This window comes from Salmo trutta, chromosome 20 (genome assembly GCF_901001165.1).
Source record: "Salmo trutta chromosome 20, fSalTru1.1, whole genome shotgun sequence".
NCBI classification, from domain to species: domain Eukaryota; kingdom Metazoa; phylum Chordata; class Actinopteri; order Salmoniformes; family Salmonidae; genus Salmo; species Salmo trutta.
This window is the reverse complement of record NC_042976.1, coordinates 32,391,666-32,968,381: the sequence shown is the minus strand read 5'-3', so window position 1 is coordinate 32,968,381 and position 576,716 is coordinate 32,391,666. Positions and strand designations below refer to the sequence as shown.

At 42.8% G+C, this 576,716-nt stretch overlaps 19 protein-coding genes, 4 long non-coding RNA genes, 1 other non-coding gene and 2 pseudogenes across 75 annotated transcripts in view; 11 read left to right on the top strand and 15 right to left on the bottom strand.

Annotated features, from left to right (window-relative positions):
• LOC115155910 (probable ubiquitin carboxyl-terminal hydrolase FAF-X) overlaps positions 1–69,812 on the bottom strand; it is an 83,781-nt gene extending 13,969 nt beyond the window's left edge. For 3 of the 8 annotated variants that reach the window (XM_029702961.1, XM_029702962.1, XM_029702964.1), the window contains exons 1-44: positions 69,314–69,812; positions 53,279–53,570; positions 51,469–51,614; positions 51,221–51,300; positions 46,758–46,870; positions 44,263–44,499; positions 42,848–42,963; positions 39,161–39,412; positions 38,823–38,961; positions 38,514–38,666; positions 37,469–37,573; positions 37,262–37,360; positions 34,537–34,644; positions 34,251–34,387; positions 33,549–33,587; positions 32,613–32,746; positions 30,357–30,447; positions 29,934–30,083; positions 29,580–29,808; positions 25,224–25,319; positions 24,730–24,941; positions 24,348–24,588; positions 24,069–24,218; positions 23,684–23,804; positions 23,312–23,442; positions 22,901–23,179; positions 22,631–22,756; positions 22,299–22,436; positions 21,732–21,898; positions 21,289–21,397; positions 18,696–18,842; positions 17,142–17,288; positions 16,675–16,882; positions 16,141–16,361; positions 8,367–8,557; positions 5,678–5,851; positions 4,846–4,987; positions 4,435–4,638; positions 3,573–4,143; positions 2,436–2,559; positions 1,928–2,162; positions 1,531–1,660; positions 1,203–1,388; positions 867–1,087 (exon numbers count right to left, since the gene is read on the bottom strand). In XM_029702961.1, coding sequence (XP_029558821.1) covers positions 867–1,087; positions 1,203–1,388; positions 1,531–1,660; positions 1,928–2,162; positions 2,436–2,559; positions 3,573–4,143; positions 4,435–4,638; positions 4,846–4,987; positions 5,678–5,851; positions 8,367–8,557; positions 16,141–16,361; positions 16,675–16,882; positions 17,142–17,288; positions 18,696–18,842; positions 21,289–21,397; positions 21,732–21,898; positions 22,299–22,436; positions 22,631–22,756; positions 22,901–23,179; positions 23,312–23,442; positions 23,684–23,804; positions 24,069–24,218; positions 24,348–24,588; positions 24,730–24,941; positions 25,224–25,319; positions 29,580–29,808; positions 29,934–30,083; positions 30,357–30,447; positions 32,613–32,746; positions 33,549–33,587; positions 34,251–34,387; positions 34,537–34,644; positions 37,262–37,360; positions 37,469–37,573; positions 38,514–38,666; positions 38,823–38,961; positions 39,161–39,412; positions 42,848–42,963; positions 44,263–44,499; positions 46,758–46,870; positions 51,221–51,300; positions 51,469–51,614; positions 53,279–53,383 — 7,104 coding nt within the window. In that variant the 5' untranslated portion in view covers positions 53,384–53,570; positions 69,314–69,812. The remainder of the gene's footprint in view (positions 1–866; positions 1,088–1,202; positions 1,389–1,530; positions 1,661–1,927; positions 2,163–2,435; positions 2,560–3,572; positions 4,144–4,434; positions 4,639–4,845; positions 4,988–5,677; positions 5,852–8,366; positions 8,558–16,140; positions 16,362–16,674; positions 16,883–17,141; positions 17,289–18,695; positions 18,843–21,288; positions 21,398–21,731; positions 21,899–22,298; positions 22,437–22,630; positions 22,757–22,900; positions 23,180–23,311; positions 23,443–23,683; positions 23,805–24,068; positions 24,219–24,347; positions 24,589–24,729; positions 24,942–25,223; positions 25,320–29,579; positions 29,809–29,933; positions 30,084–30,356; positions 30,448–32,612; positions 32,747–33,548; positions 33,588–34,250; positions 34,388–34,536; positions 34,645–37,261; positions 37,361–37,468; positions 37,574–38,513; positions 38,667–38,822; positions 38,962–39,160; positions 39,413–42,847; positions 42,964–44,262; positions 44,500–46,757; positions 46,871–51,220; positions 51,301–51,468; positions 51,615–53,278; positions 53,571–69,313) is intronic. The other 5 variants (XM_029702965.1, XM_029702966.1, XM_029702967.1 and 2 more) reach the window with 5 other exon arrangements.
• A 5,500-nt stretch (positions 69,813–75,312) lies between these two features.
• Positions 75,313–119,571, top strand: med14 (mediator complex subunit 14). Of its 2 annotated transcripts, XM_029702954.1 has the most exons (29): positions 75,313–75,734; positions 75,855–75,881; positions 75,983–76,088; positions 76,346–76,519; positions 76,919–77,048; positions 77,135–77,263; positions 80,428–80,535; positions 81,112–81,244; positions 81,407–81,557; positions 81,655–81,766; positions 81,905–82,030; positions 82,156–82,234; positions 83,784–83,943; positions 84,128–84,322; positions 91,158–91,292; positions 91,994–92,070; positions 92,420–92,580; positions 92,721–92,959; positions 94,654–94,806; positions 94,955–95,224; positions 95,328–95,580; positions 100,930–101,052; positions 101,641–101,820; positions 102,007–102,245; positions 104,740–104,919; positions 114,721–114,828; positions 116,565–116,690; positions 118,266–118,455; positions 118,614–119,571. In XM_029702954.1, the coding sequence occupies exons 1-29, from the start codon at positions 75,562–75,564 to the stop codon at positions 118,685–118,687; spliced, it is 4,311 nt and encodes a 1,436-aa protein (XP_029558814.1). In that variant the 5' UTR covers positions 75,313–75,561; the 3' UTR covers positions 118,688–119,571. The 2 variants fall into 2 exon arrangements, with proteins under 2 accessions (XP_029558814.1, XP_029558815.1); XM_029702955.1 differs by lacking the exon at positions 100,930–101,052.
• A 115-nt stretch (positions 119,572–119,686) lies between these two features.
• On the top strand, positions 119,687–129,170 carry si:ch211-218d20.15 (uncharacterized). 5 transcript variants are annotated; one of them, XM_029702957.1, is made up of 9 exons: positions 119,687–119,702; positions 120,078–120,182; positions 120,425–120,543; positions 120,746–120,806; positions 120,943–121,010; positions 124,640–124,742; positions 127,843–127,961; positions 128,140–128,285; positions 128,500–129,170. In XM_029702957.1, the coding sequence occupies exons 2-9, from the start codon at positions 120,119–120,121 to the stop codon at positions 128,600–128,602; spliced, it is 783 nt and encodes a 260-aa protein (XP_029558817.1). In that variant the 5' UTR covers positions 119,687–119,702; positions 120,078–120,118; the 3' UTR covers positions 128,603–129,170. The 5 variants fall into 5 exon arrangements, with proteins under 5 accessions (XP_029558817.1, XP_029558818.1, XP_029558816.1 ...); XM_029702958.1 differs by lacking the exon at positions 119,687–119,702 and having other exon boundaries at positions 119,736–120,182; positions 120,949–121,010; XM_029702956.1 differs by lacking the exon at positions 119,687–119,702 and having other exon boundaries at positions 119,738–120,182.
• A 20,343-nt stretch (positions 129,171–149,513) lies between these two features.
• Positions 149,514–161,057, bottom strand: prmt2 (protein arginine methyltransferase 2). 2 transcript variants are annotated; one of them, XM_029702952.1, is made up of 9 exons: positions 160,692–161,057; positions 156,830–157,051; positions 156,423–156,584; positions 156,004–156,168; positions 155,549–155,724; positions 154,665–154,794; positions 153,853–153,986; positions 153,591–153,762; positions 149,514–151,593 (listed from the first exon to the last, which is right to left on the bottom strand). In XM_029702952.1, exons 1-9 carry the CDS (start codon positions 160,773–160,775, stop codon positions 151,561–151,563), a joined length of 1,278 nt encoding a protein of 425 aa, XP_029558812.1. In that variant the 5' UTR covers positions 160,776–161,057; the 3' UTR covers positions 149,514–151,560. The 2 variants fall into 2 exon arrangements, with proteins under 2 accessions (XP_029558812.1, XP_029558811.1); XM_029702951.1 differs by having other exon boundaries at positions 153,853–153,989; positions 160,692–161,053.
• A 3,537-nt stretch (positions 161,058–164,594) lies between these two features.
• Positions 164,595–176,203, top strand: LOC115155906 (uncharacterized). Its single transcript, XR_003868167.1, has 2 exons — positions 164,595–165,141; positions 176,050–176,203. It is a non-coding gene; the product is annotated as an uncharacterized LOC115155906 (long non-coding RNA).
• LOC115155905 (UDP-glucuronosyltransferase-like) lies at positions 166,045–173,705 on the bottom strand (annotated as a pseudogene).
• LOC115155904 (UDP-glucuronosyltransferase-like) lies at positions 176,201–184,647 on the bottom strand. Its single transcript, XM_029702950.1, has 5 exons — positions 183,594–184,647; positions 182,055–182,186; positions 179,739–179,826; positions 179,359–179,578; positions 176,201–178,087 (listed from the first exon to the last, which is right to left on the bottom strand). Exons 1-5 carry the CDS (start codon positions 184,512–184,514, stop codon positions 177,802–177,804), a joined length of 1,647 nt encoding a protein of 548 aa, XP_029558810.1. The 5' UTR covers positions 184,515–184,647; the 3' UTR covers positions 176,201–177,801.
• A 32,656-nt stretch (positions 184,648–217,303) lies between these two features.
• gpr161b (G protein-coupled receptor 161b) lies at positions 217,304–232,851 on the top strand. 3 transcript variants are annotated; one of them, XM_029702948.1, is made up of 6 exons: positions 217,304–217,703; positions 221,622–222,030; positions 223,969–224,699; positions 225,479–225,586; positions 226,428–226,547; positions 231,754–232,851. In XM_029702948.1, the coding sequence occupies exons 2-6, from the start codon at positions 221,666–221,668 to the stop codon at positions 232,029–232,031; spliced, it is 1,602 nt and encodes a 533-aa protein (XP_029558808.1). In that variant the 5' UTR covers positions 217,304–217,703; positions 221,622–221,665; the 3' UTR covers positions 232,032–232,851. The 3 variants fall into 3 exon arrangements, with proteins under 3 accessions (XP_029558808.1, XP_029558809.1, XP_029558807.1); XM_029702949.1 differs by lacking the exon at positions 217,304–217,703 and adding an exon at positions 217,727–217,837; XM_029702947.1 differs by lacking the exon at positions 217,304–217,703 and adding an exon at positions 218,161–218,695.
• A 4,670-nt stretch (positions 232,852–237,521) lies between these two features.
• LOC115155902 (DDB1- and CUL4-associated factor 6) lies at positions 237,522–306,753 on the bottom strand. 5 transcript variants are annotated; one of them, XM_029702941.1, is made up of 20 exons: positions 305,966–306,753; positions 290,763–290,824; positions 283,578–283,670; positions 277,021–277,206; positions 276,718–276,831; positions 276,325–276,460; positions 274,623–274,834; positions 271,409–271,502; positions 270,578–270,700; positions 269,945–270,268; positions 266,959–267,018; positions 261,035–261,260; positions 251,606–251,718; positions 250,975–251,374; positions 250,797–250,838; positions 248,339–248,477; positions 244,337–244,493; positions 238,988–239,076; positions 238,475–238,580; positions 237,522–238,033 (listed from the first exon to the last, which is right to left on the bottom strand). In XM_029702941.1, exons 1-20 carry the CDS (start codon positions 306,054–306,056, stop codon positions 237,975–237,977), a joined length of 2,826 nt encoding a protein of 941 aa, XP_029558801.1. In that variant the 5' UTR covers positions 306,057–306,753; the 3' UTR covers positions 237,522–237,974. The 5 variants fall into 5 exon arrangements, with proteins under 5 accessions (XP_029558801.1, XP_029558803.1, XP_029558802.1 ...); XM_029702943.1 differs by having other exon boundaries at positions 250,797–250,826; XM_029702942.1 differs by having other exon boundaries at positions 250,975–251,371; positions 305,966–306,632.
• Positions 306,754–313,262: 6,509 nt separating this feature from the next.
• LOC115155898 (centrosomal protein of 97 kDa) lies at positions 313,263–332,197 on the top strand. 4 transcript variants are annotated; one of them, XM_029702934.1, is made up of 12 exons: positions 323,668–323,763; positions 324,102–324,166; positions 324,444–324,586; positions 325,261–325,419; positions 325,512–325,613; positions 325,744–325,857; positions 325,979–326,145; positions 326,566–326,730; positions 327,054–327,214; positions 327,338–328,070; positions 330,755–330,830; positions 330,914–332,197. In XM_029702934.1, the coding sequence occupies exons 2-12, from the start codon at positions 324,118–324,120 to the stop codon at positions 331,370–331,372; spliced, it is 2,328 nt and encodes a 775-aa protein (XP_029558794.1). In that variant the 5' UTR covers positions 323,668–323,763; positions 324,102–324,117; the 3' UTR covers positions 331,373–332,197. The 4 variants fall into 4 exon arrangements, with proteins under 4 accessions (XP_029558793.1, XP_029558795.1, XP_029558794.1 ...); XM_029702933.1 differs by lacking the exons at positions 323,668–323,763; positions 324,102–324,166 and adding an exon at positions 313,263–314,531; XM_029702935.1 differs by lacking the exon at positions 324,102–324,166 and having other exon boundaries at positions 323,651–323,763.
• Positions 316,046–322,684, bottom strand: LOC115155900 (60S ribosomal protein L24). The gene is made up of 6 exons (XM_029702940.1): positions 322,634–322,684; positions 322,435–322,510; positions 321,855–321,965; positions 321,165–321,301; positions 320,735–320,798; positions 316,046–316,174 (listed from the first exon to the last, which is right to left on the bottom strand). Exons 1-6 carry the CDS (start codon positions 322,636–322,638, stop codon positions 316,094–316,096), a joined length of 474 nt encoding a protein of 157 aa, XP_029558800.1. The 5' UTR covers positions 322,639–322,684; the 3' UTR covers positions 316,046–316,093.
• LOC115156388 (small nucleolar RNA SNORA23) lies at positions 321,538–321,718 on the bottom strand. Its single transcript, XR_003868229.1, has one exon. It is a non-coding gene; the product is annotated as a small nucleolar RNA SNORA23 (small nucleolar RNA).
• A 9,677-nt stretch (positions 332,198–341,874) lies between the features above and the next one.
• LOC115155901 (uncharacterized) lies at positions 341,875–342,714 on the top strand. Its single transcript, XR_003868166.1, has 2 exons — positions 341,875–342,245; positions 342,531–342,714. It is a non-coding gene; the product is annotated as an uncharacterized LOC115155901 (long non-coding RNA).
• me3 (malic enzyme 3, NADP(+)-dependent, mitochondrial) lies at positions 342,707–366,019 on the bottom strand. Of its 2 annotated transcripts, none has more exons than XM_029702938.1 (15): positions 365,650–366,019; positions 364,427–364,647; positions 357,560–357,690; positions 357,025–357,174; positions 356,854–356,929; positions 356,557–356,718; positions 354,713–354,816; positions 354,508–354,617; positions 354,172–354,269; positions 353,363–353,476; positions 352,959–353,064; positions 352,631–352,773; positions 352,247–352,420; positions 345,449–345,547; positions 342,707–345,294 (listed from the first exon to the last, which is right to left on the bottom strand). In XM_029702938.1, the coding sequence occupies exons 2-15, from the start codon at positions 364,640–364,642 to the stop codon at positions 345,133–345,135; spliced, it is 1,845 nt and encodes a 614-aa protein (XP_029558798.1). In that variant the 5' UTR covers positions 364,643–364,647; positions 365,650–366,019; the 3' UTR covers positions 342,707–345,132. The 2 variants fall into 2 exon arrangements, with proteins under 2 accessions (XP_029558798.1, XP_029558797.1); XM_029702937.1 differs by having other exon boundaries at positions 365,636–366,018.
• A 3,371-nt stretch (positions 366,020–369,390) lies between these two features.
• Positions 369,391–375,547, bottom strand: LOC115155897 (uncharacterized). Its single transcript, XR_003868164.1, has 6 exons — positions 375,291–375,547; positions 374,754–374,900; positions 373,687–373,789; positions 373,525–373,547; positions 372,679–372,813; positions 369,391–370,399 (listed from the first exon to the last, which is right to left on the bottom strand). It is a non-coding gene; the product is annotated as an uncharacterized LOC115155897 (long non-coding RNA).
• Positions 375,548–381,065: 5,518 nt separating this feature from the next.
• On the bottom strand, positions 381,066–413,310 carry LOC115155895 (immunoglobulin-like domain-containing receptor 2). Of its 4 annotated transcripts, XM_029702928.1 has the most exons (10): positions 413,076–413,308; positions 399,961–400,290; positions 398,286–398,405; positions 392,197–392,253; positions 386,445–386,591; positions 386,164–386,328; positions 385,662–385,775; positions 383,479–383,680; positions 381,903–382,629; positions 381,066–381,355 (listed from the first exon to the last, which is right to left on the bottom strand). In XM_029702928.1, the coding sequence occupies exons 1-10, from the start codon at positions 413,116–413,118 to the stop codon at positions 381,320–381,322; spliced, it is 1,941 nt and encodes a 646-aa protein (XP_029558788.1). In that variant the 5' UTR covers positions 413,119–413,308; the 3' UTR covers positions 381,066–381,319. The 4 variants fall into 4 exon arrangements, with proteins under 4 accessions (XP_029558788.1, XP_029558789.1, XP_029558792.1 ...); XM_029702929.1 differs by lacking the exon at positions 392,197–392,253 and having other exon boundaries at positions 413,076–413,310; XM_029702932.1 differs by lacking the exon at positions 399,961–400,290.
• A 212-nt stretch (positions 413,311–413,522) lies between these two features.
• On the bottom strand, positions 413,523–434,789 carry LOC115155896 (uncharacterized). The gene is made up of 3 exons (XR_003868163.1): positions 434,135–434,789; positions 430,820–430,937; positions 413,523–413,908 (listed from the first exon to the last, which is right to left on the bottom strand). It is a non-coding gene; the product is annotated as an uncharacterized LOC115155896 (long non-coding RNA).
• On the top strand, positions 432,592–453,400 carry pou2f1b (POU class 2 homeobox 1b). Of its 17 annotated transcripts, none has more exons than XM_029702917.1 (16): positions 432,608–432,680; positions 442,910–442,981; positions 443,413–443,504; positions 445,436–445,531; positions 446,662–446,838; positions 447,124–447,210; positions 447,715–447,844; positions 448,011–448,102; positions 448,181–448,354; positions 448,548–448,689; positions 448,813–448,958; positions 449,163–449,354; positions 449,476–449,581; positions 449,715–450,042; positions 450,318–450,418; positions 452,532–453,400. In XM_029702917.1, exons 1-16 carry the CDS (start codon positions 432,635–432,637, stop codon positions 452,804–452,806), a joined length of 2,256 nt encoding a protein of 751 aa, XP_029558777.1. In that variant the 5' UTR covers positions 432,608–432,634; the 3' UTR covers positions 452,807–453,400. The 17 variants fall into 17 exon arrangements, with proteins under 17 accessions (XP_029558778.1, XP_029558783.1, XP_029558777.1 ...); XM_029702916.1 differs by having other exon boundaries at positions 449,160–449,354; XM_029702915.1 differs by having other exon boundaries at positions 448,804–448,958; positions 449,160–449,354.
• Positions 453,401–460,697: 7,297 nt separating this feature from the next.
• On the bottom strand, positions 460,698–468,375 carry LOC115155892 (T-cell surface glycoprotein CD3 zeta chain). The gene is made up of 7 exons (XM_029702909.1): positions 468,208–468,375; positions 464,086–464,180; positions 463,839–463,883; positions 461,892–461,963; positions 461,755–461,790; positions 461,524–461,583; positions 460,698–461,237 (listed from the first exon to the last, which is right to left on the bottom strand). Exons 1-7 carry the CDS (start codon positions 468,257–468,259, stop codon positions 461,139–461,141), a joined length of 459 nt encoding a protein of 152 aa, XP_029558769.1. The 5' UTR covers positions 468,260–468,375; the 3' UTR covers positions 460,698–461,138.
• A 4,877-nt stretch (positions 468,376–473,252) lies between these two features.
• Positions 473,253–483,470, top strand: lamp1b (lysosomal associated membrane protein 1b). The gene is made up of 6 exons (XM_029702908.1): positions 473,253–473,658; positions 479,438–479,640; positions 479,726–479,851; positions 480,417–480,483; positions 480,835–481,002; positions 481,207–483,470. The coding sequence occupies exons 1-6, from the start codon at positions 473,604–473,606 to the stop codon at positions 481,344–481,346; spliced, it is 759 nt and encodes a 252-aa protein (XP_029558768.1). The 5' UTR covers positions 473,253–473,603; the 3' UTR covers positions 481,347–483,470.
• A 545-nt stretch (positions 483,471–484,015) lies between these two features.
• LOC115155888 (growth hormone-regulated TBC protein 1-A) lies at positions 484,016–489,542 on the bottom strand. Its single transcript, XM_029702898.1, has 8 exons — positions 489,001–489,542; positions 488,168–488,313; positions 487,882–488,046; positions 486,651–486,775; positions 486,293–486,389; positions 485,802–485,974; positions 485,524–485,709; positions 484,016–484,357 (listed from the first exon to the last, which is right to left on the bottom strand). The coding sequence occupies exons 1-8, from the start codon at positions 489,075–489,077 to the stop codon at positions 484,244–484,246; spliced, it is 1,083 nt and encodes a 360-aa protein (XP_029558758.1). The 5' UTR covers positions 489,078–489,542; the 3' UTR covers positions 484,016–484,243.
• A 724-nt stretch (positions 489,543–490,266) lies between these two features.
• Positions 490,267–496,020, bottom strand: dcun1d2a (DCN1, defective in cullin neddylation 1, domain containing 2a). Of its 8 annotated transcripts, none has more exons than XM_029702904.1 (7): positions 495,771–496,020; positions 493,711–493,927; positions 493,327–493,495; positions 492,718–492,848; positions 492,454–492,536; positions 492,229–492,325; positions 490,267–491,725 (listed from the first exon to the last, which is right to left on the bottom strand). In XM_029702904.1, the coding sequence occupies exons 2-7, from the start codon at positions 493,883–493,885 to the stop codon at positions 491,643–491,645; spliced, it is 738 nt and encodes a 245-aa protein (XP_029558764.1). In that variant the 5' UTR covers positions 493,886–493,927; positions 495,771–496,020; the 3' UTR covers positions 490,267–491,642. The 8 variants fall into 8 exon arrangements, with proteins under 8 accessions (XP_029558764.1, XP_029558763.1, XP_029558765.1 ...); XM_029702903.1 differs by lacking the exon at positions 495,771–496,020 and adding an exon at positions 495,193–495,298; XM_029702905.1 differs by lacking the exon at positions 495,771–496,020 and adding an exon at positions 495,189–495,242.
• Positions 496,021–497,738: 1,718 nt separating this feature from the next.
• tfdp1a (transcription factor Dp-1, a) lies at positions 497,739–514,785 on the top strand. Of its 3 annotated transcripts, none has more exons than XM_029702895.1 (13): positions 497,739–497,757; positions 498,625–498,701; positions 499,691–499,769; positions 499,908–499,974; positions 500,356–500,459; positions 507,312–507,433; positions 507,526–507,691; positions 509,725–509,871; positions 511,741–511,809; positions 512,532–512,683; positions 513,098–513,264; positions 513,456–513,537; positions 513,656–514,785. In XM_029702895.1, the coding sequence occupies exons 2-13, from the start codon at positions 498,655–498,657 to the stop codon at positions 513,792–513,794; spliced, it is 1,341 nt and encodes a 446-aa protein (XP_029558755.1). In that variant the 5' UTR covers positions 497,739–497,757; positions 498,625–498,654; the 3' UTR covers positions 513,795–514,785. The 3 variants fall into 3 exon arrangements, with proteins under 3 accessions (XP_029558755.1, XP_029558757.1, XP_029558756.1); XM_029702896.1 differs by lacking the exon at positions 497,739–497,757 and adding an exon at positions 497,766–497,918; XM_029702897.1 differs by lacking the exon at positions 498,625–498,701.
• A 3,334-nt stretch (positions 514,786–518,119) lies between these two features.
• Positions 518,120–519,944, top strand: LOC115156364 (rhodopsin kinase-like; annotated as a pseudogene).
• Positions 519,945–522,931: 2,987 nt separating this feature from the next.
• mettl21cb (methyltransferase 21C, AARS1 lysine b) lies at positions 522,932–524,374 on the bottom strand. Its single transcript, XM_029701923.1, has 4 exons — positions 524,293–524,374; positions 523,794–523,957; positions 523,496–523,613; positions 522,932–523,338 (listed from the first exon to the last, which is right to left on the bottom strand). The coding sequence occupies exons 1-4, from the start codon at positions 524,342–524,344 to the stop codon at positions 522,941–522,943; spliced, it is 732 nt and encodes a 243-aa protein (XP_029557783.1). The 5' UTR covers positions 524,345–524,374; the 3' UTR covers positions 522,932–522,940.
• A 25,498-nt stretch (positions 524,375–549,872) lies between these two features.
• Positions 549,873–554,643, top strand: jam2b (junctional adhesion molecule 2b). The gene is made up of 10 exons (XM_029701922.1): positions 549,873–550,039; positions 551,915–551,980; positions 552,096–552,206; positions 552,437–552,586; positions 552,700–552,887; positions 553,015–553,123; positions 553,497–553,607; positions 553,699–553,717; positions 553,856–553,895; positions 554,078–554,643. Exons 1-10 carry the CDS (start codon positions 549,991–549,993, stop codon positions 554,114–554,116), a joined length of 882 nt encoding a protein of 293 aa, XP_029557782.1. The 5' UTR covers positions 549,873–549,990; the 3' UTR covers positions 554,117–554,643.
• Positions 554,644–576,716: the final 22,073 nt, after the last annotated feature.

Here is a 576,716-nt window from a genome sequence, read left to right as displayed (position 1 = left end):
AGAAAGTTCTTTGTTTCTAGCCATTTTGAGCCTGTAATCGAACCCACAAATGCCGATGCTCCAGATACTCAACTAGTCTAAAAGGCGGCCAGTTTTATTGCTTCTTTAATCACAACAACAGTTTTCAGCTGTGCTAACATAATTGCAAAAGGGTTTCCTTACGCTCAATTAGCCTTTTAAAATAAAAAACTTGGATTAGTTAACACAACGTGCCATTGGAACACAGGAGTGATTGTTGCTGATAAATGGGCCTCTGTTCGCCTATGTAGATATTCCCTAATTTGTATTATTATTTTTTTAAATCTGGCGTTTCTAGCTACAATAGTAATTTACAACATTAACAATGTCTACACTGTATTTCTGATCAATTTGATGTTATTTTAAAATGGACAAAAAAAGTGTTTTTCTTTCAAAAACAAGGACATTTCTAAGTGACCTCAAACTTTAGAACGATAGAGTATATATTTACAAAAAAAGATATGGGGGATTGGAAATGATGCAGACAATTACAGTGATAGAAGCCACAATCTATCTGTAATATTAAAGCTGACCTACCCCCTAAAAAATATATATTTATATCTGTATAACCTGTCTAGTGTGTGTGGGTGTGTGTGTGGTCTTGCTCTTCTATCCTCGTGGGGACTTGAAATCCCCAAAAGTCCCCACAAGGATAGGAAAACAAGGAAAATTATCCCTTGTGGGGACTTCACACATCCCCACGAGGACAAAGGCTATTGTAAGCTAAGGGGTTAGGTGTTAAGTATAGGGAAAATAGGATTAGGAATGGAAATAAATTGTAGGTCCCCATGAGGATAGAAAAACAAGTGTGTGTGTCCATCTGTATTTTCACCAGTTTTAACACTTACCTGCCAGAGCAGCTCTGATAGTACAGTGGAGGAGAACTGGGGGTTTTCCCAGCAGCTGAAGCGCAGCAGCTTGACCGTCTCCTCTGAGTTGCTGCAGTCCTCAATGATCTTTTTCACGTAGCTGGTCCTTACGAACAGGATCTCTCCCACCAGCTGCTGCACGGGCATCACCGGGGTGGTCTGGTTGGCATCACCGTACGGGTTAGGGAGAGGGGGGTTACCTGGATGTAGAGAGAAAGAGGGAGAGAGAGAAGGGCAATGAATATGACCCAGGTGTAACTGGTTCGTCTTTGTCCGTTGACCATAGGTCACGACCCCTCACCCGAGTGAACTCACCATTAATGGAGGATTGCATGCGCGCGGCCACGTCACAGCAGCGCACCAGTTGGGAGACTACGGTGTACAGTTTGCCTAGTTCAGCATACTGGTACTTTATGGGAGGGCCAGGCCCCTCGTCTAGAGCCACCAGCATGAAGGTAGCTGGGACACTCAGCTTCAACAACTGGGTCTTCTCTGCAAGCCCTGGAGAAGGGTGGGAGGGAGGGTATAAGGAAGAGAAGGAGAGCGAGGCAAGAAGAGAAGTGAATAGTGAGCCATACTCTTCCTCAAGGGGTTGAGAGAGCAGGTGTGTATGGCAGGCTGTGTGTGTGTGTGTGTTCCTTACCCAGGTTGGCGTACATAACAAAGAGGTTGAAGTACTGCTGCAGGTGTCGGCCGTGCTCTGACACCTCTCTCCTCAGCAAGTTCAACACAGTCCTCAACAGGTGGTCACTGAGACTCAGGTTATCACATGCCTGACACAGAGAAAGAGAGAGGAGGGAGAGAGAGAAAGAGAGTGAGAGGGGAAGTCAAAACATATTCCACAAGAAAAGAGAAGAGGTGCTTTGTATGGGGTAATGCTCAGTATGCATGAAACGGGGGGTAACATTCGAAAACAAGAGTTCTTATTGGACAACTCCAGGTAGTACCTGCTCTGTTTCAAAACGTTTCTCCCGTTTCATGCGTACTATACACCATCCTGATAGTTTGTGTTCTAAGAAAAGGAGAACCAGCCCATTCACCTGTGGTTGGGTGGAGGCTCCGACAGGAGAGGCAGTGGGGGAGGGGCAGGGTCCGTCTTGCAGGGAGAAGTGTGCAATGAAGACGATGAGTTTGGCGAACGCGCCCCGGACCTCGGCGCTGGGGCACTCCAGCAGGTACTCGGAAAAGCGGTTGGCGTAGGCAAACAGGAAGTTGTGTGCAAACCAGTAGCGTACATTCTTACTGTGTCTCAGCAGGACGCAAAGCGCATCATACCTGGGGATGGAGAGAGAGATACACACACGTGGTTAGAGAAAGGGGAGAGGAGAGGGGGATGCGTCAATGGATGGAGGAAGCAGGGATAGTTTCAGAAGGGGAGAGAATGATGCAAGGGAGAGTGGAGATAAAGAGCGAGGAGGAGAAAGGGGAGACTGATGAGACAGGGATAGAAAGGAATAAGAAAACAAAGAATAACAAAACAAAGATCCTCCACTCTGGTCAACATCTGAACACAGGTCAAAGTTGAAAGGTGAGACAGACAGTACTCACCAGTCACTGGCGGGCCCCCTCACTACTTTCTTGGTGTGGAACCCAGTGCTGAAGAGGAACTTAGCAGCCAGCTGAACACTAATCATAGCCATCTCCTCCGCCTCAGGAAGTAGATGGTCTTGTCCTGATTCAACCAAACAACATAAACATCGCTTCAGACTTCAGTCACAAATTAACATTCAATGAAAAAAGGAAAGAAAATGAATGTTTCTTCTCTAAATGCAAATTAGTGAAGGATTAAGTTGGTATTGAGTAATATTCCACAAGAGACTATTTCTGAGCTTCTCAGAGCGAGATATTTAAATATCAAAGTTAATGTGTGAGTCAGTCACTGGAGCCGAATCCGAGAATCTCATCACTGTTCAAATAGATCCGTATGACCTAATTTGCTGCTTACTCCTAAATGAGAGGCTGAAATTGGGGACATTGACGACAACAGTTGTCCATTTGCACACAAGACACTAAAAAGAAACAAACACATCCTAACAAACCTCCCCCTCCTCCACCCACATACATACTTGATGAGCTGAAGCATTTCACCCCAACCAAGTGCTTTTACACTGATGGCTAACCCTGCAGTAGTCAGTTCATTTCCCTGTGCCTGTCGTGCAACAGACAGACAGACAGCAGTACACTGTGGCCTGGCTGGCTGCATTAATAATGCAGAAGGCAGAGGAAACTGCTGCAGTTTACAGTCAGCCAATGTTACGTTCAGCTCTGCCATCCTACACTCTCCCTCTCCATACAACTCTCTAAGGGGGTGGTGAAGTTGTATACATCTCCAATACAGTGTTACCAGTCGTAAGATTAAAACGAGGGGGTCTTTTTCATATTTTTAAATATTTAAAGGAATGAAAGTATATGCTATTAAAGCAAAAGTCATGTCGCTATTACAGTGATAAAAAGCCTTGTTATGGTACTAAGGTGAGAGGTTGGGCCATTCACAGTGCACAAATGAAAAAGGCAAATCACAGTAATAGCAATCTCACTTCTTGGGTTGTACACATTAGCAGGGGAAATAACAGGGGAGAACAAACGAGACAAACAAAACCTCAGAGTAGCATCAACACCCACCCCGAGAAGAGCTCTAAAACTCAAAAGGAGGTATTCTGAAGCCTGTGTGTGTGTTCCACTTACCTGGCGGAGGGTTTAAATAGACACTGTTACAGGTCAGAAGTTTCTTAACAAACTGGAAATACTCCAGGCTGTACTGCATACGATTGTGCATGAACTGCACGTTCTGCTTGCGCACACTGCACTCGATAACACCGGGCATCTTGACCTGGTGCGGCGGCTTGTTGTTGGACGAGGACGAGATGGTCAGCTCCTGAATGTATTTGACCAGCTCGCTGTCCTTGTCCAGTGAGTCCATTCGCTCGTAGAAGAGGATGTAGGCGTTCCACCAGCGCTTCTGACGCCGGTACGACATCCTCTTCATCATGTGGTCAAACACCTCGCCCATGTACTCCCCTCCGAAGCACTGGTTCTTCATCTCCTCCTCGTCGTCCATCTTGCACTCCGTCACGTCGCCGTCGTCAAACTTGTACCAGCGGTTCCGCTCGCCGTCTGCCCCACCCACATTCCTCTGTGTGATGTAGGAGTAGTAGTGTCCGCCGCTGGCCTGGCCTGAGTGGACCAGCACCCCAACCAGGCGGTACTTGGAGCTGCCTGGGGGCTCTGGTTCAGATGGCTCGTTCTGTTGGATCACCTGAGGGCAGGACACAATAATTGATGTTGAAGTGAACCACGTAATTGGTTCGTTTAAAGGAACAGTTCACTCCAAAGTGAGGTATGAAGACATCTGATACTGATTTTTTGGAGTGAATTGTCCCTTTAAATGTGATCCCATCTGAATTAATTTACATAAAATATTTCTAACATTTCAGATAGTTGAAATGAGAACAACAACTACAACATTATGAAATCATTAAAATAGACATTTACTCCATATTTCTACACACAACGTAATAATCTGGGTCATCTTCATGCCATCCCTAACCTGGTTCTCTGGGTTGACATCGTCCCCCTCCAGCTTGGCCACCCCGGCTACTGTGTAGGGCTCCATGTCCAGCTCCCTGGGGAACTCAAAGTAGTCGTTGAACTTGATGGCACACTCCCTCTCCCAGTCGTAGTCAAACCTCTTCAGCTGGATGGCTAGCACTGGGGGAAGCTTCTTGATCAGCAGCCGCTTCACTGTGTCCACCTGGAGGGTGGGGGTGGAGACGACCAACACGTTACTGCTACTAGCCTTCTGGTCAGGGGGCCTAAGCTAACCCTCCTTCCGGAAATCTACTGGGCAAGCAGGCTTTCGCTACAACCCTGGAAAGCCTATAGGAATGTAGCTAGTTAGGAAAAAGGGCTATTGGTCCATTTCAATTGTAAGATCTGATAAGAAAACCGTTATTCTCACCTTCTTGTTGCACTTCTCACAGTGGTATGCGTTAGCACCCTCCAGCAGGTCTCCTTTGACGTACTGCTCCATAGAGTCCAACAGGTTCTGGTGGTTCCTGATGTCTACATTCAGAGTGGTGAACGACTCCTCACACTCATACCTGTAGCACACACAATATCCACATTCATTTCAACCAACACTGTATAAAGCCGACTCTAGGCAACAGCAGTGACTAGGGTCTGGCTCCACTAGCTGGGTTTCCATCCAATTGGTGACGGATTTTCATGCAAATATTCACTTGGTGAAGGCCATAGGACTGAAAATGAAAGACTTCAACAATGTCTCTGTCACTAACAAATATAGTCATGGGGGGTAACTCCATAATGCAATTGAAAAAGGCAAGGCACACTGGGAAATTACTGAAGGCGTGGTTTGTGGGGGCGTTAAATGTAAGTATACCTTAATCATAACCTCTGATCTCCATCTTGCTAGCTACCACTTTGTATTTTATTGAAGCAGATAAGGTTGTGACGTAGGTAGAGACAAAGACATGCTATGCTAGAACATGTCAAGACAGAACATTTGAAAATGGTGGGAGGGAACCTGGATGTCTAGAGAGACTAAACACTAAAGCAGCCTCATATAACCACTACAAACAAATATCTCTCTCTGCAGAAATGGACATGTTCAAATCAATTACCCTGAGATCCGTGAACAATAATCATTGGTCCATTTTGCCCCTAGATCAGATCTCAAGTCAGTTTCACATTCTCCCCCATAATGGTTGAGGTTGTGAATTGCCAAGATATTACTGATCTTAGATCTGTTCCTATGGTGGTGTGTGAGTTACCTATGTGGGCACCCCTGGCAGATCTTCTGGTCAGCAAAGGATCCCCCCAGCACTTTACTGAGCATGGCTGGGTGACCCAGGGCTTTCAGAGCCTCGTCCAGACTGTCCACTAGAGAGTTGAAGAACTCCAGGGCATCATGCTGCTCTCGCAGGTTCACCGGCTCACCCCATAACCTATAGGAGGGGATGATGAGGTTAGAAGGGATGAAAGGTGAAGTAGCACTTCTGGGACTATAGCACTGGTTCCATTGTACATTGCAATCTAAATTGAGAGTAGTTCAAGTATTTGAAGGGAATCAACAACAAAAAAATATTCTACTTCATATTCACAATCTACACAGCACCACCCCAACATCAAAATGTGTAAATGGTGTGTTTCTATTTTCTGTAGTAAAAAAAGAGAGGAAGGTAAGTGTTTTTAATGAAACACCTCTTCATAATTGGTTAAAAATCACACAATGCACACCGATGTCATTCAATTATTATTTTTTTTACATTAACCCATCAACCACCCCCTCTTTGGAGGACACATAGTTTGACAACTTTTTTGCTACATATACATAAATTCTACATACAGTATCACAATTTACATATATATTTTACATACATTGTACTTTTATATACAGCAATCACATAACAATAACACATGACTGAACATGAGCTCTTCAATCCCACCCCTCAGCCCATCCCAAATATCACCGTAGACCACACCCATTTGGTTTCCATGTGTTATATATTTTTCAATTGTGTTGTGATATTTTACATAAATGTTTAACCTTTCTAATGGTATACCACAGATTTTGAGCTAAAGATGAAAACCTTTCCTACAAGTATTATATTATTGACTGACTATAGCTTTCCAAATCGCCCAACTCTGCTATTTTTAAAGGTACATTTTAAGTGAATTTTGTGATTTTTTTTGAACCATTCCTGAAACTGTGAACAAACTACATAGGGGCCATACCAGAACAAATGATCTCGTGATTCTCTCTTCGCAGCAAAATCGACAGAGCTTAGATTGCTGTACGCCCCACACAGTGCATTCGGAAAGTCATCAGAGCCCTTGACTTTTTCCACATTTTGTTAGGTACAGCCTTACTTAAAATTGACTAAATTAAGTGTTTCCTCACCAATCTACACACAATACCCCATAATGGCAAAGCAAAAACAGGCTTTTAGACATTATTGCTCATTTTTTTGAAACAAAAACAGAAGTATTCAGACCCTTTGCTGTGAGACTCAAAATTGAGCTCAGCTGCATCCTGTTTCCACTGATCATCCTTGAAATGTTTCTACAACTTGAATGGCGTTCAACCTGTGGTAAATTCAATTGATCGAACATGATTTGGAAAGGCACACACCTATCTATATAAGGTCCCACCGTTGACAGTACATGTCAGAGCAAAAACCAAGTCATGAGGTCGAAGGAATTGTCCGTAAAGTTCTAGAGTTCCGAGACTGGATCTTGTCGAGGCACAGATCTGGGGAAGGGTACCAAAACATTTCTGCAGCATTGAAGGTCCCCATGAACACAGTGGCCTCCATCATTCTTAAATGGAAGAAGTTTGGAACCACCAAGACTCTTCCTAGAGCTGGCCGCCAGACCAAACTGAGCAATCGAGGGAGAAGGGCCTTGGTCACAAAGGTGACCAAGATCCCGATGGTCACTCTGACAAAGCTCCAGAGTTCCTCTGTGGTGATGGGAGAACCTTCCAGAAGGACAACCATCTCTGCAGCACTCCACCAATCAGGCCTTTATGGTAGAGTGGCCTGACGGAAGCCAATCCTCAGTAAAAGGCACGACAGCCTGCTTGGAGTTCGCCAAAAGGCAAAACAAGATTGTCTGGTCTGATGAAACCAAAATTGATCTCTTTGGCCTGAATGCCAAGTGTAACGTCTGGACGAAACCTGGCACCATCCCTACGGTGAAGCATGGTGGTGGCAGCATCATGCTGTGGGGATGTTTTTCAGTGGCAGGGACTGGGAGACTAGTCAGGATCGAGGGAAAGACAAACGGAACAAAGTACAGAGAGATCCTTGATGAAAACCTGCTCCAGAGCACTCAGGACCTCAGTCTGGGGCGACGGTTCACCTTCCAACAGGACAGTAACCCTAAACACACAGCAAAGACAACGCAGGAGTGGCTTTGAGACAAGTCTCCGAATGTCCTTGAGCGGCCTAGCCAGAGCCCGGACTTGAACCCGATCTAACATCTCTGGAGACCTAAAAATAGCTGTGTAGCGACGCTCCCCATCCAACCTAACAGAGCTTGAGAGGATCTGCAGAGAATGGGAGAAACTCCCCAAATACAGGTGTGCCAAGCTACAGTAAAGGATCTGAAAACTTATGTAAAAGTGAAAATCCTAAAAACCTGTTTTGCTTAATCATTATGGGGTATTGTGTGTAGATTGATGAGGGAAAAAACGACTTAATCCATTTTAGAATAAGGCTGTAACGTAACAAAATGCGGAAAAAGTTAAGGGGTCTGAATAATTTCCGAATGCACTGTATAGTGTACGTTTGTTTATTTTTGACCATTTTGATTGAAAAAAAAATCTCAGTAAGGCACTTAATTGTTACCCAGAATTATTTGATATTGAAATAAACACAGCTGCATTGGGCCTTTAAAATACTGGTATGTTTGACCCATCTGGTTTTTCCAGGTAATCATTCTCTTCCCTCCACTGACCTGAACTGTTTCCAGAAGCCTCTCGGTATGTAGTACTGCAGTCTGGAGGAGGCCAGGTGGCCAAAGATGACCTGCAGGTGGCGCAGCACCCCGATGTTGTACTCCTTCCTGTCCTCTGACTTACTGAGCGATGGCTTGTCATCAAACTGGTGGTGGTAGTTGAACACCTCATCTCGCGGGTCCACATTACTCTGTAGGGGCAGATGGATACACAGGGTTAAACTGGGTCCTGGACATTAGGACACACAACACGTTTTAAACCACACACTCTGTTACCCCAACACCCCACATCTTCAGTGCCATAAAAGTGTCTCAGCTAAGGAGCTAATATCAACTGCAGCTATCAATGGAACTACAGCTCAGCCTTCAACACCATAATACCCTCCAAGCTCATCATTAAGCTCTGGGCCTGAACCCCGCCCTGTGCAACTGGGTCCTGGACTTCCTGATGGGCCGTCCCCAGGTGGTGAAGTTAGGAAACAACACCTCCACTTCGTTGATCCTCAACACTGGGGCCCCACAAGGGTGCGTGCTTAGCCCCCTCCTCTACTCCCTGTTCACCCATGACTGCGTGGCCACGCACACCTCAAACTCAATCATCAAGTTTGCAGACAACACAACAGTAGTAGTGTTGAGGTGTCTGCAATGATTACAAACAACAATGAGTCAGCCTACAGGGAGGAGGTGAGGGCCCTGGCGGAGTGGTGCCTGGAAAATAATCTCTCCCTCAACGTCAACAAAAAGGAGCTGATCGTGGACTTCAGGAAACAGCAGAGGGAGCACCCCCCTATCCACATCGACGAGACAGCAGTGGAGAAGGTGGAAAGTTTTAAGTTCCTTGGCGTACACGTCACTGACAATCTGAAATGGTCCACCCACACTGACAGTGTGGTGAAGAAGGCGCGACAGCGCCTCTTCAACCTCAGGAGGCTGAAGAAATTTGTTTTGGCCGCTATGACCCTCACAAACTTTTACAGATGCATTATTGAGAGCATCCTGTCGGCCTGTATCACCTGTATCACAAAATATCAACCACCACCACCACGACCTGTTCACCCCACTATCATCCAGAAGGCGCAGTCAGTACAGGTGCATCAAAGCCGGGACAAAGAGACTGAAAAACAGCTTCTATCTCAAGGCCATCAGACTTAAATAGTTATCAATAGCCAGTCTCCACCCAGTACCCTGCTCTGAAGTCACTGTCACTAGCTGGCTACCACCCGGTTACTCAACCCTGCACCTTAGAGGCCGCTGCCCTATGTACATAGAATAACTGGTCACATTAATAATGTTTACATACTGTTTTACTCATTTCAAATGTATATACTGTATTCTAGTCTATGCCACTCCGACATTGCTTGTCCTAATATATATATATACATACATACACAGTTGAAGTCAAAAGTTTACATACACCTTAGCCAAATACATTTAAAGTCAGTTTTTTCACAATTCCTGACATTTAAATCTTAGTAAATGTCTTAGGTCATTTATGATCACCACTTTATTTTAAGAATGTGAAATGTCAGAATAATAGTAGAGAGAATGATTTATTTCAGCTTTTATTTCTTTCATCACATTCCCAGTGGGTCAGAAGTTTACATACACTCAATTAGTATTTGGTAGGATTGCCTGTAAATTGTTTAACTTGGGTAAAACGTTTTGGGTAGCCTTCCACAAGATTCCCACAATAAGTTGGGTGAATCTTGGCCCATTTCTCCTGACAGAGCTGGTGTAACTGAGTCAGGTTTGTAGGCCTCCTTGCTCGCACACGTTTTTTCAGTTCTGCCCACAAATGTTCTATAGGATTGAGGTCAGGGCTTTGTGATGGCCACTCCAATACCTTGACTTTGTTGTCCTTAAGCCATTTTGGCACAACTTTGGAAGTATGCTTGGGGTCATTGTCCATTTGGAAGACCCATTTGCGACCAAGTTTTGACTTCCTGACTGATGTCTTGAGATTGTTGCTTCAATATATCCACATAATTTTCTATCCTCATGAAGCCATCTATTTTGTGAAGTGCACCAGTCCCTCCTGCAGCAAAGCACCCCCACAACATGCTGCTGCCACCCACGTGCTTCACGGTTGGGATGGTGTTCTTCGGCTTGCAAGCCTCCCCCTTTTTCCTCCAAACATAACGATGGTCATTATGGCCAAACAGTTCTATTTTTGTTTCATCAGACCAGAGGACATTTCTCCAAAAAGTAAGATCTTTGTCCCCATGTGCAGTTGCAAACCATATTCTGGCTTTGTTATGGCGGCTTTGGAGCAGTGGCTTCTTCCTTGCTGAGCGGCCTTTCAGGTTATGTCGATATAGGACTCGTTTTACTGTGGATATAGATACTTTTGAACCTGTTTCCTCAAGCATCTTCACAAGGTCCTTTGCTGTTGTTCTGGGCTTGATTTGCACTTTTCGCACCAAAGTACATTCACCTCTAGGAGACAGAACGCATCTCCTTCCTGAGCGGTATGATGGCTGCATGGTCCCATGGTGTTTATACTTGCGTACTATAGTTTGTATAGATGAACGTGGTCCCTTCAGGTGTTTGGAAATTGCTCCCAAGGATGAACCAGGCTTGTGGAGGTCTACCATTGTTTTTCTGAGGTCTTGGCTGATTTCTTTTGATTTTACCATGATGTCAAGCAAAGAAGCACTGAGTTTGAAGGTAGGCCTTGAAATACATCAAATTATGTCAATTAGCCTATCAGAAGCTTCTAAAGCCATGACATCATTTTCTGGAATTTTCCAAGCTGTTTAAAGGCACAGTCAACTCAGTGTACGTAAACTTCTGACCCACTGGAATTGTGATACAGTGAATTATAAGTGAAATAATCTGTCTCTAAACAATTGTTGGAAACATTACTTGTGTCATGCACAAAGTAGATGTCCTAACCGACTTGCCAAAACTATAGTTTGTTAACAAGAAATTTGTGGAGTGGTTAAAAAATTAGTTTTAATGACTCCAACCTAAGTGTATGCAAACTTCCGACTTCAACTGTGTGCGTGTGTGTGTGTGTGTGTGTGTGTGGACCACCAGAGGGCAGGCTGCTCATACGGACAGTAGCCCAGTCCGGCATGTGAGTCAAGGTGATCAGAGGTAATTAAGCACAGCTGACGGTACTAATGAGATATTATCTTTCCCCTACAAGAGAAGAGGGAACCGGCAGAGAGGGGAGAAAGAAAAGAGTGTTTGCTTCTACAGAGGAGAGGACGTACATTTTGGGAAAGGAGAAGGGGACACACCATCTCTTGGGAATGGTCACCACGGATCCGGACGACCACCCGAAGGGAGATCTCCAAGGAAGGATTGTGAAGGCGGTGACACACCCGTGATTCATGTTATAGTTTAAAGATACTCACCTTGTGTTCCTTGTTCCGGTGAAGGCGATGATTTATGTTTTCCTTGGGATACCATCCTTGATTGTGTTGGAGTGTTTTAGAAGGAAAAATTACCTGCTCCTGACTCGTTTATTCCACCTTTCCGCTTTAGAGCAAAGTAGCCGTGTCCTGTGTCCATGGAGACACCCACTATTACCCCACTGTGAGTCTGTCCATTATCACCCCGAAAGGAAGGTGTACAGTCAGGGTGGGGAAAGTACCCCAGCTGAAGGTGCCATTATTGATCGGGAGAGTCTGTCCCCTATATAAGAAGCTTCGGCAGATGACGTTACACATCGGACAAAGGGCATTAGGTCTCTCTATCACACGCCAAGAGCCGGGCCACCGGAGGGGGGCAGGAAAGCAGGGGAATAAAAAGACCAAGTCCAAGCCCGAGGTAGTAGCCCTACAAGGAAACATAGCCTCGGCCTCTGGTGCAGAGGAAGAAATACAGACCCAACACCTCAGACAGCTATTCTAGGAATTGGGTCGTGCAATGAAGGGGTGATAAACAGGAATTACTAATGCTGCCTAGACCATACAGGGATAGTGCCCTACAGCTAGCCCATTCCCACGTCCTAGAAGGACACCTGGCACGGGACAAAACAATCGACAGATGCAGAGGTTCTATTGGGCCCGTGTTACCCGAGATGTGGCCAGGTATTGTAAGACGTGTGATCAATGTCAGCATACGGCCACTACTGCGTAATCCTTTGATTCCTCTCCCCATTATAGAGACTCCCTTCGAATGCATAGCTATGGATCTCATGGGACCCCTCCTGAAATCCGCCAGAGGACACGAGTACATCCTGGTTGTCGTAGATTACGCTACCAAGTTCCCAGAAGCCATACCCCTTCGCAACATGTCATCAAAGGGAATCGCCAAGGAATTGTTCATGCTGTTCTCCAAGGTGGGCCTTCCCAAGATGATCCAAACCGACCAGGGGACCCGTTTATGTCCCGGTCGATGAAGGACTTGTTGGTTATACCAAGTTCAACAGATACGCACCAGCATATTCCACCCGCAGACAGACGGTTTGTACGAATGCCTGAACAAAATGATTAACAGCATGTTGAGAAGAGTGGTGTCCAGAGACAGGAAAAACTGGGACATGCTTCTGCCCAACTTAATGTTTGCCCTGCGAGAAGTACCCCAGGCGTCCACTAGGTTCTCCCCCTTCGAATTGCTCTATGGCAGGCCATGTCGAGGGATCCTCGACTTAGCCAAGGAGACCTGAGAGGCCCAACCATGCCCGTTCCGGTCGACGATAGAACATGTTACCCTGATGAGGGACTGCCTATCGGCAGTCTGACCCATAATAAAGTAGCATTTGAAGAAGGTGCAACAGACTCAAATCGTAGGCCGGGCCTACGATAAGTCAGCGACACCCAGGGAGTTCACCATGGGAGAGAAAGTGATGGTACTGGTGCCCACGGCCAAACACAGCTTGCTGGCGCAGTGGAGTGGCCCTACGAGGTAATGGAAAGGGTATCACCGGTCAATTACCTCATCAAGCAACCGGACAGGAGGAAGAAGGTCCAACTCTATCATATCAACCTGCTTAAGAAGTACCATGGGAGAGAGGAGGGTGTGGCTTTGATGGCCGTGGAGGACAAGGAAAAAAGAGGAGGCCCTGCTACAGGTGCGCCGTGGCCGAACTCTACTGCCAGAGCAGTCGAGACAGCTAGCCATGCTGATTATGCAATTCGGCAGGGTATTCTCGCCCTTAACAGGACAAACAGATGTTCTGTGTCATCATATCCACACTGAACCCGGCAAGAAGGTGCATATCTGGCCTTACGGGATTCCTGAGGCCCGCAGAGTCATAGCAAAGAACGAGGTAAGGGAGATGCTAAGGATTACATTTACATTTACGTCATTTAGCAGACGCTCTTATCCAGAGCGACTTACAGTAGTGAATGCATACATTTCATACATTATTATTTTTTTTCTCTGTACTGGCCCCCCATGGGAAGGATGAGGGTGATCGAGCCATCTACGTGTGAGTGGTCCAGTCCCATAGTCATGGTCCCCAAACCGGACGGCAGTATGAGGCTCTGCAACAACTTTAGGGGTGTAAACGCCATCTCCACATTCGACGCGTATCCCATGCCCCGCGTGGATGAACTCTTGGAGCGTTTAGGAAAGGCCAAGTTCATCACCACCCTGGATTTGACAAAGGGATATTGGCAAGTGCCAGTGGCTCAGGAGGACCGCCCAAAGACTGCCTTCGCCACACCGGAGGGGCTTTTTCATTATGTGAGGACGCCCTTCTTAAGGAATGGGGCTGCGGCAACTTTTCAACTCCTCATGGATGCCATTCTACGGCCACATCAAGAGTACACGGCGGCGTACAGAGACGATGTGGTCATCCACAGCGAGGACTGGGATAGCCACCTCCTGCGACTACGGTCAATGCTCGTGAGTCTGGAGGCTACAGGGCTGACGGCCAATTCAAAAAAATGCTGCCTGGGTCTGTCCGTGGCGGAATACACCGTGGGGAACGGAAAAATACGTCCACAGGCACATAAGACCAGGGACAATCGGGACTGGCTGCGGCCCCAGACGAAGCGGGACGTTCGAGCCTTCTTGGGGATAACGGGATATTATCGCCGTTTCATCCCTGGGTATTGCCAACCTCATCAAGAAAAACCTGGAAAACCGTGTAGCGTGGAAGTACGAGACGGAAGACACCTTCCAGTTGCTAAAAGAGAGCCTGTCCTCTGATCCCGTCCTGCTTGCTCCTGACTTCTCCCAAGAGTTAATTGCGCAGGTAGAAGCCTCAGATAAGGGGCTCGGAGCTGTCCTAGCTCAGGGTGAAGGCAAAGCAGAGAGGCCTATTCTCTTTATAAGTAGGAAGCTCAGTGATCGGGAACAGAGATATGGCTAGGGCCTCTTTCTCTATGGTAGCATTAAGTGGGCCCTCGATTATCTCCGGTACTAACTACTCGGGCGTAGATTTGCCCTCGTTACTGACCATGCTCCCCTCACGTTGATGGCCGGTAAGAGAAACAATAACAGAATAGCCAGATGGTTTCTTGCTTTACAACGGTTCCCTTTCCATGTCATCCACAGAGTGGATCGAGGAACGGGAATGCAGATGTGCTGTCCCGACGCGCTCAGTCCGGTGCTGAGGGGGGAGGTATGTGGAAGGACCACCAGAGGGCAGGCTGCTCCCACAGACAGTAGCCCAGGGTGGCATGGCAGTCGAGGTGATCAGAGGCAATTAAGCACAGCTGAAGGTACTAATGAGATATTCTCTTTCCGCTACAAGAGAGAGGAGGGAACCGGCAGAGGGGAGAAAGAAAAGAGTGTTCGCTTCTACAGAGGAGAGGTCGTACCTTTCGGAAGGGAGAAGAAAGGGACACACCATCTCATGGGAATGGTCACCACGGATCCAGACGACCACCCGAAGGGAGCTCTCCAAGAAAGGATTGTGAAGGCGGTGACGCACCCGTGATTGTTATAGTTTAAAGATACTCACCTTGTGTTCCTTGTTCTTGTGAAGAAGAAGATTTATGTTTTCCTTGGGATATCATCCTTGATTGTGTTGGAGTGTTTGAGAAGGAAAAATGACCTCAATAGAGAACTTTGTTCAATTAAGAAAACCTGCTCCTGAATCGTTTATTCCACCTTTCCGCTTTAGAGCAACCTCCAAGTACTTGGTCCGCTCACATATATTTCTTAATTTCATTCTTTTACTTTGAGATGTGTATATTGTTGTGAATTGTTAGATACTCCTGCACTGTTGGCGCTAGGAACATATTTCACTACACCCACAATAACATCTGACAAATATGTGTGTGACCAATTAAATCTGATTTTTACGAAACATGGATTAACCAGCAAACGCAACATCACCATATGACTAAACCCTAGTATTTGCTTTCAGAAAATTCTAAATTCCAGGGCCTCCAGAGTGGTGCAGCAGTCTAAGGCACTGCATCGCAGTGCTAGAGGCATCACTAAAAACCCGGTTCGATCCCGGGCTGTGTCGCAGCCGGCCACGACCGAGACACCCATGAGGTGGTTCACAATTGCCCCAGCGCCGTTCGGGTTAGGGGAGGGTTTGGCCGGCTGGGATGTCCTTGTCCCATCGTGCTCTAGCGACTCCTTGTGGCGGGCCGGGCGCATGCACGCTGACTTCGGTCGCCAGCTGTACGGTGTTTCCTCCGACACATTGGTGCGGCTGGCTTCCAGGTTAAGCGAGCAGTGTGTCATAAAGCAGTGCAGCTTGTCGGGGTTGTTTCAGAGGACGCATGGCTCTCGACCTTCGCCTCTCCCGTGTCCGTAACGGGAGCTGCAGCAACGGGACAAGACTAACTACCAACTGGATATCATGAAATAATATCATTCTAAATTAGTTTCTCGATACTGCTCTCTACTTCATTACCTCGTTCTCCTGCTTCTCATCACCGGACATGTCATCGTCCACATCGGTGCCGGTGCCCTCGATGGCCAGAATGCCATTGCGTATGGGCGGGATCATGTACAGCTGCTGGATGACTGAGTTCATGTAGCAGGTGGCCCCGGCGTTCTTCAGTCCCACAAAGCCTTTAGTGGGCCTCGGTCCCACCGGGGGGAGATACTCCCACTCTGTCAGAGCCTCACAACCTGGGATATGGGGGGGATATCAATTGGCCATACACAATAACACAGGTGCGTAGGTTCTGTGCCTCAAAACCTAAAGGGAAGTAAACCAGGGAGTGAGTTCTTATCATTTTAGACTGTATCACTAAATGTAAGCATAGAGTTGAAGGGATGTGATTGCCCCAACATAAATTGAGAAGAAAGACTAATGTAATGATGAGATACAGATCAAGAGTAAGTAATAGTATTTCTGGCTTTCTGAGGTACAAACATTGATCAGTGAAAGTTAATGGAGAACACAAATAAATCTGTGTAGTTTTCCTCTTAGAGCTCCTACCTAGGTAGTACATGTCAGTGAGCGTGTCGACCATCTGCTTTAGATTCCGGACACAGCCCACCGCCAGCGCCACCAGCAGCTCGAAGCCTGCGTTGATAGAGGCGGGGCTGCTACAGACAGGGATGGCTTGCTCCGTGGGGAACTCCCCACTCTTCATGTACTGCAGGTACACGTTCGATGCCGGGAAAATGAAGTCATCTATCAACTCCTGAACAGAGGGGGAGGGAGAGCGAGAGTTAATACAGGGCAAGAAAGCAACATTTACTGCTTGCGGCTCATTTATTACAGCCACATACAGATATGAAGGTCACTGCTAAAGTGTAAAATATTTATTACCACATAAGATCATTCTAGAAGCTTCTGGTGGGCCAAATCAAATGTTGTCGAGGGCCAAGTTTGGCCTGCGGGCCCCACTAAGGTCGGTAAGTAAAAATATTAAATTCAATACAAAATGGACGCCATCCTACCTTGATGAGGTTGGCCCCTCCCTTCTCACAGCCGATGTAGTACTTCTTCTCTGATGTCTGGAAGGCCAGCAGCTCCTTGGTGATCCCGATGTGACCCTCCAGGATGGTTTCCTCTACGCCCGTCTCCCCTGTCCTCTTTACCTCATCCTGGGACACACACACACACACACACAGTAGTAAAAACCAGGGCCCTATTCATTAAGCACCGAACAGTACACAACAGAAAAGGACTACATGGACTTGTCCAATAACAAGTGCTTGCTTGATTACACAGTGAGGCTGACGCAATAGATCAGAACGTTTAGCTTAAAATGTTGATAAACTATTAGGCAATTTTTCACATTATAAGCACTGCAACGCGCACACTGCAGTAGGCTATAAGTGTGAATGTTCCATTAGCGGGAAAACACCATTATCAAAAGTGACCACAAATGCAATTATCCCCAAACTTGAAACTCACACGCTGCTTATGTATGCCCCTTGTAAAGCAGATTAATGTGCTTAAATTTTAAGAAGTTATTTGGCCACTTAAAACATATACATTTTAGGGTGGCAGGTAGCCTAGTGGTGAGAGCGTTGGACTTGTAACCGAAAGGTTGCAAGATCGAATCCTTCGATCTGACAAGGTAAAAATCTGCCGTTCTGCCCCTGAACAAGGCAGTTAACCCACTGTTCCTAGGCCGTCATTGAAAATAAGAATTTTTTGAAAATAAGAAAAAAAAAAAAATCCTAAACTGACTTGCCTAGTTAAATAAAAGGTAAAATTCAAAATTAAAATATAGGCCAATGGGCTAGGCCACAGAAGTTGACTATTATTCCAAGATGTGCAAAGCTATCATCAAGGCAAAGGGTGGCTTCTTTGAAGAATCTCAAATCTATTTTGATTACTGCATGATTCCATGTGTTATTTCATAGTTTTGATGTTTTCACTATTATTCTACAATGTAGAAAATAGTAAAAAAGGTGTGTACAGACTTGACCTGTATGTGTGAAATTTGTTTTGATTTAGAATGGACCATTATCATGCAAACACGTCATCTATGCATTTAAATAGCGAATGGAGGATGCTTTACCCGTGATTCATTTTCATGCCAGCCATGTAGGCTATACTCCTGTTGTAAAGAGAAGCAATGTGCTTAATATTAGGAAAGTTTAGAAATAAATATAGTAGGCCTAGCCTATAGAAATGTTGCGCAACATGAGCTCATGTGCTCTCATGAAGAGTTTGATTTGATTTTCAATGACATTTGCATTGATGTCAGTGATTAGAGGGACAATAGAGTGCTGAGTACCAGGCAGTCAGCAAGTTTGGTAGGCTACTAATGACCATCAGCAGCATCAGATCTTGGAGAAGCCCAGTTACCTTGACTAAATGGTCACCTGGAATTTGACTGCCTTCATGACTCATGACTGCCGGTGTGGAGGTAATACGGTCACCGCAACAGCCCTAGCTCTGACCAAGGACTAGAACCTCAGCCATGAGCTGCAATTAACTCAACACAAAGCTCAGGGGCATTATTCATGACACAATATCTGGATGAAACATGGTCATACCCTAATCCTCTTGAGCCAGTCGATTTCATTGTTGAGCAGCACCTCTGCGTTGGGCAGGTTGATGTTGCTGTTGTAGGCGTAGTTCAGGAGGTGCCTGAGCAGGGTGAAGTAGTCCCCAGCATGCTTGGCCCGCTCCTTAGCGGTGCTCTGGAACACACACAGAGAGTATGTACATTCACATTAGTACTATATTACCTGGAGCAGCAAGAGATCAATGTTGGAATACTTTATAGGGAATGTTTAAAAAAAGCTGTTGAAAAGCCATGAAAACCAGTTGACAGCTTACTTAACACTGCCTACTTTATACAGTATATGCGTACCATCTCCTTCCTTGAAGTGATCACTGCTCTCTCCTGGCTGGATAGCTGAAAGCTATGATATAATACAACCGTAGCTTATTCTGATTTGGGAGATCAGTGAGAACTTAAACGAAGGCAGGCAGTAAGAGTGCAAGTTCAATGTATTTGAATAGGGCTATGATTGCAGTGAATGTAATGTAAAATCCCAAAGCACTCATGGATGAGAGAGGTCCTGATACGTACCTCCAGCACAGTGAAGAGAGAGGTGCTGATACGTACCTCCAGCACAGTGAAGAGAGAGGTGCTGATACGTACCCCCAGCACAGTGAAGAGGAGGTGCTGATACTTACCTCCAGCACAGTGAAGAGAGAGGTGCTGATACTTACCTCCAGCAGAGCGAAGAGGAGGTGCTGATACGTACCTCCAGCACAGTGAAGAGAGAGGTGCTGATACTTACCTCCAGCACAGTGAAGAGGAGGTGCTGATACGTACCTCCAGCACAGTGAAGAGAGAGGTGCTGATACTTACCTCCAGCACAGTGAAGAGGAGGTGCTGATACTTACCTCCAGCACAGTGAAGAGAGAGGTGCTGATACTTACCTCCAGCACAGTGAAGAGGAGGTGCTGATACGTACCTCCAGCACAGTGAAGAGGAGGTGCTGAAACGTACCCCCAGCACAGCGAAGAGGAGGTGCTGATACGTACCTCCAGCACAGTGAAGAGGAGGTGCTGATACGTACCCCCAGCACAGTGAAGAGAGAGGTGCTGAAACGTACCCCCAGCACAGCGAAGAGGAGGTGCTGATATGTACCCCCAGCACAGCAAAGAGGAGGTGCTGATACGTACCCCCAGCACAGTGAAGAGGAGGTGCTGAAACGTACCTCCAGCACAGCGAAGAGGTGCTGATACGTACCCCCAGCACAGCAAAGAGGAGGTGCTGATACGTACCCCCAGCACAGCAAAGAGGAGGTGCTGATACGTACCCCCAGCACAGTGAAGGGGAGGTGCTGATACGTACCTCCAGCACAGTGAAGAGGAGGTGCTGATACGTACCTCCAGCACAGTGAAGAGAGAGGTGCTGATACGTACCCCCAGCACAGTGTAGAGAGAGGTGCTGATACGTACCCCCAGCACAGTGTAGAGGAGGTGCTGATACGTACCCCCAGCACAGTGAAGAGGAGGTGCTGATATGTACCCCCAGCACAGCAAAGAGGTGCTGATACGTACCCCCAGCACAGTGAAGAGGAGGTGCTGAAACGTACCTCCAGCACAGCGAAGAGGTGCTGATACGTACCCCCAGCACAGCAAAGAGGAGGTGCTGATACGTACCCCCAGCACAGTGAAGAGGTGCTGATACGTACCCCCAGCACAGTGAAGAGGAGGTGCTGATACGTACCTCCAGCACAGTGAAGAGGAGGTGCTGATACGTACCTCCAGCACAGTGAAGAGAGAGGTGCTGATACTTACCTCCAGCACAGCGAAGAGGAGGTGCTGATACGTACCCCCAGCACAGTGTAGAGAGAGGTGCTGATACGTACCCCCAGCACAGTGTAGAGAGAGGTGCTGATACTTACCTCCAGCACAGCGAAGAGGAGGTGCTGATACGTACCCCCAGCACAGCGAAGAGGAGGTGCTGATACGTACCCCCAGCACAGTGAAGAGGAGGTGCTGATACGTACCTCCAGCACAGTGAAGAGGAGGTGCTGATACGTACCTCCAGCACAGCGAAGAGGTGCTGATACGTACCCCCAGCACAGTGAAGAGGAGGTGCTGATACGTACCTCCAGCACAGCGAAGAGGTGCTGATACGTACCCCCAGCACAGTGAAGAGGAGGTGCTGATACGTACCTCCAGCACAGCGAAGAGGTGCTGATACGTACCCCCAGCACAGTGAAGAGAGGTGCTGATACGTACCTCCAGCACAGTGAAGAGAGGTGCTGATACGTACCCCCAGCACAGTGTAGAGAGAGGTGCTGATACGTACCTCCAGCAGTGTAGAGAGGTGCTGATACGTACCCCCAGCACAGTGAAGAGAGGTGCTGATACGTACCCCCAGCACAGCGAAGAGAGAGGTGCTGATACGTACCCCCAGCACAGTGAAGAGGAGGTGCTGATACGTACCCCCAGCACAGTGAAGAGAGGTGCTGATACGTACCCCCAGCACAGTGAAGAGAGGTGCTGATACGTACCCCCAGCACAGTGAAGAGAGGTGCTGATACGTACCCCCAGCACAGTGTAGAGAGAGGTGCTGAAACGTACCCCCAGCACAGTGTAGAGAGAGGTGCTAATACGTACCCCCAGCACAGTGAAGAGGAGGGTGATGAAGAAGAGAAGGGGTCGATGGCCCATGCAACACCTGGTGGCCATGAGGAAGAACTGCTCCTGGGCCATCTGACGAACTGACCTGGAAACAGATCAGAAGACAATTATACTACAGACAAACTAATCCACCAATCTACCAACTGACCTGGGGACAGATATTACCATTACCATAGACACAGACCATCCCACATGCTCATCCACTACAAGAAGCAGTTACAACACAGAGACCACTGTGGTACACCATCAGCAACCAGCCTTGAGGTGTGGCAGGCTGCTCTTCCAGCCGAACACATCTACATTTTGGTTATTTAGCAGACGCCATTTAGAAGACTCTTCTCCAGAGCGACTTACAGTCAAGGGCACATCTGATGCTGATAGACAGGCAGACACACACACACACGGCGGGGTGTACATACTTGCTGTGGCAGTGCATTAGCAGGTCTATGATGAAGGTCTGCCAGGCCTTCTCCTTGCTGAGTGTGTCCAGAGCGGTGGGCAGCAGGGAGAAACACAGAGTCATGATCTCCAGGGCCTCACAACACACCTGCTCATCCTCCCCGTCCGGCTCCTTAGCCGCATTCGTCTGCAGCAGGGGAGAACACACACACACACCGCTGTGACTTTATAAACACACACTTCTCTGTATTTCAGGAAGCAGGTGCACGCAATTAACCAATAAGTCCCTTCGGCAAGCACCACAGAGAGACACAGAACGACAGACATTAAACAGACGCTCAACACACACAAAAACAGATCTGTGACTGTATAGGATAAACAATACTCACTAGCCTAATCAAGGTACAAAATATACTAACAACAAACAATTGTGAACTATTAATACAAGGAAAATCAATGAGTGCAGTGGCCTACACAACACCCCACTATAGAGCAACGGATCTGCACAGTCTCCTAAGACTGAGACCAAAATAAAGCAGATAATCAATCCCTGGACTGATCATCAAAGGATAAGCAGCCATGCGTACCTTCTCGTAGATCTTGCTGATCTCTTCGTTGGAGCTAAAGACTAGCTGTACGGTGCCACAGCCCGACGCCCACACTATCTTCTGCACCGCCCGGATCACACAGATGTCTGGGATGTATTTGGATGCCTGGAAGAAGTTCTGGAGGAGACGAGAGGGAAAAGGAGGGAGGGGGAGGGAACAGTTCAATTAAAGCAGATGATGTCACAGGCATCAACATAGTTGCATACGTACAGTCTGTCCTTCTACCCCATCTCTCCTCACTTCTTTAATTCCCAAGTTCTCTTTCCTCTCTCGCTAGCTCCCCCCTCCCCGTTTCTCTCCCTCCCTCTCACCTCGTCAGAGATCTGCTGAGCCAGGCGTATAGCTACGTTGCGGAGCATACACTCTGAGGCAGGGTTGGGGATGTTCTGCAGGGCACTCTGGAGGACCAGGGCTTGGTCATGAGTGGCCTGGTTGATCTGAAGAAAGGGAGAGAGGATGTTAGCATTAACATGGCCATCACAATCCTAGTTCGACTTCGCATACACGCGTTTCTGTGTGTGAGTGTGTGTGAGTGTGCATGTCTCAGTGTACACGCGCTTGTGTGCGTCTAACCAACTAACCGGTGAGACTGGTATGGTCCCCTCAGCATTGGGCTGGCATGCCTCGGCCACAGCTTTAACGTGTCCGAATCCCACGGCGGTGAGCAGAAGCTTGGCAATCTTCAGAGCGTTGAGGTATGCCCCTCGCCGTGTCTCCATGTCGGCCGAAGGCAGGAAGTTGTTCCGTGTGAGCATGCTCAGTACAAGAGGCAGCCCGCCACTCTTCAGGAAGTTGTACTGGAAGTCGCTGGCATCCTCCCCCAATGTGGCGCTGGCTGGCATGAGTAGGGCATACACCACCTGAGGAAGGGAGGGGGAAGAGAGGTATACGAACTCACAGAGTGGAAGTGGTCAACAGAGAGCAAAGCATACACCACCCAGTACGGTAATGATGACGCAGTCAGCAGTGATCACACACAAGATGAGACCCACCTCTATGAGGTAGAGGACTTGTGATGGCGAGGGGCCAAAGAAGCGCGAGTCCAGTGTGGGGCTGAGGCTGTTCTCTCCCAGCTTGGCATGGTCCAGACACACGGCACGCAGGATCTCCACGGTACTGTTATCTACACAAACCCAATCAACAGGCCATTAATACATCCCACATGTATGTTTCGATGCTATAAACCATTTTATTTTACTTTACAATTACAACCTTATATTTTGTGTTCTGAACTATACCCACGAGGCATTTATAGTTATATTCAAAAAATTGAATGGTATACCACTAATTTTAAAGTCTAAAAATGGATGTAGCAATTCCAGATTACCCCTATAAAGTGAGTGAGTGACAGAGAGAGTGAGTACCTGGAGGCATTAGCTTCATGAGTACCCTGGCTCCATCTCGTAACAGAGGCATGTTAATGCTACAGCCCAGGTCCGCTACCTGCCACAGGAAAGATATGTAGCGCAGGTGGAGAGACATGATCTGGAGACAGAGAGAGGAGCGAACAGACAAGGGGTTAACATTGTTCCATTTACTCATCTGCATTCATGCATGAGATAAGAGTTTTTCCTACTAGCTTGATGCTTTCCTAGGCAAAGGCAACATTTTGAATTATTTTCTATGCAAGGACCGAGAGAGCTAGGCACCCTTCCTGATGAGGTGAGAGGTGATGCGCCACTCCGGGGAAGTTTGTGTGTGTGTGTGTGTGTGTGTGTGTGTGTGTGTGTGTGTGTGTGTGTCGCTCACCACTCCAGGGAGACAGCTCTCCACCTCTGGGTTGGGCCCGTCGCTGAAGTGGTTGCCGTGGTTACCAGGTGAGCCGGTGGAAGAGTCCGAGGAGCTGTCTGGGCTGGACGGCATGTTGGCACTCACCTGGGTCAGCTTGGCTGTGATCAACTACAGACAACACAACGAGAGAATAGAAGACATCATACAAACCATTTCCTATAAATGACCTATACAAACAAGCTGTAAAGAACCCACCGGTGACATGAGGCTCGTCAAAACACGGCTCATCACGCTTACCGTTTTGTCTTTGAGGTTGAGCTGGCCAATCAGCTTTCTGTCATCGGCCGGGTCGACGACATCCCCGCCAATGAAGAGCTCTATCTTGGTGTGCGTGGCGTTGGCCTTGATGCGTGTGAGGATGCCGCGGCGCACCGAGCCGATGGTGTCGTTGGTGTGAGACCAGATGTCCAGGTCATCTACCTGACGGCCCTGGTTAGGGAAACGCACGGTCAACGTGATGTGCTTCCCCCGGAACGCCCTGAGAGGTAGAGAGAGGAGGGAGAGAAGAGAAAAGAGAAAAGGGGAGCGAGGGAGAGAGGACAGGTTAGGGTGAAGTGGTTTGGGGGAAGAAAAAGGTCAGGACAACAAGCTTAAGCTCAGTGCTTGTGGGCTCCCCTACCTGGACATGGGCAGTATGGTCCTCTCCTCGTGGTAGTCACTGTCACACTCGTTGATGTACTCCTTGAGCACAGTGAGCACACGGACCATGCGGATGGCTTCCTGCCGGGCCGAGTTGATGCTGTCCTTGTCCCCGTCCAGGACACGCAGCGTATCGTACGACGCCTTCAGACGGTCGAAACACGACTGGATGAAATCCTCGTGGATCTCTACCTGCATGGGGGACAGGAGGGAGAGTGAGTTCAGGAGAAGGGCATTCATGTCTACTGGTTGATATCCTTCTTGTCTGGAACTGCAGTGTTCCAATCCATCCCTCAGATAATAGAACCGACATGCACAACAGTGATCCCAGAGGAACGGATTGGAAAACATTGTTACCGTACCGAGATATCACATATATTTAGGTGGCCGTCTCAAAATGGCTAGATGATTTAGGTTGATCTAATAGCAGATTGAGCTGTTATTGTTACCGGGACAAAGGGCACCGATGGTTACCTGATTGACTTGTAGTTTTGGTCCGAGGTTGGTGTAGATCTCTTTCAGCAGGTCTATGGCTCGACTGGCGATGTCATCGCTCCCTTGAATTACGACCTGGCAGGAGGAAATAACAGACTGAGTCAATGGACGCCTACGGCCCTCTCCATCAAACAGCCCTGGAGACAACACTGAAGAGACTGAGTGGTATGACTCATCATCCAGACTAGAGGGTCATTAATAAGCACTCAGCAGCAGCACACAGAAACATCTCCAGTCACAACCACTGGCCCTGAGCTGCCCTCACACACTAACATCAGTACATTAACCCAGCCTCAAATACAGTCTGTGTGTGTGTGTGTGTGTGTGTGTGTGTGTGTATATACCACACAATGCTTACCAACCAAATCAATAACATCAGTGAATGAGCTTTACTTAGGAATCAATAAAATGCATTATTCACAACCAAACATTGCATACAAGGAAATCATATGACCACAAATGTAGCCTCGACCCCTACTGTGTAAACGGAACTAATACCCAAATATACAATAACAACTCCTGAATCAGCTATTCATAGCAAGTGAAAACAAGGATTACAAGTCCCATATCTAAAACAAATCATCTAATATGCCCAGAGTGTGAAAAACAATGTCAGAATAACACTTGAAGCCAACGCAGGAAATGCAACAGATTCTCCCACTGAGGGATTATAGGACATGTAGGTAACTAAAACAAACAGATAGGCCACTGATGCTAACTAACTGGGTCATCCACCGCCCTCGCTCGCCCCCCCATCCATAGTCTAAATATATCAGTTCAAGCAGCCCCTGAAACAATCCCACAGAACCCAGAGGTTTATATACACTTGGAAATAACTAATGAGCGTCACCTCAAATAGCAGCATTCAAGGATATGGTCTTTGAAGTTGTGCATTTTTAAACGGTGAGCCAATATTTTTTCAACACTTATTTCCATGACTGATGAAAACGAGTTCTCTCTTGTCCTTCTGCAACAGACATATGGTTGAGCTATATGTTTGAAACATCGAATGGCAGTATCGAATCGCTATACATACAGAGCATTCGGAAAGTATTCAGACCCCTTCACTTCATCCACATTATGTTACTTTACAGCCTTATTCTAAAATGGATTAAATCGTTTTCCCCCTCATCAAGCTACACTCAATACCCCATAATGACAAAGCAAAAACATATTTACAATTTTAGCAAAAAACTAAAATACTAAACTGAAATATGACATTTACATAAGTATTCAGACCCTTTACTCAGTACTTTGTTGAAGCACCTTTGGCAGCGATTACAGCCTCAAGTCTTCTTGGGTATGACGCTACAAGCTTTGCACACCTGTATTCGGGGAGTTTCTCCCATTTATATCTGCAGATTCTCTCAAGTTTTGTCAGGTTGGATATGGAGCGTCGCTGCACAGCTATTTTTCAGGTCTCTCCAGAGATGTTCGACCGGGTTCAAGTCCAGGCTCTGGCTGGACAACTCAAGGACATTCAGAGACTTGCCCCGAAGCCACTCCTGCATTGTTTTGGCTGTGTGCTTAGGGTCGTTGTCCTGTCGGAAGGTGAAACTTCACCCCAGTCTGATGTCCTGAGCGTTCTAGAACAGGTTTTCATCAAGGATCTCTGTACTTTGCTCTGTTTGCCTTTCCCTCGACTAACCTCCCAGTCCCTGCCACTGAAAAATATGCCCACAGCATGAAGCTGCCACCGCCATGCTTCACCGTAGGGATGGTACCAATTTTCCTCCAGACCCGACACCTGGAATTCAGGCCCAAGAGTTTCATCTTGGTTTAATCAGACAAGAGAATCTTGTTTCTTATGGTCAGAGTCCTTTCGGTGCCTTTTGGCAAACACCAAGCGGCTGTCATGTGCCTTTTACTGACGAGTGGCTTCCGTCTGGCCACTCTACAATAAAGGCCCGATTGGTGGAGTGCTGCAGAGATGGTTGTCCTTCTGGAAGGTACTCCCTTCTCCACAGAGGAACTCTGGAGCTCTGTCAGAGTGACCATGTTCTTGGTCAACTTCCTGACCAAGGCCCTTCTTCCGCGATTGCGCAGTTTGGAAGGAGTCTTGGTGGTTCCAAACTTCTTCCATTTAAGAATGATAGAGGCCACTGTGTTCTTGGGGACCTTCAATGCTGCAGACATTTTTTGGTACACTTTCCCAGATCTGTGCCTCAACACAATCCTGTCTCGGAGCTCGACGGACAATTCCTTCGACCACATGGCTTGGTTTTTGCTCTGACATGCATTGTCAACTGTGGGACCTTATATAGACAGGTGTGTGCCTTTCCAAATCATGTCCAATCAATTTATTTTAAATTTCGAGTCTCATAGCAAAGGGTCTGAATACTTACGTAAATATGTTTATTTTTCTTCTTTATAAACCTGTTTTCACTTTGTCATTATGGGGTATTGTGTGTAGAATGATGAGGAAAAATACAAATGTAATACATTTTAGAAAAAGGCTGTAACGTAGCACAATGTTGAAAAAGGGAAAGAGCGAATACTATCTGAATGCACTGTATATACAGTACCAGTCAAAAATGTGGACACATCTACTCATTCAATGGTTTTTCTTTATTTTTACTACATTGTAGAATAATAGTGAAGACATCAAAACTATGAAATAAAACATATGGAATCATGTAGTAACCAAAAAGTGTTAAAAAAATCAAAATATATTTTATATTTGAGATTCTTCAAAGTAGCCACCCTTTGCCTTGATGACAAGTAGTCACCTGGAATGACTTTCAATTAACAGGTGTGCCTTGTTAAAAGTTAATTTGTGGAATTTCTTTCCTTAATGCGTTTCAGCCAATCAGTTGTGTTCTGACAAGGTAGGGGTGGTATACAGAAGATAGCCCTATTTGGTAAAAGACCAAGTCCATTTTATGGTAAGAACAGCTCAAATAACTAAAGAGAAACGACAGTCCATCATTACTTTAAGACATGAAGGTCAGTCAATACAAAAACATTTCAAGAACTTTGAAAGTTTCTTCAAGAGCAGTCGCAAAAACCATCAAGCGCTATGATATAACTTGATCTCATGAGGACCGCCACAGAAAAGGAAGACCCAGAGTTACCTCTGCTGCTGAGGATACGTTCAATAGAGTTAACTGCACCTCAGAAATTGCAGCCCAAATAAATGCTTCACAGAGTTCAAGTAACAGACACATCTCAACATCAACTGTTCAGAGGAGACTGCGTGAATCAGGCCTTCATGGTCGAATTGCTGCAAAGAAACCAATACTAAAAGGACACTAATAATAATAAGAGACTTGCTTGGGCAAAGAAAAATGAGGAATGGACATTAGACCGGTGGAAATCTGTCCTTTGGTTTGATGAGTCCAAATGTGAGATTTCTGGTTCCAACCACCGTGTCTTTGTGAGATGCAAAGTAGGTGAACGGATGATCTCTGCATGTGTGGTTCCTACCATGAAGCATGGAGGAGGTGGTGTGATGGTGTAGGGGTGCTTTGCTGGTGACACGGTCTGTGATTTATTTAGAATTCAAGGCACACTTAACCAGCGTGCCTATCACAGCACTCTGCAGCGATACGCCATCCCATCTGGTTAGAGCTTAGTGGGACTATCATTTGTTTTTCAAAAGGACAATGACCCAACAGACCTCCAGGCTGTGTAAGGGCTATTTAACCAAGAAGGAGAGTGATGGCATGCTACATCAAATGACCTGGCCTCCACAACCACCTGACCTCTACCCAAATGAGATGGTTTGCAATGAGTTGGACCGCAGAGTGAAGGAAAAGCAGCCAACAAGTGCTCAGCATATGTGGGAACTCCTTCAAGACTGTTGGAAAAGCATTCCAGGTGAAGCTGGTTGAGAGAATGCCAAGAGTGTGCAAAGCTGTCATCAAGGCAAAGGGTGGCTACTTTGAAGAATCTAAAATCTTAAATATATTTTGAATTGTTGAACACTTTTTTGGTTACAACATGATTCCACATGTGTTACTTCATAGTTTTGATGTCTTCACTATTATTCTACAATGTAGAAAATAGTAAAAATAAATAAAAACCCTTGAATGAGTAGGTGTCCAAACTTTTGACTTCTAGTGTGTGTGTGTGTGAGAGATATATATATATATATATATATATATATATATATATATATATATATATACACACACACACACACACACACACACACACACACACACACACACACACACACACACACACACACACACACAATTATGTGAATCGCAATACATATCGTATCAACACCTAAGTTTCGTGATAATATCGACATTGAGGTCCCTGCCAATTCCCAGCCCTACTTACGAGTAACAACAGCTGTCTGTTATGGTGAAAAGGCCAATAACTCACCCTCCAGAGGTAGTCCAGTCCTATGAGTTCCAGATCGTCCATCATGTAGGCCCTGCGTTTGGCCACCAGCTTGCCCTCCCGGCAGTTGACAGCCTTGAAGAACCTCTCGAAGCACTTCATGCCGTTCTCTGTGAGCAGAGACGGGTCCAGCTGGAGGACGTTGTTCTCAAAGAAGTCCTTGTTAATGTCTGGGTCCAGGTCTGGCTCATCTCCCATCAGCTTGGAGTACCTGGGGATGAACAACAGAGTTGAGTGAGAACATTCAAGTTGAGAAAATGTTGAATATTTGACTTGTTCTCCATGACAGAGAGAAAGGAAATAACATCAATTGAAACATGTTGGAGCCATATTCACCCTTTCGAGGTGATAATATTGATGATGGCAGCGTACCATTTGAAGCAGGCCTCTCTATCACATAGGAAGACAGCGTTTTCGGCCAGGCACTTCCAGATCTGTTTGGCCTGAGGAGCACAGAGCCACAACTGGCCATCCTTCAGCAGGAACCTGGGGACAACACAGACACATACATTAACCATGAAAATCAGACTACAGTGGTTCAGTTCATGGTTTAATTCCATTCATTTGTATTCATGAAGATGGAGCTGGGTCGTATTCATTAGGTCACGCAAAGGAAAACGTTTTAAAAGCATTTTGCAAAGTAAAACAACAATTAGTGCTTCTTATTGGACAAGTACAGACAGTGACTCATGCCTGTTTCAGTGTGTTTTCTTCAGTTTGGTGCCTAATTAATACAACCCCGCAGATGTGATGTCATACCTCAAGAAGTTGAGTCTCTCCTGGACTTCCTGTACGTGGCTGTAGCGGCTCCCTGCCCTCACCGTCTGGGGGTCAAACTCTGCCTGCTCGGCTACATAACACACAGGACCATCTACATCAGGGCTCAACGTACATCTTTAAATATCACGCAAATACTGATGTTTTTCAAATGGAAAACTAACATGCTAACTGCCCAGGGTTTGATACAGAGGGTAGAGAACAGAGAAACACACCGAGTGTACAAAACATTAAGAACACCTGATCTTTACTTTCCATGACAGACTGACCAGGTAAAAGCCATGGCCACTTGCTAAATCCACTTCATATCAGTGGTCACCAACCGGTCGATCGCAATCAACTGGTCGATCTTCAAGCATTCCTAGTCGATCACCAAACATTTCTGTAGAAAAGCCAATGATAAAGGCTTGCACACCTTTTTATTATTATTTGCGTTGCACTGTTGGCGGTAGGTGCACGTGATTCAGAAGCCCTGCGCACCGGGTAGGCAATGTGTTGCCATTTTGAACAATTTAAATGTCTGAAACAACTAACTCCTCCTACCTGGCAGACCGGGAGATCTATGGTTAAATCGAGCGCGTCTACTGCGCTGGCCAATCGGATAGCTCAAATCACAGTGCCTACAAGTTGGATACTAGCCTACGTGAAATGTCATAACTTTAAAACTATGACCAGAGAGAGACTCAAAGAATATAGCAAAGAGCTGCTGTTATGAGTTCATGTAAAAAAATATATATATATTAAAACATAAAAGCCATTCTCCCTATTCCCACTCGCGCTGCAATTAATGATTAGCCCTGCATTTGTATTATTAGAAGCTCATCGTGTTCATTTTAATATCGAGGAATATTTCACTTTCAGTGAAGACTGTCCCCTCTCTCTGCTCAGTCTCACTGGAGGAAAGGCAGGAGTCCGTGAGAGGATGACCCTCTGCTGCTCTCTCCTTCCCTTCGCTGAGACTAATGCAATGTTCAAAACATCTCAAAACAACTCTGACATCTCCGACTTAAGTGCGTTCACTCTTCCTGGGGTCCACACAAAACACGACATAATACAGAACATTAATAGACAAGAACAGCTCAAGGACATTTTTTTATATGTATGTAGTTCTGTCCTTGAGCTGTTCTTGTCTATTAATGTTCTGTATTATGTCATGTTTCATGTTTTGTGTGGACCCCAGGAAGAGTAGTTGCTGCTTTTGCAAAAGCTAATGGGGATCCTAATAAAATACCAAATATCGAGACAACTGGGAATTTGAAAAAATAAAAAAATAGATCCGACTGGGAAAAATAGTTTTCAACGGTCATCCAACTCGGAATTCGACCGGAGCATCACGGACGTCGTCATTTGACCTAGTTTTTTCACCCTGTGTTCCCAGTTGTCTTAAAAGCACCATGACCATCAGTCCAGTAAAATAAAAGCTAATTTGCTAATTATTTCAATTTATACCTCAGCTGTGCCTCATAAGTTGTACACCAACTACGGATCTATTTTGTTATCAAAGCTAGGGTTTTGAAATATAATATGGTCTGAGAAGAACAACAATGAAGGGCCAGGCATATAGCCAATATGCTGTGATAATATATTAGGCCTACTGCACAAACTTCATTTCCTACAGAACTGTTTTTATTGGGTTAATGTTACATTTGAGTCATGTTGAAAAAAAACTGTGGTAGATCTCGGCTTGCTTTTTGACTGCGAAAGTGATCTTTACTCAGAAAAGGTAGGTGACCACTGGTGTAAATGAAGGGGAGGAGAGAAGGATTTTTAAGCCTCAAGACAATTGAGACATGGATTATGTATGTGTGCCATTCAGAGGGTGAATGGGCAAGGCAAAATATTTAAGAGCCTTTGAACGGGGAATGGTAGTAGGTGCCAGGCGCACCAGTTTGAGTGTGTCAAGACCTGCAGCGCTGCTGGGTTTTTCATGCTGAACAATTTCCCGTGTGTATCAAAAATGATCTACCACAAAAAGGACATCCAGCCAACTTGACACAACAGTGGGAAGCATTGGAGTCAACATGGGCCAGCATCCCTGTGGAACACTTTCGACACCTTGTAGAGTCCATGCCCAACGAATTGAGGCGGTTCTGAGGGCAAAAGGGGGTGCAACTCAATATTAGGAAGGTGCTCGTAATGTTTTGTGCACTCAGTGTAGTATTTCTGAAGTCTGAAAGTCAAGAATGAGGCAATCGTGATTAATGAGAAAATCGAATCTACTGTGTCAGGTGACCGTACCTTTAGAGAACTGCCTCATGGTCTCCATGTAGGCAGAAAGGTTCTCAGCCACCAGCGTGACCAGAGCATGGTTGTGTTGGAGCTGGTTGATCAGGTCATGACGATAGAACACATGAGGACTCCTCTGGGTCTGACTGTATAGCAGAGAGTGAGGTGGAGAGAGATATGAAGAGAGAAAGATAGTTGGAGGGAGGGAGAGATGGAGAGAGAGGGTGGAAGAGAGAGAGGGTGGAAAAGAGAGACAAAAGTTCAGCGACTTAGCCACCATGTCTATGACAAGTAGACAACTTCAACTTATACTCCCACTCCTACTAATGCAATTATTACAATGATTTGTGTGTACAATTAGTGGAATTTTGTTGCTTATCTGCATCTGTAGCTTAAAGAAAGCAATATTGGTATATCCACTGTTCTAACCAGTAAGCCATTATCTGTGTGTGTGTGTAGCAAGAGAAATGTTGAGGAATTTCAGTCTTAAAATGACTAGGATGTTGTGTTTTTCCGGAAATGTGAGTATGCAGCACCCTCAGAAATGCCCCCCAAAATGTCACCCTGCAAACAGTCAGTGATTGGAGCTAAGAGCTGGTGCAGAAAGAGACGCATTTCAGTGTGACACCCTATTCCCTATGTATTGAAATACTTTTGCACCCAATTCCCCAAATAATTCACTACTTGACAAGAGCCCTGTGTGGCTCTGGTCAAAAGTAGTGCACTATTTGTGGTAATTTGTGGCTCTGGTCAAAGGTAGTGCAGTAGTGTATAAGGAATAGGGTGTAATTTGAGATTTACCCTGAGAGAGGTTTGCTAAAGCAGATTAATGAATGAAAATAAAACATTACAGATCTGTTGTACCATCTGAGAGAGAGTAAATTAGAAATGATTTACAATTTAAAAAAAATATTGCCATAATATCCCCCAAATTAGCTGTCAACTTACCCCGCTAAGTTCGTTTGTATGTTAATAGGAATTTTCTTTCTGAAAAACAACAGGCATGTGGTGTGCTACATATTTGCTGCATTTACTTGTACTATTTCAGTCAGAACAACTGCACGTTGTTATTAAAAGCAGCACCTTATTCAACAATCTCCATGCTACTTTGAGAGCTCAGCGTTTAAGAAGCAAGATACATTCGCTCAGTTTTAGTCTTTAAGAATGTTCCCTGTCTAAGCGTTAGTGAAAACCTGGTCAAACTGGATGGCAAGGTCAAGTCACAGACTGTTGACAGAAAATCCCTGTTTACAAGAGAGTTCACATGCCTCAGCCTCTCTGGAAATGTTATTAAAATGCCAGAGACATCTGTGTCAGCTATATGAAAAATCAAAGCCATGCTTTAAAGGCGTAGGGTAAATGTATAACCAAGCATAGCATTCTGAGCACAACTAAAAAAATGCCTTTTTTAAGTGGGGTGAAATATTTAACTATTTAAAATGTTGCAGATAGAAACGTAAAGTATTGAGCTGACAATTCCCTTTTGTACATGACAAAAAAACGTCTGCTCTACACTGTGCATTTCTATCTGTTACGTCCTGAATAATACTCCATTTGTACTCATTCTGTTTTCATATCTTTGTCAATCACTAGCATGTTCAACTATGTCCCTCCTCCAAGCCCGTAGTTGAACTCTGACCATCTCCTTACCTGAGATTCTGAGGAGCCTCTCCGAACAGGCTACAGATCTCTCGGATCTGCTTTAGTGCAGGAATCACCCATTTGTCATTGGTGCGCAACTCTTCTATGAAGCGATCGATCCACTGGATCTTCTGCGTGTCTCTATCCTGAAATGAACACAAACATCCGTATTCAAGGAACACACACACAGCCATAAGCCGAGTCTTGTGAACACTCCAACAGATTGATTGGTTTTCAGTACCTTGAGCCGTGTGGGAAAGCAGTTGCCTGGCTCTTGACCGGTACCTAGTATTACCTGAGAGCAACTGTAGTCCAGTATCTTGATGTGAGCACTGAGGGCCTGGTCCATGATGTCTACAGGCACGTCGTCGCTGTGAGCCAGGTTCCACAACAGGTTCAGCACCTTGTGGTGAGAGGAGGAGAGGAGCCTTCAGTACTTCTATCCAAACAGAGCACAAGGAGCTGGAATAAGACATCTCTTTAACCAACGCTTGACATTCAGGGCTGCCTGCTGGCCAGGGGAGGTTTTGGAAACCTCTCGGGCCAGTCCATCATCTCAGTCAGTGGTCCGCTTGGTCCAGTGAAAAAAAGGTTAAGGATATATAACTGTTTAAAAAACATGAATTCCCGAAGCTGCTAGTTCATTATGTACATTGAACAAATAAGTGCAACATGTAAAGTGTTGGTCCCATGTTTCATGAGCTGAAAAAAAAAATCCCAGAAATGTTACATATGCAAAAGAAGATTATTTCTCTCAAATGTAGTGCACAAATTTGTTTACATTACTGAGCATTTCTCCTTTGCCAAGATAATCCAGCCACCTGGCAGGTGTGGCATACCAAGACGCTGATTAAACAACATGATCATTACACAGGTGCAACTTGTGCTGGGGACAATAAAAGGCCACTCTAAAATGTGTAGTTTTGTCACAATGCCAGAGATTTCTCAAGTTTTGAGGGAGTGTGCATTTAGCGTGCTGACTGCAGGAATGTCCACCAGAGCTGTTGCCAGAGAATTGAATGTTAAATTCTCTACCATAAACTGCCTCCAACCGTTTTAGAGAATTTGACAGTATGTCTAACCGGCCTCACAACCGCAGACCATGTGTAACCACGCCAGCCCAGGACCTCCACATCCGGCTTCTTCACCTGCAGAATCATTTGGGGGGGGGCTGAGGAGTATTTCTGCCTGTATAAAGCCATTTTGTGGGGAAAAAACACATTCTGATTTGCTGGGCCGTGCTCCCCAGTGGGTGGGCCTGGCTGCCTTCCAAGGCCCATCCATGGCTGCACCGCTGCCCAGTCATGTGAAATCCATAGATTAGGGCCTAATGAATTGATTTCAATTGACTGATTTCCTTATTAGAACTGTAACTCACAAAAATCTTTGAAATTGTTGCATGTTGCGTTTATATTTCTGTTCAGTATAAATTGTTTAATCACTGGCGCGCTGCACACAGCCTAGTTTGAGATAATCTGTTGGGCAGAGAGAGCACACAGCTCTCCAACAGCTGATTGTTTCGTGGAGCAGCTCACCGAAGACCGACAGCGATAGGAAAGAGGTAGGAAAGATGTTGCAAGTTATGATATCTACCTGTAAAGGCTAAGGCCAGAAAGGGTATGTAAACCAGGTATTTAAAAAGTCTTAGAACATTTGCGATGTGCAATTCAGTCATCATGGAATAGCCTACCTTGAATTCAGACATTTCATCTAGGCGATTTGGTCCTTGAAAAGTCCTTGACATTCTGGTAGCCGATTTAGAAGTTCAACGGCTCCAATATAATTAGGCCGATTCATGATTTCCTTTATGATCTGTTTTTATGAGAGCTGTAGCCGCTTTTGTTTGTTTCCCGCCATTTCAATTGATAGGTCCTGCGCTATTCGGTTGCTTTTGTTGGGGTAAAACCATGTATGGATATATTATTACAAAGAGAACCTGTTTTTTGCTCACTTTCTCGTTTCAAGCATACAATAACTCTTCAACATCTCAAATGGCAAGACTGACTAGCTACTACATGGACAGACCTCATGAGTGTTTTTGTGTCAGGAACATCTATCGCTGCATGCAGTCTATTTAGTCAGGCAATGCCCACATTCTGACATGTTTTAGAATATAAAAATACATGTCAATGTCAACGCATAATGCCGTTGGGAAGGCCTATGCTCACTCTAATTCTCTCGGAGGACCTGAGCCCTAGGACCATGCCTCGGGACTACCTGGCATGATGACTCCTTGCTGTCCCCAGTCCACCTGGCCATGCTGCTGCTCCAGTTTCAACTGTTCTGCCTGCGGCTACGGAACCCTGACCTGTTCACCGGACGTGCTTGTTGCACCCTCGACAACTACAATGATTATTATTATTATTTGACCATGCTGGTCATTTATGAACATTTTAACATCTTGACCATGTTCTGTTATAATATCCACCCGGCACAGCCAGAAGAGGACTGGCCACCCCTCATAGCCTGGTTCCTCTCTAGGTTTCTTCCTAGGTTTTTGGCCTTTCTAGGGAGTTTTTCCTAGCCACCGTGCTTCTTTCACATGCATTGCTTGCTGTTTGGGGTTTTAGGCTGGGTTTCTGTACAGCACTTTGAGATTTCAGCTGATATACGAAGGGCTATATAAATAAATTTGATTTGATTTGATAAAATAAATTATGCTAATGTAACTTTTTTCGAAAAACAAATTTTTTTTGGGGGGGGGGGTTTATTTCTTTCGTCTATTACAACAGTGAAATATAAAATGTAGGTCCTTGAAAATTACAATTAAGTGCTTGGGGAAAAAAAGTCCTTAAGTCCTTGCATTTGTCTGTATGAACCCTGTATAGGATACTTGCTACAACCTAATGGAAGATAAATCACCTGCTATTGAAATTATGCTCGCATCATTCGCTTTCCTGTCAGATCTTGACCTGGTCAGTATTTTGTTCCATTCGGGCCAGTAGTTTTCATTTGGCACTGACCCCGTCTGGACTGGCAAATTGACCTGAATGTCGAGCCCTGCTTTAACCTATGATTACCTTGTGGGCCATCACTCCATCCTTGTCGTCCTCTGCCAGACGACGGATCAGCTCCAGCAGCTTCTCACGCTGCTTCTTACTAGCATTCGTCCAACTCGCCTGCAGGCCACAAAAACCACCACAGGGGTTAGGAGAGCAGTGTGTGTGTGTGTGTGTGTGTGTGTGTGTGTGTGTGTGTGCACGCACACATGGAGAGAAGTCTCTCACCTTGAAGCAGTCAAAGAGGTGGTCGAGCTGCTCAGGAGAGAAGTCCCAGGCCAGCTTGGCTAGGAGGTCGTGGACGTTCTTCACGATGGCCTCATGTTTACCAGCCTGCGGGTGGAACAAAGTGTCAACAAACATGTAAACAATCACACTGCTGGATTACCATCTGTTTCCAGCCTCTGATAGAGAAGATGCAGGAGCACATAAACATAATTTAATGGACCGAGCCATGCTCAGGAAAGGGCGTTTTCAGCCGATCAAACCCAATGACCTGGAAACGCCCCAGCTAAGACATAAGGGATTTCCCATTCTGCTTTTAGAGCCGTTACGGGTAGAACCATGTTTTTTGGTGCACTTTTTGAGGCACTTTGAGGCACTGTGCTTTTAACGGTATTTCCAGCATTAACCATTAGCGTTGCTGCAGGTAAGAAATCCTAGGAAATATTTTGTAATTGACACAAGCCGTCTCCAATCAATCAATGTCTGGTTGTGTGTTTGTCTTTGGCGGAAGAATTGCCTGAATCAGAGAATGCGTAGCTCTGCCACTTAAGGTGTTGGCTTGACAGTTGCTGGACCCAGGTTCGAGTTCCAGTCTGGGCTACCCCCCAAATTCACTAGAATATAATTCCATGGTTGGTTTCATTGACTTTTTCCTTTAACTGCACTGAATTTACCTGTTTTTTTTGCTACAACTTCTGAGTCCATTGGAGAGGTGTAGAATCACTGATCTACAAATAGTATTCCCTGACAAATAATAGGTTTTGTGAGATTAAGATTCACAGAGCTACGCCTCCCCTAACTCAGCCAATCACGCAACCAAACACACACGCACAACCAGACATTGGAGACAGCTTGTGTCAATTACAACACATTTCCTATAATTTTTTACCTGCAGCAATTCTAGTGGATAATGCTGGAAATACTTGTTAACAAGTACACAAAAAAGCATCGCCCTAGTTATGGGTCATATCCCTTTCACCTGAACCATGCACCATGTGTGTGATAATCAATGGCTCTCTCTTCAAACATGTACACAAACACACAGTACCTGTGCAGCCCAGATGTTGTCCAGGTCCTGCATGGTAAGAGCTTTCTCTTTGATGACGAAGCGAAGTATCTTCTCTAGTTTTTCTACATACTGAGGCTGGTGCAGACTGTCCCTCAGCACGATGGACAGGATGTGGTTCTGCTGGATCCACTCCTGAGAGACAGACATCTTTCAACCTCCACTCAAACACCAACAGTTCTGCCGACTATGCCACCAGAAACAACACTAAGGTATACTCTATATATTACGCACTTTGTGACAAAAGCGCTCGTTATAAAAATACATTTGATTGGTTGGTGGTTAACTCACCGCCATGCGTTCTGCAGTAAGCCACTCCTCCTCCTCAGGGTTGCCATGTCGATGTGTGTAGTAGGACACACTTGAGATTACCTTGTTTACTTCATTTAGTGCATTCATTTTGCCATTAAAAGAGGAAATTTGCAATAACCTGCAGATGAAAACAACCACCACAGATTACTATCAACAAATAGTTCACATTGCGGCAATCCCCAACTAAAGACGACAAAACCCTTATTGACATCAGTACATGATTTGTGCACATCTCAGGTTAGCATTCAGCCAACAGTTTGAAAGACAGGTGTTTTAAAACAAAAGCTTTAAGACAGTTTGGTCTGAAGCGAACTCACCTAAGAATCATTTTTAACCTAAAAATCTCTAAGCTCTTCACGGTCTCCTCCTGCCCAGGCACCCTGGAGGCCAGGTTCTTCAGGGACTTGATGATCATGGACAGGGCGTCATTTTTGGCTTCGTTCTTGGCCTCCTTCTTCAGCTCCTCATCTGTCAGGTTCTCCAGAAACTGAGGAACCATCTCGATGACGGGCAGGAAGTACTTCTTCACCGTGTGCAATGTGAGGAACTCGTAACACTGCCCAAAAGGCCTGGAGGACAACACAAAACAGTTGCAACATGTCCAGTAGACCATGTCGTTCCCATAGCTCTATATAGGGTTCATACACATTTTAACAGATGGAATTCCATGACATTTCCATTACTCTGCATGACTTTTAACCAAATTTCCATGACCAACAATTGGCGGCATCTCCACGTATGTTTAAAAAAGTATGCCTAATGTGGTATCGATACTGGGAGGATGCTCTCTGATCCCATGTACCACCTTCTGTCGTTGTGCAAGGCACTTAACCCCCCACATAGAATACCTGTTAGGCAACTGTATAAAACACATGGTCAACCCTAAGTCTGGAGGGCTAATGTGTGTGCAGGCTTTTGATCAAGCCCTGCTCAAACAGTTCATCAAGGTCTGATTGAGCAGTTAATTTCTAAAATGTGGTTAGTTATAAGGGGACTGCAATAAAAGTCTGCACACCCATTAGTTCTCAGGCAGGATGGTTGACCACCCTTGATGTATAACATTACAACCAAATACATTTTGCCTTTTGAAATACATTTGCTTATTCAATATATCAAAGAGCAAATGGCTGTTAGGCTACAAATCTTGATATTCAGTTGAAGCAAGCCCACATACATTCTATATGACATTTTTCAAGTTTAGTCATATTTAGCCTATCTTAGAAGTGTTTACTTTGCAACTCAATAGATGCTAGTTAGCCTGCAATGTCCCACACATTGGATGCCCAAATCAATTGGTTGTATCTACAAAACAAGTTGAAGCAACATAATCCAAGGCTACATAAAATATTGTTTCTTAAAATTACAGTTCCCGATTAAAAATGTATTTTGATTAACATGACTAAATTCATTGCAATTGAACCAAATCCCAACTAATATAATGGCAGAGTGAATTGTTAGTTAAATCAAAAAGAATCATTTAAATTAATCATATGAATCTTTCAAAAAAAGTTAATCAACTTTGAATGGCCTTATTCGCGAGTGTTGGTGGAAAGTTTTTTGGGACATAAATACATGCTAATAATAGATAAACAGTAAACTTAAGTACAATAAAATGTTTTGAATTGGCTACCTAGTCATTAGTCTGTTCTCTATCATATTTTATTGGCCTACCTGCTGCTGCAATGTCCTACTGTCTCTCCTTTAGTTACGGCCCACTCGTCTCGCGCACATGCAGGTAATGCGCGCAAACAAAGACACGCTACTGTCATTCCGATCCTGGCTGATATGTGGATTTTTATTTGATTGACAAAATATTTAAAAAGTGGCTTACATTAACTTACATTAACAGAAATTATTAAATACATTTCAATTACTTTTCCAAACCTTTTTGGATTTGATCATTTTCCAAATATTTTCCAGGCCTGTAAAACACCATTATAAAACGCCATGAGTTTTCCAGGATTTTCATGACCATATGAACCCAGTCTATATGTTGAAGCATGTTTAGTAAAAAAACAGAGTTGTGGGTTTGATTGTTGTATGGGCCACATTAAAGCTTCTTCTAAATTACAACATCAATCTAGTCATGAAGACAGCCATTAGATGAAGACAGCCATTAGAGCAAGAACCTGAGGCCTTCTTTACTGATGACACGGTGGGATGATATACACTGGTGGTGCATGGAGTTGAGTTGGCCTTCGGGAAGTATTCAGACCTTGACTTTTTCCACATTTTGTTAGGTTTCAGCCTTATTCTGAAATTGATTAAATAGTTTTTTCCCCCCTCAATCTACCCACAATACCCCATAATGACAAAGCAAAAACAGATTTTTTTGCAAATGTATTAAATATAAAAAACAAATATCACATTTACATAAGTATCAAGAGCCTTCACTCAGTACTTTGTTGAAGCACCTTTGGCAGCAATTACATCCTCGAGTCTTCTTGGGTATGACGCTACAAGCTTGGCACACCTGTATTTCTTCTCTGCAGATCCGCTCAAGCTCTGTCAGGTTGGATGGGGAGCATCGCTGCACAGCTCTTTTCATGTCTTTCCAGAGATGTTAGATTGGGTTCAAGTCCGGGCTCTGGCTGAGCCACTCAAGGACATTCAGAGACTTGTCCCGAAGCCACTCCTGCGTTGTCTTGGCTGTGTGCTTTGGGTCGTTGTCCTGTCGGAAGGTGAACCTTCACCCCCGTTGAGGTCCTGAGCACTCTAGGTATGACTACACAAACCGTGAGCTAACTTTAACTAACTGGTTAGCTCACTAAAGACACAGATCTGGTGTCCTTCCCCAGATCTGTGCCTCTATACAATCCTGTCTCGGAGCTCTATGGACAATTCCTTCGACCTCTTGGCTTGGTTTTTGCTCTGACATGCACTGTCAACTGTGGGACCTTATATAGACAGGTGTGTGCCTTTCCAAATCATGTCCAATCAATTTAATTCAACACAGGTGGACTACAATCAAGTTGTAGAAACATCTCAAGGATGATCAATGGAAACAGGATGCATCTGAGCTCAATTTCGAGTCTCATAGTCCGAATACTTGTAAATAAAGTCTCTTATTTAATTTGAATACATTTGCAAAAAAATTCTAAAAACCTGTTTTCACTTTCTCATTATGGAGTACTGTGTGTAGATTGCTAAGGATAAAAAAAAAAAATGTAATCCATTTTTAAATAAGGCTATAACATAACATGTCCCGTGTGGCTCAGTTGGTAGAGCATGGTGTTTGCAACGCCAGGGTTGTGGGTTCGATTCCCACGGGGGACCAGTACAGAAAAAAAGAAAAAAAAAATGTACGAAATGTATGCATTCACTACTGTAAGTCGCTCTGGATAAGAGCGTCTGCTAAATGACTAAAATGTAATGTTAAATAACAAAATGTGGAATAAGTCAAGGGGTCTGAATGTTTCATAAAAAGTGAATTTGTGGGGGGACTAGATACATAAAGTGCTTTCATTTCTAAACTATAAAACATATGTATGGAAATACCCTCGAATAAAAGGAGAAATTATGTACTGTCGCCTCGTATATAAAATGTTCTCAAATCAAAAAATACTGGAGTATAGAGCCAAATTTAACAAATGTAGCTTCACTGTCCAAATAAATACAGCGGGGAGTGTGATGTAGAAAGCACTTGGAAATGTAGTGAAACATGCTATTCAAATGTAATCCATTAAAGCAGGGGTTTTCAACCTTTTCTTGCCCAGGGACCCCCACCCAGGCAAACCGGCAACCCAGGGACACCCATAAAATATAGCATAAACAACAAAAAAATAATGTATTATTATCAGGTGGTAATGGCAAGTAATCAACATTTTAAAATGAATAGATTTGGTAGACTCATTATTTTGACCTCACCACAGCTCTAACAACTAGAAAGGTATAAGAAAAGTGTGCAGTTTTGAAGCCAATTTCACAGACCCCCTGCCCTAGGGGGCCAGTGACCAGTTTGAAAACCCCTGCATTAAAGCGTGTGTGTTCACAGGCCAACTCACTTGATAAGTGCGGCGATGATCTGGACGTTCAGTGCTTGGCCACCGATGAAGCGATCGTGCAGTGTTTGAAACCCATTTAACGAGCCAAATTTGTTTATTAAATCCACCAACCAGCCCTGTAAACAAAGAGCAAAAAAAGAACACACATGGTAAAGACACTCACCACCCGACCACTATTCACTCAAGCTGTTGAGCTATACAAATACATCCCTCTCGTCTAGCAGCTATTACACAGAAAGGCTTGGCTTGATTGAAGAGAAAATCAGAGGAGAACTGGTTGGCTTCTGATTCAACCCACATGCCCATAGAGGCTTCAGCAGTGTTCATATTGGGCTGCCTGCCATCTACAGCAGACAGGCAGCTGCCACCTTGGCTTCCCTCCACAACAATGTTCACATTGACCCCCCCCGGCCCACGCTCCATTCATCGCACTTTTCATAGAAGAAATCACACTCTCCCTGGCATGGCCCACTCTCATTTAAACACTACAACACTCGAGTGCATCCTTTTATTGTATTTTCATCCCTCCTTCATTTTCTATGCAGTACACGGAGGGATCCTCCTTTGTTTCTGTGCGCTGGCCTACAGGCGGCAAGCCCAGAGCAAACAATACTGCTCTGTAGATTTGTTCCAAGAAAATAAATTGCAGGCCAACGGACGACAAAAAAGACTGTTCTCTGTTCCTATGGCAATCGCAGATATCCAGAGGATATTTTATTTAGTCTCAATTCAAAAAATGTATTCAGACATTTCTCACTGTGCAGATATGAAGAGATTTAGATGGGCGAAAAAGAGACATTCACACAGAAAAAAAAATATATTTTTAGAACAAGGCCCGCACTGGATTTGTGATGTGATATATATATATATATATACACACACACACACACACACAAATCCAGTGCGGGCCTTGTTCTAAAAATATATATTTTTTCTCCGTTCAATTACTTCAAATAAATATCACGTGTGTATATATATATATATATATACACACACATATACATGCAAACAGATCGCAAAATTTGCAAATTTATCATAACCATTATACATAAATCCTAATTGATAAATTTTCCCACATATAAATCCAGTCAATAAAAAAAGCAAATGCCATTTAAGATTAATTTATTAAAACTGTAATATCAACTGGTTATATTATATCGTGGAACTCAAGCTTAAAAAAGGCAGTAACCTCAGAAGTGGCACTTGCTTCAAGAAACCTATGGCTGTGTAATGGCATTGCTCTGTTAATTTAACACTAGAACCGCCTGGTCTTCCATCCTATAAGTACCCGGTAGAGAACGTTGCCGGAAACCTTTAGCATATGCATCAGATGCATATCAAGGAGTACAATGGGAGAACAACAGGTGGTTCACCTTGGGTGAGAAATAAGAAATCTTTGGGGGGGGGGGGCCTACCTTGAATTCAGACCCTACCTTGGGGGAGCGAGGGTCAGGGGGGCGGGCGAAGAGCTCGTCATCGGCCAGCTGCACCCCGGCAGGCACCGTCTCAGAGGGCCGTGTGCCGTTGTAGATGTGGAACTTGCAGTGGGGGTTGGTGGCCATGGCCAGCAGCTCCAGCAAGGGGAACCAGTCCTGAGAGAGCTTGGCCACACACAGCTCCACCAGCCGGTGTGTGTTGTTGATGATACACCTCTGGACAGGGAGAGAGAGCAAGAGAGAGAGCGCAGCAGTTAGTCTAATCATTTCAAAACAATCAGTGAGGTGATTTGCACTGAAACAGCACAAGAGGTCTATTTCAATCGTAACATACAAATGTAAGCAGTAATAGTTCTCTGATACACAGAGAACATTTTGATAAAGCCTTGAAGTGGAGTCTGGTGCCCAGACCAAACCCAACCCCTACTATAGCCCTTAACCCTTCAGTCTTTGTAGACCTGGAGGAATCAGAGTGGCACAGCGGTCTAAGGCACTGCATCTCTGTGCTAGAGGCGTCACTACAGACACCCTGGTTCGAATCCAGGCTGCATCACAACCGGCCGTGATTGCGAGTCCCATAGGTCGGTGCACAATTGGCCCAGCGTCGTCCAGGTTTGGCCGGTGTAGGCCGTCATTGTAAATAAGAATTTCTTCGTAACCGACTTGCCTAGTTAAATAAAGGTTCAATAAAAAATAAGCAAAATGTATTTAAAGATAGCTGTCAGCAACATGGTGACAGCTACACATAGTCTAGTTGACACGAGTTACCACAGCCACAAAGTCAAAATTGGTTACACCACAAAAATTCCTGAAAGAAATTTGCTCTTTGGACTTAATTTAAGGTTAGGCATAAGGTTAGCAGCAGGGGTTGTAACCGGTTTAAGGAACAGAAAACCAGGATCTTTTTTTTTGGGACGGACGGAAATGAACAAAAGTGATCTCTAGCGTTCCGGAAGATTTTAAAGAAGATTTTAAAAGCACCCCCCCTGAAAAAAACCATCAAATGCCTATGCAAAGCATTCACTCTATCACTCAGAAACTTATCCTTCCAGTGTCTGCCGGCCAGCATGATTTCTAGGTTAAGGATACTATAGTTATCATGTTTCACATTGGATTTATTAACAACAAAAAGCTATGACGTGTTTTAAATTCTGGTGTCACTGCACACACACACACGAGCTTGTTAGCTAGCTCTGGTCCAAAGCATTGAGCTAGCCTCGGTGATGAGCCAACTATCAGACGTTCAGATGTCCTCCATATTAGCCGCTCCCCGTCAGGTATCTAGCTAGTATTACGTAATTGATAGGCTTACTACTAATATCCTAAAAACAGTTGAATGAACGTTATATCATGATGCCCAGTGCTTCAAGCCAAGCCTCCATGTCATGTCAACCCCGCAAAACGACTGTCAGATCTCGCGCCCTACACTGTCCAAGCATGTAAACTAGCTTGCCCGGTCCATAGTAAGCAACTCTATCCGCAGTGATTGGTGGAGTTAATGAGCTAAATGTAAAATCTCTTGATTTCACAGGTTTAAAAAGGAACGATATAAACAGGTACTTTTTTTTTTTCGTTCAAACCAGTTCAGAACTTTATAATGCTGGTCGAAACAAAACAAAAAAAAGTGTTATTTTTTTATTTAACTAGGCAAGCCAGTTAAGAACAAATTCCTATTTACAATGACAGCCTACCTTGGCCAAACCCTAACGACAATGGGCCAAATTGTGCGCCACCCTATGGGACTCCCAATCACGGCCAGATGTGGTACAGCCTGAAATCGAACCAGAGTCTGTAGTGACGCCTCTTGCGCTGAGATGCAGTGCCTTAGACCGCTGCGGTTCTGTTCAGAACAAAAACGATAGGGAAATCGGGGGGGGGCACCTGAGCCCAAAGCTGGAGATAGGGCTGGGCTGTCCGAGTGGGTGGGTCACACTCTACTGAGAGCGGCTATTCAGGATCAATGTTACAGAGTTAAACAGAACAGCTAAACCAAAGCCCCCTCCTCCAATAAAAAGAGCATTGATCACCCCTGGGATTCTCCGTTAATTTTTCCTTCTTTGCTCCAGCTCAAGGGTCCAGATAGCAAACTGTGTTGACCGACAAGACTGAGGCAGAGGAACATAAGCCACCTGCTTTGCATTCAACAGAGGACAGAAAATAAATTCATCGGATCTCAACAGGAGGGTGCTTCTGGTGATGTCACTCCCCTTAGCAAGGCCCTGTTTGAATACTTCTTCAGAAATGCATCCTTCCCTCCTTGAGTTAATCACAATTAACACAATTGGATTGGTCAAAAAACAGGATTTCCACTGGATAGGTTTCACCAATCCAAATCTTGTAAAATTAGTGATTACCCTTAGGAAGGGACTGGGAGGAGGAAGGGTTCTCAAAGTACTGGAAGAGGGTCCGTGACTTCTTAAAAAACAGTGACCACTATCCTAATTAAATTATATATAATAAAGAAGAAGACTCACATGGATCTCAAACTTCCACCCGCTGACGGCCTCGTCTGTAAGGATCTTGGTGAAGGAGATGGTCAGGCCATCTCGGAAAAACCTCTGACACGCCTCACACTTCACATCAAGTCCTAAACAGAGAGAAAATAATTAGGTGCATGGAGATATTGTACTCCCAAATCAGTGAAGGCTCCTCAGGAGGAAGGGAAGGACCATCCTCCTCAGTGAATTTCATAAAAATGTAAATAGTTTAAGTATACTTAATATATTCACATTACCAAATCATTTATTAAAACACACTGTTTTGCAATGAAGGTCTACAGCACTCTGTAGGGTAGCACAATGGTGTAGCCGGAGGACAGCTAGCTTCCGTCCTCCTCTGGGTACAATGACTTCAATACAAAACCTAGGAGGCTCATGGTTCTCGCCCTCTTCCATAGACTTACACAGTAATTACGACAACTTCCGGAGGGCGTCCTCCAGCCTATCAGAGCTCTTGCAACATGAACTGACATTTTGTCCACCCAAGGATCAGAGAATGAATCTATTACTGAAAGCACAAGCTACAGCTAGCTAGCACTGCAGTGCATAAAATGTGGTGAGTAGTTGACTGCAGCTAGCTAGTTTAGCCTACTCAAACACCCGGCTCAAAACAGAGGAGAGGGATGCTATGTTAGCTAGCAAGTCAAGGTAAGCTTTTGGTTTTATTAATTTATTGCCACAGGGGCCCGCCAGTGTAACTGCTAAACTGCTTGCTGACTGTATACTGTACTGCATGATTCTAGCGGGTTTACTAACGCGTTAGTTCTAGTAGTTATGTGGTCTATGAAGTGTGCTAATATAGTGTCATGACTTTACCTCCTTGGTGAGGATCAAAGGTGCCAGATCAACTGGCAATGGCAGACAGATAGCCAGAACCCCCCTCTCCCCCACAGGAGAGTAGACTGGGGGAGTTGGGCCTGTTTTATGACTTAACAGCCGGTCGTAAATTTGGAGAGAACTTTCTCTCTCTTGCCCTGCAATATTGGGAAGGTAAAAATCCCTTTGTTACTGAGAGACTCTTGTCGCCCAGAACTTCAACATCAAACAATGGGACAATATAGTTCAACATCCGAATGTTGGGAATGATGAGAGATGGAATATGGAAAATGTATGTCTATTTTGTTGTCATTAAAATAGTTATGAAGACGTTATAACGAAAACATTGCAACTTGAAGAGCTTTTACACTGTGTATATCAGGTTTACATTATTTACGCTGTGTAGAAAATATCAAGGATAAAGGGAATGTTTTTGTGACCATAGGATTGTGTTTTTAGTTCCCTAACAAGATCAGAGTAATTATGATGCCTTGCTTCGTAACTAGCCATGCCCCAGGGAGCCCAGAGAGCGTGTCAGCATGACGTAAAACCCCCTTTCTACCCGGGGGTATAAAAGGATTAAGTTAAGAATTAATATAATCAGACTAGATGGACCAAAAGCTGCAGCATGGTCCACATTAGTCACGAACCCGAAAACTCCAACACGAGGTTGAAGAAGACAAAGGAACCTCTTAACAGTTAGTTGAGTAGCTGTATCTAAGAAAGTGAATTTAAGTAGGACCATCCGGTTATTTTCTTCAAATCATCGTTGCCTACACTGCTTTCATCACCACTCTGGGATCATCGACACGGCTGATTAGCCCGTCCCCAGAAGACCACTTCCAGAACGAATTCAAGTAAACAGACAACTAAGAAGAAGGACATTGTGACCTCTTGTGGACAATCAGAGACTTACACCTGCGAACGAAGGAGGCCATCCGAAGAACAGGCCCCCCTTCTCACCAAGCGGAACCCTGCCCACGAAGGCCTGGGCCCAACAGAGATACCCAGCGAAGACCGTCAACATGGAAATACATACATTACCTCTTACCGAAACAAGCGGCAGTTCGGGCAAGGTATTAGGGCTACTGTAAGGATAGTTTCCAAATGTATCCAAGTGTTGCTTCTCTTTCTCGCTTTCTCTCTCTCTCTTTAACTCTCCATCTCGTGTAACAAGTCTCATAGTGTTAGTCCGTTAGGGAACTGTTGTCATCGTATTAAGTTTCTAATCAATAACCTATACCGTGTGTGTGTGTCTTATGTTATCATTTAGCTTATTAGTAAGTAAATAATCAAATCAATGTGTCGTACGGAATGATCAGTGAGACCCAGGTTTGTGCAGATTTATGAAGTCTGCGACGTTCAGAACGAGATTGATGAGGTAATAATTAATAATTGACTGTTATTGATGTAAGAGATATTTACATATCTTTAGAGCTTAAATCGGGAGATAGTAACTCAAACACATTTTCCTGTGGTGCCCCAAATTCCTAATGAGTTAATTGCTACATGATTAATTTAATCTTGTACCAATTAAACATAGTAGGCAATTATTTGATAAATAACAGTCATCACATCAATGATAGTCACGTCAATGGTGATAACGACGTAGGCTATGTGCAGCAGTTAACGGTTATGATACGGTTTGGAAGTTGTTTTTTTTGCCTTGTCACAGACAGCTGATGTGTTGTGCATTGAAGTCCACAAGCAATGGGAAAACTTGAGAGGAGGAGAATGTGTAGATGCGAGAAGGAATTATACAACGAGCAAAGTGAAGATGCGGTTTGTATGTGGCTGCTATGAAAGTGAATGCGAGAAGGAATTAACGAGCAAAGTGAAGATGCGGTTTGTATGTGGCTGCTATGAAAGTGAACTGTTTTGAATGTGATCAGGAGTGTATTCATTCCGCTAATTATGTTGGAAAACTTTTCTTCAACGGTAGCAAACAGAACAAAAACAGGGATAAACATACCTGAATTTGTCCAATAGAATCTCTCGTGTGCAACTGTTCAACTAATGATTACACCCTAGATCAGCTAGATGCAGGCAAGAGTGTGCAAGGCGGTACTGAATGTGTCACTGTCACCTTGATTACTCTCATTTAACTCTTGACCTGTGCACCTACGTTGTAAACTTTCATTCATAGGCTAGGTTGTAGGAACCTCATGATGGGTTTGGGCTTGGCGGTGTACGTATTTGACTATATACAACGGTATTAACACACGGACCAGTTTAAGTTTTTACTTTACCTTTTATAACAGTAATTCAATGTTTGGTTTGTTAAATGTGATACTCAACTCCGGCTTGTATAATGTTAGTTTTAATAGTTTACTCCATTTACTACGGGAGTCATCCATCTCCCTCTCCTCCTGCTGCTAACCACACAAAGCTCTGCCCCATCACTCAAGGAGAGAGCATTTGTTCGACCACGGAGTCACGAGCCCTTTCTTGCCATTCACTCTGCATGGTCAGATGGATACAACAATATTGCTGACATGCTGATTACACAAGTATTCTATAATTACACTATTAGTTTGTGCACCTTACTGTCTGCCAACGACTGTTTGCTAGTTTGTCTTTTCTTAGCTAGGTGTTGCTAAAATTATTTGTTAATGCTTGTTAGTACATTTAGTAAGCTAGCTAGCCAGCTAACAGTCAAAGCAAACATGGCTAGTTGGCTAATACTGCCTGGTACCAGTGCTGGTGTAGGCCTAGATAAGCATGTTTGTGCAATGGTATCTTATCAGAGAGGAATAGGCGAAGCATGAATATGTTGGCTAGCTAGCTACATGAAGTAAGAAAACATGTAATGTAACGTCTAATTAGGGTGACCTGGAAACATTGACCAACGCTTTGGTTCCTACCCTGTCAATAATTCCACACTGGCTTATTAATTTGTTCGTTACCATGTCAAACAACAATGTATTCAAGGTGCTGCCCACTATATTCCAACTATAGAATTAGAAAAAACATATTTCCATGACTCCAACAGTTAACTTGGCCTAGATCTTCTTTCCCATATCATGCTGTTTGGCACAGTTTAGAAATTGTAATAAAATATGCAGAATTTGATAAATCATTTGTTTGGAGTTGGATTCAACAATATAAAATGGAGAAAGTCCCATTGAAACCACATAATTTATTGTGATAAGATATTTTGTCCACATCGCCCAGCCCTATAATGGGTATAGGGACAATGTTTGCATCATGTAGTAGCCTAAATCTATCAATTTTACATTGAACTGGATGAATGGAATATAAATGACAGTCATCCAACATGCTGTAATAGCAGTAAGCCCATGCTCATAAAAAAAAGAAAATCGCCCTCCCTCATCTTAAACATCAACGACCGCCACTGTACCACAGATTTTTTGGGAAGGGCTGCAAGTCAAATATCAATCTAAAGAGAAACTAAGCGGATTATATTTCATGGGCCATTGACAAAGCGAAAGTAGAGAGAGTCAGCTACCAAGCAAGTCTAAACTCCATACACCGTGGGTGAAATACAGTGCAGTCATAATATTTCAGATGTGTACATAGCCAAGCTTTCTGTACCATCTTGCTTGCCATAGTTCAAAGTATTGAGGAGTGATTTGAGGAATAGAATGAATCAACATTCTTACCTTTTTTACTAAGCTCTATAGCAGCTTCTAGAAGAACCTCTAACTCTCCCTTTGGAAGAACTGGAACAACCCACCGGGGTCTGGAAACAAAACATCCACGTGAATACAGATACACACACATTCCTTCTCACAACCACACACACCTCCTTATATCAACACACCCACCCACAGAACTCAATGCCAAACATACATACATACAAATACACCTGTCGCTCAGCTTAGTCATGGGTGTAGGAGTGTGTTTGTACCTGTTGATCATGTCATCCAGCTTGGCCAGGTCTGTGTGAGGGAAGGCAGGCTCCTCCTCCTCCAGCTGGGGGAGGCCGTCCCCCTGACCCTGCTCATCCGGGGGGCTCACTGGAGAGTTCTCATTGGTGGAGTTAGGAGACGACGTCTGAAACACACCATCAAAAACAGAATATAGGGCAGAAATTCCCCAAATCCCAATTTCGCAATAACCCACCTCGAAACTAGGGGAAACACTGACTCATAATATATAACAGGAGAGCTAGAGAGCCTAGTGACAGTCATCTGGACAAAACCAGTCTATTCCAAGTTCCCACCAACATTCACTCTTCAACACAAGCTCACATCATTCAGTCCTAACTTGGGATCTGCACCAGTCACTCAGACTTTCACTCAAAATCATGCATTGATGACATTGGGAGATGTGCATAAAAAAAATAATAACTTGCAATCTGCACGCATCACTGAAGTTAAGGTCCAGCCCAAAAAGAGCTGAGAGACGATTTCACAAGGAGGCACTGCTGTGATAGAAAGATCTTATCTGAGGCCCCTGTTGCAGCCAGGTCTCAAAACCCGTGACTGTACTCCAACAATCAACAACAAATATGGGATTTTTACAAACAGTAGCACTGTAGTATAGGAATGATCAGCTATAGAACTCCATCTCCCCGAAACATAGCCATATGTTTTGTTTTCCTAATGTAGCCTTAGCTAAAGCCAATTAGCCAAACCATGAGGTACAATCAACATTATACACAAGCGTGCACAAAATGCATATTGCACACACTAGGGGAGGCATGGAAAATACTTGACACCATGTCAGTGTGTGTGTGTAATATATTAATGTGGCATATGCAGGTGTTAAGGAGAAATGCAGCATGTCTCTTGAATTTTAAGGCTGTGAAAATCCACAGATAAATTATTCTTTATTCCCATAATGTCTTCAAGAACTGTGTGTGTGTGTGTGTGTCTGTGTGTGTGTCTGACATATGTTAATGACTGTTCGTAAGTATGAGCAGCAGTGGTAGCAGCAAGTGTGTGTGTCTGATGTGGGTAGCGGAGCTGCAGAACTTGGGAAATGTGGGGGTGTGTGGAGAAGGCTCTTTCTGCTTGGTTGACCTACATAGCCAGCTTGCCTCTCACGTCTGGGCGCTACTCATCCCTAGCCCACACACACACACACGCTCTCTGTCTTTATCTATTACTCTGGGGCTTGTGTTCATTGATTCCTACCTCCTCCTTCCAAGTCTCCCTGCCTTCTTTCTCTCTCCCTCCGTGTGCCTAGGTGTGAGCACTGACTGTCACCCCCCGCAGTTTAATTCAATTTAGTGCGTCTCTGTGCTGCTGCTGTAACAATGTGGGCTACTGGTGCAGTGTTTGTAACAGAACAACACTCAAGTCTAAACAATACACCAATACAGCATCCATCAAACACACAACTTGTGTTATGGTTTCAGAGGCCAAAACAGATTTGATTTATAGTTACTGTTAAATGAATCAGCACAGCTTTATGCCCCACAGGGCACCAGGAGGACGTTCATGTCATACTATGTGCTTTAACACAAAGAGGAGCAGGAGGAGAGGATGGAGGCAACGAACGGCAGAGAGGAGAGGTGAAGAGGGGAGAGTGAAAGGCGAGAGATAGAAGAGGATGTTGAGACATGAAGAATTGAGAGGATAGAGAAGTGACAGGATGGGGCAGAGTAGAGGTAGAAAAGGGAAAGAGGACTAGAAGAGAGGACAAGGCAAAAACAGGATGTTGAGGTGAAGGACAGAAATTAAAGGAGAGGATGGGACAGAGAGGCTTCTGACCTGGTTCTGTGGCAGCGGGGGCTGGCTCTGACTCTGAGCGTCGGGCGCCTGGCCTGCCTGGTTGTCGTTGCCCCCAACAGGAGAGCCACGTGTGGTGGCCGTCATGCTCGCTACGGGGCAGATCTTGGCAATCTTGGCCTCTTTTAGGGAGCACTGGCCAGGAGGAAAATCACAGGAGGCGCCTCAGCAACCTCAGAGGCAGAGCAGAGGGAGGAGAGCAGCGGCCGTGGCACGAGAGAGAGGGACAGAACCACCTGGAGATCTGGACGGGCCGCTGAGACCATTGCATAACCTGGAGAGAAGAGGGTTATAAGGTTTTGTTGTCTGTAGACAAAATACTGCATGGTGGGCTCACTCACAAAAACGTACTAACACGATAGGATCAATGGGATCACTTCTCCGTTTAAGGTCAGTTTGTGTGTTATATACACGGTACGTTTCTTTTTTTAAAGGACATTATGTGTTCTCAAATCGAACCGCAACTAGCTTGTTTGGGGGTCTTAGTGACCAGCTTTGTCAGGTGAGCCCGATCACGTTTTTGGTAAGCAAAATAAGACACATACACCGAATTAGAAATGTGAAGACAAGCAGGTTTCAATTCTTAATGATTCTCTGGGACCTATCAGATTGGAAGGGAACAATCCTTTGTATTTTCCCCGACACTTGCTTGATTGTGTTCCATTTTTCCAGTTTGGAAGCTTTGTTGTAGAGACAATGTGCGGAAGTAAGAGATAAGTGTTAGAGCGCTGACGTAATAAGGAGGAACGGTACAGAGAAACCTGTTGAGCATGCACCCTCTATGGCTGGGCTGCTCCTGAGTCTGGGTGTATCATTTCCAACCAGATAAGCTGAGAGCTTGGCATGGATTGGCCAGGTTGTCAGTATCACCATTAGTGAAGCATAATATGACCTAGCTGCCAATCCAGTGCCTGTTAGCACCACTAGACATCTAAGCAAATCCTACTTTTCTAGCATTCTGGCCTGGTCTTGTCTAATGTAACACACAGACATAGCTAGCCAGGCAGTGGAATCAAATGTTTGTCAGAGGTTAAAATAAAATGTAAATAATTTCCTACAATGATATTGCTAGCAACGAAGAGTGGTAAGACAGTGGGAAAGATAACAATCCTCAACAGATGGAAATAATCTCTCTGTTCATCAGTGAGGCTGACAACAAGCACGTTTGAAGGGCTGTAGTGAAGTGGGAGAGCAGGCAGCAGCATCTCTGGTTAAAACAGCACGACATTGACACCGTCGGCCTGACTCTGGAGAGGAAGACGCCTAGAAGACCTCTGACTGCTCGTACCACATGGATCCAGTTAAGGCTAGTAGTGGAAATGCCACTACTATTGTATAAGGAAATCTACAAGTGCACATTTTAGTCACTAATTTTGTTCGCAAGCAAAGTTGTAGGCTATTTTACACAAACAAGCAAGAGAACAAGACAAACAGCTGTGGTTCAAGTCTAGCTATATGGCTACAATGGAGCAGAGTGTTACCTAGGGATGGCACGAATATCCTATAAATCTTGTAACTGACAATTATGATTAACAACCGTGAACAAACAAAACAAAAAAACAATCGTCATACTGTCATTCATTTAAGGAGAAAGGGGATTCAACTTCATATTTAAGTAAATATAGTTTATCTAACATCATTTCATTTGTATTTTATTTTAACACATGAAGTGGGTAAAGTTCGTAATCATTTTACATGCAGAATAACACTTTGGTGAAAAGTTCCAGGTCAAAACCATTCATTTTTCAACAGGGTCGTCACCAAAGCTGGTTGAATTCATTAGGTACTGTATGTCACATCCAATTTTCAAAGATGCATTTCAAGTAAAACACATATATATATATATATATATACACACATACATACATACATACATATATATACATATATACATATATATACATACATACATACCATACATATTATTATTTATTTTTTTAAATAACATTTGCATGACAATTAACCATTACCCAAAATTCCATAACAACCCTAGTATTATATAATTGGGCTCATTCAGAAAGTATAAGGATCATCATGCACGCAGCATAACTGACATGCCAGCAAGAAAAACTATTAATAGTCAAGTGGATCATTAGCAAGATGGAATTGCCTGTTTCATAGTGCTGTTATGTCACCTATGACCCTGTCCACTTTGTTCAGATGTTGAAATCAAGTGGCCTACCTTTGAGTGCACAAAACATTAACAACATTAAGTTCCTAATGTTTGGTATACTCAGTGTATATTTCCCAGAATGAGAACGTGTTGACAAATCCTTATACAAATGTTTCATGCTTATTGCACATTTATAAAACCGACTAGACAGCTAGTATAACAGTCTATGCCTAAAATGCTGCAAGCAGAATGTGATGCAACAAACTGAACATTCATTTTCCAGAATCATTGTTCATTGATATAAAAATTTTAGCAGTGTCTGCTCTGCGCATAATATGTGCAGTTGAGACATAAGGGTATCATTAGAAAAGATAACTTCTCCTATACTACAGTAAAATAATGTCTCTGTGTGTTTCAGTGTCCACAGTGCATTCAGAAAGAATCCAGACCCCTTCCATTTTACCACATTTTGTTATGTTGCAGCCTTATTCTAAAATGTATTCAATTATATTTTTTCCTCAATCTACACACAATATCCCATAATCAGAAAGAAAAAAATACAGGTTTTAAGAATTTTTGCAAATTGAAATACCTTATTTATGTAAGTATTCAGACCCTTTGCAATGAGATTCGAAATTGAGCTCAGGTGAATCCTGTTTCCGTTGATCAACCTTGAGATTTTTCTGAGCAAAAATCAAGCCATGAGGTCGAAAAAAAGTGTCCGTAGAGCTCCGAGACAGGATTGTGTCGAGGCACAGATCTGGGGAAGGGTACCAAAATAATTCAGCAGCATTATAGGTCTCCAAGAACACAGTGGCCTCCATCATTCTTAAATGGAATTAGCTTGGAACCACCAACACTCTTCCTAAAGCTGGCCGCTTGGCCAAACTGAGCAATCGGTTTGAATGGCCTTGGTCAGGGAGGATGGTTACTGACGAGCTCCTCTGTGGAGATGGGAGAAGCTTCCAGAAGGACAACCATCTCTGCAACACTCCACCAATCAGGCCTTTATGGTAGAGTGGCCAGACGGAAGCCACTCCTCAGTAAGTCACGGCAGCCCGCTTGGAGTTTGCCAAAAGGCACCTGAAAGGTCTCTTAGACCATGAGAAACAAGATTCTCTGGTCTGATGAAGCCAAGATTGAACTCTTTGGCCTGAATGCCAAGCGTCACGTCTGGAGGAAACCTGACACCATCCTTACAGTGAAGCATGGTGGTGGCAGCATCATGCTGTGGAGATGTTTTTCAGCGGCAGGGACTGGGAGACTAGTCAGGATCGAGGCAAAGATGAATGGACAAAGTACAGAGAGATCCTTAATGAAAACCTGCTCCAGAGTGCTCAGGACCACAGACTGGGGTGAAGGTTCACCTTCCAACAGGACAATGACCCAAAGCACACAGCCAAGACATTGCAGGAGTGGCGTTGGTACAAGTCTCAATGTCCTTGAGTGGCCAAGCCAGAACCCGGACTTGAACCCGATCTAACATCTCTGGAGAGACCTGAAAATAGCTGTGCAGCGACACTCCCCATCCAACCTGACAGAGCTTGAGAGGATCTGCAGAGAAGAAGAATGGGAGAAATTCCCCAAATACAGATGTGCCAAGCTTGTAGTGTCATACCCAATTAGAGTCAAGGCTGTAATTGCTGCCAAAGGTGCTTCAACAAAGTACTGAGTGAAGGGTCTGTATACTTATGTAAATGTTCAGTTGATTTTTAATAAAAACTTGCAAACATTTCTGAAAACCTGTTTTTGCTTTGTCATTATTGGGTATTGTGTGTAGATTGATGAGGGGAAAAAATGGTTTAATCCAGTTTAGAATTAGGCTGTAACGTAACAAAATGTGGGAAAAGTAAAGGGGTCCGAATACTTTCTAAATGCACAGTATGACCGATTCTGTTGGACCAAACCTCAAATGCAAATAGCGAATTGAAACCACTTGTCAGAGAAGAAGTGATCTCTCATCTTTGTTGTGTGAGTGGCAGGGGAGGGGCATGGTGTGTGCAAACAGAGAGGAAGAGGCAAAGCGAGAGGTTTCATGCTCGCCAAAATAAGCCCAATGCATTTGTATTTTCTTATTTTGGACCTAAACTTCTCACCTGCCTTTTTCCACCTTTGAGGCAATGACTCCCATTGTTACGGTGGAGACATGAGCATCTCGTTATTATATACAGATCTCTAGTGTAAATGGGAAAGTGCAGACAGCACACTAGGAGCATAGAAGACGAGACCAAAAAGACGAGAGCAAGCAGACATAAATACTCATAAAAACGAAGAATATCAATTTTACTTGATTCTTGCGAGTCATCTGGAATATCGCGCAAATACATTAAGTCAATATAGTCACCCTACTCTCCGCTTGGAATAATCACCGAACAAGGAATAAACCGCTTAGTGACCAAAAGCCACACGATGTAAACTCTTACAATGTGTGCTTAGCGTGCAAGACTAATTTAGACAGGTTGCCCAATTCTGATCTGATATTTTTTTCACTAAATTGGTATTTTGACCAATCAGATCAGCTCTGAAAAATATCTGATGTGAAAAGATCTGATTGATCAATACCAATTGGGTGGAAAGAATATCAGAATTGGTCTGCCTGTCGAAACGCAGCCAAAGGGTTAAGGACGAAAATCTGGGATGGATGCGATTCCTACAAGACTACTGCACTCAGTATTCTCCTCCACAATCCCACAGCATTGGCCATCCAGACAGACCTCTCCTAATGTTTTAGATTGAGCAACAACCAAATTCAAACAAAAGCCATTGTTCAGAAAAAAAATCCAATCCTCAGTTTAATATTCATCCGATTGAGATCAGAAGGAAAACAGAGGAAAAGCCTAGGCCTAAGCACTCAAGAATACTGAACAAAAATAAATGCAACAATTTCAAAGATTTTACTGAGTTACAGTTCGTATATAAGAAATCAGTCAATTGAAATTCATAGGGGCCTTAATCTATGGAAAATACAGATATGCATCTGTTGGTCACAGATAACTTTTAAAAAAAGTAGGGGCGTGGATCAGAAAACCAGTCAGTATCTGGTGTGACCACTTGCCTCATACAGTGTGACATCTTCGCATAGAGTTGGTCAGGCTGTTGATTGTGGCCTGTGGAATATTGTCCCACTCCTCTTCAACGGCTGTGCGAAGTTACTGGATATTGGCGGGAACTGGAACACGCGATTGTACACGACGATCCAGAGCATCCCAAACATGCTCAATGGGTGACATGTCTGGTGCGTATGCAGGCCATGGAACTGGGAGATTTTCAGCTTCCAGGAATTGTGTACAGAACCTTGAGACATGGGGCCGTGCATTATAATGCTGAAACATAAGTTGAAGGCGGTGGATGAATGACATGACAATGGGCCAGGATCTCATCACAATATCGCTGTGCATTCAAATTGCCATTGATAAAATGCAATTAAGTTTGTTGTCCGTAGCTTATGCCTGCCCATGCCATAACACCACCGCCACCATGGGGCACTCTGTTTACAACTTTGACATTAGCAAACCGCTCGCCCACACACCACCATACACGTGCCCTGTGGTTGTGAGGCTGGTTGCACGAACTTCCAAATTCTATAAAATAAGGGGGCTTATGGTAGAGAAATTAATATTAAATTCTCTGGCAACAGCTCTGATGGACATTCCTGCTGTCAGCATGCCAATTTCACGTTCCCTCAATTTGAGACACCTGTGGCATTGTGTGTGTTGTATGACAAAACTGCACATTTTACAATGGCCTTTTGTCCCCAGCACAAGCTGCACCTGTGTAATGATCATGCTGTTTAATCAGCTTCTTGATATGCCACACCTGTCAGGTGGATGGATTATCTTGGCAAAGGAGAACTGCTCACTAACAGTTATGCAAACAAATTCAAGAGAAATAAGGTTTTTGCGCATACTGAACATTTCTGGGATCTTTTACATCAGCTCATGAAACCAAAGCGTTTATATTTTTGTTCAGTGTAAATAAAATAAAAGCCTGATATCATATGAAAACATTTAGGCCAGATTAGATTGGGAGAAGACTTTAGTTCATACTGCGCATTTGGAAAGTATTCAGAACCCTTTACTTTTTCCACATTGTGTATAGAATAAGAATATGTATAGAATAAGGCAGTAATGTAACAATCAACACACAATACCCCATAATGACAAAGCAAAAACTGATTTTTTGAAACGTTTGCAAAACTTAAACACATTATTTCAGACCTTTAACTCAATACTTTGATGAAGCATCTTTGGCGGCGATTACAGCCTCCAGTCGTCTTGGGTATGACCATACAAGCTTGGCACACCTGTATTTTGGGAGTTTCTCCCATTCTTCTCTGCAGATCCACTCAAGCTCTGCCAGGATGGATGGGGAGCGTCACTGCACAGCTATTTTCTGGTCTCTCCAGAGATGTTCAAATCGGGTTCAAGTCGGGGCTCTGGCTGGGTCACTCAAGGACATCCAGAGACGCCACTGCTCCCAAAGCCTCTGCTGCATTGTCTTGGCTGTTTGCTTAGGGTCGTTGTCCTGTTGGAAGGTGAACCGCTCACGTCTGAGGTCCTGAGCACTGTGGAGGTTTCCATGAAGGATCTCTGTACTTTGCTCCGTTCATTACATTTACATTTTAGTCATTTAGCAGACGCTCTTATCCAGAGCGTCTTACAGTAGTGAATGCATACATTTCATTTTCATTCCCTCAATCCTGACTAGTCTCCCAGTCCCTACCGCTGAAAAACATCCCCACAGCATGATGCTGCCACCACCATGCTTCACCGTAGGGATGGTGCCAGGTTTCCTCCAGACGTGGCGTTTGGCATGCAGGCCAAAGAGTTCAATCTTGGTTTCAGACCAGAGAATCTCGTTTCTCATGGTCTAAGAATCCGTTCTGTGCCTTTCGGCAAACTCCAAACAGGCTATCATGTGCCTTTTACTGAGGAGTGGCTTCCGTCTGGCCACTCTACCATAAAGGCCATTAAGGTGGAGTGCTGCAGAGATGGTTCTCCTTCTGAAAGGTTCTCCCTTCTCCACAGATGAACTCTGGCGCTCAGTCAGAGTGACCATCAGCTTCTTGGTCACCTCCCTGACCAAGGCCCTTCTCTGCAGTTTGGCCTGGCAGCCAGCTCTAGGAAGAGTCTTGGTGGTTCCAAACTTCTTCCATTTAAGAACGATGGTGGCCACTGTGTTCTTGGCAATGCTGCAGAAATGTTTTGGTACCCTTCCCCAGATCTGTGCCTCGACACTGTCCTGTCTCGGAGCTCTACGGACAATTCCTTCGACCTCACAGCTTGGTTTTTGCTCTGACATGCACTGTCAACTGTGGGACCTTATATAGACAGGTGTGTGCCTTTCCAAATCATGTCCAATCAATTGAATTTACCACAGGTGGACTCCAATCAAGTTGTAGAAACATCTCAAGGATGATCAATGAAAACAGGATACACCTGAGATAAATTTCAAGTCTCATAGCAAAGGGTCTGAATACTTATGTAAATAAGCTATCTGTTTATTTGTAATACATTTGCAACATTTTCTAAAAACCTGTTTTCACTTTGTCACTATGGGGTATTGTGTGTAGATTGATGAGGACTTTTTATTTAGTCCATTTTAGAATAAGGCTGCAACGTAACAAAATGTGGAAAAGGTCAAGGGTTATGAATACTTTGAATGCACTGTATGTAATGGAAATGTGTGACATACTGAACTTGCTGCCTGCTTTTCCTACTGCCATAAACCCTGACCAGAGGAAACTTGTCAATTATTCTACAAACCACATATGCTGGAAATGAGTCATACGTCATTTCTAGTTGGGTCTTATTCTAGACATGTAGGCCTAAAGTGCTGGTGGTGTTGTAGTATTTGAACTCTGGGCACCATACAGCAAAGACAACATGTCTTTCTGAGTTTCAGACAAGAGAGGAAAGGATTTCCTTAAGTAACCATGGGATTGGTTGGCCAGGAAGCCGGAGGTCTTTCATCCCTTCCGCGCTCACTCTTCAAGTCATTCCACCTCAAAGCACAAGAGGATTTACACCCATCATCTCAGATAGTTCCTGTAGTTAGAAATATAAGAATGGAATTCCTGAAACATTATTTTGTTTAAATATAATTATAATAATTGGTCATTTAAAATGTATAGGATTGACTGACTGCATTGATTCTTTTTATAAGAAACACTATGTTGAAAATCCAAAAATGTTTGCATAGTCAATTTACACACAGTTCTGACACACACACACACACTTACCCCACCAGACATGCCACCAGGGGTCTTTTCACAGTCTCCAAATCCAGAACAAATTCAAGAAAGCATACAGCATTATATAGAGCCATTATTGCATATTGCTCAAATGAACAGCAAACCTGGTTTAAAAAAAACTGAAAGCCAACATCTAACTGCACAACGCCTCTCCCCTATTTGACCTAGATAGTTTTTGTGTATGTATTGATATGTAGGCTGCAGTGAGTTAGGCTAGGGCAATATATACCATATACCGGGGTATTTCTATCCAGCTCAGGGATCAAGCTATGCATTTGGTCTGCTAACTTGATAGAGCTAAGTGGCTAGATGTCAAGATCAAGTAATATTTTTATTTTACCTTTATTTAACTAGGCAAGTCAGTTTAGAACAAATTCTTATTTTCAATGAGGGCCTAGGAACAGTGGGTTAACTGCCTTGTTCAGGGGCAGAACGACAGATTTTTACCTTGTCAGCTCGAAGATTCGATCTTGCAACCTTTCGGTTACAAGTCCAACGCTCTAACCACGAGGCTACCTGCCGCCCGCAATGGAGCTGCTGCTTGGAGTATTGCTTTTTCAACCTTTGTAATGCATTCCTTTGAATCTGGTGATTCCCTTGTTCAGAGAAATTAGCCATTGAAGTCACTTGCAATTTTTAGCATAAATTAGTCTGAAAGTATCAAGTTTTGCCCACAGATGCTGCTGTCCCTGCTACTGCCACCACACCCTTTTATAAATTTTGCTGGACTCCAACAGCTTTTGCTCATGATGAAAATATATTGTGTGGTCAAGCCAGTCCTCCATGGAAGCAATTCAGTTTGTATTTCTCTTAGCAACCTAATGCGTCAACCCAAATCTCATTGAATAGTCCCCAAAAAATGGCAGCTCTGAGAGGGCTATCCGTATGGTGAAAGTATTTTCCTACAAGCCCAAAACTTTGATGGAGAAATGGACTAGTGACAAAAAATGTGACAACCGTAATAAAATACAATGTGTCTTTCAATAAAATGATTAGAAAACGTCTCTATACGTACTGTGGTTAGTGACATTTTCCATTAAACCCATTGCTAAACACTATACAGTGTGTTTTTGGGCCTTTTGGGGATTAATGTAATAAAACACAAGACAGCATTAAAATGAATAAAAGGGTGTGGTGGCAGTAGCAGGAAAAGTGGCATCTAGTGGGCAAAACTTGGTACTTTGACTACATTATGGTAAAGATTACAAGCGACTTCAATGGCAAATTTCTCTGAACAAAGGACAAAAACCATCACCAGATTCAAAGGGAAAGTGTTAAAGGTTGAAGAAGCAATACTCCAAGCAGCAGCTCTATACTACTTGTCAGAAATAGAGAGCTGATACTGTATACTGGTTATTGGGGCGGGATTGGCGTGGGGTGATGTTGGCGTTTTACCATTTTATTGGGTTCTTCACAATTATGGTCGAAATCAGATGTTAGGTGCTATATATTTACTGAAGGTTATATGAACCCTTTGAATTTAAAATGGCCAATTTAGGTGTAATCAATTAGCTTAATTTCTCAGAGATCAAATTATATTTCAGGAATGCTAATCTTATGTTTCTAACTACAGAAATTTCTGCTGAAATGACATGGAATAACCCCTTTACGATTCTGTTCCAGACCAGCACAGAACGTCTGGACGTGATACGCCTTTTTTCTCTCAGTCTTTGGGAGACCTGCTCAACCACTTCGCAAATCAAAATAAACTTCCTCGAAAATGAAGCCAAACTGCAGACAAATATAATTTCAATAACCAGCCTACAGAAAGACATAACTTTATCATAGCTTCAACTTCATAGAATATCTATCTCCATAACTGTTATTCTCCCTCCAGCTGGACCGTACAATCTGGTTTATAACCACACCACACACACTGACCCTGTATGAGCCAACAAAGGCCAGCCGCAGCTCCAGAGGACACATAAGGCCATGAGCCATAATGATGAGTATTGTTTACTCTCTCGGTCCTCTCCGCCCAGCTGGAAGCCTGGGCACTGGCTAGTTCTCAGTCTGGCACAACTCAAATATAAATATATTGATTAGAATAGACAGACATGCCTTTCTTTGACATGTCTGATTATCTATTCATGGCACTTCTATCTGCAAAGTCGAGTATGTTGCATCCTCCTGAACACAGGGACGACACCAGTCCTGCCTGGCAAAGATAGACAATATGACTGGAATTTCAATCTACACAAGTATTGGAACATGAGGGTTTGATCATGCATTCTAACATGATATTTCCTTCATAAAGGCCACCCCTGCTAAGTTGTTGTCAACATCCCCCCAAAAATATATTTAAATTTTTTGTGCATTTTCTGCCAAGACACCCTTTAAAAGGGACAGTGTGAGATTTTGGCATTTAGGTCCCTTTTTTCGATTTACCCAGTCAGATTAACTCATGGATACAATGTGTTTTTACAGTTTGAAGGAAGTTGCCAACTAGTGTTAAAGCAATTGCTAACTAGGGTTAGCGCAATGACTGGAATACTATGGGAACAGTTCATGTTGACTTCCAGTCATGGGAACAACTAGCATGCTAGCTGTTCCTGTAGACCAGGGGTCAGCAACCTAAGGCACGCAAGCCAGCCTTGGCACGCGAGGGTATTTGCCTTGGCACGCCAATGCTTGGCAAGTCACCCCATCCCCCCCCCCCAAAGAAAATAATACAAATATTAAATTATATAGGCGGCACTGAAGATGAGAATAGTTTTCACATGGCTAACAGCTAGCAAACATTATTTTTTTTTAAGTTAAGGGCACAAAATGTCATCAGCAAAGAAAAACAAGGCAAACGTCCGCTCATTTATTGCCTCTGATTCCTTTTACTTTAGGGCCAGGCTGTATGCGCTCTGTTGTAAAACTGCTGTTTGTCAGACATCAAGTGCACATTGCATTTTGAAACGAGACATGCGGACCAGGCAGAAGGAATCAAGAGGACCGTGTCCAGGTATGAAAAGCAAGGCACTGTGTTAAGAAAAGTTTAAACAAATAAAAATAAATTGTGCAGTGCATTGCTAAACATGGAAAACCATTTATTACATTGATGGGGAATATATCAAGGAGGCTTTCCTCAGTAGTTCACAGGGTTTCTTTGGATTGCCTAACAGACACAATCTTCTCAAAGATAAGACATGCATGTGTCTGCCAAAACTGTTGAAAGGCATGTTCCCAAAATAGCTGAAAAGGTAAAGGAGTTGCAAACTGTAGAGTTAAAAGATGCACCTGTGTTTAGCGTGGCTCTTAATGAGAGTGTGGATGTGAATGACATTACACATCTGGCAGTTGTTGCAAGATACTGTGACAGAGCAGGTACGCAAGTAGTAAATTTCACTATCATTCACCAAGAGAATCTGTGTTCCGAGAATTCAAATTCCGATTTAGGTACTGTAATGGCTACTGTAATTAAAATTGTGAATTCCCTTGTTGCTCGCTCATATGTCACAGTGTCAGTCACTGCTGGAAGAGCTTGAACAAATCCACAAAGACTTGCCTCTCCACTGCAGTGTCAGGTGGTTAAGTGGAGGGAAGGTTCTGGAACGGTTCGTGGAGTGTTAGGATACAGTTGAAGCCTTTCTGGATACAAAAAGGGCCAAAACTACCCAGAGCTTGAGGATGAGGATTGGCTTGTAAAACTGGATGTTTCTCACTGACATAACAGGTCACCTCAATGAGCTCAACCTGTGCCTGCAGGGTGCAGGCCAGACAGTGCTGGATCTGTTCCATGCACGTAAGGCATTCACTGCCAAGCTAGAAGTCTACTTGCGGGATATTCAAAGTGGAAAGTTCAGCTACTTCAAGCAACTCAAAGGGCTGTCAACGTGACACTGTCAGTACATGGGGATGCTGTACAAGGGGGTGCTGAAGTCCGAGTTCTCTGTCCGATTTTCAAGCCACATCTTTTTTGATGAAGCCAGAGAACTTTGAGGAGAGCAACTTGGGTCTGTCTGTGTTTCAGTGGATAGGGACCGAGGACTCTAAATTCAGCTGTTCTAGCTCAAGGCAACCTCCCTTTGGTCATCAAAATTCACAGCGCTGCGCAATGAACATGAAGACAGAGAAATCAGGGGGCCTCCATTATCCACAGTTGGGAGAGCCTGCCAGTGAAAGATGACAGCCTGCAGAAGGTCGCATGTGTAATGCTTTCAGTATCTGGATCCATATATCTATGTGAACAGATCTTTTCACACATTAAGTCGATACCCTCACGCAGCCAGCTGACAACAGACCACTCGGAAGCCTGTGTGCAGCTACAAGTCTCCAAATATGGCGCAGATATGTGGCTCAGCAATGGGAAGCAGAGACAAGAACCACACTAAAAAAAATCAGTAAGATGGGATTTAATACAAAATTATATAACCTTGTGATGTACATGGCAGTACATTTCAGTAAGTAGTAATGTGAACGTGTGTGTGTGTGTGCTGCAGAGGATTTGGAATAAGAGATTGGGGAGACAGGAGACTGAGTAGGCTACGATTCTCAGCAGCAGACATGGACTTGATAATACGGAAATAAGTCTTTTTTATTACATTCAGTTATGTTTAGGGCTGTCGGTAGGCCTAACAGTCATCTCAGTCGTTTTTGTGAACTGAACTTTGTATTTTGCAATAAAATGTTATTTTTAAATCACATTTATTATTCAGCCTTTTTAGTTCTGTAGCCTGTTTTAATGGAACTGTTCCACAAAAATGCAAGTAATGAGGTGCAATTTATACACATTATTAACAAAGACATATAAACTCACATTTCCAAGTGTTGTAGCAAAATTTCCATAGAAAAACAATTGAAACGTCTGATAAATGCAATTGAAAAAGGCAAGGAAGTGTCGCATCCCAAAGAGATGATGATTCCATCTTGATGAAAACACAAAGGAATATTGTCCATAAATCAAAACACTAAAACGTATTAAAGCCACTAAATTCAGGCCATCAAGTGACAATAAGGACGACTTCAAATGCCGATATCAAAATGACCATTGCATTAACACTGCTAACCACAACAGCATATTTCAGGCAAACACACATTATGCATTAAGAGGCATACCATCAAAGGAATTACTTACAATCAAGGATGCATGCCAAACAAATTCGACCAAACAATGGCAAAAAAAATCACTAAGTACAATACAAAGATCTATAAATGCGTTTTAAAAGGAGTGAAGACCACGCTGGATTCAACACCTTGGACAGAGCCTTGGTGCAGCTTTGCTCATCTGGGCTCCCGAGCAGTCTAAGACACTGCATCTCAGTGCAAGAGGCATCACTGGTTCGAATCCAACCCAGGCTGTATCACATCCGGCCTTGATTGGGAGTCCCATAGGGCGGTGCACAATTGGCCCAGCATCGTCCGGGTTTGGCCACCATTGTAAATAAAAATTTGTTCTGAACTGACTTGCCTAGTTAAATAAAAAAAATCTGATGTAGGTAGGCCTATAGTGGAGGTCTGTGGTGCTAACTGAAAGCTCCTCTGTTTAACAAGCTATGGAATTCTTCCGTTTCTGGGCAATTAGACATTCAATAGACAATTAGTTGTACTGCACATATGAAAATTATAGCTGGCATGCAGGTCAGTAGAAATGGTATGATAACGTCTAAAATTGGCACTAGACACAAGAGGTTGCTGTAGACTTAGTCATTACACCAACGCTAGATAGCAACGGGTTGCAAAACTACCTACAACTTCCTTCAATCTGCACGCAGAGACATAAAAATAGTATCCATGATGAGTTCATCTGACTAAGTAGCCAAAATCTTGCACTAACCCTTCAAGATAGGAGTGACAAGTTGCAACTTATGTATAGCAAACAGCAAGCAGTGGCACAAATGAGAGCCAGGGGCACACAGCTGTCAGCCCAGCCAGTAAGGACATTTTGAGGATACTGAAACAGACATTTCCTGTTCTTTCTGCAGGTGGCCACTAACGTCAGAAACATGCCATTAAACTGCTTCTACTAAAATATATTTCCTAGCCTAAAAAGCCCAGCTCAAAACAACATTATGATGTAGGCTACAGTTGGATTACCATTCATTTCAATCAGTAACTGTGTATTGAAAATGAAACCATACTGAATGGCATTGTTAGACACGGTGGTCATCCTCTGTTCAACATCTTTCAGTCTCTCACTGGAAGGCTAATAACACAGAAATGCTGTTGCGGCCTGTCGGGCTAGCTAGCACTCTAAACATCACTGGCTGGCTATGCCATGTTATGAAATGGGCCTTTAACTACAGCTATATCACGGATGACATGGGCCACAAGACAGTAATGGCCAAACTGGCAGTCTACTCCTAAATCAGACTGCGATATTAGCCATGTCCATGATGACATTGGAGGCAACAAATAAATAAATGCTACTGATCTAGTTAGCTAGCTGATTAGCTATGTATGTCTTCCATCATGATGGTAAGATCACTAGCTACGAAAACAATCCCTGGATAGGTAGTTTAACTATCATTTTTCAAGGACGTTGACCAGTAATTGATAAGCTTGTTGACGCACTCGTTCACAAGTTATACAAATAAATATTACAATTGACCCTACACGTCCATGATTCTGCTGCTTCATCTTTGCTAGCTAGCTATCTAGATACATAAAATACTTCGAACACGATCAACATGTCAACTTATCTAGCTAACGTTAGGTTGGCTGTGATCTGAGTTGATTCATAAAGGAAATAAATATCTTATTCTGAAGTCAGAAATGACATATCTTTAAACATCGCAAATCGAAGACGTTGGTAAAAACCGCTAGCTAGCTAAATTAGGAAGCTAACAACACTCCTATACGGCTAATATGACTTAGAGATACCCTGATATCGCAGTGCGAACTGCCCCTTGAAGGCCTAGTTTCTAATCGCAGTTTTCCGGGCCTTTGGCCTGACCAACTAGCGTTAACTAACCGTTGATGCAAGTTCACTTGGGTACGGATAGGTAGCTAGATATCTGGATAGATTTACAGATACATACAGAATTGCTCGTTATGAAACATTTTCATTCAGCAGAATAGGGGCTAGTTAGCTAACTGAGCTAACTGTAGTTATGTAGCTAATGTTAGCTACTGTAGTTGTTTTGGAGTAGGCCGCGCAACCACGTCAATAGAGAAATCATTTTATGTGGTACTAGCTAACGTTAGCTCACCTAGCCAACATTGACTAGTTAGCTTATGTCACTGTGCGACATTTCACGATTGAAACCATATTAAAACTCAGACATTAGGGTTCAGGGTGGGGAACCGCCTGCCATTACCTAGATAACTTAAACGTCAACTAACTACTAACAAGCAAACGAACATTATCTGGCTGATATCGACCCGGATTTCAACAATGTTAGCTAGTTGTTTGGCGATCTATATCCACATTGAAGACCCGTTTTCCCTGCTCTGACAGTGGGTGAGTCAGTAAACTTAGCTAAGTAGCTAGCCAACGTTAGCTACCTAATACCAGAACCAACTAACTTAGCACGTTTACAATCCAAGTAGAATTCTTCAATGATTAAAGACGTGTATCAATGTATTTCAGTCCAATAAAATGTCAAATAAAAGAAATAGATAGCTAATGTTATCAAGTCAGCTGCCATACCCACACTACACCAGTTGACAATGTTAAGAGCGCAAGCTAAGTTAGCTAGCAAACTAGCTGCTAACAACTTACCAGGAATTTGATAGGACTTCTCTATTCACGAACTACTCCAGCCTTGGCGATTGTGTCGTTGTTTATGACAAATGTGTCCTATATACTGCTATTTCATATTAAGCTCAACTGTCTGTTAGAATAACCTGGTTCCTTGGTTTTTTTTTGTCATATCTTGGGTGTTTTTCCTGCGTCACCAGCGCGGTAGCAGCCCCCCCGTCTCTATCTAGTCAGTTCGGTCCTAGCCAGTCAGTCACAACTTGCTGCTAGTAGAGAACCGCTTCAACATGGCGGAAGCACAGCCCTGAACAACGTCGCTGGTGAAAACAGATGTCAAACGCCTTTCGAACTCCAACCGTCAACATTAGTTAGCGAGCCAACTACTAGCTCTTCTGTGTGGAATCACTTCACAAATGGAACCCGTGCTGAATGGTCAAAAATCCATACAATGTAGAAGGTTGACTCTAACCCCGATATTGGATTCGCTTATCCAGGATTTTATTTAAACCCCGTTTTCAACGCTTAATGAACCAACAAGGGGTTTTGTAGGCCTACATATCGCCTCCTACTGTCATGGATCTGTTGTTGAGTCTGTTGGTCAGATATTCAACAATAAAAATCAGGGGACATTGAAAACATATAAATTGGTCAGAGATAAGTATTTATAGATGAATATGATCTATCATAAATGGTGTATTATTGGGCTAATAAGACACATTTCAATTGGCCCAAGGAGTAAAAACTAAGGCTCTGTTCAAATACCAGTAGGACACTTTGAAATACATCCCTTCCTTTATTCTTTCATGTGGGTCATTACTGATCTGACATGATTAGTGAAATCAATGCAATCTTCAATGAAGCAATTATTTTAATTTGAACAAGGCCCTCAAAATGTGTCCCCTTCCAGGGGCAGCAGGTCCCCTTGGCCCTTCCCATGAGTGGTTGCCAGAAGATACCAAACCTAACTTTACAATTTTTTATAGTGTGTTGCACTGAGTTCGGAACGCAATCATGGTTACATTAAGACACCGTTTGTAATGGCAGTGTCAGCCAATCAGCTCCTTCGTTGTTCAACGCGAAGTGCCATTCCATAATTGCTGCTGTGGCTACTGCTCGTTAGCGTGAGGACGAAAACGGCAGTTTTCTGGAAAAACTAGCAGTATTTCAATCTTCTCGGTGGATAAAGGTAAAATTTGGAGTCCAGTGGCATATCCCACCCCTGCATTGAGGTACATTTTCTTACCCATATCTTGTTCCAGCTCCATAGTGTCTTAATGTAACCATGACTGCATTCCAACCTCAGTGCAGTTCAGTGTAAACAGTCATAAAGTAGGTTCGTTATCTTCTGGCAACCACTCTTGGGAAGGGCCAAGGGGTCCCGCTGCCCCTGGAATCATCTGGCAACAAGAGGGCTAGCCCTTCCAACACGTATCTGTAGAATGTGAGGAGGATGCTGGTACATCAGCTCATAGACAGATGAGGAGGGGTCAGGTTACTCAACTTTGTCTCTCACTCTGTGTGTGTGTGTGTGTGTGTGTGTGTGTGTGTGTGTGTATGAATGAAAAAGGCAAATGTTTAGATAGTGTTCACCTCATTTGCTTGATGTATTGAGCCCCTCTAAATTGCTGAAGGTCCCTAGGTTACAGTTCATATAATGAAAACAGTCAATTGAAATAAATAAATTAGGCCCTAATCTATGAATTTCACATTAATGGAAAAACAGATATGCATCTGTTGGTCATAGATACAGTACCTAGGGCGTAGATCAGAAAACCAGTCAGTGTCTGGTGTGACCACCATTTGCCTCATGCAGCGCGACACATCTTCTTCACATAGAATTGATCAGGCTGTTGATTGTGGCCTGTGGAATATTGTCCCACTCCTCTTCAATGGCTGTGCGAGGTTGCTGGATATTGGCGGGAACTTGAACACTCTGTCGTACACGTCAATCCAGAGCATCCCAAACATGCTCAATCGGTGACATGTCTGGTGTGTATGCAGGCATGAAAGAACTGGAACATTTTCTGCTTCCAAAAATTGTGTACAGATCCTTGCGACATGGGGCCTTCCATGAAACATGAGGTGATGGCGGCAGATGAATGGCACGACAATGGGAGTCAGGTTCTCGTCATGGTATCCCTGTGCATTCAAATTGTCATTGATAAAATGCAATTGTGTTTGTTGTCCGTAGCCTTTGCCTGCCCATACCATAACCCCACCACCACCATGGGGCACTCTGTTCACAACATTGACATCAGCAAACCCCTCGCCCACACAACGCCATATACGTACTCTGCAGTTGTGAGGCCGGTTGGACGTCCTGCAAAATTCTCTAAAACGACGTTGGAGGCGGCTTATGATAGATAAATTAACATTAAATTATCTGGCAACAGCTCTGGTGGACGTTCCTGCAGTCAGCATGCCAATTGCACATTCCCTCAAAACTTGAGACATTTTGTTGTGTGACAAAACTGCACATTTTACAGTGGCCTTTTATTGTCCCCAGCACCAACTTCTTGATATGCAACACTTGTCAGGTGGGTGGCTTATCTATGCAAAGGAGAAACGCTCACTAACAGGGTTGTAAAAAAATGTGTGCACAATAGTTGAGATAAATAAGCTTTTTGTGCGTATGGAACATTTCTGTGATCTTTTATTTCAGCTCATGAAACATGGGACCAACACTTTACATGGTTTGTTTATGTTTTTGTTCATTGTAGAGGAAGATGAAAGGAAATACTCAAAGACTTGAAGTCCAGTGTACAATTACCTTTGGTTAGGATCAGAGGCCTGCACCGTATGAATGAATGAACTATGAACTACTGTTGGGAGACAACAGCTAGAGAAAGCGCTCAACTGCTGACTCACTGGACAGCCATAGTCCAGCGGCTAGAGCGGGATTAACCCCTGCACACACATTTCCCCTCTACAGCTGTGTGTGTGTGTGTGTGTGTGTGTGTGTGTGTGCCTGTTTGTGGGTGCATATGTGTGGATAATTGTTTGTGTGTGTTCCAGCACTTTCCCTTTATCTCTTTTGTGCATCAACCCTCATGCCTGTCCTCTGTCCTGTCAGTGGTTTGACATTTCAGCCAGGGAACAGTTGTTCTTGAAATCTACAAGTAGGTGAAGCAATCTGGTAAATCCATAATCTGACCATAATCTGCTTTCTCTGTTCTCCCCAGAGCTTTGTCACTTTTCCAGACAAGGCAGCCATGTAATGCAATAAGAGACTTCGACAGTTTATTTCCAAAACACTATGTCCATTTTTACCAGTGTGCTCTTTCTTTTTAAGAAGGTACCAAATAGTTGATTTGGCCACATCCAATGTTTTTGCTATCTCTCTGATGGGTTTGTTTATATTTTTCAGCCTAATGATGGCTTGTTTCACTGGCAGTGACAGCTCTTCGGACTTCATGTTGAGGGTTAACAACAACAGATTCCAAATGCAAATGCCACACTTGAAATCAACTCTAGACATTGTATCTGCTTACTTGTAAATTAACTAATGAGGGAATAATACACACCTGGTCATGGAACAACTGAGCAGCCAATTGTCCCATTACTTTTGGTCCCTTAAAAAGGGGGGGACAACATATAAAACGTGCTGTAATTCCTACACTGTTCACCCGATTTGGATGTCGGAAGTTTACATACACTTAGGTTGGAGTCATTAAAACTTGTTTTTCAACCACTCCACAAATTTCTTGTTAACAAACTATAGTTTTAGCAATTCGGTTAGGACATCTACTTTGTGCATGACACAAGTAATTTTTCCAACAATTGTTTACAGACAGATTATTTCACTTATAATTCACTGTATCACAGTGATTCCAGTGGGTCAGAAGTTTACATACACTAAATTGACAGTGCCTTTAAACAGCTTGGAAAATTCCAGAAAATGATGTCATGGCTTTAGAAGTTTCTGATAGGCTAATTGACATCATTTGAGTCAGTTGGAGGTGTACCTGTGGATATATTTCAAGGCCTACCTTCAAACTTTGTGCCTTTTTGCTTGACATCATGGGAAAATCAAAAGAAATCAGCCAAGACCTCAGAAAAAAAATGGTTGACCTCCACAAGTCTGGTTAATCCTTGGGAGCAATTTCCAAACGCCTGAAGGTACCACGTTCATCTGTACAAACAATAGTACGCAAGTATAAACACCACTCCAAAACCGCCATAAAAAAGCCAGACTACGGTTTGCAACTGCACATAGGGACAAAGATCGTACTTTTTGGAGAAATGTAATCTGGTCTGATGAAACAAAAATAGAACTGTTTACAATTACAATTATCATGTTGTGGGGTGCTTTGCTGCAGGAGGGACTGGTGCACTTCACAAAATAGATGGCATCATGAGGATGGAAAATTATGAGGATATATTGAAGCAACATCTCAAGACATCAGTCAGGAAGTTAAAGATTGGTCGCAAATGGGTCTTCCAAATGGAAAATGACCCCAAGCATACTTCCAATGTTGTTGCAAAAAAGTCAAGGTATTGGAGTGGCCATCACAAAGCCTTGACCTCAATCCTATAGAAGCTTTGTGGGCAGAACTGAAAAAGCGTGTGTTCTGAGCAAGGAGGCCTACAAACCTGACTCAGTTACACCAGCTCTGTCAGGAGGAATGGGCCAAAATTCACCCAACTTATTGTGGGGAACTTGTGGAAGGCTACCTGAAACGTTTGACCCAAGTTAAACAATTTAAAGGCAATGCTACCAAATACTAATTGAGTGTATGTCAACTTCTGACCCACTGAGAATGTGATGAAAAAAATACAATCTGAAATAAATCATTCTCTCTACTATTATTCTAACATTTCACATTCTTAAAATAAAGTGGTGATCCTAACTGACCTAAGACAGGGAATTTTGACTAGGATTAAATGTCAGGAATTGTGAAAAACTGAGTTTCAATGTATTTGGCTAAGGTGTATGTTAACTTCTGACTTCAACTGTAAATATCTTCAAATTAAACCTGAAATTCTGCACTTTCAGCTCATATTCATTATTTAATTAATTTATATATATATATATATATATATATATATATATATATATATATATATATATTTAGCAAAAAAACACATTTTAATTCACAACTAAAATCAATTAATAAAGAATCTGAGAACAATAATATATTACACACACATGAAGGTACCCATAAGAAATCATTTCTGATGACAAAAAACACAAAGTAAAAAAAATGTGGATTGTGCGTTTTGGAAATAAACACAGTGCTTTTATGATTATCTTGTTTGGTTCACAGTTAGATTATGTGTTAATGTTTTGATTGCCATGTTATTTTGCAGCCATGTCATATTGACATAAAGCTATGTATCATCCTGTGAAAATGAAATGGAAGGGAATGGAAAAGTAATTCCTATTTCCTGCCTCTGGGAATTGATGATTCAGCAGTTATTCAAATCAGAATTCCATCATGGATTATGTTGGCAGTGGCAGGGTCAGTGGGAAAGGTATTAACCTTTCCACCCTGCCACTGCCAACATAATCCATGTCTTGTCATGCTTTTCTTTATCACCAGCCAGTTTCAGGTCCATGAGGAATTGAAATGAATTGAATCACATAACTTTTATTTCATTTATTTTTCATTTATCAATTTTTTTTATAGGGACAATACACATCAATCTTCAAATATATAACATTTTATACCTGTGTGTCTATTTGTTCTGTCCTGTATTTTGTTTTGTCTGTGTGTTCTCCTCAGGGACAAATAAGGTGTATCTGTTATATGATCTATCTTACTAAAATGCCATGCACACTATCCCATACGAAATGACAGGGCATATTATAGAAGTCGTATAAACAGTTAAAATACCTTCATTATCGCTCACAAAACCACTGGCGCTGATCAGGGGCCAGTTTGATTGTTTATGGTCTGAACTAATTGACAAATAATCTAGTGAATGAATACTGATCTTGGAACAGCAGAGTAAATTCTCACGAGGGACTCCTTCCATTGTTTCTCTAAAATCCGTATCCGGGTCTTCCTTTCCACCGAACCGTGATCACTTCCCGTCAGACTGCAAACATGGCGGTTGAACAGCATTGAATCTTTAATGTAATAAGCAATTAAAACGCGGGTATTTGCGACTTTTTTATGGGGCGAAGTCGCCAAGCCCCTACTAAATAACTATTTTGCGCGAAATGGTGTAGAATACGTGTAAGATTTGTACCAGTTCAAAGTAATTGCGAGTCGATAGTTACATTTTTTTTCGGTGTCCATCCGTAGAGCTTGCGTTATTTTAAAATGGCTCCGGTGCAGATTGGATCAGATGGGCAACTGGTCCCTATCGGGGGTCCCACCTCGGCCACCCAGCCGCCACCTCCCGGACCCCCGGCCACCGAAGGGGTCCGGCTGAGCCTGTTGATTGAGTTTCTCCTGCAGAGGACCTACCATGAAATCACCCTGTTGGGTGAACTGTAAGTCATGACGAGACCCCGTTCAATGCAGATTCCTTCATTTTCATAGTGATTTCATAAATTGTGGTAAAATTACGTATTACCTGAAAGTTACCAATACTGTTTCTGTCTTTCTTGCAGTCTTCCCAGAAAAACAGACATGGAAAGGTATGTGTTACTTGTTTCACTGATGAAATTGACTTGTCAAATTGTGAGTGTTGTTGTATGTGACATCTTCTTTTGCCTGTATTTTCTACTGTTTCTTACAGAAAAATCGAGATTGTCCAGTTTTCCAGTCGGACCAGGCAGCTGTTTGTGCGTCTCCTTGCCCTAGTGAAATGGGCCAGCAACGCCGGGAAGGTGGAGAAGTGTGCGGTATGTATGCTAGACTGATCGTACTCTACACCAAACACTCTCAAAGTGGGCATAGACGACTAGATACTATCTTGAGTTGGGCACATAACTCGCACCTTTTCACATAAAACTTTTCAGAATTTTCCCCACTGACATCAATGCAGTGTTTATGTTTAACTTTGATTTAGGCCTACTTGCACATAATTCAAAATAATAGTAAGTACAATCATAAGCTAACCTGACCTTTAACCCCTAACCTCCTGTTTTCATGGTAACAGATGATCTCCAGCTTTCTGGACCAGCAGGCCTTCCTATTTGTGGACACGGCTGATAGGCTGGCATCGCTGGCAAGGGACGCCCTGGTGCACGCCCGACTGCCCAGCTTTGCCATCCCATTCGCAATCGACGTGCTCACCACCGGGTCATACCCTCGCCTGCCCACCTGCATACGGGTAAGACACTCCTAACTGGTCTGTGTCCACTAATGTGTTCATTTTCATTTTTTTCTTGTAGTCTTGTTTTCACCTCTTGACCTGGCCTCTCTCTTATTTTAATTGTAAGCTGGTTCTCAGTTGACTTGCCTGGTTAAATAATGGTCAAATAGAAAGACACCTGATGCCTCTGTGTTCGTAAGCCACAATGGTTGAAGTAGCCTCGGTGCCTGTCTAGTTTGGCCAAAAATGCTGTTGTTCATGTATGTACTCTGTCAGTTGTGTGCCATGTGCACATAATGTACAAACACAGAAAGCTTTAGTAGTGCGTTACCGCCACCAACTGGACTGGAGTGTGGAATAGGGACGGAGAAATCTGAAGCCCTGTTTGGCCCAGTGCATTGACAGCTGTGTGTGTAGGACAAGATCATTCCCCCAGACCCCATCACTAAGGTGGAGAAGCAGACAACCCTGAACCAGCTCAATCAAATCCTTAGACATCGTCTTGTCACGACAGACCTACCACCTCAGCTAGCCAACCTCACCGTGGGTAAGGATGACACACACACACACCACACACACACATATATATATATATAAATAAAGCTGGCCAACCTCACTGTGTGTGTCTCGTAGCTAATGGGCGTGTGAAGTTCCGTGTGGAGGGGGAGTTTGAGGCCACACTGACGGTGATGGGTGATGACCCAGATATTCCCTGGAGATTGTTGAAGCTGGAGATACTGGTGGAGGACAAGGAGACCGGAGGTAAGATAAACAACACCTGCTTGACCAAGCACACAGAACCCACTACTAACGCACCAAACACACAGAACCCACTACTAACGCACTAAACACACAGAACCCACTACTAACGCAGCAAACACACAGAACCCACTACTAATGTACCCAATTAAAAAACATAATTGGGAGCACTGATACTACTAACTTAAAAAGTTACGAGCACCACATAACATTTAGCAGCACCAGAAAAATATATATATTTTGAATTGATTGAGATATAGTCTACATTGGGCATATATGTATCTTATTTTGAAGTACATCACCTGAAGAATATATCCTTTTTCGTTTCTTTGCCACCAAATGTTTGCATAATGGTAAAGTTACCAGGTTGTTAGGGTGATATGGGATTTTTCAACCAAATATTGTGATTTAACTTTGATTGTAGATCAAAACACTTGGGTCAACTGTTGGAATCATATAAATAGAATGATTATTCTAATTCTATGATTGGTGGTGTTTGACATGACAACAAATGATAAGCCATGTAAGAGTTATGACAAGGTAGGAACCAAAGTGCTAGTAAGTGTTTCCCAGGGGACCGTAATAGCATTTGAATAGATGCATAGATGTTACATTTAGACAAATATTTTAGAGTAGGCCATCTGATTCAGAACATGCCCATTGCATAAACAACATGCCGGTGTTTCTGCTGCGGTCATTTAAATGCAGCGCTGCGCCACGGCAACATTATGGCAAAAAAATATTTAACATGAAGAAGAAAATTATGCTGAGGCTCACTTTGAAGATGAAGTCCACGTTTACTTTTCCTCTACAAACCAAACGAGTAATGAATAGAAAAATCTGACTACCCCATAGTAGAATAGTTGATCTATTTACTTAGTCAGCTTGTTGTTGTGTGTACTATGCGAGATAAATATTCCTCTCGAGGTGCATTCAAGTTGCGAGTGCCATAGCGAGGGGAAACATGCATTCTGACAAGCAGTCAATGCACAACAAGTCTTGCAATAGCGGGGAAGACAGTTTTGATCCCAGCTTTTGATTCCTACTTTATTTAATTATGTGTTAACTGCATCTTTTTAAACCTGTGGTTTTAGAAGTGTTACCGCTCTGCAATTTGCTGTGAGTGGGGGTAACTGTAACATGGGTCAGTTGTAGGGTAACTTGGGGTAAAACGCCATCATACCTCAATCAGTTTTTTTGGAGTGACTAACATTTTTTTGATGAGACGGATACAAATTTTAGTTGAGCAAGAGTAGTGGTAACCAGAGAACATGTTGGTGGGGTGAAATTATGGCATGAAGTGGTTTCTGTGAGAAGTACAGGCAGTGTTATCCCGGGTGGCGGTTTACCCCAAGTTACCCTAACAGGTAGACCTACATTATTTTCACTGTGTTTATGCAAGTTTTTTTTTTAGACATAAAATTCATCAATAGGATGCTAACTAGTTAAAAGATCACATTTGGGATCTAGCTTATAATTAGCCCAAAAGGTTAAATGCAGATAGGCAACCCCATGCTTCAACCTATTTATTTATAGCCACTGTGCTGCATCAGTTTGGCTACAAGTAATAATGCTTATTGCTAATAGCATACCTGATAATATGGACCATGTCCAATATGTTAAAATAATTGTAACAAATAATTTGAGAAATATGTCAGCATAATTGTATTTTGGAATATATTGTCCTTTTTAAAAAGCCACCACAGCTGAGCTTCAGTCCTTCTATGTACAACATCCCCCCTCCCCCCACTGCTTCAAATTCTTCCAGAGGAAACACTGGAACATACTGATATACACCACCACTAGAAGCAACCTGTATTAGAGAACATTTGCTTTGCCCGAGCTAGTGCATTTAGCTAAAGGGCATTTAGTTAGCGATTAACTTTAGGCCAGGTTCCAAAGACTAACGAACTCGCGTTTTGCAAAGAACAAGCTACACAAACTCATTATAATACAGAAAACAAGTGGATTTCTATTTAGAAGCAACGTGGAAAGCAGCATCAATGTTGTTTTGTAAGAATCTGTTGAATGCATGCTGAGAGAAACAGGCACAGTGTGGAGGAACTGTCTGTGTGCTGACTTCCTGTTAAATGACAGCGGGCGGGGCTTCAGCCCATCTTGTTTGAGCAGTGTAGAGAAGAACAAATATTGTTAAGCATTACATTTTTTTTATAGGATATTTATTTTTTGCGCAGTGCTCCCAAAATAAAACTCCAAGTCGCACAGCAAAATATTTGGTTCCGTTGCGCTTTAGAACCCTGAAACCACCGAACACACAGATCCCACTGCTAACGCAACACGAACACACAGATCCCACTGCTAACGCAACGCGAACACACAGATCCCACTGCTAACGCAACGCGAACACAGATCCCACTGCTAACGCAACGCGAACACAGATCCCACTGCTAACGCAACGCGAACACAGATCCCACTGCTAACGCAACGCGAACACAGATCCCACTGCTAACGCAACGCGAACACGCAGATCCCACTGCTAACGCAACGCGAACACGCAGATCCCACTGCTAACGCAACGCGAACACGCAGATCCCACTGCTAACGCAACGCGAACACGCAGATCCCACTGCTAACGCAACGCGAACACGCAGACCCCACTGCTAACGCAACGCGAACACGCAGATCCCACTGCTAACGCAACGCGAACACGCAGATCCCACTGCTAACGCAACGCGAACACGCAGATCCCACTGCTAACGCAACGCGAACACGCAGATCCCACTGCTAACGCAACGCGAACACACAGATCCCACTGCTAACGCAACGCGAACACACAGATCCCACTGCTAACGCAACGCGAACACACAGATCCCACTGCTAACGCAACGCGAACACACAGATCCCACTGCTAACGCAACGCGAACACACAGATCCCACTGCTAACGCAACGCGAACACACAGATCCCACTGCTAACTGGTGAGAATTTTGAAGGTTGAAAATGAAAAGTCCAGAGTGTTCAATATGTACAGCAAATTATAATTATTCTTGTCCTGATGCTCAAGAGTAATCCAACTTGAATGAAAACATCAAGCACTCACAAAAAAACTACATTTTAAGATTGCATTATTTTTAAATTTTTTTTGTTTGTTGCTAACTCCTTTTTCAATATTTTCCCCTCCGTCTTCCCCCCGCCCCCTCCTTCCAGATGGCAGAGCTCTGGTCCACAGTATGCAAGTGAACTTCATCCATGAGCTGGTGCAGTCACGCCTGTTTGCAGATGAGAAACCACTGCAGGATATGTACAGCTGCCTGCGTATCCTTTCACTGTGTGTGTGTGTGTGTGTGTGTGTGTGTGTGTGTGTACTGTTTCTGTGCAGACAGTGCGCTCAGGGCCATGTCTGGTTTGAGCTGCTGCAGTGAATGTAATTGTGTGCGCACATACAATATTGACCAACAGTGACCATGCGTACAGCAGGCCAAGGGACCAACAGCATTTCAATGTGTGCCAAAGCCAACAGTCACACTGTCTTTCAGTTCATCAGTTTGTTTCCATGAACCAAGCAGAAATGTTTACAACATTTCAAATACTATTTATTGGGAAATGAGTAATGCTACATGTATTTATAATACTGTTATGCTCAATAGAACGCCAATAATTAGATATGACCAAGGATTTGTTTCTCAGTCATTTTTTGTATGAACCTCATCGTGACTTCATAGCAAGTATAACTGCCAGGCGCAGTCTGGTTTCATGGCTGAAGTCTGTCACCGCACACACACAGCATGGGTGTGTATGTATCACGTGTGCCTGCATTTCTTTATCTATGTGTATTGTAAGTGTGTATGCCGTCTTCCTGGATCAGCCCTTCCTTAACCCCGTCCCGTCTAGACTCATTCTGCCTGTCTCTTCAGCTGGAGGTGCTCCACTCCCAAACCCTCATGCTGGTCCGAGAGCGCTGGGGAGACCTGGTGCAGGTGGAGCGCTACATGCCTGCCAAGTGCCTCACACTGGCCGTCTGGAAGTAAGAAACACACACAACTACTCACTAAGAAGTTACACATTAACAGGCCTGATTGAGTGGTTTGTTGAATGCATATACTTTTGTCATTCATCACAGGGAAATTGGTCCATCATTTGACCTCTTTCTTTGTCTCGCTCTCTCCCTCTCTCTCCCCCTCTCCAGCCAACAGGTCCTGGGAAGGAAGACAGGCACTGCGTCGGTCCACAAAGTCACCATCAAGATTGACGAATCAGACTGCTCCAAGCCTCTGCAGATCTCCCATGATCCTCCGCTCCCTGCCTGCGACTCTAGACTGATGGAGAGAGCCATGAAGGTGAGCTAACGCCAAGTTCCTCGCAGATATGGTGCTGTACAATTTTTGTTTTTGTGAGAACCTAATTTCCTGTCTTTATTCCCGCGCCCTCCTGTAGATTGACCACTTGTCAGTGGAGAAGCTTTTGATTGACAGCGTGCACGCCCGCTCCCATCAGAAGCTGCAGGAGCTGAAAGCCATCTTGAAGAGCAGCAACCCCAGCGACAGCTGTGAGTCTGTTGTCTCTGACTTAGCTAGACACTGACTAATCTAACCACACTGACCCAGAATGAAATGAACAATGTTGCGGAGAGAAACAGCCATGTTGTCAGTGTGTGATGTTGTTATTGTCCCTGCCTGTGTTTCAGCGTTCATAGAGACAGCTCTGCCCACCCTGGTCATTCCAATCCTGGAGCCCTGTGGACGCTCCGAGTGCCTGCACATCTTTGTAGACCTGCACTCAGGGATGTTCCAGCCCATGCTGTATGGAATTGGTAAGCAGGGAGGTGCACATACACACGTGCACACACTCATGCATACATACACACATACACCACATCGGTAAGCTGGGACACACACATACAATGTACTCACTTCCACTGTGTCTGTCTGTCTCCAGATCAGTCCATATTGGACGACATCGAGAAGACCATCAACGACGACATGAAGCGCATCATATCCTGGCTGCAGCAGCTCAAGTAAATCCACTTCCTGTCTCTCTGTGACAACTGCCTGTCATGTGTCACATCACTACTCCTCAGAAGGCCTTCATACCTCCATATCCACACTAGCACACTTTTGTATGCAAAGTGCTTCGCCCTAGTACCTTAGTAGTGTATACTTTGTATACTGAACAAAAATAAACACATGTCAAGTGTTTGTCCCACGTTTCATGAGCTTAAGTAAAAGATCCCAGAATGTTCCATACACACAAAAAGCGTCTTTCTCTACAATGTTGTGCAAAAATTTGATTACATCCCTGTTAGCGAGCATTTCTCCTTTACCAAGATAATCCATCAACCTGACCGGTGTGGCATATCATGAAGCTGATTAAACGGCATGATCATTACACAGGTGCACCTTGTGCTGGGGACAATAAAAGGTCACTCTAAAATGTGCAGTTTTGTCCCACAACACAATGCCACAGATGTCTCAAGTTGAGGGAGTGTGTATTTGGCATGCTGATTGCAGGAATGTCCACCAGAGCTGTTGCCAGAGAATTGAATGTTAATTTCCCTACCATAAGCTGCCCCCAATGTTGTTTTAGAGTATTTGGCAGTACGTCCAACTGGCCTCACAACTGCAGACCACGTGTAACCTCGCCAGCCCATGACAACGAACACAATTACTTTTTATCAATGGCAATTTCAATGCACAGAGATACCGTGACGAGATCCTGAGGCCCATTGTGGCGCCATTCATCCGCCGCCATCACTTCATTTTTCAGCATGATAATGCACAGCCGTATGCCGCAAGGATCTGTATATAATTCCTGGAAGCTGAAACTGTCCCAGTTCTTCCATGACCTGCATACTCACCAGACATGTCACCCATTGAGCATGTTTGGGATGACAGCGTGTTCCAGTTGCGGCCAATATTCAGCAACTTTGCACAGCTATTGAAGAGGAGTGGAACAACATTCCACAGGACACAATCAACAGCCTGATCAACTCTATGTATGAGGCAAATGGTGGTCACACCAGATACTGACTGGTTTTCTGATCCACGCCCCTACCTTTTTATTAAGGTATCTGTGACCAATAGATGCATACCTGTATTCCCAGTCATGTAAATTTGTTAAAATCTATGAAATTGTTGCGTTTATATTTATGCCCATACGGATATGAGAACAGATCTTGTGCCCTTCCATGGAAATGTGCTTCTATGCAGGTGAATAATTTCTCAAATGACTTAGGGTGTCTGTATAAATTCTGTAGACCAGCACTCTACTGTGTGAGGTTGAGTCTGTCATTGTGTGATATGCATAGACATGTAATTACTGGAACAGGGATTGAAGTCAATGTTCTGTGATGTTATTTCTATGATGTGATCTGGCCAGGAAATGACTTGTTTGTCAGTCAGGGAAAGAGTGTTAGTAGAGTGATAATGATGTCTCACTGATGTGTGAATGTAGGACTGTGAAATAGCTGCTCATTGGCAGTCTGGTCTATTTGGAGAATGTCGAATTTCAGTTTACTTATGTTTTTCTCTCACCCCTCTCCGTCTCTTTCCTCACCACTCTTCCAGGTTTTGGTTAGGGGAGCAGAGGTGTAGACAGTCGGTGAAACACCTCCCCACTGTCTGCACAGACATACTACACCTCTCCAACTCCATCTCCCACCCTGCCGGCAGCCTATCAAAACACAGGCTCTTCATCCGGCTAACCCGCCTACCACAGTATTACATTGTAAGTGCCTCCCTCCCACCTTATCCCAATTATTTGTCCCCAAAAAACAGTTTGCAATAAACAAACACAAGAAAATGAACAATATACAGTACATTAAACATGCACAACTTTCCCACTCTTCACTCTTCCTCATTACTGTTTTCTCCCATCCCTCTCTCTCTCTCTCCCTTCCCTGTCTCTCTAGGTGGTGGAGATGCTTGACGTGCCTGGCTGTCCCACGGAGCTCCAGTACAAGTACTCATTCCTTTCTGTGTCTCAGTTGGAGGGTGAGGAGGGACCTCCATGCGCCCAGCTCCTTCAGCACTTCAAGCCCAACCTGGAGCAGCTCGTCCTGGACAATTGCGCCAGCCGTGGGGCCCGCCATGGTGCTAAGAGAAAAGTAGGAATGGATTGCAGAACTGCTTGTACGGGTTACAATCAGGGCTGTTGCGTGACCGTATTATCGCCACACCGGCGGTCACGAGTCATGAAGTCAGTCAAATTCCACATGACCGTTTAGTCACGGTGATTAGGCTTCTCCAAGCTCTGATGCTGCTGATGGTCATTAGTAGCCCACCAAACTTGCTGACTGCCTGGTACTCAGTCCCTCTAATCACTCTGACATCAATTATTTTATTTAATCTAATCAAACATGTTGGGCAACATTTCAATAGGCTATGGCAATGGTTCCTAAACTTTTATAGTCCCGTACCTCTTCAAACATTCAACCTCCAGCTGTGTACCCCCTCTAGCTCCAGGGTCAGCGCACTCTCAAATGTTGGTTTTTGCCATCATTGTAAGCTGCCACACTCACACTATACAATACATTTATTAAACATAAGAATGAGTGAGTTTTTGTCACAACCCGGCTCGTGGGAAGTGACAAAGAGCTCTTATAGGACCATCCTGACCAGGGCACAAATAATAATATAATAATCAATCATTTTGCTCTTTATTTAACCATCTTACATAAAACCTTATTTGTTCATCGAAAATGGTGAATAACTCACCACAGGTTAATGAGAAGGGTGTGCTTGAAAGGATGCACATAACTCTGCAGTGTTGGGTTGTATTGGAGAGTCTCAGTCTTAAATCATTTTCCACACACAGTCTGTGCCTGTATTTAGTTTTCATGCTAATGAGGGCCGAGAATCCACTCTCACATAGGTACGTGGTTGCAAAGGGCATCGGTGTCTTAACAGCTCGATTTGCCAAGGCAGGATACTCTGAGCACAGCCCAATCCAGAAATCTGGCAGTGGGTTCTGATTTTAAATTCAATTTTCACAGAACCGCTTTTTGCATTTTCGTTGGGGCTCTCTTGTTCAGATATCGGTAAGTGGACTGGAGGCAGGGCATGAAAGGGATAACGAATCCAGTTGTTTGGAAAGTACCTGCGTAATTGCGCACCCAACTCACTCAGGTGCTTCGCTATATCACATTTGACATTGTCTGTAAGCTTGAGTTGGTTTGCACACAAAAAAATCATGCAATGATTGAAAGACCTGTGTGTTGTCCTTGTTAATGCAGACAGAGAAGAGCTCCAACTTCTTAATCATAGCCTCAATTTTATCCCGCACATTGAGTATAGTTGCAGAGTGTCCCTGTAATTCTAGATTCAGATCATTCAGGCGAGAAAAAACATCACCTAGATAGGCCAGTCATGTGAGAAACTCGTCATCATGCAAACGGTCAGACAAGTGAAAATTATGGTCAGTAAAGAACTTTAAGCTCGTCTCTCAATTCAAAAAAACGTGTCAATACTTTGCCCCTTGATAACCAGCACACTTCTGTATGTTGTAAAAGCGTTACATGGTCGCTGCCCATATCATTGCATAGTGCAGAAAATACACGAGAGTTCAGTGGCCTTGCTTTAACAAAGTTAACCATTTTCACTGTAGTGTCCAAAACATCTTTCAAGCTGTCAGGCATTCCCTTGGTAGCAAGAGCCTCTTGGTGGATGCTGCAGTGGACCCAAGTGGCGTCGGGTGCAACTGCATGCACGCACGTTACCACTCCACTATGTCTCCCTGTCATGGCTTTTGCGCCATCAGTACAGATACTAACATGAGCAGCAGCTACATTTGGCTACATACGGACCCTTAGTGGAATTCCCGTAAGAGAGTAACGGTTAATGTGATTGGATGTTAATTATTTGACTAGGCTACTTGTATTTGACATTGTGTTGTTATTTCGCTGAACAGTAGATGGTTTCATTTTATTTTTGGCAGTGAAACGAGGCTACTCATCAGAGGGGGGGAAAAAAATCACAAATGTATAGTTGGAAAATATATAAATGGACTGTTGGGAGAATTTTTTTTTTACCCCTGACGGCAGGGGTACGCGCACCCCAGTTTGGTAATACCTGGGCTATGCAATTGTGTGAGAGAACAGAGTGATTGCCTCTACTGAAAAGAGGATCAGCTTTCTATAGGCTAGGCCTACTATATTTATTTTTAAACTTGCCTAATATTAAGCACGTTGCTTATATTTTCAACAGGAGTATAGCTTACCTGTCTGGCATGAAAATACACCATGGGGAAAAGTGTCCTCCATTCGCTAATTAAGTGCATAGATAACATTTATTTTTTCCCGCTGACCCTTTTTCGATACAGGTGCATGGTAATGGTCCATTCTAAATCAAAACATATTTCACACATATAATTTAGTATATGTAAAGACAAGATTAAATCAAGAATAGTCTGATGGGTGACAGGTTAATACTGTCACTTATATATCATCACTTCAAATCAAATTTTATTAGTCACATGCGCCGAATACAACAGGTGTGTGTGTAGTAGACCTTACAGTGAAATTCTTACTTTTGAGCCCTAACCAACAATGCAGTTTGAATAAAATATGGATAAGAAATAAAAGTAACAAGTAATTAAATAGCAGCAGTAAAATAATAGCGAGACTATATACAGGTGGGTACCGGTACTGAGTCAATATGCGGGGGCACCGGTTAGTTGAGGTAATATGTACATCTAGGTAGAGTTATTAAAGTGACTATGCATAGATGATAACAGAGTTGCAGCGGTGTAAAAGGGGGGGCAATGCAAATAGTCTGGGTAGCCATTTGATTAGGTTTTCAGGAGTCTTATGGCTTGGGGGTGTAGAAGCTGTTTAGAAGCCTCTTGGACCTAGCTGGCTGCGCTCTGGTACCGCTTGCTGTGCGGTAACAGAGACAACAGTCTTTGACTAGGGTGGCTGGAGTCTGACAATTTTAGGGCCTTCCTCTGACACCGCCTGGTATAGAGGTCCTGGATGGCAGGAAGCTTGGCCCCAGTGATGTACTGGGCCGTTCGCACTACCCTCTAGTGCCTTGCGGTCGGAGGCCGAGCAGTTGCCATACCAGGCAGTGATGAACAGTCAGGATGCTCTCAATGGTGCAGCTGTCGTGCACTCTTCACGGCTGTCTTGGTGTGCTTGGACCATGGTAGTTTGTTGGTGATGTGGACACCAAGGAACATGAAGCTCTCAACCTGCTCCACTGCAGCCCCGTCGATGAGAATGGGGGCGTACTCGGTCCTCTTTTTCCTTTAGTCCACAATCATCTCCTTTGTCTTGATCACGTTGAGGGAGAGGTTGTTGTCCTGGCACCACATGGCCAGGTCTCTAACCTCCTACCTATATGCTGTCTCGTCATTGTTAGTGATCTGGCCTACTACTGTTGTGTCATCGGCAAACTTAATGATGGTGTTGGAGTCATGCCTGGCTGTGCAGTCATGAGTGAACAGGGAGTACAGGAGGGGACTGAGCACGCACCCTTGAGGGGCCCCTGTGTTGAGGATCAGTGTGGCGGGTGTGTTGTTACCTATCCTTACCACCTGGGGGCGGCCCATCAGGAAGTCCAGGATCCAGTTGCAGAGGGAGGTGTTTAGTCCCAGGGTCCTTAGCTTATTGATGAGCTTTGAGGGCACCATGGTGTTGAACGCTGAGCTGTAGTCAATGAATAGCATTCTCACATAGGTGTTCCTTTTGTCCATGTGGGAAAGGGCAGTGTGGAGTGCAATAGCGATTGCATCATCTGTGGATCTGTTGGGGTGGTATGCAGTTTAGAGTGGGTCTAGGGCTTCTGGGAGAGTGTGATCACACAGTCTTTCAGAACAGCTGGTGCTCTCATGCATGTTTCAGTTTTATTTGCCTCAAAGCCAGCATAGAAGTAGTATAGCTTGTTTGGTAGGCTCGTGTCACTGGGTGGCTCTCGGGTGTGCTTCCCTTTGTAGTCTGTAATGGTTTGCAAGCCCTGCCACATCCGACGAATGTCAGAGCCGGTGTAGTACGATTTGATCTTAGTTCTCTATCGATGCTTTTCCTGTTTGATGGTTCGTCGGAGGGCATAGCGGGATTTCTTATAAGCTTCCGGGTTAGAGTCCCGCTCCTTGAAAGTGGCAGCTCTAGCCTTCAGCTCAGTGCGGATGTTGCCTGCAATCCATGGCTTCTGGTTGGGGTATGTACGTACGGTCACTGTGGGGACGACGCCATCGATGCACATATTGATGAAGCCAATGACTGATGTGGCGTACTCAATGCCATTGGAGAAATCCCCGAACATATTCCAGTCTGTGCTAACAAAACAGTCCTGTAGCTTAGCATCTGCTTCATCTGACCACTTTTTTATTGATCTAGTCACTGGTACTTCCTGCTTTAATTTTTGCTTGTAAGCAGGAATCAGGAGGATAGAATTATGGTCAGATTTGCCAAATGGAGGGCGAGGGAGAGCTTTGTGTGCGTCTGTGTGTGGAGTAAAGGTGGTCCAGAGTTTTTATTCGTTTTTTTATTTGTTCTTCTGGTTGCACATTTAACATGCTGATAGAAATGAGGTAAAACGGATTTAAGTTCCCCTGCATTAGCCACAGGCCACTAGGAACGCCACCTCTGGATGAGCGTTTTCCTGTTTGCTTACGGCGGAATACAGCTCATTCAATGCTGTCTTAGTACCAGCCTCTGGCTGTGGTGGTATGTAAACAGCTACGAAAAATACAGATGAAAACTCTCTAGGTAGGTAGTGTGGTCTACAGTTTATCATGAGATACTCTACCTCAGGCGAGCAATAGCTCGAGACTTCCTTAGATATCGTGCACCAGCTCTTATTTACAAAAATGCGTAGTCCGCCGCCCCTTGTCTTACCAAGCGCCGCTGTTCTATCCTGCCGGTGCAGCGTATTATAAGCCAGCTGTATGTTGATAGTGTTGTTTTTCAGCCAAGTCTCCGTGAAGCATAAGATATTACAGTTTTGAATGTCCAGTTGGTAATTTAATCTTCTGCGTAGGTCATCTATTTTATTGTCCAAAGATTGCACATTTGCTAGCAGAATGGAAGGAAGTGGGGGCTTATTAGATCGCCTACAAATTCTGACGGCAGCCTGCCATCCGGCCCCTTTTTCTCCGCCACTTGTGAGTAATGCCCAGCATAAGAAACAATGCCTTTTTTTTTTGCCAACTTTTTCGAATCATAGTCGCACACCTCATGTAGTCTGGCCTATATGTTTTAATAAGGTTTGTATCACAACTAAAGTGGCCAAATAACTTCTTAAGTAAGCACATTAATCCGCTTTACAAGGGGCGTAGAGCCTAATTGACATGCATAAGCAGTGCGTGAGTTTCAAGTTTGGGGAAGAGCATTTTCACCATAAAAATGCACCTTTTATAATAAAAGCATTGCATGCATAATCGCATTTGTTGTCACTTTTGATAATTGTGTTTTCCCGCTAATGGAACGTTCGCTCTTATTATAGCCTACTACCAGGTGGGCATTGCTGCACTTATAATGTGAAGAAATAGCCGAATAGTTTATCAAAACTTTAAGCAAAATTTTCTGATCTGTTGCGTCAGCCTCATTGCGTAAAACCACTAGCATTTTTGATGCTAGTGGTTGTATTAATTTGGGATCGATCGCATCCCACAACTATCCCACACTGTTTGGAATATTTATTTCTCACAGAATAAAATAGGTTGACTTTTGTACTATGGGGATAGTAGATTGACATAGGCTAGTGTTTTTGCTGTTCGTTAGGCCTACTCATCTTGTTGGCTGACGAAAAGTAAATGTGGACAGTTCTTCTAATATCTTCCATATGCGCTTCCAAATTGGATAAGGACCCGCGCAGTTGCATCCCTGAAGTGTCTGTCTTCACTTGTAGCCTGTGAGAAAGGCCCGGTCATGTGATGGAGAGCCACGTGAGTGAGATGAGGTGCTTCGGAGCGGGCAGCATTTAGGGAGAAGGGCTGCAAAAGGCATGGATTATTTTATAGTATGAAGAATACAATTGAACAAAGCTGAATAAAATAGAAAGGGTATTTTCTCCAAATGATTTTAGGGAATGTGCACATGCGGCTATTCTGTGTTGAGCGGTTAACAAAGAAATCGGTACTCCTATATGTTTACTTCAGAGTTATTAATGTAACTTTAGTTTTTCTACAAACGTTGGGCTATATGTTCCGATTTTTTAATACATTGTAAAGCTGCACGATGCAACTAATGATGATTTTGAAAAAAGTCACTTGACGGGCATGAGCTCTGCTTAGTTTTTTTGTGCTGGCTGTACACACTTCATTAGTCTCTCATTCACAATTTGAGAAGCACTTGATAATGCCTCAAATTTCCTGGCACCATCCCGTGTGGCCATAACGCACCCTAATATTATATAAAATAATGCCACAGAATTCTAAGCAAATCTTGTCTGCTAAATGAACTAGTGTTGCCCACAGCGATATGGCATTGCCAGATCAGGGCCTAACATACTGTAAGGACAACTCAGAGTATGCTTTTCTGTTCTTCTGAAATCAACTACATTTTCTTCATATCATGTTTCTTTAGACCTGTCTAAAATAAATCATGGATTTATTGTGAAGGTGTAGGCTATATTAAATTGATTTATTAGACTTTTTAAAATGTAGACGTTCCAAAGGTCAGCATCAGTGTCTTGTGTGGAAGCCAGGAGATGCTACATGCATGTTAATTAACGGTCAATTACCGTAAGACCGACAGTTATTTGTTTGACAATCACCGGCTGACGAAATGTTGTGACCGCCACAGTCTTAGTTGCAATGAATTCAAATATTGATGATCTGAAACCATGTCCTAAAAGGAGTAGTTGAAGGAAAAATACTTAGAACATACATATAAACCCTGATATTTTCCTGAATATAAATAAAAAGTGTGTTATAAATTAAATGTATTTATTATCATTAGATGTTAGGTTATCTCACTGTATATCTTCTCTGTCCTCCAGTTGTCAGGAGACCAGGGGGCTCTGGAGCCCAAGAAGCCAAAGCGCTCAGGGGAGATGTCTGCCTTCAACAAGGAGCTGGCTCACCTAGTGGCTATGTGTGACACCAACATGCCCTTCATAGGCCTCAGAGTGGAGGTATGGATGAGGGACTACCCACTTTTATTCTCTTTATCTTACAACTCTTCCTCACTCTTTACTTTTCCACCACTTCCCATTCTACTATTCATATCTCTTCATCAGTCCTCTTCCTATCCATCCCTCTCTTCCTTCTTTCCTCTCCTCTATCCTTCCTCCTCTGTCTCTCCACCCCAGTCCACCTGGCCATGCTGCTGCTCCAGTTTCAACTGTTCTGCCTGCGGCTACGGAACCCTGACCTGTTCACCGGACGTGCTTGTTGCACCCTCGACAACTACTATGATTATTATTATTTGACCATGCTGGTCATTTATGAACATTTTAACTACTTGACCATGTTCTGTTATAATATCCACCCGGCACAGCCAGAAGAGGACTGGCCACCCCTCATAGCCTGGTTCCTCTCTAGGTTTCTTCCTAGGTTTTTGGCCTTTCTAGGGAGTTTTTCCTAGGGAGTTTTTCCTAGCCACCGTGCTTCTTTCACATGCTTTGCTTGCTGTTTGGGGTTTTAGGCTGGGTTTCTGTACAGCACTTTGAGATTTCAGCTGATATACGAAGGGCTATATAAATACATTTGATTTGATTTCTATCCAGCTGTCACACATGGAGGTTCCTCACCTCTCCTCTTTTTCATCCTCTCCTCATCCCTTGCTTTCTTCCCTCCATTCCTCCTCTGTCTAACATGTCTCTCCTTTCTCTAGTTATCTCAGATGGAGATTCCTCACCAGGGTGTGCAGGTGGAGGGAGACGGCTGCAGTCACGCCATCCGCATCCTCAAGTAAGACTCCACATCATGCAGTTTGTTAGTGGCACTGTCTAACAATATGGAAGTCAATGGAAATGTTAAAGGGGCCGTGCAGTCAAACGTGATTTATTTGATAATTTTTTTTGTGTGGATGTTTTCACACTGAGATCAAAATAACACTGAAATTGTGAAAATTATGTGCAAGAGCTTTAAAAAATGTAAACCGCCTGGACTTTCAGCCTGTTCAAGTGGGATGGAGTTTTTGGCCCACCGCATGACATCGCAGTCTGATCTGATTATTACCAATGACCATCTTTTATTTGCATATGTATCCTCCTACTTTGAAGGGGCTAACCCCTTGTGGTCCTGTTCCTCTCCCTAGGATCCCTCCCAGTAAGGGTGTAGGGGAGGAGACGAGGCAGGCACTGGAGCGCTCTCTGCTGGACTGTACCTTCCGTCTGCAGGGCCGGAACAACCGTACCTGGGTCGCGGAGCTGGTTCTGGCCAACTGCCCGCTCAACAGCACACACAGCAAGGAGCAAGGTACACACTAATACAAACACACATGAGCACATACAACAACACACACAGAAATGCACATGTTGTCACACACACACACACACTACCCAAACTGAGTCTAATGTTCTCTTATATCTCCCTTTTCTCTGTGTGTGTGTGTCCAGCCTCTACGCGCCACGTGTACCTAACCTATGAGAACCCTCTGTCTGAGCCTGTGGGAGGGAGGAAGGTGGTGGAGATGTTCCTCAATGACTGGAGCGCCATCAGCCAGCTTTACCAGTGTGTCCTGGTGTTCTCACGATCACTACCAGAGATGCCGTCCTACCTGAGTCTGTTCAGTGAGATCCGGCTGTATAACTACCGCAAACTGGTTCTGTGCTACGGCAGCACCAAGGGCAGCTCGGTGAGTAACGTCTGAAATCTAACCTGCATCTATTTCCTCTCAAACATTCATGTCCACCTAGGGAGTGTTTGATCCCTTGCAGGGCTTGACATTAACGGTTGCCCGATTTCCGGGGGCAGGTAAACTGACCAGTCGGGCAGGTGGAATCTGCTTTGTGGCTTCCTGAACAGGCAGGTGACATCCTGTCCCAAAGACAACCTTTAAGTCACGTTGACTGTAGTGTTTTAATTTGTTCATGTGCAAAAGTGACTCGCAACAAAAAAGAAACTTAGCCATGTGATCATACAGTTATTCTCCCTACATTCTCTTTTCCCTTGGACTCAATTTCGCAAAAGTTATTTCTGTTCATGAAAGAAGGCACAATTTTAAATTTGTTCTGCCTGAGCGAGTCTGACCACAAATCAGAGACCACTATGATGAACCGTCATATGCGTTTAATGGATCGAGGGAAAATAGCAGGAATAGGCTTTTGTAGGCTACAGTCAAAGCTATGTCTTCCAATGGTGGGACTGCTGTTGGTATCCAAAGATAATTCAACTTGAATAAACGCTTGAAGATGAGGACGGTGGTACTGATATCAGTTGTTATTGAATCACACTGCTGCTCTCATTTATTTGAATCTTACGCATTGTCTTTGTTGTGGGTGGCTGTTTACAAATGTATATGTGTATTTTAACCCCATAATGGTTGAATTGAAGAAGTTTAAGCTGCTGTTCAATCATTGTTTTTGTGTTCAGGGCTGTGTTCATTAGAACCAAATGGAAGCAAACCGAGCGTTTCGTTCTGTATATGAAATGTTTTGCAACAGAATTGGAGTAATGAATACGCCCTCCCTAATGGACTGCCAACTACAAATATACTACAGAAATTTTACACCTGTTTCAGTAGCACAACTTGCGGGTCAAATTGTGCTTGCAGTCCTTCATTTAGAAAATTCTCGCAATTTAAGTAGTCGTAAGTGTTTTTCAGTTTAGACAGAGAAGATGGGCCTAAACATTTGATTTAGTTGTCCAGAGTGTAGCCATTGTGTTTACAGTTTCATTCATTTGCCATGAGAAAAAGGCTTGTGGAAAATGCTACTCCCTTGCCGCCTCATCATTAAAAGGGAGAGTTATTAGTTAAATAAAATGTCATCTTTGTTATCACCAGACATGGCTGTTTCCCCAAAAAGTACATTTCGTGCCCCTACGTTATTGTTTTCTGTGATTATTACTTTAACTAACGATGTGACAAATGTAAATAAATAAAAAAAATCGTAAGTTGACAAAAAAAAGTAACTACTGTCCACCTGTGGTATTTTGGATCCAGTAATTGCGGAATAACTGCAAAATTACTGCAGTAAAAAAACTGTTGGGACGCAGTATTTGCAGTGCGTTCTGACTGCAATCCTTTTTTCCTAAGGGCAAAAAAAATATAAAAAAATCATAGTTTAAACGATTCCACTTATTTTTTTACATATAATTCAGATATGGTCCTTCATATGACTGCTAAGGAGCTATGCAGTTCAATCTACCACAGACGTACTTGACATTTTACCATTTGTGTGTCTAACAGACCGTTGCCTGATTTGCAAGTGCCTTTGAGAGCTTACTGTCAATCCCTGCCTTGTATGTTTCCTTACTGTTTCTAAAAAGTACTATATAAATACATGTGATTGATTGAGACTCTCTCTGCTGCCTCTCGCGCCCCTCTAGGTGACCATCCAGTGGAACAGTAGCACCCAGAGGTTTCATCTCTCTCTAGGGACAGTAGGACCCAACTCGGGCTGTAGTAACTGTCACAACATTATACTGCATCAACTGCAGGAGATGTTCAACAAGACCCCTACTGTGGTCCAGCTACTACAGGTACTGCACGCGTACACACATACCTGGGCTTGAACCTCACTATACAGGGGCAGGACACGCACATACTCTTACATACACTGGAAGTGGCACAAATTTGATTACATTTATTTTGTATTCATTGTCTAACTTCCCTCCCTCCCCTCCCAAGGTGCTGTCGGACACCCAGGCCCCTCTGAATGCCATCAACAAGCTGCCCACAGTGCCCATGTTGGGGCTAACGCAGCGCACCAACACAGCCTACCAGTGTTTTTCCATCCTGCCCCAGTCACCCACACACATCCGCTTGGCCTTCCGCAACATGTACTGCATCGACATCTACTGCCGCAGCCGCGGGGTGGTGGCCATACGAGACGGGGCCTACAGCCTCTTCGACAACACCAAGATTGTGGAGGGCTTTTACCCCGCCCCGGGACTCAAGGTACAGGGGAGGAGAGGGCTTGGTGTGATTGTATCAGGAATTTGAAAGTGCCTAGATTCTGTTGTCTAGTTCCGCTCAAGGATTTTCTCTCTCTCTCTACCAGACTTTCCTCAACATGTTTGTTGACAGTAACCAGGATGCTCGGCGACGCTCTGTCAACGAAGACGACAACCCGCCCTCACCGGTGGGCGGCGACATAATGGACACCCTCATGAGCCAATTTCAGGCCCAGCAGCAGCAGCAGCAGACAATGAGAGGGGGTCCTGGGGGGGTGTACCCTCCCCTCACCTCCCCGCCCACCCCTTACCATCCCAACGTGGCACCCTCGCCATCCATGATGCCCACACAGTCCCCAGGTGAGAGGGATGTGTGTCCTGTATGTTCCCTCTTTGTGCCACGTGTGCTTGGCAGCCCACTATGGAGCAGAGGAAAGAGACCAAATGCTATCTGGTCCTCTTCTCACCCATCATCCACCCGCTAAGTGATATCACTCTCTTTGTGTGTTCACCCTGCCACTGCTGTCATGCACATGCTGAATGGCAAACTGTGTGTGCGAAAGTTGAGTCCAGAATGGAGAAAGCATGCACCCAGTCCTGCTCACCCATCTCAGCCCTAGAGCCGCTGCCCAGCTACAGCCTGTGTGTTGAGTTGAGTCCAGAATGGAGAAAGCATGCACCCAGTCCTGCTCACCCATCTCAGCCCTAGAGCCGCTGCCCAGCTACAGCCTGTGTGTTGAGTTGAGTCCAGAAGGGAGAAAGCATGCACCCAGTCCTGCTCACCCATCTCAGCCCTAGAGCCGCTGCCCAGCTTCAGCCTGTGTGTTGAGTTGAGTCCAGAAGGGAGAAAGCATGCACCCAGTCCTGCTCACCCATCTCAGCCCTAGAGCCGCTGCCCAGCTTCAGCCTGTGTGTTTGCGTATGGATGTATGTGACAGGGTTTCTGTTGGGAAAATGTGGCACCAGACAACGTGACCGGGAAGATTTTAATTGACCGGCCATAAAACATTTTTTTCTGGGTGCATTGCCCGTCAGGGCGTCCACCCACGTTGCTCAGAATGAGAGAAATCACATTTAGATTTAGGTAATTCATGTAATCCCCAAAACAAATTATTTATCCATAAACAATAACTGGTAATGCTGCATACTCCAAGAAAGGTTCAAATCTCACCTTTCTGGTAAAAATAGTTATAAATTGCTGAGGTGTAATCACATTTGACGACACAACCTCAAGTACACAGTACGAATATTATGAAAATATTTAATATTTTATGATGTACTTCCTATAAAAAATATATATGAATAATGCTTGAAATTACTTATACTTTCTAAATATAGTATAATCAAATTGTAAAATTACTAGCTATAAGATTTCACCTTCCTTATAACTGCAAAATATCCATTTGTATGTTTAGTGTGCGTATTTGCTTAAGGTCTCGCTTGAGCCAAACCTCTGCCCCCATCGCTGTGAACGTCTCACCGAGCTCTAGCTTGGCTTCTTGAACTCGTTAGGAACTCTCCTTTCATCTCATTAATCTTATCCGTCAATGACAGTCTTTTTTGTTTAAAATAAATGAATTATTTTAGATTAATTGCTATAAATTAATGTCTGAATGTATTCGAGAGTTGAAACCACTCTCCTGCTGCACTACTACGATGTAATGATTGCAGGCATGTGCTTTGTAAGTGGCTGTGACGAAGGGTTCAGCCAGGAGTTGACGGATAGTCGGAAGAGCGAAAGAAATGGTAGGAGGGACATCCCCAGTGGTTTCAGATTTAATATACTACTGTGTCCGTGGGAACCAGGGCTATCACTCAATGCAAGCCATTTCGTTCTACGGTGTCCACATATCGATTTATAAGCGAAAATTGTGGTCGGTGCCGGTCCCCTAAACAGGCGACTTTACATCTAAGAGTAAATTATTAACAGAACATGTAATGAAGCAGCCAATTAAGCTTAATTTTCAAACATTTGCCAAAATGCAATTCGCAGGAACACCATTCTAAACAGTGCCCCTGGGAAAACACCATTCTAAACAGTGCCCCTGGGTAAAACACCATTCTAAACAGTGCCCCTGGGTAAAACACCATTCTAAACAGTGCCCCTGGGTAAAACACCATTCTAAACAGTGCCCTGGGTAAAACACCATTCTAAACAGTGCCCCGGGGAAAACACCATTCTAAACAGTGCCCCTGGGTAAAACACCATTCTAAACAGTGCCCCTGATAGCGGTTCCATATGTGACTGAGATGAAAATCTCTTTTAGAAACATAGAAAGTGGGGGGATCCAAAGATGCAACAACTAGGATGGGTTGCTAATATAACTAGGATTTTGTCTTTGGCGTCTGGACACCGAAAGAAAGTTAGTATGAAAACCAATAGAAAAGGAGAGAAATGCCATAGCAGTCCAATAGGTAAGTAAATGGAAATACATTTAACAAAATTATATAATTACTCCTGTCTATACAGAAATAAATAAAATAATTCAAAATACTTCACCAGAAAGCATGACTTAGCCACAGAGGAATCAAGGATCATTATCTCGTAGGCCTATGACTATTTGGGAAGCCCACAATTTGGGCAGCGCGCGTGGCAGTAGCCCTAGTTGATTATTGACTTGAGTCTCAGTAAAAAGCATCTAAAATATGTGTTGTGTAAATTATTGAGAATCATTTTTAAATGTTGAGACAAGAAGGGGAGGGGTGTGTGGCGAAGATATAGTCTAGTCTCTCTCTCTCCCACTCAGCTGTCTCCCAACAATACTTGAGCATTCATTGTGTGAATTGTTTGCCCTTTGATTACATACAGTCCATTTGGAAAGTATTTAGACCCCTTTCCTTTTTCCACATTTTGTTACGTTAGTCTTGTTCTAAAATGTATTAAATAAAATTTCCTCATCAATCTACACACAATTCCCCATTATGACAAAGCGAACATTTTTGCAAATGAGTAAAAAAATATATAAATATTTATGTAAATATTCAGACCCTTTGCTATGAGACTGGAAGTTGAACTCAGGTGCATCTTGTTTCCATTGATCATCCTTGATGTTTCTACAACTTGATTAGAGTCCACCTGTGGTAAATTCAATTCATTGGACATGATTTGGAAAGGCACACGCCTGTCTATATAAGGTCCCACAGTTGACAGTGCAAGTCAGAGCAAAAACCAAGCCATGAGGTCGAAGGAATTGTCCGTAGAGCTCCGAGACAGGATTGTGTCGAGTCACAGATCTGAGGAAGGGTACCAAAAAATGTCTGCAGCATTGAAGGTCCCCAAGACTCTGTAGCCTCCATCAAATGGAAGAAGTTTGGAACCACCAAGACTCATCCTAGAGCTGTCCGCCTGGCCAAACTGAGCAATCGGGGGAGAAGGGCCTTGGTCAGGGAGGTGACCAAGAACCCGATGGTCACTCTGACAGCTCCAGAGTACCTTTGTGGAGATGGGAGAACCTTGCAGAAGGACAACCATCTCTTCAGCACTCCATCAATCATGCCTTTATGGTAGGAGGAAGCCATTCCTCAGTAAAAGGCACATGACGTCCCGCTTGGAGTTTCCACAAGGCACCTAAATAACGCAGACAATGAGAAACAAGATTGAACTCTTTGGCCTGAATGCCAAGCGTCACGTCTGGAGGAAACCTGGCACCATTCCTACGGTGAAGCATGGTGGTGGCAGCATCATGCTGTGGGGATGTTTTTCAGCCGCAGGGTTTGGGAGACTAGTCAGGATCGAGGGAAAGATGAACGGAACAAAGTACAGAGAGATACTTGATGAAAACCTGCTCCAGAGTGCTCAGGACCTCCGACTGGGGCAACGGTTCACCTTCCAACAGGACAACGACCCTCAACACAGCCAAGACAACGCAGGAGTGGCTTCAGGACAAGTCTCAATGTCCTTGAGTGGCCCAGCCAGAGCCCGGACATGATCCCGATCTAACATCTCTGGAGAGACCTGAAAATAGCTTTGCAGCTATGCTCCCCATCCAACCTGACACAGCTTGAGAGGATCTGCAGTGAAGAATGGGAGAAACTCCCCAAATACAGGTGTGCCAAGCTTGTATCATCAAGTGTCGAGGCTGTAATCGCTGCCAAAGGTGCTTCAACAAAGTACTGAGTAAGGCGTCTGAAAACTTATGTAAATGTGATATTTAATTTTTTTTTAAATAAATTTAGCAAACATTTCACTTTGCTTTGTTTATTATGGGGTATTGTGTGTAGATGGATGGGGGGGGGACAATTAAATACATTTTAGAATAAGGCTATAAAGTAAGAAAAAATCAAGGGGTCTGAAGACTATCCCGAACGCACTGTCACCAGTTGTAAATATACCTTTAATCCCCGTAATTTGGTTACATTAATTTCTATTAATGCTGTATTAATTAGTAATTTACTCTTCTCGTTCTCAGAGTGAAAACATTGTAGAGTTCACAACCTGCTACACTTGTGAGAAACAAGTTTTGGTTTATTTCATAATCATCATTGACGAGATTTGTCATTTTTTTGTACTTTTGTTTGGAATGCTCCATGTGCGCAATGAGCATGTCTGGTTTCTGTCTGTGTAATATTGAGGGAGCGCGCGCGACTGAGAACTCTGCGTAGTAGGCCAGGTACTCAGTGTGATGTAGGAATGTTAAATATTTATTATTTTTACATCCATTGCAAATGATAATATATTAACTATAGTTCCACACAGTAAGCTATTTGAAAAATCAGTACAACAATCTCCGGTGTGAAAGAGCAATGGAAGTTATAGGCCTAGTGCTGCATTGGCCATGTGCTCATTTCTTTAGCTGCTAATGGATCACGGTGTATCAATGTGTCCATATGGCAGGGGATGGTGTCCTCCCTTTAGTTTACTTTTAACTTTGAGATATTTATCATTTCATTCAGATTTTTATGTTTAACCACGTGACAATGTTTTTGAGAAACAGAAACTTATATTAAATTAAACAGTTCCATGAAAATGCGCATATGAAAATCATAACTGGCACGCAGAACGCTAGAAATGGCAGGATGAATTTATAAGCTTCCCCGAACTTGAAACTCACGCGCCGCCTATGAAGTCTATAAAATAATTGCCATTCGGGTTGCAAACAATGAAGTATGCTTTCAAAATGTATACTGCCTTCAGCTCATTTTGTGTTGTGGTGGGTGATGTGCTGATAGCACTTGAATGGGAGGGGCGCTTCAATCACCAGTTGAGAAATACAAAATAGTAGCTATTTTTAATCGTGCACCAGAACTGTTTTTAACACGCAATTACATTTAGAATTGTTGCGCAATGAATGTGTTTATAAAAGCACATGTTTTACTCCAGCAGCAACCAGCTGAGGAGCTGCAGGAGAAATCCCCCTCAAAATAGCTCTGTATGCTGTGCACATGTGATAGTTGTGTTAGATAAATAAGAGACATGATGACTAACGAGAATACACAGTCCAATTTAATTCCACTAAATTATGCAAATTAACCTATAGACCAATACGCATGACGGTCAAATGTATTTCCATCAATGAATAAAAAGCATTATTTTGTCATTGTTCATTTTGGCCGGCAACAGTTTTATTTATCGGCTTTACATTTTTTGGGGGGGGGGGCCAAAAGCCGGCAATTGCCGGCTAATGGAAATCCTGGTGTGTGTGTGTGTGAGCTGATCCTATTGGCCCGTGTCTGACGAGCCTTATTGGTCGGTGTGGTGTGTGTGCGCAGGGACCATCCATGCGTCGGGCTCCCCTAGCGGAGCGTTGAGGGCTCCCTCTCCCTTTGGGCCCACCCCTTCTCCCTCCTCTCTTGGCATAGCTATGGGCCCAACCAGCTTTGCCAGCCCGCATGGTAAGTGGCGCAACGCACTGACCACAGGGACAGACCGGGCTGGGTTAGAGGATGGGACTGGGCTGGGGTAGAGGATAGCTACGGATGAGGCTGGACTGGGGGCTGGGCTGTAGCAGGCTGGGCTGAATGGATGGGTCCTCCATGGCGTATAACCATAGCCCGACTCTGGTGCAGGTTGAGAAAACGCTGTACCTGGGTAGACTGAGGATGGGACTGGGCAGGGCTGTAGACCAACCTCCAGCCCATGGACCGGGACTAGTCCCTGGGATGTTGCTCACCAGTCTCTCTGATAGTTTGACACCTGTTTAGTCCGTTTTGAAGTGGTTGAGAACCTCAGGTTGACTGGGCAGTGGGTCATGGGGATGGATTAACTGTGGAGAGTTTTTATTGGAGAGTTAATGGGAGAGAGAAAGTTCTGTCAATCAGTGAGTGTTTGTGAGAGTAAAAAAAATGTTATCTGTGATTGTCTGAGTACACTGTAATGGGTTCATGACAATGAATGATGAAGATTATAAGGGTGACGATATCAGTGGACGCTACTGATGTTGATGATGGTGGTGTGCGTCTGGCTACGTGTCTGTTTCCCAGGTGCTCTGGACCCCAGCTCCCCTTATGCCATGGTGTCTCCCAGCCAGAGGGGCCAGTGGCCAGGCTCTCCCCAGGTATCAGGGCCATCTCCTGGGGCTCGTATCCACGGCATGTCCCCTGGAAACCCTTCACTGCACTCACCCATCCCCGACGCCTCACACTCCCCACGCACTGGCTCGAGTGAGTATCACATAAACAACACCTGACTTACTGGCAATCAACTCCACTCAAAATCTAATGTTTTTACAAAGATTGAAGGGATGTTAAGACCGTTGCACGAATGTATATAAAAAATAATATATCTTTAAGGACGTGTTCAGTCTCACCATTCCCTAGGCTAACGGTACTGTCCACTCCTCTCTCCAGGTTCCGGGGCCATGCCCAGCAGTATGCCCCCGCCCCGTAAGCTACCTCAGCGTTCCTGGGCTGCCTCCATCCCCACCATCCTCACCCATAATGCCCTGCACGTGTTGCTGCTGCCCTCGCCCACACCCTGCCTGGTGCCGGGCCTGGCAGGAAGTTACCTCTGCTCACCGCTGGAGCGCTTCCTGGGCTCGGTCATCATGAGACGCCACCTGCAGAGGATCATCCAACTAGAACCCAACGTGAGTGGTGGAGATCTGCGGTTGACTCATCTTGGTTTAGTCCATCTGTCTTGTTCAGTCTCTGTGTGTCTCTCTATCTCTCTTCGTCCATCCCTTCCTCACTCTCTGGTTTTTGTGTTGAACATATTTCTGGCTTTCCTCACACTTCTCTCCCTCTTCTTTTCATCCTTCCATTTCTCTGTCTCCATCTCATCCAGCTGGAGGTCAACGTGAGTGTTAACTCTGTAATCAAATGTTTGTTCATACCCCAACTCCGTAGAGGCTCTCAGCAGGGCTGTCCCTTATTCCACAGCTTTTTTCCAACCTTGGATCTCTCAAACCTTCAACCCAAGCAGCCTGACTTAGGGTTGAATGGCTTAGTGTTTTATGGCGGGAACCCATTTACCGGGATTTACCGTCCAATACCACCACTCCCTTTTCCTGGGATAAATAAATGTGAGAAACCGGTGAATTAAAATAAATTATTTACATGAAAAGATTGGCGCGAAATCTCACTATTAAATGATATGTGATGTGTAAATCTGGTTTCTCTACGGCCTCTGCATGATGAATCATCACCGCTCAGGGTGGGGACAGACAGTTCACAATGCATGTAGACCTGTCATCTCATCGTATAATTTTTTTTATTGTGAAAGTCTATGCTACAGTAATATAAAGACCGAATGCATGTATAATTTACCCATCTCCATCTGGCTTTCGGGGTCACAATATTTTTTAATTGTAAATCTTTTTTTATTGCAGCTGCAGAGTTTTAAAACAGCCTATCACTGAAATATCGTTGCTTTAAATCAGTGCACGCGCGAGCACTCTCTCGTAGTCTTTCTCCCTCTACAACTCCATTCCAATTGCATCCAAAATATATAGGCCCCTATCATTCTAGAACAGGATTATCACGCACCTATGCCCTGCTGGCCTCTCTCCTTAAAAAATTCTCCTTGGAGTCCCATGCAGGAAAAGCTATTTAATTTAACTGTTGAATGTGAGGAAGGAATGAAGCAGCAATAGAGAGAGAAAGGTGAGGTAGGCTAATAACATTATGGGAAATATTATGAAAGGTATACACTATATATACAAAAGTATGTGGACACCCCTTCAAATTAGTGGATTTGGCTATTTCAACCACACCCATAGCTGGCAGGTGTATAAAATTGAGCATACAGCCATGCAATCTCCATAAACAAACATTGGCAGTAGAATGGGATTACTGAAGAGCTCAGTGATGTGCACTGTGGCACCGTCATAGGATGCCACCTCTCCAACAAGTCCGTTCGTAAAATTTCTGTCAACTGTAAGTGCTGTTATTGTGAAGTGGAAACGTCTCGGAGCAACAACGGCTCAGTTGCGAAGTGGTAGGCCACACGAGCTCACAGAACGGGACCGCCGAGTGCTGAAGCGTGTAAGAATTGTCTGTCCTTGGTTGCAACACTCAGTACCGAGTTCCAAACTGTCTCTGGAAGCAATGTCAGCAGAAGTTCGTCGGGAACTTCATGAAATGGGTTTCCATGGCCGAGCAGCCGCACGCAAGCCTAAGATCACCATGCACAAGACCAAGCGTCGGCTGGAGTGGTGTTAAGCTCGCCACCATTGGACTCTGGAGCAGTGGAAATGCGTTCTCTGGAGTGATGAATCACACTTCACCATCAGGCAGTCTGACGGACAAATCTAGGTTTAGCGGATGCCAGGAGAACGCTACCTGCCCGACTGCATAGGGCCAACTGTAAAGTTTGGTGGAGGAATAATGGTCTGGAGCTGTTTTTCATGGTTCGGGCTAGGCCTGTTAGTTCCAGTGATGGGAAATCTTAACGCTACAGCATACAATGACATTCTTGACGATTCTGTACTTCAAACTTGGTGGCAACAGTTTGGGTAAGGCCCTTTCCTGTTTCAGCATGACAATGCTCCTGTGCACAAAGCGAGGTCCATACAGAAAAGGTTTGTCGAGATCGGTGTGGATGAACTGAAAGGGATTAACTTCTTTGGGAACGGGGGGCAGTATTGAGTAGCTTGGATGAATAAGGTGCCCAGAGTAAACTGCCTGCTACTCAGGCCCAGAAGCTAGAATATGCATATAATTAGTAGATTTGGATAGAAAACACTAAAGTTTTCAAACTGTTAAAATAATATCTGTGAGTATAACAACTCATACGGCTGGCAAAAACCTGAGAAAAATCCACCTGGAAGTGGGAAATCTGAGGTTTGTAGTTTTTTTTTTTAAGTGATTGCCTGTCCAATATACTGTGTCTATGGGGTCAGATATGCAACCCTAGTCTGTCGATAGAGGCTAATATCCTACCCCCATTATAATTCCACCTTTTGAAAAAGTCCATACCTCTCTGTAGATTAGTTCCATAAAGTAACAATGTGGAACAAACTCTCCCTTGTATTTATCTTTTGTTTTTTTTGTCACTATTTTTTTTCTGTTTATAATAATCCTCTCTCTCCTCTTTCTCTCCTTTCTTTCTCTCTCTCTCTCTCTCTCTCTCCCTCTCTTCAGCTGTCCATCGTGAACTCTAATGAGCCGGGTGTGATCATGTTCAAGACAGAGGTGTTGAAGTGTCGCGTGGCGCTCAACCCAAAGACCTACCAGACCTTGCAGCTCAAAGTCACCCCCGAGAACGCCGGGCCCTGGTCACAGGAGGAGCTACAGGTCTTGGAGAAGTTCTTCGAGACCAGGGTAAAAGTAGTGACTTAGACTAATGACTAGCATCTTTGGGTCCTTTAAGATTGCTATTTAAAAACCATGTATTATTATTGTATGGGCAATTCCACGGTAAAAGAGGGACGTTGAGACTCACTTCTTCACTTTAAAATCTATGCCGAACAAAAATCTACTTTTAACAATTGCCACTGACATTTTTTTTTGGAGGAACAGTACAAACTTTAGTAACAGAATTACTTTAAAATCTCCCTCAGTTTTTTGACTACATTTTCCAAAAACTACTACTCAGAGAAACTCCACTCCGAATTAAGATTCAAAGATGACTGCAGAAAGAATGGGGTGTCAGCTATGATATGACACCATGAGTTGGAAAAAATCTATTTTAGTTTTTGAACTAAGGTAAGTGAAGTGGATTAACACCCGGTAACATAATGACAACACCCGGTAACATAATGACATCATGGGTCCTTGATCTGTACCATACAGAAATGTATAATTATGAATGTCATTCTCTTCATGGTGGTGTATCCTGAATAAGTACACAAAGGTAGAAAATATAATATCCTCAATTGCATATTATTCTAATGAGCTCCACCCCCAAACAAGACCAAATCTGATTGGTTGAGAACGGACCAAATCTGTACCAATCATAGACATCTGTTTCACAAGTTTGGTTATCAAAATACAGCAGAGTACAGTTCAGAAATGTAGAGTACAGTAAAAAAAAAAAGTTGGGTATTGTACAGTCCAGTAGAGTAAAGTATATTACATTACCTCTGCTGTACTGAATTATACACTACTTTTCTTTATTGTACTGCGCTCTACTGCAACTGTGGTTTGTGACTACTTTCATTTCCCATTGTGGGAAAGTGACACGTTTTAGTCACTTAATAATTCATAAACAAAATTGTAATCAATAAAAACACTTAATTGGTAGGTCTACCTTTACTTTCAGAATCCTCCCTCATGAGGGAGGGAAATGAGAACATATTAAAGATATGTAGGTTTTTGGTAACAGAATGACAAGACACTAGGCTATATTTCTTAAACTTACGGAAAGCAAAATAATTTCTGCAAAACTAAAAGTTAATGTTAATATTAGTTGGCACGGGCCTTTACTTCAACATTATTTCTAATACTTTAAGACTTTTTCTAGTGGATGTTTTTTAAGACCCCTTCTCCATCTTTGTGACCAGAAATCAAAGATGGATTTTTAAGACGGATAATGGTTGAAAAAACATCTATTTGGCAAAAATATAGACTCTTAGCTTTCATTTGACACCAAATTTCATATGCTTCTATGAACTTCACGTTGGTGCTCATGGGTCCTTTTACATGGAAATGACCGTATACATACGCACACACACCCTTATTCAATATTCAATATGCTAAGTAGTTCCACCTTTCAGTATTTGTTGTAAGAACTGCTATCACTTAATGGAGAATTGTGTGGCTTTTTATTATGCTTATTTATCGGTTAGAACCATGTGGACTCAGAAATGTGAGATCATCACAGCACTGGTGTTGTTCCCTTTACATTGGGAAAAGCAGGAAGCCACTGAAGATGTTGTGGTTACTAGAATGATCATAGAGCATCCTGTCTGAGGGGGGACGCATGTATACCACATCTCCTTGCTCCAGCTCTAAAGTCAATACATTAGAAATATACTGATGGTTGCCTTGGTGGTGAATGTTTTACACATTATCCATAATTCTCTGCTCAGGCAAAATGTATTTTTTTTAAGAACACTAATGATGTGCACTGAGAGTCGGGAAGCAAGGGAGTGAATATTTAATAAATAAATGGAACATAATACAAAACAAGAAACACTAACAGCACACAGACATGAAACTAAAACAATAATGCCTGGGGAAGGAACCAAAGGGAGTGACAATATCAAGGAGGTGATGGAGTCCAGGTTGGTGTCAATAAGCACTGGTGCGCGTGACGATGGTGACAGGTGTGCGTAATAATCAGCAGTCTGGTGACCTAGAAGCCAAAGAGGGAGTACACGTGACAAACACAAAGCCATTTTTTTTATTTTTAAGGGAGACCCCAACCTCAATTTGATAAAATCTATCATGTGATTTATCAAACAATTGTTTAAATGATGGACCAAACATAATTTAAAAATGAGTGGTTTTATTTTTTTTTAATAAAAAAACAATTAACAGGAATGAGCGCTGAGTAACAGGAATGAGTGGTGAGTAACAGGAATGAGCGGTGAGTAACAGGAATGAGCTCTGAGTAACAGGAATGAGCTCTGAGTAACAGGAATGAGCTCTGAGTAACAGGAATGAGCTCTGAGTAACAGGAATGAGCGGTGAGTAACAGGAATGAGCTCTGAGTAACAGGAATGAGCGCTGAGTAACAGGAATGAGCGCTGAGTAACAGGAATGAGCGCTGAGTAACAGGAATGAGCGCTGAGTAACAGGAATGAGCGCTGAGTAACAGGAATGAGCGCTGAGTAACAGGAATGAGCGCTGAGTAACAGGAATGAGCGCTGAGTAACAGGAATGAGCGCTGAGTAACAGGAATGAGCGCTGAGTAACAGGAATGAGCGCTGAGTAACAGGAATGAGCGCTGAGTAACAGGAATGAGCGCTGAGTAACAGGAATGAGCGCTGAGTAACAGGAATGGGCGCTGAGTAACAGGAATGGGCGCTGAGTAACAGGAATGGGCGCTGAGTAACAGGAATGGGCGCTGAGTAACAGGAATGGGCGCTGAGTAACAGGAATGAGCACTGAGTAACAGGAATGAGTGTGTGTGTGTGTGTGTGAGTGAGTGAGAATAACTGGATGTCACAGAACTTCAATTAAACAAAGATAAAACAGAGGTCGTTATATTTGGCAAAAAAGATCTGAGTCTAAATAGCAACATAAAAGCAGTAACAATTGTGTGTATGCTTTTGCATGCGTTTGTGTATGCGAGTGTTTGTGGGTGGGGTGGGCGGTGGAGAGTGAGGACGAGAGAAGGTTTGAGTATCACTCCTCCCCCTGCAGCATGTGTGTCTGGCTCCTGCCTCTGCACAGTATGGGTTTTCCATCTTCCTCCACAAAAGGCAAGAAAGACAACAAATACAAAAAGCTGAGCATATGAAGCAGATCCTCAGATCTCAACATTGACTACCAGTACCTAATACTAACTTAAATACTACTTTCTGCATATAAAACACAACATTCACTTGCAAACACGACATACAATTGTATTTCATATAGAATTGCAATAAATTAATGAACAAAACCTTGCCTGGCCTTTTCTAAGAAACAGTCTCTAGTTTGGCCCAGACTTCGATGTCAATTTCCATGTAACGAGCTGTGACTTGCCTCGCTGGTGGGATGGTACACAGGATGTCTTGGAACGGGTACCAAAGGATGTCTTCGCCAGGGCTAGCCAGCAAAACCTGTTGGCCCCAATCCTTTTCATACAACGAACCTTGACGTGTGTGTTATTTGTGTCTGTGGTGATGCCAGGGTACAGTTGACCGTCGTACTTCAGCACACACCATTTGCTAACAACCTCAGGACTTTGCCACTGATTATCTGTGGCCGTGGGAGCCTTCTGTCAATTGAATGTGAAATGCTTTGCATTAAAGCACTCACAGTTCAGATGTTGTCTTGCTGTGCACAAGCAGCTGACATCCCTGTAGGTCATCTCTCCATGGACTGGAGTTACTGCCTGATGCATCTTCATCGTAGACGGAACTGGTGGCACATCCTTGGGCATCTCTGACATTGCTCATTCGACTGCTTCCTCTTCCACAAAAAACAACTTGATTGCTGTATCCATCTTGCTCAACACAGAAAACAGCTCTGAAGCATCAGGGATAATTCCCCTCGCTGCTTGTACTGAGTGGAAGGGCCACCATCACTGTAAAAATGGATAGTGGAGACCTCTGGATGTGCACTCTGCACATAATCAAGCACTGGTGACCAGTGCTGCCAGATTGCTGGTGGGCCCTTCTGTCTAGAAGGGGACACTGTGCAGAAGGACACCGATCGGGGGGTTGTATGCCCATAAAGCACACCTTCATGGGCATAATTTTCAAGAAAGTCAACATGAATTAAGTATTCATGTGCTTTCAAGCCTTGTTTCAGTGCCCTGTAATGGGTAAACTGATTCTTGATGTTGTAAGTGTGGCTCTTTAAACTTGCACAGCATCAGGTTCAGCTGTTCCAGCAGTTGCTCTTGAGTGATCTGGAATTCTTTATTTAAATTTTTATGGTGACTTTGGATGTGCCGCCATTGGGATCATTCTTCTGCTCCTTATCCACAGTTGCACACTGGACATAAGTCAATTCATTCTTATCATTGTATTGGCCAGAGATGGGACGAGAGGTCCTTGCAAACCGCACATTCTCCATACATGCACGTCATGTTCCTTGTGTTGCATGTGATGGATTTTAGAAGTTCATCAGGGTTGAAAGTGGTGATCTTCAGGCAGTTTCTGTACGATAAAACTGTGTGCAGCTTGCACATGCAAGTCTCCCGGTCACTTAGTTGGTTGAACAACCCAAAAGGGGGGCAGTGAGCAGGAGAGGGAGTATGAGATCGACCCATCATGTTCTGCCAAAAACTTTATGTAGATTTTTCATCGTGCCCAAAAGGAACCTCTTCTGATTTTTGATTTTCTTCTGGGTGAGGGTCTGCCTCTTCCCAGTCATAATTCGACTGCCATCATCCCTGGTGTAAAAATCTCGGACTTTGTTTATGAAGCCATTTACCACGCTATTGTTTCTCTTCCTTTGGTAGTTTAAGTTTAGTTCTGCATTCTTCGCATTCATCAGCCACCTTTTATTTTGAAAACCCAAATGAACTTTGGGAGAGACATTGCAGCCTATACACAAGTTTTCCTGTCACCATCTTCTGAGATGAGTTCCCTTTCTCCTCGCGAGTTGCTGTACCTCTGTCGGATGTCCTCCACTAAGGCCTCATGGAAGAGAAGGGTGTTTTATATTGTAGCGCGTGGTAGACGTCTCATTGTTTTTGTCAACTTTTGTACGTGGAGATGGATTATTCTGTTTCATACGCTGAATTTTTGTCTAATACCTCCTTTTTTCAGGTTTGTGTCTGTAGCTGCTTTTGTAGTTCAGTTTGTTTCTGGAACTTCTGTCTTTCACCTTTTAAGCTCTTCATCTTTTTGCCTAAAACACACAAGTACATTACAATAGATTTTAAATTAATAAGTGGCTACAGTAAAATGTTATCTATATGCCTTATCACTCATTTTACACAATCCATTTCATACACTAGCACTAACTCTCATCCTGACCTGGAAGTGCTTGTCTCTGGATTATCAGCTCTGTCTGGTGAAAGCTGGGGGCTATCTGGAGGTGTGGTGAGGTGCTTTAGGGCTTCTTCCCTGGACTTGATCGCTTTTCCCTCTTACTAATGTTATTGACTGTTTTCTTCCTGCCTGATGCTATGTCCTCCCTGTATTTCTGCTGTTCCTTCTTTAAGTATCTCTCTCTCCTTTCTGGGTCGGCGTCGAGCGCGATAGCGCCGCTGCTTCTCTGCAGCACTTAATGGATTGGCTCCCTGTAAGTAATGTGTTCACATTGTATAACTGAAAACACCTTCAGTAATTCCAACTGTAAAACTTAAAATCAAGAGAATAGTATTATAATTAATCAATGTATATACCAGATACATTTCAAATGGCTATTTCATTCAAACTTCTCACTCCTGTTACTCTTATTCAGTAACAGGACTGAGATTTTAGCATAGCATTAGCAAATACATTACATTTAGCCAGAACACTTAGCACCTTCAAGTGGTTTGCCAAAACTATCTTAAAAAATAAATAAATACTTAACATCTAAGAAATAATTTAGTTAACAGGACTGTAAGTTGAGATTGACATTCTCAGTCATACTTACAACATGATAAAAAAATACAGAAAGAGTGTGAGAACTTTTGGTCTTCCCATGGCCTTCAGAAGACTCAAATTATGCTACTTCATGTGACTTGTGGAATGTCCCAAATAATTTGAGGGGGAAACTTGTCAGAGTAACAGGACTGAGTGAAAACCTGGGTACACGACTAAAATGTGTATTTTAATTAACATATTATGAATTCCCGGTAGGAAAATTAATTTTGTCTTAATTGGAAATAGTCACACAATAATACAAGAAAATAAGATTTCTGGATTCTAATCATCTCTTATGGTGAAGCGTAGTGTTAGAGAGAGGGGACGGGCTAAAATCCAATTTTTTCAGTTCTTGGTAGTTTTTATTAAGGTTTTACATGATGTATCTTAAAATTGCAATTAGAACAAAGTGCAGGACACTGCTTGATAATATGCATTATACAGATACTTTTTATGCATGTAATGTCCTAGGGACGGAAAAGGCACGGATTCGGCAGAATGGCCCATGTACTGAACCTTACAATCAAATGGGTAAAGGTGAAGTAATTTTGTTCACGTGTTTTACCTGCATTCACTCTCTTCAGCTCATCCACCTCTCTCTTGGGTACTCAGTCTGACCTCCAGGGCTAAAACAGCATGAAAAGACACACATTGATAAACTGCAAAATTATTACAGTTAGTCACTGCATTGCTTGCCAAAAATAGGTGCTCTTCTCTTATTACCTGTGTTCCCATTCTCACTGGCTGTTACTCCGGCCTCCAGGGCTGAAATAACATGAAGAAAAGCATTAAAACACCTGACAACTGGCTGTTACTCCGGCCTCCAGGGCTGAAATAACATGAAGAAAAGCATTAAAACACCTGACAACTGGCTGTTACTCCGGCCTCCAGGGCTGAAATAACATGAAGAAAAGCATTAAAACACCTGACAACTGGCTGTTACTCCGGCCTCCAGGGCTGAAATTGTGACAAAAGACCTGACAATTGCTAAGGGAGAAATTGGGTAGTAGACAAATCCAACATGACCAGCTCACCAACAGTTTAAGGCCCTATTAGTGCATGTATGTCGTCCTTTGATCATTTGCATTCTCTCTCCCCAGTTCCTCCACCTTTCGCTCACTGGCTGTCACTTTGGCCTCCAGGGCTGAAATAACATGAAAAAAAGCATTAATAGACCTGACAATCACTAGTGGAGAATTGGGCAGTAGACAAAGAAACATTACTTAGCTCTTATAAGAGAATGCGTTCACATGATCACTAACAAATTTCTGGGTTAACCAAGATTACTGCATGCATGTCTTTTGTTGATTACCTAAATTCTCTCTCTCCAGTCCCTCCACTTTTCTTTTAGTGATGGGTGGGGAAATCGATAGTTACATATCGGGATATTATTTTTGACAATGTATAGTATTGACAATATCGCAATATTATTTGTGCTCTAGTTGGCTGTACCTGAATCAAAACTCCAGTATTTTTCCTTCACAGCTTATTCTCCATCTTTTTAAATAGCGAGCTAATTTGTTTTCAGCACTTTTATTTCCATGACTGATCAAAACTCGTTCTTATGGCTCTCTTGTCCCTCTGCAGCAGAGATATGGTGAGCAATATGTTTGGGACCTCCAATCACAATAAAATCACAGTATCGAATCACATCCAGTCACTCTGGCCCCTATAGCTGACCACTCCGCTGCATATGCTGGATATACAGTGCATTCGGGAAGTATTCAGACCCCTTGACTTTTTCTACATTTTGTTACGTTACAACCTTATTATAAAATGTATTAAATTGTTTTTTCCCTCATCAAGCTACAAACAATACCCAATAATGACAACAAAAAAACTAGTTTTTAGAAATGTTTGCAAATGTATAAAAAAAAAAAAGAAAACTGACATTTACATAAGTATTCAGCCCCTTTACTCAGTACTTTGTGGAAGCACCTTTGGAAGCAATTGCGGCCTGGACTCTTGTTTGGTATGACACTACAAGCTTGGCACACCTGTATTTAGGGAGTTTCCCCAATTCTTCTCTGCAGATCCTCTCAAGCTCTGTCAGGTTGGATGGGGAGTGTTACTGCACAGCTATTTTCAGGTCTCTCCAGAGATGTTAGATCGGGTTCAAGTCCAGGCTCTGGCTGGGCCACTCAAGGACATTGAGACTTGTCCCAAAGCCACTCATGCGTTGTCCTCTAAAACACAAGCCAACCAAGCCACACTGCTTCTTGACACAGTGCCCACTTAACCCGGAAGCCAGCCGCACCAATGTGTCGGAGGAAACACTGTATACCTGACGACTGTGTCAGTGTGCACTGCGCCCGCCCTGCCACAGGAGTCACTAGTGCGCGAAGGGACAAGGACATCCCTGCCGGCCAAACCCTCCCCTAACCCGTTTGACGCTGGGCCAATTGCTAGCACTGCGCCACTCGGGATGCCCAGGGTTGTTGTCCTGTTGGATGGTGAACCTTCACCTCAGACTAAGGCCCTGAGCGCTCTGGAGCAGGTTTTCATCAAGGATCTCTCTGTACTTTGCTCCGGTTATCTTTCCCTCGATCCTGACTTTTTTCCCAGTCCCTGCTGCTGAAAAACATCCCTACAGCAAGTTGCTGCCACCACCATGCTTCACCGTAGGGATGGTGCCAGGTTTCCTCCAGACATGGTGGTTCCAAACTTATATCATTTTAAGAATGATGGAGGCCACTGTGTTCTTGGGGACTTTCAATGCTACAGAAATTGTTTGGTACCCTTCCCCAGATCGGTGCCTTGACACAATCCTGTCTCGGAACTCTACGGAAAATTCCTTTGACCTTTTGGCTTGGTTTTTGCTCTGACATGTACTGTCAAGTGTGGGACCTTATATAGACATGTGTGTACCTTTCCAAACTTATAAGGTATTTCTGTTTATTTTTTTATACATTTGCAAATAAAATCAACCTGTTTTCGCTTTGCCATTGGGCTCTCGAGTGGCGCAGCGGTCTAAGGCACTGCATCTCAGCACTAGAGGCGTCACTACAGACCCTGGTTCAATTCCAGGCTGTATCACAACTGGCTGTGATTGGGACTCCCATAGGGCGGAGCACAATTGGCCCAGCATCTTCCAGGTTCGAGTTTGGACATTGTAATTAAGAATTTGTTCTTAACTGACTTCCCTAGTTAAATAAAAATTTAAATATGGGGTATTGTGTGTAGATGGATGAGGAAACGTTTTTATTTAATCTATTTTAGAATAAGGCTGTAACATAACAAAATGTGGAAAAATGTGAGGGTTCTGAATACTTTCCGAATGCACTAGTATAGGAAAAAATCCATTATCAAAGCCTTTTAACGTGAAACAAAACATTTGAACTTCTGTAATTCATACGTTAGTGGTAGAATACCTGCACTCTCGCTCTCCAATCTGGCCTTCATGTTCCTCAGCTCCACTCTCTGTTCCACCACGATGTTTCCCAGGTTGTGCACCATTTCTCTCAGCTGTTTCAGCTCATCCCAGATGTCAGGGGTGGTGGTCTGGCTCACACTGCTCTCTCCCCCTTCACTGTAACCCTGTTGAATGATGTCATTGTCTTTGACCCCTCCACTCTCTCCCTAAGTCCATGCACAAGAAAGACAGAACAGTGACACCTGCAGAGCTACAGCACACCTCATTCTGAAATTACACCTCATCAGAAATTATGTGGTCTATGAGGCTCAGTCCCCTTCTTTATACAAACACGCACACCTAAGTGAGCCATTGCATTGGAATATAACATATCTCTGGCAGAATAGGATCTGATTAACACTGGGTGAACTGACCTCATAGCAGGTCATTTGAATCTGAAGCTGGAAAAGGCTGTGGGACAACAGAACCTGTAATTTGCTTTGACTAAAAAGTAAAATGACTAAGTCAAGTCTCCCCTCTTCATGTCCTTTTCCTCTCGCTTTGTCCCTTTATCCTCCCCCATCTTCTCTTCAGGTGGCCGGCCCTCCCTTCAAGTACAACACGTTGAATGCCTTCACCAAGCTGCTTGGGGCCCCCACCAACATCCTCAGGGACTGTGTCCGCATCATGAAGCTTGAACTGGTGAGGCCTTTACCTCTGGCTGTGGTTGTCGCTGGGTGGGTGGTGCTGCTCCATAGATAACTTTGTGTCCGTTATGAATATGAGGGGCAGGTGATATGTTTGACTGTGTTTCTGCCTGTGTGTGTGAGAAATATATGAGCGACCGCCTCTATTCCATCTTATGTAGCAACATTTTTAATCTTTTTTTTTTTTTTTACATTGGGTAAAAGTAGAGAGACAGAGCTAGAAAATTACATCAGACACTGCAGTTGGGGAACAATGAGAAAGTAATTTTGCTTTGAAAGTTGATAAACTTGTAACCCCACTTTTGAGAAAATGACCCTTGAATGTTTTGTTACACCAACTGGAGGGCTTTTCTTTGTCTCCACCCATTCAGCATCGTTCACACCCTCTAAAAGCCTTAGCCCCACCCATCTCTTTAAGGATTCACATGTGAGGTCATGTGGTAAACACATGCTATATCAAATAAAAATAAATAAACAATTGAATAAGTATTTGTCACATGCACAGGGTACAGAAGGTGTAAATGGTACAGTGAAGTGGTTACTTGCATAGTAGGAATATCAAAAACAAAGTGTCCAGATAAAAATATTTTATAAATATTTTATCATTATTAGATGACGCTTACCTGACACACTTGTCTAAATTGATGGGTCATGTGAAGGAAATGCTATAACCATCCCACAGACACACCTGGCTAATTTTTGATGGGTCACGTAATTATCCGGCCGAAGTGGAGTCTTTGTTTAGACATGTAGCTAGCTAGCTAAACAATGAACTGGCGTAATCCCAACTCATACTACTACCAATACAAACATTGTCATAGCTGTAGTATTAATCTGCAGGTAGCTAAAGCTGACAAACTAGGTTCAATGTTAGCTAGCTAACATTAGGCTATAACTAGCAATGCAATTTCTGATTAGAATATTACTATACAGATCATGCATGTAACGTTAGCTATCGAGACAACGTTTGCAAGCAAACTAACAGTACGCGTTATTAACTTCCAATAAAAATGACTTTCTAACACAATTTGAAATCTGAAAATGTAGATAGACTCTTACCCGTATACATGGATGAATGCTTCACTACAGATTGGAACAATTTAACTCTGTTTTGTTTGTAGCTACATCTTGTTGGCCAGGGTTGTGAAGTCACTCTGATCTACAATGACCGTGGCGTGTGCAGAAAGTAGCCTACCACAACCTTTTCCAACTGATCTGCCGATAGTGCCTGCTAAATTCAGGGCATCAATGTTGTTGAGAAGAGTAGCAAAACTTTTGTAGTTCTCGATGTCGTAACGTTATATCTTTAGAAAACGGCGCAGTAGAAAGGACTGTCAACCCATACTGAACGGCTCACGTTATAGACCAAATCATGCTACATGGCAGACCAATCCTAACTCATCTCCCGGCATATCCAGCCCATCCATTATCTCAGCCAATCATGGCTAGCGGGAATGTTCCTGACTTTTTCCGTGGCTAAACCAACTAGGCTCATAATTTAACAATTGTATTATTCTTTATGGATGAAACACAAATTTGTTATTAAGGCAAATAAAAGTTCACGTTCCAGAAGGCATTTCTGCCAAAAAACGTTTTTTATAATAATAATTATGTTCAAACGCCGCTCCTGTGAAGTAGTGACGTGCGACATACACTTAGTTTCCAGAAACGAGTCACATGGGTTATGGTTGTGTAGGTCTCTCTAACTTCTCTTCCTCCTTTCCTCTTCAGTTCCCTGACCAGGCCACCCAGTTGAAGTGGAATGTCCAGTTCTGTCTGACTATCCCCCCTAGCGCCCCTCCCATCGCCCCCCCAGGAACTATTGCGGTGGTGCTCAAGTCCAAGATGCTCTTTTTTGTAAGTACTGACCTTTTGACAAGTGTTGTTACATACAGTACCAGTCAAAAGTTTGGACACCTACTCATACAAGGATTTTTCTTTATTTTGACTATTTTCTACATTGTAGAATAATAGCGTACACATCAAAACTATTAAATAACACATATGGAATCATGTAGTAACCAAAAAAGTATTAAACAAATCAAAATATATTTTGCATTTTAGATTCTTCAAAGTAGTCACCCTTTGCCTTGATGACAGCATTGTACACGCTTGGCATTCTTTCAACCAGCTTCATGAGGAATGCTTTTCCAACAGTCTTGAAGGAGTTCCCACATATGCTGAGCACTTGTTGGCTGTTTTTCCTTCACTCTGCGGTCCAACTCATCCCAAAACATCTCAATTGGGTTGAGGTTGGGTGATTGTGGAGGCCAGGTCATCTGATGCAGCACTCCATCATTCCTTGGTCAAATAGCCCTTACACAGCCTGGAGGTGTATTTTGGGACATTGTCCTGTTGAAAAACAAATGATAGTCCCACTAAGCGCAAACCAGATGGGACGGCGTATCGCTGCAGAATGCTGTGATAGCCATGCTGGTTAAGTGTGCCTTGAATTCTAAATAAATCACCTGACCGTGTCACCAGCAAAGCACCCCCAACTCCTCAGACCAAAGGACTGATTTCCACCGGTCTAATGTCCATTGCTCATGTTTCTTGCCCAGGCAAGTCTCTTATTGATGTCCTTTAGTAGTGGTTTCTTTGCAGCAATTCGACCATGAAGGCCTGATTCACACAGTCTCCTCTGAACAATTGATGTTGAGATATGTCTGTTACTTGAACTCTGTAGCATTTATTTGGGCTGCAATTTCTGAGACTTAACTCTAATGAACTTATCCTCTGCAGCAGAGAACTCTGGGTCTTCCTTTCCTGTGGCGGTCCTCATAAGAGCCAGTTTCATCATAGCGCTTGATGGTTTTTGCAACTGCACTTGAAGTAACTTCAAACTTCTTGATATTTTCCACATTGACTGACCTTCATGTCTGAAAGTAATGGACTATCGTTTCTCTTTGCTTATTTGAGCTGTTCTTGTCATAAAATTGACTTGGTCTTTTACGAAATAAGGCTATCTTCTGTATACCACCCCTGAATTGTCACAACACAACCAATTGGCTCAAAATAATTAATGAAAGAAATTCCACAAATTACCTTTGAACAAGGCAAACCTGTTAATTGAAATGCATTTCAGGTGACTACCTCATGAAGCTGGTTGAGAGCTGTCATCAAGGCAATGGGTGGCCAATTTGAAAAATCTCAAATATAAAATAGATTTTGATTTGTTGAACACTTCTTTGGTTACTACATGATTTCATATGTGTTATTTCATAGTTTTGATGTCTTCACTATTATTCTACAATGTAGAAAATAGTAAAAATGAAAACCCTTGAATGAGTAGGTGTCCAAACGTTTGACTGGTATTGTAAGTCTTATAAAAGAGGGTTTATGTTACCATATATTTGTTTTAATGCCTTACAATTGAATTCCAATTGAAGTGTACTGAAATTGTGTAAAGTATAGCTAACCATGTTCTCTCAGCTCCAGTTGACCCAGAGGCTGCCGGTGCCCCAGGAGCCGGTGAACATCATTGTTCCCATCGTATACGACATGGCCACGGGCCTGACCCAGCAGGCAGACATCCCAAGACAACACTCCTCCTCTGGGGCTGCAGCTCTCATGGTCTCCAACATCCTCAAGCGGTTCAATGAGCTGCACCCCGCACGACAGGGTCAGCGACATTATCCATACACAAAAAATAGAATATGAAACAGGAAATAAGATACACTGTGAAAGATTTGATTGGATAGAAAAGCAAGGAAAAACATTATTTTAGATGTTTTTTAATGGTGTTATACTAACATTGGATGTGTTTTTGTCTCCTTTTAGGTGAGTGCACTATCTTTGCCTCAGTTCACGAGCTCATGGCCAACCTCAACCTGCCCCCCGGTGGTCGCCAGTAGCAGCCGCACCTCCCTGGTCAGAAATGGAACTAGAACCCAACTCAATGCAGTTCCATTCTCGAACAGGGATACGTTCCTTTCCGGAGTCTAGTGAACTGGAGACAAAGTGTGTCCACTGGATTTCCTAATGCAACATATCTCCTCTCTGCCTCAGCCAACCGACTTAAAACAGATTTTTTTGTCTGTCGAAAAAAGGGAGCATTATTATGCAGAAGATGGTTTATTCTTGATAAAACACATGACTCCAATTTAAGGAGCGTATCTTGAAAGAGAAGTATTCGGTGTAAAAAGAACTTCAAAGGCTGCTTTTACACAGGCTGCCCCAATTCTGATATTCTTTTCCAGTAATTGGTCTTTTGACCAATCAGATCATTTTCAGAGCTGATCTGATTGGTCAAAAGACTAGTGAAAAATGTATAATAATTGGGCTGTGTGTAAACGCAGCCAAAAATAAATATTTTTTTGGTCTTTCTCCAGATGCACTTCTTATCAAAGGATTCACAAATTAAGAATATGGGTGTTTACCTAAATATGTACATTGTTGTATATTTCAGCATTGAAAAGAATAATAAGCCAGTTGGATAAGTAGGACTTTTACTAGTGTGAGACTTCACATTCTTTTTTTTATAACGCAAGATATCAATACTGTTGTGGTATTGGGGATGTATTCTTTCTTAGTAAACTATTTAAATGTCTTTTTCCCTGATTGATGTCAAGACCTAGTCCCTTTTTAGTTCAAATGTGTCACTTTGAAATACTGTTAAACTGTGACAAACTTTATAAACCAGCTGTATTTTATTATGACTGCTTTTGAGTCCTGAATGAAGAATTGAAGACCCATTTGTTTCTTTGATTACTATTTAATAAACCAGTCAAAAACGTGAGTTGTCAATTTCTGTTTTGTCCAGTCTCTTTGGTGATTCACAATGAGACTAAATAAAAGCAGCCACTTTCGCCTTGCTGAGTATCGATTTATGATGACATCATCCAGAAAACAGACTGGTCTTCAATAGAGGTAGGTTCAAAACTTCAAAGCTGCTGTTCGATCTAAAATGGTAGGCTATATCTACTGATCGGATGTATATTATATCAAGCGTTCTTCTAGTTGTGTGTGTGTGTGTGCTGTATTTCCAATGCGTACTTGCTTTTGCTTGTTTTAATTTCTCATGATATACCTTATTTCACATTGCTGAATGTTTTGATGGATTGGATCTCAACGATGAATTGATATTGAACCGTTCAAAATTACCACAGTGATCTTGAATGCACCCCTTGTGTCAGAAAAATTATTCCCATCGGCAATGAGGGCAAATACAAATGTTTTCCGCAGTGATACACGGCCACTAACACACACCGTTATTTATATTCATTATTTTTCTGGATGATAAAGCTCGGTTTGTCAGATAATAGGTTGATACCGCTAATCGAGATATGGCAGCAGTCAGCTTCTCCGAGGCGCTCTGTCAGCCGTGCGTTTATCACGACAAATTCAAAGGTAAGTCGAGCATCATTGACCCATCATTATTTTGTTCATTTATTGCATGTGCGATTTAACTGGTTATCACACGACGTACTGCTTTGATTTGAAATTATTTATGTTGTCGCATTGTACACAGATTCTCGCGTACAATAGGGATTCCTCAGTTCTACACATTACATTCCTAGCTATCTACTGATCTAAACGTTGCAACCCTCTGGGGGGGGGGAAACCTTATGTGCTGAAACCCCTGTGGTCAGTTGAGCTGAATGTGAAGAGACCCCTGATGCCTGTCCACCTGAGTCCAGAGCAGGTGGGGCTGGAGATGCTGTATCTCTGTGGACAACTGGACCTTCTCATCAGGGCACAGGTACACCAGGTGAGAACTCATGCACTCCGAGTATACCCTTCCTCACCAGAACTTACTGATACACTTGAGTATGAGAGTACTGTAATGGAGAACTTGAGACATTTTGATATTGTGTATTTGGAAATAAACTTATGTTTAGTAGACCTACTCTATTTATTTGTGCACATGCTCTTTTTAAATGTATTTTTACTCCCATTCCCCTGTATTACAGTTCCAGGAGCAGCTGAGACAGGACTGTAGCCCTGAGGAGTCGGACACTTTCCAGGAGCAAGGTGAGTCTCAAGCAGAACAGAAAAGATGCTCTGAAGTAGGTCTAACCCTATCTGCAGCTCCTGTCACCTTGCCTACTGCACCACAGACCTGTGATTCCTACCCTGAGTGTCTAATGTCCCTTTTGTATTTACCCAGGAGCAGAGATTATTGATCAGATGCTCCAATGCTTAGAACACCTGCCAAAACCTATGCCGCACCTGGAGGTAGTACCACATCAACCTATAACAACATATACAGTTGAAGTCGGAAGTTTACATACACTTAGGTTGGAGTCATTAAAACTTGTTTTTCAACCACTCCACAAATTTCTTGTTAACAAACTATAGTTTTGGCAAGTCAGTTAGGACATCTACTTTGTGCATGACACAAGTCATTTTTCCAACAATTGTGTACAGACAGATTATTCCACTTACAATTCACTGTATCACAATTCCAGTGGGTCAGAAGTTTACATACACTAAGTTGAATGTGCCTTATAACAGCTTGGAAAATTCCAGAAATTATGTCATGGCTTTAAAAGCTTCTGATAGGCTAATTGGCATAATTTGAGTCAATTGGAGGTGTACCTGTGGATGTATTTCAAGGCCTACCTTTAAACTCAGTGCCTCTTTGCTTGACATCATGGTGAAATCAGCCAAGACCTCAGAAAAACAATTGTAGACCTCCACAAGTCTGGTTCATCCTTGGGAGCAATTTCCAAACGCCTGAAGGTACCACGTTCATCTGTACAAACAATAGTACGCAAGTATAAACACAATGGGACCATGCAGCTGTCATATCGCTCAGGAAGGAGACGCGTTCTGTCTCGTAGAGATGAACGTACTTTGGTGCAAAAAGTGCAAATCAATCCCAGAACAACAGCAAAGGACCTTGTGAAGATGCTGGAGGAAACAGGTACAAAGGTATCTATATCCACAATAAACGAGTCCTATATTGACATAACCTGAAAGGCCGCTCAGCAAGGAAGAAGCCACTGCTCCAAAACCGCCATAAAAAAGCCAGACTACGGTTTGCAACTGCACATGGGGACAAAGATCGTACTTTTTGGACAAATGTCCTCTGGTCTGATGAAACAAAAATAGAACTGTTTGGCCATAATGACCATCGTTATGTTTGGAGGAAAAAGGGGGAGACTTGCAAGCCAAAGAACACCATCCCAATCGTGAAGCACGGGGGTGGCAGCATCATGCTGTGGAGGTGCTTTGTTGCAGGAGGGACTGGTGCACTTCACAAAATAGATGGCATCATGAGGTACGAAAATGATGTGGATATATTGAAGCAACATCTCAAGACATCAGTCAGGAAGTTGAAGCTTGGTCGCAAATGGGTCTTCAAATGGACAATGACCCCAAGCATACTTCCAAAGTTGTTGCAAAATGGCTTAAGGACAACAAAGTCAAGGTATTGGAGTAGCCATCACAAAGCCCTGACCTCAATCCCATAGACAAATTGTGGGCAGAACTGAAAAAGCGTGTGCGAGCAAGGAGGCCTACAAACCTGACACAGTTACACCAGCTCTGTCAGGAGGAATTGGCCAACATTCACCCAATTTATTGTGGGAAGCTTGTGGAAGGCTACTCGAAACGTTTGACCCAAGTTAAACAATTTACAGGCAATGCTACCGACTACAAATAGAGTGTATGTCAACTTCTGACCCACTGGGAATGTGATGTAATAAATAAAAGCTGAAATAAATAATTCTCTCTATTCCGACATTTCACATTTTAAAAAAAAGTGGCGATCCTAACTGACCTAAGACATGGAATTTTTACTAGGATTAAATGTCAGGAATTGTGAAAAACTGAGTTTAAATGTATTTGGCTAAGGTGTATGTAAACTTCCGACTTCAACTGTAAATATAGCTGCAAGCAGCAAGTTTCGAGTTTTATTAGTTGTAGGTAAGGGATACACAGTCCAACGAAATGCTTACTTGCAGGTTCCTTCTCGACATTGCAACAAGAATATGAAATAAATATAAGAATACAAACATGACGTTAATGTCTCAGTAGAGTAGAATGAAAATTTTACCATAAGAATTATATAGGAAGGCACAATTTATAGTCCAATATTTACACATGTTTTGGGGAAGGGCAGGGTTCAAGCTATGGCCATACAGTGCCACCATCTGGACAAATTGGACGCATCGCCCTAGGATTAGCTATTTCTGTACTGCTTACCACGCTTGCCAAATATCAGAACTCAAAATCAAACATGTCGTGCAATATGCTTTTGATGTTGTTGACTTTAAACGCCGCCAGAACCGCTATACCGATCGGCAAGATCGGCATCCCTGAGCATCAGGGATGTAGTGCTGCCGGAGCGCAACTTTTTTTGATTTGAGAATGCATGGAGCTAGTAAAAATATTTTTGGAAAATAATTTCTGAAGCTGAACAATTATGTCCCGCAAGATCACATAATGATGAATGAGTATTTTACATAACAGAACCAAATCTAATATCATAGCATAGTTAGGCCTATAACGTTACACCAAAAACACCTAATTTCTAGTGAGATTTTAAGAGCTGAAGCTAAATAGTCACATTGCTTTTCTCATGCGGCCAAAACTCAACAGCGCACTCCACTCGGCAGGATATATGCTTTGATTGAATCAAAATACAACAAAGGCTAATAGTTTGTTAACACCATCTGCTCTAATTCGCTCACGAAACATTAATTGAAGATCTAAATGCATATTCCCATGAAGACCAAATGATTGGCATGCAGACGCAGTTTGGACATTTCACCGGTAAAAAGTGAAGAATTATCATTCACAATTGTCAGTGATGATAGCCTATTTTTGAAATTAGGTATTGCTAACTTGGTGTTTGAGGGTATCAAAAATATAACGTTTTCTTGAGATAATATGTGTGGGCATATACAGACATTGAAATTGTAGGATGAATTTTATGCACTTTCTATACTAATATTTAGTAGGCTACATCTGTCTGAACAAACTTTGATTGAGAAATAATGATGTTACAAAAAAATAAATGCTCTCCTGCACCTAAAGAAATGGCACTACACCACTGCTGAGCATGTGGGCCAAATTTCATGACTGCGGGTCAAACAGATCTAGAGATAAATGTGCCCATTATAGCACCACAATATGGTCGATCTGCCTGTGCTTGCATATGTTTAGTCTTTACAGTGTTTTGAACATGTACATCAGGTCATATGAATAACCGTGTATGATTTACATGCATTTATGTCTTAAATCACGCCCACTTGAATATTTATTGGTCCATAGTGTCCATGTTGTTTGAGATATTAGCCTGGAAAATATTGCATTGAGAGACCTTGGTTCATAGATGCTAAATATCAAGTTTCATGACAATTGGTCATTCGGTGCCAGAGTAGCGTTGTGTTTTTCACAAAATTCAAAATGGCGGACCTTATGGTTCCTTGAGGCAAATGTGTTTTTTGTGAGGAGAGTAACTTATTTGCTGACTTGCACTCTAGGTCACACAGGGTTCACACAGTGAGCTTTCAAAGTTAGCATTTTCAATCACCTGTTATAGCGCCACCATGTGGCCAATTGGCATGGCATTGCATTCGAGGCTGTGGCCCTTTGCCCTTTACCATCATGCAAGGTTATATCCTCAGCCTTATAATCTCACATTAAGTTTTTTCACCAAATCTGTGGAGAACCTGAATAATGAACTCCAACAAATTTAACAGGGTTTCACCCAGCTTTGCTGCTTGAACACCTAAGAAGTATCTAATTCATCAGCTGAGCTCCTATGCCAAAGATATTCTCAGGTATTTTTAAGATGTTACAATTTTTCATTAATGTGATTTGTCAGAATTGTGAAAGATGTGGGTTTTTTTCAGGACTATCTTGACATGGTGGGTCTGTCGACCATGTACCCTCGCGTGGAGGTGTTCCTCATCCAGGGCAGTCCAGTAGACATGCTGGAGAAACCCCCAATGGATGGTAAGATCAGGGGTTAGAGCAGCCCAGTGGAGACACCCCTATTGATGGTATTGAGTTAGGGTTTAAGAGGTCAGTTCAATTCATCTTTATTTAAACAGGATAGTCCACTCAGCAATAATTATTGTACCAGTCGGGGGTTAGGGAGCCCTAACAGACCAAATACTGACACCTGATTCAACTTATCATGTGTTTTTTTAGTTAAATAAAGGTTAAATAAAAATAAAATAAATCATGGTCTTCAATTTAAACTACAGTTATTTGAACCAGGTGTGTAAAAACTGGTCTCGAACAAAAACCTGCCCTTCAGAACTAGAATTGCCCACACTAGACACATATCTACACAGAACAAAAATATGAACGCAATATGTACGTGTTGGTCTCATTGTTTCATGAGCTGAAATAAAATATCTCAGAAATGTTCCATACACACAAAAAGCGTTATTCTATCAAAGATAATCCATCCACCTGACAGGTATGGCATATCATGAAGCTGATTAAACAGCATGATCATTACACAAGACAAGAAAAGGCCACTCTAAAATGTGCAGTTTTGTCACTCAACACAATGCCACAGATGTCCCAAGTTTTGAGGGAGCGTGCAATTGGCATGCTGATTGCAGGCATGTCCATCAGACGCCTCCAACATCATTTTACAGAATTTGGCAGTACGTCCAACCGGCCTCACAACCGCAGACCCTTTGTAACCACACCATCCCAGCACCTCCACATCCGGCTTCTTCACCTCCCAGACAGCTGATGAAACTTTGGGTTTGCACAACTGAAGAAGTTTTGCACAAACTGTCAGAAACCGTCTCAGGGAAGCTCATCTGTGTGCTAGATGTCCTCACTAGGGTCTTGATCTGACTACAGTTTGGCGTCGTAAATGACTTCAGTGGGCAAATGCTCACCTATGATGGCCCCTGGCACTCTGGAGAAATGTGCTCTTCACGGATTAATCCTGGTTTCAACTGTACCGGGCAGATGGCGTGTGGGTGAGCGGTTTGATGATGTCAGCGTTGTGAACAGAGTGCCACATGGTGGCGGTGGGGTTATGGTATGGGCAGGCATAAGCAACGAACACAATTGCAATTTATTGATGGAAATTTGAATGCACAGAGATACCGTGACGAGATCCTGAGGCCCATTGTCGTGCCATTCATTCAAAATGTCCCGGTTCTTCCGTTGCCTGCATACTGAACAGACATGTCACCCATTGAGCATGTTTGGGATGCTCTGTTTGATTTCCCGCCAACATCCAGCAACTTCAGTCATTGAAGAGGAGTGGGACAACATTCCACCGGCCACAATCAACAGCCTGATCAACTCTATGCAAAGGAAATGTCACGCTGCATGAGGCAAATGGTGGTAACACCAGATACTGACTGGTTTTCTGATCCACGCCCCTACTTTTTTTTTTAAAGGTATCTGTGACCAACATATGCATATCTGTATTCCCAGTCATGTGAAATCCATAGATTTGGGCCTAATGCATTTATTTCAATTGACTGATTTGCTTATATGAACTAAACTCAGCAAAAAAAGAAACGTCCCTTTTTCAGGACGCTGTCTTTCAAAAATAATTCGTAAAAATCAAAATATCTTCATTGTAAAGGGTTTAAACACTGTTTCCCATGCTTGTTCAATGAACCATAAACAATTAATATACACGCACCTGTGGAACGGTCGTTAAGACACTAAAAGCTTACAGATGGTAGGCAATTAAGGTCACAGTATGAAAACTTAGGACACTAAAGAGGCCTTTCTACTGACTCTGAAAAACACCAAAAGAAAGATGCCCAGAGTCCCTCCTCATCTGCGTGAACGTGCCTTAGGCATGCTGCAAGGAGGCATGAGGACTGCAGATGTGGCCAGGGCAATAAATTGCAATGTCCGTACTGTGAGACGCCTAAGACGGCGCTACAGGACGGACAGCTGATCGTCCTCGCAGTGGCAGACCACGTGTAACAACACCTGCACAGGATCGGTACATCCGAACCTCACACCTGCGGGACAGGTACAGGATGGAAAAAACAACTGCCGGAGTTACACCAGGAACGCACAATCCCTCCATCAGTGCTCAGACTGTCCGCAACAGGCTGAGAGAGGCTGGACTGAGGGCTTGTAGGCCTGTTGTAAGGCAGATCCTCACCAGACATCACCGGCAACACCGTCGCCTATGGGCACAAACCCACCGTAGCTGGACCAGACAGGACTGGCAAAAGTGCTCTTCACTGTTGAGTCGTGGTTTTGTCTCATCAGGGGTGATGGTCGGATTCGCGTTTATCGTCAAAGGAATGAGCATTACACCGAGGCCTGTACTCTGGAGCGGGATCGATTTAGCGGTGGAGGGTCCGTCATGGTCTTGGGCGATGTGTCACAGCATCATCGGACTGAGCTTGTTGCAGGCAATCTCAACGCTGTGCGTTACAGGGAAGACATCCTCCTCCCTCATGTGGTACCCTTCCTGCAGGCTCATCTTGACGTGACCCTCCAGCATGACAATGCCACCAGCCATACTGCTCGTTCTGTGCGTGATTTCCTGCAAGACAGGAATGTCAGAGAAGAGCCCGGATCTCAATCCCATTGAGCACATCTGGGACCTGTTGGATCGGAGGGTGAGGGCTAGGGCCATTCCCCCCCAGAAATGTCTGGGAACTTACAGGTGCCTTGCTGGAAGAGTGGGGTAACATCTCACAGGAAGAACTGGCAAATCTGGTGCAGTCCACGAGGAGGAGATGCACTGCAGTACTTAATGCAGCTGGTGGCCACACCAGATACTGACTTACTTTTGATTTTGACGCCCCCTGTGTTTAGAGACACAATATTCAATTTCTGTTAGTCTGTGAAACTTGTTCAGTTTATGTCTCAGTTGTTGAATATTGTTATGTTCATACAAACATTTACATATGTTAAGTTTGCTGAAAATAAACGCAGTTGACAGTGAGAGGATGTTTATTTTTTTGCTGGGTTTATAACTCAGTAAAATCTTTTAAATTGTTTATATTTTTGTTCAGTGTAGTATGCAATGGTTATAAGCAGTTTATAAACAGACATTTCACCTTTATAACTGCTTATACCTAAGATTGTGTCTCTGTTGCAGAATACTTCTCACACATCGGGAGGCTCAATCAGCTACTAGTACTTAGTCAGCAGCTAGAGGAGGATGTGAAACATCTCGGGAGCCACAAATACATCGCCCACCAGCTGTCAGTTATATATGTAAGTGAATGTGGTCTACTCATTTCTATTCTGTATATTCTATTCTATTGGTAGCCGATCAGTCTGCTCTTTCTTATATTCATAGGTCAAACTCGACAGTACAATAATCATTTCCCCCATTGCACATTCACGGTTTCACAGTGATTTATACACTTTATCTTACCTTCATGTGTTGTAGCAAGTGCTCAGCTCATTCCAAGGTATCCAGCCACTGTCGGTCCTGAAGAAAGAGATTGAGGCAAACTTCAGACAGATGAAGACGTCTTTGCTGACAGAGGAGGGCTCCAGGCAGGAGCCTCAGCTCCCAGCACACTACATCAGCTGGTGAGAGAAGGAGCTACTGCTTTAATTTATGGACTGCATTCAATTATCATACTTTCCTTGCAGTGCAGTGAATGCCCCATGTTTCACTATCAGGCTAACCTAATCCCAACCTAATCCCAACCTAACTCCAAACCCAGTTATTATTCATTGGTTTAATGTGATAACTTTACGGTTACAATCATGGTCTACTCTTTTGGAATGTGTGTCCCTGCAGGATATTGGAGCTGACGCTTAGTATAACGTCAACAGTCTCCTCGCTACCAGAGGAGCTCACTGAAGACCTGAGTCCAGCCATGACCTTTGTGTCCCAGCTATGACATCACACCTGACCTCACAACACCTAACTTTGGGCCCATGGTACATATTACCAACCCGTGGAGCTGAGGGTCAACATTTGATAATTTTTTGGAAATTAAAGTCCGACAGACCCACCCAGTGATTCAAGAATGATGTTTTGACATGTCACTGTCATTTTATTGAATAGGGTCCTGAGCTCTCATTGGTTAAGTGGATGAATGTTAATGAATGTGTTCTAAATGTGTTAGGCCAAATGTCTAAAAAGAGGTGCTAAATGTTACTGTATGAAATTGCATTTTAACAAATTAATGTTTACATTGGCCAATAAATTAAATTGAGAGATAAGCCTATAGACTGAAAATCTTCTGAATTTCAATAACAGAGATTGACCACGAGTCATAGATTTGAAAGAGAACAGGCTAATCGGGCAAATGGTGCTCGTTTAGTAAAGTTAGATCAAAGAGAAGAACGACAGCCACGGAACATCAAGGCCGACCGTGGTAGAGCATGCATTGTTAGCGGAAAACAGGATAATGAATAGAAAAATGGTCAATCTTGGTCTAAATAAATACACATTTGAAAAAAAAACATTGTACCAAATACTTGCTTCTAATATACCAGATGTATGTCATTGAATCAATTTATTTTAAAATCGCAGACAAGAAGTTATAAGGATCTAATATTTAGTTGCTAATGGCAGCCAGCAAGTACCCCGTTTGGCTATCAACTTGTGTTACTCAGCTAGCCTGCACTGTCACGCAGTGTTGCCAACTCAGTAAGGAAAGTAGCTATTGGCTGTCCTAAATGTCACTAAATGACGTCATCACCTAATTTGCATAATTGGCCATGCGCATGTAATTGTGATGGACGCTGTAGGAGAGAGGAATAACACCGTGGGAGAGACAAAAAGTGAGTAAAAAACACCCTAAATATGTTTAGAACTACAAATGAACTTCTGTCGATTCTTTAGCACTGCACATGAATCAGAGCAAATAACTACTCTTTCTGCCTTAAATTCCTCCACCCACTGCAAGGCAGGCCAACAGTATGGCCGTCATCTCCGCCGTATATACAGCCAGATGATCTGTGTCACGGCTCCGCCTCTGCAGTGCAGGGGTGGTTCCCCTGCAGGCAGAGGAGGGTCGTTAGTGATTGCAGCTGGTGTGATTGGAGCCACCTGGGCTCAGGGTATTTAACCAACTGCTCCACTAACCTCTGTGTGGTCTGGCTCCTCGCTGAGCTTCTGTCTCGCTGGGCTTGCTCTCTCTTTCTCACTGCTCCTCCAGGTATGATCCGGTTTTGTTTGTTCCTTTGTAGATGTATTTAGTTTCCACTCAGTCATGTTTACACATACATATTCACTCATCCATGCACCTTACATACACCTTACATTATGACATCTCCACACCTCATTCCTTTTTCTTTGTTTATAGTTAATAGTTTTGTTTTATAATAAAGAACGTTTTGAATTGGCCTATACCAGTTGTCGATGTCCTCTCATTTTTGCCACAGGCTATGAGCCGGCCTGTGACAAGTGGGGGCTCATCCGGGATCTGTGACAAGTGGGGGCTCATCCGGGATCTGTGACAAGTGGGGGCTCATCCGGGATCTGTGACAAGTGGGGGCTCATCCGGGATTTGTGACAAGTGGGGGCTCATCCGGGATTTGTGACAAGTGGGGGCTCATCCGGGATTTGTGACAAGTGGGGGCTCATCTGGGATTTGTGACAAGTGGGGGCTCATCTGGGATTTGTGACAAGTGGGGGCTCATCCGGGATTTGTGACAAGTGGGGGCTCATCCGGGATTTGTGACAAGTGGGGGCTCATCCGGGATTTGTGACAAGTGGGGGCTCATCCGGGATTTGTGACAAGTGGGGGCTCATCCGGGATTTGTGACAAGTGGGGGCTCATCAATTTGACTATTGTTTTATAGTTAAGTTGGGTTAGTTCAGATTGCCAAGTTTTTGTTTGAGAGGGATGTTTTGGTTTGGCCAATATTGTTGGAGAGAGCATTGAGAGCCATGTGTTCTTCTGGTTCAGTTAGTTTGGTAGCTAAATTTGATTAACAATTCACTCTGGGTTTTTCTGGGTTTTTGTTCAAGTGGGAGTCCTCTCCTGTTCAGGCTTATCAGCGAGTATCAATCAGGAGGCTCGTGGTGTTTTTGTTTTAGGTGGCAGTGAACGTGGGTAGAGCTTCCCTTTTCCTTTCCCCTACATCGGCTCGGGAGCACCTCCGTGGTTATGGGGGGGCCGCCAGTTTCTGGTTGTCTTTTCCACTCCACTGGTTTTGTGTGCATAAAACCCCACCACATGTGACTGCACGAAGACCAGGGCCAGTTAGTTAGTTGTTTTGGAGGATAGTGGGGTGTGGCTCCTGTTCTTGAACCCAGACTGACAGCAGGTGAGTTGTGTTTTTTGTTGAGCATTTGTAATAGTTGTATTGGTTGAGGAAAATGTCTTCCATTCTGAGTGGTTTTGTTCAAGCTCCTTCAGAGGTAGCCTTAGAGTTGTGTACTAAGGAGCAGTTAATTGAAATTGCTGAACATTATCAGATTGAGGTTGTTGATAAAAAAAATGTAAGAGACTATTAAAGCTAAATTAAAGCAGGGTCTTATGGAAATCTGTGTTTTTTCAGATCAATCTGCTAGTAGTGAAGGTACAAGTTTTCAGTCTAGTACTTCATTAACTTTTGAGCAACAGCGGGAGCTAGAGCTATTGCGACATGCTAATAGACCAGAAGTACTACAACAGTTTGATGTTGCACAGAATCTTTGTTTGTTGCCTAAATTTGATGAGTCAGATCCAGATACATACATTACTTTATTTGAGCGTGTTGCGGAAGCTAGAGCTTGGTCAGATTTGAACATGACTATGTTGTCGCAATGTGTACTTACAGGTAAAGCACGTGAGGCTTTTGCAGCACTGAGTGTAGCTGACAGTAAAGTGTATGCTAAAGTTAAATCAGCAGTTCTGAAGGTTTACAAACTTGTGCCGGAGGCATATCGTCAACGTTTTCGTTACAGGAAAAAGCTAGATTCACAAACCTATTCTGAGTTTGTTCGTGATTTGACTTCTGCATTTAATCGTTGGTGTACAGCTTCAGAAGTTAGTACTTTTGAGGATCTGTCTAATTTGATTGTTAGAACAGTTCAAAAATTCTGTGTCTGACCAGGTTGCTACATACATGAATGAACGTAAAGTTAAGTCTCCAAGTGATGCAGCAGTCCTTGCAGATGAGTACAGGCTAACACATAAGCCATTTTGAGTCAAACGGTGACATGTACCATAAAAATAACTTTACTTCCAGGAATGGTAGGTCAAATTTTTCTGGAGCTTCTTTCCAAAGGCCTCAACAGAAGTTTGGGTCTGGAGGACTTAAAGCACCGGTGAATGCTAATACCTGTCGCTACTGTTTAGTTGAAGGACATTGGAAGAAAGATTGTCCTCTACTTAAATCAAAGACGGGTCAAGTTAAACCTGCTGTGATGGCAACTCCTGTTTCAGCCTCTGACCACCAGGGTGAGTTTTTTTTCAGACACTAGTTGAGTTTGATTCTCAGTCTTCCCACTGTGATTTTTCAGCCTTTATTTCAGATGGTGTAGTGTCCTTGAAAGATGGCAACCAAAATGTTTCGATCAAGATCTTAAGAGACACTGGAGCTTTAGATTATTTTATTCTGGAATCTGTTTTGCCATTCTCTAAGGAGTCTGATACTGGCAGATGTGTAATGGTACGTGGTATGGGTTTAGTTCCATTCTCTTCTCCTTTACATGAAGTTACCTTAAAATGTGGTCTGGTAGAGGGTGATGTAGATGTTGGGGTTAGACCCCAGTTGCCAGTAGAGGGAGTCCACATGATTTTGGGGAATGATTTAGCAGGTAGTAAGGTGCGGGCAGATGGAAAAGTAAACATCTTTACGAAGCAACCTTTAGTGTCCCCAGCAAGGGTATTTCCAGATAGCAACTGTGTATCTCCTGAGATATTTCCAGTTTGTGCTGTTACCCGCGCTGCCTCTCGTAATAAGGTAGAGAGTAAGCCTGAAAGTCTTGAGTTGCCAGTCAAACTCCAGACAGAACAGTTGACTAGTTCTAGAGATTCATTGATAGATGAGCAAAAGGCTGATACTACTTTGGATGATCTGTTTGAGAAAGTTGTTCCTGATTCAGTGGTGAGGAATAGTGCTCAGTGTTACTTTCTTCTTGATGGACTGTTGGTTAGGAAATGGGTTCCACACTATGATCAGGGTCTAGGTGAACCAGTCTTTCAAATAGTTGTACCTATTACTTTGCGAAATAAAGTGTTGCAAACTTCACATGGTGATGTGGCAGGTCATATGGGTGTTCATAAAACTTATGATCGTATACTCCGATATTTTTTTCTGGCCACGTTTAAAGCGGGATGTATCTCAGTTTATTAAAACTTGTGATACGTGTCAGCGGACAAGCAAGCCGAACCAGGTTGTAAAGCCAGCGCCTTTGTATCCAATACCAGCCGTAGGGCAACCTTTTGAGCATCTTATTATCGATTGTGTTGGGCCTTTACCACGGTCCAAGTCAGGTCATAGCTACTTATTAACTGTTATGTGTCAAGCAACTAGATATCCAGCAGCTTTTCCCTTGCGTACCATAACTTCAAAATCAGTAGTTAAAGCGTTAACTCAATTTATTTCAACATTTGGGATTCCAAAAATCATCCAGTCAGATCAGGGATCTAACTTTACCTCCCATTTATTTGCTCAGGTTCTCAAACAGCTTAAAGTTAAACACAATAAGTTTACTGCGTACCATGCTCAGTCAGGGAGCATTGGAACGTTTTCATCAAACTTTAAAATCCTTGCTTTGTGCATACTGTACAGAACTGTCTGCAGATTGGGAGGAGGGGTTACCTTGGCTGTTACTAGCTGCTCGTGAAGTAGTGCAGGAAAGCACTGGGTTTAGCCCAAATGACTTAGTGTTTGGTCATAAGGTGTGTGGGCCTTTAGCAGTGCTGCAGGATGGTTGTTTGCCTGAGGAACCACCTCGGAACCTTATTGACTATGTAAATGGTTTTAGGTTCAAGTTGTATAGGGCTGGTGAACTGGCGAAAGAAAAACAAATGTTCTCAACAGAAAATGAAACAGAAATATGACGGACAGGCTGAGCTGCGTGAGTTTAGTCCCGGTGATCGTGTACTTGCTCTTTTGCCTCTTGTAAGTTCACCTTTACAGGCAAAATACTGTGGTTCTTTCACTGTGTTGCGCAAAGTGTCAGATTTGAACTATCTTATTGAATCCCCTGGTCATAGGAAGTCCTCTAAATTATGCCATGTGAACCTGTTAAAATGTTATCACTCCCGTGATCTAAGCAAAGTGGAAGGCACTCCAGCAGTGAGGTCAGCGTTGACTGCTGCTCCAGTCACTGAATCTTGTGGCTTTAACTTTGTGGAGGGGGGAGAAGAGGAGGTAGTTAGGGTTTCGGATGAGGTCTTACAAGGTCGGTTGAAAAACTCCCAGACTTTGCAAAACCTTGGGGTTTTGGTAGATCATTTAGACTCTGAGAAACGTGATGAATTGGGAGCTCTTATTAGAAGCTACCCCGTTTTGTTTTTTGACACACTATCGAAAACCCACTTAATTGAGAATGACATAGACATCGGAGATGCTAAGCCTATTAAACAGAGATTTTATTGTGTATCTGAGGAGAAAAGACTGCTATTGGACGACGTGGTCGTCTACTCAGACTCCTGGAGGGTGCAAGCCCTGTTCGAAAGACTGGTGTGGGCCAGGTTGACTATCAATTTGGCCAAGTGTGAGTTTGCCAAAGCCACAGTCACATACCTAGGCAAGGTTGTTTGTCAGGGTGTTGTCTGTCCCGTGGAAGCCAAGGTTCAGGCTGTGAAGCAGTTCCCACAGCCCTCCACAAAGAAAGAACTGATGCGCTTCCTGGGAATGGCGAGGTACTACCGTGCTTTTTGTAACTACTTTTCGGTAGTAGTGTCCCCCCTGACCAATCTGCTGAAGGCCAAGGCTGAATTTCTCTGGTCCACCCAGTGTCAAGAGGCATTTGATGCAGTTAAGGCTCTTTTGTGTTTGGCACCTGTTGGTAGCACCAAATTGAGAAACCTTTCAAATTGTAGGTAGACGCCAGTCAAATCGGTGCTGGGGCTGTGCTTCTCCAGGAAAATGATGACAATATTGAATGTCCAGTCAGTTTCTTTTCCCGGAAATTTAAGAAGTATCAGAAAAATTATTCTGTAATTGAAAAGGAGGCTTTAGGTCTCATTTGGGCTTTACAGCAATTCGAGGTCTGTCGGTTCTGGTTTAACCCCTTTAACTGTGTTCATGGACCACAACCCACTTACTTTTCTGAAGTCCTTGCAAAATCCCAACCAGCGCCTGATGCGATGGGCTTTGTTCTTGCAACCATTCAACCTGGATATTAGACACATTAGGGGTAAGGATAATATTATTGCTGATGCTCTGTCTCGTGCTCCTTTAACCTAGTTTGTATTTTCTCTCTGAACCCTGCGGGCTGTCTGCACCTTCTTTTCTCTTAATTTGCTCCCCAGGTACCAGGGCTGCTGAGTTGAGGACGGACAGTCAGCTAGGGGACACGGGGCTACTACTAGGAGCCGGGACTGGTATTTGTTTGTTTTGAAGAATTTGGATTATGTGTGTGTTTATGTTGGATCATAATTTGAATTGAGGGTGGGACCCTCATTTTAAGGAGGGGGGTGTCACGGCTCCTCTGCAGTGCAGGGGTGGTTCCCCTGCAGGCAGAGGAGGGTTGTTAGTGATTGCAGCTGGTGTGATTGGAGCCACCTGGGCTCAGGGTATTTAACCAACTGCTCCACTAACCTCTGTCTGGTCTGGCTCCTCGCTGAGCTTCTGTCTCGCTGGGCTTGCTCTCTCTTTCTCCCTGCTCCTCCAGGTATGATCCGGTTTTGTTTGTTCCTTTGTAGATGTATTTAGTTTCCACTCAGTCATGTTTACACATACATATTCACTCATCCATGCACCTTACATACACCTTACATTATGACATCTCCACACCTCATTCCTTTTTCTTTGTTTATAGTTAATAGTTTTGTTTTATAATAAAGAACGTTTTGAATTGGCCTATACCAGTTGTCGATGTCCTCTCATTTTTGCCACAGGCTATGAGCCGGCCTGTGACATCTGTAATACGTTTCCTGACTTTCACCCCACATTCCTGCACTACAAATGCTGACCCAGTACTTCCTGTCCTTGGATCTTTTGAACCGTCTGTGTAAATGGCCACAAAATCCTGACACACAGTATCCAGACATCTCTTAAACCAATCAGATGGATCGACACCTTCCCTGTCTTTCTGTAGTCTCTCCAATACTTCTAGATCTACTTCTGGAGGTGGGAGGAGCCATGGTGGATTCACAGGAATAGCTACCGTTGGACTAAACTCCCTTCCATACAGTCCCATCTCCCTCGGCTGGGTATTACCCACCCACCCAAAGCTCATGTTCTGTCTTCACTCATGTTCCCAGTATGCCTGTAAAATCCCTTTCGCAGGATGAGATACCCCATGTCCCTGTAGGCTGACCCAACAATTCATTGCCAGCTGCTGTCTCCTAATCTGCAATGGCATTTACCCCATCTCCACCTGTAGTGCAGCCACTGGGGACGTCTGAAACGCCCCACTACATATTCTGAGTCCTTGTCCCTGTATGACATCTAGCCTTTCCATGGTTCGGCAGCCCGTACAACCATACACTATACTTCCGCAGTTTATTACAGATCTGATCAATGCAACATATATGGTCTTCAATGAGGCACGCCCAGCCCCCCACTCCTTCCCTGTCAGACAGTTCATCACATTTAGGTACCTTCTTACACTTTCCCACCACTCTCTGTGTGTTCTGCCCAGGTCGTTCTAGGATCAAAGTATACCCCAAGGAACCTGAAGGCCCCCACCCTCTCCAAGTTTCTCCCATATAACCTCAAGCGTACCTCATCTCCCACCTTCCTCCTGGTAAAGAATACTGTCTGAGTTTTTTTTCTACAGAGAACCTGAATCTCCACATTAATGCCCACCGCTCTACCTCATCAATTGCTTCCTGTACCTTCCTGTCTATATATGGCACATTTCTTCCATAAGGCCCCATCTGCAAATAACAACCTCCCAATATCCGTCTGTACCTGAGAGTAAACCTCATTCATCATGATTGAGGACAACAGATGACTAATCACGCTCCCCTGTGGTGTACCATTATTCACCATGCAGCTACCTGAAAGAGACTTCCTCACCTGGATAGACCTTTGATAATGGAATTTATAGGTTTTATTTTTTAGACTACATGATTCCACCCTGAAAACATATAACTGAGTGATTTATAAGACTAATTCGGAAAATGTGTGTGCATAGGACAAGCTAAGACTTTACTATTTAATAATGTAAGTGAGACATTCAAGGAAAAGAGTAACTGTTAACAGACAACTTGTGACCACTGTGAAACTAATAACAGGAAAGAGGTCTCCCCACCCAGGGAGGGGAGAAACCATTGGGCTTGCAGTAGATTATGTAACATGGGGCAGGATATGATAAGCAATGTATGTGTTGGAGAAGACTTGTAAATATGCATTGACTGCTAAAAGAAGAGGGGCATTTATAAGGGGTATGACATATGGTATAACCAAACGTGTGAGGTATAAAAGGCTATGTACATTGTATGATATTCTGAGCCCTCGTGAATAAACGTTCTGATTATTGTAAGCTGGGCCTCCGTCTGTTTCATTCAACCAGAATCTTACAAACTCTGGGTTACAGACTGAGTAGTTTAATTGAAGTTCAGTTTAAGAACATTGAGAACAGAATTCACCTAACAACCTTCCAAACAGGAAATCCTTTATCCAGTTGTACGTTCTTCCTCCTACCCCCATAATATCAAGCTTGATTAACAACCCCTCCTTCCACATATCATACGCCTTTTCCACATCAAAAAATGCAGCTTCAACAGTCTCCTTGGTCACCTGAGCCTTCCTGTTCTCTGCTTCTAAGCAGAGCATTGGGTCCATTGTTCCCCTACCCTTCCTGAATCCACTCTGATGTGGCGATACTAACCCCCTGCTCTCCAGGAAGGAAGTTAGCCTCTCCGTTATCATACACGCCATAATCTTACATACATGTTAAGGCTATTGGCCGATAGCTTGTTGGCCTCTTTGGGTCCTTTCCTGGCATCCGGATTGGTACCACTACTGCCTCCTTCCAGTTGCCTGGTAGTTTCCCCTCCCACACTCTGTTGTACAACACCAATACCTTATCCAGTGCCTCATCACTAAGATGTGCCAACATAACAGCACACCTCATCTTTCCCAGGTGAAGTTAACCCAGCCTTACCTATTGCCCTTTTCACCTCTGCCATGGTAAATGGTGCATTCAATGCATCATTTACATCCTCCCTCCTATCCAGCAATCCAGGATGCTCCTCTCTCGTTCTCTCTCTCTCCATCTGCCCCTCTGACAAATTTTGTAGAGCTATGCACTTGGACAAACGCTTTGGCCATCATCTCTGCCTTCTCATCTGTTACTGCCACATCCTCCCTACTCATCAACAAGGAGTGGCACCATGAAGACCAAGGAGCTCCGCAAACAGGTCTGGCACCAGGCTGGGGAGTACCAGCGCCCTAAAGAGGAGCTGGAGGCAGCCAAGGCGGAAAGACGCCATTACGAGGCGTTATACGCGCCGATTGGCAAGTGCGAGAGGCAGCCCCAATACATTTTTTGGGGGGGGGCACACGGGGAGAGTGGCTAGGTCAGGTAATAGACCTAAGCCAATTCCCCGTGCTTATTATGGGGAGCAACGGATCATGAGAGCACCGGTGTATGCGGAAGTGCGCACGATCTCGCCCATGCGCACGCACAGTCCGGTGCGAGCGATCCCAGCCCCTCGCAAGTGCCGTGCTAGAGTGGGCATCCAGCCGGGTAGGAGTATGCCTGCACAGCACATCTGGCCACCAGTGCGCCTCCTAGGCCCAGGCTACCCCTACGCCTGCTCTACGCACGGCAGCCATAAGGCCTCTGCACAGCCCAGTTCGCCCTGTGCCAGCACTCCGCTCGTGCAGGGCTACTGTTACCATCCAGCCAGGACGGGTTGTGCAGGCGGTGCGCTCCAGACCGCCGGTGCCTACTCATGACTCAGTGTATCCAGTTCCCGCTCCTCGCACTAGCCTTGAGGTGCATGTTTCCAGTCTGGCACCTCCAAAGCCAGCACCATGCATCAGGCCTCCAGTGCGTCAACCCAGTCCAGTACGTCCTGTTCCCGCTCCTGCAAAAGGTGGCTCTACAAAGTATTCACTTTGGGGGGTGAATAGTTCTGTTTTTTTGTCTTATTTCTTGTTTGTTCTTCAAAGTGGTAGGCATGTTGTGTAAATCAAATGATACAACCCCCCCAAGAAATCTATTTTAATTCCAGGTTGTATTCTTTCGCAAGCCACTGTAAATGCTTCACAGAGTTCAAGTAACACATCCCAACATCAACTGTTCAGAGGAGACTATGTGAATCCTGCCTTCATGGTCAAATTGCTACAAAGAAACCACTACTAAAGGACACCAATAATAAGAAGAGACTTGCTTTGGCCAAGAAACACGAGCAATGGACATTAGACGGGTGGAATTCTGTCCTTTGGTCTGATGAATTTGAGCTTTTTGGTTCTAACCTCCATGCGTTTGTGAGACGCAGAGTAGGTGAACGAATGATCTCCTCATGTGTGGTTCCCGCCGTGAAGCATGGAGGAGGAGGTGTGATGGTGTGGGGGTGCTTTGCTTGTGACACTGTCTGTGATTTGTTTAGAATTCAAGGCAAACTTAACCAGCAAGGCTACCACAGCATTCTGCAGTGATACGCCATCCCATCTGGTTTGGGTTTAGTGGGACTATCATTTGTTTTTCAACAGGACAATAACCCAACACACCTCCAGGCTGTGCAAGGGCTATTTGACCAAGAAGGAGAGTGATGGAGTGCTGCATCAGATGACCTGGCCTCCACAATCACCTGACCTCAACCCAATTGAGATGGTTTGGGATGAGTTGGACCGCAGAGTGAAGGAAAAGTAGCCAACAAGTGCTCAGCATTTGTGGGAACTCCTTGAAGCTAGTTGAGAGAATGCCAAGAGTGTGCAAAGCTGCCATCAAGGCAAAGGGTGCTACTTTGAAGAATCTCAAATATTAAATATATTTTTATTTGTTTAACACTTTTTTGGTGACTACTTGATTCCATATGTGCTATTTCATAGTTTTGATGTCTTCACTATTATTCTACAATGTAGAAAATACGAAATATAAAGAGAAACCCTGGAATGAGTAGGTGTGTCCAAACTTTTGACTGGTACTGTATATCTATATTTTTTTATCGCTAAACAAGTGGGGCTCAAAACAGGTGGGACTCTGCCCCACCTGCCCTGAATGACGGGTCATCACTGAATATTGGCACATTTATTTAAATATACTTCCCTAACCTATTCGACGCACCGTCTATGAAAGACTTCATATGCCATTTCTCTCCTGTTCTATTAGTTTTCATATCAACTTTCATTTGTTGTCCAGTAGCCAAAGGTATAATCCTAGTCATATCAGCAACCCATCCTAGTTGTTGCATCTTTTTCTTTTATTTTATTACCCCTCTTTTCAACTTTCATATGCTTTAGAATGGAGTTTTCCTGCGAATTGCATTTTTAGCAAATGTTTGAAAATTATGTGAGAGAGAGAATACAGTATTCGGCATGTGTCCGAAAGTGATTGATGACCTATTTTATGTGTCACGTGGTTATGCCCATATATGTACATCCTGTCCGGATGTTCTCACGCTATCGAGTCAGTGTTTTTGTAACCTGATAGTGCAGCTGTTCCTTTGAAGTAAAGCATGTGTTTGCACTAAAGCTGTCCTGGTGATTGATGTGTAGTGACCTTGTTGAACTGGTGAATGTGTTTGAACATTTGAAAGAGTAGGGAAATGTTGTAGTGAACTTATGGCTCTGCTGTTTAGGGATCTTGTATATGAAACAGTAATTTCCGGGGTAGGTCAGCCGGAGTATAAGCAAGATCTGTGAACACCACGAGCGCCAAGAATCCTCAAGAGAGCTAAACCACAGAAGACTCGAAAGAAGAAAGAGATTTTAATTACTGACATGCCCGTGGCGACCTTAACATTGAAAGCAGGACCCCGGTTAAAACAGAGAGAGGGATGAGTATAAATCAGAAATATATGATGCGCTAAAAAAAAAATTCTACATTTGTATAGAACCCAAATACCTCCCGTAAATGTGCTGAAGGATCAAGTGTTGATGTCTAATGGACAACTATGGGGGTATATGTTTGATACACGGCCTGTAGAGTGAAACTTTATACCATAGCCGAAGGAGAAGAATATACAGACCCAATCTTAGGAGTGGACTACAGGACTGAAGACTGGAATGTGTTTCGCAAGGTGGTGTGTCCCGATCTGAGAATTATCACAAAGGGGTATAGCTTGTTCACGGGCTACGAGGCCCGTTGGGAAGGTGCCCCTGACTCCTAAGGAAGAATATTTCATAGGGTGAAAATACAAAGAAAGAATGGACTTCCATGTGGGTGCGTGGAGTTCTATATCAGCAATGAGAAAATCCGCAACGGTAACATCCGTGATGGTGGACTGACCGGGGATTTATTATTATTCCTTTTGAAAGTTGGGATATAATGGAATTAAAAATGTTAGTTAGTGGATGCTCTCTTTGTACAGAGCCAAAAATGGCAGTGTATTGTTAAACTAAGGAAGTGCATTATACATATGAATCCTAAGGATGTTGATTCAAAGGAACCCCGCAGAAGGGTCATCCCCTGAAAAAAACGAAGTATATGGCTGTTACGTTAACCACGCCCCGATACCAAAGGAATGGTTCAACAATAAAAGGGGGTGGCCATAACTCCTATGATTCTTCATTTCAGCATATACCATGGATATTCATATACCATATGAGGACTCCAATATGTCATGGTATCCGCAGGGAGTGGGGATATTTTATCTTTCACATACGCCCATATATTGGGATTCATCCCCAACAAGTAGGCTAAATTACCACTGGTCCTTATAGCTCCCTCATCATCCCTAGAGATTTGTACACGTTTCTGAATCTGGATGTAGTTCAATACTTTTTTCATTTGGTTCAGGGTTAGGAGCCCGTTCAACTCAAAGATGATCCTCTCTACAGATCTATAGAATCCTTTTTTAAGCTTTATAGGTTTAGGGTGTTCAGATGTCCTTTAAAAATAAAAATCACGGTCCTTATCCTTGATATTATACTAACTATGTGGGTATGTAATCTTGCTGAGACCTACTTCCCAGGCCTCTGATAACTCTATAGGCTTTGGAAAATTGGTTGTATAATTCAAACTTTTGTTATTCCTATATATATCTGCAGACGCGTTACTGGGGAGAGTCAGGTAAAATCCACTGTGCTCCATGATGCACTCCAGTGTACACTCGAATGGAGCTGTGTTTATCATGCATGAGGGTTTAAGTTAACCCACACTGCCTCTACCACCTCTTCCTCTAATACCCAACTGTTTAACTTTTGTGGCCAGTTTTTCCAACGGACCAGCAGCCATTTTTGACCCTTTTCTCTCTTTTCATCCAGAATCTCCTCCATGTGAAAGACTGTCTTTACCCATCTTTACCTTCTGGAGTTCCTTCTCATAAAAGAAATCCTCTATAAGCTCACCATCATAATCTTTTAACTTGTAGACCGGAGGTATACATGGTAGATATTCAGTAACTGTGAACAGCTCATCGCTGTAACCTTGCTCATATTTTTTGTCGAAAACACCTATCAGCTTGGACATACGTACCAAGTCCTCCACTGAATTTAAACTCATTTTTTTTCTTATGGCGAAGGTGGAACAAACCATACAGATTTTTAAAGACTTGAAAGGAGTTTTCAGAAGAGACCTCGGAGGGTTTCATACGTATACTCTTATGGTAGCTGTAGTTATAACCCTTTACTAACTCTTGAACTATATCCACATATCTATGGGTGTTGTGAGCCGTAAAATATTTCCACATCCTCTCCTTCAAAGTCCTGTTAAAGCGTTCAACAACTGAAGCTTTCAAATCCGAACCTGTAGCAAAATGTATGATATTGTGCTTCTTCAATGAGTTTCTGAAAAGTATTATTAAAGAATTCTTGACCGCCATCAGTCTGCACTTTCCTGGGTGCTCCTCCTTCCTCCAAGATAGAGTCAAAGACCTGGGTCACCTCTGCCCCACTCTTATTTTTTTAATACCCTTATAAATGCTATTTTAGAGAAAATATCTATAACCGTTAGCATGTATCAATTTCCATCATTTTTATCTGCAAGGGCCTGCATGTCACATAGATCCGCCTGAAACTGGGACAAGGGATGAGTAGAAAAAAAACTACATTTCGTGGAAATTGTTTCTGCACAGGTTTATGCAGAGTGTAAGCATCCTCCTCTGCTACCCAATCATTCACTTGAGCAATGCCTAACCTGCTACCTGTTTCTTCAGCTATAGCTCTCTGGAGCCTCTCCTTCCCCCCCAAAAGACCCTGGGTTAGAGGGGGTATAATAAATGTTTTTCAGCATCTGCTCAGTCATCCTGCTTGCCCCTCCGATGTACAATAACATTAATGAGCCCCTTTCAAATAACGAGAACATTTCATTTTCATTTTTGCATTTTTTTAAGTATTACGTATCCATACAATTCTGGATACGTAGCAAGATATTAGCACATGTTTTCTCAATGACCCATGCATGCAACACATGGTATACCTTTGGTATACATTTACAGGCTTATATCTCTGAATTTTTAAAACACATACATCTGTTATATAAGTATATAAACAAAAAATTTGATACATGTTCAAATTAAATTATTGTTCAAACAATTAAACTTGTTGGGCTATATGTTTTGATTATTAATACATTCTAAGGCTGCATGATGTGACTAATGATGATTTGAAAAAGGTTGCATGAAAGGCCTATGTTTTTTGCACAAACTGTACACACTTCCTCAGTCTCTCATTCACAATTTGACAAGCACTTGATAATGCCTCAAATTTCCTGGCTGCATCACCTTTGTGTGGACATAATGCCCCCTAAAACAATCCATGCCTTGTGTGGCCAGTGGCCGTTGTGCCATTGCGCAGAATATAATAATTATATTTCCCTTCTCCCAGCTGGATGCACCCCTCACTCACATGGCTCTCAGTCATGTGATCATGTCTTTCTGCACGCGTCCTTATCCAATTCGGAGGCGCATATGGAAGATATTAGAAGAACTATCCAGATTTACTTTCCGTCAGCCAACAAGAAGAGTAGGCCTAAGGAACAGCAAAAACACTAGCCTATGTCAATCTACCACCTCCCATAGTACAAAAGTTATTCTATTCTGTGCAAGAAATAAATATTCCAAACATAGTCTGGGACAGTTGTGGGATGTGATAGATCCCAAATCAATACAACCACTAGCATCAAAAAAACTGTTTTAAGCAACAGATGAGAATGTTTAGATGAAAATGTTGTTAAATTAGGCTATTTCTTCACATTATAAGCGCAGCAATGTGCACATGGCAGTAGGCCATAAGCGCAAATGTTCCATTTAGCAGGAAAATGCAGATTCTCAAAAGTGACCATAAATGTGATTATGCATCTAATGCTTTTATTATAAAAGTGAATTTTTATGGTGAAAATGATCTTCTCCAACCTCTGTGTATAGTATGCCAGTTAGGCTCTACACCCATTTTAAAGCAATTAATGTGCTTACTTTTAAGAAGTTATTTGGCCACTTTAGTTGTGATACAAACCTTATCAAAACATACTGTATAGCCTATAGGCTAGGTGACATGAGGTGTGCAACTATGATTTGAAATAGTTGCAAAAAAAAACATGCTGTTTCTTGCCTTAAACTGGGCATCATTCACAAGTGATAATATATCATGCACAAGTGTTAGGCTAATATTGTCATGCATCACACTATTCTTGATTTAATCTTGTCTTTACATATACTAAATAATATATGTGTGAAATTTGTTTTGATTTCGAATGGACCATTATCATGCACCTGTCTCGAAACAGGGGCAGCGAAAAAAATGCATGTTATCTACTGTGCATTCGGAAAGTATTTCGACCCCTTCACTTTTTCCACATTTTGTTACGTTACAGCCTTATTCTAAAATGGATTCAATAGGTTGTTTTTCTTTCTCTCATCAATCTACACACAATACCCCATAATGACAAAGCAAAAACAGTAAAAAAAAAATCAAATGTATTAAAAATAAAAAACAGAAATATTACATTTACATAAGTATTCAGACCCTTTACTCAGTACTTTGTTGAAGCACATTTGGCAGCGATTACAGTCTTGAGTCTTCTTGGGGATGGCACTAAAAGCTTGGCACACCTGTATTTGGGGAGTTTCTCCCATTCTTCTGTGCAGATCCTCTCAAGCTCTGTCATGTTGGATGGAGAGCGTCACTGCTCAGCTATTTTCTGGTCTCTCCAGAGATGTTAGATCGGGTTCAACACCGGGCTCTGGCTGGGCCACTCAAGGACATTCGGAGTCTTGACTGTGTGCTTAGGGTCGTTGTCCTGTTGGAAGGTGAACCTTCACCCCAGTCTGAGGTCCTGAGAGATCTGGAACAGGTTTTCATCAAGGATCTCTCTGTACTTTGCTCTGTTCATCTTTCCCTCGATCCTGACTAGTCTCCCAGTCTCTGCCGCTGGAAAATATCCCCACAGCATGATGCTGCCACCACCATGCTTTAACGTAGGGATGGTATTGGCCGGGTGATGAGTGGTGCCTGGTTTCCTCCAGACGTAACACTTGGCATTCAGGCCAAAGAGTTCAATCTTGGTTTCATCATACCAGAGAATCTTGTTTCTCATGGTCTGAGAGTCCTATAAGTGCCTTGTGGCAAACTCAAAGCGGGCTGTCATGTTCCTTTTACTGAGGAGTGGCTTCCGTGGAGTGCTGCAGAGACGGTTGTCCTTCTGGAAGGTTCTCCCATCTGTACAGAGGAACACTGGAGCTCTGTCAGAGTGACCATCAGGTTCTTGGTCACCTCCCTGACCAAGGCCCTTCTCCACTGATCGCTCAGGCGGCCAAACTTCTTCCATTTAAGAATGATGGAGGCCACTGTGTTGAATTTACCACAGGTGTACTCCAATCAAGTTGTAGAAACAGCTCAAGGTTGATCAATGGAAACAGGATTCACCTCATAGCAAAGAGTCTGAATACTTATGTAAATAAGGTATTTCTGTATTTGATTTTTAATACATCCTTTTTTTTTTTACTTTGTCATTAGGGGGTATTGTGTGTAGAAAAAAACTATTTAATACATTTTAGAATAAGGCTGTAACATAACAAAATGTGGAAAAAGTGAACGGGTCTGCAAATGGAGGACGCTTTTCCCGTGGTTCATTTTCATGCCACCCAGGGAGGCTATGCTCCTGTTGTAGAGAAGCAATGTGCTTAATATTAGGAAAGTGATATATCGTAAATATAGGAGGCCTAGTCTATAGAAAGCTGATGGGATCCTCCTCTTTTTAAGAGGCCATCACTCTGGCCATCACGCTGGCTATGCAATTGCATAGCCTATAGAAACATTGCACAACATGAGCTTTCATGAATCTAAAAATAAAAACAGGTTTCCCTCCAGGATTTCCCTGTATTTAGCGCCATCCATCATTCCTTCAATTCTGACCAGTTTCCCAGTCCCTACTGATGAAAAATGATGGTGTTCTCGGAGTGATGAAAGGTGTTGTGTTTGCACCAGACATAGCGTTTTCCTTGATGGCCAAAAAGCTACATTTTAGTCTCATCTGACCAGAGTACCTTTTTGGGGAGTCTCCCACATGCCTTTTGGCGAACACCAGACATGTTTGCATGGTGGTGGCAGCATCATGCTGTGGGGATGTTTTTCCATCGGCAAGGACGTAGAAACTGGTCAGAATTGAAGGAATGATGGATGGCGCAAAATACAGGGAAATTCTTGAGTGAAACCTGTTTCAGTTTTCCAGAGATTTGAGACTGGGACAGAGGTTCACCTTCCAGCAGGACAATGACCCTAAGCATACTGCTAAAGCAACACTCGAGTGGTTTAAGGGGAAACATTTAAATGTCTTGGAATGGCCTAGTCAAAGCCCAGACCTCAATCCAATTGAGAATCTGTGGTATGACTTAAAGATTGCTGTAAGTTGACTGTGACTTTAAACAGCTTGGAAAATTCCAGAAAATGTCATGGCTTTAGAAGCTTCTGATAGGCTAATTGACGTCATTTGAGTCAATTGGAAGTGTATCTGTGGATGTATTTCAAGGCCTACCTTCAAACTCAGTGCCTCTTTGCTTGACATCATGGGAAAATCAAAAGAAATCAGCCAAGACCTCAGAAAAAGAATTTGTAGACTGGTTCATCCTTGGGAGCAATTTCCAAATGCCTTTTGTTATTTTTTGTGTGAAGATGCAGTCTTGTTTTGCTTGAAATGAGAACATTTGTGATAGGCCTACTTTTATTTATGATTAGGCTGCATATTTATTTTACCTCATGTTAAATGTGTCTGCATTGAAAATGTACAATAAATATTGTTGAAATGTTATTGAAGTGTAGTACTTTGTTTATTAGCTATACATACACAAGAACTACATATGCCCCCAAATCATAGTGCACGTTTGACATTTTAATGGTTTGGACCTTTGGGGGGAGAAAATGTTAGTCACTGGACCTCTTTGAATTCTAATTGTGCACCCCTGGTCTAAAGGATCTGGGAAATAAAGTTATAGACAAGTTATAGATTGGCGCGTATCCACTTTTGGTAAAGATACGGGACTTGATACGGGACTTTACCCCTAACCAATACAATTATAAACGCTTTTGAGATTTCCTCCATCCCGGTAATACATTCTGAAACAAAACCCATCCCTGTTAAATAGAACCAATGAAATGTTGAACATGTAGAGACTTGTTAACTAAACTTAAGGCTCCAATTTATTGTACTCCCGATGGAGTTTTCATTGATATCCCAAATGATGAAGTTCTAAACCGAATCGTGAGTAGACAAAATTTAACCACTCCCCGAGAAGGAGTCGGAAACTGTCTATCCTGTCTCAGGTGCCAGACCTGTTATAGACAGAGCACTCCATCTACAGTGGACTGATAGACAGTGATCTACAGTGGACTGATAGACAGTGATCTACAGTGGACTGATAGACAGTGATCTACAGTGGACTGATAGACAGTGATCTACAGTGGACTGATAGACAGTGATCTACAGTGGACTGATAGACAGTGATCTACAGTGGACTGATAGACAGTGATCTACAGTGGACTGATAGACAGTGATCTACAGTGGACTGATAGACAATGCCAGTCCAGTTATAATGCATGTTGATCCCAGAAAGTTTTTCTTCCCTTCTGAATTTGCCAATGTATTTCATACATTTGACGCATTACACGTTAATTTTAAAATAATAGACGTTTAATAAGTTTGAAGCAGAAAGTGAATATCCAACAGAAATTGGTAATAAATATAACATTGTTAGGGTAGACTAAAATGAAAACAATGCCTTCCAATACGGAGAAAGTTATCATGCTTGTTTTGTTTTTAAACCTTACAATAGGGGTAAAAGCAGAGCATTGTTTGAGAGTGATCCATGAATATTAGCAGTAGTGACTGGGAGATTTGTTAAACAACAGGTTTAATATTTTGACTAGTTGATGTCACAGGGACAGTCAGTACAGAACATATGTCAATGTTACAGGTCAAAATGATAAGACTACAAGAAAGGGGCTCTGGGATTGTTTACTTTAGAAGGTGCCTATTCCGCTTAATGGGACACTGTGTCTCAAGTATGATTCTGGAAACTCATGGTTTTATCAAGGCTCCTGCCCAAAATGCAGTAAGATCGATTAAGATTAATAATTATTTGGACTGATTAAAATGTAGCATAGTTAAAACTACGTACATGTTTAATTTCTTTCTTCCAGGACTGATGGAATATTTGCTACAAAGTTTTTTTTGACATGTTTACCAATGATTCTGCATATATCCTTTTGAAAGGCTTCCTGGGGCAGGTGCCTTTGGAGAGAAGTTATTGAGACTGTGTACTATACAGTATAAAGGTACCCGGATCCGGTTGTTATGGGAGCTCCCAAATTAAGTAAGGCCTGGCCATTTTGTTTGTTTCTACCCTATGTTTTACCACACACGCCAGCACCCACACTTAACCCACCTGTTATTAATATTTATTAGTGGTGTTAATACCGTGTTTGATTTATTGTGTACGTGTCTTTTTATTTAGATTTTAGTGGGTTTAAGGATGCACCTTAAAGGGCACAGAAATTACATTTTCTGAAGTATCTATTGTCTGAGTTTTGGTTGGGTTATCAAGAGAATTTACGTGTGCAATGTAAACCTGGTACACAAAATGTTTGGAATGTTTGAAATGTCTTTGAATAATGAGTCTGAGGTACAGGGAAAGAAAAGGGAAAGAAACACTCACTTAATGGAATTGAATGACCTCTGACCTCTGTGCTGACTTTCTGGTGAGCCCTGATCACCCTCACTAGAAAGGCTAGAGATATTGGGTAAGATTTAAATGTAATATGTAAACACTGATAATTAGGAAGAAGTTTATAATTTATCAATAGTCATATTGTGATTTGGACCACAAGAAAGAGAGAGAGAGAGAGCTGCCCCTGAATGAGGGAAACCTGTCTCGTCTATTTTACTATTACCTTATGGGATACAATTAATACCTTTTGGAGTCATCAAGATTTGTAATTCTAATTTAATGTGTTATTCCAATTCGTTTACTTTTTTATTTAACCTGCATTGTTGTGTATTTGGGACGCATGAATCACGATGTGAGTCATGTGTGCAAAGGGGGAATTACCAGTCCCCTGGGGCCCTTTGGTAAATATGCAAATTGATTTTTGTTCACATGCCTGCCTGTGGAAAAAATATATTTTGGTAACGGTTGACAGTTACTCCAAATGGATTTCAATTTTTTCCCCCGGGTCAAACACTTTCTTACAAATAGCTAGTAATGTCTCTGTACTACAGAATGTATCAGATTGTTGGGTTTGTGGATTGTTACCAGATAGTGCTGAGACTATGCCATGTGAACCAGGTAATCTTATAGACAGAGAGCTCGATTGAGTAAAGGATATGGTGTTTTATATGAAGAAGTTTGTTGATGTTTTGTTTTTGTCTTGCTTCATTACAAATCTCACTAGATTGGGTCTGCTGGATGGTCGGGATTTCTCCCTAGGGATTAGCCCTCTAACTCCCTAACCCTGTAACTCTGCGGTGAGATCACAAAGATGATACGGGAGTATAAGCCAATTTGCAAAAATGGTTTCAACTGTGTGTTGTATTCTTTTTGACATTTGTCTTAGACATTTGTATTAAGAATTTTGGTAGAAGTAATAATTTGTCATACAGTGAATAGTTTGTCTGGATTTTCTTAATCAGAAATGCCCTAAACTAAACTGTTGTTCTGGTCTGTCCTCTCTCGAGGTAATTGCAAAGGTGACAACTGATGGTATCTACAGTAGATGCATAAAAGGGATAATTTGTCCGAGAACATTGTGAGCCTCACCCCTTCTAACCGACTGAAGTGATGGTGACAATGGCGTTCAATATGGTCCTTCATCACTTCTACCTAAAACCTGAGTCCGAGCCAGCAACCTGTGCACAGCATCCAGTCGAAGCTATCAACTGCCTTTTATCTAATGCCTTTTCTCTCAGGAGTGCAACATGGGTCCACGTGGAGTGAGCATGGAGGGAGATCCTGTCCAAACTTCTTTCATGCTGCTGTTGTACTGGTCCGAAAATGGACAATACGTAATGGACGGTAAAGGATGGTGGTGGCTCAGGTGAGAGATTCGTCTGCTTGGTTTAAATCAGAATTATTCCCCAGATATTGAAATTGGGACATTATCAAGGGCCATCCACTTTGAACATTTGCCATTGGGAGGAAAAACTGAAACACTATCCGAGGAAGAAAATGAAGAAACGCCAGAAGAATGAGTGCCGGGAAGGAGGGGGGGTGGTCAATTGTGCCTGTAATTAATTTAGGCTTGTCCAAAATTGTTTATTTGGGGTATCGGGTTGATTGTGGAGGTCTGCACACTGCAAAATGTATAATAATTTAGACAAAAAATGCATTGAACATGCCACTCGCGACAAAAGCTCCAGCTGAAATGTCATTGACAGAATCCATAAATTAAATTGTGTAATGAAGCATATGTGTAACTGTTTAGATTGTACATCCCAGAATTAAGGGTTTGAAAGGATGAAGTATCTGGTTTTATGTGTTGATTTTACTTACTTTAATAGAAGTATAGAACCTTTTGATAGAAGCTATAATCTAATGCATACCTTAAAATGTAACGCTAACTTTTATATAAGAGGAGAGAATGTGAAGGAAATATTTCTTTGTGCTTTTCTAATAACCAATTCGACTGGGTTCATACAAGTGACTGATTGATCCCTATCAGTATAAGCAATTTGTCAGTACGCTCAGAACAATGTTTTGAGAACTGAAAAGGATATATCAGTTTCAAGGTCTCAGCTTGGAGAGAAGAAGCCTCGTGAGGTATTGGTCGGTCACATGCATGAGCCAAACGTCAATGATGAATTCAAATATTTAATTATGGAAATCATGCAAATATAACTTGTCTGCAAAAGCAGTATGTAAGAGAGCTAACAGGACTTCTCCGACAGAGCTCCTGACAGACGTGTACTTCTTGGTGCATTACGTTTGTTGGAACCTCTCCAGCTTGCTGATAATAAAGTATGGTTAATTTAAGTTTAACTTGGAGTCCCTGGTGGTAATTTCCACAACACTCCTTATGGAATTGTCATGTTTGGCTTGACAATGACAATGGAGTAGGCAAAGCCACAAATGGATCTGGGACTAGGCTAATATCAGAGAGGTCTGGCTGCTACATCCTTCAATGCTAGCCTGTGATGTCATCTCCACATAGGGAAACTCTTTGACTGGACCTACAGGGAGAACACAGCAACAGGTGAGGTGACAAGTCTATAACTTCTTAGATATCTAGATCTACAAAAACACAGTAGAATCCGTCATTATATTAATGTCAGAAGACTGAGAAAGGATGCTTAGTAATTAAGTTACTGTACACACTTCAGGATGAATCTTTACTTCCACTTACAGTACCAGTCAAAAGTTTGGACACACCTACTCATTCAAGGGTTTTTATTTATTTAGTACTTTTTTCTACATTGTAGAATAATAGTGAAGACATCAACACTATGAAATAACACATATGGAATCATGTAGTAACCAAAAAAAAGTGTTAAACAAAACAAAATATATTTTATATTTGAGTTTCTTCAAAGTAGTTACCCTTTGCCTTGATGACAGCTTTGCACACTTTTGGCAACCAGCTTCATGAGGCAGTCACATGGAATGCATTTCAATTAACAGGTGTGTCTTGTTAAAAGGTCATTTGTAGAATTGATTTCCTTCTTAATGCATTTGAGGCAATCAGTTGGGTTGTGACAAGGTAGGGGTGATATAAAGAAGATAGCCCTATTTGGTAAAAGACCCAAGTCCATATTATGGCAAGAACAGCTCAAATAAGCAAAGTGAAACAACAGTCCATCATTACTTTAAGACATGAAGGTCAGTCAATCTGGAAAATGTCAAGAACTTTGAGTTTCTTCAAGTGCAGTCACAAAAACCAACAAGCACTATGATGAAACAGGCTCTCATGAGGATTGCCACAGGAAAGGAAGACCCAGAGTTACCTCTGCTGCAGAGGATAAGTTCATTAGAGTTAACTGCACCTCAGATTGCAGCCCAAAGAAATGCTTCACAGAATTCAAGTAACAGACACATCTCAACATCAACTATTCAGAGGAGACTGTGTGAATCAGTCCTTCATGGTCGAATTTCTGCAAAGAAACCAATACTGAAGGACACCAATAATAAGAAGAGACTTGCTGGTGGAAATCTGTCCTTTGATCTGATGAGTCTGAATTTGAGATTTTTGGTTCCAACCACAGTGTCTTTGTGAGACGCAGAGTGGACGGAACGGATGATGAACCGATGACCTCCGCATGTGTGGTTCCCACCATGAAGCATGTAGAGGAGGTGTGATGGTGTGGGGGTGACACTGTCAGTGTTTTATTTAGAATTCAAGGCACACTTAACCAGCATGGCTACCACAGCGATACACCATCTCATCTGTGGGATTAGTGGGACTATAATTTGTTTTTTCAACAGGACAATGACCCAACACACCTCCAGGCTGTGTAAGGGCAATTTGACCAGGAAGGAGAGTGATGGAGTGCTGCATCAGATGACCTGGCCTCCACAACCACTGACCTAAACCCAATTGAGATGGTTTGGGAGGAGTTGGACCACAGAGCGAAGGAAAAGCAGCCAACAAGTGCTCATCAAATTTGGGAACTCCTTCAAGACTGTTGGAAAAGCATTCCAGGTAAAGCTGGTTGAGAGAATGGCAAGAGTCTGCAAACCTGTCAAGGCAAAGGGTGGCTACTTTGAAGAATCTCAAATGTATTTTGATTTGTTTAACACTTTTTTTGGTTACTACATGATTCCATATGTATCATTTCATAGTTTTGATGTCTCACTATTATTATAAAATGTAGAAAATAGTAAAAATAAAGAAAAAACCCTTGAATGAGTAGGTGTGTCCAAACATTTGACTGGTACTCTAAGTTGAATTTTCACTAAGTCATGCATTACTGTCAATGGGAAACTAAGTGAAAAGTTGAGGTAAACAAACAGCCCCCATTTTCAACAACACCCCCCACTCCACCCAATTTTCCAGTTACCCACTAATATGTTTAAAAGGTGTATACCTGCAAATAAGTGGTAAATATAAGGGGCTGTTTGAAAGGGGGTCATTCTTTACCACATACCACATACCACATCTGCTGTCTGAAATGGGTATAAGTGAACATTTGAGTTAAGTGGGAATTATGATTCACCCCTAAAAGATACTTGCCATGCAGTTTCCTGTTTCCTCTGTGCTGCTGATGCTCCATTGGATGGTAACAGTCATGTGACGTCTCCAGACGGGGTTCCGGTGTAGAAGGATGATTCCAGACACTGTCTCTCCACCGAGCAGCAAGATCGGCCCATCCAGCATGAACAGAGTCTGCTTCCAGTGGGTTGGCCTGATGGAGGGAAGAGGGAGGGGCTGATATCGCATTGGCTGTACTGATTGTGAAAGCTGCTAGGGCCCAGGGTCTACCTCCACTACTTACTCAGAGTAGGGCCCAGTGTCTAACTCCAATGTGGTTTTGTCTCTCTCCAGGCTCTGGAACTGAACTCTGAACCAGGAAGTGAACCCGTGGAACGTCCCGGCCTTTTCCACGATGAAGGTAAACTGGCCCCTCAGCTTCTAGACAGGGAACACGTTTACTTACATGAGTGTGTATGTGTGTGTGTGAATTACATGTTATTATATTGTTTTACACCATGGCATTGTTGAGTTCTCCTTTCTGATTGGCTTGAAGGGCATTCTAGAGTGTGCGTTATTTTCCTATAGCGCACGGTATATTTGCACGGTAGAATTCAATGGCTATAGTTCATTTTTACACGTTTTGTTGGAGCTGCTTTTGACAGCAAAAGTCGAATTGAAAACAGTATTGGTATTGTTGAATTCTATTTTCATAATAGCAAGCTAGGTCTGATGGTTTGGTTAGCTAAACTAGCAAATCTGTTTGTTTGGTTACAACGGCAACTACGTACTGTAGCTATCTAGTAAACTTGCTAGCTACTTCAGTGGATGTTGAACATATTATCCTGTCAAATTATAACATTTTTCTAGTGGCAAATGTATTAAATTATAGCCATGATATAAAAAGGATAATCAACTCGAGGCTCCATACGTTCTCTGGAAAATAATGCAACTCAGTGGAAGGTCAGTTCCACTCTGCTAGTGCGTCGTGGAACACACCTTCCACTTCGTTCATTATTTTCCAGAGAACGCTTAGCCCCTTGTTGATTATCCCTTACATTTACACTCTGTGTATATAATCCAGTACCAGATCTGTGAGAACCAGATGTACTGTACCTCTAGATCTGTAACATGCAGTGTGAGCATGTCCAGAGTGATGACATCACAGGGGGTGGCCAGGCAGTCTTCAGGCTTGAGGAGGTGGCTGAACCTAGGCCTGGAGAAGAACTCTGACTGGGCCAGGGATCTGGAGGGTGGGGACAGTCACATTAACTAGCCACTCACAGCCACTCAATATTGTTTAATGACAGACTTACCCGATTTATTTGGTTGTTTAATTTGCACGGTAAAGACTGGAGCATAGCTGACACAGCAATTTTAAGTTTGTTGTTTGACTTTACCATAGATGTTACGCTTCCCACTTCTCACCAAACTACACCCTCGTCACCAAGAGACAGTTTGGCAGAAACAGATTAAGCCTAGTCCTGGTCTAAAAAGCAAGTGCTTCTTAGTTCAGGATTTGTATAGGTTTCATCTATATCTGGGAAACTGACCCCAAAAGTATTGTAGTTAAAACTTACTGTCCATAGTGTTGTCCCTACTGTAGTTGCATCACTGTGACATCACACCTGACAGACAGTCTCACTACTGAAACCCTCCACATTGGAAATAAACAAACAGTTATATACACTCCTGGTTTACACTTGACAAACACCTCAGGACAACTCATGTCATTTAAAATAAATGAAAAACAGGCAAAAGCGTCATGAAAAACAAACTAAGAATAATTATATAACAACTACAGCTCCACTAACTGATCACATCAGGAATTACATTTAGAGAACTCAAATGGACATGGTCAGTCAGACCCATAGAAATAGAATTATCATAATACAATAATAATGAAATAGAATCACCATGGTCAGAGGCTCCAGGCCTGTTCTAGTGATTCTATTTCTATGGTGTGACCACTGGGGCGGAACCCCAGCTTTGGACCTTACTGGAGGGCAGTGAAGTCCAGTCCATAGGGCTGCTCCCAGAAGACCATCCTCTCTGTGTAGTAGTCCAGGGCCTGACAGGGGACCAGGCAGAGAGAGGCCCCAGAGGGCCACATCATCCCCCCCTCTCTCAGCCAGCGGTCCCGCGCCTGCAACACTGACTCCACCATGAACTCAAACTAGAGGAGAGGAGAGACAGTTGTTATTTAAACACCTGAGGCAGAATAGGTTCGTATTCACTAGGAAGCAAATGGGCCAAAACAGGGAGGGACTTCCTGAATTTATCCAAAAAGAAATGCTTGTTTTCATTTTCCATTGCAAAATGCTTTGCTATGGTGGAGATCAGGAGATGAGAATCAAGAAGGTTCTCAATCACAGAAGTCTTTATGAAACAATGGTGTTAGTGGATTCTGAGGTTAAAACAATAACTCCTGTCCTAGCAGCATACAGTTCCCTACCAGCAGACAGTTGCCCATCCACTCTGAGATCAGGATGTCTACTGTGCCTGGTAGCTCCAGCTCCTCAGCCCGACCCTGGAAGACTGTCACAACCTCCTCACAGCCGTTCTGCCTCACCAGGGTTTCAGTGTGTTCTGCTATGGAGCTGGCCTCCACTGCATACACCTACAGAACAACACAACACAGGACTTAATACACTTACAGGACAGAACAGGAGTTTCATACACACAAACGCATGTTGTTTGAATGTACATTGTTCACTAGATGGAGGTATAGGCATCGTAATATGAAGGCTCAAAATAAAAGTTGACTGCTATCTGGCACTAAACATTAATTTAATAAAATATGTTAGACTTTTATCTGCGACATGAATAGTTACTGATTATAATAATATATATATATTATCTTGATATCCTTACAGCTTTGGGCTGGGCCAGGCGGGCACAGAAGAGGCTGATGACGCCGGTGCCACAGCCCAGGTCCATAACCACCTTCCCCTTGAGGGGGGCGCTGTTGGTCAGAATCACCTGGCGGTATGCCTCCGTCCTCGCTCGGTCACTCAGCATCTCCAGTTGAAGCCTCTGGGTCAGCAGAAACACAGACAACAATATTAACACATGTTGCATAGACTACCTCCAAAATGGCACCCGTTTCCCTATATAGTGCACTATAGGGAATAGGGTGCCATTTGTGACACATCTGGGCCCTGGTCAAAAGTAGTAAAATATATATTTAAAAGGATGCCATTTGGGACGCAAAAAATATCACTGTGTAGAAATTAATGTATTGTTAATAATTAGGAAGAAAGAGAGACAAGAAGCCAAACCAGTGTTCCATAGCTGCCAAAGTACTCTTCATCCTGCCAGGGGTCCTCCGAGGTGTTCTCTGAGGTGTCCTCCTTCACACCTTGATTTAGGTAACTGTCCTCCACATCTTGTTTCAGGTAACTAGATGGAGCGTAGCCACAGAGGCCTCCCAACTCCGCCCACCACCAGTCAGCTGACGTCTTGGTGTGGACCAGTAACCTGTCTCCAGCTCTGAAACTCAGCTGTGGTCAGAGAGGGTTAGGGATAAGGTCAGATGGGGTCAGAGATAAGACATACACACATAGACAAACAGCTGGGGTCAGAAACAGACATACACATACTAGTCCAAAGAAGGCCAATTGTATTGCTTCTTTAATCAGAACAACAGTTTTCAGCTGTGCTAACATTATTGCAAAAAGGTTTTCTAATGATCAGTTAGCCTTTTAAAATGATAAACTTGGATTAGCTAACACAATGTGCAATTGGAACACAGGAGTGATGGTTGCTGATAATGGGCCTCTGTACGCCTATGTAGATATTCCATAAAAAATATGCCGTTTCTAGCTACAATAGTAATTTACAACATTAACACTGTCTACACTGTATTTCTGATAAATTTGATGTTATTTTAATGGACAAAAAAACGTGCTTTTCTTAAAAAATAAGGACATTTCTAAGTGACCCCAAACTTTTGAACGATAGTGTGCATACAGTTGTAAGAAAAAGTATGTGAACCCTTTGGAATTACCTGGATTTCTGCATAAATTGGTCATACAATTTGATATGATTTTCATCTAAGTCACAACAACAGACAAACACAGTGTGCTTAAACTAATAACACACAAATTATTGTATTTTTCTTGTCTATATTGAATACATCATTTAAACAATCACAGTGTAGGTTGGAAAAAGTATGTGAACCCCTAGGCTAATGACTTCTCCAAAAGCTAATTGGAGTCAGAAGTCAGCTAACCTGGAGTCCAATCAATGAGACGAGATTGGAGATGTTGGTTAGAGCTGCCCTGCCCTATAAAAAACACTCACAAAATTTGAGTTTGCTATTCACAAGAAGCATTTCCTGATGTGAACCATGCTTCAAACAAAATAAATCCCAGAAGACCTAAGTTTAAGAATTTTTCACTTGCATAAAGCTGGAAAGGGTTACAAAAGTATCTCTAAAAGCCTTGATGTTCATCAGTCCATGGTAAGACAAATTGTCTATAAATGGAGAAAGTTCAGCACTGTTGCTACTCTCCCTAGGAGTGGCCGTCCTGCAAAGATGACTGCAAGAGCACATCACAGAATGCTCAATGAGGTTAAGAAGAATCCAGGAGTGTCAGCTAAAGACTTACAGAAATCTCTGGAACATGCTAACATCTCTGTTGATGAGTCTAAGATACATAAAACACTAAACAAGAATGGTGTTCATGGCAGGACTCTACGGAAGAAGCCACTGCTGTCAAAAAAAAACCATTGCTGCATGTTTGAAGTTCGCAAAAGAGCACCTGGATATTCCACAGCGCTACTGGCAAAATAGTCTGTGGACAGATGAAACTAAAGTTGAGTTGTTTGGAAGGAACACACAATACTATGTGTGGAGAAAAAAGGCACAGCACACCAACATGATAACCTCATCCCAACTGTAAACTAAGGTGGAGGGAGCATCATGGTTTGGGGTTGCTTTGCTGCCTCAGGGCCTGGACAGCATGCTATCAATGACAGATAAATGAATTCCCATATTTATCAAGACATTTTGCAGGCGAATGTTAGGCTATCTGTCCGCCAATTGAAGCTCAACAAAGGTTGGGTGATGCAACAGGACAACGACTCAAAAAACAGAAGTAAATCAACAAAATAATGGCTTCAACAGAAGAAAATACACCTTCCTGGGGTAGCCCAGTCAGAGACCTGATCTCAACCCGATTGAGATGCTGTGGCATGACCTCAAGAGAGCGGTTCACACCAGTCATCCCAAGAATACTGTTGAACTGAAACAGTTTTGTAAAGAGGAATGGTCAAAAATTCCTCCTGACCGTTGTGCAGGTCTGATTCGCAACTACAGAAAACGTTTGGTCGAGGTGATTGCTGTCAAAGGAGGTTGAAGCAGTTATTAAATCCAAGGGTTCACATACTTTTCCCACCCTGCACTGTGAATGTTTACATGATGTGTTCAATAAATACATGAAAACGTATAATTGTTTGTGTGTTATTAGTTTAAGCAGACTGTTTGTCTATTGTTGTGACCTAGATGAAGATCAGATCAAATTGTATGACTCATTTATGCAGAAATCCAGGTAATTCCAAAGGGTTCACAAACTTTTTCTTGCCACTGTACATACTGTTGTTGGATTCGGGGTAAACTTTGAACATTGTTATAAGCATAGTAAATAAAGGAGTGGAAGAGACTGGTTTTTATGTCAGAGGTTAATGGTTCTCTGTGGAAAGAAAGATGGCTTTGGAATGTGTTGGGTGGACGGGTGGAGGTCACAGGATTGCTATAAGGGAAGCACATGGACATCTGTGGATTAGACGAAGGAGGGGTTGAGGTCAGATCCCCTGAAGGGAGAAATTATGGTTTATTATCCTATTACCCTGTTCCTGTCGAACCATAAGATGTAAGGATTGGAGAGAAGGAGGAGTGCCTAGTGGAGTATATTTACTTGTAGAGGTGGAAACATGTTTGTCTGAATTACAGCTGTATCGACCCTTTGGGAAGAACTAAACTTGGTTAAGCTTCTCTAGTATCCATGAGTTATTTACTCTGAAAAATTAGAACCTAACACTGTATACACATATAGATAAACATACAGTATAGACGTACATACAATGTCTGAGGGGACTTCTCAGGTATTCTAGTGTAGTTAGTATGGTCATTTAAAGCCACACCATTAAAAAGTGGACCATCTACAAAAAATGTAAAACAATGGAGCATATGCATCCCAATTATACTGAACAAAAATATAAACGCAACAATTTCAAAGATTTTACTGAGTTACAGTTCATATAAGGAAATGAGTCAATTGAAATAAATTCATTAGGCCCTAATCTATGGATTTCAAATGATTGGGCAGGGCCACAGCCATGGGAGGGCATAGGCCCACCTACTGGGGAGCCAATCAGAATGAGTTAGTCAGCAATAAAAGAGCTATAGTACAGACAGAAATACTCCTCAGCTTCATCAGCTGTCAGGGTGGCTGGTGTCAGACGATCCCACAGGTGAAGAAGTCGGGTGTAGAGGTCTGTGGCTGTCGTGGTTACACGTAGTCTGCAGTTGTGAGGCTGGTTGGACGTACTGCCAAATTCTCTAAAACAACGTTGGAGGCAGCTTATGGTAGAGAAATGAACATTCAATTCTCTGGTAACAGCTCTGGTGGACATTCCTGCAGTCAGCACGTTAATTGCACGCTCCCTCAAAACTTGAGAAATCTGTGGCATTGTGTTGTGTGACAAAACTGCACATTTTAGCGTGGCCTTTTACTGTCCTCAGCACAAGGTGCAACTGTGGAATAATCATGCTGTTTAATCAGCTTTTTGATAAGCCACACCTGTCTGGTGGATGGATTATTTTGACAAAAGCCAAATGCTCACAACATTTGAGAGAAATACGCTTTTTGGGCATATGGCACATTTTATTTCAGCTCATGAAACATGGGACCAACACTTTACATGTTGCGTTTATATTTTTCTTCAGTATACATTGTCACATGCCTACTTGATTTCTATGATACATCTAGTTCTCACGGAATGACTTTACATGAGACCAAGATCTTTTTTTTGTTTCTTCGTTTTTTATTTTCTACGGGATGTGTCTTAAAGTTATAACTATTCTACTACACTACTTTATAAAAAAATAATAACGTTTATCTCCAGACAGTCACCCACCTGGTCGCTGCCGCAGCTCGTGAAATCAGACAGTCCTATAAACTCCTCTGGTGGATTGGTGTAATCTTCATTATCCTGATGCATCCTGATAGAATCATCAACTTTCTAAAACATCAAAACTTCAGGCTGGAGGTTGTGTCCACAAACTTCTAATAACTTGGCTATAGTCAGTCATTAATTTCATTTGCTAGTCTCGGGCAGAGATATTCTGGTATTGCGACCTAAAGGTAATAAAAAGCAGCATGATATTTCATATTTTTATGTTAATTTACTGTAGCCTACAGCCAGCTGTGTTTATTTCCTGTTTCAGGCTTTCATGTCTACGTATGTGTCCGTTGGATACATGGGAGGGACCTACCTGAATTTGTCCAATTGAAACTTCCGTGGCCTCTCTTCCTGTACACCGCACACGACGTCACGTACAGATGCGCGCGACTCTTGTCAGTAACAGCCATCGCCACTGGCGCCAATTCGACATCGCCCAGATTTACGTTTTTCTTACTTCTAAACTATTTTAGATGCAGCAGTTTTTAGCTAGAATGCTAACGCTCATTGATAAATAGGCTGTAGCTAAAGCTTGCCAAATAGCCATTTTACTGGTTATAAGTTTGTGTTTTTAAGTGTAATAAATTAAGTTGATTTGCGATGATGACACAAACATTATATGAAGGAAGCAAAAACTAAATAAATATATACAAATATATTATTTAAAGCAGGAAATGAATACAAGCCTTAAAATTAAATTATAATCCAAAAGTTCTCCAGAGTGGCACAGCGGTCTAAGGTACTGCATTGCAGTGCTTGAGGCGTCACTACAGACTCGGGTTCGATTCCAGACTGTTACAGCCAGCCGTGACCGGAAGACCCATGAGGCGGCACACAATTGGCCCAGTGTCGTCCATGTTTGGGAAGGGTTTGGCTGGCTGGGATTTCCTTGTCCCTAGGGACTCCTTGTGGCGGACCTGGCACCTGCAAGCTGACTTTGGTTGTCAGTTGGACGGTGTTTCCTCCGACACATTGGTGCGGCTGGTTTCTGGGTTAAGCAAGGAGTGTGTCAAGAAGCAGTATGGCTTGGCAGGGTCGTGTTTTGGAGGACGCATGGCTCTCGACCTTTGCCTCTCCCGAATCCGTAGGGGAGTTGCAGCGATGGGACAAGACTGTAACTACCAATTGGGGAGAAAAAGGGCAAAAAATAATAATAATAATCCAAAGTAGTGGTGAAATGCACTCATAAACTACATGTAAATACTCTCCCCTGTTCTGCCACCAACTTGAGTGCATTGCCCTCATGAGGCAATATTTGCAAACACAGAAAGGGGTATTTGGTTTTTAAATGGTAAAAGGTTTCTGTAATGAATAGGGGTCCCAGTACGTTTTGTTATTGGAAATCGGAAATCAATTTGTTTTCTAATTTATTGGGTCACAATTTGACATGAAATAACAGAAAACAAATAACATTAAAATCTATTAAATGTTTAGATTTTTGTTTTGTTCATACCCAGAAGTACACGCCCCCCTCATAGAAAATACAATGAGTTTAGGGGGTGTGTTTACAGCCTAGGTTGGCAGCACAAAGAAAGGATTAGACTGTGTGAGTGACAGGAAGATAAAAATACTAATGTTAGCTAAAATGCAGAATAACAACTGAACAAAGTTGGCTACTGACTACCTAGCAGGCCAGAGCTACCTGCTGCAAAAAGGTCAGATTTCTATTACTTTCTGTAGTTAACTTAGCTATACTGAACAAAAATATAAATGCAACATGTTGGTCCCATGTTTTCATGCGTGCTCGTTGTCCTTACCAGGGTCGTAACCGACTTCAGTGGGCAAATGCTCTCCTTCGATGGCCACCGGCACGCTGGAGTAGTGTGCTTTTCACGGATGAATCCCAGTTTCAACTGTATGCCGTCATGTGGGCGAGCAGTTGGCTGATGTCAACGTTGTGAACAGAGTGCCCCATGGTGGCAATGGGTTTATGGAATGGGCAGGCATAAGCTACGGACAACGAACACATTTGCATTTTATCGATGGCATTTTGAATGCAAAGAGATACTGTGGCGAGATCCTGTGCCATCACCTCATGTTTCAGCATGATAATGCACAGCCCCATGTCGCAAGGATCTGTACACTAAAAATGTCCAAGTTCTTCCATGGCCTGCATACTCACCAAACATGTCACCCATTGAGCATGTTTGGGACGCTATGGATCGACTTTATAAAAAATAAACTGAGTTTATAAAAAATAAACTGAAAATCACCTTTACTTAAGTATTCAGACCCTTTACTCAGTTCTTGGTTGTTGCACCTTTGGCAGCGATTACAGCCTAGCGTCTAATTGGTTATGACGCTACAAGCTTGGCACACCTGTATTTGGGGAGTTTCTCCCATTCTTCTCTGCAGATCCTCTCAAGCCCTGTCGGGTTGGATGGGGAGCTGTACTGCACAGCTATTTTCAGGAATCTCCAGAGATGTTAGATTGGGTTCAAGTCCGGGCTCTGGCTGCGCCACTCCAGGACATTGAGACTTGTCCCAAAGCCACTCCTGCATTGTCTTGGCTGTGTGGTTAGGGTCATTGTCCAGTTGGAAGGTGAACCTTCGTCCCAGTCTAACGCCCTGACCGCTCTGTTGCAGGTTTTCATCAAGGATCTCTCTGTACTTTTCTCCATTCATCTTTGCCTCGATCCTGACTAGTCTCCCAGTCCCTGCCGCTGAAAAACATCCTCACAGCATGATGCTGCCACCACCATGCTTCACCGTAGGGGTGGTGCCAGGTTTCCTACAGATGTGACGCTTGGCATTCAGGCCGAAGAGTTCAATCTTGATTTTATCAGACCAGAGAATCTTGTTTCTCATGGTCTGAGAGTCTTTAGGTGCCTTTTGGCAAACTCCAAGCGGGCTATAGTGTGCCTCTTACTGAGGAGTGGCTTCTGTCTGGCCACTCTACCATAAAGGCCTGATTGGTGGAATGCTGCAGAGGTGGTTGTCCTTCTGGAAGGTTCTACCATCTCAACAGAGGAACTCTAGAGCTCTGTCAGAGGGACCAGCGGATTCTTTGTCACCTCCCTGACTAAGGCTCTTCTCCCCCGATTGCTCCGTTTGGCCGGGCGGCCAGCTCTAGGAAGGGTCTTGGTGGTTCCAAACTTCTTCCGTTTAAGAATGGTTGAGGCCACTGTGTTCTTGGGGACCTTCAATGCTGCAGAAATGTTTTGGTACCCTTCCCCAGATCTGTGCCTCGACACAATCCTGTCTCGGAACTCTACGGACAATTCCTTCGACCTCATGGCTTGGTTTTTGCTCTGACATGCACTGTCAACTGTGGGACCTTATATGGACAGGTGTGTGCCTTTCCAAATCATGTCCACTTAATTGAATTTACCACAGGTGGACTCGAATCAAGTTGTAGAATCATCTCAAGGATGATCAATGGAAACAGGACGCACCTGAGCTCAATTTTGAGTCTCATAGCAAAGGGTCTGAATACTTATGTAAAAAGGTATTTCTACAAACCTGTTTTCAATTTGTCATTATGGGGTATTGTGTGTAGATTGCAGAGGATTTTTTTTTTTCATCCATTTTAGAATAAGGCTGTAACGTAACGAAATGTGGAAAAAGTCAATGGGTCTCAATACTTTCCAAAGGCACTGTATAGATGTAGGATATTAATTTGACCATTTTCTCACAGCAGGAAAATAATCCTGCAGCAACAGGAAATGGGAATTATTGTATGGATTATAATTAATTGATATTTTTGTAGAGGTTGATACATTTTAGGGCAAATCAAGTCTGACATTTTAATGTGTAAACTACACATTTTTAGAAGCCTTTTTAAACCTTGAATACAGTACAAGTTTGCATTCCCTGCTGTGCAGGAAATTTCCTGCAACAACAGGCTGATCAAATTAAGGTCCTAGGCCAATTGTTGTAGCAGTAGTCGTGTTCACAACTGAAGAGTATAGCCTACGTCTTCCTTTCACTATAGCTTAATTGGATATTTTTGTATGTGTAAGCAATACCTAAGTTAGCTATATAAAGTACCAGATAGACCATTTACAGTAATTGATGTTCATTATTACTCAGTAAATAAACACCATCAGCCGACTGAAAATCTAGCTAAGTAGCTACAGAAAGTAATGGATAAATTTGACCTTTCCGCAGCAGGTAGCTCTGGTCAGGCAGCTTCATTTTATAGCAGGTTGAGGGACTAACTTACTTCCGCTAGCTACTACTATCTAACATGAGTATAGTCAGTAGCCAGCTAGTGAAAGCCAACTTTGTTCAGTTGTTGTTCAGTTTATTCTGTTGGCATGTAACCTTCCTAATAAGTTCTGCAGCTTAGCTAACATTAGTATTTTTATCTTCCAGTCACACCCACACAGTCTAATCCTTTCTTTGGGCTGCCAACCTAGGGTGTTAACACCGCCACTAAGTCCTTACAATTTTCTATGAGGAGGTGTGTACTTTCGGGTATGAACAAAACAAAAATACAAAAATGGAATAAAAGTGGTTTTGTTTTCCTATATGCCATGTCCAATTTTGATACAATAAAAGCAATTTTCAAATTCAGAATCGAAAAATTTTATGTTTTTTTTTGCTCTCATTTTTTTACTTGAAAATCTAAATAATCTAACTAACACAGACCCAGCCCATTTCCTTTCTCTCTAACTGCAATGAAAAGGGACAAAGATGCAACTTTGTATTACAATTTGTTTGTAGATTTTCACAATGTTTTTTTTTACTTGAAACATTATTACAAACATAATGAAAAAGTACTGTACAACAAAAAAACAATAATTACTGAAATGAAAGCTAGACAGTCAGGGAGCATCGGAAATTCCAAAAACGATGGATAAAGGACTACATTTAGCAAATTTTGACGGCGAGGAAATCTTTTTTTAAATTCAGTGGTGCTCTCTGGACCTTGATGAAGAACGAATGAGTCCCAGACAGTAAAAAGCTGCCATTGCTTTTTACTGTCAAAATGCCTTTCAAAGACAAAGAAATTCTCTCTTGCCACTATATTGTCACGGATCCCTCCGGAACATTCATTACGCACACCTGTCCCCTATTCCCACTGATTAGTACTTGTATAAGTGTGCCCTTGGGTATCATCCTGTGGCATGCAACAATGTTTACCCTCGCTCTTTTGTTTGGGTACAGCCCAGTGTTTTTGTATGTGTTTGTTTTGGGTGTATTAAAAACCCCTATAGTGTATTCCTGCACCTGTCTCCAAAATCCTTTATACCAGCATGACATATATTGGTTGTGTTACCAGGATCTTAAATTGTATAAAAATAAAAAGTTGTACACTCATATATATATACTCCAAACAACTGATTAATTAAACCTAATAACCAACATTTCGCCAAATCTGACTGCGGCTTGATTTATTTTTTATATAGTTTAATCTTCGTTAGTTAGCACCTCTACAAAACAATGTGAGTGTGCATCAGCTCATGCTTTTTACGAAACATGATCTTGAATTAGCATCACAGATGCCAGACAGGCCAACAGTTTTGGAGTCACACTCCTCCCAAGACACAGTGGCTGACTGTGGAATACATAGGAGGCTGCTGAGGGGAGGACGGCTCATAATAATGGCTGTAATGGAGCGAATGAAATGGCATCAAACACATGGAAACTACGTGTTTGATGTATTTGATACCATTCCACTCATTCCGCTCCAGCCATTACCAGCAGTTAAGGTGCCACCAACCTCCTGTGGTGGAATGAGACTGTCTTGCTGGTGGCAGGCATCAGGCCTTATCGACATCAGACACATGAAGTTACTCTGACATTATCCTGAGATATCAAATCAAACAAACATAAAAATGGCAAATCTCTGTCAGGCATTTCTTTCCTTCAAGCTACAGTAGCCTATTCACTCCCTGTTATACACAGGGCCTAGAGTGGGCAGTATAGTTACTCTGGACTCTAGGGCCTGGTGGCTTGGGCTGGGATTCAATCTGTGGCGCATTGTAGCGCGCTTGACATTTGAAGGTATTTTCTGATTGAGCCAACATCTGCAGCGTTTACTGTGAATGTGATCTCAGTAAACACAGGAACATTGCCTTTAAAAGGCACATTATTGTCGACAACGCTCTACAACGAGCCTTGGATTGAATCCCGGCCTAGGCCACAGGAAGGACATTCACTCACTCTTCTTCTTCTTCTTCATAGTCCTCTTCGTTCCACAACACTTGCGGAAGCAGACTTTGCAGCATTTAACGGTGACCATGACAACAATGAGAACTATAGTGAGTAGCAGAGTGAACACGTCCAGACTGTGGTACTGGATCCAGTTGAGGTCGTGAGCGGCGGGTCTCAGGTGTTCCGCTCCGCCGTGGCGCATCACAAACTCTGACCAGAACACAGCCAGGTCCAGGGGCTTGATGGGACGGTCCTTATGTACTGCTGACAGCTTCAGCATCTTCTCCTTGTAACTGGGGAGGAAGGACAGATGCAACAGGGTTTAGAATCTCCTCATAGACTGGGGCTGAATTCTAATGAGGAACTCAGACGTTCATGTAAATCATGCATTGTTGACAATATTATATTTGCACTGAAACTCAATATTTAAATCTTAAATTAGGATTTGGTCCCTGTACTGTTTGCACTGCTATATTTAAATCCTACTTGTCCTGTTTATTGGAGCTTGTGTACTAAAACGTGTCTACACCTCAACAATTTATAACTATTTTTACCAGAAAGGTGAGATTTTAACCTATCTTGAAGAATGCAGCATTACTAGTTATTGTTGATGGTTCTCTCATGATAAAAATTACTTTCAGGGATTACATTTTAGATTCCATGTACTTTCATTTAAGAGGTTAATAGTTTGTATATTCAGTGTATAACATGTCCTTGTAACATTATTGTACTGAGCAAAAATATAAACGCAACATGTAAAATGTTGGTCCCAGAATTGTTCCATATGCACAAAAAGCTTTTTTCTCTCAAATTTTGTGAACAAATTTGTTTACATCCCTGTTAGTGAACATTTTGTCTTTGCCAAGATAATCCATCCACTTGACAGGTGTGGCATATCAAGAAGCTGATTAAACAGCATGGTCATTATACAGGTGTACCTTGAGCTAGGGAAAATGTGCAGCTTTGTCACACAACACAATGCCTCAGATGTCTGAAGTTTTGAGGGAGCGTGCAATTGGCATGCTGACTGTAGGAATGTCCACCAGAGCTGTTGCAAGCTAATTTAATGTTAATTTCTCTACCATAAGCCGCCTCCAACGTCGTTTTCGAAAATGTGGCAGTACGTCCAACTGGCCTCACAACCACAGACCATGCGTACGGCGTTGTGTGGGTGAGCGGTTTGCTGATGTCAATGTTGTGAACAGAGTGCCCCATGGTGGCGGTGGGGTTATGTTATGGGCGGGCATAAGCTACGGACAACGAACACAATTCAATTTTATCGATTGGCAATTTGAATGCACAAAAAGATTGTGACGAGATCCTGAGGCCCATTGTGAGGCCCATTTTTTTAAAGGTATCTGTGACCAACAGATGCATATCTGTATTCCCAGTCATGTGAAATCCATAGATTAGGGCCTAATTCATTTATTTCAATTGACTGATTTCCTCATATGAACTGTAACTCAGTAAAATAGTAGAAATTGTTGCATGTTGCGTTTATATTTTTGTTCAGTATACTTCCTTGTATTACGTTAACATGATGTCTGACCTCTTGTCGTTGATGACCTTGTTGAGGGCCTCCACCAGTTTGTCTGAGGTGATATCGAACAAAGTGAGCACCTCCCCGACACCCCTCACCGTCATGCGGTGTACGTTGTCACTCTGGTCACCGAACAACGGAAGCATCACCATGGGAACACTGTTACAGATCCCCTCGTAGATACCGTGGGTTCCTCCGTGGGTGATGAAGGCCTTGACCTTGGGGTGGCCTAGAACATGGAACATTCACCACGAAGATGTATTGTTTCTCTTGCAAAATGGCAACAAAAGTAGAATGTGTTTACTGAGAAGAGTACCCCTCTGTAACTCAGGTGGTTTTCATTATAACTATATCATTGTAACATTATCTCTGATGATGAGAGAAGAAACCAACCCAGCAGATCATTCTGAGGAAGCCACTTCATCAATCTGACGTTGTCTGGAGCGTTCTCAGGCACCACTCCTGTGTACCTCCACACCACCTGAAAACAGAGAACAGTTTACTTAGCTAATCAAGTCATATAGTTTTAAGGCATAGCTCCAGTGTACGCTACACAAACTGAACAACATAGAACAGCAGCTTGCCATGACCCTTGATGTAGTATATGAAGAATGGAGAATATGCAAATGTCATTGAAACTCCATGTAATGTCAGCATTCCTCAGAGTTAAGTACAACGGGGGACAAAGGACTTGTTCTTAGTTTAGATTAGATTAATTGTGGATTGGAGATTAGGCCTATATGCAGCTTTGGGAACTAATTTTCTAAATGTAATCTGTTACAGTTACCTGTCCAAAATAGTAATCACTAACGTAACTTTTGGATTACCCAAACTCAGTAACGTAATCTAATTACTTTCAGTTACTTTTAGATTACTTTCCCCTTAAGAGGCATTAGAAGAAGACAAAAATGAATATTACCAATTGAATGACATCTATTGCAGGATTAATCAATGTTAGAGTTTACATAGCTGGCCATAAATGGATGTTGCATTTTACATTACAGGTTTGTTATGTAGGCTTCTTCTAACCCATTGCTTTCTTCAACAGATAATTATACAATTAGGCTATATTGATTTTGTTTTATTAGGATCCCCATTACCTGACGCCAATGGCGACAGCTAGTCTTACTGGGGTCTGACACATAACGAAAAATAGATTACAGACAAAATATTTTACAATTGACATACTGTACATTAACATGTAGTGTGTGTGTGTGTGTGTGTGCGTGTGTGTGTGTGTGTGTGTGTGTGTGTGTGTGCATCTATCAGTTCCACATACTTGTCAGTGCATACACACAACAAGTAGGTCATATGGGGGAGAGGCCTTGTGCCTGGAGGTGTGGCTTTATTTGTTTTTTGATATGGAAGGGAGTTCCCTGCAATCATGGCTCTGTATAATACTGTATGTTTTCTTGAATTTGTTCCTGACCTGGGGACTGTGAAAAGACCCTTGCTGGCATGTCTGGTGGGGTAAGTGTGTTTGTCAGTGCTGTGTGTAAGTTGACTATGCAAACAATTTGTTTCTTATAAAAATAAGAAGCGATGCAGTCAGTCTCCTCAACTCTTAGCCAGAGAGACTGGCATGCATAGTATTGATATTAGCCCTCTGACTACAATGAAGAGCAAAATGTGCCACTCTGTTCTGGGCCAGCTGCAGCTTAACTAGGTCCTTTGCTGCACTTGACCACACGACTGGACAATAATCAAGATAAGATAAAACTAGAGCCTGCAGGACTTGCTTTATGTAGTGTGGTGTCAAAAAAGCAGAGCATCTCTTAATCACAGACAGACTTACAACCATTCAATATTTTTGGACCATGACAGTTTAGAATCTAAGGTAACACCAAGTCATTTAGTCTCCTCAACTTGTTCAACAGCCACACCATTCATTACCAGATTCAGCTGAGGTCTAGATCTTAAAGAATGATTTGTACTAAATACAATGGTCTTAGTTTTAGAGATGTTCAGGACCAGTTTAGTACTGGCCACCCATTGTAGAACTGACTACAACTCTTTGTTTAGGGTTGCGCTGATTTCACTAGCTGTGGTTGCTGACGCGTATAGGGTTGAATCACAGTATACATGGACACACAGGCTGAAATCTAACAGTATAGCTCCCACAATCTTCTTCTTCTGAATTTATTTCAACCAATCATCAGTCAATTGTGTCATTGCAGTGCATGACTAAGCTAACATATGGAATTGTTTAAAGTTGGTCATACTATTGATCATTTAGCTATTTGATTTAGAATTTTAGGACCCCATTTGGTATTACAAATATATATAAAAAATGTTATTTGATAAAATATTTAATTTGGCCTCTACTACCATAGCCCATAGAAACGCATTGAATAATATTCATAAATAGCAAAAAAGACAGTAAAAAAGGAATAAGGTTTTAAAGTGTCTGTCCTATATCTAGGAGATGTAAGAAAGCTCAGGAAATATGTTGTCAGTTGTTGATGTCTACAGAAGACGTAGAGACTATACTTAAAGATTGTGTTGGTCAGAATGGTTATCTGTGGGAAACATTATGTAACAGACAGATGATGGAGGCGTTCCAATCAACACCATATTCCCTATACAGTGCACTACTTTTGACCAACTGTGGTCAAAAGTAGTGCAATATATGGAATAGGGTGCCATTTGGGACAGCACCGAGGAGTCTTTACCCTCTGAGGAATCCTACTGAAGGCATCAAAGAACTGCTTGGCTTTCTCCTCAGGCATCTGAGAGATCATAGAGCCCAGGGTGAAGACCACAAAGCCACCTTCTCCTGACTCATCCACAAACTCCTGCATGAAATCAGTCAACTGAAATAAATTCATTAAGCCCTAGTCTATGGATTTCATGTTACTGGCTGGGGGGCGCAGCCATGGGTGGGCCTGGGAGCATGGGTGGACCTGGGAGGGCATAGGCCCACCCACTGGGGAGCCAATCAGAATGAGTTTTTCCCCACAAAAGGGCTTTATTACAGACATAAATACGCCTAAGTTTCATCAGCTGTCCGGGTGGCTTGTCGCAGACGATCCCGCAGGTGAAGAAGCCGGATGTGGAGGTCCTGGGCTGGCATGGTTACACGTGTTCTGTGGTTGTGAGGCCGGTTGGATGTACTGCCAAATTCTCTAAAACGATGTTGGAGACGGCTTATGGGAGAGAAATATACGTTCTTTTCTCTGGCAACAGCTCTGGTGGACATTTCTGCAGTCAGCATGCCAATTGCACGCTCTCTCAAAACTTGAGACATCTGTGACATTGTACTGTGTGACAAAGCTTTACACTTTGGAGTGGCCTTTTATTGTCCCCAGCACAATTACCTGTTCCTTTTCTTTTCTTTCTTATTCTTGATTAGGGGCTTGTAGGTAAGCACTTCACTGTAAGGTCTACACCTATTGTATTCGGTGCAAATAACATTTGATTTGAAGGTGCACCTGTGGAATGATCATGCTGTTTAATCAACTTCTAAGAAGTAAGAAAAAACAACCACATATCACAGTTATTGCAAGTACACCCTTCTCCGAAATATCTACGGAACCACACACACGATGAACCAAACACACAATGAATTGTGGTCCTTCACTATGCAATGGAATTGTATGTACATACAGGCAGAAAACAAACAGCAACTGCTGTGTGAAACCTTACCTCATGGTGGTCATCAATATTTCACATTGAACAATAAACAGACAAGGCATCAAATTATTTAATTCACATTAAAAATGTATGTTTAAATTCCACACATCAGTATTAGAAGAGTATTTGGTCTGGTTAGCAAAACATTAACTGAAGGAGGAAGGGTGAAGTTGTGAAAGGATAACATGCTTTGATAACACAACCTGTATGTATAGAAGATAAAGGCATAATAAACCCTATCACAATCACAGCTAACCCCAACCCTTACCCTACAGAACAATCCCTGCAGAGTAGTTTATCTTCCTGTGGTTTGTAGGGTAGGAACTAGAAGGGCCCCTCAGTTCCTCTGCTAGATTATAATGGCCACATTCCAGGAAGAAATAACTGTGTACTCTGTCCTAAATGGCACCCTATTACCCAAATAGTAAACTACTTTTGACCAGGGCCCATAGGGTTCTGGTCAAAAGTAGTTCACTATATTAGGAATAGGGTACCATTTGGGACACAACAATGCTGTTCCTGGCTCAGGTTTCACTGGCTGAACACAGTGTTTAGAAAAGAGAAAGAATGGAGGGTAGTACAGAGAGGGACGCTCTCCCAAAGTGAATGTTGAGCAGAAACTCTATTTGAATGTTTTTTCTTTGTATTTTTTGTGGTGTGGGCAGTGGGAGTATAATTGCTACAGTAGTGAATCTATCTCTTGAGGTTTCTGGACCTGGATCCATATAGGCTGCACAGCTAAGCACAGTTGAAGTTGTTTGGTCTAAAACATATTCTTATGAGACTCACCGCTGGAAGTGGAGCTCTTTTACCACAGTTGATGCCTCCAATGTTGACCATGTTGGGCATCCTGGGTTTGGGATACTCAAAGGAGTAGTCATACCTCAGCAGCCAGATCGCCCCGTGACCCAGCAGTTCCCTGTACGTCATGTCCTTCTCCAGGTACCTACTGGTCAGCTCGTCAAAGTTGGCAAACATTACCGTACACAGGTAGCTCTCCAGACTGTACATGAGCATGTTCTTAACCCTCCCTATGAAGTCCATGTGGTCAGTGTTGCCGGAGAAGAAGCGTGGTACGTAGGATGGGGGAGTGGGGCACTAGGCAGCCTTCTCATCCAGCCCACAGGGGATCCCCCTGGAGAAGTACACCGCTGGGATGTTGAAGGACTCAGCGATGATGGATCCACAGGGTAGGAAGGGGTCGGTCAGCATCATCTGAAACCTTTCTCCTCTCAGTCGCTGCATCAGGGGCTCGTCATACAGCAGACCCTCACAACCTTTCATCTGCATGGTGGTGAAGTGAACCAGGTGCTGCACGTTCACGAATATGTACATTATATCCGGGGCCTTGAGGAACGCTGCGTCCTTCAGTTTGTTGACGTTCTCGTCCAGCTGTGCCTTGCTGTAGGGGACCCTAAAGGTCTCAGTCCTGTAGTAGTCAGAGCCCTGGATGAGGATGGATGTGTCAGGGACCAGCACAATCATCTCATGGCCTCTGGCCGCCAGCTCCTTCACCAGAAGCTTCATGCTCAGCCAGTGGCTCCTGTCTACAGGCATCACCAGGACCTTGTCTCCTTGGACAGGTGCTGGACACAGGGCAAGGCAGCACAGCAGAACCAGCAGTCCCAGCCTAAGCCCCTGCATGATGCTGCCTCCACCCATGATGCTGCCACCACCATGCTTCACCGTAGGGATGGTGCGAGGTTTCCTCCAGACGTGACGCTTGGCATTCAGGCCAAAGAGTTCAATCTTGGTTTTATCAGACCAGAGAATCTTGTTTCTCATGGTCTGAGAGTCTTTAGGTGCCTTTTGGCAAACTCCAAGCAGGCTATAGTGTGCCTTTTACTGAGGAGTGACTTCCGTCCGGCCACTCTACCATAAAGGCCTGATTGGTGGAATGCTGCAGAGGTGGTTGTCCTTCTGGAAGGTTCTACCATCTCAACAGAGGAACTCTTGAGCTCTGTCAGAGGGACCAGCGGATTCTTTGTCACCTCCCTGACTAAGGCTCTTCTCCCCCGATTGCTCCGTTTGGCCGGGCAGCCAGCTCTAGGAAGGGTCTTGGTGGTTCCAAACTTCTTCCGTTTAAGAATGGTGGAGGCCACTGTGTTCTTGGGGACCTTCAATGCTGCAGAAATGTTTTGGTACCCTTCCCCAGATCTGTGCCTCGACACAATCCTGTCTCGGAACTCTACGGACAATTCCTTCGACCTCATGGCTTGGTTTTTGCTCTGACATGCACTGTCAACTGTGGGACCTTATATGGACAGGTGTGTGCCTTTCCAAATCATGTCCACTCAATTGAATTTACCACAGGTGGACTCGAATCAAGTTGTAGAATCATCTCAAGGATGATCAATGGAAACAGGACGCACCTGAGCTCAATTTTGAGTCTTATAGCAAAGGGTCTGAATACTTATGTAAAAAGGTATTTCTACAAACCTGTTTTCAATTTGTCATTATGGGGTATTGTGTGTAGATTGCTGAGGATTTTTTTTACATCCATTTTAGAATAAGGCTGTAACGTAACGAAATGTGGAAAAAGTCAATGGGTCTGAATACTTTCCAAAGGCACTGTATAGATGTAGGATATTAATTTGACCATTTTCTCACAGCAGGAAAATAATCCTGCAGCAACAGGAAATGAGAATTATTGTATGGATTATAATTCATTGATATTTTTGTTAAGGTTGATACATTTTAGGGCAAATCAAGTCTGACATTTTAAAGTGTAAAGTACCGTAATTTCCAGACTATAAGCGGCAACTTTTTTCCCACGCTTTGAACAGCGCGACTTAAACAATGACGCGGCTAATATATGGATTTTTCCCGCTTTCAAATTTTTTTCTCCAAAAAAACACATTCTGTGACATGCTCAGTTTTTTGGCGGCATGAAGCTTTCATTAGACCAATGAAATTGCCGAACGGGTTAAGGTCAAACAACTTTTTTGTTTACTGTTTAGATTAAATCGAGCGAGCTCAAACTTCCCATCATTCTGATTACGGTAGTCATTTTGTCCCCCTCATCATGGCAAAGACACGGAGAAATGCATATGATGCAGCTTTCAAGTTGAAGGCGATTGATCTGGCTGTTGGAAAAGGAAATAGAGCTGCTGCACGGGAGCTTGGTCTTAATGAGTCGATGATAAGACATTGGAAACAGCAGCGTGAGGAATTGACTCAGCGCAAAAAGACAACTAAAGCTTTCGGAGGGAAGAAAAGCAGATGGCCCGAACTAGAAAATGAGCTCGAAGACTGGGTCAACACAGAGAGCAGACGGCCGAGGTGTTGCAGCTTATAGACGTGCGGCTTATTTATGTTCAAAATAATATATATTTTTAAATTCAGTGGGTGCGGCTTATATTCAGGTGCGCTCAATAGCCCGGAAATTACGGTACACATTTTAGAAGCCTTTTTAAACCTTGAATAACAGTACAAGTTTGCATTCCCTGCTGTGCAGGAAATTTCCTGCAACAACAGGCTGATCAAATTAAGATCCTAGGCCAATTGTTGTAGCAGTAGTCGTGTTCACAACTGAAGAGTATAGCCTACGTCTTCCTTTCACTATAGCTTAATTGGATATTTTTGTATGTGTAAGCAATACCTAAGTTAGCTATATAAAGTACCAGATAGACCATTTACAGTAATTGCTGTTCATTATTACTCAGTAAATAAACACCATCAGCCGACTGAAGATCTAGCTAAGTAGCTACAGAAAGTAATGGATAAATTTGACCTTTCCGCAGCAGGTAGCTCTGGTCAGGCAGCTTCATTTTATAGCAGGTTGAGGGACTAACTTACTTCCGCTAGCTACTACTATCTAACATGAGTATAGTCAGTAGCCAGCTAGTGAAAGCCAACTTTGTTCAGTTGTTGTTCAGTTTATTCTGTTGGCATGTAACCTTCCTAATAAGTTCTGCAGCTTAGCTAACATTAGTATTTTTATCTTCCAGTCACACCCACACAGTCAAATCCTTTCTTTGGGCTGCCAACCTAGGGTGTTAACACCGCCACTAAGTCCTTACAATTTTCTATGAGGAGGTGTGTACTTCCGGGTATGAACAAAACAAAAAACAAAAATACAAAAATGGAATAAAAGTGGTTATTTGTTTCTTGTTATTCCATGTCCAATTTTGATACAATAAATGAGAAAAGGCATTTTCAAATTCAGAAACGAAAAATAAATATTGAACCATTTTCAGTTTCTTTTTACTCTCCTTTTTTGACTTGGAAATCAAAATAACCAAACTTACACAGCCCTGGTCACTTACACAGCCCCAGCCCATTTCCTTTACCTCTAACTGCAATGAAAAGGGACAAAGATGCAACTTTGTATTACAATTTGTTTGTAGATTTTCACAATGTTTTTTTTTAACTTGAAACATTATTACAAACATAATGAAAAAGTACTGTACAACAAAAAAACAATAATTACTGAAATGAAAGCTAGACAGTCAGGAAGCATCGGAAATTCCAAAAACGATGGATAAAGGACTACATTTAGCACATTTTGACGGCGAGGAAAAACATGTCAGTGGTGCTCTCTGGACCTTGATGAAGACCGAATGAGGCCCAGGCAAAATGACACACCTGCCATAGCTTTTTACTGTCAAAATGCCTTTCAAAGACAAAGAGAAATTCTCTCTTGCCAGTATATTGTCACGGATCCCTCCGGAACATTCATTACGCACACCTGTCCCCTATTCCCACTGATTAGTACTTGTATAAGTGTGCCCTTGGGTATCGTCCCGTGGCGTTCAACAAGGTTTACCCTTGCGCTTTTGTTTGGGTACAGCCCAGTGTTTTTGTATGTGTTTGTTTTGGGTGTATTAAAAACCCCTATAGTGTATATAGGTGGTATACCCTGCACCTGTCTCCAAAATGATTTATACCAGCATGACATATATTGGTTGTGTTACCAGGATCATAAATTGTATAAAAACAAAGTTGTACACTCAATATATATACTCCAAACAATTGATTAATTAAACCTAATAACCAACGTTTCGCCAACTCTGACTGTGTGACTTTATTTTTTATATAGTTTAATCTTCGTTAGTTAGCACCTCTACAAAACAATGTGAGTGTGCATCAGCTCATGCTTTTTACTAAACATGATCTTGAATTAGCATCACAGATGCCAGACAGGCCAACAGTTTTGGAGTCACACTCCTCCCAAGACACAGTGGCTGACTGTGGAATACATAGGAGGCTGCTGAGGGGAGGACGGCTCATAATAATGGCTGTAATGGAGCGAATGAAATGGCATCAAACACATGGAAACTACGTGTTTGATGTATTTGATACCATTCCACTCATTCCGCTCCAGCCATTTCCAGCAGTTAAGGTGCCACCAACCTCCTGTGGTGGAATGAGACTGTCTTGCTGGTGGCAGGCATCAGGCCTTATCGACATCAGACACATGAAGTTACTCTGACATTATCCTGAGATATCAAATCAAACAAACATAAAAATGGCAAATCTCTGTCAGGCATTTCTTTCCTTCAAGCTACAGTAGCCTATTCACTCCCTGTTATACACAGGGCCTAGAGTGGGCAGTATAGTTACTCTGGACTCTAGGGCCTGGTGGCTTGGGCTGGGATTCAGTCTGTGGCGCATTGTAGCGCGCTTGACATTTGAAGGTATTTTCTGATTGAGCCAACATCTGCAGCGTTTACTGTGAATGTGATCTCAGCAAACACAGGAACATTTCCTTTAAAAGGCACATTATTGTCGACAGCGCTCTACAACGAGCCTTGGATTGAATCCCGGCCTAGTCCACAGGAAGGACATTCACTCACTCTTCTTCTTCATAGTCAACTTCGTTCCACAACACTTGCGGAAGCAGACTTTGCAGCATTTAACGGTGACCATGACAACAATGAGAACTATAGTGAGTAGCAGAGTGAACACGTCCAGACTGTGGTACTGGATCCAGTTGAGGTCGTGAGCGGCGGGTCTCAGGTGTTCCGCTCCGCCGTGGCGCATCACAAACTCTGACCAGAACACAGCCAGGTCCAGGGGCTCAATGGGACGGTCCTTATGTACTGCTGACAGCTTCAGCATCTTCTCCTTGTAACTGGGGAGGAAGGACAGATGCAACAGGGTTTACAATCTCCTCATAGACTGGGGCTGAATTCTAATGAGGAACTCAGACGTTCATGTAAATCATGCATTGTTGACAATATTATATTTGCACTGAAACTCAATATGTAAATCTCAAGTTAGGATTTGGTCCCTGTACTGTTTGCACTGCTATATGTATATCCTACTTGTCCTGTTTATTTGAGCTTGTGTCCTACAACGTGTCTACACCTCAACAATTTAGAACTATTTTTACCAGAAAGGTGAGATTTTAACCTATCTTGGAGAATGCAGCATTACTAGTTATTGTTGATGGTTCTCTCATGATAAAAATGACTTTCAGGGATTACATAGATTCCATTTTAGATTCCATGTAGTTTCATTTAAGAGGTTAATAGTTTGTATATTCAGTGTATAACATGTCCTTGTAACATTATTGTACTGAGCAAAAATATAAACGCAACATGTAAAATGTTGGTCCCAGAAATGTTCCATATGCACAAAAAGCTTTTTTCTCTCAAATTTTGTGCACAAATTTGTTTACATCCCTGTTAGTGAACATTTTGTCTTTGCCAAGATTATCCATCCACTTGACAGGTGTGGCATATCAAGAAGCTGATTAAACAGCATGGTCATTATACAGGTGTACCTTGAGCTAGGGACACTCTAAAATGTGCAGCTTTGTCACAACACAATGCCTCAGATGTCTCAAGCTTTGAGGGAGCGTGCAATTGGCATGCTGACTGTAGGAATGTCCACCAGAGCTGTTGCAAGCTAATTTAATGTTCATTTCTCTACCATAAGCCGCCTCCAATGTTGTATTAGAAAATGTGGCAGTACGTCCAACTGGCCTCACAACCACAGACCATGCGTACGGCGTTGTGTGGGTGAGTGGTTTGCTGATGTCAAATGTTGTGAACAGAGTGCCCCATGGTGGCGGTGGGGTTATGTTATGGGCGGGCATAAGCTACGGACAACGAACACAATTCAATTTTATCGATTGGCAATTTGAATGCACAAAAAGATTGTGACGAGATCCTGAGGCCCATTGTGAGGCCCATTTTTTTAAAGGTATCTGTGACCAACAGATGCATATCTGTATTCCCAGTCATGTGAAATCCATAGATTAGGGCCTAATTCATTTATTTCAATTGACTGATTTCCTCATATGAACTGTAACTCAGTAAAATAGTAGAAATTGTTGCATGTTGCGTTTATATTTTTGTTCAGTATACTTCCTTGTATTACGTTAACATGATGTCTGACCTCTTGTCGTTGATGACCTTGTTGAGGGCCTCCACCAGTTTGTCTGAGGTGATATCGAACAAAGTGAGCACCTCCCCGACACCCCTCACCGTCATGCGGTGTACGTTGTCACTCTGGTCACCGAACAACGGAAGCATCACCATGGGAACACTGTTACAGATCCCCTCGTAGATACCGTGGGTTCCTCCGTGGGTGATGAAGGCCTTGACCTTGGGGTGGCCTAGAACATGGAACATTCACCACGAAGATGTATTGTTTCTCTTGCAAAATGGCAACAACAGTAGCATGTGTTTAGTGAGAAGAGTACCTGTAACTCAGGTGGTTTTCATTATAACTATATCATTGTAACATTATCTCTGATGATGAGAGAAGAAACCAACCCAGCAGATCATTCTGAGGAAGCCACTTCATCAATCTGATGTTGTCTGGAGCGTTCTCAGGCACCACTCCTGTGTACCTCCACACCACCTGAAAACAGAGAACAGTTTACTTAGCTAATCAAGTCATATAGTTTTAAGGCATAGCTCCAGTGTACGCTACACAAACTGAACAACATAGAACAGCAGCTTGCCATGACCCTTGATGTAGTGTATGAAGAATGGAGAATATGCAAATGTCATTGAAACTCCATGTAATGTCAGCATTCCTCAGAGTTAAGTACAACGGGGGACAAAGGACTTGTTCTTAGTTTAGATTAGATTAATTGTGGATTGGAGATTAGGCCTATATGCAGCATTGGGTACTAATTTTCTAAATGTAATCCGTTACAATTACTAGTTCCCTGTCCAAAATTGTAATCAGTAACATAACTTTTAAATTACCCAAACTCAGTAACATAATCTAATTACTTTCAGTTACTTTTAGATTACTTTCCCCTTAAGAGGCATTAGAAGAAGACAATAATGAATGTTACCAACTGAATGACATCTATTGCAGGATAAATCAATGTAAGAGTTTACATAGCTGGCCATAAATGGATGTTGCATTTTACATTACAGGTTTGTTATGTAGGCTTCTTCTAACCCATTGCTTTCTTCAACAGATAATTATACAATTAGGCTATATTGATTTTGTTTTATTAGGATCCCCATTACCTGACGCCAATGGCGACAGCTAGTCTTACTGGGGTCTGACACATAACGAAAAATACATTACAGACAAAAGATTTTACAATTGACATACTGTACATTAACATGTAGTGTGTGTGTGTGTGTGTGTGTGTGTGTGTGTGTGTGTGTGTGTGTGTGTGTGTGTGTGTGTGTGTGTGTGTGTGTGTGTGTGTGCATCTATCAGTTCCATATACATGTCAGTGCATACACACAACAAGTAGGTCATATGGGGGAGAGGCCTTGTGCCTGGAGGTGTGGCTTTATTTGTTTTTTGATATGGAAGGGAGTTCCCTGCAATCATGGCTCTGTATAATACTGTATGTTTTCTTGAATTTGTTCCTGACCTGGGGACTGTGAAAAGACCCTTGCTGGCATGTCTGGTGGGGTAAGTGTGTTTGTCAGTGCTGTGTGTAAGTTGACTATGCAAACAATTTGTTTCTTATAAAAATAAGAAGCGATGCAGTCAGTCTCCTCAACTCTTAGCCAGAGAGACTGGCATGCATAGTATTGATATTAGCCCTCTGACTACAATGAAGAGCAAAATGTGCCACTCTGTTCTGGGCCAGCTGCAGCTTAACTAGGTCCTTTGCTGCACTTGACCACACGACTGGACAATAATCAAGATAAGATAAAACTAGAGCCTGCAGGACTTGCTTTATGTAGTGTGGTGTCAAAAAAGCAGAGCATCTCTTAATCACAGACAGACTTACAACCATTCAATATTTTTGGACCATGACAGTTTAGAATCTAAGGTAACACCAAGTCATTTAGTCTCCTCAACTTGTTCAACAGCCACACCATTCATTACCAGATTCAGCTGAGGTCTAGATCTTAAAGAATGATTTGTACTAAATACAATGGTCTTAGTTTTAGAGATGTTCAGGACCAGTTTAGTACTGGCCACCCATTGTAGAACTGACTGCAACTCTTTGTTTAGGGTTGCGCTGATTTCACTAGCTGTGGTTGCTGACGCGTATAGGGTTGAATCACAGTATACATGGACACACAGGCTGAAATCTAACAGTATAGCTCCCACAATCTTCTTCTTCTGAATTTATTTCAACCAATCATCAGTCAATTGTGTCATTGCAGTGCATGACTAAGCTAACATATGGAATTGTTTAAAGATGGTCATACTATTGATCATTTAGCTATTTGATTTTGAATTTTAGGACCCCATTTGGTATTACAAATATATATAAAAAATGTTATTTGATAAAATATTTAATTTGGCCTCTACTACCATAGCCCATAGAAACGCATTGAATAATATTCATAAATAGCAAAAAAGACAGTAAAAAAGGAATAAGGTTTTAAAGTGTCTGTCCTATATCTAGGAGATGTAAGAAAGCTCAGGAAATATGTTGTCAGTTGTTGATGTCTACAGAAGACGTAGAGACTATACTTAAAGATTGTGTTGGTCAGAATGGTTAACTGTGGGAAACATTATGTAACAGACAGATGATGGATGCGTTCCAATCAACACCATATTCCCTATACAGTGCACTACTTTTGACCAACTGTGGTCAAAAGTAGTGCAATATATGGAATAGGGTGCCATTTGGGACACCAACAAGGAGTCCTTACCCTCTGAGGGATCCTGCTGAAGGCATCAAAGAACTGCTTGGCTTTCTCCTCAGGCATCTGAGAGATCATAGAGCCCAGGGTGAAGACCACGAAGCCATCCTCTCCTGACTCATCCACAAACTCCTGCAGGTCCTGTTGAGGCACAGGGGAAGAGTTAGTTTACAAAAACATTTTACATTTATACTTAACAAAAATATAAACGCAACATGCAACAATTTAAATGATTTTATGAGGAAATCAGTCAGCTGAAATAAATAAATTAAGCCCTAATCTATGGATTTCATGTTAGTGGGCAGGGGCGCAGCCATGGGTGGGAGCCACGCCCATCCACTGGGGAGCCAGGCCCAGCCAATCAGATTGATTTTTTCCCCACAAAATAGCTTTATTACAGACATAAATACGCCTAAGTTTCATCAGCTGTCCGGGTGGCTTGTCGCAGACGATCCCGCAGGTGAAGAAGCCGGATGTGGAGGTCCTGGGCTGGCATGGTTACACGTGGTCTGTGGTTGTGAGGCCGGTTGGATGTACTGCCAAATTCTCTAAAACGATGTTGGAGGCGGCTTATGGGAGAGAAATATACGTTCATTTCTCTGGCAACAGCTCTGGTGGACATTTCTGCAGTCAGCATGCCAATTGCACGCTCTCTCAAAACTTGAGACATCTGTGACATTGTACTGTGTGACAAAGCTTTACACTTTGGAGTGGCCTTTTATTGTCCCCAGCACAATTACCTGTTCCTTTTCTTTTCTTTCTTATTCTTGATTAGGGGCTTGTAGGTAAGCACTTCACTGTAAGGTCTACACCTATTGTATTCGGTGCATGTAACTTATAAAATGTGATTTGAAGGTGCACCTGTGGAATGATCATGCTGTTTAATCAACTTCTAAGAAGTAAGAAAAAACAACCACATATCACAGTTATTGCAAGTACACCCTTCTCCGAAATATGCGCAGAACCACACACACAATGAACCAAACACACAATGAATTGTGGTCCTTCACTATGCAATGGAATTGTATGTACATACAGGCAGAAAACAAACAGCAACTGCTGTGTGAAACCTTACCTCATGGTGGTCATCAATATTTCACATTGAACAATAAACAGACAAGGCATCAAATTATTTCATTCACATTAAAAATGTATGTTTAAATTCCACACATCAGTATTAGAACAGTCTTAGGTCTGGTTAGCAAAACATTAACTGAAGTAGGGAGGGTGAAGTTGTGAAAGGATAACATGCTTTGATAACACAACCTGTATGTATAGAAGATAAAGGCATAATAAACCCTATCACAATCACAGCTAACCCCAACCCTTACCCTACAGAACAATCCCTGCAGAGTAGTTTATCTTCCTGTGGTTTGTAGGGTAGGAACTAGAAGGGCCCCTCAGTTCCTCTGCTAGATTATAGTGGGGGGTATAATTGCTACAGTAGTGAATCTATCTCTTGAGGTTTCTGGACCTGGATCCATATAGGCTGCACAGCTAAGCACAGTTGAAGTTGTTTGGTCTAAAACATATTCTTATGAGACTCACCGCTGGAAGTGGAGCTCTTTTACCACAGTTGATGCCTCCAATGTTGACCATGTTGGGCATCCTGGGTTTGGGATACTCAAAGGAGTAGTCATACCTCAGCAGCCAGATCGCCCCGTGACCCAGCAGTTCCCTGTACGTCATGTCCTTCTCCAGGTACCTACTGGTCAGCTCGTCAAAGCTGGCAAACATTACCGTACACAGGTAGCTCTCCAGATTGTACATGAGCATGTTCTTAACCCTCCCTATGAAGTCCATGTGGTCAGTGTTGCCGGAGAAGAAGCGTGGTACGTAGGATGGGGGAGTGGGGCACTGGGCAGCCTTCTCATCCAGCCCACAGGGGATCCCCCTCGTGAAGTACACCGCTGGGATGTTGAAGGACTCAGCGATGATGGATCCACAGGGTAGGAAGGGGTCGGTCAGCATCATCTTGAACCCTTCTCCTCTCAGTCGCTGCATCAGGGGCTCGTCATACAGCAGACCCTCACAACCTTTCATCTGCATGGTGGTGAAGTGAACCAGGTGCTGCACGTTCACGAATATGTCCATTATATCCGGGGCCTTGAGGAACGCTGCGTCCTTCAGCTTGTTGACGTTCTCGTCCAGCTGTGCCTTGCTGTAGGGGACCCTAAAGGTCTCAGTCCTGTAGTAGTCAGAGCCCTGGATGAGGATGGATGTGTCAGGGACCAGCACAATCATCTCATGGCCTCTGGCCGCCAGCTCCTTCACCAGTAGCTTCATGCTCAGCCAGTGGCTCCCGTCTACAGGCATCACCAGGACCTTGTCTCCCTGGACAGGTGCTGGACACAGGGCAAGGCAGCACAGCAGAACCAGCAGTACCAGCCTAAGCCCCTGCCTCATCCCCAACCCTGGCCCCTGTCTCAGCCCCGGCCTCAGCACAAGAACACCCTTCCGCCAGCCCATGCCTCTCTTCCTCTCTGCTCAGTTACACAAGCTGTTTTGTGAGAAGGAAACTACCTCCCTGAAGTCTGGAACTGAATGCTACTGAGAGGGGGCTGGACCTCAGACTACACTGTGTGTGAGTGGGAGTGTGTGTCTCCCTGCTATGTCTGGGTCTGCCTTTCTGTTATATAACCCCAGTCAGTCCTTCCTGTTGACTAAAGTCTATCAGTAGGCTGAATGGTTCAGACTATTGTGGACATGGAGAGGATTAGCTCGCCAGTCATTTCAATGTGACAGCCTTAACATATAGGGTAGCCGAGTTTGTTCTGGGTGCCGACATTAGCTGCCTATTGACTAGTGACTTATAATGTACTCGTTTATTTTTGCGAAAGTATAACAGTTATACTTATGATCAGTAAAACATTGTATTAACAAGTACTGAAACCAGAAAAGTAAGCATCACTCATTTAAATGGGCTCTGTAAAAAAAATATGCTATTTAACACAACACTCATTAATAATACAGCATTATACTTTTTTTTCCAATAGTCCTCATATTCCTATAGTTGAATTGATGGTTTTCTCAGTTCTACAACATAAACTGTTGTCTGTTATTCATAAATGTCCCATTGAGTAGCATGACATTAGCTATGTTTACAATAACTTGTCCAGTGATTTTTTTGGTCTACATGTAGAAAGTTCGCATCGAAAATAGATGCGACAATTGCCTGCTAAGGTGCTTTTCCATTTAACTACCTTGTGTCGATAAAAACAACTGGACATAATGGCGTCACACCTACAAATTTAAAAAACACGCAAAAACCTACAGTGTTGAATAATAATGTAATGGTTGTTTTCATTACCCATTTAGGCAAATTGCGCATTAATAAATTGGCGACAGCCTGTATGCCCTCCCACCTATCTGTTTCGTCTCAGGTAGGACCCGCGAAAGCCAGCATGTAGGCTGTAGAATGCAATAATGTACTCATATGTGCCATATTTTAACAATTCTCATGTGCAAACGTATCGCCAAGGACCATGCCATGGTGAAACGTGCACTCTTGTAGATCTGAAATAATTGGATGTCGAACTTGCCAGCCAACCAGAAAAGCATGGGGAGCAATTTAGGCATTCTGGAAAGTCAGGACAATCCTTGTCCTGCACAGAAACATACTTTTTATAGTTTAAATTTTTTTATTTAGCATGTAGCATACATTTAGAATGAAATGTGGAGTGACGCGTTGTAGTTACTGGTACATCACGTGCCCCGTGTGCCTTCAAAATGATTAGGAAATCATCATTTATTGTAAAAAGAAAGCGTTTCCATTATCATTTGTCGCAATAAAGAAGTTAGACAAAATAAAAATACACCCGTCGAATGGATAGGAAATGGATCCTATCGCTGCCGTTTCCATTACACATTTTGCGCGACAATACTTTTGTTGAATAAACCTGGGTCAATGGTTAATGAAAAACAAAAGTAACGGGAAAGGTCATCCCAGAGCACGCAAAATGCAAGTCATAGTTAACCCTTACACCAATAACCCGGCTCTGGGAGGAGTCATGATGGTATTCTAACCATTGAGCTATACCCTAAATCTCAAAGTATTACCTCATGTTTCGTGAGGAATCCAGACCATTACCGCTTCAACTCCTCCCATTTCTCCTCCCACCCAAAACACTGACACGAAATCTTAAACTCTTAGTGGCACGCCAACCTGCATGCACACATACTTTAGCAAGCACTGTTTATACACAGACGTTCACACACTTTTCACACGCTGATACACACACACACTTCAAAAACACCAGTGGCGTGCGAAGCAAGCTGCCTTGGAAAACACACATCCACACCTCCAGTCCGGGGAGATAACATCAAACATATCATATATAGAAAGGAATTTCACCTACGGTTATTGACACCACGGTTTATAAAACACCTTCAGCAGAGTGACACAAATACGTTACATTTGTCCAACACTATGGTAATGAAGAATATAATATTTGATATCCTTGAACATTCCATTCTATGGAAAGAATAAATCTGCATTGAAATAACATTTACGGAAAGAATAAATCTGCATTGAAATAACACTACGTTTTACGCAATCAACACTTTCAATCACAAATTACAATGCAGTAAACAGTGCTAATCAAAGATTTGGAGGTGAAATTACTATGATCAACAACAACAATGTAATCCTGAATACAGTCTCACCCAGAGAGCCTTTCTACACCACCTCCTATTTACTCTCTACTCAACAGAAACTGTTGAGGTGATCAACTCACAGTGAAGGTTTCTGATTAAAGAAACTAAATATGAAGTTACTGTACTTCCAGTGATCGGACAGTTTTCTGTTTGTTGTTGCCATGTTTGTTTTCCCATCTTCACTGAACAAAAACATGAACGCAACATGTAAAGTGTTGGTCCCATATTTCATGAGCTGAAATAAAAGATCCCAGAAATGTTCCATATACAAAAAAGCTTATTTCTCTCAAATTCTGTGGACAAATTTGTTGACATTCCTGTTAGTGAGCATTTCTCATTTGCCAAGATAATCCATCCACTTGACAGGTGTGGCATATCAATAATCTGGGTTAAACAGCATGGTCATTACACAACACAATGCCACAGATGTCTGAAGTTTTGAGGGAGTGTGCAATTGGCATGCTCACTGCAGGGATGTCCACCAGATAATTTAATATTAATTTCTCTACCATAAGCCGCCTTCAACATCATTTTAGAGAATTTGGCAGTACGTCCAACCAGCCTCACAACCGCAGACCACGTGTAACCACGCCATCCCAGGACCTCCACATCCGGCGACTTAACCTGGAGGATCGTCTGAGATGAGCCACCTGGACAGCTGATGAAACTGTGGGTTTGCACAACTGAATAATTTTTCCACAAACTGTCAGAAACCTTCTCAGGGAAGTTCATCTGCATGCTCGTCGTCCTCACCAGGGTCTTGACCTGACTGCAGTTCGGCGTCATAACCGTAACTTGTTGCCAGAAGTTTGCAAATGTTTACCAATAGTGGTGAACCTGCGGCAAACCTTTGGCAACAATAATAATTTTTTCCACTAGTGGCAAACAGTTTGCCAAAGATTTATTTCTGGCAAACAATTCTCTCAAGATTCTATTTCAATCTGTGGCAAACCTGTGGCAACAATATTTATTGACATTAGTGGCAAACAGTTGACCAGAAGCTGTTTCTGGTGGATACATGAGTTCCAAGAACAGTAACCGTTGAGGACCAGTAAGGGGGAAAATGGAAACCAAGCTATCTAGCTACCTACCGAAGTTGTCTGATGAGTGTCTAACTTACAGTGTTAATTACACTTCCTTATAAACTTAAAAATTGTGTTAGCTAGCACAACAGCTCAGTTAGCAACATTATGCGCTAACTTGAGCTTCACTTTTGCAGATGGATATAAAGTAGAGTTAAAATGGTTATTCCAGCAAACTTCAAATTATTAGAATAGTACACAACGCAGAACAGAACAATCAGGTTGAGGGTCAGTGGCCAAAGCCCGCGAACAGGATTATTCCAAGTTCAGACAGAAGGGGAGAGTCAGATCGCTATGATCGCCAGGAACTTTACTTTTGGTTTCTAATTTTAATTGTTGCGCTACTGGTGATGCCTGTTGATGTTAGGTAGGCAGCTACAGTAGCTGAATGATGTTAACATCTTCGGGTTTTGTTTCATTAAATGTATTTTATTTTATCTGGGTGCTTACGTCACCTACTAACACCCTGGTACTACCCATAGCTCCCGCTCTCCTCAGTCTGAGAAAACACTGAGAGAGAAAGGTATGGGTTGCAGATTACTCCTTTGTAGAAGTCCGTAACGTGAAATAAATAAAACGTCCCAAGGTTAATGCTGTAGATATTGTTATAAGGGAGTGTGAGACTATTGAAACACGTAACTTTCAGAGTTTTATTGTTGTTATTAATATAGTTTACAGAGTGCTAAAAGTGTTGCTAGCTAGCATGCCTTTCTTTCTGTGATGCAGACGGCTAGCTGAGCTGCCAACTAGTGATGGTGTTGCATTATGGGGGGTGTAGTTTTTGCCCTCTAAGGCGATTTTACGTTGTAACTTGTTTGTGTTGCAGTGGTTTTGTACATGAGTTGTTGTATTTTGGTACTGTCAACACTGAAAGCACCTAGCAATGTATTGGGGATGTGAGACAGGATGTGTTTTACCTTTCTTCATGCACCTGACAAGAACAACTTGTCAGGTGGTGCATTGGAGACTGATGTGTTCCTGTCCTGTCTTTTCACAATACTATTGCAGGTATGGTTCTATTGTCTAAGAATTAAGATTATACATTCTTTGTATTAAGGACTGGTTATTATTTTATACTATACATTATGGCTTTATGTATGAGTGTGATTGTGAGAGTCTGAGAAAACACTGAGAGAGAAAGAACAACTTGTCAGGTGGTGCATTGGAGACTGATGTGTTCCTGTCCTGTCTTTTCACAATACTATTGCAGATCAACATAAAAGCCTAAAAGACAGCCGTGGTGTCGCTCTTCATTTCTTGGTTCTCCTGTGGTGCATAAGAGACCCGCTACAGATACCCATCGCCTACCCGTGGTGTTGGAAGAAGCTGCATTGGAAGGAGGATGCATCAACACCCTGGAAAGATGTCTGTGGTGCACTCACGCATAACACTTTTTTTGAGTGATAAATGAGTGTATCGTTTTCAAGGTAGATCATGTATTTAATACTACACTACATGTAGCCTATACAGTGCATTCGGAAACTATTCAGACCCCTTGAACCCGATGAACATCTCTGGATAGACCTGAAAATAGCTGTGCAGCGACGCTCCCCATCCAACCTAACAGAGCTTGAGAGGATCTGCAGAGAAGAATGGGAGGAACTCCCCAAATACAGAGGTGCCAAGCTTGTAGCATCATTCCTAAGAAAACTTGAGGCTGTAATCGGTGCCAAAGTTGCTCCAACAAAGTACTGAGTAAAGGGTCTGAATACTTATGTGAATATGATAATTCTGTTGTTTCTTTTTAATACCTTTGCAAAAATGTCTAAAAAACATTTTTTGCTTTGTCGTTATGGGGTATTGTGTGTAGATTGATGAGGGGAAAAAATGATTTAATCAATTTTAGAATAAGGCTGTAACGTAACAAAATGTGGAAAAAGGGAAGGAGTCTGAATAATTTCCGAAAATTCTTTGTAACAATTAGATTAGATTTTTTTATTGGATTTTCCATTACTTTATACTAGTAACTAGCTCATCTTCATCATGTGTTGTTCCTTCTCTCTTTCTTTCTAGAAGCAATCAGTTACAAGGCAAAAAGACAGATTGAGGCCTTCAATCAAACTGAGGACAGAGAAATATGTGTGCACCAGGTCAAGGCGTCTGGCATGCGTTGCTGTAAGTTAATAATTAATTTTGGAAAATGAATATGAATTGCCTTATTATAGGCATAACTAGGGTTGCAAATGGAGAGTATATTACTGGAAACTTTCAAAGTTTATCAGTAAACTACCAGAATTTGGGTATTTTACAAGAATTTGGTGTAATCTACCACTTGACATGGCCCTTTTGGGTACATCAGATTAGCACAGATGTCTGTAATTATCTCTGGCCCTCTGTGTGGCCTTATCACATAGAAAATATAGGGGGTAAAAAATAAAAATATATATTTTAAAATAAAAAATAGAATGACAAAACTGCAAAACATTATCCTAAACATAACCCATCAACTTAGTGAATACCATTGGTGTTTAATATGAGGGTCTCAGCATGAAATATATATATCCTATAAAAAAAATTACACACTTTTATTTATTTTACTATGTCAATATGTATTTGTTGTCAATGTTTTGCTGTCAAACTGGTATCAGTTGTGAAAAAAGTAAATAGTTAGAAGAGTTGCAGAGTTAATTGAAAATCATGCCATTGTTGATTAGTTTTTTTTTCATGAATTAGGCTATTTTCTCTTGAACCATAAGGTCTATCTATTAGAATCAAAGATTTGCCAAAGTAAAATATTTACATTTTGACTCCATCCAAACAGATTCACAAGAGATTGTAGGAGAATTTCCATGACATCATGGGGATTTTCCAGTATCTATATTGTTTTCTTAGAAGTAGGGAGCATAATTACTATGGGGTTAATCATTAGACATGTGTAAGCATAACGTAGGCTGGATCCATGTTAATGTATAAAGCTGGACCAATATAAGGCTAACTGTTAGACATAAAAACAGAATGTAAGCAGAATCTATGTGAATGTGCCAAGCTGGAACAACATAGACCTTACCGTCCTGGGCTATGTCTGATCTTGTGAAGGCTACTGGACACATATATGGGTTAATCATTCATAGGGAACATAGGCCTGAACTTATGAAGGCCAGTGACTGTGTACCTTAGTTAATCAATACTAGAACCACAAGTCATGTATATGTATTGGGGAGACATGTTACATACTGGAAAGATATGTTTATATTAATCAAGTACTATTAGAAATGCACTTATACTAGGAACATATATATGCAATAAATGTATTCTTTTTAAAATTAGAACTGTGGTGTCGCCACCAATATAATCTAAACTTGAGCAAGATAAGTCAGATGTGGGCGTTAATAAAGCAAGAATTGAGACAGAAAGATAATGGTGGCGCAAGGCCAAGGGGTGTTAATAATTTACATAGAGATGAGTGACTATGTATGTTATGCAAGTGTTGAAAGGTATAAAAGCTGAGTACTGAGACTGGAGAAATCAGTTCTTCCATGGAATTGCATGGCTTCTGTTACTTTTATAATAAAGTCTAATTGAATTTACAAGTATATCTGAGACATATTTGATTCAGTTTGTTTTTTTTTACAGACAGATTATTTCACTTATAATTCACTGTATCACAATTCCAGTGGGTCAGAAGTTTACATACACTAAGTTAACCGTGCCTTTAAACAGCTAGGAAAATTCCAGAAATGATGTCATGGCTTTAGAAGCTTTTGATAGGCTAATTGACATCATTTGAGTCAATTGGAGGTGTACCTGTGGATGTATTTCAAGGCCTACCTTCAAACTCAGTGCCTCTTTGCTTGACATCATGGGAAAATAAAAATAAATCAGTCAAGACCTCAGAAAAGAATTGTAGACCTCCACAAGTCTGGTTCATCCTTGGGAGCAATTTCCAAACGCCTGAAGGTACCACGTTCATCTCTATAAACAATAGTACGCAAGTATAAACACCATGGGACCACGCAGCCATCAGACCGCTCAGGAAGGAGATGCGTTCTGTCTCCTAGAGATGAAAGTACTTTGGTGCGAAAAGTGCAAATCAATCCCAGAACAACAGCAAAGGACCTTGTGAAGATGTTAGATGAAACAGGTACAAAAGTATCTATACTGCTCAAAAGAATAAAGGGAACACTTAAACAAAATAAAGTAACTCCTAGTCAATCACACTTCTGTGAAATCAAACTTTCCACTTAGGAAGCAACACTGATTGACAATAAATTTCACATGCTGTTGTGCAAATGGAATAGACAACAGGTGGAAATTATAGGCAATTAGCAAGACACCCCCAATAAAGGAGTGGTTCTGCAGGTGGTGATCACAGATCACTTCTCAGTTCCTATGCTTCCTGGCTGATGTTTTGGTCACTTCTGAATGCTGGCGGTGCTCTCACTCTTGTGGTAACATGAGATGGAGTCTACAACCCACACAAGTGGCTCAGGTAGTGCAGCTCATCCAGGATGGCACATCAATGCGAGCTGTGGCAAGAAGGTTTGCTGTGTCTGTCAGCGTAGTGTCCAGAGCATGGAGGCGCTACCAGGAGACAGGCCAGTACATCAGGAGACGTCGAGGAGGCCGTAGGAGGGCTTCAACCCAGCAGCAGGACCGCTACCTCCGCCTTTGTGCAATGAGGAGCAGGAGGAGCACTGCCAGAGCCCTGCAAAATGACCTCCAGCAGGCCACGAATGTGCATGTGTCTGCTCAAACGGTCAGAAACAGACTCCATGAGGGTGGTATGAGGGCCCGACGTCCACAGGTGGGGGTTGTGCTTACAGCCCAACACCGTGCAGGACGTTTGGCATTTGCCAGAGAACACCAAGATTGGCAAATTCGCCACTGGCGCCCTGTGCTCTTCACAGATGAAAGCAGGTTCACACTGAGCATGTGACAGACGTGACATAGTCTGGAGACGCCGTGGAGAACGTTCTGCTGCCTGCAACATCCTCCAGAATGACCGGTTTGGCAGTGGGTCAGTCATGGTGTGGGGTGGCATTTCTTTGGGGGGGCCGCACAGCCCTCCATGTGCTCGCCAAAGGTAGCCTGACTGCCATTAGGTACCGAGATGAGATCCTCAGACCCCTTGTGAGACCATATGCTGGTGCGGTTGGCCCTGGGTTCCTCCTAATGCAAGACAATGCTAGACCTCATGTGGCTGGAGTGTGTCAGCAGTTCCTGCAAGAGGAAGGCATTGATGCTATGGACTGGCCCGCCCGTTCCCCAGACCTGAATCCAATTGAGCACATCTGGGACATCATGTCTCGCTCCATCCACCAACGCCACGTTGCACCACAGACTGTCCAGGAGTTGGCGGATGCTTTAGTCCAGGTCTGGGAGGAGATCCCTCAGGAGACCATCCGGCACCTCATCAGGAACATGCCCAGGCGTTGTAGGGAGGTCATACAGGCACGTGGAGGCCACACACACTACTGAGCCTCATTTTGACTTGTTTTAAGGACATTACATCAAAGTTGGATCAGCCTGTAGTGTGGTTTTCCACTTTTATTTTGAGTGTGACTCCAAATCCAGACCTCCATGGGTTGATAAATTGGATTTCCATTGATTATTTTTGTGTGATTTTGTTGTCAGCACATTCAACTATGTAAAGTAAAAAGTATTTAATAAGATTATTTCTTTCATTCAGATCTAGGAAGTGTTGTTTAAGTGTTCCCTTTATTGTTTTGAGCAGTGTATATATATTTTTTTTAAATCCTGTTTCTTATTTTCCATAATTAGCTATTAATATATGTAATAATGTAGGCAATTTAAGGACTTTACCTCTCACCAGTCTCGCCATTACCAAAATTATATTATTGCAAGCAATTATTATATTAGAAAACAATTATTGTGAATCATCTTATATTGTCCCTAACATCTTTACTCCCTCGCAACAGTTGTGGGATACACACATACACCCACACACTCATACACACTCAACCCCTTTCCCCACACAACCATAGGCTCACATTCTCAACAGTTGCACTATCCCAGAGTCCAACTCAAGAAAGGTCTTGATTTACGAATGCATATACAGTTGCAGCTGTATGAGAAGCCCTGCAAGACTGTGCAAAAAAATGGGCAGAAATGGGGAGATTTTCTTAACCATTGTCACGTCCTAGATGATGGAGGTCAAATGTACCCCTTTCCCCTGAAACACCCACAACACTTGGAGATTTGAGATGTTGGTTAGAGATGCCTTGCCCTATAAAAAACACTCACAAAATTTGAGTTTGCTATTCACAACAAGCATTGCCTGATGTGAACCATGCCTTGAACAAAAGAGATCTCAGAAGACCTAAGATTAAGAATTGTTGACTTTCATAAAGCTGGAAAGGGTTACAAAAGTATCTCTAAAAGCCTTGATGTTCATCAGTCCACGGTAAGACACATTGTCTATAAATGGAGAAAGTTCAGCACTGTTGCTAGGAGTGGCCGTCCTGCAAAGATGACTGCAAGAGCACAGCGCAGAATGCTCAATGAGGTTAAGAAGAATCCTAGAGTGTCAGCTAAAGACTTACAGAAATCTCTGGAACATGCTAACATCTCTGTTGACAAGTCTACAATACGTAAAACACTAAACAAGAATGGTGTTCATAGGAGGACACCACGGAAGAAGCCACTGCTGTCCCAAAAAAACATTGCTGCACGTCTGAAGTTTGCAAAAGTGCACCTGGATGTTCCACAGCGCTACTGGCAAAATATTCTGTGGACAGATGGAACTACAGTTGCATTGTTTGGAAGGAACACACAATACTATGTGTGGAGAAGAAAAGGCACAGTACACCAACATCAAAACCACATCCCAACTGTAAAGTATGGTGGAGAGGGCATCATGGTTTGGGACTGCTTTGCTGCGTCAGGGCCTGGACAGCTTGCTATCAACGATGGAAAAAATTAATTCCCAGGTTTATCAAGACATTTTGCAGGAGAATGTTAGGCTATCTGTCCGCCAATTGAAGCTCAACAGAAGTTGGCTGATGCAACAGGACAACGACCCAAAAAACAGAAGTAAATCAACAACAGAATGGCTTCAACAGAAGAAAATACGCCTTCTAGAGTGGCCCAGTCAGAGTCCTGACCTCACCCCATTGAGATGCTGTGGCTTTACCCCCTGACGAGCAGTTCACACCAGACATCCCAAGAATACTGCTGAACTGAAACAGTTTTGTAAAGAGGAATGGTCCAAAATTCCTCCTGACCGTTATGCAGGTCTGATCCGCAACTACAGAAAACATTTAGTTTTTAAATCCAAGGGTTCACATACTTTTCCACCCTGCACTGTGAATGTTTACACGGTGTGTTCAGTAAAGACACGAACACGTATAATTATTTGTGTTATTAGTTTAAGCAGACTGTGTTTGTCTATTGTTGTGACCTAGATGAAGATCAGATCAAATTTTATGACCAATTTATGCAGAAATCCAGGTATTTCCAAAGGGTTCACATACTTTTTCTTGCCACTGTATATAAGATACCCCTCTTCTTCCTTCATGTTTCTTTCTTAACATTCCAACACCAGACTCTTTGAGAGCTTACCATGCCCTCTATTGGTGGAATTGTACATTAACGCACAAATATATGAGCGATATGAAAAAATGTAAAAATATGCACATCCAACTTATCAGGAGCAGGACAGAAGAACGTATCAAAGAAAAAAGGAATGCCCGCAACTGGTATGCTCCCAATGTGATTTAATAAGACACACAAAAAAGACAACGATTCGATCCGAGTTGGCTCTTTGTCAGGTCAAACACCACTGTGAAACACACCCACTTAAATAACATCGAGGCATTTACATTGGGTCAATTGAAATCATTGGGTCAATTGAATATATACGATACATTAACGTCACAATAAATATTACAGACATATAGACATATGGATAAACCATGAATACAAGTAATATAGGTGTGCAATACATTTTAAAAACAGGTGAGACAAATGCATCAATTATTTAAAAGCCGCCCCCTGAGAGCAGGACACATTTTATTAAACCACATGGTGGTATTGAAGACACACCCAGATCTAGTTTGATCATGGCTACATCTCCATTTTTTAAAAATTATTGAACCTTTATTTAACTAGGCATGTTAGTTAAGAACAAATTCTTATTTACAATGACGGCCTACCCCGGCCAAATCCTAACCCGGACGACACTGGGCCAATTGTGTGCCGCCCAATGGGACTCCCAATCACGGGCGGTTGTGATACAGCCTGGAATCAAACCAGGGTCTGTAGTAACGCCTCTAGCACTGAGATGCAGTTCCTTAGACCGCTGCACCACTGAGGAGCTCAATGGTTCATACACTCTAAAAATAAAAGGTTCCTGGAGTATCCTTTAGGGGTTCTTCAATTTGAGAACCCCTAAAGGAACCCCTATAGGAAACCCTATAAGTTCTTAGAAGAACCCTTTTCTTCTTCAAAGAACCCCTTTTAATGGATCCTCAAAGAACCTTTTGGGGTTCATTTTTTAACTACCCCCCGTTATTATTTTTATTAATGACAATAATATGCATAACAATAACAACAATAAAACAATATTTTAGTTCTCAGTGTTTATTAGGATTTTAGTGGCAAAGCAGAATTAAAAAATCAAAATATGAGGTAAACTCCCAGCAGAGTCCCAAGTCCAATGGGTATATCCTCTGGTGTGATAATGTTAATGTGTTGATGTTCTCTGTATCCATAGCCAGAATGATTTTGCAGTGATGGTGATAGAACAGGTTTCCTGTTTTATTCATCAGAGGTGTAGGGAGGGTGAAGTCTGTGAATCCCAAAAATTGTCATTATACAGATGATTAACAAAATATGCGCATGACAGTATTCATAGCTTGGTTTTTGTGGTGAATGTGAATGAAACAGTAACGTGTTGGTCCATTTACTCTGATGTGATGTGTAATAGTCTGGACATAGAACATTACATTGTAAGGCAAAGAGTGAGTGGGCAAAGTAGCTGATACGTCAAAGTTACATTGTTTACAGTGAATAGAATATTAGAAGTCATGATGTAAAAATAGGACCTTTAGAATGTTGAATACATCCCATGAAAGTGGATTAACTTGAATAAGTTTAATAAAAGTTTAATCGTTTAAGAAGTATAAATAGTATCAAAAAGTTGTAGGCAAGCAACTTAATCCAGATCAGTCTACACATTTAAACGTTTTAAAGTCAAGCTTAAACAGTTTAACAGGAGTAGGCAGCGTGCTAAAGAATAATAATAACAATAATAATAAGGTCATTTTTCATGTAGAAAATTGTGTGACTTGCTTCAGCTTTCTGAAAGTATTTTTGTGGTAGTGGAAGAAGTTTAAAACGTTTTAAGTAAAGCGGTGAAATATAGTCAAAGTTCAATATATGAAAATATCTGGTCTGATTACTTTTATAGACTATATCAACCTTATTACTTTGCACTGTGGGGCAGTTAGATCACATATTTAATAACAAATAACTACACTAAGACTTAACTCATAAGGAATTAGAAAGGTTTTAGGCTATCATTTGGGGAGAGAAATATGAAATACAGTATGATGGTGCATCCAGTGGAATAAGTTTAAACGTGTGTTTGTGTTGAACAAATGTTATGGTAGTTGAAGTAGAAATAAATGACTTGAGCGAAGTAGCGAATATAGTCAAAGTTAAAGGTTGAGTAAGTTAGAATTTTGTCTGCAAATGTACTCATATTTCTATTATATGTAAATCAAATCAAAGTTTATTTGTCACGTGCGCCGAATACAACAGGTGTAGACCTTACAGTGAAATGCTTACTTACAGGCTCTAACCAATAGTGCAAAAAAGGTATTAGGTGAACAGTTTATGATTAGTGAATGCCATAATGTAGTTATTTTGTGGGGCAGTTAAATCACATATTCCAGCACAAATTACTACACTCAGACTACCACCACAGCAACTGTAATAATAGAGTACAGAAGACAAGGAGGCATTTGTGAAGTTATACATAAATAAAACATGTTCATGAAGTCCTCTCTGGGCTGGAGAGGATAAGTGGGAAGAGGGACCCACTGGCCAGAGAAGGGCAGCCCTTCCCTCAGAGCACCCATGCCCCCGAGGGGACACACAGTCAACAGAGCATAATATACATCTGAGTTTCATTATTTCAAATGCAAATAACAGATTTTTTTTATCATGAACATGTGTTGACCATCAAAATGCAATTCTGCTTTCACAACACATCGCATTTTCCTCATGGTATTCCGCGAACCATTTTCTCAACTTCCCCCGAAAATCTCTACAGCAGTCGCCATTAAACGTTAATTTACAAACACACGCAACAACTGTAGTTTAGACATTTTCAGTCGAATTACAGTTGTGTAGCCTATTCAGTTGAGTCAGTATGTCTTTATTTACTCCACACAAATGTTTGAAATCAAAACAAGGTAGTCTCCAATCCTACTTCCGCATTCAAGTCAATGAATGTTTGAAAATTCCTTGGTTCTAGTGGGTGGCGAGCACAGAATTGCACATCAGCGCCTCTAGCTGGATGGGGGTTTAGTAACGTGCAAGGCAGCCTACAGACCAGTACTAAAGGTAAACAATAATTACATGTAAACAAACAGTGGTAGGTTAGTTAAGTGGGTTGGAGTGAGCTGTGTGGCATAATAACTGTCAAGCCAACACCTTAACTGTACGCAAAAAGGTTTGGACCACACACACACACACACACACACACACACACACACACACACACACACACACACACACACACAATTATAATTGGAAAGTTCGGAAAAGTTCCATGGCAGTTAGCTAATTAGGTGATGCGGTTACTAAAACAGCTGTACCTCTTGATTGGTAGTAGATCATTCTGCTCTGATTCCAGATTTAAATAGCAGAGAAGTAGACCAAAAGTAGTTGATGCGATTACTAAAACAGCTGTCATTTTTGTCCCATTAATAATTAGAATATGTAAGAAATCTAGAGTTGTGCTTTGCCTTCAGCAAGCACACCTAATAATACTATGAGAGAAAATCCAGAGTTGTGCTTTGCTTTCAGCATAATATATATATCTGTGATAGAGACAAGTACAGCCACACATCATCTAAAAGGACATACACCGACAAATGATCTATGCATCCATCCAAGACCACATGCATCTATAGAGATAGAACAGTTCTGTGCCATTAGCTAGGTTTCCATACAATTGGCAACAGATTTTCAGGCGAATATTGTAAAATCTTTAGAAAAACAATATGTGCATTTTCCCACCAGAGGTGTGTTTCCATCAAATTGACTTGTTGGGGATAAAAGGCTGTGCATAATGACATACTGCACATAAAAATTACTTTTGCGGTTAAATTCCCATGTAACGAATAAAAAAGCCAAGTTAAATGAGTTTCAAATCACATTTTCAAATCTACTGATGGTTTTGTCACAAATTGTTTTTGCGTTATATAGCGAAGTAGAACTTATGACGTTAGCATGCCAATAGAATAAACTCAACAATTGAACAAAGTTGGCTTGCACTAGCTGGCCAGCTAGCACTTCTGGCTATAGTCATGCTAGCTTGTAGTAGCTAGTGGAAGGTAGCTAGTCCCTCAACATGCTACAAGCTGAAGCTGCCCGGCCCGGCCTACTGTTGTGTGTGTGTGTGTGTGTGTGTGTGTGTGTGTGTGTGTGTGTGTGTGTGTGTGTGTGTGTGTGTGTGTGTGTGTGTGTGTGTGTGTGTGTGTGTGTGTGTGTGTGTGTGTGTGTGTGTGTGTGTGTGTGTGTTTGTGTGTGGTCCAAACCTTTTTGCGTACAGTTAAGGTGTTGGCTTGACAGTTGTTGGATCCAGGTTCGAGTGCCGGTTGAGGCTACTAACCAAATTCACTACAAAATACTTTAATTTACCATCCTCTTTAACTTTTTTAGCTACAACTTCTGAGTCTGTTGGAAAGGATCAGCTTACGCAAAGTGAGGTGTAGAATCACTGATCAGAAATAGTATTTCCTGCCAAATAATAGGCTCTGTGTGATTAAGAACTACGCCTCCCATTGCTTAGGCAATCCCCCCACCAAACACATGCACAACCAGACATTGATTGATTGATTGGAAATAGCTTGTGTCAATTAAAAAACATTTCCTAGGATTTTCTACCTAGAACAGAATTGGGCTGCCTGTGTAAATGCAGCCAAATATACTGTAGCTGAATTGTAGTGTATGTACAGAAAAGTGTTGTACACTTTTTAATCCACTAAATGGCGATAATGTGCTACCACCTCCACTTAAAGTTGACAGTTGGCTGTGTCAAAGGGTGGCATGAGCATAAAGCCAGTGTTACATATGATTGTATCGGTTTTTGCCATTTTACGGTTGTTTTGCTCAGTTCTTGAGAGTATAGGTTCCTTGTACTAACACTACATTTAACATGTGTTCTAGTAGAGATACATTTATAATATGACTAGGGTGGCAAAGGGTCAGAAACCTTCCGGTAAATTTCCAGGATTTTTCCAGAAATTTTCCATTGGGAAGTTAAGCCTGGGAATTTTTAGAAATATGCTTAAATTCATCAAAACAATTAGCTTATAACAGGGAACCTTTATTGTGGGATACACATAATGCAATTCTACGTCTTGTGGCATATTTTGGTTTAACTATCCCCAATTCAATGTAAGGGAAGACCCCCATGAAATGGACAAAAATGAATGGGGACATATTGGCACCGCACGAATCATACACCCTAATGCCAATACCACCCAATTTGGTCCACATTCATCCAAATCATATTGCAAATTAAATATGGCAAATGCCAAGTGTCACACCCCAAAAATCCTATAGATGACAAGCGCGCTCCACCGTGGATTTTCTTATTGCAAATGTAACACAAGTCAACCCCCAAGAGTCAAATTTTGAAAAAATGAAAAAAAATTGAAAACTTATCACCCCCTTAAAAAAGTGCTTTCAAGGACCATTTTTCGATTTTTTTTCGAATGTTTTGTCAATTACACATGTATAAGAGCTGCATGAACATACTTCTTACATATTTTATTGACATAATTTTTTGGGTTGTTTTTGCTTGTGCATAAGGCATATGTTTTGTGCATTTGGAATATGATTTCATAGGAAGTCAAAAGTGACTTTTTTTCTCTTTTATATTGCCAAATGCCATTATAAATGTCCAATTCTTTTTTTGTCAATTATACATGTATGAAAGTATTGAATGTGCCAAATCACAGCAAATATCCAATAGATGGCGAGCGCTTTCCACAGTGAATTTTCTTATTGCAAATGTAACACAAGTCAAGACCCAAGAGTCAAATTTTGAAAAAATTATTTTTTTCCCGAAAACTTATCACCCCCTTAAAAAAGTGCTTTCTGGACCGTTTTTCGAAATTCTTTCGATTTTTTTGTCAATTACACATGTATAAGAGCTGTATGAACATACTTTTGACATATTTTATTGACATAATTTTTTGGGTTGTTTTTGCTTGTACATAAGGCACATGTTTTGTCCATTTGCAATTTCATAGGAAGTCAAAAGTGACATCATTTTTTTTTGCCAAATGCCATAAGAAATGTCAAAATGAAATGTCCAATTATTTTTTTGTCAATTATACATGTATGAAAGTATTGAATGTGCCGAATCAGGATGTTTGTCCATTTGCCATGTACGATCATAGGAAGTCAGTTTCCAAACCCAAAAGTCAGTGAACCATGTCCAAATGGCATTTATACTGCCCAAATTATATATAGCCCTGTGTTAAGCCATGAATCAACCTAGATGGTCTATTTGTCATGTATGATGAGGGAGAAGTGGGACTCTGTTGTATTTAACAATTTTTTGAAAAAGTCCAAAATGACCATTACCATCACGAATTTTACATGCTCAAAATTACTGCAGAAATGCAAAATTGACTGGCCCGATGAACTCAGGATGGCCGGGCAGTGACTGTGGTTCCTCTCCATCGCTCGTTGTGATGTTTTCATCATGTCCATTTAGTGATGTTTTTCACTATTGAATCAAATTGCAAATGTACAATATGTTGCAATTTGTTGCAATATTTTTCAATGGGCATTTACCATCACAAATTTGACATGCTCAAAAATACTGCAGAAATGCATAATTGACTGGCCCGATGAACTCGGGATGGCCGGGCAGTGACTCTGGTTCCTCTCCATCGCTTGTCACCCAGCAAGTCAGCGTCCATCAGTCAATTAGATGTCATTCTGACACCAAACTGATACCATCTGACACCAAATCCACTTTTTCCAACTCGTTTAGAAGCCAACTATCACATATATCAGAGCAGGCCCATAATTCACAGCGCCTTCAGTTTAAACCATAAAAAAACATAAAACACATAGTTACGTTCTAGCTGCGGGTCCCGCTCTGACATTATGTGTAGGCCTATGTGAGGCGACCCCGAATCCCAAGTTTCGGCTTGATAGGTAATTCGGTGCCCGAGCAACGACCTTAATTGGTGCTGAAAATCCACTTTTTCAGGGCGTTGCTACGGGGTCCTTGAATGAGCTATTGGACAGAAACGTTGGGGTCCGTCTCTATGGGCCAAGGCAGTTTCAATGCACCTAGTTTTATGACTCTGGGACATTTCTAAATGTCGCCATTTTCATGATGGTCAAAATGAATTGAACATATTGCAAATGTACGAGGCTGTTTCTCGGTCTGAGAACCTTCTAGAGCCACATAACTCACCGTGCACTATCGACTTGAGCTCTAGAACAGGTTTCTAAAGTTTCAGAGCTCTAGGTCTGACGGTTCTTTGATCGTTCGAACGAAAGTAACTATGGCAGGCACTGTATGTCTCTAAGCCCCACACTATGTCACTATGGCCTAGCTGTGTGTGTGTGTTAGTTTGTTTTGCAAATCTGATGGGATAAATGACTGATTTACAGTTCATGAGGGTTACCTAGTCACACATATGAAGTTTTGGAAAGATGTGACTTTTTAAACCCTTCGAAACAGCCCCTGTGACCCATATTTAAGGCACTTCTGGTTGGCACATGAAGCTATAAGTAAACACATATCCTGATTGGGGTATGCTATTACAGTTGTAAGTCTTTACGTTAAGAATTGACTGATCTACATAGGGTTGAATGCAGTGATTTTCACAATCTGCAGGCTGGTTATAGAAAAACACTTTTTGGGTGTTTTTAACCACTTCCGGTTGCTCCAGGAAGCTTAGAATCGACACAGGTAGACCTCATAGTGGCCTGATGGTATGTCATCGAAGACAGATTCATAAGGCATTCATAACCCACATAGGCATCAGGTTGAATTAAGGGGAATAGGCAATGTATTCCTATGGGGAGAGAAGTCATTGAAAACTGTTTGATGTAAACACCTTCTTTTCACTGTTAAGGGTTAATTCCACATGGTCAAGGTTAGGCTTGCACAGATCGGGATTATGCTTCTAACCCTAATGGTTCTCTCGCTGTCACCCAAAAGCACTTGAAATTTAGGGCCAGGCTTCATTTTGGGCCTACTTTTTCTCACGGTCGCTGCGGTTGGACTGAGCGAGCTACGGTCCAGCGGGGCATCTCGTTGAACTCGGCACAGCCTAGAGATAATGGTAATGCCATTGCAGGCTCTGTGTGTCTTTAAGCACCGCACTCTGTCACTCCATCCTTGCTGTGTGTGTGTGTGTGTGTGTGTGTGTGTGTGTGTGTGTGTGTGTGTGTGTGTGTGTGTGTGTGTGTGTGTGTGTGTGTGTGTGTGTGTGTGTGTGTGAGAGAGAGAGCTTTTCTTTGACATCTGTTTGGAGAAATGCCTGATTTACAGTTCATGAGGGTTGCCTAATCACACATATGAAGTTGTGGAAAGATCTGACCTTTTTAACCCTTCGAAACAGCCCCTATGACACCATTTTAAGGCACTTCTGGGTGACACAGGAAGCTGAAAGTGAACACATATCCTCCTTGGGTTAGGCTCTTATAGAATATTGAGTTTTAAGTATTTACGTTAAGAACTGACTTATGTACAGAGGGTTGAACGAGTGTGTGTTGTTTCAGAAAATCACAGAAAATCACAGAAATCTCACAGAGCTCCGAAACCCGCCTTAACGGATTCATCTGAACACGCTGCAACTGGATCTGTAACTTTTTTGAAAAAAAGCCTCATTTTTTGGAATATCACCAATTTGACATTGTACGATTTCTTTTAACCTGTTGGGGATAGGGGGCAGTATTTGCACGGCCGGATAAAAAACGTACCCGATTTAATCTGGTTACTACTCCTGCCCAGTAACTAGAATATGCATATAATTGTTTGATTTGGATAGAAAACACCCTAAAGTTTCTAAAACTGTTTGAATGGTGTCTGTGAGTATAACAGAACTCATTTGGCAGGCCAAATGACATTATATGCTAGCTTGAAAAATGGGTGTCTGATTATTTCTGGCTGGGTACTCTGCTGACATAATCTAATGTTTTGCTTTCGTTGTAAAGCCTTTTTGAAATCGGACAGTATGGTTAGATTAAACTCTATGGGCTAGGTGGGACGCTTGCATTTCTAAGGTATTTGAATATCGCGCCACGGGATTACACTGGCTGTTGAGTAGGTGGGACGCAAGCATCCCACTGGCCCAGAGAGGTTAAATGACGATAGATAAATGTCTGGTTCTTTTTTTCCTGACACCGTAGGCTCATGTACTTTGACGTGAAGCGGTCAAATTAGCGCTCTATTTAAATTTTTGACTTTTAATCCCAGAAAAATGGCCTTAACTCAAAAAGCGTTGAGGCCTCGACTCCATCTTGTTCGGGGCCAACTGCCCATTATGCCAAACCAATGCTCACCAAGTTTTGTCTTCGAAAGTCTTTTCCGTTTAGGAGAAAAGGCCACGTCGTGATTGGTGATGTTTGTTACATTTGCAATATGATTCCATTCGCCCTCCTGTGGTATAATCCGGGACAGGTGAGAAATGACCAAAATGTGAAAATGTTATAAAACGGAAACCAAATGTCAGAGAGACTCCGTTCGATGACTTCCTGGGAGATCCGGCCCCGGTGCACGGCCCGACGCCGTCCGCGAGATTTACAAACGTTCGCAGACGTCTAGTAAGGGACCGTACATTTGCCGAAATGTTCCCTTCATGTATGGAATTGTAACCCTCTGCATGCACAGTGCACTCTTCCATCACATGTACAGCTGATTATCAAGATCTTGCACACTAATGAGATGCTATTGAGCCCACACTACTACACTGTCTGAGCCAAGGACTACATGCTTTCTGGTAAGTTTTGATTACAATACTGGGTGGGGTGAATATATTTTATATGACATACATGATAGTAGCCTACAGAAAAGTGTGTTTAAATCATTTCTAACTTTTTAACAATTTCTGCTAGTTAGTTTTTGCTACCATGTGGGTTTTAGCTTGCTTGAGCCTGCTAACTAGATTCCAAGATGGCGTAGCAGTGCGGACGTGTTTGTCGTTGTCCCGTGTAAATTTTATATATTTTCCGTCTTTTTTTGTATATATTTCAATCTCTTTTTCCATTTTTAAATTAAATATACCTTCCGGCAACCCGCCTCACCCAATGTGATACTGATCTGCTATTTTTAGACCTTAAAGCTAGAACCTACATCAGAAGCTAGCCATCAGAAGCTAACCAGCTAATTAGCTACTAGCTATTGAGTTATTGTTAGCCACTGCTAGCAGCCTTTACCTTTAGCTCAGATTCCAGCCGCTTTTAGCCTGGATAATACCTACCAGTCTGCACAGCGCGATATCAACCCTGAGCATATCGGACTGCTTTTCTCCACTCGGCTACACAGCTGATGCCTCCCGGACTCTTCACTAACACGACTAGAAGCCACAACATCACCGGATTCCTGCCGTAAGCTCTGGACCTTTACATCAGATCATCGCAGCTAGCTAGCTGCTACCAAGTGGCTATAGTGGCTAACGCACTTGTCCCGAAGCTAGCACCAGTTAGCCTCGAGCCAGGCACATCTCCCGGCTAGAAAACAAAATGACTCCAGCTACAATTGGCCTGGACCCTTTGTCGACACAGAGCCCCGCCGATCCATCACGACTGGTCTGCTGACGTAATTCCGTCCGATGTGCCCTCAACCGGCCGTTGCCGGACATCGGTGAAGACGCTTCTGCTAGCCCCGGCCTGCTAACTTTATGAACGCCGTGTCTCCCACTTGCTAGCGTAGTAACGACTACCTAACGGCTTCCCTGTTTCATCTATTGCTGTTCGCTGGGACCCTATGATCACTTGGCTACATAGCTGATGCCTGCTGGACTGTTCATTAATCACGCTACTCCATTTTGTTTATTTTGTTTATCTGTCGGCCCCAGCCTCGAACTCAGGCCCTGTGTGTAGTTAACTGACCCTCTCTGCCCATTCATCGCCATTTTACCTGTTGTTGTTGTCTTAAGCTGATTAGCTGTTGTCTTACCTGTTGTTGTCTTAGCTAGCTCTCCCAATCAACACCTGTGATTGCTTTATGCCTCGCTTTATGTCTCTCTCTAATGTCAATATGACTTGTATACTGTTGTTTAGGGTAGTTATTGTTTTATTTTATTGCGGAGCCCCTAGTCCCACTCAACATGCCTCAGATAGCTATTTTTTTCCCACCTCCCACACATGCGGTGACCTCACCTAGCATAACTAGTGCCTCCAGAGATGCAACCTCTCTTATCATCACTCAATGACTAGGTTTACCTCCACTGTACCCGCACCCTACCATACCCCTGTCTGTACATTATGCCCTGAATCTATCCTACCACACCCAGAAATCTGCTCCTTTAATTCTCTGTCCCGAACGCACTGGACGACCAGTTTTGATAGCCTTTAGCCGTGCCCTCATCCTACTCCTCCTCTGTTCCTCGGGTGATGTAGAGGTTAACCCAGGCCCTGTGTGTCCCCAGGCGCTCTCATTTGTTGACTTCTGTAACCGTAAAAGCCTTGGTTTCATGCATGTTAACATCAGAAGCCTCCTCCCTAAGTTTGTTTTACTCACTGCTTTAGCACACTCCGCCAACCTTGATGTCCTTGTCGTGTCTGAATCCTGGCTTAGGAAGGCCACCAAAAATTCTGAGATTTCCATCCCAACATTTTCCGTCAAGATAGAACTGCCAAAGGGGGAGGAGTTGCAATCTACTGCAGAGATAGCCTGCAAAGTTCTGTCATACTTTCCAGGTCTATGCCCAAACATTTCGAGCTTCTAATTAAAAAAATTAATCTCTCCAGAAATAAGTCTCTCACTGTTACCGCCTGTTATAGACCCCCCTCAGCTCCCAGCTGTGCACTGGACACCATATGTGAATTGATTGCCCCCCATCTATCTTCAGAGTTCATTCTGTTAGGTGACCTAAACTGGGATATGCTTAACACCCCGGCCGTCATACAATCTAAACTAGATGCCCTCAATCTCACACAAATTATCAAGGAATCCGCCAGGTACAACCCTAAATCCGTAAACATGAGCACCCTCATAGATATTATCCTGACCAACTTGCCCTCCAAATACACCTCTGCTGTTTTCAATCAGGATCTCAGCGATCACTGCCACATTGCTTGCATCCATTATGGGTCCGCGGTCAAACGACCACCCCTCATCACTGTCAAACGCTCCCTAAAACACTTCTGCGAGCAGAACTTTCTAAATCGACCTGGCCCGGGTATCCTGGAAGGATATTGACCTCATCCCGTCAGTAGAGGATGCCTGGTTGTTCTTTAAAAGTAATTTCCTCACCATCTTAAATAAGCACTCCCCTTTAAAAAAAATGTAGAACTAAGAACAGATATAGCCCTTGGTTCACTCCAGACCTGACTGCCCTCGACCTGCACAAAAACACCCTGTGGCATACAGCACTAGCATCGAATAGTCCCAGTGATATGCAACTTTTCAGGGAAGTCAGGAACCAATACACACAGTCAGTTAGGAAAGCAAAGGCTAGCTTTTTCAAACAGAAATGTGCATCCTGTAGCTCTAACTCCAAAAGGTTTTGGGACACTGTAAAGTCCATGGAGAATAAGAGCACCTCCTCATAGCTGCCCACTGCACTGAGGCAAGGAAACACTGTCACCACCGATAAATCCATGATAATCGAGAATTTCAATAAGCATTTCTCTACGGCTGGCCATGCCTTCCTCCTGGCTACCCCAACCCCGGCCAACAGCTCCACACCCCCTGCAGCTACTTGCCCAAGCCTCCCCAGCTTCTCCTTCACCCAAATCCAGATAGCAGATGTTATGAAAGAGCTGCAAACCCTGGACCCGTACAAATCAGCTGGGCTAGACAATCTGGACCCTCTCTTTCTAAAATTATTCACCACCATTGTTGCAACCCCTATTACTAGTCTGTTCAACCTCTCTTTCGTGTTGTCTGAGATTCCTAAAGATTGGAAAGCTGCTGCGGTCATCCCCCTCTTCAAAGGGGGTGACACTCTAGACCCAAACTGTTACAGACCTATATCCATCCTGCCCTGCCATTCTAAAGTCTTCGAAAGCCAAGTTAACAAACAGATCACTGACCATTTCGAATCCCACCGTACCTTCTCCGCTGTGCAATCCAGTTTCCGAGCTGGTCATGGGTGCACCTCAGCCACGCCCAAGGTCCTAAACAATATCATAACCGCCATCGATAAAAGATAATACTGTGCAGCCATCTTCATCGACCTCGCCAAGGCTTTCGACTCTGTCAATCACCGCATTCTTATCGGCAGACTTAACAGCCTTGGTATCTCAAATGACTGCCTCGCCTGGTTCACCAACTACTTCTCAGATAGAGTTCATTGTGTCAAATCGGAGGGCCTGTTGTCCGGACCTCTGGCAGTCTCTATGGGGGTGCCACAGGGTTCAATTCTCGGGCCAACTCTTTTCTCTGTATACATCAACTATGTCGCTCTTGCTGCGAGTGATTCCTTGATCCACCTCTACGTAGACGACACCCTTCTGTTTACATATGGCCCTTCTTTGGACACTGGGTTAACAAACCTCCAAATGAGCTTCAATGCCATACAACACTCCTTCCGTGGCCTCCAACTGCTCTTAAACGCTAGTAAAACTAAATGCATGCTCTTCAACCGATTGCTGCCCCCCCCCCACCCGACTAGCATCACTACTCTGGACAGTTCTGACTTAGAATATGTGGACAACTACAAATACCTAGGTGTCTGGCTAGACTGTAAACTCTCCTTCCAGACTCACATTAAGCATCTCCAATCCAAAATTAAATCTAGAATCGGCTTCCTATTTCGCAACAATGCCTCCTTCACTGACGCTGCCAAACATACCCTCTTAAAACTGACTATCCTACCGATCATCGACTTCAGCGATGTCATTTACAAAATAGCCTCCAACACTCTACTCAGCAAACTGGATGCAGTCTATCACAGTGCCATCTTTTTTGTCACCAAAACACCATATACCACCCACCACTGCGACCTGTATGCTCTCGTTGGCTGGCCCTCGCTACATATTTGTCGCCAAACCCACTGGCTCCAGGTCATCTATAAGTCTTTGCAAGGTAAATCTCCGCCTTATCTCAGCTCACTGGTCACCATAACAACACCCACCCATAGCACACGCTCCAGCAGGTATATCTCACTGGTCATCCCCAAAGCCAACACCTCATTTGGCCACCTTTCCTTCCAGTTCTCGGCTGCCAATGACTGGAACGAATTGCAAAAATCGCTGAAGTTGGAGACTTATATCTCCCTCACTAACTTTAAGCATCAGCTATCTGAGCAGCTTGCCGATCGCTGTAGATAAGGTAAAATGTTTATGTTTCTGTCTCCATATGGTTTGGAAAATGTATCCATTGCAAAAAGCATCTACATTTAAATGGTATTAATACCAATTTGCATATATTTCCGTTAATTCCCATATATTCCCGTTAATTCCCACGGAAAGTTTCCACGTCTGAATATTCCCCAAAATACGACTTGTACTATCTACTTTTTTTTTTAACTCTGTCAGTATGATATCTAGTGGCCTTTTTGGGTACTTCAATTATCCACTGGTGTCTGATTATCTCTTGCTCTTGTGTGGCCTAGTCTGCCCACTATTGTTTGTGCGTTGAGTTGCACATTCTACATGTTATCTTGGCTACTAGAAAATATACACTGAGTGTAAAAAATATTAGGACCACCTGCTCTTTCCATGACATAGACTGACCAGGTGAAAGCTATGATCCCTTTTTGATGTCACCTGTTACATCTACTTCAATCAGTGTAGATGAAGGGGAGGAGACAGGTTAAAGAAGGATTTTTAAGCCTTGGGATAATTGAGCCATGGATTGTTTAAGACAAAATATTTAAGTGCTTTTGAATGGGTTATGGTAGTAAGTGCAAGGCGAACTGGTTTGGGTGTATCAAGAACTGCAACGCTGCAGGGTTTTTCACGCTCAACATTCCCGTGTGTGTCAAGAATTGTCCACCACCCAAAGGACATCCAGCCAAAATGACACAACTGTGGGAAGCATTGGAGTCAACATGGGCCAGCATCCCTGTGGAACGCTTTTGACACTTTGTAGTCCATGCCCCAACGAATTGAGGCTGTTCTGAGGGCAAAAGGGGGTACAACTCAATATTAGGATGGTGTTCCAACTCAGTGTATCCACAATAGGAGCCTTAAAACAGGAACAAAACTACCACTGCAGTGGTATAATATCATGTAAAGTGTGGTTTCAAGTAACTAGGGGCTGCAAGTAGCCTAGCCGTTAAGAGCGTTGGGCCAGTAACCGAAAGGTTGCTTGTTCAAAACCCAACCTGATTAGATGAAAAGAAATCTGTTGATGTGTCCTTGAACAAGGCACGTAACTCTAATTGCTCCCCCTTAAATCGCTCTGAATAAGAGTGTCTGCCACATGACTCAATTATAATATTAATTTTCTAGTGCAATTCACGTCCATCCAAAAATGATGAAAACACACACACACAAAATGATGAAAACACACACACGCTCTCATCATTGACCACACAGCCTTCTTTAATGATCTTCAAAAAGCAGATAAAGGATGAGTTTTGCTTTTATCATATTGTATTGAGATCTTCAATCTGTCCTCCTCAGGCATTGAGAATGCACGCCTACATCATCCATTACCTTTATGTGTAAGTGAACCCGGTCTTTTCTTTGTTGGTTCTGCCTGTAAGTTCGTAGCCTGGCTGACGCGACCCACATGACCACACAGCGAGGCAGAGTTGCAACTCACTGGTCTGGACAGGACGCAGTTTGTTAATGCAGTATTTGTTCAGAAATTGTGCAGACTCATTGATTGGTTCTTTTCAAATGTATTTATTTTTTCTGGGGGTTGAAACCTCTCGTTGTTTGGATTTGAAAATCCAACAGTTGTAATGGAAGGGGGCAGCGTTCGGGGGCTGTGTGTGGCTGTGCCTGTGAGTGTTTAAGTGAGAGACGAGGAGAACCAACCATTAAAAACACAACCACCTTCATTATCAATGCCTCGTGCTGACAACATCAAAACAGCCTTTCCATACTCTGAAGTCAGGAGGACTTAGAGTTTAGGGGCTCTATATTAACAAACCTAACGCAATGGTAAATCTAAGGGTAGGCACTAGCGCTATAGGTTCAGGCCTGTGTCAGAAATATTTTAGCTATTTTCACTATTAAAATTATTGTCACACTTGCAGGCGTTGGTGCGAAAGGGCTGGGTTTTGATGAATAAAAAAGTTGTGGATGTATCCCTCACTGGCTTGGCCCCTCACCAATTAGAATGTGATCCAATGGTGAAACGTGGTTGCTTCATGTTGTGTATTTAGGGTCTTTTAAGTATTGCCTTGTAATCAACTCCAATTCCAATGTTATTCCGTTATAGAACAATGTGGACTGAAAAGGGGTTCAAGTTAACATATTTAGCAAAGATAGGTCTACATTTCGCTATGCTTACAGAAACAAAATAACGAAATGTAGACCTGTCTTTCCTAAATATGTTAACTTGAACCCATTTGCAGTCCACATTGTTCTAAGTAATTGCATTGCTTCAATAGCATTCACACTGATATACAGAGCATTCGGAAAGTATTTAGACCCCTTCACTTTCTCAACATTTGCGTAGCCAGGCGCTAAAATAGACCTTGGTTCTATTTGTGACGCTTCCCGCGCTGCAAGTACCGCCTCTCTGGTGGAATTTCTTTCCTTCTTAATGCATTTGAGCCAATCAATATTTTCTATTTGAGATTCACATCAAAACATCAACACATCAAAACTATGAAATAACACATATGGAATCATGTAGTAACCAAAAAAAAGTGTTAAACAAATCAAAATATATTTTAGATTTGAGATTCTTCAAAGTAGCCACCCTTTGCCTTGATGACAGCTTTGCACACTCTTGGCATTCTCTCAACCAGCTTCACCTGGAATGCTTTTCCAACCATCTTGAAGGAGTTCCCACATATGCTGAGCACTTGTCTGCTTTTCCTTCACTCTGCGGTCTGACTCATCCCAAACCTCCTCCTCCATGCTTTACGGTGGGAAATACACATGCGGAGATCATCCGTTTAACCACATCGCGTCTCACAAAGACACGTCGATTGGAACCAAAAATCTCAAATTTGGACTCCAGACCAAAGGACATATTTCCAACGGTCTAATGTCCATTGTGGATGTCGATTAAGGCAGCCCCCTGCATCTCTCTGATTAAGAGTGGTTGGGTTAAATGCAGAAGACACATTTCAGTTGAATACATTCAGTTGGACAACTTACTAGGTATCCCCCTTTCCCATTGCTCTTCCCTGTAGCTCAGTTGGTAGAGCATGGTGTTTGCAACGCCAGGGCTGTGGGTTCGATTCCCACGGGGGGCCAGCACAGACATTTTTTTAATGAAATGTATGCATTCACTACTGTAAGTCGCTCTGGATAAGAGCATCTGCTAAATGACTAAAATGTAAATGTCAATGTGTTTCTTGGCCCAAGCAAGTCTCTTATTATTATTGGTGTCCTTTAGTAGTGGTTTCTTTGCAGCAATTCGACCATGAAGGCCTGATTCACACAGTCTCCTCTGAACAGTTGATGTTGATGTAACGGCCGTCGTCAGAAAGAGACCAAGGTGCAGCGGAGGATGTGTTCATCATAACGGATTTTAATCAACGAATGAACACTAGAAACAAAACATGAAAAGAAACGACAGCCAGCAGTTCTGTCAGGATTAACAAAAACCTAGACAGAAAATAATCACCCACAAACCCCAAAGGAAAAACAGGCTGCCTATGTATGACTCTCAATCAGCAACAACGATCTACAGCTGTTCCTGATTGAGAGCCACACACGGCCAAACCAAAGAAACAAACCAACATAGAAAAATAAACATAGAACGCCCACCCATGTAACACCCTGGCCTAACCAAAATAGAGAACAAAAAAACCCTCTCTATGGCCAGGGCGTTACAGTTGAGATGTGTCTGTTACTTGAACTCTGTGAAGCATTTATTTGGGCTGCAATTTCTGAGACTGGTAACTCTAATGAACTTATTCTCTGCAGCAGAGGTAACTTTGGGTCTTCCATTCCTGTGGCGGTCCTCATAAGAGCCAGTTTCATCATAGCACTTGAAGAAACTTTCAAAGTTCTTGAAATGTTCCGTATTGACTGACCTTCATGTCTTAAAGTAATGATGGACTGTCATTTCTCTTTGCTTATTTGAGCTGTTCTTACCATAATGTGGACTTGGTCTTTTACCAAATCGGGCTGTCTTCTGTATAACCCCCCCCCCCCCCCCCCCCCCCCCCCCCACCTTGTCACAACACAACTGATTGGCTCAAACGCATTAAGAAGGAAAGAAATTCCACAAATTAACTTTTAAGAAGGCACACCTGTAAATTGAAATGCATTCTAGGTGACTACCTCATGAAGCTGGTTGGGAGAATGCCAAGAATGTGCAAAGCTGTCATCAAGGCAAAGCATGGCTATTTGAAGAAACTCAAATATAAAATATATTTTGATTTGTTTAACACTTTTTGGTTACTACATTATTCCATATGTGTTAATTCATAGTTTTGATGTCTGCACTATTAATCTACAATGTAGAAAATAGTAGAAATAAAGAGAAACCCTTGAATGATTAGGTGTTCTAAAACTTTTGACTGGTAGTGTAAATAAGGTATTCCTGGTTTTTGTTTTTTATAAATTTGCACAAATGTCTATAAACCTGTCATTATGGAGTATTGTGTTTACTGTAGATTGATGCGGGAAAAAATGATTTAATCAATTTTAGAATAAAGCTGTAACATAACAAAATGTGGAAAAGTCAATGGGTCTGAATACTTTACGGATGCAGGTGCATCCTGTTTCCATTGATCATCCTTGAGATGTTTCTACAACTTGATTGGAGTCCACCTGTGGTAAATTCAGTTGATTAGACATGATTGACAGTTGACAGTGCATGTTAGAGCAAAAACCAAGACATGAGTTAGAAGGAATTGTCCGTAGAGCTCCAACACAGGATTGTGTCAGAGCACAGGTACCTAAACATTTCTGCAGCATTGAAGGTCCCCAAGTACACAGTGGCCTCCATCATTCTTAAATGAAAGAAGTTTGGAACCATCAAGACTCTTCCTGGAGCTGTCCGCCAGGCCAAACTGATTAATCGGGAAAGAAGGGCCTTGGTCAGGGAGGTGGCCAAGAACCCAATGGTCACTCTGACAGAGTTCCAGAGTTCCTCTGTAGAGATGGGAGAACCTTCCAGAAGGACAACCATCCCTGCAGCACTAAACCAATCAGGCCTTTATGGTAGAGTGGCCAGACGGAAGTTACTCCTCAGTAAAAGGCACATTATAGCCAACTTGGTGTTTGCCAAAAGGCACCTAAAATACTCTTAGACCATGAGAAACAAGATTCTACTAAAGGACACCAATAAAAAGAAGAGACTTGCTTGAACCAAGAAACACGAGCAATGGACATTAGACCGGTTGAAATCTGTCCTTTGGTCAGATTTTTGGTTCCAACCACTGTGTCTTTGTGAGACGTAGAGTAGGTGAACGGATGATCTCTGCGTGTGTGGTTCCAACCATGAAGCATCGAGGAGGAGGTGTGATGGTGTGGGGGTGCTTTTCTGGTGACACGGTCTGTGATTTATTTAGAATTCAAGGCACACTTAACCAGCATGGCTACCATAGCATTCTGCAGTGATACACCATCCCATCTGGTTTGCGTTTAGTGGGACTATCATTTGTTTTTCAACAGGACAATGACCCAAAACACACCTCCAGGCTGTGTAAAGGCTATTTGACCAAGACAGAGAGTATTAGAGTGCTGCATCAGATGACCTGGCCTCCACAATCACCCGACCTCAACCCAATTGAGATGGTTTGGGATGAGTTGGCCTGCAGAGTGAAGGAAAAGCAGCTATCAAGTGCTCAGCATATGTGGGAACTCCTTCAAGACTGTTGGAAAAGCATTAAAGGTAAAGCTAGTTGAGAGAAGGCCAAGAGTGTGCAAAGCTGTCATCAAGGCAAAGGGTGGCTACTTTGAAGAATCTAAAATACATTTTTTATTTGTTTAACACTTTTTTGGTTACTACATGATTCCATACGTGTTATTTCATAGTTTTTATGTATTCACTATTATTCTACAATGTAGAAAATAGGTCAAATAAAGAAAAACCCTTGAATGAGTAGGTGTGTCCAAACTTTTGACTGATACTGTATGTGGGTAATAGCGGACGAAATTGCCACTCCTATTTGCCACATCTTCAATTTAAGCCTACTAGAAAGTGTGTGCCCTCAGGCCTGGAGGGAAGCTAAAGTAATTCCGCTAACCAAGAATAGTAAAGCCCCCTTTACTGGCTCAAATAGCCAACCATTCAGCCTGTTACCAACCCTTAGTAAACGTCTGGAAAAAATGGTGTTTGACCAGATACAATGCTATTTCACAGTAAACAAATTGACAACAGACTTTCAGCATGCATATAGAGAAGGACACTCAACAAGCACAGCACTTACACAAATGAATGATGATTGGCTGAGAAAAATGTATGATAAAATGATTGTGGGGGCTGTCTTGTTAGACTTCAGTGCAGCTTTTGACATTATCGATGCTAGTCTGCTGCTGGAAAAACTGATGTGTTATGACTTTACATCCCCTGCTATAATGTGGATAAAGAGTTACTTGTCTAACAGAACACAGAGGGTGTTCTTTAATGGAAGCCTCTCAAACATAATTCACGTAGAAGCAGGAATTCCCCATGGTAGCTGGTTAGGCCCCTTGCTTTTTTCAATCTTTACTAATGACATGCCACTGACTTTGAGTAAGGCCAGTGTGTCTATGTATGCGGATGACTCAACACTATACACGTCAGCTATTACAGCGACTGAAATTACTGTAACACTTAACAAAGAGCTGCAGTTAGTTTCGGAATGGGTATCAAGGAATAAGTTAGTCCTAACTAAAAACATTGTATTTGGGACAAATCATTCACTAAACCCTAAACCTCAACTACATCTCGTAATGAATAATGTGGAAATTGAGCAAGTTGAGGTGACTAAACTGCTTGGAGTTACCCTGGATTGTAAACTGTCATGGTCAAAACATATTGATACAACAGTAGCTAAGATGGGGAGAAGTCTGTCCATAATAAAGTGCTATTCTGCATTCTTAACAACACTATCAACAAGGCATGTCCTACAGGACCTGGTTTTGTCGCACCTGGACTAATGTTCAGTAGTGTGGTCAGGTGCCACAAAGAGGGACTTGGGAAAATTGCAGTTGCCTCAGAACAGGGCAGCACGGCTGGCCCTTAAACGTCCCCGGGAGAGCTAACATGAATGACATGCATGTCAATCTCTCATAGCTCAAAGTGGAAGAGAGATTGACATCATCATTACTTGTTTTCGTAAGAGGTGTTGACAAGCTGAAGGTACAGATCTGTCTGTTTAAATACTAACACACAACTCGGACACTTATGCATACCCCACAAGACATGCCACCAGAGGTCTCTTCACAGTCCCCAAGTCCAGAACAGACTATGGGAGGCGCACATGGAACTCTATTCCACATCAGGTAACTGATGCAAGGAGTAGAATCAGATTTAAAAAATCAGGTAAAAATACACCTTATGGAACAGCTTGGACTGTGAAGTAACACAAACATAGGCACAGACACATGCATACACACACATGATAACATACGCACTATACACACACATGGATTTTGTGTTGTAGATATGTGGTAGTTGAGTATGGGCCTGAGGGCACACACTTAGTGTGTTGTGAATTCTGTAATGAATGTATTGTAATGTATTTGTATAACTTCCTTAATTCTACCAGACCCCAGATAGAGTATGGGGTTCCATAGTAAATACAAATACAAATGTGATATTTCAGTGTTTTATTTTTAATACATTTGCAAAAATGTCTAAAAACTTGATTTTGCTTTGCCAGTATTGGGTAGTGTGTAGATTGATGAGGCGGAAAAACTATTTAATCAATTTTAGAATAAGGATGTAACGTAACACATTTTGTAAAAAGTCAAGGGGTCTGAATGCATTCCGAATGCACTGTAGCCAATATGCTGTGATCATGTATTAGGCCTACTTACTGCACAAATGTTATTCCTACAGATATGAACGTTAACGAAACTAACCAAATGTGTGGACATAGCCTTATGCGCTAGTTAGCCTATTTTTTTATTACAGCAACAAACGTATTGTTTCATTCGTCGACGTAGGCTAGTTGTATCAATGTTCAACGTGAAAGCAAATGCAACTGTCTTGCATAAAAACTATCTAAGAACGAACTAACTCAAGTAACACCCATAACAGACCACCCACAGACTGAGAAGGGGGACCCGCCAGCAAGGACAGAGAAGACTTGAGTTCAGTCAGTGGAGGCTAGTGGAGGACGCCATTGAAACCGAGAACTGACAGACTTGAAATTTGTAGCGAAAGGATAACTATGAAATGGGGAAAATTCAACAACTATTTCTACGTTGAATTAAAGTTGTAGTGCCAAGGAACACAACTTTCGTTGCCAGTTCGTAGGAGATGACGGTCCTCAACGCTGTTCTAGAGGTGAGAATAGTAGTGGAGGTGGAGATTCTGGCAGGACAATGGAGAAAGTTTTAGCTAGCGAGTTAGTAGAAGCTAGCTAGAAACAGGGTCACAGGGGACGACGGTATTCAAAACCTTTAAATATCAGAAATGATGTAAGTAGCCACCTAGGCCTTTATAGGTTATTGAAGCGTATGTATGTTGTCATTTGTAACACAGTGAGTGAACGGTGTCTGTGTCAATCATGCGAAACTCGTGTTTTTTTTGTCTGCGTTAACCCCTCCCCCAGTGCTGTCTGTATAAATAATTATTTTACAAACTCCAAAAACAACCGAACAACCCTTTCTTGACAGCAAATGTAGTTAAAGTAGTACATCTGGAAAGTTTGGGGTTTAATATTTTGAAGGGGTGACCTGAGCTGTTTGTCAGAGTTTTGTTGACAGTAAATAACTTGGCTGCAGCTATCTAATTCATAGACGCTAATTATCTTTACTGCCTATTGCCAATATTATCAAAGATTTTTTATAACTAACCCAAGATGGACCGTAGCCTGTCTTTTCCAATTGGAGCAAATGAGTCAGTGGGCAGAACAAGCAAGGAGGTGGGCGAGATCCTATTGGTGCGTTCTAGCATGTATTTCCGTTAGGGAACGCCTACTCTGAAGTGCACATCTGCAGTAACTCGATTCGCCCTTGCGTTCCTAAAAAAAAATATATATATTTGGCAAAGGGTAAAGTCTACAAAAGGTAGGCGACTCTGTGCGTAACATATTCTCTATTTTTGATTTCAATACAGTTGTCTGGTCCCAAACGTTTCATTGATGAGCAGAATGTCTGCCAAAATCTCTCGCTCCATTTTCTCCCACTGCCAGCCACTGGGCTTCCTCTCATCACCATATATGGTGGTGAGTGGAATCGCCAACCGGATGTTTCAGATTTCTCCATACTTCAGATTTATACATTGGGTGAAACATCTGGCTCATTGTTCGATCTGTGATAGAATCTTCGGGCCATGTGAGTTTTGTTAATAGCCTCGGCGCGGTTTTGGAAACATAATGAACGTATGGTATATCAGCGATAAATCATTTTCAAAAAACAATAGGTTAAATTACTACACAACTTTTTATAGGGTTAGGGTTCCCACACGGACATGTTTCCATTTTACCTCGTTTGTTTACGGAAGACAGAATCAGCTACCTGTGTTCATTACCCATCTGTCTCCGAACACCTGTGTGTAAATGGAAGACGGATGCCACAGACGTGTTGTCACTGAAAAACACAGTCGACTTCAACAGTGTTAACCGGTTAATTGTATAATTTGCATTTGTGGAATTATTTGGTTGTGATATCGAAGTAGAGGGCTTTATGTTTCTAGAACTGTACCGCAATTGACAATAGATTCGTGTTTAGATGGAGTATTTGGCTGCCAGAGCCAATTCGCCTCTTAACAGAACATGTAAGGTCCTTGGACTATAAGGAGCAACGTTAGTCTCCTTTAGTCCATTATTAGGCTGTAGCTTACTGTAAATTGTAAGCCTAGCTAATGCAACACATACAAAAGTAACACAACTTAAGAATTCAGACAGTAAAAGCGCAATATAGTTAGCTACACATCTAACTACATCGACTCCTGCTGGCACTCCCTGTATGTAGCCATACAATTTGATAACTAGGTATTATTTATAGGTCAAGGATTGAAGGAAAACAGTTTCATCCATTCCACAGGGTGTGTAAGTTTATTCTGCATTCCAGCTGCGCAAGTCTGGATCTCTGGTCTGGACCAGTGGTCTGGACTCAAGGGATCAAATCCTTATCTTGTTGTCTTTGCTGTCTGGCTGTGTTGCTATGCCATATTATTCCATTAATGTAAGAAACCACGGCCCGATAGCATCACTGGGGGCGAGCTCCCAGCCATCCCAAAATTGCCAAAGACTGTTGAATAGCTAACAACTACTGCCTCCCTCATCCACAGACCATCAGCACTGACTCAATGTTCATCCACAGGGATTTACCCACGCAGACACACCTACACTTAGTATACCAAACATTAGGAACACCTTCCTAATATTGAGTGTCCCCCCCAGAACTCTACAAGGTGTCGTTAGTGTTCCACAGGGATGCTGGCCATGTTGACTCCAATTCATCCCAAAGTTGTCAAGATGGCTGCATGTCCTTTGAGTGGTAGAACATTCTTGATACACACGGGAAACTGTTGAGCGTGAAAAACCCAGCAGCGTTGCAGTTCTTGACACAAACCGGTGCGTCTGGCACCTACAACCATACCCAGTTCAAAGGAACTTAGATCTTTTATCTTGCCCATTCACCCTCTGAATCACACAATCATGTCTCAAGGCTTAGAAATTCTTCTTTAACCTGTCTCCTCCCCTTCTGTACTGATTGAAGTGACATCAATAAGGATCATAGCTTTCACCTGGTCAGTCATGGAAAGAGTAGGTGTCCTTAATGTTTTGTAAACTCAGTGTATACATTACAATAGTTTGTGTGCAATACTTTGAACGTTAACAAAACTAACCAAATGTGTAGAAATTGCCTTATGTGCTAGTTAGCCTATTTTTTTATTACAGCAACAAACTTCTTGTTTCACTCGTCGACGTAGGCTATTTGTATCAATGTTGAACGTGAAAGCAAATGCAACTGTCTTGCATAAAAACTAACACCCATAACAGACCACCCACAGACTGAGAAGGGGGACCCGCCAGCAAGGACAGAGAAGACTTGAGTTCAGTCAGTGGAGGCTAGTGGAGGACGCCATTGAAACCGAGAACTGACAGACTTGAAATTTGTAGCGAAAGGATAACTATGAAATGGGGAAAATTAGAGGATTCAACAACTATTTCTTCGTTGCCATACCCAGTTCAAAGGCGTTTAGATATTTTATCTTGCCCATTCACCCTGTCATGTCACATACACAATCCATGTCTCAAGGCTTTAATTCCTTCTTTAACCAGTCTCCTCCCCTTCATCTACACTGACTGAAGTGGATTTAACAAGTGACATCATTAAGGGATCATAGCTGCCACCTGGTCAGTCTATGTCATGGAAAGAGCAGGTATCTTTAATGTTTTGTAAACTCAGTGTACACACACACTCATCACCATGCACACATCCACTCACCACTTATGCTGCTGCTATATTGATTATTACTATCATTCATATTCATCTTGCTACCAGTCACTTTTTACCCCTGTTTACATGTACATAACTACCTCAATCACTCCATTACCCCTGCACATTCTAATAATGGTACTGGCACTGACCTGTATATAACTGCATTCTCACAATTACTTTCTTATTTCTTGTGGGTTTTTTTCATGTATTACTGCTCTGTTGGGATGAGCTCACAAGTAAGCATTTTGTTGCCTGACTGTCCAGACTCCTTTCTCTGGCCAAATGCTCGCCACAGACATTAGTTTCTTCTCTGCAATGAGTCTGGATCTGAATACCTGCAGGACCCTTCACCGAATTTAAACACATTCCGGGCCGTCTGATTGGTCCAGAATCCGATGGGTTGGGCGAGAGCAGAACACGTGTGGGTAAAGTGGTGGTTTGAAAATGTTTCATTGGCTTTGATACTCTGATTGGTTAGAGACAATCCAATCGCTGATGACTTACAATTGTACAACGCCCCTCGTCACCACAAACGACTTCAATGATGGCAGTTTCAGACTAAAGTATGTAGCGAACGACAGAGCAGCTGAATAATTTAGTGTGAGTCGTCAGGCTAAGCATTTCACTGTTTTACACCTGCTGTAAGCTGTGTACGTGACAATAAAACGTTGATAAAATGCAAAACTGACCTTGGGTCAGTGTCTGGGAAAACTACATTTGAACCCTCGAGGCTTCAACCCCGACTAACCTCAACTCCAAGCCTGTGGTTGTGTGCAGTTCATTCTAACCCTATCCTCTCCCCTCCCTCTAGTCCCCCGGTATGCCCTGTCTCCTCCGGCAGCCCAGTCTCTCACCATGAATGCTAGCGGGAATGTCTCCACTGCGGGAAACGCCACAGCTGCGTGGGACGCTGGCGGGGGCCCGGTGGTGCTGGAGTCAGTGTTCATCGTCACCATCGCCCTCCTGGCCTGCCTGGGCAACTTCCTCATCGTGGCCACCCTGTACCGCAGGCCCTACCTCCTCACACCCAGCAACAAGTTTGTGTTCAGCCTGACCCTGTCCAACCTGCTGCTGTCAGTGCTGGTGTTGCCCTTTGTGGCAGTGAGCTCAGCGAGGCGGGAGTGGGTGTTTGGTGTGGTGTGGTGCAACTTTACCGCCCTGATCTACCTGCTCATCAGCTCGGCCAGTATGCTTACCCTGGGGGCCATCGCCATTGACAGGTCAGTGATAGTACCCCTACACTAGGATGGCTGCTTGCAAGGTACAGCATGTTTGTTGGGGATGTTCTGCTGGAGGTGTTCACGGGTCCAAAAAGTTGGACCTGTGGTTTTCCCACCCGGATCCGATATGCATAAATACATGTTTTAAATATAGAGACCCATTCTGTATATACCTGATCAGATCCAGACCTGGCCCGATCCAAGCCAAGTGAGGGAAGCAGCAGATAAAGCACGAGAGGAGGGAGCGGTGCTGCTCTAGCAGGCGGGGGAGGGGCCATACTGTCAGCGAGTGAGACGGGAAGGAGGGAGAGACGAGAGACGGCAACCATCCAACAAGCTGACTCGCACTATAGTAGAATAATAGTTGCCATATCTACACTGAACAAGAATATAAACGCAACATGTAAAGTGTTGGTCCCATGTTTCATGAGCTGAAATAAAAGATCCCTGAAATTTTCCATATGCACAAAAAGCGTATTTCTTTCACATTTTGTGCACAAATGTATTTACATCCCTGTTAGTGAGCATTTCTCCTTTACCAAAATAATCCATCCACCTAACAGGTGTGGCATATCAAGAAGCTGATTAAACACCATGATCATTACACTGGTGCACATTGTGCTGGGGACAATAAAAGGCCACTCTAACACAGATGTCTCAAGTTTTGAGGGAGTGTGCAATTGGCATGCTGACTGCTGGAATGTCCACCAGAGCTGTTGCCAGAGAATTGAATGTTAATTTCTCGACCATAAACCGCCTTCAAGGTAATTTTAGAGAATTTGGCAGTATGTCCAACCGGCCTACCAACCGCAGACCACGTGTGTGGTGTTGTGTTGGCGAGTGGTTTGCAGATGTCAACGTTGTGAACAGTGCCCCATGGTGGCAGTGGGGTTATGGTATGGGCTGGCATAAGCTACGGACAACGAACACACAATTATAATTTTATCGATGCCAATTAGAATGCACAGAGATACAGTGATGAGATCCTGAGGCCCATTGTTGTGCCATTCATCTGGCGCCATCACCTCATGTTTCAGCCTGATGATGCACGGCCCAATGTCGGAAGGATCTGTAAACAATACACGGAAGCTGAAAATGTCCATGGCCTACATACTCGCCAGACATGTCACTCATTGAGCAAGTTTGGGATGCTCTGGATCTACGTGTATGACAGCATGTTCAAGTTCCTGCCAATTTCCAGCAACTTCGCACAGCCATTGAAGAGGAGTGGGACAACATTTCACAGGCCACAATCAACAGCCTGATCAACTCTATGCAAGAGATGTCGCGCTGCATGAGGCAAATGGTGATCACACCAGATTCTTATCCATGCCCCTACCTTTTTTGTAAGGTATCTGTGACCAACATATTCGTATCTGTATTCCTAGTCATGAAATTGTTGCATGTTGCGTTTATATTTTTGTTCAGTATAGGTTATTTAACATCCAATACGTAGTACCTGTCTTGACTGCATTAAACCAGGAGGAGCTAGTTAACATTAGCTAGCAAGGCTAGTTGAGGCTGCAGTCATGCTCTTTCTCATTGTAACAACAACTCCATTCAGAAAATTAAGTAGAGGCCTACCTGTTGGCTCTTGGTTGTTGTAGCCCATCTTTCTCCTTTAACTTTTAATTCTATTTTAATTCCATCTTCCATTAAGCGTCTCCTAACTTTTGCCATACATGGAGGTTCTGTGACCATAGCCTTAAAATCCCTGTCACTTCCTGTCTGGGTGGTTGTTATGCTGCTCATCCCAGGGGCATACTTTCTGGGTGGAATTTCCTTGCACGTAAAAATGTATGTAGGATTCCCTAACTCCAATGGGTTTTTTTCTCCATTGCCTCACGATCTATCATATTGTGTGCAATAATTTTTTGATATTTTGTTACACTGATAGAATGTATGGATTTGATAATGACATTATCATTGTGCCCACAGGTACTATGCGGTACTGTACCCCATGATCTACCCCATGAAGATCACAGGCAACCGGGCAGTGGTGGCAATCGCCTATGTGTGGCTGCACTCCCTGGTGGGCTGCCTGCCACCCCTCTTCGGCTGGTCCTCCTTCGAGTTCGACCGCTTCAAGTGGACATGCGTGGCGGCCTGGCACCGCACCCCTGCCTACACCGCCTTCTGGGTCACCTGGTGCAGCCTGCCGCCGCTGCTCGCCATGTTGGCCTGCTACGGCGTAATCTTCCGCGTGGCACGCCTCAAAGCCCGCAAGGTGCATTGTGGGACGACGGTCGCGTCTTCAGAGGAAACGTCATCGGGTGCTCAGAGGAACGACCAGCGTAAAAACTCATCTACGTCCACGTCGTCCAACGGAAGCCGGTGGAGTTTAGTGTATGCTGGGAGCCAGTGCAAGGCTTTCGTCACCATTATGGTGGTGATCGGGACCTTCCTGGTGACCTGGGGCCCCTACGTGGGGGTGGTGTGTACAGAGGCCCTGTGGGGTCAGGGCAGCGTGTCCCAGGGCCTGGAGACCCTGGTGGCCTGGCTGTCCTTCTGCAGCGCCGTCTGCCACCCGCTCATCTACGGCCTGTGGAACAAGACTGTGCGCAAGGAACTGCTGGGCATGTGCTTCGGGGATCGCTACTACCGCGTGGAGTCGTTCGCCACACGCCACCGCACGTCACGCCTCTTCAGCATCTCCAACCGCATCACAGGTGAGCACGGGGAGGGGGCTGTAGCTGTTAGATTGAGGCTGAGGATGGATGAGGTTTGAACTAGCTTTGTGTGCTGAAAATCAGCACAACCTTACTGGTGCAACATAAAATCTTGTTCTGTTGTGTTGTATGGCTGACCCTGCTGTTGTGTTAATAGTTAAGTTGACTGTGTTACGTTGTGTTGTATGTAGGGCTGTGATGGTCATTACGTATGGGCATTCCCATTCAAGTCAATGATGGCATAATGGGTGGACTGGCTGCTATTGCGAGTGTACCGATAAGAGTAAAGCAGGAAGTATACCCATCAATATGTGCTGTGATTTGTGGATTCAACTGAACATAATTTGAATTAACATTCTGCATTACCATGGAAATTATTGCGTCGCAATACCAGGCAGCCATTGTGAGGGTAAACTACCAGTCAAATGGCCAGGGCTAGAGGTTCCAAGCCGTTCTATTCATTATATTTCTATGTGTGCTGCTGCAGGGAAGGGGCTTTGCCTAGGCAACCGAAAACTCCTTGCTTATTTCAGTAAGGAGAAAAAAAAAGTTGAATCATGTTGGTAAGAGTCCATGTTACCGCAGAAAGGGACACTAATGCATGAATGGGCGTCTGTCCCGTCTTCACTCAACCAATTGTGGAACAAACACCTATGACGGTTATTTTATTTTCATCACTGTCTTCATCCGTAACCGTTGGTTATACGATTATACATAATTGTGCCAGCCCTAATTGTATGGCGTTGTATATTTCACCCAGCTGTTGTTTCTTCCTGCAGACCTGGGCATGTCCCCTCACCTGACGGCCATGTTGGTGGGAGGAGGCCAGCTTCTGGCCCCCGGCAGCAGCACCGGAGACACCGGCTTCAGTTTCACTCAGGACTCATGTGAGTGGCGCACACAGGAAGCTGGCAAAGACACGACACTGTTTCCATAAGACAATTCAAACCAGGCCTTTAAGTCCTAGTTGAAATGCAGTGTCTGAACGTACTGAACAGTACAGATATAGCTGGGGCATATTCATTGTGGAAACGGTTTACCGTTTAAGAACCAAACGGGGTCCCTCCCTTTTTCATTTGCTTCCGTTGAATAAATGTTTTGAAACATAATGAATACGCCCCTGGTCTTCCAGAACCTTTTAAAACTGCCCCCATAGGGCTTTATTGCTGATAAATATTGTTTAGCCTAGTTCTCTGTTGTATCATCATCATCATCCCTCAGCTGTGTTCTGATCAGCCCAGATTCCTAGTTTGTGGCTCATGTCTTGGCAGAGGGTAGATGGTAGGGTGTGTACTGTATTATCATGTGTAATCATCTGTCATGTGTGTGTGATGCTCCTCATGGGTGCAGACTCAACAGGCGTCATCACAGGCATTCACACACTTTTTTTCACATTTTACATTTTTTCTCATTTAGCAGACACTCTTATAGAGGCGCTCTTATTATTTTCATACTTTTATTTCTTATACTGGTCCCCCTTGGGAATCGAACCCACAACCCCGGCTTTTCAAGCGCCATGTTCTACCAACTGAGTTACCTGATTTAATACTATTTTGAGTCTTTCGGATTCGTTTAGAGAAGACGCACATTGTAAGTACAATAGGATTTATTTTCTTTAGTGTCTGTCTGCTATGCATCTTTTGGTTCCTTAATCTCTGCTGAAATACTGCACTACAAATACACTACACAATACTGAAGGTCATGAATCCCCCCCCGTTCCCCATACAGGTACAGACGTTATGCTGCTTGACACCTTCTCCACAGATGGCTCTTCCCACATTGGAAGCGTGGCCGTAAAGAGGCGGAGCTCGGTCACCTTTGAAGACGAGCAACAGCAGAATTCCAAAGGTACCTGTCCGTTTTCACTCGATAATGAAACGTTTGGGGGGCTGCTGCAGTTCGAACAATATTGTGCTTATTTCCCTCGCGGCAGTCAAGCAATTGTATTCCGCCAAGAGTCAAAGTAGTACGGTGGCGGTCGCATCTAGACCTCGATTCAAAGCTATCAATAAATAATTTTATTTGTATGCCAAGCAATCACAAGTGTACATTGTTTGAAGCAAACTTTTTACTAAGTCTCAAAGGGTGTTTTCATATATAGTCCTCTTTTAAACGAACCGATCTCAGTCTTCTTTAAAGTGAACTCTGGGGTAAAAAAAAGTAAAAGAACTCAGTTCTCTTTGCCTTTGAATGAGGACTCAACTCTTTTTCCAGTTCAACTGTTTTGTGAAAGGAGTCCTCTTTGCATTCACATTGCTGTTTTTCCAAGATGCACTCTAAGTTTTTACAAAGATCAGGACAAGCCATTCAATCAGAATGTGTTATTGAACAGCTAGATATACCTACTTACATTTTGGAAGCTAATAGATTGCATTTAGTCAAAATATGAGCCATAATAATTGTAATCAGAAGATACTTTTAACATGTAAATGTGATTTGGTAACAGAACAAATAGCAATAGAATGACTTTTGAATAAATAATGCTGTAATTGAAAATTGAACACCCAAGGTAGGCTACTGCCTTGCTACTCTCAGCAAATATATTGTCTTCTCACCCTATTCAAACCCCACAATCAATAAACAGTTTATGAAGCTCTCTTAGCCTATAGATCAAATATTGCAAACAAATGATCTAAACTAAAAACTCCACACACTTGGAATTTCTATGCGTCCTTGATAATCAATATCCAAAAACCAGAAACTTTTTATCTGTGAACCTGCACATCTTTTGTGGCACCAATGTGAGGGGTTATGGCAGGGGAAACGGTGCTGCAGTAGTCTAGTGTGAGGGGTTGTGGCAGGGGAAACGGTGTTGCAGTAGTCTAGTGTGAGGGGTTATGGCAGGGGAAACGGTGCTGCAGTAGTCTAGTGTGAGGGGTTGTGGCAGGGGAAACGGTGTTGCAGTAGTCTAGTGTGAGGGGTTATGGCAGGGGAAACGGTGCTGCAGTAGTCTAGTGTGAGGGGTTATGGCAGGGGAAACGGTGTTGCAGTAGTCTAGTGTAAGGGGTTATGGCAGGGGAAACGGTGCTGCAGTAGTCTAGTGTGAGGGGTTATGGCAGGGGAAACGGTGCTGCAGTAGTCTAGTGTGGTGCGGGAATAATGACAAGGGAACCTGGGGAGCTTTGCGTTCGCATTGTCCTAAAAAAGGGACCGCCTGAGACCACCTCTCTAGATGTTCTCAGTTCGATTCGCTTTGGGGGCTCTTTTGAGGGGTCTGAGTTCCTTTGGAGTGTTCACACTGCACAAAAAATTAAGCATTAATTGAGTTCACAAAAATAGGCTTAAAGGGACAGCTCCAATTTACATTTTAGTCATTTTAGCAGACGCTCTTATCCAGAGCGACTTACAGTAGTGAATGCATACATTTCATTTCATGCATTTTTTTCCCTTCTACATACTGGCCCCCCGTGGGAATCGAACCCACAACCCTGGCGTTGCAAACACCATGCTGGCTTTGCAAACACCATGCTCTACCAACTGAGCCACAGGGAAGATGTCAATAAGTCCCCTATGGTGAACGAGAGGCTTGTAGAATCATGATTCTTTCAAGTTTTTAGGTCGCCGGTAGGGGATCCTGTGTGCTTTGGGCATTACTGAATCATTAAAAAAAAAATGTATTTATTTCTCCTTTATTTAACCAGGTAGGCCAGTTGAGAACAAGTTCTAATTTACAACTGTGACCTGGCCAAGATAGAGCAAAGCAGTGCGACACAAACAACAGAGTTACACATGGGATAAACAAACATACAGTCAATAACACAATAGAAAAGTCTATATACAGTGTGTGCAAATGTAGTAAGATTAGGGAGGTAAGGCAATAAATAGGCCATAGTGGCGAAATAATTACAATTTAGCAATTTAACACTGGAGTGATAGATGTGCAGAAGATGAATGTGCAAGTTGAGATACTGGGGTGCAAAGGAGCAAAAAATAAGTTGGGTGGGCTATTTTCAGATGGGCTATGTACAGGTGCAATGATCGGTAAGCTGCTCTGACAGCTGATGCTTAAATTTAGTGAGGGGGCTATAAGTCTCCAGCTTCAGTGATTTTTGCAATTCATTCCAGTCATTGGCAACAGAGAACTGGAAGGAAAGGCGGCCAAAGGAAGAGTTGGCTTTGGGGGTGACCAGTGAAATATACTTGCTGGAGCGTGTGCTACGGGTGGGTGCTGCTATGGTGACCAGTGAGCTAAGATAAGGCGGGGCTTTACCTAGCAAATACTTATAGATGACCTGGAGCCAGTGGGTTTGGCGACGAATATGAAGCGAGGGCCAGCCAACGAGAGTATACAGGTCGCAGTGGTGGGTAGTATATGGGGCTTTGGTGACAAAACGGATGGCACTGTGATAGACTACATCCAATTTGCTGAGTAGAGTGTTGGAGGCTATTTTGTAAATGACATCGCCGAAGTCAAGGATTGGTAGGATAGTCAGTTTTACGAGGGTATGTTTGGCAGCATGAGTGAAGGATGCTTTGTTGCAAAATAGGAAGCCGATTCTAGATTTAATTTTGGATTGGAGATGCTTAGTGTGAGTCTGGAAGGAGAGTTTACAGTCTAACCAGACACCTAGGGATTTGTAGATGTTCACATATTCTAAGTCAGAACCATCCAGAGTAGTGATGCTAGATGGGCGGGTGTGGACAGCGATCGGTTGAAGAGCATGCATTTAGTTTTGCTTGCATTTAAGAGCAGTTAGAGGCTACAGAAGGAGTGTTGTATGGCATTGAAGCTTGTCTGGAGGTTTGTCTAGGGTCAGTGTCCAAAGAAGGGCCAGAAGTATATAGAATGGTGTCGTCTGCGTAGAGGTGGATCAGAGAATCACCAGCAGCAAGAGCGACATCATTGATGTATACAGAGAAAAAGAGTCGGCCCGAGAATTGAACCCTGTGGCACCTCCATAGACTGTTAGAGGTCCAGACAACAGGCCCTCCAATTTGATACACTAAACTCTATCTGAGAAATAGTTGGTGAACCAGGCGAGGCAGTCATTTCAGAAACCAAGACTGTTGAGTCTGCTGATAAGAATGCGGTGATTGACAGCCTTGGCCAGGTCGATGAATACGGTTGCACAGCATTGTCTTTTATCGATGGCGGTTATGATATCGTTTAGGACCTTGAGCGTGGCTGAGGTGCACCCATGACCAGCTCGGAGACCAGCTCGGAAACCAGATTGCATAGCGGAAAAGGTACGGTGGGATTCGAAATGGTTGGTGATCTGTTTGTTAACTTGGCTTTCGAAGACCTTAGAAAGGCAGGGTAGGATGGATATAGGTCTATAACAGTTTGGGTCTAGAGTGTCTCCCCCTTTGAAGAGGGGGATGACCGCAGGAGCTTTCCAATTTTTAGGGATCTCAGACGATAGAAAAGAGAGGTTGAACAGGCTAGTAATAGAGGTTGCAACAATTGCGGCGGATAATTTTAGAAAGAGAGGGTCCAGATTGTCTAGCCCAGCTGATTTGTAGGGGTCCATATTTTGCAGCTCTTTCAGAACATCAGCTGTCTGGATTTGGGTGAAGGAGAAATGGGGGAGGCTTGGGCAAGTTGCTGTGGGGGATGCAGAGCTGTTGACCGGGGTAGGGGTAGCCAGGTGGAAAGCATGGCCAGCCGTAGAAAAATGCTTATTGAAATTCTCAATTATCGTAGATGTATCGGTGGTGACAGTGTTTCCTAGCCTCAGTGCAGTGGGCAGCTGGGAGGAGGTGCTCTTATTCTCCATGGACTTTACAGTGTCCCAGAAGTTTTTGGAGTTTGTGCTGCAGGATGCAAATTTCTGTTTGAAAGAGCTAGTCTTTGCTTTCCTAACTGCCTGTGTATATTGGTTCCTAACTTCCCTGAAAAGTTGCATATCGCGGGGGCTATTCGATGCTAATGTAGTACGCCACAGGATGTTTTTGTGCTGGTCAAGGGCAGTCAGGTCTGGAGTGAACTAAGGGCTATATCTGTTCTTAGTTCAACATTTTTTGAATAGGGCACGCTTATTTAAGATGGTGAGGAAAGCACTTTTAAAGAACAACCAGGCATCCTTTACTGACGGAATGAGGTCAATATCCTTCCAGGATACCCGGGCCAGGTCGATTAGAAAGGCCTGCTTGCTGAAGTGTTTTAGGAAGCGTTTGACAGTGATGAGGGGTGGTCGTTTGACCGCGGACCCATTACGGACGCAGGCAGTGAGGCAGTGATTGCTGAGATCCTGGTTGAAGACAGCAGAGGTGTATTTAGAGGGCAGGTTGGTCAGGATGATATCTATGAGGGTGCCTGTGTTACGGATTTAGGGTTGTACCTGGTAGGTTCCATGATAATTTGTGTGAGATTGAGGGCATATATCTTAGATTGTAGGATGGCCGGGGTGTTAAGCATATCCCAGTTTAGGTTACCTAACAGTACTCTGAAGATAAATGGGGGGCAATTCATTCACATATGGTGTCTAGGGCACAGCCGTGCCCTAGAGGAGGGTCTATAACAAGCAGCAACAGTGAGAGACTTATTTCTGGAAAGGTGGATTTTTAAAAGTAGAAGCTCGAACTGTTTGGGCACAGAACTGGATAGCATGACAGAACTCTGCAGGCTGTCTCTGCAGTAGATTGCAACTTTTACCCCCTTTGGCAGTTCTATCTTGGAGGAAAATGTTGTAGTTGGGGATGGAAATTTCAGAATTTTTGGTGACCTTCCTAAGCCAGGATTCAGACATCAGGGTTGGCGGAGTGTGCTAAAGCAGTGAATAAAACAAACTTAGGGAGGAGGCTTCTGATGTTAACATGCATGAAACCAAGACTTTTATGGTTACAGAATTTATGAAGTTCTGAAATGAAAAATGATGAAAAATAATTTATGAAATGAGTCAAAGATTTGAGCCAGTAAAAAGACTCAAACTTCCCGTCACTAGTACATCCGTTCCACTTAGGCATTTGAGCAAACAGACTTCTGTGTAAATGTGTTCAATATTTATTGGAGCAATTTCACATCAGGTCTTCATCACCATTCATTGTAATAGTGCTGTAACTATTTAATGCAAGGACGACCCGATAACTCAATTTCTTTTCCTTTTCCTCTCAGCTGCAGAGAGCACCACCATTCCTTCTACTGTCCAGGTCCAAGTAGAGATACACAAATCTCTGGACACCTTCGCCTCCTGCCTGGCCAGGGCCATCGAAAGCGACGCTAAGCTCACCCTCTTTGGCGAGGACACACCCCTATCTGGGGTGTTGTTTGCGGCTGCGGCGAGGGGGGCACAGAGGCCCCGTTACCTTGACGGTCAGAGACTGAGGCTGGAGAGCATCGATGAAGGGATCGTCAAAGACGACAGAGAAGACCAAGAGAGGGAGAATGCATAGAACAAATATCCCTTTTCTTCTTTTAGGTACCTAAGAGTTTATGGTACATTGGGCATTGCATACTTTATAATCTTTGAACTCAGTACGCACAGTGTAATATATTTAAAATAGACATAACAATGCAAGGCTTCTGCCAATTACAGTGCATGCCTCTGTATCTATTCTCATGTGAATAGATACTTCACATCAACAAGTGGGCCCAATGACCAATTTTCATACGTTGAAATCTTAAATAGCAATAGACACACTAAGGACATTTTTGGACCAAATGCGTGCCATATATTGAGTGCCTTGCTAGTTGTACTATATCTACACCTCTGTTAAATAGGAAGCCTTAACTACTGTATCTTGACGGTTCAATGTTTGTATTTTCATTGGAAAGCTTTTGTTTATGCCTATGATAATATCTTAAGCCACTTATTCCTCATTTTCTTTCTATGCTTAAAGACTGCCTCTTGCTGGTGTGAACAGATAAGTCTGTTGTGTAGTATTAGACGGGGGGTGCGTTCAGCAGGGAACAACGTTGTGGAACGTTCATATAGAAATGTGTTATGTAGAACAAACATGCCTCAATGACATGTCAAGTAAGGGATCATGTCAGTTCTATTCATGACATTTCTATCTACAACATTTGCCAACTGAACGTGGCCAGGTATTCCCGGGAGGAGAACTTCCTGGTTCTCAGTAGCTGTAATGCTTTTTGAGCAGAGGACCAACTTCCTGTATACTCCAACATTTCACAGTATGGCATGTGAAAACATGCCCTAGAAGATAATGTACATTTGAATGCACTTGAATAATGCAGTACCCAGAGTATGAATCCGTCCCCTTCTGATTTGTATGTTGTTTTGGAAAGCCGTGACTTATCAAGTACACTATATATATATATATATATATATACACACACACAAAAGTATGTGGACACCCCTTCAAATGAGTGGATTCGGCTATTTCAGCCAAACCCATTGCTGACAGGTGTATAAAATCGAGCACACAACCGTGCAATCTTCATAGACAAACATTGGCAGTTGAATGGCCCCTTCAAATTAGTGGATTCGGCTATTTCAGCCAAAACCGTTGCTGACAGGTGTTTAAAATCGAGCACACAACCGTGCAATCTTCATAGACAAACATTGGCAGTTGAATGGCCTTACTGAAGAGCTCAGTGACTTTCAACGTGGCTCCGTCATAGGATTCCAGGAGAACGCTACCTGCCCCAATGCGTTGTGCCAACTGTAAAGTTTGGTGGAGGAGGAATAATGGTCTTGGGCTGTTTTTCATGGTTCGGGTTAGGCCCCTTAGTTCCAGTGAAGGGAAATCTTAACGCTACAGCATACAATGACATTCTAAACAATTCTGTGCTTCCAACTTTCTGGCAACAGTTTGGGGAAGGCCCTTGCCTGTTTCAGCATGACAATGCCACCTTGCACAAAGCGAGGTCCACACAGAAATGGTTTGTCAAGATCGGTGTGGAAGAACTTGACTGGTCTGCACAGAGCCCTGACCTCAACCCCATCAAACACCTTTGGGATGAATTGGAATGCTGTCTGCGAGCCAGGCCTATTCGCCCAACATCAGTGCCCAACCTCACTAATGCTCTTGTGGCTGATTGGAAGCAAGTCCCAGTAGCAATGTTCCAATGTCTAGTGGAAAGCCTTCCCAGAACATGGGAGGCTGTTGTAGCAACAAAGGGGGACCAACTCCATTTTAATGGCCATGATTTTGGAATGAGATTTTTGAGGAGCAGGTGTCCACATACTTTTGGTCATGTAGTGTATCTCTCCTGTCAGTATTACTCTACAGTGGTCCTAGTGTGGGTGAGCTGCAGGCTTTGCAGGACTGTGGTATTTTATCAGACTGACAGTCAAGCACATAATAGGACACCATGAAGCCACTGACTGTATTTTTCAAAACTTTTACTCTGTTGGTTAGGATTTCTGGTACATGTCATGTGGGCTCTCTATGTCCCTGTAGCGAGGGACACCTAGCCTGATCCCAGATCTGTAAGTGCTGCTTTAGTCAACGCCTCTGACTGCTTTCAAGCACATACTGATCTGAAGCCAGGCTAAGGTTACCATCCCTTGTTCAAACACTATAGTTATCATCACATATCTAACATGTTATACATTCTGAATCACTTCACTAGAGCACCATTTCTCACCCTGAGAGAATCACTGTCGATCCTATTAGCAATTTGGGGTGTTTACCTCAGAACTGAGTGTTCCACTCAGCGGCCAGTTTATTAGGTGCACGCATCTAGTACCGGGTCGGGACCCACCTTTTGCTTCCAGAACAGCCTGAATTCTTTGGGGTATAGAAGCATTGCTCAATTGGTATCAAGGGATCTAACGTTAGCCAGGAAAGAAATCCCCACACCATTACACCACCGCCACCAGCCTGTACCGTGGACACCGGGCAGGATGGGACCATGGACTCATGCTGCTGACACCAAATCCTGACTCTGCCATCGGTATGACTCAACAGGAACAGGGATTCGTCGGACCAGGCAACGGTTTTCCATTTAATTCTCCAGTGTTGATCGCGTTCCCACAGGAGCTGCTTTTTTTTGTTTTTAGCTGATAGGAGTGGAACCCGGTGTGGTCATATTCTTCAATATCCGTGACAAGAACTGACGAGTTGTGCTTTCCAAGATGCCGTTCTGCACACCGCTGTTGTACTGCGCTGTCATCTGCCTGTTTGTGGCCTGCCTGTTAGCTTGCATGATTCTTGCCATTCGACCTCTCATCATCGAGCTGTTTTCTCCCACAGGACTGCTGCTGACTGAATTTTTGTTGTTGTTGGGTCGCACCATTCTAGGTAGACCCTAGACACTGTCGTGCATGAAAAACCCAGAAGGCCGGCCATTTCTGAGATACTGGAACAGGCGCGCATATCACCAACGATCATACCACGCTCAAAGTCGCTTAGGTCACTTGTTTTGCCCATTTGAACGTTCAATCAAACAGTATCTGAATTTCTCAATGCCTGTCTGTCTGCTTTATATAGCAAGCCACGGACACGTGACTCACTGTCAGTAGAAGTGAACCATTTTTGAAAAGGGTGTTGTACCTAATAAACTGGCCATCGGTGTATATCTGTATTTATCTGTGTGTCACTGTCCCAGTATGGTACTGCATTGTTAGAGCAATACTCCAGAACGTAAGGTATTGTACACTTTTGATTTCCACCAAGGGCTGAATTCATTCCATATCGTAAAAGATCCGCATTTATAGCGTGATTTAAATTTAAAGGCAGTGTTCCCGCATTCGCAGAGACTGCATACACGGTAAACGATGCGTATGTTTGCTCAATCGGAAATTACCTTTACATTTTAAAGCCGATCTTCTGTGATTTGGACTGAATCCCGCCCTAAGACATTTTGTACTGTTGTATTAAAGTTTTTTTTATATATAGCAGAAGCTTTCTGTGTTTTAGTTGGCTGGGAAACAATATTTCAAGATTTCTATCATTTTTCTCACTGCCATGACTCCCAGATTCAGTTTAATCTTGCCAATGTCTTGCAATACTCTGTAACCAAATACATTGAATCGCAAAGTCCTTTTTATGCATGCTTAGACAAAAACAACAGAGCCCTGCATGAGGGTCAAATCTGGAGGATTTAGGTGATCTCTCTCCGAGGCTGACGTAAGGTTTTTAAACGGGTCAACACTCGTGTAAAGCCGCAGGCCCAGACAGTATTCCAGGGAGTCTTCAGGGCATGCGTAGACCAGCTGGCAGGCTGGCAGATATTTTCAACCTCCGTGTCCCAGTCTGTAATCCCCACGTTTCGAGCTGATTACCATCATTCCTGTCCCCAAAAACTCTTAAGGCATCCTGCCACAATGACTACCACCCTGTAGCACTCACATCTGTACTAATGAAGTGCTTTGAAAGGCTGGTCATGGCACACATCAACTCCATCATCCCAGATACCCTGGACCCACTCCAATTTGCATACCACCCCAACAGATCTACAGACAACACAATCTTAATTCTTAACTATGCCCTCTCCCACCTAGAATGTCAGGAAACAGGAGCGGGTGCACACCCCCATCAACATCGGGGCTGCAGTGGAGAGCGTCAAGAGCTTCAAGTTCCTTGGTGTCCACGTCACTGATGACTGGTCCTCTCACTCCAGCACAGTCATGAAGGCACAGCAGTGCCTCTTCTCCCTCAGGAGGCTGAAACGATTTAGCACAGATCCTTAGGAACTTTTACAGCTGCTCCAGCGAGAGCATCCTGACTGGTTGTATCCCCATCTGGCATGGCAACTGTGCCGCCCCTTGACCGGAAGGCCCTACAGAGGGTGGTGCGGACTGCCCAGCGCATCACTGGGGGTGAGCTCCCAGCCACCCAGGACGTACATGCCAGGTAGTCTTAGAGAGGCCCGAAAAATTTCCAAAGACTCCAGCCACCTGAGACATGGACTGTTCTCCATGCTCTCAGACGGTACCGGTGCATCAAGGCTCAGACCAACAGACTCAACAGCTTCCATCCCCTGGCCAACACACCTACGCCTCTGCTAAAATGATTATTGATTAGATGTATTACTACCACTACACTGCTTTTCATTGATTGCCATTAGTACATATCCATGTTATCCTGCTTCTGATTCCTATTACTCCTGTATATATTAATATCCATCTGTTATCCTGCTACCGGTCACTTCTATTTCCATGTATATAGTGTACAAAACATTAACCTGCTCTTTCCATGACAGACTGTGCAAGGTGAAAGCTATGATCCCTTATCGATGTTACCTGTTAAGTCCACTTCAAATCAGTGTAGATGAAGGGGAGGAGACAGGTTAAATAAGTTTTAAGCCTTGAGACATGGATTGTGTATGTGTGCCATTCAGAGGGTGAATTGGCAAGAGAAAATATTTAAGTGCCTTTGAATGGGGTATGGTAGTAGGTACCAGGTGCACCGGTTTGAGTGTCAATAACTGCAACGCTGCTGGGTATCAATAATGATCCACCACCCAAAGGGCATCTAGCCAAATTGACAACTGTGGGAAGCATTGGAGTCAACATGGGCCAGCATCCCTGTGGAACATTTTGACTCCTTGTAGAGTCCATGCCCCAACGAATTAATGCTGTCCTGAGGGCAAAAGGGGTGCAACTCAATATTAGGAAGGTGTTCCTAATGTTTTGTACACTGTATATTACCATAAGTATTTCTATATTCCTGCTACCAGTCACTTTTCAACCTTGTTTGCACGATTATTAATCCTGCTACCAGTCACTTTCTCTATTCCAGTATATAGAGTCCTCTCTTTTAAAATGAATGATACATTATGGAGTAAATGGGCCATACTGTGTTCGTGCTTCAGCCAACAGTCATGTAACCTGGGCGACATTCAGGATCCCTAAACTGTTGTGTGGATCCTTCAACAACGCCGAGAGGAGAGTTCAGTTGTCCTGTGTAATAACTGTTACAGGACAGAATCACAAGACATACTTATACCTTTGAGACAGGCATACGCAGACATTTTTCAACAACAACATGGTTTATTTAAAGCATAATTCTTATGTTTACATGCACAACTGCAAGTACAGTATATAAACATGAGTTCTCAGCCTTGCACTACAAATAAGACAGGTCACACCGTAACACTGATCAAAGCTCATTTGCTCCTGACAAAAATTATATTGCACTTTAAACATCCTCACGCACCAGTCATCGAAATAATATTCCCCTCTATATATATTGCCTGGCCTTGCGCTTGCATTCACACAGTTATTTTTCTCAATGCAGTTCTCATACAGACACACCAGTAAGAAAGTCATCTTAAAAAAGAAGAGGGCTACAAATGTAACTAACGCTCAGAAAAGGAAATATTCTACATAATACTTGTACAAATCTCAAGATCTTCAAGTGCTTTTTTAGAGCAAAAGAAAAGTGTTTTTGTTTTATTTTTCAAAGAAAATGGCATCTGAGCAGCTACTGCTCATCCTCGTTCTCCTGTCCAGAACCTTCTGAGCGGTCGCCCTCCAAGCGATCTGAGGAAAGGAAGGAAAAACAAAGTGTGTAATAAACCCCTGGGTTATGTTCATTAAGGCACACGGAAAACAAAAATGTCCAGGTAATTCTACCCTATTTCAGACGGTTTTCTTCCATTTTGTGTTTAATGAACGCAACCTAGATCCCATTTCCTACTGTACCAAGCTTGTGGGGTCTGTAGTGGAAGCGTCATAACTGGGTGCTGGTAATTGAGTGAATTAACCAGTTAATCTCCTGGTGGTAAGCGGTTTACTCAGCCCAGGCTCAAGGGTCCCAAAGTACACCGATAAGAACATAAATACTTCCACATGCACTTTCTATTGGTTCATTGGCCAACTGCTTTTCAAACCACCATTTTAACCAATTCGCAAAAGCCCCAAAATATAGTTAATATCACTAAACTACGAGCAAAATGTAACTGAGTGAAGGAGCATGTGTACCCGTTCTTATGTGATTAAGGGAGGCCAGCATTCGCAGCATGAAGGATGCAGGGACTGTGATGGTGTTCCTGGTTTCCTCTAGCATCAACTCATTACGCGTGATCACCTACAGAGAGAATAAGTGTGAGAGAAAGAGAGAGGGTGAAAGAAAGTGAAATATACCAGTGATCATTGTAGTTGATCTCTGAATTCATCATCTCTGTTGTGTCAGAAGCATCAAAGAGAATGTGGTTTCTATCACTGACGAGTTGGGAGTGGGACTGGTGAGAGGGAGAGAAGGGGTGACGACGGAGAAAGAGGAGGGCATGGGGAGGAGGAGGGAGAATAGAGAAAAGAGAACAGAGAGGGATCGGTAAGCCTCCTGGGGCAAGGCGTCTCCAGTCAGCAGCTCATGGAGAAGAGGGGAAGTCCCACACAGTGGGGAATCCACTCCCTCTACTGGATGACAGAGGTGCACCCCAGTCTACTTGCTCGTCTGCCATTAAGATTCATTAAATAATTTACCAAACATACCTCGTCAGCTAGGACTCTGTTAAACGATGGCGACACCTCCAGAGGTGACCAGATCTTGATGTCGTAGTCGATCCCTGACGAGGCAAGAACTGGAACAGACAGGAGACGCAAACTATTGGCAATAGGGTACGATACAGTTAAAGGGGGATACCTAGTCAGTTGTACAACTGAATGCATTCAACTGAAATGTGTCTTCCGCATTTACCCCAACCCCTCTGAATCAGGTAGGGTGTGCGATGTTATTGGCTCTACACAAGGCTGAAGATGTAGCTAAAAAAACTCACTGGGATCGTAGGGGTGTGGGTGTAGTGGTGAGACAAGGGTAGGTGTGTGTGTTTCTGGGGTCGCAGGGGTGTGGTTGAGGTGTATCTGTAAGACTAGATGTAGGGGTAAGACTAGGGTAGGTGTGTTACTCACACCGTTATTGCAATGCGTATGCCTAAGAGTGGTTGGGTAGGTTGAGATTTAGGACAGGGTGGACGCCACCAGAGCTTGTGGACAGGCTGTGTGAAGGCAACGCTGCCGAAAGGCTGCCTTAAGACTGGCAAGGGGGAGAGTTGAACAGAGAATGTCAGTGTGTATGTGTTGCGCGCTTTCTCCAAGTTGTAAAAACAAGCAAAGCAGAAACTGGCTACTCTTTAGTTGACTGATGTAGCTGGCAAAGTAACTGCTGTTTGACTTAACAGAAGAAAAAAACCTAGTGTTTATTCCCAGTGCTGAGCTAGTAGTGTAACAGATATGTAAAGTTAGCTAATGTTTCACCCCCTCTCGGCTGAAGTGAATGAATTAGCTAGCTAGTAGCTACCACAGGCAGTTCAGCTCTAGCCTCTAGCTAGCTCTCAAAATCTAGGTGGCATTCTGCCTTCTCCCTACAGTTTTAAGCAATTTGCGTCAACCACAACTACCTCAAATCAAATTTTATTGGTCACATACACACGGTTAGCAGATGTTAATGCGAGTGTAGCGAAATGCTTGTACTTCTAGTTCCGACCGTGCAGTAATATCTAACAAGTAATCTAACAATTTCACAACAACTACCTTATACACACACAAGTGTAAAGAAATGAATAAGAATATGTACATATAAATATATGGATGAGCGATGGCCGTGCGGCATAGGCAAGATGCAGTAGATGGTATAGAGTACAGTATATACATATGAGATGAGTAATGTAGGGTATGAAAACATTATATAAAGTGGCATTGTTTAAATTGACTAGTGATACATTTATTACATCCAATTTTACATTATTAAAGGGGCTAGAGATTTGAGTCAGTATGTTGGCAGCAGCCACTCAATGTTAGTGATGTCTGTTTAACAGTCTGATGGCCTTGAGATAGAAGCTGTTTTTCAGTCTCTCGGTCCCAGCTTTGATGCACCTGTACTGACCTCGCCTTCTGGATGATAGTGGTGTGAACAGGCAGTGGCTCAGGTGGTTGTTGTCCTTGATGATCTTTTTGGCCTTCCTGTGACATCGGGTGGTGTAGGTGTCCTGGAGGGCAGGTAGTTTGCCACCGGTGATGCGTTGTGCAGACTGCACTACCCTCTGGAGAGCCTTACGGTTGTGGGCGGAGCAGTTGCCGTACCAGGCGGTGATACAGCCCGACAGGATGCTCTCGATTGTACATCTGTAAAAGTTTGTGAGTGTTTCCGGTGACAAGCCACATTTTTTCAGCCTCCTGAGGTTGAAGAGGTGCTGTTGGTCCTTCTTCACCACGCTGTCTGTGTGGGTGGACCATTTCAGTTTGTCCGTGATGTGTACGCCGAGGATAGGGGGGTGCTCCCTCTGCTGTTTCCTGAAGTCCACGATCATCTCCTTTGTTTTGTTGACGTTGAGTGTGAGGTTATTTTCCTGACACCACACTCCGAGGGCCCTCACCTCCTCCCTGTAGGACATCTCATCGTTGTTGGTAATCAAGCCTACCACTGTAGTGTCGTCTGCAAACTTGATGATTGAGTTGGAGGCATGTATGGCCACGCAGTCATGGGTGAACAGGGAGTACAGGAGAGGGCTGAGAACGCACCATTGTGAGGCCTCAGTGTTGAGGATCAGCGGGGTGGAGATGTTGTTTCCTACCCTCACCACCTGGGGGCGGCCCATCAGAAAGTCCAGGACCCAGTTGCACAGGGCGGGGTCGAGACCCGGGGTCTCGAGCTTAATGACGAGTTTGGAGGGTACTATGGTGTTAAATGCTAAGCTGTAATCGATGAATAGCATTCTTACATAGGTATTCCTCTTGTCCAGATGGGTTAGGGCAGTGTGCAGTGTGATTGCGATTGTGTCGTCTGTGGACCTATTGGGGCGGTAAGCAAATTGGAGTAGGTCTAGGGTGGAGGTGATATGATCCTTGACTAGTCTCTCAAAGCACTTCATGATGACGGAAGTGAGTGCTACGGGGCGATAGTAATTTAGTTCAGTTATCTTTGCTTTCTTCGGAACAGGAACAATCGTGGCCCTATTGAAGCATGTGGGAACAGCAGACTGAGATAGGGATTGATCGAATATGTCCGTAAACACACCAGCCAGCTGGTCTGCGCATGCTCTGAGTACGTGGCTAGGGATGCCGTCTGGGCCGGCAGCCTTGCAAGGGTTAACACGTTTAAATGTTTTACTCAAATTGGCCGCGGTGAGGGAGAGCCCGCAGGTTTTGGTAGCGGGCCGTGTCAGTGGCCCTGTATTGTCCTCAAAGTGAGCAAGGAAGTTGTTTAATTTGTCTGGGAGCAAGACGTTGATGTCCGCGACGGGGCTGGTTTTCTTTTTGTAATCCGTGATTGACTGTAGACCCTGCCACATACGTCTTGTGTTTAAGCCGTTGAATTGCGCTTTCAGTTTTGCACAAATGCTGCCATCAATTCATGGTTTCTGGTTAGAGAAGGTTTAAATAGTTACCGTGGGTACAACATCACCGATGCAGTTGCTAATTAACTCACTCACTGAATCAGCGTATACATCAATGTTGTTGTCTGAGGCTATCCGGAACATATCCCAGTCTACGTGATCGAAGCAATCTTGAAGCGTGGAATCCGATTGGTCGGACCAGCATTGAACAGACCTGAGCACGGCGTTTCCTATTTAGGCAATCCCTAGCTGCTGGGCTGCTCAGTCCTGGCCCTGTGGGTCTACCGTCCTGTGGGTAGTCACTCTGGCCTTGGCCTAACACACCTGAAACCAATAATGAATGTCTCAGTAAGATCCTAAAGCTGAGTGGGGTGTGTTGGGTTGAGGCGCTGCAGGGCGGTGGACCCCTAGGGGCAGGACAGGGCGACCCAGCTAAATTGAACAAAAATATAAACGCAAAATGTAAAGTGTTGGCCCCATGTTTTATGACTGGAAATAAAATATATATTTTCCATACGCACAAAAGGCTTATTTCCTGTTAGTGAGCATTTCTCCTTTGCCAAGATAATCCATCCACCTGACAGGTGTGGCATATCAAGAAGCTGATTAAACAGCATGATCATTACACAGGTGCACCTTGTGATGGGGACAATAAAAGGTCACTCTAAAATGTGCAGTTTTGTCACACAACACAATGCCACAGTTGTCTCAAGTTTTGAGGGAGCGTGCAATTGGCATGCTGACTGCAGGAATGTCCACCAGAGCTGTTGCCAGAGAATTGAATGTTAATTTCTCTATATAAGCCGCCTCCAACGTCGTTTTAGAGAATTTGGCAGTACATCCAACCAGCCTCACATCTGCAGACCATGTGTAACCACGCCAGTCCAGGACCTCCACATCCGGCTTCATCACCTGCGGGATCGTCTGAGACCAGCCACCAACCTATGGGCCCTACATGACCCCAATGCATTTAAGAATTACACCATGTCTGGGAAAGTGGAAATGCTGTTCGGGTCAGTGGATTTTTGGCCAACTGGCCCAACCGGGCCACTGAGGAAAAAAAGTTAACGTTGGACCCTGGCGTGTTTCATATGCAGCCACGGAGTGGCGGCGCATAGGCTATTTACTGTGCTTTGATTGACAAACAGCAAGCTTTAATATTTGTATTTGTATTTATTATGGATCCCCATTTGCTGCCAAGGCAGCAGCTACTCTTCTTGGGGTCCAGCAAAATTAAGGCAGTTTATACAATTTTAAAAACATTACAATACATTCACAACACACTGTATGCCCTCAGGCCCCTACTCCACCACTACCACACATCTACAGTACTAAATCCATGTGTATGTATAGTGCGTATGTTATCGTGTGTGTGTGTGTGTGTGTGTATGCATGTAGTATATGAAATGTGTTGAACAGACTGAATAAAGTCGATCTCATATCTTTGCCATTCATAAATCATACAACATAATTATATGTCCATGGTATCGCATCGGGACAAGTAACCTAAATATAGAATATAGTATTTTCGAAATGTAGTCCATCAGGACTTGCCAGACAGTGACATTAAAGTAAATGACGTGTCAGTAGCCTACCCGAAATCGCATCGGTAAGAGAGCCGTTCATTTGGCTTCCTAATTTGCATACTGGTAGTCTTTTGGGCGATTATCTGCAGATAACTTATGAAAACATTCAATGAAGACGGTGAAATTCTCCTCACTGCAGTGTCGAGTGCGCCTCACTCTGGTCCAAAACATGAATTGTTTTAAAAGATATTGATATATCGAGTGCGCCTCACTCTGGTCCAAAATATGATAAAAGAAAACAGATTGAATTGTTTTAAAAGATATTGATATAGGTCTACTGATTTAAATCAAAGTGTTGACAACGGAGTAGTCTATTGCTACTTTCTGTATAGCAAAGTCCATGTTTAACACATGCTTCATTCTTCAATCATACCTGTATTGCAGATAGCTGACAAAATACCGCTTCAAGGAAGCCTGAAGCCTGTGGAAGTCAGCAGACTCTAAAGGATTATTTAAGTGCCGAGTATCGTCAAAATTACGTTTATCCTGTGTTTTATATCAGATTGTACAACTGCTGATAAAACTAACACTGTAAAACTGTGAACAATTTAATCAGTGTTATTTTCTGGTAGTTGCCGTTTGAAAATACAATCTAGCATTGGAATGTACCAGAGGCCACCAAAATAGAGATTGTTCGGCATACATTTCTTAACACGGGCCCTGGAAGCATGGTTGGCTACTTTTACTAATTGGCTGGCTACTCCAACTGGTTGTGGAAATCACTGAGAATGTGTTTGTTTCTTATGATTCTATGCTTGATCTTATGTTTTTATAAAAAAACATTTGCATGCTTATACATTGTGTATGTTAACTATTATTTTTACTATGTTTTGTTACTTTCCCTGGGCCATTGCTGTAAATAAGAATGTATTCTCAGTCAACGGACCTGGTAAAATAAGGAATACAAAATAAATACAACTCACTGGGGTCGTAGGGGTGTGGCTGGAGGCAGTTGACTACGTGATTGTCGGCCTCCAGCAGCATCAGGTGCTCCCCCGTGTGTCTGTCCCAGATGAAGATGTGTCCGCAGTCTGAACCGCTCATCACAAAGTTGTTTCCCCAGAAACACGACTCCTTAATCTACAGAGAACACACAAATCATTGGCGTAGATAAATGAACGTTAAACGCTTTCAAAGCATCTCGAAACGTACTTATATATATATATAGTGTGTCTGTGTGTGTATATGTATATATACACAATGCATTCAGAAAGTATTCAGACCCCTTCCCCTTTTTCCACATTTTGTTAAGTTACAGCCTTATTCTAAAATTGATTAAATACATTTTTTTCTATCAGGTTGGATGGGGAGTGTCGCTGCACAGCTATTTTCAGGTTTCTCCAGAGATGTTCGAAAGGGTTCAAGTCCAGGCTCTGGCTGGGCCACTCAAGGACAATCAGAGACTTGGCAAACTCCAAGTAGGCTGTCATGTGCATTTTACTGTGGAGTGGCTGCAGAGGTGGTTGTCCTTCTGGGAGGTTCTCCCATCTCCACAGAGGAACTCTGGAGGTCTGTCAGAATGACCATTAGGTTCTTGGTCACCTCCCTGATCGAGGCCCTTCTCTCCCGATTGCTCAGTTTGGTTGGGCGGCCAGCTCTAGGAAGAGTCTTGATGGTTCCAAACTTCTTCCATTTAAGAATAATGGAGGCCACTGTGTTCTCGGGGACCTTCAATGCTGCAGAAATGTTTGGGTATCTGTGCCTCGACACAATCCTGTGTTGGAGCTCTACGGACAATTCCTTCAACCTCATGACTTGGTTTTTGCTCTGACATGCCCTGTCAACTGTGGGACCTTATATAGACAGGTGTACCTTTGCAAATCATGTCCAATCAATTGATTTTACCACAGGTGGATCCAATCAAGTTGTAGAAACATCTTAAGGATGATCAATGAAAACAGGAGGCACCTGAGCTTAATTTCGAGTCTCATAGCAAAGGGTCTGACTGTTTTCACTTTGTCATTGTGGGGTATTGTGTGCATATGACGATGGACAATATTTATTTAATCCATTTCAGAATAAGGCTGTAACGTAACAAAATGTGGAAGAAGTCAAGGGGTCTGAATACTTTCCGAATGCACTGTATATATACACAGTACCAGTCATTCAAGGGTTTCCTTATTTTTACAATTTTCTACATTGTAGAATAATACTGAACACATCAAAACTAGGAAATAACACATATGGAAACATTTAGTAACCAAAAACAGTTAAACAAATCAAAATATATTTTAGATTTGAGATTCTTCAAAGTAGCCACCCTATGCCTTGATGACAGCTTTGCACACTCTTGGCATTCTCTCAACCAGCTGCATGAGAAATGCTTTTCCAACAGTCTTGAAAGAGTTCCCACATATGCTGAGCACTTGTTGGCTGCTTTTCCTTCACTCTGCGGTCCAACTCATCCCAAACCATCTCAATTGGGTTGAGGTCAGGTGAATGTGGAGGCCAGGTCATCTAATGCAGCACTCCATCACTCTCCTTGGTCAAATAGCCCTTACACAGCCTGGAGGTGTATTTTGGGTCATTGTCCTGTTGAAAAACAAATGATAGTCCCACTAAGCGCAAACCAGATGGGACGGCGTATCGCTGCAGAATGCTGTGGTAGCCATGCTGGTTAAGTGTGCCTTGAATTGTAAATGAATCACCGGTAGTATCACTAGCAAAGCACCATCACACCTCCTCCTCCATGCTTCACGGTGGGAACCACACATGCGGAGACCATCCGTTCACCTACTCTGCATCTCAAAGACACAGTGGTTGGAATCAAACATTTCAAATTTGGATCCCTCAGACCAAAGGACAGGATTCCACTGGTCTAATGTCCATTGCTCATGTTTCTTGGCCTTAACAAGTCTCTTCTTCTTATTGGTGTCCTTTAGTAGTGGTTTCTTTGCAGCAATTCGACCATGAAGGCCTTATTCTCGCATTCTCCTAACAGCTGCTGTTGACATTTTCACATTACATTTTAGTCATTTAGCAGACGCTCTTATCCAGAGCGACTTACAGTAGTGAATGCATACATTTCATTTCATACATTTTATTATTTTTTTCCATACTGGCCCCCCGTGGGAATCGAACCCACAACCCTGGCGTTGCAAACACCATGTGTTGCAAACACCATGCTCTACCAACTGAGCTACAGGGAAGGTTGAGATGTGTCTGTTACTTGAACTCTGTGAAGCATTTATATGGGCTGCAAATTCTGAGGCTGGTAACTCTAATGAACTTATCCTCTGCAGCAGAGGTAACTCTGGGTCTTCCTTTCCTGTGGCAGTCCTCATGAGAGCCAGCTTCATCATAGCGCTTGATGGTTTTTTCAACTGCACTTGAAGAAACTTTCAAAGTTATTGACATTTTCCGCATTGACTGACCATGTCTTAAAGTAACGGTGGACTGTCGTTTCTCTTTGCTTATTTGAGCTGTTCTTGCCATAATATGGACGTGCTTTTTTGCCAAATAGGACTATCTTCTGTATACCACCCCTACCTTGTCACAACACAACTGATTGGCTCAAATGCATTAAGGAAAGAAATTCCACAAATGACCTTTTAACAAGGCACACCTGTTAATTGAAATGCATTCCAGGTGACTGCCTCATGATGCTGGTTGAGAGAATGCCAAGAGTGTGCAAATCTGTCATCAAGGCAAAGGGTGGCTACTTTGAAGAAACTCAAATATAACATATATTTTGATTTGTTTAACAGTTTTTTGGTAACAACATGATTCCATATGTCTTACATTTTTTTATTTAACCTTTATTTAACCAGGCAAGTCAGTTAAGAACAAGTTCTTATTTACAATGACAGCCTACCCTGGCCAAAACCCAACGATGCTGGGCCAATTATTATTCTACAATGTAGGCGACTCCGGGATGCTGGCCTTCTAGGCAGAGTTCCTCTGTCCAGTGTCTGTTCTTTTGTCCATCTTAATCTTTTATTTTTATTGGCCAGTCTGAGATATGGCTTTTTCTTTGAAACTCTGCCTAGAAGACCAGCATCACGGGGGTCGCCTCTTCACTGTTGATGTTGAGACTGGTGTTTTGCAGGTACTATTTAATGAAGCTGTCAGTTGTTTCTCAAACTAGACACTCTAAAGTACTTGTCCTCTTGCTCAGTTGTGCACCAAGGCCTCCCACTCCTCTTTCTATTCTGGTTAGTGCCAGTTTGCGCTGTTCTGTGAAGGGAGTAGTACACAGCGTTGTACGAGATATTCAGTTTCTTGGCAATTTCTTGCATGGAATAGCCTTAATTTCTCAAATTAAGAATAGACTGACGAGTTTCAGGAGAAAGTTATTTGTTTCTGGCCATTTTGAGTCTGTAATCGAACCCACAAATGCTGATGCTCCAGATACTCAACTAGTCTAAAGAAGTTTTATTGCTTCTTTAATCAGAACAACAGTTTTCAGCTGTGTAACATAATTGCAAAAGGGTTTTCTAATTATCAATTAGCCTTTTAAAATTATAAACTTGGATTAGCTAACACAACGTGCCATTGGAACACAGGAGTGATGGTTGCTGATAACAGGCCTCTGTACGCCTATGTAGATATTCCATTAAAAATCTGCCGTTTCCAACTACAATAGTCATTTACAACGTCTATACTGTATTTCGGATCAATTTGATGTTATTTTAATGGACCAATTTTTTGGGCTTTTCTTTCAAAAAAAGTGACCCCAAACTTTTGAACGGTAGTATATATATATCTTTCTTACTCTATTAAACCAGGACGACACTCACTCAGCAACAATTGTCACAGTTCTTCAGAGAGTCCTAATAGAATCTCTCTCTATATAATGCCCATGATGAGTTTGTGCTCTTCGCATGATGTTTTCAGTAGGGGCTCAGGTAGAAGTGAGCTGATCTAGAATCAGCTGTAAAAGAGGGACCAGAAGTAACCGAAGTCGGAAGTGAATATTAGCGTACCATAGTCCTGGAGTTGCGGTGACCCTTGTAGACCATTTTGACTGAAGGTCTCCTGATACTCTGGGTCTCGCTTTCCTCCATCTCTCTCCTCTCCTTCCTCCGACGAAACAACTCCTGGATACGGGCCGCAGCAGAGCGTCTGTGACACGCCGACAGACGCAGAGACACAAAGAGACACACACAAGTTATATACAGTATTGACAGTTTTAATATCTTTCACTCTATATCTGCAGAGGGAAGTGAATACTAAGCATCATGCTGATTCACCCCTCGATGATACTGAAGCGACCAAAACATCACATGGGAAAATAATCAGCTTCAAGCTGCAAATACTCCACATGCCAAGCTAACTGACCGTCGTCACCTGTCTTATACAACCCTACACCTACTGTAGAAAGGGCAATGTGCTTATTTGACTTCTCACTGTAGCCTATCTATGTATCTATCTACACAGTGTACAAAACATTAAGAACACCTTCCTAGTATTGAGTTGCACCCCCACCCCCCTTTTTGCTCTCAGAACAGCTTCAATTCGTGGGGGCATGGACACTACAAGGTGTTGAAAGCGTTCCACTGTTGTGTCAAGTTGGCTGGATGTTCTTTGGGTGGTGGACCATTCTTGATACACACAGAAAACTGTTGAGGGTGAAAAACACTGCTGCATTGCAGTTCTTGACACAAACCGGTGTGCCTGGCACCTACTACCATAACCCGTTCAAGGGCACTTAAATCTTTTGCCTTGCCCATTCACCCTTTGAATGGCACACATACACAATCCATGTCTCAAGGCTTAAAAATCCTTCTTTAACTGGTCTCCTACCCTTCACCTACACTGATTGAAGTGGATTTAACAAGTGGCATCAATAAGTAATCATAGCTTTCACCTGGATTCAGCTGGTCAGTCTATGTCATGGAAGGAACAGGTGTTCTTATTGTTTTGTACTGTGCATTCAGAAAGTATTCAGACACCTTGAGTCTTCTACATTATGTTACGTTACAGCCTTATTTTAAAATGAATTAAATATTTTTCCCCCCCTCATCTACACACAATACCCCATATTGACAAAGCAAAAACAGGTTTTTAGAAATGTTTGCAAATTGATTAAAAATAAAAAACAGAAATACAGAGTCGAAATTGAGCTCAGGTGCATTCTGTTTCCATTGATCATACTTGAGATGTTTCTACAACTTTATTGGAGTTCCCCTGTGGTAAATTCAATTGATTGGACATGATTTGGAAAGGTACACACCTGTCTATATAAGGTCCCACAGTTGACAGTGCATGTCAGAGCAAAAACCAAGCCATGAGGTCGAAGAAAGTGTAACGTCTGGAGGAAACCTGGCACCATCCCTACGGTGAAGCATGGTGGTGGCAGCATCATGCTGTGTGGATGTTTTTTCAGCGGCAGTGACTGGGAGACTAGTCAGGATCGAGGGAAAGATGAACAGAGCAAAGTACAGCGAGATCCTTGATAAAAACCTGCTCCAGAGCGCTCAGGACCTTAGACTGGGGTGAAGGTTCACCTTCCAACAGGACAATAACCCTAAGCACACAGCCAAGACAACGCAGCCAGAACCCGGACTTGAAACCCATCGAACATCTCTGGAGAGACCTGAAAATAGCTGAGCAGCGACGCTCCCCATCCAACCTGACAGAGCTTGAGAGGATCTGCAGAGAAGAATGGGAGAAACTCCCCAAATACAGGTGTGCCAAGCTTGTAGCGCTCATACCCAAGAAGACTAGAGGCTGTAATCGCTGCCAACGGTGCTTCAACAAAGTACTGAGTAAAGGGTCTGAATACTTATGTAAATGTCATATTTCCATTTTATACATTTTTTATAAATTTGCAAAAAATGTTGCTTTGTCATTATGGGGTATTGTGTGTAGATTGAGGGGAAAAAACTAGTTCAACAATTTTAGAATAAGGCTGTAATGTAACAAATGTGAGAAAAGTCAAGGGGTCTGAATACTTTCCGAATGCACTGTATATACAGTATGTACACATCTTTATCCAATCAATCTTGTTGTGTGCAAACAATGAGTAAGCTAACTACTACACCAATAGGCATTAGCAACATATTCTCCAGGGATTGTAGGGCTTCTTTCATTCATTCATTGGCTGTTGCATCACTGGTGTTGCCTGTAACCCTGGTGATATCACTAGGTACCTGCCAGGGATGATGAAGCTAATAGCTCTCCTCTTAGCAAATGTTGGTGGTGATACACACATGCATATGCATGCTCACACGATTAGTGTTCCGCAACAGTGCCCACACACACAAGGCTTAATTATGCTGTGAAAACTACAAACACCACGCCTTCTAGGTATAGACGCACAGTAGTCTCAGGGGGTTGCTTGGACTCATGGTAGCTGTAGTTTTGGAAGTTACAAGTTTTTCTGTGAGCACTGCACTCCTTGCAGGTTAGATGTTTTAGTTGTCAACACACAGATGTTACCTGATCATCCTATCGCCTACTGCTGATCCTCTGAAATTTGATCTATGTGTATAGCAGAATCATCATCGTAATAAACCACACAGAAGAAGAGAAAATGAGTCCTCACAACAAGGAGAAAATATACATCAAAATAGTGTGTGTGTGTGTATATATATGAACTGCCGTGCTGTAGTCGTACCTCTGTCCCTGTCCTCCTCTGTACCTCGCTGAGGGGATAAGAATTGGGTCATCATCACTGTCGTCTGAATCCTGGTTGCTACGGGAGGGTTGGCTCTGCCCACCCGGTCCTGTTGGAACCCCCTGCCCCCCTGGTCCTGTTGGACCCACATGCCCCCCCTCCCCAGCAGGCTGCTCTCTCCTGCACCCCCCGGAGGTGTCCTCCGCACCCACACCCTGGCTCCTCTCCAGGGGTGAGGCAGTCAGACTCTCCCCCACAGAGGAGACTTGTGCTGTGGCCTGGGTGGGCATGTATCCCTGGGTGCTGGAAGAGGCGGCGGAGGCATCCCCAGCCTCACACACTGGGTCTGTGTGGGGAGCTCTGGCTTGAAGGCTTGAAGGCTCTAAACCAGCCGCAGCTGCTGGTATTGAAGGAGGAGAGAGAAAGGGAGAGAGATGTGGTCATTATGAGGCTCAATAACTCAACAGTTGTCTAGGTCAGGGCAATATGTGACAAACTAAGTGGACCTTTCGTGTGACCAACTGAATAAAACCTTCCAATGTATGAAGTCATGCCCACCAGATCAGTGCTACACATGGCATCCCATAGAGTGCAGTAACAATCATGGCCACTAGGCCGCTCTAGTCCTCACCCTGTGCTGAAGCAGAGCTCTCTGCCGAGGGTCCCTCTCTGGTCTGGATGGCCCCTGCAGCCACTGACTGTTTGGGCCCTCCACTGCCCCTGGAACTGGAGGCTCTGCTGCTCCTAAAGTGTGTGTGTGGGGGGTGGGGAGGGGATGAGTCTTTCTTAAAGAACACCTGAGAAACATGGTCACCAAAATGAGATTGTGGATTTATTTGATGAGAAAAAAAGTCAGAACATCAAGGGTCAGTTTCCCTCAATGTTTGGTATGTTCGGTATTTCATTAAGAATTGTATATATAAAATAATAATAATTGTAATTAATAAAATAAAAGTGTAATTTAGTCCTAGTTGGGCAATGGACTTACCAATGGAATCACACACTGAACAAAAATATAAAATGCAACATGTAAAGTGTTGGTCCCATGTTTCATGAGCTGAAATAAAAGATCCCTGAAAATTTCCATACGCACAAAAAGCTTATTTCTCTTAAATTTTGTGCACAAATTTGTTTACATTCCTGTTAATGAGCATTCATCCTTTGCCAGGATAATCCATCCACCTGACAGGTGTGGCATATCAAGAAGCTGATTAAACAACATGATCATTACACAGGTGCACCTTGTGCTGGGGACAATAAAAGGCAACTAAAATGTGCAATTTTGTCACACAACACATGTTTTGAGGGAGCGTGCAATTGGCATGCTGACTGCAGGACTGTCCACCAGAGCGGTTGCCAGAGAATTGAATGTTAATTTCTCTACCATAAGCCGCATCCATCGTTTTAGAGAATTTGGAAGTACTTCCAACTGGCCTCACAACGGCAGACCATGTGGAACCACGCCAGCCCAGGACCTCCACATCCGGCTTCTTCACCTGCGGGATCGTCTGAGACCAGCCACCTGGCCAGCTGATGAAACTGTGGGTTTGCACAACCAAAATATTTCTGCAAAAACTGTCAGAAACCGTCTCAAGGAAGCTCATCTGCATGGTCGTCGTCTACACCAGGTGCTTGACCTGACTGCAGTGGGCAAATGCTCACCTTCCCAGTCAAGTGAAATCCATAGATTAGGGCCTAATTAATTTATTTCAAATTACTAATTTCCTTATATGAATTGTAACTCAGTCAAATATTTTTAATTGTTGCATATTTTTATTCAGTGTATATTTATTACATATAGTTATGAAGGAGAGAAAAAAATAATATATATATATATATATATATATATATATATATATATATATATATATATATATATATATATATATATACACACATACACACACACACATATATATATATATAAACAGTTGAAGTCAGAAGTTCACATACACTTAGGATGGAGTCATTAAAACTCGTTTTTAAACCACAAAAAAAATGATTGTTAAGAAACTATAGTCGGTTAGGACATCTACTTTGTGCATGACACAAGTAATTTTTCCAAAAATTGTTTACAGACAGATTATTTCACTGTATCACAATTCTAGTGGGTCAGACGTTTACATACACTAAGTTGACTGTGCCTTTAAACAGCTTGGGAAATTCAAGAAAATGATGTCATGGCTTTAGAAGCTTCTGATAGGCTAATTGACATCATTTGAGTCAATTAGAGATGTACCTGTGGATGCATTTCAAAGCCTGCCTTCAAACTCAGTGCCTCTTTGCTTGACATCATGGGAACATCAAAATAAATCAGCCAAGACCTCAGAATAACATTTGTAGACCTCCACAAGTCTGGTTCATCATTGGGAGCAATTTCCAAACGCCTGAAGGTACCACGTTCATCTGTACAAACAATAGTACGCAAGTATAAACACCATGGGACCACGCAGCCGTCATACCGCTCAGGAAGGAGACGCGTTCTGTCTCCTAGAGATGAACGTACTTTGGTGCGAAAAGTGCAAATCAATCCCAGAACAACAGCAAAGGACCTTGTGTAGATGCTGGAGGAAACAGGTACAAAAGTATCTATATCCACAGTAAAACGAGTCCTATATCAACATAACCTGAAAGGCCGCTCAGCAAGGAAGAAGCCACTGCTCCAAAACCGCCATAAAAAAGCCAGACTACGGTTTGCAACTGCACCTGGGAACAAAGATCGTACTTTTTGGAGAAAAGTCTTCTGGTCTGATGAAACAAAAATAGAACTGTTTGGCCATAATTACCATCATTAGGTTTGGAGGAAAAAGGGGGATGCTCGCAAGCCGAAGAATACCATCCCAACCTTGAAGCACGGGGGTGGCAGCATCATGTTGTGGGGGTGCTTTGCTGCAGGAGGGACTGGTGCACTTCACAAAATAGATGGCATCATGAGAAGGGAAAATTATGTGGATATATTGAAGACATCAGTCAGGAAGTTAAATCTTGGTGGCAAATGGGTCTTCCAAATGGACAATGACCCCAAGCATACTTCCAAAGTTGTGGCAAAATGGCTTAAGGACAACAAAGTCAAGGTATTGGAGTGGCCATCACAAAGCCCTGACCTCAATCCTATAGAAAATTTGTGGGCAGAACTGAAAAAGCATGTGCGAGCAAGGAGGCCTACGAACCTGACTCAGTTACACCAGTTCTGTCAGCAGGAATGGGCCAAAATTCCCCCAACTTATTGTGGGAAGCTTGTGGAAGGCTACCCGAAACATTTGACCTAAGTTAAGCAATTTAAAGGCAATGCTACCAAATACTGATTGAGTGTATGTAAACTTCTGACCCACTGGGAATGTGATGACAGAAATAAAAGCTGAAATAAATCATTCTCTCTACTATTATTCTGACATTTCACATTCTTAAAAAAAAGTGGTGATCCGAACTGACCTAAGACAGGGAATTTTTACTAGGATGAAATGTTAGGAATTGTGAAAAACTGAGTTTAAATGTACTTGGCTGAGGTGTATGTAAACCTCCGACTTCAACTGTATATATATTCTTTTTTTTCTCTCTCCTTCATAACTCACCTTACTTAAAATAGGACATTTGTGGCTGACTATAGAGCAAGTAAGTCTGGCCAAGACTATATATATATATTTCTTTGTATTGCCTACGGAGGCACCAAAAAGGTTGCTTTCTCACCTGTGCAACAGTACAGGACAGATTTATGTAGGAAGCATCAAAGGGAAAGAGGGTAACTAGGAACACGAGGGATTGATTGTTTTGTTAAGATTTGTATGTATTGTGAATACATGCCCACTAAGAGGCTTGAGGATTGATCAACACCATTTTTATTGTAGCGGTTTATGTACCGTAATTTCCGGACTATAAGCCGCAACTTTTTTCCCACGCTTTGAACCTCGCGGCTTAAACAATGACGCGGTTAATATATGGATTTTTCCCGCTTTCAATTTTTTTGGAAAGGAGATGACTTCAGTGGTTTCAGTGCACAGAAGGAGGAAGATAGTGACCAATGACTTTCTTGGTAGGCTACTGTTTACTGCTAATTTTGAATTTTTTGTTACAAGCCGTGTTTCGTTAAAGCCTATTTATTTTTGTTAGAAGCCGTGTTTCGTTAAAGCCTATTTATTTTTGTTACAAGCCGTGTTTCATTAAAGCCTATTTATTTTTATTACAAGCCGTGTTTCGTTAAAGCCTGTGTAAAGTTAATTTGTTTCAATGTACCGGTAGGCACCTGCGGCTTATAGACATGTGCGGCTTATTTATGTTCAAAATAATATATTTCTTTCTAAATTCAGTGGGTGCGGCTTATATTGAGGTGCGCTTAATAGTCCGGAAATTACGGTAGTGTATCAACACCTTACATAATGTACAGTCAATGAGACAGAAAATATGTAAAGACTCATCTCAACATCCCGTGTTGTGGATAATACTTTAGATATGAATACATTAACATGTGTGACATGGAATGTCAATGGAATTGTGCAGCCAGCCAAACATCAGGGTTTTTTTTTTTACAAGAAACTCACATATCAGAAATAGAAAGTTAAAGGTTTGGACGAGTTTGGGATGGGTTGGCATTCTCCTCAACCTACTCCTCAGGATCCAAAGGAGCATCAATTCTCATTGATTAAAAAAAAGTCCCATTTAAAACTACCTAGGAAAATCTGGCACAAGAAAAATACACTTTTACTGAATTGTTATTGCCTCCAATGTAAAGGGAATATTATATGGGGGGGGGGGGGGGGGGGGGGTAATTGTGTGCGGGATGCAACTCTAGACAAGTCATCAACTAAACTCCTCTTCCTTATATGTCTACGGTATTAAACCACAACAACAAAGAGATGGGTCTACAGTGCATTTGGAAAGTATTCAGACCCACATGGTTAGCTTACAGCCTTATTCTAAAATGGATTAAATGAACAAAAAATCCTCAATCTACACACAATACCCCATAAAGACAAAGCGAAAACAGGTTTGTAGAAATGTTTGCAAAACAGTCACTATGTTTGGCTTCAATCACCCTACTTAAAAAGATAGATAAGGATCCTTCCGCCCAGTATCACTTTTGAATGTGGATTACAAAATCATTGCTAAAGTATTGGCTTGTCGCATAGAAATAGTAGTTTTGGTCCGGTATTTATTTCCTGGATTGAGCTATTGTACAAATCCCCCCAAAGCATCTTTACAAACAAATGGACTGATCTTTGAATAATTTAAGTTATCAAGAGGGACAAGCCAGGGATCCCCTTTGTCTAGTTATTTATTTTCTTCAGCCACATCATCAATAATTAGAACTCATGGCTCAAACTGGGGCATATAGAGATCAACATGTGATATCATTGTACGCAGATGACATTTCACTTTATTCATCTGAACATTCTCTGTCATTTCTTTCACTACCATTGGACACCTATGGTTCTGTATACAGATTCAAAGGGAATTGGGGGAAATCTAAAATAATGCCCATTTCTAATCATGACTTCTCAAGCGTAGAAAGTACATTTAAGGGGAAATGGACAAAGAAACATGAAATACCTGTGTGTACTGACACCAAGCAATCTGGAGGAGGCATACAAAATCAACTGTTTTAACAGATTGGATTCCATGTTCAGAGATTGAGATCTCTACCTATATGTTAGGTATTTGTATTTTTTAATTGTACATTTATTTAACTAGGCAAGTCAGTTAATGACGGCTACCCGGCGAAACCTGGACGACACTGAGCAAATTGTGCTCCTCCCTATGGGACTCCCAATCACGGCTGGATGTGAAACAGCCTGGATTCGAACCAGGGAATGTAGTGACGCCTCTTGCACTGAGATGCAGTGCCTTAGACCGCTGCGCCACTCGGGTTAGGGTCAACATAATCAAAAGGAATATATTACCAAGGTTGAAGTATTTATTCCAGGCCCTGACAGTTTCTATTCCATCCAACTTTTTAAATAAAATGGCCTGCTCTCCAACTATATTTGTCGTTGTTGATCAGTCTCATGTCGCTGTGGAGGAATTTTGGCCCTCTCTTCCATGCAGAACTGCTGTAACTCATCGACATTTGTGGGGTTTCAAGTATGAACTGCTTGTTTCAAGTCCTTTCACAAAATCTCAATTGGGATTAGGGCTGGACTTTGACTAGCGCAGACCTAGAGTGGGCCAAAATTCTTCCACAGCAATGTGAGAGACTGATCAACAACTACAGGAAGCGTTTGGTTGGAGTCATTGTAGATAAAGGTGGCACAACCTGTTATTGAGTGTAAGGGGGCAATTACTTTTCACTTGGGCATTGGTGTTGCATAAATTTGTTCATTAAATAAATTAAACAAGTATATAATTGTTGTGTTATTTGTTCACTCAGGTTCCCTTTGGTTGAAGATCTGATAACATTCAGCATTGAAAATATGCAAAAGTAGAGAAAATTAGAAAGGGGCCAAATACTTTTTCGTGGCACTACAGTTACATCCCTTTAGATTTTGTATATTATAAAGTTAAACAAAAAACTGAAATATTTGATAGAATTTGGAAGACAAAAACGACATGGTCAAAAGTATGTGGACACCCCTTCAAATTAGTGGATATGGCTATTTCAGCTACACCCATTGCTGACAGGTGTATAAAATCGAGCACACTGCCACAAACACTGGCAGTAGAATGGCCCGTACTGAAGAGATAAGTAACTTTCAACGTGGCATTGTCATAGGATGCCACCTTCCCAACAAGTCAGTTCACCAAATAACTGCCCTGCTAGAGCTGCCCTGGTCAACTGTAAGTGTTGTTATCGTGAAGTGGAAATGTCTAGGAGCAACAACGGCTTAGCCGTGAAGTGGTAGGCCACACAAGCTCACAGAACGAGACAGCTGAGTGCTGAAGCGCATGAAAATCGTATGTCCTCAGTTGCATCACTCACTACCGAGTTCCAAACTGCCTCTGGAAGCGTCAGCACAAGAACTGTTCGTTGGGAGCTTCATGAAATGGATTTCCATGGCCGAGCAGCCGCACACAAGCCTAAGATCACCATGCACAATGACAAGCGTCAGCTGGAGTGGTATAAAGCTCTCCACCATTAGACTCTAGAGCAGTGGAAACGCATTCTTTGGGGTGATGAATCAAGCTTCATCATCTGGCAGTCCGACGGACGAATCTGGGTTTGGCGAATGCCAGTAGAACGCTACCTGCCAAAATGCATAGTGCCAACTGTAAAGTTTGGTGGAGGAGGAATAATGGTCTGGGGCTGTTTTTCATGGTTCGGGCTAGGCCTCTTCATTCCAGTGAAGGGAAATCTTAACGCTACAGCATACATCCAGAAGGCGAGGTCAGTACAGGTGCATCAAAACTGGGACCGAGAGACTGAAAAACAGCTTCTATCTCAAGGCCATTAGACTGTTAAACAGCCATCACTAACACAAAGAGGCTGCTACCTACAGTAGAAGGAGGGAAGTTTACATACACCTCAGCCAAATACATTTAACTGTTTTTCACAAATCTTGACATTTAATCCAAGTAAAAATTCCCTGTGTTAGGTCAGTTAGGATCACCACTTTATTTTAAGAATGTGAAATGTCAGAATAATAGTAGAGAGAATGATTTATTTCAGCTTTTATTTCTGTCATCACATTCCCAGTGGGTCAGAAGTTTACATTCACTCAATTAGTATTTGGTAGTATTGCCTTTAAATTGTTTAACTTGGGTCAAATGTCGGGTAGCCTTCCACAAACTTCCCACAATAAGTAGGGGGAATTTTGACCCATTCCTCCTGACAGAGCTGGTGTAACTGAGTCAGGTTTATAGGCCTCCTTGCTCGCACACGGTTTTTCAGTTCTGCCCACAAATGTTCTATACGATTGAGGTCAGGGCTTTGTGATGGCCACTCCAATACCTTGACTTTGTTGTCCTTAAGCCATTTTGCCACAACTTTGGAAGTATGCTTGCGGTCATTGTCCATTTGGAAGACCCATTTGCGACCAAGCTTTAACTTCCTGACTGATGTCTTGAGATGTTACTTCAATATATCCACATCATTTTCCTCCCTCATGATGCCATCTATTTTGTGAAGTGCACCAGTCCCTCCTGCAACAAAGCACACCCACAACATGATGCTGCCACCCCCGTGCTTCACGGTTGGGATGGTGTTCTTCGGCTTGCAAGCCTCCCCCTTTTTCCTCCAAACATAATGATGGTCATTATGGCCAAACAGTTCTATTTTTGTTTCATCAGACCAGAGGACATTTCTCCAAAAAGTACAAATCTTTGTCCCCATGTGCATTTGCAAACCATAGTCTGTTTTTTTTTATGGCGGTTTTGGAGCAGTGGCTTCTTCTTTGCTGAGCGGACTTTCAGGTTATGTCGATATAGGACTCGTTTTACTGTGGATATAGATACTTTTCTACCTGTTTCCTCCAGCATCTTCACAAGGTCCTTTGCTGTTGTTCTGGGAATGATTTGCCCTTTTCGCAATCTCTAGGAGACAGAACGCATCTCCTTCCTGAGCAGTATGACAGCTGCATGGTCCCATGGTGTTTATACTTGCGTACTATTGTTTGTACAGATGAACGTGGTACCTTCAGGTGTTTGGAAATTGCTCCCAAGGATGAACCAGACTTGTGGAGGTCTACAATTGTTTTTCTGGGGTCTTGGCTGATTTATTTTGTTGTTCCCATGATGTCAAGCAAAGACGTACTGAGTTTGAAGGTAGGCCTTGAAATACATCAACAGATACACCTCCAATTGACTAAAATGATGTAAATTAGCCTATCAGAAGCTTCTAAAGCCATGACATAATTTTCTGGAATTCCCCAAGCTGTTTAAAGGCACAGTCAACTTAGTGTATGTAAACTTCTGACCCGCTGGAATTGTGATAGTGAATTATAAGTGGAATAATCTGTAAATATTTGTTGGAAAAAGTTACTTGTGTCATGCACAAAGTAGATGTCCTAACCGAATTGCCAAAACTATAGTTTGTTAACAAGAAATTTGTGGAGTGATTTAAAAACGAGTTATAATGACTCCAACCTAAGTGTATGTAAACTTCCGACTTCAACTGTACATACAGCCTTGAAATCATTGGCCACTTTAATAAATGGATCACTAGTCATTTTAATAATGCCACTTTAATAATGTTTACATATCTTGCATTACTCATCTCATATGTATATACTGTATTTTATACCATCTATTGCATCTTGCCTATGCCGCTCGGTCATCGCTCGTCCATATATTTATATATTCTTATTCCATCCCTTACTTAGTTTTGTGTGTATTAGGTAGTTGTTGTGGAATTGTTAGATTACATGTTAGATATGAATTGATAGATATTGCTGTACTGTTGGAACTAGAAGCACAGGCATTTCGCTACACTCGCAATAACATCTGCTGACCATGTGTATGTGACCAATCAAATTTTATTTTACAATGACATTCTAGACGATTCTGTGCTTCCAACTTTTTCGGCATGACAATGCCCCCGTGGAAAAAGCGAGTTCCATACAGAAATGGTTTGATGAGATCGGTGTGGAAGAACTTGACTGGCCTGCACAGAGCCCTGACCTCAACCCCATCAAACACCTTTGGGATGAATTGTACGCCGACTGCGAGCCAGACCTAATCGTCCAACATCAGTGCCGACCTCACTAATGCTCTTGTGGCTGAATGAAAGCAAGTCCCTGCAGTAATGTTCCAACATCTAGTGGAAAGCCTTCCCAGAAGAGTGGAGGCTGTTATAGCAGCAAAGGGGGGACCAACTCCATATTAATGCCCATGATTTTGGAATGACATGTTTGACGAGCAGGTGTCTACATACACTACATGGCCAAATGTATGTTGATCACTTTAATGAATGTTTGGTATAGTGGCCGTTTTGTTTGTTTGTTTTGTGTTGGTAAGGTCTTATAAAAATTACAATAATAAAACAAAGTCACAACAACAAAAAATCTCCATGGAGCGTGCTTTTCATTCCAGCAGTAGGCTTAACCTGGGTCTGTGAAATCAGCTCAAAGTTTGAATAGGGTAAAGTTGTGCTTCTGGCCTTTTAAGCTGTGGAGTCAGAGAGTCGCTTGCTCACCACTCGTCAGTGAAGTCCAGTTTGATGGTGCTGGTGGTGGTTCCCTCAGTGCTGTAGTGTAAACTCAGGACTGGTTCTGCTGTGCTGGCTCGGCTACCTCCTGGTCCAGTACTGCTACTGGGTGCCCCGGACGAGGTTCCAGCTACACTGGCAGATACAGACTGGGTTTTCACCTTGATTGAACTCGCTCCAGCACTTCGCTCCACACTCACAGCTTCTGATGCTCCTGAGACAGAGACAGAGAGAGCGAGCGAGAGCAAGAAAGGGAAGTAGAAAAATATAGATTATTTAATAAAGTGGAATATATTAGCTTTATATATGACAATAGTTTTGTCTTTGAGTGGCTCCTGGTTACCAAAGTAAAAATCACTACTAGCCTCCATACATTTTCAACCCAGTTATTCATCGTAAGACATTGGGTACATTTGAGACTTTGTGATAAAACAATAATCATTGGTTGCTTTTGAACTAGTGTGTAGACTAAAAATATTTTAGCAAATAGATAAAACCACTTTGTATTCCATTTCAGTGTTAGCACTTTGCAGAATGTATTCTGTAGTTGTATTGGTTAAAAACATGTCAACTAGATTATATTTGATGTTTTTTACTATATAGGACAATATAATATGATGACAACATGTAGCATTGTTATTTGAGGTAGGTCAATGGCAATGCAAAAAAAGCCACAGCAAATTTGCTGGTGTTAAAATCTTGGTGTTGAGGTAAAAAAAAAATTGTTGCGAGTGTTATATCGGAGTGTTGTTCAAGTGAGGTTAACCTGTGGGATTAAAATTGACGCCACATGCGGTGAATAAATTAAGTGTTATTTGAATCACAGTGGAATCGTTACTCTGCTGCGTCAACTCTGAGTGAAAAAGACGTGGGAGGGCCCTCATGATCATATCTCCCAGGATGCTTTGTTGCAGGTTGCTTTTTAGAATAGTTTGTTTAATATCTATGTTTCCGCATGCACATTGATTAATTGATCTTATAATACACAAAGATAAATAACACATTTTACTTCACTAATTCAATCTGTAAGTGGTTGGACTTATTTCACCCATTATTGAGATGGTTGTTCCAGTTTATATGGTTTAGGTAGTCTCATTTATACCTTGACAGACGTTCTAACTGCATATTGCGGGTGATTAAAAGTTCCATTTGTTTAATATCTTAGATCTGAGTGGATTCCAATAGGAATTATATAACACTTTGCAAGCCAGCATAATGTGACTTGCCAATGTTGCCTGCAAACCAGAAGTTTCAGACCACTGTGTTTGGGTAAAACTAGGCTGTCAAAGTATTGCCTTATGATAAAAGTAATGTATTGTCATAAAGAATTGTATTTTTATGATATAATATTCACTTAGGCATTCACTTGCTGAAGGCTACAAGACAATGCCATTGAATGCAACAATCATGTCTCTGTCAATAGCAAACACAGACATGGGTGGTACTGGTAATTTAAAAATTCACTCAAAAGGCACCCTGTGAAATAAATATGTGAATAAGGCTTTACACCCCACAGTCTTAAAACACAAAAAAAATTGTTACGTAACACCACAGGTGTTAATTCCCCAACACTGAGGAAGTGTAACAGCATCAGCTCTAATAAAGTGCTAATTTAAGTCGGAATTCATAACACCCATAATGTTAGGAGACCCAAAACTCTTGGGGTGTTAGTTTATCAACACTTTGAAAAGTGTTAGTTTAACACTATTTCGGTGGGTCATATACAGTGCATTCGGAACATATTCAGACCCCTATACTTTTCCACATTTTTTTACACTTCAGCCTTATTCTAAAATTGATTACATTTGTTTTTTTCCTCATCAATCTACACACAATACCCCATAATGACAAACCAAAAACAGGTTTCTAGAAATGTTAGCACATTTATTAAAAACTTTAAAACTGAAATATCACATTCACATAAGTATTCAGAACCTTTACACAGTACTTTGTTGAAGCACCTTTGGCAGTGATCACAGCCTCAAGCCTTCTTGGGTATGACGCTACAAGCTTGGCACAACTGTATTTGGGGAGTTTCTCCCATTCTTCTCTGCAGATCCTCTCAAGCTTTATCAGGTTGGATGGGGAGCATCGCGGCACAGCTATTTTTACATCTTTCCAGAAATGTTCGATCGGGTTCAAGTCCGGGCTCTGGCTGGGCCACTCAAGGACATTGAGACTTGTCCTGAAGCCACTCCTGTGTTGTCTTGGCTGTGTGCTTAGGGTCGTTGTCCGGTTGGAAGGTGAACCTTTTCCCCAGTCTGAGGTCCTGAGCAGGTCTTCATCAAGGATCGCTCTGACCTCCCGAGTGGCGCAGTGGTCTAAGGCACTAGAGAGTCTGGGTTCGAGTCCAGGCTCTGTCACAGCCGGCCACAACTGGAAGACCCATGGGGCGGCGCACAATTGAACCAGTGTCGTCCGGGTTAGGGGAGGGTTTGGCCGGCAGGGATATCCTTGTCCCATCGCACACTAGCGACTCCTGTGGCGGACCGGGCAGAGTGCACGCTGACACGGTCACCAGCTGTACGGTGTTTCCTCTGACACATTGGTGCGGCTGGCTTCCGGGTTAAGTGGGCATTGTGTCAAGAAGCAGTGCGGCTTGGTTGGGTTGTGTTTCGGAGGACGCATAACTCTCGAACTTCGCCTCTCCCGAGTCCGTACGGAAGTTGCAGCGATGAGACAAGACTAACTACCAATTGGATACCACAAAACTGGGGGGAAAAGGGCAACACACACAAAAAAATACAATAAAAAGGATTTCTATGTACTTTGCTCCATTCATCTTTGCCTCGATCCTGACTAGTCTCCCTGTCCCTGCTGCTGAAAAACATCCCCACAGCATGATGCTGCCACCACCATGCTTCACCGTAGGGATGGTGCCAGATTTCCTCCAGACGTGACGCTAGGCATTCAGGCCAGAGAGTTCAATCTTGGGTTCATCTGACCAGAGAATACTTTAGGTGCCTTCTGTCAAACTCCAAGTGGGCTGTCATGTGCATTTTACTGAGGAGTGGCTTCTGTCTGGCCACTCTACTATAAAGGCATGATTGGTGGAGTGCTGCACAGATGGTAGTCCTTCTGGAAGTTTCTGGAAGGCACTTCTCCCCCGATTGCTCAGTTTGGCCAGGTGGCCAGCTCTAGGAAGAGTCTTAGTGGTTCTAAACTTCTTCCATTTAAAAATGATGGAAGCCACCGTGATCTTAGGGACCTTCAATGCTGCAGAAATGTTTTGGTACCCTTCCCCAGGTCTGTGCCTCAACTCAATCCTGTGTTGGAGCTCTACAGACAATTCCCTTGACCTCATGGCATGGTTTTTGCTCTGACATGCACTGTCAACTGTGGGACCTTATACAGACAGGTGTTGGCCTTTCCAAACCATGTCCAATCAATTGAATTTACCACAGGTGGACTCCAATCAAGTTGTAGAAATATCTCAAGGATGATCAATGGAAACAAGATGCACCTGAGCTTAATTTCAAGTCTCATAGCAAAAGGGTCTGAATACTAATATAAATAATATAAATAAGGTATTTCTGTTTTATATTTTTAATAAATAAAAAATGTATTCTGTTTCGCTTTGTCATTATGGGGTATTGTGTGTAGATTGATGAATAAGGCTGTACTGTAACAAAATGTGGAAAAGGGGAAACGGTCTGAATACATTCCGAATGCACTGTATATTCAAAGAGCACCTATATGCTGCTTTACAGGAGTGGTCCTTGAGTTGCCTTTCCTCCCACAGACACTTTTCCATAAAATCCCCGTTTGCTTTGTCATTATGGCTTATTGTGTGTAGATTGATGAGGAAAATGTTTAATATAATACATTTTAGAATAAGGCTGTAATGTAACAAAATGTGGGAAAAGTCAAGGGGTCAAGTCAAGGGGTATACGAATGCATTTACAGATGCACAATCGAGAGCATCCTGTCGGGCTGTATCACAGCCTGGTACGGCAACTGCACCGCTCTCATCCGCAAGGCTCTCCAGAGGGTGGTGCGGTCTGCACAACGCATCACCAGGGGCAAACTACCTGCCCTCCATGACACCTACAGCACCCGATGTCACAGGAAGTCCAAAAAGATCATCAAGGACAACAACCACCTGAGCCACTGCCTGTTCACACAACTATCATCCAGAAGGCGAGGTCAGTACAGGTGCATCAAAGCTGGGACCGAGAGACTGATAAACAGCTTCTATCTCAAGGCCATCAGACTGCTAAACAGCAATCACTAACTCAGAGAGGCTGCTGCCTACATGGAGACCCAATCACTGGCCACTTTAATAAATGGATCACTAGTCACTTTAAACAATGTCACTTTAAATAATGCCACTTTAATAATGTTTACATATCTTACATTACTCATATCACATGTATATACTGTATTTTATACCATCTATTGCACCTTGACGATGCCGCTCGGTCATCGCTCATCCATATACTTATATGTACATATTCTCATTCACCCCTTTAGATGTGTGTGTATTAGGTAGTTGTTGGAGAATTATTAAATACTTGTTAGATATTACTGCACTGTCAGAACTAGAAGCACAAGCATTTCGCTACACTCGCATTAACATCAACTAACCATTTGTATGTGACCCATAAAATTTGATTTTATTGTATACACACTAAGAAAGTGCTGAATTTAACACTGTGTTAAAATTCTGATCTCAAATTTGCTGTGCATACTCAGTCCTCTGTGCTGCACTGTACGCTCACCTCCTAGTGACTGTCTTGTTACACAATAACATTTTCATGTAGGTCTACTACACACAGTTCACACTGACAGTGTGCAAGGCATTCCATACACAGAGGAAGAGTGGAATGGTTTCAATCGTCCCAAACCACAGGAGCAATACATACAATGTATTATATACTTTCAAAAACGTGAAGTGCACTTGATTTAACTTGCCCATCACAATGGTATCAATAGAAGCAATAGGACAGCGACCACCCTGCACGCCGGTGAAGCTAAATCAAGTGGACCTCAAGCATTTGCCAGTGTTTGACCCAGATCTGAACCACAACATCACACAGGTGAGTAGGAAACAACACAAATATACAGGGGTCAAACGCAAGCCTCTCAAACTACCACCACACACAATAGCTCATCACAAAATGGGGCTTGGAATGTCATTGTATCCTAGGGTAAATTGTGTTAATGTTCTGTGAAATAAGCCAATACAGGGACGATTGCATTGAGAGGTTAATGGTCTGAGCGTGAGATGATTTACAGCACGGCTTTGACTGAGTGAAAAGCCAGAAGAAGAGGAGCAAGATTGAGTCCAAAATAAAAGCAATACTTTATTTGTATTTAATTTAACCTTTATTTAACTAGGCAAGTCAGTTAAGAACAAATTCTTATTTTACAATGACGGCCTACCCCGGCCAAACCCTAACCCAGACGACGCTGGGCCAATTGTGCGCCGCCCTATGGGACTCCCAATCACAGCCGGTTGTGATACAGCCCGGGATCAAACCAGGGTCTGTAGTGACGCCTCTAGCACTGAGATGCAGTGCCTTAGACCGGGAGCCCAAGGGCTGGCGAATGACCAAACATTATCTCAAGCTATAGGTTCAACAAGAGAGCCTTGGAGAAGATAGCCAACACCAGCCTTTGCCCTGGGGACTGGGTTGGCCAAAAGTGACTAGAATGCATGCCTAGTGAAAATGTTCTCAGGTAAAGATGGTGGAGGGGCAAGGTGCACGCCGGAAGTCTCATGCGAATATATTTTTTTAAATGTCACACAGACGAGACAGAAAGCACAGAGGAAAACAGAGATACAAAAGAAGGAGAGAAAGAGAGGAAGAAACTACAGGGATACAGGGAAAGAAGGAGAGAGTTTAGGAGGGAGGGAGAGAGCGACAGCGAGAGAAAGATAGGAGGAAAAGAGAGGAGAGGAGACGCACCCTGCTGCTCATCCAGAGTCATGGATCCCAGCTGTTTGTTAACCACAGATGAAGGAGAATCTGGAACACAAATAAGACTCACTAAACAACGGGCATAGAGGTCGGAGGTCAAACCAGGGGTCATATAGTCACGCTCAGGTCAAAGTTCAAATGCTGCTTAAAGTGGACCAAGGCCAAGCAGGAAGAAGAATGAACAAACACGGCTACATGAACAACGCTGGGAAGAGTTAGGAAGGACAAGTTGATATTGATATGGGAATAAAACAGCAGTAATTGCCCTAGACACAGCTTGTGGGAGATTCAACAGAGACCGTAGAGTGCCACACGTGCAGACCTGAAAAATATATCACACGCGCGATTCAAGGTTTGATCTGAATGGAAGATTTACACAGTAGTTTAACTTATTCACGCATCTCAAGTTACTCTCACAGGGCAGAGTGAGAACAAAGTCATGGTCTGATGGACCTCACAGTAATACTAACAGCCACTCACTCCATGCCTGTTAAGTGGATACCAGTGGCAAACCACACTGACCAAAACCCATGTCACGCCCAAACACCTGTCACCTTACGTGAGCAATAGCCAGTCATCTCAAAAAGGGCATCATGCAGAGATTCATCATTGGTAAACCTTTAACTCCACCTCAAATTAGATTCATAGACTTCACCAAACAATGTGTTACCAGTACATATTGATTGATTTCCACCCCAATGTCACATGGTCGGATGCCAGTGCATTCCACTGCAATTCAAGCTACGCACGTACATATTACAGCGTTGCATTAGGCAAATCGTAGAGGATTGAGAATGAACAATGTTATTTCACCTTAATATGAAAATACCAATTGGTGTGTACAAAGTAGCTTCATCAGTGTCAACAGTAAACCCAGATATCTCACAGCACCGACGAGGCCTTGCGCCATTACTGAAGCTAAAATGTTCAGGTCCAAATATGGACATATTTAGTTTAAGTACAAAGAAAACTAAATCATTGTTGCCACTTACATTATGTACTGTATGTATTCTCATATTTCAACACTATAAGAATTCTACAATCATAACACAAGCCAAGGCCCTTTGAGTGTCTGAATGGGGTTAAGCGAGTTGGAAAGTGATGTGTACCAGACGGAGTGAAGAAGCTTAGTACAACATGACATTAATAGACCATGGGGGTGTATGCATCAATCGTTACATCAGCTCCTGGTAAATCTGAAACAAAGGCTGTAGAGAGATCTGATCTTAATCTTAACCATCCATAGTCGTAGTCAATGTTCCCTCGACATTTTTCGGCACTGATGTCAGGTCTGCTTAGCACAAACTTGAACGTTGTGAAAAGTCTGTGCAACTTCTGGCGTGTTTACTGTGAACACTGAGGCTGTACCAGCTTTGAGTTATAGTTATAACAGTGTCCAAGTCGGCTACTGTGGCTGTTTGATCATAATGTATGCTTATCAGAGTGGCCTACCATCAAACACAATGGAGAAAACGCATCCCATAACATTTTTACATTGAAATAGCTGTTCTATCATTCAGCCTACAGTAGCAGCCAATGTGTGGTGTTCAATATAGGCCTATACCTAGCTTATTCAAGCCTGTCTAAAAATACAACACTGCCCCCTTAAGACAGAAAAAATGCTCTTAACCGGACTTGCTTTTCAAAGATGTCTAGAAATGCACACGTTTTGTAGGAAGCAACCACTCCCCCATTGCTGTCTAGAAATGAGCTATATCTGGGCTAATAACCCACAAGCAAAGAATATGAACAAATGTACACACCTAGCTACATGCAGCACTTGCTTTGATCTCGAAAGAAGCGCATCTACTATGAACCACTCATGCTGTAAACACAGTCCAGTTCAAAGTGAATGCCACAGATCCATATATGGCAATGGTCTATTTGCATATAGGGATACTGCAGCTCTGATTGGTTATACCACACCGGCAATATACACCCGCAATAACATCTGCTGAACACGCGAATGTGACCAATAAAATATGATTTGTTAAAGGGAAAAACTAGAAAGTTGAGTGAAGTTCAATCTCGTGCTTCTCTGCGCGAGCTGATATTTCTTCTGCATGGCAGTCCCGGGGGAGCTGCGTACCAACCACTTCATATTGCTTTTGATGCCAAGGGGGTGCAGAAGCAGTGTTCCACAGCCAGAGGGTGCCAAATGCCACACCGTACAGGGGAGCTACAGGCGGGACTACCCAAGCAGCAAGGGAGGGGGGGGTTGTGCATGTTTGGTGGGAAGGGGTTTGGGTGAGGTGTATATGAAAATTAGGAAAGGGAATTTGGGTAGAGGGTGTGGTGAGTTAGGGAGAAGAGAGAAAAGGGTGTATGGGTGTGGGGATTGGAGTAGGATGAAGACGACCCCTAGACAGATATAAGGTCAGATTCAGTAGGGTAAGATGATCCTGGATCTGTGCGGGCAACGTTCGACCAAAACTATGGGGATATTAAGTGGAAGCAGGAAGGAGACGGGTTGGAGTGGCAGTAACCTGTAGGGGGGGGGCGTCTCGGTGGCAGCGCCAACAGCAGCAGCCCCCCTTGATTGGATCTCAGTGGCTACGGTGGAGGAAAGGGTTTGGCTCTGTCCTGGGGGGTCGGCCAACAGGAGCAACCGCTGCAAACGCCTACACACTAGACTTACCGGCAGCCGGTTAGGGCCGTACTCTGACAGAGAGGTAGAGAGACGAGAGGGATAGAGTGAATGGAGGCAGAAGACAAGAGAAGGAGGAGAAGTAAACAAAGGAGACAAAGGGAAATAAAAGGAAATAGTATGGTTGAAAAAGGAGAGGGTAAGGCTGCTGCTTGAGTGGCACGGCTCCCACACACCAATAGACGGTACACACACACACACGTGTTTTGGTCTGCTTGTGGGAGTCTACTATGAGTCACCGGTTAGCTCCCCTCAAATCAAATATGATGACTCGCCCCTCTTATGGGAGTATGCAGTGTGTGTGTGTTCTCTCCACACAATTCTTACCAGACAGTGCAGTCTCTGCGGTGGGTGTGGGTGTTGGCGTGGGGGTCACAGCCATGTCTGCCTGACTCCTCTGTTCTAAGTCTAGGGAGGAGGTGAGGGAGGAGGGGAGCACCGAGCCCTCCATGGACGAGCCGGTTGACGGGGGAGGTGCTGTAACTGTTGACGATGACTCTGAGGTGGACTTGGGGAGGGGTACAGAGGCGACGGCTGGGGCCTCTGTTTCCATGAAGCCCTCTGGGGCTCTGGCTTGTTGTGGAGGGGGTATTGTAGGGAGCGTTGGGATGGTGGGTGTTGTAAGAGTCCCCTCTATACGGGGAAGAGTGCCTGGAGGAGACAAATGGAACAGATGGGTTTTTTTGTCCTACATTTTCTGAGGGTTTTTTCTGAAGCATGTCTTTTCAGTGTTACTTCAAGGAGAATTTCCATCTTCAAACAGTTGTATTATATTGTATTCTATTTCATAATTTTGTATTCAATTATTTTCCACTTAAAAAAAAAAACACTGGTGCAAACTAAGCTCCAGAAATAGTGTCCCAAACGAACAACTAAGGTCTGATCCTAGATCTGTGGCAACGGACCAACACTAAGTACCATTTAAGCTGGCCACCAACCACTACCGTCCCAGTGTCTCACCTCTTGGGCGTGTCTGAGAGCGCGTGGTCCCCCGGCTGCTCTGGGCCTCGCTGGCCTCCTCGAACCATCGGGACAACATGTCTGACATCCTCTGCATCAGCGATACGTTCTGGCTCTGTTCTCCTGGGGGGGGGGGGGGGGTCGTCAAAGGTCAGAGATCGAGTTGGCATGGGACATGACTGGTCAGCATTTCTCAGCACAACATTTTCTTGAAATCCCACAAAGTTATTGTTGTTGTTGCCCCCTTTACCATCGGTCTAGGGAATCCTCGTATCAGGGTATAGCTTGTACTATAATGCATAAGTCCCTCAATAGCCAACAGCGGAGTACCAATCCACTGCATCATCCAGACAATGACTAATTAGGAAAAAAAGTTTGCTTCTCCTTCATCTACAATACCCTAAGATCTATAAAAGTCTGTGATAGCGAGAGGCAGCTTTATCACAGTCCCAGCTGGGCCCGTAATAAGTTGTGAGTCAGTGAAAGCTAAAGCTAACGAGATCCCCATAGACAGAGATAGGCCCTGTTAGCCTCATTAGCAATGAGAGGTAGAGGCTCTGGGTGAGAGATTAGAGCTCAGGCTCTCAGAGGAGCTGGAGGAGACATGGAGAGTTATCAGGCTGTGTGTGTGTGTGTGTGTGTGTGTGTGTGTGTGTGTGTGTGTGTGTGTGTGTGTGTGTCAGGGAGAAAGAGAGAGAGAGAGAAAGAAAGAGTAGAATGTGTGTGTCTGTGTTCAGTCATACCAATTAAGAATAACGGAGAGACTGAGGTAATAGAGAAGAGAGAGAGGGAGACTGTGTGTTTGTTGTGGGAGTGATTGTGCACTCTTACCGTCCCGCTCTCTCTCGCTCTCAGGGCGAGCACGGGGTCCAGTGTCAGACCAGTCACCTCGTAGACGAAGACGCTTCACTGGGGGTTGCCGCAGCTGTGGACACACACACAAAACATTAAGCATCGTTAAAAATAGCCATGGCACAGTCCCAGTCACTCCCCCACACAGGAAAACAGGCCTAGAGCCAGGGACCTGGTCACCCAACTCTGGTGCCTTAACTCCTCCCCTGGGGACAGATAGAGAGGGACAGCCAACTTCAGTGGAGAGAGATGAAGGGAGAGCGAGAACGTGGGAGAGACAGAGAATCACAACTGTGTGGAGAGATAAATAAATGGAGCGAGAGAGAGGGGGTGAGAGAAGGTAAAGAGCTGAGGGGAGCTAAGGAGAGAGGAGAAAAAGACAGGCGAGATAGTGAGAGGGCTGAAGGTGTGACAAAGAGTTGCACAAGTAGGGTTGCAGAAGTAAGATTATGGGTGGAGGAGGAAGAGAGCATTAGAGAGAGGTAAAAAGATTCCTTGGCAGGCCCTACAGTCCCCGTTCTGGTCTATTTCGGTGGGGTGAGTGGTGGAACATTGCCTGCGTCGGTAGCTGTATTTAGAAAGGCATGCGGGAGCAGAGCCGGGTGACAGTTGCGACAGCTGAGGAGACTGGCACCGTGATCTAGCACATCCAGAAAAACTGGTTCCCCCCCCCAAGCCCTTACTCTTAACTTGGCCCACGTCCTTACAGAGGCTGTGTTTGTTTGTGGGAGTGTGTGTGTGCGCCGCTGAGTTTATGAGCAGAATCTTTTCTCGTCTTCCTTCCCCCTGGAATCTAGTGTGTGCTCCTTCGGTCTTCTTTTAATTTTATTCTCCCTCTTAATCCTCCTGTTCCCTCTCTTTCTTCCTTCCCCTCTTCCTTGCTCTTTATGTCCTTCCTCAGGCCTGTCGGGGTTGTTTGTTCCTCTCACTGCACCAGCTGCCACTGCACAACACATTAACAGGAGATGCCCTGAGAGCACTTCAGTCACTCAACACAAAGCCAGCTATGTCTGTTTACAATCAACATCCCCTTGGTTTGAGAGTGGAGGGGGAGCTTACATTCAGAGTTGGGTAGGTTACTTTCTAAATGTAATCCATTACAGTTACTAGTTACCTGTCCAAAATTGTTATTAGTACCGTAACTTTTGGATTACCCAAACTCAGTAACGTAATCTGATTATATTCCACTACTTTTAGATGACATTCTCCTTAACAGGCATTAGAAGACAAAAATGTATGCTACCACCTGAACGACATCTATTGCAGGATAAATCAATGTTAAAGTTTACATAGCTGGCCATATATGGATGGTCAATTTTACTTTATGGGTTGGTTATGTAGGCTTCTTCTAACCGATCGCTTTCTACTACATATAATAATACGATTAAATGATATATCTTTACATTAAAAACCAAGGTCTATCAGAATTCAAGTCATTCCAATAAATGTTATACCCCTTGATCTTCAAGAATAGGACTTGGAAATATGGAAGTATAGATTATCCATGTTGTTTTACCTGAGCATAACCCCAAAACTCAGGACTTATTAGCCAGCCCTACTCTGTTGTTTATGATTTTGTTATCATGGAGGACTGATTGGGATCATTGATTCTAGTTGAAAAATAAATGCTGTGCTCATGGAACGGCATGCTTTGAGCACTACTGAAAAGTGCTATTTACATGTGAAAATGAATGCCATATGCTGCATTTGCTATAGGCCTATTGTTTACCTTTTTATTGGTGACACTTTGAAATATTGATAATATTCACCTGTTTAAAGAGCAAATCCACAGATGAACCAATAACAAAACGGTCACCCTGCTTCTGTTTTGGTAAAAAGCTGAGGGATGGGCCTGGAGAAATACAATCACTCTCAGATTAATAGACAGAGCTATGGATGCAAGGACTGACCATCCATGATACAGAAATTATTGTTTGAATCATATTATGAGGCTATACAGTGTTTGTTTACATTTACAATGGCTACAAACATTTGCGAAATACAAGCTTATATTTTGGGTTCTCATGGAGTGTGAGTTGAACTAAGCTCATAAGTTATATTTTTCAAGAATCAATGGATATATATAAATCCAAATATGGATGTAGCAACTACAGATTGCCCCTTTAAGTCGATCAAAAGTGTGCAAGGTTGAGCATGTGTATACCGTATTAGATTGGAATTAAAGTGAGGCTTTTATTGCTCATAGGTTGGGATCCGCACTATGCAGCTGTTGCAAGAGCGCATTTTTCACTGGCTGTCCACTGGTTTCAAAAACAATGATTGATAGGCAGCTTAAACTTCTTCAATTCAACCATTATTGGGTTCAAATACACATTTAGATTTGTGAAGATCCATCCACAACAACCACAATCCGTAAGGCGCAAATAGCTAAATGAGTGAGCATCAATCTGATTCACATCAATGCGCTATGTAGATATCAATAATAAGTTATATCCGTATCGCTGTAGACTACACCACTGCTGTCATCCTTACCTCCAAGCGTTTATTCAAGTTAGATAATCTTTGAATGCCGACAGCAGTCACACCATTGGAAGGCATAGGTTGGACTGGAGCCTACAAAGCCTATTCCTGCTCTTTTCCCCCAATCTATCAAACACATTTGGTGTGTCATCATAGTGGTCTCTGACTTCTGGTCTCGCTCAGGTGGAACAAACTTAAACTTGCGCCTTTTCTTAATGCTGATTTGAATGTCGTGTCAAAGTTTTTCTCCCACAAACATCCTTTCTGAATTTAAAAGTAATCCTCGAAGTAATCTAGTTTTTCAAAGGTATCTGTAATCTGATTACAATATTTTTGCTGGTAACATAACAGATTACAGTTACCTGTTTTTTTGTAATCCCTTACATGTAATCCATTACTCCCCAACCCTGCTTACATTAGAGGCCTATGTCTTGTCTGGCCATGTGTGTGTTTATGCTCCCAGCAAAGTCCCATATGGACAATAAACAACGTGGTACCTTGATAAAATCCTCCACTGACTCATGTAAATGCTCTTTAATGTTTTTAACACACAGAAGGAGAGTGTATGTAAAAACACTGAAGTACGTTTACACACTTTCACAGAGGGGCAAACACAGTGTGTGTGTATCCTAGCCTGACTGTGCTTAGAGAAGTATACACCTTTCATATTTAACAAACTAAAATGGTGGTGTCTCGTCCCTCCTCTCCTCACCTCCTCCCTCCTCTCCTCGGATGGGCCCTTCAGCTCTCGGGCCTGGTCATTTTTGGGGTCAAACAGGTAGATGTAGTCTGAAGAGTAGCTGACCAGCACCTCCTGTCCGTCCCCGCTGTAGCAGAGCGACGTCACGCGACATAACTTGTTGGACAGGTGGGCAGGGACAAAGCGCACACACATGCCCGTCGTTCCACGGCCCATGTAGTTACCTGAGGGAGGGGGGCGGAGAATTTAGTGAGACAGTCAGAGGCAAGTAGGGGGGAACGACATGGGGCAGAGTTAAACTAAACGAAGTCAGTAGTAGCGTAAATGTTTCTATTATTTAACCTTTATTTTAACAGGAAAGACATATTGAGGTCTCTTTTACAAATGTGCCCTGTATATACACATTAGACCCTAACTATATCTATCTATACACATTAAAATACAAAATCACAGTCAGGGGAACTACAAATTAAATATCACAAATCACCCAGAAAACAGTCCCCAATCAATAATTTAATTTGCCCAAACATCAAGATGAAATGTATTTAGAATTTAGTTTCAGCAATACGGTGCATTAAAACTAAAAGCAGATTTACCTAGCTCGGAAGAGACCGTAGGAACCTCAAGAGTTAACCAATCCTGTGAACGGATTAGGCAACTCCGGTATCTATACTTCACCAACAAAGTTAGATAAGACGGAGAGACGGAAGTTTATGAAGTAGGGCCTTGTAAACAACTAGGGAGTAATGTAGAGATCTACGGGTCTTTAGTGAAGTCCAGCCTATCTTCTGATACAGGATGCAGTGATGAGTATCAAAACTGGCCCTTGTAACAAAATGAAGTGCACTATGGGAGATGGCATCCAAAGGTTTAAGAGTAGTAGCAGCTGCACTTTGATAAATAATATCATCATAATCAAGAATAGACTTTTGGTTCACTGAATAATCTGCATCCTACTGCTTAGAGAAAGGCACAATCTGTTTTTTGTAGAAGAAGCCAACATTAAATCTTAACTTCTTAACCAGCTCATCTATGTTTTTTAAGTCCATGTCAATCCTAATGCCTAAGTATTTATATGCAGGAACACCTTCGATTGGAGAACCGAGAGTTTGAAAACAACATGCATTTCACTCGTTCGATGAAGTTGGCTCCAATGGTTAAGGTTAGATCCTAGATCCTGTCTGTCTACCACAATGACAGAGCATTCAGAGACGCATCCCAAAGGATGTCAGACCGACACAGCCCAGCCATCTACACTAGAGTGCGTTTAATGGAACAGACATTCATCTTTCTCTAGCCCACAGGGCGATGGCAGCGCCGAGACAGACACAGACAGACAAGACAGCCTCTAGTGCATTGCCCTCATCTGTCAACCCAAAGACCTGGCTGCCACAGTGTACTGCTGCACTCTGGAATAAAGGCAAAGTGAAAAGCAGTAGCAGGTGCAGGAGAGATGGTGTCTCTATGGTCCAGTAATATGGGTGATTGCACTGTCCCAACAGCAGAGTGGATAGGAGTATAGATATATCCACAAATACACTGATAGAATAATACATTATGACAGGGATTGTTGACTAACTGATCTTCCAGTCCATGAAATATCTATTGATAAAAATTCAGTCAGACAGATGTACAAGAAAGACAGACAGACATACGCAGAGCGAGAGAGATACATTTGGATAGAACTAAATGAGAGGACAGAGTGGTTTGTTACCCGTAGCCCTGGTGCCCAGCATGCGTCTGTCGTAGATGCGTACTGAGCTGTCGGAGCAGCCCACCGCCAGGTAATAGGGCACTAGCGGACAGATGGAGATAGACGTTGCCGCCCGCCGACAGTTTATCAAGATGTCCTGGTGAGAGGAATAGAACGTAAACAACAACAGACTAGTTGGCTAAAATCAGCCAAACCGGCAAGATAAAAAGGTGTGATATAATATACAAATAAGAAGATAAAATAAGAAGGATATGCTGACAAATACAAGAGGCCAAATAATATACCAATAAAGACAAACAAAAAGGAATGAGAGATAAATGCTGATTGTTGGTGTTCTTGGTTTGTTTTTTCATGTTCAAAATCAATACACATTTAATTTTTTCCCTTCCTTACATCTTTGCAGTCCTCTTTAGTGCAGCTGGTCTTCATGCGCAAGTCGAACCAGCGCACGGTGCCATCCTCCCCACACGACAGGAACGTGTAGGGGTCATTGGGTACCGTCATAATCTAACAGCAGAACAGGAGGAGAGAGCACAGCAAGAGGTGGAGGGAAAGAGAGAGAGAGAAAGGTGAAAAAATAAACAATGTTTGCATAGCTCCCTCAACCCATTTTAAATTAGCCACACACACAAAAAAAATCATCCTAGTTCCAACTTCCTGGTACAAAACAAGTTCAGAAACCCTTGTGTTCAGTACCTCATAGGCTGTGCCGTAGTGGCAGGTGAACTGGCACTGCCTGTTGATGTCGGGGCTCTTCTCTGTGTGGGTGTAGTAGATGATACCATCCCCAGAGCACGAGATGATCTGCTGGTCACTGGTCTGGGGCATGAACTTAGCACTGAAGATGTTCGCCCGGTGACCCGACCGTATGGTTGCCTTAACCTGAGGAGAGTTTCAGAGAGAAGAGTGTGTAGCAAGTTGCAGTTGTGTGTGTGGTTGGCTCTGTTGTATACATAGGAAATCAAGGATATATGACATCGGTGTTACACATTTAAGTTAAATTGACTCCACTGGGAGTTATCGTAACACTCAGAGTTATACACTCCCTGGAGTTGATAACTGGAGTTCATTGGGACGGAGAACTTTTAACTCCATTAAGAGTAACCAGAGACGGAGTTAAATCTATGGAGTTATTCACAGATGTGGGAGAGGCCTCTGTCATATTTCCCAGCATGCTCTGTTGCAGGTAGATTTTTATTAATTGTTTGTTTCAAAATCTGTGTTTTCGCATGTACATAGATTTTTTTTTACATCTTATCACAAAGACAAGAAAAACACATTTTTCAAAACTAATCCAATCTGTAATTGGTTGGATTTATAGCAACCGTTAGTGAGATAGTGAGTATACGTAGACTTCATGTACCCTACCTGACCAAAAGCATGTGGACAACTACTCGTCGAACATCTCATTCCAAAATCATGGGCATTAATATGAAGTTGGTCCCCTTTGCTGCTATAACAGCCTCCACTCTTCTGGGAAGTCTTTCCATTAGATGTGGAACATTGCTGTGGGGACTTGCTTCCATTCAGCCACAAGAGCATTAGTGAAGTTGGGCACTGATATTGGGCGATTAGGCCTGGCTTGCAGTCGGCATCCTAATTCATCCCAAAGGTGTTAGATGGGGTTAAGGTCAGGGCTCTGTGCAGGCCAGTCAAGTTCTTCCACACTGATCTCGACAAACCATTTCTGTATGGACCTCGCTTTGTGCACAGGGGCATTGTAATGTTGAAACAGAAAAGGGACTTCTCCAAACTGTTGCCAAAGTTGGAAGCACAGAATTGTCTAGAATGTCATTGTATGATGTAGCGTTAAGATTTCCCTTAACTGGAACTAAGGGGCTTAGCCCGAACCATGAAAAACAGCCCCAGACCATTGTTCCTCCTCCACCAAACTTTACAAACTTGGCACTATGCATTTGAGCAGGTAGCATTCTCCTGGCATCCGCCAAACCCAGATTTGCTGTCGGACTGCAAGATGGTGAAGCGTGATTCATCACTCCAGAGAAGGTGTTTCCACTGCTCCAGAGTCCAATGGCAGCGATTTTTACACCACTCCAGCCAACGCTTGGCATTGTGCATGGTGATCTTAGGCTTGTGTGCGGCTGCTCGGCCATGGAAACCCATTTCATGAAGCTCCCGAAGAACAGTTCTTGTGCTGACGTTGCTTCCAGAGGCAGTTTGGAACTCGGTAGTGAGTGTTGCAAGCGCTTCAGCACTCACAAGTTCTGTGAGCTTGTGTGGCCTACCACTTCGCGGCTGAGCTGTTGTTGCTCCTAGACGTTTCCACTTCACAATAACAGCAATTACAACTGACCAGGGCAGCTCTAGCAGGTCAGAAATCTGAAGAACTGACTTGTTGGAAAGGTGGCATCCTACGACGGTGCCACGTTGAAAGTCACTGAGCTCTTCAGTAAGGCCATTCTACTGCCAATGTTTGTCTATACACCTGTCAGCAACGGGTGTGGCTGAAGTAGCCAAATCTACTAAGTTTGAAAGGGTACTTTTGTACATATAGTGCATTGTATTTTCTTCCCTACTCTGACAGGCAATTTATATGCAAGTTGTGAATGATATTTTCCTGCAAGATGACTTCCACAGAAATGTGACATTGCAAACCACCATAATGTGACACATTAAGAAATATTCAAATAAGGCTTTACACTTATAACTCAAAGGAACTAAACTGGAGAAATGCACTCTGCTGTAGATGATTGTTAATTCAAAACAACACAGAAATGTGCAAAATGGCAAGGGAGTTGATTAAAAACAACACTGAAAAGAGTAAAATGGCTGTTAAATTTAAGCAATTCTGAGAGTTGGATATTTACTCCATTTAGTGTCATTTTTAACTCAAAAAATATCCACACAATGACCAGAGTAGTGGGGGTGGGACCATATAACCCGCAAAATAGTGTTACATTTGACTCCATAGGAGTTTGATTAACTCCTGCAATTTTACTGTGTATGAGTGTCTCAATAGTGGCTCCCTCTCCTGGTGTCCTCTTCATCTCCATTGAAGACCACTGGGATGAGTTGCTCCCTATGTCTTCTGACTCAAAGGCAAACCTTTATGATATCTCTCCCATGCTTCATCAACCGAAGTCAACTCAATCATGCAAAAAACATTCTGATCAGTTGAATTGTGCTCGACTAAGATGCTTATAAAATGTAAAGCTTTAAGATGTAACTTTTTGGATGAGGCAACCAAATTCACATAGAAATGTGAGCTATAGATCTATCATTCTAATTGAAAGCAAGTCTAAGAAGCGGTAGATATGTTCTATGTGCGCTATTTCTATGCTTCTGGTTCTTAGGTTTTTGCATCTTTTACTTTCGGTTTTGTACACCAGCTTCAAACAGCTGAAAACACTATATTTTGGGTTATTGAAAAGGTATTTCACAGCAGTGTAGATGGTACAATGATTCTCTACAATTAATTATCAGGTAGAACAGAAAACCAGCAAGCTCCGGACCTCGTAGGGTAAGAATTGAATAGAGATACAGTGCTGTGAAAAAGTATTTGCCCCCTTCCTGATTTCATATTTTTTTGCACATTTGTCACACTTAAATGTTTCAGATCATCAAACAAATTTTAATATCACACAAAGATAACCCAAGTAAACACAAAATGCAGTTTTTAAGTGATCATTTTATTTATTAAGGGAAAAAAGCTATCCGAACCTTCATGGCCCTATGTGACAAAGTAATCATGAATTTACTGTGGTTAATCACATTTTTTGGAAAGCTGAGCTCAATTTCACTAGCCACACTCAGGCCTGATTACTACCAGACCTGTTGAAACAAGAAATCACTTAAATAGAACCTGTCTGACAAAATGAAGTATGCCAAAAGATCTCGAAAAGCAAGACATCATGCCGCGATCCAAAGAAATTCAGGAACAGATGAGAATCAAAGTAATTGACATCTATCAATCTGGAAAGGGTTACAAAGCCATTTCTAAAACTTTGGGACTCCAGCGAACCACGGTGAGAGCCATTATCCACAAATGGAGAAAATTTGGAACAGTGGTGAACCTTCCCAGGGGTGGCCGGCCTACCAAAATTACCCCAAGAGCGCAGCGACGACTCATCCAAGAGGTCACAAAAGAACCCACAACAACATCTAAAGAACTGCAGGCCTCACTCAGTTAAGGTCAGTGTTCATGACTCAACCATAAGAAAGAGACTGGGCAAAAATGGCATCCATGGCAGAGTTCCAAGGCGAAAACCACTGCTGACCAAAAATAACAAAGGCTCGTCTCACTTTTGGCAAAAAACATCTTGATGATCCCCAAGACTTTTGGGAAAATATTCTGTGGACTGACGAGACAAAAGTTGACTTTTTGGAAGGTCTGCGTCCCGTTACATCTGGCATAAAAGTAACACAGCATTTCAGAAAAAGAACATCATACCAACAGTCAAATATGGGGGTGGTAGTGTGATGGTCTGGGGCTGCTTTGCTGCTTCAGGACCTGGACGACTTGCTGTGATTGATGGAACCATGAATTCTGCTCTCTACCAAAAAATCCTGAAAGAGAATGTCCGGCCATCACTTTGAAGCGCACTTGGGTTCTGCAGCAGGACAATGATCCAAAACACACCAGCAAGTCCACCTCTGAATGGCTTTAAAAAAACAAAACAAAGGTTTTGGAGTGGCCTAGTCAAAGTCCGGACTTGAATCCAATTGAGATGCTGTGGCGTGACCTTAAAAAGGCGGTTCATGCTTGAAAAGCCTCCAATGTGGCTGAATTAAAACAATTCTGCAAAGAAGAGTGGGCTAAAATTCCTCCACAGCGATGTGAAAGACTCATTGCCAGTTATCGCAAACGCTTGATTGCAGTTGTTGCTGCTGAGGGTGGCACAACCAGTTATTAGGTTTAGGGGGCAATTACTTTTTCACATAGGGCCATGAAGGTTCAGATGATTTTATTTATTAAGGGAAAAAAAAGATAAATTAAAAACTGCATTTAGTGTTTACTTCGGTTATCTTTGTGTACAATTTAAATTTGTTTGATGTGAGTGTTTGATTTAAGTGTAACAAATGTGCAAAAAAATAAGAAATCAGGAAGGGGGCAAATACTTTTTCACAGCACTGTATCTGCCTATTGCACCTTTAAGTGATTGGATAATAATTGTAAAATATAAGAGGGCTGACAAAGTTATACTTAATGCACGGCCGGGCACTGAATAAAATCGTGCCAGCGCTTAATTGACCAAGGTTACTCACGTTTCATATCAACACAAGAGACAGACATCGCTGATTTTGATTTTTAAGAATCCCTCCACAGCCAATCTGACTGTTGATTAGGGTGATAGGAGGTTTATAGACATCTAACCACTGTCTGCTTTTTTCTTTGTCCGTATTTAATCGGCAAGACAGATCTTTCAGCAGGCATATTTAAAAAATAATAAAAATAGATTATTACCTAGGCAAGTCAGTTAAAAGCTGTTATGGATAGGGGGCAGTATTTTCACGTCCGGATGAAAAGCGTGCCCACAGTAAACTGCCTGCTATTCAGGCCCAGAAGCTAGGATATGCATATTATTAGTAGATTTGGATAGAAAACACTCTGAAGTTTCTTAAACTGTTTGAATGATGTCTGTGAGTATAACAGAACTCATATGGCAGGTGAAAATCTGAGAAAAATCCAACCCGGAAGTGGGAAATCTGAGGCGTGTAGTTTTCAAGTGATTCCCTATCCAATATACAGTGTCTGTGGGGTCATATTGCACTTCCTAAGGCTTCCACTAGATGTCAACAGTCTTTAGAACGTTGTTTCAGGCTTCTATTGTGAATGGGGAGAGAATAAGAGCTGATGGAACTAGGTATCTGAAAAAAAGGCACGAGCTCAGTAACGCGCGCGGCCAAGGGAGCGAGCTGAGTTCATCTTCATTCCTAAAGAGAAAGGAATTGTCCGGTTGGAATTTTATTGAAGATTTATGATAAAAACATCCTAAAGATTGATTCTATACATCGTTTGACATGTTTCTACAAACTGTAGTATAACTTTTTTGACTTTTCGTCTGGACTCAGTAAGCGCTCATTTGGAATAGTGAACCTAACGTGCGAACAAAATTTAGGTATTTGGACATAAAGATTAACTTTATCGAACAAAACAAACATTTACTGTGGAACTGGGATTCCTGGGAGTGCATTCCGATGAAGATCATCAAAGGTAAGTGTATATTTATAACGCTTTTCTGGCTTCTGTTGACTGCACAACATGGCAGGTATCTGTATAGCTTCTTTTGGTGTCTGAGCGCTGTACTCAGATTATTGCAAAGTGTGCTTTCGCCGTGAAGCTTTTTTGAAATCTGACACAGTGGTTGCATTAAGGAGAAGTGTATCTTTTCTGTGCGTAACACTTGTATATTTTATCAAAGTTTATGATAAGTATTTCTGTAAATTGATGTGGCTCTCTGCAAAGACACCGTAGGTTTTGGAGGCAAAACATTATTGAACACAACGCGCCAATGTAAACTGAGATTTTGGATATCAATATGAACTTTATCGAACAAAACATACATGTATTGTGTAACATGAAGTCCTATAAGTGCCATCTGATGAAGATCATCAAAGGTTAGTGATTCATTTTAGCTGTATTTCTGGTTTTTGTGACGCCTCTCCTCGCTTGGAAAATGGTTTTTCTTGTCTAGGTGCTGTCCTAACATAATCTAATGCTATGCTTTCGCCGTAAAGCCTTTTTGAAATCGGACACTGTGGTGGGATTAATGAGAATCTTATCTTTAAAATGGTGTATAATACTTGTATGTTTGAGGAATTTTAATTATGAGATTTTTGCTGTTTTGAATTTGGCGCCCTGCACTTTCACTGGCTGTTGTCAAATCGATCCCGCTAAAGGGATTTGATCCATAAGAGGTAAGAACAAGTTCTTATTTTCAATGACAGCCTAGGAACAGTGGGTTAACTGCCTTGTTCAGGGGCAGAATGACAGATTTTTACCTTGTCAGCTCGGGGAATCGATCTTGCAACCTTTCGGTTACTAGTCCAACGCTCTAACCACCTGCCGCCACAATATAATGAGCACCAATAAAGCACTCTCTCTATAAATCCATTATCATTTAACCCAGGATGATCCTGTTGTTATAACACAGTTAGCTACATGATGTTGGTGATTGTAAGGTCATCAGGTTAATCTGTATACAACAGAACTGGGTTCAAATTCTATTTCAAAATACACTTCTTTGAACCCAGGTCTGGTATACAGTACATCAGACTCTAGCTCTCCTTACCTTTCTGTTGTATGGGTTTGTGATGACCAGGTTGGTATCGTCTGACCCTGACAGGATGTACTCCCCTGTATCGTTCCAGGATATGGTATTGACCTGATTGGGACAAAAATACAGTGTGCGAGTTCACTCCCTGCACACATAACAATATTGTTACAACGTCTACAACTGTGGATGTTCCTATACCAATCTAAGGTGTAACATCTGAATGTGTCACTGTCCCTCAAATCAAATAGGTAACCAGGTAAACGTCAATAAATTAGAAACATGGAACTAGAATGGAACTAAAGGCGGTGAACGCCTTCTCTAGGCGTTGTGTCTTTGGGTCCTTAGATCATTATTTCACGCCTCCTCCCCATCCACCCCCCAATTCCCAAATAGTCTTTCTGGGTGACTTAATCCCCTGTCGTGTTTTATTTTCCCTCCCTTGTCGAGCAGATTTAAAACACATTAAATGGTATTGCATTTTCACAGAACGGCTATAATTTCGGAGAAACTGCTCACATCACTGTCTGATAAAATACATTATCTTAATAAGAGTGGTGTGTTATGTGCTAAAATAACCCACGTATGCTGTAACTAGATATATGGTTGATGGTTTAGATTAGAAAGAGACACACACAACACTATACAGACATACAGACACACAAGGGAGCTAATTCTAAATGTGGGGGACGATGTCATGCATGCATTGGAAACAGACAGATTGTCTTTCACTGATAAAGAACGCTAAAGTCTCTCCAAAGGGGGTAAGAACGTTTTCCTGTTGTCATCACTCTGCTAACACCGTATGTCAGTGGTGGCCAAAACACAATACAGCCACGCTACTAAATACTACACTGCTGTTATCAACCTAGAAAAGCACAACATTTTATGTTACAGAAAATTATTGTACAAATGTAGGCCTAGATTGTGTAATAAATAGGCTATTCATTGAAAACTGTTATTTTCAAATCGAGAACTGGTTAATAAAAAATAAAATAAAATATATATACCTAATTTAAAGTAGCTTCAGAAAGTATTCGTACCCCTGTTGTGGTACAGCCCAAATTCAAAACGGATTCAATATTTTTTTTCACACCCATCTACACACACACACAAAAATACCCCATAATGACATTTTTTTGCACATTTATTTAAAATTAAATGCAGAAATATCGAATTTATATGAATATTCACACCCCTGAGTGATACATGTTAGAATCCCCTTTGACAGTGATTACAGCTGTGAGTCTTTCTGGGTAAGTCTCTAAGAGCTTTGCACACCTGGATTGTTCAATATTTGCACAATATTATTTTTAAAAAGTATTTAAGCTCTGTCAAGTTGGTTGTTCATCATTGCTAGACAGCCATTCCTTGCAATAGATTTAAGCCGGTTTAAGTCAAAACTAACTAGGCCACTCAGGAACATTCAATGTTGTCTTGGTAAGCAACTCCAGTGTAGATTTGGCCTTGTGTTTTAGGTTATTTTCCTGCTAAAAAGTGAATTCATCTCCCAGTATCCGTTGGAAAGCAAACTGAACCTGGTTTTCCTCTAGGATTTTGCCTGTGCTTAGCTCCATTGCGTTTATTTTTATCCTAAAAAACTCCCTAATCCTTGCCGATGACAAGCATACCCATTACATGATGCAGCCACCAACCTTGCTTGAAAATATGAAGACTGATGTGATGTGTTGGATTTGTATTCAGGACATAAAGTACATTTCTTCTTTACATTTTTTGAAGTTTTACTTTAGTGCAATGTTGTTGATCCATCCTCAGTTTCTCCTACCACAGACATTAAACTCTGTAACTGATTTAAAGTCACCATTGACCTTATGGTGAAATCCCAGCGGTTTCCTTCCTCTCCGGCAACTACGTTAGGAAGGACACCTGTATCTTTGTAGTGACTGGGTGTACTGATAGACCATTCACAATGTTATTAATAACTGCACCATGCGCAAAGGGATAATCAATGTCTGCTTTTTTTTTTTAATCCATCTACCAACAGGTGCCCTTCTTTTTGAAAGGCATTGGAAAACGTCCCTGGTCTTTGTACTTGAATCTGTTTGAAATTCACTGGTCGACTGAGGGACCTTACAGATAATTTTATGTGTGGGGTACAGAGATGAGGTAGTCATTAAAAAAAATCATGTTTAACACTATTACTGCACACAGAGTGAGTCCATGCATCTTATTATGTGACTTGATAAGCACGTTTTTACTCCTGAACTTATTTAGGCTTACCACACAAAGGGGTTGAATACTTATTGACATTCCAGCTTTTCATTTTTTATTCATTTGTAAACATTTCTAAAAATATCATTCCACTTAGACATTATGGGATATTGTGTGTAGTAGGCCAGTGACACAAAATCTCAATTTAATCCATTTTAAATTCAGGCTGTAACACAACAAAATGTGGAGAAAGTCAATGTGTGTGAATAATTTCTGAAGGCACTGTAATTCTGTAAAGTTCTAATGCTGGTAATAGCCTAAACACATTCCAATTCACGTCATGTAATGACGTTCAGTGCTTCAAGCCAAGCACTCTCCATGTCCACCCCTCTCTCTTGCTCTCCCCACACCCGTGAAATTTCAGTGGCATCTCAGCCCTGCACTTATCTGATCAATCAAACATGTAAATAACGATCTTACCAGATCCACAGCAAGCTGCTCTATCGGCGCTAATTGGGGGAGTAAATTAATGAGCTAAAAATAAAAATGTTGATTTCACTGGTTAAAAAAGGAACGAAAAGGAAATATATTAACTAACTTTTCTTTGGTTAGAACCAGCTCAGAACTTAATTTTCTTGTCAGAACGGAGAAAAAATAAATAGGGTTCTGCTCACAACAGAACAATGGGAAAATCATTTTGGTTCCAACCCCTGCCACAACAGCCATCTTTTTTGTTGAAGCAGACTGTAGCTTGATCTTAATATAGGCCTATCCTATCACTTGTATTACACATTCTTCTGCATGTTGTGTTGTATACTGATACTACTTGATCAAACTCTATAGGAATATAGTGTGTCTGTCAGCCCTGACCCCTCAGTGTGCCACCTTCTGCTGCCCAGATGCCCCTGGCTGCCCAGGTCCCTACCTCCCTCCACTCCCCAGCCTCAACCAGAGGGTTATACTACAAAGTAGGATCCATGAATTAGCCAGCTAACTTGCCTAAATATTCTGAAATTACTTTTTATTTTTTAGAAAGATAAACTTGAAATAGGCATGGTCTAACTGACTCAACAACCAAAAACACATTTCTAAGTTTAGCTTTCTTAAATGAACCAGAAAACCAATAGTTATTTTTGGTTATTTATCCAAGTTAAATGGCTAACGCATTGATCCTGCTTTGTAGTATACCCCTCTGGTCCTTCAGTCAGACTAGCTTAATTCTGAATCAGTCTGAAACCAAACCCTACAGTGGTTTCTTCTCCTAGCCCCAGTACCTTCTATGTTGTAGATCTATAGGAAGAATAAAGGTGTGAGCAGCAATACGACACAAGCTCCCCTAAACCCCCTTTAGAAATGCAGATCTGCATATGCCTACACCAAGGAGTAGGAACAAGGGCAAGGGGCTGTTTAAGAAATTGGTATTTTAGTCAAACAAGTATTCAGTACTTGTGTACAGTATGTTATCTACAGAGTAGATCTAAATGTATCTCTTCCATCGTACTTTTTCAACATCTGGCAATACAGGTTGTGTTGGGATTTGAGAAACTGAAAAGTGATGGCCCCCAGCACCAAACACAACATCTTGTGACTCGTACAGGCACAATAGGGGTTGTGAGATAGAATGGCACAAGTGACATGTTGGAGGGCACTTCCTCCTCCATTACTTCCACGACTTCAGGTCTCCAAAATTAGAGAGAGGACGTTAGTGACAGACAGGACCTCAGGGAGAGAGACAGGGGCTGGTGATACAGGAAGCGGAGCAACATTTAAAAATGGCTTCCTTACGTCTTCTTGTCCCTCTTTTATATGATAAGGACTGAGCAGGTTGGTGTGATATGCCATAAACTCCAAGCTACTGGTTTGAGAGAATAGAGCTGACCCAATTTGACAGAACTCGCTAGGGCAATTATGTGTGTGTATGTACCCTACAATCCGGGAATATTGCAGTAAATTGTACGAGAGGATTTTGTTTGTACTACGCAGAAGTTTCATAACTGATTTATCTCTTTATTTTCCAACCAGAAGACTCCAACCAACTGAATGGACAGGATTAGAAAGACAGAATTCTTGACCCGAGCCAGCATCAGGCTGTTTGACCCGAGCCAGCATCAGGCTGTTTGACCCGAGCCAGCATCAGGCTGTTTGACCCGAGCCAGCATCAGGCTGTTTGACCCGAGCCAGCATCAGGCTGTTTGACCCGAGCCAGCATCAGGCTGTTTGCAGTGGTTGTGCAGTGGTAGAGGGAGTGACTGGCAGGCTGACAGTGTGACAGCGTGTGTGACTGACTGGCCGTATGGCTGCCTCGGGTTTCACAAAAATATCAGCAGACTGCTCAGAGCTCAACACTCACAGCCGTGGCCAAGACACAGCCACGCTACTGAAGACTACACTGCTGTTAACTGGTATCAACCTAGAAAAGCACAACATTTGATGTTACAGAAAATTATTGTACAAATGTAGGCAACGATTGTGTAATAAATAGGCTATTCACTGAAAACGTATTTTCAAATCTTGAGAACTGGTTAATTTAAAAAATATATACAGTTGAAGTCGGAAGCTTACATACACCTCAGCCAAATACATTTAAACTCAGTTTTTCACAATTCCTGACATTTAATCCTCGTAAAAAATTCCCTATCTTAGGATCACCACTGTATTTGAAGAATGTGAAATGTCAGAATAATAGTATGGAGTGATTTATTTCAGCTTTTATTTCTTTCATCACATTCCCAGTGGGTCAGAAGTTTACATACACTCAATTAGTATTTGGTAGCATTGCCTTTAAATTGTTTAACTTGGGTCAAACGTTTTGGGTAGCCTTCCACAAGCTTCCCACAATAAGTTGCGTGAATTTTGGCTCATTCCTCTTGACAGAGCTGGTGTAACTGAGTCAGGTTTGTAGGCCTCCTTGCTTGCACACGCTTTTTCAGTTCTACCCACAAATGTTCTATACGATTGAGGTCAGGGCTTTGTGATGGCCACTCCAATACCTTGACTTTGTTGTCCTTAAGCCATTTTGCCACAACTTTGGAAGTATGCTTGGGGTCATTGTCCATTTGGAAGACCCATTTGCGACCAAGATTTAACTTCCAGACTGATGTCTTGAGATGTTGCTTCAAAATATCCACATAATTTTCCTCCGTCATGATGCCATCTATTTTGTGAAGTGCACCAGTCCCTCCTGCAGCAATGCACCCCCACAACATGATGCTGCCACCCCCGTGCTTCAAGGTTGGGATGGTGTTCTTCGGCTTGCAAGCCTCCCCCTTTTTCCTCCAAACCTAATGATGGTCATTATGGCCAAACAGTTCTATCAGACCAGAGGACATTTCTCCAAAAAGTACGATCTTTGTCCCCATGTGCACTTGAAAACCGTAGTCTGGCTTTTTTATTGTGGTTTTGGAGCAGTGGCTTCTTCCTTGCTGAGCGGCCTTTCAGGTTATGTCGATATAGGACTCGTTTTACTGTGGATATAGATACTTTTGTACCTGTTTCCTCCAGCATCTTCACAAGGTCCTTTGCTGTTGTTCTGGGAATGATTTGCACTTTTCGCACCAAAGTACATTCATCTCTAGGAGACAGAACATGTCTCCTTCCTGAGCGGTATAACAGCTGCGTGGTCCCATGTTGTTTATACTTGCATACTATTGTTTGTACAGATGAACGTGGTACCTTCAGGCGTTTGGAAATTGCTCCCAAGGATGAACCAGACTTGTGGAGGTCTACAATTGTTTTTCTGAGGTCTTGGCTGATTTATTTAGATTTTCCCATGATATCAAGCAAGAAGCACTGACTTTGAAGGTAGGCCTTGAAATACATCAACGGGTACACCTCCAATTGACTCAAATGATGTCAATTAGCCTATCAGAAGCTTCTAAAGCCATCATTTCATTTTCTGGAATTTAAAGTTTAAAGGCACAGTCAACTTAGTGTACCCACTGGAATTGTGATACAGTGAATTATAAGTGAAATAATCTGTATGTAAACAATTGACAATTGACTTGTGTCATGTACAAAGTAGATGTCCTAACCGACTTTCCAAAACTATAGTTTGCTAACAAGAGTGGTTGAAAAACGAGTTTTAATGACTCCAACCTAAATTTCTGACTCAACTGTATATATATTCCTAATGTAAAGTAGCTTCAGAAAGTATTCATACCCATTGACTTATTGACATTTTGTTGTGGTACAGCCTGATTTCAAAATGGATTCAATAGATCTTTTTCACACCCATCTACACACACACCCCATATCGACAATTTCTTCTTGAAAAATAAATACAGAAATATCTAATTTATATAAATATTCACACCCCTGAGTCAATACATTTAGAATCACCTTTGACAGTGATTACAGCTGTGAGTCTTTCTGGGTAAGTCTCTAAGAGCTTTGCACACCTGGATTGTACAGTCGGTCTGTCCGTCACTCACTGTATGTCTGTCTGTCCGTCAGTCCCTGTATGTTCGTCCGTCTGTCTCCGTCCGTCCATCCGCCAGTCCCTGTCCGTCCGTCAGTCGGTCCGCCAGTCCCTTTCTGTCCGTCCGTCCGTCCATCAGTTCCCGTCCGTCCATCAGTCCCCGTCCGTCTGTCCGTCCATCAGTCCCCGTCCATCCATCAGTCCCTGTCTATCGTCCGTCTGTCCGTCCATCAGTCCCCGTCCGTCCATCAGTCCCCGTCCATCCATCAGTCCCCGTCCATCCATCAGTCCCCGTCTATCGTCCGTCTGTCCGTCCGTCAGTCCCCGTCCGTCGCTGTCCGTCTCTGTCCGTCCGTCAGTCCCTGTCTGCCAGTCAGTCAGTCCCTGTCTGTCCGTCAGTCAGTCCCTGTCTGTCCGTCAGTCAGTCCCTGTCTTTTCGTCCAGTCAGTCAGTCCCTGTCTGTCTGTCCGTCACTCCGTCGGTCAGACTCAAGGTTTCACACACTGACAGACAGAGGGGAGGGTGAATGGTGAAGTGCTCTAAAGATGAGAGGAAGGACAGATGTGCACAGTGTACACCACAGACACACACAAGGGTGGGTAACGTGTACTTACACAGCCATCGTGGACATTCAGTGTCGCTTCGAGTTTCAGCCGCTGGACAAATTCTCTTCTGCCTGTGCAAATACAGAAGAAAGACATTCTTAGCAAGTCACAATTGTTTAGCCACGACTTGTTACTTTCATTTATTTTTGGACTACTTCAGTCAGCATAAAAAAATAACTGGTGAATTCAAGTCATCGACTAGGGTAGATGGCCATCATCGACTAGGGTAGATGACAAAGCAATGGCCATACCCTATATCAGAAGTGTTGGAACCCATTTGTAAGGCTCTGTTTTCTTTTGCCATGGTTTGTTTTCATGCCTCAGCTCTCAGTATTTACAGAGGGAGCAGGGAGATGCATAACATGTCACATTGATTCTGTCTTTCTGTGGCTTATAATGTATTATTCATCTTGAGGAAGCCTCCCTCGCATCTGCTGTCACCATCACAGGGAGAGAGGAAGAACCAAATGAGCAGGCTGCCTATCCTGTCGTGAAATAGACTTATGTCATGAAGAAAGGTTCAGGTTTGGCAGTATTTTATGAATAAACTTGCTTCTAAACTTACACTGTATCAGGCTAGAAGATTCAGGTTTTAAAATAAATCACCTCAAATTATTCAACTTGCCTTAGAATAGTGAGAAAAAAAACATTGGGCAAGAATTCATGCCATCAGGTAAAGCGATGACAGGCTAGAATCTAAAAACCATTCCTTGTATACTGCAATCGTAGAAGGCATGGAAAGGATGGCCTTAGTTCCATAATCCACTATGACAGACTCCACTGTGCATTGACAGTACAAGGCCAATGTCAAAGGCAATAAAGTAGAATTACAGCAGATAGTCATTAACACTATGGCCCGCCTTTGTGACCTTGCGTGCCTCGTGCCAGTCCTGAAATGCTCATATAAAACGAACTAACACTGACACTACATATACTGTCTCGCCTAGCCAGATGAAATTTGAAGGTCCCATTCAATAACAGAGAGGCAAAGGTAAATAAATAGGTCATGTGATAAATAAAGTAGGCCAGGTTTTGTCCTACAGCTTGGTTCTAGTTCATTGCTGTTCAAATCAAACAGTAACAACGGTGTTGTCTCCATTGTTTCCATATCCCCTCCCTTCTTTCAACCTTCAGATATTTAAAGTCAAATGCCCAAAAAGACAATGAGACCCAGATAAACATGTCCCAACACATCTTTAATTTGCTGATAGGCATTGATGTCATGAGAAAGTAACGTGATGATTGATTTAGCTGAAACTATGGAGGCTACTTTCATCTTGCTAAATCTCATGGGTGAGGAAGACCGTGCAAAATATAGCCTTAAAAATGTTCTGTGATTAGCCTAGGCCTAACTATCCCTTCAAGTATCTTTCTAGCTTTTTGTTGGGATTTAGATTCCACAAATGCTATGCTAGCCCCCCTGGCGGCCGCCCTTTTACAGTGCCAAATTTTGCCTCCAACTGGTATGATTACCTGTCCATTGACAATGACAGCTCTAGCAACACAGCCAGCCTAGTCAAGCTAAATGTAGCGCTAGGCAAATCCATACGCCACCTGCCCCACCCCTGGCCTGCTAATCCTCACTCAAACGCCACTCAAAACAATCACAGGTTGGCTTGGCCCCAGATAGAAAATAAACATTTAGTATACAGGTAGCTCCAGACAGCATAGCCACATATAGCATCATGCTATACAAGCTAAAGTGACACCACATCCCAGTGCCACCAAACCCTAGAGAAGTGAATTGACCATGTGCCAAGAGGTCTGATTCTGCTTGAAGGAGCCATAGGGAAAAAAAGGCACCCCTTTCATTTCAGTGTTTCTCAATCTTGAGGTAGATAACACTAAAACCACTGGTATGGATGGAGATGTGTGTCAACATTTGCAATCCATCAGTGACTGAAACTGTCTGGGCCTCTGACTGAAGATGGTTGATATCCTGAATGGCCTGGTTAACACAGTGTCTGGCAATTCCATAAAGTTTGAGAGCAGAGGCGTCTTTGACTCAATATCACATAGCCATGACCATAGCTTTGTTGCTACACACTGTGCACGGTGGTTGATACTGTAGCTTTTCAAGCATGTTGTAATTGTTATTCATCTTTGGGAAACAGAGAATGTGAAACATGCAGAAGATCACATCTCTCAAAGCCACTTCCTCACTACTGATTCACTGAAATCATACATATATACTAAGCTTGCCCTAAAGTAAATTGCCAAAATGATATAGCCTAATTAGCCTACTCCATTAAATAACATAAAAATAGGCTACTACACCAGAAAGCATGATTTGGCCACAGAGGATCATTAGCTTCTTTTAAAAAACGAAGCTATGGATTGCTTTAAATCACATTGTCTACAGTCGGAAGGGCCCGCAGTTTGGGCAGCGCGAGCGGCAAATGGTAAGTAGATGATTGTTGAGTTGAGGCTGTCAGTGAAAAGTAGAGGCCCAGCCAGGCATACCGCAATATTTTAAAATACAATGGCGGGAAAACAGTTTGGAAAGCAAATGGGTATTGCTGTAAAGAGAAGACAAGATTCGTATATGTCTTTAAGTTATCAAAATTCTAAACTGAACTTTTTGGCACCAGCGGAGAGCATCGGCCATATCCCTGATGAGTGCTCATATTCACTCTTTATCATTGTTGGGTCAGTGCCACTTGAAAATGTGTTTTTGGACAACCATTTCCTCCTCCAGGTTACATGGACATCATATTGTATGAGTCTCCCCTTCTCTTAGGCCTTTTATATTGCTCCCGAGTGGCGCAGTGGTCTAAGACACTGCATCTCAATACAAGATGCGTCACTACAGTCCCATAGGGCGGCGCACAATTGGCCCAGCGTCATCCGGGTTTGGCCGGGGTAGGCAGTCATTGTAAATAAGAGTTTGTTCTTAACTGACTTGCCTGGTTAAATAAAGGTTAAATAAAGGTTACATATGGATCAGATAACGTTGTTTTTATTGATCTGTTTGTCAGTGTCAGCAGAGTAGTTTATCCTGTAATTTGTGTCAAAAAATAAATTAAAACGTTTCACCTAATGTCATAAAGTGTAGAATTTCATGAAATGTATTTATAAAAAGGCAACATTTTTCCCCTGCAAAAAAATAAGAAACTAATTTGATATAGCCAGCCATGCATTGAACAGTCTTTGTTTGCATACAATGATTGAGTTATATTATTTGCCTAAATTATTACTATCCAATCCACTCATCACATTAGGAATAGTAGCCTACATAAGTCTGCAAATGCGATGATGCACGGAATGCTTTATTATAGGCCTGAAGTCGCATTTTTATCGTAACATACTAAATCAGCTTAAGCTTTGTCTCAATAGGCAATATCAACAAATCTGTGAGCATTAGTAATTGAAGGGAGGCAGTGCATTCCTTACAGGGACAACTCCCTGATTCCTCAACATGTCAGTCAACCGCAAAGGTTTGGCCAACATGACCCAACCTGAGAAATGACGTGGTACCTGGTTTTATAGCAACACCAAGGATCAAATGAGCACTGTGTTTCATAATCCTCTTGATAAGTGAACAACACATAACAGTATGATTCTATGGAGCTTGATCATTATTTTTCACCAGCAAGTGAAACATCCACACAATGAAACAGGCTAAAAAGGCATGGACGGAGTGGTAGAACATTGTTGAAATCCATGTTAGCAGAGGGCAACACAACAGATAGGAATCAAATATAAGCACAGCAAATCAAAAACATTGAATATGATTTTCTATTGAGAAAATAGCCTAGGCATATAAAAACGTAGTGTTTTCATCAGAGCGTCATCGATTTTTGTGAATGGTGCTCAAGGAAAAGCCTGGTTCAGTTTCAGGTCAGGGTCCTGAAATGAGTGCACATACCCAGTACCCACACTACCAGAGAGAAAACTCCAGTGTTGTCCTGGTCCACCCACTTGGAATGCCAGAGTGGCTTGTAGGAGGGACAGCTGAAGGTTAGTAAACAACCACTACAGAGCTGCAGGCAGTAAATAAAGATGAGCAGGAAGAAGGATTAAGTAAACCAATACATGTCCTCATTATAGAAACAGGAGATTGTTATGATCCTCCTCTGTCATACGCCTACTGTTTCATCTAAGATCATGTAGTCTGGCGTAGCACACGCATAGGACTCTGTTCCTTGCAGACACTGCAGCGGTTGAAAAAGTGGGCTTTCTTCTCTAGACCATAGACTTTAGATTAAGACCCAGGTCAGAGAGAGGCTTTCAATTCCAGTGCATTTCCCACTCAAGCAGATTCCTGTCAGTGTCTCTCGGAGTTATATTATGAGTAGCCCATTTGCCCCAAATCGACTGATTCTTTCCTTGTGCGTCGAGGAAAAGAAACACTAATGCCAGTGCTTTGAACACTTACTGTACTCTGATTTTAAAGCTTTGTTTGTGGGCTTAAAATGAATCCCCCAATCTGTGCTCATGTCGTGTCCCAATTAAAACTGTCCCCCATGAAAAGTAACTGAAATTAATGGAGACCTGTGTTTGGGCGGAAGGAAGCGATGATGATGTTTGGGCTGTCGTTCTGTGAAGCCCAGCAGGGTGTCAAGGATTATGATCAATTATTCAACTCCTGGCCCTGTCTCCCACACACACTCTACATCAGTATCACTCACAATGTTTTGTAAGGGGGCCACTTTAGGTTGAGACAATCATTCGGGGGGCCACACAAATCTTTACATTTGTTGTACTTTTTCTTCCAATATTATCAATTATCAATTGAGAGCAAATTCAGAGAGCACATACAATTGATTTGATGTACAGCACATCAAATATATACATGTGATGTAGCCTATTTGACGTGTGTAAGACCCATATTAAGTGTTACCTCAGTAGTTGGATAAGCAAAAATGTCCAATGTTCATTGTTGAGTCCCTTCTCCTTCCCTCACATGTTTGGGGTGCCGTCAGTGCACAAAAATGCCAGATTTGACCAGTCAATATTACTACCAGCAAAAAATGAAACAAGGGCTTTCAGAATATCCTCTCCTTGTGTTTGACCCTGAAGGGGCAGTAAACACAAAAGTTCCATTCTGAACGACTCGTTTTGAGGGAAGCGGACCCAACACATAATTGGGCAATGTCACTTACACAGCGCCAAGGATGTGTCAGTAATCAGTTGCTTACCGATGTCCTCGCCAATGTTTTTTCTCCTCACCTTTATTTAACCTGGTAGGCCAGTTGAGAACAAGTTCTCATTTACAACTGCGACCTGGCCAAGATAAAGAAAAGCAGTGCGACAAAACCAACACAGAGTTACACATGGGATAAACAAACGTACAGTCAATAACACAATAGAAAAATCTGTGTACAGTGTGTGCAAATGTAGTAAGATTAGGGAGGTAAGGCAATAAATAGGCCACAGTGGCGAAATAATTACAATTGAGTATTAACACTGGAGTGATAGATGTGCAGATGATGATGTGCAAGTAGAGATACTGGGGTGCAAAAAGAGCAAAAATAAATAACAATTTGAGGAATGAGGTAGTTGGGTGTGCTATTTACAGATGGGCTATGTACAGGTGCAGTGATCGGTAAACTGCTCTGACAGCTGATGCTTAAAGTTAGTGAGGGAGATATAAGTCTCCAGCTTCAGTGATTTTTGCAATTCGTTCCAGTCACTGGCAGCAGAGAACTGGAAGGAAAGGCAGCCAATGAGGAGTTGGCTTTGAGGATGACCAGTGAAATATACCTGCTGGAGCGCGTGCTACAGGTGTGTGTTGCTATGGTGACCAGTGAGCTGAGATATGGTGGGGCTTTACCTAGCAAAGACTTATAGATGACCTGGAGCCAGTGAGTTTGGCGACGAATATGAAGCGAGAGCCAGCCAATGAGAGCATACAGGTCACAGTGGTGGGTAGTATATGGGGCTTTGGTGACAAAACGGATGGCACTGTGATAGACTGTTCTGTCTCCTAGAGATGAACGTACTTTGGTGCGAAAAGTCAAAATCAATCCCAGAACAACAGCAAAGGACCTTGTGAAGATGCTGGAGGAAACAGGTACAAAAGTATCTATATCCACAGTAAAACAAGTCCTATATTGACATAACCTGAAAGGCCACTCAGCAAGGAAGAAGCCACTGCTCCAAAACCGTTCGCAACTGCACATGGGGACAAAGATCGTACTTTTTGGAGAAATGTCCTCTGGTCTGATGAAACAAAAATAGAACTGTTTGGCCATAATGACCATCGTTATGTTTGGAGGAAAAAGGGGGAGGCTTGCAAGCCGAAGAACACCATCCCAACCGTGAAGCACGGGGGTGGCTGCATCATGTTGTGGGGATGCTTTGCTGCAGGAGGGACTGGTGCACTTCACAAAATAGATGGCATCATGAGGAACGAAAACTATGTGGATATATTGAAGCAACATCTCAAGACATCAGTGAGGAAGTTAAAACTTGGTCGCAAATGGGTCTTCCAAATGGACAATGACCCCAAGCATACTTCCAAAGTTGTGGCAAAATGGCTTAAGGACAACAAAATCAAGGTATTGGAGTGGCCATCACAAAGCCCTGACCTCAATCCTATAAAAAAATGTGTGGGCAGAACTGAAAAAGCGTGTGCGATCAAGGAGGCCTACAAACCTGACTCAGTTACACCAGTTCTGTCAGCAGGAATGGGCCAAAATTCACCCAACTTATTGTGGGAAGGTGGTGGAAGGCTACCCGAAACGTTCAACCTAAGTTAAACAATTTAAAGGCAATGCTACCAAATACACTCAATTAGTATGTAAACTTATGGCCCACTGGGAATGTGATGAAATAAATAAAAGCTGAAAAAAAAATCACTCTACTATTATTCTGACATTTCACATTCTTAAAATAAAGTGGTGATCCTAACTGACCTAAGACAGGGAATTTTTACGAGGATTTTTACGGGCGGCGCACAATTGGCCTAGCGTCGTCCGGGTTAGGGAGGGTTTGGGCGGCAGGGATATCCTTGCCTCATTGCGCACTAGCAACTCATGTGGCGGACCAGGCACAGTGCACGCTGACCAGGTCGCTAGGTGTACGGTGTTTCCTCCGACACATTGGTGTGGCTGGCTTTCGAGTTGGATGCGCCCTGTGTTAAGAAGCAGTGCGGCTTGGTTGGGTTGTGTTTCGGAGGACACATGGCTCTCGACCTTCGCCTCTCCCGAGTCCATGCGGGAGTTGTAGCGATGAGACAAGACAGTAACTACTAACAATTGGATACCACAAAATTAGGGAGAAAAAGGGGGTAAAAAAAGAAGAGCATGCATTTAGTTTTACTTGCATTTAAGAGCAGTTGGAGGCCACAGATTGAGTGTTATATGGCATTGAAGCTTGACTGGAGGTTTGTTAACACAGTGTCCAAAGAAGGGCCAGAAGTATAAAGAATAGTGTCGTCTACATAGAGGTGGATCAGAGAATCACCAGCAAAAAGAGCGACATCATTGATGTATACGGAGAAGGTACGGTGGGATTCGAAATTATCGGTAATCTGTTTATTAACTAGGCTTTCGAAGACTTTGGAAAGGCAGGGCAGGATGGATATAGGTCTATAACAGTTTGGGTCTAGAGAGTCTAGAAGAGGGGGATGACTGCGGCAGCTTTCTAATATTTAGGGATCTCAGACGATACAAAAGAGAGGTTGAACAGGCTAGTAATAGGGGTCCCAAAACCTTTTAGAACTTGTGCTACAGGGTGCAAATTTCTGTTTGAAAAAGCTAGCCTTTGCTTTCCTAACTGACTGTGTATATTGGCTCCTAACTTCCTGAAAAGTTGCATATCGCGGGGGCTATTCCATGCTAATGCACTACGCAACAGGATTCTTTTGGGCTGGTCAAAAGCAGTCAAGTCTGGAGTGAACCAGGGGCTATATCTGTTCTTAGTTCTACATTTTTTGAATGGGGCACGCTTATTTAAGATGGTGAGGAAAGCACTTTTAAAAGAATAACCTGGCATCCTCTACTGACACGATGAGGTCAATATCCTTCCAGGATACCCGGGCCAGATTGATTAGAAAGGCCTGCCCGCTGAAGATTTTTAGGGAGCGTTTGAAAGTGTTGAGGGGTGGTCGTTTGATCACGGACCCATTACGGATGCAGGCAATGAGGCAGTGATCACTGAGATCCTGGTTGAAGACAGCAGAGGTGTATTTAGAGGGCAGGTTGGTCAGGATGATATCTATGAGGGTGCCCATGTTTACGGATTTGGGGTTGTACCTGGCGGGTTCCTTGATAATTTGTGTGAGATTGGGGTCCTCTTGCTTAGATTGTAGGACGGTCGGGGTGTTAAGCATATCCCAGTTTATGTCACCTAACAGTACGAACTCTGAAGATAAATGAGGGGCAATCAATTCGCATATGGAGTCCAGGGCACAACTGGGGGCTGAGGGGGTCTATAGCAAGCAGCAACAGTGAGAGACTTATTTCTGGAAAAGTGGATTTTTAGAAGTAGAAGCTCAAACTGTTTGGGCACAGACCTGAATAGCATGACAGAACTCTGCAGGCTCTCTGCAGTAGATTGCGACCCCGCCCCCATTGGCAGTTCTATCTTAGAGGAAAATGTTGTAGTTGGGGATGGAAATTACAGAATTTTTGGTGGCCTTCCTAAGCCAGGATTCAGACACGGCTAGCACATCAGGGTTGGTGGAGTGTGCTAAAGCAGTGAATAAAACAAACTTAGATGTCTTCTATGAGTCTTGTTATGTCGAGTCTGAGAGTTGCAGTCCCTTAATTTGCTTTAAAATAGCTTCCTTGTTTGTTACATCAGCATACAATATTTTGGCCAAAAAACATTCTTTGACAATCTCCGCGTCTGTGAAGGCCTTCTTGTTTCTCGCGAGTATTCAAGCAATTTCAAATGTTGCCCCTGTCATTTTCTCTGCAACAGTGCTAGATCCATTGAGCTGTCCTTTGAGTTGAGCTATTTCGTTGTTGAGGTTGCTTTTTGGCGGATACGTTTTGTCAACATGGGCATGGTGTGACTGGAAATGTCACTCTAAATTTGCTTAAAACAATTGACTGCCTTCTGGCAAACAAGACAAAGTGAGCTAATCCCATTATCTCTTGGAACTTTGTGTCCTTGAATCAACCCTCTCCTTCTCTTAGCCTATCCTTCTCTTAGATACTTCAAAAAAATAATTATCGAACGGAAACTGAACCGACCTCAGAAAGCACTATTCGCTCAGCATTACTTACTGTAGTTCAATAACCAAAATAGATTTTTTTTCAAACTGAAGGCGTTACCGCTTCACTTTTTCTATATTTTCTTGTGTTACAAAGTGGGATTAAAACGGAAGGAATTTTCATTTTTGGTCAATGATCTACACAATTTACTCTAACGTCAAAGTGGAAGAAAAATTCTAACATTTATGAAAAATAAGACCAATATATTTTGATTAGATAAGTATTCACCCCCCTGAGACAACACATGCAACTCACTGCCTTCCTGAAGACAAACAATCTATACAAAACACTTCAGTCTGGTTTTAGACCCCATCATAGCACCGAGACTGCATTCGGAAAGGTGGTAAATGACCTTTTAATGGCGTATACCAAAGCTCTGCATCTGTCCTCGTGCTCCTAGACCTTAGTGCTGCTTTTGACACCATCGATCACCACATTCTTTTGGAGAGATTGGAAACCCAAATTGGTCTACACGGACAAGTTCTGGCCTGGTTTATCTTATCTGTCGGAAAGATATCAGTTTGTCTCTGTGGATGGTTTGTCCTCTTGACAAATCAACTGTAAATTTCAATGTTCTTCAAGCTTCCGCTTTAGGACCACTATTGTTTTCACTATATATTTTACCTCTTGATGATGTCATTCCGGAAACATAATGTTAACTTTCACTGCTTTGCGGACGATACACAGCTGTACATTTCGATGAAACATGGTGAAGACCCAAAATTGCCCTCCCTGGAAGCCTGTGTTTCAGACATAAGGAAGTGGATGGCGGCAAATGTGTTACTTTTAAACTCGGACAAAACAGAGACGCTAGTTCTAGGTCCCAAGAAGCAAAAAGATCTTCTGTTGGATCTGACAATTAATCTTGATGGTTGTACAGTTGTCTCAAATAAAACTGTGAAGGACCTCAGCGTTACTATGGACCCTGATCTCTCTTTTGACGAACATATCAAGACTGTTTCAAGGACAGATTATTTCCATCTACGTAACACTCAGGAACTCAGGAACATTCACTGTCTTCTTAGTAAGCAACTCCAGTGTAGATTTAGCCTTGTGTTTAAGGTTAATGTCCTGCTGAAAGGTGAATTTCTTTCCCAGTGTCTGGTGGAAAGCAGACTGAACCAGGTTTTCCTCTAGGATTTTGCCTGTGCTTAGCTGTATTCGGTTTCTTTTTAGCCTAAAAAACACCCTAGTCCTTGCCAATGACAAAAATACCCATAACATGATGCAACCACTACCATGCTTGAAAATATGAAGAGTGGAACTCAGTGATGTGTTGGATTTGCCCAAAACATAACGTTTTGTATTCAGGACATAATGGTAATTTCTTCGTCTTTTTTTTTTTTTACAGCATTACTTAAGTGCCTTGATGCAAACAGGATGCATGTACAGGCTTCCTTCTTTTCACTCTGTAATTTAGATTAATATTGTGAAGTAACTACAATGTTGTTGATCCATCCTTAGTTCTCATATCACAACCATTAAACTCAGTAACTGTTTTAAAATCACCATTGGCCTCATGGTGAAATTCTTGAGCAGTTTCCTTCCTCTACGGCAACGGAGTTAGGAAGGACGCCTGTATCTTTGTATTGATACTGGGCGTAAAAACGAATGAATAACCACCATACTCAAAGGGATATTCAGCATATGTTTTTTTTTAACACATCTACCAATCTGTGCCCTTTTTTGAGAGACATTGAAAAACCTTCCAGGTCTTTGTGGTTTAATCTGTGCTTGAAATTCACTACTTGATTGAGGGACCTTACAGATATTTATATGTGTGGGGTACAAAGATGGGGTAGTCATTCAAAAATCATGTTAACCCCTATTATTGAACACAGCATGCAAGTCCATGCAACTTATGTGATTTGATTTGTTAAACTTATTTAGCCTTGCCATAACAAAGGGGTTGAATACTTGACTCAAGACAATTCAGTTCTTAATTTTTTTATAATTTGGAAAAATGTCTTCAAACAAAATTTCACTTTGACATTATGGGTAGTGTGTGTGGATCAGTGGCACAAAATATCAATTTAAAATTCAGGCTGTAAGTATGGCTAGACGGTGCACTGTCCTTCTCTCAGCACATATCAAAGCTCCAGGCTAAAGTTAAATCTAGACTTGGGTTCCTCTATCGTAATTGTTCCTCTTTCACCCCAGCTGCCAAACTAACCCTGATTCAGATGACCATCCTACCCATGCTAGATTACAGAGACGTGATTTATAGATCTGCAGGTAAGGGTGCTCTCGAGCTGCTAGATGTCCTTTACCATTCGGCCATCAGATTTGCCACCAATGCTCCTTATAGGACACATCACTGCACTCTATACTCCTCTGTAAACTGGTCATCTCTCTATACCCGTCGCAAGACCCACTGGTTGATGCTTATTTATAAAACCCTCTTAGGCCTCACTCCCCCCTATCTGAGATACCTACTGCAGCCCTCATCCTCCACATACAACACTCGTTCTGCCAGTTACATTCTGTTAAAGGTCCCAAAAGCACACAATCCCTGGATTGCTCCTCTTTTCAGTTCACTGCAGCTAGCGACTGGAACGAGCTGCAACAAACACTCAAACTGAACAGTTTATCTCAATCTCTTCATTCAAAGACTCAATCACGGGCACTTGCTGACAGTTGTGGCTGCTTTGTGTGATTTATTGTTGTCTCTACCTTCTTGCCCTTTGTGCTGTTGTCTTTGCCCAATAATGTTCGTACCATGTTTTGTGCTGCTACCATGTTGTGTTGCTACCATGCTGTGTTGTCATGTGTTGCTGCCTTGTTATGTTGTTGTCTTAGGTCTCTCTTTATGTAGTGTTGTGTTTCTTGTTGTGATGTGTTTTTTGTCCTATATTTATATTGTATTTATGTTTTATTCCAGGCCCCCGTCCGCGCAGAAGGCATTTTGCCTTTTGGTAGGCTGTCATTGTAAATAAGAATTTGTTCTTAACTGACTTAGCTAGTTAAATAAAGGTTAAAATAAATAAATAAAATAAAAACACAACAAAATGTTGAAAAGGTACAGGGGTGTGAACACTTTCTGAGGACACTGTATATCATGACACCCCATTCTTTCTGCATACATCTTTGAATCTTAATTCGGAGTACATTTTTAACAGAATTTTTAATCATTGAGACTTATTTACCCAAATTGGTCCACACGGACCAAAGCGGGTTTGTTAAAAAGTGTTATCCTTGGATAACCTCGGTCGACTATTACATGTTCAGCTTATTTTTGTGTGGGGCTCCCGAGTGGCGCAGCAGTCTAAGGCACTGCATCTCAGTGCTAGAGGATTCACTACAGACCCTGGTTCAATCCCGGGCTGTATCACAACCGGCCGTGACCAGGAGTCCCATATGGTGGCGCACAATTGGCCTAGCGTCGTCCGGGTTAGGGGAGGGTTTGGCCGGGGTAGGCCGTCTTTGTAAAATAAGAATTTGTTCTTAACTGACTTGCCAAGATAAACATTTCTTAGATGCTTCATCAGAAACAAGCTTCTTGGGCTGTATCATCTCTCGATGCAGAAAAAGCTTTTGATAGACTAGAATGGTCAAATCTCTAATCTGCCTTGGAAGATATGGGAATTGGCTCCATTTTCATTAATATGATTAAAATACTATATGCCAAACCCTCAGCCATAGTTATAACAGGCCATATATGCTCTGCTCTGTTCAGAATCACTAAAAGCAGTAGACAAGTCGATCCGATTTCGCCTTTTCTATTCTTATTATCCATGTAACCACTGGCCTAAGCAATTCGTCAATCGAAGAAAATAACACTTCTCTAAAATCTACTGATCACTTCATCTCATTATGCGCAGACAATATTTTACTATATTTAGACAATGTATGTCAATCCTTAGATAAAACCATAGCCACAAACTAACAAAATGCTCAAAATCTGTTAAATCTGGCCTTCGTAGATGGAATAATATCCCAGTTGCTTTAACCAGCAGAATATCTGTTGTCAAAATGAACATAATGCCACTGCTGAATTTCTGTAGATCAATGCTTCCCATGGCTCCCCCTTCTGGCTATCAGGATACAATTCATAGTCCAGTCTCAAAATGTACAGTACGAGTCAAAAGTTTGGACACACCTACTTATTCCTGGGTTTTTCTTTATTTTTTTTACTATTTTCTACATTATAATAATAGTGAAGACATCAAAACTATGAATATACACATATGGAATCATTTAATAACCAAAAAAGTGTTTAACAAATCCAAATAGACTTTATTTTTGAGATTCTTCAAAGGTAGCCACCCTTTGCCTTGATGACAGCCTTGCACACTCTTGGCATTCTCTCAACCAGCTTCATGAGGTAGTCACCTGGAATGCATCTTAATTAACAGGTGTGCTGTGTTAAAAGTTAATTTGTGGAATTTCTTTCCTTCTTAATGCGTTTGAGCCAATCAGTTGAGTTGTGACAAGGAAGGGGTGGTATACAGAAGATAGCCCTATTTGGTAAAAGACCAAGTCCATATTATGGCAAGAACAGCTCAAAAAAGCAAAGAGAAATGACAGTCAATCATTACTTTAGGACATGAAGGTCAGTCAATAAGGAAAATGTCAAGAACTTTGAAAGTTTCTTTAAAGTGCTGTTGCAAAAACCATCAAGTGCTATGATGAAACTGGCTCTCATGAGGACCGCCACAGGAAAAGAAGACCCAGAGTTACCTCTGCTGCAGAGGGACAAGAAACATGAGCAATGGACATTAGACCGGCGGAAATCTGTCCTTTGGTCTGATGAGTCCAAATGTGAGATTTTTGGTTCCAACCGCCGTGTCTTTGTGAGACGCAGAGTAGTTGAACGAATGATCTCTGCATGTGTAGTTCCCACCGTGAAGCATGGAGGAGGAGGTGTGATGGTGTGCGGGTCCTTTGCTGGTGACACTGTCAGTGATTTATTTAGAATTCAAGGCACACTTAACCAGGATGGCTAACACAGCAATCTGCAGCGATACGCCATCCCATCTGGTTTGTGCTTAGTGGGACTATCATTTGTTTTCCAACAGGACAATGACTCAACACATCTCCAGGCTGTGTAAGGGCTATTTGACAAAGAGTGATGGGAGTGCTGCGTCAGATAACATGGCCTCCACAATCACCCAACCTCAACCCAATTGAGATGGTTTGAGATGAGTTGGACCGCAGAGTGAAGGAAAAGCAGCCAACAAGTGCTCAGCATATGTGGGAACTCTTTCAAGACTGTTGGAAAAACATTCCAGGTGAAGCTGGTTGAGAGAATGCCAAGTGTGCAAAGCTGTCATCAAGGCAAAGGGTGGCTACTTTGAAGAATCTCAAATATAAATTATATTTTGATTTGTTTAACACTTTTTTGGTCACTACATGATTCCATGTGTTATTTCATAGTTTTGATTTCTTCACCATTATTCAAAAATGTAGAAAATAGTTGTTTTTTTAAATAAAGAAAACCCCTTGAATGAGTAGGTGTGCAAACTTCTGACTGGTACTGTATAATATAATGATAGTTACTAATGATTAGCAACTGGGCAAATTGCAATAATCAATATTCCCAATGACTAAGCCCAATACTCTATTCTGTCGAAATACAATCTTCAAATGACCAGCATTATTATTATTATTTATTTTGTAAGGACAAAAGGTAGACTGCAGATGGATATAGAAATGTATCCCTGGACACCATCTACAACTAGTGTAACCTCTGTGAGGAAATAATTGGTTAATCAAACATCAATATCAACACAGGAATTGACAGAACTATAAGTAATGGTGTATCTTAGGTGTTGCTACCTAAAAAGGCATAGCTAGATGTGGCAAGCGAACGGGTATTGTTACAAATAGCCAGCTGCCCAAGCGGAAAGGCAAGCAATCGTTGCAATGAAACAAAGTATCAACGCTAATGTTGTCTAAACTGGGAAACAAATTAGCGACAATGTTGTTGCAAGTTTGTATTTCACGTGTCAGCAAGCTAATCGAAAATATAGTTAGCTAGCTAGTTAACTGATCGACGTTCACTAGCTGTAGCAAATTATTTTGGACCCAGTCAGTGGCTCTTACCTAAGTAGTTGATCCTGACAGCATTCGGTTCATTATATCCAATAGAGCGCTTGTTAACATCCCAAACCAGGTTACCAGAGCAGGACATCATGCTCGAACCTCCTTTTACTTAAAAATAGCATTGAAATACAGTTGTAAACCCTGCCTTCTGACTATCGCCTTTGGATGTTGTTTTGCTTTTTCTCTGCGGGGTCGTTGGGGCCGTTGCGACGTACAGTAGCTAGCTAGTAACGTCAGCATGGGCGCTAAGCTAACTCTAGCTATATCAAGCTTTTATCCTTATCGCCCTTCTTCACTTTGCACCCTCTCTTCGGTCGCTATATTCCTCTGAAGCTTGTTATTTGGATGGCTCTCTACTTCTCTGTCTTGTTGTGTCAACCCCTGCCTATGCAACCAATGAACTCCCTGGTTGAAACAACGCAATAAAGCAGGTTCTCAGTGGTATGTGAACCGTTCTATGCGTTGTATTTCTATGTTCGAGACCATTAATCGAGACAGTCAACATTGCAGCCGTATGACGAAGCACTCAAGGAGAAGACCCTAGTCTCTAACAATATTAGTTGAAAATCCAGTTGAGGACATTATATATAATATAGTTATAATTGCGCGATTATGTAGTAAAGTGTTATCATATTAATACTGGATGTGTAGGTAGATTAACAAATGGTAGACTCTGGGGACTGTTCAGCAGGACACTACGTTTTGGAGTATTCAGATGAAAAGTGTCAAGTTCCTTGGTGCCCACACATCATTGAACTGTCCTTCCATACACAGTGTGGTGAAGGCACAACAGTGCCTCTTCAACCTCAGGAGGCTGAAGAAATTCGTCTTGGCCCTCACAAACTTCTACAGATGCACCATTGAGAGCATCATGTCTGGGGCACTCTGCCTGCCCTCCAGGACATCTACAGTACCTGGTAGCCAGCTGCCTGTTCACCCTGCTACCATCTACAGGGAGCTCCAAAACTATTGGGACAGTGACACATTTTTTGTTGTTTTGGCTCTGTACTCCAGCACTTTGGGTTTGAAATTATACAATGACTATGAGGTAAGTGCAGACTGTCAGCTTTAATTTGAGGGTGTTTTTATCCATATCAGGTGAACCATTTAGGAATTACAGTACTTTCTGTTCATAATCCCCCCATTTTATGGGACCAAAAGTATTGGGACAAATTCACTTATGTATATTAAAGTAGTCAAAAGTTTAGTTCCATATTCCTAACATGACATGATTACATCAAGCTTGTTACTCTACAAACTTGTTGGATGTATTTGCTGTTTGTTTTGGTTGTTTCAGATGATTTTGTGGCCAATAGAAATTAATGGTAAATAATGTATTGTGTCATTTTGTAGTAACTTTCATTGTAAATAAGAATAGAATATGTTTCTAAAACACTTCTACATTAATGTGGATGCTACCATAATTATAGATAATCCTAAATGAATCCTGACTAATGATGAGTGAGAAAGTTACAGATGCACAAATATCATACCCCCAAGACATGCTAACTTCTCACTATTACAGGGGAGGTCATCATAACAGGGGAGGTCAGCGTAACAGGGGAGGTCAGCGTAACAGGGGAGGTGAGTGTATACTGAACAAAAATATAAAACGCAACATGTAAAGTGTTGGTCCCATGTTTCATGAGCTGAAATAAAAAAATTCCCAGAAATGTTCCATTCACACAAAAATCTTATTTCTCTCAAATTTTCAGCACAAACTCGTTTACATCCCAATTAGTGAGCATTTCTCATTTGCCAATATAATTGGGGGGTGCTGAGGAGTACAGTTGAAGTCGGAAGTTTACATACACTTATGTTGGAGTCATTAAAACTTGTTTTTCAACCACTCCACAAATGTCTTGTTAACAAACTATAGTTTTGGCAAGTCAGATAGGACATCTACTTTGTGCATGACACAAGTAATTTCTCCAACAATTTTCTACAGACAGATTATTTCACTTAATCACAATTCCAGTGGGTCAGAAGTTTACATACACTAAATTGACTGTGCCTTTAAACAGCTTGGAAAATTCCAGAAAATGATGTCATGGCTTTAGAAGCTTCTGATAGGCTAATTGACATAATTTGAGTCAATTGGAGGTGTACCTGTGGATGAATTTCAAGGCCTACCTTCAAACTCATTGCCTCTTTGTTTGACATCATGGGAAAATCAAAAGAAATTAGCCAATGTAGGCCTCCACAAGTCTGGTTCATCGTTGGGAGCAATTTCCGAACGCCTGAAGGTACCACATTCATCTGTACAAACAATAGTACGCAAGTGTCAGGAATTGTGAAAAACTGAGTTTAAATGTATTTGGCTAAGGTGTATGTAAACTTCCAACTTCAACTGTATGTATATACAGTTGAAGTCGGAAGTTTACATGCATGGTGCACCTTACATGCACCTTGCTGAGCGGCCTTTCAGGTTATGTCGATATAGGACTCGCTTTACTGTGGATATAGATACTTTTGTACCTGTTTCCTCCAGCATCTTCAAGGTCCTTTGCTGTTCTGGGATTGATTTGCACTTTTCGCACCAAAGTACGTTCATCTCTAGGAGACGGAACGTGTCTCCTTCCTGAGCGGTATGACGGCTGCGTGGTCCCACGGTGTTTATACTTGTGTACTATTGTTTGTACAGATGAACGTGGCACCTTCATGCGTTTGGAAATTGCTCCCAAGGATGAACCAGACTTGTGGAGGTCTACAATCTTTTTTTCTGAGGTCTTGGCTGATTTCTTTTAATTTTCTCATGATGTCAAGCAAAGAGGCACTGAGTTTGAAGGTAGGCCTTGAAATCCATCCACAGGGACACCTCCAATAGGCTAATTGACATCATTTGAGTCAATCAGAAGCTTCTAAAGCCATGACATAATTTTCCAAGCTGTTTAAAGGCACAGTCAACTTAGTGTATGTAAACTTCTGACCCACTGGAATTGTGATAGTGAAATAATCTGTCTGTAAACAATTTTTGGAAAAATTACTTGTGTCATGCACAAAGTAGATGTCCTAACCAAATTGTCAAAACTAGAGTTTAACAAGAGTGGTTGAAAAACGAGTTTTAATGACTCCACCCTAAGTGTATGTAAACTTCCGACTTCAACTGTATTAATGACTGACATTGCTCGTTCTGAAATTTCTTAATTTTATTTTGGGTTACTTGTGTTATGTATTACTACACTGTTGTAACTAGAAACATAAACATTTCGCTGCACCTGCGATATCATCTGCTAAATATTTCTAAGCGACCAGATAGTCTAGCAGGTAGCCTAGTGGTTAGAGCGTTGGACTAGTAACCGAAAGGTTGCAAGATCAAATCCCTGAGCTGACAAGGTAAATATCTGTCCTTCTGCCCGTGAACAAGGCAGGGGGTTCCTAGGCCGTCATTGAAAATAAGAATTTGTTCTTAACTCACTTGCCAAGGTAAAATAAAAAATGCAAATGTCATTTTAAATAAGCTATGTAGAACAAACATGCATCTCTGACATGTAGAATCACGTCGGCTCTATTTGTGGTATTTTTATCTGTCACACCTTGACCTGCTCCTCCCCTCCAGCGTGCGACGTTGCCAGAATTCTAACTACCGGTCTTGGGATCCATCACACCTGGCACTCATCATTACGTGCACCTGTTCATCATTATGATTCACACCTGGACTTCATTACCTTCATCATGTCCTCCCCTTTATGTCGCTTGCTTATGTTCACTCACCATTTGGTATTGTTCTTGTTTACCGGCTTGTAGCCACATGGATTTGTCTCGGTCTTGTTTTATTAAACATTGCACCTGCTTCCTGACTCACCGCTCCATTATTACAGAATACTAACTCAAAATATGGAAGCAGCAAGAAAATCAGATATCAGACGGTCGACGAACGAGGGTACCTTCTACATCAACACCATGACCAGCTGGCTCAACTGGGGACGGCCATGGAAGAGGTTCTCCGAAGTCTGCAGTGTCTCGAACACACCCGAGAGACGTTGCCGTCCAGCAGCGGAGGACACTCTCTAGAGTCAGTCTACCCAGCGAGTCAGCGCAACGGCTCATTCAGCAACCCGCTCAGGTCAGCGATGCCCGTCGATCCCTCCCGGAGAAAAACGACGGTACACCATCCAAATGCCGTGGCTTCCTCCTTCAGTGCTCCCTCTATTTTTCACACCAGGTGGGAGCCCCCACCACGAGAGGCCTATGCCACGGTTATTTCTCTACTGACAGGGCAGGCATTGGAATGGGCTACAGCTGTTAAGAGCAGGAGCTAGATTATTATGAGGGGTTCGTGGCTCTGTTTAAATGCATTTTTGATAATCCGGCGGAGGCAGCAAGGGGCCCGACGACCACATCAAAAGTTTAAACATTTTTAAAACAGTGATTTTCAAACAGTGATATTCGCGGTGACTTGGAGAGCAAGAAAATACCCTCCCTGTGGCTAGAAACTCATGGCAAATTTAGAAAATCACTGTTTTTCTTACTTTTAATCCTACCCTGTGATGTCACAGAATGTTTTAGGACCATTCTTCTTTTTAACCACAGATCATAGAAACGTACAGTTTTCACAAATGTAGACACTGGTATCCCAAGCATTTCACTACACTTGCAATAACATCTGCTAAATATGTATGTGACCAATACAATTTGGTATGGAGCTGTCCTTTTAAACAAGTCTATGGTAGTGGTGAAAGAGTGCTTAATGGAAGATTATAGTATGTGATAGCGTGTTGTCACAACAAAGTAACTTTTTTTGCAAACAATTGTCTGATTTTTGGCTGTTCTGTAACTTTTTTTCATGGATTGTCTTTTCTCTCATTCCAGGTCCAAGGATTGTTTTTCTTCTGGGGCCCCAATGTTCAAATCGGTAAGGGCTGCATTTGCTAAGCTTGAGCTATTGCATTTATCTAAAAGTAAACATGTAGGAAGGTATTGTCTAATGAAACTAACTCCAGGTCAGATGCATCTTCATCTCTATAGGGTCGGGGCTGGTAGGAGTCAACCAGTCTGGTGTACTGACAGCCACAGGTATAGTGGAGGTCCTATATTCTTCAGTGAGTAACAGGTACAGTTTAAATGAATCCTGTATTTTTCAGTCAAATAAAGAACTTCACTCCTTGACTAATCCCATTTCCCACTTTCTCAGGTCTGACCTGGTCCAGGTACTCTTTGGTCATCATTCCAAAGAACTGGAACTTCTTTGTCAACTTATTTGTGGGTAGTGCTTTCAAGACTGGTCATTCAACTGAGACTGCTCTTCTCTGTCACGGAGGCTCTCCGCACTGCTAAAGCTAACTCTCTCTCCTCTGCTCTCATCCTTCTAGACCTATCTGCTGCCTTTGATACTGTGAACCATCAGATCCTCCTCTCCACCCTCTCCGAGTTGGGCATCTCCGGCGCGGCCCACGCTTGGATTGCGTCCTACCTGACAGGTCGCTCCTACCAGGTGGCGTGGCGAGAATCTGTCTCCGCACCACGTGCTCTCACCACTGGTGTCCCCCAGGGCTCTGTTCTAGGCCCTCTCCTATTCTCGCTATACACCAAGTCACTTGGCTCTGTCATATCCTCACATGGCCTCTCCTATCATTGCTATGCAGACGACACATAATTAATCTTCTCCTTTCCCCCTTCTGATTACCAGGTGGCGAATCGCATCTCTGCATGTCTGGCAGACACATCAGTGTGGATGACAGATCACCACCTCAAGCTGAACCTCAGCAAGACGGAGCTGCTTTTCCTCCCGGGGAAGGACTGCCCGTTCCATGATCTCGCCATCACGGTTGACAACTCCATTGTGTCCTCCTCCCAGAGTGCTAAGAACCTTGGCGTGACCCTGGACAACACCCTGTCGTTCTCCACTAACATCAAGGCGGTGACCCGATCCTGTAGGTTCATGCTCTACAACATTCGCAGAGTACGACCCTGCCTCACACAGGAAGCGGCGCAGGTCCTAATCCAGGCACTTGTCATCTCCCGTCTGGATTACTGCAACTCGCTGTTGGCAGGGCTCCCTGCCTGTGCCATTAAACCCCTACAACTCATCCAGAACGCCGCAGCCCGTCTGGTGTTCAACCTTCCCAAGTTCTCTCACGTCACCCCGCTCCTCCGCTCTCTCCACTGGCTTCCAGTTGAAGCTCGCATCCGCTACAAGACCATGGTGCTTGCCTACGGAGCTGTGAGGGGAACGGCACCTCCGTACCTTCAGGCTCTGATCAGGCCCTACACCCAAACAAGGGCACTGCGTTCATCCACCTCTGGCCTGCTGGCCCCCCTACCTCTGAGGAAGCCCAGTTCCCGCTCAGCCCAGTCAAAACTGTTTGCTGCTCTGGCACCCCTATGGTGGAACAAGCTCCCTCACGACGCCAGGACAGCGGAGTCAATCACCACCTTCCGGAGACACCTGAAACCCCACCTCTTTAAGGAATACCTAGGATAGGATATAGTAATCCTTCTAACACCCCCCCCCCCCCCCCCCCCCCCAAAAAAAAAGATATAGATGTGCTATTGTAAAGTGGTTGTTCCACTGGATATCATAAGGTGAATGCACCAATTTGTAAGTCGCTCTGGATAAGAGCGTCTGCTAAATGACTTAAATGTAAAATGTTAAATGTAGTGCTGGAAGATCCCAGCTCTACAGGATCTTCCAGTAAGTTAACCTATCTTAAAGCACAGGGAATGAAGACCTATGGATTGGGCATCGCCATAAACAGCCCCAGTAAATTATTCTTTAGGAATCATTCTGTAGGCTCAAACTGTTGTAACTAAAGTTCTGTGTTTTAGTTTCTTACTTTCTTAATATTTAGCTTTATTTCCTTGGAATTATGACAGGAAATATATTAGACTATTTTATTCTGATATTTCAAATTTATTTGACCAGGTAGGCCAGTTGAGAACAAGTTCCCATTTACAACTGCGACCTGGCCAAGATAAAGCAAAGCAGTGCGACAAAAACAACAGAGTTACAAATAAACAAACGTACAGTCAGTAACACAATAGAAAAATCTATTTACAGTGTGTGCAAATGTAGACGATTAGGGAGGTAAAGCAATAAATAGGCCATAGAGGCGAAATAATTACAATTTAGCATTAACCCTGGAGTGATAGATGTGCAGATGATGATGTGCAAGTAGAGATACTGGGGTGCAAAAGAGCAAAAAGATAAATAACACTATGGGGATGAGGTAGTTGGATGTGCTATTTACAGATTGGCTGTGTACAGGCTGTTCTGACAGCTGATGCTTACAGTTAGAGAGGGAGATGTAAGTCTCCAGCTTCAGTGATTTTTGCAATTCGTTCCAGTCATTGGCAGCAGAGAACTGGAAGGAAAGGCGGCCTAAGACTAAGTTTACATAAACCTACATTTTTATTTTTGTATTTTTGCCTTATCCCACACTATAGGTATGAGCACTAGCAAAGGAGGCTGCCCCTGCAGAGTGTTGAGTTTCACCAATCCAACTCCCTGGACCGAAAGGGAGCCTCAACACCGGCAGAAACCCAGCCCCTCCATTCCACTTCCACCCTTGCTCCATTTTACAGTAAAAAAATGTTTGATTCCTTGCTGGAGATCATTTAATTTACCTGGATTTCTTCAGGTTTATAATGGCATATTAACCCTTACCAAAACACACTCAAATGGTGTCATCTGCGCACAATGTTTTATTTTTACGTTTTATTTCATGAAACAAGTTGTTTAAGTGTATATTCTTAAATTAATATTTATCATGCATTTTTTTTGGAAGTGTTGCTTTTTTTCTGAACTTTTTTTTTGTCATCATACCTCATGGTGTGGTTTCCTAAGGATGATCTTAAATCTGTTTGAATGTGGTTAAAAGGAATGTCTCCAATATTTATTAAATCATTTTGGTAACTATTTCTATAGTCGTACCTGAAGGATGATTAAACCATACATTCATGCCATGTGGCTGACTGTTCCTTCCATGTGTTGTAACTGCTTTAACCATTCAGGTAAACATTTCATATAGTAGCTTTTAACTGTAGATCTAGTGTAATTGGCACCCTGCTTATTGCCAATAGAAACATGAAATCACCAGCTTTTTTCCCTGATCGTTGGGTAATGTTAGGTGTTGCGGTCCTTGGGGCTGAATCTAGTGTGGTACCTGGAGACAATAAGGAAAACTTTAGGGATACAATGCATATAGAAAGTATACATTCCCCTAGGATTTCTTCACATTTTGTGTTACAAAATGGGAATCAAATGGATTGAATTGTCATTTTTTGACAATGATCAACACAATCTAATGTCACAGTGGAAGAAAAATTCATACAATTAAAGATGAATGAAAAATAAAACACCTTGATTAGATAAGTATTCATCCCTGAGTCAATACATGTTAGAATCACCTTTGGCAGTGATTACAGCTGTGAGTCTTCTTGGGTAAGTCTAAGACCTTTGCACACCTGGTTTGTGTATTTGCCCATTATTCTTTTCCAAATTCTTCAAGCTCTGTCAAGGTGTTGGAGATCATGGCTAGACAGCAATGTTCAAGTCTTGCCATAGATATAAGTAGATTTAAGTCAAAACTGGCATGGCTACTCTGGAACATTCACTACCTTCTTGGTAAGCAACTCTAGTATAGATTTGGCTTTGTGTTGTAGGTTATTGTCCTGCTGAAACGTGGATTTCTCTCCCAGTGTCTGGTGTAAAGCAAACCGGTTTTGTCTGTGCTTAGCTCATCCTGTTTGTTTTTATCCTGAAAAACTTGTCTTTGCTGTCAAGCATACCATGATGCAGCCACCACCATGCTTCATAATGAGGCAGTTACTCAGTGATGTTGGATTTGCCCCAAACGTAAGGCTTTGCATTTAGGCCAAAGTGTATTCCTTTGCAGTTTTTCTTCAGCATTACTTGAATGCCTTGTTGCATACATATGCATGTTTAAGAATTAGTATTTTTGCTATGTTAGGGTAATTGTGGAGTGACTACAATGTTGATCCATCCTCCATTCTCCCATCACAGCCATTGAACTCCAGCCTTTTTAAAATCACCAATGGCTCCCCTAAGCAGTTTCCTTCGTGTCCTGCAGCTCAGTTCAGGAGGACATCATCCACAGCCCAATTAACTTACTGCAACCATGCTTAAAGATATATTCAATGTCTGATTTGTTACCAATCACTGCCCTTTGAGGCTTTCAAAAAGCTCCCTGGTGTAATCTGTGCTTTAAAAGTCAAGGGGGTGAACACTTATGCAACTACATTTGTTATATTTAATAAGTGTAGAATTTTTTTCATTTTGACATGAGTATTGTGTAGATCAATTACAAAATTACAATTAAGGCCATTTCAAGCCCACTGTGACAAACTGAAAATGTTCAATGGGTTGTCGACTTTCTATAGGCACTATTGGTCCTTGTCTCCTATTGGTTAGTTCTCAGTAATTGGGAGATGCATAATGTGTTAAATGTAACTAGTGTAGACGAGAACACATTTTATCAATCCTACACGTTGGAAATAGTTATCCTCGGACTAAGCAATAACTGGCAAACAACATTGTCCATAATGCACACAACCTGTAATATTGAACATGAACTGGTATGCTCTTGTATTAACTATTTGAATTCAATCTTGGCATATTCTGCAGTGTTATTCTTGCGCAGATAGTATATGATTGTTAAAATAGGTGATTGCTTGGAGGGGGAGTATGCAGGCTCAGATTTCAAAACATGGTTTTGACCCATCTTGGCATTGACTATTGAGGTTTGGATAGTGCAACTTGGCACAAGGGTGGAACAAACAAATGGCCATGCCTCTGAATAAATTACTGTTTTGACACGATCTTCATTGATTGGTCCACCTTCGTATGCACACACATTTTTATTCAAGTCAACGTGCTTTACAATAACCCATCCTAGACCCATAAAGAGCAAGTAGAAGCAGTGGCAAGGGAAGAAACCAGAATCCAAGGGAAGGCCCATCTTCTGGTTGTACCAGGTGAAAGATTGGAGTCCTATGAGCAACTAACCAGACTGTTGACCACTAGCAAGGAAGGACAGTTCAGGGTGCATGACCAAATCAGGTCAGACAATTGTCAATTACACAAATCCAGAAAACAAAAGCACTGACAAACACCAAACATATTTGATTACCAAGAAGGTTTATTCACAATCAACAAAGCCAAAAGCTTTAGCGTTTGCCACCAACGCGAGGAGCATTGACCTTCATTTGCTTTGCCACCTTGGGTTTGGGTGTAGCCTTGGCAGGGGCCTAGAGGGAGACAAAGTACAGGTTAGACAAAGTACTTATAACCCTTTTAAAACAGATGTGGTATATTTATTACCTGTAAAAACTATAAGGTAATGTTGATGACCGCCTTTATCACTTCTTGCAGGTACACCCCTTATATATAGTGGGTTACTGGCAAATTTGGAGGAGTGGTGATAAACCATGGGGGATATTTGCACTTCAAATGTATTAAACAAAGGAAGTGTTAATGAATTTATCTGAAAAAGCAGAAACATTCAGACCCGATATCTGTATTTTGGTTACAGGTATCATATAGTTGGGTTTTGGATTTTAATATGTACTTGTTTATTCTATTTATTTTCCTTTGTAGTCTTATGTATAGATGCGGCTTATGCAACAGCTAATAGGGATCCAAATAAACTAAACTATTTTGGTTACAGGGTCTGAAAATGCAGGAATCATTAGGTCTTTAGGTGGCTTTTAATGTACCTTGTTTTTTTACTCCCTACTGGAGAACGACATGGGTTTTTAAGTGCCAATGTGAATTGGGTCAAGGAGGCTATTACATTTGAACATTTTGATGAGACATTTTCTGAAATCGCTATGTATGCATTAAATCAATTACACAACCATACAATCAATTTGACTTTTAATAAACAGTAATAATTTTGGCATAGACCTCACAATACAGGTGAATTCATATTCAATAGGACTTTGTGAATGCATTGAGTTACTGAGCAAATTTTTGGCTGATTTCATTAGTTTATGGGACTACAGATGACTAAATGTTTCCCTTTAATTTGGGACCATGAGGCCTACTTATCATTTAAAAAAAATAGAAATAGCCCATTTTCTTTTATAAAATGTGCACCATCTCTTTAACCTGTAGGGGGCAGTATAGGGGGCAGTATTTTCACGGCCGGATAAAAAACGAACCCGATTTAATCTGGTTACTACTCCTGCCCAGAAACTAGAATATGCATATAATTAGTAGATTTGGATAGAAAACACTCTAAAGTTTCTAAAACTGTTTGAATGGTGTCTGTCTGTGAGTATAACAGAACTCATATGGCAGGCCAAAACCTGTATGGAATCTTCTCAGGAAGTGCCCTGTCTGACAATTTGTTGTCCTTCTGTTGCATCTCTATCGAAAATACAGCATCTGTGCTGTAACATGACATTTTCTAAGGCTTCCATTGGCTCTCAGAAGGCGCCAGAAAGTGGAATGGGGTGTCTGCTGTCTCTGGGCAAAAAACATCAGGAGAATTTGTGAGTGGTCAGCCTGGGGACAGTGAGACAGAGGCGCGTTCACGAGAATTGTCAATTTTTTTCTTTCAGCCTTTGAATGAATACAACGTCGCCCGGTTGGAATATTATCGCTATTTTATGAGAAAAATAGCATAAAAATAGATTTTAAACAGCGTTTGACATGCTTCGAAGTACGGTAATAGAATATTTTGATTTTTTTTGTCACGAAATGCGCTCGCGCGTCACCCTTCGGATAGTGACCTAACGCACGAACAAAACGGAGCCATTTGAATACAACTATGGATTATTTGGAACCAAAACAGCATTTGTTGTTGAAGTAGAAGTCCTGGGAGTGCATTCTGACGAAGAACAGCAAAGGTAATCCAATTTTTCTAATAGTAATTCTGAGTTTAGGTTGTCCCAAACTTGGTGGGTGTCAAAATAGCTAGCCGTGATGGCTGGGCTATGTACTCAGAATATTGCAAAATGTGCTTTCGCCGAAAAGCTATTTTAAAATCGGACATAGCGATTGCATAAAGGAGTTCTGTATCTATAATTCTTAAAATAATTATGTATTTTGTGAACGTTTATCATGAGTAATTTAGTAAATTCACCGGAAGTTTGCGGTGGGTATGCTAGTTCTGAACATCACATGCTAATGTAAAAAGCTGTTTTTTGATAATCGGAAATCGGACAACGACAATTTGGAAATCGGACAACGTGGTTCGATTCAGGAGAAGTGTATCTATAAAATTGTGTAAAATAGGACTATGTTTGAGAACTTTGAGTTATGACATTTTGTGGTTTTAAATTTGGCGCTCTGATTTGTCACTGGCTGTTGAATAGTGTGGGACGATTTCATCCCACCTCCCCTAGAGAGGTTAACCTGTTGGGGCTAGGGGGCAGTATTTGCACGGCCGGATAAAAAAATGTACCCGATTTAAACTGGTTACTACTCCTGCCCAGAAACTAGAATATGCATATAATTAGTAGATTCGGATAGAAAACACTAAAGTTTCTAAAACTGTTTGAATGGTGTCTGAGTATAACAGAACTCATATGGCAGGCCAAAATCTGAGAAGATTCCATACAGGAAGTGCCCTGTCTGACAATTTGTTCTCCTTCTGTGGCATCTCTATCTCTGCTGTAACGTGACATTTTCTAAGGCTTCCATTGGCTCTCAGAAGGCGCCAGAAAGTGGAATGACGTCTCTCCTGTCTCTGGGCGAAAAACAGCAGGAGATTTTGTGAGTGGTCAGGCTGGGAACAGTGACACTGGAGATGCGCGTTCATGTGAATTCTCATTTTTTTCCTTTCAGCCTTTGAATGAATACAACGTCGCCCGGTTGGAATATTATCGCTATTTTATGAGAAAAATAGCATAAAAATAGATTTTAAACAGCGTTTGACATGCTTCGAAGTACGGTAATAGAATATTTTGATTTTTTTTGTCACGAAATGCGCTCGCGCGTCACCCTTCTGACTATTTTATGAGAAAAATAGCATAAAAATGTATTTTAAATAGCGTTTGACATGCTTCGAAGTACAGCAATGGAATATTTCGAATTTTTTTGTCACGAAATGCGCTCGCACGTCACCCTTCGGATACTGACCTGAACGCACAAATAAACGGAGGTATTTGAATATAACTATGGATAATTTGGAAACAAAACAACATTTGTTGTTGAAGTAGAAGTCCTGGGAGTGCATTCTGACGAAGAACAGCAAAGGTAATCCAATTTTTCTTATAGAAAATCTGAGTTTGGTGAGTGCCAAACTCGGTGGGTGTCAAATTAGCTAGCCGTGATGGTCGGGCTATGTACTCAAATGTGCTTTCGCCGAAAAGCTATTTTAAAATCTGACACCACGATTGCATAAAGGAGTTCTGTATCTATACTTCTTAAAATAATTGTTATGTATTTTGTGAACGTTAATCGTGAGTAATTTAGTAAATTCACCGGAAGTTTGCGGTGGGTATGCTAGTTCTGAACATCACATGCTAATGTAAAAAGCTGTTTTTTGATAGAAATATGAACTTGATTGAACAAAACATGCATGTATTGTATAACATAATGTCCTAGGAGTGTCATCTGATGAAGATCATCAAAGGTTAGTGCTGCATTTAGCTGTGGTTTTGGTTTTTGTGACATATATGCTTGCTTTGAAAATGGCTGTGTGATTATTTTTGGCAGGGTACTCTCCTGACATAATCTAATGTTTTGCTTTCGCTGTAAAGCCTTTTGGAAATCGGACAATGTTAGATTAACGAGAGTCTTGTCTTTAAAATGGTGTAAAATAGTCATATGTTTGAGAAATTGAAGTTATAGCATTTTTGAGGTTCTGGTAATGGAAAGACAAGTGATTTCGCCAACATTTGGTGACAATCATCTTTGAAATTAGCATATTTTGCATTATTGATTGCATATTAGCCATCACAAATAAGGTTCTAGGGTAGTGACCTGGCGTTATCTTCACAGCTAGCTCTATGAATGGTGTTTAGCTAGCAAGCTACCAGTATGTTGCCTTATTAAGCCCTGCAGCCTGTACGGACATTGTTTTGTAGAAATTAATTTACTGTTTCTGCATTCCGTGTGGCATTATTAGTGTGCTACATTTATATGCAGCAAGCAGCTCAGGGGTTCCTCGAGAACAGGCTAACTAATAATGAGTGGCGTCAGCTTACAGGAATTTCACACGAGGCAAGTACACTTGCTATTAAGGGGAAAAGCCGACACTCAAGGGCCGATACACTTGGAAAGGCTAATATCGGCCAAAAATAAATCGACCCGACCGACATCTCTAACCCCTATTGCTTTTAGATAAAAAAAACTGGTATAAAAATACAGGCATGGTAAAATAGTGAGATTTCAGTCTATATGAAAGGAATGTAACTAACACACCTTTGGACTCTCCAATAGGAATCTAATGTAGTTCCTTACCACAGTGCTAGTTTTTTTCTTTACAGCTCTTGATAAACCACTTGGTGCCATTACAATTCCAAGCATAAATAAACCATGTGAGACATTTCTGCCAGAGGCTGAGGTGACTAAGAGCAGCAATGTAAACCAAAGATATTGCAGAGCGATTCAAGAGGATGCAATTGTGAGTGGTCCCGTCATTCTCCTGCAAAATTATAGCTGAATGAATGACAACTGCTGAGGATACCGCTTGCTGAAGTCGGCCCAAAACGGCCAATTTTTACTTTGTGAGTCTACCTTTATCTGTGTGAAAATGTAGATTTCCACATTAATACCTTGCTGTGTTTTATAGACGCAGGTCATAAATGTTTTACTTTCTGACCAATCAAATTTGCACATGGCTATAGAAATCTTACCTTAGCACCGGCAGCAGAGGGTTTCTTGGTCGTCTGCTTTGCCTTCTTGGCCTCCTTGGCAGCTCTAGTGACAAAAGAATGATAGAAATTAGGCCAATGCCACACATCCCAAAAACAACACAAGACAGGAGTCCACAGACTGCAGAAATAACACCGCAACTGACTAGAGTAATAAAACACCATTATTGCATATGCGTTAACATGGCTAAAAAACCAAGACTGACAATTCGCTGTTGAATTTTTACAAATACAATAACTGCAGTACCACAGGAAAATCAGTGTCAGTGTGTTCTTCACAGAGCCAACTCTGACAACACTAAATTGTTAAACACTATACAATTTACTTTCCTTAGCACCAAAATGCCAGCTATTGACATTTTACATCTAAAGCCAAGTTTCTGGTAAAGCATGGTTTTGGTGAGGTCCTCACCTGATGGCCTGCTCACGCTGGGCCTTGCGGACCTCAGGCTTCTGGTTCCTCTTGGCCATGATCTCAGCCAGGGAGGCGCCGGTGATGGCCCTCTGGAACTTCACGGCACGGCGTGTGCGCTTCTTTGTCACCTCTTCCTGTTGGGACAGGAAACAGCATGGCCATATTCAGGATCAAGTATGGGCAGTTTGGTAGTGTTAGGTTATTAGCAGGCACAACACAGGAGAAAACATTGCATTTTAAGTAGCACTCATGTAGCTGAACTAGTCCAATAAGAATGCTCATCAACACTATAGTTTTGTGCCAAAGAAACAGTAACAACCACGCAGGTGTACTGCATTACTGCAAACCCCTAACATCTTTCTCACATAAGGTTTGTAGGAGAGTATGGAGGCTGGCCAGTGGTAAGGAGTCAGAGACATCACAGAGCCAGTACTATGATCTCCAGTGAGTCTATGGCCGCAGGTATGTGGAGTGAGCACTGCCGTCCAAGCTGTAGGACACAGCCTGGCAACAGCACATAACGCAGATGGCAACCACGCACACCGTCCCACCCGCAGCCAAAAACAAAGGCACACCAAAACACACCTTGTCAAAACTTAGGTTGTATAACTGAATCACAAGGTAAACACTCACAGTAGCCACTGCTTGTCAGCATTTGAGGGGAAATTATGCACACGAGGTACTTACAGACTGGCCCTTCTTGTGCTTGCGCCTGTACAGCACAGTCCAGTTGATCTGTCTGGGGTTCCTCTTGGCCAGGAAGGCAGACTCACACTTAGCATTCAGGAACTGGAAAACCTGGGTGGGGGCGTAAACTATACATGAGTGAGATATTTGACAGTCATTTGGCATGTTGACATGTCCATGTCTAGTTGTAATATTGTTATAACTGCAGTGGAGAAAGGTTTTGACTAGGTGGTATACAACTACGACCAGAAGTGACTTTTTCGTAGTAAGTTATGAGAATTACTGAAAAAGGTTATGAGAATTAAGTTAACGTTAGAAAAACGGTTACCTAAAATGCACTCAACCTACTACGAAAGGTCACTTCCGGTCGTAGTTTTACTCCTTGTCACAACAATGAATAAATTGCATAGCAGCGTCTGCCCAAGCGACAGGCAAAGAACCAAGTAAACACTCCATGAACAGTTCTACTGTAACAATTTCAATACAATGTCAGACACGGCTTATTGCAATCAACCATGATAAAACAAACTTAACTAAGTGGCATTAGAGGAAGGAAAAGAGTAGACCTAGGGTGCCGTACCTTCCCATCTATTCTGGCGTATCGGACACCATGGCCGGGGTATATTTTGTACCCACTGAAACTGCACAGCTCGACCCTGTAGCGGAATAATATAAACCATTAGAAGATAAACGTGTCATTTTGTATAATAGCGCGTTTTTAGCACTAAAACGGTTATTTTAAAGCTTTGATGGCAATAGATATTATTCCGTAAACTCACTTCATGATAGTTGAGGGGGGACACAAAACCGGAAAGAAAGATGTCGGAAACGGAAACGATGTTATAGGTAAGATTTCTTCATTCTTTATATTTTTTTCCCCCACGTATTTTTTCTACACTGCATGTATTTTATCCCTTACATTTCATTCAGAAGCATTATTTGGATTTTCAAATATAACAACATATTTCAAAATGTTGTTCATGCAAAGTAGTTGACCAATAAGCAACTCGATCGGTTGATTGGCGTTGACACAAGCGGGAAGTATGGCCTTGATTTTTTTATTTGCATTATTATTTTTTGTTTGTTTTATTGAAATTCCATACATTTTGAAGGATACAAATTGAAATGTGTTTCAAAAATCTATACATCCTTAAAAATGTTTTACATAAAACGTCACAAACAGATAAACACAAAAACACATAACGTTACAGGGTTTTACGTTCAAAGAAATGAGAAAGCTTAATTAAGAGTTTCAATTGATTTCAGTAACTTCTTATTCTTACAGAGCATACCATTTAATGTGTCAAAGTAATTATATATTTAAAAAATATTTAATACCATGTTTTTTTTCCTTAGAAATTACATTTTATGGATGTGATATTAAGCAAGAATTATAATCAAGTGTATCACATACTTTTCGTTAGGGGAGAATCTTGGACTATCAAAAACAAAAAGAAAAGCCATTTGTAAGTTTCTCTAGCCATTGAAGTATGGCCTTGATAGAAAGGCTAACCAAAGGAACCAATCAAAAACTGAACAAAATGAAGGTATTTTAAAGTTGAAGAGATATATTTGATCAGTATACACTTTGAAAATAGCATCTTGATTTCAGTCCTTTCATATTGGAATTGCTATCAACTGTAAATCAATTGGTCTATTTCCCCCGGAGAATCGACAACAGTGGCGCGCTGCGGTAAAGCCATTTGTAGTCTTTTTGAAACCAGGCATCGTGGTCCTTTATGGCGAACGGATTTTTTTAAACTACATATTCCGGTAAATTCTTAATCGTATTTTCTGTTGTACTGACTGACAAGACAGTTGTGCGCTGGGAACCAGGCTAGCGAATTTTGTTCATTATCGTATATTCTTCGCAGAATGGGAATATCAGATGTAACATTTGACACAGCTGGTGAGTGCATGACAGCTCCCTTGTGTGATGTTCGACTTTGTAGGTCAACGATTTAGCGAACATAGCTATAACGGTTCTTTCAAAATGATTGGCTCTATCCTACGTTAGCTAGCTAACTAGCTGGAGCTACTTACTGTCTGTAGCTACCCATCCTGTCCTCATTCCAGCTAATGTGGTCATCTCATAGTCCATAGTCATGCTTACAGGACTGGAGGACTAATGTAGAGCCAACAGATCACAATGGCCTAAGTGATTGGTGTTTTCAGTAGAGCTATGCTGCATTGGATATGTGAAAAAAATATTTTAATTGTCTGAACAAGACTTCCAATATCATGCAGGATTTTCACAACCATCATGTCTCCAATCCCACTGCTTTATCAGCTACTCAATCAACAGAGTGAAGGTGAATGAATCATCATCCCTCAGAGTATAGTAGACCCAGTATGAATATACTGCATAATAGTGATAAACAGAAGTTCTTCAAGACTGCTTGCTTGTTTCAGTTGGCTCCCTGTCTGTGTCTTGCTTAAAGGTGTGTCCATGTGCATAGTAGATTTATACGCTTGCCTCCCTAGTTGCCGTTGAGAGCCTGATATTGTTGATGTTCATGGTGATACTACTAGCATGTGCATAATAGGTTATACATCCATCCACTCCCATGTTTATGGTTTCCCCTTCAGGTCCTGTGGTGGACTTGTCAGCCCAGGGTCTGCAGAAGCTGGAGCCCAGTTTCACCTGCTCTGATGAAACACACACGCTCATCCTGGACCGGAACCACATCATGAAACTAGACCATTTGGAGAGAAGCCCAGGCCTCCAACAGGTAGGTAGGTTCTTTGTAAGTTAGGTCTTGGTGGACTGTATATTCTTTAGGTCAGGTTTTACTTGATGTATTTCTCTCCCGTGTGCTGGTAAGGACACAGATGACAGACAGGTAAGATTCCAGTTGAGGTGGTTTAATAATGTTGAAGATGCACAGGCACGGAACAGCACCACACAGTGTATGTAGTATGGATTGGCTAAGGCACTTGGTGGTATGGCAACTTTATTCAACCAAAGTGTGTGTGTGTGGTATATCAACAAGGACACACACTGGTCTTGGCTAACACAATGAAAGCTAACTGGTGGGAAAAAACATGGATGACTGGAGATTGCACAGCATGCTCTTCTCCACTTTACCGGTGGGTGGAGCTACAGCTCTGATATGATGAACTACAAATACTTCACAGCCTTTCGTACACTCCCTCTTACTGGGTACTGTTACATGATTGGTTGTGTGACTAAATTTGCATATCCACCAAGGCACATTTGATGGAATATGTTCAATTTAACTGTTGAACATGGTTGAATTCCTTATCTAATTTGTAAAATGGGAATTTACTACTTCTATATGTTGTTGCAAACTTGTAATGTACCACATTGGGATGGATTAGTTCCCTCTATATTGTTCTGCCGTCTCATTCTGCCTCTCTCTTTCCTGTTTTCTTTGCTGTGCAGCTATCTGTTGTTGGAAACCGCCTGGTGCGGATGATGGGTGTGTGTCGTCTAACCGAGCTGAGAGTTCTGAACCTGCCCAATAACAGTATTGGCTATATTGAAGGGCTGAGAGACCTGCCACACCTGAAGTGGCTCAACCTGTCAGGCAACAACATCAAGGTGAGGTGAAAAAAGTAGACGAGGTACTCCCTCCATATTTGTGTACATTTTGACTCCTGATCATGCGATCTGGATGTCCACTTTTCTATCAGGTCATTGAGCAGCTCAACAACTGTGTGGCTCTTCAACACTTGGACCTGTCTGATAACAACATCTCCAACATTGGTGATGTTACCAAGCTGTTAGCCTTAAAGGTGAGAAGAGGTCTTGCCTCATGGCTTTTCAGAGTTATGGGGCTTCAGATAGAATTCTGGAGCAGTAAGTAGGAGAGTTTTTAAGTGATTGGTTGTGGTGTTGATTGACTGGCTGCCATTTCTCTTGCAGACCCTTCTCCTCCATGGAAATAGCATTACGACGCTGCAGACCGTTCCCGCTCATTTGCCCATCCATCTGTCCATCCTTTCCCTGGCAGAGAATGAAATTAGAGACCTCAATGAGGTAAAGACCCTTCCTTTTTGTTCCTTTGCACTCTCACCCGCTCTGCTTTTACAACAATCTCTCTCCTACTTCTCTCTCACCTGCTTGTCTCTTTCTTTCTCTCTCTCTCTGTCTCCCACAGGTCTCCTACCTGGCACCCCTCCATGACCTGGAACAGCTCACCATAATGGCTAACCCCTGCGTCATGGTAACCCCCTCGTTGCCTGGATATGACTACCGGCCATACATCATGAGCTGGTGTCTGAATCTCAAGATCCTGGATGGATATGTGGTGTCTCAGAAAGAAGGGTGAGACTAGTTCCAGAACTCCATTGAAGTTACAAATGCCAGCTTGGCATGGGAAGGGGGGTAGGCAGGGATTGAGATGAAGGGTTTCCCTATGGCCCGAGGAAGTGACTTGAGCAGTTGCGCAAGTTGAGCCTGCTCTGAGATAACAACCAAAATGCAAAGAATTCCAGTAGTCTGGTCTTTCTGGTTCCTCCCCTGTTTTGTAGGTGCAAATAGCTACTTAAAATGTTCGTGCAACTGATCATAATCTTTGGGCAATCAAAAAATATTCCTGACTTGCCCAAAGGGCGAGAGCCTTTCAGACCATAATGTCAATCCCTTAGTAGGAAAATGGACTATTATCCAGTTATACCATCGAAGTGTTGAGTGATGATCACTCTTATTGCTGGTGTTTAATGTCTCTAACGTCTGTGATCTCAGGTTGAAGGCAGAGTGGCTGTACAGCCAGGGCAAAGGTCGACTATACCGGCCAGGTCAGCACATGCAGCTGGTCCAGTACTTGGCCACCGTGTGCCCTTTGACCTCCACGCCAGCCCTGGAGACCGCGGAGGATGCCAAGCTGGAGAAGATCCTCAGCAAGCAGAGGTAGGAGAATGCATTCACAACTGGACTGTGATGCCAACAGCTGTTCAAACTATCACACAGGTAGTGGATGTGTTCTCCCTGTGATCACATGGAAAAAGTGCCAAATATAAATCCTACCCATTGTTAGAATCCATTTGACATTAAACTGGATCCATCTGTGGCTTTTCTGCTTAGTTTTGGTCATTTAACTTCAAGGTATCTTTTAACCAGATGAGAAATATGAAGCAGATGAGACAGCTTGCACAATCATTGAAATGACTATTTAATTACTCTCTCCTTTGTGTCACATTAGTTAACCAGGGGACCTGTGTGTATATATACAGGTTCCACCAGAGGCAACTCCTGCAGCAGACCCAGGGGGGCTTCCCCAGCCCTCCCCGCCCCACCCAACTGAATGTGGAGACTCAAAGCCCCCGCCATGTGCCTCTAATAGAGGAAGACAGAACCACGATGCCTGTGACTGCTCCATCAGCCAGACAGACAGGTAGAGGACATGAACTCTACCTGTTTGTGTTTCTCTCAATTCTGTAACTCCCATCAATCCAAGTGTGTGTCTGGTGTATAAATCTAATCTCTTCCTCTCTTCTTTGTGTGTGCATGTGTTCAGAGCTGGCGACGGTGCAGGTGAACACCTGGCTAGGCTGCGACCCCTCCCAGGCGGCCGCACCTCCTCTCCGTGGCCTCAGGGGTGTGGAGGAGCACCTCTACCTGGAGGACGTCCAGAGCCAGACAGATGAGGACAAACTCAACGGCAGCCTGCTCTCCTCCGAGTCCACCTTCCTCCTAGTCACCTCTGAACCCCCCCACTCCGACAGCGAGGATGAGACAGAGACATTTGAGCACGACTCGCTGGTGCCCGAACATCCCAAAAAGACCCTTGCTGAAAAGACCCTACAGGCACCCTTGGGGAGAGGGAGTGAGAGCCAGAAGGAGAGAGAGAGGGAGATGGAGAGAGAAAGGGAGATGGAGAGAGAAAGGGAGATGGAGAGAGAAAGGGTGTCAGGTGACAGCCACCTCACCTGCACCTTAACCTCAACTGCTGGTCTACCTATGATGGGAGATGACCAATCACAGACCAATGACAGCGCTCTGCTCCAGGGAGCATACTCAAACTGCAATGCTGTAGAGGTGAGGGCGGGGTCTAAGCAGGAAGATAAAGCAGTGGTGAGATGTGATAGGCTGGGCCGCTGTGAGACGGACAGGGCAGCCGTCAGGATCCAGGCATGGTGGAGGGGAATGTGGACTCGGCGCTGCAACCCGCTGGCCAAAGAGGTGCGGTGTGAGATCCGCCTGCGCAGGATGCAGGAGCACATAGTCTTCCTTTCTGGAGAGTTTGAGAGGTACGGAACAGACCCCAAGAAATCCAAGGGCTGCGTTCCTATTCTCTACTCTTTTCCAGAAGGGTGAACTCATTCACTCCCCCTCATGCATTAAAAAGCATTGGATTGCTGCGTACATGCCTGATGGGAGTTTCCACCATATTCCTCTCACCAGTCCATTCCTTTCAAATTCATGAGGGGCAGTGTACGAGTGCACACTTAAGGAGAAGGGTAGAGAATTGGAGTGTAGACACTGTTCTCCAGTCCTGGTCCACAAAGTGTGCAGACTTCACCAGTTTCAATCAGTCCACTAGTAATAATGATAATGTATTACATTTGTAAATTGATTTTAATTACAAAACAAATCTCACAGCTCAGAATTAAAGATAAACTGCTACTAGTTATCAAGCCCTCAATTAGTTGGATCATGTCTGTTGGCACTGGGCTTGAACACAACCAGACAAGTTGTGATTGTGCATGAGGTATTACATATGTGCATGGTTCATTACTATGTCTGGGTGTTGTTGCCTAAAAGGCATGGTTCATTATTATGTCTGGGTGTTGTTGCCTAAAAGACATGGTTCATTACTATGTCTGGGTGTTGTTGCCTAAAAGACATGGTTCATTACTATGTCTGGGTGTTGTTGCCTAAAAGGCATTGTTCATTACTATGTCTGGGTGTTGTTGCCTAAAAGGCATGGTTCATTACTATGTCTGGGTGTTTTTGCCGAAAAGGCATGGTCACACATTTGTTTATATACTTGGTGGTGAGCTAGATAAGAAACTGGCAAGAATATCGCCTTACAAAACTTAAATTCCCATTAAAAATAGCAGCCATTTAGCTTTTTGTTAGGAGTGCACAAAGTGTTATCTTTGGCCATGCTCCAGAATATAGCTATAGCCATTGGTATGTTGGAAGCCTTGTTCTCCTGCAACAGAGTGACATTTTTTATGTACAGTTGAAGTCAGAAGTTTACATACACCTTAGCCAAATACATTTAAACTCAGTTTTTCACAATTCCTGACATTTAATCCTCGTAAAAATTCCCTGTCTTAGGTCAGTTAGGATCACCACTTTATTTTAAGAATGTGAAATGTCAGAATAATAGTAGAGTGGTTTATTTCATTCATCACATTCCCAGTGGGTCAGAAGTTTACATACACTCAATTAGTATTTGGTAGCATTGCGTTTAAATTGTTTAACTTGGGTCAAACGTTTTGGATAGCCTTCCACAAGCTTCCCACAATAAGTTGGGTGAATTTTGGCACATTCCTCCTGACAGAGCTGGTGTAACTGAGTCAGGTTTGTAAGCCTCCTTGCTCGCACATGGTTTTTCAGTTCTGCCCACAAATTTTCAATGGGATTGAGGTCAGGGCTTTGTGATGGTCACTCCAATACCTTGACTTTGTTGTCCTTAAGCCATTTTGCCACAACTTTGGAAGTATGCTTGGAGTCATTGTCCATTTGGAAGACCCATTTGCAACCAAGTTTTGACTTCCTGACTGATGTCTTGAGATGTTGCTTCAATATATCCACATCATTTTCCATCCTCATGATGCCATCAATTTTGTGAAGTGCAACAGTCCCTCCTGCAGCAAAGCACCAACACAACATGATGCTGCCACCCCTGTGCTTCACGGTTGGGATGGTGTTCTTCGGCTTGCAAGCCTCCTCCTTTTTCCTCCAAACATAACGATGGTCATTATGGCCAAACAGTTCTATTTCATCAGACCAGAGAACATTTCTCCAAAAAGTACAATCTTTGTCCCCATGTGCAGTTGCAAACCGTAGTCTGGCTTTTTTTATGGCGGTTTTGGAGCAGTGGCTTCTTCCTTGCTGAGCGGCCTTTCAGGTTATGTCTATATAGGACTCGTTTTACTTTGGATATAGATACTTTTGTTCCTGTTTCCCCCAGCATCTTCACAAGGTCCTTTGCTGTTGTTCTGGGATTGATTTGCACTTTTCGCACCAAAGTACATTAATCTCTAGGAGACTGAACGCCTCTCCGTCCTGAGCGGTATGACGGCTGCGTGGTCCCATGGTGCTTATACTTGCGCACTCTTGTTTGTACAGATGAACGTGGTACCTTCAGGCATTTGGAAATTGCTCCCAAGGATTAACCAGACTTGTGGAGGTCTACAATTGAGGTCTTGATGTCTTGGCTTATTTCTTTTAATTTCCCCATGATGTCAAGCAAAGAGGCACTGAGTTTGAAGGTAGGCCTTGAAATTCATCCACAGGTACACCTCCAATTGACTGAAATGATGTCAATTAGCCTATCAGAAACTTCTAAAGCCATGACATTTTCTGGAATTTTCCAAGCTGTTTAAAGGCACAGTCAACTTAGTGTATGTAAACTTCTGACCCACTGGAATTGTGATACAGTGAAATAATCTGTCTGTAAACAATTGTTGGAAACATTACTTGTGTCATGCACAAAGTAGATGTTCTAACTGACTTGCCAAAACTATAGTTTGTTAACAAGAAATTTGTGGAGTGGTTGAAAAACACATTTTAATGACTCCAACCTAAGTGTATGTAAACGTCCTACTTCAACTGTAACTAGCTTGCTCTTTCAACACTTCTGATGGCACAGCCAGATAGGTCTAAAGGATGACGGTATCTAGCTGTTTCTGTTGAAGATCACATATATCAGGCAAATATGTCATTCTTCCAAAGAATACTTTGTTGTTTGTGTGTACAGAGTGAGGCAGCAGCATGAAGAGGAGAGGTTGCAGAGACTGGTACAGGAGGAGGCTGTGAGGTTTCTATGGAGACAGGTCAGTGATAAACAAGCTCATGCATCAAATGTAGATGCACATACAGACACCCTTTCTCACTCCTTCTCCCCATCTCTCTGCAGCTTCAGTCCATGCAGCAGTGGCAGCGTTCTGTAGAGGGGCAGCTGGCCAGCGTGACTCAGGCTGGGTCATCTCCTGCTCCAGCCCCGACGTCCGGGCTCTGTGACCCCCCAGCTCTTCGACTCCCTCTACCTCTGGCCTCCAGCACTGCAAACCCGGCCTGTACAGTCCTTTCCTTCCCAGACTCGGGCTTCCAGTCAACAGATGAACTGCAGGTGGGGCAGGAAGACAATTTCCTGAGCTTTGGGACGGGCGACTCTCTGGAGACTGTGCGGCCGCTGGTCGTGGGGAGGTCCCTGGCTCCTTGTGGTGGGGGGAACAGTCAGGACTGCAGTCTGCTGGAGCAGTACCTGTCCTCCGTGCAACAGAGAGAGGAGGAGGCAGAGGGGGGTGCCAGCGACAGAACAGGCACACCACAGCCCCCCTCATCCGCCCTCATCTGCCGAAACAGCACAGCCTGACTCCCCGCTCAGAACACAGGAGACAAAGACACAGAGCAGCAACACACACTGGAAAGTCCAATCTGAAGTGCCTGTCCCGCTCCTAGTCTTCTGGGATTGGCTAAGAGACTACCCATAAACTCAGTCCATCTGTGCTGATGAATGTTATTGTTGGCTCTAACAGTGCCTCATAGAACTTACTGACTAACATTCATATAGCGAGTGGACTCACGAATACATTCATATAGCCTGGATGACTTTTCTCATTTTGACTTTAAATCTCTTGGACTGCTGCTAGCCTGGAGACCTGACTTTTCCTGCATTCAATAATGCTTTGTTGGTTGCCATGATTTGTCAGTCCAAGGACAATTGGGCTAATGCTTGATTTACATTCGGGAGACGTAGGAACGATAGTCCCAGCTTCCGATACCTCGGGGAGTTTTTCCGTACACGGCAGACATGCAATTTAGACCGGTGCTAAAAATGTTAATCCATGACATGCCCCAACATTAAGTGATAGCACGTCCGGTGACAAGATTCTCCAGGACAATCGGATAGAAAGGCATCCCACGGTACTCAGTAACCCTTTCCTTGACCTCACTGAAACTATACATAACCTTAACCTAAGCCTCTTTTCTAAACCTAACCTTAATTTATTTCAACCCCTGTGCCTAAGTTTTTGTTCTGCTGGTTGAATCTACACTTCCTTTAAGTTTAAGTATTAAGTCCATCTACCCTCCAACTTTAGTCATCTGCAACTTCCCTGTCTGTCATGCTCCTGCAGTGGTGGAAAAAGTACCCAGTTGTCATACTGGAGTAAAAGTAAAGATACCTTTTATAGAAAATGACTGAAGTGAAAGTCGCCGAGTAAAATTCTACTTGAGTAAAAGTCTAGAAGTATTTGGTTTTAAATATACTTAAGTATCAAAAGTAAAAGTACAAGTATAAATAATTTCAAATTCCTTATATTAAGCAAACCAGACCACATCATTTTATTTTCTCTTTACTGATAGCCAGGGGCACGCTCCAACACTTAGACATCCTTTACAAACGAAGCATGTGTTTTGTGAGTCCGCTAGATCAGAGGCAGTAGAGATGACCAGGGATGTTCTCTTGAGAAGTGTGTGCGTTAGACCATTTTCCTGTCCTGCTAAGCATTCAAAATATAACGAGTACTTTTGGGTGTCAAGGAAAATGTATGGAGTAAAAAGTACATAACTTTCTTTAGGAATGCAGTGAAGTAAAGTTGTAAAAAATATAAATAGTAAAGTATAGAGGTGTAAAGTACTTATGTTACCTGTATTTATCCCTATTTATTTATCCATCACATAATGGTATTTGTTATGTCCTTCCTTATGTCTTGTTCTCCCTTTCACAAACCACAACCCTCCTAAAGCCAATTCCAAACCCCTTAACCACTAAATCCTTAACCTTCATTACCCAAACTCCATCAAACCTTCCTTGCTGCCTTTTCTGTATGAATAAATATCAAAACGGGACCCTCGCTTTCTGGCGTTCATTATGCATTCTCACCGTTAACACACAGTGGCAGTGTAACCCAGCAGTCAGTAACGTTATACATAATTTATAGAGCTGTCAGTGTTTATCAGTTCCCTTTTAGTAATTTTAGCGCATTGTCTGAAAGCGTTCAAAACACACTGAAAAAATTCATCTACACAGCTAAAAACAACTATGAGATGACAAAAGAAGTTGACTGTACCACGTTTCCATTCAACCATTTCATACGGATGACCTGACGCATGAAAAAAAGTCACGACTGGGCTGATGGAAACATGAATTGCTCTTAAAATTGTATAAATGCCTACAGACAACTTGTTTGCTTGACATTTTGTGTCTGTAAAATTAATTATGCGAGAAATGCCGTCACGAAACTTGGAGTCACATGATATGTTTTGTGGTCCTCCCCTTACAACTTGGGAAAGCGTGCAGTTTATTAGGCTAGTAATTATGAACTACACAGGGTGGTGAATGTGCAAGGTGTTGAGCTCGATTCTCCTTTCCAATAAATATTGAGTCTTATTCTGGTGACATGATGCTTGGCTGCCATTTAACAAATACAAATAATATTGCGTGCATCCATAATGAGCTCAATGTATACTGAACAAAAATATAAAACGCAACATGTAAAGAAATGTTCCATTCCCACAAAAAGCTTATTTCTCTAAAATTTTGTCCACAAATTTGTTTACATCCCTGTTAGTGAGGATTTGTCCTTTGCCAAGATATGCCACACGTGTCAGGTGGATGGATTATCAAGAAACTGATTGAACAGCATGCTCATTAATTACACAGGTGCACCTTGTGCTGGGGGCAATAAAAGGCCACTCTTATTGCCACAGATGTCTCAAGTTTTGAAGGAGCGTGCAATTGGCATGCTGTCTAGAGGAATGTCTACCAGAGCTATTGCCAGAGAATTGAATGGTCATTTCTCTACCATATGCCGCCGCCAACGTAATTTTAGAGAATTTGGCAGTACGTCCAACCGGCCTCACAACTGTAACCACGCCAGCCCAGGACCTCCACATCCGGTTTCTTCACTTTCAGGATCGTCTGAAACCAGCCACCAGGACAGCTGATGAACCTGAGGAGTATTTCTGTCTATAATAAAGCCAGTTTGTGGGGCAAACTCATTCTGATTGGCTGGGCCTAGCTCCCCAGTGGGTGGGCCTATGCCCTCCCAGGCCAGTGGGAGGGGGAACCTGAAAACTAGCTGTTGTTGGCAGAGGTTTGCAACTCTTTATTTTTGGTCTGTTAATCAATTTCCCACAACTCCTGCCCTTGCAAACCTGCTGATTAGAAGGTCCTGTATAGATGATATTTTCAACCAACAACTATCAGGAATAACATTGCTACATTTTTTCCACACTTTTACAGTGTTAGTTTCATCAGCTATTGTACAATATGACACCAAACAAAGAAAAAAATGACTTGACTGCACTGGGCCTTTAACCCTGCTTTTAGTTTTTGGATAACTGCAGTCCAAATCTTTGAAATTCAATAGCGCCTTGGTCATGTGACCCACACACCTCAAACAAGGTTCATAATGTACACTCAGTGGGCCAACACATTGGACACCTTTTTGTTTGTCCATTTGCATCTCATGGGATTTTACAATAATTTTTAAAAGATTCAAATTTCAATAGCTTCTTATGACCTACAAACCTCAAACTACTTTCAGAACATCCAGTCACTAGCCTTATATATTGCACACCCTTTAGTTCGTCCATTTTCATCTCAGGTGATTTTACATACATTTTTCTAGGTTTTTCATTGTTAGGAATTTCAATAGCTCTCATTAGTCTTATGACCTACAACCCTCAAACTGCTGTCAGAATATCCACTGAGAGCCTTATATGTAGCACAACCTTTAGCTTGTCCATTTTCATCTCACGAGGTTTTACATGAATTTTTAAATGTTTTACATTTCAATAGTTCCCTGGTCATGTGACTTACAAGCCTCAAACTACTTTCAGAATATCCACTGACTAGCCTTATACATGGCACGCCCTTTTGTTTGTCCATTTTCATCTCACACGATTTTACATTAATTGCCTACTCTGTTCCCCTGAAAGACAGTGTCACTCACACACCTATTCACTTGGGCCTTCTCCCTGGGGCCTTCCTGACCTCTAGGCAGGCCCCCATTGACCTGACAATCTCTGACTCCAGGCCTCTAGGCCTACACTCCCTGCCCGCCTGCCTACCCTCTCCCTGGGTCTGAGAGTGTATAGCCAACTCCCAGGAACTACAGACTTCCAGGTCTCCACACCTACTCTCCCTACCCGGTCAACACCCCTCTCACTGCGCATCACCCATCACCACATCCTGGCCAGGGCTCAGCCATCTCCATAACCTTGCCCACCGGTCGAACCGGGGCAACCACACTTAAGCACCCCACTAAGATGTCAATATTTCCACTGTCAGGAACCACGTGCACCTGGTGACCAGCCCACTTTTTTAGTCTCTGAGTGGGGTTCCCAAGGGGCTCCCGAGTGGCGCATCGGTCTAAGACACTGCATCTCAGTGCAAGAGGCGTCACTGCAGTACCTAGTTCGAATCCAGGCTGCATCACCTCCGGCTGTGATTGGGCGCCGGGGCCGTCATTGTAAATAAGAATTTGTTCTTAACTGACTTGCCTAGTTAAAAAGGTTACAAAAAAATGTATAATATTTAAAGTCCCAACTCCAACCTCCATGGCCCCCGCGTCCGGCTGCCCCTGCTCGGACTCTGAGTGCACCCCGCCTTGGAGGCCTCCTCGTGCACCTGGTGACCTTTTGACTTCCACAGTGAGTCCAAACCTGACACACAGTCCCACTAGAGGACGGCCCGGGCGGATGGGCAACCACCACCTAGCCCCCTACCTATCCAGAGCCCCATGTCAATGTCTTACGCCTTCTACCCGCCTGCCTGGGCTCTATCACACTCTGTGTCTGGCCTCTGGCCTGTAAGTAAAGGAGGATGGTGGAGGAAGACGCCTTCCGTCCCGACAAAAGCTTGGATCGAGGGCTGACTTTCAATAGATCACAGCGAGTGAGCTGCTCTGCTACATACGAAACCCTGACCCAGAATCAGGTCTGCTACGAGTGATTTAGCAGCAGGTTCCCCACAAACATGCGGTGCGCATCAGGAGAGGGGCGACAACTCATGCGGCCGCACCCCAACCCCATCACGAACGGCTCTACTCACCTGCCAAAAGAGGCAGGCCATCCCGTGACAACCGAAGATCCACGGCATCGTTACATTTAGGGGGGATTCTGACTTAGAGGCGTTCAGTCATAATTCCACAGATGGTAGCCTCGCACCATTGACTCATCAGCCAAGCACATACACCAAATGTGCTTGGGTGATTTGAGTGCGACCGTGACAGGTGGGTATGCTCCTTTGAAATTCATCAAGTTGACATTTAGTGATCCGTGCCCAGTGGGAACCTAGGCTTCATCCGTCCGCTTTATGGGTCCGCACCAAATCAATGGGTGTCGATGGTACTAACCACATCAGATGTAGGCCTCCCTCCCCAGACAAACTGGAGATACCTCTCCCCACTTCGTAGGGCATGATCCAGAACCATGCAATGCCCTTTCACTGCGGGGCCAATGGGTTTAGTCTCCTCCTCGAGTCTCCTCTACGCTCACTAGACCTCCCCACCTACAATGTGTGGTGTCCCGCACTCAGGCAAGCCTGAGGCCTGGTAGTGTCAGCTAATGGTAAGGCACATGCCATCTCCACTACATGCTCCAAGGAGTGTGGAGGACAGCTCCCACATAAAATGTGTAGAGTCCCGCACCCAGGCGGACCTGAGACCTGGCAGTGTCCATAACCACTAAGCACATTCCATCTCCATTTAGTGCTCCACTGTTAGCGGGTCCAGCCGAAGTCAGCATTCGATTCAAACCTTCGCGGTTTAGAGTTAGCTAAGTATACGGGGGATGCGTGTTTAAACGTTTCACCACAGCCGCTCTGTGATCAGACTGATGCCATTAGTACATTTTCATCAGCCGTCTCCCAGGGCTTAACTCCCCCCTTCCAGCCAAAGCCAGGGATGTGTTCATTCTCTGATTGGCTTCCTGTCAAGGTCAGAATTTGTTTACAATAGCTCCGCAGCAAATCATTGAGTCTGGTGGAACCGCCCTCACATTTTCATGCTTGACCGAAAGCCCCATATTCCAGGACCGACTGCCGCCTTCGGGTAACGATCAACAGCCGTCACCATCTGCAGGACTCTCTTTGCGTACGGACTAGTACCGAGGTTTGCATCGTTAGTGACACTGAAAACAGGTGACATACAGGGAGGGATTGGAAGAGCCCTGCTAGAGGGCTACCTCGTTATCTCCCTTACTAAGGCTAAGGACTACTTAAGAGTCATTGTTACTCCCACCGCTTACCTGCACTTCATTGAATTTCTTCACTTTGACATTGAGCACTAGGCAGAAATCACATCGCGTCAACAGCCACCTCGGGCCTTCGCGATGCTTTGTTTTAATTAAACAGTCGGATTCCCCTGGTCCACACCAGTTCTAAGTCAGCTGCTAGGCGCCGGCCGAGGCGACCCGCCGGAGACCCCGCGTAAACGGGGCCGGCGAGCGCCGTAGCTGGGGAGATCCGCGAGAAGGGCCCAGCGCGCCGGACCCAACCACTCACCTGTCCGCCATCGGACACCACCCCGATGAACCCCCGCACGCAGCTCCTTGCGAGACCACGCACAAAAGCCCCCGAGATGGGCCGCACAACGAACTTCCAACGGTGGCGAAAGGATGGTGACGGAGCGACTGAGATGAAAATGGACAAACCAAAGAGTGTGCAATATAGAAGGGTAGTCAGTGGACATTCTGAACCTTGTTTGATTCCAGTAGGTCACATCCTGTAATAATCTAATGATTGTGTCATGATATTAGGGCTAGATGAACAAATTACAATAGTTTCAGTAAAAGTTTGCAGCATTTGTCAATAGGTTCTGACACTTTTTGCAATAATATAAATGTATTATAAAGAGTGAACACTAGACTATTTTAAGTGATCTTTTCAAAGTACACATCAGAAAATAAGAGGTGTGTGTGTTATTTAGTGGGTCCATGAGTCTGTGCTGGGCACCATCACATTCTCCCAGCAGAAAATGGTCAAACACATCCTGATCCAGAGACCCATCTTCCTGCTGTCAGAGAGACTGGCCTACTCCCACAGCCTTAAGCAGGCCAAAGCCCTTCCAGCAGGTCTGTCTGTTGTTCACACCTACTGTATGCTGTTTGGCCCCACCTCACGTATTTCCTTAACTCCCCGCTGTCCTGTGTGTGTGTGTGTGTGTGTGTGTGTGTGTGTGTGTGTTTTAGGGAATATACTGTGTGTTTGTGTGTAAACATAAAAGGAAGAGTGGGTGTCCTATTTGCACAGGTGAGGTTCCGGTGGTCTAACTGAACTACACGTCCTTATCGTTGGAGAGCCCGTTTGACCGCGACCAGGTGGAGGGGTATGTAAGGGAGACACTGCTCCTCTTGTGCCGGGCCATCTCCACCCAGTGCTCCATCCTCTTTTCCTTCCACAACATTGGCCTCCTCTCCTTCCAACACCCCAGGTGGGCTAATGGTATAGTCTAGAAATTATACAGTATAGACATTTGGGACCATTGTTTCAGGTGCTGGATAGCAAAACAAAAATCATATGGAAAAAGTAGATGTCCACAATTCTGATATGCTCCCAAAACAGTGATTATTTAGTGAGACGCACAAGGCGTGGAATGTTTTGATCCCCATTGGGATCTCGTTGAAGTAGCGTTTGTGTCTACTACACTGCACAGGCTAAGTTACTGATGCGGTATAGGTGTCAACAAGACTATAGCAACGGGTTAAGTTTGAAAGTGAAGAGAGATATTTAATTTGTTTGAGGTCCAGAGTTCATCTGAAAATGTAAGGTCTTTGTCTCATCACCAGGGTCAGGATGAAGTTCTAAAGGAACTTTGTCACTGCCATGGATGGCTCATGCAGGGTGCGCTGGACTCTCTCCAACGTGTGTAACTTTACTTACTCCTTATAAACCCCTTTTGTAACTGGTTGGTTGTAACACTACTACACAACTGGTCATGTGACATCAGTAGACGACCCTAGAGAGGTTCAGATATCATAAGAGAGAACTTTGGAGATTGTATGTGTGTTTTTTTATCTTGTAAAAGATTCTATGAGATGAGCGCTGTGTGCAAACTTCTGGTGCACCTTCAGCGTCTGTATGTGTGGGGATGGGTGTGTATATGTTCTGATCTGTGTCAATGTGTGTGTTTGTGGTTCCAGGGGCTGGGCATCAGTAAATGTCTGGTGTCTGCCAGCCAGCAGAGACACAAGCCAGAATAGGCCCTTCTGTTGCCTAGCAACCCCACCGGAGGAAGGGGGGGGCAGGGGAGTTGAGAGGTAACTAAGGGGGATGGACTGCATTCATCAGGACCATTGAATGGCTTCAAACCTTTGCTGAAGCAATAGATTTTTTGCACAATAACTTTCTAGATACACTATTTGTTTCTGTATTTGTGGCCATTCTGAGAATAGTAATGAGAATTGTCTTGAAAAAGGCCTTGCAGATGAGACGATAACCAAGTGGGTCCCACTTTAGTAAAAGTTTTGCTTTTCTACATTGTACAGTCTATATCAGGGATGGGCAACTTTTTTTTTTTGTATTATCATTTTTTTCCGGAACTCAGTCGTGGTCTCAACTTCCTGTTGATAGTTAGAATAGTAGAATACACGGTGCAATTTCTAAATGTGGTTGTGCATCAGCAGTCTTGTTATGTCAGTCACTGACAATCACTCAATTAGCCCATGTCGGCTAAACATTTTAGATTGCTGGCTAGACTAATTTACCAATCTAAACTTGTAGTAATCATGGTCGAATTACTGACCAGGGGCCCCCATTGATTTTGTTAGTCACTGACCCAGATATGATATTAAAAACATGCAAATGAAAACATCTCTATCCACCATTTGGTAAAATGTGTAGAATTGCAGGAAATTAGCTGTGAAACTGCAAATTTCTCTCCGCCCCATATCAGAATTAGTAGAATTGCATGACATTAGTCATACAATTGCAAAATATTCTCTCTGCCCCATGGCACAATGTGTAGAATTGCAGGAAAAAAATAAAATAAAATGTAAACGCTGTCAAGAAGGGGGCCGCTAACATGTTTTGCTTGCAAGGTGGGTGTGGACCCACAAGCCCCCCCATTAAAGTTGCACATCCGTCTTTCAGGGATGGGCATGTAGTACTGACTGTTGAACCATATTTCATCATGCATCCTCCACCTGTGCCACAGATACCCTGAATTCTCTGCGTTCCAACACCTGCCAGTCAGTGGAATCTGCCTTATAGAGGAGCTGGAGATCCCAACCATACCTGTGGACAGGTGTTGACGTGACCTGATCAGGAAAAACTCCTGGTACTATGGCTGTTTACACAGGCAGCCCAGTTGTGATATTTTGCCCAATTATTAGCCAAAGATCTGATCTAATTAGTCAAAAGACCAATTAGTGGCAAAAGATCAGAATTGTCCTTGAGTACCCCCAACAGCACACATTTTTGTTGACAAGTTGAATTAGGTATGTTTGTCTGGGGCTACAACAAACATGTGTGCTGTTGGGGGTACTCGAGGACTGGAGTTGGGGAAACACTGGCTTAATGTGCCCATTAGAACTAAACAAACTGTGTAAAATAAACATACTTACTACCTGTTCCAGGTCAAAGGTGTTCCTACCACCACTAGAGGACACTCTGAGAAAAGATGTGGAGAGAGGAGCAGGTAGAGGGACATCAACTCTGCGAGGACCACAGTGTCCAACAGATGAGCTAGAAGAGTGAGAGTCATCTGGCACAGCTGTTACCTTTGAAATATGTTACTAATCCTTGGGGAAGCTTGTTACATTACTGCTGTTGTGTGTTCTGTAGGAGTCGTGTTTCCTGTGCAAGCACCATGCTCAGCAGAATGTACCTGTGTACATGGGTGGAGATACTGAGAGGAGCAGGAGTAAAACATCCTACTGCACAACAAGCAGAGGAGAGATCAGCTAAACCTGCAGAGGGAACAGGCAAGCACACACACACACACATCCTCAACAATTATAGAAATACAATAATACAAAACCATGATTACTGGTAGAATAATTACCCAAAGGGACCACCTCCAGAGTTCAGAATAGACAGATGTTTTTCACCCTATTTTTAGCTACTGAGTCAAGTAGTGAGGAAGCTGAGGAAGTCACAGCGGGACAGGAACAAGTGATGAACCTTCTTTCTCTCTCTCACGCTGAGCAGCAGCTGATCCAGGAGAACAGAGGGTGACAGCAGTTAACCTGGGTGTGGCTGAGGCCGCGAGGGAAAGGTCTGCCTCAAGACCCAGCAGGTTCTGTGTGAGTCCCCGTGAATACTTCTATTTCATTTTATGTGTTTCTCCACTGAGATCTATAGTAACTTCACGCCCTCCTCCCCAGGGCTCGTTCATCTTCCGGGGCCGCCCGTTGACGACCCCGCGGCTGCCCAAGCAGAGGCAGTACCTGCAGGAGCTTCTGGAGCAGGCTGACAGCAGATGGAGCAGACAGATACAGGCCCACCAAGCACAGGACCTCAGACCGCCTGGGACAGGTCCAGCTAGCAGCCGAGTGAGTGAGTGTGTGTAAGTGTAGTGGGGGAGCAAGTGCACAATTTCAGAGAGAGGTGTAAAGAAAGGGAATTCAGCAAGGGCCTATATATCCTCTTTGCTTTGCAGCTGGAGGAGCTCAGTAGGAAAGCGCCTGGCAGGCAGCCGGTCTCGGAGGGTACCCTGTTTGTCCTGTACGACTGTGCCCCCAAGGCGATGGCGGAGCAGAGGGCCAGGGAGCTGTATCTGCACCAGCTCCACAGCACCAACCAGAGGAGGAGGGAGGCACAGCTCCACCGGGCCGCCGAGCACAGGAGAGAGACGGACAGGATCAACAGGACCAACAGAAAGTGAGAGAAAGAGGGAGGGAAGGGAACAGGCTTTGGTAGAGGCTTTGAGAGGGGGTGGTACTTGTCTGCTACTTCCATTCAACGCAGTTTTGAAAATATCAGAACCCAGAACCAAATCGAGTAGGTGGCAAGCACACGCAAGATCTGGTTCTGGGTTTGGAGATGAATGACATAGCAATATACTAAAGAATGGTTATGGTTGATGGAGAGCAGCACCAATGATTGTTTCTCTCCCCTAGGATGATAACTGACCGGATCCTTCGCCAAGATAGGCAAAGAATGATGAGGGTGGGGCTAGAGGAGACGTGGGGGCAGAGCATGGAAGCGAAGAGACTCAGAACAGGATAAATGCAATATAATGTGTATTATAAACTGGGTGGTTCAAGCCCTGAATGCTGATAGCTGTGGTAAATCAGAGGTATGACAAAACATTTCTTTTTACTGCTCTAATTACATTGGTAACCAGTTTACAATAGCAATAAAGCACCTCGGGGGTTTGTGCTATATGGCCAATATTCCACGGCTGTATTCCAAGGGCTGTATCCAGGCACTCTGCATTGCACGTAAGAACAGCCCTTAGCCACGGTTATTCAAGTGATCTTAGAATAATAAGGCCTATATAAATGTAAAGAGTTGCCCTTCTAGTTACTGTTCCTGTCTCTCAATGAATACGGCCTATATAGTGTTGTTCCTCTTGTTCCAGGGCTGGCTGTTGCCTGCTGATAGACCAGTGCTCGGGGCAGCAGGCTGTCTGCAGTTTAAGAGACGCTCCAGCTACAGTGGAGAAATCAACATGTGGAAGGAGACATGCTACATCAGCAGCATGACACACACACACACAAACACAATGTGTTAATCAATAAAACACTCAGTAGTTTTGCTAACAATATTCACTTTGCCTTTTTTATTCCCTTCAAAAACACATTTTTCCTTGAAAACCCCAAATAGAATTCCTTCTGTGGTGCATCACACTTAAGCAGAGCATAATATTCTCTGGGGGAAAATAAAATAGAACATTTACCATATCTGTCATTACCTTTGGCAAAAACACCTAAACAGAAACAGGCAACGCTTTATACAAAACTACACACAAAAAAGATGCAACCCCTCCATTATTAAAAAAGCATACCCAAAGAGTCAATCACATATGTAATTATTATGGAGCTACTCTTGCTCTCCAGAACCCAAGGCATTCTCAGCTATAAGCACTGCTTATTGGTGGGATCATGTGAACTATAAATCGACGCTCTGTTTTAATGTTTAGAAACGTCAATAATCAGCGTTGCGATACGGTTTTTGAAACATATGGAACTTATCTTTCATATTAGCGAGTAAGAATCGTTCAAATAAAACACTAACTTACTGAAGCAGGGTTGCAGAATTACACTTCCTCTCCAGTTATGCTTACACAGGTGTTCGAGCACGATAGATAGCTAATAAGCACAGGTCGCCTCAGTCTGTAAACAAGCGCTGCAACATGGAGATATGGCCGTGTGGGAACACCAACCCTATAAAAAGGTGTGTAGTAATTTAACCTTTTGGTTTTAGAAAAAAACATTTTTGCTGATATGAAAGCTACTTTCCTTATGTTTCCAAAATCATACCGCAAGCGATTTGTGTTAACGTTCAGAACAAGCGTCGGGGCTCTTAACAAAACTCCCCCGGCCAGAAGTTACCGTCATGAATACATGCTAAAGGTAGTTAGCATCTATGAATGGGCTAGTGATAGACTAGTGCTTATTAAAGCTTCCTCTGTACACAAACGTCGGGCACCTCACACACCTGAAGTCCCTTGAGGCTCAGAGCCCGGCGCTTGCAACGCTAGGGTCGTGGGTTCAATTCCGACGAGTACGAAGAAAATATAAAATTGCACTTCACTACTGTAAGTCGCTCTGGATAAGAATGTCTGCGAAATTACTCAGATGTAAAAGTCAGTTCCTAATGGTAATGATGTCGGGGATAAAAAATGTAGCTAGTCATCTCGTTATAACTCTGACACGCATCAACAGGGAATCTGTGACAAAGTCTAGAATAAAAATACAAGATGAGCAGGGTGTGTCCTATTTTAAATTCTATAGGTTATCTAACTGGTCCTCTTGTAACCCAGGCTTTGGCAGGAGCGTAGCCTAAAGTATGAAGTGACAACAGGGAGCAAGAAGTTGTCAGTTAATAATATATTTGAGTTGTGCTTTAAAATCAATGATACTGCAGTGTGAACCAGCTTGTACATATCATTCTTTGCTAATATCTGATAGAATCCTCCAACTAAAGACTAGAATCTGCAGGATATTACATGTGAGGTCAGGAGGTCAAAACAGAGGCCGGCACTATGAGGGTTTGCCTTTATGTCCGGACAAGAGGTCCATCTTAAGTCTAAAACTGGAGGTCTCCTCCTATGCTTGTCTCCTCTCTTTTATCTAGACTAATTTGAAAACAATGGACAGGTAAAGGCGATATGGGATTCACCCATCCACTTTTCCAAGTGAAGGAAACAAGGTAAAACTATTGAGATGCCTACAATAGATGACAGAGACCTTTCGGGAATATGCCATTTCTTCCCAAGTTAGCCTATAAGTTCTTAAAGCTAGTCCAAACATGCTCAACGGAGTGTGTTATTAGGGGTTTGGTGACACAGAACAGTCTGTCTCCAGATTCTGTATCAATCACAAATAAATAATCTCAAAATAGAATATAGAAATAGAATGTATAGAACAGATAGGGTTCCCTCAAGTTACACATGAAACGTCGTGGAACTAACCTGGCAATTCGATTATATGGACGCATATAGAGATATGGTAAACAAAGCAATTACAAAAGTCAAGGGGGACATCAAATGAAATGACTGAACCTTCAAAAAATACCCCTTAAATTATATTTTTGCTGGTTAACCATTTGTAATCTCCTACAGATGTACATCCTATGTATTACATTCTATGGGTACTGGGGAGTGTCTAGAGGCAAAGGAGTGTCTAACTACAGAAGGCGTTGGGCGCGTTCCTCTGCCCAGGCGTTGCGGACACATGCCAGATCTTACAACGCCTGGATAGGTATTTTATGTATGAGTTAACCACATATGTTATAGCAATCTGGTGCCGGAAGGCACTGTCGATGCCGTAGAATGGAACCATTGGTTGATGCATGCAACGCCTGAGCAGGGGAACGCGACTGTTGAGTGATGATTGGTGAAATAATGCGAAATCTGGAGAGGAGAGGCGGCAGCGCATGTCTGATATGTGTAGCTCCCTTGTGCTGTACTGAGGGATCGAACATGGGGATAGAAAGAGGTGGCTGATGGGAGATGGAGTTCACACATCCTGGACTTTCATGGCGTCCTGGGGCCAGTCGTAGGTGTCCTGGACGAAGGAGTCGTAGTCGGGGCTGTAGACATGGGAGAGCACAAACGCCTCCTTGTCCTTGGGCTCCGGGTACAGGGAGGCAATTTTGTGTCTGTACGCATAATCAACCACCTGAGAGATGGGTAGAAAAAAATATCAATTAGTTACACAGAGCACTGATGTATTGACATGGAGAAAGTGTCTTTCTCTGCAGTAACAAATCTGTGTGGATGTGGGAATGTAATGCTGGTATTGATGGTTTTGTGGGGTGGTGTCAGTCTCTAACCTTAACAGCGATCTTAAAGGACACTTCTCTGATGCTGTTGAGTGGAGGGTAGAGTCTTCCCTCGGCCAGGTGCTCCTCTGTTACCATGTCAGCTATAGCCTGAGAGAAACAGGAAATGAAAAAGAGAAGTAAAGATATGGAGGGCTCTATGCTCTAATACTTTGGATTTGAAATTATACAATGACTGAGGTTAAAGTGCAGACTGTTTCTAAACACTTCTACATTAATGTGGATGCTACCATGATTATGGATAATCCTGAATGAATCATGAATAATCATGAGTGAGAAAGTTACACACATATCATGCCCCCAAGATGCTAACTTATTTCCATTACAATAACAGGGGAGGTTAGCATTTGGGGGGGGGGGGATGATATTTATGCCTCCAACTATCTCATTCATCATTATTCACGATTCATTCAGAATAATTCGTAATCACCGTAGCATCCACATTAATGTAGAAGTGTTTAGAAACATATTACATTCTTATTTACAATAAAAGTGACATTTACCATTCATTTCTATTGGGCAAAGAATTTGTTAAGTTACGTCTTATTCTAAAATTGATGTATTTTTTCCACTCATCAATCTACACACAATACCCCATAATGACAAAGCAAAAACAGGGTCGTTGTCCTGTTGGAAGGTGAACCATTGCCCCAATCTGAGGTTGCTCCATTGCTTGTGTTTCTTGGCCCAAGCAAGACTCTTCTTCTAATTGGTGTACTTTAGTAGAATCTTGCTTCTCATGGTCTGAGAGTCCTTTTTTGCCTTTTGGCAAACTCCAAGCGGGTTGTCGAGTGCCTTTTACTGAGTAGCAGCTTCCGTCAGGCCACTCTACCATCAAGACCTGATTGGTGGAGTGCTGCAGAGATGGTTGTCCTTCTGGAAGTTTCTCCCATCTCCACAGAGGAACTCTGGAGCTCTGTCAGAGTGACCATCGGGTTCTTGCTCACCTCCCTGACCAAGGCCCTTTTCCCCCGATTGCTCAGTTTGGTCGGGCGGCCAGCTCTAGGAAGTATTTCTTAGTAAAAGTTTGGAACCATCTCCCGACTTAAACTCTAAAGATATATAGATATATCTCTTACATCAATAAGTCAATTATTAAGACCTCAGTCTCATTCTGAACGTCGCATACTCGTTTATCTCCAAGAACCCTAGCCCTTATTGATGAATCAGCAATACACAAATTGGCTTAATTATTTATTTACTAACTGACTAAATAATAACAGAATACACATACACACACTTACATGAGATTAAAGTCCATAGTGGATTGACATGATAGCTTGTTACATAATGGAAAGGGGGTGGGGAAAGATAGAGGGGGAGAGACAAAGAGTCAACTTATCGTACATATCACATCAAACTTTGTCACATGCGCCGAATACAACAAGCGTAGACCTTACCGTGAAATGCATACTTACAAGCCCTTAACCAACAGTGCAGTTCAAGAAGAGTTCAAATATTTACCAAATAAACTAAAGTAAAAAATAATAAAAAGTAACAAAATATCAATAATGAGGCTATACCGGTTCCGAGTTAGTGTGCGGGGGTACAGATTAGTTGAGGTTAGAGGTCGACCGATTAATCGGAATTGCCGATTAATTAGGGCCGATTTCAAGTTTTCATAACAATCGGTAATCGGCATTTTTTTACACCGATTATGGCCGATTACATTGCACTCCACGAGGAGACTGCGTGGCAGGCTAACTACCTATTATGCGTGTGCAGCAAGGAGCCAAGGTAAGTTGCTAGCTAGCATTGAACTTATCTTATAAAAAAAAAAAAATCAAGCTTAACATAATCACTAGTTAACTACACATGGTTGATGATATTACTTGTTTATCTAGCTTGTCCTGCGTTGCATATAATCGATGCGGTGCCTGTTAATTTATCATCGAATCACAGCCTACTTCGCCAAAGGGTGATGATTTAACGAGCGCATTCATGAAAAAAGCACTGTCGTTGCACCAATGTGTACCTAACCATAAACATCAATGCCTTTCATAAAATCATTACTCAAGTATATATTTTTAAACCTGCATATTTAGTTAATATTGCCTGCTAACATGAATTTCTTTTAGCTAGGGAAATTGTGTCACATCTCTTGCGTTCTGTGCAAGCAGAGTCAGGGTATTGCAGCAGTTTGGGCCGCCTGGCTCGTTGCGAACTGTGTGAAGACCACTTCTTCCTAGCAAAGACCGTAATTAATTTGCCAGAATTGTACATAATTATGACATAACATTGAAGGTTGTGCAATGTAACAGCAATATTTAGACTTAGGGATGCCTCCCGTTAGATAAAATACGGAACGGTTCCGTATTTCACTGAAAGAATAAACATTTTGTTTTAGAAATGATAGTTTCTGGATTTGACCATATTAATGACCTAAGGCTAGTATTTCTGTGTGTTATTATATTATAATTAAGTCTATGATTTGATAGAGCAGTCTGACTGGGCGGTGGTAGGCAGTATCAGGCTCGTAAGCATTCATTCAAACCACACTTTCCTGCATTTGCCAGCAGCTCTTCGCTGTGCTTCAAGCATTGCGCTGTTTATGACTTCAAGCCTATTAGGCTGGCAATACTAAAGTGCTTATAAGAACATCCAATAGTCAAAGGTATATGAAATACAAATGGTATAGAGAGAAATAGTCCTATAATTACTATAATAACTACAACCTAAAACTTCTTACCTGGTAATATTGAAGACTCATGTTAAAAGGAACCACCAGCTTTCTCATGTTCTCATGTTCTGAGCAAGGAACTTAAACGTTAGCTTTTTTACATTGAAAATATTGCACTTTTACTTTCTTCTCCAACACTTTGTTTTTGCATTATTTAAACCAAATTGAACATGTTTCATAAATGGATTTTATTGATGTATTATATTAGGTTAAATTAAAAAAGTGTTTAGTATTGTTGTAATTGTCATTATTACAAATATATAAAAATCGGTCGATTAATCGGTATCGGCGTTAAAATTATAAAATCGGTTGAGGTAATTTGAGGTAATTTGTACATGTAGGTAGAGGGTGAAGTGACTATGCATAGATAATAAACAGCGAGTAGCAGCAATGTACAAAACAAATGGAGGGGGGGTGTCAATGTAAATAGTCCGGTGGTCATTTGTTTAATTGTTCAGCAGTCTTGGGGGTAGAAGCTGTTAAGGAGCCTTTTGGTCCTAGACTTAGCACTCTGTTACCGCTCGCCATGCGGTAGCAGGTAGAACAGTCTATGACTAGGGTGACTGGAGTCTCTGACAATTTTATGGGCTTTCCTCTGACACCGCCTATTATATAGGTCCTGGATGGCAGGAAGCTTGGCCCCAGTGATGTACTGGGCCGTATGCACTACCCTCTGTAGCGCCTTGCAGTCAGATACCGAGCAGTTGCCATACCATGCGGTGATGTACCCGGTCAGGATGCTCTTGATGGTGCAGCTGTAGAACTTTTTGAGGATCTGGGGACCTATGCCAAATCTTTTTAGTCTCCTGAGGGGGAAAAGGTTTTGTCGTGCCCTCTTCATGACTGTTTGGTGTGTTTGGACCATGATAGATCGTTGGTGATGTGGACACCAAGGAACTTGAAACTCTCAACCCGCTCCACTACAGCCCTGTTGACGTTAATGGGGGTCTGTTTGGCCTGCCTTTTCTCCATGATCAGCTCCTTTGTCTTGCTCACATTGAGGGAGAGATTGTTGTCCTGGCACCACCCTGCCAGTTCTGACTTCCTCCCTATAGGCTGTCTCATCGTTGTGTCGTCAGCAGACTTAATAATGGTGTTGGAGTTGTATTTGGCCACACAGTCGTGGGTGAACAGGGAGTACAGGAGGGGACTAAGTACACACCAGCGTGGCATATGTTGTTGCCTTACCACCTGGGGGCATAAAGGTAGGCAGGAATCAGGAGGATATAATGATGGTCAGATTTTAATGCCCTGTTGGTAGGATAATCTTAAATCGTAGGTCATCAATTTATTTTCCAATGATTGCACGTTAGCCAATAAAATGGTTTGAAGTGGGAGTTTACTCGCTTGCCTACGAATTCTCAGAAGGCAGTCTGACCTCCGCCCCCTTTTCCTCTGTCTTTTCCTCACGCAAATGATGGGGATTTGGGCCTGTTCCCGAGAAAGCAGTATAACCTCGTTAAAGGAAAAAGCTTCTTCCAGTTTGAGGTGAGTAATTGCTGTTCTGATGTCCAGAAGTTATTTTCGGTCATAAGAGACGGTAGCAGCAACATTATGTCCAAAATATGTACAAAAAAATAAAAAAAGTTACAAACAACGCAAAAAACGAACAAAATAGCACAGTTGGTTTTGAGCATGTAAAATGTCAGCCATCCTCTTCAGCGCCATCTTACTAGATACATTTGGAAACTACGCTCACAGTAACCAGATTACTTAGCACCCGCTCATTCGGATTAGGAATGCAATATATATATATTTACGCGTAGCTGTCTTTCTCTGTCGTCGTCTCTGTTGAAACCAATCAATCCGTCTATGGGTAGTGGCTCGATGTAAGGCTCTGGTTGTCCACCAGAGGTCACAATGTCTTTCTTAGTTGTAGAGCTTCTCAGGTCTTGGAGTGTTCATTAGAATAGATACTTCAGACGTACCAACAGTTGTCTCAGAGGGGATTGTCTTCCTTCCCACCTCGTGTCTTTTAGTCTAAGTTCTAGGACCACTTTTTACATGCACAGCTGCAGACAGTGAACGTTTCTGGTCATCATCTTCTGTAGAGATAGAGAGTTTCAGGGCTTCTAACCACTTCGTAACGTTCCGCTCACGCTGTACATCGGCTGGTCTGTAGAGTTTAAACCATTTTCAGCCGCGTAGCCACCGCTCCACGCTGCCTAGTCTGAGTATAAAGTTTCTAACCATTTCTACGTGTACCCAACGCTCCACACTTTCTGGTCTGGTTTTCATAGGTCCCAACCATTTCGTAACATATAGTTCATGCTGTCTGTCACACTGGTCTGTATGTGAATTCTTAGTGAGTCCTTTTAAGCAATCTAGCCAAAGGGGGCGTTCCATCATGCTGGCACGAACTCTGAGCTCACTGGGGCATGGCTACTGACTGGGCACAAGTTCAGATTAAAAACAATTCTCATTTAGATGGCTAAAATCACAATGCTATCTTCACAAGTATTCTCATATTTCATCATATAATATTTACAACATTTAGATGTAAACCTGATACATAGGACGTGTACACTTTCAGAGTTACCGTTACCTTGATATACCATCCTTAATGACATCACAAAATAATAAACAATGTGACAGGATTATTCTTTAGACCCCCCCCCATTAACATTTGGACATCAGAAATGAATATTTTGACGTTAAGAGTTTTTAGGCGGGCCACACTCTCTCTAGACAAAGCATTCCTTTGGTGGATACTGAAAGGCAGAGCAGAAAAGTTCCCTCCTGCTTAAATTTACAACTCAGTGTTAAGGTGTCAAGACCGGCACAGACCCCCTGCCCCTCTCCTGTGGGAGAGAGGGGGTCTGGCTATCTTCAAACATTTGCCTAGCTGATGGGTCCTTTGATCCACTGTCAGGAGAGTCATGACAGTGTTTAGATTGACAAATAAGGCTGTAACGTAACAAAATATGGAAAAAGGGTCTGAATACTTTCCAAATGCACTGTATATTCAAAGAGTGCCTATATGCTGCAGGAGTGGTCCTTGAGTTGCCTTTTCTCCCACAGACACGTTTCTATAAAATCCCTGCTTCACTCCTCCCGCAGCCACTGGATAGGCATATAATGCCAATATACTATGGTCGAATTTACTTTCACTTGCCCACTGTAACCCACTATAACCTACAGGTTATGGGTTACTCAATCTAGTGGGCTGCTGAAAGTTTAGTATGGGCTGCAAAATAGTGGTGTTGTACAAATTTGGAGGGCAGCTCAACACATACACACTCATAGCTCCTGGTCTCCAGGATCCCAAGATAATTAGCATGCAGTCGTTAGAAGGATAGTTGCCATGAGGGGGAACTACTGTTAGTTAAGCACCATGGATAAGGTCATTAGTTGAAATTACGCACCAAATTTTTGTTCCCCCCTATTCTGAATGACTTTCTAAGCTACTGTAGGCTATACAAGGTATTCGCCTAGGCTACGCAGCAGAACGTTGCAGTGAATTCGGAGGGCAGATTGACAGGGAGTCCTAGGTCTCTTCGCAGTCAGTGACAAAAGTTTCTTAATTTGGTTGTGCTCATAACGCACCATGACCATTTTAATAAAGTATATGCCTATAAGTTTGAAGTAGCCAGGGGGAAACTTGGTGTGTGTGTGTGCACAGTGACGCCGGTTATATGTGCATGTGCGCCAAACCTTGCCTCCAAAGGGCCACAGTCTGTGACTCACAGCACTCGCCTTTACCCGCTGCACTGTCTGCAGTGGTGTGTGTAAGAGAGATTTCTCATTCACTTAGCATTTTGGATGTGTCTCCCTGCACACTGTAATAGTGCACTTTAACCACATATTTAGAAATCACCCAGTTTTCCTAACCACATAAATATTTCTACTTTCATTTTTCCTACGACAAGGTAAATTGGAAAAATAATATAAAAATATATATATTTTACAGGGTAGAAAAATTAGAAATTGAAACAGTTAAATGTTCTATTTTACGAGTGGACAGAAAAATGTTGAAAGTGAAACTAATATTATATTATTCAACTTGAACAATAGTATTAGATCATTGGATTGATAAGCATTACATGCACTCCTTACCTCTGCTGTTTGAGATTGTGTTGAAAATGTCAAATTAAAAGACAAACAGTTACCTCGGCTGTGGTGAGGAAGATGTCGTCAGAGATTTGGCGCACCCCGCAGGCGATGACCCCCAATGCCACGCCAGGGAATACGTAGGCGTTGTTCCCCTGACCGGGGATGAAGGAGCGCCCGTCAGCCAGGGTCACCTTATTAAAGGGGCTGCCACTGGCAAAGATGCTCCTCCCCTGGGAGAGAGGGAGAAAATGAGAAAGTGAGACAAAGTGAGAGAGAGCGCAAAAGAAAGAGCATGAGAGAGCCTTAACTCTATTTCAGATCATTCCATTTCTATGACAGCAAGGATATTTAGTAAGCGTACATTGATTGGCACTCAAACAATGGAACAGTGAGTGAATGTCTATTCTCAAGGTTAGGGTCAGAGTTCAGAGTTTCAGTACCTTGGTGAGTTGGTAGCACTGTTCGGCGGTGCACTCTGCCTTGCTGGTGGGGTTACTCAGGGCGAAGATGATGGGCCTCTCGTTGAAGGACGCCATGTCCTTGATGATCTTCTCAGTAAACGCCCCTCCGATGGCTGCCACTCCTGCACACAGGGGAAAAAAAGAGTACTGAGTGTGAGAACAAAACACACATATCTTCCTGAGATGCTCTGCAATGTTGAGTTTCTGTCCAGTGTCCATTTCTGGTCTGTTTCTAAAGAAACATTCTGTACATGACAGATGAGCCTTAGTTACACTGGTGAGACAATACGTGATCATGGCGACTGACCGATGAGGGCAGTGGGCTTGATGGTGTGCACCACCTCCTCCAGGGTCTTGATGTGGGCGTGGTCATGGGCAAACTCCTCCTTCTCATGGTTCAGGTTTCCTCTGCCCTGTGGGTCACACCATGGTAACGTCAGTCAGTCTGACATACAACTGGATCCAGTTCAGGAGGCCGTAAAGTTCTGAACGTTGCCCATAGAACTGACTGACATTATTCCCCATTCTACATGACAGTGCAGCATAACTGATCTACATGATCTTTCTATCTGAAAGTTCTGTAACATTGCATCCTACTGAACACGACCAATGTCTTGGTGGACAGCTCAGGAGAAGGCTGATTAGATCAGCGTTTTGAAGCTATTCAAGTGTATTAGGAGGTTAGCTATGATAATATGGTATTTCTGTTACCTTGACGATGAGGCCCCTGGAGTCGACCATCCAGATCTTCTTTGCGGCTTCCGTGGCCGACACCCCCTCCTTTGCCATGGCCATGATTAGCAAGTGGGCAATGCCCAGTGCAGCCTGGGTAATAAAAAAAAAAGCTGTGGTAAAGTCCTTAAATAAAAATACTTAACTTCTCCTTAAGTCGTTTTGGGGGTATTTATATTTGACAACTTTTACTTCACTACATTCCTAAAGAAAATAATGTCCTTTTAACTCCATACATTTCCCTGATACCCAAAAGTACTTCTTACTTTTGTACTACTTAGCAGGACATTAAAAATTGTCAAATTCACACACTTATCAAGAGAAATCCCTGGTCAGCCTCTGATCTGGCAGACTCACTAAACACACATGCTTCGTTTGTACATGATGTCTGAGTGTTGGAGTGTGCCCCTGGCTATCAGTATAAAAAAAATTAAAAAAAATTGTAAAAATTATGCCATCTGGTCTGCTTAACCTAAGGAATCTGAAATAACATACTTTTGATACTTGCAAAAATATTTTTGCAATTACATTTACTTTTGAGTCATTTTCTATTAAGGTATCTTTACTTTTACTCAAGTATGACATCATTGTAAAAAAGACAGTTCCATGATGCATCCTGCTACTAAGCAATCTACCCAATCACTGCCATGCAACATGATGATTTTCAAGCCATTTCATCTGCATGCTTGTGTTATCTTTCAAGGCTCGATTCAAGAGAGTGAGGTTTCCAAAAATCAACATGTTTTGGAGTTTATAATGAACACAGATCAGCACGTTTGTCCTCTTACCTCCCCGGCCCCCTGGAACACAAAGGTGTGGTCTGACAGTTTGTTCTTGGTGATTTTCAGAGCAGCCAAGACCCCAGCTACTGCTACTGAGGCTGTGCCTGGGAGAAATAAGAGAGAGGGTGAGAAACACAAGGGATGGGTTATATGGTTGTTCTCAGAAATCAGAATGGTTTTGCACATCCATCTTTCAACAGTACACAAAACTCTTATGTGTCTCTGACTGAGACCACAGGAGGGCTTCAGTCATCCATACAAACAGGAGGGCATCAGTCATCCACAAAGCAAATAAGGTGTATGGAGTGCGAGTACATTTGACAGGGAAAAAGAGAGAGTTACCTTGGATGTCGTCGTTGAAGGTGCAGTAGCGGTTGCGGTATTTGTTGAGGAGGCGGAAGGCGTTGGAGTTGGCAAAGTCCTCAAACTGGATCAGACAGTTCATTCCATACCTGCATTCCGTGGAGCAGTGAACAGTCAGTCAAACCACACACACACACACACACACACACACACACACACACACACACACACACACACTACCCACTTGTCAGTAACTGCCTGCATGAACTCATCGATGAGGTCATCGTACTCCTTTCCTCTGATCCTCTTATGCTTCAGGCCGATGTACAGGGGGTCTTCCAGGAGTGCCTGATCAAAAATAACATTTCACCCTCAAGCTCTATGACGAGGGCCTCCAGGAAATAAGGGAAGTAACTAAGTGATAGTGGAGCCCTGAATTCCAAAACAACATCTAGCACCTGTCCAACCCCTTCAGAGCTACAAGAGGGGGGAGGGGCTAGGGGTCCATTTGGAATTGAACAACACTGTTATGCAATCTTGGTGAATCCCAAAATTATTGTATTCTTACCTTAACCCTACTTAGATCTCACTGCCATACAACTACCAGCAGCATATTTAGTTCACTAGGTAAGATATAAACTCAGCAAACTTAACATGTGTTAATATTTGTAAGAACATAACAAGATTCAACAACTGAGACAAACTGAAGAAGTTCCACAGACATGTGACTAACAGAAATTGAATAATGTGTCCCTGAACAAGGCGGGGTCAAAATCAAAAGTAACAGTCGGTATCTGGTGTGCCCACCAGCTGCATTAAGTACTGCAGTGCATCTCCTCCTCACGGACTGCACCAGATTTGCCTGTTCCTGCTGTGAGATGTTGCCCCACTCTTCCACCAAGGCACCTGCAAGTTCCCGGACATTTCTGGGGGGGAATGTCCCTAGCCCTCACCCTCTGATCCAACAGGTCCCAGACATGCTCAATGGGATTGAGATCTGGGCTTGTCGCTGGCCATGGCAGAACACTGACATTCCTGTCTTGCAGGAACTCACGCACAGAACGAGCAGTATGGCTGGTGGCATTGTCATGCTGGAGGGTCATGTCAGGATGAGCCTGCTGGAAGGGTACCACATGAGGGAGGAGGATGTCTTCCCTGTAACGCACAGCACTGAGATTGCTTGCAATGACAAAAAGTTCAGTCCGATGATGCTGTGCCACACCGCCCCAGACCATGACGGACCCTCCACCTCCAAATCAATCCCGCTCCAGAGTATAGGCCTCGGTGTAACGCTCATTCCTTCGCCGATAAACGCGAATCCGACCATCACCCCTGGTGAGACAAAACTGACTCGTCAGTGAAGAGCACTTTTTACCTGTCCTGTCTGGTCCAGCGACGGTGGGTTTGTGCACATAGGCGACATTGTTGTCGGTGATGTCTGGTGAGGACCTGCCTTACAACAGGCCTACAAGCCCGCAGTCCTGATGGAGGGATTGTGTGTTCCTGGTGTAACTCGGGCAGTTGTTGTTGTCATCCTGTACCTGTCCCGCCGGTGTGATGTTCGGATGTACCGATCCTGTGCAAGTGCTGTTACACGTGGTCTGCCACTGCGATCAGCTGTCCTTCCTGTCTCGCTATCTTAGGCGTGTCACAGTATGGACATTGCAATTTATTGCCCTGGCCACATCTGCAGTCCTCATGCCTCCTTGCAGCATGCCTAAGGCACGTTCACGCAGATGAGCAGGGACCCTGGGCATCTTTCTTTTGGTGTTTTTCAGAGTCAGTAGAAAGGCCTCTTTAGTGTCCTACGTTTTCATAGCTGTAACCTTAATTGTCTTAACAACCATTCCACAGGTGCATGTTCATTAATTGTTTATGGTTCATTGAACAAGCATGGGAAACAGTGTTTAAACCCTTTACAATGAAGATCTGTGAAGTTATTTGGATTTTTATGAATTATCTTTGAAAGACAGGGTCCGGAAAAAGGGACGCTTTTTTTGCTGAGTTATATATATATATATATATATGGATAGATCATTTGAGGCCCATTGGGCCTGGGTGTTTCTTGGAGTGTCCTGGTAAAAGTACCTGGTTGTCGGTGCCTACGTCCAGCAGCACTGGTAGACACTGCTGGGGTGGCACTCCTCCGCAGGCCGTGTACAGGGCCAGTTTACCCACTGGGATGCCCATGCCGTAACTGCCCAGGTCGCCCAGACCCAGGATACGCTCTCCGTCCGTCACCACAATGGCCTGGGGATACACACACGGTTTGGTTCACATTGTGAAACTTGTAGTCTCCACCTATGGGAGCCTTATGCTGTTTACACCCTTATGTCCACATCCTGTACCATGGATTAAAGTGTGTGTGTGTTAGGCACTCCTTACCTTGATGTTCTCCTCAGGCCAGGAGTTGAGCATGGTGGCGATGTGGCCTTTATCATGGATGGTGATGAAGAGACCTCTGTGGGATACATGCTAACACTTCAGAACAACTATCATCACACAACAATTCACTGGGTGTGTGTGTGCGCGTGTATGTGTGTGTTTCATGCCTACCGTGGTCTCCTGAAGGCCAGTCCGTACTGTTGGCAGGCCAGCCCTACAGTTGGGGTATAAACAATGGGCATGAACTCCTCTACATCAGACGTCAGCAGGCGGTAAAACAACTTCTCATTCCTGTCCTGCAGAGTCATCAGCAAGATGTACCTAAGAGAGAGAAAAGGGGGGAAAGAGAGAAATGGAGAGAGAAAAGGGGGGAAATAGAGAGAAATGGAGAGAGAGAGAGCGAGCGAAATGGAGAGAGAGAGAGAGCGTGAAATGGAGAGAGAGAGCGAGCGAAATGGAGAGAAATTGAGAGAAATGGAGAGAGAAATTGAGAGAAATGGAGAGAGAAATTGAGAGAAATGGAAAGAGAAATAGAGAGAAATGGAGAGAGAGCGATAAATGGAGAGAAAGAGAGAAATGGAGAGAAAGAGAGAGCGAGCGCAGAACAAGGTGAAACAGAGACCAGTAAGTGATAAGAGGGGGAGGAAAGCTACTGTATTTCTGTGTATTTTTAGCCATCATACAGTATGTGTGTGTGTGTGCTCACTTGTCGAGGGGGTTGCGGCCCTCGTAGCTCTTCATGATACGGAGCACCTGGACGTCCTGGGAGAGGTAGACGGGGGGCAGGAGGCCGTGGATGCCCAGCTGCAGGCGCTCCTGCAGGGTGAAGGCCATGCCCTGCAGGGGGGGTGGAGGCGCACACATCCAACATAAAGGGTCAACGATAGCGCTGTGTAACAGACACCATCCAATGTTGTAGCATTGGTCTAGCTAGCATTGATCTAGCTAGCTCTTGTTCACATAAACACCCAGTTATCAGGCTTTTACAAGTATTGTCTTCAATAGAGAAGCTTTAGAGCTTTAGCTGTGTTGTGGTTCTGATCATGTCTTGAGCATTCCTTTTTTTAGGCTATTGCATGTAGGGAAATTCATATAGCTGCTCACTGGGCTGACCGGACCCCAACTTTGTGGTCTGGTTGTGCTTAGTGCCACTACTCTGTCATGTCAGTATTCTTGTGTTCCCTCTTTCTCACACACACACTCGCTCTAGCTCTTCTTTCTTTCTTTCTTTCTTCAAATGGAAAGAATTCTTCAGAAAGCAAGAGGTTCGTCATGGAAATAAAATCACATTTTCAGGAACTTACTACTGTAAATGTACTACTATTGTAGTGTCACTATGTAAAGTTGTGAAAGTCTAATGTAACACAATAGTAGTACATTTTGCCAAACCTGGGGTTTGGTCCATTAATAATAAACAACTGTTAATATGTCAATCACAGTGACACACTCAGGGGTTTCTGGATCAAAAAGGGGCTTAGTTGGTGGACGTGGCAGGGGGCGTTGCAATCTGCGTGGTCGGCCCATCGGTGCGGCTGAATTTAAGAGAACATTTTAGAGGCCCCCCCATCTTGGCGGTGTAGAGAAATCTTTGACTTTTAGCCAATTTCGTGCATTCTACTAATTTATCCATAAAGTTCAGATAAAATGTTGTAGTTCTAAAGTTAATTTCCTGCAATTCCATGCATTTTGCCATGGCTAATGCGTGTTCTTTTTGGAATTTTCAAATCACCCTGACTGTCTAGCTTTTATTTTGGTGATTGTTAGAACTCAAAGATTATATTATGAAAAAAGATATACAGTGCCTTCAGAAAGTATTCATACCCCTTGACTTATTCGTCATTTTGTTGTGTTACAGCATTAATTCAAAATTGATTAACTGTATTTTCCCTCACCCATCTACACACAATACCCCCTAATGACAAAGTGAAAATATGTTTTTAGACATTTGTTAATTTATTGAAAATGCTGAAATATTTCATTTGCATAAGTATTCACACCCCTGAGTCAATACATTGTAGAAACACCGTCAGCAGCGATTACAGCTGTGAGTCTTTCTGTGTAAGTCTCTAGCTGCTTTCCACACCTGGATTGTGTAACATTGGCACATTATTCTTGTAAAAATTCTTCAAGCTCTGTCAAATTGGTTGTTGATCATTGTAAGACAACCATTTTCAGGTCTTACTATAGATTTTCAAATAGATTTAAATAAAAACTGTAACTCGACCACTCAGGAACATTCACTGTCTTCTTGGTAAGCAACTCCAGTGTAGATTTGGCCATGTGTTTTTGGTTATTGTCCTGCTGAAAGGTGAATTCATCTCCCAGTGTCTGGTGGAAAGCACACTGAATTAGGTTTTCGTCTAGGATTTTGCCTGTGCTTAGCTCCATTCCTTTTCTTATCCTGAAAACTCCCCAGTCCTTAGCAATTACAAGCATACACATAACATGGATGCAGACACCACTATGCTTGAAAATATGGAGAGTGGTACTCAGTAATGTGTTGTATTGGATTTGCCCTTATTTTACCTTTATTTAATTCTTATTTTCAATGACGGCCTAGGAACAGTGGGTTAACTGCCTTGTTCAGAGACAGAACGACAGATTTTTACCTTGTCAGCTCTGGGATTCGATCTTGCAACCTTCCAGTTACAAGTTCAATGCTCTAACCACTAGGCTACTTGTGCTTTGCCGCATGTTTTGCAGTATTACTTTAGTGCCTTTCAGCAAACAGGATGCATGGTTTTGAATATTTGTATTCTGTTCAAGCTTCCATCTTTTCACTCTGTCAATTAGGTTATGTTAGTATTGTGGAGTAACTACAGTACAATGTTGAACAATTCTCAGTTTTATCCTATCACAGCCATTGTCGGAAAGATATCAGATTGTCTCTGTGGATGGTTTGTCCTCTGGCAAATCAACTGTAATGTTGGTGTTCCTCAAGGCTCCGTTTTAGGACCACTATTGTTAAATTTTACCTCTTGGTGATGTCATTCAGAAACATAATGTTAACTTTCACTGCTATGCAGATGACACACAGCTGTACATTTCGATGAAACATGTTGAAGCCCCAAAATTGCCCTCCCTGGAAACCTGTGTTTCAGACGTAAGGAAGTGGATGGTGGCAAATGTTCTACTTTTAAACTCCGACAAAACAGAGATGCTAGTTCTAGATCCCAAGAAACAAAGATCTTCTGTTGAATCTGACAATTAATCTTGATGGTTGTACAGTCGTCTCAAATAAAACTGAAGGACCTCTTCATTTCTCTGGACCCTGATCTCTCTTTTGTCGAACATATCAAGACTGTTTCAAGGACAGCTTTTTTCCATCTACATAACATTGCAAAAATCAGAAACTTTCTGTCCAAAAATGCAGAAAAATGAATCCATGCTTTTGTCACTTCTAGGTTAGACTACTGCAATGCTCTACTTTCAGGCTACCCGGATAAAGCACTAAATAAACTTCAGTTAGTGCTAAACACGGCTGCTTGAATCTTGACTAGAACAATTTTTTTTTATCATATTACTCCAGTGCTAGCCTCTCTACACTGGCTTCCTGTTAAGGCAAGGGCTGAGTTCAAGGTTTTACTGCTAACCTACAAAGCATTACATGGGCTTGCTCCTACCTATCTTTCCAATTTGGTCCTGCCGTACATACATACACGTAGGCTACGGTCACAAGACGCAGGCCTCCTTATTGTCCCTAGAATTTCTAAGCAAACAGCTGGAGGCAGGGCTTTCTCCCATAGAGCTCAATTTTTATGGAATGGTCTGCCTATCCATGTGAGAGACGCAGACTCGGTCTCGACCTTTAAGTCTTTATTGAAGACTCATCTCTTCAGTAGATCCTATGATTGAGTGTAGTCTGGCCCAGGGGTGTGAATGTGAACGGAAAGGCACTGGAGCAACGAACCACCCTTGCTGTCTCTGCCTGGCCGGTCCCCCTCTCTCCACTGGGATTCTCTGCCTCAAACCCTATTACAGGGGCTGAGTCACTGGCTTACTGGGGCTCTTCCATGCTGTCCCTAGGAGGGGTGCGTCACTTGAGTGGGTTGAGTCACTGACGTGATCTTCCTGTCTGGGTTGGTGCCCCCCCTTGGGTTTGTGCCGTGGGGGAGATCTTCATGGGCTATACTTGGTCTTGTCTCAGGATGGTAAGTTGGTGGTTGAAGATCTCCCTCTAGTGGTGTGAGGGCTGTGCTATGGCAAAGTGGGTGGGGTTATATCCTGCCTGGTTTGGCCCTGTCCGGGGGTATCGTCGGACGGGGCCACAGTGTCTCCCGACCCCTCCTGTCTCAGCCTCCAGTATTTATGCTGCAATAGTTTGTGTCGGGGAGCTAGGGTCAGTCTGTTATATCTGGAGTATTTCTCCAGTCTTATCCTTTGTCCTATGAGAATAAGTATGCTCTCATCGGTGTATGCTCTCTCTCTTTTTCTTTTTCTCTCTCTCTTGGAGGACCTGAGTCCTAGGACCATGCCTCAGGACTATCTGGCCTGATGAATCCTTGCTGTCCCCAGTCCACATGGTCATGCTGCTGCTCCAGTTTCAACTGTTCTGCCTGCGGCTATAGAACCCTGACCAGTTCACCGGACGTGTTACCTGTCCCAGACCTGCTGTTTTCAACTCTGTAGAGACTGCAGGAGCGGTAGAGATACTCTGAATGATCGGCAATGAAAAGCCAACTGACATTTACTCCTGAGGTGCTGACCTGTTGCACCCTCTACAACTACTGTGATTATTATGGTCATTTATAAACATTTTAACATCTTGGCCATGTTCTGTTATAATCTCCTCCCGGCACAGCCAGAAGAGGACTGGCCACCCCTCATAGCCTGGTTCCTCTCTAGGTTTCTTCCTAGGTTCTGGCCTTTCTAGGGAGTTTTTCCTAGCCACCGTGCTTCTACACCTGCATTGCTTGCTGTTTGGGGTTTTAGGCTGGGTTTCTGTACAGCACTTTGTGACGTCAGCTGATGTAAGAAGGGCTTTATAAATACATTTTATTGATTGTTTTAAAGTCACCATTGGCCTCATGCTGAAATCCCTGAGGTTTCCTAACTTACCGGCAACTGAGTTAGGAAGGACACCTGTATCTTTGTGGTGAATGGGTGTATTGATACACCAACCAAAGTGTAATTAATAACTTCACCATGCTCAAAGGGATATTCAATGTCAGATTTTTTTTTGTACCAATAGGTGCCCTTCTTTGCAAGGCATTGAAAACCCTCTCTGGTCTTTGTGGTTGAATCTGTGTTTGAAATGTACTGCTCGACTGAGGAACCTTACAATGATCTGTATGTGAGGGGTACAGTGATGAGGTAGTCATTCAAAAATCATGTTAAACACTATTATTGCACAGTGACTCCATGCAACTTATTATGTGACTTCTTAAGCACATTTTTTCTCCTGAACTTATTTAGGCTTGAAAAACAATTCCACTTTGATATTATTGGGCATTGTGTGTAGGCCAGTGACATAAAATATACATTTACTCCATTTTAAATTCAGACTGTAACACAGCAAAATGTGGAAAAAGTCAAGGGGTGTGAATACTTTCTGAATGCACTGTAGGTCCATTATCTTTTCTACATACAGTATGTGTTTGTTTTTTTACACTGTTTGGATAGGCGTCCCAAAAAAATGCTTAGGTGGCCTGCCCAAGGATTTTAATGGCAGAAAAAAAAATCACTGCTTTCTCATACTATGTGACGTTAAAGGGGATTTTTCCCGAGTCAGATTAACTCGTGAGGACCTAAGAACTGTTTGACGGTGTGATTGTTAAAACGTTTTAATAACTGGTGATATAAAATGTCCTTCAATACGCTGAGGGGTGAATTGTACTGTGTTAGAGATTAATGATCATAATTGAGAGCAGACTTTGAAACAGTAGTCTGGAGGATGAAAGGTCATGTATTGGTCCCTTTCTACAACTTACATGTCTCTGCTAGGTAAAGCCCCACCTTATCTCAGCTCACTGGTCACTATAGCAGCACCCACCCATAGCATGCGCTCCAGCAGGTATATTTCACTGGTCACCCCCAAAGCCAATTCCTCCTATGGCCGCCTTTCCTTCCAGTTCTCTGCTGCCAATGACTGGAATGAACTGCAAAAATCCCTGAAGCTGGACACATATCCCCTTCACTAACTTTAAGCACCAGCTGTCAGAGCAGCTCACAGATCACTGCACCTGTACATAGCCCATCCGTAAATAGCCCTTTGCACCCCAGTATCTCTACTTTAACATTCATCTTCTGCACATCTATCACTCCAGTGTTTAATTGCTATATTGTAATTATTTCGCCACTATGGCCTATTTATTGCCTTACCTCCCTAATCTTACCTCATTTGCACACACTGTATATAGACTTTTTCTATTGTGTTATTGACTGTATGTTTATTTATTCCATGTGTAACTCTGTTGTTGTTTGTGTCGCACTGCTTTGCTTTATCTTGGCCAGGTCACAGTTGTAAATGAGAACTTGTTCTCAACTAGCCTACCTGGTTAAATAAAGGTGAAATAAAAATTTAAAAAAATAAAAGTATCAAACATTTAAATTAAGTGCAAACAAAGACATAAGTAATTCAACCACAAGATGGAAATACATTATTCGCACACTTACATAATCTGAGACACACACACACACACACACACACACACACACACACACACACACACACACACACACACACACACACACACACACACTTAAACCTGTGAGATAGATAAGCAGTTAGAGGCCCTAAAGTAAACCCATCAAGGAAGCACAGCTGACTAGCCACGGCAATTACACCTTCATAGAGCGATAGAGTTGGGTAATGCAAAGAGCAGACTAAAAACACCTATACCCTATGATATGAAAATGTCTGGTGTACAAAAAAGGCAGTCTAAAAATGACTTTTTTTTTTTATAGTGTTTTTGAATCATGTTTTCCTCACATAGAAAGTGCAGAACAGCAGTTCTAACAATGGACACTTCCTGTCCAGTTTAGTCTCATTGGTGTCAACACGATGACCTAGAATAACCCGAAGAGGTGTGTCACATGGCCCGTTTTGGACTGGGCTATAGAGAGGCTACAGAGATCCCAAGGCCCAATTGAACCTACATCTGCAGGGGCAAACAATATCAGTATCAGAACCATACTTGCCTTTCACTCTTCACCCTTTATATCTATGTTACTATAATGTTCCAAACCAGACAGCCACACCCCCTTTACCTAAAGCTCTCTTCTCAATGGGAACTTTGACTGACCTGATACTTACAGGTAGTTTTGCGAGCCAATGCTAACTAGCATTTGCGCAATGACTATACCCATAGACATCCAGTCATTGCACGAACGCTAGTTAGCATTGGTTCGCAAGACTACCTTCAACTTCCTTCATACTGGAGACAGAGACATAAAAATGGTATCCACGAGTAGATCTGACACTGGGGGAGTACAGAAAGGGCCTAATTTACAAAATCCCAAAGTATCTAGCCACACACACTAACTTTGCAACATATAATGTCAATTGTCTAAATGGGTGCAGTGGCTTTTCATCTGATGGCACTGCACTGTCTGTGGTGGTCTAGGGATTTACCTTGTTCAGGTGGGGGTTTCTGGTGATGTCATAGCCACGCTTCTTGGTGCTGACGCTGCCCTTGCGGCTCGAGCCCGAGTGGCACACTCTGACAGCCTCGAGGCAGGTCGCACGGGCCACAGTATCAGGATGGCCCGCTGTGCCCGCGAGGACCCTCATAGCGCCCGCTGTCATGCGTCTGCACAGCGACACACTCCTGCCTGGTAGGGAGTTCATATTTCCTGTGAAGACAGAGGGCGGGAGAGGTGGTGTTGACTTTTCCTAAATCACCTCTGTTTAAAAAGAGAAGGGTGCAACTACAGCCTGCAATTCGGGGCGTTCCCTCTAAATACTTCTATTGGTCCATTTTTAAGCTATGACTCTGGTATATAGGCGGGAGGCAGGGGCATTTCAGTACAGTAGGTGGCGGTAATGCACCACAAAGTTGGATGCCAACCGCTGATAAACCCCACAGAAGAAAACGCGGGGGCAACAACAGTTGCTAGCTTTTATTTAATTATTTAACTAGGCAAGTCAGTTAAGAACAAATTATGATTTACAATGACGGCCTACCAAAAGGCAAAATGCCTCCTGCGGGGACGGGGCTTGGGATTAAATTTTTTAAGTAAATACAATATAAATATAGGACAAAACACACATCACAACAAGAGAGAAAACATAGCTATATGGGCACTGTTTTCCTGCAGTTCATATGATGACGGCTGGGGTTTGGTAAGCGGGAACGACGACAATGTGTGCTAGCTTAGCTAGCTAGTCCAGGAGGGACTCCTGTACACAGCGGGGGGGTTAATGCAGTAGCCAATGGGAGGCCCGAGGGCACAATCAGGAATGCCCCGAATTGCGGGCTGCAGTTACATACTATTTAAAAAATAAAATAAAAATACAGAAGACCTAGAATTTCAGGCACGCAACCGGCATACCATCCAATGTCAGCATACAGTTGGCCTCCACATACAGTAGCCTAAACAACGCTAGGCCCTGAATCTATCACGAATGGCTAAGCATTTAATTCAATAAGTAATTCAACACTCGCAGTAGGTAAACAACAGGTGCCACGATGATGATGGCATTGTAAATACGGTGTTTTTCAGTATCCATCCTAATCGACAAGTTAATTTTGCATCTTGTTGTGCAACTGTGAGCTATATATGGTCTCCAAATATAGGCAGCAGCACACACATTGAGTTATTTACAAAACAAACTAAGTACCTTTAGCTCGCTACCTGAAAACCGCTTGACGCTGCCCTTGAGTTCCTATCCGTAAAAGCCTTCAATCTTCATAGGGTTTAGTGGCAGACGACTGTTTTTCTCCGTCGCTGATGTTTTTATCAGTGGATGTTGAGGTGAATAGTCTGAAACAGCTGATACAAGCTTCTTTGACATTGAGGCTTTCACTTCCCAATGAATCTGTAGAAGAACCACCCGTTTCGTCAAGACCGTCCAATCAGATAAAGCGAAATGTGGTTCATGTCCCCCAGCCTACGCTCCTCCCCTCCTGTTTCTGTGTACTGTATTTTCCATTGTTATAATTTGTAGCTCTTCCTGTATGATATCAAAGAGAGTACTAGCACAGGCAGAAGGGATAACCCAGACACATCAAAGGGGCTATAAAGCTGAAGCATCCGTTTACGTTCTCACAACCAAATATGGTAGTGAGAGGAAGTCCAGTCGCGGGTCGTGGGAAATGGAACGAGGTGAAACTGGGCCGGTTCTGCCAATTTTCTCATCGATGGAACATCTGATCTCAATACATTTTCTGTTCCCAAAAGTAAAATCTGTTACGAACACAGTGCAGTAAGTTTAATAGACTTCACGCTTTGCCAAAGTAGGAAAAAAATGTGTTGTTTGTGCACTCCATAGAGGCGTTCCCTTAAATATATATATGCATACTTCAACGCGGCAATAGGATCTCGCTAGCTCGTGCTTGGCTTTGCCCACCTCCTTGCTTGTTCAACCCGCTATGCTTAATTTGATCCCACTGTAAACGACACAGATTAACTATCATTGGTACTAGTGCTGGAGTCTTTGGTCATATCCACGCAACTGAATTAAAGAAGATGCTCTGTCCGGTCTGCAGTGCTGAGTCAACTTCCAGATGTTATTAATGGTTACAACCAGAACCTCCAGATTCAGATGTACTGTATACCCACAGAAACATTGAGAAAAAGTGCAGATGTTCAGAGGTGTGTGCCACCATGCAAGTCAGTTAAGAACACATTCTTATTTTACAATAATGGCCAACCCCGGCCAAACCCTCCCCTAACCTGGACGACGCTGGGCCAATTGTGCGCTGCCCTATGGGACTCCCAATCATGGCCGGTTGTGATACAGCCCAGGATCTAACCAAGGATCGAACCAGGGTCTGTAGTGACGCCTCTAGCACTGCGATGCAGTGCCTTAGACCGCTGCGCCTCTCGGGAGCATACTGTACTACATACTGTTCTGTACTGCAGCGTTAAGTCAATGGACCAATATAATAACACTCTACCAGCATTTTAATCTAATGCATGTCTCAAGCTATTAATTAATAACATCTTAGAACCAGTGTAGATGAAAACATTGGTATTAAGAATTAAAAAAGGCACACATCAGTTCTCTACCTATTTATTTAATAAGTGTTACATTTATAGTATATTCCCTATACAAAATATTTCTCTAACTTAATTGATGCAAAACCTACATATACTGTACATAGGCAGAAGTAAACAGACATGTACACACAGCACTTTGTTTAACTAAAGGATCTCCATCTAATATATTTGATAAAAACTTCAGACAGGTTTGACATGTAATAGACGTATAACAATTGTCACTGTACGCTCGAACATGCCACACAAAGCATGGCCAATGATGATTTCACTTCACTTTCACCATACACCAGACAACTGTATAAACAGACAGAGAGCTAGTCACACTACAGAATCTACAACAAAACACTATACAAAACTATAAAGTAAGAAAAGAGAGAAACACACTTGACAAAATGTAAAAAAAAAGATATATATATTCCTTCAACTGATGATAAACGTGCTATAAGTTCTTCATTGTCCTACAGGTAAATTATATGGGTAAAAAAAAAGTTTTTTTACATGATTTCAACAGGTAAAATATGTGCCTTCCAGTTTCAGTATTCTAAATCAAAGTGTATTTATCAGAGGGATTGGGTTAAATGCATAAGACACATTTCAGTTGAATACATTCAGTTGGACAACTGACTTGGTACCCCCCTAACTTGTAAGCTCTTCCTCTAGCCACCCTCCCTCTGTCTTTGCATATAGACCTTGCCCATGGGGGCTCCCGAGTGGCACCGCGGTCTAAGGCACTGCATCTCAGTGCTAGAGACGTCACTACAGACACCCTGGTTGGAAACCAGGCTGTATCGCAACCGGCCGTGATTGGGAGTCCCATAGGGCGGTGCACAATTGGCCCAGCGTCATCCGGGTGTAGGCCGTCATTGTAAATAAGAATTTGTTCTTTACTGACTTCTACATTAAGTTGGATGCAACCATAATCTTTACTTTTTAAAATTCTTTACCCCTTTTTCTCCCCAATTTCATGGTAGCCAATTGGTAGTTACAGTCTTGTCTCATCGCTGCAACTCCCGTACGGACTATGTCCCTTATCACCCCCCATAATGCCCACTTAACCCGGAAGCCAACCGCACCAATGTGGCAACCGTGTCAGCGTGCACTGCGCCCGGCCCGCCACAGGAGTCGCTAGTGCGCAATGGGACAACGGCATCCCTGCAGGCCAAACCCTCCCCATCCCCCAACACTGGGACAATTGTGCGCCGCCCCATGGGTCTCCCGGGCGAGGCCGACAGCGACAAAGCCTGGACTCGAACCCAGAATCTCTAGTGGCACAGCTAGCATTGCGATGCAGTGCCCTAGACCACTGCCCCACTCGGAAGGCCCTCAGATAATCATGAATAAAACGTGAATAATAATGAATGAGGAAGTTAGAGGCATAAATATAAAAAATTGCTAACCTCCCCTGTTAATGTAATGGTAATGGTGAGAGGTTAGCATGTTTTGGGGGCATGATCTTTTTGCACCTGTGACTTTCTCACTCATCATTATTCACGATTCATTCAGGATTATCCGTAATCATGATAACAGTAGAACTGTTAAGAAACAACATAATCCAAAAACATAACCAAAACAAACTGCCAAATGCATCCAACAAGTCACAAACTTGATGTAGTCATTCCGTGCTAGGAATATGGGATCAAATACAAACATTTGACAACATTTTATACAATAAGTGAATTTGTCCAAATACTTATGACACCTTTAAATGGGGAGACTAGATACATTAAGGGCATTCATTTCTAAACAGTAAAACAAATACAGGTATTTATGTAAATACCCTCAAATAAAAGGTGACATTCTGTAATGTCACCTCATAAAACATTTGATCTCAAATCCGAACTGCTAGAGTATAGAGCCAAATTAAAAGTTATAGCTTCACTGTCCAAATAAATACGTAGGGGAGTGTAGGTACTGTTAAAGCTCTAAGTCTGTACAGGTATATGGCAGCTAAACCACAAGTGTACAACAAGTGTAGACCTTACCGTGAAATGCTTACTTACAAGCCCTTAACCAACAGTGCATTTCAAGAAGAGTTAAGAAAATATTTACCAAATAAACTAAAGTAAAAAATATTAAAAAGTAACACAATAATGAGGCTATATACAGGGGGTATCGGTACCGAGTCAGTGTGCGGGGGTACAGACAGAGTTTGTGGAGACACAAACAAACCATCAGTTTACACTGAGGAAAAGTCAGAAAGGCAGGTAGGTTTCAGATCACCACACTGGTAACACTACGAGAGCTGTTACCCTGAAAAAGACAGAAAGACAGGGAGAGCGAGACAGAGAGCGGGATGGGGCGAGAGAAAGTGAGGAGAGGGAAACGAAATCTGTTTAGTAGGCTAGTGTAATTTGTGTGGTCAAAAGAGTGCATGTGAATGTGTGTGTGTACTGTACCATTCTGTATGTACAGTATGTCCGTTCCAGGACAGTACGATCCCATATGAGTATACAATGTTACATGGGTGTGAGTCATACATCAGCACTCGTGTGTGTTTCTTACTGAGTAGCGGTCGTAGTTCCTCCTTTTGCCTTTCTAGATATAGATGGAGTAGCTGGGGGGTTTCTCTGGCCACAGCTTCCCCTTGCCTCCCCCTTTCCCTCCCCTTCCTCCCCCTCTCCTGCTGTCCTCCTCATCTGAGCTCAAGGTCTTGTAGAAGGGGAGGAGGTGAGTAGCTCCTGTCTCGCCTGGCGGGGGCCGACCGATGCAGCTCCTCCATCAGGTCGTCACGACTACGAGACCGTGGTGCTGACCCGGACCCATCCGTCCTCCTACCGACCGAACCTCTCCCCTCCCTCCTCGACCCTCCTCTCCTGTCGTCCCAGTCCGACTCATCGCTGTAGCTATGCAGAATGCCTCGCCGTGGATGGGTGGCGATTGTCACAGGTTGTCACAGTAATGCCCACTGCCGCAGCCACCCCCCGTCACCGCCAGTCCAGTTGGAGCTACCGCTGGATTGACTGGATATTCTGGGGCACCCCCTGGTCCCTCCTCCCACTCCAGTCCCCCTGCGAGAGAAGAAGCTGGGGACCCGCTGGACGATGGGGGGGGCAAAGTGATCACTCTCCTCTCTACCCCCCTCACATCAGGGCGTGTGAAGGGGACCCCCTGGGGCTGAGACTGGTGCTGGTTGGCCTGGGGTGGCAGGTGCTGATGAGGGAAAGGCATCTGGCCGTACACATCCATCCGTCTCATCTGGCTCTCCAGGAAGTCCAACATCTGGTTGGTGCAATGCACGCTCCCCCTGTGCACGCTGCCATTACCGTGGTGGTGATGGGGCATGTGGGGGATAGGGGGAGGCTGCTGCTGGAGGGGCAGGGGCGAGGGCCCAATCGGGGCCATGCAAAGTTGGACTTGGTAGGGTACCCATCAGAGAACGAGCCTAGAGGCATAATGGATGACACAGCATTAGCACCATTATAAGACTGACCTGAGTTCAACAGATAGTTTTACAACATGCAGTGATCATTTTGTCAATGAAAATAGTGATGAAAATATTCATCAAACACCTATTTTTCAGTGGCAATTGACAAGACGATAACTGACTAAATAGACCCAGAAAAAAACTAACTAACCAAAAATGATATTTCATTTCGGCTGACAAAAACGAGATGAGACGAAATTATCTCTGTGATTAAAATCTGACCAGTAAGTGGACTGGACAAGAGTTTTGTACAGTACCTCCAGAAATATTCACACCCCTTGACTTTTTCCACATTTTGTGTTACAGCCTGAATTTAAAATTGATAAAATTAAGATTGTGTCACTGACAATAACCCATAATGTGAGTGGAATTTTGTTTGTAGAAAATGTTCTAAATAAAACATAAATGAAAAGCTGAAATGTCTTAAGTCAATAAGTATTCAACCCCTAAATAAGTTCAGGAGTAAAAATGTGCTTAACAAATCATAAGTTGCATGACTCATTCTGAAATCAATAGTGGTTAACATGATTCTTTAATGACTACCCCATCTCTGTACGCCACACATACAGATAATTGTAATTGACAAGTGAATTTCAAGCGCAGATTCACCAAAAAAAATAGGTTTTTCAATGCCTCACAAAGAAGGGCACCGATTGGTAGATGTGCTAAAAAAAAAGAAGACGTTTTTCCCCTTTGAGCATGGTGAAGTTATTAATTAGGCTTTGGATGCCGTTACAGTACACCCAGTCAAATAAAATAGCTTTCTAGCAATGATCAACAACCAACTTGAAAGCTTGAAGAATAATGGGTAAATAGTGTACAATCCCAGTGTGCAAAACTCTTAGAGACTTACCCAGAAAGACTGCCAAAGGTGTTTCTAACATGTATTGACTCATGGGTGGATTCTTATTTAATCAAGGTATATTAGTGTTTTATTTTTCTTCCACTTTGATAGAGTATTTTGAGTAGATCCTTGACCAAAAATATCAATTAAATCCATTTTAATCCCACTTTGTAACAACAAAATGTGGAAAAAGTGAATACTTTCTGAAAGCACTGTAAGGGGAGACTCAAAGATGGATGGATGGGTGAGTGGGAACTGATAAACAACCTTAGTTGCTGGTTGGGACAGGAGGGGGTGGGAGGCATGCTTTCTTTGGGTGGGGATGTGGGTGGGGGGCGGCAGATGAAGATGCAGAAGGGGGGATAGGCTGGGTGGGAAACATGGTTTCCGGATGGGGAGAGAGGATGTGGGTGGGGGGCGGCAGATGAAGATGCAGAAGGGGGGATAGGCTGGGTGGGAAACATGGTTTCCGGATGGGGAGAGAGGATGTGGGTGGGGAGCGGCAGATGAAGATGCAGAAGGGGGGATAGGCTGGGTGGGAAACATGGTTTCCGGATGGGGAGAGAGGATGTGGGTGGGGGGCGGCAGATGAAGATGCAGAAGGGGGGACAGGCTGGGTGGGAAACATGGTTTCCGGATGAGGAGAGAGGATGTGGGTGGGGGGCGGCAGATGAAGATGCAGAAGGGGGGATAGGCTGGGTGGGAAACATGGATGGGGAGAGAGGATGTGGGTGGGTGGATGGGGACTGAGGGGGTTGGGGAGGGGGAGCCTTTTTAGTTTAATTTCCTTGCATACAGATTACAAAACTGTTGATGCTGTTCTTTGTCTGATTTCTCGATCGTTTTTTTCTTCTTTCGATTGGCAGCTCACAGATAAAGGAAAGTATGAAGTGCAAATATTAAACTGAATGTATGAATATATCCGAATTAATATGATTTTTATACCTGTAACACCCTTCTGAAAAAATAAATAAATACTAAGTTGGTCACAAAAAAAGATGGAGATCACCGAGTTTATTTTTAATGAGTGCCTTTCCCAAGCGGCTAGTTTACATCAACTACCTTCCATAAAACCACTGCAAATGTCTGACTCGTGATTTTCTTTTCTTCCCCTTATGGAAGTTTCTAAGTGAGTCTGTCATGATTCCCAGACCCTAGTCACTGTTGTTTTATAGAGTCTGGTTTTCAAGACTATTATAAGACTGACATGAGTACATGAGTGGGTTGCTCATGGAGGAGTGATTGCTGATGGGTGCGTAGATGGGTGGGCTGTGCATCCAGGGGGCCATGGCTTTCTGGGCCTCTCACATCATCTCGTGCTGCATCACCGCTTAGAAGAGAGGAGAGGTGTGAATAAGTGTGTGTATACATTGTGTGTGTGTGCGCGTGGTACCTTTCTCTGGGCAGCAGCAGGTCTGTGGGCAGCAGGGACAGCGGACATAGCAGCAAAACTTCTGGGGGCAGCACCCGATGCAGAACAGCATGATGAGCAGCAAAGCTCCGAAGATGAACAGCACCGTCAGCCAACCTGGACAAAGGTCAGAAGTCACGGGTCACATACCACTGTGGTGGATAGAGCAGGATGCTGAATCCCAACTGACCCCTTGTCCCGCTCACTTGGATTTGTGTGTTCACGCGTGCCTCCACTGTATGCCATGCATGGTGTGAGAGCTACTACCATGTTGTTTATACTGTACCTATGCCATCCTTTTAGATGTACACAAGTGCATGGGGGTAGTGGGCTTAATTTGGGATTGGGCAATTTTAAAAGCATAAAAATGTCGCTAGTGCCAAAAGGGACTGTGTTACTCATATTGTTTTTAAAGTGCCACACAGAAAATAATTCTCCACACTGATATGTCATATTCTTATGAAGACAAAATAGCCCATTACATTGTATACCCATTGCATGTTTTACATAGAGAACCTCTGAACCTCAAAATAATTTGAGGAAGTTCACATGATAGTTGTTATGTAAGAATGAAACATGGTCCAATATTGCGTAACACCTTAGCTGCACAGTTCGTCTTAAGCCCAAGGGTCCTTTTTAATGATGTGCCAAAGACAACCCATAGTTTGTCAATGAAAGTAATGTATTGATAGAATGTGTGATTAAAACTTGGTTGCCCTAAATATACACTACTAGGCCTATGGCTAATAGTCAATTATGGTAAATGATGAGTTTGACCCTGGGCACGTCGATGGAGCAGAAGTACGCACTGTTATCCCACCACATTACCTCATTGATTACCAGGTCGGCCTCTGTGGAAACACACACACACACACACACACACACACACACACACACAGCAACACTTACTATACATGTGCATGATAACATTTAGAAATCTCCTTGTGTTTTAGCTGAAGAGATTTGGGGTATGTGGGGTCACTGACTCACTGTTTTGGATGGATATCTTGCGCTCCCGATACTCAGAGGTGCGAACAGTGCGCTGGCGGTCTGGACAGTCATTGGCTGGGTCCTGGCCCAGCTGCAGAGCAGCCTGAGGCCACAGCAGGAGGATAATGGGAGCATTATTATCATTATACACACATAGCTCCCTTATAATATTGGTGTCCCAATCTCCACAGCACCTCAATGACATCTCCACAGCACCACAATGACATCACAATCTCCACAGCACCACAATGACATCACAATCTCAACAGCCCCATTATAACATCATACAATCTCCTCAAAGCCTTATTATGGCATCCGTATACAATTGTGACATTATCGTCAAAGGAATGAGCATTACACCGAGGCCTGTACTCTGGAGCGGGATCGATTTGGACGTGGAGGGTCCGTCATGGTCTGGGGCAGTGTGGCACAGCATCATCGGACTGAGCTTGTTGTCATTGCAGGCAATCTCAATGCTGTGCGTTACAGGGAAGACATCCTCCTCCCTCATGTGGTACCCCTTCTGCAGGCTCATCCTGACGTGGCCCTCCAGCATGACAATGCCACCAGCCACACTGCTCGTTCTGTCCGTGATTTCCTGCAAGACAGGAATGTCAGTGTTCTGCCATGGCCAGCGAAGAACCCGGATCTTAATCCCATTGAGCACGTCTGGGACCTGTTGGATCAGAGGGTGAGGGCTAGGGACATTCCCCCCCAGATATGTCTGGGAAATTGCAGGTGCCTTGGTGGAAGAGTGGGGTAACATCTGACAGCAAGAACTGGCGAATCTGGTAGTCCATGAGGAGATGCACTGCAGTACTTAACGCAGCTGGTGGCCACACCAGATACTGACTTTCTTTTGATTTTGACCCACCCCCCCTATGTTCAGGGACACATTATTCCATTTATATTAGTCACATGTCTGTGGAACTTGTTCGGTTTATTTCTCAGTTGTTGAATCTTGTTATGTTCACACAAATATTTACACAAGTTAAGTTTTCTGAAAATAAACGCAGTTGACTGTGAGATGACGTTTCTTTTTTTGCTGAGTTTACATGTTCCCTCACCTGTGGAGTAAAACTCCAGCGCAGGGTCTTGCAGAAGGACTTAAACCGCCAGGTGACCAGGACTTCCTGTTGGTTGGCGGAGTCGTCACAGCGAATAATGACCGAGGCAAAGAGAGCTGTACTCCTCACTGTCTGATGAACAATCACCTGGATGGAAAACACCTCAGAAAGAGAGGAGAGAAAGAAAGAGGATAGTGTGTGAGCATTCAAATGTTTAATAGCAATTGTTTTTCAAACTGCTTAATTTGCATATAACTGCTATTGTGTAGTAATTTCTAGCAACATTTAATGTTATTAAAATTTCAAACGTGACCGCGAGTTGGGTTGGCCTCGTCATGTTTACGCCTGTCACCATGCTTATTTTGGAAAGAAACAAGACAACACACACACACACACACACACACACACATATATATATATATATATACATATATATATATATATATATATATATATATATATATATATATATATATATATATATATATAGTTTAAGAAATGGTAGAGGCGTCAAAGGGTTTTTAGACAAAACCTTACCTGTCCGCAGGAAACCAAGCAAAAGCAAGATCCTATTTCCCATTTTGTTCTTCACCATTCCAGCGCCAAAGCCTATAAAAGACGACTAACTTATAGTCAATCGATACAGAAATAAACTAACAATTTGATAAAACAATGACATTATTCGACGCAAGGCTTCATAAGTGCACGTTCTTCATTTTATGTAAATAGTCCTTAAAATACATTCATTTTGCGCTTAAACGATTACCCCACAACACAGGGGGTGTATTCATTACGCCGGTTCTGTTGCAAAACGAATCAAACCATTTACTCGAAATGGAACACGTTTTGAAACGAAAACCAGAGTTTCTATTGGACAAATTCTAGTCGGTCCCTCTCCGTTTCGTTGGCTCTGTTTGGTTCTTAAACGGTAAACGATCTGTTGCCAGACGTAATGAATACACACCAGGTGCCAAGGCAACTTTACCAGGCAGAATCCGTCGGCGCGTGCCCAATCCCATCCCCAGCGTCAGGTGACATCATTGAACCCGCCTCGAGCCGTAACAGGTGCAACACAATGCAGGTGCTTATGGAAGCACATGGAAAATAGTTATGAAATGCATGTAGGACTAAACGTATCAAATAGATCTAGGACTTCAACATGTATTATCTTAACATAAACACTCTGGAAATGCCTTTAACATAGTGCCTTGAGAATATCAGATATCTTTTTCTATAGGCCTATAAAGTACAAGTGATCTTTCTATATATCAATTTATATAGAAAGATATGTTGGGAAGGCTCCAGTACAATGCAACCCCTGACGTGACCATACATTTACAACGGTTACGAATCCCTTTGGACCTGCAGTCTAGGGGGGATGGAAACGAGACCGTAACATAACTCATGCAAATTATAATAGTGGAAAGGAACAGTGAGAACAAACCACAGACAACTTAAATTTACTGTCAAACACTAAAGGTTTATTTTTAAACACACAGTAAAGGGGGGCTGAGCTGGACCCAAGGAAAGAAACAATACTCCAAAAACACCCCTAAACTAGACTAGCCTATTTCAATAACAGCTAGCTAACTAACCAAAAATACAGTGGATGGCACACCCAGTTCTAACTAGTGTATTTAGACACTGTTTTCCTACGGGTAATATAGGCCCATGGGCAACTGGTCTTGGTACCCCCTTTTCCCACCATCAAACAAACATGCACCACAACAATACAATACTCAAAGGATACCAGACAAAGTGACATGTAGGTGCAAAAACCAAAGAGAGAGGGAGTAAGAGAGATTGGGAGGCAGTGAGATTGAACTTTAAAGAAAACAACTGACTGGGGTTTTAAACCAATGGAAAGGGATGTGATTGGTTGAGGGAAAAGGAGCAGGTGTCTTCTGATTAGTGACTAATTGATGACTGATTGGGGAGTGATGATTGTCACCTGTGAGGGGAGAAGGAGAGAAAAGAAATACACATACAGGATACACACACAGGTTACCTGTATCCGTAACAACAACATTAGATGGATGTATCAGCATAGTGTGCAGTAGTTGTGGACTGTCAGCTAGCCTATTCAACTCAGCAATATGATGTATTATAAAGGGGCCCCAGCTATCTCCTCTACAGTGTATGTCCTGCCCTGGGTTTGTGTCTTAATGCCAAGCTTGTTTGTACTCTCAGCAGGGTGGGAATTCCATGTCAACAGTCCTTCGACACACAAAACTCTCAATGTCCATGTTAATCAGGATTTCTACAGGCAGGGAGAAAAGGGCCCAGGCCACAGCACTGTGGAGAGGTCACAGTTATGTTGCTCGGAAAGGAAGGAAGGTTGGTTGTTGGTGGGTGGTTTTATTTGTAAGGCTCTATTCATACTGGTAGACAGTCACTCTATGAAGTTTGGCCAAGCCCCAGCTTTGAAGGGTGGTGATGTTAAACAAGCGTGGGAGTGCTTTTGTGTTAATAGTTTTCCCCTTTTCTCTCCAACATGTAAGCAAGCTTTATTCACTCAACACAACAACATGCCAGCTTTAGTTTCACTCTCAAGAGCTCTTCTGGACCCAAAGTAAAGCGCTTTGAGACCTTGTAAAAAATGTTTTATAAATGCAAAGCACTCAATTTTACATTGAAGAGGGATTCTGCATCTGTGAAGACCAGATGCTGAAGCGAAAGCTTCCTTCCTGGTATTGTGATGTCATCCTGGAAAGGATGCATCTTGGTCTGACTTGTGGAATCTATAATCCTGTCATATTTCCTGCTACACTCTATTTCCCCTTGTCATGGTCAGCATATTGATCAATGTTCAGTGTTGTCCCACATTCAGAAGGGACAGATACAGTGAGCTCCAAAGTATTGAGACAGTGACATTTTTTGTTGTTGATTTGGCTCTGTACTCCAGCATTTGGGATTTGAAATTAGGTTAAAGTGCAGACTGGCAGCTTTAATTTGAGGGTACTTTCAGGTAAACTGTTTAGAAATTACTGAGCTTTTTGTACATGGTCCCCATATTTTAGGGGACCAAAAGTAACGGAACAAATTTCCTTATGTCTATTAAAGTAGTCAAAAGTTTAGTATTTGGTCCAATATTCCTACCTATTATTATTATCCTGAGTAAATTGTGAATAATGACTGAGAAAAGTACAGACACAAATATCATAGCCACCCAAAAATGTTAATCTCACCTGTTATTGTAATGGTGAAAGGTTAGCATGTCCTGGTGGTATTTGTGCGTCTAACTTTCATCATTATTCACAATTCATTCAGGACAATCTGTAATCATGGTAGTGTCATGGAAGTGTTTAGAAACATATTCTATTCTTATTTACAATGAAAGTGACTCCAACATTTACCATTCATTTCTATTGGGCACAAAATAATTTGAGAAACAACCCAAACAAACAAGCAAATGCATCCAACAAATGTGTAGAGTCACAAGCTTGATGTAGTCATTGCGTGCTTTGAATATGGGATCAAATACGAAACTTGACTACTTTAATACACACAAGTGAATTTGTCCCAATACTTTTTGTCCCCTAAAATGGGGGGGACTATGTACAAAAAGTGTTGTAATTTCTAAACAGTTCACCCAATACGAATCAAAATGCCCTCAAATTAAAGCTGCCAGTCTGCATTTTAACCTCAGTCATAGTATCATTTCAAATGCAAATTGCTGGAGTACAGAGCCAAAACAAATAACTGTCACAATACTTTTGGAGCTCCCTGTATTTCAGCCACAGATATGTGTCTTGGGAAATAAGAGATATGGTATAAATGGTTTGTTGTTTCACCTGTGCATGTGTGAGAATGTGCAAAATGAATGGTCATTGTCAGAGAAGGGTGTTAAGAGTTGTGAATCTGTTGTGTGTGTGAAGAAAGTTGTTAGCAAGCGCTGTGTGTGTATTAAGCAGTTAACGTAGATAAGCGATAAGCTACACACACTCCATATCCAATGTACATACATGTAACATGATGTAATAATCACACACAATGGCACAATCTAAGATGGGCAACAGGGGTTTATCAATATCATCAATGTCAAACAAGTGAAATACAAACATCTGCTCTGGCTGAATGGCAGTTTCAAACCACAGTTCAATACTGTGGGCTAATACAGAATAGCATTACAGTTCAATTGCAAATCTGTAATACAAATTCAAGCTCAGTATGTACAGTATATGACACACACACACACACACACAATGAAGACAGGTGAACCTGAGTTGCCATTTTATAGGCCCAATTGACACCTATTTTGTGTTTCCTATAGCGTGATAACATTTTGGGCATTTGGGGTGGGGGTATTGGAGGTATAATTATAATGACCAATTGGTGAATACAGATCATTTCTGAAACAATCCAGCAATTTTACATACATTATGATCCTATTAAGTTTCTTAGATTACTTCTTTACCTAACTTTTTTTAAAGCCCTTGTCCCAACTCTCCCCCACACCTAATAATACCTATCGATACATACAAATACCCCTAACCCCTAATTGCATCATTGTTGTCAGGGTAACTTTATGGGAACTGTAACCATGTTGTGTAGGTGAGAGAGGGGGACTGCTCTGTGGAATGCTTGGTTTGAGATGACAGATTAACCTGAATATGGGCAAACGGTGCACATACACACACGCTGCACCCATACAGTGAGGGAAAAAAGTATTTGATCCCCTGCTGATTTTGTACGTTTGCCCACTGATAAAGAAATTATCAATCTATAATTTTAATGGTAGGTTTATTTGAACAGTGAGAGACAGAATAACAACAAAAGAATCCAGAAAAAAACGCATGTCAAAAATGTTATAAAATTATTTCCATTTTAATGAGGGAAATAAATATTTGACCCCTCTGCAAAACATGACTTAGTACTTGGTGGCAAAACCCTTGTTGGCAATCACAGAGGTCAGACGTTTCTTGTAGTTGGCCACCAGGTTTGCACACATCTCAGGAGGGATTTTGTCCCACTCCTCTTTGCAGATCTTCTCCAAGTCATTAAGGTTTCGAGGCTGACGTTTGGCAACTCGAACCTTCAGCTTCCTCCACAGATTTTCTTTGGGATTAAGGTCTGGAGACTGGCTCGGCCACTCCAGGACCTTAATGTGCTTCTTCTTGAGCCACTCCTTTGTTGCCTTAGCCGTGTGTTTTGGGTCATTGTCATACTGGAATACCCATCCACGACACATTTTCAATGCCCTGGCTGAGGGAAGGGGGTTCTCACCCAAGATTTGACGGTACATGGCCCCGTCCATCGTCCCTTTGATGCGGTGAAGTTGTCCTGTGCCCTTAGCAGAAAAACACCCCCAAAGCATAATGTTTCCACCTCCATGTTTGACGGTGGGGATGGTGTTCTTGGTGTCATAGGCAGCATTCCTCCTCCTCCAAACACGGCGAGTTGAGTTGATGCCAAAAAGCTCCATTTTGGTCTCATCTGACCACAACACTTTCACCCAGTTGTCCTCTGAATCATTCAGATGTTCATTGGCAAACTTCAGACGGGCATGTATATGTGCTTTCTTGAGCAGGGGGACCTTGCGGGCACTGCAGGATTTCAGTCCTTCACGGCGTAGTGTGTTACCAATTGTTTTCTTGGTGACTATGGTCCCAGCTGCCTTGAGATCATTGACAAGATCCTCCCGTGTAGTTCTGGGCTGATTCCTCACCGTTCTCATGATCATTGCAACTCCACGAGGTGAGATCTTGCATGGCGCCCCAGGCCGAGGGAGATTGACAGTTCTTTTGTGTTTCTTCCATTTGCGAATAATCACACCAACTGTTGTCACCTTCTCACCAAGCTGCTTGGCGATGGTCTTGTAGCCCATTCCAGCCTTGTGTAGGTCTACAATCTTGTCCCTGACATCCTTGGAGAGCTCTTTGGTCTTGGCCATGGTGGAGAGTTTGGAATCTGATTGATTGATTGCTTCTGTGGACAGGTGTCTTTTACACAGGCAACAAACTGAGATTAGGAGCACTCCCTTTAAGCGTGTGCTCCTAATCTCAGCTCGTTACCTGTATAAAAGACACCTGGGAGCCAGAAATCTTTCTGATTGAGAGGGGGTCAAATACTTATTTCCCTCATTAAAATGCAAATCAATTTATAATAGTTTTGACATGGGTTTTTCTGGATTTTTTTGTTGTTATTCTGTCTCACTGTTCAAATAAACCTACCATTAAAATTATAGATTGATCATTTCTTTGTCAGTGGGTAAACGTACAAAATCAGCAGGGGATCAAATACTTTTTTCCCTCACTGTACATACCCATTGAAATGGTATATATGCATGCACGCTAAACACATACAATAATATTTTCCAAATGTTCCTCAATTCATGCATAAACAATGCACATTCCATTGTCTTTTCATGATCCATGCAAGGTGCCTTCCAATCCTTCTGTGGAAAGAAGCCTTCTATTGGATACGCCTCTCTCCATGTGGTTGATGCCTGATGTGCAGTTAGTCTCTACCAAGCTGATGCATGATGTTTTAAGTGAGTGACGTGTGATTCTCAATATTGGCAGTGCAGTGCTGTGCAGGCACGGGCTTGGGTTCTCTCTGGTGTATCAAACTATGAGAGAGTCTCTGCTCAGAGCAGGGGTCTGTTAATGAAATAAACCAAGAGCCACACGTTAGATATCCTGCAATCATGTTGCACATGCTCGATTAGTCAGGCCTGGTCAGTGAGGGGATCCACACCAATCATGCAGGTCATGGTCTGTTAGTAATGCCTGAGTTCCACAAGAACGATACAATCACATACAGTAACATACATTCTTGTTGGCATTAAGATTTGACCTTTTTCCTCTAAAATAAAGCATTAAACATTACATTATTTACAAAATATAGATAAAAATGACATAAATAGTGCTTTGACTATTTTTTCACATAACAATCAATCAACATGAAATACTTTTAGAAAATGTTTTGATTTATATAGTTGAAAAAAATATGTACAACACCCACTGATATAAAATAAAGATGCTAACCATGGCCAGTTGGTGTAATACTAAGACACTGGGGTGGGTATACAGCTGGCAGTCTGTTAGAGACTGCTAGAGTTGCTAGGCTTGCTACGTCTGAGCTCTTCTATCTGTGACAACCTGAGAGGGGGGGTTCTTCAACTTGATCCTCCTACAGGTAACTCACCATATTTCGGTTCTTGTCCCTATCCTCTCGGGCCCCCTGTACGGCGTGTGCTAGTCCTTTAGGGGGACGGGTGTAGGAGAACGGTTGCATGGACGGGTCAGTGGTCCGGTACCGTTCTGAGGGCGGTTCGACCGTGCGGTAACGTTCAGCGGTTGGGTTGATCGTCTGATACCTTTCCACCTTCTGCTCCGAGTATGGAGGCAAAGAGTCCTCCTCCTCGGGCCGGGTGCTAGACGACTGTCTGTAGAAACCATCACTGCCCTTGGAGGGAGTGTCACTATCCTCGTCAGCCCACCCCTTTCCTCTCTCGCCCCTCTCCCCCGTCTCTCCTGCCCTCCCCCTCGCCTTATGTTCCAATAGGTCATTGAGGAAAGCGTAATCGTAACCCCTCTCCCCATGGGTGTGCTGGTGGGGGCGAGAGGGGCGATTGCGATCGCCATCCCACGTGTCCCTCCTCTTCTGCGGCGAGGGAGGGGGGCTGCGGCGGGGGTGCCAGTTGTTGTCCCGGTCTCCATGAAAACGGCGAGGGGGTCTGTGGTCCCAGTAGGGAGGGTAGTGCTCTCGCACCCGTAGCGCCAGGTCGTAGTCCCTGTCCTGGTCTCGGGGCTCGCCCTTCCAGGCACGGGGGCCGTAGGACATAGAAAACTCTTCCAACTCATCCAGAGAGCCGGTACGCCCCCTGGTGCCCAATGTCTTCCTCTCCAGGTGCACAGAGCGAGCGTTCCACCTGAAACACAGGGAATCAGAGTACATAACAGGTGCACAGAGCGAGGGTTCCACCTGAAACACAGGGAATCAGAGTACATAACAGGTGCACAGAGCGAGGGTTCCACCTGAAACACAGGGAATCAGAGTACATAACAGGTGCGCAGAGCGAGGGTTCCAAGTGAAACACAGGGAATCAGAGTACATAACAGGTGCGCAGAGCGAGGGTTCCACCTGAAACACAGGGAATCAGAGTACATAACAGGTGCACAGAGCGAGGGTTCCACCTGATACACAGGGAATCAGAGTACATAACAGGTGCACAGAGCAAGGGTTCCACCTGAAACACAGGGAATCAGAGTACATAACAGGTGCGCAGAGCGAGGGTTCCAAGTGAAACACAGGGAATCAGAGTACATAACAGGTGCGCAGAGCGAGGGTTACACCTGAAACACAGGGAATCAGAGTACATAACAGATGCACAGAGCGAGGGTTCCAAGTAAAACACAGGGAATCAGAGTACATAACAGGTGCGCAGAGCGAGGGTTCCACCTGAAACACAGGGAATCAGAGTACATAACAGATGCACAGAGCGAGGGTTCCAAGTAAAATACAGGGAATCAGAGTACATAACAGGTGCGCAGAGCGAGGGTTCCACCTGAAACACAGGGAATCAGAGTACATAACAGGTGCACAGTGCTAACTAACATTTTAGTCCTTCACTAAATACAAGATAATCAGGAATGCAATATACAATACATATACAACATCCTCTTCTCTTTCTCCCACACACAGACACACACAACGTATCTTGAGAACTGTAGAGACAGTCCTCACACAGTCTTACAGTTACAATCAAACTCAGTGGTACCTGCTATTATGTTCGTCATCCGTGTCGTTGCCACGGTAATGCCTGGGTCGACGACTGTTGTGCACGGGAGCTGCCATGAGTTCTGATTGGTCATCTAGGTCGGCGATGGGCGGGAGAGCTTTCATCTGGACTGTCCGATAGGTCTGCCGGAAATCCGTGTCCCCTCCCTCATGCAGAGAGCTGAGCTCTGATAGGCTACTGGCTGCTGGGACAATACATTACTATAGAAACTTTTACTGCTTTCAAGAAAAGTTTATACAATAGTGTTTTGAATCTGAACTGATCTACGGCATCTACAGTACACCACCATTATCACTATGCATCAACACTTCTAATCGAGTCACAGACACATCATCAAATATCACCAAAACTAATGCAAATAACATCTGATAGCCATAGTGTAAATATAGACTGCCGATTTTCAAAGCAAATGCTTTTGCTGATGGCTCTCATGGTATGTTGCTCTTAGTTTACATCTTGAGAGAGACATTATAGAAGGAATCTGGGCAATTATGAAATTACAATATGCCACCCATAGAAACAGAATACATAGAATGGGGATGCGTTCCATGGAACACAAATATATGTGTGTTTACAAACAATTACTAAACCTTCTTACATTACTGGTATGGAAATTAACTTTCATGTGAAATAGAGAACCATGCCATCTAATAGTATCAGATTAAAATGCAACAGTCCAATCAATACGTGCACTGATGTCTTTCATCCAGAGTAAATCGCCATCCATGGCCAAATGTGTTTGAGTGATATCATCCCGCCTCAATGGTCAGTGTAACCTAATGGTATTACTATTTGATTGTCTACTTAAAAACCTTCTGATAAACATTATGATAATACAGATAACATTGTCCAAAAATGTGTTGAACTTACTAATGTTGATAAAGTTTACAAATGGATAAATGGATAATAAATAATTTAATAATGGTTTATAAGCAGTTTATAAGTAGTCCTTAAAATGTTACCAAACAACATTTGACTGATTCAACACAAATGGATTCTCTCAGTAGATGGAATTAATGACATTCAGTGTATTTAGGGTTAGTTTGTTATTAATGGCGAAATCAATAGTTAATGGAGAATGTAATGGAGGGTTTCTGATGAAGAGGTGTGGATCAGAATTAGTTGGGTGATATAGATAATTAAGATGTTTTATTTTGCATAATATGCTTATGTGAGATACTTGTCATTAGAATGTATCCCTTTGGACTCTGGTGTTGGCAGTTGCACTTTTCCCTTAGCTAGGGCTCAGTCACTTGGGGCCCAGATAGGGGAGAGGTCAGGCTTGTCTTCCACATGTCCCTGGTGCTATGCAGAGTATCAGAAAGGGAAGAGGACAGAATGGAACATTGTCTTCATATGTGAATGTGTCTTTACCTATTCTTAAACCATGTGAAGGGATGGCGTGATTAATGGGGAACCAATTACTTGTCTCCACAATGTCTGTGCGCAAGTCACTCCCTCCTTTTCTATTGGGGGGAGGTGTATGGCAGTGTCTGGAACCATTGTATGTCCTCTCTCAGATCTTGCACTTATCCTGGGATAGTGTATGACCAAGAGGCTCACTCCCCTCAGTGAGCTTGTCCAGGAGTGGGGTCAAGAGGGGGTTTACTTGAGATGGGAGTATCTAGAGTTGACAATTGATATATGCCATTGGATGAGTTGGTGTTTTTGTACTATGAAGTACCAGGAACGAGATTAGAACTTCGTCATAGGGACCAAACTGAACGATAATTTATAGCGAATGCTATCTGGCTGTGGATACTCCTCTCTAAAGTAAAAGTCTTTCTTTGTGAACAGTTCCTAAATATCTGTGGTTTGTCATGTCAAAGGGGGGTGGATCTTTGCTATAAAAGATCTCAGTAGCCATTGTGTTGACACTCTCAACGGTTCATTAGAAATGGAGAATCGTTGAAAGTCAAGTGCTAATGCAAAGCTCTTATTATTAAAGATGTAGTTTAAGTATAACTCTGACTGGTGTGTGAAGTTTGTCTCTCCTCATTTGGTAATACAGAAATTAGCCACCACAGAGGACACAAACCTTTACACAAGCACTAACAAAGACACATACAAACACACACACACATTAAACACAGACCGAGACAAATACACAGACATGCACGCGTGGTGATTATAGGGGAACTACTGACTCCATACAGGCTTACATTGTGGAGGAGCCATCTTGGCAGAGGGAAACTGTCCCAGCTCCTTCTCCACGTAGTACAGAACCTTCATAGAGTCCTGACTGTGATTGGGCTGGAGACGATAGCCACTGCGTACTGTAGACACAGACGCACACACCCACACACACTTATATCAAGGATAAAAGCCACTATGGGCACAGTAAAAACCCAATTACACAAACAAAAACACACACGCACACACACCCCCCACACATGAACATATGAATGCACCCATGCACACACACCAAATCACCCACCCAAACACATACACACACGTCTGGTCATAGACAACTCCACCCAGTTTAGAGACAGAAAATGAAGAGTGACATAAGAAGAGGGTTAGTTAACTCAGATGACCCTCTACAAATGTTAGTTAGTGTTACTGTGATATATCATGCAAAACTGCATTTCCCACAATGCAGAATGGCTTGTCCAGGTCCTGCAGACTGAAAGGACGAGCGCAGGTGTGGGTCGGGTCACTCACCCCCAGCTAGGTTCTTCTCCACTGAGGGGAAGGAGAGCATCTTAGGGTCCGCGAGGGACGGAGGGGCAAAGGGGACCATGGTGGGGACCCCAGGGATATAGTAGGGGGGGTACACAGCAATCTGGGGGGGCTGGCCACTCTTTGCCATCTTCCCCGCCTCATAGACTGGAAAACAATGACAAATAATTTTAAAATACTAAACTTTTAAAAAGGGAAACAAGTGAATGTAAGACTGTGTGTGTTTGTAGTTATGTGTTTGTGCGCGTGTGTGTGTCACTCACGGTGACGTGGGCAACAGCAGGTGTCGGGGCAGCAGCAGCAGCGGAGGTAGCAGCAGCACGAGTGAGGGCAGCACTGACACCAGCAGATCCCCATCAACAAAAGGAACAAGATACTGCCCAGGACTACAGATCCCACAAACGTCCACTCTGGAACACAAACACAGAGATGAATAAGACTACAGATCCCACAAACAGTAGAGATACACATCTTGTTAATTGAGTTAGTAACTACATGTGACTCACTCAAGTTACATCTTCTGCATCTCTGTCTATAATAACCATTGACATAAAAGGTCATATTAACCCCCCAACACTCTGGGTGTAGAGAGGCAGAGCTTGCTGGCTTGGGCCTGCACTCCTATCGCAGCCTCACATCACGACAAGGCTCTCAACACTAATGATGAATTGGTCAGGGCGTAAGCAGAAATGAAAATGTCAATACTTCAGTCAGCCCCTTGTGAAAAAACACATCCCAAGTGGACCTCTTCAGAGAGACATCTCATTATTCAAAAGAGATATGGGGGTAGGGTGTCTTGTGAATAATTCTGCTCGATTGAGGAGAGGTATTAAATGCACACCATGCATTTAGTACTGTAGTAAGAATATGATTGGGACAGTAAGGCCTCCATTTTATAAATGCTGACAGATAATTTGTTTGCTCGACATGGTGGGATCTTTTTGTGTCTGTAAAATTAATTATTGCGAGCAATGGCAGTGGAAACGCCTTTATGCGCAAATATTGATATAATAATCATAGAAAGTTAAAGTCAGTTTTTCACAATTCCAGACATTTAATCCTAGTAACAATTCCCTGTCTTAGGTCAGTTAGGATCACCACTTTATTTTAAGAATGTGAAATGTCAGAATAATAGTAGAGAGAATGATCTAATTCAGCTTTTATTTCTTTCATCACATTCCCAGTGGGTCAGAAGTTTACATACACACATACACTCAATTAGTATTTGGTAGCATTGCCTTAAACAATTTAAACTTTGGTCAAATGTTTCAGGTAGCCTTCCACAAGCTTCCCACAATAAGTTGGGTGAATTTTGGCTCATTCCTCCTGACAGAGCTGGTGTAACTGAGTCAGGTTTGTAGGCCTCCTTGCTCGCACACACTTCAGTTCTGCCCACAAATGTTCTATAGGATTGAGGTCAGGACTTTGTGATGGCCACCCTATACCTTGACCTTGTTGTCCTTAAGCCATTTTGCCACAACTTTGGAAGTATGCTTGGGGCCATTGTCCATTTGGAAGACCCATTTGTGACCAAGCTTTAACTTCCTGACTGATGTCTTGAGATGTTGCTTCAATATATCCACATCATTTTCCTCCCTCATGATGCCATCTATTTTGTGAAGTGCACCAGTCCCTCCTGCAGCAAAGCACCCCCACAACATGATGCTGCCACCCCCGTGCATCGTGGTTGGGATGGTGTTCTTCGGCTTGCAAGCCTCCCCCTTTTTCCTCCAAACATAACAATGGTCATTATGGCCAAACAGTTCTATTTTAGTTTCGTCAGACCAGAGGACATTTCTCCAAAAAGTACGATCTTTGTCCCCATGTGCAGTTGCAAACCGTAGTCTGGCTTTTTTATGGCGGTTTTGGAGCAGTGGCTTCTTCCTTGTTGAGCGACCATTCAGGTTATGCCGATATAGGACTCGTTTTACTGTGGATATAGATACTTTTGTACCTGTTACCTCCAGCATCTTCACAAGGTCCTTGGCTGATGTTCTGGGATTGATTTGCACTTTTCGCACCAAAGTACATTCATCTCTAGGAGACAGAACGGGTCTCCTTCCTGAGCGGTATGACGGCTGCGTGGTCCCATGGTGTTTATACTTGTGTACTATTGTTTTTACAGATGAATGTGGTACCTTCAGGCGTTTGGAAATTGCTCCCAAGGATGAACCAGATTTGTGGTCTACAATTTATTTTCTGAGGTCTTGGCTGGTTTCTTTTGATTTCCTTATGATGTCAAACAAAGAGGCACTGAGTTTGAAGGTAGGTCTTGAAATACATCCACAGGTACACCTCCAATTGACTCAAATTATGTCAATTAGCCTATCAGAAGCTTCTAAAGCCATGACATCATTTTCTGGAATTTTCCAAGCTGTTTAAAGGCACAGTCAACTTAGTGTATGTAAACTTCTGACTCACTGGAATTGTGATACAGAGAATTATAAGTGAAATAATCTGTCTGTAAACAATTGTTGGAAAAATGACTTGTGTCATGCACAAAGTAGATGTCCTAACTGACTTGCCAAAACTATAGTTTGTTAACAAGAAATTTGTGGAGTGGTTGAAAAACGAGTTTTAATGACTCCAACTAAGTGTATATAAACTTCCGACTTCAACTGTATCGAAGTAACTTGGAGTCACGAGATATGTTGTGTGGTCCTCCATTACGACTCGGGAAACCATGCAGTTTATTAGGCTACAGATGAAATAAGTTACGATTATCTTCACAAGGTGGTGATAGTGCACATGATGAGCTTGATGCTCCTTTCCAATAAATATCGAGGGTCTTATTCTGGTGACATGATGATCGATGCTTGGCTGTAGTTTGACAAATAAAATCATGTTGTTCTTATCAATAATAATCGCATAATGTAGGTAGCTACTATGACTGTGAGATGTTGGCTATAGCGCACGTGCCATGACCAGATGCAACAGGTTTTGTGACATGGGAATTTAAGTACGTTTGATGGAAACACATCTCTCTCTCACCTCCTGGAGGACCTGAGCCCTAGGACCATGCGTCTGTGTCTCTCTCTCTCTCTCTCTCTCTCTCTCTCTCTCTCTCTCTCTCTCTCTCTCTCTCTCTCTCTCTCTCTCTCTCTCTCTCTCTCTCTCTCTCTCTCCTCTCTCTCCTCTCTCTCTCCTCTCTCTCTCTCTCTCTCTCTCTCTCTCTCTCTCTCTCTCTCTGTGTTTTGACTGTGTTGTAATTTGGTTTATTCTGATTGATTGGATGTTCTGGTCCTGAGGCTTCAGTGTGTTAGTAGAACAGGTTTGTGAACTCAGCCCCAGGACCAGCTGGATGAGGGGACTCTTTTCTTTGCTCAGCTCTTGGCATTGCAGGGCTTGGTAATGATATGAGAGGGGGTCACTGTATTTTAGATGTTTCCAAAACTTAATTGCTCTTTTTTGAGTTTTTATTATTAGTGGATATTGGCCTAATTCTGCCCTGCATGCATTGTTTGTAGTTTTCATCTGGACATGTAGGAGAATCTTACAGAACTCTGCATGTAGGGTTTCAATGGGGTGTTTGTCCCATTTGATGAAATCTTGTTTTGCAAGTGGACCCCACACCTCGCTGCCATAAAGTGCAATTGGTTCAATGACATATTCAATTAGTTTTAGCCAAATTTTAAGGTATTTCAATTTGAATTTGCTTTTTAATGGCGTAGAATGCCCTGCGTGCTTTCTCTCTCAGTTCATTCACTGCCTCATTAAGGTGTCCAGTTGAGCTTATTTTTAAACCTAAGTAATTGTAGTGTGTACAGTACTCTATATATTTTGTACCAATTGAGAACTTTGGTCTAATTCCCTGAGATCTGGATCTTCTCTGGAAAATCTTTATTTTAGTCTTTTTGGGGTTTACTGCCAGGGCCCAGGTCTGGCAGTACTGCTCTAGCAGGTCCAGGCTCTGCTGTAAGCCATGTGCTATGGGTGACAGCAGGCATAGGTCATCTGCGAAGAGTAGGCATTTAACTTCTGAATTGTGGAGACTAACACCAGGGGCTGAGGATTTTTCTAGAATAGTGGCCAATTCGTTAATGTAAATATTAAAGAGTGCAGGGCTCAGATTGCAACCCTGACGAAGGCCCCGCCCCTGGTTAAAGAATTCTGTTCTTTTCTTACCAATTTTAATGCTGCACGTATTGCCAGTATACATTTATTTAATTATGTCACATGTTTTACCTCCTACACCACTTTCAATAACTTTGTAGAACAGTCCTGTATGCCAAATAGAATCAAATGCTTTTTGGAAGTCGATAAAGCAAGCGTATATTTTGGTATTATTTTGGTGGACATGTTTATCTATCAGGGTGTGTAAGGTGTAAATATGATCAGTTGTGCGATGTTTTGGTATAAATCCAATTTGGCTTTTACTCAAGACATTGTGCTTATTAAGGAAGTTTAGAACTCTTACATTGATGATACTACAGAAAATCTTCCCCAGGTTACTGTTCACACAAATGCCTCTGTAATTGTTAGGGTCAAATTTGTCTCCGTTCTTAAAGATTGGGGTTATGAGTCCTTGATTCCAGAAATAACCTACACTCAGGATCAAATTAAACAGTTTTAATATAGCCAATTGAAATTTTGCACTAGTGATTTTGAGCATCTCATTTAGGATGCCATCAGGTCCGCATGCTTTTTTAAATTTGAGAGCCTGAAGTTTCTTATAGAGCTCCTGGTCAGTAATTGGGGAGTCCAATGGATTTTGATTGTCCTTTATAGCTTTTTCTAATCCATTCAACTTCTCATGAATTTGGCGTTGTTCTGCGTTTGTGTCAATTTGAACGGTGTTGTAGAGTGTTTTGAAATGGGTTGTCCATATGTCACCATTTTGTATAGCTAATTCCTCTTGTTTAGATTTTTTTAGTTTTTTCCAATTTTGCCAAAAGTTGTTTGTGTTTATGGACTCCTCAATTAGTGTCAGCTGCTTGCTGTTGTACTGTGCTTTTTTGGTTCTGAGTGTACATTTATAGAGTTTTAAAGTCTCACAGTAATGAAGGCGTAATTCACCATTATTTGGGTCTCTGTGCTTTTGGTTGGATAGTGTTCTAAGTTTTTTCCTTATAATTTTACAATCTGCATCAATCCAGTTGTCATCTGTGATTTTTTTTGTTTTGTTTTTTATCAATTGTGCTTCTTTTGCCGTTTGCCTGAATATATAGTTTCGTACTGCTAGATTGATGCCTTCTTTACTGTGAGTGAATGTAGTATCCAGAAAGTCTCTCTCTCTCTCTCTCTCTCAATGCTCGGCTATGAAAAGCCAACTGACATTCACTCCTGAGGTGGTAACCTGTTGCACCCTCTACAACCACTGTGATTATTATTTGGTTCTGCTGGTCATCTATGAATGTTTGAACGTCTTGAAGAACGATCTGGCCTTAATGGCCATGTACTCTTATAATCTTCACCCGGCACAACCAGAAGAGGACTGGCCACCCCTCAGAGCCTGGTTCCTCTCTAGGTTTCTTCCTAGGCTCAAGCTTTTCTAGGGAGTTTTTCCTAGCCACTGTGCTTCTACATCTGCATTGCTTGCTGTTTGGGGTTTTAGGCTGGGTTTCTGTATAAGCACTTTGTGACATCTGCTGATGTAAAAAGGGTTTTATAAATAAAGCAATATTGTTTTATGCAGATTTTTGAAGATTCGCATGAAAATCTGCCGCAAATTGGACGGAAACCTAGCTAGTGAGTTAACGCATGACTGCGCAGAGGCAGAATATAAGATAAGGCCACAAGCGGATTGGTTCTTTCCTCTGCAGTTGTTAAATCAATCAAGATTCCCAGAAGATGATTGGACAGTGAGAGAGCAGCATGGGGGGAGGGGGGGGGGGGGGTGTACGGTGACAGTTAAGCAGAGCCAGAGCAGGGGGTGTCACTGAGGGGAACAAGGTAAGGGAGGGACAGGTGAGGTGAAAAGGCAGCCATTTTTGGCATAATCACACACAGACTAACAGAAAGACAGACAGACAGTGACAGACCGTGGCCAGCGAATGAGGAGGCAAGCAGCCGTACCTGGCATAATCTCCACATCAAACTCTGGCAGGAGATCGTCCAGCACACCTGTCCTACCTGCAGAGAGAGGGAGACCAGAGGTGAGGCGCAGCAGACAGGAAGTAGCAGAGGGCAGAGGTCAAAAGTGAGGCAAATCAGCCAATCAGATGGAGTTATTGACTGAGGATCATGCATTGAGACTGGCAGAGATGAATCGACAGAGGAACCAGGGGAAAACAGTACAATTCGTTAACACCTGATGCTGAAGCCAAAGTGATAATCATCATAAATCATTTCCCATTATTAAAAATGGATTTGAGAGAACATGTTAATGGGGGTGAAAACAAAGTTCAAAGTGTGTCGCTTAATGATCTTTATGTAGTAAAAACCATGAGCTGACGCAAAGCCAACATTTATTGTTGAGGTGCAGGCTAACGGAGGGTAAACTGTATAAAAAGAAAGAAAGTCGCACACTCAAAATATGCTCCTAACAATTCAATGGGTGCACCTAACCAACATTTCGGCATGCAGTGCCTTCTTTAGGGTTATTGTTCTCCACACACACTAACCCAGTCTTAAAGGCCACGAGTTCTGGCCTTTAAGACTAGGTTAAAGACTGGGTTAAACTCTCACCTCTCATCTCACACTGAACCTAATTTTAGCAGGGTGCTGTATTTCTGTGATGTTACTGTACAAACACGCAACACACACAAATACACATCCAACACGCTTGACACGTCACATGATACTACAAGGCAAGCTAAAAGATCTGTAATCAGTGTGAGAGATTTACAACAGAACTCAACTTAACTCAACTGCTGCAACTTTAGCTAAGCTCATCACATCATCAAACAAAATCAAACCACAGCCTAACCCAACAACAAAAGCAACCACATTCAAAAGCACTGCATTCCCAAGCTTTCTCTTCATGTAGACCGTAAATAAAACATTGTTGGTCTATGCATTTGGGTGGTATATTCAGCCCTGTCAACAGGTCCTGTACCCAATAAAATGCTCTACGGGATGTTGAGGTAAGGCCAGATTGGAGGTGGTAGGAGGGGTGTGTACATGTGTATGTGGGGGGTGTTGGGAAAATGGGACAGGGTGTAACGGGGACAGACACTTCTGAAGCATTCTGGGTCACCAATTAACCATTAGAGCTCATCAGGGAAAGAGGGTCAGATGAACACTATTGCCATGGTAACAATGGTGGCTTTGTCTTTGCTAAACGTGAGAGAGACAGAGGAAGGGAGGGAAAAGTTAATGGAGATAGAGACAGAGTGAGAGAAGGATAAAGGGCAATGGCGATAGAGGGAGAGACAGAGAAAAATAATAGTGGGACCAGTCCGTGGGCTCACCCAAACACCAAAATAAGAGGATTCTAATCTCTGTGTTTACCCCTCTAGATAGGTTCAACTGGGTTGCTAAAATACCTGGTTTACACTCATTAAGTGTGCGTGCATGTGCGTGTCTCTACATATCAATCCCTAAAATAGTGTCTAAGGGTTATTTGATTCAACAGGCCTGCTAGCTGTCAGGGTAGACTTAACTCCCACAGCCAGACAGGCTCCAGTTGGCAGTAGTCATGGAGATAAGCACACTCCTCTCCTCTGATAAAAAAATAAACCACGCACATGAACACACACACACACACACACACACACACACACAGATCCTACCAACCTGCTCTGGCACTGAGTCGTATAAACCCAGCTGAGCTCAGTAACCTGAGAGAGGGGAGAAACTATGTGCCTCAGAGGGGAGGGAGGGAGGGAACAATGATAAGAAGACAGGGGGAATAAGGGGTAGAGGAAGATGAGGCCCTCCAGAGGAGAGGAGAAAAATAAAAAGCAGTGAGAGCAGTAGCAGTGTGTAGGTAAAATCACTGAGGAAGCCAAGCCAGTAAAACAGCCATGTTACAACCAATGTTCTGATAATTGCCTTGTTTGTTCTATAACATATTCCTTCATACGCCACTGTGATATACAATAAGGCTGTGACAACAAAAAGACTACAATCACACAGTGGCGGAATAAATTAAACTACGCATATGTTTGTTTCATTACAAAACCGGAGAGCCACATCTGTCCGGTCAATCCCACAAAGCAAATATCGCATGTTATAAACAGCTACAGTATATGGCCTGCAGCATTGTCAAACAAGTTAATGTTTGACAGTTCACTAAACAACTACTGATTTAGAACCACAGAGTTACCCACAAGTCAACACAGAGACAACATGAGCACTGCCTCCGTTATTCCAGCACCATTTCAACTTAAACATTTAAACATCATCAAATCAACAAGGCTATACATGCTTAGTTTAATACACTGAAAACAAACTTAAAGATACCCAAAACAATCTAGTCCAATCAACGTTGCTAAATATCATGTGGCTGTCCATGGGACTTATTTGTGTGTGTGTGTGTGTGTGTGCAATAATTGTTTTAAAGTTGACTCATCCTACTTGTAGACTAGTTGAACGCCAATGCCATCCTCCTCTCGTTCATGTTGGCAAAATGGTCCATGTCTCAGTCATACAGTACACTTTTAGTTTTTGTTTTCATAGGCTACCTAGCTAAAATGCTTGCTAGCCTAACTTCCTCGCATGGGCAACAATGAACCAGCTAAGTTAGCTAGCTAGTTAATGTGAGCCTATACTAGCCTATATATTTAACTTCAATCAAATCAAATCGTATTATTTTATTGGTCATATACACATGGTTAGCAGATGTTATTGCGAGTGTAGCGAAATGCTTGTGCTTCTAGTTCCGACAGTGCAGCAATATCTATCAATTAATATCTAACATATAATCTAACAATTCCACAACAACTACCTAATACACACAAATCTAAGTAAAGGAATAGAATAAGAATATTTACATATAAATATATGGATGAGCAATGACAGAGCGGCATAGGCAAGATGCAATAGATGTTATAAAATACAGTATATACATATGAGATGAGTAATGCAAGATATGTAAACATTATTAAAGTGACTAGTGATCCATTTATTAAAGTGGCCAATGATTTCAAGTCTGTATGTAGGCAGCAGCCTCAAAGGCCAGTGGCACAATATATTAATTTATGGTTACATCAGAATTGCCATCATAATCATTTGGCCTGTACAGAGGATTAAGTTAAAACCACAAGTCCAAATCCTCATCTCCATCCATGGCTGAGGAAAGGGCCGATTTAACAAGCTAGCTACTGCAGGACATCAACACAAGCAAACCAGAAACAGACAAGTTTTTTCAACAATGATGACGTTTTGCCTAGGATGTGATTTGATTGGTGGGAAGCCAAATCCAAACTGGCCTCCCTTGGGAGGCGTTTTGCTGCGCCAGGACAACCCACAGTTGAGCTCAGCTCAACGTTGATTGGCTAATTATTATTTATTTTTTTATCAAGGGAGGCCAAATGCTTGCTGGCATCAATCAATCAAATGATACGGCGGCAACATGTCATTCTTTTGTTCCAGACAGCATCAGATATATGGACTACATACAGTTGAAGTCGTAAGTTTACATACACTTAGTTGGAGTCATTAAAACTCGTTTTTCAACCACTCCACAAATTTCTTGTTAACAAACTATAGTTTTGGCAAGTCGGTTAGGGCATCTACTTTGTGCATAACACAAGTAATTTTTCCAACAATTGTTTACAGACAGATTATTTCACTTATAATTCCCTGTATCACAATTCCAGTGGGTCAGAAGTTTACATACACTAAGTTGACTGTGCCTTTAAACAGCTTGGAAAATTCCAGAAAATGATGTCATGGCTTTAGAAGCTTCTGATAGGCTAATTGACATAATTTGAGTCAATTGGAGGTGTACCTGTGGATGTATTTCAAGGCCTACCTTCAAACTCAGTGCCTCTTTGTTTGACATCATGGGAAAATAAAAAGAAATCAGCCAAGAAAAAAGAATGTATACCTCCACAAGCCTGGTTCATCCTTGGGAGCAATTTCCAAACGCCTGAAGGTACCACGTTCATCTGTACAAACAATAGTACGCAAGTATAAACACCATGGGACCACGCAGCCGTCATACCGCTCAGGACGGAGAGGCGTTCTGTCTCTTAGAGATGAATGTACTTTGGTGCGAAAAGTGCAAATCAATCCCAGAACAACAGCCAAGGACCTTGTGAAGATGCTGGAGGAAACAGGTACAAAAGTACCTATATCCACAGTAAAACGAGTCCTATATCGGCATAACCTGAAAGGCCGCTCTGCAAGGAAGAAGCCACTTCTCCAAAACCACCATAAAATGCCAGACTACGGTTTGCAACTGCACATGGGGACAAAGATCGTACTTTTTGGAGAAATGTCCTCTGGTCTGATGAAACAAAAATAGGACTGTTTGGCCATCATTATCATCGTTATGTTTGGAGGAAAAAGGGGGAGGCTTGCAAGTTGAAGAACACCATCCCAACCGTGAAGCACGGGGGAGGCAGCATCATGTTGTGGGGTGCTTTGCTGCAGGAGGGACTGGTGCACTTCACAAAATAGATGGTATCATGAGGAGGGAAAATTACGTGGATATATTGAAGCAACATATCAAGACATCAGTCAAGAAGTTAAAGCTTGGTCGCAAATGAGTCTTCCAAATGGACAATGACCCCAAGCATATTTCCAAAGTTGTGGCAAAATGGCTTAAGGACAACGAAGTCAAGGTATTGGAGTGGCCATGACAAAGCCCTGACCTCAATCCTATAGAACATTTGTGGGCAGAACTGAAAAAGTGTGTGCGAGCAAGGAGTTACACCAGCTCTGTCAGGAGGAATGGGCCAAAATTCACCCAACTTATTGTAGGAAGCTTTGTGGAAGGCTACCCGAAACGTTTGACCCAAGTTTAAACAATTTAAAGGCAATGCTACCAAACACTAATTGAGTGTATGTAAACTTCTGACACACTGGGAATGTGATTAAAGAAATAAAAGCTGAAATAAATCCTTCTCTCTACTATTATTCTGACATTTCACATTCTTAAAATAAAGTGATGATCCTAACTGACCTAAAACAGGGAATTTTTACTAGGATTAAATGTCAGAAATTGTGAAAAACTGAGTTGAAATGTATTTGGCTAAGGTGTATAAACTTCCGACTTCAACCATATACTAAGATGGAGGGGCGCCGTTTCCTTTTGATGAGATTCAACCACTTGCGAAGTGATGGAAAATTATGAAAATAAAGGGAGACGACACAGACTAACTCTGAAGGAATTACAATGGGTTCAACAACTCAAACTCTGGTGTGTGTACAAGGCCAAAGTCAGCTCCTCTCCTGTGTCACAGCACAACGCTCTCTTTCGCTCTCTCCTTTTACGTCTACATCACTGACCCTTAACATGCTTTAGTCTCATCCCCCCCAAATAAAGGAATGTTTCCATGACAACAGCTTAAGAAGTGGATTACATAGCTCACAATAATAATCTAGAACTACTCTCTGTAATATATGTTGTAAACTCTCTATTATGTAGTCTATGTTCAATGCTGTGGCACAAAAGTCTACCTGGCCTATATCTGAGGTTATAAGGGTTTATGTATGGCTATGTCAGGTTTATGTCAGCTGGTCTACAAGGGTAAGCTCAGCCAAACAATGGGTCCTCTCAGAGAGGATCAGAACCGTGTGTAGAGCAGCGCACGCCATTCTGCTCGTCGTCATGGCAGCACTTGTAAGTACACTTTGGAATGCAGACGCCCTCTAGAGCAAGGATGTTTATATTTAAGCGCTCCATTATGAACCATACCAAACAAACAAATACACTTACCCTACACACTTACACGCACACACCACAGTCAGCATATGAGACTGGTGCAACGGCACAAATCCATTGGTTTTAGTGTGTGCATTGGTTTTACTGCTGTGGTAAGGTTCAGAAAGTGAGACACAAGACAATACATAAGAGTATACTTGTTTCCTACTTCCTCAACTCTCAAATCCTTTTAAACCAGAGAGGAACTCAAAATAAGAAAGCCTCAACAGAATGTTCAGATTCCTGTTCATTTCCGCTCTATCCCTTCCTCTTTGATGTTGAGTTGGTTGAATTACTGTGTAATGTTTACTTCCGGTGTGCGGAGGGTTCACTTCCTGTGGTCACTCACCCAGCACCAGTACCTCCACCTGGCCCTCATTCTTCCCCTCCAGGTCATCGGCAATGACGATCTTACAGAAGTACACTCCGCTGTCGCCCCACTGCAGCTTCCCAATCCGCAAGTCCGCCTCTGGACAGGGACAGGACACAGGGTCAGAGGTCAGGACAAGGGTCATAGGTGAGAGGTCAAATGATATGAGAGCATGGTCAGTATATCCTATGAAAAAACTATGAACCTATAAAACCTCTGAAAAACGATACATACGACACACATTTAACAAATAATCAACAACTGCATACAGTAACAAAATGATATACTGCTAAGCCAGGTATACACTTCATGATTTTGGCCCCAATTTTGCTGTCCCAAGTTTTTGAAGTCGGAGACAAAATCCCCATGTCGTTGCCTACTCAGGGCGTGCGGCCTTCACTGGCACTCTTTTAATGTGAGCGGGTCAGAGACGCAATCTCAGGGCTACCGATCCCGTCTTTGAGCAGTCCCAGACATCCCGATATTATCAAACATGTTTGATTTCATCAGCACAAAATCTGCAATGCTCTTGTAGTGTGAGATGTGCAACGACAATGTTTAAGGAAGGTGTTCAGCAATAGCCAATGAGAGCTCGGCAGAAAAGAAGCCAGTGAAATGATGACGTTGTTTCGCATCACACAGAATGTGTGTCGGTACTCGCCTTTAACCAAAGCCAAAGTGTCAAATCGTTACACCTCTAAAGCTCACAGGCAATGTTACTTAATTCAAAATGTTGGCTAGATATTTCAACTCTGTATGGCAAGAGTGAATGTCTGACAGAAAACGTTTGAGGTTGTTTTGAACCACAGCTCGTTCTACTGTAGCTACGTTAACAGTCTAATCGCATCATTACATCATTGTTTTCGAGAGACAACGTGGTGGTATTGAGAATCCTCATGACCAAGTGAAGAATCTTGTCGTGTGTGAAACCCCGTCTGTGCCAAACCTACAAATCTACAGGAAAGGTGGTCGTTTAATGTGAGAGGCTCAGCAATGTTAAGATTTTGAAAGTCGTGTAGTGTACACCGGGCATTCGTCAAACAATATACTGAACAAACCTCAAAGATACATTTGACTCATTCATAAATCCAACAGCTTTCTATTAAGATTCATGACAACAGGAGGGTGTTTTGTTAAAAAAGAGACACAAAAGTAGGTGGGTGCTCTCTATTGAAAGGCAGAAAAAGATGGGTATTTCATTTGGATAAGAAGCTCAATGGTGGTGGTTTATTGTGAATAGGATAAGAGAGGGCAGAAGACCACTCCATTGTGAACAGGGGTCAGTGTCGTTAATAATGTATCTGTGTGTGAGTGTGTAGCCTGGCCTATTGTGAAGCAGAGACAGAGAAGGACTATTTCAGGAACAGGAAAAGCAGAGCACAAGCAGCCGTGTTTCCTGTTGGGAGACTGATCATAAACAGTAGACTGGGATAATAGACAGGCTATGACGGACAAGGCCACCGCCTATAACACTGAAGCACTGACATACAGTGAACAGCATTTAAACGTGTCTGCACATGTCGTATGTCTTCCCTGACAACATTTCCACAAGCACAGCCTTTCTAGTCATTGAAGCTCATAAAACTACAAAACACCGCCACACACAACTTCCAATCACAACACAAATCTACTCATTAACCAATCTTCACAGTACTGTTGATGATGGCGATGTCTCGGCCCTTGTAGTGCTCAGCCAGCGTCATGGAGGGTCCCTGGCCGGACGCTACGATGCGGACGGTGCGGCTGCTGTCGGAGCACTCCAGGTGGGCTGCGGTGCCCAACTCGGACCCCTGGACCCCAAAGCTCTTGGGAAAAGTGAAGGAGTCTCGTGTGCGGTCATGGCAGTAGGATTTGTACCACCATTGCACCACAGGGGTCTGGGAAGAAGGCGTGTGGTACTGGCACTCGAGCACCACCGACTGGAAGAGCATGGCGAAACGCTTCTTCTCCCGAACCGTCACCTGCACCCCCACACACACACAGACTGATACACACACAGACAAGGTGTGAGAAAATAGAGGGGAAGCGGTTATTTAATAATACAATAATCAAAACAATATTTATGTTATATTATGCCGATATAAAATTAACACAGTCCTATGAATAGAAAAGTAGGCGTCACATTTTAAATATCTAACGGCAGTCTGCATATATGGCCTTTAACATACACTACATGACCAAAAGTATGTGGACACCTCCTCATCAAACATCTCATTCCAAAATCATGGCCATTAATATGGAGTTGGTCCCCACTTTGCTACTGTAGCAGCCTCCACTCTTCTGGGAAGGCTTTCCACTAGATGTTGGAGCATTTCTTCGACGCTTGCTTCCATTCAGCCAAAAGAGCATTAATGAGGTCGGGCACTGATGTTGGGCGATTAGGCCTGGCTCGCAGTCGGCATTCCAATTCATCCCAAAGGTGTTCGATGGGGTTGAGGTCAGGGCTCTGTGCAGGCCAGTCAAGTTCTTCCACACCGATCCCAACAAACCATTTCTTCTGTATTGACCTCTCTTTGTGCACGGGGACATTGTCATGCTGAAACAGGAAAGGGCCTTCCCCAAACGGTTGCCACAAAGTTGGAAGCCTAGAATCGTCTAGAATGTCATCGTATGCTGTAGCGTTAAGATGTCCCTTCACTGGAGCTAAGGGGCCTAGCCCGAACCATGAAAAACAACCCCAGACCATTATTCCTCCACCAAACTTTACAGTTGGCACTATGCATTGGTGCAGGTAGTGTTCTCCTGGCATCCGCCAAACCCAGATTCGTCCGTCGGACTGCCAGATGGTGAAGCGTGAATCATCACTCCAGAGAACATGTTTTCACTGTTCCAGAGTTCAATGGCGGCAAGCTTTACACAACTCCAGCCGACGCTTGGCATTGCGCATGGTGATTTTAGGCTTGTGTGCGGCTGCTCGACCATGGAAACCCATTTCATGAAGCTACCGACGAACAGTTCTTGTGCTGACTTTGCTTCCAGAGGCAGTTTGGAACTCAGTAGTGAGTGTTGCAACCGAGTACAATTTTTACACGCTTCAGCACAGTTCTGTGAGCTTCTGTGACCTACCACTTCGCGGCTGAGCTGTTGTTGCTCTGAGATGTTTCAACTTCACAAGAACAGTACTTACAGTTGACCGGGCAGCTCTAGCAGGGCAGAAATTGGACAAACTGACTTGCTGGAAAGGTGGCATCCTATGATGGTGCCACATTGAATGCCACTGGCCATTCTACTGCCAATGTTTGTCTATGGAGATCGCATGGCTGTGTGCTCGAGTTTATACACCTGTCAGCAATGGGTGTGGCTGAAGTTGCTTAATCCTCTCATTTGAAGGGGTGTCCACATACTTTTCGCCATGTATTGTACCTTTTGAATAGCCAGAGAAACATGCAAATGGTAAGGAGATTAGACTTTACAGTTGAACACTCTCCAACACCAGCTTTGAGAAGCACCCAGTCCAACACCACTTGAACCAACCACTTAGCCTCTACCCATAGTAGAGCCCACAGCAGTCCAACTCTCCGTTTCATACCCCCTGCACATCCAACAGGTTAAGGGGGATTCCAGAAATATCCTCTCAGTTAACTAAACCACAAAACTCAGGAGAAGGTCTGTCTCTGTTGTGGAAGTGATGACCTGATTTCACCAATGCCTAATAACATCTGGTCTGGCTCCACTGAGAACCGTTTGTGGGTGTGTGTGTGTATGCGTAATGATGACTCCAACTGGGCTCTTGAGTGGCGCAGTCGTCTAAGGCACTGCATCTCAATGCAAGAGGTGACACTACAGTCCCTGGTTCAAATCCAGGTTGAACCACATCTGGCTGTGATTGGGAGTCCCATAGGGCGGTGCACAATTGGCCCAGCGTCGTCTGGGGTAGGCCGTCATTGTAAATAAGAATTTGTTGTTAACTGACTTCCCTAGTTAAATAAAGGCTAAATAAAACATTTAAAAAAATAAATCCCCAACTGGGAGAATGCCAAGTGGTGACTTGCACAATATCTAGATGGCGGGGGTGGGATGGGTGCTCCTCTCTCCAGTACACGGGAGGTCACAGAGGTTACATTCCGCCGTGTGTGGGGGGCAGGGGCAGGACTGTAGTAGGAAGGTAGGGGGTTGTCATAATAAATGGGAACAGTGAGGGGGTCGTGGCCAGAGCAGTATACTCTGCAGCCAGTCTTGTTAGGTCTAGGAGGGGCAGGCAGCAGGAACTCACTCCAAACATTTCCAAGAAAAGAGGAAATCCCAGCAAACGGTTCTACACAGTGGCCCTCTCCTTAGCAGCACTTTCCCGAGGTTTTCAGTTTAGTGCAGATGAAGGGAATGAGACAAGGAGGGGATGCAGTTTTACACAGATTGAGATTCACACTTTGTACTAAAGAGGCGCCAGGGTGATTCATGATTATGGCATTCAAATTTACTACAGAGCTCCAATTAGAAGTTGCGGCTAACAACAGATCTAGGATCAAGCTAAATAAATATTTAAATAAATAATCCACACCATCCTGGAGGATCCTACAGTGCCTTCAGAAAGTATTCATACCCCTTGACCTATTCCAAATGTTGTTGTGTTACAGCCGGAATTCAAAATGGATTAAATCTTTTTTTCTCACCTGTCTAATCTACACACAATACCCTATAATAACAAAGTGAAAGCATGTTACAAGAATTTTTTGCAAATGTATTGAAAATGAAAGACAGAAATATCGCATTTACATAAGTATTCACAAATGAGTCAATACTTTGTAGAAGCACCTTTGGCAGTGATTACAGCTTTGAGTCATCTTGGGTATTACTGTATCAGCTTTGCACATCTGGATTTGGGGATTCTCTCCCATTCTTCCTTGTTAAGTTAGATTGGGAGCGACGGTGAACAGCAATCTTCAAGTCTTTCCACAGATTTTCAATGGGATTCAAGTCTCGGCTTTGGCTGGGCCCCTCAAGGACTTTCACATTCTTTTTCTGAAGCCATACAGTTTTAGCTGTATGCTTGAGGTCATTGTCCTGTTGGAATGTAAATCTTCGCCCCCCTCAAAGCTCGTTTGTACTCTGAACAGGTTCTCATCAATAGTTTGCCTGAATTTGGCTCTATTTATTGTTTCCTTCTATCCTTACCAGTTTCCCCGTCCCTGCTGCTGAAAAGCACCCATAGCATGAAGCTGACATCACCATGCTTCACACTAGGGATGTTGTTAGACGGATGAGGAGCTGTGTCTGGTTTCTCCAGACATAGCGCTTTGCATTCAGGCCAAAGAGTTACATTTTTGTCTCATCAGACCACAGATTCTTTTGCCTAATAATCTGTCTTTCACATGCCTTTTTGCAAACTCCAGGAGTGCTATCATGTGCCTTTTTCTCAGGAATGGCTTCAGTTTTGCCACTCTCCCATAAAGCCCAGATTGGTGAAGTGCTGTAGAGACTGTTGTCCTTCTGGCATGTTCTCCTATCTCAGCCAAGGAACTCTGTAGTTCTGTCAGAGTGGTCATTGGGTTCTCGTCACCGACCTTACCAAGGTTCTTCTTGCCCGGTTGCTCAGTTTGGTCGAACGGTCAGCTCTGGGTAGTTCCAGAGTCTGGGTAGTTCCATATTTTTTCCATTTCCCAATGATAGAAACTGTGCTCTTGGAAACTTTCAACACACCAGAAGTAGTTTTATACGCTTCCACAGATAGAATTGTGATGAGGCATATATCTCGGCGATCTACGGACAGTTCCTTCGACTTTATGGTATAGTTTCTGCTCTGACATTCTGAAATGTCAACTGTGGGATCTTATACTGTATAGACAGGTGTTTCTTTCTAAATCATGTCCAAACAATTGAATTGGCAACAGGACTCCAATCAAGTTGTAGAAATTGGATGCAACTGAGCTCAATTTGGAGTGTCAAAGCAAAGGGGTGTGAATACTTACAGTACCGGTCAAAAGTTTGGACAAACCTACTCATTCAAGGGTTTTTCTTTATTTTTACTATTTTCTACATTGATAATAATAGTGAAGACATCAAAACTATGAAATAACACATATGGAATAATGTAGTAAGCATTTCAATTAACAGGTGGGCCTTGTTAAAACTTAATTTGGGGAATTTCTTTCCTTCTTAATGCATTTGAGCCAATAAGTTGTGTCGTGTCAAGGTCTAGGTGGGAAACAGAAGAAAGCACTATTTGGTAAAAGACCAAGTCTATATTATGGCAAGAACAGCTAAAATAAGCAAAGAGAAATGACAGTCCATCATTACTTTAAGACATGAAGGTCAGTCAATGCGGAAAATTTAAAGAACTTTGAAAGTTTCTTCAAGTGCAGTCGCAAAAACCCTCAAGCGCTACGATGAAACTGGCTCTCACGAGGACCGCCATATGAATGGAAGACCCAGAGTTACCTCTGCTGCAGAGGACAAGTTCATTAGAGTTACCAGCCTCAGAAATTGCAGCCCAAATAAATGCTTCTCATAGTTCAAGTAACAGACACATCTCAACATCAACTGTTCAGAGGAGACTGTGAATCAGGCCTTCATGGTCGAATTGCTGCAAAGAAACCACTACTAAAGGACACCAATAAGAAGAAGAGACTTGCTTGGGCAAAGAAACACGAGCAATGGACATTAGACTGTTGGAAATCTGTCCTTTGGTCTGATGAGTCCAAATTTGAGATTTTTGGTTCCAACCGCTGTGTCTTTGTGAGATGCAGAGTAGGTGAACGGATGATCTCCACATGTGTGGTTTTCACCGTGAAGCATGGAGGAGGAGGTGTGATGGTGTGGGGGTGCTTGGCTGGTGACACTGTCTGTGATTTATTTACAATTCAAGGCACACTTAAACAGCATGGCTATCACGGCATTCTGCAGCGATACGCCATCCCATCTGGTTAGAGTTTAGTGGGACTATCATTTGTTTTTCAACAGGACAATGACCCAACACACCTCCAGGCTGTGTAAGGACTATTTGGCCTCCACAATCACCTGACCTCAACCCAATTGAGATGGTTTGGGATGAGTTGGACCGCAGAGTGAAGGAAAAGCAGCCAACAAGTGCTCAGCATATGTGGGAACTCCAAGACTGTTGGAAAAGCATTCCAGGTGACTACCCCATGAAGCTGGTTGAGAGAATAACAAGAGTGTGCAAAGCTGTTATCACGGCAAAGGGTGAAGAAACTAAAATCTAAAATCTATTTTTGTTTAACACTTTTTTACTACATGATTCCATATGTGTTAGTTCATAGTTGTGATGTCTTCACTATTATTCTACAATGTAGAAAATAGTAAAAATAAAGAAAAACCCTTGAATGAGTAGCTGTGTCCAAAATTTTGACTGGTACTGAATGTAAATTAGATATTTCAGTTTTTAATTTTCAATACATTTGCTAAAATTCAGGCTGTAATACAACATAATGTGGAATAAGTCAAGGGGTGTTATTAATTTATATAGGCACTGTATATGGACAACAGAATGGAGGAGGGGGATGGGAGGACTCCAACCAATGAGATTATCTCATCTGGCCCAGTCGGGTGTGAACAGCCAATTAGCGGTTAGAGATTTGAAGAAGAGTTTATTATATTCTAGCGAGGAGGAGAAAGAAAGAGGACAGAGAGAATGGACAGGGCGAGACACCTTGATAACCTCACGATTCACACATAAAAAAATATTCTGGGACCTTTGATCCAAGGTGTCAGCCTGTCTCAGCATCTCTCTAACAGAGAACAACACAAAACTGTCCATGCATATAACCAGGCACTCCAAAACACATATTTATAAACCTCTAAAAATACCCACAAGTGTGACATAAAAAATAATGACATATGCTCACATGTATACTTACAGTGCATTCAGAAAGTATTCAGGCCCCACATTTTGTTACCTTACAGCCTTATTCTAAAATGGATTAAATAAAAAATGTCCCTCATCAATCTACACACAATACCCCATAATGACAAAGCTAAAACAGGTTTACAGAAATTTGTGCAAATGTATTAAAGGTAAAAAACAGAAACACCTTATTTACATAAGTAATCAGCCCCTTTGCTATGAGACTTGAAATTGAGCTCAGGTGCATCCTGTTTCCATTGATCATCCTTGAGATGTTTCTACAACTTGATTGGAGTCCACCTGTGGTAAATGAATTTGATTGGACAGGATTTGGAAGTGCACACACCTGTCTATATAAGGTCCCACAGTTGACAGTGTGTGTCAGAGCAAAAACCAAGCCATGAGGTAGAAGGAATTGTCCGTAGCGCTCTGAGACAAGATTGTGTCAAGGCATAGATCTGGGGAAGGGTACCAACACATTTCTGCAGCATTGAAGTGACCAGGAACGCACTTCATCACTCTTAAATGGAAGAAGTTTGGAACCACCATGACTGTTCCTAGTGCTGGCCGCACGGCCAAACTGAGCAATTGGGGGCGAAGGACCTTGGTGAGGGAGGTGACCAAGAACACAATGGTCACTCTGAAAGAGCTCCAGAGTTCCTCTGTGGAGATGGGAGAACCTTCCAGAAGGACAACCATCCCTGCAGCACTCCACCAATCAGGCCTTTATGGTAGAGTGGCCAGACGGAAGCCACTCCTCAGTAAAAGGCACATGACCTCCCGCTTTGAGCTTGACAAAAGGCACCTAAAGGACTCTCAGACCATGAGAAACAAGATGATCTGGTCTGATGAAACCAAGTTTGAGCTCTTTGGCCTGACTGCCAAGTGTCACATCTGGAGGAAACCTGGAACCATCCCTATGGTGAAGAATCTCGAGGCTGTAATCGCTGCCAAAGGTGACTATTTTTAAAGGTTTTATTTAATTATTTATATTTTTAACTAGGCAAGTAAGTTAAGAACAACTTCTATTTACAATGATGGCCTAGGAACAGTGGGTTAACTGCCTTCTTCAGGGGCAGAACGACAGATTTTTACCTTGTCAGCTCAGGGATTTCATCTAGCAACCTTTCAGTTACTGGCCCAACGCTCTAACCACTTTACCCTTTACTCAACAAAGTACGTGAGTAAAGGTTCTGAATGCTTATGTGATTTTATTTTTTTAATGATTTTAGAATAATTTTTTTTACCAACCTGTTTTTGCATTTTTCATAGATTGATTACTGAAAAAATAACATTTTAATACATTTTTGAATAAGGCTGTAACTTAACAATGTGGAGAAAGTCAAGGGTCTGAATACTTACCGAATGTACTGTATGATCCTGATTCAACTCACAACACATACATTTCCTAATCCATATTCACAACAACAAATTACCAAAAACACTTAACTATACTGAACAAAAATATAAATGCAATATGTAAAGTGTTGGTCCCATGTTTCATGAGCTGAAATAAAATGTTCCATATGCACAAAAAACGTATTTCTCTAAAATGTTGTGCACAAATTTGTTTATATCCCCGTTAGTGATCTTTTCTCCTTTGCCAAGATAATCCATCCACCTGACAGGTGTGGCATATCAAGAAGCTGATTAAACAGCATGATCATTACACTGGTGGACCTTGTGCTTGGGACAATAAAAGTCCACTCTAAAATGTGCAGTTTTGTCACACAACACAATGACACAGATGTCTCAAGTTTTGAGAGCTTGTGCATTTGGCATGCTGACTTGAGGGATTGTCCACCAGAGCTATTGCCAGAGAATGTGATGTTAATTTCTCTACCATAAGCTGCAGCCAATGTTGTTTTAGAGAACTTGGCCAGTGTGTCCAACCGGCCTCACAATACGCAGACCACACCAGCCCAGGACCTCCACATCTGGCTTCTTCACCTGCGAGACTGTCTGCGACTAACCACCCGGACAGCTGTTGAAACTGTGGGTTTGCACAACCAAATAATTTATGCATAAACAGTCTAAGGTAAGCTCATCTGCATACTCGTCATCCTCACCAGGGTCTTGACCTGACTGCAGTTCGGTGTTGTAATCAACTTCAGTGGGCAAATGCTCACCTTCGATGGCCACTGGCACGGTGGAGAAATGTGATCTAAACGGATGAATCCCGGTTTCAACTGTACCGGGCAGATGGCAGACAGTGTGTATGGTGTCACGTGGGCAAACGCTTTGCTGATGTCAATGTTGTGAACAGAGTGACCCATGGCGGGGTTATGGTTTGGGCAGGCATAAGCTACGGACAACAAACACAATTGCATTTTATCAATGGCATTTTGAATGCAGAGATACCTTGATGAGAGAGTGAGGCCCATTGTCGTGCCATTCATCCACCGCCATCACCTCATGTTTCAGCATGATAATGCAAAGATCTGTACACAATTCCTGGAAGCTGAAACCGTCCCAGTTCATCCACGACCTGCATACTCATCAGACATGTCACCCATTGAGCAAGTTTAGAATGCTCTGGATTGACGTGTACGACAGTGTGTTCCAGTTCCCGCCAATATCCAGCAACTTCACACAGCCATTGAAGAGGGGTGGGACAATATTCCACAGGCCACAATCAACAGCCTGATCAACTATATATGAAGGAGATGTGTCACAATGCATGAGGCAAATGGTCACAGCAGATACTGACTGGTTTTATGATCCACGACCCTACTTTTTTTTGGAAGGTATCTGTGACCAACAGATGCATATCTGTATTAAAAGTCATGTGAAATACATAGATTAGGGCCTAGTGAATGTATTTAAATTAACTGAGTTCCTTATGAACGGTAATTTAGTAAAATCTTTGAATTTGTTTCATGTTGCATTTATTTTTGTTCAATGTATTTACAGTGCCTTGCAAAAGTATTCATCCCCCTTGGCGTTTTTCCTATTTTGTTGCATTACAACCTGTAATTTTAAATAGATTTTTATTTGGATTTCATGTAATGGACATACACAAAATAGTCCAAATTGGTGAAGTGAAATGAAAAAAAACAACTTTTTTTTCTTTTCACTTGACTATTTTGGCCTAATTAAAAAATAAAAAACAACTGAAAAGTGGTGCGTGCATATGTATTCACCCCCTTTGCTATGAAGCCCCTAAATAAGATCTAGTGCAACCAATTACCTTCAGAAGTCACATAATTAGTTAGATTGCACACAGGTGGACTTTAAGTGTCACATGATCTCAGTGTGGGTGTATATCTATCTATCTATCTCACTGCTCAAAAAAATAAAGGGAACACTAAAATAACACATCCTAGATCTGAATGAATGAAATAATATTATTAAATACTTTTTTTCTTTACATATTTGAATGTGCTGACAATAAAATCACACAAAAATAATCAATGGAAATCCAAATTATCAACCCATGGAGGTCTGGATTTGGAGTCACACTCAAAATTAAAGTGGAAAACCACACTACAGGCTGATCTAACTTTGATGTAATGTCCTTAAAACAAGTCAAAATGAGGCTCAGTAGTGTGTGTGGCCTCCACGTGCCTGTATGACCTCCCTACAACGCCTGGGCATGCTCCTGATGAGGTGGCGGATGGTCTCCTGAGGGATCTCCTCCCAGACCTGGACTAAAGCATCCGCCAACTCCTGGACAGTCTGTGGTGCAACGTGGCGTTGGTGGATGGAGCGAGACATGATGTCCCAGATGTGCTCAATTGGATTCAGGTCTGGGGAACGGGCGGGCCAGTCCATAGCATCAATGCCTTCCTCTTGCAGGAACTGCTGACACACTCCAGCCACATGAGGTCTAGCATTGTCTTGCATTAGGAGGAACCCAGGGCCAACCGCACCAGCATATGGTCTCACAAGGGGTCTGAGGATCTCATCTCGGTACCTAATGGCAGTCAGGCTACCCCTGGCGAGCACATGGAGGGCTGTGCGGCCCCCCTAAAGAAATGCCACCCCACACCATGACTGATCCACCGCCAAACCGGTCATGCTGGAGGATGTTGCAGGCAGCAGAACGTTCTCCACGGCGTCTCCAGACTCTGTCACATGTGCTCAGTGTGAATCTGCTTTCATCTGTGAAGAGCACAGGGCGCGAGTGGCGAATTTGCCAATCTTGGTGTTCTCTGGCAAATGCCAAACGTCCTGCACGGTGTTGGGCTGTAAGCACAACCCCCACCTGTGGACGTCGGGCCCTCATACCACCCTCATGGAGTCTGTTTCTGACCGTTTGAGCAGACGCATGCACATTTGTGGCCTGCTGGAGGTCATTTTGCAGGGCTCTGGCAGTGCTCCTCCTTGCACAAAGGCGGAGGTAGCGGTCCTGCTGCTGGGTTGTTGCCCTCCTACGGCCTCCTCCACGTCTCCTGATGTACTGGCCTGTCTCCTGGTAGCGCCTCCATGCTCTGGACACTACGCTGACAGACACAACAAACCTTCTTGCCACAGCTCGCATTGATGTGCCATCCTGGATGAGCTGCACTACCTGAGCCACTTGTGTGGGTTGTAGACTCCGTCTCATGCTACCACTAGAGTGAAAGCACCGCCAGCATTCAAAAGTGACCAAAACATCAGCCAGGAAGCATAGGAACTGAGAAGTGGTCTGTGGTCACCACCTGCAGAACCACTCCTTTATTGGGGGTGTCTTGCTAATTGCCTATAATTTCCACCTGTTGTCTATTCCATTTGCACAACAGCATGTGAAAGTTATTGTCAATCAGTGTTGCTTCTTAAGTGGACAGTTTGATTTCACAGAAGTGTGATTGACTTGGAGTTACATTGTGTTGTTTAAGTGTTCCCTTTATTTTTTTGAGCAGTGTGCTTATATATATATATATATATATATATATATATATATATATATATATACCCCCGTTCTGAAAGGCACCAGAGTATGCAACACCACTAAGCAAGCGGCACCATGAAGACCAAGGAGCTATCCAAACAGGTCATGGACAAAGTTGTGGAGAAGTACAGATTAGGGTTGGGTTAGGGTTATAAAAAAAATATCTGAAACTTTGAACATCCCATGGAGCACCATTAAATCCATTATTCAAATATTTTAATAATATGGCACCACAACAGATATGCCAAGAGAGGGCTGCCCACCAAAACTCACAGACCAGGCAAGGAGGGCATTAATCAGATAGGCAACAAAGATAACCCTGAAGGCACTCCACAGCGGAGATTGGAGTATATGTCCATAGGACCACTTTAAGCCGTACACTTCACAGAGCTGGGCTTTACGGAAGAGTGGCTAGAAAAAAAGCCTTTTGTTTATTTTTTTTATTTAAGCAACATGTTTGGTGTTCGCCAAAAGGCATGTGGGAGACTCCCCAAACATATGGAAAAAGGTACTCTGGTCAGATGAGACAAATGTAGCTTTTTGGCCATCAAGGAAAACGCTGTCTGGCGCAAACCCATGTTTTTCATCGGCAGGGACTGGGACACTGGTCGGAATGATGGATGACGCTAAATACAGGGAAACCTGTTTCAGTCTTCCAGAGATTTGAGACTGGGACAGAGGTTCGTTCACCTTCCAGCAGGACAATGACCCTAAGCATACTGCTAAAGCAACACTAGAGTGGTTTAAGGGGAAACATTTATGTCTTTATATTTATATGTATATGGAATGGCCTAGTCAAAGCCCAGACCTCAATCCAATTGAGAATCTGTGGTATGACTTAAAGATTGCTGTACACCAGCGGAACCCATCCAACTTGAAGGAGCTGGAGCAGTTTTGCCTCGAATAATGGGGAAATATCCCAGTGGCTAGATGTGCCAAGCTTATAGAGACATACCCCCAAGAGACTTGCAGCTGTAATTGCTGCAAAAGGTGGCTCTACAAAGTATTGACTTTGAGGGGAGTGAATAGTTATGCACCCTCAAGTTCTGTTTTTTTTGCCTTATTTCTTGTTTGTTTTACAATTAAAAAATATTTTGCATCTTCAAGGTGGTAGGCATGTTGTGTAAATCAAATGATACAAACCCCCCAAAAATAACTTTTGTAAGGCAACAAAATAGGAAAAATGCCAAGGGGGGTGAATACTTTCGTAAGCCATACACCATCAAATAGTGTTGTTTTTTCTTGAAGCGTAGACAACACAAACTGAAGTTATAGTTTAACCAGTCTACTAGGCTCTTGGTCAAAGTTCTGAGTCACTCCATGCTTCCTGACCACATCAGGCCCTTTCCTTGCAAACAACTGACATGTTTTCTTGCCAGGCATTCCAACACACTGATTTGACTCCCTAGAGGACTTTTTTTGTTCTTGTATAGGTCTACAGAAAAACCTCTCTTCAAAATACAGAATTAAATAATGGTTACATTTTATATTCATGTACAAAATTAAAGGTGGGAAATTGGGCTCTCAGAATTAGTTCTATGTGTGTTATAGAGGACCAGTGTATCTCTGCCTATTAAATGTGTATGTGGGTCATTGGGGTGCAGGCATAACATGGATATTGTCTGAATAACGGGACCTATTTTTGTTTCACCTTTATTTTGACAGGGAACTCCTACTGAGACTAGTGTGGTTTACAGATAAGCCCGGCATACAAACAAACACACAATTACAAAATATATTAAGAATAAACGGGTTTTCACTAGCGTCCTCATTCCACACATTCCTCCTGTAATTTAAGACAAAAAACAATAGAGGAAAAACAAGAGTAGACTACCTAAGGCCTATTATCACTGCACAGGTTCAAAAATAAAGCAAATCAGACTAATCCCCCAAAACAAGTGGGCAAACAAAAGTATGTTTATAAAAATGAAGGGAATCCAAAAGTCATGTTGACTGTGAGGTCGTAGCCTACTGTAAATGTAGACCCGTTAGCTGCTGGAATAAAGTGAAGGGGTCAAACTGTTGCTGGCTGCATCCACGGCTTTCGCAGACAGATGACAAAACAACATGCTGAGTGAGTGAAGAGAAAAACATTTACCTGTTATGGAAAAAATAATCCATCGACCTAACAGACAGTTCATTCTTCGAATAAAAAGTTTCGCATTCAAATAGAAATAATCCAAATTTTCGTCCTGCCCATTGTTCGCCTCATTCTTTGGTCCGTTGAGTGCGCACAAGAATAAACCGGGAGAGCCGAAGTGTCAATCCGAGACCATGGGGAGTGTACCACTTCACCAGCGGGTGTGTTCCAACTGCACTCCAACAAATAAATGTTTTAAATGTTTTACCACCCTTTTACCTAGAATACTCGTACAGGCACGTGTTTAAATAGATTTGTGATTCAAACCATTACATCTAAACTCGTCTCTAAAAACGACAATTGAAAATGTTTTATTTTTATATAAAATCAGGTCATACTAACTCCGGTGTGATCCTTTGAAATTTTAAGAATTTAAACAAGAAATAATCCTGAGACTTTAGTTCAGTTTTTCCTCCACTACTTCACTTTATTATCAGTTAAAAAATGCTATTTTATAAAATCAAATAAAAACTAATTCAGTTATTAAAATACATTATTTTCATTACATTTCCATGAATCATTCATAACAAGACTGTTAATTTATTGATTGGAATAATTACTAGCAAACATTAAAACAAATTAATAAATCAGTGCATTATCAAATAAAAACGGATGTAGGCCTACTTTCACCACAAACAAATAATTAAAAGATAGCACAGAGTCAAAACCATTCCATGATTACACACATACTTTTAACAGTTAATGACCACATGGGGTCGCAACCATTGACTGACAGGGGGCTCTGTTTTGAAGCCACAGCTCCTCCATCTTGGCTTGGCACTCCCTCACCACTGTAAAATAAATGTTTTTTATTAAATGTCTACATTTGTTTTTGCCACTTTTATTCTGTAACAGACACCTTAATAAATACTTTTAAATTATATGTGAGCTAAACATAAAAAGTACATCTATTTTAAAAAATCCTTAAAGTATAATTTTTTTAAAGTTCTAATGTTACTGTCCACACAACAAAAAAAGATAAATACATGTAATTTTGTCCTTGAAACATTTAATTGAGATACTGTAGAATTTCAGTCATTGCTATGGAGGACTGCTTCTACTGGGGAGTGTCAATATGGCCGACCAATGGCTACAGTGGAATACTCGTTTCTGATTGGCTTGAAGAGCATTCTAGAGCGTGCATTATGTAAAGGATAATCAATGAGGGGCTATGCGTTCTATGGAAAATAATGAACGACGTGGAAGGTGTGTTCCAGAGAACGCATAGAGCTCCAAATTGATTATCCCTTTTGTACCATGGCTATAAATGTGTTCATTTGCCGGTAGAAATTTGTTCAACATCCACTGAAGTAGCTAGAAAGTTTACACTACATAGCTATAGTAGCCATGGTTACCAAGCAACCATACTTCCTAGTCTAGCTAACCAAATCATCAGTCCTAGCTTGCCAGTTTGATTGGGCACAGCAAGAGTTCAGTACGTTTCCACCAATAGCAAGCGCGAGGGGGAGAAGACTGGGCAAGTTTTGAAGTTAAAGTAGGTAACTGTGATTCTAAGGTGATTTTGATCCCTGGTTAAAGGCGAACAGTGAAGAGACCAGATGGCAACTCTAGATACCGGCAATTCTAGAGTTTCCTCTGGGTTTCGTCTGAAGATACGTGACGCTACTAGCTAGCTTATATTAATGTTAGCCGCTAGTTAGCCAACTCAAGTTAGCTAGTGTCATGGAAATATTGGTCCAAATATTTCTCAGATACCGGAACTCGTGAATTCAAATAGACTTTATTACAAAAGTAACAGAAGCTGAGCAATTCCATGGAACAACTGACCTCTCCAGTCTCAGCACTCTGCTTTTATACAGTTTTGCCCTTACAGTTTTGCCCTTACATAACATACATGGACACTCCTCTCTTTGTAAATAATTAACACCCATTGACATTTCGCCACTATCTTCCTGTCCCGCTTCTGGCTTGTTCACACTCACTTCTGACTTATTTATGCTCATCTTAAATTATATTGGTGGCGTCACCATAGTACTAATACAAAAAATAATACATGTATTACATACACTTATGTTGGGAACATGTATATGTCAAATATTATTTGATTAGTACAAACATATTCTTATTGCAGATACATGGCTTGTGGTGCCTATATTAAGTTCTGTTGATCCAGCCCTGTACACTCCCATGGATTCTAATTACATTTTGTTTTTAAATGTCTAATGGTTTCTGTTGATCCAGCTCTGTACATTCACCTGTGCTCAGCCTTTATTCTGCTTACACATGTCTACTAATTAACCCTATGTTGATTATGTTCACTACTTCTGGGAGGACAGTCTAGGTACTGGAAAATCTGGAAATTCTCCAACACTAGTAGCCAGCAGATCTGACAGCTGCGCTACAGGGCCGGACAGACCGTTAGCTTAAAGGGGAAATCTGCAGTTGTACATACACTTTGACTTATAAATGATTGCTATGTACCCATTGATTCTTTAAGACTGGCAGCGATCGGTTGAAGAGCATGCATATAGTTTTACTTGCATTTAAGAGCAGTTGGAGGCCATGGAGGGAGAGTTGTATGGCATTAAAGCTCATCTGGAGGTTAGTTAACACAGTGTCCAACGAAGGGCCAGAGGTATACAGAATGGTGTCGTCTGCGTAGAGGTGGATCAAATAATCACATCATTGATGTATTCAGAGAAGCGAGTCGGCCCGAGAATTAAACCCTGTGGCACCTCCATAGAGACTGCCAGAGGTCCGGACAACAGGCCCTCCGATTTGACATACTGAACTCTATCGGAGAAGTAGTTGGTGAACCAAGCGAGGCAATCATTTGAGAATCCAAGGCTGTTGAGTCTGCCAATAAGAATGTTGTGATTGACAGAGTCGAAAGCCTTAGCCAGGTTGACGAATACGGCTGCACATTAATGTCTCTTATCGATGGCAGTTATGATATCGTTTAGGACCTTGAGTGTGGCTGAGGTGCACCCATAACCAGCTCTGAAACCAGATTGCATAGCAGAGAAGGTACGGTGAGATTCGAAATGGTCAGTAATTTGTTTGTTAACTTGGCTTTCAAAGACCTTAGAAAGGCAGGGTAGAATATATATATGTAGGTCTGTAGTTTGGGTATAGAGTGTCTCCCCTTTGAAGAGGGGGATGACTGCGGCAGCTTTCCAATCTATGGGAATCTCAGACGATATGAAAGAGGGGTTGAACAGGCTAGTAATAGGGGTTGCAATAATTTTTCCAGATCATTTTAGAAAGAGAGGGTCCAGATTGTCTAGCCCGGCTGATTTGTAGGGGTCCAGATTTTGCAGCTCTTTCAGAACATCAGCTATCTGGATTTGGGTGAAGGAGAAGTATGGGAGGTTTGGGCGAGTTGCTTTGGGGAGCGCAGGGCTGTTGACCGGGATAGGGGTAGCCAGGTGGAAAGCATGGCCAGCCGTAGAAAAATGCTTATTGAAATTCTCAATTATTGTGGAATTATCGGTAGTGACAGTGTTTCCTAGCCTCAGTGCAGTGGGCAGCTGGGAGGAGGTGCTCTTATTCACCATGGACTTAGTGTCCCAGAACTTTTTAGAGTTTGTACTACAGGATGCAAATTTCTGTTTGAAAAAGCTAGCCTTAGCTTTCCTAAATGCCTGTGTATATTGGTTCTTAACTTCCCTGAAAAGCTGCATATCACGGGGGCTATTTGATGCTAATGCAGTACGCCACAGGATGTTTTTGTGCTGGTCAAGGGCAGACAGGTCTGGAGTGAACCATGGGCTATATGTATTCCTAGTTCAATTTTTTTAGAATGGAGCATGCTTATTTAAGATGGTGAGGAAGGCACTTTTAAAGAATAACCAGGCATCCTCTACTGACGGGATGAGGTCAATGTCATTCCAGGATACCCCGGCCAGGTCGATTAGAAAGGCCTGTTCGCTGAAGTGTTTTAGGGAACGTTTGACAGTGATGAGGGGTGGTTGTTTGACCACAGACCCATTACGGATGCAGGCAATGCTGCAGTGATCGCTGAGATCTTGGTTGAAAACGTCAGAGGTGTATTTGGAGGGCGAGTTAGTTAGGATGATATCTATGAGGGTGCCCGTGTTTACGGAATTAGTGTTGTACCTTGTAGGTTCATTGATAATTTGTGTGAGCTTGAGGGCATCAAGCTTAGATTGTAGGATGGCCGGGGTGTTAAGCATGTCCCAGTTTAGGTCACCTAGCAGCACAAGCTCGGAAGATAGATGGGGGCAATCAATTCACATATGGTGTCCAGGGCACAGCTGGGGGCAGAAGGTGGTCTATAGCAAGCGGCAACGGTGAGAGACTTGTTTCTGGAAAGGTGAATTTTTAGTAGTAGAACTTCGATTGTTTTGGTACAGACCTGGATAGCCTGCAGAGTTCTGTCTTACTATCTCTGCAGTAGATTGCAACACCGCCCCCTTTGGCAGTTCTATCTTGATGGAAAATGTTATAGTTAGGGATGGAAATTTCTGGGTTTTTGGTGGTTTTCCTAAGCCAGGATTCAGACATCGGGGTTGGCAGAATGTGCTAAAGCAGTGAATAAAGCAAACTTAGGGAGTAGGATTCTAATGTTAACATGCATGAAACCAAGGGTTTTACGGTTACAGAAGTCAACAAATGAGAGCACCTGGGGAGTAGGAGTGGAGCTAGGCACTGCAGGTCCTGGATTAACCTCTACATCACCAGAGGAACAGAGGAGAAGTAGGATAAGGGTATGGCTAAAGGTTATAAGAACTGGCCGTCTAGCACGTTCGGAACAGAGAGTAAAGGGAGCAGGTTTCTGGGCACGATAGCATAGATTCAAGGCATAATGTACAGACAAAGGTATGGTAGGAAGAGAGAACATTGGAGGTAAACCTAGGCATTGAGTAATGGTGAGAGAGATATAGTCTCTAGAGACGTTTAAACCAGGTGATGTCATCGCATATGTGGGAGGTGGAACAACATGGTTGGTTAAGACATATTGAGCAGGGCTTGAGGCTCTACAGTGAAATGACAGTAATCACTAACCAGGACAGTAATGGACAAGGCATATTGATATTAGGGAGAGGCATGCGTAGCCAAGTGATCAATTGGTTTCAGTGAGTAGTTGGGCCGGCTGGGGACACGGCGATTCAGACAGTTAGCAGGCCAAGGCTAGCAAGCTAGAAGTTAGCAGACCAGGGCTAGCAAGCTAGCATAAGGGCCTTAGAGGGACGTCGCGGTGGGGAAAAGTCTGTTTTTGCCTCCTCCTTGCAGTGACGTCGATAGACCAATCGTGGAATTAGTAGGGTTCCAAATAGCAGAGGGGTCCAAGTCCAATTGGCAAAATGGGTATAGTGGTCCAAGAAACTGGCCGATGGATCAGCGAACAGTCCAATATGCTATAGCAGGCCGCGGTTATCAGAATGGGCCTTCAGGGGACGTCGCGCATGAGGGGCCTGTGGGGATCCTCGGGCAGATTATGTCAGTATTCCAGTCGTGAAGGATCGGCTGGGTTCCGTGCCCTGTACCGGCAGTAGAAGGAGTCCGGATATTGTAGCCGAGGAGTGGGCTTCAGGAGTAGCCCAGGAGCCCTAGCCGGGAGATGGGTCTAGCATGGGCTAGCTCCAGGCTAGTTGGTGCTTGCTCCGGGACGGAAACGTTAGCCAAGAGTAGTCAACCTGGGTTGCGGTTAGCTAGCTGCCATGATCCAGATGAAAAGGTTCAGAGTTTGCGGTAGGAATCCGGGGATATGGAGAGAAAAATAGGTCCGGTATGCTCTGGTTTGAAACGCGTTGTACGAACTGGCGAGAGCTTTCCGAGCTAAAGGTTAGCTGATGACCGCTAGCAGTGGTTAGCTGACTGATAGCTGATAGCTGGTAGCTAGTTAGCTAGCTAGCTTTAGTTGAGGTATTCCAGTTCGGAGGTAAATAGAAATACTTTAGAAAAACCCAGATCCACACCACATTGGGTGAGGCGGGTTGCAGGAGAGTAGTTTGAAGTTGAGGTTTAGGAAAAATATTAAAAAGAATGCGAATAAAAATATATATACATGGGACGAGACAAGACAAAGACATCTGACTGCTATCTTGGAAATCTTTAAAGGAATCTTGGAATCTCATGAGCTTCGATCAACAGTCGTACCCCACCAGAACCCAAAATAAGCTTATTTTACTCCTCTGTCTGTAAACAATATAAATGTAAACAAACACTATAGCCCCAAAACATGGTTAAAACTATGATTTTGATTTCATGGACAGTCAGTCCTTGTCTCCATAGCCCTGTCTATGAATTTCAGTGGTTACATTTCTCCAGCCCCATCCCTCAGCTTTTAAGTGAAACAGTGAAAGGGAGCAGCTTTATTGTTTCAACTGCTGATTTTTTTTTAAAACTTAAAAAAAAAAAAAACTTTTATTTAACTAGGCAAGTCAGTTAAGAACAAATTCTTATTCACAATGACAGCCAAGGAACAGTGGGTTAACTGCCTTGTTCAGGGGCAGAACGACAGATATTTAACTTGTCAGCTCAGGGATTCGATCTGGCAACCTTTCAGTTACTGGCCCAACGCTCTAAACACTGCAAAATGTATATTGTTGTATAGGCCTATTCATTTTTGAAATATTACATTTTGGCATAAATGTCAAGAGAATTTTCTATCCCAATGATAATAACTAACAATCAATAAACTTAGACTAATCCCCAAGGTTTGTTAGACACTGGGTTAATAATAATTAGTCAAAGACTCAGCTTCTGCAAAAGGTTCGTACAGTTTATTCAGAGAACGTTCTGAAGTCCATAATACAGAGACGTTCATTCCCTACTTACGCACATACATCCACACAAACAGTAGATAATCTACGCACATACATACACATGAACAGTAGGTGAGTTGTGTCCCTTCCCAGAGTTCTCCCCACTGTTTATCACTACCCAGCGCTGTCCGTTCCATTCCCCCGAGATTAGAGGAACCTTGAGAAGTACTCCCTGTCCTATCATAAGTTTCTCAGAGTTCTAGCCAGGTCGAGTCAAACAGTCTTCATTGTTCTCGGTATTCTCTTAGGCACACACATACACACATACATTTCTCTTCATCACAGGTCTCTACTAAACCTTATGGGACTTACGTTTAGTACTTTAATTATTTATTATACATGCTACATAAACTAATAATAACTAATAGTTAAGTTTCAGGGTAGAATTATTTAATCATTACATTTAAACATATAAATCCCTTATCAATAAATAATGAATTACACGCACTAAACAAGGATATACAGAACTCACAAAATATGACATGATAAAAAACAGTTTGAAACCACCAAGGGGCCAGGGTTCCGGAGCATAGATTTTTGTACTGGTCCTCCATGGGAATCGATCCAACAGCTCTGGCGTTGCAAGCACCATGCTCTACCAACCGAACCAGGCAACACATTTGAAAGTGATTTGTGATGAAGAGAATATGACTAATTTGCTTTTCAGCGTTATCATCTGCTTGGAACCTACAGGTCACAATTCCACAACCTGAACAAAAATATAAACGCAACATGCAACAATTTCAAAGATGTTACTGAGTTACAGTTAATATAAGGATATCAGTCAATTGAGATTCACTAGGCCCTAATCTCTGGATTTCACATGACTGGGAATACAGACATGCATCTGTTGGTCACAGATACCTTTAAAAAATAGTAGGGGCGTGAATTAGAAAACCAGTCAGTATCTGGTGTGACCACCATTTGCCTCATGCAGCGCGACACATTCTCATCCTCTATCCTTCGCATAAAGTTGATCAGGCTGTTGATTGTCGCCTGTGGAATGTTGTCCCACTACTCTTCCATGGCTGCGCGAAGTGGCTGGATATTGGCAGGAACTAGAACACACTGTCATACACGTCAATCCAGAGCATTCCAAACATGCTCAATGGGTGACATGGCTGGTGAGTATGCAGGCCATGGAAGAACTGGGACATTTTCAGCTTCCAGGAATTGTGTACAGATCCTTGCGACATGGGGCCGTGCATTATCAGGTTGAAACATGACGTGATGGCGGCGGATGAATGGCACGGAAATGGGCCTCGGATCTCGTCACGGTATCTCTGTGCATTCAAATTGCCATTGATAAAATGCAATTGTGTTCGTTGTGCGGAGCTTATGCCTGCCCATACCATAACCCCACCGCCACCATGGGACAGGGATGTAAACAGAAATAGAGAAATAAGCTTTTTGTGTGTATGAAAAATGTCTGGGATCTTTTATTTCAGCTCATGAAACATGGGACCAACACTTTACATGTTGTGTTTATATTTTTGTTGGGTGTAAATACGAAGCTGTGTGAGGCGATGATCAGTGGTGGAAAAAGTACTTAATTGTCATAATTTAGTAAAAGTAAAGATACCTTAATAGAAAATGACTCAAGTAAAACTGAGTAAAAGTATCTGGTTTAAAATGTACTTAAGTGCAGTGGTAGAAAAAGTAATCAATTGTCATACTTGAGTAAAAGGTAAAAGTAAATGTTGTACATCAAATTCCTTATATTAAGCAAACCAGAAGGCACTATTTTCTTGTTTTAAAAAAATAGATATGGACAGACGGGCACACTCCAACACTCGGGAATCATGGGTGTCAGTGAAAATGTAATGGAGTAAAAAGTACATACTTTCTTGAGGAATGTAGTGGAGTAAAAGTTGTCAGAAATACAAATAGTAAAGTACAGATACCCCCAAAGACTACTTAAGTAGTACTTCAAAGTATTTTTACTTAAGTACTATACACCACTGGCAATGATGTCACCCTGACATGTAGTTTCATACCTGCCAGGCCAGACAACTCAATTGGTCATCATCTCATGGTCCATGGAGGCTAATTACTCTGATGTTGATCCAAAGGTCAGTCAGAAGACGAGAGAAGGGATTGCACCCTTTTCTTAATGTCAAAACGGAAATTAAGATCAATAGGAGTACAGTTGGATCAAGTGAAGATCATTTCTCTTAATTACATAGATGGAATTATTTTCCCCAGTTGGACATGCTAAAGCTTAATTACTAAGAGGACTAGATACAGTGTACTTATTTGACCACTGCTGTAGTGTGTGTATAGGCAGAATGTGTATTATTTATGTCTCCCTGGTTCATGCAGATCATTATTGCCTTGTTGTACTTTAACAACAGTCAACTGGACATCAAGCCCTCCTATGAGGGCTGAGCAGAGTAGAACCATGACATCCCTGGAGGGCAGAGCACCCTGCGCCAGGTGACCATACATGAGAACCAGCTGTGGCAGTGCAGGGTCCAGATCCCTGGAGACGACAAGGGGAAGCTGTCCACCATATCCAACTGGTGGTCCTGGGTAAGAACAGTAGCCATGTAGGGAAATGGTATGATTTTACATTTAGGTAATTTAGCAGACACTCTTATCCAGAGCAACTTACAGTAGTGAATGCATACATACATTTATTTTCATGCATTTTATTTTTTTTACACATTTTTTATTTTGGTACTGGCCCCCCATGGGAATCAAACCCACAACCCTGGCGTTGCACACACCATGCTGGCGTTGCAAACACCATGCTCTACCAACTGAGCCACAGGGAAGACTGATAGATGAAGTCTGGATGAAAAAGTTACATCTGTTTAAAGATGGAATAGATACTTCAATTATATGTCTTGTCATGTAAAGGGAGAAGTAAAATACCTGCCACTGGTTAGGTCAGGGTTTCCCAAATTCGATCCTGGGGACCCCAAGCCATGCACGTTTGGATTTTTGCCATAGGACTACACAGCTGATTCAAATGATCAAACAATCCTCAAGCTTTGATTATTTGAATCAGCTGTGTAGTGCTTGGGTAAAAACCAAAATGTGCACCCCTTGGGGTCCCCAGGACCGAATTTGGGAAACGCTGGCTTAGCTGTTCTCAAAGTTTACTTCGGCAAGATGGCTCTAATAGGGTATTCAATAGGATGACACTGCCCTCTACTGGACAAGTTATGAAATGACACAATATGATGTGAGGTTTCCTTCCCTCCCCAGTCCCTCTGTGCCTGTAGGACAGTGCAGGGTGAAGCAGAGTACTGGACCAACAACACCCCCAGAGCATTCCCACCTAGGACCACTGAGAGTATGTACTGTGTGTGTGTTCAGATTTACTTTGAACAAGCAATAGAATAATGGCAGAGTTTATGTAAAACATCCATTTGTTTATCAGTGTGTACTTACAGCAGTGGAGGCTGCTGAGAGCAGAATGTCTCATGATAATGGCTGGAATAAAGTGAATGAAATCAAACATGTTTGACACCATTCCATTTACTCCATTCCAGCCATTATTATGAGTTGTCCTTCACTCAGCAGTCTCTACTGACGTGCAGCTATCCTCTATTAAATTTTACTTCCTAATTTCCTTGTTATCCTTTCAGAGGTTTCCGTGCAGTTCTCTCTTTTCAATATCTCTATGGAGACTTCTGGTTTCTGCATGGCAACCAGAATCACTCTGCCAGCTCAAACTTTACTGTCATGCCCCAGAAGTATTCAGTATACCCTTTTTTTTTGTGATCAAATGTTTGTATTATTTTTAATAAGGTACACAAAACAGGTACACATGGACAGAAAAAGAAGTGACAAGACCGAGCAAGACAAACAGTTCCCGTCCCACGCCCCACCCACAGGACTTCCCCAACCCAAATGTAGATTAGTGTTTCACAATAGCAGTCTTTTTACAGTCATTCAAATCAAATGTTATTTGTCACATACGCCCTGAATACAACAGGTGTAGACCTTACAGTGAAATGCTTACTTACAATCCCTTAACCAACAATGCAGTTTTAAGAAAATACCTAAAAAAAATAAAGTATGAGATAAGAATAACAAATGATTAGTGATGCAACCAGGCTGTGATGCAACCCGTCATGATGTTCTCGATGGTGCAGCAGTAAAACCTTTTGAGGACCCATGTCAAATCTTTTCAGTCTCCTGAGGGGGAATAGGTTTTGTCGTGCCCACTTCATGACTGTCTTGGTGTGCTTGGACCATGTTAGTTTGTTGGTGATGTGGACGCCAAGGAACTTGAAACTCTGCTCCACTACAGCCCCGTCGATGAGAATGGGGTGTGCTCGGTCCTCCTTTTCCTGTAGTCCACAATCATCTACTTTGTCTTGATCATGTTGAGGGAGAGGTTGTTGTCCTGGCACCAGAAGGCCAGGTCTCTGACCTCCTCTCTATAGGCTGTCTCATCGTTGTCGGTGATCAGGCCTACCACTGTTGTGTCATCAGCAATTTGTTGATGAAAGAGCAAATATGTCTCTCACTCGCCCCATGTATGCGTCTTACAGATATTTCCATGTTTATAATGTCCTTGAATGATAGCAGCCACTGCTGTCTGCTTAAAGAATGAGGAGCCTGCCAATGTGAAGCTATCATTGTTTTGGCTGCTGTTAATCCAGCCAGCCAAATACTTTGCTGTTTGACAGATAGAAAATAGTGTAATCATTTAACAACAAAATAGATTGTGAACATGGTACATTTCTACCCATTATGACAGAAAGACAGGATGAAACAACTCCAGAAATTTAAAACCCCTGGGCACTCCCAAACCACATGAAAAAATGCCCCAGGAGCCCCCTGAGGGCACAGTGAGCAATTTGGGGACTGTCTAGCTATCATTTGAAATAGTTTGCATGTTGTGCAGTAAGTTCTATGGGCCAAATTGTAATGCATCATTTGGTGGTTGGGGTTTCTTGATGAAATTGATATGTTGGACCAAACTCTGGTTCAATTAGTTACAGTATTACATACGGAAATGTCTTTCGTCCATGATGCGTGGGAAGGGATTGGTTTATGAGTAATTTTAAGTAGCAGAGAATGTAATTTAGAGACCAGTCCCTGTGTACTACTATGCATAAATAATTTGTGGATAGGATGGATAGACCATTCTTGCACCCAAGGGACTCCATAAGCATCCAAAGCAGAACGGAGAAAAAGGAAGTGCCAGGTACGTTAAATTGCTTCTGTGAGTATTGCAGTTGCTATTTGTTTGGAGGTGTAAGGGGAGAGGGGGGTTGGATGCAGTTTTCGGTTAGGATTGGTATAGTGATGACTGAATCAAGGCCTCTGCAACTCAGGCACCAATTCCCATTTATTAACAAGACTCAGTCTTGCCATCAAATGTATTTTCTTAACCCTCTCTTCTTCTCCTCATTCTATCACTCTACCTATTCACTCTTCAGCCTCCATGATGAACATGTCTACCGCAACCATCGCTATGATTGGAGGGGTCCTAGTTTGGGTCCTGGTCCTGAGAATTGTCATCTACTAATGCTGGAAGAAGAGGAACAAAGCTAAGCAGGAGAATGTTCAAGGGTAAATAGCTGTTCTGCTCTCCTCTCTGGGTCAGGATGTTGTGGTGGACAATTGTGTGTTGGAGTGGTGTGGGTGATAGGATGAGGTTGGCCTGTTCTTGTTTCTATTTTTTTTTTTTTGTGCGTTTCTTTGTCTCCCTGTCTCTCAGAGCTCCAGAAGCAGTGGAGTTCCATGACACGCCCACTCTCAAAGTTGGGGTAGGTTACCGGGATGACATACCCTAGTGATGGTCGGACCTCTAGGCGTAATGGTTAAGGTGGTCATCTGTAGCTCAGTTGGTAGTGCATGGCTCTTGCAACGCCAGGATAGTGGTTTTGATTCCCAAGAACACCCGTACTTAAAATGTAAGTCTCTTTGGATAAAAATGTCTGCTAAATGGCATACAGTGCATTCAGAAAGTACTCAGACCCCTTGACTTTTTCCACATTTTGTTACGTTACAGCCTTATTCTAAAATCGATTAAATTGGTGAGGGAAAAAAACAATCTACACACAATACCCCATAATGACAAAGCAAAAACAGGTTTTTAGAAATGTTTGCAAACGCTACAAGCTTGGCAGTCCTGTATTTGTGAAGTTTCTCCCATTCTTCTCTGCAGATCCTCTCAAGCTCTGTCAGGTTGGATGGGGAGAGTCGCTGCACAGCTATTTTCAGGTCTCTCCATAGATGCTCGATCGGGTTCAAGTAGGGGCTCTGGCTGGGCCACTCAAAGACATTCAGAGACTTGTCCCGAAGCCACTCCTGCGTTGTCTTGGCTGTGTGCTTAGGGTCGTTACCCTGTTGGAAGGTGAACCTTTGCCCCAGTCTGAGGTCCTGAGCGGTCTGGAGCAGGTTTTCATCAAGGATCTCTCTGTACTTTACTCCGTTCATCTTTCCCTCGATCCTGACTAGTCTTCCAGTCCCTGCAGCTGAAAAACATCCCCACAGCATGATGCTGCCACCACAATGCTTCACCGTAGGGCTGGTGCCAGGTTTCCTCCAGACGTGACGCTCGGCATTCAGGCTAAAGAGCGTAATTTTGTTTCTCATGGTCAGAGTCCTTTAGGGGCCTTTTGGCAACCTGTCAAGCGGGCTGTCATGCCTTTTACTGAGGAGTGGCTTCCATCTGGCCACTCTACCATAAAGGCCTGGTTGGTGGAGTGCTGCAGAGATGGTTGTCCTTCTGGAAGTTTCTCCCATCTCCACAGAGGAACTCTGGAGCTCTGTCAGAGTGACCATTGAGCTCTTTGTCACCTCCCTGACCAAGGCCCTTCTCCCCCGATTGCTCAGTTTGGCCGGGCGGTCATCTCTATTAAGAGTCTTGGTGGTTCCAAACTTCTTCCATTTAAGAATAATGGAGGCCACTGTGTTCTTGGGGACCTTCAATGCTCCAGAAATGTTTTGGTACCCTTCCCCAGATCTGTGCCTCGACACACTCCTGTCTTGGAGCTCTACGGACAATTCCTTCGACCTCATGGCTTGGTTTTTTCTCTGACATGCACTGTCAACTGTGGGACCGTATACAGACAGGTGTGTGCCTTTCCAAATCATGTCCAATCAATTGAATTTACCACAGGTGGACTCCAATCAAATTGTAGAATCATCGCAAGGATGATCAATGGAAACAGGATGCACCTCAGCTCAATTTCGAGTCTCATAGCAAGTCTGAATACTTACGTAAATAAATGATTTCTGTTTTAAAATGTTATACATTTGCAAAATTTTTGAAAAACTTGTTTTCACTTTGTCATTATGAGGTATTGTGGGTAGATTGATGAGGAAATGTTTATATTTAATACATTTTAGAATACGTCTGTAACATAACAAATTGTGGAAAAAGTCAAGGGGTCTGAATACTTTCCGAATGCACTGTATATTATATTATATTATATTATATTATATTAGGTGTTGGCTAAACGAGTTCGAGTCCCGGTCGGGGCTCCCCCACGAATTTTCTACAATATACTTCCATGCTTGGTTTCATTGACTTTTTCCTTTAACTGCTAGTTTAAGCAAAGTGAGGTGTAGAATCACTGATCTACAAATAGTATTTCTTGCCAAATAATAGGTTTCGTGCTATTTAAGATTCGCAGAGCTACGCCTCTCCTGGCTCAGGCAATCCCTCTGTCAAACACACACGCACAACCAGCAAGACAAAGGAGCTGATCATGGACTACAGGAAACAGAGGGCCGAGCACGCCATCCACATCGACAGGGATGTAGTGGAGCGGGTCAAGAGCTTCAAGTTCCTCGGTGTCCACTTCAGTAAGGAATTAACATGGACCACACACACCAACACAGTCGTGAAGAAAGCATGACAATGCCTCTTCCCTCTCAGGAGGCTGAAAAGATTTGGCATGGGCCCTCAAATCCACAAAGTTCTACAGCTGCGCCATTGAGAGCATCTTAACTGGCTGCATCTGTACTTAAAAATATAAATTGTAAACTACTTTACTTTACTTTACTTCACTACATTCCTAAAGAAAAGAATGTACTTTTCACTTATTTGTTGTGTTATAATTTGTTAAATATTTTTTTCTTGCATTGTTGGGAAGGGGCCGTAAGTAAGCATTTCACTGTGGGTCTACACCTGTTGTTTTTACGAAGCGTGTGACAAATAAAATATTATTTGATTGGATACAGCTTGTGTCAATTATAGAACATTTTTAAGGATTTCTACCTGCAGAAACTGTGAGGACGGATGCTTGGAGACGAAAAGCAAGTACAGGGAGTGAACATTTAATTAATAAACTGTCATGAAACAAGACAGGACAGCATCTGGACATGAAAAACATAATGACATTAATGCTGACATTGGGATGAAACAGAGGAACAGACAGATATAGGGAAGGCAATCAAAACATGAAGGAGTACAGGTGTGTCCAATGAAGTGCTGATGCGCGTAACGAAAATGACAGGTGTGCGTAATGATGGGCATCCTGGCGCCCTCGAGCGCTAGGGAGCGGGAGCAGGCGTGACAGAAACACTAGTGGATAATTCTATAAATAATTTGTCATTACAGAGATATGTCAATAGGATCCTTAGATGTTTCAACTTGATTGCCTGAAGATCAAAATAAAGTTCAAAGGGAGATGGAGTTTAGAGGAAAACCTCAGGATACCACGTTTGCTGTTATTCTATTGATATAAAAAAATAATCTGAACACACATATAGGCTAGGCTATTACAGTATGCTACTGCAGCCTGCAGGCCTATGTACTACGCAGGCACAAAAGCACAGGTTAGAACAGGACTATGCAAATTCACATACACTTACAGACACAAACAAAGCATTATGGATAATACTATTCAAGTAAGGTGTAATCAATGAGTGGCTATGCTTTCTACGGAAAATAAAGGACGACGTGGAAGGTGTGTTCCACAACGTGCTTGCGGAGTGGAATTGGCTATAAATTAACACAGAATTTAACACATTTGCCATGGCTATAATTTGTATATTTTTCACTAGAAATGTGTTGCCGGTAGAAATGTGTTCAACATCCCCTGAAGTAACTAGCAAGTTTACTCGATAGCTACAGTAGTTGCTGTGGTAACCAAAAAAACAGACGTGCTAGTTTAGCTAACCAAACCATCAGACCTAGCTTGCTATTATGAAAATGTTAGTAATATTCATATTAGCCTACTAGGCTAAAGTAAATTGAACTAAATGCATCATCAAATATCCTTAATGTTGTCGGCTGCAAATATGTTACAATATTGCATATTATAAACTGTGTGGTTTGAGCCCTGAATGCTGATTGGCTGACAGCCGTGGTATTTTTCAACCTAATACAATGGAGTCTAATTCCTGACTGCTGATTGGTTAAAACCGTGTTCCAGGCTGTGTCTATTTCACAAGTTACCACTGGCTAAATCTATTACATTAAAATTCCTATATACTCTGTTCCATCCATCACTGTCTCATCAGCCCAGCCAGGCAATTTACAAACTTGATTTCCACTATAAAAAGCATCTAGACATTATCTCACATTTCCTTTAGACTAACATTTAGTTTTGAGTTGATGAGATAGTAGGATTGCGCAGTCGGACGGAACAGAGTAAATCATAGATTTAGCTGGTGGTAACTTGAGGAATAGACACACCTACTGGAATGCGGTTTTAACCAATCAGCATCCAGGATTAGAACCCCCTGTTGCATAATGAAGCAATAAGGCCTGAGGGGGTGTGGTATATGGCCAATATACCAAGGCTAAGGGCTGTTCTTAACCACGATGCAACGCGGAGTGCCTGGATACAGCCCTTATGTGTGGTATGTTGGCCATATACCACAAACCCCAGAGGTGACTTATTGCTATTATAAATTGGTTACCAACGTAAATGGAGCAGTAAAAAAGAATTGCATACCTTCGGTATATGGTCTGATATACCACCGCTGTCAGCCAATCAGAATTCAGGGCTTGACACACACGTATAATTCCCTATAAATCACTGTATATAGGCACGGTAGAATTCAATGGCTATAGTTAATACTTACATGTTTTGTTTAAGCTTCTTTTTAATGCAAAAGTCATATTGAAAACATTATTGGCATTGTTGAATTCGAGTTTCATAATAGCAATCTAGGACTAATGGTTTGGTTAGTGGATGTTGAACACATTTCAAGTGGCAAATGTGTTAAATTATAGCCATGGTCAGTGGCAATTTTAGCATGTAAATCTTGGTGGGACAGAAACATTTATTTGCATACCAGCAAAGCCACTACACAACACAACACTAAACAATAGATTAATTGCACTATAACGGTGACAAACGGTGCCCACAAAATGTTAAGGCCTACATAAAGCTGCCCCAACAGCAGTCCTAACACTGCTACACCTGTCTATCAGCGGAGCCTTGTCTGGCAGCGAAACAGATCATTCAGCCTCATGTACTGCCTTACAAAACATAGCTGATATGGCTGACTTGCTTTAACAGATGTGGTTTCTAATGACAATTGAGATGTTTAAACTATGGCATAAGGGGACAACAAGCGGATAAGAGGCAATCCGTAATTTCGATTAAGACATTAATGAGCGAGCTAGGACGGACGTAGTCAATATAACTATTTGTTTAGCACTTTTAAAATGTACAGCGACAGAATTCAGAAAATGGGCCGTTCTTAGTGTTCTCCCTGTACACCAAGTCAGAACCGTAGGATAAATAAAGGGGGCATATAAGCAGACAATGAAAGCTCTTACAATATTCAATGATTACATTTCTCTAAAACAGGTTATAGGCTACATGTGCACCACCAAGTCAGAACAGTAGGCTAAATTAAGAGGCGTAAATAGAGCAAATTATTAGGGTGAGGCACATGGGCTACTAACAGCTTACTACACAACGTACACATAGTATTACTTTCTTAGCTACAGTATACATATCTCCCTGGCATATTACATAATTTATGCAGCAGCATACAAGACATTTTTGGACTCACCTTGTTGTGCTGTGCTCACTTGAACAGGAAAGTGGCACAGCAGTCCTTCATGGGATAATTTTGTTATCAAAGTCTGGAATTCTCTGGATTTATGGTGCTTTCAAGACAACTGGGAACTCTGGGGAAAAAAGGAGGTTGAATCATGATGAAGTCATTGATTTTTTATTTATTTAAAAAATATATATTTCACCTTTATTTAACCAGGTAGGCCAGTTGAGAACAAGTTCTCATTTACAACTGCGACCTGGCCAAGATAAAGCAAAGCAGTGCGACACAAACAACACAGAGTTACACATGGAATAAAGAAACGTACAGTCAATAACACAATAGAAAAGTCTATATACAGTGTGTGCAAATGAAGTAAGATTAGGGAGGTAAGGCAATAAATAGGCCACAGTGCTGATCTTCAGGTTGTAGCTCTAGAAAGAGGCCCGAGTTCCCGATTTACAATTCCGAGTGGATGACCGTTTAAAACGTATTTTCCAGTCGGAGCTTGTTTTTTTCCCCGGAATTCCCAGTTGTCTTGAACTCACTGAAGTCAAGTTTTTGAAGTTCAGAGTTAACAGTTGTTTTGTGCGCGGCACAAATCATGCTTCATTGACAGCATGGCCCATGTTGAATGTTTATCATTTTAAACTTGCAAAAGAGACACTTAATCCAAGATTTAGGACCACACTGCCACTCTACTGAATAGCAGGATAGTGATTGCTTTGCGATGCTTGCAGTCACTGATTCCTTCCAAACTACTGATTGTTTCATTTGCGATTTCCAACTTGTTGTGTAATGTTTATGGCCGATGAGCACCAATACGTTTTAGCTATAATTTCTTTCATTATTTCTCTTCATATGACAAGGATTAAAAAGGATTTACCAGTAGATTGTCGACTTGATTCATGATGATGACTGCTAGCTAAGATTTTGAAAGTATGATGTTGACATGATCAGTCCAATATAACGTGATTTGACATAATTTTATCTGTGGCCAATGACCTTCTAATGTAACTCTATGGTAGCACCCAAGGGACTTGAATTTTCGAGGTCTACCCTTAGACTTGGCGGTGACGTACTGTCCCCACAAGTGACAGAACACTGAGATAATCATGGCGCAACTAGAGAACATCAACACTTACGCTCCATATTTTCCACAGGCTAGCCCACCTCCACAGAAAGCACTGACCTAGGCTGAAACACCTGCATTTTTTAGCTGCCTTACTCAAGAAAGCAAAAAAGAGACCATGTTTGTAATTATTATTAGGATTTTAACAAATTACATTGTTTGCAAACTGATATGTGACACAGGTAAGCCCCCCCCCCCCCATTTATTTATTTTTTTAATGATTTTTTTTATATAGCTAAATGCCCAGAATGATGGGTCCCCACTGCCATGGTCTAAAAACTAGGGGCTCTATGCGTTTTCTGGAAAACAATGCATCTCCCTGGAAGGTCAGTTACGCTAGCGCGTCGTGGAACATACCTTCCACGTCGTTCATTATTTTCCATAGAACACCTAATAGCCCCCCATTAATTATTCCTTAAATATTATACCGTATTTGCAGCCGACAACATTAAGGATATTTGAACATTAATTTAGTTCCAATTTAATTTAACCTAGTAGGATAATATGAATATTACTAACATGGGTTACATAAACACATGCAAACATAATATAATTATTTAAAAAAACATAATTTATGCATACTTTCTCCAACTGTATTTATCAAGTAAATACAGTGCACTTGCACATGAGTCGCGCAGGGTGTGTAGTTTTCTCTCTTTCCTCCTACCAGGGATGGGATTTCGGGTTAAATATTCAAAATGGCGGATGGAGGAGCAGCGAGTCAAGATGAGAGTTCAGGACCAGGTAATCATTACAGAATTTTACATATTCATACTCATATTCAAACACTCTTTCTCTCAACCCATGTAGCACAGAAGAAACGCGACAACAAAATTAGTTAGCCCAATGTTGCTGTTGTACGCGTCATTTGAGTTAATTCACAGCTAGCGGATATTTGACAGAGGGGTAAACGGGCTATTGCAGTGCGATGACAAATTAAAGGCAAAAAAACATGCCTCCCTTCTTTGTGTGATTAGAGTACTGTACGCCGCTACATATTCATACCACTGTTTACAAATGCGATTTAGCATATTTTATTAGTAATTGGCGACGTGTCTGTGGTTTTTATACATGCCATATTCAGATATTGCTCAAATACTGTACTGTAGCTGTACTAGCTTGATAAGGTGGCTAGCTTTGCTGCTAAAACTAGGCAGATCGGCTTTGTGTTTATGCTTATTTGTGGCGTTAACCTATCTGCTTCTTGGAGGAGGTTTGCATATTCATTTTTTCAACAACAGCCAGCGGCTGTGCATATTACATTATAATCATATTTACAGTAGCATAATGGGAAGCCGAGAAGCTAACTTGCTTGATGTCGGAGGGCCGCAGCGTGTTTTTATATCTTCCCAGCCTTTGTGCTCGATACAGACGTTGTAGCCTGTTTTGTGTTATTCATGTGGGCCTGTCCGACCATAATAACGTAGTCATAGAGAATGCGGGGTTCAGCATATTCCATTAACTATTCGACATTATCTCTCGTTCGCCGCAAAATATGTCAAAACCTTTAGTTTGGCGGTTATAGACAATGCCTATTGTTTCCATTAAGTTTATATGCCTATTGTCTCCATTAAGTTTATATGCCTATTGATCATGTTTTTAGATTAACAGTATGCTAACCCATTTTTTTTTTATCCATGGTGGCAGCTACAATCTGCCCATTTTCAGCACCTAGCCCGTGAGCTAGTTTATTTTCCAGAAGCGTGATATCAACAATAGTACTGCTCTCTTTAGCAGATAAAAGCCTAAACGCTTTAAGAAATGTATAGCCTAACTAGTATTGTTTAGCATTGTTTATGTTTAGGACGTATTGGTGCTGCCTACATCCTGGATGTGTTTTAAGTAATAAACGAGTTTCAATTTATTTTATTTAGACTATTTAATTTGACCATATTCCCCAAAATATAGCAATGACAGTTATATAAATGCTGCTCCTGCCGCCATAAATCCACTAAAAACATTCACGGTCGAAAGGGAAAAAGTAGTTGCCGCCATTGTCTCGCCATTCGCTAGTCTGAGTTTGGATGAGAGCTTTGAAGTTTCGCCCCACACAACCGAGTCCCTCTTGTCTTGAGTTCTGTGTGTGCGTCGGTATCGGTGGCGTTTGTTTACGCAGACTGAATATATTAAAAACTTCAGTAGAATGCCTAATTTGGGGACGTTTCCGATATTTAAAAACGGTGCGTTGGATTTCCCACCTCTTGTGTAGAGCGATTCCCGTCTTCAGCATCAGTTTTGAATGCCGTTTCTTTACAATCCATGTCGACGAGGCCCATTCTACCTGTGCCATTTTTTTCCCGGGTAGGGGTGATGCGTACTTCCGTGACAGCCAGGGGCACAAGAGAGGCCCACATCCAATTAATGTCTTCGGTCTCTGTTTGATGAAAGGGCAGACAAGGGCTCCCACCCATTTTCTTTTCTCCTGCCACTGTTTTCACCGTGATAATAAACACTTAAGACAAACATACAGATTTGCTGAAGTAGTTAAAATGTTTTGCTCATGATGTGATGTTTATTATAGGCCTATTGTCGCCCTTCTTCAACTTTTATGAACATTCTAGCCAGCAAACACATTTTCCAAAAGATATGACAACTACACAATTTGCTTGCCTGATGACTCAAACTGAATTCTTCCGCTGCCCTATGTTCACTACATACTGTACTTCAGTCTAAGACTGCTATTGTTGAAGTAATTTGTGGTGATGTTATACAAAACAAAGTCATCAGCGATTGGATCATCACTAACCAATCAGAGTATCAAAGCCGATGACACATTTTTTTAAAGCCGCTTTATCCAGGTGTGTTATGGCTCTGGCCCAACCCATCGGTTAATGGGACCAAACAGTTAGAGTGTGTATGCATTCTAGAAATCATTGGGGAGGTGCTCAGATCCAGACTTATAAACTAACGTCCGTGGGCGTGGCGTAGCGTTTGGCCGGAGCAAGGAGTTTGGGTTGCCAGGCAAACTATTTGCTGCTTAGGCTAGGCGTTTGTGTGTGTATGTGTCCATATTTAGGTTGTAGGCTACATCCCTGTTACTTATTAAAGATAATCTTATTCATGTTGCTGTGTTGTGTCTTGTGCTTTTTGCAAAGTGTGAAATCAGGTTATCTTAGTCACTGTAGCACAACATTCACTTATTTTGTTGGGTTCCTGTCTTGTTGTGGGAAGCATTCAGTAAGCCCTTTGTAAAAAGAAAAAGGGGGCTTTTAGAACAAAATTGGGTCGATTATGAACTAAGCTACTTTGTGGTGAGAAATTATTTTCTCATTTTCACACTCACCCTCCTCACTTCCTCACAGTTTTATATCTTCATCCCATTCCATCCCGAGAGTTCTGCCCATGAATATTCATGGCTGTAAACACGGTTTTCATGAATAATGCATTATGTTCAGTAATAGATGCAAGGCATCTGAAAAGTATGCATGAAGTACATACAGACAAGCTGTTCTATAGTGGGAGTTCGAGAGGAGTATGTCATGTGCATGTAACAGTGTAGGTTCCGTCCCTCTCTTCGCCCCAACCCGGGCTCGAACCAGGGACCCTTGCGCACATCAACAACTGACACCCACGAAGCATCGTTACCCATCGCGCCACAAAAGCCGCGGCGGCCCTTTCAATGCAAGGGGAACAACCACTTCAGGTCTCAGAGAGAGTGACGTCACTGATTGAAACGCTATTAGCGCGCACCACCGCTAACTAACTAGCCATTTCACATCGGTTACATGCACATAGTGATATACTATACAGTATGTGACTAGATGGATAGTAGGAGGCTTGGTACTAGATTACCATGGTAAAGTTAACCTGGTAAGATAAGGGACCAGACAGCTGTGTGGGATGTAGTCTAGGCTAGGACAAGAGGAAGGCCAAAAAGATTCTCAAAGGGGCAAAAGACAAATGAAAATATATAGTGTTGTTCAGGTCTATTTTTTTGGAATGTACTATAGGCCTAATCCGGTTTGCCAGTAGCCCTGCTAACACTGGGCTAGGCCACTTACATGGGATTCACAGTATTTTGCCTTTAAAAACAACTGGGAAATGTTTATATGATCCCCTTTCAAACAGCTCTTTACCTCTTTCTTGTAGGCATTCACCTTTTATATAGCCATTACTTAGGGTTGTGACGAGGGAGTACAGCTATGACTGGAAGTTACATTTCGTAGCAGGTTAGGAGAGCATTTGAACTAACTCTAACCCTTTTCCTAACCTTAACCTAAGTCTCCTAACCTGCCACATTAATTATCCTAACCTGATGCGTAAGTTCTCCTAACTCCTAAGTTCTCCTAACTTCCGGTTGTAGCTGTACTCCCTCTAGTCAGAACCACTACTTCGGCGGGAACTGAGCAAAGAGACATTCAACTTTGACCCTGTTGTTGCAACAGTTGTCATGCTAACCTGAAGCAGCAAACAGCATTGATCGAGTTCTATATTTCTCAGATAGGACAGAATGCAATTAACTGCTATAATTTCTTCACATCCACAAACAGTAAGTTAGCAGTTTGCCATACTTGTAAATCTTTTGTAAATAATTACCTTCTAATGTGTTAATTTTCCTGTTATGGTGAATAAAAATGTGTCCAAAACTTTACAGTTAGCATTATGCGTTCGGACAGGTAGTGTTCTCCTGGAATCTGCCAAACCCAGATTCGTCCTTCGGATTGCCAGATGGCGAAGCGTGATTCATCACTCTAGAGAATGCATTTCCACTGCTCCAGAGTCCAATGGCGGCGAACTTTACACCACTCAAGCCGGCTCTTGGCATTGCGCATGGCGATCTTAGGCCTGTGTCCGGCTGCTCGGCCATTTCATAAAGCTCCCGACAAACAGTTCTTGTGCTGACGTTGCTTCCAGAGGCAGTTTGGAACTCGGTAGGGTGTTGCAACCGAGGACAGACAATTGTTATGCGCTTCAGCACTCGACGGTCCCGTTCTGTGAGCTTGTCTTGCCTACCAAATCATTTAAAAGGTATTGCCAGCAGGTATATCTCACTGGTTATCCCCAAAGCCAACACCTCCTTTGGCCGCCTTTCCTTTCAGTTCTCTGCTGCCAATGACTGGAACAAATTGCAAAAATCACTGAAGTTGGAGACTTATGTTTCCCTCACTAACTTTAAACATCAGCTATCTGAGCAGCTAACCGATCGCTGCAGCTGTACATAGCCTATCTGTAAATAGCCCATCCAATCTACCTACCTCATCCCCATATTGTTTTTTTATTTACTTTTCTGCTCTTTTGCACACCAGTATTTCTACTTGCACATCATCGTCTGCACATCTATCACTCCAGTGTTAATTTGCTAAATTGTAATTACTTCGCTACTATGGGCCTATTTATTGCCTTACCTCCTCACGCCATTTGCACACACTGTATATAGACTTTTTTTTCTATTGTGTTATTGGCCGTATGCTTTTTATTCCATGTGTAACTCTGTGTTGTTGTTTGTTTCGCACTGCTTTGCTTTATCTTGGCCAGGTCGCATTTGTAAATGAGAACTTGTTCTCAACTGGCCTATCTGGTTAAATAAACGTTAAAAAAAATCTGTAAATAGCACACCCAACTACCTCATCCCCATATTGTTTTTTTTTTTTTTTTGCTCTTTTGCACCCCAGTATCTCTACTTGCACGTCTATCACTCCAGTGTTAATGCTAAATTGTAATTATTTCGCCTCTATGGCCTATTTATTGCCTTACCTCCCTAATCTTACTACATTTGCACAACCTGTACATAGATTTTTCTGTTTTGTTATTGACTGTACGTTTGTTTATCCCATGTGTAACTCTGTGTTGTTGTTTTTGTTGCACTGATTTGCTTTATCTTGGCCAGGTCACAGTTGTAAATGAGAACAACTCATTTACAACAATGCTCTTTCCAACTGGCCTACCTGGTTAAATAAAGGTGAAATAAAATGTAAAAAATAATACAGATTAGTTGAAAAATCTATTGCGGTGGTTTGTATGGGGCTTTCCTGTAACGACCAGTAATGGACACCAACAATCTTTGTACACCAGATAATGTGATATAACCAGTCTTTAGCTGGGTAATTACAGTGAGCATACAAAAATGCTCTTTCCATGACATAGGCTGACCAGGTGAATCCAGGTGAAAGCTATGATCCCTTATTAATGTCACTTGTTAAATCCACTTGAATCAGTGTAGATTAAGGGGAGGAGAGGTTAAAGTGGTTTTTAAGCCTCGAGATAATTGAGACATGGATTGTGTATGTGCCTTTCAGAGAGTGAATGGTCAAAACAAAATATTTTAAGCGCCTTTGAACGGGGTATGGTAGTAGGTGCCAGGTGCACCGGTTTTGAGTGTGTCAAGAAGTGCAGCGCCGCTGGGTTTTTCACACTCAACAGTTTCCCATGTGTATCAAGAATGGTCCACCACCCAAAGGACATCCAGACAACTTGACACAACTGCGGGAATTGGAGTCAACATGGGCCAGCATCCCTGTGGAACACTTTCGACACCTTCTAGAGTTCATGGCCCAACGAATTGAGGCTGTTCTTAGGACAAAGGGGTGCAACTCAATATTAGGAAGATGTTCCTAATGTTTTGTACACTCAGTGTATATGAGCTGGCTAGCCAGCTCGCTAGATAGCTAAGTTAGCTAAGTATAAAAAAAACTGCAGCAACCAAAAACATTGTCTAGAAAGTGGCTTTTAGTTGCCTGGCTTGCTAGATTTACATACCTAAATACAATTTAAAACTGATGGGTTTTTTTTGTGCAAAAACATGTAGCAGGTAATGCTGCTATTGGACTAGGCTGCTTCGATGTCAAGCAGACTGCCGTTTTTGTGTTTATACCAGGTTTATACTTTTTCTTAATAACAAGAACAAGTTTGATGTCGGAGAACAACAATAGAATGTTCATAATTGAAAGCGTGCCAAGCCTTTAAGATGATAGGGGACATTTATACTGAGGGTCTGGCGGGACATTTTAAACATATTACCACAATCATGACTAGGTTGGTTGGCGGAAAATAAAAGTATGTTGCCGGCAATACCTTTCCGATATAAATGCAAGTTGCCAAAAAGTGTTAAAGTTGGTGGCAAAACGTCTTGTTTTAAAAGGTCTATAGTAGTAGGAGAGAGACATGCATGATCGATAGGACAAATGGAGAAAGATTTGGTCACCATAATTGTAGAACAGTGAAATGCCTTAATGCAGACACTGTTACATGCTAAGTAGTGTATTAACAAACTAGTTTAGGCCTATAGGCTTAACTCAGCTATATGATATTAATGGGAACTTAGTTTGAAGTGTTGCTGTGACTTACATACCATGGGTGAAGTTAAATGTCAGTGGAATTTGAATATGCTTATTATTCTACACTCGCTATGCCTCACGTTGAATGTCTCCCTTCACATTAGCTGTTCTGCTATATTCACTCAGCCTTTCCATAAAAAAGTGCTAATGAGTTACCCATTAAAAATTCTCTGCTAAAATATTTGCATAATGAATTGTTCGCTCCACAGTTGGATTTTGCGAGCCACCCTAGCAACTGTGGTTTAAATAAAGTGCCTTTCTCCTTACTTCTCTTTGCCTCTGAACCCTTCTGTTTTCTCTTTTTGTTTTGCATTAAGAGGGTATAGTGTGTGGTTGTGGTTTGGAAGGAAGGAAGATAGGGTGTTTGTTTTTTGGGTATCTCTGTCCTTGTTTCATGGGAGGGAACCTTATTTTTTTCCATCAACAAATTCACACTTGGAGAGTTAGTGGTTGAAACATTTGCTGTGGCTTTGAGAACGTTAGTTTAAGTGTCTATAAGGGCTCAGGGCCAGGGCCAGATGCAGACACGGGAGGCAGATGGTTGGAGTTTTTGATATTCATTAGTTCCAAAAGAGAGAGAGAATAGTCGTGGACAGGCAAAAGGTCAAAACCAGATCAGAGTCCAGAAGGTACAGAGTGGCAGGCAGGCTCGAGGTCAGGGCAGGCAGACTGGTCAGGCAGGCGGGTACAGAGTCCAGAAAACAGGCAAGGGTCAAAACCAGGAGGACCAGCAAAAGAGAGAATAGCAAAAGCAGGAGCATGTAAAAAACACTCTGGTTGACTTGAAATAGACGAGACGAACTGGCACAGAGAGACAGGAAACACAGGGATAAATCCAATGGGGAAAATAAGTGACACCTGGAGGGGTGTCACTTATATCACAAGGACAGGTAAAACATATCAGGGCGTGACATGTCGTAACCTGGCCTAAATTGGCCTTCTGAAGAAAATGGTTAGCCGTTAGCTTCCTTGGCTGAAAAAGTACTACAAACTAGTTTAATAATGCCCCACACTGCAACTGTAAAAACAGTTTTTAGGCTATTGTTTGATTACTGTCCCTACTGTTGATTACTGTCTATACTGTTGATTACTGTCCCTACTGTTGATTACTGGCCCCACTGCTTTGTCATGCCCTTTCCGTTTTTCTTGGTCACTAGTGTGATAAATATCATTCTTTTGTGAATGAGTTTGGAAGGGTTGTATTTAGGGAGCCAAGAAAAGAGACGAATTCAGTTTAGTTTTTTATTGATGATTTTTTGAGCAAGGCAAAACCACACGTTCATCCCCCTCTTTTTCAGAGGTCTACCCCACAAAACAGTCAGATTTCATTTTAACATTGCTTTGACACCCCACTCTGTCAGTCGGCGCCTGCCTGCCCGCTACATTAACTTCCAAGACATGTTCTTCTACGCTAGATTAAAAATAGTGAAATGGGAAAAAGCCGTCTGAATGAGAACAACTAGCCTAATGGAATTTAAAGCTAATCTAAATATGCTAATCTTCACACGCTTCATAAACATAGCTGATAGTACCCTCTCTCCCCCCCTCCCGTTTCTGTTTCTCTCTCTCTCTCTGTCTCAGTAGTTGTGCAGAGTGGAATGCCATAGCCGCAGGGGGTCTGGTAGTAATGACAGGCTCGTGGTGGATTAATGTGGAGTTATTTATTCCCCCCACCTCCAACCCCTCATTAATAACCAGGCCTGGTCTCTGTGACTCCTGGCGGAGTTTGGGACCAGCAGTCCGAGACATTCTATTAGTTCTATTAGCACCCGCCACCTTTCCACGCTAACGTGCCCAGACCACTGCCGACAGGCCTCGCACTGAATTCTGGGCAGTTGTTTGCCCCCTTTTTTACCTGGCCCTCTCAGCTAATTACTCTGCTGCCTGCATTCTGCCGGTAATTGGGCTTAGTTTGAGCCCGGACGTCTTTTAAAAAAATTCCCCTGTTTTTTATTGTTCTCCAAAAAGCCATCCAATTAATATGCTAATGAAATGATACATATTTATGGATTTTAAATTATGCAGAAAGCTTTCAGAGCCCGGTGTGAAATGAATTGCTCACAGGACTTCAAAGCCTTGAATCGCTAACGAGGTAGGGCCTGATTTGCATACAGCTTTAATCAGCTGAATACTGATTATACTCCATTATAGAGTGGGGTGGGTGGAGGGAGAAAGAGAGGAGCCAGCTGCACTAGTTGTTTCTGTTTTCTTCCAGGAAGAGAGGGAGAGAGAACTTTTTCAGTAGTTGCGACAATCCTGGCACGCATCGGAGAGAGGGAGGGAAAAGGAAGGAGACTGTTGAGAAGAAAAGAGAGGTATAGAAAGATCGATTGAGAGTGAGGGAGAGCTGTTAGTCTAAAACCCGTTGGCTGAAGTGGAGTGCTGAGGCTGTGTCTCAGTGTTGTTCAGTGGACTGTGTCTTGTGTGTGTAGCTGTAGTTTGACTGGACTGCACTGACCAGTGGATAGTGAAGAGAGGGAGTAGGGAGAGGAGGGGCAGTGTGCCGTCTGGCGGAACCAAGCCTATCTGCCGCCGCCACCTTTTGCAAGCATGCTGGAAAATACAGGTTCAACGGAAGTGGGTGAGTCATCTGGTCCGGTGTTGTGTGTTTGTGATGTTGAACCAAATACACCAGATATTGTTGTTTTAAAATGTTACCTTTATTTATCTAGGCAAGTCAGTTAAGAACAAATTCTTATTTTCAATGACAGCCTAGGAACAGTGCTGCTTTGTTCAGGAGCAGAATGACAGATTTGTACCTCATCAGCTCAGGGATTTGAACTTGCAACCTTTCGGTTACTAGTCCAACACTCTAACCACTAGGCTACGCTGCCACCCGTTGTGGGGGGAGGCCAGGGGGAGGTGCTCATTTTGGAGGTGGGCTGCTCATTTGACGGCCACATGGAGCAGGCCTTTGCTGAGAAGCTGCTTAAATACCAGGTCCTGGTGGCAGGCTTGGACATCCTCGGGTGGAGTTGCAAGCTGGTGGCGCTCATATTTGGCACAGCCTTGCAGTGCGTGTCCTCCAGATTGCGGGTCTGATAAAAACTAGGGCAAAGCAATTGGCTGTTTCAGCCGTCGTGGGCAGCCTAGCTGTTTGGAGAGGGAGGCGCTTTCTGTACCCTTAAATGATATGCATAAAGGGATCTTTTGAAATGTTTGTTTCTTTTCATTGTCAATTTGATTGGTAGATTCAAATAAAGTATTTAAAATGTGTGTGTGTGTGTGTGCAAGTGGGAGAGAGAGAGCGAGATCATCAAGGAACAAGTCAAAAGGGGATAAAACATTGTCCTGCTGGGCTTTTATGCATGTAAAGGCATGCTTCGAAGTGTATCCCCTAATTGCCGTGGTTGAAGATGTTGATTGCCACTGTATTAAATGGGGCGTTTTGTAATTGTAACATTTTTACCTGGTGCAATTTTTTTTTACCCGGTTTTGTATGGAAAAAATACACTGCATGTAGGCTAGAGGTAGTTGTGGGGGTGTAGCCCATTAGAAAACATTATTATCAGGCTCTGTTGGAAGGAGTGGGAGTTGTCTAGTGTTATTGTATTAAGTACACCATACGCCATCAGATATTTATAAGATGTGGGCTTTAGGCGCTGTTTTGGGATGGGATGGTGGGGCGTTACTTTTAGAGGGTCAATGACAGTTGAGTGAAAGTCTCTGTCTGTCTGTTTGTCTGTCTGCCTCTTTCAGATTCTAGAATGAGTAATCCATCAGAAACTAGTAAATGTGCAATGGAGAGTCAGAGTGGGGACGGAAACACAGGTGAGTTACCTGCTGTGACCTGCTGCTGCATTGCTCTGGCTGCCCGGACCTGGAGTGCGTTCAGGAGGCACAAACGGTTTCAAATTGTCACAAACGGACAGCAAAAATGTCCTTGGTTATTAGACTCTTAAGTTCAGGTAATGGTCTTCTGTTTAAAAACCTGTGGTCCTGTTTGGTGCCCTCTGAACACCCCCCGGGTCTGCACTCTGCTCACTTCTATGTCCTACAGAGTGTGTGTTTTTGTAGTGTTGATTGAGAAACCTAATAGAGAGAGAGGTTCAGTGAATGTTAATTGGGTTGTTGTGCTGTTGCTGTAATTAGAGGCTACTGTGTGCGTATTATGTTCACACGTGTCGATTTGTGTGTGTGTATGTGAAAGTGTGTGTGTGTGAGTTTTTTTTCTGATGACTTAATTGCTTTTCTGTTCTCAGGAGTCCAAACGAATGGACTGGACTTTCAGAGGCAGACGGTGCAGGCCACAAACGCAATCACCAATGCACACGCACAGGCTCTGCTCCAACAGGTAACTCACTCACTCAGACCAAAACACACACAGGTTTGCTGCTTTTACCAGAGAGTGTGTGTCTGTGTGTCTGTGTGTCTGTGTGATCTGAGTATATGTGGGTGTATTTTTGGCACGTGCCCAGGCTGGCAGAAGTGTAGTTGAAATGAGGAGTGGGGACAGAGACATGCCAACAGCACAGAGCCACACACACACACACTAGAGCCAGGCGATATGGACAAAAAAAATCCATATCGTGATAAATGTAACCATTTTACTCGATAACAGTAAATATGATACATTTATTTTTATTGACAGTTACTTTACATTAGCAGCAGGGCACTATAATTTTTTATTTTCAGTGCGAAGTAAGAAAACTGAGATGGTAGCCATGATTCAAAAAGTCAGCTATTTCATCTAACATCTCCAGGGAATGTATGGTTGATATGTTGATGTGCAACCTGTCAAATAGGATCCAGAAAGATCAGATTTATTTTTGGTTCTTCAGAGAATTTGCTGACATCTTTGTGCATATTGGACTATAAGCTGTATTATTCACAACCTGAAGTGGGAACTCAAAACACTTGGCTGGATTGCTTACTCTAAATATGATATTGTTGCTATATAGCCATGTAGGCTAATTGATTAAGCTATCAGTAAATGTAGGCTAATGTCCTACAAAAACCTTCCAGGACTAGGTCTAGGCTAATTTATATAAATGGCACACCATACTAACTACAGTCTACTCTGGTTGTAAAGTTGTGCCATGAATTGAAGAGGTGAGAAATATATGATGTACTCCCAGAAAGCTGTGACTCTCCTCCATAACTGGAACAACAGTAGTTGCTTTGAAAACTCTATGTTTCCCACAATTACATTTTGAGCAACGGTCATATGCTTGTGCTTCACAGTAGGATGAGGGAGTGAGAGTGGCTCGCTCACACAGAATCTGACAGCGAAATGGGGACAGGCAGATACTTTCATAGCAGGAATCAACATAATGCATAGGCTATTACTATTGACCAAATATTGGTTTTACAACAATCTACAGGAATGTCGTGTAGCAAAATCACAGAAAATTACCGTCGTAGGTAAAATGTTTCGGTAAGAGGAAGGCAATATCCGTCATTTTCGGTTTACCATCCCAGCTCTAACACACACACACCACACACCACACACACACCACACACACACACACACACACACACACACACACACACACACACACACACACACACACACACACACACACACACACACACACACACACACACACACACACACAGTACATTTAAATGAGCCAGGCTCTCTCGGTATCGCCTGGCAACAAGGCAGATTAATCAACCCTGTATGCTAATTAGCTGCTCTGCGGTTGCTCGGAAACAGATGGCAAAGAATATGCAAATCTCTGCAGAATTTACATGCACTGCATAACAGTTTTTTAAATTAACTTCTCCACTCACCCCTCCCTCCTTCCTCTCTCTGTTCTTTGTGGGCTGCAGTACATTCCTCTCCTGCTTTTCTCATGTAGATCATTTTCTGTTTAGAGAATACCTTCAGTGTGCTACCTATTATTGAAACCCTGTTTTTGTGTTTATGTGGCAGTGTGTGTGGGAGTGTGTTTTGTCTTGGTGTGTATATGTTTTTCCTCTTCTTCTACACTCCAGTGTTGAACAGTAAAAATATGGGTCTTGCTCCTTATCTCTGGTCAAGACTCTGACAGGTATAGTTGCAAGAATTAGAGCATCTGATTACAATAAGTATCAGTCAACATCATTATTAACAGGAACATGTCGTTATCAGGAGCAATGTAAAAGAATGCAGTTGAACTGGGACTGGAAAACTGTATTGCACACATAGAGTTTACAGTTATCAGGAGTCGCCTGTGTCTATATGACATGTATCTGGGAAGGTTATTCTATATAAGGTTATCTTATGTATTCTGCTCCTAGTCCAAGTCTGAAGACTCAGGTGCAATTCCGACCTCTGTCCAGCAGGGCGTGCTGCCTCAGGCCCAGCTCATGCTGGCTGGGGGACAGATAGCTGGAGTAAGTGTCATGCTGTCTGCCTGCCTGCCTGTCGGTTCATCTGTCTGTCTGTAATGTGCTGGATCTCTATGGCTTCCTCATATCCTCTTCCTCATCTGCACTGATCTGGAAGAACAGCAAATGCTCAGGAGGTATCGTCGGTATATTGGTTTCACTGTTCGCAGATCAGTGCATATGAACAGAAAGAGTCTATTTGAGACTATTGAGATACACCCAGAGAGAGGGTGGGGTTATGTCCAAATACTATTTTCCTTGTTTCCTCTCCTTAGTGACCAGTGATTCGATATAAAGATTGAATGGAAATTGATCTACCTGCCTTATTCATTCTACCAATTCCTGCTATGATCAGTGTTGGTGGGAGGAACTGAGAGAAGAGTATTGAGACGTAGCCTGTGTGTGCTTGTGCACATGTGCAATCATGCCAACCCCACGACACACATCACCCTGGTACCATCGTTTGGTTTGTGTGTGAGCGACCGGGAGCCCAGGCGTCATACTTATCCATGATCATTCTGTCGCTGTCGCATGGCCAGCATGCCCTCACATGTGATAGAGTCATGTGACCTAAAGATCAGACAGCCAGTGGCTGCGATGAGAAACCTCCCCAAACACCAACATCATCTCCTGTCCAAATGCATGAGTCCTCTCCTCTCTCCGTCTGTTGGGCCCTAAGGCACTCAGTCACTGCATCACATGCACTGCTAGTTTTGTAGTCCTTTGCAACTTGAAAGACCTTTGACATTTTGAAATGAATGGTAAGGGGCATTTGTCTTGACATACTATTGTTTCTCTTCCAACCGCTCACTCCATTTACATTATTCTACCTTTCTCTCTGCCCTCTTTCCACATTATCTGTCATCTCTGCCTTTCTATCTCCCTCTTTATCTCTGCCCTCTCTCCACAATATCTGTCATCTCTGCCTTTCTATCTCCCTCTTTCTCTCTGCCCTCTCTCCATATTATCTGTCATCTCTGCCTTTCTATCTCCCTCTTTCTCTCTGCCCTCTCTCCACAATATCTGTCATCTCTGCCTTTCTATCTCCCTCTTTCTCTCTTCCCCCCCTCTCTCTGTCTCCCCGTCTCTTTCGCTTTGCCCTCCTCCACCCCTCCTCTCGCTTTCCCTCTCTCTAGTTGACCCTGTCTCCAGCGCAACAGCAGATGTTTTTGCAGCAGGCCCAGGCCCAGCTCTTGGCAGCAGCCATGCAGCAGCAATCAGCCAGCCAGCAGAGCAGCACCACGGGGGCAAGCATCTCTGCCTCCGCAGCCACCCCCATCACACAGCTGTCCCAGCCCGTCCAGATCACCTCTGTAAGAGAGATATACACACACACACACACACACACACACAAATACATGAGAATGTGTATAGGCGCACACACACATGGACACACACACACACACACACAACCCCATCACTAGGGCTAGACGGAATCTGCAGGGGGCAGAGTATCCTGCTACCTACTCTAGAAGGGGGTGTAAAATAAAATCCTGAAGTCAAACCCAATACTGCCTCAAAACATGTAACAGCCACAGTGTCATCAATTGAATATGCAGGAAACACAGAGCTGTAATGTTCACATCATTCCCCCTCAGATTCCCTCTGTCTCTACTCATCTCCCAGGCCAGCTAAGCCAGCTGGGATACCCGTATGAGATGGCGACCTTCAGCAGTTACCTACCTGTAGTACACCTTTATATCACTGTTATATGAATGACTGGACCTGTATAATCTACCTAGTAGTACTCATGTATATCACTGTTATATGAATGACTGGACCTGTATAATCTACCTAGTAGTACTCATGTATAACACTGCTATATGAACGATTATAAGTATGCTTTTACCTGTAGTACATTGTAACCTTTTCTCCCCGTGGAAGCTTAATGAAAACTTTCCTCTGTTGATTTCTGTTGTATGAATGAGTGTACCTGTAGAATGTAGCTAGAATAAAGGCCAGCAGGCAGCAGCTGCAGTATCACCTCTAGTAGATCTGTACCCCCCTTACCTGTAGGACTATACTTATAAATACTGGTTTCCCTGTAGTTACGGGGGTTCCTCACTCCCTGTATGTGTGTGTGAGATGACCAACAGCAGCATGAGGGGTGTGTGACTATACGTATCTGTGTGTACCTGTAGTAATGTGTGCTCATTTCTCCCGGTGGGTATGTGCGTGAGGACTTTCAGCAGTTACAGCAGCTGCAGCAGCAGAACCTGACCATGCCCCAGTTTGTCCTGGTTCAGCCTGGCCACCACATCGCCACCCAGCTGCAGCCTGGCCAGTTCATCATCTCACAGACGCCGCAGGGCCAGCAGAGTATGTACACAACGCAGAGTATGTACTACACACACTCACACACACAGATGCACACACACATGGACACAGGCACGCACACACGCGTGCACAAACATACACACTCGCCCTTCCTCGCTATCACCCTCCTTTCGTACCTGTTAAATTATCTCCATAATTCTCTCAACAGGTTTCCTGCAAGCCCAGAATCTTCTAACTCAACTACCTCAAAGCCAAGCCAACCTCCTGCAGACTCAGCCAAGCATCAACCTTGCCTCACAGGTCAGACACTACAACTATCACTACCATGTTTAGTTTGTCATTTCCTTTCAGCCCTAACCCCATACTTCCGTCCTGTAGCCAGCGACTCCATCCCACACGATAGCAGCCACGCCCATCCAGCCCCTGTCCCACAGTCAGACACCGCCCAAACGCCTGGACACACCCAGTCTGGAGGAGCCCAGCGACCTGGAGGAGCTGGAACAGTTCGCTAAGACCTTCAAACAGAGACGCATCAAACTGGGCTTCACACAGGTGGGCGTGTGTGTGTGTGGCTGGGGTTGTGAGGGAGCTGTATGAAGGCGTGTGTACGTGTGTACATTTTGTGTGTGTGTTTGGGGGTGTTAGCGAGCTGCAGGAAGGTGTGTGTGTGTGTATGCTTGCATGAGTGTGCATGTGTGTGTTTGTGTTAACAGCAGAGCTCTCCCTAACCCTCTGTCTCCCCCAGGGGGACGTTGGCCTGGCCATGGGCAAGCTGTACGGTAACGACTTCAGCCAGACCACCATCTCCCGCTTCGAGGCCTTGAACCTCAGCTTTAAGAACATGTGCAAGCTGAAGCCACTTCTGGAGAAGTGGCTCAACGATGCAGGTATGTCTCTGAGCTGACCGACAGCTGTGTGTGTTTGTACTCTATTGTGTACCGTATTATGCACTGCAGAGTACCTGGTCTTTACCCCTGTCCCTGTCCCTTGTCGCGGTGCTGTTTGTGCAGAGAATCTGTCGTCTGACCTGGCCCTGTCCAGCCCTTGCGGCCTGGGCTCCCCCGGTCTGGGCATGGAGGGGCTCAACCGCCGACGCAAGAAGAGGACCAGCATCGAGACCAACATCCGCGTGGCCTTAGAAAAGAGCTTTCTGGAGGTGAGCGAAATGTTACAGTCTAGATTAGTGCTCACTTGTCTTCACTAACTTACCTCATCAACCAATTTTAGCACTTAAACCATTAGGAAGGGAATCAAATGAAATGGAAAACACTTCATTCTGCATGTCTGGTAAACTGCCCCATACTGAAAGGAACTGCCCCATACTGAAAGGAATACCTGGTCTTTTGCCCTCTTCAAGCAGAACCAAAAACCTACCTCTGAGGAGATCACCATAATTGCTGACCAGCTCAACATGGAGAAGGAGGTGATCCGGGTGTGGTTCTGTAACCGTCGGCAAAAAGAGAAGAGGATCAACCCCCCCAGCAGCGGACACAGCATCACAGGGACAGGCAGCACCCCCATCAAAACCATCTTCACCCCAACTAGCCCCTTGGTATTGGCAAAACACACTGGCATGTACATGTACCACACACACACATACACACACACACAAGTCAAGTGTCTTTTTTTCTATTCCATGTTCAAGCCTTTTTTCTTCTCCTTCCCTGGTGCAGGTGGCCAGTACGGCGAGCCTTGTGACCAGTAACACACCAACCACACTCACTTTAAACCCAGTGATGCCTCTCACCAGCACCAGCGTCTCCGGCCTGACCTTGACAGGTACACAGGGACAGGGGAGGGACAGGATCATATTTGAGGAAAGAAATCTCAAATTAGGATTCAGGCATAATTCCCTTCCCGTTTCCCACCTTGTACTTAAAAACTAAACACCACCCTCCGGATTCCGTCTCAGGCACGACGATCGGAGCGACCACAAACACGGCATCCGTCATCTCTACGGCACCCATGGTTACTGCGGTGACCAGCTCCACCTCGCTAAGCTCCTGCCCCACGGCCCTCCAGGTCACGGCGGCGGAGACGGGTGGAACCCAGGAGCACACGGTGGTCACGCAGGCGCCATCGTCCCTAGCAACCAATCTGGGGACAGGTCAGGTGATGGTGGCTGGACCGGGGCTGTCAGCGGCCCTGCAAGGCGCTGCCCAGTTACCCACCAGTTCTAGTTACGCCTCCATGGCTGGGCTTAACCCAGGACTGATGGCATCCTCGCAGTTCACTCCTGGGTGAGTAGGACGAGAAAGGGTTTCAGAGCAGGATCACAACACACGTCAAACTACATGAAGATATTTCCAGTGCCCATGTATATCTAAAATATGATATAAGCCATGTTGAAACTATTTTGAATAGTCATAGTAGTAATAATTTTAGTTGAACGCTCATTGCTATGATCATCACAATCTCAGGGCTGAAGGGAGGAATAAGGAATTCAGAGTAATTGCTACTGGAATCACTGTGTCTCTGTCTGTGACTATACTTGTCTCTGTGTCTCTGTGTGTAGGGGGGCCTTGCTGAGCTTGGCTCCAGGTGGGCTTGGAGGGGCTATAAACCCCGCCATGTTGAGCAACAGCACCCTGGCCACCATCCAAGGTCTATGGAGCGGCAAGTACACCTGTTTAATTACTCTGCATCTCACACGTATGCAGTGTCTTCAGAAAGTATTCACACCCCTTGACTTTTTCCATCTTGTTGTTACAAAATTTGTTGTTAAAATGAAATGAATTGTCATTTTTTGCCATTGATCTATACAAAATACTCTGTCAAAGTGGAATATTTAAAAAAATATATATATATATATTTTTTTTAATGGAAAATAGAACACTAGTATATTGTGATTATATAAGTATTCAACCCCCAGAGTCAATACATGTTAGAATCACCTTTGGCAGCAATTACAGCTGTGAGTCTTTCTGGGTAAATCTCTAAGAGCTTTGCACACCTGGATTATATTTTCCCGTTATTCTTTAAACAATTTGTTAAGCTCTGTCAAGTTGGTTATTGATCATTGCTAGAAAGCCATTTAAGTCTTGCAACAGATTTTAAAGCTGACTTAAGTTAACTGTAACTAGGCCACTCAGGAACATTCAATGTTGTCTTGGTAAGCTCCAAACTCCAATGTATATTTGGCCTTGAGTTTTTAGTTATTCTCCTGCTGAAAGGTGAATTTGTCTGTTAGGAGCAGACTAAACAAGGTTTTCCTCTAGAATTTTGTCTGTGCTTAGCTCTATCCATTTCTTTTTATCCTAAAAAACGTCCTAGTCCTTGCCGATGACAAGCATACCCATAACATGATACTATAAGGGCACAAGGCGAGACCCAGATGCAGACACGGGAGGCATATGGTTTGAGTCTGATATTTATCACATCCAAAAGGGGTAGGCAAGAGAATGGTCGTGGACAGGCAAAAGGTCAAAACCAGTTCAGAATCCAGGAGGTACAGTTTGGCAGGCAGGCTCGAGGTCAAGGCAGGCAGAATGGTCAGGCAGGTGGGTAGAGTCCAGAAACAGGCAAGGGTCAAAACCGGGAGGACTAGCAAAAGAGAATAGAAAAGGCGGGAGCACAGGAAAAACACGCTGGTTGACTTGGAACATATAAGACGAACAGGCACAGAGAGACAGGAAACACAGTGATATAAACACCAGGGATAACAAGCAACACCTGGAGGGGGTGGAGACAATAACAAGGACAGGTGAAACTGATCAGGGTGTGACAGATACAGCTACCACCATTCTTGAAAATATGAAGAATGGTACTCAGTGATGTGTTGTGTTGGATTTGCCCCAAACAAAACGCTTTGTATTCAGGACAAAAAGTTAATTTCTTTGCCACATTTTTGGCAGTATTACTTTAGTGCCTTACTGCAAACGGGATGCATTTAAAAAATATTTTTATCCTGTACGGGCTTCCTTGTGGTTGAATCTGCTTGAAATTCACTGGTCGACTGAGGGACCTTACAGATAATTGTATGTGTGGGGTACAAAGATGGGGTAGTCATTTAAAAATCCTGTTAAACACTATTATTGCACACAGTCCATGCAACTTATGTGACTTGTTAAGCACATTTTTACTCCTGAACTTATTTAGGCTTTACATAACAAAAGGGTTGAATACTTTTGAAGGCATTTCAGCTTATCATTTTGAATTAATTTGTAAACATTTCTAAAAACATAATTACACTTTGACATTATGGGGTATTGTGTGTAGATCAGTGACACAAAATCTAAACTTCATCAATTACAAATTCAGGCTATAACACAACAAAATGTTGAACAGTCAAAGGGTTTGAATACTTTCTGAAAGTATTGTATATACATATGCTATTTTCATGTTATATAGCTGGAACTTATACTGTCTATCCAACCTCAATATATATAAGTACTTTTCTCATTGCTCGGTACCTTAACCCAGCGGTTCCCAACCTATTCCGTAAAAAATATGAGAACCACAGGTTTAAAACCACTGCCGTACATTTATTTACCTGTATAACTAGTCTATACCTGACGCTAGTGCACCTGTTCTCCTTTTCTTCACCACACGTTGGTCTTGTCACTGACATCGTTGTGTCTGAGACGTAATCAGAACTCTTCACAGCTCCAGCGGCTAGCTAGCTACACTACCCATCCCCATCAATCCACAGTTACTGTAACTCTCCTCCAACTGATGATGGCTAAATAGCTAGGTAACAACCTCTGTCCCTCCTTTCCTCCCCCTGTAGCTCTGGCATCGGGTGGCACTCTCCCCATCACCTCGCTGGACGGGAGTGGGAACCTGCTGTTCGCTAACACCTCGGCTGGCAGCACCCCCAACCTGGTGCAACCCCTCTTCCTGAACCCCCAGAATCTGTCCCTGCTCACCAGCAACCCCGTCAGCCTGGTGTCGGCTGGAGCCGCCGGGGGAGGAGCCCTGCAGGTCACAGCCAACCACCAGGTCACCACGGCGACCGTCCCAGTGCCCGTCTCCACCATCACCACTGCCTCCAAGGCCCAATGAAGCTGAAGGCTCAAATCGCCTCGAATGACACCCTATGCTCTATTTAGTGCACTACTTTTGGTTAAATGTTGTGTACGATATGGATGGCTTTGGCCATAGTAAGACACTACATGGGGAATAGGGCTGTTGTTTAAGATTTGCCCTTAGGCTACTGGCTCAATCCACTTCTTCATCCTCTTCCTCCTTGTCCTTCTGCCTGTCATCTATCATTATTTAATCCTTTTGCTGCCACCAAAAAGAAATCCTCTGTGAAGAGGGTTGGAATTTATATTTTACGTTTTTATTTCATTCTTCATTCTCTCTTTTCCCTTGTACTCCAAAAACGATGTGCGACTCCCTGGATGTTTTTGTCGGTGTACGCAGCGGGTCACACAGGAGGACAGGGGCGGCCATTTTCTGAGGCAGGATCATCTTGAACTCTATGGTCTGTGCTCCTTGTGACCCCTGAGGGACCACCTAGCTTTCCCTCTTTCCTCTCTGTCACCTTTTTCAAAAGTATATATCTTCCTCTTCCCTGTTCAGAACTTCTTCTGAAATACTTCTAACCAAAAATTTGATTTTAACTTTTTTGAAGTTTTTTTCTTCTAACAAAAATGATTTACTACTAAAGTTCACAATCTACATCATCACTAAAAGGGGGGTTTGCGTGTTTCCCCGTCTATAGTTTGAATTTATTTCGTGTCTGGCTCTGTTGGACAGGCCTCAGCACAAATCAAATCAAAGTTATATTTTAGAGGCGCTTAGTTTGTTTTCTCTTGTTTTAGTGTGTGTGAGTGTACATTTTCAGAACTTTGTACGTCTATCATTAATTTAAGCTTTAACTCCGATATCCAGTACCAGTCAAAAGTTTGGACACACCTACTCATTCAAGGGTTTTTCTTTATTATTACTATTTTCTACATTGTAGAAAAATAGTGAAGACATCAAAACTATGAAATAACACATATGGAAACGTGTAGTAACCAAAAACGTGTTAAACAAATCAAAATATATTTTAGATTTTAGATTCTTCAAAGTAGCCACCCTTTGCCAGCCTGCATCACATCCGGCCGTGATTGGGAGTCCCATAGGGCGGCGCACAATTGGCCCAGCATCGTCCGGGTTTGGCCGGGGTAGGCCGGGGTAGGCCGTCATTATAAATAAGAATTTGTTCTTAACGGACTTGCCTAGTTAAATAAAGGTTAAATAAAAAATAAAAAATTGCCTTGATGATAGCTTTTGACACTCTTGGCATTCTCTCAACCAGCTTCACCTGGAATGCTTTTCCAACAGTCTTGAAGGAGTTCCCACATATGCTGAGTACTTGTTGGCTGCTTTTCCTTCACTCTGCGGTCCAACTCATCCCAAACCATCTCAATTGGGTTGAGGTCGGGTGACTCTGGGGTCAGGTCATCTGATGCAGCACTCCATCACTCTCCTTCTTGGTCAAATAGCCCTTACACAGCTTGGAGGTGTGTTTGAGGTCATTGTCCTGTTGAAAAACAAATGATAGTCCCACTAAGTGCAAACCAGGTGGGATGGCGTATCGCTGCAGAATGCTGTTGTAGCCATGCTGGTTAAGTGTGCCTTGAATTCTAAATAAATCACTGACAGTGTCACCAGCAAAGCACCCCCACAACATCACACCTCCTCCATGCTTCACGGTGGTAACCACCAATGCGGAGATCATCCGTTCACCTACTCTGCGTCTCACATAGACACGGTGGTTGGAAACCAAAATCTCAAATTTGGACTCATCTGACCAAAGGACAGATTTCCACCATTCTAATGTGCATTGCTCGTGTTTCTTGGCCCAAGCAAGTCTCTTCTTTGTATTGGTGTCCTTTAGTAGTGGTTTCTAATGCAGCAATTCTCCTCTGAACAGTTGATGTTGAGATGTGTCTGTTACTTGAACTCTGTGAAGCCTTTATTTGGGCTGCAATTTGAGGTGCAGTTAATTGCCGATTTCTGAGGCTGGTAACTCTAATGAACTTATCCTCTGTAGCAGAAGTAACTCTGGGTCTTCCTTTCCTGTGGCGGTCCTCATGAGAGCCAGTTTCATCAAAGTGCTTTATGGTTTTTGCGACTGCACTTGATAAACTTTCAAAGTTCTTGAAATGTTCCGCATTGACTTACCTTCATGTCTTAAAGTAATGATGGGCTGTCGTTTCTCTTTGCTTTTTTGAGCTGTTCTTGCCATAATATGGACTTGGTCTTTTACCAAATAGGACTATCTTCTGTATACCACCCCTACCTTGTCACAACACAACTGATAAGAAGGAAAGAAATTCCACAAATTAGCTTTTAACAAGGCACACCTGTTAATTGAAATGCATTCCAGGTGACTACCTCATGATGCTGGTTGAGAGAATGCCAAGAGTGTTCAAAGCTGTCATCAAGGCAAAGGGTGGCTACTTGAAGAATCTCAAATATAAAATATATTTTGATTTGTTTAACACTTTTTTGGTTACTACATGATTCCACATGTGTTATTTCATAGTTTTGATGTCTTCAGTATTATTCTGCAATGTAGAAAATAGTAGAAAATAAAGAAAACCCTGGAATGAGTAGGTATGTCCAAAGTTTTGACTGGTACTGTATATCAATTTCTAATCGTGGTTATAAGGCTTTAAAACCGAGTAATAATAAATGGCCGATATAACGGTTATTGTTGCTTTAAGGAGCGGGGTTGACCATGTGTTCTCTCTCCGGTCCTCTCTGTCTGGTAACACTGAGTTTGTTTATATAAAAAATATATTTTGCCTGCCACCATTTTGTAAATCGTAGTCTAGGTGCGGACCGTAGACACTGATATGAAATTACTGAAACGATAACGCTTAGAGCTTTAACTGGTTTGGGGGCAGGGGGTTAGCTGTATGATCCATGGAGTTCTATGCCTGAGTGTTCTCTGACTGCTATGTCGGTTGGTGTCTATGGTTTTCATTCCAACTGGATGAAGTTGGTGTGAGGTAGATGGGGTCGTTGTCTGTTTTTGCTCTGATAGATTTTTTAATGCCGCTTTATCTACTTGTGCACAGTATCTGTACCAAAAAAACTGGATTTATGAACTGCAGTCTGCCTGTTTTAGAGAAGTTAAACATTCTGTCCCAACATTCTGTACTATATTTTTGTAGTCTTTAGACTAGCTTACTTCAAGTTGTACCAAAAATATTTGTTGCTGTGCATTGTCAGTGTAGCTTAGCCTAGTCAAATATTTGAGTACAAGCTCTCCCTCTAGACAACAGGAGATAAAAATGCAATATTTTGATGATCACTTTCCAAAGACAAACTTATTTTTTAATTTGACTAAGGCTTTCCCTGCTCAGCTTTAAAGTGGCAGCGCAAATATCCAAATAGAAAGGGATGGGAGGAAGGTAGGTCAGGGGTATTGTCCCCCTGTATAAAGTTAATATATTTGAGTGGTGTTTAGGTTTGAATGGTAGTGGTTATATGATATCAGTGGATGCTTGCCCTCAATACTCTTTCCTGTTTCTCTACGTGTCCCCCTATGATGATATGGCGGACTGTGTTGTGATCCTTTCTAGACTGGCGTATCTGCTTGGCAGCAGTTTGGGCTGTAGTCAGGCATTCAGTAGTCAGGTAGGGGCTGTCCGTTTTAGTTTTTCTACCAATCCTCAGCCATGAAATAAAAAGCTTGAACCAAAGTTGTTTTCTCACTAGCTGCTGTGCCTGTGTGCTCGCACAAGTTGCTGTTCACACGATCACTATCCTACACACTACTACTGACAAGTGGTCTTCTCTTGTACCCACCTATTTGAATCCTTTTGGCATCCCCCACCTCTAACCCTCTTCTAAGGAACAAGGACCTGCACGTTTTCTTCTTCTAGCTTTCTAACCACATCCTGTTAGCAGCTCTCAGGTCACGTGGTTGAAGCCCTCTCTCCTTCCTCTCATCGCTCAACTAACTTTACTATGGGGGCTCATCCACTGTCAGCACCAGTAAAGATGTTTCGGACCTGCCAAGATCCCTGACCTGTACCCAAGCAACATAGCCCCTGTGCCGCCCTTATCGAGCTGCCCCTTTCGTAAACAACAACCCCACACAACAGTAGTGTTCTTCTATCGGCTCTAACGTAACCAGATTAATGACTGCCTAGTATGAAAAGGCAGAGACATCTCTCTACGCTAATACATTTTTATGTGCTCCTTTTCTACCCGTGAATTACTTTGACTGAATACCTCAGCATCACTTAAACATTAGGTTCACTTTAAGAAATCTCCCACCCGTAGAATATTGTAGAATGTACAAGTCAGTGGAGGCTGGTGGGAGGAGCTGAAAGGAGGATGGGTTCATTGTAATGTCTGGAATGGAATCAATGGAACGGTATCAAACATATCAAAAATATGGAACCTGCGTGTTTGACTCCGTTCCATCGAATCCATTCCAGCCATTACAATGAGGCCGTCCTCGTATAGCTCCTTCCACCAGCCTCCACTGGTACAAGTACTGAATGGCTTTGCCATTTAAAAATGAACAAAAGAGTAATCGTTATCTAAAACTAGGACAAACTACTGCTATTTTCTAGTACTACTACTTATGGGGTATTTCCAGGTTTGAACAGTTTGACATTATTTTATGATCCTTGCCAAGCAAAGCGAAAGCCTTTCTCTGGGTTGATGTCTCGATGCTGCTCACTTCACTGGTTTTCTGTCCTTGAGGTCATGGCAGGCCGAATGTGACTTGTAGTCCTATTTGTAGTGCTGTTTGTAGTCACAAACAAGTTGTGAAGCTTGGTGAACCATTGGCCATCGGCACCATGGGAAGTTACTGAAATATTTATCTGAGGAACGACTAAAGGATTAGAGATAAATATATATAAATATATATACAACTTATGTAAGATATTCATATTTTATATTTGAACTAGTATGTTATCAAGACTGAATGTAATGTTTTGTCATGCTTATACAAAAAAAACTTTAAAAAAACATATTTTTATTAATGTCAAGACCAAAAACTTTGACCGCACCCCCTTGGTGCGTGATTTGCGGACACCTGTGCCCATTACATGTGTGGGTGTGGTCTCTTGAGTGAGAGAGGCTTGCTGTGGTGCTTCAATCGGACAGTCCCTGCTTGTGCAGTTGCTAGGGGAACAAACAGACTGAAGCGCCTGATTTTAATCTTTCATTATCTTTTTTGTCTGGTTGTTTGGTTTACTATGGATTTGATTTGATGTGCTGTTTTTAACAATCATTTGAATGTTTTTTTTATTACGTATGCCTTTAATTGTTTTGTATAGCATGAGAGGGCAAGATCACTGTCTTTCTAGGTTTGACAAAAGATTAACATTGACATTTATGCCTTATTGTTATTTAGAAGACAAGCATTGTAGCATATTGTTGTTTGTGTGACAGTGTATGAGAGTAATCTAGTGAGAGAGGCTACCTCCTCGCTAGCTTTTGTGTTTAGCTAGCTCACTCAGTGCATAGTTCTTTGCTGAAAATCTGCAGTGTATTTTAGGCATAATTTGGGAGAGTGCTGTTCTGGCGCGGTTATGTTGCTCCCTAGGATTTTAGGGTGACTCATACAGGTTGGAATACCTATAGAAAAGCTTTACTAATAACTGAACTCCAGCAGGTGCGTGTGTGTTCGTGTGTGTGATTGAGAGAAGGGAGTGCTGATCGAGAGAAGGGAGTGCTGACTGCAGACCATGATGGTGCATTTGTTTTCAGTTTACAGAGAAAGATAAGATTATGATAAAAGCATTCAAGGGAAGAAGGGGATGATAATATTGAATAGGTGTTTCCTCTGAGTATAAGACTTGTGCAGTTGTGGATCTGGATCTCTCTCTGGTTCGTCTGATGCTCTAGAAGTGGATCTGTGTTGATGCATGTGGTCTACCCCCCACTGTGGTGTGTGGTGGGTGTAAAGGGAAAGTGCAGAACGGCACCAGTAAGTCTGGGGTAACTAGCTGGGTTAAGGGAGCTGTTGTATACCTCATTTTTAACTCGAGACTAAGTGAAACTTGCTTTAATTTACTTTAGAAATAAAAATGTAAAGTTGAATATTAAAAAAAACATAAACATCAAGGTCCTGTCAGAGAAGCCTACAGGTGTCCGTTTTTAGTGTACAGTGTCAGTTGCAGCCACCGGGGGGAGACACGCACCAGTACCAGAATGTCTGCTTCTTTTTATTATTATCATTTTTTACAAGAGCCATCAGTCTCCCTAAACACACTGGCCTCTCAGACCTCAACCTCCAATTGTCTCATATTATAAGGCTGAAAGTATTATCCACATTTTTCTTTGATTTTTCCCACTAGTATGTACTTGATTTACCCCTCCATTCTGTTTTCTATGATTTGACAATCCTGCCCTATTTTATTCTAATTTAGATTCTAATTGTAGATGTTGGTGTGTGTGTCTGTTCACCTGGTGGCACTCTGTCTTGCTGTGCTCTCTTTCTTTCCTGTGGGAACGTTAACCAAAGACTTCTAAAGTGATTGTATATGGACTACACCATCTCTCACCCCTCTCTGCCTCACTATCCCTGTGCACACCTGTAAAGTCAATACACCTGTATGGCAGAGCTGTGTGTGCACCGTGGACACAGCTGGTACCTGTAGCAGTGCCTGTGGATGGGGATAGGTTGAGTGTGGATGGGCAAAGTGGGCTTCTCTGATGGACAGGTCAATTAACCAATCCCGTGGTGGCTGGGTGATGTTTGTTAATACACACTGAGGGTTGATCCTGTGCACACTGTTTATGCTCAGGACTCACTGTCTCTGTCTGTCTGTCTGAAGAACTGTTGCTAGGACACACATGTTTAAAGACTGTCATGAAAATACACTGTTTCTGCCTCTTGGGTACAGTGCGTCTGTTTGGCTCCAAGTCAGTGCATTGTAGTTGCCAGGATAGATTGTCTCTAGGATACACATTCTCTGGTTCTAGGGTACTGTTTCTGTCTCTCTGTCTCACCACTGTTTTCTTTCTTACATTCCCTCTCTCATTTCTTACTATGTTTCTCGATTCTCTCTGTTCAGCTTTGACACTATGCATCATGGTCCTTCACTCTGCATGGCCTGTGTCCGATTGGCTAAACCCTTTGACCAATGGGGTCCCAGGGAAGCTTTGTTTGATGCTTTATTCCAAGTGGGGAGTTGTAGGATCTAACAAGCATTATCCCAATGCAAAAATATCCAAATATTTAATGTTTTACAAACGCAGATACCAAAGATAACTCTGTCCTGTCACTCGCTTTCTCTCTCCCTTCCTCTCACCCTGCAGCTTGTGTATTAAGAGACAAACCCAGCACTGGCTTTAGTTCTAGCCTCAGTAATTCCAAAGCATAGATGTATATTTTGGTATATTTCTGAGAAACCTAAATGAAAAACTTCTCGTTTGTTTGGTGTATTGCTCTTTTTCTGTCACAGCATGGAACTAATTGCAGAACTGTCTTACACTTGGTAGGTTAAAGATATAGTATTTTTGTATGTTTTGGGTGTCAAATTATGTGTGTGATCATATCAGTCAACACGGCCCAAGTGACCATGGTTTAAAAATATATATATATTAAAAAAAAGTCAACCTGTACATATTACTTCTGTTTGTGGATTTTTGAGAAATGCATTCTGTAAAATCATTAATAATTATTCCTCTGTAAACTAAGCTTGGGCTAAACTAAAGGAATGTGTCCACTGTATCCTCCCAGACTGTAGTCTTTCCTCTGAATAATCCCTGTCTGTCACTCTAGAACTCTGGGAGCCACGCTGTCGTTGTGACGCGCGGGTCCACTGTTCCAGTTTGGACTAGAACACTGCTCACTGTTGCCACATGGACACATGCCTCAGATCCGACTACGAAACGCCCCCCTCCAGACATGGCGGGTGGCGGCATATAGAACTGAAAGATTGTGTAGAACATTTTAAAGTATGTGAATCAGGACACATGGTAGATTTGATGCATTTGTCTGCTGTATTTTATTTGTTTATATATAAACAATATTTTACTGTAACTGTACAGTTCTCTTTAGTTGTAAACATCATTAAACCATTTTCCAAGTGTTTTAACATTGGAACGTGTACTGTGTCTTTTATTATGGTCAAAATATCAACATTACCACATACAGCCATAAAGGGCACAGAAAGCGATCGATAAACTTAACAAATGACATGATAATACACATAGATAAGAAATGCACACTTTTCTGCTGATTTGTAACATGCAATAACAGGGCAGGGAGTTGAGCTCAGGAGTAGAACACTGCTATAGCCAGAAAGCAGATAACCTTCTATACTGTTATCTTCAGAGATATAAGCTGACGGATCAGTGCAGGGGAGACCTGCCAGTGGAGTAAACAGCTGCCTCCGTGCTGAGGGCTGACTGGGTCAGATCAGTTTGGAGGTGGTGGCGGGGCGGAGGGCCGGGTCTGAGTCTGGGTGTTTGCACTGAGAGGCTGGGGGACCTTGGCTTTCTTGTCCTTCTTGCGAGTCTGTGAGAAGAGAGAACCCACAGGAAGAATGTGTAGGTTAATAGCCTTCAGGGGCTATTCTACAGATTAAGTTGGACGACAACTTTTCACTTGTGTTGCCCTAGTCTAGTCATGTAAGTTTGATAGCAGTTTTATGACACGCTGATGACTATCCACACTCAAATGTACGTACCCTATAGATTTTCAATGTTCTATGTCACAACACCAGTAAATGCAGATATGTAGTTCACATGACTCAGCACAGGGGGCTGAGTCATGTGTTTTGTTCACTCCATGTGATTCTTACCCTCCCCTTGGACTCGATCACCTGGTAGGCCTCACTCCCATCATCTGTTATCTGGAGAGCCTAGAAAACAAAACACAAGTTTTATGGTATTGGTCAATGAATGAATAAAGCTCCCCTGGAATGGAAGGCTTGCAGAAGTGGATGAACCTGCATTTAGGATCACAGCGTTCTGCAACATCTCAGAATTGGAACACGGTTATAAGCCTGTGGTATATAAGGAGTAGTCCTTACCTGGTATGTGTCGCTACTAGCTTCCTGTCTGCGCTTCTAAGAGGGACAACCACAAACATGAACGCATTAACAAGACTGTGCTCAGAATTATAACATGGCCCCTCTCATACGCTAGTCATAATAGCCCTCTCACTCACCCGTCTAGTAGCTGCAGTCTGGTCAGTCCTTAGATCCTCATAGTTGTCAGCAATAGTACCCGGCAGGAGTTCCTTTACAAAAACATACAGTACCAGTCAAACTTTGGACATACCTACTCATTCCAGGGTTTTCTTTATTTTTTCTATTTTCTACATTGTAAAAAAAATAGTGAACATTTACATTTACATTTACATTTAAGTCATTTAGCAGACGCTCTTATCCAGAGCGACTTAAGACATCGAAACTATGAAATAACACATATGGAATCATGTAGTAACCAAAAAAGTGTTAAACAAATCAAAATATATTTTATATTTGAGATTCTTCAAAGTAGCCACCCTTTGCATTGATGACAGCTTTGCACACTCTTGGCATTCTCTCAACCAGCTTCATGAGGTAGTCACCTGGAATGCATTTCAATTAACAGGTGTGCCATGTTAAAAGCTAACTTGTGGAATGTCTTTCCTTCTTAATGCGTTTGAACCAATCAGTTGTGTTGTTACATGGTAGAGGTGGAATACAGAAGATAGACCTATTTGGTAAAAGACCAAGTCCATATTATGGCAAGAACAACTCAAATAAGCAAAGAGAAACTACAGTCCATCATTACATTAAGACATGAAGGCCGGTCAATGCGGAACATTTCAAGAACTTTGACAGTTTCTCAAGTGCAGTCGCAAAAACCATAAAGCACTATGATGAATCTGGCTCTCATGAGGACCGCCACAGGAAAGGAAGACCCAGAGTTACCTGTGCTGCAGAGGATAAGTTCATTAGAGTTACCAGCCTCAGAAATTGCAGGCCAAATAAATGTTTCACATAGTTCAAGTAACATTTTACATTTTTACATTTTAGTCATTTAGCAGACGCTCTTATCCAGAGCGACTTACAGTAGTAACAGACACATCAACAGTTCAGAGGTGACTGCGTGAATCAGGCCTTCATGGTCGAATTGCTGCAAAGAAACCACTACTAAAGGACACCAATAACAAGAAGAGACTTGCTTGGGCCAAGAAACACAAGCAATGGACATTATAACGGTGGAAATCTGTCCTTTGGTCTGATGAGTCCAAATTTGAGATTTTTGGTTCCAACCACCGTGTCTATGTGAGACGCAGAGTAGGTGAATGGATGATCTCTGCATGTGTGGTTCCCACCGTGAAGCATGGAGGAGGAGGTGTGATGGTGCTTTGCTGGTGACACTGTCAGTGATTTATTTAGAATTCAAGGCACACTTAACCAGCATGGCTACAACAGTGATACGCCATCCCATCTGGTTTGTACTTAGTGGACTATAATTTGTTTTTCAACAGGATAATGACGCAACACAACTCCAGGCTGTGTAAGGGCTATTTGACCAAGAAGGAGAGTGATGGAGTGCTGCATCAGATGACCTGGCCTCCACAATCATCCAACCTCAACCCAATTGAGATGGTTGGGATGAGTTGGACCGCAGAGTGAAGGAAATCCAGCCAATAAGTGCTCAGCATATGTGGGAACTCCTTCAAGACTGTTGGAAAAGCATTCCAGGTGAAGCTGGTTGAGAGAATACTATGGGGAGAGTCTACAAAGCTGTCATCAAGGCAAAGGGTGGCTACTTTGAAGAATCTAAAATAAAAATATATTTAACATTTTTGGTTACTACATGATTCCATGTGTTATTTCATAGTATTGATGTCTTCACTATTATTCTACAAAGTAGAAACAGTAAAAATAAAGAAAAGCCCTTGAATGGGTGCGTCCAAACTTTTGACCGGTACTGTACATTCAGAATGTCAGTACCATGTCTGTCCATGATGCCACCATATACACACACACACACACACACACACACACACACACACACACACACACACACACACACACACACACACACACACACACACACACACACTTGCGTGCACACAGACACACACAAAAGGTATGGGACGTTGTAGGAAACTCACTGCACATGTGGAGTCCTCCACAGGTTCAGTTACAGACTGGCCCCACTGCAAACAGAGAGAAGAGGTGAGGGGCAGAAACAAGGAGTTGATAACACTGTTCTACATCCATTTATATGTATTCAATTGAACGATAACACGCCTCTGTAACCTGTGCAAGAACTCATCCTCACTGTATACACTTAAATAACTAGTACCTCATCATTGGTAGACAATGGAAGTGGCATTACCCCCCTGTATTGTGACTCACCTTCACTTTGAAGAATAGAACGGTGGTGATGATGGAGTAGAGAATCAGGACTCCGTCCAGTATGTAGCAGATGACCGGTTCATTCAATGAAGCCTCTACAGGGCACACAGAAGATGAAGAGTCTTTAAAACAAAGACAGAGCGCAGAGAAGGGGGGGGGGGTATAATACAGTTGAAGTCAGAAGTTTACATACACCTTAGCCAAATACATTTAAACTCAGTTTCACAATTCCTGACATTTAATCCTAGTAAAAATTCCCTGTCTTAGGTCAGTTAGGATCACCACTTTATTTTAAGAACGTGAAATGTCAGAATAATAGTAGAGAATTATTTATTTCAGCTTTTATTTCTTTCATCACATTCAAAGTGGGTCAGAAGTTTACATACACTCAATTAGTATTTGGTAGCATTGCCTTTAAATTGTTTAACTTGGGTCAAACTTTTTTGGGTAGCCTTCCACAAGCTTCCCACAATAAGTTGGGTGAATTTTGGCCCATTCCTCCTGACAGAGCCGGTGTAACTGAGTCAGGTTTGTAGGCCTCCTTGCTCGCACACGCTTTTTCAGTTTTGCCCACAAATTTTCTATAGGATTGAGGTCAGTGCTTTGTGATGGCCACTCCAATACCTTGACTTTGTTGTCCTTAAGCCATTTTGCCACCACTTTGGAAGTATGCTTGGGGTCATTGTCCATTTGGAAGACCCATTTGCGACCAAGCTTTAACTTTCTAAGCTGTTTAAAGGCACAGTCAACTTAGTGTATGTAAACTTCTGACCCACTGGAATTGTGATACAGTGAATTATAAATTAAATAATAATCCCATTGAGCTCCCATTGAAATAATCTGTCTGTAAACAATTGTTGGAAAGATTACGTGTGTCATGCACAAAGTAGATGTCCTAATCGACTTGCCAAAACTATAGTTTGTTTAACAAAAAAATTGTGGAGTGGTTGAAAAACTAGTTTTAATGACTTCAACCTAAGTGTATGTAAACTTCCGACTATAAGCAAACCAGCCATTGTATTGAATAGAATGTATTGAATAGAATTAGATTATGATAGTACCGATGAATGAATCCTCACAAATGTGTTTATTTCATCAGGAATATTTGATGTGTATGACATTTTTTGGTGAAATTTGCATAAAAAACTGAATAATTGCCCATAATTCTGCACCTTTGGATAGTTGTTCTTCCAATTTTGATCATCATGATTTAGTGACATCAAAGAAAATGTATTGATCTACTGGAATTTTTTTACTTTCTGTTTGTGTGCTTGGACTCAATCTTTTTGCAGGCAGTACCGTTCTTTTGATGAATGTATTTGCAATTTGCTTGGTATAATATAGTTTTGATGAATGTATTTATGTTTTGAGAAGGCAACTACATTTTGAAAACAGATTTACTGTTTTGCAAAATGCCACAGAGTTGTGGGTCTTGTGGACCCTGTTTTTGAAAATCAACATTGTTCCAAAAAATGCTTGTACTCGATTGAGAAAAACTGTAAACAGGTGAATGGATACTTAACTAGAAAGGAGAATGGGGTAGTTCTGAGCACAGAGCTGTACCTATGTTTACATAGGTGGAAATTTGAGACATTTTACTACAGTACACTAAAGTAAGAGAAAGTCTGCATGTAATCGGAAATATAGATAAGTCTCCCTGTCAGTAAAAAGGGGAAGCTCTATATCTCTCTCAATCTTTCTGTGGTTTGCCTCTACACTATGTAGTTCAGTGGTTTCTAGAGAAGCTGTTGCTTGGGTAATTCTTTGCACTTATTAGTGTAAGAAAGGTGTGGGGGGAAATGCATAAGACCATTTAGCTGGGGCCAGCTGGTGATCATCTACGGAGCGCCTAGCCAATATCCAATGGAACAGCGTGGCGCGAAATACAAAAACCTCACAAATCCAATAATTTCAATTTCTCAAACATTTTACACCATTTTAAAGATACACTTCTCCTTAATCCAACCACATTGTCCGATATCAAAAAGGTTTTACAGCGAAAGCAAAACATTAGATTATGTTAGGAGAGTACAGAGACCAAAATAACCACACAGCCTTTTTCCAAGCAAGGACATGTGTCAATAAAACCCAAAACACAGCTAAATGAAGCACTAACCTTTGATGATCTTCATCAGATGACACTCCTACGACATTATGTTACACAATACATGTATGTTTTGTTCAATCAAGTTCATATTTATATCCAAAAACAGCATTTTACATTGGCGCGTGATGTTCAGAAAATGTATTCCCACCAAAAACCTCCGGTGAATTTACAAAAATATTCATCATAAACGTTGACAAAATACATAACAATTATTTTAAGAATTATAGATACAGAACTCCGTTATGCGACCGCTGTCAGATTTTAAAATAGCTTTACGGAGAAAGCACATTTTTCAATATTCTGAGTACATAGCTCGCCATCACGGCGAGCTATTCAGACACCCGCCAAGTTCGGGGCAACCTAAACTCAGAATTAGTATTAGAAATATGCTCTTACCTTTGCTGATATTCGTCAGAATGCACTCCCGGGACTGCTACTTCCACAAGAAATGTTGTTTTTGTTCGAAATAATCCATAGTTATGTCCAAATACCTCCGTTTTGTTTGTGCGTTCAGGTCACTATCCAAAGGCTAACGCGCGAGCGCAATTCGAGACACAAAAAGTCAAAATGTTCCATTACCGTACTTAGAAGCATGTCAAACGCTGTTTAAAATCAATTTTTATGGTATTTTTAAAGTAAAATTGCGATAATATTCCAACCGGACAATAGCGTATCCATTCAAGGAGAAAAAGAAAAAACAGCGAGCTCGCGGGACCGCGCATATCCAATCCCTTTGTTGCCAGGCAGACCACTCAGTAACTGAGCTCCTACACTCTGCCCAGTGACAGGAGAAGGCTCAAACCACTTTCTGAAGGCTTTAGACAGCCAATGGAAGCCTTAGAAAGTGCAACGTAACACCACAGATACTGTAGTTTCGAAAGGGACTAGAAAGAATAACTACAATTCTCAGATTCTCCACTTCCTGGTTGACTTGTTCTCAGGTTTTGCCTGCCATATGAGTTCTGCTATAGTCACAGACACCATTCAAACAGTTTTAGAAACTTCAGAGTGTTTTCTATCCAAATCTAATAATACTATGCATATTCTCGTTTCTTGGCAAGAGTAGTAACCCATTTAAATCGGGTACGTTTTTTCATCCGGCCGTGAAAATACTGCCCCCTATCCATATCAGGTTATTAATTCCCACTTTTTTAAAACTCAAATACACTACAAGTTTGCATTTCCTTCTTTGCAGGAAAATTCTCAGCAACAAAATAGTAATTAAATTAAGATCCTACATCTGTACACGTATGCAGACGCAGACACACACACACACACACACACTTAATTGAGGATATTGACCTGCACACCTGAATGTATGGTATGTTAGGATTACTTCATTGGAAAGATTCACTTTTTTGAGTTTTGATTTTGCATCAAGGACTTTATTTCAAATTCACTATTGAGTCCCCCTCTTTATTCAGCAGCAACATTGTCTCAGAATAATCACCCTCTAGTTTTCAGTTATCAAACACCAACAGGTGCTACTCTTTCGCATATGTGTATGTCTGTGACTTTGCCATTCTGGTAATGCGGAAACAAACAAGGCCAAGTCTAAGCTTTCATGTTCTTCGCAGACTCTAAAAATAGATGTGTAGAAAGGTTGCCACTAAATCACAAACATGAACAAATAGGTAGGGTACAGAGCACTATATCTCCTGGAGCCTGCCTCTCTCTCCTGAGGACACTCTTCATACCCAGGACAGAGCACCTCTGGGTGGGTAAGGAAGTGAAGGCGGTGAGGGTGGGAGAGGAACGCCATTGAAGGGCTTTGGACAGAGCATATACACAGTAGCACAGGAAACGTACTATCTAGCCACACTAGAAAGCATTCAAGTCCCTTTCTAACCAAACGCACAACTTTAATGTACCATTTTCCTAACCTTAGCCCTCACACATAAATTCAGAACAAACAGCTCATATACTTGCTGAACAGTTTTGATGGTATCGCCACTTCTGTGCAGTCTACCATGGCTATTTAGTGACTACCGTAATACATCTAGGTTGGCACTTACCTGCAGAAGAAAAAAACATCAGCATGACACCTGTCCTCCATGGAATGGTCATGCTTCCTCTTTTCTCTATTTCTCTACAAGGACACGGGTGATGATCCCTCTCTTTCTGTCCTGGGCTGAATGATGGGCGCTAGCTCTAGAGGGCTCTCTCTCTCTCTCTCTCTCTGATCACAGGAAGTGGCTGCACTGACACCAATGTATTTGCCCCCTCTTTCTCTTTCCTACATTCTCTCCATCTATCTAAGCTTCTTATTTTTACCTTCCTAAGCATATATACTTGTCTTTTTCTGTCTTAGTTTTCTCATTGTCTCTTCCTCTCTCTAACCACCACTCTTTCTCTATTTCATGCCCTTAACTATTTCTCTTAGAATTTGTTTTTCCGTAGTGTAAGTTCAGCTCCTCAGTATCTCCATTTGTAACAGATTTCATGCTTTATCAACAGACAGCCTATGAATGTAAAATTTAATTTTCTAAAGGTACTGTGTGCTTCCTCCAGCTGTCGAATGAAGCAATAATAAACAAGAGGGTAAGCATTACTGTGATTATTAGCACAACTGGATTGTTAATCCTGCAAGAGCCTATTTGGTTGCTGTTGCTACAGCCCACAGGGTCACATCACAAAAACGTGCAATCTACCCCACCATGGCAAGGTGCCAGCTCCAGTATTGTACAAAGTGAGCAAGGATATCAAATTATCAAAACATTTCAAAGCTAAGGTACACAATAACTTGATCTCTATGGTGTACCATTGATATCAACAGGTGAGTTGATGTTTTTTTGTCGTGCTTATTTAAACTCAGCAAAAAAAGAAACAGACCTTTTTCAGGACCCTGTCTTTCAAAGATAATTTGTAAAAATCCAAATAACTTCACAGATCTTCATTGTAAAGGGCTTAAACACTGTTTCCCATGCTTGTTCAATGAACCATAAACAATTAATGAACATGCACCTGTGGAACGGTCGTTAAGACACTAACAGCTTACAGACGGTAGGCAATTAAGGTCAGTTATGAAAACTTAGGACACGAAAGAGGCCTTTCTACTGACTCTGAAAAACACCAAAAGAAAGATGCCCAGGGTCCCTGCTCATTTGCGTGAATGTGCCTTAGGCATGCTGCGAGGAGGCATGAGGACTGCAGATGTGGCCAGGGCAATACATTGCAATGTCCGTACTGTGAGATGCCTAAGACAGCGCTACATGGAGACAGGACGGACAGCTGATCGTCCTCGCAGTGGATGACCACGTGTAACAACACCTGCACAGGATCGGTACATCCGAACATCACACCTGCGGGACAGGTACAGGATGGCAACAACAGCTGCCCGAGTTACACCAGGAACGCACAATCCCTCCATCAGTGCTCAGACTGTCCACAATAGGCTGAGAGGCTGGACTGAGGGCTTGTAGGCCTGTTGTAAGGCAGGTCCTCACCAGACATCACCGGCAACAATGTCACCTATGGGCACAAACCCACCGTCGCTGGACCAGACAGGACTGGCAAAAAGTGCTCTTCACTGACGAGTTGCGGTTTTGTCTCACCAGGGGTGATGGTCGGATTTGCATTTATCGCCGAAGGAATGAGTGTTACACCGAGGTCTGTACTCTGGAGCGGGATCAATTTGGAGGTGGAGGGTCCGTCATCATCTGGGGCGGTGTGTCACAGCATCATCAGACTGAACTTGTTGTCATTGCAGGCAATCTCAACACTGTGAGTTACAGGGAAGACATCCTCCTCCCTCATGTGGTACCCTTCCTGCAGGCTCATCCTGACATGACCCTCCTGCATGACAATGCCATCAGCCATACTGCTCATTCTGTGCGTGAGATCCTGCATGACAGGAATGTCAGTGTTCTGCCATGGCCAGCGAAGAGCCTGGATCTCAATCCCATTGAGTTCTCATTGAATCCCATTGAGACCCTCCGACCTGTTGGATCGGAGGGTGGGGGCTAGGGCCATTGCCCCAGAAATATCCGGGAACTTGCAGCTGCCTTGGTGGAAGAGTGGGGTAACATCTCACAGCAAGAACTTGCAAATCTGGTGCAGTCCATGAGGAGGAGATGCACTGCAGTACTTAATGAAGTTGGTGGCCACACCAGATACTGACTGTTACTTTTGATTTTGACCCCCCTTTGTTCAGGGACACATTATTCAATATCTGTTAGTCACATGTCTGTGGAACTTGTTCAGTTTATGTCTCAGTTGTTGAATCTTGTTATGTTGATACAAATATTTACACATGTTAAGTTTGCTGAAAATAAAAGCAGTTGACAGTGGTTTTACTTAGCACTGCGTTCTCTTCCAGGTGCTTGTAAGGGCACAGATGACAGACCAGTAGGATTCCAGTTGAGGTTGTGTAATGCCGCTGATTCACATAAAGCAGTAACGGCACAGCACAGCGTATTCCTTGACAATTGTGTTAACCAAGAGTGTGTACGGTTCTGAAAAGGAGGAAATTAAATACAATAGTAAATGGCAGGTATAGGCTTAATACAACCTCCAATTACATAACATATTGTGGCAATATTTTATATAGCTTATCTGTTGCACATGCCAATACAACCTAACAACATGGCTGTGACTTCACTAATGAATGATCAGAGGTGTGCAACTACAGTGCACAGTACTACTGAGCAGCACCATCATCTTCACACAACTGCATGAACTTGAATGTATAATGCATCCACAAGGCTCATTGCTAACAAAATACCCACATAATCTATACAGTATACATCCATATAACCACAGGGCATAAGACCAGACACTGAAATGATTAATGTCTGAAATGAGATGACAGAAACAACAGGGTTAGCAAGTTTACAGTTGCTAGCTCGCGGTAAAAACGTGAATTGGCATAACAAAGGAGTGCGTCTACAACACAGAATTGTAAGAAATATGAACTCACATTTCTGAAGGACTCATACTGGCCTTGGCTAAAACAAAGAACACGAACTAAAGGTAATCACAGGAGATGGCTGGAGCTTATCACGACACCTAGCCTCATATAAATAAGAATTTGTTCTTAACTGACTTGCCTAGTTAAATAAAGGTTAAATAAAAAATGTAAATATGTACCTACTGTACCTTATACCATCTATTGCACCTTGCCTATGCCGCTCATCCATATATTTATATGTACATTTTCTTATTCCATCCCTTTAGATTTTTGTGTATTAGGTAGTCGTTGGAGAAATGTTAGATATTACAGTGCAGTGCAGTGCAGGCATAGGCAAGGTGCAATAGATGGTATAAGGTACAGTAGACACATATTTTAATTTTTTATTTCTTCTCCTCAGTTAGAGATCACCCAGCATGCTCTTCTCCCAGTGGGCAAAGCTACAGCTCTCATATGAAGAACTAATACTTAGTCTCAATAGTCTTGTACAAAGGTGTTGGTGCTGTTTCCGCTATCGGTTGAGACACATAATACTCTTGAATACTGACTGGGTGTCATGTTTTGGCTGATACATGGAATAAAATGTGAATAAAATGTCCATTTCAACTTTCATATGATACCACAAAGATGGTTGGAGGTCCACACATCAGAGAATGTTGACTTGAGTGGGAATTTCCATTGTTATACATTTAGCTGTCAATCTTTCATAGGAAACCTATTGAAATCATAGAAATATAGATAATATAATAGAGCTTCCTATTCAAGTTGACTTTCCATGTTGGGTGGACCGGCAGCCATCTTTCTGGTAGAAATAGACAGTTAAAAAATTACATTTACATTTGAATGGTGTACCAGCTAAATTGCAGTGGTCTGAAGGGATAGGTCCATTCTATTAATATTTGTATTATTATTATTGAAATTACACCTAGCCTGTATTCGAGAGTATGCTGTCTCAACCGATGACTGGCATAACACAGACACATCAGATGATGTAAAATAGTGTCTTAGCTACAACATTTGTGAAAATGATAAAAATCGGAATCTATGCGTTTTAAGATAATTAACGTTAAAGGTTAAAAAATGACAATTTTATATTTAAAAACTTTTCCCCCCAAGAAATCATAGAATAGTTTGACAACCCTGTTTATAGGCTTTCAAATGATATCCAACACAACCGTTTATCTTTTTCAGTAATTAAAACATGGCTTTACTCAATCCAACAACAGTCCATTATAAATCGCAATCTGGGTCAGGTGGGCATAATTTGAAAGGTTGTTCTATTGCCAACATGAATAGCTAAATTATAAAATACGATTTTACAGTATTAGGCTTTCCCAATGAAATTCAGCAAATTTTGGAGCACATCGGCTGGAATCGTGAGTGCATTCAGATTCGTGGTAAAAATGTTGTCAGCAATCAAGGGTCAAATAAACATTGAACATGATTACGTTATTAAAGAGTTTCACTTTCTCCGTGGTGGCTATGTTTGTTCTTAATGACAGACTGGTGAAGAATCCGTTGTTTTATGGTATTGTATGGCATGTCATGTGTTAATGTTATGGTTGAGGTGCAATGACGACCCTGTGAAATGCACCATAGACCACTAGACAGCGCCATCTTGACCTGTGTGTGCCTTAAGAATTTCATTCTTTCCTCATCCCGATAGACTTGAAGGAGACCAGAACGGAGGTTAGAGGTTGCAGCTTGAGTGTCAATAGACCTAATTGGGGTGAAGAAGGGGGTAAATAGCAAGTGGATGACAAAGCATTTTGACATCCCTGTGTGAAATGGTCGCCCGGCATCATCTGACTATGGAAGGTGGATCACAACTGGTCTGAATGATGAGCAAAAATGCTCTTCAATAGGAACATTTAATGAGAAGAGAGTGATGGTGTAGGCCTATTGGGACACATTTTTGGATGCAGCTGGTTTCAAAACGAATATGCTCTTCTTTTTTTCCTTCTTTTCTTTTCAGAAAAAAAGCTGTATGGAGAAAACTGTATCATTGTTATTACAACGAGGCAACTACCGCGACCGAAATACCCAATATAGAACACGTCACTTCCTTCCAACGTTAAATCTCCATGGCAACATTGTAACCAACGTCACATCTGTAACTCCACAGCTGTTGAACGTCAACACGAATCACTACTCATGTCACGTGTTTATTCTGGGCGGTTCTTAAACTCTCCGTTACATGACCGTTGTCATTTCTTCTTGGTGCAGAGCAGAAGTCATCCGTGGAATGTGACGGTCCAAACACAACGATCATCAATTTCATCGGCACTAACTAAAGCAAAAAGAGCAAAGTAATCAAAGGGAAAGGAAATATTTCCGAAGATTTGTTTCCAGAGGATTCTTGCTCGCGGAAGCAAAGAAAGAGCACGAACAGTGGGTTTGCGTTGTTTCTAGCAAAGCTAGCTCACGGACCGTCCTGCATTCCTGTCTCTGGGTCGTGTGCATGTTGTTGTGATTCGCATTGGCAAACAACCGAATAAAAATATGAAACAACATAGCCGCAAACAACCCATGTTCCTGGCGTTCATCACGTTTTTAGGTGAGTATAGATACTAGATGGGTAAAATGAATCCAACGAGAATACACCAGAATTCGGTCATCTAACCTATTTTGCTAGTTTATGTAAACGTGTAAAGCTGGTTCTTCGTTTGCGCTTTGACTTGCATTGCCCTATGTTACAGGTCGATGCGGGTCCAGACTGAGTTGTTTGTCTTGCTTAGTGGCTGTCGTGCATGACAAAGTCAAGCGGTGCATGTGCGCTTTTGTGGCAATGGGCCCCTCACGTGATTCCAAAAGTGCTGTGACTAGTGATTTAAAAGAAACTGGATACATTCTGGCCTGTATCATTATTGATGTCAATGCACTCGGTTGTTTTGTTTATTACATTCTGTGCTTGTTTCTTGGTAAGTAACCCATTTAGTGCTTTGGGCTATAAGCTGGTAGAAGACCATGTTATTAGATCGCAGTAACATGTGTACAGCCTGTCCTTTGTAATCTTCTCTTTGTAGGACAAATTGGGCCTAAATGTAATCTAAATGGGTACAGCCAACTAAGATCATGTCAAGATATTGTGGAAATTGATAGACAAATAGACAGAGGTAATAAGTGAGACAGGAAAAGGGAAAACTGATCAGTGATACTGTGGAACTGGGTGTTTGATCATTAATGTATTGTCAACTAGCGCTGGGATGATAAACCGAAAATGATCGATACAGACGAACCCATGATTTATCGAGGACATTTTACTGATCAATAATAACTATGAAGTAGTTATTTTTCTTCGGGTGTAGGTCAGCTTTAATATTGCAGCTTGTGGCTTATATCAATGTAATTGTCAATTTCCAATCCCCCATATATTATTTGGTAAGTGTAGGCTGAAATTATTTATTTTAATTAAATATATTTTACAAATGTATTATTCTCCCCTATCCCTACCTCCCCTAATTGGAGTAAACGAATGGCCAACAATACTTAGTATGTATAAGCTGGAAGTAGAAGCCTATTTACATTTTACTGACACAGTATATTTTCATATTTTCTGTTTTTTTTTTTAGTTACCCTCAATCCCTCCCATCTATCTCTGAAAACCATCCAGCTTTTATTTCTAGTGGCTATATATATTATTTTCCAACTGATGTTTCACAAAAGTTCTGAACCTTTCTATTATCATAGTTTCTACAGATTTTAAATGAAAGATTAACATTTTTGTTAAGAGTATTATTTCATTGATTGACTGACTATGGCTTTAAGTCACACAGCAGGAATATTTGCAGAGTTAACTCCAGGTGAATGTTGCAATTCTTCAGCCATTCATGAATGTGCATCCATAAACAAGCTACATAAGGGCAGTACCAAAACAAGTGATCTAATGCAAGCTGTATGGTGTAGCTGTCAATTTTTGGGGCTTAAATTAAACAGGTATACTTTAAGCACAATTTTCTTTAATCAGTTTTGGTCTTTAATGCAGGGCCGACAGACAAGTTCCTTACCTTCTACCCCTTCCATTTGCCGCCTCCATTTTTGCGGTAATGCTGCAATTTTGGATAGAGCAGACATTTCCATATATTTCTATTAACCGCATGTGACAACTCCACCAGTTCTATTTATTACATAATTTAAATATATATTTTAATATATTTTTTGTTTTATTATCAATTAGTATGAGTTTAATAATAATATTTGTTTTCTTTTGTGGTGAATTATACTGGAAATGCAATCAGCTTGTTTTAAATATAGCAATATTTGTTTAGATTTAATTTTCAAGTAACCGAAAGTGAGATGTAATCAACAATGAAGGGGAAAAAGGCCATTCTTGAACACGGGGTGAGACATTCTTACTAATCTGCTAGAGAACCAGTTCAGATTTAAATATAGCTTTTGTATGACTGAAGTCTTTAGTGAGCGGTCCAATGCTTTAATATTTCATCTTTTCTGCCCTCCCAATTCATATTCGTTACATAAATAGGCCTGTTTAATTTTCTGGCTTGGCGTTCCAAATAAAGTGGAATATCTTTTGCTCATATAATAAATAAATGAAATATTTAGGTGTAGGCAAAGCCATAATTAAATAATTAATCAGGGTGATGTTTTCCACAAATAGACTTTTACTAAAGGAATGTGGAGTTTGAAATTAAATAAGTCTGCAAATATGGGCTATTGCCAACAGGACAATTGATAGCCACAACATTCAAAGTAGTAGTAGTTTTAAGGGTAATATAAAAAAAAAAAAAGGAACTGGTGTGTTATTATGGTATGGATTTTTGTCTATATTGCCCAGCTCTGTAAACTTAATTGTCCTCAAGTTGCTGAATAATTTTTACATTTTAGCCTAAGGTTTCCTCCTCTATTCCTACACCTTGGTTCAAAAGCGAGGTAGTGGTGACAGTGTTGACTAGTATTTTCCTCTGCACAGAGAGCTAGACGGACATCGGCCAAAGAGAATGTGAGCGATGACATCAGTAATGATGTAGCCTTGGAAGCCACATGAAGCTAATAGTGATGAAAGTGACCGTACTGTTGAAATTAACCAAGTAGAACAGACATGCTTCTTCATTCCAATGGTTCTTAAAAAACACTTTGGTGTGAGTCAAGGGTTGCACATTTTGGGGAATATTCAGAGGTGTTAATTTCCACAGAAAGTTTCCAGGAATATGTGAATTAATGGAAATGTATGCATATTAATATCATTTAAATGTAGATGTTTTTTGTATAGGATATATTTACCATATATGGAGACAATATCATATGGAGACAGAAACATTAACCTTTTACCTTATCATAAGTAGACATAATTGAAAATTATTTAAATCCTTCCAATAGAAATAAAAAAACAATTTAGTTATGAATTGAACTTTAAATGAGTTGACTCTTCACATGGAATGATTTCTCTGAACAACAAAAGATAGGGAATATTGAATGATCCCCAATGATCCATCGCATCTCCCAAAAACGTTTAACATACATCTGTAAAATGAAACTAAAGCTTTGGTTGTCATCCTCTCAGGCTTCCATGTCTTCTCCCTGGACCTCCTCAATGTCCACCTCTTGAACAACAGACTCTGGGGTCTCATCTTCATTGTCAATTTCCAACCTTGTTGAGGATGGATTGTTGTCAGGCTCAAAAAGCCTCAAATTGGTGGCCATCCAGGCAAACTTTTCAACCCTTGTATTGGTCAGCCTGTTGTGTGTTTTGGTGTGTGTGTTCCCAAACAAGGACCAGTTGCGCTCTTGAGGCGGCTGATGTTGGTGGGATTTGGAGGATGATGGAGGCAACAGGGGAAAGAGCCTCAGATCCACAAAGTCCCTTCCACCAGGTGACTGATGAGATATGTTGGCACGACTGCCATATTGATTCGCCATCCCAAAGCCCTTGCTTGGAAGTGTACTTCGCCAGACTGCCAAGAACCTTGCCCTCATCCAGGCCAAGGTGGCGAGACACGGAAGTGATGACACCACAGGCCTAGTTGATCTCTGCACCAGAGAGGATGCTCTTGCTAGCATACTTGGGTTCCAACATGTACGCTGTGGTGTGTATGGGCTTCAGGCAGAAGTCTTCACGCTTTTTGATGCATTTCAGAACTGCAGTTTCCTCTGCTTGGGGCAACAGTGAAGTGTGCAGGGCAGTACGGATTTCTTCTCTTACATCTGCAAGCAGAGTCTGAACAGACAGGATGGCATTGTCTTCCTCAATTGCTGCAATGGCCACTGCTATAGGTTTCAGGCTGCTTACCACTCTCTCCCAAAATACATCATCCAGGAGGATCCTCTTGATGGGGCTGTCCATATCGGCAGACTGCGATATGGCCATTTCTTGGAGACTCCTTCCCCTCCAGGAGACTGTCAAACATGACAACACCACCCCAATGGGTGTTGCTGGGCAGCATCAATGTGGTGCTCTTATTCTTCTCACTTTGCTTGGTGAGGTAGATTGCTGGAATAACTTGATGACCCTTCACATACCTAACAATTTCCTTGGCTGTCTTGTAGAGTGTATCCATTGTTTTCAGTGCCATGATGTCCTTTAGGAGCAGCTTCAATGCAGGAGCAGCAGAGCCAATGGGAGTGATGTGAGGTTAGGACTCCTCCAAGCAGCCTTCTCCAAGCAGCCTTCATGTTCGCAGCATTGTCTGTCACCAGTGCAAATACCTTCTGTGGTCCAAGGTCATTGATGACTGCCTAAAGCTCATCTGCAATGTAGAGACCAGTGTGTCTGTTGTCCCTTCTCTGTGCTCTTGTAGAATACTGGTTGAGGGGTGGAGATTATGTAGTTAATTATTCCTTGCCCACGAACATTCGACCACCCATCAGAGATGATTGCAATAAAGTCTGCTTTCTCTGATTTGCTTGACCTTCACTTGAACTCTGCATCCAGCAAATGAGTAGATAAAGCATGTCTGGTTGGAGGGGTTTCTTCCAATACACATTGCCTGTGAGCATCGGGTGAACCAGTTGCACACACAGCTCAAGCAAGACATTCATCAGCATTTCTCTGACTACATTCCTCCATTGAGTCAACTTCTGATTCCAGGAGGACCACGAGCTGTTGCTATCGATAAGGTGTCTGATTCCTCACTTTCACCTTGAATAGAAGTAGAGGGACTTTTGTCAGAGGTTGCTTGTTGTGAGCGCCGAGGGAACTTTATGCCCTTGGCCAGATGAGTCTGCATCTTTGTTGCATTCTTCACATATGATTTGGCACAGTATTTGCAAATGTACACAGCTTTACCTTCTACATTAGCTGCAGTGAAATGTCTCCACACATCAGATAGTGCCCGTGTCATTTTCCTGTAAAGATTAGTAAAAAAAAAAAAAAACATACAATTCCATGTATAGATAAATGGTTAAGCAGTTAGATTAAACAACTCCTTTGTAAGATACGTTTTAAAATGAAACGTGTGGAAACAGGTGAATTAACACTCCTCAGCAGGCTCAAGCAAGCGAAAACCCACATGGTAGCAAAAACTAGCTAGCATACTTTTTTAATAAGTTAGAAATAATTTAAACACACTTTGCTGTAGGCTACTATTTACTAGTTAACAAAATCATGTATGTCATATAAAATATATTCACCCCACCCGGTATTGCAATCAAAACTTACCAGAAAGCATGTAGTCCTTGGCTCAGACAGTGTAGTAGTGTGGGCTCAATAGCATCTCATTAGTGTGCAAGATCTTGAGAATCAGCTGTACATGTGATGGAAGAATGCATGCAGAGGGTTGCAATTGCATTGGGGATAGTTTTACCAAAATATGCCACAAGAACTAGAATCCCTGTTATAAGCCAACTTTAAAAAAAAAAATGAATTTAAGCAAAATTCCCAGGCTTAACTTCAATGGAAATTTACTGTAAAGTTTCCGACCCTTTGCAACCCTAGGTGTGACCCACTAAAGCGCTTGGAATTTATGTGACTGCAAAATAAATGGAACCAGAGTTTTGTTACCACCCAGTTTTAAGCCAACCCATTAAAGGAATTAGCCACAACATTACCTCAAGGTTACTGACCTACTCAATGGGTGCATCTCAAGTGTCTCACTTCATCTCCTCTCCTTTGTCTGCGCATATCTGATATTGCATGATGGGTGAAAGCAACATTATGGCGTTGAATGCCTGCAGAGGTTGCTTGTCTAGTTCTTTCACATCTATACAGATAAGAGAGAGGAGACCACTCAAGACTATTGAGATGCACCCTGTGAGACCTAACCACCAGCTAGCCAAGGATCAGACCGAGCTGAATATTTATTTTTCTATCCATGCATGTACTCTGTGATTGTAGACTGGCATTGGCTGTTTGACTTCATTGACTTATTGTTACATTACAGCGGTCACGTTGCATCAGAGCTTTGCTGCCACTGACGTCCCATCCACTGCTGCTGCCCCTCAAACCACGGCTCTGCCTCCTGCGCCCCCAGCCCGGCCTGAGAGGGGCAACTACACTGTAACCAACGGCAATGGGACCATCTGTCTGATGGCCCGCATGGGACTGCAGCTCAACATCCGCTTCAGCTCTGCCTCTCTCAATAATGTACGGACACAGACTTGCACATACTTGCAGCCCAGGCACTCTCTCACACCCTCGCACTAACCCGTGTCTTGTCCTGTGTGTGCAGACTGTGCAAGACGTGTTGAACCTCCAGCCCAACGTGACTAAGAGCTCAGGGTCATGTGATTCGGACAGTGCCACCCTGCTGCTGATGGCTGAGGAGAAAACCAACCTCACCTTCCTTTTCTCCCTGGTCAGCTCCCTCTTTACCTCTTTTTTTAGCTTCTCTTTACTTTGGTTTTCTCGTCTTTGGCTGTACCGTTCACCTCTCACCAAATCCAGACACAGACAGACACACTCACAGAGCGAGGCAGAGTAAACCCACAGAATGCATATGCCCTGGTGCCTGGTGTTACCAGCTGGAATGTTGTGTGTAGGAGGAATGGAGGTGATGGATGGCAGACCACTGATCTCTACATGACCTGATTAACCTACACACACACTTAAACTAACATAGGAATACACATATACTGAAACACGCAAATATCAACACAGGCAAACATTATCTGGGAGATGATTTGTTTACTCCCCTCTCATATCAGTACATGCATAAGGTAGTCTTCTGTATCAGTAGTACAAACCTTTCTGCACTAACACCTGACTGCCACAAGATGGAGCCTAATGAACAAGCAGAGAACAGGCACTTGTGACTTAGTTTGTTCCATCCTGGTTTAAATGGAGTGGGCTTGGCTCTGTAATCCTGTGTATGTGTTTGATGTACATACCGTGTCTCATCATTGGGTCTCTTGTGTCTGCAGAATGCCACGTCCAGTAAGTACCACCTGAGTGGAGTGACTCTGTCTGCAGCCTGGCCGGACATGAGTGGTGAGTCTGGATCCATAGTTCACCAATCAATGGATCATCTGTGCAGCATCATTTAATCTAGTGAATAATACATGCACATGATCCATCTATCCTCTTATAACCTCCATCTGTTATGTATGCAGTTTTTCTGTGTTGAAACCTTCTATAATCCTCCCTTTCCCACAATCCATCCCCCACCTGGTCCTACTGTAACTACTTCTTGTCCTTATCCCCCCCTTCCATCTTTTCTCCTTTTTCACATCCCTCCCTTCCATCCTTTCTCACATCCCTCCCTTTTCTTCCTCTTTTCCATTTGGCCTGTTTTCTCTTCCCTTTCTCACCCCACCTATAACCTCGCTGTTGTCTCTCCAGAGCCCTTCTCAGCCAGTAACAGTAGTCTGGACTACCTGCGTGGTACCCTGGGGCGTAGTTACATGTGCCGTGAGGAGCAGACTCTGGCTGTGGCTGTGAACTTCTCTCTCAACACCTTCCAGCTGCAGGTGCAGCCCTTTGGCCTAACCGGGGACCAGTTTGGAGCAGGTACTATACTGGGTGTTACTATGGGACTTATCTCAGGAAAGTGGTTATCCACAGTTCTGAGATTGGAGTAATAGATGGTCACTCATTCAACTCCTACTTTTTGTCTTTCCATTTTTTCCACCTGTCTCTCACCTTCTCTTTTCTTTCTCTCGCCATTGGTGTATCTCATTCCCCCTCTCACTGTCTCTCCTCTCATCTCTCCAGCGGAGGAGTGTCAGCTGGATGAGGATGACATGTTGATCCCCATCATCGTGGGCACTGCGCTGGCCAGCCTGGTCCTCATCGTCCTTGTGGCCTACCTTATTGGCAGGAAGAGGAGCCACGCTGGGTACCAGACTATCTGAGATGACTTCCTGCCCCCTCCTCACTCCAACCCTCAACTAAACTTCCCTGCCCCCATTCAGTTGGTCTTACCATAGAATCCTTGCTGCCACCTCCTCCCCTTTGTACTCACTTACCCCACGTTGGATCTCCATGGGGTTGATTTGCACTTTCAGGACGGAACTGCTCCTTTGTATTAAAAAAAAAAAAAGGGTGGGATCTGCTGAGAGATTGTAATAACATAACGAAACACTCGACACAGTCACTCAACACTGCAGGAGGGGATGGTGTGGTGGCGTGCTCATAACCATATGCTGAATAATAATCCACACTCTGCGTAGCCTAAGTTATTTTTATCATGCTTAAGTTTTACTGGTGTCTGACATGGGAATTCTGAGGGATTATTTGTTTACAAGCATTGCTGCTGCTGTTTTAATGGCTTTTTTCCTGTTTTTGATGGTGACCATTGTCAGTCACATCATAATAGGTCACTGTTACTCTTGTGTGAAGGGAATATTATGACTGTAGCTGGCTGCGCCAACAAATCCCCTCTCTCAACCAATGGAAGTTAACTTGTTGCATAATGTTTGCAACATCATTGAACATAATAAAGTTGTAACTTTGAATATAATATGGAGTTGATGGAAGTTGCCTCTAACCGCTGGTCCAGGGTCAGATCATTTTGTATCCTTTGTTAGGGGCTGAATAATCTGACTTTAGATCTGTGCTTAGCTTGGGACTGGAGGTCACCTCCAGCTGCAGATTGGGAATGGTAGTGTTTGTCAATCCATCTCTTGGGGACCCCCTAGGGGCACATTTTGTTTACTTTGGTTTCCCCTCGGAATGGATTGAGGAACAAGGATGAAGGTAATTTGATGGTAAAGCAGTTGTCTGCAGAGAGAGGGACTCATTAATTTATGGTGATCAGAGTGAGGGAGTGTAATATTAGCCCTGTCCACAAACAACCCTATAACCCCTAAATAACTTGGAATCTCCACCTTGCGTCTGATTAGTACATTTGCATGCCTAGGGGCAAGAGGTTGTTTCTGGACCGGGCCTCTTTTTTTTTTTTTCACTGATTCTAAGAGGGAATGTAACAATGAACTGAAACTGAATTGACAGAACGAGCGTCACACGCTACACTAGAATGAAGGGACGTGGTGGGCGTGTGCTCCACTTAGACATTGGTATTACAGCGCACTGTACCACGGTCGTTATGAAACTTGACTACCATGTTACTACCTAACCTAAAGATATGGAGGAAAATGCTGTTACTCAGTATGTTGGCACAGTGGAGGAAATTGATTATGTGCCAATGCTTTTCCCCCGTAGCAGTGACTTGAACCTGGTTTTATGAATACTGGTACAACCAATTATAGTTACATTATTAAGACAGATTTTTGTTGCTACTTTTGTTGGTACTTCCAGTGATTTATATTAAGGGGAGTGGTTGTTACAGTAAAATTACATGGTTCTCACAAAGGCTGAATACTAGCTTAAAATGTAACTGGACAGTTATAGGTTGTTTTCTCAAGTTAGGATTCAGGCTATTATAGAACAATTTAACGGAGTTACTGTCCATAGTACAACACTATTTTAGAGAGGAATAATCTTAAATGTCTGTGCCAAATGGAATCTGTGCCTCCCCACTTACAAGGATGGGATCTATGCCAATGTTATAGTTTGTCTCAAATGACACCCTATTCCCCATGTAGTGCACATCTTAGTTGTCATTGGGGACATACCCTTTCTATCTACACAGCGTGTGACCTTGTTAGGGACATTCCCTTTGTTGATTTGCCTGGCCTATTGAATGATCATAGATGATGCATTGTTTGTAGTGAAACGGGGAAGTAAAAAGGATGTGAATTTTCATTCCACCCCTCATCTAGAAGTGTTAATATCCATATGTAGTGATTTAGGGTTGGATTCAATTAGTATCAGAGCGAGATGTTCCCGCGTTTGGAGACTGAATTAACGTAAGCGCTACATATGTCAACTCAATCAGCAATTACCTTAATTTTAACGCGGATGTTTTTCTGCGATACAGATTGGATCCAGCCCTTATGGTTTAAAAGATAATGTTTTAATTGTTTTCTAAAAGCGGAGCAAATAAAATAAGAGCTGAGGAATGAGCTCTATGTACAGTTTGTCTTGTGGTGTTTGACAGAACCCTTGGTTCTATTCGAGATTGCTTGTATTTGGGAACACAAATTGCTAAGCTTGGAGAACAAAGCAATATATTTTGCTTAAATGTAGTAATCGACAGTAATTCACTTCCAATTAAAGGTTACAGTGAGAGCAGCCCTTTGTTGAAGAGAGTTAACTTTGGTCCAGTTAAGTCGATCGCACACACATATGGCGTAAATCATACATTGAGTCAATGCAAGATTGCATGAACTTATATGCACACTTCAAGTTACGACTCAGGCCTAAGTGTGCACTTGCTCACTCCCTCATGGATTTTAAAGCATTGGGATGGTGTAAGTATGGGCTAGTTATCACATTTTCCTCCCCAGGCGATTCCTGGGTGGGACTGGAATATGGTACCCTTAGGGGAGAAGGGTGGAATATTGGACTACATCCCGTGACTTCATTTTAGAGAGTTGACACATTATTTACAACGCGTCTCCATTCTGTCTAACCACAACTTATCAGTCCCATGATCCTACCACAGGAAAAATGCAAAAAGTACAAGATTACAGTTTAATGCTTTTTACAATACAAATAATATTTGGCTAGATGGGGGTTCTACAATCACTCAGCTCAATTCAGCATCTCAGAAGAGTGATTGCCATGTCATCATATTTGTGGTTCCTGAGATAATGGTCGTTTCTCCAGATGTGAAGTCTGATCATCTGTAGCGCAACTGCAATGAAGATGCCCAGGATAACCACAGGGTGATTGCCTTAAGAGGTTATTAGTGGGGGTGAGTGGTCAAGGGCGGAGTCTCAGCCACTATGTGTTCTCGGCATGTCTCCCTTAGCTTAGTGATGGTTGCCATGGAGAGACTTCCTGGTTCCCTGAAGATTTCCTGTCAAGATCAAGAAAAGGAGAAAGGCCAGAGTTCATCAGTGAAGTTGTCCATAGATGTTGATCTAAAGTCTCTTGCATTTCCTTACTCATGGTTAAAGACGCACTCCAGCTATTTTTGACCTTTACCTGTTGAAAAATGTTATCCCAAGTATAAATTGTAATGTACACGTACTTAAGGGTAAAACATTTTGGAGCAAGTGTTTTTTTAGACTAGTGGTTCCCAAACTGGGGAATGCACAAGGTGCAACTTAGAAATTGGATAGTGCATCATCAGTTCCTCTTGTCATGTCAGTCATTGCATACCTTAGAGAGCTATTTATAACTCGTCAGAAATGTCCAGGTCAGCTAACATTTTTGAGCTAGGTTTTTTAGCCCATAGATTGTAGTGGGACGGGAACAGTTTGTGTCAGGAACAGTGCTTGTGCCAATAGAAATAGACGTGGCGGGCACGAGATGTTCCCCAATTCTGGAAGGGGGCCTGAGTGAAAATGTTTGAGAACCCCTGTTTTACACTAACTTCAAGAGTTGGCTATTCAAGGAGTTGGTCTGATGCTTAACTCTCGTCGGCCTCCCCCTCGCTCGTGGGAACAATAGACGAGCAATACAGGTCGAAAGAGGAAAGGCTCACCCCCCCACACTTATGCAATGTCATACCTGGACCACCTATTGAGATGTGCCTTTTGTTAAAGGCCCAGTGCAGTCAAAAATATGATTTTCCTGTGTTTTATTTATATATTTCCACATTATGAGGTTGGAATAATACTGAGAAATTGTGAAATGTATAAATGCCCTATTCGTGCAAGAGCTGTTTGAACAGACTGCCTGAAAGTTTAGCCTGTTTTGGTGGAATGGCGTTTTGGCATGTCTGGTCACCAGGTGGTAAATCAGAGAGGTTTGGTACATCACCAGGTGGTAAATTAGTTAACAGACCAATAAGAAAGAGAGTTCCAAACCTCTCTGCCAATAACAGCTGGTTTTCAGTTTACCCCTTCCAGTCCTAGCAAAATTATTGTTTGAGAAATTGGTCTTTTCTAAGAAGCTTTTTGATCACAGTAGGGTACTTAATTGTCACCCGGCTACATTTGACATTAAGGTTAGGATTTGAATATGGTGAACAGACCCTAGATCTTTGCCTAAGGTTACTTCTCTTCTGGAGTAGCTTACCTGCATGAAGGTGTGGCAGTCGTATGTGAAGGCCCCCTGGGTGATCAGTTTGAAGCGCTCACACACCTCGACCATGGAGCGGGCCTGCAGGATCTCAGCCTGGTGGTGGAGGATCAGAGTCAGGGCCACGCGGAACAGGATCTTAGAGCCCTCGTAGAACAGGCAGTCCCAGATCCGCAAAACCGTCTAAGAAAAAGAGAGAATAATTATCATAAAGAGGGTGATGATAGACCCAGACTTTACCAACACATCACACGCACTACCCCAATCCCCTTCACCTCTACAGGCAGGACATCGATGTAGAGGCAGATGAACCATCGGGAGACCACCAGGGTCCACATGACATTGTGTTGGGCCATGGCCTGCCACACAGCCGGGGCTTTGACCCTCACCAGCTCGCCCAACACCTCCTGGTCCGTCTTCAACCCCAGCATGGCCGGGCTGTAGTAGTCTACAACAAGAACAGGTCAGGTTAATTCAGATCAGTGTTTGACAAGAGGTTGTGTGTGTGTACATAGATGGTATATATCCTGAAACCTGAGATACATCCTGTGTTTGCTCATCTCGTAATGAGAGCTCGACATACCAACAACACAGTCTTACCACAAGCCACATGACCATGGCGCTATTCCACAGAAGCAGCTCCCAAAATACACAGAAGGGAAAACCTTCTACAAACAAGTAGGTCTACTACTATGACTATGCAAACCTCACCACGCGTATCCTCTCACACAACCAGACAGACACAACAGGAGCGTGTGGGACTAACCAGAGAGTATTCTTCCCAACAAAGAGTCCATGAGCCAGAAGGACTTCTCTTCATCCTTAGTGATGATGATGAGGTAGCCTGCAATGAAGTTCATACCCTAGAATAGAGAAAGAAACAATAACTCCCTTCACACACACAGAAACGTGTGCACACATGGTATGTACCCACAATGCACACACTTTAGAGGACAGGTGAGGTATAGGCAGTTATTACAGCCACAGGGGACGGAACAGGTACACATAGAAGAGGCGACACGACGTATTGCACACACGTTAGGTAAACAAAGGTAAGCAAGACTGACACAGGAGACCGGTGAGATCCATCCAACAGATGATTTAGTATCTATAAGGCCCAATACCTGGCAGTATCCCACAGCCTGGTTGTGGTGTCCATACGCCAGCAGCACGTTGTACAGGGCCTTCTGCAGACAGGGCTCGGAGCTGTTCCGGAACTGCACGTTCTCAGGGAACGTTCTGTGCATGTCTGCCGAGACAGGGCACTCCGCCATCAGCCAATCATAGTAAAGGAACAATCAGGGTCTTGTTCATTAGACATCAATTCTGTTTTCTGTTGCAAGATGCTATAGAGCGATTCCACGCCAGCAGGAGCGGAAAATATTTTTGGCATCTCAGATTGTTCTGGAAATTCTCACATAGAAACTCCATTGGGAAGAAGCACGTTTGAAATTATTTTTACATTTATCACAAATAATTATTTTTTTATCATGATGAAAGTGGCCATTTTAGGCCCTTTTTAACCTATACTGTACATGTCTCCTGTAAGACCCTATGATCTGTGAACCATACTTGATATAGTCATCTCAGTGTCATTATACTCCTTAGAGTGTGGTCTGAAATATGGAGTAGGTCTTGATTCTGAAATACACATTTTCACATTAATTTATTAAACATTAAAATAATATCTCAAACCTACCCTTTTTGATTTTGTTCATTTTAAGACAGATTGTTTGGAACAATATACTCTACAAGTACATCACAATTCCAGAGTGGGCTCTCCGCTAATTCTGAAGGTATAATACATTTTATGAGCGCCACCAACACAGTGAATGGGAAAATGGATTCAAAGGGAACTGGTGACTGAAATTGCAATCCTAAAGGAGGGCTGTGACCTTTGTTAATGACCTATAATGTCAATTGCAATATATAAAATAGGGAATATCATTAAAAGTACCATGTTGAATAAATGTATGTTGAATAAATGTGAATGAATGTGAAAATGTGCATTTCATAATCACAACATACTCCATATTTGACAGCACACTATAAGGAGTATAAATGCCTGTATCATTTACAGTTCACAGAACATAGGGTCTTATATGAGGAGTGTATAGGTCTAAAAAGGGCCTAAAATGGCCCAATTTCATCAGGAAATTTGTGATACAAATGTAAAAAGCATGTTAAACATCCTTCCTAGAAAACAGAAAGGAAAACGCAGCACACTGCTGCTCATGCTTTCTACCAATGAAGTTCCTATTTAACAATTGCCAGAACAATCTGAGATACCAAAAATATTTTCTGCCCCTGCTGGCGTGGAATCGCCCATAAAACATTTTATATTGCTTACAGTACCTATCCTGACGGTCTCCTCCAGCTTGGCATCGTGCTGCTGCTCGGTGCCCAGCAAAGAGTGGTAGTACCCTGGGTTCTTTTCCAGCTGCTCCTGGGCCCCGCTGGCTGCCATCCAGATCTGGGCTCGGTGCTCGTTGGGCACACCCTTACGCACGTACCGCTTCACTAAGAGAACCGAAACCATGACTACAGTCAAAACTCAGAATGCAAATATAGAATGAAAATTCTTATTCAATATGTGTATGTGTTGTGTGTTTCTTCTCCTCTCTGTGTGTGTGCATCACACCCTTCAGGTTCTTCTCCACATGGACTTTCCCCTGTAGGAGTTTAGACCACTTGATGGACCTTCTGGTGAGCACGGCTACATACTCAGCCATCATCTTCTCATAGGACTCATAGCCCTCAGGCATCTCAAACCCATACGAGTCCACCCTAGAGAGATAAAGCAGGGTTAGTCTGAGAATACGCACACAGAAATTAACTATGGATCTATATGACCCACATTCTAGACCCAGTAGACTGCATTGATCACAGAGGGATGTCAGTGTGGGTTGAAAGCCTGGAACTGTTATAGCATAGTCAGATGACTTGACATTGGCCAGGGTTTAGCTACAATAACCTGGGCTAGGTGGTTGGGATTACTGTGACAGGTAGCTGGGATCAGATGACATGCTGTTCAATCAACCCGTGTGAAATTACAACCCTAGAGGTTGAAACTGCATATCAAAAACCAAGCCAAAAGAAGATTGAACTTGTCTCTAACATCCCAAACAGACATAACATGCAATAAAACAAAAAGGTAGAGGTTTCACAATTGTGTACTTTATGGCAATTCAGCTGGTAAATGCAAACTTTGTGACATACTGTAGACAGTAAAGTAAAAGCCAGCTGATAGGCCCTACACTAAAAGCCCACCTGGTTAATTATTGTCATGCCATGACGCTGTCACCTGATGCACAACATCATGACAGATGCTGTATAACTTTTCATTGCCTATAATTGTTTGATTATTACAAGCTTTCATCACGGATAAGTCGGAGACAAATAAATGTATGATACTCATCACTGCAACAACAACAAAAATCACACAAGGAAATGTCAAAACCGTTAGGGCCCTACCTGTCATTCGCATTGGTGCTGTTGTTCAGGTGAAGCTGTGAAGTGATCGAGATGTTATCGTTCGTTTCACTCTCCATAGCGTGTAGCCTACTCCTCCAAATTATCGGTAAAATGGGAAAACGTGACACGCACTCTCGAACTCAATAGCTGCAGCTACATCAGAAAGTCATAGACTACTACCATACATTGCCAGCTGCCAGTCAGCGGGAGCAAAAAACGACGCACTGTAACGACACCGATGCTCAAAAGTTAATCAGGAGCAATCCATGTCGCGAAACAACTTGCAGGCTAATGTGAAATTAAATATCTTGCCATAAAATGTTGAAACAAAAAAACATGGAAAAGTCCATTAACCTACTATCGCTCTTCAGCCCATATGAATACGATTCCTCTCCCCTACCTCACCACTGATTAATCAGGAGGCGGGACTTGTTTTGTAAACTTCCCCCACCTCAGGTATATCCATTCAGTAAATTCTACATTCAGCCCACTTATAGTCAACTGCAGCCCGCAAATTCATGTCTAAATAGTGCTTGTTTCGCTTTCCATCCTCAGTGTTCTTGGCTCTATCAAGCCGTGATAGCAACTTTTGTGCCTTTATGTCAGTGTTATGTATTTATTTATTCACAAAAGACAAACCTACTTTCCACTCCCCAGTAGCCTAGACTAATGTTCAACAGTTGATCAACAAAATAAACATTGCATTCTGGGTGTATATAAGAGTTTTGGTTTCCCCTAATGGTTAAGCTTAGGGTTTGTAAAAGGTAGGCTAAGCAGATCATAGATATGTGCCTAAGAGCAACATTGGGATGGTGATAACACATCCATAGCAAATGTAATATGTTGGTTAAACCTTACACAAGTAATGATGCCAACAATACAGTATAGCTACCTGCTCATTCCTGCCATTAGTCCAAATTCTAGTCTTGTACTACAACACAGAATGTATGTTTTAATCTACACAATACAGTAGGTTATATTGGAGTGTTCTGTGACATTTTCAACCTCCTGCATAAGGCCCTTGTGTGATGTGTCAATGAAGCTCAGGTGCTTGTGGAGGAAGAAGACAGTACTAGAGGGCAACAGCTAATTGGGCTGGGTCTTAAATACTCATGATGCAATGTGTGTGGTGTGTAACTTGAGTCTGCCGGGGTGGATGTGTTCAGAAGGAATGTGTTCAGTAGGTGAAACATTCAAACATTTTGCAAATAGCAAGAGACACTTAAAACATGAGACTGAATCATCACATTACAGCAGAACAGCCTCTCAATTTCTGATAAAAACATGCTTTATTCAATATTCCTTTCCAAACTAACAATACCTGTGTGATTAATGAATGACAAGGTGTAAATAATGCGTGTCACAAAGGCATTAATACTAAAATGGATGGGCAGCAGGGTCCTTTTCAACACACGTAAGCACTGTCCAAAGCGCTCCCTCTCGCACACACATGCATGACAAACAGTACCCCCCAGTGACTGCTTGGTGGTTCTGTTTTTGGCGTGTTGAAATGACGTAATGCAGAAGCGCACAATTCACAGCCATTGAGGGCCACAGTCCTGCTTGTCTGTTGTGCCTACACTTAATTGCCAAATTAGTGTCATTAATTGGCCTGCAGACACTGCATTACATTTGTTTTATCCAAACCTCCAAAAACAACCAGGAAGAACAGAACAGTATTTCAGTCTTTGCGGGCCAGAATGAACAGCCTTTCCCTAATATACACATGTCAAATGGGATAAACATTTAGAGGCATGGTCCATTTACTTAAAATGGCTGAAATGTATTTGTTTAAAACAAATATAACACAGTGAACCAAAAGAACATTCTAAAACACAGAATGTTGCCATTTTTCAAACCCAAACGTTCAAATAAAATGATGACTTGGTACACACCAGACCTAAAATTCTATCAAATGTTAGAGGCATCATACCAGATCTTTTTTTTTTTTAATTTACACAAAAAGATGAATCTCTTATATTCATAAATGTAACTTATTTATATTATTCTTTATATAATTCTCTGTACATACTGTTTTAAAAGACAGTATAATATATACAGTATATAACTAACAGTTTTGTTGATGCTGGTGTTGTGAGCAAACGATGCAAGCTGCTCAGTCTGCCCCAAAGTGTTTGTGTTAGAAACAAGGCCTGTTCTGAACAGTCCCCTCAGAGCCCTGCGTGCCACACAAAGCTAACTAACAAGGATCAACCCCAAAAACACACAACATTTTTTCACACTTGTAAATCCGAATTCTCAGAGCTGTGAGAGAGAGCGAGACTGTGCCAGGGGAGGCATCTCTCCTTTTCTCCTCTTCACTGGAATACTGAGATTCCAAAGGAAGCATTGCCTGGAACACTGATATCCCCAAGGCCTCTTCCCAGCTGGCCCTCAGGCTGGGACATGTACTGCCAGCTGGCAATGTGCATGTGGCGACTCCCATCAAACAAGGATAGAAATAAAGCCTTGCTTCCTGTGTTTTCCTCTCACTCTTCCCTCATAGGTTGGTTACCTGATAGTTGTGCAGTGTCACAGATTCAAGTGTTTCTCTGTTTCCTCTTAAAAATATATTTTTTTGAAATCCTACAAAGTCAATGAAGAGGAACCAAAGTCCTGCCCCTCTTTCAAGAGCTGGGTTGTTAGTAGTGGGTTTTGCGTTTGGATCCTGTTACGATCGGCCGGGCGAATTCCACAAAATCGTCTATGAGGACTGGCCACGCCCCTGACAGGAAGGAGACGTATGATTAGCGGTCACTTTATTGACTCTCTTAATCCATCGCTTGGATGGAAGTTGCCCTTAGCCCAGACCTCAAAACAGCTGACTCTTTCTACATCCTAACTGTAGGCATTGGGGGGGAAACAAAACTGACCTTAAATCAGTGTCTCATCTAGAGCAGTGGTCACTGGTGACCAAACCTGGTCCAGGAGAGCTGCAGGGTCTACAGGCTTTTGTTTCGGCCTAGTACTGAATCACCTGATTCAACTAATTTACAGCTCATCACAAACTTGATTAGCTGAATCAGGTGTGTTGGTGCTGAGCTGGAACAAAAGCCTGCCCACTCAGTAGCTTTCCAGGACCAGGTTTGATGACTACTGCAGTCTGTCATTGTGTATATTCAGTTGAGAGCAACATTCAGTGTTTTGCATTTTTGCAAACAGCAATGAACCATGACTACTCTGTACCCTACTGAATACACTCCAGGTAACCACGGGTTTTAAACTCACCCTCCTCGTCGTAATTTGACATGTCATCTGCGATTATGTTGCCAAAATCCAAGAGTAGGTTCCATGTGTCTTTGGGAATCGACCGTTTGTGGTGTTCCTATATAAAACACGAGAAAACAAAAGTGGGAAAAGCGCACAGCAGAAAACAAGACACAGGATGTACATAGCAAGCAAGGAGTCCAGCTCAAAATGTAATGTTAGATTGGGATGCATAACATTACTCACCAACAAGAACCTGTTCCAGAGGTCCAGGAACTTAAAGCGGCCTGTCAGTACCAGGTTCCAGTAGGCCACAGCCATCTCTAGATCTGAAACACAGCCAGAGTTACACCTTGTTATCTCACTATAGTTTAATCAGATGTGTTCACACTGGGTTGAAACAAAAGCCTGCACACCCTCAGGTGTCCTCAGGACTGGAGTTAAGAAACACTGATGTAACTACAGTAACTCTTGTGAACACTAATGTAACTAACTTTCATCTGCACTTACCTAAACCCTTCTGTCCAGGGTTCTTGGCGAAGTTGAATGTGAACTGGTAGAAGTCCTTGAACTTGCCACTGTCTTTCAGCTCCTGTTCTAACCTGGGAAGAAGAGCCTTCAACTTCTCTGGGCTGTCGCACCTGGAGAGAAGATAAATACAGTGGGCAAGTAAATGGATCTCAATCAAAAACACAAAAGAATGACATAAACACACCCCTCTTCTAATACAGTGGTTCCTAAACTGTTCTTGTGCTATGATCTGCAACCCATCCATTGGGTTCCCCAGGGTAGTGTTTGGTAGGCACAAAACAGGATAACCTTTAGTAGCAAACCTTGTCCAATAAGAACACTTATTTTCAATTTCCATTTAAAAACATGTTCCTGTTCTGTACCTACTAAATAAGACCCAGAGCTAACCTATGCTGACTTGGCATCACACAAAACATAAGACACACAGTATTAATGCCAAAGTTCAGTCTAAATATAGAATTTCTCCCCACCACGTGAACACACTAACAACAAACACCACAATAACATGTACTGGCAATAACCAACAACACACGGTCATGCCACCAAACGGAGCTGCGTCGCAGAGTGATGACTTCACCCCTCGCTCACCCCAGTTCGGACATGCCATCCAGGAACTCCTTCTTGCTGAACTCGCACTGGGTGGCGGCCCGGAACTTCCACGCCACCACCAAGACGCTGATGCTGGCCGGGTCCAGGGTGAGGTCATCACAGAACTGCTGGATGCCATCGATGCCTATCTTATTCTCATCCTGGGGATCTATGGAATGATATATATAAATAAACACAAAAAACACACACCATCTTAGGGATTTGAGAGACAAACACAAATTTCCTATTCTCGAGAAACAGAATAACCAATACAATGCATAACACCACAAATACCTACTACACACTAACTAACCCATAACAGATACATAACCTTTGACACACAATCTCCACGTGCTGTATTCCTCTATAACTTTCCCCACTTGCCTTTGTAGCGGTTGTAGAGCTGTTCCAGCTTCTTCTTCTCCACAGGGGTTTTCATGGATTCCTTGTAGTAGAGGTCTGGGTTCTGGAAGTAGTTGTCTGTGGCCAGCTCTAGTTTCCAGTCATTCTGGGTCAGGCAGTAAGCAGCAGTCTTCTCCCCAGCCTGCGTGAAGGACATGAACTGCCGGACCTTGTCCCTTTGCGAAGACTTCAGCTTATGCTGCACGGAGACAGGACACGGGCTGTCAGATACCGAGAGACCGTGCAGCACTGACAGCAAGACGCACACACACACTGAGACGCACACCAGGATACACAGGGGCACACACACATCCACAGACATTCAGGCCGAGGTCATGTGGACACCGGACATAAGGGTAGATGGTCACAGACAGACACTCACTTCGTATGATGAGATACAAGTCAACAAACAGACAGCAGTAGACAGACAAGCAAACAAGCTGGGGGCGATACTTTGGGCGTCCAGTCAACAAGCAAGGCAGACCTAGAACTATTCTGAGTGTGGAGAACGTTGGGTAAGCTCAGAGCACGTGCACCCCAGAAGGCCCCCAGTATATGGGGCGTCTGGTGGAATGTAATGTAACACGAGTAGGGGGATGCCATCAATGGGACCTCACTGCTCAACTGTTCCAGGGCGTCCCATGGTCCCAAACACACCATGCTACTGCCAGATATACAGGGGTTATTTCCAACTTTGCAGAGTAAGCACTAAGCAGATTGTGTAATGAAGAGACCAGGTGTGTTCATTTCAAACTGAGTGCATGCACAATTAAACATGTAATGCAGCTTGCGTGTTAAAAGTTAGGCATATTTCCATAACTTCGAGACATACATCTATTTTAATAGACAGTCAACAACTGTAAACGATGTTCACCGGGTGTCGGATAACTCGAGACTGATAACTACTTAACTTCCTTCACCATAGAGTGGATTTTAGTTCGGTTCTAACTACTCTGTTGTGAGTGTGAGTGAAAAGCGACAACTATAATGTTGAGCAAACAAACAACTACCTCGAACGGAAACGTAATCATCAAAAACATGCAACAACAGATCGGGCGTCCATAGGATATTTCACGGGTGTGCGAGAAAACACTATCCGTCCTGCGCGCTCACTTGTCCGGCTTGGCCACGGCCGTCAACCACGACCAACTTCTCAACTTGGAGCGTCTGACTGGCTCGCATTTCCCGACTACCAAAAAGGGAGTCGTACCCAGCTAGCTGCGCGCTGGACGAATGCGGTTCTAGGTCTCAAAATACCACCAACTGACCTTCCTTTCCTTTCCCTGGTAAATACGTTAAGTCAAGTGAAACAGCTCAACAATGGCAACACAGACAGACAGGAGACAGTCCGTGAGCCGCGACGGAACAATTTCTACCTTGCGCAACATGTTATAATCCCGGGGTTCAACATCACAGCAGCGGTTTATGTTTGAGGTTCTGTTTATTAATGTTCTCCTTACCTACCATTTTCACACGGCTTTTTACCAATTTGATAGCCAGTCGCTCATTATGCGCTTGCGCGGAAGCACTGACAGCCCTTGCCTTGTACAGAGTTGCACGTCGAGGTCATTTGAGTAAATATCCTACAGATATCACGGGATAACAATGAAACTTTGACAAGTAACACTTGTCGAGTGGACTCGAGTTATACACAAACCTAGATATGGATGCCACTGTATCAATCAAAAATCTACGAAAGAGAAGGATGACAACTGATCTGGCTACTCATCGGTCACGAAGACTACATATCCCGAAATGCAATGTATGTTTGTTTCGGAAGTAGCTAGCAAGCAAGTCGAAGATCAACAAGTATTTTTCTTATGTTTGCTAAAAACATATAATTAATTTTAAAATGTATGTTAGACCCCTTAATACATATTATTGCTATCATATTAATACAATTGTCTTGGTGTCAGCATTCAATTTAGCTGAACCACAGTCGTTTATTGGATTAACGTTAGCGATCTAAAAGTTGGAAGTTGAAGGAGCCCTTCTTTATGTACACAAAGCTCATTAGCAGACTGTTCGATTAAAATACATACCTCAGGTAGACCTACCGTCGAGGTTGGGGAAATATTGGTCGGGGGTCAGGGGAAATTGTGTGGGGCTGCAAACCAGCCACATGTCCCAATATCCAAGTAAACCAGACGTCATGAAAGGAGTTTCTTCATGCCTTGAAATCTGATAAGTGAGAAGATCTGATGTGATTGGTGAAAAGACCAATTAGTGGAAAATAAATATCAGAAATTGGCTGCCTATTTAAACGCAGGGATCCCGAGTGGTGAAGTGGTCTAAGGTACTGCATCTTAGTGGAATCGAACAGTCCCTGGTTCGATTCCAGGTTGTATCACATCCGGCTGTGATTGGGAGTCCCATAGGGCGGCGCACAATTGGCCCAGCGTTGTCTGGGTTTGGCCGGTGTAGGCTGTTATTGTAATAATAATTTGTTCTTAACTGACTTGCCTAGTTAAATAAAGGTTAAATAAAAAATATATATATTCATATTGGCATAGCAGTCAAAATTTAGCCTACATGCATCCCTCAACAGAAATCTCCCACATAATCTTCTTCTGCAACATTTTATCACAACTGACATCCATCCACACTATTAAGCATCACTAAATGTGGTTTAGGGCCTATTTTGCATGTTGGAGGTTTTTATTTGTGTGTGTGTGACTAGCAGGTAAAGTTGGGAGGACACAACTCACATATCTTTCTCTCTAATATCTTTCTCTCTATGATTACAGGTTGGAAGGGGTCATGAATGACTGAGCTGGGACTGGGAGTCTCAGTTGAGAAGGGCGTTCTATCTATCACTTAATGAATCAGGGAAAAGGGAAAGGGGGATACCTAGTCAGTTGTACAACTGAATGCATTCAACTGAAATGTGTCTTCCACATTTAACCCAACTCTGAAACAGAGAGGTCCGGGGGGCTGCCTTAACTCAACATCCTCGTCTTCGGTGCCCGGGGAACAGTGGGTTAACTGCCTTGCTCAGGGGCAGAACGACAGATTTTTACCTTGTCAGTTCGGGGATTCAATCCAGCAATCTTTCTGTTACTGGCCCAACGCTCTAACCACTAGGCTGGTTGCACTGCCATTCTGATATATGTGGTTGTCAGACTGTGTTAAAAAAAAATCTGTTGTTGTTGTGGTGTACGTGGTTATGCTCATCGGATGACTTTTAAAGGTGAGACCTCACCTTCACAATCAACTTCAATATACAGACCATAGGTACAACACTCACATTCAGATGTAATCAGGAAAATATTTAACTGGAATCAACATGGCATTCAGATAGAAATGTATTGTATTGAGCTGAGCATAATTTATTCTCAACACAAAACCAAGAAGGTTCCATAAGTTATTTTCAACACAACACCACACATGCTTATTTTTTAACTAAGTCTTTAGCTGAACAGTCTCATTCTCTCCTCTAAATAGATGTGTTGAATGTTGTGGTTGTATTAAACAATAGACAATTCACAGTTGACTCCCCAATCAACACAGTTCATCATCTGTCACAAGACAAAATAAAGGATTGGTACGTAAGGGTTCAGGACACTGACGGTGCTGGATGAGGTTTTCTGTGAACACTGATCTAAAGGCAGTGCTGCAACTACCTCCAAAGGTTAAGGTACATATTCAGGGAATATGCGCAGTTCCTAGATCAGTGTGTTTATTAAGACAGTTGAGCATGTATACCAGCTAGGCCCATATATAACTGAACAGATGACATATTATGACGTTGACCTCTGATTTGCGATGTTTTCGAATGGCTTCTCACTGTTACTAGCTGTTACTATTTTTACTCAGTTTTAAATCCCGGAAAAGGCTTCTGAAACGCTGAAAAGCTGGAGCCCAATGGGAGAACCCGGGATAGGAGGTCCTAGTGCGCGAAGCAATCAGAACGCGCCAAAGGCGTGGCTTTAGCGGCATGGATTGCCTGCGTCATATTGAAACGATCCAATCCGGAGCTTCAGATGTTAGACACCGCCAAGATTGGTTTTCAGACTAGGACCGTGGAAGGTAACAGCTGAACTCGAATCTCGAGCTAACGGCTAGCAAAGTCAATAGACTTTGGTGTTTCTCGATTGAAAGGGGGAATTCATACATTTGACATTCGAAAGGATGATTTGTCTATCTAGCGATCTCTTCAAAAGATAGGCTATCTGCTTTGTAACTTGGAGGTAACTTGTTATGTTAGCAAGTTAGCTAACCACTTGCTACTGCTAACTAGTGCGCTGACCAGCCAGTTTGCTAACGTTGGCTAATTTACCCAACCAGCTAGAATTGCAAGACTGGTTAGATACACCTAGCTATCCATTATGGTTATCAAGCCCACCAACTGACCATCAAAATATGAATCGCGTTATTGTAGTTAGCCAGTCATAGCTAATATATCTTAGTCACTTTCTCTTGCACGTTAGTGTCAAGTTATATTTATGAAATATTTCGTTGTCATTGATGGTTGCAGATTTATTCCTACAATATAACGTTAGTAGGCAAAGTTTTGTCCTAGCTTGCTAGCTAACAGTAACCTTCTAGTCTTCGCCTACCGACCAATTACTTACTACATGTACGACAGCTAGATTACAGCTAGCAAACTAGACCATTAGTTCTTTTTTTACCATTTACGCCCGAGGCATCCGAGCGCTATTAATTCATGTAATTCATAGTTATTAGCTAGGTGGCTAGCGATGTTATTTGGGAAAGCATCCATTTTGAGATTGAGACATGATGGACCAGAAAGCTGCCTAACTAATTCGTTAAGGTCAAACTATGCATGTAGGCATATCTCAGGCGTGGAGTGTTGAATTGATTAGAAGTTTTTAAATTCATTATTTCAGAATCGTGATAATTTTACGTATAGTTTTGTTTCCTGTTTGGCGATAGGGATTTAGACCTCCTCTTCCTCTGTCCTCGATGCCAACAAAACAGCCGTCGAAGAAGCAGACGAAAAGAGTGCACTCGTAAGTGCATATCAAATTAAACCTTTAAATTGTTTGGTAAATCCTTATTGCAAATGCATGTGTTGGCTTTTATTATTATAATGCACGCAGGATATATTTGAATCAGTTTTCTTATAGCTACACAATCGTCAATTGCATTCGGAATAGTCTCAAAATGTGCCTCTAAACTAGCTGGCCTGTAATATCACTAACGCTAACGTTAGGTAGGTAGCTTGCTAGCTAGTTAGCATCAGTTTGCCCCTTGAGTTAGCTATCGCAGAATGCTGGATAGTAACAAATTCCCATATAAAAAGTAATTAGCCAGCCAGACATCGTGCATTGTTGTAGCTGGCTAGCAATTTCTGCTCTGCCTTGTAAACTTCGTGGGGAATCTCGGGTCTAGGACGTGGTCAACAACACCTACTAGGCCTTACAGTTTGCATGATAAAAGTTATGGTAAGATTTCAGAAATATAAAAATGAGGACGTTTGATAGATATCACAGGTGATCGAACTCATCACTTTGAAATATGCATTCGAAATTGCTTTCCAAAGACAATTTAGTCGGCTAGCAATGTTTTTTGTTCAGGCTATAGCGAGGTAGCCAGCTAGTGCTTTTGTGCAATATATTGCTTGCATACTAGCGGCCTTTTTTTAAATCAATATTGCAATCTGCTGCCTACCTTTGCAAACATTTCATGTACAATATGCAGTTCGTATACATGTGCAATAGTTCACCTGTGTGACATTCTCATAACACCCGAGGCCTAACTCGGGAGGGGAGGAATTTCCTGGGTAATGTTTTATTTATGCTAATCTTTTTTTGCTCAATTTCTCCCCATACCAAAGTCGTCCCGCTTTGTCCAATGCATTCTTGCAATTATTCAGGTTAAAGCCAACTTTAAATGGGTAGTTTCCACAGTGTGTACTTTTATGCACAGACTGCAAAAAATCCAGCTCTAGTCATTGCATTACACACTCCCATGCTGTATCATGGTTGTTCTGTTTCAGGGAACTCGTTGGTGACATCAGAGCTTCCCTTTCTTCAGACAGAGCCTTACTTTGTTCCGACAGGATGATGGCCAAAGATGTGAGTCTGATCAGAGACAACCAGATGCAGTATTCTTCCACCTTGGTCCTGGGGGCCTTACAGACATTTGAGAGAGTCAATACAGAGACCAGCCGTTGAAATTTTACTGGAGTGATGTTGATGGTGTCTTCCCCACAGGTTGGTCTGATGGAAACCAATGGAGAACTGAAGGTTTTCATTGACCAGAATCTGAGTCCTAGTAAAGGTGAGCAAAGCACAGTGTTGTGCTCCAGAATACAGATCAGTGCCATTCAATCCTTGTCTATGTACTGTATATGTCCTCAACTCAACAGCAGGGGGCAATAAGACTACACAGAAGTTTGTCTCATTTTACTTCCCTCCCAACTTTCTGCTCATCTTATTACGGGTTTCCATATCAGACAGTGCAGGTGTTTTAAGTATCTGTGTACCTTCATATAAATGTTTTCCCTTACGTGGGCCAGTAAGTCTGCATCCCATAGGGCCTCCTGCCTGTTCTCTGTAACCATCTACCTGAGTGAACTGGATATGAAGAGAGGCAGCCATTTTGTTGACAGCGGTTCCAGATTACCCTTTTGACCCTAGTGTTTACTCTGCTCCTTCCCAGGTGTCTTGTCTCTGGTTGCTGTCCATCCTGCATCCATCCCTGTGGCCAAACAACTACTGCCCAAAACACTGGGGCTCTCCAATGTCAACATTGCTCCACACATGGTGAGTGTGTCTGTCTACCTTCACTATTTACCTGAATGTGCAGTATATTTCTGTCCTACAGTCATACCACAACCACATACTTGATGATAAAGTATTTTATTTTGAGACTGTGTGGTAGATTGCAGGTTGATATTTGCTCTCGCAGACATTGCAAGCACAACCTGCTTAATTGCAAGCTCACCACTTGCATACACTTGGCCAAAGCGCTTCACAGCTACAATCTATCAGTTTATAGACAAGCACACACACACATACATACTTCATGGTCTCTAAGCCCCAACCATTAGCCTGGTGAGGTGACCGGGGATGAGCTTAAGCTGATCAACCTCTGCAGTCAGCAGGATTACACACCATCCCATTACATACATGAGAATATATACATGGAGGGAATCAGTTTAGGCATCACCTGATGGGCGGCCAGCAGACAGTGGAATAGATCACTTACCTGGCCTGCCTCCCGTACTTCATTTGAGCAGGAAGTTCTTTTCACCTTTCACCTCAGAGAAGACTCACTCCACCACAGGCACTTGGTACATTATGAGTCTGCTGCATAATGCTCTTTCCATTTCTTATGGTCTTGTGGGAGATAGACCCACCCCTAAAACATTGATATACAAGCTGACACTGCGATGGCTCTCAAGGAACTAAACTTTGTGCAAACTGGGAATCGCATATCTTGAGGCTGAATTTATTGTAGCTGGCAACTTTAATAAATTAAATCTGAGGGAAATTATACCAAAACATCTCCAGTGCTACACACGGAGAGAACACACGTGACCATTTTTACTCTCTCTTCCGGGACTGCTACAAGGCCCTTTACTCCTTCCTGTGCAACTGGGTCCCAGACTTCCTGACTGGCTGACCCCAGGTTGTGAAGATGGTCAACAACACCATCCCACTCTGATCCTCAACACTGGAAACCCACAGGAGTGCGTGCTCAGCCCCCACCTGTACTCCCTGTTCACCCATGACTGTGTGGCTATGCATCTCTCCATCTTGATCATCAAGTTTGCTGGCGACACAAGTGGTAGGCCTGATTACCAACAATGAGCAGCCTGCAAGGAGGAGGCAAGAGCCCTGGTGGAATTGTGCCAGGAAAATAACCTCTCCCGCAACAAAACGAAGGAGCTGATCGGATACTGGGGAGAGCACACGCTAGAGCTTGGACAGTAAACTGAAAATTATCGATGCTTATTGCATGAATTTTGCTGATTTAAAGTGAATTACATTGAGTAGCCTATACTAGAGACGTGAAGTTTAAAATGAAATAAGTTTGCTAATATGGGTGATTGATGGTTGTAGCCATCACTTGTCCAATCAACAAAGTAATAGTTTATACAAAATATTTTAAACTGTGGTGCACATTGTTTATAAATGTATAATTATATTGTTTTTGCAATACATTTCTTAAATTGATGCGATATGGATTTCATATCGCCCAGCTCTAGAGCACGCCCCCTTCCACATCAACGGGGCAGCAGTGGAGAGGGTCAAACGTTTCAAGTTCCTCAGCGTGCACATCATTGAGTACATGAAATGGTTCACACTGCTGCCTCTTCAACTTCAGGAGGCTGAAGAAATTCAGCTTGGCACCTTAGACCCTCACAAACTCCTACATATGTACCATCGAGAGCATTCTGTCTAGCTGTATCACTGCCTGGTAGAGCAATTGCACCGCACGCAACCAAGTGTTCTCCAGAGAGTGGTGCAATCAGCCCATGCATCATCGGGGGCACACTGCCTGCCCTCAAGGACATCTACAGCACCTGGTGTCACAAGAAGATCAAGGACCTCAGCGACCCCCAACCACAGCCTGTTCACACCGCTACCAACTAGAACGTGGAGACAGTAGAGGTCCATCAAAGCAGGGACCGAGAGACAAGTGTTTTTTTTTTTTTCTATCTCCAGGCCATCAGATAGTTAGTCATCCCTAGCCTGCCTCCACCCAGTGCCCTGCACATTTAAATTGCAACCCTATGAACACTGGTCCCTTTGTTTACATTCGGTTTTGCCTACTTTATTTGTATATACTGTATTCTAGTCATAGCATCCTATATAACCACTGCTGTACACACCTTTTTGTATTCATGTACTTACATACTGTCTATACGCACCAAAACATTAGGAACACCTGCTCTTTCCATGACACATACTGACCAGGTGAAGGCTATGATCCCTTATTGATGTCACCTGCTAAATCAACTTCAATCAGTGTAGATGAAGGGGAGGAGACGGGTTAAAGGATTTAAGACTTGAGACATGGATTGTGTGTGCCATTCAGTGGGTGAATGGCAACAAAGATTTGTGTCGTTGAACGGGGTATGGTAGTAGGTGCCAGGTGCACCGGTTTGTGTCAAGAACTGCAATGCTGCTGAGTTTTTCGCGCTCAACAGTTTCCTGTGTGTATCAACAATGGTTCACCACCAAAAAGACATCTAGCCTACTTGACATAACTGTGGGAAGCATTGGGGTCAACATTGGCAAGCATCCCTGTGGAAAGTTTAACACCTTGTAGTTCATGCCCTGTCGAAATGAGGCTGTTTTGAGGGCATCGGGATATACAGTGCATTTGGAAAGTATTTTGACCCTTTCCCTTTTTTAGTTAAAGCAATGAATTTGTATCTGCTCTCGTTGGACTTCGGCTGCATATTTTCTTCAAATCTGAAACCCATTTCCAGAATTGCATTATGGGCTCTAAAAGCACGGAAATAGTGTCCACTGCTGGTACACTTTGTATTTTGACGAATGTAGTACGACATCCGGGAACTTTTGGCATACTAACTGTATCCATACTATCACCAATAAGCATACAATATACTCAATTTACGACACAAATAGTATGGTTTGTATGAGTATTCGAACACAGCTCACGTGTTCTCTTTTTAAGTGTGTGAGTTTGACAGTTTTCCTATCCTGCTAAGCATTGAAAATGTAACGAGTACTTTTGGTTGTCAGGGGAAATGTATGGAGTAAAAAGTACAATATTTTCATTAAGAATATATTGAAGTAGAAGTTGTCAGAAATATAAATAGTAAAGTACAGATTAGAGGTCGACCGATTATGATTTTACCGATTTATTGGAGGACCCAAAAAAAAGCCGATACCGATTAATCGGCCGGTTCAAAAAAATATATATATTTGTAATAATGACAATTACAACAATACTGAATGAACACTTATTTTAACTTAATATAATACATCAATAAAATCTATTTAGCCTCAAATAAATAATGAAACATGTTAAAAAAAACATGAATAATGCAAAACAAACTGTTGGAAAAGAAAGAAAGAATGCAATATGTGCCATGTAAGAGCTAACGTTTAAGTGCTTTGTTCAGATCATGGGAACATATGAAAGCTGGTGGTTCCTTTTAACATGAGTCTTCAATATTCCCAGGTAAGAAGTTTTAGGTTGTAGTTGTTATAGGAATTATAGGACTATTTCTCTCTATACGATTTGTATTTCATATACCTTTGACTATTGGATGTTCTTATAGGCACTTTAGTATTGCCAGTGTAACAGTATAGCTTCCCTCTCCTCGCTCCTACTTGGGCTCGAACCAGGAACACATCGACAACAGCCACCCTCGAAGCAGCGTTACCCATGCAGAGCAAGGGGAACAACTACTCCAAGTCTCAGAGCGACTGACATTTGAAACGCTATTAGCGCGCACCCCGCTAACTAGCTAGCCATTTCACATCGGTTACACCAGCCTAATCTTGGGAGTTGATAGGCTTGAAGGGGTGGGTATAATTTGTGGAACGTTCCAACAGGAATCTGTTACAAAAAACGTAAAGTAAAAGGTTGCCAACCAACAACGATTACAAAGTAGCAACGCATACAAACCTAGCTAACTAGCTGCCGAATAGGCATCAACTCACCACGTAGCTTATTATTAATGTTTGTCCATAGGCAACCAGAGTGAGGACAGACATTTTTTGGAATAAACGTGATGAGTGAAAAATGCAATAAAATGGACCGCTCCCTACCCGGTATCTTATTCTGCCGCTATACAATTTTGTATGCGTTGTTTTTTGGCAACCTTGTTATTTACAATGTTTTTGGAATAGATTCCTGTTGGAACGTTACACAAATTATACCCACCCGGCTTGAAGTCATAAACAGCTTGAAGCACAGCGAAGAGCTGCTGGCAAAATGCACGATAGTGCTGTTTGAATGAATGCTTACGAGCGTGCTGCTGCCTACCATCACTCAGTCAGACTGCTCTATCAAATATCAAATCATAGACTTAATTATAATATAATAAACACACAAATACGAGCCTCAGGTCGTTAATATGGTCAGATCCGGAAACTATCATCTCGAAAACAAAAGTTTTTCCTTTTGGTGTAATACGGAACTGTTCCGTATTTTATCTAATGGGTGGCATCCCTAAGTCTAAATATTCCAGTTACATTGCACAACCTTCAATGTTATGTCATAATTACGTAAAATTCTGGCAAATTAGTTCGCAACGAGCCAGGCGGCCCAAACTGTTGCATATACCCTGACTGCGTGCAATGAACGCAAGATAAGTGACACAATTTCATGTTAGCAGGCAATATTAACTAAATATGCAGGTTTAAAAATATACTTGTGTATTGGTTTTAAAGAAAGGCATTGATGTTTATGGTTAGGTACATTGGTGCAACGACAGTGCTTTTTTCACAAATGCACTTGTTAAATCAACACCCGTTTTGTCGAAGTAGGCTGTGATTCAATGAGAAATTAACAGGCACCGCATCGATTATATGCAACGCAGGACACGTCTCTGGATAAGAGCGTCTGCTAAATGACTTAAATGTAAATGTAATAACTACACATGGTTGATGATATTACTAGTTTAACTACTGATTATGTTAAGATCGATCGTTTTTAATAAGATAAGTTTAATGCTAGCTAGCAACTTACCTTGGCTTCTTGCTGCCCTCGCATAACAGGTAGTCAGCCTGCCATGCAGGCTCCTCGTGGAGTGCAATGTAAGGCAGGTGGTTAGAGCGTTGGACTAGTAACCGAAAGGTTGCAAAAACGAATCCCCGAATCCCCCCAGAACAAGGCAGTTAACCCTCGTTCCTAGGCCGTCATTGAAAATAAGAATGTTCTTAATCTGCCTTGCCTAGTTAAATAAAGGTGTAAAAAAATAAAAAAAATATTTAAAAAAAATCGGTGGCCAAAAATACCAATTACCGATTTGTTATGAAAACTTGAAATCGGCCCTAAATTAATCGGCCATTCTGATTAATCGGTCGACCTCTAGTACAGATACTCCAAAAAATGACTTGAGTAGTAGTTTGAAATATTTTTACTTAAATACTTTACACCGCTGTTTGTGAGCGGCCGCAGTGGCTAGCTGGTCTGCGTACCCACATTCCTATCTTGACAGTGGAGAGAACAAATTGAAGTTTAAGTTCATTTCTGGCAATGCTACACATTTTGGCATCAGGTGGAGAGAAATGTTTGAATATGCTATCAGAGTGTGAGCAACAAAATCAAATGGGCTAAACCACAGGTATCAAACTCATTCCACGGAGGGCCGAGTGTCTTCAGGTTTTAGCTCCTCCCCTTGTACTTAATTGATGAATTAAGGTGACTAATTAGTAAGGAATTGAAAGGGAAAAAATTACCTTCAGACACTTGGTCCTCCGTGGAATGAGTTTGACACCCCTGGACTAAGCCATCGCATTTGACATCATGATTAGGGCTGTGACTGACATTTTGGAAAACGGTTATTGGCCAGCCAAATGACAGTGATCACTGTAATAACCGTTGAAATGACAAAATATGTGACATTAAGACGCATTTTCTCCTTCTGCATGTGCTGCCATAGAAATAGATTGAAAGAACAGGTGACCCCATTAGTAATTGTATTTTAAACGGTTAAGGGGGTTATTTTCATCAAATGTTATTGTGAGTGCAGCAATGCTTGTGCTTCTAGTTCCGACAGTCCAGCAATATCGAACAAGTAATCGAACAATTCCACAACTACCTAATACACACACATCTAAGGAATGGAATGGAATAGTAATATATAAATATATGGATGCAAACAAGCAGCGTAGGCAAGATGCAATAGAGTAAAATACAGTATATACATATGAGATGAGTAATGCAAGATTTGTAAACATTATTAAAGTGACTAGTGATCCATTAAATGAAGTGGCCAATGATTTCAAGTCTGTTTGAAGGCAGTAGCCTCACTGTTAGTGATGGCTTTTTAACAGTCTGATGGCCTTGAGATGGAAGCTATTTTTCAGTCTCAGCTTTTTCAGGTCCCAGCTTTGATGCACCTGTATTGACCTCGCCTTCTGGATGGTAGTGTGGTGAACAGGCAGTGGCTCGGGTGTTTCTTGTCCTTGATGATCTTTTTGGCCTTCCTGTGACATCGGGTGCTGTAGGTGTCCTGGAGGGCAGGTAGTTTGCCCCCGGTGATGTGCTGTGCAGACCACACCACCCTCTGGAGAGCCCTGCGGTTGTGGGCAGTGCAGTTGCAGTACCAGGCATGCTCCTAATTGTGCATCTGTAAAAATGTGTAAGGGTTTTAGGTGACAAGCCGAATGAAGATTACACTGTTATAGAGTAATTGGGCCAGCCCTAATCACAATGTCGTTACCATTGACGATGGCTTTCAATCATCGTTGATAGACAATGCAATCGTAATGTTGCTCAACCCTACACTAACCTTTTCAATAATGTATGACTATGATGGTCTGTTCATATTGATGTGTGTTGTATTTGTATGTTTTTTTTAATTAGGAATTTTTTACAGCTTGCTGCAAAGAAAATTATTATTTTGGATTTGAAAGATTCTTTACTCTAAAACTGAAATGGTTGAGCCCCCCCCCCCCCTGTAGGTTATTGGTACGCCCCAGAGGCCCAGTGTTTCCAGTGCCATACTGGTGAACAGCCCTCACACCCCCAGCTCCCAGTTCCTCACACAGAGCCAGCCGGCCGACGCGTCGCCTTGGTCATCGGGGTGAGTTTAGTTGATTTATTCTGTGTGCCTGTGTGATATGCCAGTGTAGTCTAGAAGTGTATATAGCTGTATTTAACCACCTTTGTCCACAGGAAGCGTGGTAAGAAGGGGGAGAAGAATGGCAAGGGCCTGAGGCATTTCTCCATGAAGGTGTGTGAGAAGGTGCAAAAGAAGGGTGTCACCTCGTACAATGAAGTGGCAGACGAGCTGGTGGCAGAGTTCAGCGCTGCAGACAACCACATCTCCCCCAATGACTCTGTGAGTTTTGCAGCTGTATGCACAATGCACAGGGCTCTTCCTCAAAACAGGCTGGGGAAGTCTAACTTCTTATGGCTGGAATCCCGTTAACGGGATCGATATGACAACAGCCAGTGAAAGTGCAGGGCGCCAAATTCAAACAACAGAAATCTCATAATTAAAATTCCTCAAACATACAAGTATTTTACACCATTTTAAAGAAACTTGTTGTTAATCCCACCACAGTGTCCGATTTCAAAAAGGCTTTACAGTGAAAGCACACCAAACGATTGTTAGGTCAGCAACTAGTCACAGAAAAACAGCCATTTTTCCAGCCAAAGAGATGAGTCACAAAAAGCAGAAATAGAGAATTAATCACTAACCTTTGATCTTCATCAGATGACACTCATAGGACTTCATGTTACACAATACATGTATGTTTTGTTCGATAAAGTTCATATTTGTATCCAAAAATCTCAGTTTACATTGGCGTGTTATGTTCAGTAATGTTTTGCTTCTAAAACATCCGGTGATTTTGCAGAGAGCCACATCAATTTACAGAAATACTCATCATAAATGTTGATGAAAATACAAGTGTTATGCATGGAGCTTTAGATAAACTTCTCCTTAATGCAACCGCTGTGTCAGATTAAAAAAAAAAAAGCTTTACCGAAAAAGCACACCATGCAATAATCTGAGTACGGCGCTCAGACACAAAAACAAGCCATACATATATCCGCCATGTTGGAGTCAACAGAAGTCAGAAATAGCATTATAAATATTCACTTACCTTTGATCTTCATCAGAATCCACTCCCAGGAATCCCAGTTCCACAAATGTTTGTTTTGTTCGATAAAGTCCATCCTTTATGTCCAAATACCTCGTTTTGTTTGCGCCTTCAGTTCACAAATCCAAATTCGCGACGCGCTGGCCAGACAAACTCTAAAAATTCCATTACAGTTTGTAGAAACATGTCAAACGATGTATAGAATCAATCTTTAGGATGTTTATATCATAAATCTTCAGTAAGGTTTCAACCGGAGAATTCCTTTGTCTTTAGAAATGCAATGGAACTCAGCTACCTCTTGCGGGCGCGCACATGACTGAAGCTCATGCCCTGCTGGCAGACCCCTCACTCAATCAGTTCTTATTCTCCCACACTTCACAGTAGAAGCCTCAAACAAGGTTCTAAAGACTGACATCTAGTGGAAGCCTTAGGAAGTGCAATATGACCCCACAGACACTATATTGGATAGGCCAAGACTTGAAAAACTACAAACCTCAGATTTCCCACTTCCTGGTTGGATTTTTTTCTCAGGTTTTTGCCTGCCATATGAGTTCTGTTATACTCACAGACATCATTCAAACAGCTTTAGAAACTTCAGTGTTTTCTATCCAAATCTACTAATAATATGCATATCTTAGCTTCTGGGCCTAAGTAGCAGGTAGTTTACTCTGGGCACCTTATTCATCCAAGCTTCTCAATACTGCCATCCAGCCATAAGAAGTTAACTTCACTTTCTCTGAGACATAAATCTCTGACATCAGTCATTGTCTGAATTCTTAATTATGCCATCACACTGTCAGACAGAATTCTCCGTTGTTGCATCACTCTTAACTCCTCTGACATTCTCTCTGACAGAACTCCTCATTATGACATCACTCTCTGACAATCCATCACGTTTTTCAGCCTTACTCTTAGACAAAACAAATCTCTATATGACATCACAATTTTAGACACAACAAACCTACTTAGGAAATTAAGTTATGACATGGTCTTCCTCGAGCCTAATTTATGTCTGCTACTTTTGCTTTTGGTGTTCGGACTTTGAACATCAGCTGCCATCCTCAGTGTTCCGCTTCATCCACCTCTTTGTAAAGTCCGAAAGAGATTTCGGAGTGCGGACTGAAGTGGATGTTTTGATATTTCGCTCATGCGGAAACGGAAGTAGTAAATTAGGCTTTAGCACACTGGTTTCATTATGACAAATCCACATGATCATTATGACACCAAACCCAAGTCAGAGATTAACCCCTCCCCCCTCTCCTTGTAGCATGTGTATGACCAGAAGAACATCCGTAGGCGTGTGTACGACGCGCTCAATGTGCTCATGGCCATGAACATCATCTCTAAAGAGAAGAAAGAGATCAAGTGGATCGGTCTGCCCACGAACTCGGCCCAGGAATGCCAGAACCTAGAGGTAAGTCTAATATATATACACTGAACAAAAATATAAACTAAACATGTAAAGTGTTGGTCCCATAATTCACGAGCTGAAAAAAAATATCCCCCAAATTTTCCATACATAAAAAGCTTATTTCTCTCAAATCTTGTTTACAAATTGTACATTCCTGCTAGTGAGTATTTCTCATTTGCCAAAATAATCCATCCACCTGATAGTTGTGGCATATCAAGAAGCTGATTAAACAGCATGATCATTACACAGGTGCACCTTGTGCTGGGGACAATAAAAGCACACTCTTAAATGTGCAGTTGTCACACAACATAATGCCGCCGAGGTCTCAAGTTTTGAGAGAGCGTGCATTTGGCATGCTGATTGCAGGAATATGCAGAGCCGTTGCCAGAGAATTGAATGTTCGTTTCTCTACAATAAGCTGCCTCCAACGTTGTTTTAGAGAATTTGGCAGTACGTCCAACCAGCCTTACAACCGCAGACCACGTGTATGGTGTTGTGTGGGAGAGCTGTTTGCTGATGTCAACGTTGTGAACAGAGTGCTCCATGGTGGCGTTGAGTTTATAGTATGGGCAGGCATAAACTACAGACAACAAACACAATTGCATTTTATCGATGGCGATTTGAATGCACAAAGATACAGTGATGAGATCCTGAGGCCAATTGTCATGCCATTCATCTGCCACCATCACCTCATGTTTCAGCATGATAATGCACAGCTCCATGTCGCAAAGATCTGAACGTAATTTCTGGAAGCTGAAAATGTCCCAGTTCTGCCTGCATACTCACCAGACATGTCACCCATTGAGCATGTTTGGAATGCTCTGGATTGACTTGTACGACAGCGTGTTCCAGTTCCCGTCAATATCCAGCAGCTTTACACAACATTTTACAGGCCACACTCAGCAGCCTGATCAACTGTATACGAAGGACGTGTCATGCTGCATGAGGCAAATGGTGGTCACACCAGATACTGACTGGTTTTCTGATCCACTCCCCTACCTTTTTATTATGTGACCAAAAGATGTATATCTGTATTCCCAGTCATGTGAAATCCATAGATTAGGGTCTAATTTATTTATTTATTTAAATGGATTGATTTCCTTATGAACTGTAACTCAGTGAAATCTTTTTAATTGCATGTTGCGTTTTTTATTTTTGTTCAGTGTATATGCACAGTACATTCAGAAAGTATTCAGACCCGTTAACTTTTCCCACATTTTGTTACTTAACAGTCTTATTTACAATGAAGGCCTACCGGGGAACAGTGAGTTAACTGCCTTGTTCAGGGCAGAACAACAGGTTATTTCATTGTCAGCTCAGGGATTCGATCCAGCAACCTTTTGGTTACTGGCCCAACGCTCTAACCACTAGGCAACCTGCCACCCCTCTTCTTGGGTTTGATGCTACAAGCTTGGCAAACCTGTATTTAGGGAGTTTCTCCCGTTCTCTGCCGATCCTCTCAAGCTCTGTCGGGTTAGATGGGGAAGACTCAATGCTGTAACTCAATACTGTAATCGCTGCCAAACGTGCTAAAACTAAATACTGAGTAAAGGGTCTGAATACTTATGCAAATGTAATATTTCAGTTAATTTTTTTATATAAATTAACAAAAATGTCTAAACCAGTTTTTTTTTTTTTTTTTTTTGTCATTATGGGGTATTGTGTGTAGCTTGGGGGGGGGGAACTATTTCATCAATTTTAGAATATGGCTGTAATGTAACAAAATGTGGAATAAGTCAAGGGGTCTGAGTACTTTCCGAAGCCACTGTGTGTACACACACACACCTGGTACACCAGGAACTCTCTTCTCCCTCACTCCCTCTTTTCTTTTACGCTCTCACACCCTGGCTGTGTTCTGCTCTTCCTCTGTAGGCGGAGAGACAAAGGAGACTGGAGAGAATCAAGCAGAAGCAGTCACAACTCCAAGAGCTCATATTACAGGTGATCAGCTTCCCTCCTGTTACAGGACTAGCTTCCCTCCTGTTACAGGACTAGCTTCCCTCCTGTTACAGGACTAGCTTCCCTCCTGTTACAGGACTAGCTTCCCTCCTGTTACAGGACTAGCTTCCCTCCTGTTACAGGACTAGCTTCCCTCCTGTTACAGGACTAGCTTCCCTCCTGTTACAGGACTAGCTTCTCTCCTGTTACAGGACTAGCTTCTCTCCTGTTACAGGACTAGCTTCCCTCCTGTTACAGGACTAGCTTCCCTCCTGTTACAGGACTAGCTTCCCTCCTGTTACAGGACCAGCTTGCCTCCTGTTACAGGACTAGCTTGCCTCATCAACAACAATACAATCACCGATAAAGGAAAGCATATACAAGACCATAGGTTGTCTTAAAGGGGAAATCAGCAGTTGCTACATACATTTTTAGACTTAAATTAATATGTACCTATTGATTCTTTAAGAATATAACTTAGAAATGCCCCAATAGCTTAGCTGAACTACCGTACCCCATCAGAATCCCAAATTCTGGTTAAAAAACGAATTTTGATATCATGTCCATGCATCCATAGCTTTGTCTGAATGTGAGTTGTTATATTTCTCGAGCCCCATCCCTCAGCTTTCTACCGAAACAACAGTGGTGGTGACAATGCTTTGTTTCAACTGCTGATTGGCACTTTAACATTGTTCTAATGTTCTCTCCATGATCCCCTCCTGTAGCAAATAGCCTTTAAGAACCTGGTGCAGCGGAACCGACAGACGGAACAGCAGACAAACAGACCTCCACCCCCCAACTCTCTCATCCACCTCCCCTTCATCATTGTCAACACTAGCAAGAAGACTGTCATCGACTGCAGCATCTCCAACGACAAGTGAGTGACTGTTATATTTGAGTGTCTGTGTAAATTGATCATCAACTTAATTCTTGTAGACATTTTAATTTTGTCCCACATAATTTTCACCAAATTAATTTTCATGTAAATGGACCATTTAAAATGTCATTTATCAGACTCTTATCCAATGTGTCTTAGAGGAGCAATTAGCGTTAAGTGCCTTACTCAAGGGCACATTGACAGATTTTTCACCTAGTCAGCTCAGGGATTCGAACCAGCTACCTTTCGGTTACTGCGCCAATGCTCCTAAACGCTAGGCTACCTGCCGCCCCCCAATAAAGTATCGTATTGAGGCAATGGCAACACCCCGCTCAAGTTTTTCCAGGATTGAATGTTTTCATTCATGTTCTAACCATGCCATTATATTCACCTCTTTACTGTCCTTCTCTTCAGGTTTGAGTACCTGTTCAACTTTGACAGCATGTTTGAGATCCACGACGACATTGAGGTGCTGAAGCGTATGGGCATGGCCTGTGGCCTGGAGGTGGGCAAGTGTTCCCCGGAGGACCTGAAGGTGGCACGCAGCCTGGTGCCCAAAGCCCTGGAGCCCTACGTCACAGGTCAGGGTTCATAGTGCATGCTTAAATTTCAGTCATAGGTCAAGTCATTGAGCTGCACACGATCCTTATCAAAGTAAGTGAGATGAATTGGGCATGAAATACTCAAACATGTTGCTAATTCGGGGTACATTGGTCCTGTCTGGTTCTGTCTAAGGTATATATGTGAACGTGTGTACTACTGTCTCACACAGAGATGGCCCAGGGCCCCATCAGTAATGTCTACATCACTGGAGGATCCTCCACCAACGGGGGGCGCCATCACGGCCAGGGCAGGTGAGTGTCTCTCTCTCTCTCTCTCTCTCCTCTACTGTTGCCCTAGTCAGGGTGTTCTATAGCACGTTCACACAGAAATATGGTAACTCTCCCTCTGTATCTCTCTCTCTCTCTGTAGTGACAGTGGTGCAGATGGTCCCCTGGCCTCCAGCTCTAATGATTCTCACTACAGCGGCTCCCGTGTTGAGACCCCTGTGTCGTACATGGGGGATGATGACGAGGAGGATGACTATGATGAGAATGACGATGAAGATTAACCTCCTGCCACTCCACGCATTTCTCCTCTCCAACAAGCAGTCTGTCTCTGCATCTCTCTCTGTATCGCTTTTTCTCAAGGGCGTTGAAGAATGTTTGAGTATGGAGGCTGTGCAACCCTCTTCTCAGAGCAGGGTCCTGAATCACATGATAGCCAATGGCTCTCTGGGAAGTGTAGTTTATGGCTTTGGCACTGTGCTGCGTCCTTTCTGTGTATTATCACCCTCTTCTTGGCAAGCCATCCCACTCGAGAATAAAGCAACAACAAAAAAATCTTCCAGACAACTCATTGCTGTTGGAGAATGTATAGTGTTCCTTGTGTGTGAAATAGTTATCTTTATTATGTTTTAATTACATTGGAGAGACTCAATGGTGAACCACTGTTTCAAGATGGCTGCCAGTGTAACTGCACCAGACTGCTGGCTCAGAGACATTCACTGGATCCAAAATGGCTGATTTAGTTGCCACAATGCCCTAAGAAAGATTACGCCTGCCCTTTTGAAAGTGTGGACACTATTTTGTTACACCTCCCCTGCTATTTGTGGCATTGATTTCAAGCAGGGAATTTGTATCGGCTCCCCACAGTTCTGTAGGCAGCTGCTTTTCTGGTCCTTGTTTGTTTTTGGAGCGTTTTAGCAGCGACTCAATCCCTCAGACCACCCTGTCAGACCGTGGTAGTGTTTACAAATGACCGGCACCAGCGAGGAAAATAACTCCTACCCACGCTAACTATAGGAAAATGTTAAGCTTTGTTTGTGAAATGTAAACGGATCCTGTGAAGATTGTAGTTTATAGCATCCTTTACAGGTCAGTGGCGGAAGGAATGATACACGATCGATGTATCAAATATGTGGGTTGTGTAGGTCTCTATGGACTCACTTCGACGATCTCCTTTTTCAAACTGAACAACCCATGTACTGATTCTTCCAAGATACCTTTTCTGTAATCTAATATAAGTTTGGAAATTAAATATAGAGAATGTTTTAACAAGTTGACTTCAGTGAGCGTTTGTGCGGTTTTATAACTTTCTGAAAACTAATCTGAAAAGCAGTTGGATGGTATTTTCTCAATTGGCTTCAATAGCTGAACTGGGACTGTTAAACCTCAAATGTGTCAAACATTAAATCCAATGGGAAATCTGCGAATTGACTTGCGGTTTAATTGACTGCGTTATGATAATGGTGCCCAGGGTGACTATCCTGAGCTGAATGGCAAGTGTCTTCACTGACATTTTCAACCTCTCCCTGTCTGAATCTGTAATACCAACATGTTTTAAGCAGACCACCATAGTGCCTGTGCCCAAGAACACTAAGGTAACCTGCCTAAATTACTACCGACCCGTAGGACTCGTGTCTGTAGCCATGAAGTGTTTTGAAAGGCTGGTCATGGCTCACAACACCATTATCGCAGAAACCCTAGACCCACTCCAATTTGCATACCGCCCCAACTGATCCACAGATGATGCAATCTCTATTGCAGTCCACGCTGCCCTTTCCCACCTGGACAAAAGGAACACCTATGTGAGAATGCTATTCATTGACTACAGCTCAGCGTTCAACACAATAGTGCCCTCAAAGCACTAAGCTAAGGACCCTGGGACTAAACACCTCCCTCTGCAACAATCCTGGACTTCCTGACGGGCTGCCCCCAAGGGGTAAGGGTAGGTAACACTTTCGCCACACTGATCTTCAACACAGGGGCCCCTCAGGGGTGCGTGCTCAGTCCCCTCCTGTACTCCATGTTCACTCATGACTGCACGGCCAGCCACGACTCCAACGCCATTAAGTTTGCCGATGACACAACAGTGGTAGGCCTGATGACCGACAATGACGAGACAGCCTATAGGGAGGTCAGAGACCTGGCTGTGAGGTGCCAAGACAAAGGAGATGATTGTGGACTACAGGAAAAAGAGGACCGAGCACGCCCCCATTCTCATCTATGGGGCTGCAGTGAAGCAGGTTGAGAGCTTCATGTTCCTTGGTGTCCACATCACCAACAAACTACCATGGTCCAAGCACACCAAGACAGTTGTGAAGAGGGCACGACAAAACCTATTCCCCCTCAGGAGACTGAAAAGATTTGGCATGGGTACTCAGATCCTCAAAAGGTTCTACAGCTACACCATCGAGAGCATCCAGACTGGTTGAATCACTGCCTGGTATGGCAACTGCTCGGCCTCCGACCGCAAGGCACTACAGAGGGTAGTGTAAATGGCCCAATACATCACTGTATTGCTGCCTGCCATCCAGGAACTCTATACCAGGCAGTGTCAGAGGGCCTTAAAAATTGTCAGACTCCAACGACCCTAGTCATAGACTGTTCTCTCTGCTACCGCACGGCAAGCGGTACCGGAGTGTCAAGTCTAGGTCCGAGAGGCTTCTAAACAGCTTCTACCCCCAAGCCATAAGACTCCTGAACACCTAATCAAATGGCTACCCAGACTATTTGCATTGTAGTTGTGGTCCCCAACCTTTTGAGTCAAGATCACTTATGCAGTCAAAAAGCAAGCCGAGATCTACCGCTAAAACAAATGTCAAGATTTTGAACAACCTAATAAAAACCGTTATGTAAGAATGAGGTTTGTGCAGTTGCCCTAATACCTTATCACAGCATATTGGCTATATGCCTGGTCTGCCAATATTGTTCTTCTATACAGACCATATTATATTTCAAAACTCGAGCTTTGATAACTAGATCAGTTGGTGCAGCACTTGCGATGCAAAGCTGAGCATAAATTGAAATAATTTGCAAATCAGATGTTTTTATTTTACTGGACTGATTGCGTCTGATGGTCATGGTGCGTTCAAGACAACTGGGAACTCGAGAGAAATAAAGTTCAAATCATGACGTCTGTGAACTTTAGGTCGCAGCTCTAGAAAGATGTCGGAGTTTCTGATTTGGATGACCGTTCAAAACGATTTTCCCCAGTCGGATCTCGTTTATTTCCGAGTTCCCAGTTGTCATTAACGCTCGGAAGTTGGAGATTTCCGAGTTACCAGTTGTTTTGAACACGGCATTAGTCTCAACGGAGGGAGGGAAAGAGCACCTGAGGTTACCCATCTCACGGTCCTTGCTCTCTCCTAACTTTTCTCCGGTGAGACTGACCAGAGAAAGGGGCTACAGTCTTCCACCTGTTAATGTTGCGACAGTTCGTTTCTGGTAACAGAACAAAATAGTCAGTACATAGTAACTTCTAATTTATCTGTACTTTAATTAATGCAAACACGTGTATGGTAAATATGTCGTTTGTATACGGTCTCTCTGTGACACCTCGCAGGGCAAACAGGAAAGAGAATGACACCTCCTTTGTTCTCTCTTTTATTCTCTGACAGAGTTAGTTCCCGCTCAATGCTGGCCTGTCAGAGGGAGGAGGAGCGTGGTTTAAACTTGCTCCTCCTGTCGTCGGCGTGCAGGCTGATCCCAGCGTCGTGACGCACTTCCTGTTGCCGGTTGTAGTTCTTCTTGTCTTCAACAGTTGATTTACTCGTAATTTATATACTTAATATTGTAACATAGCTTTCCCGGTATATTATATAAGTTATGCATACAAATAGCCAGTTCAACCCTAACACACCCGATGGCGAAACTCGATTTGCACCGCATCTGCCTCGGGCACAAATTAATGTTGTTCCTACGACTAGAGAAAGTGGGAAAAAAACCTCGATATAAAAATAGACACGAGGAGCTGGTAATACTAATAAAAACGCATGGCTATTGATACACTTGGCTTATCATTCCTTGCAGTTGCAGCGCGAGTGGAAGTAGAGAGAAGCGCGTTTTGTAATAGTGTTGAATACAACTTCGACATGAACTCACTCAAAAATAGCAGCTCTTTGCTGTATTTTTTTTGACAGTCTCTCGTTGGTCATGGTTTTAAAACATATTAAATCTCACGTAGGCTAGTGTCAAACTTCGTTGTGTCCAGGGTCGTGGAAGCTGTAGGTACGGTGCTTTGAGCTGTCTGATTGACCAGCGCAGTAGCCACAGTTCTCGTCCGTCGGGTAGGCTGAGTTCGTCTTTTCAGACACAATAAATGGTTCAAAATGGGAACACTTTGCTTACCCTGTTTGCAGGGCTTCTGAATCAAGAGCACCTACCGGCAACTCGGAAAAAAGGGGCGCAAGCCTTTGTGCCATTTATCATTGGCTTTTCTACAGAAATGTTTGGTGATCGACTAGGAATGCTTCGAAGGTCGTCCAGTCAATCGGTGACCCCTGCTGTAGTTCATGTGTGAGAGAGAAGATAATATCCAAAGAGGGAAATTAGTTAGAGTACAGTATGCTTCTGTAGACTATTAATGCTAGATCAGAATAGGATTGTAAACACAATGACTAATGACATGGAGGGTAGTGCTACAGTGTCTCTGCCTCTGACTGTTAGAACACCCTTATCTGGAGTGGAAATGGTTATGTTCATGGAAGCAGTTTTGATGTAGGCTACAGTACCTGTTCTCCAGTAAGTGATGAGGAGATAACGGTGTTAATCACTTCAGCCTCTGTCTTGTCCCTCTGTATTAAACACAGCACAGGGATAGAGTGATTACAGAGAGCTTTAGGGAAAGCTGTCCTCAATGGAACTGCTGGGGATAGTTCATGTCCTTGACATCAAAGTCTAGGGCCCTGTTTTGGAAATGGTTAAAATACCAAATTCCTCATGACAATCACTGATATAATAGGTGAAAGCAAGGATTCCATGTCATAGCTTTCACTTATCTAGCCATGTTAGATCAGTGATTACTTCAAGGAAGGAAAGATGCATTTTTAAAAGTAATCGAACAGGGACTACCGGTATGAATTTGTGAGTGAGTGGTTGCTATTGTCATGTTTGTCCCCTTCCTCTGCTTTAGGGGGCGATGGTGGAGAAGAGGATCCTTGCCAGGGTTCACAGTCACTTCATCGTGTCCCTGGCCTAGAATACTCTGTCTGGTTATGACCATCATGAATGGAGGTGACCTGAAGTAAACTCATGCACAAAGCACATACCCACACACACTGCAGGAACTATCCTATTTGTGGTTTCTTGTAATAGATCTGTAACATGTTTGTTCTCGTACTGCCCCAGATACCACATCTACCTGATGGATGAGAACAACCCAGGGTTTGAGGAGCCCAGAGCCTGTTTCTATTCTGCTCCAATCATCCAGGGCATGGAGCACCTCCACCAGAAGAGCATCATCTACAGAGACCTCAAACCTGAGAACGTGCTCCTGGATAGTGAAGGTACACACTGAGATACAGCTATGTACACACACACGTTTGTGTGACGTGATGCTTTGTGATGCAACGCTGTCCTTAGGTAACGTGCGTACTCTGACCTGGGTCTGGCTGTTGAACTAAAAGAGAACCAGACAAAGAGCAATAGGCTATGCCGGAACTCCAGGTCAGTCTCACCTGCTCAACCTCATTATCTCACAATGGGGCTCACGTTTAGTGTCTCCAAGAAGCGCCATTCTGTCTCTTGTGACGGATCTTTAACCTTTGACCTCTGCCCCAAGGGTTTATGGCCCCGGAGCTGCTAAAGGGGATGACACCTCAGTAGACTATTTCACCCTGGGGGTCACGCTGTTTGAGTTCATGGCAGCCAAGAACCTGTTTAGGGAACGAGGGGAGAAGGTAACCCACTCTATCCTGCCTCCCTTTCATGTCTTTACTCTTCAAACTGATAAATGTGAAGGCAAATCCGTTTAATTCAGAGTTCTCCAGTTCTGGTCGTGTTGTAGAGCCACTGGAGTCTGAAGGCTTTTGTTCCATCTCGGCACTAACACACCTGTTTTTCATTCTTCATTCATAGACAATGATTATTTGAGTCAGGTGTGTTAGTGCAGGGCTGGAACAAAAGCCTGTACACCCAGTAGCTCTCCTGGTCCGGAGTTGGTCTATGACTTTGATGTAATGTCTCTAGCCTGTAATGTCTCTAACCTGTGGTCGTCTTCTGGTCAGGTTGAGAAGGAAGAGCTGAAGGAGCGGGACAGTGGTCTACCCAGAGACATTCAGTGAGAATGGCAAGTCCATCTGCTCCGAGCTGCTGGAGAAAAAGGTGGACCATAGACTAGGTTTCAAGAACGGCGCCTGTGACGAGATCAGGGCACAAGCTTCTTCAGCGGCATCCACTGGAGGAGACTGGACGCAGGTAAGGATGCAAATTCCAAGTGATAACAGAACCAAATGGTAAATTCTAAATCTAGGCTGTATTTGGGCCATTATAATTTTGCTTGGTTTCTATCTAGGTCATCTGCCACAAAGAGACTTTGTGGCACACTATCCCGCCCTATGAAGTTTCCTGCGCTGGGAGTCTATCTTGGAACAGCACAAGTCATCCACCTGCTGCTTGGCTTGACTGTTGCTGTGGAAAAGGAGGACAAAATGCAGAGCGCAGATGTTTCGGACCAGACCAACAGTAGCCCTTTGCAGTGATGTTGTGTTTAGTTCACTAGTCATGGAAAATTCCAACTGATGACATCACAAAGCACTGTCAACTGAATATTTATTCAATGCTTGACGTTTGGAAAAGAACAATGGGAAAAACTGTAGAAAAAAAAATGCTCTGGGAGCTTGATGGGGACATACACTGGCCTTGTGACAATGACACCTGAACCCAGACAAACACTCAAACAGAACAGAACAGGCGATCAAGTTCTACACATCAACTTTGCCATGGAACACTTGAGTGGTACGGACTGCCCATTGGTTGAGACTGTTCCGCTGATCCTAGAGTGAGAAAGGGCTTTGGACCTCCGTAATTCAGTTGGGCTCAGCAATAGATATTATTCTGTATTCCCAAAGCATACTGACAGATCATCAAGACATATAAGCATGTGGTGTGTGTGAGTGGGAAAAAGAGAGAAAATGAAAGATACTGTTTGATTCTGCAATGAAACTGTAACAAACCGGTAGTATAACTCACTAGCATTAGTGAAATGTGCTAAGTAACACGTGAACTCTTGCCGTTCTGTAAATATACAGTGCCCTCCTGAGTTATTGGCACCCTAGGTAAATATGAACTAAAAACGCTGTGAAAAAATGTAATTGTTGACTATCAGCTTGATCTTACACTCAAAATATCCTATGAATCTAACCTTTTAATTCAGTCAAATTGTTTTTAATAAATAAATTGTCATTAATAAATATTTTATTCAAATATGCGTGTCACAATTATTGGCACCCCTAGAAATTCTTATGAACAAAATCTGATGTATATTCTGATTTATTAAGATTTGACTTTTTAAAGTTCATCTGAGTCTTTGGGAACTCTTAAGTGGTCATCCATGACTTCCTGTTTCACTGGGGTATAAATATGAGGTGACACACACTTAGTCATCCATCAGCATGGGAAAGGCCAGAGAACACACAAATTATATTAGACAATGTTGTTGATCTTCATAAATCAGGCAATGGCTATTAAAAAGATAGCTACAAGCCTAAAAATACCCATCTCCACTGTTAGGGCAATAAGAAATGTAAAACAACTGGAGCTGTGATGAGTCTGCCTGGAAGAGGATGTGTATTTTGCCCCCACGCAGTGAGAAAGATGGTTCAAGTGGCAAAAAAATATCCAAGGATCACAGTTGGGGAATTGCAGAAGTTGGTTACAGCTTGAGGTCACCAAGTCTCCAAAACTACAATTAAGACACCACCTCCATGCCAACAAGTTATTTGGAAGAGTTGCCAGAAAAAACCTCAGATGTCACCAATCCTCAAATGCAAGCACCTGGAGTTTGCTAAATGTCATTGGGGCTTTGATTGGAACCAGGTTCTATGGTCTGATGAGACTAAAATAGAGCTATTTGGCACAAACACGAGAGGTGGGTTTGGTGTAAAAAGAGCCATGGGCATGCAGAAAATAACCTAATCCCCATTGTGAAGTATGGTGTTGGATCTGTGATGATGTGGGGCTGTTTTAATTCCAAAGGCCCTGTGAACCTTGTTAGGGTACATGGCATCATGGACTCCATTAAGTACCAGGAGATTTAGGACAAAACCTGTCTGCCTCTGCCTGGAGGCTAAAACTTTGTCGTCATTGGATCTTCCAGCAGGTCAACGATCCAAAGCATACCTTCAAACCCACACAAATGTTTCACTGACCAAGCTTTTGCAATGGCCATCCCAGTCTCCTGACCTAAACCTTATTAAAAACCTGTGTGGTGAGCTGAAGAGGAGAGTCCACAAGCGAGGACCAAGGCCTCTGAAGGATCTGAAGAGTTTCTGTATGGAGGAATGGTCTTAATTCTGCCTCATCAAACATTATAGGAGACTCAGAGCTGTTATCTTGGCAAAGGGAGGGTGCACAAAGTACTAAATGCAGGCGTGCCAATAATTGTGACATTGTTTTTTATAAAATAATTATTTCATGACGATTTTAATTTCTTTGAAAATGTTTAACTCAAAGGATAGATTCATATCATATTTTCAGTGTAAGATCAAGCTGATAAACAACAATGACATTTTTCACAGTTGTTTTTGTTCATATTTACCTAGGATGCCAATAATTAATGAGGGCACTGTATATAAAAATGGGTGTTTAACTTCTTATTAAACTAGTCTGTTTTCATGTTTACTGGAAAAGTGTTTGACAATTGTCGTATATGGAGGTGATACTGTCTCTTGTAGAGTTTTGACAGTAACTTTATACAGTAACTTTCAGTATATCTGTGTTGATGCCAATGCAGACTATGCATAAGTATGGAGAAAGGAACACATTTTTCACACTGTATTGCAAAGCAAATTTATTAATAAAACATTTGTCGCTATCAAATGTATGAAGAAAAAAAAACTGGTAGATAAAATAGTTTTTCGAAAAGTCACATGGAGTTTCTGCATGACACATTGTAAATATAATGTAACTCACATGAATGTCATTGAAACACAGAATCAGCTTTTGTTGTCTAATAAGTCTATGCTGATGAGGTGAATGTAACCATCCCGAGGATGACTTAGCACCACAGAATGGGCTCCAGGCAGTCCGTTCTCTGTAGTGAGCTAGTGAGCTCCTGTTTCATCCACGATGGAGAACAACCTCCACCTCTTCTTTCTATTTCTCACCTCTTTTCCTTGAGTCTAGCTCCTCTCCTCCCTTGTCTCTCCATCCCTCTTTCTCCTTTATTTCTCACTATCCCCTCCACTTCTATCCTCTCTCCCTCCTTTCCTCCCTCTCACTCCCGTGCCGTGGCCTTGTAGATCCTCATGTCCCCCTCCTCCAGCTCTGTCAGTAGCGTCGTATTAAAACAACCCTCAAAGCTCTCCTTGAACCTCAGGTCTGACTGAAACCTCACCTTATTGGCCCACAGGAGCGTGGTGCCACTTGCTGGTCTGCAGAAGTGGTGCATGGTCGCCAGCAGCTCCTCCAGGTAGTCGTGGTGATACACCACATCAGCTGCCAGAACATAGTCGTAGCGACAGGAAGTGCAGGGGAAGTCTCTCTCGAGGTCTTGACCCCAGGTGAGGGCCCTCACCTGGGGCGTGTAGCGGCAGCGGCTCTTGGAGTTACGAGAGAGGTTAAAGGTCAGGTTGGGAAGGATTTCGGGCAGGTCGGTGGCCGTTACCCAGGCTCCTGGAAAACAGGCCACAAGGGAACAATCAGTCAGTCAATAAGTCGAATGAATCAGTCTATCAAACTATGTTACCAACTGACAGACTCACCCAGTAGACTGGCCAGTGGCCACTATACAGTTAGGCAGACTGACTAAGAGACTGAAGGACAGACTCACCCAGTAGACTCGCCACAATAGACAGTAAGCCTGTGCCTGCCCCAATCTCTAGAACTGCTTTATCCAGGAGATTCACCTGCTGCCGGTTATTCTCCAGGAACTGACTTAGAGCCACCGCCTACACACACACACACACACACAATCATCATCATCATCCCTACAATCCACTATCGCACAATGATTGTTAGTAAATCCAGATCAGTCAATATGAATTAAGTGCATTGCGTTTACATTCTTCCTTGTAAAAATGGGTTTCTATCATCATATTCCACTGTCGGTGTGCATCTGTAGCACTCACCCCCGGCCAGATGAGGGCGCCGTAGGAGTCCAGAGACTCTCGGATGCAGATTTCATAACCAGCGATAAAGAAGGACTCTTTTCCCAGGGTGTAGTAAACACTGGGCTCCCAGACGTTCAGTCTGTCCAACGCCTCGCTGGCCATCTGCTTACAGTCAGACACCACTGTAGAGACCAGGACCACAATACAACCAGGAACTCTACACCACACTGGATGGCCAACATTTTAATAATCACTACTACAGTACACACGGTCACAACATAAGACTGACCATTACACACAACCACAGATCGAACAATGAGACAGATGTTTCACAGGATGTATAAATCTGAAGCATCCGGGTGGCATTTCCACTCACCACCAAATTTGGTGATGAGAGGAAGTCAAGTGGCTGGCAGTGGGAGAAGAAGTAGTCATCAGCAAAGTCTGTGCTAATAGGAAAAGTGTGAGAATTAGTTCACATTTTTTTATACACTAGATCACAGTCACCATTCCTTACTGTTAAGGTTAGGAAACCACTGCTTGCCTTCACCTGCTGTTCCATTTTCCATCGTCTCTTCTTCTTCCCTGTTCTCACCAGGCTCTCCATCTGTCCTTTCTTTCTTGGGAACCTCCTGGTCAGACTGTTTGGCTGTAGAGGAGGTCTCCATCGCCACAGAACACTGTTGACGTTAGACTACACTTTAGTTGACCTTGTGCTTGGACTGGGCAACGGTGAGTCCGCTGCTCCCCTATCTCCCCTGGGTCTGGTTGTCTGGGTTCGGGCCCAGAGAAATTCTTATTTATAACCAACCGTCAGCAGCAAGCCACTCACGCTCTGAAAGGGAATACATCACCGACCTCCCTCAGCTCAATACTCTTACGGTTTATCTTCTCCACACATACAATCACCAGACTTCACATCAAAACATTGCTCGCTAAGATGGTGTTTGTAAGTATCAGAATGTAGCATCATTAATACAAGTAAGTTATAATGTAACAAGGCTTTTACAGACACATTCATCACCACATACTAATGTCCAGGAGGCTTGCAGACTCATAGACTCATGCTCCAGAGAAATGAATACAGTTGAATGAAATTGAACAGAATGCGTGAGATAAGATGGGATGATGTATGATATGTAATACAGACCTGTGTGAGGTGGTGGTCTCTTTCTCTGTCTTTGTGACTGACCTTCTGCATCCTGTGTTTATAGCTGGCCAGCATCCCTTTAAACATGTCCCCAAAACACTGAGCTATAATTACGGAAGGGAGGGAACGTCAGACTAAGCTAGTATGATAGAGTGACAGTCAGCGAGAGTGGGAGACAGATATGCTGCCTAAAGCCAGACCCCTACTTTGACTAAAGCCCTCTCCACTGTTCACTGATCCCACTCACATGGAGCCAAGTGAAGTCACCATTTACAGAGATGTTTATGTGTGTGTTCCACAGGAGGTTGATGGCACCTTAACTGGGGAGGACGGGCTCATGGTATTGGCCGGAGCAGAATCAGTGGAATGGTATCAAATACATGGATTCCAGGTGTTTGATGCCATTCCATTTACTCCATTTCAGCCATTATTATGAGCCGTCCTTCCCTCAGCAGCCTCCATTGGTGTGGGCGTCCGTGTGTGCAGGTTAGTGTAGAACCTAAGCCGAGGATAACTTTCTGCTGGTCTAAATAAAACAGCGGACTTTGCAACACAGTGCCGTACCAGTGAATGGCCAGGGCACTCTGGTTCGGAGGGCACAGCGGGCACTGGTGTCCCATATCAGAGGGTCACTCTTCATGTATATGTTGAGACTTCGTTGTTCTCACCTGTGTGTGTCTGTGTGTGTGCGTGCGTGTGCGTGCGTGCGGTTAGCTGTAATTAAATGAAATCCAGCAGTATCTTGCAACCCCCGTTAGGAATGTTTTTAGAGCCTCTGAGTTGCAATACCCTCCTCCACTGAGTTTGGAAAGCATGGTTTGATCCCATATCGACTATCTGCAGCCCGTTTAAGCCAGACTTATGAGAGTATGACAATAATATGAGATATGGACTTAGAGTTACATAGAGAGCAAGGGCACACTTATGGCATGCCTGTCGTGGTTACTGCCTATCAGTGGCGGTTCTAGACCATTTCAACTGGGCGGGCCAAGCTGGGGCCAGTTGTACTGTTAGAGGGGCCAGTTACATTAGACGTTATTGTTGTCATATCGTTTTCTTCACTTTCTTGACAAAATAATTTCATACTCCACATTTAGGGGGGCCACAAGGGGGTCCAAAATTGTTGTCACAGGGGCACTGCCCCCCCCCCCCCCAGAACCGCTAGTGCTGCCTATGGCTCAGATTACACTATACACTTTGTGAAAGTCTTATGAAGTTACTGTGTGACATTAGTTTGTGGGGTCAAGCATCGCTGACCCGGACTTGATCCCCTCTCTTCCCTGTCAGCACTGACCAGGGAATGAGTTGGCTCTCTTCTCCTGTTTCTCTCACCACAATTGACTCACTCTCTCTCTCTCTCTCTCTCTGTCTCTGTCATTCATCTCCCCAGCCTGTATTCTCTCGCATGCACGCATGCATGGATAACCACACACAGACTAGAGGCAACTGACACTAACAGATGAGAGGATTTCTGAGTGTGTAAATCTATAAGCCAGGCTCGTTGTCATGTAAATGATATCGCTCAATATCAAAACACTCATACCACTCTAAGCACAGGATCTCTCAAATAGTTTGATTTGTGTCAGGCAGTAAGAGGGTTGTTTGATTGGTGATTATGTACAGAACAGAACAGCCTGTTTCATTGGCTTTCCTGTTTTATGAGCAAATCTTTGATTGGCAGGACTTATTCCTCCAAAAATGGATCAGAGTATTCTGATCTCCTGTCACGCCGCTGGATAATAGCTGATCTGGAGAGGCTTGGAATACCATGTGAGTTAATACCATTCCCAGTTGTATCCAAGAGAGACAGGTGAGTAGAATAGATCATGGGACTGTGCTATGTGGGAGATGTAGTTGTAATTTTTATGACCAGGCATGTTTGACTTACAGTAAACAGTTGGTTTGGGGTCAGTGAGACAATGGCAGTGGATGTCTGGTGAACAGTTGTGAGGCTAGAGTATGCCAAATATGGATGGGCCTACAGCTCATGTAGTTTATGATTGAGTGTTGATGGAGTGGAGTCTAATCCAGCCTCTGTGTGTGTGTGTGTGTGTGTGTGTGTGTGTGTGTGTGTGTGTGTGTGTGTGTGTGTGTGTGTGTGTGTGTGTGTGTGTGTGTGTGTGTGTGTGTGTGTGTGTGTGTGTGTGTGTGTTAGTCAGGCAGGCTACAGGCTTATTCATTCTCATAGCCCTCTGGAGAAACAGGTGTGTCTGGGCTTAAAGAGTGCACACAAGTCCACAGTAGCAACAGCTGCAGAAGAAGTTTCATCTTAATGGAATACAAAAATACTGGTTTAATACAGAGGGACCGTTTCCCAGACACAGATTAAGCCTACCCATAGGAGAAAAAATAAATAAATTTCAATATATTTAACGTCACATAAAATGTATTTCAATGGGAACAAAGATCATATTTTTTTGGAGAAAAGTCCTCTGGTCTGATGAAACAAAAATAGAACTGTTTGGCCATAATAACCATCGATATGTTTGTTGGAAAAAGGGGGAGGCTTGCAAGCCGAAGAACACCATCCCAACCGTGAAACACGGGGGTGGCAACATCATGTTGTGGGGGTGCTTTGCTGCAGGAGGGACTTATGCACTTCACAAAAATAGATTGCATCATGAGGAGGGAAAATTATGTGGATATTGAAGCAACATCTCAAGACATCAGTCAGGAAGTTAAAGCTTGGTCGCAAATGGGTCTTCCAAATGGACAATGACCCCAAGCATACTTCCAAAGTTATGGCAAAATGGCTTAAGGACAACAAAGTCAAGGTATTGGAGTGGCCATCACAAAGCCCTAACCTCAATCCTATAGAAAATGTGTGGGCAGAACTGAAAAAGTGTGTGCGAGCAAAGAGGCCTACAAACCTGACTCAGTTACACCAGCTCTGTCAGGAGGAATGGGCCAAAATTCACCCAACTTATTGTGGGAAGCTTGTGGAAGGCTCCCCGAAATGTTTGACCCAAGTTAAACAATTTAAAGGCAATGCTACCAAATAATATTTGAGTGTATGTAAACTTCTGATCCACTTTGAATGTGATGAAAAAAATAAAAGCTGAAATAAATAATTCTCTCTACTATTATTCTGACATTTCACATTCTTAAAATAAGTGGTGATCCTAACTGACCTACGACAGGGAATTTTTACTAGGATTAAATGATAGGAATTGTGAAAAACTGAGTTTAAATGTATTTGGCTAAGGTGTATGTAAACTTCTGACTTCAACTGTATTATACCCCCCCCCCCCTTCTCTGCGCTCTGTCTTTGTTTTAAAGACTCTTCATCTTCTGTGTGCCCTGTAGAGGCTTCATTGAATGAACCGGTCATCTGCTACATACTGGACGGAGTCCTGATTCTCTACTCCATCATCACCACCGTTCTATTCTTCATAGTGAAGGTGAGTCACAATACAGGGGGGTAATGCCACTTCCATTGTCTACCAATGATGAGGTACTAGTTATTTAAGTGTATACAGTGAGGATGAGTTCTTGCACAGGTTACAGAGGCGTGTTATCGTTCAATTGAATACATATAAATGGATGTAGAACAGTGTTATCAACTCCTTGTTTCTGCCCCTCACCTCTTCTCTCTGTTTGCAGTGGGGCCAGTCTGTAACTGAACCTGTGGAGGACTCCACATATGCAGTGAGTTTCCTACAACGTCCCATACCTTTTGTTAGTGTGTGTGTGTGTGTGTGTGTGTGTGTGTGTGTGTGTGTGTGTGTGTGTGTGTGTGTGTGTGTGTGTGTGTATGGTGGCATCATGGACATGACATGATACTGACATTCTGAATGTACTGTACCGGTCAAAAGTTTGGACACATCTACTCATTCAAGGGTTTTTCTTCATTTTTACTGTTTCTACTTTGTAGAGTAATAGTGAAGACATCAAAACTATGAAATAACACATGAAATCATGTAGTAACCAAAAACATGTTAAAAAAATCTAAATATAGTTTATATTTTAGATTCTTCAAAGTAGCCACCCTTTGCCTTGATGACAGTTTTGCAGACTCTCCCCATAGTATTCTCTCAACCAGCTTCACCTGGAATGCTTTTCCAACAGTCTTGAAGGAGTTCCCACATATGCTGAGCGCTTATTGGCTGGATTTCCTTCACTCTGCGGTCCAACTCATCCCAAACCATCTCAATTGGGTTGAGGTCGGGTGATTGTGGAGGCCAGGTCATCTGATGCAGCACTCCATCACTCTCTTTCTTGGTCAAATAGCCCTTACACAGCCTGGAGGTGTGTTGGGTCATTATCCTGTTGAAAAACAAATTATAGTCCACTAAGCACAAACCAGATGGGATGGCGTATCACTGCACAATGCTGTGGTAGCCATGCTGGTTAAGTGTGCCTTAAATTCTAAATAAATCACTGACAGTGTCACCAGCAAAGCACTATTCCACCTCCTCCTCCATGCTTCACAGTGGGAACCACACATGCAGAGATCATCCATTCACCTACTCTGCGTCTCACAAAAACACGGTGGTTGGAACTAAAAATCGCAAATTTGGACTCATCAGACCAAAGGACAGATTTCCACCAGTCTAATGTCCATTGCTCGTGTTTCTTGGCCCCAGCAAGTCTCTTCTTCTTATTGGTGTCCTTTAGTAGTGGTTTCTTTGCAGCAATTTGACCATGAAGGCCTGATTCACGCAGTCTCCTCTGAACAGTTGATGTTGATGTGTTTGTTACTTGAACTCTGTGAAGCATTTATTTGGGCTGCAATTTCCAAGGCTGGTAACTCTAATGAACTTATCCTCTGCAGCAGAGGTAACTCTGGGTCTTCCTTTCCTGTGGCGGTCCTCATGAGAGCCAGATTCATCATAGTGCTTGATGGATTTTGCGACTGCACTTGAGAAACTTTCAAAGTTCTTGAAATGTTCCGCATTGACTGACCTTCATGTCTTAATGTAATGATGGACTGTCGTTTCTCTTTGCTTATTTGAGCTGTTCTTAATATGGACTTGGTCTTTTACCAAATAGGTATATCTTCTGTATTCCACCCCTACCTTGTCACAACACAACTGATTGGCTCTAATGCATTAAGAATTAAAGAAATCCCGCTATTTAACTTTTAACAAGGCACACCTGTTAATTTAAATGCATTCCAGGTAACTACCTTATGAAGCTGGTTGAGAGAATGCCAACAGTGTGTAAAGCTATTATCAAGGCAAAAGGTGGCTACTTGTAGAATCTCAAATATAAAATATATTTTGATTTGTTTAACACTTTTTTGGTTACTACGTGATTCCATATGTGTTATTTCATAGTTTTATGTCTTCACTATTATTCTACAAGGTAGAAAATAATAAATATAAAGGAAAACCCTGGAATGAGTAGGTGTATCCAAACATTTGACTGGTACTTTATATACTGAACAAAAATATAAATGCAACATAAAGTAAAGTGTTGGTCCCATGTTTCAGGAACTGAAATAAAAAATCTCAGAAATGTTCGATACGCACAAAAAGCTTACTTCTCTTAAATTTTGTGCACAAATTTGTTTACATCCCTGTTAGTGAGCATTTCTCCTTTGCAAAGATAATCCAATGCCACAGATGTCTCAAGTTTTGTGGGATCGTGCAATTTGCATGCTGACTGCAGGAATGCCCACCAGGGCTGTTTCCAGAGAATTGAATGATCATTTCTCTTCCATAAACTGCCTGCAATGTCGTTTTAGAGAATTTGGCAGTACATCCAACCAGCTTCATAACCTCAGACCACGTGTAACCATGCCAGACCAGGACCTCCACATCCGGCCTCTTCACTTGCTAGATCGTCTGAGACCAGCCACCCGGACAGCTGATGAAACTGAGAAGTTTTTCTGTCTGTAATAAAGGCCTTTTGTGGGGAAAACATATTCTGATTCGCTGGGCCTGGCTCCCCAGTGGGTGGGCCTATGCCCTCCCAGGCCCACCCATGGCTGCGCCCCTGCCCAGTCATGTGAAATGCATAGATTAGGGTGTAATGAATTTATTTTTAAATTGACTGATTGATTTCCTTATATGAACTGTAACTCTGTAAAATTTTGAAATTGTTGCATGTTGTGTTTATATTTTTGTTTCGTATACATTTTAAATACATTCTGTAATATGTTTGAATGCATTAAAAATGTATTAAATATATAATTTTTCAATGCATTATTTGGCCAATTTTAAATATTTCACATGCATCCTAGAAAATGTTTCAAGAGGAACCCTCTCTTTGATGGAACGCACATATTACAGTATGGCTTTCATGTTTTTATCAAACTTCTGTGGGTCAAAATTGCTATTGATTGTAAATGTTTTTATGTCTGCAAAATACAACATTACAGTCATCAAGTGGTGAAAGGGTTCAACAGTATAACATGCTTCAGAGGAACACTGTTTAGTGACTGTGACTAACCTGGCCTGAATGTGTTTAATCTCCAGATATGATTGAATAAGGTTGCCATTTTCATGTAATGCGATGCAAAGCTGGTCTAGATTTCAACGCCAGTAGTAGATTGGAGTTGTATTGTGAGGGCTGATCTCCTAAACCCTGCCAAAGGCCCGGTTCCCGGTACATGAACAATGACCTTGTTTCTGATCATCACCCAAACAGGCCTCAATTGTCTCTCAGTGAAAGGTTGCCTTTCTCAACCACTGGCTGTAATTAGACAGAGAGAGAAAGAGGGATGGAGGGGGAGAGAGAGCATGAGTGCCCATTTCAGTGTGTTTGTGTTTGTACGTGAGATAATTTTGTATTATGAGTTTGCGTGTGATATCTCTGTGTGCGTGGTAATTAGTGATTCAAATGATTAGACAGGGTTGATTGTCACCTGAGAGCTGCTAATGCTGCCTCTTTCTCAGAAGCCCATTAACAGCCTCTGTAGTCCAATGGAAAATGAGTCACACTCATACACAACTATGTATGAGTCCCAGCAGGCTTTATTGTGTGTGTGTGTGTGTGTGTGTGTGTGTGTGTGTGTGTGTGTGTGTGTGTGTGTGTGTGTGTGTGTGTGTGTGTGTGTGTGTGTGTGTGTGTGTGTGTGTGTGTGTGTGTGTGTGTGTGTGTGTGTGTGTGTGTGTGTGTGTGTGTGTGTGTGTGTGTGTGTGTGTGTGTGTGTGTTTGAAAGGGTGCTGAGCTCCACTAATTCTGATGGAGATCTGTGGACGGGCGTACAGTAATTCAGTCTATTCTCTCAACTTCTCAAAAACACTGCCACATATTCACACAGATACACTATTTACCATCCCAGTGGACAATGAGACAGAGTTAAAATACTAGAGCTGGATGTGTGCAGCCTTCGTCACCATGGGAGACTGTTGGCCCGGGAACAAACACTCGCTTGGACAGAGTGGCTCTTCCCTGATCCAACAGACGACATGCAGGAAACACTGGAATGTTTGGAATTGTGAGTCTGATGAAGAGAAAGCTGTATATGGGCTGTGCAGTGTATGGGTCTAATATGTATGTGAGTCCTATATGGGTCTAATATGGGTTGTATACACTGAGGGTACAAAACATTAGGAACAGCTTCCTAATATTGAGTTTTACCGCCTTTTTCTCTTAGAACAGTTTCAATTCATTGGGGCATGGACTCTACAAGGTGTCGAAAGTGTTCCACAGGGATGCTGGCCTATGTTGACTCCAATGCTTCCTACAGTTGTGTCAGGTTGGCTGGCTGTCCTTTGGGTGGTGGACCATTCTTGATACACATGGGAAACTGTTGAGTGTGAAAAACCCAGAAGCATTGCAGTTCTTGACACACTCAAACTGGTGCGCCTGGTACCTACTATCATACCCCGTTCAATGGCACTTACATATTTTGTCTTGCCTGTCCATTCACCCTCTGAATGGCACACATACACAATTCATGTCTCAAGGCTTCAAAATCCTTCTTTAACCTGTCTCCTCCCTTTCATCTACACTGACTGATGTGGATTTAACAGGTGACATCAATAGGGGTTCATAGCCTTCACCTGGTCAGTCTATGTCATGGAAAGAGTAACGTTTTGTACACTCAGTGTATGTGCTGTGTAGTGTATGGGTTGTATGCTGTCAGTAAACAGTGCTCAGCCAAAGCTCCCCCCAGACTGCCCTTTGCTATGACCCTAAAGCTCAGCTATAATGGAGTCATATCAAAAAGGAGACCAATGAGCAAAACCCACACTAGAGAAGCTAGTCATACTATTTACATAATTAATTAGTCACTTATATAACCTTTACACTAACTTATGAACATAGTTCTCCTGTCTTCAAAATATAACAAGTGCCTTCCTATAGCCCTAAAAGTAAAATAAATAAATAATAATTTTAAATAATATCTTACAGTGTGAATGTTTAAGACTGGCTTTCACCAAGTCCGGTAACTGAATCCCAAGTTGCTCAAACTAGAAACTTCCTGAGATTCAGAGTGGAACTGACAGTTGAGAGGCCATAGGTTCAAGAGGGGCCACAGGTTCAAAGTGCAAGGGTCACAGAATCTAAGACCGCTGTATTCCTAGAGCTCGGGATAGAGGATGAACTTAGGTACAGATCTAGGATCAGCTTACCCTCCCCAAATCCTCAACATTGGGGTGAAGAATGCAATCTGACCTTAGATCAGTGTGTAGGAGCAACTTTGTCCTCTAAAATGTCTGCCTTCCTATAGATCTAAAATACGTATTTTTTTATCACTTAGAAATAATATCTTAGTCAAAATCAAATAACATTTTATTTGTCACATTTGCAGAATACAACAGGTGTAGACCTTACCGTGAAATGCTTACTTACAAGCCCTTAACCAACAATGCAGTTTTAAGAAAAATAAAGTTATTAAGAAAAATATTTTAGAAATAAACTAAAGTAAAAAATAAAAGAACAATAACGAGGCTATATACAGGGGGCACCAGTACCGAGTCAATGTGCGGAGGTACAGGTTGGTCGAGGTAATTCAGGTAATATGTGCATATAGGTAGGGGTAAAGTGACTATGCATAGATAATAGATAATAAACAGTCTGAACGCAGTGTTTAAGAATGTCTTTCACCACTAACTCAGGTAACTGAATCCCCATTGGCTCAAACTGGAAACTTCCTGAGATTCAGAGTGGAACTGATAGTTTAAAGTGGAATAGGCTACAGGTTCAAAGTGCAAGGGTCACAGAATCCAAGACAGCAGTGTTCCTAGAGCTCAGGGTAGAGGATGCACTTAGGTTCAGATCTAGGATCGGCTTACCCTCCCCAAATCCTCAACATTGGGGTGAAGAATAAAATCTGACCTTAGATCAGTGTCTACTAGGGGCAACTTTATCCTACTCCGTTTCGAGACAGGGTAAGTGCAGACGAACACTCGCAGATCCCACCATGGCATATTATTGAACTTCCCTTTTCCTGAATAACAGAAAACAAACAAATGAATAATAGCCCACCTAACAGAAGAGCAAAGTATTATTCAATTGTATACGTCATTATACTATCCATAGCTAACCTTCCATTCACCATACGCAATATGGATGTATTTTCAAGAAAACACTGCATGATTAGTTGGCTTCAGTCATACGTACCAACTACCAAAAGCTCCAGACCGTCCTCCACTGGCTTTTCAGGCAGCCAATCCTCAGGCCAGTGGAGGCCAGTGGAGACCAGTCTGACAGAGCTAAGAATAGAAAATGGTGTCTACACAAATATGAAAAAACACAGGACGCACACACACATGCATGCACACAAACACTCACATCCAGGTAGTGCAGCCCTCACACCCAGGTGCGTGTGTATTTCCAATTCTGCTGAAGCATTAGGTCCATGACCTGTCTGTGGATGGTCTGACTGGTGATGGACGTCAGGTGGCCACGAGGGAAGTTAGCCTGGCAGTAGAACTGCAGAGGAGCAGAGAAAACACTGACTAAATGTTTACGTTTGTTGAATTAGAGATGGTGAATGATTCAAAAAGAGACAAGCTGGAGAGATTGAGAAAACTAAATACAACATGAAACAGGAGGAATGAGTCACCACTCACCTCTGCATCAGCAGCCTTTTTTGTGCCTCTGAAGAATTGGTAGCATTTACCCTCTAGGACCACACCACTGCAGGAGCTCCTCCCTATGGTAGAAAGCAGAATTGCAACATGATTTTACATGTGCGTGTGTGGACCTCCCCCCCCCCTCTCCCTCCCACCCCTCTAACCTGTGGGTTCAATATGGGCCATGTTCTTCATTAGCCCCCCCTTCCCTATTTAAAGACCGCCTCTGAGGGCTCTGGCTCCACCACCATGTACGCCGCTCCGTCCATCATGGGGCCCTCGCCATGCTTGGCTGCTCCATGAGAGGCCTCTCCCTTACTCGAAAGCCCTCCTCCAATAGCAAACTCTCTTCCCTAAGAGTCCTCTCCCCTTCTAAGCAGTTGTCCCAAACTGTAGGGCGAGGGTCCATCCCCACCCCAAAAAAGTGTTTTTTTAAATGATTTTTTTAAAGGAACTCAGTCTGGCTTTAAACTTACTCTTGAAAGCTGTAATAATAGAATGTACAAGGTGCAATTTCGAAATTGGGTAGTGCATCATCAGTTCCTCTTGCCACGTTAGTCATCACATACCTTAGAGAGCTATTTATAACTTGTCAGACATGTCCAGATCAACTAACGGATCAACCCAGCTAACGTTTTTTATGTTGTTTTTTAAGTCCATAAATATTGTTGTCATTTTTTAGTCACTTGAATATCACATGAATCCACATTAGACATGGCAAAATGTATAAAATTGCAAGAAAATTAGCTTTAACCTGTCTGGACCAGTGGGACGCTTGCATCCCACCCTAATCAACAGCCAGTGGAATCGCGTTGCGCTAAATGCAAAACCTCATAAATGCTATAACTTCAATTTCTCAAACATATGACTATTTTACACCGTTTTATAGATACACCTCTCCTGAATCGAACCACGTTGTCCGATTTCAAAAAGGCTTTACAGCAAAAGCAAAACATTTGATTATGTCAGCAGAGTACCCAGCCAGAAATAATCACACAGCCATTTTCAAAGCAACTAGCATGCATCACAAATACCCTAAACACAGCTAAATGCAGCACTAACCTTTGACAACCTTCATCAGATGACACGCCTAGGACATCATGTTACACAATACATGCATTTTTTGTTTGATAAAGTTCATATTTATATATAAAAACAGCATTTTACATTGGCGCATGGCGTTCAGGAAATCTTTTCCCTCAAATGCTTCCGATGAATTAGCGCTACAATTTACAAAATTACTATTCGAAAACATTGTTAAAATGTAATATTGTCATTCAAAGACTTATAGATTAACATGTCTTGAATGCCATCTCTTTGCCAGATTTAAAAATAACTTTACTGGGAAATCACACTTTGCAATAAACGACATGGTATGCCCAGAAAACAAGTCTAGGCTATAAATGTTGGAGCCATCTTGGAACGATCAACCATCAAAAATACTATTGTAAATAATCCCTTACCTTTGATTATCTTTATCAGAAGGCACTTCTAGGAATCCCAGGTCCATAACAAATGTAGTTTTGTTCAAAAAAGTTAATAATTTATGTCCCAATAGTGTTAGCGCGCTCCGAAGGCTAGTGAAAATGTACCGTGTGCGTCTGACTTGTCGTCAGGAATGAGCAAAAAGAATATATTTAAGTTCGTTCAAACATGTCAAACGTTGTATAACATAAATCTTTAGGGGCTTTTTCAACCAGGGCTTCAATAATATTCAATTGGGACGGTTGCATTGTCTTTCAAAACGTTTCGAAAAAGGAGAGTACCCATGGGCGCCGATGTCACAATGGTAATGGCCCATCCCCTGTGACCAAGATAAACAGGCTCTCTTTCAGTCAATTTTGATAGTAGGAGACTCAAACCACTTTGTAAAGACTGGTGACATCTAGTGGAAGCCATAGGAAGTGCTAAATGAATCACAAGCCCCTGTGTGTTTCAATGGCAAATGTTTGAAGTGATATCCACACATCAGATTTCAGTTTCCTGTCAGGATTTGTCTCAGGGTTTTGACTACCATATGAGTTCTGTTATACTCACAGACACCATTCAAACAGTTTTAGAAACTTTAGGGTGTTTTCTATCCAAATCAAACAATTATATGCATATTCTAGTTACTGGGCAGGAGTAGTAACCAGATTAAATCGGGTACGTTTTTTTATCCGGCCGTGCAAATACTGCCCCCTAGCCCTAACAGGTTTTAAACATGCAAAATTCTCCCCACCAAAATGCTGGAAAGGGGGCCCTGAGTGAAAAAGTTTGGGAACCCTTATTCTAGAGGATCCAACTCCGTCATTGGTTCTTCTACCATCACAGCCGAGTTTGTCCTTGGATAATGCTGAGTGAAAAGCTCCTCCCTCATTCCAGGTTCCAGCTCCATGATGGGTTTCTCAGCCAGGAAGTACTCCCCCTCTATCTTAAGCCCCATGTCTTGCATCAGTTCCATCACTGGCTCCTCCCCCGTGATGGTGTAATCTGTCATGATTGGATCCTCTCCAAAGGCTATCTCCCTAATCTCAGGCTCCAGCTCCATGATTTGGTTGTTCCGCCATTAAATACTCATTGTCTTCCTCCAAACCAGGTCCCTCCCCTAGCAATGGCTCCAGTTCTGACATTGGCTCCTCTTCTAGATCAAACTGATACATCATCTCTGGAGCCATCTTGTTGTCATCCATAGGCCTGCCTCCTCTCCCGTACTTTTAAATCAGACCGGCCTCTGGTAGTGGTTCCAACTCCATGATTGGCTCTTCAGCCATCACATATTCACCCTTCATAAGAGGGCCCTCCTCTTGTTGTGTTAGCCCCTTGTCCATTGCAAGTGCCATCTCCATCTCTGCCTCCATTTCTAATTCAGCTGCCATTTCTACCCTTGTTTCCATCTGTACTTCTGGTTCCTCCATCTCTGGCTCCTTCATTGCCATATTTGGTTCTTCCATCTCTAGTTTTCCCATCTCCATCTCTGTTTTTTCATATCTAACCCCTGCTCTGGATCTTGTATCTTCTTCGTCTCTACTTCTTCCATCTGTAGTTCCCCCATCTCTGGATCTTCCATCTCCATCCTCAGTAGGTCCTCCATCCTCATCTTCCATCTCCCGCTCAGGCTGAGCCTCCTCTGCTGCTGGACCCACCTCCACCAATTCATCTTCCATCTTCCTCCTGTGCTTCCTGCTTGACAGGGCTCACATGGATCTGTTATTCTGGTTTCTCCTGCTTGACAGGGCTCACAGGGATAAATTATTATATTCTGGTTTCTCCTGCTTGACAAGGCTCACAGGGCTCATTTCTTCTGGTTTCTCTTGCCCATCAGGTTTCACAAGGCTCAGTTCTTCTAGTTTCTCCTCCTCGACAGGGCTCAGTTCCACTAGATCCTCCTGGGTCTCCAGCTCCACAGTGTCTTCTGTCTCTGGTTTCTCCTGTACCACTGGCATCCATTCAGTTGGCTTTTCATGTCTTACTGGAATCACCTGCACTTCCAGGCTGGGATCCACTAGATTTTCCTGCACAAGGGGACTCAGTCCTTTGGGTGTATCTTGTACTGGAAGGCTCAGTTCTTCTGGTTTCTCCTCCACTGGATGGTTCAGTTCAGCAGGTTTCAGCTGGATTCTTCTCACAATTGCCTCAGGGTTCCAGCCAGCTGGTTTTAGCTGTGCAGTGGGGCCTTGTCTGGCTAGGGGAAAATGGTCTGCCTCCACCACGTGTCCCTGCTCTGGGAGCCGGTCTTTAAGTACTGGGTAGATCTCTCTCTGTAGTAAAGCTGGTTTTGGTGCTGCTATCCATTCATCCATGGATCCATAGGGTCTCGCCAGAGCCACAAGTACTTAAAAAATGACAAGTACTTAAAAAAGTATGTATTTTTTACCATTACCTATTTTAACCAGTGCAATGTTTTTTTAAATGGCTCTAGAGCCTAAACACTAGTCATAAACATAAATTGTGGTCTGACATCACAGATAACAGGAAGAAAGTTTGATTCTCTAACTTTCACTTCAGTATTTAACTTCACAAAAAAATAAAACATTTGGAAGGTGAAATATGAATTATTGAGTTATTTTGCTAAGACATCACAGTCAAGCACATAAAATACATAAGGAACATTTTGTGTCCCTTTGATATTTTAAGTTGATATTGTATACCAATATGTAGAAGCTGTTATAGTAAAGGAAGTGCCCTTTAATATAGACCACATGGAAAATTCTATAAATCAGATTTTTTTTTATATGAGAAAAGAAAAAAACGAATGTTTTTACGACTTCAACCTGTAACGGCTGTCGTGCGAGAGAGTGGACCAAAACGCAGCGGAGTTAGTGTTCATCATATTTAATTATTAAAGAACACTATACAAACAAAACAAGGACAAACCGACAGCTAAACAGTCCTGTCAGGTGAAACACAATGACAGAAACAATCCCCCCACAAAACCCAAAGGAAAAACCTGCTCCTTATGTGTGACTCCCAATCAACAACAACGAACTTCAGCTGTGCCTGATTGGGAGTCACACACGGCCCAAAACAAAGAAATACAAAAAACATAGAAAAAGAACATAGAACGCCCACCCAATGTAGTACCCTGGCCTAACCAAAATAAAGAACAAAAAACCCCTCTCTATGGCCAGGGCGTTACACAACCCTGTTATGTGCACTGAACTCTTGTTTTAATATGGTGAAACTAACTTTTTAAATAATTTTTTTCAAAAGAAACATTGAACATATAATAATCATAGAGGAAAAGCAGGTGAGCTGGTTCTACTCTTTTTGGACCCTAGTTTTATGGTGGAAAACGGATCGTGTTGAAAAAAACAACCCTGATAGGCTAGAAATTCTTTAACAAATGTTTAAACAATATATTCAACTGCCCCTCCCTGTTGCACACAACAAGCTTGCATCCCCCTGTCACAAGTGGATTTATGGCTGATTTAAGATGAAAATCACAACCCTGTTACTTAAATGGCATTTTATTGGCACTTACTATAAACTTTTTGGGGGTTTTACCCCTTAAGATGAGAAAAAAATGTTTTTATTAAGTTAAATTAAAACCTCTTTGGGCTAGCGTCCCACCTCACCAAAATCCGGTGAAATTGCAGAGCGCGAAATTCAAAATACAAAATTCGTAATATTAAACATTCATGAAAATACAAGTGTCTTACATCGTTTAAAAGCTTAACTTCTTGTTAATCCAGCCGCTTTGTCAGATTTCAAAAAGGCTTTACGGCAAAAGCATACAGTGAGGGTGTCATAAATGTCGTATGGGACAGACCAAGGCGCAGCGGGTATAGTGCTCATCTTTCTTTATTTAGAGTGAACACTCAAACAAAATAAACAAACGACCAAAAACAGTTCCGTAAGGTACACAGGCTATACAGAAAACAACCACCCACAAACCCAAAGGAAAAAAGGGCTGCCTAAGTATGGCTTCCAATCAGAGACAACGAAAGACACCTGTCTCTGATTGGAAACCATACTCGGCCACACATAGAAAACAAACATAGAAAATGACAACTAGAACAAATCCCCTCTAAATAAACCAACCCCAAAACACACAAAAACAACACCCCCTGCCACGCCCTGACCATACTACAATGACAAATGACCCCTTTACTGGTCAGGACGTGACAGTACCCCCCCCCCAAAGGTGCAGACCCCGACTGCACCTCAAAACAAAAAAACCCACAAAACAACCCCAAACCTAAAGGGAGGGAAGGGAGAGTGGCCACCGTCAACGACGGTTCCTGTGCTACAACCCCCCTTCGCCAATCCTCCCACTATGGAGATGGCTCTGGCTCTGGGCGTAGCTCCCGTTCTGAAGACTCTGGGCTGCAGACCACCGCTGAAGGCTCTTGGCTGCAGACCACCGCTGAAAGCTCTTTGCTGCAGACCGTAGCTGGAGGCCCCAGGCTGCACGGCGTCGCTGGAGGCCCCGAGCTGAGAGGCGTCGCTGGAGGCCCCGGGCTGAGGAGCGTCGCTGGAGGCTCCGGGCTGAGGAGCGTCGCTGGAGGTTCCGGGCTGAGGAGCGTCGCTGGAGGCTCCTGACTGGGGAGCGTCGCTGGAGGCTCCTGACTGGGGAGCGTCGCTGGAGGCTCCGGGCTGAGGAGCGTCGCTGGAGGCTCCTGACTGGGGAGCGTCGCTGAAGGCTCCGGGCTGAAGAGCGTCTCTATAGGTTCTGGACTGGGGACCTTCACTGCAGGCTCCGTGCCATGGGTCATCACTACTGGTTCCGCATCATGGATAATCACTGGAGGCTTTGTGCCATGAATCATCACTGGAGGCTCCGGGCCATGGGTTATCACTGGAGGCTTCGTGCCATGGATCATCCCTACGGGCTCCGGGCCATGGATTATCACTGGAGGCTTCGTGCCATGGATTAACAATACAGGCTCTGGGCCATGGATCATCACTGGAGGCTTCATGCCATAGATTATTGCTGGAGACGTCGGACCATTGAACATCATTAAAGGCTTCCTTCGGGGCGCTGGACTGGTCTCCCCGGACTGGGGAGATGTACTTCGGACCGCGTGCTCACAGCAGGCACCGGCCTTACCGGGCTATGGTCGCGCACTGGAGGTCTGCTTCGTGGGGCTGGCATAGGAGGCGCCAGGCTAGTCACACACACCTTCAGGCTAGTGCGGGGAGCAGGAACAGGATGTACTTGGCTCTGGTGATGCAGTGGAGGTCTGCTACGTGGGACTGGCATAGGAGACGCCAGGCTAGTACCACATACCTTCGGGCTAGTGCAGGGAGCAGGAACAGGGCGTACTGTGCTATGGTGGCGCACTGGAGGTAGAGCGCGCGGAGCAGGCACAGGTTCCACTGGGTCTTGGAGGCGCACTGGAGGTCTGGAGCGCACGGCCTGCACAACCCGCCCTGGCTGGATACTCAACTCCGCTCGATCACTGCGGGGTGCGGGCACAGTTCACACCGGCCTTTGTATGCGCCCTGACGACACAGTGTGCGTCACCGCAAAATACGGTGTCTGCTCCATCACTTGCTCCTCATAGTAAGCCCGGGAAGTTGTCTCAGGACTCCATCCTGACCCTGCCCAACTCCCCTTGTGCCCCCCCCTCTCCGTCTTGCCTTTAGGTGCATTTAGAGCCTCCTCTCGTCATCGCTCTGCTCTTGCTGCCTCCTGGATCTCCTCCCATGTCCAGGATCCCTTGCCGTCCAATATCTGCTCCCATGTCCACTCCTCCTGCTGCTCCTTCTTCTGCTGCTTGGTCCTTCTTTGGTGGGTGGTACTGTCACATTTGTCATAGTGAACAGACCAAGGCGCAGCGGGTATAGTGCTCATCTTCTTTCTTTATTTAGAGTGAACACTCAAACAAAATCAACAAACGACCAAAAACAGTTCCGTAAGGCACACAGGTTATACAGAAAACAACCACCCACAAACCCAAAGGAAAAAAGGGCTGCCTAAGTATGGCTTCCAATCAGAGACAACGAAAGACACCTGCCTCTGATTGGAAACCATACTCAGCCACACATAGAAAACAAACATAGAAAATGACAACTAGAACAAATCCCCTCTAAATAAACCAACCCCAAAACACACAAAAACAACACCCCCATGCCACGCCCTGACCATACTACAATGACAAACGACCCCTTTACTGGTCAGGACGTGACAGAGGGAAAAAAGTATTTGATCCCCTGCTGATTTTGTACATTTGCCCACTGAAAAGAAATGACCAGTCTATAATTTTAATGGTAGGTTTATTTGAACAGTGAGAGACAGAATAACAACAACAAAAAAACTGAAAACGCATGTCAAAAATGTTATAAATTGATTTGCATTTTAATGAGGGAAATAAGTATTTCACCCCCTCTCAATCAGAAAGATTTCTGGCTCCCAGGTGTCTTTTATACAGGTAACGAGCTGAGATTAGGAGCACACTCTTAAAGGGAGTGCTCCTAATCTCAGTTTGTTATCTGTATAAAAGACACCTGTCCACAGAAGCAATCAATCAATCAGATTCCAAACTCTCCACCATGGCCAAAACCAAAGAGCTCTCCAAGGATGTCAGGGACAAGATTGTAGACCTACTCAAGGCTGGAATGGGCTACAAGACCATCGCCAAGCAGCTTGGTGAGAAGGTGACAACATTTGGTGCGATTATTCGCAAATGGAAGAAACACAAAAGAACTGTCAATCTCCCTCGGCCTGGGGCGCCATGCAAGATCTCACCACGTGGAGTTGCAATGATCATGAGAACGGTGAGGAATCAGCCCAGAACTACACGGGAGGATCTTGTCAATGATCTCAAGGCAGCTGGGACCATAGTCACCAAGAAAACAATTGGTAACACACTATGCCGTGAAAGACTGAAATCCTGCAGCGCCCGCAAGGTCCCCCTGCTCAAGAAAGCACATATACATGCCCGTCTGAAGTTTGCCAATGAACATCTGAATGATTCAGAGGACAACTGGGTGAAAGTGTTGGGGTCAGATGAGACCAAAATGGAGCTCTTTGGCCTCAACTCAACTCGCCGTGTTTGGAGGAGGAGGAATGCTGCCTATGACACCAAGAACACCATCCCCACCATCAAACATGGAGGTGGAAACATTATGCTTTGGGGGTGTTTTTCTGCTAAGGGGACAGGACAACTTCACCGCATCAAAGGGACGATGAACGGGGCCATGTACCATCAAATCTTGGGTGAGAACCTCCTTCCCTCAGCCTGGGCATTGAAAATGGGTCGTGGATGGTTATTCCAGCATGACAATGACCCCAAACACACGGCCAAGGCAACAAAGGAGTGGCTCAAGAAGAAGCACATTAAGGTCCTGGAGTGGCCTAGCCAATCTCCAGACCTTAATCCCATAGAAAATCTGTGGAGGGAGCTGAAGGTTCGAGTTGCCAAACGTCAGCCTCGAAACCTTAATGACTTGGGGAAGATCTGCAAAGAGGAGTGGGACAAAATCCCTCCTGAGATGTGTGCAAACCTGGTGGCCAACCACAAGAAACGTCTGACCTCTGTGATTGCCAACAAGGGTTTTGCCACCAAGTACTAAGTCATGTTTTGCAGAGGGGTCAAATACTTATTTCCCTCATTAAAATGCAAATCAATTTATAACATTTTTGATATGCGTTTTTCTGGATTTTTTTGTTGTTATTCTGTCTCTCACTGTTCAAATAAACCTACCATTAAGATGATAGACTGGTCATTTCTTTGTCAGTGGGCAAACTTACAAAATCAGCAGGGGATCAAATAATTCTTCCTTCACTGTACCATGCGATTATCTGAGGACTGCGCCCCGTATAAAAAAGCATTACAAACATTTTCCAAACAAGCAGAGGCGTCACGAAAGTCAGAAATAGCGATAAAATAAATCACTTACCTTTGAAGATCTTCCTCTGTCTGCAATCCCAATGGTCCCAGCTACAGCGGGGGAGAAAAGTATTTGATCCCCTGCTGATTTTGTATATTTGCCCACTGATAAAGAAAGGATCGGTCTATAATTTTAATGGTAGGTTTATTTGAACAGTGAGAGACAAATTCTTGCTCATTTTTCAAAAAACAAGCCTGAAACTCTTTCTAAAAACTGTTGACATCTACTGGAAGCCCTCGGAACTGCAATCTGGGTGGTATTCCTTTGATTTTCTCATAGACAGCCATTTCAATGAGTGGTGACCTCAAAAAAATATTTTCCGGATGGATTCTCCTCGGGTTTTCGCCTGCCATATCAGTTCTGTTACACTCACAGACATTATTTTAAAACAGTTTTAGAAACTTTAGAGTGTCTATCCAACACTACCAATTATATGCATATCCTAGCTTCTGGGCCTGAGTAACAGGCAGTTTATTACTTTGTGCACCTCAGTCATCCAAACTTCCGAATACTGCCCCCTATCCCTAAGAAGTTGTTAAACATATGCTCTTTATGTTAGAATGAATCTTAAGTTACAGTACCCAAAATTTACTCTATTCGTGGAAATTCAGCTACAAATGTAGCACTGGCGTACTACTATTTAAGTGATAATGCCCGATTAACTGGTGTTTGGAGGATATATTGTTGTTAGGCCTTGTTAGGAAACTGTGGCAATATATCCTCCAAACACCGGCTTCGTGGGCTTCGGCTTCATCCTTCCACAAGATATAGTCCCGACACAAATCTAGGGTTGCTACCCAAGCCGGCTGGTCGTTCGTTCGTTCTATTGGTTCGGTTGCCAGAGACGCGACCCAATCCTTCAGTCTTTTTGTTCTGTATTTACGGACGTTCGTTCTAAATGTTCCATTGCCATACTTGCTAGCTAGCCAACGACGGCTAACTTAAAGTCATGTCAACATCAAAAATAACAGTGGCCGCTTTTGCATTTGTTTAACCTGTTTTCTAGTGACATTTATTTGGACACATTCATAACAATGAGCTAATGAGGCGAGATTTCACCTGGCATAGAAAATGTGCTTTCTCATCAGGACACTTGTTCAGAGGAGCTAGCTAACAACACAGCTAACACAATCACTTCAAACACTGAAACTGTGAAGACTGAAAGCTAGCTGCACTTCATTTCGTTTTACCTTTTTTCAATTTACATTTCTTTGTATATGTCCATAACAAATGATGCCAGCTGATTCATGATTTCGACTGGCTGAGAAATGCTGACTGCCTTTCTGTCTCATCCTGACTCCCGACACGTTCATTACTATGAGACAGCTGGAGATCGAATTTGAATATTGAAACAATGTTGCAAATGTCGGAGAGACAGACAGCAAGGTTTATACAAATCTCCGCTGTTGAAAACTAAATGTTAGTCTAAAAGAAATGTGAGATAATGTCTTGATGCTTTTTATAGTGGAGATCAAGTTTATAATTTTCCTGGCTGGGCTGATGAGACAGTGGATTGCGCAGTCAGATGGAACAGAGTACATATTCTATTCTATTCTATTTATTTTTTATTTAACCTTTATTTAACTAGGAAAGTCAGTTAAGAATATATTATTATTTACAATGACAGCTTACACCGCCCACTAACCCGGACAAAACTGTGACAATTGTGCGCTGTCCTATGGGACTCCCAATCACAGCCGGTTGTGACACAGCCTGGAATCGAACCAGGGTCTGTAGTGACGCCTCTAGCACTGAGATGCGGTGCTAGAGGCTCAAGCGGCATTTTAACATCATAGATTTAGTATGTGGTAACTTGTGGAATAGACACCGGCTGGAATGCGGTTTAAACCAATCAGCTTTCAGGATTAGACCCACCCGTTGTATAATTGAAGTTTAAAGGATTCTAAAGTTTGTAATTTCCTCTTTGAAAAATGTATAAACCCCTACAAAAATGCCCAGTAATTATAATCCACATAATTCACATTTCCTGTTGCTGAAAGATACTTTTTCTGATGTAGCAAACTGGCTCAAAATAAGATACTACTGTACTAGTGTTGCAAACAGAGTGCACACAAAACATGTACTAGCACAGAGGAGCCACAGCAATCTGACAGAGAATGGTGTTCAACTCATTTGTCATGCATTCAAGCATTCAGCACACCACTATGTAGAAGAACAAGAATTTTGGAAACCATTATCATAGTATTCTGATTGTAGAATATTTTATGAGAGAACTTAGAATACTTTATAGAACATAGAAATGTAGAACTTCTGAGACACCTTACCTGCGAGCTTAACAATAGCAAGACCAGAGTCTTCATATTATTCTAGACAGGGAGATAAATTACACTTAGAAACACAGAGTACGCAATTTGTGGGATTTGGTATGCAAATTTGTTTCCCTCCATTAGTTTAGTATGATATATTACGTTACTTTAGGTTACTTTATGAATGGAATAACGGTCGTACAATATCATATAAATTAGAGGATCTAGAGTATCATAAGCCTTACCTGGTTGTACAATATCATACTAATTGCATAATGTGCTTATCATACATCTTGGAGGAGGTATGGTATTATACGTCTTTCTCTGAGGCCAGGCTGCTTTTTCATTGTAAAGGTTAGGAGAATTTACCTAAAAGTTCAGGATAAGGATTAGCTAAACTGCTACAGTTGTCCCTGAAGAGATTCAAACATGCAACCTTTGGGTTGCTAGGCGGTTACGGCACACGCCATCCTCCCCGACCGACCTCCCTACATTTGTTTATGTCTAAACTAACGAGACCATTAGTGTATATCATACGTCTTGGAGGTACGTAAATATACATATAATATCCCTCATATCACTCTGATGCCAGCCTGAACTGAACAAATCAACAACCTTGCTCTTTATGAAGAAAAAAAAGTATACTTTTATGCTTTGTTGTTATTGCCTGTGAATGTAGTCAAGGTAATGGCTCCAATTGTGTACTTTGTGATGTGTGTTTCTGTATGAGCTTGTTATGAGCTCTCCTGGCCCTATAAAGAGCTGGTCCTTTATTACCCCCCCAGGCTACAGAATGGCAATGTAACTGTAAAGTGGTCATTGTTTTGTAATCCTGCAATTGTCAATATCCTTTGGGTATTTTGTGATTAAAGATTTAATGACAACGGACTTGGCCAAACCTGTTTTCTGAAATGAAAATGTATGTCAGACAGCAGTACAATATTGATTAGTATGATCCAATCCCACTAGGGATCAACCTCCTGATTCAGGTCACTACACAACAGCGAGGTGTCTGATAGGACACTGGACAAGAGACTGAGGTTCAGTCTTAAAACAACCTAATAGTGCCTCCCTTCAGTGTTTATTAGTTTAGTTTACAGATAATTTAGCTCCTAAAGAAATTGCTAGGAAAAACAAGGAATTATGCTGCATGCATATCTTTATCTATCAGCCTGTCATTAATCTATCACTCACGTTTTGATTCGTGAACTTTGATCTGCTACTTTATTTATTGCAGCTTTGCATTTTGTAATCAGTCTCTTATCCATTTTAGTGGCCTTACAAGAAAAGGTAGTAAATATGGTAAAAATACTGGTATAGCTGTTGATTAATGTTTCCCTGTGGTCAGAGGGAATGGTTGTGGGTAACGTCAATGGGGTTTCCTGTCAACCCCTCCATCGTGTGTGTGTGTGTTGAGCTAACAGCAGCAGGGTCCTCTCTCAACACAGCAGCTGCACAGACAGTGGCTTGGAAACAGGTGCCACAGCAGTGTGTGTGTGTGTGTGTGTGTGTGTGTGTGTGTGTGTGTGTGTGTGTGTGTGTGTGTGTGTGTGAATGCACCTACATGTTAAATGGTTGACAGTATGTACTTGGCTGTGTGAATGTGAGTGGTGAGACACATAATACCCATGATCTAGGGGAGCAGAGACACAGTAGCCCATCCAGCTGTCCCACTCTGATCCCCTGTGTGTGTGTGTGTGTGTGTGTGTGTGTGTGTGTGTGTGTGTGTGTGTGTGTGTGTGTGTGTGTGTGTGTGTGTGTGTGTGTGTGTGTGTAGCCTATTGACCTCCCCAAAGCCACCTCTGTCTATAGGACAGAACAATGGCAGTGTGTTTTCTCAACTCCATCTGTGTGTGTGAATGCGCCGGCACAGGAGGTTGGTGGCACGTTCATTTGGGAGGACGGGCTTGTGGTATTGGCTGGTGCAGAATTTGTGGAACGGTATCAAACACATGCTTTCCATGTGGTTGATGCCATTCCATTTGCGCCGTTCCGGCCATTATTATGAGCCATCCGCAACTCAGCAGCCTCCTGTAATGTCCAGCGACTGTCAAACCAACACCTTAACTGTTACGCTAAGAGGTCCAAACCTCCCACTAGACCCCGGTCGGGGCTACACCCGAATTCGCTACAATATACTTGATTGGTTTCATTGACTCTCCTCTTTAACTGCCCCTAATTGATAAATTTTTAGCTACAACTTCCGAGTCCGTTGTAGAGGATCAGTTTGAGCAAAGTGAGGTGTAGTAGAATTACTGATCTACAAATAGCATTCCCTGCCAAATAATATTTTTTGTGCGATTAACATTCGCAGAGCTACGTCTACCCTGGTTCAGGCCTTCCCCCCGCCAAACACATGCACAACCAGACATTGATTGAATAATTGGAGACAGCTTGTCTCAATTAAATAACATTTCCTAGGATTTTCTACCTGCAGCAACACTAGTGGATAATGCTGGAAATACCAGTAAAAGAAAAGTACCTAAAAAGCATGGCCCTACTTATAACAACCACACATTTTGAAATAAAAACATAATAATATCTACATTTGCAAAAACAGTGCTGTAGCCTAGATTGTAGAATGAGCACAAACACAAATATTAATGTTATCACAACTTAGAACTTGTTACTTCAACAAGACAACAAGAAAAGTACACCTTTGTCACAAATTGATAGAGAAAATATGTTTGCTACATATTGATCATCACTATTTTGGCTACTGTAGGCTATATCTAACATACATGATAGTAGCAATGACACATTAAAGCTGTAATATGTAACCTTTTGGGCGACCCAACCAAATTCACATAGAAATGTGTGTTATAGTTATGGCATTCATATTGAAAGCAAGTCTAAGAAGCAGTAGTTCTGTATTATGTGTGCTATTTCTATACCTTCCATTTTTACATCTTTTAATTTCATTTTTGGACACCAGCTTCAAACAGCTGAAAATACAATATATTTCACAGCAGTTTAGTAGATGGTACAGTGATTCTCTACACTATGCTTGCTTGTTTTGTCACATAAACTGAAATTAGGCTAACTATTAGAGTTTTTGCAACCAGGAAATGGTGGATTTCTGCATAGTGCATCTTTAAGTCCCACAACTTTTAGAGAACGTGGTGTGGTGGTTGTGTGCTTGCTGGGTGGTGTATATATATATATATATATATATATATATATATAAATTGGCCAATTATTCGATAATAACGTTGTACATAACCGTTTACTGCCTATACACACGGAAGAGGTAAAATCCTCTTCGAGGACAAAACGTTTGCCCAGTATAGCCAAAATCACAGACGCGTGTGTCGTGGTGAGCGCGCGCCTGAGTATCTCCGCCAGATGAAATGGTCTCCATCGGGAGCGCGCACATAGAAAACTTCAAGACCTTCCGAACGTCTGGAAATGTTTCAGTCTTGTCTGGAGCGAACGTTCTCAGACACTCAAATATCTTTCTAGGATATTTAAATTCACTGGACACTGTTTACTCGTTTGGAAGAACCATGGACAGCATGGGGATGTTGTCTCTTATCTTCCTCGTCTTTTTGCAGAGTGAGTAGATGGAGATGCAGACTTGTATTTGTTTTTATCTTGGCGCAATGGATATTTTGTCTGAAAATACAGTGGTGGAAAAAGTACCCATTTCTCATACTTGAGTAAAAGTAAAGATACCTTAATAGAAATGTAGTCAAGTAACCCAGTAAAATACTACTTGAGTAAAAGTCTTCAAGTATTTGTTTTGAAATATCCTTAAGTATCTAAAGTAAATGTAATTGCTAAAATATTATTAAGTATCAAAAGTAAAAGTATAAATCATTATATAAAGCAAACCAGACCGCACAATTTAAAAAATGTTTTACAGATAGCCAGGGGCACATAATTTACAAACGAAGCATGTGTGTTTAGTGAGTCCACCAGATCAGAGGCACTTCATTTTCCATCATAGTGTTTACCATAGTAGTGCCTCTCAAGCTGTATGTGTGTGTGTAAGCTATATATATATGCATTGCGTGTATTGTATGTTCTTGTGTGTATGTCCCTGAGACTAAGCACACTTTAAACAGTTGGATTTGGTGAAGTGTGTGTAATGTGTTTAGGGATTGGGCTGGGAGTGGGTTGGGGTTGGGAAGAGTGGGACGGGGATCATACAGATCTTCTATTTACATTAGACCCTCTGATGCTGTCCAAGCCCAGAGACCCAGAGATCTAGAGGCTGATGAAAGGCCAGATCTCTGAGGGGCTCCAGGGTTCTGGAGAGCCAACCTCTCTGATGCCTGGTGTAGGCAGGCAATGGTCCTGTTTAATGTTGGCGATAGCCCCTCCATGACCCAGCTGCTAATTGGCCGGAGATGCAATCAATTGCTATCTGGAAGGTTATAGGCTGTCTGTAGTGTTTGAGGTTGTTCTTCCAAACGGCCATGGGAATCGTTATCACTGTTCACTGGTCCAAAGAAATCTGATGTAATATCAGCAATTACAGTTAGGTTAGATGACTGATGTGTGTGTGTGTGTGTGTGTGAGGTAGAGAGAGAGAGAGTTAAAAACCCTCTGTTGGTGTAGAGTTAGAGTGCAGAGGGGCTTTGTATAGAGGGGACCCCCCCCCCCCCCAAACAAAGAGTAAAAAATATTAAGGACAGGGACCTTGAAGTGATAGTGGATGACCAGCAGCCATCTCCATCTACTGTCTGCGTGTGTATGTAAAAGTATAAAAATGTATGCACTCACGTAAGTCGCTCTGGATGAGAGCATCTGCTGAATTACTCATATGTAAAATGTGTGTGTGTGAAAAAGAGAGAGAGAGAGTATAAACAAATCATCTATCAGATAATGTTTGCCTGTGTTGATATTTGCGTGTTGTTTCAGTATGTGTGTATTCCTATGTTAGTTTAAGTGTGTGTGTAGGTTAATCAGGTCATGTAGAGATCAGTGGTCTGCCATCCATCACCTCCATTCCTCCTACACACAACATTCCTGCTGGTAACACCAGGCACCAGGGCATATCCATTCTGTGGGTTTACTCTGCCTCGCTCTGTGTGTGTGTACATGTGTTAGTGAGTGTGTATAGTAAGTGAATGAGTGTTTGCATTGTGTGTGTGCGTGTCTCTTTGTCTGTCTGTGTCTGGATTTGTGTCTGCTCTTTCTCAAACAAATATCTTCTGAAATACCCCCCTCAGCCCAATCTGGACTGTGTAGTACAAATCTCAGTTCAGTCAATGTTTACATAAAGTTTTTGTATTTAAGAAAGAAAGTTAGAAGTTAGAAACGCTGCTACAAATAGTTAATGTTGAGTGCTGCTGTGTGTATTATTTACTCTTGAATCACCTCTCTCTCTCGCTCTCTCTCTCTCTCTTTCTTTCTCTCTATCGCCCTCTCTCTCTCACTCTCTCTCTCACTTTCTCTCTTGCTAACTCTCTCTCACTGTTTCAGGTCCTGCCTCGCTCTCTCTGACAGTGAGCACCAGTAAGGCCAAAGTGGTGGTCCATGAGAACACAGGTATGAGAGGAGGAGTTAGATGATGAAGAGGAGGGGAGGGGAGGAATTGTGAGAGTTCATGAACTGTTTGTTCACTGTTTTTGTCTCTCTCTCTGAATTTCTCTGTCTCTGTCAGACGCTGTGCTGTCCTGTCAGTTCAAGACAGAGAAGGAGACTAACCCTCGTATCGAGTGGAAGAAGAAAGGGAAGGACATCACCTTTGTTTATTTCGATGGCAAATTCAGCGGTGACTACTAGACCTCCCTCTCTCTCATTCTCCTCGCCTCTCTTTCTTCAACCTTTTTCCTGATTCTACTCTACTGCACCGCTCCACCTCTCCTCCGTCTCTCTTATCTCTTCCCCTCGTACACCATATCTTACACATTCCTCCCCCTCTTATCTTGTTGTTTTTTCTTCTTTCCTCTCTCTACACTTTTTCTCTCATCTTTGTAACCCTTGACACCTGTGGTATCCCAGGATCCTTTGCAGGTCGAGCCAAGATTGAGGGTGCGACGGTGACGCTGCACGCCGTTACCCAGAAGGACTCTGGGCTGTACCGCTGTGAGGTCAGTGCTCCAGCAGACCACACCAACCTGGGAGAGATTAACGTCACCCTCAACGTACTGGGTGAGAGTGTGCGTGCGTGTGGATGTGTGTGTGAGAGAGAGATTGAGGGTGTCTGTGTATTTGTGCTGAGGGGCCTTTGTGCTGTAGTTAGTAATCCTATCCTCCTCCCCCAGTACCTCCCCACACCCCGTCCTGTGAGGTGCCCAGCTCAGTTTTGTCTGGAGCTGGGGTAGAGCTCCACTGTAAGGATAAACTCAGTGTACCCCCTCCTACCTACATCTGGTACAAAGACAACAAGGCGCTGAGCACCACACACACAACTGACACCTCCTTTAGCATGGACACTGACAAGGGAACACTGGTGAGTAACATGTAATGGAGGGGGTTCACGTGCCTGATCAAAGGCACGTTAATGACGTTTTCTCACACTGCATACTCTCTTTCTGACCTCACCGATTCTCTACTCTCTCTGTGTGTCTCCCGAGCAGAAGTTCAAGAGTGTGTCCAAGGCTGACTCAGGCCAGTATCGCTGCGAGGCATCCAACAGTGTGGGGGCACCGAAGAGCTGTGTGGCCCATCACATGAAGGTCATAGAATGTATGTACAGTCCTGTGTGTGTGTGTGTGTGTGTGTGTGTGTGTGTGTGTGTGTGTGTGTGTGTGTGTGTGTGTGTGTGTGTGTGTGTGTGTGTGTGTGTGTGTGTGTGTTGTGTGTGTGTGTGTGTGTGTGTGTGTGTGTGTGTGTGTGTGTGTGTGTGTGTGTGTGTGTGTGTGTGTGTGTGTGTGTGTGTGTGTGTGTGTGTGTGTGTGTGTGTGTGTGTGTGTGTGTTAGAATGTTTGTGGAAATTTGAACCCTTTTTGTCACCCTCTCGCTCTTTTCCAATCATCAATCATGCTTATCTTTCTTGCCTTTCTCTGTTCTCTGTCGGCCTCTATCCCATCTCTTCGTCCCTCTGTACCCCCTCTTTCAGATCAGTTGAGTATGACGACACTGATAGCCGGAGCTGTAGGTCTCTTCCTGCTCATTGTTATGTGCTGCCTGGGTGTGTGCCTCTGTCATCGACGGGGCTGCTGCAGAAAGAGTGAGTACTTACCACTACTGAATGAGCTTGTGACTGACTGATAACATGAACAATATTTTCTAACTGTCCTGTTCTTCATGTTTGCCAACAGAGGAGCAGAAAGGAAGAAGGTTAGTGTTTCAGACAATCATTCTGGCAACTTATCATGGTGTTTTTCATTAGTTCATTTCATTAGTTATAGCTATCCTTTACAGAAAAAAACTGAAAAATAAAATAATTAATTGTGGTGTTGGTCTTTTTTCTTTTAGCACCAATTCCTACAATCCACCTCCTCCTCCCACCAGAAACGTGAGTGTGGTCCCAACCCTAGTTCTTCTACTATCAGTATTGGCTTGGTAGAGAAGTGGTCATGTTTCACATTGGACTGTTCTTTGAGCAGTTGTTGACCACACCACCGTGTTGATAAGACTGAGTTGTTGATAATACCAACAGGTCTAGTGAACTGACGGATACTCTTTCCCTTTCTGCAGCCCAAGAACTACAAACACACCCAGTCCTTCATGATTTGAGGGTTTCCTTTGTGAAACTCAAATCAAAGCTTGAAGCAGTGAAATCACACAAAGTCCCCCTCCCTGACGCACACACACACACACACACACACACACACACACACACACACACACACACACACACACACACACACACACACACACACACACACACACACTGGGTGGATGGATAAGATTGTGCAACAGACATATTTTAGCTTGTTTACACCACCTAGTGGCCAAAGGATGATGCACAATGATATATTTGTCACACAAAAACTGTCACATGCTTTATGTAATCTTCTCTTTTTGTGCTTTATAGCAAATTCTGCTGTTTATGACTGTATTGAGAAGCAACGATGTGTATTATTATTGTTGTTTTACAGAGATGCTTTTATGATTATGTTTTTAAAGTATTTGTTTGCGGCTTTGGATGTAGCCTACAAGGTTTTTGTGTGATGAAGGATATGTGATGTTTGAACAGGTGTCTGTATGCACTGACGATTTTTAGATAGCTAGTTTTTAATTAAAGTTATTTTACCACATGATGCCTTCTATTTGACAAAATTATACGTTTGGCCATGAACCTCATACTGATTCTATTAAGTTTTAAAATGTTGTATAATTTATAAGGAACAAAGAGGTAGGTAGGTAGGTATTAAGTAGTCGGCTGAAAAAAATGTACATATGTTTGAATGTTCAAGCTGTCATCAGGTACAAATTTTCCTCCAGTTGTTTTTTACATGATTGAACCACCAGGTGGCAGTACAGTGTAGGATATTTACCTGGGGCAGACTGCACAAAGACCTTTGCAAAGATTGTCAACTTGTATACAGTATAATATAGTATCTATTAGTGATCTACAAACTACGGCACTATTGTTCATTTTGTTATTTTATTGTTGTTCTGCTGCCTCTACATGTGGGGGTCTTGAACTGTTTTTCTGAGCATTAATTCAAATATTTGTAATAGTTTGTGTGTCTGCGCATGCGTAATCTTGTTGGTGCACATGGTCTTGTGTGTGAGCGTGGGCTTGCCACCTGTGTGTGAGCGTGGGCTTACCACCGAATGTGTGAATGTGGTCTTGCTACTGTGTGTGGAAGGTGATGGCTGACAGCCAGAAGCTTGAAACAAAGTGTCCTCAAAGATGTGCCCTTGCCCTGTCTCTCTCTGTGCTTGCCTCTGTCACATAGCCTTTAGCCATGCATCACATTGCACTGAGAAAACAGTTAGCAAGGCAGCAGCATCACATCACACTGAGAAAACAGACCTTTACTCAGGAAGAAAAACAGGAAGCATCACAATAGAGTGGGGCCCAGGCTCCTGGGACATCACATCTGGAATGTATTCAGCAAGGTGAAGCATTGCAGATAGAAATGTAATGAATAGTGCTGACATGATGCTCAATTTAATTCTGCGTGACAGAATATCATATCATTGCCCAGATTCACAAAACACTTTTTAAGCAAAAATGTAAGAAGATTCTTATGAAAAAAAAAGAAGTTCAGAAGATAGTTCGTAAGTGCAATTCCTCAACAATATCTCAATATTTAATGATTTTCTTACGAACTTCTCAAATATCTTCTTACAAATCTTCTTAAGAGGTTTGTTGCTAGGCAACCGTTTTATCTAGCTAGCAATGGCAATCATGTTAGCATATTTATTGAGATTGCTGTTCTAAAACATGTTCTTGGGTTCAAAATAATCAATACTGAAACTTTCAGATGAAGTTTGGGAGTGAATTAAACATGTTCAATCGCTTTCATGAGCTTTTTCTCTCACTGCCCTCAGTTTAAGGCGAGGGTTTAGCTATCTGGGAATTAACAACATTTCCAACAACTTTTATTTTCAAGAATCTCATTTCTTCTTAACTTTTTTCTTAAGGAGAAACCTTTTTGAGGAATAGCCACTTTGCTTAACTTTCTTCTTAAGTCTACAGTTAAGGAAAAAATGGAAGTTTCTACATTTCTTCTTAATTAAGAAGGTTTTGTGAATCTGGGCCGTGTTCTACAAAACGTTGCTCCCTTCTGAACAGACAGGTGGCACAATACACAACTTCTGACACACCCCTCTGAGGAAATATCACAGTTCCTCCTTTCATTTTCATGCCTAACACACACACACACACACACACACACACACACACACACACACACACGCTCAAATACACGTACATAACCACATATGGTTTATGACTGTATGCAATTGTTTCCAATATGAGTTTTCTCCACTTACTGTATTACATTTCCTCAGAGCACACTAGAGTCTCTCTGCAGCTGGAGTTTGGCATAGACGAGGTGATGGAGTGGAGGTGTGTTTGTACTGGCAGGGGATCACAGGTTGTCCTCAAACACGTGCATGTGTGTCCATACGAATGCATGCAGGGATTCAATCAGGCTGTGTCCCGACAGGCCCAAAACCAGGCACCTACACTCGTAGAAAAAAGGGTTCCAAAAGGGTTAGTCGGCTGTCCCCATAGGAGAACCCCTTTTGGTTCCAGGTAGAACGTCCAAAAGGATTCTACCTGGAACCAAAAAAGTTCCTCCTGCAACCAAAAAACATTCTTCAATGGGTTCTCCTATGCGGACAGGCAAAAAACCCTTTAAGGTTCTAGATGGCACCTTTTTTTTCTAAGCGTGTACGATCCAAATGAGAGTCAGGCGGAGCTGAGACCCGGTACCTTTGGTTGTGCGAATGTTGAATTATCTAATGAAAAATGTTGTCCTCGTTTAATTTTCCTCAGCCAACAACCCGAGTAAGCAACAGAAAAAACAGACAACCCCATAGTAGAATATATTCAATTTGTCAGTTTGTCGCATTCTATGCAAGAAAATAATATTCCTGTCAGGGATGCTTTCAAATTTTGAGTGCAGGGAGAGAAACATGCATTCCCAGTCACTGTACAACATTCTTAATGCAGTCGTGGGAAAATACACCTTTGAAAGCAGTTGTGATGGCCATTGATAAAAGAGGCGCCTTAGCACTAGTCAATGGTGCCATTGGAGTTGAATGCACAGGGGAGACCGGAGCTTAATGAAACACGGGTCAGGTGTAGCCTAACAGGGTTATAATCACAGTACACTGCCAGTGGAATGTTTTTTGGGGACATTCAAGTCGTCAATATGTTGCTAACCTGCAACAAGATAATGTTTAGAGTTTGTGATCTAGCTAATGATTAGCCGAATAGGGTAAATGCGGATGGGCAACCCTCAGCCTATTTATTTATAGCCACAATGCTGCATCAGTTGGGCTACGGGTGATAATGCTTATTGCTAAATAGCACAGTTGCCTGATAATATGGACCAATATGTTATTGGGCTCATTTCTGCAGGGGAATGGTGTTCTAGATGTCAGCATAATTTTATTTTCACTCATTTTGGAGTAGAATATCCTTTTAAATAGTCACCAGAAAACACACACACACACACACACACACACACACACACACACACACACACACACACACACACGTACACAGGCACTCCTGGCCGTACTTATAAATACACTCACAATTCCTGTACTCTTCATTAGAGCTGTGGTCCTTCAGTCCTGAGTGTGTTCTTGGGTTTCTCAACTCTTAACCCCCTCTCCTCTCTCACCCCCACTCTCCCTCTCTCAGGGGTAGCTATGGGAATGTTCCCCTGTGTGTGAGGGTACAGTGAAAGACCCTCTGTGTTCCTCTCAGAAACATCACTGCTCCCCCCCATGTCCCCTCATCTCCCCATAACCCCTCTCCCCCATCATTCACCTCTCTCTCACCCCCGTACCCTCACCTCCTCACCTCCTCTCGATCACTCCCTCCCCCTCTACCCCATTCTCTCAGCTTTACTTCCTCATTACTTAAAGGGATTCTTAGGGATTTTGGCAAGCCTTTATCTATTTCCCCACAGTCAGATCAACTCGTGGATACCATTTTTATGTCTCTGTGTCCAGTATGAAGGAAGTTAGAGGTAGTTTCACGAACTAGTGATAGCGCAATGACTGGAAGTCTATGGGTATCTGCTAGCATGCTATACCCATAGACTTCCAGTCATTGCGCTAACGCTACTTCCTTCAAACTGCACACAGAGACATACAAATGGTATCCACAAGTTAATCTGCCTCTGGGGAAGTACTGTAGGTAAAGGACCTCATTGCCAAAATCCCATAGTATCCCTTTAAGCCACTTCTAAGCATTTGGGAAAGGAATGGATAGCTATAATAGCTCACAGTTCCAGTTAGAGCTCTTTAACCCCAAGGCTGTGCCCTAGTCCCACTCCTCCCAGGCTGAAAGTAGTGGAGTGAGAAATAGCAACATGAAAACATTTAAACCCTGCTCGACGACAGGCAATCAGAGCCCCATTAAAACCGCATTAACAGGATCTCTCATACTGCCAAGAGAAGGCCTGCCAAGAGAATCTTGTTTCTCATGGTTTGAGACTCTAAAGGTGCCTTTTGGCAAACTCCAAGCGGGCTGTCATGTGCCTTTTACTCTGGAGTGGCTTCCGTTAGGCCACTCTACCATAAAGGCCTGATTGGTGGAGTGCTGCAGAGATGGTTGTTCTACTGGAAGTTTCTTCCATCTCCACAAAAGAACTCTTGAGCTCTGTCAGAGTGACCATCAGGTTCTTGGTCACCTCCCTGACCAAGAACCTGATGATTGCTCAGTTTGGCCAGGCGGCCAGCTCTAGGAAGAGTCTTGGTGCTTCCAAACATCTTCCATTTAAGAATGATGGAGGCCACTGTGTTCTTGGGGACCTTCAATGCTGCAGACATTTTTGGGGTTTGTGATTATGGGGTATTGATTGTAGATTGCTGAGTATTTTTTTTGTATTTAATACATTTTAGAAAAAGGCTGTAACGTAACAAATAGGTAAAAAGTTAAGGGGTCTGAATACTTTCTGAAGGCACTGTATGTGCGTGTAATCAGGGTTTAAAGTGACTCAGCAGCTTCCAATTGGCTCATTCATCCCCCCTCCTCTCCCATGTAACTATTCCCCAGGTTGCTGTAAATGAGAATGTGTTCTCAGTCAACTTGCCTTGTAAAATAAGGGTTCAATAAATATAATAAATAGTAGCAGCAACGTACATGGTGATAGTGTGTGAGCGTCAGTATGTGAGTATGCCAGTGTGTGTGGGTGTGACAGCGTCTGGGTGTTTGGACAGAGTTTATGAGTGTGCATAGAGTCAGTGCAGATCGTCTGTGGTTGTAGGTAGTCAGCCACTGATTAGAATTTCTGATTCCATTTGACTGTTTCACTAACCTGTTCGGCAATTTTTTCTCAGTATCTGTTCTCAGCTTTGGTTTTGATGAATATTTAGAAAGCAGACGCTTTTATCCAAAACAACTTACTGTCACGCGTGCATACATTTTGTATATATGGGTAATCGAACCCACTATCCTGGCATTGCAAGCTTCATGCTCTACCACCCGAGCTACCACTGTACAGTATCAGTCTTAAAGAGCCACTGAACACACCGATTGACACGTGTTTTTCTATTGTTCAATAGATAAATGTCATTTCAGTCGTAGAGGTCTGTTTCCTGACCGATTTCGCATTTGGTTAATGGCTATTTAGTTAATGTTATTCCCACGAGAAGCCTATTTCAGTTCCTCAAAATCCCCAGAATGAATCAAGAAAACTCAAGAAATCTGTATAACATTTTGACGTTTTGGCCGAGGATGCTTTAGTTGCCCAATTATGCATCTAACTAAGGTGTAAAAAAATGTGCAATGTTTTGTCTTTTGTAAACAGTCAGAGCTGCTGGAATAGAGAGCAATCACTGCAGCTGTTCACCCCATGTTAGTGGGCAAACATTGACATCGTCAAATCAATACCCAACCTTCACATTTACCCAGTGTGACACATGGATGATCCAAACTCCATTTTATACGAGACTGACGTTATGACCAAAATGATCCTATTTACACTTTGTTGTTAGTTTTGACACTAGAATAAGTGTTTCTGACTCATATCGGTGCCACATGGGCCGTTTTCAAAGGGATTTGTTGCTTTGTTGCTTTTTAAAGGCAGTGGCTCTTTAAAGGACAATAACATGCTAATAGGATCTTTTGAGAGGGGCCTTTTCATGAAACCTTATTAATAAGACCAGGCATAATAAGGACCAGGAAAACTATGTTTTGTTGTTCAATAGAAAACAATATTATTCTGGCCTCTGACTCAGCACTGTGGACCGTGTTTGAGTTCAGTTCAGGGGAGTGGAGTGTGTGTGTGTGTGTGTGTACAGGGTATTTAATGCTGCAGTGCCTCTGAGTCATAACTCCTGCTCCGTTGCGCCTGATCAGAAAACACACACAAACCATCTCCTCAGCTGCCGATATGGAGCTCAGCTAACATATTGATCCAGGCGTCCCAAACGAATCATTACAAGCTTCACCCACGGCTGGGCCTGTATATGAAGACTTACGACACAGTCGGATTTGAGATGAAAAACCATGTGGTGAGACAGTGTGTGTGCACGTGTGTTTTTTTATTTTTTATTTTTATTTCACCTTAATTTAACCAGGTAGGCTAGTTGAGAACAAGTTCTCATTTACAACTGTGACCTGGCTAAGATAAAGCACAGCAGTTCGACACATACAACAACACAGAGTTACACATGGAATAAACAAACATACAGTCAATAATACAGTAGAAAAAAGAAAAATCTATATACGGTGTGTGCAAATGAGGTAAGATAAGGGAGGTAAGGCAATACATAGGCCATAGTGGTGAAGAAATTACAATATAGCAATTAGACACTGGAATGGTAGATGTGCAGAAGATTAATGTACAAGTACAGATACTGGGGTGCAAAGGAGCAAGATAAATAAATAAATACAGTATGGGGATGATGTAGTTGGATGGGCTGTTTACAGATGGGCGATGTGCAGGTGTAGTGATCTGTGAGCTGCAATGACAGCTGGTGCTTAAAGCTAGTGAGGGAGATATGGGTCTCCAGCTTCAGTGATTTTTGCAGTTCGTTCCAGTCATTGGCAGTAGAGAACTGGAAGGAAAGGCGGCCAAAGGAGGAATTGGCTTTGGGGGTGACCAGTGAGATATACCTGCTGGAGCGCGTGCTACGGGTGGGTGCTGCTATGGTGACCAGTGAGCTGAGATAAGGACGTGTTAACGTGTTAAAAATGAATTCCCCTTCATTTGGAATAATATTTTAAAAGCTAATCTTGAAAATAAAGTTAAACAGATGACAGAAATGAGCCTGCCAATACCAACCTCTGACCAGCAGTGTTTAGGGCCCTGGGATGTCAGATAAGACTGTTTAACATTCCGCAAGAATCCTCAGCTCTCAGGTATCCCCAGTAATGTGCTTTTAACTTATCCTCCCGAGAGAGAGAAGAGACAGAGCAAGAAAGTGAGGGGAAAGAGAGAGAGCCAGGATAGAGAAATATTATATATACACTACAGTTCAAAAGTTTGGGGTCACTTAGAAATGTCCTTGTTTTTGAAAGAAAATCTTTTTTTTTTGTCCATTAAAATAACATCAAATTCATCAGAAATACAAGGTTGACATTGCTAATGTTCATGTAAATTACTATTGTAGCTGGAAACGGTTGAGTTTTGATGGAATATCTACATAGGTGGAACGTGGAATGGAGTGGAAGTGGAGGGGAGAGTGGTGAGAGGTGTTACCAGACGGCTGTAGTTGTGGATGAATCGTCTGTAAAAATGTGCAAACCTCAGGAAGGTCGAGTTTGGTGAACACCGTGGCACCATGGAGGGGGGCAAAAGCAGAACTGATGAGAGGCAAGGGGTACTTGTTCTTCACAGTGATGTTATTCAGCCCACGGAAGTCTATGCACGACCTGAGAAGTGGAGGGGGGCGTGGCAGGAGCAGATGTAACAGCGACTTCGGGATGCTGGCTTTCTAGGCAGAGTTCCTCTGTCCAGTGTCTGTGTTATTTTGCCCATCTTAATCTTTTATTTTTATTGGCCAGTCTGAGATATGGCTTTTTCTTTGCAACTCTACCTAGAAGGCCAGCATCCCGAAGTTGCCTCTTCACTGTTGTCGTTGAGCCTGGTGTTTTGCGAGTACTATTTAATGAAGCTGCCAGTTGAGGACTTGTGAGGCATCTGTTTCTCAAACTAGACACTGTAATGTACTTGTCCTCTTGCTCAGTTGTGCACCGGGGCCTCCCACTCTTTCTATTCTGGTTATGGCCAGTTTGCGCTGTTCTGTGAAGGGAGTAGTACACAGCGTTGTACCAGATCTTCAGTTTCTTGGCAATTTCTCGCATGGAATAGCCTTCATTTCTCAGAACAAGAATAGACTGCAGAGTTTCAGAAGAAAGCTATTTGTTTCTGGCCATTTTGAGCCTGTAATCGAACCCACAAATGCTGATGCTCCATATACTCAACTAGTCTGAAGAAGGCCAGTTTTATTGCTTCTTTAATCAGCATAACTGTTTTCAGCTGTGCTAACATAATTGCAAAAGGGTTTTCTAATGATCAATTAGCCTTTTAAAAGGATAAACTTGGATTAGCTAACACAATGTGCCATTGGAACACAGGAGTGATGGTTGCTGATAATAGGCCTCTGTATTCCTATGTAGAAATTCCATTAAAAATCAGCCGTTTCTAGCTACAATAGTCATTTACAACATTAACAATGTCTACACTGTATTTCTGATCAATTTGATGTTATTGTAATGGACAAAAAATGAGCTTTTCTTTCAAAAAGAAGAATTTCTAAGTGTCCCCAAACTTTTGAACGGTAGTGTATATGTATATTTTTTCATCCCCTTTATTGGATTAAGACCCCACACTACAGTACATCACATCACCATTCAGCCCTCATATGTCATGCTGAAAAAGTACCAGCCTTTAAGAGAATACATGATAAAGAGGATTTAAAAACACAACTCCAGATCTCCCTCCTCATTGACAGAGCACAATGCCCTCTGAAGGGCCCTTGTACCAATGAAGGTTCCCTACCAGCCTCTAACAGGCATACTTAACCCTCAGCCTACCAGCATCCCCTTGAGCATGCCCACCACATCCACAGACCCCTGTATGCAATTTTACCTGGTCTTCCAGATAGCTAGCTTGGCTGCTCCTGATTTGAATTAGGACTACCACTCCCCTGAGCCTAAAACTATACTTCGGTCTAAAAGAGAACAGACTGGAAGAGAAGACCTTCTCCAAGGCAAAAAACCAGCTGGTTAATGGTGTACAGCCCCTCCACTCTGGGACATTGTACAAAAAGATGCGCTGACTCGGGACAGAATGGACAACCCTCCCCAACGCTAGGATCTAGGAGCACCAGATGTCATTTGGTGGCTATCACCCCATGTACTATCCTCCATTGGAGATCAGCTGTCGGTTTATCAATTGGCAGGTTATATAGAGACCATCAGCAGCCTTTCAGGGAAGCACCTTTCTTTCCACTGCCGTGAACTCCCCTAGTTCTGGGGTCTTGAATGACAGCAGCAGCCCCTCACCCTCCTGCACCGCCCCCACAGCAGGGTGACATCATTCAGAGTAGGGACAATGTCAGCTTGGCTCTTCTTCCATTGGTGTGTTATTGGACACTTATACCTGATAAGTTGCTGGCAAGGATTCAGAGACCTCTGTTACCAACTGCTTCAGCAGGCTAAATCTTCCACTTCTGAAGACTTGACAAGATTGGGTTTAAGCAATATGGTAATTGCTACACCTTGCCTTCTGATTAGCTGGGTGGAATCTTCTCCATATTGTTTACACCTTGACACCCACAATGTTTCATGGTTCCTTAAGGTTTCATGAGATGTGTACAGGTTGTGAGATGTGTATAGGTTGTGAGATGTGTATAGGTTGTGAGATGTGTATAGGTTGTGAGATGTGTATAGGTTGTGAGATGTGTACAGGTTGTGAGATGTGTCCAGGTTGTGAGATGTGTACAGGTTGTGAGATGTGTACAGGTTGTGAGATGTGTACAGGTTGTGAGATGTGTACAGGTTGTGAGATGTGTATAGGTTGTGAGATGTGTACAGGTTGTGAGATGTGTACAGGTTGTGAGATGTGTACAGGTTGTGAGATGTGTACAGGTTGTGAGATGTGTACAGGTTGTGAGATGTGTACAGGTTGTGAGATGTGTACAGGTTGTGAGATGTGTATAGGTTGTGAGATGTGTATAGGTTGTGAGATGTGTACAGGTTGTGAGATGTGTATGCCAGCCATTAAGTTGTGGATACAAATGTTTCATTAAGGGGAAAACACATCTCACCGAATGAAGGTCTGCCGTTCATTCGACGTTCGTTCGGCGCAGTTTGTTTTAGGGACCATCCGCCGGTAGGCGTCTTACTGATGATATTTCGCCTGTTTCTACATGTTGAATCAGTTTGCACTCTGTTCTAAAATTACGTCCAGCACTGTATTCAGAGGGGCTAAGTATTTTCGGCCGGCAAACGCTACCAGTGTGTCCGTGCCTCACATGCCATTCACTTGTATTTCTATTTGAGGAATTGGGTTTACTACATGTGCTGCTAACTGTAGACTTGAGGAGATATGGTAATTGCTACACTTTTCCTTTTGATTAGCTGGGTGGAATTTTCTCCATATAGCTTATACCTGTGTAGGGGATAGTGGTTGATTTGGGATTCAGAATAAGTGTAGAGCGGTGAGGAGATGGTACTCGAGTGGTTGTCTGGGAGTGATTAGCTGACCAAGGAGACCAAGGAGACCATGATAAGACCTGATTGCTATGTGCTTTGAGTTGCCTTTAGGCCCTCAGATCATCAATATCCCTCATAACACACACACACTCACGGACGCACACACACTCACGGACGCATACACACTCATGGACGCACACACACTCACGGACGCATACACACTCACGGACGCACACACACTCACGGACGCACACACACTCACGGACGCACACACACTCACGGACGCACACACACTCACGGACGCACACACCCACACACACACCGACGGACGGACGGACACAGACAGACAGACAGACAGACAGACAGACAGACAGACAGACAGACAGACAGACAGACAGACAGACAGACAGACAGACAGACAGACAGACAGACAGACAGACAGACAGACAGAGACAGGCCTCTCTCAGCTCTCAAATCAACCTGTGGTGGCAGAATTTGGGGTGATATGTTCTGTGTTGGACTGTGATGTTATGCCTTTCATAGACTCCTTTCATGTCTGCACCCTAACATAAGGCCATTGTATTCCGGAAAAGTTGCTTCTATTGAAAGAACTGTTGTGTAAACAACATGATTGTATTATTACCTCCCACTATATAAGGGACATGGAACCATTTATTCTTTGAGTTCTTCCCTGTGAAATCAGAGGTAGATCTCCCCTGCAGCTGCTTGTATTACATTTTTTTCTATTATATAATTAAATAGTCTCTGCCTTAATCTTTGGATCACATTTTCCACAACAAACCAGATGAATATTCATCAGGTGAATAAACATGCCAGTCTCACAGACAAACAGACAGAGAGGCTTATACTCAGCCAGCCACATAATGGTACTTTAACAAAACAATGATTAAACCATAAAACTGTTAGGGATATCATAGTAAGATAAACACAATTTATTTTTAACATATCCAGTTTCTACAGCAGTTCTACCTCATTTATGTAATGCACAAGGATCACGAGGTAGCAACAGAACTGCAGTTTTAGGAAATTAAAAGAGCCATGACATCAAACAGGGAAGTTTTGGTGTGTTCGGAAGATTACACAATTCTGGTGCATTATTGGAGATGGCCCTCCTAATCCTTCGGGATGCTCGGTTGGGAGAAATTGATTTTTAGGTAACAAATGGTTGGGAGTTGGGCGACGGAGAGAGTTGTTAGGATGTCAGAACATATCCTGCTTATACCTGACAGGAATTAACAGATACGACTACAGACGATCAGATTACAATCATATCTGGGCAAGTTGTAGCTACACCTGGCATTAAAATGAGTCACTAGTTCACGGCCATGTGCCCCATTCAAAGACAGTAGAGGAAACACAAAGAGAAGTGGAGAGTAGTGGAGAAGAGAGAGAAGTTTTGTCTAACCTTGATGGCTAACTGCTCCCCTCTCTCTCTTTCTCTCTTTCTCTCTCCTCCCTCTCTCTGTCTGACTCTGTGATTAAAGGAGAGGGTGTATCTACCTCAGGGCATCTGATGAGAGAGAGCACTTTCCCTGATTACAGGAAGTAAAAAAATTCACAACTCGACTCCAGTCTTCTCTTTTTGCTTTTTCATCTCTCTCTCTCTCTCTCTCTTTCTCTCTCCCTCTCTCTCTCTCTCCTCCTCCATCCATCTCTCCTTTTGATTGTAACCTCCCCCTTGACTGCATTCTTCTCTTTCTCTCCATCCCCGTCCTCATCCCTCTTTCCCATTGATTACAACTGTGGTCCCAGTGGAGGGTCTCTCCCTCTCTCACCCTCTCTCCAACCTCTCTTTCCTCCTTCATCACTCTGAGTGTGACCTCTGTGTCTGTGAAAAGTGTTGTCTCCATGGCACTCTCTCTCTATCAGTCACTCATTCAGCCACACAGTCAGTCACACTGTGACCTTTGCATGCGTGTGTATGTGTGTGTATGTGCCCTGAGTGTTGAGATAGTCCTGGCTGTGTGTCCTCTGTCCCCAGAGTTGTCTGGTCAGATTGGATCAGAGCTGCACCACCAGCCTTTGTGTAGAGAGGAGGGGGAGGAGAGAGGGGGGGAGGAGAAAAGGAATGGGTAAGAGGGGGGATGGATGAGGGAAAGGGGGAGGAGAGAGAGGGGGGGAATGGGTAAGAGGGGGGATGGATGAGGGAAAGGGGGAGGAGAGAGAGGGGGGGGATGGGTAAGAGGGGGGATGGATGAGGGAAAGGGGGAGGAGAGAGAGGGGGGGAATGGGTAAGAGGGGGGATGGATGAGGGAAAGGGGGAGGAGAGAGAGGGGGGGAATGGGTAAGAGGGGGGATGGATGAGGGAAAGTGGGAGGAAGCAGCATAGTTTCTAGTAGATGATTCACTGGCACTCTAACCCCTTCACTACATCCACTGTGCCTCAAACCCAGTGGGAGAGAGGGAGAGTGTGACATTGGGTTGAAAACACTAGTTACTTTAATAATGTTTACATATTGCTTTACTCATTTCATATGTACTGTGTATACTGTATACTATTCTACTGTAGTCAAAGCCATTCCGACATTGCTCGTCCTAATATTTATGTTTTTCTTAATTCCATTCTTTTACTTTTAGATTGGTGTGTATTGTTGTGAATTGTTAGATACTACTGTACTGTTGGAGCTAGGAACACAAGCATTTCGCTACACCGTGTATGTGACCAATACAATTTGATTTGATTTGAACAAGCAAGTATAGTGTAAAGCAGGGGTATTCAACTCTTACCCTATGAGGCCTGCTGGTTTTCTGTTCTACATGATAATTAATTGCACCCACCTGGTGTCCCAGGTCTAAATCACTCCCTGTTAGAGGGGAACAATGAAAAAATGCAGTGAAACTGGCTTCGAGGTCCAGAGTTGAGTTTGAAGGGTGTAGAGAATCATTCACAGGAGGTTGGTGGCACCTTAATTAGGGATGATGGGCAGGTACAAATGGTATAAAATACATCAAAAACACATGATTTCCATATGTTTAATGACATTCCATTTGATCTGTTCCAATCATTATTATGAGCAGCCTCCACTGGAATCATTGTACCATCTAAACCGCTGTGAAATATATTTTACATAACCAAAAATACTGTATTTTCATCTGTTTGAAGCTGGTGTACAAAACCAAAAGTAAAAGACGCAAAAACTAAACTTAAAAACGGGAAGCATAGAAATAGAAAACATACTGTAGAACAGATCTACCACTTCTTAGACTTGCTTTCAATGAGAATGACAAATCTATAAATTACATTTCACTGACATCCAAAAGTACTTGTTACATTTTGACGCCGGTCAGGCAACTTGTCCAATTCACACACTTATCAAGAAAATATCCCTGGTCATCCCTGCTGCATATGCTCTGGCTGACTCACTAAACACGAACGCAGCGTTTGTGTCACAGGCGTCAAAGTGAGTAGACCAAGGTGCAGCGTGGAATATGTTCATCTTGAATGTTTAATGAAAGAAATGAACACAGATATTAAACAAAAATGACAGCAGACAGTTCCGTCAGGTACTCACAACTAAACGGAAAACAACTACCCACAAAAAACAAAGGAAAAACAGGCTGCCTAAGTATGGCTTCTAATCAGAGACAACGATAGACACCTGCCTCTGATTGGAAACCATACCCGGCCAAAACATAGAACACAAAACATAGAATGCCCACCCACCTATCACACCCTGGCCTAGCTAAACAGAGAAAACACAGCTCTCCTAGGTCAGAGCGTCACAGTACCCCCCCCCCAAAGTTGCGGACTCCCGGCCGCAAACCTGAACCTATTGAGGTGGGTCCGGGTGGGCATCTATAATTGGTGGCGGCTCTGGTTCGGGGCGTAGCCCCCACACCGCCCGCTGATCCCCCCGCTTCTGTGTCGCCGGAGAAACCAGACCGTGGATCAGCGCCGGAGGCTCTGAACTGCCGACCGCCGCTGAAGACTCTGGGCTGCAGGCCGCCGCTGAAGACTCGGGGCTGCAGACCGTCGCTGAAGACTCTGGGCTGCAGACCGGCGCTGAAGACTCCGGGCTGCAGACCGTCGCTGAAGACTCCAGGCTGCAGACCGCCGCTGAAGACTCCAGGCTGCAGACCGTCGCCGAAGGCTCCGGACTGGGGAGCGTCGCCGGAGGCTCCGGACTGGGGAGCGTCGCCGGAGGCTCCGGACTGGGGAGCGTCGCCGGAGGCTCCGGACTGGGGAGCGTCGCCGGAGGCTCCGGGCTGAGGAGCATTGCCGGAGGCTCCGGGCTGAGGAGCGTCGCTGGAGGCTCCGGGCTGAGGAGCGTTGCTGGAGGCCCCGGACTGGGGACCTTCGCTACAGGCTCCGTGCCATGGATCATCACTGGAGGCTTTGTGCCATGGATCATCACTGGAGGCTCCGGGCCATGGATTATCACTGGAGGCTTCGTGCCATGGATCATCCCTACAGGCTCCGGGCCATGGATCATCACTGGAGGCTTCGTGCCATGGATCATCCCTACAGGCTCCGGGCCATGGATCATCACTGGAGGCTTCGTGCCATGGATTATCACTACAGGCTCCGGGCCATGGATCATCACTGGAGGCTTCGTGCCATGGATTATCACTGGAGGCTTCGGACCATTGATCATCACTGGAGGCTTCCTACGGGGAGCTGGAACCGGTCTCACCAGACTGGGGAGATGCACTGAGGACCGCGTGCTCAAAGCAGGCACCGGCCATACTGGGCTATGGAGGCGTACTGGAGGAAGAGTGCGAGGAGCAGGCACAGGACGTACTGGGCTATGGTGGCGCACCGGAGGGAGAGTGCGCGGAGCAGGCACAGGACGTACTGGGCTATGGTGGCACACTGGAGGGAGAGTGCGCGGAGCAGGCACAGGGTACACTGGGCCTTGGAGGCGCACTGGAGGTCTGGCGCTTAGGGCTGGCACAACCCGTCCTGGCTCGATGTTGACTATAGCCCGGAAAGGGCGGAGCGCTGGTACAGGACGAACTGGGCTGTGCTGGTGAATGAGGGGTACCGTGCGTAGAGCAGGTGCAGGATAACCTGGGCCGAAGAGACGCACTGGAGACCAGATACGTTGAACCGGTGCACTTCTCCCTGGCTGCCGGCCAACTCTAGCACGGCAACGGTGAGGAGCTTGCACCGAGTGCACCGGGCTTTGAGTACGTGCTGACGACACAGTGCGTATCACCGCATAACACGGTGCTTGCTCGGTCACTCGCTCCCCACGGTAAGCACGGGGAGTTGGCTCAGGTCTAACCGTGTGCCACCCCCAAAACATTTTTTGCCGCTGCCTCTCGGACTTCCGTTGTTGCTTGCCTAGCCATTCCTCCCAGTATCGCCTTTCCGACTTCGCTGCCTCTATCTCCCATTGCGGACGGCGATACTCCCCAGGCCTTGTCCAGGGTCCTGCCCCATCTAGGATCTCCTCCCAGGTCCACTCCTCTGAGCCATACTGCTTGGTCCCGCTCCTCCTCCTGGAGAGTGCACGCTGCTTGGTCTTCTTGTGGTGGGTAGTTCTGTCACAGGTGTCAAAGTGAGTAGACCAAAGTGCAGCGTGGAATATGTTCATCTTGAATGTTTAATGAAAGAAATGAACACTTACAAATTAAACAAAAATTACAGTTCCGTCAGGTACTCACAACTAAACGGAAAACAACTACCCACAAAAAACAAAGGAAAACAGGCTGCCTAAGTATGGCTTCCAATCAGAGACAATGATAGACACCTGCCTCTGATTGGAAACCATACCCGGCCAAAACATAGAACACAAAACATAGAATGCCCACCCACCTATCACACCCTGGCCTAGCTAAACAGAGAAAACACAGCTCTCCTAGGTCACAGCGTGACAGTTTGTAAATTGTCTGAGTGTTGGAGTGTGCCCCTGGCTATCCGTGAATAAAATGTAATAATGAAAACCGTGCCGTCTGGTTTGGCTAATATAAGGAATTTGATACTTAAGTATATTTTAGTAATTACATTTACTTTTGATACTTAAGTATTTTTAAAACCAAATACTTTTTGACTTCTACTCAAGTAATATTTTACTGGGTGACTTTCACTTTTACTTTAGTTATTTTCTATAAAGGTATCTTTAGTTTTACTCAAGTATGAACATTTTGTACTTTTTCCACCACTGGTCAGGTCGCCCAAAAAGTAACATATTGCAGCTTTAAGTGTTTGAGCTAGTAATGTATCAATATTTATTGTTTACAACTTAGCTTTGACATAGCCAATGAATATAGAGCACAAATTCAGATTTCACACCCATCTCAAAATCAAATGGTTTTGAGCGTTTGGAAGTTTCTAGTGAACTTCTTTTCTCCTACAGCTTTGGCCATGCAGTGCGCCACGCAATATGATTGCTGTCCTCATTATGAAATTATCAAATTTACCCTGTATATCTAAAAATGACCATACACCCTGATTGTTTGAAGCAAATCTACTTCTGATGGTGAACCTGAACAATCAAAATAAAATCCAACACAAGCCCAGTTCAGCAGATATAGCCAGATGAGAGTTGTGTCTCTGGTAGCTTACTTTTATTCCAGTAAAACACCATTTTCAACAGCGCATAGATAACAATAACCTAGCAAATGACATAGATTGTCACTCAACTAATAAAGCCTAAAATCGTGCAAGTCATTTTAGCATTTGAATGCTGAAGGTGCTGTGCAGATGTGCAAGATGTAGACAGGCAGCCTACCTCGGGTTGGTTAGCATGCGAAGGCTGGGCACAGTGCGCATGTGAAAACGTGTTTTTGGAACCCTTCACGTGACATTTCACATGTGAAAATATGGGTTTTTGAAACACTTCGCATATGATCACATGTTTTAAAATGTAGCTGTTTAGCTAAAGTATGACCCCACCTGGGATTTAAACTCACAGCATTTGGATTTGGGGCAGGGGCGAAAATCTGATATCAACTTTGGAGGGGACAATTACATGAAATTTTCTCAAGAGCAATTCCTGAGGGGGACACCAAAAGTAGTGCTGTAACACATAGCCTACATTGTAATATGGTAAATGTATATTGAGGAAACAAAGAAATAAGGTGTTTGCCGTACTCCTAACTACCGGTACCCAAAACTACACAACTACTCACAACAGCAATACCATTGCCTTTAACAAATCTTAGTTCAGTCACCAGTTTAAGTTGAGAGTGGGGGTATCCATGGCATTTTCCAATTATGTTCCTATTTTACAAGTTAAAAAAATTGAGAACCTTTCATAATGTTGCCAAACAAAGACTCAACAAACTTACCTGAGACTCCCTGTCTCTGCCAGTCTGTCCCTGCATATCTGTCCCCAACTCTGCTGTCTGTGTGCCATCTGTTGCCTGCTCTGCCTAATGACATCATTGTGAAACATTTCCATTAGAATTTCATTTCTTTCTTATGAACATTTTATCAACTAGTCTTTGAGATATTAGGCTACTAGGGTTCTTACTTTGCGTTTTGGTGTACTGAAAAATACTCTGATGTCCGTCTTTTATTTTTCTGCCATTTTTCATCCTGGCTGGCTGGCTACACACACACACACACACACAGTGTGTAGGTTATTTACAGTAGGAGATGGGCTTCTATCATCTTATCTTTTATCATTCTATTTGGGCTTCGATCTAAAAGGTAGCTAGCAAATGTGAAACGGATTAAAATGACAAGAGTTGACAGCTGTATGAGTTCACCATTTACACAACATATGCTGCAACCTTTTGTAATTTTAATAGTTTGTTTAATATTGGCTGGCTTCCAACAATAGCTGAATTTGCAAAGCTAGCGAGCACCAATTCCATTTCAGTGGTGTTTGCTATAATCTTTGCTACCCGGGTTAAATAAAGGTGAAATAAAATAAATAAATAAAAATTCCCTTGCGACAATTTAGCTTTTGTACCGAGACCATTAAATATATTTAAGACAATGGTAGAAGAGAGTGTAGTTCTGTTCAGTTTGGACTTCAGTTTATCGCTAACCTTATCACAGGGACTTTGAAGCACTAATTTACATCATCTGCATGCTGATCTTGGAATAAATTGACGATAGCAAAGATTCCATCTTTGACGAGGCCACATAAATGGAATAGGTACTAGCTAGCTTAATAGTTAATATTTGTGCGCTAGCTCTGCATATTCAGCTAGTGTGTGTGCGCTATTGACTGGATTAACCTCACGTCAGTTACGTTCATTGAGTGCCTTTCAGACAGTAGACACGACCCCTCTGTTACCTTGCCAACTAAGGAACTGGCAGTGGATCAAACCATTGTGAGGCAAAGGGTGGGGGGTCGCAATCTTTTGAAACTTAAAAACGCGCTATTAAGTGTCTATAATCAGCACAATTGCTTTCATTGCGTATTATTAATATTATTTAAATTACATAGTTATGTTTCAGTGATATATTGGGGGGGACAAATCATATTTTTCCCAGGATGGGGGGGTCGTGTCCCCCCCGTCCCCCCCGGGATTTCCGCCCCTGGGGGTACGCTAATCTTTCTGCGTGCCAGAGGGTCGGTAGCATTTCCCTACACATTAATTACCCATAATACATCACTTCACTTAGAAAAAGAGTGCCATCTGCACTGCTATCAGTAGTTATCAGTTATTCTGATTATTCTCTCATCATTGATTTAATGTAATTATTTCAGCAATTTCAGTTTTTTATGAATAGTTGTCTAATGTTGGTGGTGCATATTATTCTGTTTTAATGATACTCCTGAATCACTATGATTTTTTAAATAATCGTTTTTCTTGAGTGTATTTTTAACAAAGCTGAGATTTACTTTGAAGTCCAAAGTGTAGGAATACAGGTGAAATTAGTTACTGACATGGTGATGTAGCAGAAAGATTGGAAGGTCGTGAACTAAGAGGTTGTGAGTTCAAATCCCAGGTAAGGACATGTAGAATAATAATTATTGTGTAATTATACACAATGTAGTCATGTGTGTCAAATATGTAAGTTGAAAGCACTGTGTGTGTATCAGAATGACTCATTTTTGTTTGCATGTGTATAATATAGTTTTGATGAATGTATTTATGTTTTGAGAAGGCAACTACATTTTGAAAACGCATTCACAGTTTTTCAAAATGCCAGTTTTCTGTGTCTTGCTTAGAAAATCAACAACATTGTTTCAAAAAATTATTGTACGCAATTAAGATAAACTGTAAAAAATAACATTTTAAAAAAGCACATTGTGCGCAGGATTCATATCATCAGAATCCAGTTTCATGTATTCAATAAATAGGCAGGTTTGCTCATTGTTTTGTAGATTTTCTATAGCCACACAGAAACAAAATCCACAATTGAAAGAAGGAAACTGATATGAATGTATAGGCCTCAATCCACACCAAAGGAAAGCTCTATAATGGAAGGTCACAGTGTTGGAGTTGATGACTCAGGAGTAACCCAAAAACTTATTTAGAAGTAACCCAACCTCATTCTCTGCATATCCACAATATTTGTAAAAAATCATATCAATTAGACAATCCCCACTGCCTACCCACTGGGCATAGACGTCTATTCCACGTTGGTTAAATGTAATTTCATTGAAATTATGTGGAAACAACGTTGATTCAACCATTGTATGCCCAGTGGGTAGATCTTTGGCTATATTGTACATGGTATGACACTGATGTGGTGATTTAGACTTTTGTGCACTAGTATTTAGTATTCAGTGATTGCTGGAAACAGTGAATACAATTGCACACATTTCTCTTCTGATGAAAACAATATGTTAAAGATATGCTCTAGAACTCATGCAACTACTAAGTATTTTTGAAACCTTCCGCTTTGGGCTGGATGTGTACGAGCAGAATTACTGTCTTACTTCAATTGGCCATGAAATCCTTAGTTTGAAAGCGACAATTTTAGGGACTACTTTCAGAACTACTGGCTGAAAAGTATTACAAAATTGCCGGAGAATCTCTTTAATATTCAGTGAGCAAAATACTTTGTTTTCACTGATGACATATGCATTTAAAGTTTTGCAAAAGGTGGTCTAAGATATGCAAGTCAGGTACAAAGGCAAGAAAATGATCAGAAGTTCTATAAATGTATTTGAGCATTTGATGATTGCTGTTCTGCTATAGATACGTTTCAACACAGATTGCAAATTTGCTTGTATGCGATTGAGAAACTGTAAGCAATTCACTTCAATGAGAGAGACAGAGAGGGTTGGGGAGTAAGGTGATTTCTGTCTTCTCTTTGTCAATATGTAAAGATACCTTCAAATAAAGCATATTTAAATGTAATTCTGGAGAATTGTTAGAGTGGGAGATGATAGACATTCCGATTAACAGAAGAGAGAGTGAGTGAGTGAGTGAGAGAGAGAGAGAGAGAGAGAGAGAGAGAGAGAGAGAGAGAGAGAGAGAGAGAGAGAGAAAAAAAAGAGGGAGAGAGTGAGAGACCACTGGAATATACTCAGCTAACAATTCTGGGGAGAGAGAATGTTTTTGTAATGTTACCCATAATGTTTGAGTGTCCAGTTTTCCGTTAGTTAGGGGAACATTCTATCTATGTTAGCAAAAACCTTCTGCGACCCTTTTTCGGTATTAAAGTTAGGAGAATGTTCCTTTAAATGTCAAACCGAACTTATCTAGAACGTGGTTACAGTGTTCTCAGAATATACAACATTAATGTTCCAGACATGTGCCCAGTTTTCTGAAGGTTAGGAGAATATTTCATCAACGCCCCACCAAATATACATAGAACATGGCTGCCATGTTCTCAGAATATAACATATTAATGTTCTAGACACGTTTCATAAGAATGATGCAAGAACATTTCTGTGTATCATTTGTCAGGACGTTGCCTGATGGTCTCAAAAAAACATTATCCCCCCAAAAAGTTGAATTACACATCACGTCTTGTTACTGTTGCTAAGCCCATGGATACCCTGATTGGTGAACCACTGATCCAATCACAGTTCCTTTTGTCTGTTGGCAAGGTTAGGGATACTCACCCACAGTCACATAATCAGTATCTGGATGATATGTGTATGTGATATCAACAGAGAGGTATATTTTCTTGGTGACCTAAATACTGACTGGCTTAAATCAAGCTGCCCACTCAAGAAAACGCTTCAAACTAACCAGTGCCTGCAACCTGGTTCAGGTTATCAGTCAACCTACCAGGGTATTTACAATCAGCACAGGAATGAACTCATCCACATGTATTGATCACATCTTTAGTAATGCTGCAGAAATCTGCTATAAAGCATTATCCAAATCCATTGGATGTAGTGATCATAATATAGTAACCATATATACTTTGGGTCGGCAGGTAGCCTAGTGGTTAGAGCGTTGGGCCAGTAACCGAAAGGTTGCTAGATCAAATTCCCGAGCTGACAAGGTAAAAATCTGTCGTCCTGAACAAGGCAGTTAACCCACTGTTCCTAGGCCGTCATTGTAAATAAGAATTTGTTTTAAACTGACTTGCCTAGTTAAATAAAGGTTACATAAAAAAATACAAAAAATAAATATAGGAAAAACAAAGTTCCAAAGGCTGAGCCTAATATAGTGTATAAGATGTCATACAATTAGTTTTGTAGTGATTGCTGTGTTGAAGATATAAAGAATATTTGCTGGTCTTGTAACACGCGTTGTTGTAGGTAGACCAAAATGCAGCGGGTATATTTATCATCTTCTTTTATTTAAAGGAAAAACAACAAAACACTTACACAAAACAAACGACGAAAACAGTCCCATAAGGTGCACAGACTAAACAGGAATCAACCACCCACAAAACACAAGAGAAAACTAACCCACTTAAATATGGCCTCCAATTAGAGGCAACGACAACCAGCTTCCTCTAATTGTAGGTCGTTCCAAAACCCCAACATAGAAAAACTAGATAAACACATAGAAATAGAATAACATAGAACAAAACCCAAAACACACAAAACAAACACCCGCTGCCACACCCTGACCAAACTACAATAACAAATAACCCCTTTTACTGGTCAGGATGTGACAGGTCTGTGGTGTGTAATTAGGATCATCCCAACGCTGACACATTTATGAAATTGCTCATTCCAGTTACTAATA

What these genes read in the sequence shown, in the direction of transcription:
- med14 (XM_029702954.1), top strand. Translation starts at nt 75,562, where the DNA reads ATGGCTCCGGTGCAGATTGGATCAGATGGGCAACTGGTCCCTATCGGG. An exon ending in GCCCATGCTGTATGGAATTG is followed by an intron (nt 82,031 to 82,155) that starts GTAAGCAGGGAG and finishes GTCTGTCTCCAG; the next exon opens with ATCAGTCCATATTGGACGAC. An exon ending in TCCTGGCTGCAGCAGCTCAA is followed by an intron (nt 82,235 to 83,783) that starts GTAAATCCACTT and finishes CCACTCTTCCAG; the next exon opens with GTTTTGGTTAGGGGAGCAGA.
- si:ch211-218d20.15 (XM_029702957.1), top strand. Translation starts at nt 120,119, where the DNA reads ATGGCAGCAGTCAGCTTCTCCGAGGCGCTCTGTCAGCCGTGCGTTTAT. An exon ending in TTATCACGACAAATTCAAAG is followed by an intron (nt 120,183 to 120,424) that starts GTAAGTCGAGCA and finishes CCCTGTGGTCAG; the next exon opens with TTGAGCTGAATGTGAAGAGA. An exon ending in GGAGAAACCCCCAATGGATG is followed by an intron (nt 124,743 to 127,842) that starts GTAAGATCAGGG and finishes TCTCTGTTGCAG; the next exon opens with AATACTTCTCACACATCGGG.
- prmt2 (XM_029702951.1), bottom strand. Translation starts at nt 160,775, where the DNA reads ATGCATCAGGATAATGAAGATTACACCAATCCACCAGAGGAGTTTATA. An exon ending in TTGGCAGCTATGGAACACTG is followed by an intron (nt 156,585 to 156,829) that starts GTTTGGCTTCTT and finishes CTGCTGACCCAG; the next exon opens with AGGCTTCAACTGGAGATGCT. An exon ending in GGATGGGCAACTGTCTGCTG is followed by an intron (nt 155,725 to 156,003) that starts GTAGGGAACTGT and finishes CCTCTCCTCTAG; the next exon opens with TTTGAGTTCATGGTGGAGTC.
- LOC115155904 (XM_029702950.1), bottom strand. Translation starts at nt 184,514, where the DNA reads ATGGGCTGGCGGAAGGGTGTTCTTGTGCTGAGGCCGGGGCTGAGACAG. An exon ending in TCAGCAGGATCCCTCAGAGG is followed by an intron (nt 179,827 to 182,054) that starts GTAAGGACTCCT and finishes CTCTGTTTTCAG; the next exon opens with GTGGTGTGGAGGTACACAGG. An exon ending in AAGGTCATCAACGACAAGAG is followed by an intron (nt 178,088 to 179,358) that starts GTCAGACATCAT and finishes CTTCCTCCCCAG; the next exon opens with TTACAAGGAGAAGATGCTGA.
- gpr161b (XM_029702947.1), top strand. Translation starts at nt 218,503, where the DNA reads ATGAGCAGAATGTCTGCCAAAATCTCTCGCTCCATTTTCTCCCACTGC. An exon ending in CAGTTTCACTCAGGACTCAT is followed by an intron (nt 225,587 to 226,427) that starts GTGAGTGGCGCA and finishes TTCCCCATACAG; the next exon opens with GTACAGACGTTATGCTGCTT. An exon ending in GCAACAGCAGAATTCCAAAG is followed by an intron (nt 226,548 to 231,753) that starts GTACCTGTCCGT and finishes TTTTCCTCTCAG; the next exon opens with CTGCAGAGAGCACCACCATT.
- LOC115155902 (XM_029702941.1), bottom strand. Translation starts at nt 306,056, where the DNA reads ATGATGTCCTGCTCTGGTAACCTGGTTTGGGATGTTAACAAGCGCTCT. An exon ending in ACTACGGCACAGCCTATGAG is followed by an intron (nt 276,832 to 277,020) that starts GTACTGAACACA and finishes TTCTGCTGTTAG; the next exon opens with ATTATGACGGTACCCAATGA. An exon ending in CCTTAATCACATAAGAACGG is followed by an intron (nt 238,034 to 238,474) that starts GTACACATGCTC and finishes TCCTTTCCTCAG; the next exon opens with ATCGCTTGGAGGGCGACCGC.
- LOC115155898 (XM_029702933.1), top strand. Translation starts at nt 314,438, where the DNA reads ATGGCTAGACAGCAATGTTCAAGTCTTGCCATAGATATAAGTAGATTT. An exon ending in CTTTCTGGAGAGTTTGAGAG is followed by an intron (nt 328,071 to 330,754) that starts GTACGGAACAGA and finishes TTGTGTGTACAG; the next exon opens with AGTGAGGCAGCAGCATGAAG. An exon ending in TGAGGTTTCTATGGAGACAG is followed by an intron (nt 330,831 to 330,913) that starts GTCAGTGATAAA and finishes ATCTCTCTGCAG; the next exon opens with CTTCAGTCCATGCAGCAGTG.
- LOC115155900 (XM_029702940.1), bottom strand. An exon ending in AGCACAAGAAGGGCCAGTCT is followed by an intron (nt 321,302 to 321,854) that starts GTAAGTACCTCG and finishes CTGTCCCAACAG; the next exon opens with GAAGAGGTGACAAAGAAGCG. An exon ending in CAGCGTGAGCAGGCCATCAG is followed by an intron (nt 320,799 to 321,164) that starts GTGAGGACCTCA and finishes TTTTGTCACTAG; the next exon opens with AGCTGCCAAGGAGGCCAAGA.
- me3 (XM_029702938.1), bottom strand. Translation starts at nt 364,642, where the DNA reads ATGAACTCCCTACCAGGCAGGAGTGTGTCGCTGTGCAGACGCATGACA. An exon ending in ATGCAGGCAGTTACTGACAA is followed by an intron (nt 354,618 to 354,712) that starts GTGGGTAGTGTG and finishes CACGGAATGCAG; the next exon opens with GTATGGAATGAACTGTCTGA. An exon ending in CTTCAACGACGACATCCAAG is followed by an intron (nt 354,270 to 354,507) that starts GTAACTCTCTCT and finishes TATTTCTCCCAG; the next exon opens with GCACAGCCTCAGTAGCAGTA.
- LOC115155895 (XM_029702928.1), bottom strand. Translation starts at nt 413,118, where the DNA reads ATGAACTGTCTGTTAGGTCGATGGATTATTTTTTCCATAACAG. An exon ending in AGACATCGCCATCATCAACA is followed by an intron (nt 398,406 to 399,960) that starts GTACTGTGAAGA and finishes GTCCCTGTCCAG; the next exon opens with AGGCGGACTTGCGGATTGGG. An exon ending in CAAGATGGCTCCTCCACAAT is followed by an intron (nt 383,681 to 385,661) that starts GTAAGCCTGTAT and finishes TTGTCCCAGCAG; the next exon opens with CCAGTAGCCTATCAGAGCTC.
- pou2f1b (XM_029702910.1), top strand. Translation starts at nt 432,635, where the DNA reads ATGGCGGATGGAGGAGCAGCGAGTCAAGATGAGAGTTCAGGACCAG. An exon ending in AGCCCGTCCAGATCACCTCT is followed by an intron (nt 446,839 to 447,123) that starts GTAAGAGAGATA and finishes ATTCCCCCTCAG; the next exon opens with ATTCCCTCTGTCTCTACTCA. An exon ending in TAGAAAAGAGCTTTCTGGAG is followed by an intron (nt 448,959 to 449,159) that starts GTGAGCGAAATG and finishes GCCCTCTTCAAG; the next exon opens with CAGAACCAAAAACCTACCTC.
- LOC115155892 (XM_029702909.1), bottom strand. Translation starts at nt 468,259, where the DNA reads ATGACCATTCCATGGAGGACAGGTGTCATGCTGATGTTTTTTTCTTCT. An exon ending in TGGAGGACTCCACATGTGCA is followed by an intron (nt 461,964 to 463,838) that starts GTGAGTTTCCTA and finishes GTTTTTGTAAAG; the next exon opens with GAACTCCTGCCGGGTACTAT. An exon ending in AGACTGCAGCTACTAGACGG is followed by an intron (nt 461,791 to 461,891) that starts GTGAGTGAGAGG and finishes TGTCCCTCTTAG; the next exon opens with AAGCGCAGACAGGAAGCTAG.
- lamp1b (XM_029702908.1), top strand. Translation starts at nt 473,604, where the DNA reads ATGAAACAACATAGCCGCAAACAACCCATGTTCCTGGCGTTCATCACG. An exon ending in GGCGTTCATCACGTTTTTAG is followed by an intron (nt 473,659 to 479,437) that starts GTGAGTATAGAT and finishes GTTACATTACAG; the next exon opens with CGGTCACGTTGCATCAGAGC. An exon ending in TCACCTTCCTTTTCTCCCTG is followed by an intron (nt 479,852 to 480,416) that starts GTCAGCTCCCTC and finishes TTGTGTCTGCAG; the next exon opens with AATGCCACGTCCAGTAAGTA.
- LOC115155888 (XM_029702898.1), bottom strand. Translation starts at nt 489,077, where the DNA reads ATGGAGAGTGAAACGAACGATAACATCTCGATCACTTCACAGCTTCAC. An exon ending in AGCACCAATGCGAATGACAG is followed by an intron (nt 488,314 to 489,000) that starts GTAGGGCCCTAA and finishes TTATCTCTCTAG; the next exon opens with GGTGGACTCGTATGGGTTTG. An exon ending in GGAGGAGACCGTCAGGATAG is followed by an intron (nt 486,776 to 487,881) that starts GTACTGTAAGCA and finishes CTGTCTCGGCAG; the next exon opens with ACATGCACAGAACGTTCCCT.
- dcun1d2a (XM_029702899.1), bottom strand. Translation starts at nt 494,050, where the DNA reads ATGTCTGTGGATGTGTGTGTGCCCCTGTGTATCCTGGTGTGCGTCTCA. An exon ending in GATGGCATGTCCGAACTGGG is followed by an intron (nt 492,849 to 493,326) that starts GTGAGCGAGGGG and finishes TCTTCTCTCCAG; the next exon opens with GTGCGACAGCCCAGAGAAGT. An exon ending in CCCTGGACAGAAGGGTTTAG is followed by an intron (nt 492,537 to 492,717) that starts GTAAGTGCAGAT and finishes GCTGTGTTTCAG; the next exon opens with ATCTAGAGATGGCTGTGGCC.
- tfdp1a (XM_029702895.1), top strand. Translation starts at nt 498,655, where the DNA reads ATGCCAACAAAACAGCCGTCGAAGAAGCAGACGAAAAGAGTGCACTC. An exon ending in ACAGGATGATGGCCAAAGAT is followed by an intron (nt 499,770 to 499,907) that starts GTGAGTCTGATC and finishes TCTTCCCCACAG; the next exon opens with GTTGGTCTGATGGAAACCAA. An exon ending in ACATCTCCCCCAATGACTCT is followed by an intron (nt 507,692 to 509,724) that starts GTGAGTTTTGCA and finishes CTCTCCTTGTAG; the next exon opens with CATGTGTATGACCAGAAGAA.
- mettl21cb (XM_029701923.1), bottom strand. Translation starts at nt 524,344, where the DNA reads ATGGAAAATGGAACAGCAGGTGAAGGCAAGCAGTGGTTTCCTAACCTT. An exon ending in GTGGTTTCCTAACCTTAACA is followed by an intron (nt 523,958 to 524,292) that starts GTAAGGAATGGT and finishes TGGTCTCTACAG; the next exon opens with TGGTGTCTGACTGTAAGCAG. An exon ending in GCGCCCTCATCTGGCCGGGG is followed by an intron (nt 523,614 to 523,793) that starts GTGAGTGCTACA and finishes GTGTGTGTGTAG; the next exon opens with GCGGTGGCTCTAAGTCAGTT.
- jam2b (XM_029701922.1), top strand. Translation starts at nt 549,991, where the DNA reads ATGGACAGCATGGGGATGTTGTCTCTTATCTTCCTCGTCTTTTTGCAG. An exon ending in CTTCCTCGTCTTTTTGCAGA is followed by an intron (nt 550,040 to 551,914) that starts GTGAGTAGATGG and finishes TCACTGTTTCAG; the next exon opens with GTCCTGCCTCGCTCTCTCTG. An exon ending in CTCCTCCTCCCACCAGAAAC is followed by an intron (nt 553,896 to 554,077) that starts GTGAGTGTGGTC and finishes CCCTTTCTGCAG; the next exon opens with CCCAAGAACTACAAACACAC.